The 568,004-nt window shown below is 47.0% G+C and overlaps 10 protein-coding genes across 25 annotated transcripts; 6 read left to right on the forward strand and 4 right to left on the reverse strand.

The window, feature by feature from the left end:
- Nucleotides 1-30,283: 30,283 nt before the first annotated feature.
- Nucleotides 30,284-36,213, reverse strand: LOC129385826 (uncharacterized). Its single transcript, XM_055072980.1, has 2 exons — nt 35,653-36,213; nt 30,284-30,487 (listed from the first exon to the last, which is right to left on the reverse strand). The coding sequence occupies exons 1-2, from the start codon at nt 35,905-35,907 to the stop codon at nt 30,284-30,286; spliced, it is 459 nt and encodes a 152-aa protein (XP_054928955.1). The 5' UTR covers nt 35,908-36,213.
- Nucleotides 36,214-84,814: 48,601 nt separating this feature from the next.
- LOC126534774 (uncharacterized) lies at nt 84,815-88,428 on the forward strand. The gene is made up of 2 exons (XM_050182016.2): nt 84,815-85,232; nt 88,125-88,428. Exons 1-2 carry the CDS (start codon nt 84,886-84,888, stop codon nt 88,426-88,428), a joined length of 651 nt encoding a protein of 216 aa, XP_050037973.2. The 5' UTR covers nt 84,815-84,885.
- An 8,824-nt stretch (nt 88,429-97,252) lies between these two features.
- On the forward strand, nt 97,253-102,062 carry LOC126534130 (ipis-1-like). Its single transcript, XM_050181364.2, has 2 exons — nt 97,253-97,493; nt 101,614-102,062. Exons 1-2 carry the CDS (start codon nt 97,260-97,262, stop codon nt 101,923-101,925), a joined length of 546 nt encoding a protein of 181 aa, XP_050037321.1. The 5' UTR covers nt 97,253-97,259; the 3' UTR covers nt 101,926-102,062.
- Nucleotides 102,063-108,533: 6,471 nt separating this feature from the next.
- Nucleotides 108,534-352,187, reverse strand: LOC126534122 (echinoderm microtubule-associated protein-like 2). Of its 10 annotated transcripts, none has more exons than XM_050181347.2 (25): nt 283,769-284,397; nt 192,506-192,652; nt 188,052-188,161; nt 186,520-186,662; nt 184,236-184,424; nt 179,556-179,624; nt 176,619-176,644; nt 173,553-173,682; nt 172,553-172,702; nt 171,728-171,800; nt 166,317-166,334; nt 162,190-162,291; nt 160,530-160,634; nt 154,753-154,887; nt 153,006-153,056; nt 145,510-145,609; nt 143,908-144,065; nt 141,413-141,538; nt 138,355-138,486; nt 133,442-133,598; nt 132,261-132,358; nt 122,588-122,675; nt 119,623-119,718; nt 118,356-118,486; nt 108,534-115,574 (listed from the first exon to the last, which is right to left on the reverse strand). In XM_050181347.2, exons 1-25 carry the CDS (start codon nt 283,854-283,856, stop codon nt 115,449-115,451), a joined length of 2,748 nt encoding a protein of 915 aa, XP_050037304.1. In that variant the 5' UTR covers nt 283,857-284,397; the 3' UTR covers nt 108,534-115,448. The 10 variants fall into 10 exon arrangements, with proteins under 10 accessions (XP_050037304.1, XP_050037301.1, XP_054928656.1 ...); XM_050181344.2 differs by lacking the exon at nt 166,317-166,334 and adding an exon at nt 168,813-168,854; XM_055072681.2 differs by lacking the exons at nt 166,317-166,334; nt 283,769-284,397 and adding an exon at nt 351,962-352,187 and having other exon boundaries at nt 162,190-162,342.
- LOC126534128 (uncharacterized) lies at nt 323,024-326,192 on the forward strand. Of its 2 annotated transcripts, none has more exons than XM_050181361.3 (5): nt 323,024-323,395; nt 324,573-324,839; nt 324,919-325,133; nt 325,758-325,807; nt 325,926-326,192. In XM_050181361.3, exons 1-4 carry the CDS (start codon nt 323,198-323,200, stop codon nt 325,801-325,803), a joined length of 726 nt encoding a protein of 241 aa, XP_050037318.1. In that variant the 5' UTR covers nt 323,024-323,197; the 3' UTR covers nt 325,804-325,807; nt 325,926-326,192. The 2 variants fall into 2 exon arrangements, 1 of the variants encoding a protein (XP_050037318.1); XR_007600244.2 differs by having other exon boundaries at nt 323,025-323,395; nt 324,919-325,137.
- An 87-nt stretch (nt 352,188-352,274) lies between the features above and the next one.
- LOC126534129 (uncharacterized) lies at nt 352,275-362,792 on the forward strand. Its single transcript, XM_055072684.2, has 6 exons — nt 352,275-352,540; nt 352,751-352,818; nt 353,032-353,113; nt 354,088-354,273; nt 357,317-357,433; nt 360,613-362,792. The coding sequence occupies exons 1-6, from the start codon at nt 352,388-352,390 to the stop codon at nt 360,817-360,819; spliced, it is 813 nt and encodes a 270-aa protein (XP_054928659.2). The 5' UTR covers nt 352,275-352,387; the 3' UTR covers nt 360,820-362,792.
- Nucleotides 362,793-372,434: 9,642 nt separating this feature from the next.
- Nucleotides 372,435-375,302, reverse strand: LOC129385450 (uncharacterized). The gene has a single exon (XM_055072084.2). The coding sequence runs from the start codon at nt 374,914-374,916 to the stop codon at nt 373,246-373,248; it is 1,671 nt and encodes a 556-aa protein (XP_054928059.1). The 5' UTR covers nt 374,917-375,302; the 3' UTR covers nt 372,435-373,245.
- Nucleotides 375,303-406,683: 31,381 nt separating this feature from the next.
- LOC126534124 (kanadaptin) lies at nt 406,684-445,812 on the forward strand. Its single transcript, XM_050181352.3, has 15 exons — nt 406,684-407,816; nt 412,542-412,743; nt 415,560-415,696; nt 416,209-416,374; nt 418,824-418,943; nt 421,388-421,448; nt 423,183-423,325; nt 430,849-431,009; nt 431,416-431,488; nt 435,819-436,008; nt 439,033-439,123; nt 440,216-440,531; nt 443,451-443,524; nt 445,287-445,359; nt 445,640-445,812. Exons 1-15 carry the CDS (start codon nt 407,394-407,396, stop codon nt 445,687-445,689), a joined length of 2,280 nt encoding a protein of 759 aa, XP_050037309.3. The 5' UTR covers nt 406,684-407,393; the 3' UTR covers nt 445,690-445,812.
- A 4,666-nt stretch (nt 445,813-450,478) lies between these two features.
- Nucleotides 450,479-494,684, reverse strand: ifc (delta4-sphingolipid-FADS-like protein ifc). Its single transcript, XM_050181340.3, has 5 exons — nt 494,521-494,684; nt 462,177-462,499; nt 459,738-459,945; nt 457,582-457,793; nt 450,479-453,141 (listed from the first exon to the last, which is right to left on the reverse strand). The coding sequence occupies exons 1-5, from the start codon at nt 494,600-494,602 to the stop codon at nt 452,914-452,916; spliced, it is 1,053 nt and encodes a 350-aa protein (XP_050037297.1). The 5' UTR covers nt 494,603-494,684; the 3' UTR covers nt 450,479-452,913.
- A 268-nt stretch (nt 494,685-494,952) lies between these two features.
- Nucleotides 494,953-543,760, forward strand: LOC126534118 (transcription factor YY2-like). Of its 6 annotated transcripts, none has more exons than XM_050181334.3 (8): nt 494,953-495,451; nt 508,426-508,552; nt 509,738-509,833; nt 514,302-514,359; nt 517,481-517,639; nt 524,741-524,910; nt 525,381-525,461; nt 539,892-543,760. In XM_050181334.3, the coding sequence occupies exons 1-8, from the start codon at nt 494,974-494,976 to the stop codon at nt 539,959-539,961; spliced, it is 1,239 nt and encodes a 412-aa protein (XP_050037291.1). In that variant the 5' UTR covers nt 494,953-494,973; the 3' UTR covers nt 539,962-543,760. The 6 variants fall into 6 exon arrangements, with proteins under 6 accessions (XP_050037291.1, XP_050037292.1, XP_054928653.1 ...); XM_050181335.3 differs by having other exon boundaries at nt 508,432-508,552; XM_055072678.2 differs by lacking the exon at nt 539,892-543,760 and adding an exon at nt 533,545-539,885.
- The last annotated feature ends 24,244 nt before the right edge of the window (nt 543,761-568,004 follow it).

Genomic DNA, 568,004 nt, shown 5'->3' on the forward strand with positions numbered 1-568,004 from the left:
GGGATGAGCCTGGGAGTGGACGGTGTTTCATAGTACACTGTACTAACATGGCTATGCTCAGAACGGAGAGAAATGGAGTCGCGCGATCGTGGCGCCTGCATGACAGAAGGGCAACACGGGTAGATGACGTGCGCCAGTGTGTCCATGGCGAAGGCGTCTGGTTGAAGTATCATGCTGGGCATAGCTTTGGACCTACTCCGCGTTTCTCACTGTAAGCTTTATTGCAACTCTCCTTTGCGTGCGAGATGAACATTAACGCAATCTCGTTAAGGGCCCCGTGTCACAGAAAATGCGGCGTCGACGCCGTTGTATGCGCGAGAAATGTGATCCCGAATCATGTAGGCCCTTCGCCTGGCGCATATGCGTGACTGAAATAATTGAATTTCTCAAAGTAAAACGCGTCAGAGAATTCGTAAAGTACGACTTACACTCAACCTGCAGACATGGTAGCGTTGAATTGTAATTTGAATATACGAGAAAACATATGTTTGTTACACGGAACCTCGAACACAAACCCTTTTTGCAGCTGCCGTTCGACGTCTTATTAGGACGGTCATGGTTTGGGCTTCGTGGTGCATTGCTAAGCGGAAGAGGGGACACAGGAAAAAACGAGGACAAGTGGTCAATGCTAAGTAGGAGCGGCGCGCCCCGCTGGGTCCCCCGCCTCCGCGGCAGTGGCGGCGCCTGCCATGAGGGTGGGATGAAAAAAAAAGAACCAGAAAGTTCGCCTTCGTGCATATCGGTCGCCTCCTTGTAGCGTCTGCAGGTAAACATTATGGTTACATAAGCTGCAGTTGCCGGGAAGCGTGGGAAGCAGTCAGTGATCTTTGAATGTTATCGCGTTCCACTCTTAAAGGTAGAAAATTAAAGGGACTGAGAACCAATTTTCAGGGTATCTATCTTTTAATGCAATGAAAAGCTTACCGGTCAGCGTGTCTAATCAAGAAGTGGTAACGCTGAAAACGCCATGGAAAATTTTTTATAAGAATTTTTTATCTGGAGTGAGGATGTAGTCGTTCACTGAAAGCTTGCTGAAAGCGGTGATCGGGCAGCGCGGTAGCGATTAAACGCCGGCATTAGTGGGAGGCAGACGAAAAGTGCGGCCGTAACTGTGACAAAGTATTTTGTCTAGCAATTCAACGTTCCTGCGATTCATGCTTTCCGACGTGTTAAGTATTTCTGGGGTAATATCTTCGTGTTTTCATTGTTTCCTGTTCAACTGCTTTGGTATTTAGCTCTTTCCCTACCTTGGGGAAAATAGGTATATTTTGTAGGTTACGCCAGGTTTTTTTTCTGAAGGCAATGCTGCATTAAATATTTTACGTAGTGCATAAACAAAGAGCAGAAGGAGTGCACTTTTCACGCATAAAAGTTTTATTAACGAGATGTATGTCATAAAAAAGACATTGCCAGAATCAAGATTGTGGGATAAAATTGAAGGAAGTTTGTAACGACACGCTTGTATCTACTAAGAAAAATATGAAAAGAAATTATGAGATATACATAATGTATTACAGTCTAATGAGCACTATCTCCGAAAAAAAAATTAAAAAACTTCATTGAACAGGTATCCCACTACAAATGTAACAGCAAGCACTACAGCAGGACGTGCCGGCCTGCGGCCGCGCATGTTCCGGGCTAGTTTGCATCGTCGTCGCTATCAGAGTCAAAGTCCGATGAATCGGCAGCATCCTGAGACTCGCTGCTGCTCGATCCATCGAGAAAATCAGCCGCAGACCCCCGGGAATCGCGACATCTGCAATCTTTCGAAGCGCACGCACTGCTTCCTGAGGCGGCCATCGTTGTTTTCTACTTTGACGATCGCGGAACTTCGAAGCGCATTCAAAAATTACCACCTGGCGTCAAAAAATCTAACTGCTCAGAAAACAAAATGTGGGTCTCCTCCTTCACGTCCATAGGCGCAGTGTGTGCGTGAGCGGTGCGTAAGGTCTCTAAAGCGGCGTTTTAAACAATACACAGGAGGCGGCCATTTTTCCTTTCTATATACTTTGACGATAGCGAAACATCAAAGCGCGTTCAAAAATAACCTCCTGGTTGGAAAAAAGCGAACTGCTTACAAAACAACAATATAGGTTGCCTCGTTCGCGTACAATAGCGCAGTGTGTCCGTAAGCGGCGCGGAAGGTCTCGAAAGCGGCATTTCAAACAATCGTTATCGAGATAACCATGTGCAATGGGCGCGGTAGGGAAAGAGTCAAAACAGTAAAAGGGAAACCAATCGGATTGATAACAAAACGACGGTTTTACACGTGACATGCAGTTCAGCGTGTCGCCGTAGCCATGCGTGCGCTTTTGATTTACGAAGCATAGAATAAATCGCAAGTGTATAATACTATGGCAACTGCAATTTTAAGCAATAATTATGTTGTAGTTAATAACAGCCGACTTACAGTAATCTCATGGACTACACCCGAAGTACCAATATTTCATTACCAGGCCTCGCCACTTTCTTTGCCAATTCAAAATTATAATCCCAACTTCAATTGCGAACAGTGTGCCTGGTTCTATCACTATAAATTATGATAATTTCAATTCCATCAACGTCTTCTGGTCAGTTGTCTGGCCAGTTGTCAGTCGCTTTAACCCTTTCGCTGTCGGCCATTTCTGGCCGTGACGCACCCCCAGTGTCGGCTTGGTTTCAGGGAGCGAGCATAACAGGGAATGAACATAGCAATTTATTTTTGATTATGATTGGTATACAAATAACATAGTCAATGCAATATGCACATTTTAATGTTCTGCAGCTGTTATTAGTAAACATCATCATCATCATCAGCCTGACTATAACATCCATTCAACATCCGAATCTGACGATGCGGAACTCATCTCTTCGTCGCGTTAGACGCTGTTCGAGTCCAAATCCGAGCTCGGCTCGTATTCTGAATCGTAAGAGCCACCGCTCCGATGAACAGACGAACGTCTCGAGCTGCTCAGCTATCCGAAAGTAACCGCGCGCAGGGAGGATGCGCTTTCAGTCGCCCGCGCAACGGAGATAAATGGGACGTTGTGTGATCAAGAAGAGGGAGATGGAAAAAAGTTAAAACAAAGTTCGAAGGGCTTTACGTTTACTGCTGCAAGTCGGAAACGAGGGTGCGGCGAGAGAGCGAAACAGCAATCGAGTCACCCTTTTCGGAGAGGCAACGGCGGCGCGTGCGCCTGAACTTGACGCGCCGTAGCAGACACACCAACAGAAGAAAATAAAAACCTTCAAACCGGCGGAGATGGCAGAACAACCCTTGAACCCATAACCACGCGCGCGACGCATGATCCAGCGAACGCGGAGCCACCGCGCCACTCGGCAAAAAGAGAGGGGGGCGTGGCAGTCGCACCGTACTCTTCAATCCGTGTACTAACACAGGCCGGGGCGAAAATACGAACTTGTAGGAAGAGTCAACAGATGGCGTGGCCAAGTCCGGGAGCGCCAGCTTTGCGCTCAGGCGCGAAATTTTGAACGCGCGACAGAGAACGTACCGGTACGTCAGTGACACTGTGCGGGGGAAGCGCGATGACGTACCGGTACGTCAGTGACAGCGAAAGGGTTAAGCGTCCTCCAAGTTTTTTGTTCGTACTTACATTTGATATTCATTTCGGCAGGTTCTCCCTCTGCAGCGATTCGTTCGAACTTGAGTTTCCGGGGCCAACAAAAAAGTGTCTGTGTGTAAGCATGATGTCGATGTGGTGGTTGTCGAGGGTCAACCATCACAGCGTCACGGACTTTTTCTTACGACGGGTTGTGCAAAAAGTGATCAACGCAGTCGAATGTGAAAATGTACGTATATACAAATTAAAATGGCTATATTGGCTACAAATTTGTTTCCCTCTTTCTTGTGCTTGGCTACATTTGGGCTACTGTTTCTCTAGCTTTGGGCTACGCCGCTTTTTCCGACCTGGCAACACTGCCGCCGGGCCGGCGGAGGTCAGACCACCTCGCTTCACACTTGGGGAGCTCCTCTCTCCGGCTGCCGCGCCTTGACAAGCGTGGGCACCAACATGCACACACACACACACACGCACACACGAATACACGTGGCATTGAAACATGCCTGGACGCGCTTGGCGGGGAGGCGTTGCGGCAGCGCTGAACGGGCCAAAATGTCCACCGCTTTAAACGAAGCCCCGGCGTCCGTTGCATCCGCGCCGGCTATATACCGCGCGTCGTAGGCGAAACGTAACAGACCGGCCCGTCGGGGGAAAGAGGTCCCGATGGTCAGGCGACTGCATACGGTGTCCGGAGGGATGTCGCTCGATGATGCTCATAACCGAAGTCGGTGGTCCCTCGGCGTTTCTTGAGCGCAGCGCACAGAGAAGGCTTTGTTCTCACGTTCAGGTTCACCCAGGACACTTCAAAGTGACTTCGGGAGAGTTGCCATTTTTCTCTCGTTCCCAGCAAGCGTTAGAACTACGCCGAAACTCATCCGCTCAGTCAGCAAGCACGACACAACCCTCACTAAGCCATGTCAGGCTCTTTCCCCTTTTATACTACTGCCTAGTTCCTTACAGTAGTCTAGCAGCACCCAGAACACATCCACAAATTGGAAAATTGCACTAGAAAGCACGTCATCACTTTGAAACACTAAACAAAAGCAATATGTTAAAAATCCTGCCTCAGGAAGAAAACCATCAGTAACAAATACCTTTGAGGCTGATTCCTACGTTAGGGGCTTCGACTTAAGCCATCGGCGTTACCGTTACCTTTCTGTAACGCACCTCAAAGGAATATTGCTGCAAAGCGAGGCTCCAGCGCACGAGGAGGCCATTTGTGGAAGAGATGGTCTGCAGCCATTGGAGAGGGCAGTGATCCGTCTCGAAGCATGCGAAGCGGAGACCGCAGCGAGCGACCGCACACCAGCTCAGCTGGTGAAAACCCCGCAGCCGCATGCGGTCCTCAATGCAAACATCACCCCAGGCAGAAACAGCTCCCAGTCAGTTTCCTGTTCAAAAGACAATGCTCTCAACACGCGCTTCATGACGGAGTGGAGCTTCTCAACGGAATTCGACTGTGGGTGGTACACTGAGCTGTGTAACAGCTTTACCCCACACCTTTCGAGAAAAGTTGTCGTCAAAGCGCTAGTAAACACTGTGCCCTGATCTGATTGGATTTCCGCAGGAAAACCAACTCGCGCAAATATCGACAGTAGTGCATTGACTATCTCAACTGAGCTGAGTTCTTTAAGCGGCACTGCTTCAGGGAACTTTGTCGCTGAGCAGATCACAGTCAAAATGTGTCTGTACCCCGTGGTTGTTACCGGCAGAGCTCCCACTGTATCAATAACGAGGCGTCTAAAAGGCTCCGTAATGATAGGTACCAACTACAACGGCGCCCTCGATTTGTCCCCTGGTTTGCCCACCCGCTGACAGGTGTCACATGTCCTCACAAAGTGGTCTGCGTCCCGAAAACACCCTGGCCAATAGTACTCTTGCAAGATACGGTCCTTAGTTTTCTTAACTCCTAGGTGTCCGGACCACGAACCCCCATGCGGCAAGCGCAACAGATCCTGACGGTAGCACTGAGGCACGATCAGCTGATCGAACTCCACTCCCCTGCGGTCTAGATACTTCCGGTACAGGACCCCACCTCTTTCCACAAAGCGAGCATTTTTCTTGGCGATACCTTCCTTGACAATGCAGCGGATGTTTTCTAGGCTGCCATCCTTCTTTTGCTCGGCTATCAAAGCCGACCGGCTGACTTTTAGCAACCTATTAAGTCCGTCTGACGTAGGCGCGATGAGCAAATCTGCAGATAGCTCTTCTAACTTACCCGTGTCGGGCATTTCCTCTCCAGTATCTGGTGCCTTCAACGCTACAGGCTCAATTTTATTCAGTTCGGGCGTGCTCTGAATATCAGCTTGCTGCGCCTCTGACCCTTTCTCATTGTTCGACAGCGTCGGCCCCGCAACTACCGCCTTTGCAGCGAGCTCCCGAACCTTCGATCTGGTTAAGGCCTGAACGCTAGCCTCACCAAACAAAAGCCCCTTTTCGCGCAGGAGGTGATCGGACCTGTTCGAAAATAGGTACGGGTACTGGGGGGGCAGCATAGATGACACTGCGGCCTCCGTCTCAAGCGCTCCGAAAGGTCCTTCAATTAGCACTTTTGCTGCGGGCAGGCGCACGCTATGAGCTTCCACGGCTTGCTTGATCCATGCGCACTCGCCCGTGAACATATCGGGTTCTACGTAAGAGGGGTGAACTACATCCATCGTAGCTGCGGAATCGCGAAGCACTCGGCACTCTTTCCCGTTCACGAGGAGGTCTCGCATGTAAGGCTCGAAAAGCTTCATGTTCTCGTCAGCGCTGCATAATGACAAAAACACGACTTTTGTTTTTATTTCCGGACACTGCGCCGAAAAGTGACCCGGATTCTGGCACGTATAACACACGCGCGCTTGCCTCGTCTCGAACCGCTTTCTGCGTTCGGCTTCGGCTGCCGCCGTCTCCTTAGGTTCGGTCGGACTACTTTCACTCGCATCCACACTACGTGTGTTCCCCTTTGCTCTCATGGGTGTTAACTTCGGCCTCTAAAACTTGGAGCCAAATTCACCCTTTTGACCGTCTAGAGCTTCGCAAGCCCGACGCGTCACAAACTCCTCGGCTAGCTCAGCGGCTCTAGCCACCGTACTAACGTCTGGCCTATCCAAGACCCAGTACCGCACGTTCTCAGGTAACCGACTATAAAACTGTTCCAGCCCGAAACACTGCAGAACTTTCTCGTGGTCACCAAACGCTTTCTCTTCTTTGAGCCACTCCTGCATGTTTGACATTAGCCTGTAGGGAAACTCTGTATATGATTAACTTCTGCCTTTCTCATTTTCCCGAAACTTCCAACGGAACGCCTCCGCTGACAGCCTGTACTTTTTTAGCAGGCTCGATTTCACTTTGTCGAAATCCTCTGCCTCCTCTCTCTTCAAGCGAGCGACTCGCCGGGTAAGCCGCCTCGCCGGGTAACAAAGTGAGCAAGCGCTGTGGCCACGTTTCCCGAGAGAACCCCTGCTTCTCGCACGTTCGCTCAAAGTTAACCAGGAACAAACCAACGTCCTCTCCAAGCTTAAACGGCCGCATCAGGTCAGTCATTTTGAACGATACTCGTTCTCCTGCACCGTGTGCCTGACTTCCATTACGAGCACGTTCCATCTCTATCTCGAGACGCTTAATTTCCAAAGCGTGTTGACGGTCGCGCTCTTCTTTACGTTCGCGCTCATCTTTCTCTTTTTGCTCTTTAAGTTCGCGCTCCTGTTTCTCTTTTTGCTCTTTAAGTTCGCGTTCCTGTCTTTTTGCCGTCTCCCTCTCCTCAATGGTCTCAAGGCATTCCGACAGCTCGTCATCCTCAGCTTCTAACTCAAGAATAGCCCTTAGCAGTTCTGGTTTTCTGAGTTTGTCTGAGACATCGAGACCCAACTCTCTTGCAAGCTCCAGCAATTTCGGTTTGCGCAACGACTTCCAATCCATGGCTACTCTGAATGCTGCTTTCTCTACTGCCTACTATTGTCTTGCCGCAAACTAAACCGGCAGCAACGACAACCACAATTACCAGCTCTGTTTCTGACACTAACAAAAGCCTGGCAAAACTCAGAAAAAGAAAGTCCCGCACTCACCAAACCTCGCAGCCGAGAATTCAGCGCAGTCGTTCCGCTGCAGGCAACCAGTCATCACACAGGGCTCGTTGCACTGCTCCCGGATGGTCGTTGTGCTGCTCAGCATTGTTGGAACCGCACCGCTGGCACGAGTTGTTGTAATCTCAGTGCTGACGTCCGTTGTTGCAAATGGGTCGCAAGCCCCAAGGGTAGCGTTGGCCTGGCGGCCCGGGGCACTGGAAGCATCCGAAGGTCCCGGCAAAGCATGAGTCAACTGGTAACAGAACAACTTGTTTATTCTAACATCGCAAAAGAGCGGCCGGTCAGGTCGACCGAAGTGGAGAGACGGGAGTGCACGTTACTCAACAGAAGAAATCGGAGCCTCTCTCTCGGCGTCCGGGGGCAGCTGCTCTTATACTCTCGGAGTTGAGGGCAAGAAGGAACGTCTCGGGTTGAGACCACGTGACTCTGGGCCCGGACAGGCTGAGAGACATGTTGAGACGAGTGTAGTGACGCATCGCCGAGCCGGCGCCGATCAGACCTCCTCGCTTCACACTTGGGGAGCTCCTCTCCCCGGCTGCTGCGCTTTGACAAGCGTGGCACACACACACACACGCACACACGAAGACACGTGGCACTGAAACACGCCTGGACGCGATTGGTGGGGAGGCGTATCGGCGGCGCTGAACGGGCCAAAATGTCCGCCGCTTTGAACGAAGCCCCGGCGTCCGTTGCATCCGCGCCGGCTATACCGCGCGTCGTAGGCGAAACGTAACAGACCGCCCCGCCGGGGGAAGTAATACCGATGGTCAGGGGACTGCATCCGCTGTCCGGAGGGATGTCGCTTGATGATGCTCATAACCGAAGTCGGTCGTCCTTCGGCGTTTCTTGAGCGCAGCGCACAGAGAAGGCCTCGTTCTCTCGTTCAGGTTCACACAGGACACTGCAAAGCGACTTCGGGAGAGTTGCCATTTTTGTTCTCGTTCCCAGCAAGCGTTAGAAATGCGCCGAAACTCATCCGCTCAGTCAGCAAGCACGACACAACCCTCACTAAGCCATGTCAGGCTCTTTCCCCTTTTATACTACTGCCTAGTTCCTTACAGTAGTCTAGCAGCACCCAGAACACATCCACAAATTGGAAAATTGCACTAGAAAGCACGTCATCACTTTGAAACACTAAACAAAAGCAATATGTTAAAAATCCTGCCTCAGGAAGAAAACCATCAGTAACAAATACCTTTGAGGCTGATTCCTACGTTAGGGGCTTCGACTTAAGCCATCGGCGTTACCGTTACCTTTCTGTAACGCACCTCAAAGGAATATTGCTGCAAAGCGAGGCTCCAGCGCACGAGGAGGCCATTTGTGGAAGAGATGGTCTGCAGCCATTGGAGAGGGCAGTGATCCGTCTCGAAGCATGCGAAGCGGAGACCGCAGCGAGCGACCGCACACCAGCTCAGCTGGTGAAAACCCCGCAGCCGCATGCGGTCCTCAATGCAAACATCACCCCAGGCAGAAACAGCTCCCAGTCAGTTTCCTGTTCAAAAGACAATGCTCTCAACACGCGCTTCATGACGGAGTGGAGCTTCTCAACGGAATTCGACTGGGGGTGGTGCACTGAGCTGTGTAACAGCTTTACCCCGCACCTTTCGAGAAAGGCTGTCGTCAAAGCGCTAGTAAACACTGTGCCCTGATCTGATTGGATTTCCGCAGGAAAACCAATTCGCGCAAATATGGACAGTAGTGCATTGACTATCTCAACTGAGCTGAGTTCTTTAAGCGGCACTGCTTCAGGGAACTTTGTCGCTGGGCAGATCACAGTCAAAATGTGTCTGTACCCCGTGGCTGTTACCGGCAGAGGTCCCACTGTATCAATAACGAGCCGTCTAAAAGGCTCCATAATGATAGGTACCAACTTCAACGGCGCCCTCGATTTGTCCCCTGGTTTGCCCACCCGCTGACAGGTGTCACATGTCTTTACAAAGTGGTCTGCGTCCCGAAAACACCCTGGCCAATAGTACTCTTGCAAGAGACGGTCCTTAGTTTTCTTAACTCCTAGGTGTCCGGACCACGAACCCCCATGCGACAAGCGCAACAGATCCTGACGATAACATTGAGGCACGGTCAGCTGATCGAACTCCACTCCCCTGCGGTCTAGATACTTCCGGTACAGGACCCCACCTCTTTCCACAAAGCGAGCATTTTTCTTGGCGATACCTTCCTTGACAATGCAGCGGATGTTTTCTAGGCTGCCATCCTTCTTTTGCTCGGCTATCAAAGCCGACCGGCTGACTTTTAGCAACCTATTAAGTCCGTCTAACGTAGGCGCCATGAGCAAATCTGCAGATAGCTCTTCTAACTTACCCGTGTCGGGCATTTCCTCTCCAGTATCTGGTGCCTTCAACGCTACAGGCTCAATTTTATTCAGTTCGGGCGTGCTCTGAATATCAGCTTGCTGCGCCTCCGACCCTTTCTCATTGTTCGACAACGTCGGCCCCGCAACTACCGCCTTTGCAGCGAGCTCCCGAACCTTCGATCTGGTTAAGGCCTGAACGCTAGCCTCACCAAACAAAAGCCCCTTCTCGCGCAGGAGGTGATCGGATCTGTTCGAAAATAGGTACGGGTACTGGGGGGGCAGCATAGATGACACTGCGGCCTCCGTCTCAAGTGCTCCGAAAGGTCCTTCAATAAGCACTTTTGCTACGGGCAGACACACGCTATGAGCTTCCACTGCTTGCTTGATCCACGCGCACTCGCCCGTGAACATATCGGGTTCTACGTAAGAGGGGTGAACTACATCCATCGTAGCTGCGGAATCGCGAAGCACTCGGCACTCTTTCCCGTTCACTAGGAGGTCTCGCATGTAAGGCTCGAGAAGCTTCATGTTCTCGTCAGTGCTGCATAATGACAAAAACACGACTTTTGTTTTTGTTTCTGGACACTGCGCCGAAAAGTGACCCGGCTTCTGGCACGTATAACAAACGCGCGCTTGCCTCGTCTCGAACCGTTTTCTGCGTTCGGCTTCGGCTGCCGCCGTCTCCTTACGTTCGGTCGGACACTGCGCCGAAACGTGACCCGGCTTCTGGCACGTATAACACACGCGCGCTTGCCTCGTCTCGAACCGCTTTCTCATGGGCGTGAACTTCGGCCTCTCAAACTTGGAGCCAAATTCACCTTTTTGACCGTCCTTAGCTCCGCGAGCCCGACGCGTCACAAACTCCTCGGCTAGCTCAGCGGCTTTAGCAACCGTACTAACGTCTGGTCTATCCAAGACCCAGTACCGCACGTTCTCAGGTAACCGACTATAAAACTGTTCCAGCCCGAAACACTGCAGAACTTTCTCGTGATCACCCAACGCTTTCTCTTCTTTGAGCCACTCCTGCATGTTTGACATAAGCCTGTAGGCAAACTCTGTATATGACTCACTTTTACCTTTCTCATTTTCCCGAAACTTCCGACGGAACGCCTCCGCTGACAGCCTGTACTTTTTTAGCAGACTCGATTTCACTTTGTCGAAATCCTCTGCCTCCTCTCTCTCCAAGCGAGCGACTACGTCGGCCGCCTCGCCGGGTAACAAAGTGAGAAGCGCTGTGGCCACGTTTCGCGAGAGAACCCCTGCTTCTCGCACGTTCGCTCAAAGTTAACCAGGAACAAACCAATGTCCTCTCCAAGCTTAAACGGCCGCATCAGGTCAGTCATTTTGAACAATACTCGTTCTCCTGCACCGTGTGCCTGACTTCCATTACGAGCGCGTTCCATCTCTATCTCGAGACGCTTCATTTCCAAAGCGTGGTCGCGCTCTTCTTTTTCTTTCTGCTCTTTTCGTTCGCGCTCCTGTTTCTGTTCTTTAAGTTCGCGCTCCTGTCTTTTTGCCGTCTCCCTCTCCTCAATGGTCTCAAGGCATTCCGACAGCTCGTCATCCTCAGCTTCTAACTCAAGAATAGCCCTCAGCAGTTCTGGTTTTCTGAGTTTGTCTGAGACATCCAGACCCAACTCTCTTGCAAGCTCCAGCAATTTCGGTTTGCGCAATGACTTCAAATCCATGGCTGCTCTGAATGCTGCTTTCTCTACTGCCTACTATTGTCTTGCCGCAAACTAAACCGGCAGCAACGACAACCACAATTACCAGCTCTGTTTCTGACACTAACAAAAGCCTGGCAAAACTCAGTAGAAGAAAGTCCCGCACTCACCAAACCTCGCAGCCAAGAATTCAGCGTAGTCGTTCCGCTGCAGGCAACAAGTCATCACACAGGGCTAGTTGCACTGCTCCCGGATGGTCGTTGTGCTGCTCAGCATAGAGTCAACTGCATATCTTCGCTGCTGGCCTCCGTTGTCGCGATCTCACCGGTGGCAACCGGCTCGTTGCACTGCTCCCGGATGGTCGTTGTGCTGCTCAGCATTGTTGGAACCGCACCGCTGGCACGAGTTGTTGTAATCTCAGTGCTGACGCCCGTTGTTGCAAATGGGTCGCAAGCCCCAAGGGTAGCGTTGGCCTGGCGGCCTGGGGCACTGCAAGCATCCGAAGGTCCCGGCTAAGCATGAGTCAACTGGTAACAGAACGACTTGTTTATTCTAACATCGCAAAAGAGCGGCCGGTCAGGTCGACCGAAGTGGAGAGACGGGAGTGCACGTTACTCAACAGAAGAAATCGGAGCCTCTCTCTCGGCGTCCGGGGGCAGCTGCTCTTATACTCTCGGAGTTGAGGGCAAGAAGGAACGTCTCGGGTTGAGACCACGTGACTCTGGGCCCGGACAGGCTGAGAGACATGTTGAGACGAGTGTAGTGACGCATCGCCGAGCCGGCGCCGATCAGACCTCCTCGCTTCACATTTGGGGAGCTCCTCTCCCCGGCTGCTGCGCTTTGACAAGCGTGGCACACACACACACACGCACACACGAAGACACGTGGCACTGAAACACGCCTGGACGCGCTTGGTGGGGAGGCGTATCGGCGGCGCTGAACGGGCCAAAATGTCCGCCGCTTTGAACGAAGCCCCGGCGTCCGTTGCATCCGCGCCGGCTATACCGCGCGTCGTAGGCGAAACGTAACAGCATACAGTCAACCGCATATCTTCGCTGCTGGCCTCCGTTGTCGCGATCTCACCGCTGGCACAAGTTATTGCATATGGGTCGCAAGCCCCAAGGGTAGCGTTGGCCTGGCGGCCTGGGGCACAGCTGGAAGCATCCGAAGGTCCTGGCAAAGCATGAGTCGACTGCTAACAGAACAACTTGGTTATTCTAGCATCGCAAAAGAGCGGGCGGTCAGGTCGACCGAAGTGGACAGACGGGAAAGCACGTTACTCCACAGAAGAAATCGGAGCCTCTCTCTTGGCGTCCGGGGGCAGCTGATTTTATACTCTCGCAGTCGCGGGCAAGAAGGAACGTCTCTGGATGAGGCCACGTGACGGCGGCGCTCGGGCACGTCGAGACTAGAAGGTGACGCATCCGCCGGGCCGGCGCCGGTCAGACCTCCTCGCTTCACACTTGGGGAGCTCCTCTCCCCGGCTGCCGCGCCTTGACAAGCGTGGGCACCAACATGCACACACACACACACACGCACACACGAATACACGTGGCATTGAAACATGCCTGGACGCGCTTGGCGGGGAGGCGTTGCGGCAGCGCTGAACGGGCCAAAATGTCCGCCGCTTTGAACGAAGCCCCGGCGTCCGTTGCATCCGCGCCGGCTATACCGCGCGTCGTAGGTGAAACGTAACACTCTGATGAGACAACGGTTCGACTGATATGAATGACATTTCTTGCATTTGAGAAAGAAAGTTAAATATTAGCAATGGCATGCAGGATGCAGAATCCCAATTTATGATCTACTTTTTACTAAAATTGCCAAAAAATATTGTGAGCTTCGAAAGAATGGAAGCACGAAGCTTACAAATCTATGTCTGTAAATTGCATATACTTGAATATCTAAAGCAGACAGATTTGGTAGAAGAGTCTATGCGGCTTACGTGGCATAGTTACAATGCTTTGGAATGTTTTACAAAAGTTCAGCTAAGAAATTAGTTGTGCATCTGAGCACGACACAATAGATCAATTTCCTCCGAGCTTTACATGTCTCAATGGGCGCCGCTTTTTTTTTTCTTTTCTTTTCTTAGTTACAGAGTTGCAAACTTGTAATTGAGGTTTGTTTTTAATTTTCGGATTTTCAGAATCTAAAAAAAAAACATATACATGACATTAAACGAAAAAAAAATCTTGTAGGCTTTATCGGACACGCAGCCGCTGTGAGGTTCGTGAAACGTCACGTGCGTGCTACTGAGGATGTATGGGTACCAAGGTACAGATATGGATGTGGCCAAAGACACAAGTGAAATTTATTCGTGCATTATAAAGTTTCCATGCTTAAGTCATGATCATAGGCGCCTCTACTAGGGGGAGGGGCCGCAAGCCTCAAAAGGGGCGAGGAGAAAATTAGAGCATTAGCGTCCCCCCCCCCCCCCCTACACACACACAAATATGAAAGCGAGCTCTGTCGGGTCCCCACTGGCAAATTCAGCAAAACAACAGCTGAGCCAAGTTTTCTTCTTTAATTACATATCCCCTGCTTGGACATCTAGGACTGTCTCTCGGGCCTCGTCGCCACGCGCTGTAGCAGGGACGTGCCTTGCGCGCCTGCATTGCAGAGGAAGTTGTCGCCGGGCGGTCCTAAACAAGTTTCAACGTCCGTCACTTGAATGATCTCGGGTTTGTTGGGGTCCTCTAAGCCAAAAATCTTTGAGAACGCACGATCAAGTTTGCTTTTTATGATCTAACGGTCTGTAATCAGTGTTGCCATTTTAGCGAATTTGTCGCTAAATTTAGTGACTCTCTTTGTCTGTTTAGCTTAAAGCTTTCTATTTAGCGACAGGTGACTTCTTTAGCGGCTTCATAGTTAGGAAAGTTGCTTCGAACATGGCCTTCTAGATACACGGTTTGTCATTCAAAAGCTAAATGTAAGGGTGACTGATTGAGCAACTTGGTGAACCATAATCGTGATTCTACAGCGCGGAGCACTAAATACAGTCGATCGTTTGTGGACGTTCGCAAGCGTAGCAGTAAACTAACTAAATAAAGTACTTTATGTTCAGATCTATAACACAGAAGATGAATAAGACAGACCAACTGATCAGGAAGGCGTAGATATCGAAGCAACTGACCTCATTCTCCCCCCTGCTACAATGCCCTCATGGGTGATGCAGGTATGTAATAAATAAATAAATAAATAAATCGGAACTAATGGCTTCTGTTTCTCCCGGCATTCGCATCTATCAGTATATACAAGGAGCTTTAGGTATATCAAGGTAGGAAGCGTAGTGTTGGACCTGTATAAAGATCGAATAATTGTGATCGCCGTGTTAACAACGTGCAGCCAAGGGCGTCCCGCAGATTTTCACTACCCTATTACAAACGTCGAGTACCTGAAAAATTTAGGGACAATGTAGACTAAGTGTCGTTTCCTGCTAGGAAAACTAGATTGTTTGTGTTCTTTTGAATTGTGGTGTATTTGTAACCATACAATTTGAAGGTAAACGCTAAATTTAAGGTTTCATTATTCGTTATGTAACTATATTAGTAAAGTAAGATACCTTTAAAGCCTGCTGGTCAATTCACTGTTTACACGTCACGTGCGTGGACATTAGAAAAACATGAAAGATCTAGCTAACTGATTTATTTCACGTTAGCTTTTATACTATAGTGCTCAAAAGCGCCTACCTTATTTAAGGTCCACTTGAAAGTTTTAGCGAGAATTTTAGCAACTTTAATGCGAAAGCATTATATGCCCCATGAGGCAGAAAATTTAGCGTGATAAAGCGATGGGCCCAAAAATGGCCGACGGCGCAAAGAGTAAAGAACGCCAAAAAACGCTCCGATTGATGTCACATTTCTGAGGGAGGTTACCGTAAACAAAGTAAATCATCATCATCATCATAATCATCATCATATTTTATGTCCACTGCCGGGCGAAGGCCTCTCCCTGCGATCTCCAATTACCCCTGTCCTGTGCCAACCGATTCCAGCTAGCGTCTGCGAATTTCTTACTTTCATCCCCCCACCTAGTCTTCTGCCGCCCTCGACTGCGCTTACCTTCTCTTGACACCCATTCTGTAACCCTAATGGTCCACCGGTTATTAAACCTACGCATTATATGACCAGCCCAGCTCCATTTTTTTCTCCTAATGTCAATTAGAATATCGGTTATTCCTGTTTGCTCTCTGATCCACACCGCTCTTTTCCTGTCTCTTAACGTTATGCCTAACACTCTTCGTTCCATCGATCTTCATGTAGTCCTTAACTTTTTTTTGTTGTCAGTCTGCAAGTTTCTGCCCCATATGTCACCACCGGTAGAATACGTTGATTGTACATCTTTCTTTTTAATGATAATGGTAAGCTTCCAGTCAGGATCTGACAATGTCTGCCGAATGCGCTCCAACCCATTTTTATTCTTTTGTAAGTTTCCTTCTCACGATCAGAGTCCCCTGTGAGTAATTCACCTAGGTAAACATACTCCTTCACAGACTTTATAGAGGCCGACTGGCGATCCTGAACTCCTTGTTCCTTTGCCCAGCTATTTATCATTATCTTTGTCTTCTGCGTATGAATCTTCAACCCCACTCTTACACTCTCTCTGTTAAGGTCCTCGATAATTTGTTGTAACTCGTCTGCATTGTTGCTGAATAGAACAAAGTCATCGGCAAACCGAAGGTTGCTCAGATATTCGCCGTCGATTTTTACTCCTAAGCCTTAGCAGTTTAATAGCTTGAATACTTCTTCCAAGCACGCAGTGAATAGCATTGGAGAGATTGTGTCTCCCTGTCTGACTCCGTTCTTTGTAGGTATCTTCCTGCTTTCTTGTGTAGAATAAAGGTAGCTTTAGAACCTCTGTAGATATTTTCCAAGGTATTTACGTATACGTACTCCTTGATTACGTAATGGCGCTATGACTGTTAGTATCTCTACTGAATCAAACGCCTTTTTCGTAATCTATGAAAGCCATATAGAGAGTCTTATTTTACTCTGCGGATTTATCGATAACCTGATTAATGACATGGATGTGATCCATTGTAGAGTACCCCTTCCTGAAGCCAGCCTGTTCCCTTGGTTGACTAAAGTCCAGTGTTGCCCTTATTCTATTGGAGATAATTTTGGTAAATATTTTATATAATACAATGTCTAAGCTAACGGGCCTATAATTTTTCAATTCTTTAACGTCTCCCTTTTTGTAGATTATTATTTAGTATAATGTTCGCATTCTTCCAGTTTTCTCGGACCCTTGCAGTCGATAGACACTTCGTATAAAGAGCCGCCAGTTTTCCAAGCATTACCTCTCCTTCATCTTTGATTAAATCGACTGTTATTCCATCTTCTCCTGCCGCTCTTCCTCGTTTCATGTCTTGCAAGGGCCTTCTGACCTCATCCCTAGTTATAGGAGGAGTTTATGTATCCTCTTCATTACTGTTTCTAATTAAGGTATCCTGACTCCTCTGGGTACTGTACAGGTCAGTATAGAATTCTTCCGCTGCTTTTACTATATCGTTGACATTGCTAATGATATTACCCTGCTTATCTTTCAGTGCATACTTCTTGGTTTGTCCTATGCCAAGTTTCGTTGTCACTGATTTCAGGCTGCTTCCATTTTTTACGGCTTCTTCCGTCTTTCGCAAGTTATAGTTTGGAATATCACTTATTTTCGCCTTGTTCATCAGTTTTGACAGTTCCACGAATTCTAGCTGATCTCTTCAGTTGGTCACTTTCATTCTTTGTCGTTTCTTTATTAGGTCCTTCGTTACTTGGGAGAGCGTGCCTACTGGTTGCCTTGGTGCCTTGCCTCCCACTTCAATTGCTGCCTCTGAAGCCAACAAGTTGCGGTTTCATTAATTGCCTGTATGCCATCATCGTCATCTCGCTTTTCTAAGGCTGCATATTTGTTTGCATGTGCCAGCCTGAATTGGTCTGCTTTTTACCCTTACTGCGTCTACGTTGGCATGTATCCTCTTGACCAATTTTACTATTTCTCTCTTCAAATTGAGGTGAATCCTAGCCTACAGTAACATATATGATCACTGCACTTTACCCTACTTAACACTTCTACATCCTGCACTATGCTGGGATCGGCAGAAAGTATGAAATAAATTTGATTTCTTGTTTCGCCATTAGGGCTTTTCTAGGTCCACTTTTTCTTCCAATGCTTCCTGAAGAAGGTGTTCATTATTCGAAGCTTATTCCTTTCCGCGAATTCTACTGACATCTCTCCTCGAGTGTTCCTAGAATCGACGCTGTAGTTTCCAATTGCTTGTTCACCAGTGTGCTTTTTCTCCACTGTTGCATTGAAGTCGCCCATGACTACAGTATACTGAGTCTGCACTTTTGTCATCGCTAACTCAACGTCTTCATAAAACTTATCTGCTTCCTCATCGTCGTGACTGGATGTTGGAGCGTAGGCTTGAACTATCTTTAATCTATACGTCTTATTAAGTTTGATTACGACTACTACTACCCTCTCATTAATTCTGTAGAATTCGTCAATGTTGCCCGCTATGTCCTCATGGATTATGAATCCTACTCCGACCTGCTTCTTATCTGGTAGTCCTCTATAGAAAAGGACGTGGCCATTTGTCAGCACTGTATAAGCCTCACCCGTTCTCCTCACTAAGGCCAATGATATCCCAAACAATGCCTGATAGTTCCTCGAAGAGTCATGCTAGGCTAGCTTCGCTCTAGAGGGTTCGGGTGTTAAACGTTGCAAGGGTCAATTTCCATTGGCGGCCTGTCCGGCTCCAGAGATTCTTAGCATCCTCTGCTATGTTACAGGTCTGACCGCCGCCTTGGTCAGGTGCTCCGCAGCTGCTGGGGACTGATGGCCATTGGGTAATTGAATGAGTCATTTGGGGAGGGAGTGACCGAATACAGCACCAGGGAGGCCAGTTTCTGTTCTGAGGAGGGAGTGTCTTGTTGAAGCTTAGTGGGCCTTCCTAATTTGGTTGTACCTGGATTAGTATAGCCCCACTTGTTCTCGGCGTTTTTGCCGATGTCAGGCGCCACTCCAAGCCTGGAGATGTAGTGTACGTACTGGGGGAGCTGAGTTCGAGTTTCCCACCTTCGGGAAGAAAAGAAAAAGCGAGGATTCAAACTTCTGACTGTGGCACCCAAGCATCCAAGCTAGCTCAGTTAGATAACCCTGCGGGCTGTCAGGCCACCTTGTGTCGGAGAATTGCAGCCCATGCAATCCTACGTGCCTGAAAACATGCTTGAATCATCCACGGCGTATGGGTTCTGCTGATCGCGGCAGGTGGCACGACGTGGTATCTCTCAATGGTTCTAACATCGTGCTTTCGGAGTCTCCCGTACGCATGCGGCCATGAACGCGGCTGGATACATGATGTATTTTCAGCGAATTCGAACAGCACTTAAATATAGTGTGAAAAAAAGGGAAGTTAGAATCAATGCCTTTCAAAAGATTATTAGGTAAATTTCGGTCTGGGTGGGAATGGAACACGGGTCTCCGAGCACCCTTTGCCGACGCCACGGCGGCTCCACGGCTACGGTTGCCTAACTAGTACTTGCGCCATTGCACTCTCACGTCGCAGCCGTCTGGCTCAGTAAACGCGAGGCCTAGTGCGTGGGTCGTTGGGCACGTGACGGAGCAGCTAATGGGGACGAGGTGACGTCATCAGCATCTTGTCTGCCTTCAGTATAGTACTGCAGAAGATAGTAAATGGTATAACAACGTTAATTAGTAGTAATCATGATAATTAATGTGAATTAAAGTGAACTAAAGTTGGCACAAATCTCAGTTCGTATACAAAGATATAAATGTAGGTTGCTGTAATTTAATTTTTTTTTATAATCGTTTGTATCAGCTAAAGCCATGACGTCGAGCAGAACTGCAATGGGCCGTGGAAGTCGCCAAATGTTTGAAAAGCGTGACCTGCTTCGTGACCATTCGTGCCCCTGGCAACCCATTTCCGCTGTCAAGTGCACCCTGGACACTGTAAAAGCGATAAGAAGCGAAATTCAGCAGTGCAATAAAGACTAGGAAGCCTTGGCTATAGCCCAGGAAGAAAAACCCAGACGACGTTCCGATAGCAGCCGCACGCCAGAAACCATCCTTCAGTTGCGGGAAGAGGTGAAAGTCCCACAGAAGGCAACTCGGGCTTGCATGAGCAAAACTGGCGTGGCACCATTCACCATGAATCTGGCTGCAAATGAGTACCTCCGGTGTCAGTCCTAGAAGGGCGCAAACGACAACTGCTGACAACGAATACTCCAGGCAACCGCCTGATCAAGGCAAAAACAAAAAATACGAAGCTCCTCAACAAAGTGAAACGTCCAGCTGAGCCAGGGCCAATATGTTCTTTTGTTTGATTACAAAAAACTTTTGTCGGGACCAGGCGCGCAATCCCCAGTAAACTTGATGGTTTGCTTCCAATCCTGATGTTCCGCGTGTCAAGAAGGTCAAATTGCCCCAGAAGATTTACCCAAAGTGCGATGGTCTTTGCATGTGTCTCTACAGTGAAAATGATGTGATGCCTCTGCACTTCTTTCCACAGGCACTCGAGCTCTATTCGAGTGGGTATGCGGAGCTGTTGAACATTGCTGTGAAGCCTTGGATGGAGAGGCTGGCTGCCGGACGAACCTGCGCGTGGCAGCGAGACTCGGCTCCCTGTCGTAAATCCGAGAAATCTCAGAAACGGCTCTCCGCGAGTTATCACAATTTCACCGCTCCCAACATCTGGCCTTATATGCTTATATGCGAGACTGGAACATCCTACGTAGAATTAAAGAAAAAGTATTTTTCTTCAGCATGCACGTTCTAACTGGCCTCCGCACGGAAAAACCCACCACTGCGGCAACTATACTCCAACAGACCTGAAGCCGACAACTTGTTGACAACCGACCTGTTGCCCTGAAGAAAGGAAATGAAGAGCTAAAGAAGGAACTGGCTGATACTAGAGCAGACCTGATCGAGCTCAAAGAGTATAGCACACAGGGCAACACTGAAATTAAAGGGCTATCACGTGATCCCTCAGAACGTCCCGAGACGATTGTACAAGTTCTTGGTGAGAAACTGGAGTCCAAGATGGAAAACTCTGAAACTGATGTCGTACACAGGGGGCCTACAAAGGAACAAGGAAAGATAAATGTTATCGTTGGGTTAGTCAGTCGTTCTTCTCGAAGCAGGGTGCTTCAGGCACCAAAGAAGAGAGGCAAAACTACTACTGATTTTGGCTTCGAGGGCACAAACGCCTTCTACATAAACGAACACCTTTGTCTGGAAAACAAGATACTGCTTGTAATGGCCACTCAATTTCGAAAAAAAAAGAAAAGAACTGCGGAAATTTTGGTTGGCCTCGCAGGGAAAGACTGAAACGCCTTTTGCGATTCATATTTCACGATAAAGCGGTCTAGCGAAAATTGTATGATCTTTAACCCGGAAATGAACCTTCGAATGTTCTCAATACAAGAAATAAATAACTTTCATACACCGACCCATAACTTCAAGCTCTTACATTGTGACATTAGTAGTATTAATAGAAATGTAAATAGTCTGTTTTCGTTATTGACTGAATTAAATTTCAATACGATGTGTAATCGCTTTAACAGAAACGTGGCTAATACCAAATGAACACATTAACGTAACCGGATATAACGTGGTCACGAATTCCCGCCCTGGCAAACACAGAGGAGGGGGTGTGCTGTTATGCATAAAAAAGAACGAATTTAAAATTCTTTCCCCAGGGAGCAATCAGCTACGGCAGGAACAAGACATGATATTTATTGAACTAGCCAATAGAATAAATATAGGAGTAATGTACCTGCCTCCCTGTTCTAACGTAACTACATTTCTTGATTGCTTGGAAACCGTTGTTGAACAGTTATAGCTAAAAAAAAAAAAAGAATTCTATTGCGTGCGGTGACATTAATTTAGATTTGCTTGGAAGCACTAATGATACTTATAATGCATTAGTTGGTTCTTACGGCTTTTACGGCTTTTACGGTGTTGAAGTTTTTGCAGGACACCAAGCTAGACGAGCGGCTCTAGCAAAACAAATGTCTCATGTACATAAGCACTCACCACTTCTCTTATCAACATCATCCATCCCAATACTTTCACTCCCCTTCCCTCTTCCCCAGTGCAGAGTAGCAGACTAGAGCGCACTAGCTCAGGTCGACCTCTCTGTCTTTCCTTTCAATAAATTCTTTTCAATTATTGTAATGTCATTACACACCCTACTCGCGTTACTGACTATTCTGCCACACTAACTGACCATATTTTACGCAATTTTAACTCGGACGATACGATTTACGAAGTAATAGATACCGATATAACCGATCACTTTCCTACTTTTTTTGTTGGCCTCCTTATCTAGAGTACCGAAATCTGTATATCACTCAGTTATCTCTTTGGACAATAACATGCTGCGCGACAACTCCACTGCAGTAGGAGATTTGATTCTATGTGACAGTGACGCAAACTACATGTATGCACGCTTTGAGAATGTTCTCTCTCAATCTGTAATAACCACGTCCTTCCGTAATAAACACTTTCAGCATCCGAGTCAGCTATGGGTAACACGAAACACTTTAGAAGTTTCAAGTAAAAACGATCACTGGTACAAAAAGTATGCAATTTAGTACAAAACAAAGCAAATTTTTTTTATAGAAACCAATACAAGTTTTTCAGAAACAAGCTAGTAGCAGTGTTACGTAGCGGCGAGAAAGCACACTACAATCGACTGATCTTGAATAACCAACAAAACTCGAGAAAGCTATGGCAGACAATTAACTCAGTCATCAAGGGAAGAATGCACCCACCGAAGCTATTCCCTCTATGAAAGTTCAAAACAGAGGCTGGAAAATGATATTAGTGAATATTTTGTTCATATTGGCCGTAATCTTGCCCAGCAAATCTCCCAGGTTAGCCATTTTAGATTACCTCTTGATACTGTGCGTTCATTTGTATTCTTTCATATAACAGCCCACATAATTGGGTCTTTGGTACTCTAATCATAGGTCGACGCACTCACTCATCAGTGCACTCACGCTCACTCATACTCACGCTCACTCACACTCATTTCAAAAGCGTGAGTGCGAGTGTGAGTGAGTGCCAGTGAGTGTGGGCGGAGGTGAGTGCGAGTGAGTGCCAGTGAGAGTGAGTGGAGGTGGATGAGAGCGCGAGTGGGCGCTTGTGAGTGTGAGTGGAGGTGAGCGTGAACGTGAGTGAGTGCGGGGCCTGGAATTATTATGGTGACTGAGTGTGAGTGAGTATTCTCTCACACTGCCGACCTATGGCTCTCTTGTCCACTGGTAAAGCAGTCGGCTGCGACGCTGTTACAGTAAAGCTTCTAAAATCGAGTAAATACACGCTTTGTCCATTTTTAGAGAAGGTATTCAACACTGCTTATCACTTCGGTACGTACTCCGATATTCTTAAAGAGGCAGAGGTGTCTCCCCTGTTTAAAGGGGGAAATTTTGATCTCTTAGAAAATTACAGGCCTATATCGGTTCTATCTTTAACTAACACATTATTTGAGAAACTGATAACAAAACAAATGCTAAGCTTTTTATTAAAATACAGCATCTTAGTACCTAATCAGCATGGATACCGGACGAGCAGATCAACAAATACAGCAGTAACATGTATTGTAAGTACGATATATAATGCTTTGCATAACAAAGAAACAGATATTGGTATATTTTTGGACCTAAAGAAAGCGTTTGATACGGTTGACCAATAACTGTTATTATTGAAAGCCAGCTTGCTATGGATTTCGTGACGAAGCGTTAAGCTTTCTTCGAAGCCATTTCACAGACCGACAGCAGAGAGCGCACATAGAAACAGACACTTCCGATTTCATGCCAATCTCGCACGGAGTACCACAAGGATCGGCATTAGGGCCAATTTTATTTTCCTTGTACATAAATGACTTCCCCAACTGCTTGCATGATAGTGATGCCATTTACATACGCTGATGACACAACTGTATGTACTTATTTCCGGTAAAGATAATGATGAAATAGAATAATCTGCTAATAAAAACTGAATAATTTAGCTAAATTGTTGACTGCAGATAAACTGACATTAAACTGCACCAAAACTAATTACATAATATTTACATGCTCAGGCAACAAAAATAAAGTTTCAACAAAGTTAAGAACCGGTAACAAAGAAATCCTCCAGATGGAAGCATGCCGATACCTTGGCATTACCCTAGATTCATCATTGCATTTTAAGGAACATATGTTGAAGGAACGCATGTTTTGTGCTCAGTCAGGCACGTCAGCACTTTCCTGTAAGTACACTGAGAATGATATACTTCGCCTTTACCTACTCTTCGCATCTCACCACTCATCACTTTTCAAAAACGTGCCCTGCGCATTTTAACTTTTTCAAACTGCAGAGAACACCTGCACCACTATTTCGCGAACTGCAGATTATGCTAGTTATAGTTGCACGTGATTATGAAACGGCACGTGCTATGCATACAATTCTGTCGAATAATAACCTGCTTTCCTCCACCTTCTTTAGCCCCGCCAAAAGGCACACTAGTCAAGAAAACCATAATTTCAACATACCGGTCGTTCAGAACTTACGCAGTAGGCCACTGTTCGCATATACGGGCACCAAATTGTGAAATAGTCTCCCAGTAGAAATAAAAAGAAGCCCCAATTCTTCTCGTTCACTAAGGGACATCGTTGGCAAAACAAAGTATAAATTTCTTGTCGAATTATAGCGCTGTGATAATAGTATTGATACGATCTCGAGCTGTTGAGGTGGGTCTTGACCGCAGGAATCGGGAAACGACGACGAAGCCGGGTATCGTGATGATGAAAAGAGAGTAGACAGTTCACTTCATTGGTGCATGGTTGTGACTCTCATCCGAGTCTCGAGCGGTTCTGATTAACACGGGGGGGGCCAGGACGGCTTTAAATAACCCCTTGTGGTCTTGTGTTCGTCGACGTCTTTTTCGGGAGCCTGTGGAAGTATTTAGTGCTTTCGTCAGGTTCTGCCGTCGACGACCTCCTGCCCTTCGGGTTTTCTTTCCTTCGTCCTTCCCTTTGTGTCAGCTCGAGGAATAAAAATGTGTTATGCTGTGTCGGAGAAGAAGGCTATTATGTCGACATGGGGGCGCCCGCTTAAACGCTTTTCACTCTTGACAGGTCACATCATAACAGTACGTATGCTGTTCTTGAACTACAATGTGCTGACAGTTTTACTACTATGGCACTGTACGTACTTTTCCGAATGTTTAAAGAAAACTGACATCCTTTGATTTTTTATTTGTTACTCAATCATATTATTATGATAATTTCATATGATTGTTAGTTTTATGTTTTTATCTTTTATTAATGTAAGAGTTTTCACATCTTATTCATGTTTGTTACTGGCGCCTGGGTACTTATCGCATGGGTCCGAACTAGCAAATTGCCAAGGGCCCAGATGCTTTCATCACCCATTTTTGTATGCACTAGTCTTAAAGCAACTAAACTGAAAAGTTCAATCGAACCCTTTGCCTACGCGTTGGCGTTCCGCCACCATCGTGAAGACTATAGACGTGCGGCGCAATACATGTGGCACCGTATTATGGCACCGAGTCTCCACGTACGTTTTGCCCTCTCGATACTTGCTTCCACATCCCTTAATTACCTTTTTCCTCGGAGCAGAACGCGCCCAGGGGCGTGTGCCGAAGGTTGCGGTCACGTTCGCCGACAGGTTGAAATGACGACGCCCTTCGTCGGCCTGCCGCTGTCCGTGACCAAATAACGGTGCTCGGTGTCGCGCCACGACTCGGTCGATTGTCTTCACCTCCAAAGTCACTGAAGGAGGCTGGCTGACCGTGCACAGCCACCTCCGTAGCCTACTTTCCGAAAGTTTACATGAAGGAGGCTATGCCATCTCGTATGTCAAGATCGAGGGTACACCTGGAGTCATCACTTAGAAAGCGACCTTCTACCGAGCGCTGCAAGCGAAGCTTAGCCCACAGACTGAAGGCTACAAGAGTCCAATTTACCCCGAACACAGGAAATGAACATCCTATTAGTTTTCTGCACCAAAAAAGCGTTGTCCACATCCATGGTACGCCATGGAGGGGGGGAACCATGACACCATGAATTTGAATTCAAAGAGTCGTTGAGAATGTACTTGATAGAGCAATAAAATATACGCCATGCTTATTTAGCAGTCGATGTGTACGCGTTGCAATTGTGCGTATTGACTCGCTTTATTGGAGTATTTCATTATTTTTTCTTCCACATATCGTATTGTTGAAATTGTATATTGTGGTGTGTCATTCCGTTACCTCGATGTAAGGTATTGCAACAGTTCCAAACGCAGGCCAACAGGAGGCAATTTAAAGCCCAACAACATCTTCCTCTTGGTCCCGATTTTGTAATAAGTAAGGATCGCCACTGAACCTTGCACATATACCCACGACTTGCTTGCGTATACCCACGACTTGCTTGCGTATACCCGTTGCTTGCGTGGCCGGAGAAGCTAGGGTCTGGAAGACATCAGCGAACGTGTTCTGCGATGCTGACCTCTGTCCGGCTTGAAGAACCAAGCCTACACCCACAACTAGCTGGGCAATGCGGGTGGTTGACGGGTGGGAAATGAATCAACACGCTAATCGGAAAGGAGTAAACTGTTGCATACAGATGTGCCTTAAGGGGCACCAAAGATATGAGCTATACTTGTACTATGTACCCGCAATATACACGTAAACAAAGCCACTCTTACCGCTAGAAGTGTCAGGGTAAGCCACAAAAGACGCAAGACGGGTGGCGACGCCATGACGTCACGATTTTGACGACGTCTGCTCGAACCACAGTCATTCTTTTATCGTGAATACGAGCTAAAATGTATTCTAAGAGCGCCAGATACTGAACTTGGCTAGCTTCAAGGACACTTTCTATGGCTTCAACGGTCCAAATTCGAAAGATACCTTGAAATACGTGACGTCACGCTGAAGTATACGGTAGTGAAGCTTGGTCGCGATATGAAAAAAAAAAAAAAAACTAAACTTTCAAAATTAAAATCAATCTCGTACGCGAAATTAATGAAAGGATGCTTCATCAGCTTCCTTTCATTAAAGATACTAAAGAGAAACACTGATTCAGTGTTTCTCTTTAGTATCGCTTTAAATGGTGCCGATAAGAATGCAAATGGCTAAAGCCCCGTTTTCGTACTCCAATGATTGCAATGTAATTACTGCGCAGCAAACATGTAGTTGTGTACAGTGGTGGAAGTACCGCATGCCCGTTGATCGTGTTGAAATTACGGTGCGCGTTGCCACATTGGCATGTTCGGTCGTGGGTGGTAGAGGCACCATAAAAAGTTTACGTATCAACCTTGCTACACCATACAGACACACGCACAGTCACATTAAATTCAGCGCAAGCGCCTTTGCGCTGGAGCACTGCAGTTTGTCAATTCATTGGGCCGCAGGGAAACACCAGTGCAATGTCCAGACAGAGTGGGCAGTGAGAGCATAAAGCGTCCGCAAATAATTCAACTCTCGAAAACTGAGAACAGCAAGCTCGCCACGAGCGCACACAGCTATCAGTCGATCACGTGAAACCTTGATATATCCCCGCCATATATATCTAATGTATGATGTAGCCCCGCCCCGTCAATATGGCGGCGATCGATCTTAAGCGCAGCTCCCTTCGCTGTAAAAAAAAAAAGCGTGGAATCTACCTGTGATTAAGCAAAATTCGCGATAGCATTTGGCTGTTGCCTTCAGCAGACGAGTGTTGGCACTGACCCGACCGCTAGCGTGACTCCGCAAGTACCGTCACAGAACAGCTGTACCGTTTTTTCATAGGCGCCACCATATTGCTACGCAGTGGCGCCATCTATGGGCAGTCGGCATGCTGGCTTGGGCGAGCGCTCCTTTTTGCATTGCAGGTATACGCTCGGCGGTAGTTTCTGACGTTTGTTTCCGCGCTCGTGCGGTCTATTTGGTATGTATGACATGGCGTCTTCTACGTGGATAACAGTTCTCTGAGACGTGCTAAAGTGGTTTAAGTCGGCACGGCCGGACTTTCTGCTGGCGTTGAGGCAGACGGAGCACGCAGCATGATGTGCGCGCGCATGTTTGAGCCTACAATCAGCGTCGAGGAACCCTGAAGGTTCCACTCACTAATGTGACCTTATTGCAGTACGATCCTCCAGTTCTAAGCTGTGGTTTAGGAGCAATGAAACATACGCGACAATCGTGACAGCGTAGGTACCGTTCTGCTACGATAGGAGCTGTGCTGTTTATGCTTCGAAAAGTGTTCAAGCTGTTAACAGCAGATTACATTGCGTGCCTACTTGGTTCTGTGGATCAGGTTTCCACCCATGAATAAAATAGTTTTGGTTCGTAATAACAGTATACCTTACAACGTGAACTACACTTGTCCAGCAAAGCGACTGTTTACGAACTGTGCGAGCATCCTAAGCATTGGTAGGTGCTGGATTACATATATTTGTTCTATATAGCGCATGGTCCAAGCATGCGGCATCAACATTTTTAGATCTATAAACGTTGCGTGACGTGACTATGCGAGGTCGTACTGTGGCGTTAGCCCGTTTCTCTTTCTTTTTCGAGAAAGAGAATGATAACCGATTTTTTTTTCTGCTGTGTTCTTTCTCACTACGACGCACTTACACGTATTACGGAAATTTTGCCCCCAAAATAGCCATCACATTTTTTTTTATGCGATCCAACTCAGATATTACGGCTTTACAGGGCAAAAAGGCAATGTCGAAGCCCATAGCTTATACATGTATCATGCTGGTTCACCAACGTTGAGCCAGCATGATCACAGCGATCACTGCGGTACCGCAGTGATCGCTGTGTTGAGCAGCGCCGTCGGCCTCGCCACGGCAGGCTAGCGCAGACATATAGCGATTTCAAGCCTACTAGCCTTGAAATGCGGCAGAGGGATGCCGGTGTATCACATATATTTGATAGCGCCTGCCGCTTAGATGTTTCGTGGCTGCCTTAGGTTGACCGTGCACGAGCATGCGCTCTTATGTTTTAGTCCCTACGCCAAGCGATCAGATAGTGAGCAGATTTACCATTTCATGCTGGTAATGCAGAGACACCGGTTCTGTTCGTTGAATTAAAACCGATATACGCAAAACAGGTCGCAACACATACACACACCGCGGCTGATAACGCGCGTCACATGTTTGCGCCCCCAAGACATATTTCCGCGCACTGTAGTTACCGATGCACCGAAAGGTTTCCCTGAAGACCTTGTATGAATGGACATTGCGTAAATTTCACAAAGTGCATTCTAAAACATCTCGAACTCGTTCCGCAGTACGCGATAGCAATACTTTCAAGCAGCGCCCCGCCGGATCGCACAAGCCAGAGAGGAGGAAAGGCTCGCCGCGTACCCTTTCCTCCTCGCCCGATGAAAACGTCTATATTGAAGAAACGCCATTGCATGTTGTTAAGGCTGGTTTGTCTAAATATATAATTCGACGTGTCTTCGAGAGTACATACGCAAATATTTTTTCGATACATAATGCGAAAAAGCGAGGGAGAGAGAAAAGTAGAAAAAACGTTCAACAAAAGGCCGAGGATACACAAGTCTATAAAGCGCTAAAATAACGAATGCACGAGTTTCGCGCACCGCGGTGCCCAAAGTATCGTCCTTCGCGCGGAAGGCACGTTCCTGTCCAACGCATATGCAAACACGCCCCGCAGCAGAATGGGTGGCAAACAGAAAAACGGGGCTAAAGAAAAAAAAAATAACGCGGTCGACGCGCCACGCGAGCGTCGTCGAGTGCGGCCTTGCTCCGGGGGCGTTAAGGCTCAACCAGACGTACGCGTTCCAATGCGTCCGCACACGCCGCGCTGACTCGACGTCGCGTGGCGCCCGACGGAGGAAGAGGGCGCGCACCCAAACGATGCACGAGTGGCCGCGCGTAGCCGCGCGTCTCGTCGCGGCGGCGCAGTGCTGCTAGCTTGCCATGTTCAAGGCAGTCTAGCCTTCGCTTAACGGCCACGTTAAGCAATGTGTTACATATTAGACAGCTTTAGTTTAGCGTCAGCAACTATAGCGTACGCTATACGCTATAATATAGCGTACGCTAAGCAGCGCACGTTCTCTACAATTTTAGTTGACCGGCGATATCTTCGAATCTCGGAGGCCATATGCCGTTGTTGCGGCTATTTCGCGCCATTAGTGACAGGTGGCGCTGACATCTCGAATGTTTGTTTCGTTAGGCTTCGACTCGTTCGAAACGAGAAGCGATGTCGAAAACACCACGAGGTTATCCATAATACTCTGTCGTCGAAGCGGCCTGAGACTAAGCGAAAGCCGTTTACACAGTCATTTGCTACGAACGAAGTGCATTTTACAAAAGCAACGCCAAATTCAATTCGAAGCGGGCAGCCGGGACCGCCGCCATGTTTCCCGCAAGCTCCGCAAACCCCGCAACAACGCTAGGGTGACCCGGGCTTGCCTGAACGTCGCGCGAAGAGTCGTTTCGGAAGTGACGTTGGCTTGCCGTGGTCATGTGAGGCGTGTCATGCTACTGACGCGAACGGTAGCTTCCGGCGCGGGCGCAAAAATTCTAGCGGTTGTAGGTCTCCACGCCGCCGCGCGCCGACACGCGAAACAGCCTCCGCGCCTGACGCCGTACGCGCCCAGGCGTGGTGCGGCGCGTGCGGGCGCATTAGAACGCGTACGTCTGGTTGAGCCTTTAGGCCTCGCACTCTCCCTGGACGAAGTCCTGGCGGCCGGTGCAGCCGAACGTGTCGGCGAAGTCGCGCATGTTGTGCAGGGGCACCATGCAGCGCTCGCGCGCCGACAGCGGGCCGCCCGCGCTGTCCGAGCTGCACCACAGCAGGCACGAGCGCGAGAAGAAGGTGCGCCGGGCATTGTGCATGTAGAGCACGGCGTCCACCTGCGCATGCGCGAGGGCGACACCGAAGGGGGCGCTGTCAGCGACGACGTCGCCATTGTGTGTGCCTTCGATAAACAGTGCAGCTGCATCCGTCGACAACAAAAACGGCAGCAGGCATATAGCACAAACAGATCACAGTCGCGCATCGATATGTAACACTTACGTGCGTAACGAATTATCTGATATAACGAAGGACATCAAAAATTCCAATTCCTACAGCGCAAACAACGAAGACGAAGAGAGACACGAAATGACAGGACCATTATGGATCCTTACCAACTAAGTCAATTCACCGTTTTCCTATATCCAAACTGTTTCAACGGTATTAACCGGCAACGAATGTTGTAACAAATATGGCATATATCGTGCATATTTTTGTGGCGGATGCGACTTCGTTATAACGAGTTTCGATTGTGTCACAAACTACGCACACGCGTATCCCTCTCGACGACCGTGGCCACCGTTAGGGCTGCACGCAAGGCGCCGCTCAAGTCTCCGCCCGACCTGCTCGTCACGCGAGTCGCTGGCGTTTAGCGAGGGATAGAGTGGAGAGGTCAGTGCGGGAGTTTGCTTGGAAGCTTGGTGGCATGGACGTGTATCGGGAGACAGCTGAAGCTGTGGTCGGCAGGCTAAGTTCCCCAGGCCGGTGTGCACTCGGCAAGTAGACTGACACGTGGTGCGAGTCCGTTATCGTCTTCAAGAGCGACGAACCAGTAGCACGAAGCTTCTTAGCATCGAAACCTAGACGGGCACTCCACAGTGTTCTAACCTGCTATCAGAACTTTCCGTCGGACTACCTTTTCTTTATCACGTTTAATCTTCCGTATAAGTAATCATCGCGTGTTTTTTTTTTTTTAAATATAATTTCAGCGTAGTGTTTGCCGCTTTTATTGACGAGTACAGTTGTAATTTGTCTCGCCTATTTCTTCTTAGTTCTTATCTATCGTAGATCCCCACGTTCTGGGCTTGCTGCACGCGTCACGGCAGAGTCATATGGTGTTTACCTCTCGCCTTCTGCAAAGCTTTGCATGTTTCTGTGTATTTTGTTTACATTGTTGTTTCGTGTTGTGTCACGTACATTCTTCCAATTAGACTCCTGCGTGTTTTCTTACGACGCCTACAATTTTGTGCCTTTGTTTAGCGGTTGATCGGGCGTGGGCCTTGTCGCCGTTCAGTGGCAGAAGATTTCTTAAACGCACGCGGGTTGGATTTTTTTTTGTGGCACCATTACTTCTCTTCCAGAGAGAGCAAAAACCTAACCCCTATGTTGTTGTTTTTTTAACTGTAATACGAAAAATGTCACTTTGCTTTCACCGATTGTGATAGCAGATTAGTAGACTACTATAGACGTAATGATAGTTGTTTTATCGGCCGCATAAACTTGTAAACATTCGTCAACTAAATAAAAAAAGCATGGTGTCACGCTCGTGCAAGCAAACATGAATATATTTTACTGGATGACCGCGCACACACGCTGTCAGAATGAGCGACAAAACGCGGCAGCAGCAGCGAGCAAATTGACCTTCGTGCTGCCTCTCGCTTCGACGCGAACTAAGCGGCGAGAACAGAGCGCACACGAAGCTATCAGCCCTCCTTGCACCTATACTTGCGGACAACCTTATGTGGCTATGAAGAGAAAGCTACGGGTGCGTGGCTGCGGCACATGTGTCACGGCGCCAAGTAGTCCGGCAGCATTTTACTGTGCTTCTGGTTGCTCGGAGCAGACGCCGAATCGACGCAGCTTCCACGTGCGACAATTTCGCGTTTCCCCAGACGCGGAAGGGAAAAGGCCTCAAAATAAGTAAACCGTTACGCTCAGCGATGTGTTCTGTCTTATTTAGCTGTTGATAATAAGGTGTTTAGGTTTTGTCTTCCCCAACCTGAACTAAATTAAAACGCTGAACTCTTTTCAGAAGCGCTCTCACATGTGCGCGCTTTGCCTCTGTAGTTCATAGCCACAGGAAGTTGTCCGCTAGTATAAACTCTGTTTTCATCTCAGATCGTCAAGTGCTACAAGGTATTGGAATGGGAAAAGGCATCAATACAAAATAGCACCCCAGGGAATGTACGAGCCACTGCGTTGACAGCAGCGGCGTCGTGGAAGGGGTCCTACCGCGAACGCACTAAGGGAATGTGTGAGAGAAAGAAGAGAGTCTGTCTTAGCGTGTCCGATAGGAATGCAATGTGCATGAAAGAGGCCGTTTGGCAGAGGCGGAGGACTTATCGGTCGGGCAAGATAATCACGGTGGCTTGGCCCGGAGAAGTCGGGAGCCCTAAGGCGAGCCAAATTGACCGTTAGTAAAACCGACGGTGCCGCGATAGCGCAACCAGGTATCCATATGATTTAAACATATCCGAGAAGTCTAGTTTAGAGAGAGACCGCTAGAGGGGGTAGGAGCCGACTTCAACAGCACCACTTACGGAAAGTTGGCGTCTGCAATACGGCAGAGAAGAGCCTTTCAAATTTAAATTTCAGTAATTTCTCAGGGGGTGCATTTGAGAAGTGCAGATGAATACAAATTCACAGTTCTTTCTTGACAAACTACGTAAGTAACAACGCCCAGTATTACTTCGAGCGATCCGTGCGATATAATGCGATCCTTCAGCAAAATTTGAGCAAGAACGGAACTGTGGTAAGGGCAAAATTTTGTTTCTCCTCAACACAGAAACTGCTCCAACTAGGGTGTCTGCAGCAGCTGGGAGGAGTTAGCGGAAGCTCACAGAGTCAGCCAAATCGAGCGACGCAAACTAACGGAACCTGGTAGAGGCACCCTGCGCCGACTCGAATGCAAAGAAGGGCTCGAGCAATGCAATGAACACAAACGCATACCTTTCCAACTCGGAGAGTGTATTACAGTTGCTAATATACCTCGCAACATGCACCCGGTGTACTCCAAGGGCAGACGAGAGGCAAGAATCGGAGTACTCAAGAAGGCGTACGTGAAAGATGTCGCAACAAGATACGTCGACGCCGCTCACAGACAGAGCAGGAAAATACCTTAGTGCAGCAACGTTCATTAATCTGAGCGACACCGACTCGGCTGAAGAGGCAGCGATTGTGCTCGCCACAACAACCTGTTAGGGACAAATTACAATTTTTACAGACTCACAAGCAGCATGCAGAAATTTTCAGGAAGGCCGTATCTTCACAGTGTCACTCAATGTATTACTCAAGCCGCACAACCCACGAAACATTCATATCATGTGGACGCCTGTACACGATTCCTTTGCGGGGAACATAGCGGCTGCTGCAGCAGCCCGAAGTCATACCAACCGGGCATCTATCTCCGAGGGGCGATCATACTACGACACCCACCCTAAAAACTATGCGTAGACATTCTAGAACATTACAGATTACACAGAAGGAAATACCCAGAACCTCATCCCATTCTTAGTAGGATGAAACCGGGCACCTACGAAGACTCCAAAAAAATTCCTTCCCACACGCCAGATTATTGCACAAGGTATACATCCCAGACTATACGAATACAACTGTCAGTTCTGCGGAAAATCCAATGCGCTCTGTCGCATGGTTAGGGATTGCAATGACGTCACGGAGGTACCAGCAAACAGCGCCATCTGAAGGACAGTGGGAGGACTTGCTGACCAGCGCTGACCCGGAAGCGCAGAGACGACTGGTGGACCGAGCAAGGAAGACAGCCCAGGGCATATGGCATCGAAGGCCACCCACTTGAGGGCGTTTATTTCATCATCATCTATTATTTTAAGCAAAAAACGCACGTCCCTGTTAGAGACCCTTGTCGATAGTACTCCCAGTAACAGATAACGTAAGAAAGCGCTCACATGCACGGTTTTTCGAGCTTTAAAGCGCGGTGAGCAAATATTTGTACTTATGAGAGAAATTCAGGAAGCTTGCATGTACAGCACTTGCTGGCCTTAAACAGCAAGAAAAACGCTTGACGTTGTTTGCCCCCGTTACAACGTCCATGCAAATACATGACGATAAGAGACAATAGCGGAGGCGGTGCAGCTTTTATCCGGGTTCCTTAGCGGGCTACCGCTAGGGGCGCACGTGACTTTCTGAGAATAAAGCCTGAGAAGGTTCATTTGGCTCCACGCCCAGTCCTTCCTTGTCCAGCCACTATCAGTCACTCCCATATGAGACGTGCGATGGTCAGGGCATAACCAGCGGTTCTAAACAAAGTCTCAGTTTCGCCCGAAAGGCGAAGCATTGATTGCGACAGCAAATTAGTAGATAGGTATACGAAGTAAATACGGTAGTTTTATCGGCCGTATAAACATGCAAACATTCGCTTACTAACTAAATTAACAAGCACGGTGTCACGCGCGCACAGGTAGATATGAACACACCACGGTCTATGAATGCGGAAATTCGCTGTCCAAACGCTGGAATGAGGAATCGCGACATCAACGAGCGATTTGGCCATCTCGCTTCAACGCGAACGAAACGTCGAAAGCACAGCGCATGCGAAGCTACGCCCACTCTACAAACATCGCAGATCGCTTTGAAATGCACGGGCGTGCACCGTAAAAGCAGCAGCCGCCGGAGAAGAACGCCTCCCCCTCTCCCTCGCCTCACTCCCGTGCCTTGCGCGTGACAGAAGAGGGCGCGCTTCCGCTCCGCTTTCCTCACTCGCGCACGCGATATCGAGCCGCGTTCAGTAAAACCCCTTAAACTTCCTAAAGTAGTGCCACGCTTTGAAGAATGCCGCCTCCTCCTCGCGCGCTCTGGCCGAGGCCGACGCCGCATCGCTATTGGCCTAATAGCATCACGTGGGCCCTCGCGCCATGCATCAGCGCCATTTTTGCTCGAGAAACGTCTACGGAGTGGCGAGGAACGCATGTTGGCGCCGTTGCTACGCTCGAGCAGTGTAGGTGGCGCCACGGTCTAGGAGGGAGCGTGAAAGAGAGGAGAAACGAGGAAGAGTGAAGGCGGAGGAAGAGAGTGTCACTACTTTGCGAAGTTTAAGGGGTTTTAGCGTTCAGCGGCTCACCCTCGCACGCTTTCCCTCTCACATACAGCATACGGCGCGCGGCGACGATTTTATCGCCCTTGGACTTTATACGGAACCGCACGGCGACGGCGACTGCAGAAATGCGCCTGGACTGTCCATACAATTGCTGTCGCCATAAAAAAGAAAAAAAAAGAGGGACGCTCGTGACCGAGGGCGCAGTCGACAAACCTCGCGTTCGGCGAGCTCGCTGAACCGCTTCATGACGGCGTGGTAGGCGAGGTGCACGCCCTGCACCCAGACGAACAGCTTGTCCTGCTCGCTGCCGCGCCCCTCGGTGGCCGATTCGAAGCCCATGCGCTGGCGCAGAGACTCCAGGCATTGCACCGACCGGTTGTACCGCTCGCGGGACTCCTCCGTCCACGAGGGCGACGGCTTGGACGGAAGGCCGCCAGACGCGGCGGATGGAGCCAGGCCCCTGTTCATAGCCTGGCAAGCGGGTCAAGCAAAACGAGATGTTGCGCTATAGTGGAGTACTCAAAAGCATTTCTAAGGATTGACCAAGACTGGGTCTATAGGAAAGCTTTGTACGTGTATACGCGGCCGTTCCAAAGAAGAAGCGCGGACATAAGAAAAGCGACGAAGCGGACAAGGGGCGCGCATAATAAACACAACATGGCTGACCTCATTGACTAGCCCTAAACCTTATTGCGCATGGTTCCTTTAAGAACGAAACATATAAATACTCCAAAAATATGTTTATTTTCCGCATAAATATGCAAAATACACGGAGAATAGGTATATTCAAAGAAAACAAAATTATCTTGCGGTAACGTTTTCCAGCAGCAGATCGGTGGTCGACATCAGGCAGAACACTGAAAGTGAGCGTCACCCCAAGCCACCCGGGGCTTCGTTTGGAACTTGCACAGGCAGCTCTCATCAAATAGAAACCATAGGTGTAAATCGCACTTACGTTTAGATCATGTGTGTGTTAACACCTATGCTGCCGTAGACCTTGCACCGATCTGTCTCCTCTGACCGTGCTCTAAAGAGAAAGCGAGTCTAGCGACAAATGTATAAATTCATTTCTTATAAAACTCGGTTGACCCTTTGCGCTACACTTCTCGTACGTTCCTTTTTTTCCTACTAACTTCGCATGTCACCGTGCCTGCCACAGCGCACCAGAACGATGGAGCTGCACCAACCATAGGCCCTATTCAAGCTCCGCTTACCTTCATCACGAGTGGCAAACTCCTTATTCCGCGTACTAGTGTGCCTCGTCTAAACCAACAAATGACTCTCGCTGCCTGTCAACCAGCATTTGCCGAAGGGATTTAGACAAACTGTACTCAATACTGAAACTCAACAACAAAACAAAATTGTTTTCTGGTGCGCTGCCTGTAAACGGAACTCGACCGTAAAGGGTTATTTGTTTTGTTAAGCACCGTACCAAGAGTTCCAGCGCAAAGATAATTATTGCCACCGCTTTCAGCGCTTCACCAACGTCCAGCGAAACTCCAGAGCCCCACCTCCCTCCCTCCCTCTCTCCCCTCTCTCTCTCTCTCTCTCTCTCTCTTTTTTTTTTTTTTCTTACACTTCTGGAATATTACCCTGGGTAAAAGATAGCCCCTCTTATCTCGGGTAACTCACTTTCGTCGTCCGTGGGGACTCTACGGTAGAAATAAACTGCTCTTAGTTTTTTTACGATCGCTGATGGCAAGAATATGTTTAAACCACTTCCGTACTGTTCTATATAGCATGCATCTGAACTATGTCCTGAATGAATGTTTCACGTAATCGCTTCCGAGAATTTTGAAAAGGATTGAAGGGCAATATGAATTTTAAGTTATAACCCACGGGGGTTCCACGAGTGGACTCCGCGGATCTTTTTCCCGAGACCAGCGAAGCGTCGAGCAAGTATATGAGAACTCGAATGTGCAGGTGCTCTCTGCACGAACAACGTAGGCGGTCAACAAGTATACACTCACGTGCGCCATAGCCGTGCCCAGCTGGGTACCCAAGGTGCCGTAGTTGTAGTACATGGGTACCCCGCGCGGGTACAGGTACGGATCCTTCAGGTACAGCGAGGGGACGAGGACGGAGTCGAGGTCGCCTTCGAACGAGACCGGCCCGAAGGGCTCCAGGAGCTGGGACACCGCGTCCCTGTGTGTGGGCGGAGGTTGCTGCAGGTCCTGCTCGATGAGCTTGAGCAGGCCAAACAGGAAGTCCTGCGCAGTTTCCATGGGCGGAACCTCGAACTGGCTCATGTCGACGCTGTACTCGCTGCGTGAGAAAAAAAAATAATGTTGATAATAAAAATGACAACCAAAATGAAGTAGCGGCAACGCGATTCCAGGCTGCGTCACGCCACCGCGCAGAAATAATTAAACCTACGCGGTGGTCGGCTAGAGGCAAAATATGGCCTTTCTGCAGTCCCAGACCTTCGCAGTGAGCTCGTTTAAGCGCGGAGTCATCTGGAACTTCTTTAGAGCGAACAGTTATTTCTTTCAGCCTTTCTCCTGGTTGGTGGTCGGTGATCGCACTACGCAAGAAAAACGTTCGTTCGTTCGCTATCTCTCTCGCTCACTTCCTCGCTCGCTCTCCCTTTCGTTCGCACACTCGTTCGTTTCATGCGTTAGTTCGGGCTATTCGCTTACTCGGTAATCATCGTCAACGATTCCCGCACAATGTTTTTTTATTGCGACAGCCATTATATGAAGACTCGAGGCGCATTTCTGCCGTCGCCGTGATGTTCCGTATAAAGTCCAAGAGCGATAACATCGTCGCCGCGCGCCGTATGCTGTAATGCGAGTGATAGCGTGCGAGGGTGAGCCAACGATGGCGGCTCAATCTCTCGCGCGCAACGGAGGAAAGTGGGGAGGAAGTGGGACGGGAAGAGGGGACATTTTATTCCGGCGGCTGCTGCATATATAGCGGCGCCGCATAAGGGCTCTATCTTGAAAGCCATCTGCGATGGGATCAGTCAAGCGCTGATAGCTTCGTGTGCGCTTTGTTTTCGTTGCTTAGTTCGTGTTGAAGCGTGACGTAGCACGAAGTTCACTTCGCTCGCTGCTGCTGCCGCACTTCTTCCCTCCAGCGTTTTGATAGCGAGTTTCCGCGGTAATCGAGAAAGATGTGTTCATTTTGCGTGTGCGCGCGCGACACCATGCTTGTTAATTTAGTTGGCGAAGGTGTACAGGTTTATACGGCCGATAAAACTATTATCCTTACTATAGCTGTTTGCTAATTTGCTATCGCAATCGATGCTTCACCTTTCGGGCGAAACTGCGACTTGTATCACGGGCTTATTTTACACGCGGCGAAAGATCGTGCCTTGCAAACAGTTGAAATTGATGTTTTCGAAGGATGTTGACGCATCTTCCGCAAATATAGTATAAACTTCGAAACATTCTCATGTTCCTAGATAAATGCTTCAAATTAATACGGATACCGCAAACCCTTGCAATATTGGTGAAGGGGATGTGGAAAACAAAAACGAGCGCACACATAAGCTAGTTATTTAAACACTTGAACTAGTTGATTTGAAAGAAAAGAAAAGCGAAACGCTTCTAGTTGCTGCTAACAACATACCATTCGTTTCGTCCATGTAGAAAGCTTGCCGTGCATCACTCCTACAGGCCACCGCTCTACCAACTCAGCTATCGACGGAAGCATGTAGAAAGCTTTATACACGCACATAAACACACATGTTTATGGGCATTTATAGTACAGGTATTTACAGGCATTTATAGCATGTGGACGCATCTACGACAAACGATTCTTTTATGCCCAAAGTTTCGGCCTTAGTTTGATTTCCTGGCGTTTTTGCACGTGCGTTCACGTGCTAGAAATGCGCATATATATATATACATATATATAAGGGTCTACACTGTGTGTAGACCCTTTTCATGCTTACAGAGTTCCCAGAAGACCTCCGGTTAAGCCCTCCGGAACAACACTAGTTACAATAGCCAATAGATTTATAGGACTCTTCAGCTGGCACCAGTTGTAGTATTTGACAAGTGAATTGTATTGTTAAGTGCAACAAAAAAGTCCATAGATGAGCTCGACGCACGGCGCACGTTCTCTATATCTGACAACGTCGAGAATATGTGCCTACAACGTACTATATGCTACAAAATGCTTTTTTCTTGGCTAACTCGACTGTCGAAAACGGCTGACCGGTAGTTCTGTAGGGGTCATGAACCCCATGGCTGCAACATCGCCGATGCAAAGGGTCTATACTTCACCTTTTCAACTAAGACCCTACGCGAAGGACACATTAATGCAGCCACTCGATCTTCCAACTCCCTTCCTCCCCCTTTTCCCCACCCCCTGCCACCAAAGCCTAAAGTGCATTCCAAGGCAACTTCCATGCCAGCCGATTGTCGCGGTGCCTCCACCGCGCAACCAACTAGCGCAAAGCATCGCGCACGTCACCATGGAGACAAGCACCTGTAGCGCTCGGTGCTGATGACTTCGATGTGCGTGTTGAAGGCGAGCTGGTGCGCTTGCGCTTGCGCCTCCTTGGAGAGCCAGGTGAGCGTGTTCTCATCCTTGACGGTGTGCGTCAGGGTGGCGTACATTTCGGTTACCACTTGGGCGCCGCTCTCCAGGCCCCGGTCCTCTAGCAGTTCGCCCACCAGCGCCTTCCAGGCCACCGAGTGAATGCGCCGGCACTGCTCCAGGCAGAAGTGCGCTCTCTTGGCGTCGCCCGCAGCCCTGCAGCAACGCAAGGCGTCTTGTGCGCGGAGGCGGGAAAGAACTAGGAAGAAGCATCACGCGGCAAAATCAAAGCCAAGAAGAGTCAGCACTAGACGTGATCATGTCGCGCTAAGTTTTTCTTCCACCGCCACGCTCAGCCAGCACCTCAGCCGCACGGCTGGCGAGAGGCGCGGAGTCAGCCGAGCGGAAGCCGTCTGTTGTTGGCGTAGCTGACGTCACGTCACGCGACGCGCCGTCGTGAAATTTGTCTAAAAGGCGCTGGCTCAGCGCACGCTCTTCCGAAATGACAAACCGCGCGGCAGCATTGCGGCTGGTGCATTCGCATGTTGAAACCAGGACGAGAAATGTCTACGTTGCGGCCACTTGTGTTTGCATGCACTTTCATTTCCGTTATCATCCCTTTAAGTCAATTTATAAGTACATGTAATTTCCCATATGCTGTCCTAAGTGTCTTCGTTGGCTCCTTATGATATGACTAATAAATATCGTACCCTCGATTTCTTTTCTTCTCGTTGCAACGAATGGCAAAAAGTGCACAAGCATTCCGAGGAGAAAATGTCCACATGGAGGTTGGTAAAGAAACCAAATGCCCCCGGACTAAGCGCCCATTGATTAAACCTTACCGGGAACTAAGCCACCATACCGGGAAGGAACGAAGACCACTGGGCCCGAGTCCGCTGAGCTAACGCCAGCTAGAATGAGTGGATACGGGTGCAGAGTCACGTGTCAGGCAGTCTTGTTGAGAGAGAAAAGGCGAAGCAGACGGCCTCACGGAGAGTTGGCTTGCGAAGGCTGGCTGCGTCCGACGGAACGCTCCCTCCGTATTTATTTCCTTCTTTTATGGTATTATTACGGGATAGTGCGACGATGAAAGCGATAAATTCGCAGACGAAATTCCTGGCATGTTATAACACCTTGAGATAATGCATCTAGACAGGCTCGCACAGAAATAATGTAGATGTTTTTCCTACGAGGTCTACAGATAGCCTCCACACAGACTTTCGGACTGTGGATCGGATGGCACTTTTACAGTCTAGCTGCCACAATGAGGAGAAAAAACATTGAACCTCCTCGAACAGAAGTTGCTTTCGGTTTTGCCTACTGCACGCTTAATAGTGTGTCCCCAGCTAACGGCTGCTGCTGGTCAAATAATAAAAAGGTTTTAAAAAATAACACGGTGCAAGATGCGATTTACGGTGTTCGGTCGTCAGGTGTCTGACAATCGAACACCGTAGGTCTGAAAAGCGCACGTTGCACCACGTTTTTAACATATTTTAATCCTTTGAGCAGCTTGGCTAGCATTCGCTGGGACACACGGTGTTATCATCATCATCATCATCATATCATCATCATCATCATCATCCTGGTTACGTCCACTGCAAGGCAAAGGCCTCTCCCATACTTTTCCAACTACCCCGGTCATGTACTAATTGTGGCCATGTTGTCCCTGCAAACTTCTTAATCTCATCCGCCCACCTAACTTTCTGCCGCCCCCTGCTACGCTTCCCTTCCCTTGGAATCCAGTCCGTAAGCCTTAATGACCATCGGTTATCTTCCCTCCTCATTACATGTCCTGCCCATGCCCATTTCTTTTTCTTGATTTCAACTAAGATATCATTAACTCGCGTTTGTTCCCTCACCCAATCTGCTCTTTTCTTATCCCTTAACGTTACACCTATCATTCTTCTTTCCATAGCTCGTTGCGTCGTCCTCAATTTAAGTAGAACTCTTTTCGTAAGCCTCCATTTTTCTGCCCCGTACGTGAGTACTGGTAAGACACAGCTGTTATACACTTTTCTCTTGAGGGATAATGGTAGCCTGCTGTTCATGATCTGAGAATGCCCGCCAAACGCACCCCAGCCCATTCTTATGCTTCTGATCATTTCAGTCTCATGATCCGGATCTGCAGTCACCACTTGTCCTAAGTAGATGTATTCCCTTACCACTTCCAGTGCCTCGCTACCTGTTGTGAACTGCTGTTCTCTTCCGAGACTGGTAAACATTACTTTAGTTTTCTGCAGATTAATTTTTATATCCACCCTTCGGCTTTGCTTCTCCAGGTCAGTGAGCATGCATTGCAGTTGGTCCCGTGAGTTAGTAAGCAAGGCAATATCATCAGCGAATCGCAAGTTACTAAGGTATTCTCCATTAACTTTTATCCCCAATTCTTACCAATCCAGGTCTCTGAATACCTCCTGTAAACACGCTGTGAATAGCATTGCAGAGCAGTGCAGCTATACACAAGGTCTATAGCTGCACAATGTAGGGGCTATAGTTGTGTTGGCGCGCAAAACGTTCAAGCTAGCAACGGAAGGTGTGTCCACGACCAGGGCTAGCTGGCTGTCACTGCCAGGATTCTCCAGTCTGCACGTGCAACAAAGCTGGACAACTTCTTTTAGCCCTTCCGTGTCGCGATCTACACCAAGGTGCAGTATAGTTGACTAACGTGGCCACCAATACAGATAGAGGTACTGCGAACGGTTAGGACCTACAGCAGAACTAGTACCACGACAGAAGCAAAACATCCTGTGTGTTTATGAAAATGCAACAGAACACGAAAAGGAATGTGCAAACCCTGTCAAAAGCTGTCGCTGAGCCTCATATTTAAAAAAATAAACGACAAAAAGCGGGACATTTGGTCGTTCCGACTCGGTCACTGTCGGGACATGTCGGGAAACGGGACATCTATAGGCGAGTCGGGACTGACCCGGCCGCTAAATTCGGAACGGTTGGCAACCCTGATGACGGCGCGTCGACGTGGCTTCGCGGTTATGCTACCGACAGCGCAGCAAAACTCGCTCACTTGAGCCTTTCCCTGGACGTCTCGAGGTAGGCGATCTCGGCGTCCAGGCTCGCCCCCAGGTAGAAGGCCGTGCTCGCCACGCCGCCGGACGAGAGCGCCCCGAACGCGGCGCGGAACGAGGCCCACGCCGCGGTCGTCACGTTGGCCGCGACGGGGTCGAGCCGGTACTTCTCGGGCAGCGCGGCGTTCAGGGCGTCCACCCACGCCTTGGCGCCCAAGCCGGGCGCCAGGTTGTCGACGAACGCGGACAACGGGCCGGTCGCGCTGCGATGGCGCGCCGAGATGGGCGCCGCCGCGCCGCTGCTCCTCGGCTCCAGGGCGGCCTCGACGCCGCGGTCACTCGCGATGATCGCGTCCACACTCTCCCTGCAAGAGAGAGATGGTTGAAGGGCGCACAGTTGCAGCTCCGCAGGGGTATACCGACATATTGTCGACTCTCTCTCTCTCTTTCTCTCATTAGATAGATAGATAGATAGATAGATAGATAGATAGATAGATAGATAGATAGATAGATAGATAGATAGATAGATAGATAGATAGATAGATAGATAGATAGATAGATAGATAGATACGTGTGTGTGTGTGTGTGTGTGTGTGTGTGTGTGTGTGTGTGTGTGTGTGTGTGTGTGTGTGTGTGTGTGTGTGTGTGTGTGTGTGTGTGTGTGTGTGTGTGAGAGAGAGAGACATAGGAGTGAAGATCAACGACGAATATCTCAACGACGTTCGCTTTGCAGATTACATTGTCCTGTTCAGCAACACTGGGGACGAATTACAACAGATGATTGAGGATCTCACTGTAGGAAGTGTAACAATGCAGTTAATTGAAGATTAATACGCAGAAGACAAATATAATGCCTAATAGCCTGGGAAGTGTTGTGCAACACAGCGTGCGTGCCCTTCCCCGTTATTCTGAAGTGGTTGCCGTTGTGCTCGCCTTCAAACATCCACTGACAACCTCCAAAGCAGTTCCACGAAACTGCTGACCCCCTTCCCCACTACCTCCGGCGGTACGCTGCACCAAAACGCTTACCGCGACGAAATAGGAATGCGACGCGTGTGACGTCAGCATCCCGCCCGCCTCGTTCCTGCCGACGATGGAGCGCCAAAGGAATTTAACGCAAAAACGGCCCATTGTTGGGGGAGAGAGTCGCCACCAGCCACCCCGTCGGTCTGGTGCGCTCTAAACGCTACATGTATACGCTATCCTCTGCTACATCTTGTATGAAGCTCTTCGTTCTCTCTTCGTCTGCTCCAAGAGTCCGTCTCTCGTCTTCCACTCCGAAGTCGCAACGCAAGGGAGCAAGAATTCCGCATCGTCAGTCAGCTTTTAGAGTCTGTAAAGGAGTACGGTTATCTAGGTCAATTACTCATTGGGGACTTTGACCTTAAGAATGAAATTTGCGAAAGAATAAAAGTGGGTTGCAGTGCATACGGCAGACATTACGAGAGCCTGACTGTGAGCACTTACCACTGTCACTGAAAGGAAAAGTGTACAATCATTGCACTCTACCGGTGCTAACATATGGGACAGAAACTGAGGTTAACAAAGAAGCTCGAGAACGAGTTAAGGACCACAGATAGCCGATGTTCTAGAGAAAAAAAAAGATGGAGCTCATATGCATATCGCCCCACAAAAAAGGCTGGAAGCATAGCCAATACGGAAAAGTGGTGGTAACTAGGTATAGCAAACGCATTGCCTTCAAATAAAGTGTCTACGCACTTGTTGTACACGTTGGGGAGCCACGTGAACGTGGTGTCGAGGACGCGTTGCAGCTCTTCGTAGTCGGCCACGTCGAGTTTGCGCAGGATAGACCTCCCGGGCCCCATGCGCAGCACCGCTTCCTCGCCCTCCTCGCTGCTCTGCAAGCTTAGCCAGAGCACCGTGTGCAGGCCTACGTGAAGCGACGTGCGTGCCATCAGCTGCACCACTTCGTCGAAAGTGCCGGCGCTGCATGCCAGGAGGAGGAGAATTGCAGAGCCTTACACGCTTCAAGGAAACACGCGAAGCGACGTGGACAAATTATGACATAAAACACGACATAAAATAAAGAGTGCCCAAAGAGTAACATACCCCCCCCCCCCTCCACCCGCTCCATAGAATTTGTCATAGTGTTATGAGCACCTATCCTGCGGTCGAAGAACACGTTGTTGCATAGGAGACGAGAAAGAGGTCAAGCTATACCACGGCTCCGTCATCCTTGTTGTTGGTGTGCTGCTCGCTGTTACTGTCTAAATATTGTACATAAACAATTTTTCACATCACCCCGTATCATCTTTGGTGGAAGCATGGGGTATATCCGAAGGACACCACCGAACTTCGCAGCGGATATATTGTGGGCCACACGACCATGTTGACTGTGAGGCCTGCTGGCTCAGCCCCGGCTACCGCAGCATCGGTTGTCCTGGCCGAACTCCGAGGCACAGGTACCTTCTCCTTCACTGACGCCATGGATGTAGAAATCTGGTTAACCGAATACGAGCGAACCAGCAAGGACAACCGGTGGGACCCAACTATCAGGCCGGCTAAGGTTATCTGCTATCTCAAGGGAATGGCCCGCGTTTGGTTCCCAAACACACGAGGAGCAACTGACCAGTTAGGACACTTGCAAGCAAAAAGTACAGGAGTTCTTCGGGAAGCCAGTCGGGCGCCAGTGAGCCGTCAAGAAGAAACTTTCGTGCCGGACCGAAACATCAACTGAGCCATATTCCGTGTACATTCAGGACGCGTTAGCTCTATGTCGGCGGGTTCATAACAAAATGCCTGAGGCTGACAAAGTGAGACACATACCTAAAGGCATCGCCGATGACGCCTCTAATTTGCTGATATATAGGGACTTCTCGGCAGTCGACGACTTTATGAAAGGGTGGCAACGCTTTGAAGAAGCGAAGAGCCGTCGTGTCACGCAACATTTCGCGCAGCTCCCCATAACCCACCATAGTTGTTTCGTGGTTATGCTGTTAGGCTGGTAAGCACGAGGTTGCGGGATCGAATTCCGGCCAAGGCAGCCGCATGTTGATGGGGGTGAAATGCAAAAACACCCGTGACCTTAGCTTTCGGTGCGCGTTAAGAACCCCATGTGGTCTAAATTATTCTGTAGTCCCTCACTATGGCGTGCCTCATAATTAGATCGTGACTTTGGCACGTAAACCCCATAATTTATTCTTTTTAATTAACCCCGCCGTTACCTCAACGTGTGAGGACGTCCAGCCGCATGGTAGCGAAAGCTTGCTGCATCTTGTTCGGCGTGAGATTGAGGCCGCGCTTTAATCTGTTCCTCAGGCTCGTTCTTACGAGTCCCGCCCGACAGTATCGTCAATCCAAGCCCTCAACGCGAAACGTTAGTGAACGCAGGCATTCATACCATCAGTGATGCAAGTCGCCCTGCAGTTAGCAATTTCTTTCGCCCTATCCCGCATACCGCGATCCAAACCAGTGGCTCAAGTGTTGCGACAGGCCAATATGTTTGAATTGCAATTGTACACGCCATATTTCCCGCCATTGTCGCTATCACCGGCCGCGTACACCCGCGTACACTTGCCACCCGGAAGACAGTCGGCACTCTTGGTTTCATGCCCGAAATGACCTGCTGCACCCTGATGTTCCTGCGTCGACTCCATGCTGTCCGGGTTGCGCTGCCCACCCCTAGGAACATGTTCAATCACCAACTCGTCCAGCTTGCCGTGTTAATCCATGCTACGACTTCTCGCCATCCTCGCAGAACCGGCGTTCTCGCTCTCTGCTGCCCCGTCGCTCGCCGTCGGTATGCCCTTGTCGTCCATCTTCGGAAAACTGACCAGGCGATGCTGCATTGGCCAACCGTCTACACCAGTGTCCACATGACGTCATCCTCGGCCTTGACTTCCTCGGCACCCATTCTGCCCTCACTGACTGCTCATGTGGCCTTCTACAGTTGGAACTCCCTTCTGTACCCGACCTCAATATCGAGTCGCCACCGCATTTATGTGTTGTCGAGTTTGTTTGTGTGCAACCAGTTACCGCAACGCATGTTACGTCGACCTCAGAGCCCGCTGTTTGTGATGGTGACTATCTGATGATCTCCCCTTTCCTAGACGCTTTCTTGACGCGATGTGTTGAGCTCCTTCACTCTGTTGTGACTGTTTCGGTGAACCAGGCGTGTATACCTAATCTTAACTTTGGATGCATCCCACAATTTCGTCCCAAAGGCATCACATTGGGCAACATATCGCCTTTCGACGAACGCGACCCTGTGTCCCTGACTATCGGTGCTCCACAGTCGTCACCTGGAAGCTCGGACACAAGTACTACGCTTGACGACTCTCTTGACGGTATGATTGCCCCTGACCTCTCCCCTTCTCCATCCGAAGATCTTCGCCGCTTCTTAGCATCTCAGCGCGATGTCTTTTGATTTTTAATCACCACATCTTGACAAGACATCCCTCACATCTCATCGCATCGATACTGGGGATGCTAGAACCATCCATAGGCATCCATACTAAGTGTTTGCATCCGAACACCGTGTCATTCAAACAGAAGTCGAGAAAATGCTGACTAAGGACATCATTGAACAGACTGGGAGTGATTGGGCGTCCTCTGTGGTGCTTGCCAGGAAGAAAGACAACAGCTGGCAGTTCTGTATGTACGACAGTTCTGTGTGGCGGTAATGTTATGAGCCACCTATGCTGCCGGTGAAGAGGACGTTCTTGCATAGTAGACGAGAAAGAGGAGGAGCTGTGCTACTCGCTGTCACTGTGTAAATATTGTATATAGACCCTTTTTGACATCTCCCCGGAACAATATAAATTCTATGCGGCTACGTTTACACGAGCCCGACGCAGAAGAGTCGAGTCAAATCAGACTGACATGACCACGTTTATATGAACTCCCTCCTGACGAGTCTGGAGAACGATGGCACGCACATCGAGCCTAGACTTCAACGCGTTCAAGCGGAACTTCTGGTTCCAGTCGCCATCTGCAACAGCCCTATTTCATTGTTTTTGTCATTACAATAAGGTTTTGCACTGTATAATGCTTGTTTTTGGATGGCACTACTATACTATTCTCGCTGCCGGCGCATAAAACACTGACGTCTCAGCAGTCCCGCACGCCTCAGTGCTGGCTGGCCCGTCCCGACGGCGTTTACTTGTGCGCCGCAAACGGATCGAGTTGGGTCAACCTACCCCATTAAGTCGGGTTTACCCAGCCCGACCCGACGCTCGTTCAGGACGACCGGTTAGAGTTAACATTAACTCGACAGACTGATTCCAGCTCGGCAAGCCAACTCGACCGGCTTGTGTCGGATTCATGCAAACGCCCTGCATGACTAGATGGAGTCATCGCGTCCCACAATGCACGGCGGCGCGCATGAGTGCTGTTTTGCACTAATTGTAAGCGCGTGAGTTTGCGAATGAGTACCACGAGTTCTGTGGTCTCTGTAAGATACAAAATGCCATCGACCAATTGTGACTGGAGTGGGTGCCAGCACTGCAATATAGAACTAGTGGTCGTTGCTATTCAACGTTTTTAGATATTTTGCTACAACTGGCGCATATTGTACGTACTACTTAGCTTGGCTTGGCTAAAAAAACGCCTGGCGTATGCAGCCAGCAAAGGCATAGCATTCGAGATTAGTTTCTGTCACCTGGAGGGAGCCAGCGCTGAGGCGTTGATTTGGACACCACTTAATATTGTAGAAATAATTTAAAACTTCAGAAAACATGAACGGCACGAACATCGGCTTGATAAGCAAAATAATACTTTCACACAGGTAGGCCCACACTTGTCTGCTTCATCAATGTCGATGTATAATCGCTATCGTGCTAACCTATCACTGTTTCCATGGAAACAGTGATAGGTGAGCACGATAGCGATTGCATGTTGCAACATGTTTGTTGAGCACGACTACAGCTTCAATGCACGCCGGAAAATTCAGATTCCACGGCGTTTTCCGTGTTACCGCTTCAGGATTAGACACTCTGACCGATAAGCTTTCCATAGCATTAAAAGAAGTATGTAGTATATGATAGGTACTGTATGAGTACGCTCAGACCGGTAAGCTTTCCGTTGCCCTAAATAAAACAGCCATCATCACGCATCACGCATAATATGCCCCTTATCCCCTCTGAATGTCAACTTTGTGGCCCATTGAGTTCATTCATGAATTTGGGCAAACTTTCTGCGATGTTCGTAAAGTACGCTTGGGAGGCTTTCGGTACACCTCACCTATAACATGGCCCCCAACAAATGTAGAAGGGCTACCACCTTTTAGTTCTTTAGGGTCAGCGGAAAGCTTAGTGAGAGCTTTAATAACGCCTTTACACAGGCAAAAAAAAAAAAACGAAGGATTAGTAATTGTCATTTAGCCGTTAATTACCCGTTTCGCTTTCTAGAACTTGACTTGGCTCTGCTAACAAAAGAAAACCCTTGACTGGTTGATTACCAAATCAGTTGGACAGGAAGCCACGAAAACATGTAGCTGCAATTGTAGAAATAATTTAACCCTTCGGAAGACATGAATCGCGGGAACATCGCATTGATAAGCAAAACAATACTTTCTTACAGCGCTGCGGCCGCACTTATCGTCTGCCTGCTACCAACGCCGGCGTATAATCGCTATCGATCTCACCTATCACTGTCAATTGCAGCATGCTTCCAGTGAACGACTTCATTTTCACTGCAGATCGAGAAATTATAACAAAAGCATTTTCTACGGCGTTTCCGGCGTTACCGATAAGCTTCACATTGCACTAAAAAGAATGCGTACCACGCAAATTGGTTGTGAGTCCCTTCAAGCTAATGCTTGAAGGCGTTATACCGTTATTACCAGCTATGTTTCCCCCTGTCCTGAGAGAACTCAACGTACCACCAAGGAGTTTATATTTGGGGAAAACAGGGGGCATGTTTAAGTGTAATGCGTGGTGAAACGTTAACATTTTTGGGATCGATATGAGCTTTGGCAATAACTACTGAACACTAGTTTTCTCCATACTTCCACGTGTTATACGAGGTTTGTAGTCGGTTTCCCTGTTGTCTTCGGCGAATTAATCGATCGTATAGCGGGTTTCTAACTTGTGAAACTAAGGAAAACGTTTATGGGTAATATGCAGGCGAAGCACAACGTATGTGGCTTAATTACAGCCTTTTGCAGTAAATTACATATCCAAGTGCTCCGGAGCGTTACGGGTGCGTTTTACGAACGGCGCAGTTTAGCCCACTATACAGAGTGAACAGTAATTGCCACCTAGATCGAATTTGGTGAAATTGGGTTATGGCCAGTGAGATGCGAAGAGAAACGTGTGTTGGTTAATTATATAGGTTGTAAATATTGCTTGTAAATGACATCAAGTTCACATTCAGTGGAAATGGAGAGCGTGATTAGGCGTGATGTGTGAAAATGTTTAACGCTTCCGGTCTAATTACTATCATTGCAAATAATGACCGAATACTCGATCGCTTTTCGCCTACTTTCATGGGTTCCGTGAGGCACGATATGTTTGCCTGATGACCTCGCCAGACAAAATGAGGGACTTGTTTTGCATTTGGAGAGTAAGGGGGGAAACGTTCAGGGAGCGTGGGTGGGCCAAATGTGGGCCACACACACACACACCATATATATATATATATATATATATATATATATATGGTGTGTGTGGAGAGAGGGAGTGAAAAGCTTGTCGGGCCCCAGCGCCTCCCCCCCCCCCCCCCCCCGCCTTCAAGCAGTAAAATTAATGCTACAACGGCGTCCCTCATAACAAGTATATTGCTTTGAAACGATAAACCTCAGAATCTGAAAGAAATATGCCACCGTATTTAATAACGCATCTGAAATTTCACACTTGAGTAAATAATACTATAACTGTATGGGTCATTAAGCTAATCCTTACGTCCACCGCTGATATGGAGCTTCGCCGACAAAAATCATCGTCGCATATCGAATCCGTATTTTCAGTTATGTAAGAGACTAATCAAATAACCTCGCAGTATAGTGCCTCCGTATAGAAACAAAAAGGATATTAACGCATCCACAAATCTACGCTCCGTAAACCTCGCATTAGTTCTTCGCAGACAGTCTGCAAAGGGTAGCCGACACAAAGCATAAGAAGTGCACCGGCATAAAACTCCCTCGAAACCCTCTCCATCCTCGGTCCCGCTTTTCGGCGAGCGGCACGTACCCGCGCATCTGGCCAGACATGACCTTGTCCTCGGTGAAGGACAGCGCGTCGATCTTTTCGCGCGAGGCCAGGTACGTCTGGCAGCCGCGGTACACGCTCGCCGCCACGTGACCGCCCTGAGGGTCGGCCTGCTTGGCGTAGTCGGTGAGCTTCTGGCCGAGGGCGATGAGCAGCGCGTCCTGCTGGTCTCGCGCGAAGCTCGAGCCTTTCTCCTGCCACCGGTTGCACACGTAGCGGTAGAAGTCCTTGCACCGGTCCTGCCGCGAGTCCAGCAGCTGGTCCATGAACTTGCGCGCCGCGCTGCACTCGGGAGTCAAGCAGGCGACCTGCGCGACGACGTCTACGACGTTAACGGCGACGAAGTGCGACGAAATCTTGGACGGCGTAACAAAAAAAAAAGAAAATGTTTAGCCTCGGATAGCGCAGATGTGGAACGCAGCCTCCGTGCAATGTTTCACGTCTGAAATAAAGTCGAATCGGGTTTTAACGAACAGGCTTTATAGCGCGAAATATAGTTCGATATATCGGAAAACTCGGTATACAAGAACCTCGCCTATAACGAACTTTAACGAACCTTTGTTAGTCGTTCATCGTGCAGTCGACTCCCGCCGATTCGACCCTTACGGGACGACAATATTTGGTCGGCTTATCAGAAATGTAGAAAAAACAAACTGCTGCAAAATGAACAAAATCTCATTTTTTCTTGAAGTTTTCTGTAATGTCTTTTTTTTTTCGTGTTTTCGAAGGGCGGCTCAACCAGCATGAGGCAAAGAGTGCCGACATGTCTGAACACTGGCTCAGCGTGACATGACACAAAACAAACGGCAACGGATTGCTTCACGGGCGGAAGCAGCGTCGGCCGTTTTTATATAAAAATAAATTTATATAAAACAGTTTCACGGCTAGGGAAACAGTAGCATCGTTTGCTGAATTTCTTGTGTTTTCAAGCTTATATTAACCGCTGAAGCGCCTGATGGACCGGGTACCAATGCAGGTTGAATTAAACAGGTACCAGAGGAGATCGAATTAAGCGAAGCGACATGCTTTCAAGTTCGAACTAAAGGAGTTTTCCTTCCATATCAGAGCATTATTTGCTCGCCTGAACTTTACAGTGTGTCTGAATGAAGCAGAAGGTCGAATTAACCGAGGTCGAATTAACGGGAGTTGTCTGTATATACAGATTTAATATTTCAAGTGGAGCGAAGAAGAAGAAGAAGAAGGAGGATTAACGGGCAAAGGCAACAGTGAGCGTGGTTGTCGTAGGCCAGGGATGTCATGGGGGAAGGGGGGTCAGGAACAATATGCGTTCGTTTCGCACATGTAGCTCAGGTGCGTGTCAGTTGATGTGATAAGCGCCAGCAGCTCATGGTATAGCCGTTCACAAGACGTATAGGCGAGAAGTAGAAATTGCGCTATAGGACTCACAGAAGAAAGCCCAGAAGGGGGGGAAAATGTGAAAGGATATGGACCACTCAGTCTCGCAACATCGGACAGCTCGGTTGTTTTACGATCCTGAACAGATCAAGGAATTAGGAATGAATCCGCTCGCTAAAATTTTAATTGCCTGCTGTGATATGAAAGCACGACAGATCGCTTGACGAGGCGATTTGCGAAGAATCGGCTGTGCCGGTAGAAAACCGGCCCAGTGGCATCCCTACTCTGAACTGGTTTACTACGACAGCAGCAGCATCATACAGCGGACCACAAAATTTCCCTGCGTAAAGCATTAGAGAAAGTCGCTACTGGAGCCGCAAGCAAGGTGGTTCAGCCAGCAAGAGAATGATGGACAAGACGTGGACTTGGCCAAACTTCGTCCTTCTTGCTTGAAACGGATGTGAATTCCTTTGCTATTTCATCACATTCAAAGAAATATTGCCTTATAGGGAACCCAAGCTCAAGTTTGGGCGCGCGACGACAGCGCGCACTGCTGCTCTAGCGAGCGAGCCGTGCAAAACTGGGGATAGATGGCGCCCGCGCAGCCAGGCGCAACCAGTTTGCAGGCGGCCACTGCACGTGCGCGCCCGCGCTATTCAGTCGAGCCGGGGCATTGGGGCGTCGCGTCGCCAGCTGGGAACGTTGTCAATAGGCTTGTTGCGCGAAGTTGAGTTTCCGCTATGGCAAAAGCGGCCCCGCCGAAGCGAAAAACGCGGTCCGAAGTATTGCGGTGTCGTGGGCTGCTGTGTCGTAACGAGCCCCTAATTCTCGTACCTTCAGTACTGGTGCAGTTACTTCACTGAAGCAGTACATTCTACAACATGAATGTTTTTCTAACTCATTTGGGAAGAGGTCCGAGACATCTTTTCTAAGCGTCTCTTTGGCTTTCCGCTTGGCTTGCCCCATTTCTAGGGCTGGTCGGTGCATGAATTTACTTCTTTATTGTTGACGTAAATGCACACCGCATCTTTGTGCTTGCACTGAGCCGTAATGCCAGCTTTGTAGGTGCATCTGCCTTCTCGAACGCAAGAATTTCGCTTTTCATGGCACGACCACTGCAGCTATGTAAGAAAAAAATAATAAGGGCGAGACAGTGAAGCCATTTGCCACTACTTTTCAAAGGCAGCTGCCTTCCAAACTTGCCTCGGCAAATATTCAGCAACATGGCATGGTGCGCATTTCCAAAGCTAACTCCAAGTTTGCAGCTCTGCCACAATACTCCAGGCTGCCCTATAAAGCGAAAATAAAGGCAACATAATATGCTTACGTTTACTAATATAAACACTATAGCACACTGTTTCGAGTGTACGTTCACTAGCGCGCTAATTACGCGAGCGCATCACGCGCACGATACCATATCACGCATTTAATTCTGCACCACTCACAATGAACCGCCTTCGCGCAGCAGGCTTTATGCGCCTGTAAAGCCGATACTTTCACAAAACTCGAGTGCAGGCATGACGCGACCGCCGAAATCAACGAGGTGATCAGTTCAACCGGCTTCCCAGTGCTTAAATTTCAGCTGCCTCGCCGCCAAGTCAGTGGGTGATGCTCCAACGGGCGAAGCAAAAGTGTATTTTCGCAGGCTTTTCAGTGGGATGCCATGGCCGTAAAATGATTTTTTTTTTCGCACGCCGCAAACGTCCGTCTCCGACAGTAGACGACAACAACTGTAAGGCTGCCCTATCTAAACAACTAAAACATATGCTTCATATTCGATAAGGAAGAACATCGAGAGTACGCGGCTTCATTTCGCAGTGTGTATAGACAATCAGTATTTTTAACATATGACAGAATGACACTCATCTCGAGGTACACGTCGTACACGATGTTGTCGCTCACTTGTGAAATACATTTCGCACTGAGGTGTGCATCGTTGCCGTTGATTGTCTGCTCCACAGAGTATACGTGACTGACGAGCTTTTCTCGTTTTAACAAGTTGGCTTTCCTGAAATAGCTGTCCAGCTTGCCGATCTGTCAGAAGTCGCACTGAATTGTGACGCGCCGCACGTGCAACGCGAGGGGAGGGCCCTGCACGTGCACAAAAAGCGAGCGGCTGCAGCGCGGCGCAGCAGAAATGCGCAGTGGATATTCCCAGTTTCAATTTTTCTGCCACAGATGGCGCTACCTGTCAGGAGCAGTGGCGCCGCTCGCGGTGCTTGGGTAGCCTATAAATGCCACCGTTTGCAATAGATTCCAATGCAATTCCACCATTCGCACCTACCCACATGACCGGCCTTCATTTTCGGCGGGTTAGGTGGACAGCTAGATAGTCAGAAAGAAAACAGGTCCGACCATATGTAAAGAACACTATCCGCAATGACGCCACAAGAAAGTTCGAAGCCACAAACAGGCACGTTCACGCACTATCGATCATTCCAAAGGTATCGGAATGACCGGTGCGCCAGGGTCCCCTCCAGTTCTTAGTACGAAACTATGGCGCGGACGCTGTCATCTGCTCAAGAGGAAGTTTACAATGCGCATGATTTCGTGTTCAACCGCTACAGCGTCGTCTCATGTGGCCTCCGAGATGCATATGCAGACGTCGGCACTCTCGGGAGTTTATTGCCAAGCGCGAAAGTTATTAGTGCGGCCGTCTTCCAATTGCATATCGCCGAGTGACAAGGGTTCTTCCCGCACTGAGGGGCGCAGTTTTGTTCTTCGACATAAATATGGAGATGGTGAAGACAAATGAGGACAAAGAGCTGACAAGGTGACCATGAGTGAGCCTTTGTGTTTGCGTGATTTAATACATACATGGAAGAGTCCTCGGTGCGCAAATGCCTGTAGTGCAGCTCAACTCCCTTCCTGTGCATTGGGGTTGTCGCACAGCAGTCTTTTCGACGGACATAAGTTCACATGATTTGCCTCTAGTCGCGACTGATATGATTCGGCGCGGCCGCCGCTAAGACTGCCCAGAAAGACCTGCTCGACGGCGGCAGGCCACTCCAGCAGAGCTCAGGTCGCAAAGCACTCGCCTGCGAGTTGATGGCCTTCCCTTTGCTGAAGTAGACAGCCATGGTCAGTCCGATGAACAGGAGCACGGTGCACACGAGGGCGCCCGCCAGGGCCAGGCAGTGCTGCTGCTGGCTGTCCAGTTCGCTGTGGCCGCCCTCCTCCTCTTTCCCCTTGTCTGCAACGAGTGTGCGAACAGTTTCGGGCTTGAATGGCTCAAGGGCCAATAATGGACAAAGAGCGCCAGGAAATGGTATGCGGTATTCGATGGGGCGTTCAACGGCAAACGGTATACGTGTAACTTCGCTGTATAGCGGCCTAGGACATTGGCTGTAAAATGCGTAAAAGACAACATACGCGTGTACTAAAACTATGACATCTGAGGTGAGCTATGAACGTAATGCATATGCTGCGAAGTGGTTCTAAGAATAAAATGTAAGAGTATTCGGGTAACACTAATGCCCCAAGCGGGACCTCGTAGGCAAGGGCAGGGAAGCACGGGCTTCAACTACTATAATCACAGCAGCAGCCTCTGATAACAGGCTGTGCTACGGATCACTTCTGTGTATAACATACACTAAAGACACGTCATTTAAAAAGGCTAAAACTGATTTGCTATCAACGAGTGGGTCGCTGCCAAGGAAGATTGCCGGATGAAGTGGAGTTCGCTGATGTTATGGTAAGCCAATGTGCTTTTTTTTTCCTCTGATGTTCCATTTCACGACATTCCAGCGAGACGTACAGGACAGCCAACGTCTCGCCACAGATATCACCGGTCGACAGATATGAGGGTGCGCCATATGTGTGCCCGATTCTCAGTAGACACGTGATGACCTCGGTTCGTCGTGTTTTTCTTATGGCCGGCCAATTCCCTAACTGTGGCTTAATAACAAAACTTATCAGAGATTTGAGTGTCCCATAAGCGTTGCAAACAGTTTCGGAGGTTTTTGCATAAGAAAGGCTTCAATTCAATTGCAGAATCAGAATCAGAATTTATTATTAGAAGTTTGGTCACATTACAAGTATTTAGTATGCAGAAGGATGCCCCATAGTCAAAGACTGTAACAGCTAAAGACAAGAACAGCTATAGAGGAGTTACTGGCTTTTGCTGCTATTGATGGGGCGGTTTCGTCAGCAAGAACATTGCCCTCCATGCCTCTGAGCCCTGGGACCTAGCATATTGTTACATACTGGTTAGGCATGTATGTCGTACATAGGAGTGAGTAAATGTAATTTATTACAGGATTTTTACATTTATAAAATAAACATAGGGATCCATAGCCACTGAAAGAGTCAGTTGATATAGTGGCTTTTTGTATTTTTTGTTTTTCTGATATGTTTACCTGCAGACGGTACTGCTATGCCTCTGCCGTAAAAATGGTCGTTTCAGTCTGCAGGACATCGGATTGAGAGAAAGAGGGTCCGAGTGCTGCATAAAACACGCCAGAATGTGACCTTGACGCGTCAGTGTAATATTCCGGGCAATAGTATTTCACCCGAAGCTCTAGAAAGTGCATCTTAGTAAGTGCCTCTGGAGCGTGCTTAGTGACCTGAATGAACGATGTGTCACACTCAGCCAGCTGCCAGTGGCACGGCGGGAAGCATTTCGCTGGAGGAATTCGACGATATTCCAGAAGAGGCACACCCATTTCTTCATTGAGCTTCCTAACACAAAGTGAGAAGGGCTCTCTCACTGTGGGTCGATTATGAAACAGTGTGGCACATGTTATGTCATTAACAGTCGTGTGGCAAGGATGCTCAGGGTTCGAATGTATTTCGAGAAAGCACGTAAAGCTCACATATGTCCTCTGCACATGTAGGGACCACTCATTAGACTCAAGATAGAGGCTCAGTATTGGGCTTGTTCGGAAGTCACCGATTGTGAGGCATGTACGTAAATGGTTAACAGGGTTCAGCATCTTCAAGGAACACGGCGGGGCACACTGATTCAATATGGTGACATAGTCTAAACATGTTACGTATAAGGCTTTTGTGCGGGTTCACGGGGCACTTTCTTTCACTAGTCCATGGTGTGTGAGCCAAAAAAAAACTTAAGGTTCAACGTTTTTAGGCATTTGCCCTTAAGGTATTTCATGTGGGCAATAAAGGTTAGCTTTGAATCAAGTATAATGCCTAAAAAACGTGTGTTCTTTGTTAACGGGTATCTGTGATCCGTGTAATTCAATAATTGGCTCTCGGACGAGCCTTCTGTTCCCTGAAAAAAAAAGAACACAAGTACTTTTGTTGGGGTTAAGCTTAAAGTCATGTTGTTCTAACAGCCCATTTGGACGCCTTGTTGAGACTGAGCTGCACTTGCCGCTCGCGCACTGTGAGGTTACAGAATATGTAACAAATAATCGTTCACGTACATAGAATAAAAAAAAATTCAGGAGCCAATGATGTGCCTAGTGAGTTCGTGTTAACGATAAAAAAACATGCAGCTGAGCACGCCACCTTGTGGTACTTCAGTTTCTTGTTCAAGTGGATCAGATAGCGCATTGCCTATTTCGACCTGGAAAGTACGATTATGCAAGCAGCTTTCTATAATATTTAGTACATTCTCGCGGATAGCCATTGCTGACAAGTCTCGCAGAATTCCGTGGCATCACGTTGTATCGTACGCCTTTCCCATGTCGAGGAGCACGGATAAGTAAAATTGTTTGGGTACAAAAGAATCACGAATGTTTGCTTCGATCCGCACGAGATGGTCGGTTGTGTAGACCGCCCTTCTCTAAAGCCGCTCTGATATGGATCGAGAATTTTATTTGATTCAAGGAAGTGTAAAAGGCGATGGTTTACCTTCTTTTTTTTTTCGAAGAGTTTGCAAAGACAACTTGTGAGGGCTATTGGGCGGTGACCTGTTACTAATTGGGGGTATTTACCCTGTTTCAAAATCTTAGTGAAAGTGGCTTCTTTCCATACAGATGGGAGGTACCCGGCAGCCCATGTAGCGTTGAAAAGTGCGAGCAGTGTCATTTGAGTGTAACTTTGGAGGTGTTTAATCATGCCGTACATGATTTCTGTAAGGACCCGGTGCAGAGCTCTTGTCAAGGAAGCTCTCAGCTCGGTAATGCTGAAAGGAAGGTTACAAGGTTCTTTGTGTCTGCATTTGCGGTCGATTGCTTTGCGTTCTGCTATTTCTTTGTGTTTTAGGAATGCGTCGGAATAATTATTGGAACCGGATACTCGCTCGAAGTGTCCGCCAAGAGCGTCACCTTGGTCTTCCAAGCTAGCAAATGGTATGTACAGCCTTCGTCGAAAATTTCTAAGCCACTGCGCGAACAAATTTAAGACGGCTAGACAAAACCGGCGGGACCATACTTAACGCCAAGATTAGAAGTGATTACATTTAAAAAGCCCGAAGTACTAAGTAAAGCTTAACAAAACAATGTCGGATGGTTTGGTGCACGGTAGTACTAAATAAATCTTTATTTATTTATTTGCAGAATACTACAGGCCAACCTGTGGCCCAGGCAGGAGTGGATTTGTTTACACAGTATTGACACGAAATACAAACATTCTAAGCAGAACGATAAAGCACGACCGGAAGCAAGTATGAAACAATAACGTAATCGCTTTCGTTTTCTTTTGTCGTCCTTGTTCCCGGATGCGCTACATTTTCTTAAGACGAACTTACCCTAACCTGTTCAGTTTTTCTTTGTTAGGGACTGTGCGGAGCGACAAAATACGGCCACCGGACACTTTAGAGAGAGAGAGAGATGGAGAGAAACGGAGTGGGAAAGTAGAGAACGTCTTGTTAGCGTAGCATACGGATCGTCAATACCGGGACGTTAGGCATGGGCAGAGGTGTCCTAATGCGCGAGAGTTGAATTTTAATATAAGCGAATAATTAATCTGTTTATTTACTTATTTACTTATTTGTTTGTTCGCTCATTTTATTTGTTCGCTCACTTATTTGTATGTTCGCTGTTTGTTCATTTACTAACATGAATTTGATGCCCAAACGCATGCATATGAAAGAAGACGCCGGTGCATGGTTATGGATTAACACAGATCCCCACAGATTCTTAAAGGGATTGACTACTGGCCAGAATATGCTGCGAGATGTTGATAAAAATTAGATGACCACGAGTTTTAGCCATAAAATACAGCTCGCTGTTTGCGATTTAAGTAGGAATTGCCATCTTAAATTGGAAAACAAAGCCTCAAAAACCAGCAAGTGGCGAGGCCTGGCGGTGAAATCATGGTACTTCGGATGTAGTCTGAGATTACTGTACGTAAGTCGGCTTTTATTAAGTATAACATAATCATTGCTTAAAATTATAGTCGCTATATTAGTAGACACGCGCTCTCTTCTATGCGTATTATGAAGCAAAAGAAAGAAAGAAAAAGTCCACGCTAACGAGCGGCGCTCGCGTCCGTCAATGCTAGGCGGTGCACGTGATTGCCTCACGCACGCTCGCGCCATCCTAACCACGCACGCAAGCTAGGATCCTTGGTTCCAGGTCGCTCAAGTCTTCGAGCAACGACATTGCTTGGCAAATCGAAAGCGCACGTGTGGCTCTAGCGACACGCTGAACTATATACGCATCACGTGTTAAAGCGTTTCATTCTAGAGAACTTCGCTTGGCTGAACGAAAGACACCCTTAACTTGTTAATGACCAAAGCTGTTAGACAGGAAACTACGAAAGCACGTAGATAAATTTAGCGCTTCGACAAACGTGAGTCGCAAAAACACCAATCGCCATGATAAAAATAATAATAATTTGTCGCAGCTACCACCGCATTTAATTGTCGCCTGCCTCCCACTAATGCCGGCGTATAATCGCTATCGCGCTCATCTCTCGCTGTTCCCAGGATGCTTCTAGTGAACGACTACATCCTCACTGCAGATCGAAAAAATTCTGATAAAATATGTTCCACGGCGTTTTTCGCGTTGCCGCTGTGCGATTGTCGACACTCTGGCCGGTAAGCTTTCCACTGCACTAAAGGAAAATCCGAGGACACCTAAGCACTTCTTATGAGTTCTGAATGCGAAAGCATTAAAGTACAAACTGAACGCCGGTGAGCGGTCCTTCGAGTTATGAACTCCTCGCGGACAAGCGAGCGCGTTGAGACGCTTCGCGGTGCAGTTGGATCCGTGATGTCACGCTGCCTTGCCTGACAGCCATGTAATCTAATGGGGACGCTCCCGAGTAAGCCGCGGTGATTTTGACGCCACCGCTTTCGTCATGCCGGACTTGGCAATGGAGATTTCGGTCCAAGTAGCATGACGTCATAAAGCAAAGTACACAAATCTGCTGGTTTAGCCTAGTGGGCAAGACACTCAGCCCCTGAGCGTGGGGTCGTAAGCTCGAAACTCACTATAACGTTTCTGAATTTATTCTGTTTCTTTATGCATTAATTTCTTTATCATGGTTGCCGAGGCCTAGTTAGAACACAAGCGAGAGCTTGCTCCGACAAGAAATGCGCGGATAGCACACGCCTACGAGAGCGAGGGTGACGTAGCATCACTGCGATGCCCTCTACCCCGCACGCAACATCTGGTGTGCCATCGCGGCAGCAGGTGTTCAATGTCGGCTGCTCTGTTCCGCCGAGGCGCACATGTGACGTGGCGTCGCAGCCAATGGGCATTTAGGTGCCGTTTCACTGCTACAGACGCCGGCCTTCTCGCTCAATGGGCCATTTAATGCAATCGCATCAAAAAAATACTTCGCATTAATATGGCATGGTGGCAGAAGGGCACAGACGCGGCTCCAAGATGGGCTCCTGCGCACGCGATGAGTGACTTCACCGCATAGCGTTGGAACAAAACGGCGGAAGTATACGCAACTATGCTCCCCATGGCAGCATACAGAGAACTTAGGTTGAAAATCGTGAATAAAACAAGGGCACGAAGAAACAAATACCACAGACAAGCGCTGTTTACCATGATCAGCATGAGCTCCAAATATGAGCCAACTAGTCCTCATGAAGATGTTACCAGCGGGGCACCACGCTATACTGCAAGGACCAAACGGACGCCACGGCTGCCGATGCACTTCACCTAGCTCGGTCTCTACATTATCTTCAGTTTCGTTATTTTTGCAGCCGAAAACAGCACACTGGTAGCTTTTAGCCTTGAGTAACCTGGCATCGCATTAATCACGCACGAAACTTGCTATAATAACAGTAACCCGAAATAGCACCACTACCGCTCCAAGCGGGCCGCTGGAAATCATGACTGTTCGCACATACCACTACGTGAAGGAAAACGATGCGGTGGCAAAATTTCACTGCCTTCGAGGCTACGTTTCACCCTACAGTCACCCCCCCTCCCCCCCCCCCAAAAAAAAAAGAAGAAAGAGGTCTAATCTTGAAACAGCGTAACGCTTCTCACCGGCGTTTTTGAGGACTTCGGCCCTCTTCTCCGCCAGTGACTCGCCCGCGGTATTGATCTTGACGAGGTTCGTCGCAGCCCTCATCATCTTGGCCACAATGAAAGGCTTGGAGGCTGGCTTCTTGCGCTTGGGCTGCCGCTTCACTGAAGGGCCGCCGCCTTTGCCGGCCGTCTCGGCGCTCGCGACCTCGTTGCCGTCAACGTGCTCCTCGTGCGCCTGGACAGAGCCGTCGGCCACGGCAGGTGGCGCTGCCTTCGGCGCCTGTGTCGAGTGAAAATTGGCATAGAGTTTCAGAATGATGCAATCATGCATTCATCGTGGACACCAATGGAGTTGGAATTATCTAGCGATACCAAAGTTACATACGAACTTGAACAGAATATGCTGAAGTGCTGTGGCGCATGCTACAGCCCCGTTTCATAACAGAGTTCGCTCGTAATCTCCGTCATCGAGCCGAGGTCCTAGGCCCTCCAGCGCCGAGGCGATGCTGTGCTACCATATCAGAATTGGGCACGTGAAATATTCCCACACAACAATATAATATCAAGTAGTATTTATTAAAAGGTCATACGTATGAATACGCGCCGCTGGTTTAACAGACATGTGAAGCTTTAACAGGCACGTGAAGGATTAAAGGCACTGAAAACCAATTTTCATGGTACCTATTTCGTTTAATGCAATGGAAAGCCGTGTCTAATCATGAAGCGGTAACACCGAAAACGCCGTAGAACATTTTTTATCATAATTTTTCGATCTGCAGCGAGGATGTAGTCGTTCACGGGAAGCGTGCTGAGAACGGCGACAGGTGAGCGCGATAGCGATTGTACGCCGGCATTAGTGAGAGGCAGACAACAAGCGTAGCACCGTAGCTGTGAGAAAGCATTATTTTGTTTACCAAGTCGATTTTCCTGCGATTCATGTTTTCCAAAGTGTTCAAGTATTTATACGATGATGGTTACGTGTTTTCATTGTTTCCTGCCCAACTGCTTTGGTATTTAACCAGTCAAAACGACACCAATCGGATCGAAACGACGCCTTTACACGGGATACGCAGTTCAGCGTGTTGCCGCAGTCACTCGTACGCTTTTGATTTCCAATGCACAGAATAATGCGCGAGTGTCTAACGTATACCCACTGCAATTTTGAGCAATAATTATGATGTACTTAATAAGAGTAATATCATAGAATACATCCGAAGTACCAAGATTTCACCGCCAGGCCCCCCACTTGCTGGCTTTCGAGACTGTTTGCCAATTTACAATTATAATTCCTACTTAAATCGCGAACAGCGTGCTGGATTCCATCCCTATAAATCATGGTCATTTCATTTCCATCAACGTCTCACAACACATCCTGGCCAGTTGTTAGTCGCTTTAAGAAGCACGGTAAGTGCTGTCCATATTCTGCATATCCAATAATCTCAGATAAAGATATGTAAATCGCATAATTAAAGACCAGTTTGTTCCCATATACGTGTAAAACCCGTATGTTGACACCATGTCCTATACTATATATAAAAAAAAAGACATACAGGCTTTTATATGGGATTCCTATATGTTCAAAATGTACATGCCTCAAGCGATATATGACAACATAGAGGTTCATATGAGATTATTGGTAATAGGGCATCTGGATTTTTTTTCGATAGGAACAGAACGACAGCAGCGTTGATTTATACGCAACCTGCCTATACCTTTCGCTACGGCACAGTGCATGGCGAGAATTGCAGCGAAGACTATATTTTAAACGGTTATTTAATGTTCATAGTTTTTCGACTAAGCATGCACCAGGGAAATCAGAAAGGACCACGTCCACATGTTGTGCGAGAAAAGTGAACTAAACGTGGCAACGCTTCCTATACCTGCCGGTGTGACTCACAGACCGATAGGCCTATACTACTACTGTCCGCCCGAGCCCGAGTCCAAACGCGAACGCAGGCGTTTTTGTTAGATTCACGCTTGAAACTTAGGCAATGGCACTCACTGTGGCTATGTTCTTGCTTTTATAAATAACGTATTTATCGCTGTAAGTGTTATAAATACTGCTGAATGACGGCCATTACATACATTAGAAATGAAACCAACAAATCTTCGTAATATTAAATGTTAACGAGAAGATACGCGTAACGAGATTCGTGCAAGAAAAAACGAGGGCACTTGAAACCATGACAAAGTTTGGACAAATGCATGTGCTGGCAATATAGATTTGGCTACTTCATTGACTTGGCACCTGTACAGATTCGGCGTCATGTACAGACTTGGTTTTATGTACCGATTTGACACTACTTACAATGCTCTTTCTTCGTTCCGGCCGGCTGTCACGTTCCCCAATAGGGGCGTGTTCATCGTGACCCCTGGCGGAGACCGACTTCCTGCCGTGAACTGCAGACTTGTTCAACCTGGAAGCGACCTTCAGATGTTCCTCTGGGCTTGAGGGGGAGCGAGACGTTGATGCCATTGTGACAGGAGATGCGGACTTCCGTTTCCCAGCGACTGCTTGCGCGTGTTCTTCGAGAATCTTGGCGGAGGTAGGCCTCCCGCTAGCTAAAGCCGCACACGCCGACTTGCGTGACATGGCACTGACCGGTTGGTGTTCACCGTGACCCCTGGCGGAGAAAGACTTCCTGTCGTGAACTGCAGACTTGTTCAACCCGGAAGCGACATTCAGATGTTCCTCTGGGCTTGAGGGGGAGAGAGACGTTGATGCCATTGTGACAGCAGACGCGGACTTCCCTTTCCCAGCGACGGCTTGCGCGTGTTCTTCGGGAATCTTGGCGGAGGTAGGCCTCCCGCTAGCTAAAGCCGCAGACGCCGATTTGCGTGATATGGCAGCGACCGGTTGGTGTTCACCGTGACCCCTGGCGGAGAAAGACTTCCTGCCGTGAACTGCAGACTTGTTCAACCCGGAAGCGACGTTCACGTGTTCCTCTGGGCTTGAGGGGGAGAGAGACGTCGATCCCATCGCGGCAGCAGACGTGGACTTCCGTTTCCCAGCGACTGCTTGCGCGTGTTCTTCGGGAATCTTGGCGGAGGTAGGCCTCCTGCCAGCTAAGACACCAGAAACCGTGTTACCAACTTTTTTCGAGCGTGTTGCTAAATTTGCACAAGGAAGTCCCTAAGTCATCACGAAATATCCCTTCAATGCCGCTAAAATAGGTAGCGTCCAGATCGCACCTCCAGTGGCGGCGCTATTACTGTAAGAAAAGCCACTCTCGAAGGCCACGCTTTTGAGCGCTGTCTGTAATCGAAGGAATTGATTACAGGAGTCGGAATGACGTGATAATCACCATGTTTTAGACCTCACCTACTATGTAACTTTCCAGTGAGTCCTAAATAATGTAGACGATTTGGAACACTGTGGGATAACACGGCGTAACGCAGCTATGGCACTTCTTAACAATTTATTTTGTAAGCACAACCTGAAGCGTGTTTCCATCAGCGTAATTGACCACAACGCATGGTCTCCGTGAGAGGAAACCACCGTTGCATCATCATGGTCACAGAGCCCACGCTCCGTACATTCAATCTCGGCAGCGCACTTGTAGCTCTTGAATAATGAAGTGAGCTATAGAAAATCCCTCAAATGTCGCCGATTGTTCTGTGAAATGGCTAAAACAAAGTCCGAGGGTCGCTCATTAGAAAAACTTGCCTCTTAACATGCCAAGAAATCGCTAGCAGCATAATCGCTAGAATGGCAGAATTTACCTGCAGCAACCGACTTGCGTGACATGACAGTCAAGTGCGGGGTTTTTTCTGGACTCTTGGCGGACTCCGACTTCAGAGGACTGAAAGCGGTGTGCTGGTGTTCTTCGAGAGCAGCTGAACCTGGCCCCTTTGTGGTCCTCTTTGGAGCCCTTGGCTGACGGCCGCTTTTTGGCTCGGATGACAGAGGGCTTTCCGGGAACGCCGCTTTCTGGTGGCTGCGGCTTCTCCGAGCTTGCTTCAGGGGAGGTGGAGCCAGATGATGGTTCAATGTATTAGTTCAACGGAGGATAGAGCTGCGAAGCGTTCGCTTAATCTACCGCAGGAACGAATCACGCAGCCTCGAGCGGTGGTCGCGAGTCCGCGAGGAGGTTCTTCTTCTTCTTATCTGGCAAGGCACATACCATCAGCAGGGGTTGTCCAAGAAGAAGACGATAATTCTATGCCGTGCTTTTGATGTGATTGACATTTCATCTTGGCCAATCCCCCATCGTGGGTAGGAGCCACACGCATCACAGGCTACAACAACAACAACAACGACATTTTTCGGGTACTCCACGCACCTTTCAGGGACTGACTGTCTTTCTGCCGTCTTCCCGCAAGCCTGGCTCTCGGCTAGTTAGTATATGGTCGAATGGGCCGTGCATCGGGCTGCAGTACTGAGGGAACAGGGTTGTAAAAGCGCAAAGGGATCAACTTGGATCACTAAGCGTGTGGCATTGTGTGCTTACGTTGCCTCTTCAACGAACCTCTTTGATGCCAACATGAGTCACTGGGTATGTTTCACTGGGTGTGTGGCACTGGCTATGCGGTATTGGGTGTGTGGTACTGGGTATGTGGCACTGGGTATGTGGCACTGGGTGTGTGGCACTGGGTGTGTGGCACTGGGTGTGTGACACTGGATGTGTGGCACTGGGTGTGTGGCACTGGGTGTGCGGCAATGGGTAAAGTGGCACTGGGTATGTGGCACTGGGTATTGTTGGAATCTCAGCGCTGACACCCGTTGTTGCAAATGGGTCGCAAGCCCCAAGGGTAGCGTTGGCCTGGCGGCCTGGGGCACAACTGGAAGCATCCGAAGGTCCCAGCAAAGCATGAGTCGACTGGTAACAGAACAACTTGTTTATTCTAGCATCGCAAAAGAGCGGGCGGTCAGGTCGACCGAAGTGGAGAGACGGGAGAGCACGTAACTCAACGGAAGAAATCGGAGCCTCTCTCTTGGCGTCCGGGGGCAGCTGCTTTTATACTCTCGCAGTCGCGGGCAAGAAGGAACGTCTCTGGATGAGACCACGTGACGGCGGCGCTCGGGCACGTCGAGACTAGAAGGTGACGCATCCGCCGGGCCGGCGCCGGTCAGACCTCCTCGCTTCACACTTGGGGAGCTCCTCTCCCCGGCTGCGGCGCCTTGACAAGCGTGGGCACCAACATGCACACACACACACGCGCGCACACAAAGACACGTGGCATTGAAACATGCCTGGACGCGCTTGGCGGGGAAGCGTATCGGCGGCGCTGAACGGGCCAAAATGTCCGCCGCTTTGAACGAAGCCCCGGCGTCCGTTGCATCCGCGCCGGCTATACCGCGCGTCGTAGGCGAAACGTAACAGTATGCAGCACTGGATATGTGGCACTGGGTATGTCACACTGGATATGTGGTACTGCGTATGTGGCCCTGGGTGTGTGGCACTGGATGTTTGGCACTGGGTATGTCGCACTGGGTGTGTGGCACTGGATATGCGGCACTGCGTATGTGGCCCTGGGTGTGTGGCACTGGGTGTGTGGTACTGATTGTTGTATTCATATAGGAGGTTGTGGCCAAGTAATGTACCAGGGTGGCCAATCCTGCTCTGGTGAGGGAGTGCGTTGCCGGTTCTGGTCACCGGGATCAGGCCGTACTCCAGGCTTGCTTGTGCAATTTTATCAACACGCGGTTTTTTTTAATCCGGTGGAAAATTGCGCGGCACCGGGATTCGTACCACGGTCCTCTTACACGCGAGGCGGATGCTCTAAGAAGTTTGCAGGGGCGACATGGGCACAATTTGTACATTACCGGGGTAATTGGAGAAGTATGGGAGAGGCCTTTGCGCTGCAGTGGGCGCAACCAGGATGATGATGATGATGATGATGATGATGATGTGTGGCACTGGGTATGCGGCACTGGGTATGTGGCACTGGGTACGTGGCAATGGATATGTGGCACTGGATTATGGCACTAGGTGTGTGGCACTGGGTGTGTGGCACCGGATATGCGGCACTGCGTGTGTGCCCTGCATGTGTGGCACAAGGTATGCGGCACTGGATATGTGGTACTCGGTATGTGGCACTGGATGTTCGGCACTGCGTGTTTGGCACCGGGTATGTGGCAATGGGTATGTCGCACTGGGTGTGGGGCACTGTGTTTGTGGCACTGGATATGGGGCACTGTGTGTTTGGCACTGGGTGTGTGGCACCGGGTATGTGGCGGAATGTTTTTATTTAGATGCAACGGGATACCCGCGAGGGGGGTAGGCCAGACTGAGCTATATCATTAACTCCAGCGTGGCCAATCCCCCTCGTGGGTGAGCTATGAGCCAAGGCTACAATGACGAGAAGGATAGGCCACAAATCGAGCGGCAGAAGGCGGCGGAAGAGAAGCAGTTATTCTCAACGGTGACAGCAAAACTGCAAAGTGTAACGCGATAGCATTCAAAGATCCCTGACTGCTTCTCACGCTTCCCGGCAACTGCAGCGCATGTAACCATGATCCTTACTGGGAAACGCTCGCGGCGAACGCTATGCACGAAGACGGGCTTTCTGGTAGGAATGCGGCCTCTTGCACGGGCCGCAATGCGGCGGAAGCGAGTGCCATCTGGAAGTGTTTCAAGGAAGCGGTGTCAGGATTGGGGGCTCAATCCCATCGCTCGTGATCCGTTGTCAAGATTGGAGTCGGGCATGAATTAGAAAGTAGCTAGCCCATGCCGTCGTCCAACTTATCCACGATGAGGACGTTGATGAAGGGAAAAAAATTAAAATTAATTTATGGGGTTTTACGTGCCAAAACCACTTTCTGATTATGAGGCACGCCGTAGTGGGGGACTCCGGGAATTTCGACCACCTGGGGTTCTTTAACGTGCACCTGAATCTAAGCACACGGGTGTTTTCGCATTTCGCCCCCATCGAAAATGCGGCCGCTCTGGCCGGGATTCGATCCCGCGACCTCGTGCTCAGCAGCCTAACACCGTAGCCACTGAGCAACCACGGCGGGTTTGATGAAGGGAAGGACTGCTTCTCATCGAGAACGAGGAATATGGGTTTATTTACAGTATTTATATCAGTCTAACATGACTGTTTGAGAAAGTACATCAGTCTAACATGACTGCTTGAGAGAGAGTGTCCTGAGCAGCCGCACAACAGCGGTTTTTAAACACTCGGTCCTCTCCCGATACAAGGTGATGCGAACGTTCGTTTCGTCATCGCAAACTAGCCGCCTCCCCGCAGGACGGTCTACACACACAAATGCACACACGTGCGAAGGTCCGGAGCCGACGTCAGAGGGGCCCCGTAGAACTCGGGTAGAGCCGGGTAGAGCGTTCCGGGTAGAGCGTTGTCTTGCGTCTTGGTCGGTGCGTGGGAAGCAGCGCAAAACGGCGTTCCCGCGGCAACTCGCGCACCCGTAGGAGATCAGGTCCGTGTTGGGGAGTTTGGGAACAATAGTTGGCCCGCCGAACTCATTCCGTCACAACGGCGATGAGGCTAGAGGTCGGCGGCGGTTTCAGCACAAAGCCTGCTTCATAGAACGCATCCTAGCTGAGGTTGCGGCTAGTGGTTGGCGGCGATGCTCCCGAGATGTTGCTTCCACAGTCGCAACTGGGTGGCAAACTTGCACTGCAGCTGGCCGTTCTTAACAACGGGCCCACCGCTTCGTGGACTCCGAGATATTTACGCGCCGGCGTGCGCAAATGGCGGACGCCGTCTCCGGTCTATGAATTGTAGAAACGCTGGAAAAAGGGTTTATTTGTTTGAGCTTTCGCGTAACAGAATTTTCTCGTATAGTCAAATTACAATCCGAGAGCCATCGTGTCTGTAGGTTGTGTGTGAGTCGTAGCTTACGATTTTTCTACGTATTTTTGTTCGAGAAATCCAATTAGTTCAGTTGATTCTTTGCGTTACGTGGAAGGCCTTGGTTTGAGTTCAAAAATCCTTTTGTCAGAACAACGCCCGACGCCGGCCGCGCGACGCCGACGCCTGATTTTCTGCGATACGGGCTCCTTAACGCTATCGCGTTAATAGCACACCACTGAGCAGCAGCGCTAACTAAATTAAAATAATCAATGTCGGCATAATGAAAGCGCGCATAAAAAATGTAAAATAAATTAATTTTAGTGATATGAACAGTGGACATAAAAGAAGAAAAAGAGATAGGCCAGAAAACAAAAATTGGCACGAAAATTTCTTTGTTTCACCTTCATATATTTTTAACTCATAAGAGTTTAACTGCAGTACAGCACATATATACATAACTTCTAAGCTGCCTAAGCATATTGAGCTTGTTAACTGGTCAGGAAGCAGGTGAACAATCTTTTCGAAAAGATAACTCCACGTACATGCATTTCTTGTCTAAATATACACGACATCGCCGATAAAACTGACTACGCAAAATAACCCATAAAAAACAAGTCAAGCCATACATCATCATCAGCAGCAGCAGCCTGGTTACGCCCACTGCAGGGCAAAGGCCTCTCCCATACTTCTCCAACTACCCTGGTCATGTACTAATTGTGGCCATGTTTGGTGTTAGGCTGCTGAGCACGAGGTCGCGGGGTCGAATCCCGGCCATGGCGGCCGCATTTCGATGGGGGCCAGATGCGAAAACACCCGTGTACTTAGATTTAGGTGCACGTTAAAGAACCCCAGGTGGTCGAAATTTCCGGAGCCCTCCACTACGGCGTGCCTCATAATCAGAAAGTGGTTTTGGCACGTAAAACCCCATAATTTAATTGTGGCCATGTTGTCCCTGCAAACTTCTTAATCTCATCCGCCCACCTAACTTTCCGCCGCCCCCTGCTACGCTTCCCTTCCCTTGGAATCCAGTCCGTAACCCTTAATGACCATCGGTTATCTTCCTTCTTTATTACATGTCCTGCCCATGCCCATTTCTTTTTCTTGATTTCAACTAAGATGTCATTAACTCGCGTTTGTTCCCTCACCCAATCTGCCCTTTTCTTATCCCTTAACGTTACACCCATCATTCTTTCCCTAGCTCGTTGCGTCGTCCTCAATTTAAGCAGAACCCTTTTAGTAACCGTCCAGGTTTCTGCCCCATACGTGAGTACTGGTAAGACGCAGCTGTTATATACTTTTCTCTTGAGGGATAGTGGCTACCTGCTGTTCATGATTTGAGAATGCCTGCCACACGCACCCCAGCCCATTCTTATTCTTCTGATTATTTTAGTCTCATTATCCGGATCCGTGGTCTATTCGGATCCGGATAGTAAGTCTATTCCCTTACCACTTCTAGTGCCTTGTTACCTATCGTAAACTGCTGTTCTCTTCCGAGTCTGTTAAACATCACTTTAGTTTTCTGCAGATTAATTTTTAGACCCACCCTTCTGCTTTTCCTCTCCAGGTCAGTGAGCATGCATTGCAATTGGTCCCCTGAGTTACTAAGCAAGGCAATATCATCAGCGAATCTCAAGTTACTAAGGTATTCTCCATTAATTCTTATCCTCAATTCTTCCCAATCCAGGTCTCTGAATACCTCCTGTAAACACGCTGTGAACAGCAATGGAGAGATCGTATCTCCCTGCCTGACGCCTTTCTTTATTGGGATTTTGGTGCTTTCTTTATAGAGGACTACGGTGGTTGTGGAGCCGCTATAGATATCTTTCAGCATTTTTACATATGGCTCGTCTACACCCTGATTCCGTATTGCCTCCATGACTGCGGAGGTTTCGACCGAATCAAACGCTTTTTCGTAATCAATGAAAGCTGTATATAAGGGTTGGTTATATTCCGCCCATTTGTCTATCACCTGAATGATAGTGTGAATATGGTCTATTGTTGAGTAGCCTTTACGGAATCCTGCCTGGTCCTTTGGTTGACAGAAGCCTAAGGTGTTCCTGATTCTATTTGCGATTACCTTAGTAAATACTTTGTAGGCAATGGACAGTAAGCTGATCGGTCTATAATTTTTCAAGTCTTTGACGTCCCCTTTCTTATGGATTAGTATTACGTTAGCGTTCTTCCAAGATTCCGGTACGCTCGAGGTCATGAGGCATTGTGTATACAGGGTGGCCAGTTTTTCTAGAACAATGTGCCCACCATCCTTCAGCAAATCTGCTGTTACCTGATCCTCCCCAGCTGCCTTCACCCTTTGCATAGCTCCCAAGGCGTTCTTTACTTCTTCCGGCGTTACTTGCGGGATTTCAAATTCCGCTAGACTATTCTCACTCACATTATCGTCGTGGGTGCTACTGGTACTGTATAAATCTCTATAGAACTCCTCAGCCACTTGAACTATCTCATCCATATTAGTAATTATATTGCCGGCTTTCTCTCTTAACGCACACATCTGATTCTTGCTAATTCCTAGTTTCTTCTTCACTGCTTTTAGGCTTCCTCCGTTCCTGAGATCATGTTCAATTCTAGCCATATTATAGTTCCTTATGTCAGCTGTCTTAAGCTTGTTGATTAACTTCGAAAGTTCTGCCAGTTCTATTCTAGCTGTAGGGTTAGATGCTTTCATACATTAGAGTTTCTTGACCAGATCTTTCGTCTCCTGCGATATCTTACTGGTATCCTGTCTAACGGAGTTACCACCGACTTCTATTGCACACTCCTTAATGATGCCCATAAGATTGTCGTTCATTGCTTCAACACTAAGGTCCTCTTCCTGAGTTAATGCCGAATACCTGTTCTGTAGCTTGATCCGCAATTCCTCTAGTTTCCCTCTTACCGCCAACTCATTGATTGGCTTCTTACGTACCAGTTTCTTCCGTTCCCTCTTCAAGTCTAGGCTAATTCGAGTTCTTACCATCCTATGGTCACTGCAGCGCAACTTGCCGAGCACGTCCACATCTTGTATGATGCCAGGGTTAGCGCAGAGTCTGAAGTCTATTTCATTTCTAGCCTCGCCATTCGGGCTACTCCGCGTCCGCTTCCGGCTATCCCGCTTGCGGAAGAAGGTATTCATTATCCGCATATTATTCTGTTCTGCAAAGTCTGCTAGCAACTCTCCCCTGCTATTCCTAGTTCCTAGTGCCTATGCCATATTCCCCCACTGACTTGTCTCCAGCCTGCTTCTTGCCTACCTTGGCATTGAAGTCGCCCATCAGTATTGGCCTCGAGCTCCACCACTGGAAAAGCTGGCGCCACCGTCGGCGTGACGTGCTATTAGGGATCACGTGAACATAGCGGCCGCGTCGGCTGCTTCGGGAGCGCCGAGGCGAGCTGAAAACGAGAGTTTATAAATTCCCTCGTACGCTGCGGTCCTCATTTAGTGGCGTGATTTTCCCGCTTCGAGTGTCTCCTTTACAACGCTTGAAAGCACTAATATAGGTAGTGGCTACCTTTGAAGGCGCGCAACATGGTAGGCTACTGCTCGGTGCCGCAATGCCGGACGTACGCAACGGAGCCCGGTGTCAGCCTTATTCACACGTAGCCGCAGGAAAAGCTGCGTGAAGTTTGGCTCACGAAACATAAAACCGGCAAACAGTCATCGGCTACAAATCGGGTATGCAGCAAGCACAGACGCGAGGAAGATTTCTGCTACGGCGCCGGGTCTGCGATCTTCGGAAAACGCGGACTGAGACGTTCGCCCGAGTCCGCTGCCCGACTAATGTCATGACGGTTTGGTCTATGAACTTGTCGATGCTATAGATACTGGCAAGTTCACTGGAGTGGAAAGGGAGCGCGGTAAGAAGCGCATTATAAAAAAGTATGACATATGGTGTTTGTGTTATGAATTAATGCACTGGATTATAAAAAAGAAGCAGCGGGAAATCGCACGCTGAGAACACCGATAAACATACAGTGTGACGAAACTCGAGAAATAATATTGAAATGTCCAAGAATTTAGAAGAAAAAAAAAAGATTGAATCGTCGCGATGGCACATCACATGTCCCCGTAGGCGTCGAAGTCTCTACAATAAAATTATTTTTGAACAGCTCTGGTAGCGCCCACGCAACAATGGTTGCTTGTATACTGTCAAATGCTCATATTCTGCGGCCTAAAGCTCATGGCAGGGTGCGAAAACGCGCACGCAGCGAAAGCGAAACAGTGCGCGGACAAGCATGCAGGCGCGAAGTCGGCCGCTGCGAATCTGTGCGATCGCTGCATTGAGGCTTCATTCTATTACGCTCCATTTAGTTATACAAACACTATAAGAACATGTTTCACATATTTTGCTCTCAGCGTTCGCCTACCTTTCACGCAAGAAGCCGGTTCGGGAGACTCCATCGCGGCGACCGCGCGCAGTGGCGTTCACTGTGCGTATTCGGTAAAGAGATAGCGTCTGTAAACGATTCTGTGCTTTCAGTTTCCCCAAGATTATTATTTAGACAGTAAAAAACTTCTCTAGTCTCGAAAGTACTTACAGAAATGTCCGGGAGAGCTCGCGCATGGTGTTTTCAGTGAGCGCCGACAGCAAAACATATATGAGGAGCGCGCCGCGTGATCCCTCATACTACGCCAGCGAGGCGCTTCCGATAGATGGCGACTCCGTAACTCCTCGCCGCCAATAGTGTATTTTGTTTTGACTTTACCCATCGCCGATTCCACGTCTTCATAGTAGCTTTCGACTTCCTGGTCATTGACTGGAAGTAGGGGCGTAGACCTGTACGACCTTCAATTTGTATCTCTTATTAAGTTTCACATTTTAGATTTTGCAGAAACCAGTCAACTAGTTTAGCTATATCTGTCTGAAACATTTGGACGCCTTTACAATATTTAGTGGCTTCAAGTGCGAGTGCTGTATCGACAGCGTATTGAAAGATTTTTGACTTCATATTCAATAAACCCAAATCAGACACATAAACCCTGAAAAGCAGTGGACCGAGTATAGTTCCTTGAGGTACACTGGAAGCGATATACTTCAAATCTCCATACGTATTATCAAGCATAACACACTGCAACCTGTTTGTAAAATAATTGACAAAAAAATACTTTTTGAAATGACCGCGGAAACCAAGTGAGCTTAATTTTTCGATTAGTAACGTATGGTCTATCGTGTCAAATGCCTCCGTTAAATCCAGAAATAGTGCTAACACAACATGGTTATTTGCTATTGCATTGTAAACATAATCAGACAAAGTTTCAAGTGCTGTATTTCTGTTCTTTGTAAAGCCAAATTACGCAGCATCGTTCAAAGAGTATTTTCTCAGAACGATTGCATAACGTATGCAACGTGCTTTTCCATGATATGTGCCATCGATGACAGTATTGCATTGGGCCTACAATTTGTTAAGTCACCCTTCTTGCCGTGTTTGTACACAGGCCTGACAACAAATATTTTAAGTTGTTCAGGTATATCACCAGTTTCAAATATACCTTTCACTGTGTTCAGAAGAACATCTTTCAAAAGGCTAAAGTTCCTGTGCAAATCTTTGAGACGGATGCCATCGTATCCTGGTGGTTTGAACTGCTTCATCCTGCAAATAATGCTCAATAGATTACCCGTTGATATGAGAGGCACATAGGCTGTATGCGCACATGCTTGTTTCGGGTGATGTGGTACAGGACAACTGACTGTTATGGCTCGCAACATCTGTGTTGTATTTAAAAACACATCATTAAATTTATCACAAAGCACCTTCACATTTTCCCTTGAAAGATTTTTCTTTACTGTTTCATCAACGGAAGCCTTTTTTTTTTTTTGCCCACCCATTAGATCATTTGCGATCTGCCACCTCTTCTTTCCGTCATATTTGTTCAGTGAAAACTGTCCCATGAAAAAGGGTCTTTTCGCCTGCCGCATTTTCGCCGTTACTCGATTCCGCAATGCGTGATATTTCATCCCTTAGCACTTTATCTTCAGGTAGCAACTTTGCTATCTAATGAGTTATCCGTTTCCTATCGGGGCTTCTTATTTTGATGTTAACAGATCTAGTTCACTATTCATAGACGTTGCGAAAGATTTCAATAGTTTTCTTGCATAAGCTGATATGGTCCAAATGTAAAAGGGAACTCCAGTTAACATTATGAAGTGATTCGTCTACTTTTCTGTTATCTAAAACAGGACCTCGTATAGTGTCATCCATCAGTATTATGACTGCCAGACATAACTGCAACCGTTAAAGTAGTGATCGGCTGGTTTTGCTTCATAACTGCGGAACCGGATTGCTGGTTTTGCAAACAAATTATTATATGGTCAATGCATGACTTTGTTATATTAGCACGTAAGTATTCCTATCTTATACATTCATTAATTGCGCTAACAAGTCCAAATTCCGCCAGCAAATTGAGGTAATCAACGGCGAAATTTTTTGTCCCTTTGATAAAGTCTATATTAAGATAAAAATTAAATACAGCACGACAAACATTTTTGAGCCTAGATCATAGTGTCGAGGCCCCGAATGATCGTAGGATAAGAAATATTTAATACATATACGAGACCTCGTAGGTGTCATATTTTTTCAACTTCCTCTGGATGTAAAATTCTCAAAATTCGCATGTGTCTAGTTATGGCGTTCTTCGTTATCCATAACATGTTTAATTTGAACAATGGTCAGAAGTATTGAAATTGTAAGCTTTATAAGTATCTGTCGCTGAACTTCGGTCAAGGAACATTTATTAAAATAATTCAACTTGAGCGTTGAGTTTTCTGTCAAATACATTTTCATAATGTGGACTTTCGATTTAAAAAAGCGTACTTCACGATTCCATTTTCTTAAAAATTAAACGTTGAACTTTTACATCCCGATTAGACGACAATTTAATAATGAAAACGTCTCATTTTAAGAAATTCGTAAGGTAACCTAATTGTTTTAGTTCAGTAGGCGCAGCAAACATGTTACAAGAATTGAACAAATTATCACAGGAAGAAATTTGTTAGTTGCGAAGTTAATGTTTCTTTTGTGAGCAAAAACAGTGTTGACATGAAATCGCTTTTAAGTGTTCAGTTGTTAACCATCCAGCGTGAAATGCACCAGTGACATAATGTCAAGGATTATTAGCCGGGTCCTCCATTGCGGAACCCTTCCTGGTATTGACTCCTAGCTTTTCTATTTGGTTTGCGTTTCAGTATTACTTAATATGTTCACCAAAATAATTTGCTATAGAATCGGGACATCACTTGAATTCAACCAGCCAAAAGAACAAGCAGGCTTCATGAAGGAATATTCTACAGTTGATCGCATACATGTCATTAATCAGATAATCAAGAAATCTGCCGAGTACAATCAATCTCTTTGTATGGCTTTCATAGATTATGAAAAGGAATTTCATTCATTTGAGATAACAGCAGTCATAGATGCATTGCGTAATCAGGGAGTACAGGAAGTATGCGTCAATATCTTGAGAAATATCTGCAAAGATTCCACAACTACCTTGGTTCTCTGCAAGAACACTAGAAAGTTACCTTTCAAGAATGGGGTCAGGCAAGGAGACACCATCTCTCCAATGCTATTCACTGCATGCTTGGAACAAGTATTCAAGCTATTAAACTGTGAAGGCTTAGCAGTAAGGTTCAATGGCGAATATCTCGGCAACCTTCGGTTTGCAAATGACATTGTCCTGTTGAGCAACACTGGGGAAAAACTGCAGTAAATGATTGAAGATCTTAATAGAGAAAGTGTAAGAGTGGGGTTGAAGATTAATATGCAGAAGTAATGCTCGACAGCCTGGCAAGGGAACAAGAGTTCAGGATCGCCAATCAGGCTTTAGAGTCCGTGAAGGCGTACGTTTACCTAGGTCAATTACTCACACGGAACCCTGATCATGAGAAAGAAATTTACAGGAGAATAAAAATGAATTGGTGTGCATACGGCAGACATCGCCAGATCCTGACTGGAAGCTTGCCACTATCATTGAAAAGAAAAGCGTACAACCAGTCCACTCTACCGTTGCTAACACATGGAGCAGAAACTTGGAGGTTGACAAAGAAGCACGAGAACCAGTTAAGGACCGCGCAAAGAGCGATAAAACAAGGAATGGTAGGCGTAACGTTAACAGGCAAGAAGAAAGCGCTGTGGATCAGAACGCAAACTGGAATAGCCGATATTCTAATTGACATTAGGAGAAAATATGGAGCTGGTAAGGTCGTCTAATGGGTAAGCTAGATAACCAGAGCACCATTAGAGTTGCAGAATTGGTGCCAAGGGAAGGGAAGCGCAGTCGAGGACGGCGGGAATTTAGGTGGGGATGGGATGAAATTAGGAGATTTGCAGGTTGTGGGGATGCGCGACTCTCGCGCGTCCCCTGATGTTTTCCCGCATAGCGCGTCTCCTGTAGTGCGGCTTCGCCGCACACGCGGCGGTCCGAGTGGTACAGGCGCAGTCCGAGAGATGGCGCTAGTGTTGCGCGGCTGCGGGGTTACCCTCGGCGGGAGAGACAAGGCGCGCTCTCTTGGGTTCGAGACAGCAAGCAGCACGGACGTGCCGTGCCGCGCGTGGAGCGACCCTCTTTCCCGGCGGGTCGGGCGCACGGCGTGGACGTCCCACGCGCGCGCGCGCGGCGATCCATGCTTCTGCGAGACCGCCTCGCGTGGCGGCCTTCGAGCGCGCCTCCGTTGGCGTGACCGAACACGCGAACGACCAGGCGTTGGGATCCAGCATGGGGCGAACATATTCGCTCGCTCGCGGTGAGTCGGACTTCTAGATTTGTCACGCGCCCATCGGCATGTTTTGTGGATAGCCACTCGGCTAGCAGGCATGGATCTATGAAAGGTGCAATAAATGCCCTTGTGACTGTTTGCACTACTGTGTTGTCGTTCCTTTGTCCCAAGAGTACGGAAGAGAACCCGTATCTCCCCACAAGGTACAAAGTGGAATCAGCTAGCGCAAGACAGGGGTAATTGAAGATCGCAGGGAGGAGATGCCTTCGTCCTGCAGTGGACATATAAATAAATAAATAAATATATATATATATATATATATATATATATATATATATATATATATATATATATATATATATATATATATATATATACAAACCGGGCCCCTCCGTTCCCTTTCATTTCGTTCTTCATTACATTACGAGAGTCCCCAATCTGGCGACATCCATGCCTTCAAGTAGCATGTGTTGGTTTATTGACCAGTTGCCGTCACCTAAATATATCGTGTACTCATGACGACTGCGGCAGAAAGAACATGCCATATCCGCCGCTAAAGTTTGTGAGTAGTGGCGCTGACTAAGACTCCCACGGTTAGTTCTAGTAGTAAAATATAAATGCCCCAGAAAGTGGATGTTCCAGTTACTTTCTTAACAAAACGTCGTCTTCCGCATTAAAGCACAAAAGTAACTGGAATCCCAATGCATTTCTCCGCAAAGTTCGGGAATTAATATCTCGAAACTGGTGTCATCCTAAGAATTTATTCCAAGTGGATCCGCCTTGCGAACTCCACGGCTAAAATTTGTGAATTGCAGTATGGGCCATAAGATAATTAGTTAAAAAACTGAATGAGTGAATTAGTGAATTTTTGTTAGTCATGCAATTATGCATTTCAATTTTTTGTGCATATAATGTCACCCTCTTCTAGTAGACCAGCTCATGAACTAGAATTGTGCTTTCTGCCACAGGCAACTTTCAAAAAAAAATTTTTTTAAGTGAAATGAACAATGGGAAGCGGGGGTACAGAGTGATCAATCTTTGTTAATCGCTACCATATAAAACCAGCAGGTAATTAAGCGAATCAAATGATCGGGGCAATTAGCGGTTGTTGAAAGCGGAAATGTAGAAACGAACGAAGAAAAGGGGAAATGAAAGTGGATGGAAAAATAACTTGTCGCTGGTGGGGACTGAACGCACAAGCTTCGCATCACGCTTGCGATGCACTACCAATTGTGCTACAGCGACGGCCACCAATCCGTCCATTCACTTGGGTATTTATGTGCAGTAGATCTAGCCCTGGGAGTGTTGGCCGGCGCTACTCGGAGCTATGACAAAGGCCGTGGGTTCGGTCCCTACCGGCGATAACTTTCCGTCGTTTCATTTCCCCTTTTCTTCCACTATTTCGTACATTTTAAATGTCAACAACAGCTAATTGCCCCTAAGCTTTCCTTGGCTTCATTGCATGCTAGCTTTAAATGGTCCGGATTATACATATATATATATATATATATATTATTTATTTATTTATTTGATACTGTCAACCCCGTTCTTGGGGTCATTACAGGGAGGGTGATGTGTCAAGAATACATGATACATATTTTTTTTTCTATGTAACGTACAAATTCACTGGCGGTCTTGGTAGTTAACAACAGCAACAACGAGAAAAAAAGGAGCAAAGAACAGTAGTTATACAAAGAAAAGTCAACAAGAATGCTCGTAGCAAAAATTTAGTATACATCCTCGCAAAAGAAAGTATCTAACGCATTTTCAAATTCGGCAGAGCCCTCGTTGCTCACAACTGCATTAGGCAATTTGTTCCCCCATTTCAATCGTGTCAGGAAAAAAAGAGAAACGAAAAGCATCAGTACCTGTTAAATAAGGTTGAATAGCTCTGCTATTGTTCAGACGATAGCATCTCCTTCCTGGAGGTTGTAGATGTATATCCGAGTTTATTTCTGTTCGCCCACTCATGATTTTAAAAAGAAACTTTAGCCTATGCTTACGTCTGCGTTTCTCCAGAGGGTCTAGTTCACAAGATTTTAACAAGGCTGTAACAGACTCCATGCGTCGCTATTTACCGCATATGAAACGGACTGCCAATCTTTGTATTCTTTCTATTTTTGCTTTCAGGACTCTCTGATGAGGGGACCACACAACACAAGCGTACTCCAAGACTGGTGGTACAAAAGTTTTGTAGGCGCATTCCAATTTTTTCTTTAAAAATTATAGTTTTTGGTTTGCCTTGGAACATATATTATCAATGTGTGAGTGCCATTGCAATGTGTGCATAATACTGAATCCTAAGTATTTGAAAGAAGCTGCATTATTCAGAGGATGGTTTCCGATGTGGTATATGAAGGAAAGTTCGCTCCTACTTGAGCGAATATGCGTAAATGTTGTTTTGCTATAGTTTATTCCCATGTCCCATTTTAAACACCACTCTTCTAATGTCTGTAAACGTCTATTCAGATTAATTTGGTCACCTTCGCGACCTATTGGGGAATAAATCAAACAATCATCGGCAAAAAGATTCATTTTTACAGGCGGTTCAACTAGTGCACCTATATCATTAACAAACAACAAAAACAGTATTGGTCCCAAAACGGAACCTTGGGGAACCCCAGAGTACACACGCAATGGATTTGAAATGCAATCCTCAATCCTTACAGACTGCTGACGCATAGATAAATAAGGCCTCTATCCATTGTATTACTTCTTTACCTATTCCCATTTTATCGAGCTTAAAAAGCAATTTACGGTGAGAAACCTTATCGAAAGCTTTCCTAAAATCAACGCTTATTAAGTCTGTTTGTAGATGTGCATCCATGTTGAAGTAGAAATCATGGAGTGTTTCTGTTAACTGCGTCACCGTAGAAAGACCACTCCTAAATCCATGCCCGATTGTGGAAAGTGACTCGTTAGTGTCAAGAAAACTAATAATATGTTTTGCAATAACGTGTTCTAGGGCCTTGCAGCAAACTGACGTCAAGGATATGGGTCGGTAATTGTTTACTTGCGTACGGTTGCCATCTTTAAAAACAGGGATTACTATTGCATTGTGCCAGTGTTGTGGAAGTGAATGAGTTTCAATTGACTTCGCAAATATTATCTCTAAGTAAAAGGAAACCCATTCGGCATATCGTTTCAAAAATTCAGTTGGTAGACGATCCGGTCCACTTCTCTTCTTCGCGTCTACTTCAAGCAGCAATTGTAAAACACCTCCACGGCTGATAATAACTGGTTCCATTGCGGTCCTCATGTCGCCGTTCATGCATTCGCCTATCTGATCACCTTTTTCTGTTGTATAAACAGACTGAAAGAAGCGATTGAAAGTATCAGCTAAGTCACTCGTGTCAGGACTTTTCCTTCATGTTCGATCTGTTCAATTTTTTCCTTTCTTTCACTGAAGTAATGCCAAATTTTGTGTGGTGAACTTTGAAGAGAGTTGGCAAGCTTGTGATCAAAACTGTTTTTTTTTTCGATTTCACAAGAGCTTCTTTCATCTCAATTTTTATAGCTGCAACTTCCATCGCTCTCACTTTCTGTTTTCGTACTCTTAATGTTTCGTTTCATACGAATAATGCTGCGTGTTATCCAGTGGTTTCGTTTGCGCGTTTTCTTAATACGAGTTGGAACAAAGCGCTTGACGCAAGCTATGATGCTACTTTTAAATATTTGCCACAGTTGCTCCACAGACTCGCACTTCGATGCCTACTCGAAGAAACTAAACTCTAATTCTAAAAAATCGATGATGGCGGTGTCATCTGCATTTTTAAAGTATTTTACTTTTACCGGAAGAAACGGTCTCCCTACACTGCACACACTGGTCTATGTTTAAAGACAACATTTTATGGCCTGATATGCGCTCCAATATATTTGATGCATAATCTATTATTTTGTGCGATAGGAAAACAAGATCCAATAATGACTTTGACTTTTCTGTAACCCTAGTTGGTTCTTGCACAATTTGTTCCAAGCCATGACAAAATTATATTTCCAAGAACTTTTCTGAGCCAATTGTTTCTGTCTCGCCGGGCAATAAATTTTGCCAGTTAATGTGCGGCAAATTAAAGTCTCCAGCCATTATCAGCCTCGTGTTCCTGTTAACATCGTCAACCAAGAATTCGCTTAGCAGATCCAGAAACGCTGGTGAAGACGCAGGTGGTCTGAATACTACGCCAATGAAGTACATTCTGTTTTCGAATGTAAGCTTACACCATACACTTTCGGGAACATTACATTCAATCGTAGAAGCTTGGACGGAATTTTTAACTATGATGGCAGCACCACCACCTCGTGAATCTCTGTCCCACCTAAAGAATTTGTACCCGGAAGGAACAATGCAATCACTGCGTATTCCCTCACGCAGCCATGTTTCTGTAAGTAATATAACATGGGGACTATGCACCAGTAGAATATATTCTAGTTCTGTGACTTTATTGACGATGCTACGGTCATTTTGCCCAAGAATTCGTAGCTTCATATGAGTGGGACGGTTTTCTTGAACTGCTGGCAGAACTATCCGAGTCAAAGGATTCATGCCGGTCATGCGCACTTGCTGTTGGAGTTGTTTCGTCTTCATCGATCTTGTCACTCCGGCTTTTATATACACGCCGTTCATTTGGCTCTTGATCTGAAACAAACATGCATCCATTTATCTTTAGTTTATCATACACCAGTGATACCCGTGCCCGCTTAGCTCGGTCCGGCGCACTACTTTCCCATAATTTCTTTCTCAGATCAACGGTCTCTTTTGAGTAGTCGCCGTTGACACTGGAAGAAGCGCCCTCTAGTTTATTTACAGTTGCGCATCGCTTTCACTTTTTCGCGATAATCTATGAACTTCATAATCACTGGTCTTACTCGGCCTTGTCCTTGTTTACAAATGCGATGAAACAAGCTTCTGAGAATGTTATCTACGACAACTTTCCGCAAATCTGTTTCCGTCTAAGTTCAGACCTCGGGAACACCGAACATCAGTAGGTTATTTCTTCTGCTTCTGTTTTCATAATCCACTAGTCGTTCAGCTTGTCGTTGAGCTATGTTTTCTAGTCCCTCAATTTTCTTTTGCATTTCCTGCCCGGCCATGAAATTCCTGTTCATTCTTTCAGCCTTCATATTAAGTTCGGCGACTTCTTTTATAATCGTGTTCATCTTGTCATCAGATTCTTTCTGATTATTCAAGATTTGTTGTAACAATTCAGCAGTCTTCGGGCCCGGGTTTTCCTCTACATCCCCTGAGGTTAACAATAGCAATAATGTTGACCAACAGTCTACCACAATTCACCAACACATGAGAGGGCACGGCACGACAATCAAGAATCTGTTGTCGCTTTTGCAACAAACTGCATAAGTTTGTACACCAGCCTGCAAAGGTAGGAGCGGTGGTTTAGCCATCCTGCCAGCTTGACAAGTGCCGTGCCCTCTGCTGTGCCCATCGTCGTGTCGGTTCTTTAGTAGGCTTATGGTTGCTGACGTCACCGTCGTCCACCGAAGATCGTCCAATGAGCTGTCAGATGCCTTGTTTCCCAGATGATTCAGCAAGGGTGTAGACTGCTCGTGTACGTTGCTCAAAGAAATCACGGCAATAACCCACGGCCACGCCTGCAAAGGTAGGAGCGGTGGTTTAGCCATCCTACCAGCTTGACAAGTGCCGTGCCCTGTGTGTGTGTGTGTGTGTGTGTGTGTGTGTGTGTGCGTGTGCGTGCGTGCGTGCGTGCGTGTGTGTGTGCGCGTGTGCGCGTGTGTGTGTGTGTGGTATCTTTAGCTGCACCAAATAAAAAAAAATGCCTGTGGCGGATAGCACAATTGTAATCCTTGACATAAATTACGTGATCAGGCGGCCATTACTTCTACGAGAAATCGAAATAAGTAATTCAATAATTAACATAATTATGTTAATTAGCCTTTTCATTATTAACATTACGGCCACTATATCAATCTACGAATTATAGCCGGTGAGTTCGCAAGACGTATTCACTTCGAACGAATGATCAGGACTGCACCACTTTCGATATGTAAATTTTAAAGTGTCCGACGGAAAGCATTGGCGTTCCAGTTACTTTTTAAAGAAAACGCTGTTTTATTCATTGAAGCACAAAAGTAACCGGTTTGTAGATTGAAATTGTGACCATAATGTTAATAAATACGAACGTTAATTAAAATAATTTTGTCAATTGTTTTATTAAGTATTTTGATTTCTCGTTGAAGTAATGGCCTCCTGATCAAGTTATTTAGGTCAAGGATTAGATTTGTGTTATCTGCCATAGGCAATTTTTCAAAATATGGTGAAGCTCAAAAAAAAGAAAGAAAGCAGCACCCTGCATGTACCCCGCCATTTCCCAGGGAAGAGTCCAAGAAAGCTCTTCCTTTCTTGGAAGTGCAAATTCCGCGTTTTATCTCATTCGCCTTCAAGCATTGTTGCGTATGATTTCTTTTTTCTGCATTTTATTTATTCGTTTAACCTCATTTTAATTTAAGTACGCCGCCCGCACTTCTTGGCCAATCCCCCCGTTGTGGGTGCGTGCAACAGCACAGAAATGCTAACCCGCAGCTTCGCTTTAAGGGCGTCCTGAAGAAAGAGGAGGAAGAAGGAGTGCGAGCAACCATGCTCCAGCCGCAGCCACTCGACGTCCCGGAGACGGCGCCCCCGATCGCTGGCCCAGCGTGGACGGAGGCGGACGCCGCGGTCGACGACGTGCGCTCGGCCTCGTCCACCGCTTCCACCTCTCCCCAGGACGAGCAGCCTTGCACGACGCGCGGCTCGCTCACGCACGTCGGGCCGTACCCGCGCTGCCGCCGACGCCGCAGCAAGTCGCCCCGCAAGTCGCCCCGCAAGCCGTCGAGCTCCTTCGCGTCGGCGACCAGCACGGGAGGCGGCTACTCGGGCACCTACGCGGACGACCTGTCGTCCTCGGAGCAGAACAACACCGAGGTGTCCACCGACAGCGAGAGGTACGACGGCATTGTCGACGGGGTTTGAAGGGCCGCTGGCACCGGGAACAGCGCGCAAGTGCGGGGAACGATGCAGCATGTATATGCTTCGCCGTCCGAGCAACGCGGCGGCTGAGCAGAGCAGAGCGCTCGGAGACTCGACGGAGAGGTCGCCTGCGTACGAGAAAGCGTGGTCACGTTTTTTTTTTTTTTTTTTATGCGAAGCATACTAGCCGCACAACCACGCTCTTCCTTGCTGCGCCGCGCGCGGCCGCGTAGCTACCATATGACGTCATAACAGCTGCAAAAGCGGAGGCTCAACTCGTGCGCTCGCTTGCGGCCGCGTAGCTACATAGCCGGGTCTCAGCTCGTGCGCTCGCCTGCATGAGTTGTTTCTTCGTCTAGCCGAACCAAACATAGTCAAGCAACAGCAGTTCACCAGGCTAAACAGTGGTTCAACAACTAAAATAAAGGCTAGTATGCTTCGCATCCTGGGCTTAACCTTAGCTAAGCCACAGGCATTTTTTTTTCTTGCGCGCTCGGTGTAAGCTAAGCCGTGTTTTGCGTAAGTTAGTTCGCGCACACAAAGTGTTAAACGCAGCGATATTATGTGCTCTTGGCTTTTTCTTGACGCGAGGTAGCCTCAAGTCGCAGAGACGTCTTCCACGTGCGTTCCATTACTTGGGCTTGAGGCTCTTCTTCGCAATAAAGGTAGACTGTCTTCAATACTGGCCAGAATTGAAAGAGACCCTGAGAGATGGTATAGCTGATTGAGGGTGTCTTAGATTTCTCGTGCAATATTGCTCAAGGCTGTATGAGACGCTGCATATATACGCGCGTTCTGGATCAAGAATTGCGAGAGGAACATCCGAAAGTGACGTTTGTATCGGGTCTAGAGTTGCATCATTCTTAATTAATACCTTTTTAAAGTAAAGTATATATACAGGTTGGATTTCGTCCCGTCTTGATGGGCTGGTAAGCAAAAACGCAGAAAATCAGTCAGAAAAAACGTTGCAGGGCGCGAGGTTAAGCACAAGAACACATTTATTTCAAGCGTTGTCAATGTGGTGTAGCAGTTGCCCCTGTCGCGTAGGAATACGTATGTCGGGCAGACGGGTCGTTGCTCCCTGTTATAGGTTAAGAGAGCACCAGAGGCAAGCGCAAAGCAAGGATAAGTATTCGCACGTGGCTGTCCACTGTGAAGCGCGTGGATGTATCCCAATGTGCGACAACACTAATGTGCTAGACAAACATAAATACGAAGAGAAAGGAATCGTACTCGAAGCCTCAGCGACCGCGCACGAACCCATGACCAATAGCGCTTCTGCCCTGCTGTCGGAAATGCAACTGGGTATTCACTAACGCTCTGCTACTCCATTCATGCTGCAAGATGTTGAACGGCAAATGGAAGACGTGTCCACGTGTATATAGTGACTGGCATGTTGAGGAATGGAATAAATCTATTTGACCAGGCCCACCGACCACTGGTACATAAGGACTGCCCGTGTGGCCGGCCTCTCGTGATGCACGGCTTATCTCGTGGATGAGAAAAATTCGCTCTTCCGCCAGACCTGTATCACCTATCTCAAAAGAACTTACTTCCACCCCGGAACGAATTCGGCAAGAATGAGTATACCGTTCGTTGCATAGTGACAAAGGGAGTAGCGCAGTTCCCTGGCGTTGTAAGTTTCTCGCACATGTTATCTATGCACGTTCACCACAAATCGCATGCGAACTTACGCTCACTCTATCGCCAACATATCAAGGCTATGTGAATGGGCGCACACTTAAATCAATGCGCCGAAGAGAAAATAAACCATCAGATGGTGAATGCACCGAGAAGCGTTACTGGGTCAGAAACATGGCAAACCACTGCTTGAAAGTGTTTTCCGAATGAAGGATGAAGCGCAGAATAGACGGATCCTGGTTTAATTCATAAGTGGAAATTTTGGACAGCTAGACAAGCATAAGTACAAAGAGAAAAGAATCGTACTTGAAGCCTACCATATTATGAGAGAGGGGGACAGTTGTGCGTCCGTCAACCTTCATTGACCCGACCCTGGATGCGTCACTGTGTGATCGCACATGGCGGCGCCTACTGGATCAAGTAATTCGGTCGTGACGGCTAAAGCAAAAATTATGAAAAAGAAAAGAAGGAGCGAAAACAAAAAAAAACTTAAAGAGGAAGGGGAAAATTACAAGCATAATCGCGCGCAAATTTGGCTTTCGTGTGACGTACTATGTCACAACTCACGATTTCGGTCGCTGTGGATCGACTTCTTCCCTACCACTTTTGTTTTTATTCTGATCTCCATGCGGCCGCATGCGCGTTGTGAGGTTCAGCTCCGTTGTGTGTAGCTGGGCACAGCTGGAAGTTAGAGCCCGGTCTATTCACTTCCTTGGTTTCGTCTTGTTTTGCACTACAGCTACTCGCAATGAAATGGCCTGAAAACGTTCCAAATGGCCATACGTTCCAGCTGCATAAACGACAAACAACCACGTCAGGTGTGCGTGCGTGCGTGCGTGCGTGTGTGCGTGCGTGTGTGTGTGTGTGTGTGCGTGTGTGTGTGTTTGTGTGTGTGTTTGTGTTTGTGTGTGTGTGGGGGGGGGGGGGGGGGGGTTCGGCACGTTAAAGATCCCCTGATGGTGAAAACTAATCCGTAGTCCCCCACTACGGCGTGCCTCATAACCAAATCGTGGTTTCGGCACGTAAAACTCCAGTTTATGTGACCAGTAGTTTATGTGCACAGTTTATGTGACCAAAAAAAAAATAAAACTCCAGTTTATGTGACCAGTAGTTTATGTGCACAGTTTATGTGACCAAAAAAAAATTGGGGTCACTTGTGGTGTTTGTATGGTTGCGTATGACGTGAACGGGCGCACCACCTCGTGTACCGCACACACGACGTGCAGGCTTCAGCGGCTGCTGTTCAGACTTCCTCCGGACCTGAGTGGCTGCCTGCTCCAGTTCTCCATCGACCTCCAGCACAAGCTGCGCGAGACGGGACTCAAGGGCAACGTTCTGCTCTCCCCTTTCTTCGTGGCCAGCTCGCTCATCATGCTGCTGCGGGGAGCCAGCGGGAATACGTACGCTCAGGTGAGTGCCGCAGCTGCCAGTCCGAGTGCGCATCCGGGATTCCTTATTTCTCTTTCTGCCGTTTCGCATGGATCATTAAACGCATCTCGCCTGAGGAATAGGGCAGCGCGTGAGCGCTGAAGGTCGGAAGGGGAGAGAGCGCCCACCGATTGGCCGACGCCTCCGTCACAACTGACGTCACTCCTGTCGGCCGGAGAGGTGGCTGAGGAGCGGGAGTGGCGGAACTGGTAGGGGAGGGAGAAGATAGGGAGAAGAGGTGGACGGCTGGGCGCGTTCGCAGCCGAACGCCAGCGTGCTCCGAGATGCACGTGTTCTCGCGCGAGAGCTTTATGGTTTTGTCGCATCCCGAGGTTTAGGTTTGGTTAATTTAGATGGTTTAGAGGTTGAGGTTTAGATACCTTAGATGGTGAGGTCCGTGATGGCGCTGTGTCGCGTTTCTCCGCGGCTTGGGCTGACAGTTTAGATGCGCGTTCGTCGCCGTGGTCCGTTGCACACCTCTTATCGAGACGCGCAGTATGGCCCAACGCTGCGCTGCACAGAATGCCGAGAAGCAGCCGAGTCTACGGCAAATGAATGTCGGGAACCCCCGTCGACGGCAGGCCTGTCCATTCGCTTAATTAGATAATCATCTTCGATGGTCTTGCATAAATTCATTTTACGGTTCAAGGAGGAGTGACGGGGGCAGAGAAAAACTTTATTGCGTTAGCATTACAAGGGTATCTATCTATCTATCTATCTATCTATCTATCTATCTATCTATCTATCTATCTATCTATCTATCTATCTATCTATCTATCTATCTATCTATTTGTCTGTCTGTCTGCTTCTTTTTGTTTGTTTGTTTGTTTGTTTGTTTGTTTGTTTGTTTGTTTGTTTGTTTGTTTGTTTGTTTGTTTGTTTGTTTGTTTGTTTGTTTGTTTGTTTGTTTGCATCGAACCGTTTTCCAGCCTACCTGGGTCACCGGGTAGTCTGAATCTGAGTGGTATGGTAGCCTGACAAATGGGTAGCGCTTTGGGCTGCTGTGCTGAAGAAAGAGGGTTTGAAGCCGTAGTGGCTGCTAATGAGACTATATGAACAATAAGCCGAGAGAAAGGTTTCGACGTTGTAGGAAGGAACAGGCAAGTGAGAAGGTGTGGTGGTTTCCAACGAGACGGGATCCACTTCAGTCACACGCGTGGACAAAAAGTGGGCTGGCGACTGGCTGGTCGCGCGGTTGCTATTTTGGGCACCCCCCGGGCGCTCAGGGGGCCAGTGTAGGTAGTAATGAAGAGGGTCCCCTAGGGGAACCTCAGAATAGCATCACCGTCAATAAAAAAGGAGGAAAACAAGAAAGACATCTCACCATAAATATAGCTTAGATAAACATACAGGGTGGCAGAAGAAAGAAAAAGTGGGCAGAGATTGAGGAGCAGCTAAACAGAGAACAAATATGTGTGTATGCGGTTACAGAAACGCACCTTAGAGACTCGGAAAAGCCGCCAGTGATTGAGAATTATATTTGGGAAGGGTGCAACAGAACTAAACTGGAAAGAAAGGGAGGGGGAGTCGCAATGCTCATCCATCAGGGAGCCAAATGGAAAAAGAGTAAATTCACAATGTCAACAGCATCTTTGGTTATCACGTACAATGAGTGGAAAGAACACTTGGCTGGGAGTAACGTATTTGTTGACCAGAAATAATTGTATTGAGAGGAATCAAGAGTTGGCGGAATGCCTAAGTGCTGATATTAAGGGTTTCGGGAATGATGCCGAAATTATCCTGTTAAGTGACATGACTTCCCACATACGGGATCTAGATGGCTATACGCACAACGATGGGAAGTCAATGCTAGATATTTCTGAGCAGTATAACCTCGTTATCGGCAATACAGGGCCTAAGTGTGAAGGGAAGATCACGTGGGAAGTGGGAAACCAGCAATCAACCATTGATTGCTGTCTGATAGCAGAAGGAATTCATGATAAGTTGAGAGAAATGGTCATTGACGAGGAAGCGTGTAGCAGCATAGGACGGTCAGCATAAACGCATCATTTTGAAAATGGGATATGTAGTTGGGAAAGAGAGCAAGGAGCGCAAAATGGCCAGTCCAAATGAGAACGTTGAAAAATATAACAAATATAGTCATCAGAGTCGAGGAGGAACTGGTCAAGCAAAGAGTGAGAATATAGTGAGCTTGTAAGTGTAATAACGACAGAAATGCGGAAAGAGAAGCAACACGCTCTTTGGAAAGGAAAAAATGAAATTGAAAAACTGGTGGAACAGGAAGATACGAGAAGCGATCGCGGAACGACAGAAATCATCCCAAGAGCAAATGCGGTGCACACAGTTTGAAGGGACACCACACTTGCAAAAGCAGGGTGTATGCATTGGGTCCTGCATCGCGCCATTTCTTGGTGACTTAGTACTTCCTCATTTCGATCGTCTCATACATGCCTTGCTCACAGACAAGAATGTTCGTAAGGTGTTCCGCCTTGTCGATGATTTTTTGGTTGTTTTAAATTGTGAAGCGCAGGTTATCGAATGTGAAAGCAAAAGGGTGTTGCCTATGTTCAAAGGTGCAAGGAGCCCACTTGAACTAACGCACGAACTCCCAGTCAATGGCTAAATCAGATTTTTAGATATCGGGTTCCGGTTTAAATGTGTTGGTGTCAGCTGAAGCTATGAACCGCGCGCCAACAAACCACTTCTGCCTTTCAAGTTCACCTCCACTAATCTCGTTAAACGAGCTATTATCACGTTGTGCTTAAAAGGAAGCTTTAGCTCGGGCCCAACTCCGACGCGGCCTATTCAGATACATGTAAAACGCAAAAACGTTTTTCTGAGATAACCCCTGGACCGATTTTAATGAAATTTGTTGCATTTGAGAGATAAAGTTAAATTCTAGTAACTGTTGGAAGCGGAATTTTGATTTAGGGCTTGAATTTTGTTAAAAGGATTTTCAAAAATTCAGAAGCTTGAAAAATATAGAAGCACGAAGTTTACAATCTAATAGTTCAGCATCAAGAAGAAATATCACGGTTCTGTAAGCGGCATCCATTAGGTCATTCAAAGCGGACAAATTTCATATGTCATTTTACATCTTACGTGAATTTGTTACGTTGTTTACGAGGGTTCTGCAAAAGTTGTAATTACATATTAATATTTTTTTTTTTAGATTCATGTGTAAGATGTCAAATTTGTCCGCTTTAGATGTGCTATTAGGCACAATTCACAAAATTGCGATATCGTTTTTTTCTTGCTGAGCTACGGAGTTGTAAACTTGATAGTTTACAGCACGTGATAGAATATCAGCATGGCCTCCATACCGCTTGCAGACAAAGAGCTGGTATATTTACGCATGTGCAGATGATAACCCCTGGCTCGGACAGCGCGTATATTTTCGTGAACCACCCACAATCACTTTGGAAGTTCAGCGTTCGTCCTTGTCGTCCTGTCTCCGTCCGTGTCTTCCTTTTTAGCGCTGCTGCCTTTTAGTAATGTAGGTAATTAAAGCTGCAAGCATGGGCAGCGAATAATGGCGTTTTGGGGGTACTTTAGAATGGCTTCAGAATAGGTAGGCGTCTGGATGCTAACTTATTTGTCCTTACTCAGTGTATTGAACTATCCAGAGTAGAAAGGAGGCTGTTATATGTGGCCTTTTTAGACATTACAGGAGCGTAAATATGACAGCGTAGACCACGATATCTTGTGGGATATTTTGAAAGGGGAGGGCTTAGGCGACGATTGTATACAGCTTTTGAGTGAGCTTTACCTATAAAATACCGTTGCGTTGAATGGGAAGGGATGTGGAGCGAGGAGAAAGTTGATATCAACAAGGAACTGAAGCAGGGGTGCCCTTTATCCCCGCTGCTGTTTATTACGTGTATGGTGAGGATGGAGAGGGCGCTAGGAGGAGATAATATTGGGTTTAATCTCTCATACAAACAGGCGGGTAGAGCAGTAGAGCAGGAGCTTCCAGGTTTATTTTATGCGGACGACATTGTGCTGCTAGCTAACAAGCAAAGTGATTTGCAACGTCTGGCTAATATCTGTGGACAGGAAGGCAACAATTTAGTTTTGAAATTTAGTGTTAGAAAAGGAGGTGTTATGGTATTCAATGAAAGCAGTGAACAGACAGTGGCGATACAGGGCCAGAAAATACCTCGGGTGAGAGAATATAAATACCTTGGTACATGGATAAACGAAGGCAATAGATATGTGGAAACACAAGAAAAAACAATAACAGTGAAGGGGAAGAGAAATGCAGCCATAATGAAGCACAGAGCGCTATGGGGATACAATAGGTACGAGGTGCTCCAGGGTATGTGGAAAGGTGTAACAGTTCCAGGACTTACTTTTGGAAATGCGGTTGTTTGCCTTAAATCCGGGGTACAATCAGGACTCGATGGGAGCCAAAGGTCAGTGGGACGCCTCGCATTGGGCGCTCACGGGAAGACTACAAACGAAGCTGTGCAGGGCGATATAGGCTGGAATAGTTTTGAAATGAGTGAAGTTCACAGTCAAATTGATCATGAAGGACGACTGAGGAATATGTAAGAAAGTACACAAAAATATTAATTCACAGTGGAGGAAAAGAATTAGGAAGCTTAGCAGCAAGTATGGGGCATGTATGGTGAGCAAAATGGCAACAAAGAACGTCAAGCGGTAAGTCAGAGAGGCTGAAATCCCATGGGTGGCGGCAATGGAAAATAAACCTGCTATGAGTAACTATTTAGGAGAAAGGAAACGAAATCAGGAAAGAAACAATTTATGATCACTTAAAAGGAAGCTCATTGCTTTTCGAAGCGAGATCAGGATGCCCTAGAACACGCACTTATAAAGCGAGATATAAAAAGGAAGAAGCATGTGGTTGTTGCGGTAAAGCTAGGGAAACGATGGAGCACGTTTTATTAGAATTTAAAGACATCTGCCCAGCGGTCGATTTAGGCACCTCTGGCCTCCTTGAAGGCCTTGGGTTCCGTGAGAGCAGGGGGAAAGTAAACATGTCCGCAATAGAGATTAGTAAGAGGCGATTGGAAGATTGGTGGAAGAAAAATAGAGAAACGACAAACAACGTATAGGCGTACAAAAAGAAAGTTCGTAATAGGGGTTCAGAAAGTTTAGTTATGGAATTCATGCAGGCGGTTTTTTTTCTTTTTTAACATAGGTAAGACATTAGGCAATATAACAAAAGCTTGGTGGCGCAACCCACTATCCCTTTTCACAGGGACACCCATAGCATCCATCCATCCATCCATTGGTTCCGGTTGTCTACTCTGCACGGGGGGAAAGAGAGATATGTATATAGAGAGAAAGAGAGCGGGAAGGGAAAAAGAAATAAGAACTATAGCGCGAAGTAACAGCGTAAACTATAAAGCGGTAACAGGCGGCGCTCTTATCACGAAGGGCCGTAGACCTCAGAAATTTGAGTGGCGCGAATGAAGCTTTCTGCGCGGAGTTCCTGTGAGAGCACTGACCTAGAATGCGTTGTTCCGATCGTGGAAGGCTGTCAGATCTATCCGTCACTGTGCACATCGCTCGCCTCTCGGCAGTATATAGAGAGGAAAAGCGTTGCTGCCATGCCGTCCGGCGGTTCTGGAATCCGTGCGAGTTGTCCTGTCGACAACTGTTCGGTGACATTTTGTGCAATATTTCAAGTCACTGTAGACGCACGTTGGTGTTGCGCACCAACCTCGGGTTTCGAGCAGGTTGCCAGCGCCCTGCACATGGAGTGGGACCCCTCGGGAACGGCGGACCGGTTCGAGCAGATGGCGTCCGACCTGTTCCGAGACTTCGAGCGTGCCAAGATGCGCCACCTGGGACTCAGGCTCACGTGTTTCATGGCGTTGTTCTACGACCAGTCGGTTCCCGTGCTCAAGCAGTACTACAGGTGCGCGGAGACGCTGGTGCGAGCTGCGCACGAGCATCGCTTTGAATGAGGAAGACGAAGACCCTTAAATCACAACACCTTCACAAACATTTTTTTTGGGGGGTACGCGTGACTGCATGCTCTTTAGAAGACATGCTGGAGCTTCGCTTACGGCATGCGCATGGTGTTGTAGTGCAAGTCGTAACGGGACTGCTTCTATACGAATACAAACTGAAATGTTGCCTTGAGCCATAGGATCCCAGAATTTTTCTGCCGCGCAGACGACCACAGCTGGCGACACTGTAGCAACAAAGTGGACTAGGGTTATACCAGGGTCCCTCTACGCTATCCACCTGGTCACGAGACCTTCCCGAAAGTTTCATTATAGGCACAGAAGGTGGCATCAGAGACGCAAGTAGAAATGGTTACGACAGAGGTTACGTTGATGGCCGTTCTTTGACATTCGATATCAAGCATTCCACCATCGCTGTCTTCTTCACTGTTGCAACAGGAAAAAGGTCGTGGCAGCTTCGCTAGAAAAAAAAATTCAAAAGCAAAAGATGTAGCTTGGGAAAGTGTTCTAAAGCTGCCACTGGAATCGTCCCGTTGGGTTCACACAGCATGCATGCAGCCACCTGGAGAGAGAGAGAGAGAGGGGGGACAGAGAGAGAGAAGACATAAGGGAAAGGCAGGGACGTTAATCAGGCTGAGCCTGGTAGGCTAGCCTGCATTGGGGAAGGGGGAAAGGGGACTGAAAGAGGAGAAGGAAGAAAGGAGTCCACAGTGTCCACTGCTACACACACACAAGCGTTCATCGCTGAGTCACTCACGGGCAGTCCCACAGGCCGGTGCATTTCAATAAACGCACCAGCGACTTTGTGGCCCTGCACATAGCAGATGCACGCGGCCACGGGCCTAAAACCTTCTCCTCCGTCAAAGGACGGTGCCCCAAAGCTGTCTGAAGGGCACTCGTCTCGTATGGGGGGGCAGTAACACAAGAGATGTTTGGTCGCTTCTTCGACACCACGTGTGCTACATTTGGGACTGTCCGCCATTCCAATTAGGAATGAATAGGCGTTCGTGAAAGAAACTCCTGCTCGCAGGCTGCAGGACACGCTATGCTACTTCATGGACAGGCGCGACTTCCGCAACGAGAGCCGCCAGTGCCGGCTCACCATGGACGCCCTGGCGAGGGCCAACAGCTCGTTCTCGGTGCCGCGGGAACAGGTGTTTCCGCCCGGTTCCGTGGGACCCGACACGCTCCTGGTGCTGCTGTCGTCGCTGCGTCTGGAAGGACGCTGGAAGAAAAGCTTCGCCGTCTCCAGGGGCATGTTACGCTGGATGCCGGCAGAAGACGAAGACGGTACCAGGTGACGGCGCACTCATCGTGTCCGCATTTACGTCTTTCCGCCCACCGCGTATATCCCAGTGACTATGGCGTTGTAAGGTGCCTCGATTTCCTCCTCGCCCGCCGACAGAGCGGCGGGTAACGAGGACATCGAGGCACTCTATGGCGTTACGCTACTGAGTTCCCAGTCGTCATGGTATCGATCCCGGCCGCGGCGGCCGCACGTCGATGGGGGGTGAAATGCAAGAACGTCACCTAGCCATGCTCGAACTGCTTACCCTATCTTTATTTTATCGTCTAAAGTTGCATGTGCTGTTACAAAATTAAGTTGCATAGCGAGGAGGGGAGAAGGGGGCACACCGGGCTCGTGACCCCCCCTTCCCCCCCCCCCCCCCTAAAAAACATAGTCTGTGTTTGTATGCTGCATGCTCAGCATCCCCCCCCCCTCCACCGCTTCTTTCGAAAAAAGTCTTTTTCGCTGGCTGTTACGGCCACGTTCCCATCTCAATTCCTTGCTTTTTTTCGTCACAATAATGATGAAGATGCATATGTGGCTTAACCCACCGCGCGGTGGCGTAGTGGCTATATGCGTTGCGCTACTAAGCCAGAGGACGCAGTAGCCAATCGCGGCCGCGGTGGCCGCGTTTCGATGGTGGTGAAATGCAAAAAAAAAAAAAAAAAATCGCCTGTGTACCAGGCATTGGGTGCACATTACAGAACCCCGGGTGGTCAGAATTAATACAAAGCCCCTCGCAACAGCGTACCTCAATGATCAGATCGTGGTTGCGGCACGCAGTAACACCCCAGAACTTAAGATTAGTGCTGCTTGGAAACATGAGTGCTCACGGCCGATTTCTAACCATCAGCGAAATTAAGGAAACAATGCCACGGCTGTGCCGATACAAATTACTTCTGAGATGGGCGGCGCAATTGTGGGCAGCGGCACAACATCTCTCGAGATTATACCGATACGTAAACCTGGCGTCATGATGCGTGGAGCATTGCGACCACTGTTCTACGTGGGCACGGCGCATAACTTTGAGTGCAGCTTCATATTAGCGATGTCGGAAGCGAGGGCAAGACCGCGAGGTCGTAGCTACAGCTCGTTTTATATTGATGTTATATGAAGCTATCTTCAAAAGTAATATAACACGAAAGTGAAGACACAACATTCCTAAACGCGGCTGTCTGGGAAACAGATAAGTATGTCTTTAAAGGTGCAGCACAAGTCGCATTGCTGTAACTGCGGTATGTTTTTTTTTAAATATATGTGGTCACAACCGAGACAAAGTTGGCAAAAACCACATATCTCACGCTTATTCTTGGGCCTTTCTTTCCAAAGCCTATGTATCCTACCGTATAAATATATATATTTGAGACCTACAGTCGATAAGCTTTTCAATGGTATATACGACAACCTTATGCGTATGTATTTGCTGGAAAAGTGGCAAGTACGGAGTGTTCGTCGTCTCGCAGCGGGCCTGGCATTTAAAAAAATAAAGATTCGCGAAGAGATGCCCTTTAATAACAAGTACAACAAACCTCCGCTGTAACCAAGTCACCGGGACATAATGTTGATTTCGTCATATGCAGCATTTCGTTAAAAGCGGATAAGATAGTCACAGTAACGGGGGAACCTGAAAGTTTTCGAACAATGCGACATTTCGAATAAAGCGATTCCGGTAAGACGAGCGTTTTTAACCGCGTGCTGTTATTCCACGCCTTTCACTATAAGCGTTCCCACGCAGGGTTCTCACGATGCGTTGCACGGCCCCGTTCCGCACGGCCGACTGCGCCGAGCTGGAGGCGACGCTGGTCGAGGTGCCGTACGAGAACCCGCGCAACAGCATGGTCATCCTGCTGCCCACCGGTCCTGGAGGCCTCGCCGTCCTCGAGGAGAAGCTCAGCGCGACGCTCGTGCTGCGCTGCATCGACCGACTCAGGGACGATGGCGAGGTCGAGCTGTCGCTGCCCAAGTTCCGCATCAGGCACGTGGGTTTGTAATCGAAAGTGGACTTGATCTTAGACGACAAGCGAGAAAAGCTGGAGGACGCTCAAGCTTCGCCTTTAAGAGTGCAACGCGACGGCATTCAAAGACACCTGACGGCTTCTCGCGCATCCCCGGAAACTGCAGCTTACGTAACCGTAATGTTTACCGGGAAACGCCAGCGGCGAACGCTATGCCCGAAGGAGAGTGGGCGAGCTGTCTGGTAGAAACGCGGCCCCTACTACGGGCCGTGGATGCGCGGACGCGAGCGCCATCTGGATGGTGGCGCTGCAAGGAAGCGGGCGTAGCGCGCCGCCCTATGAATGGTAGAAACGCCGCAAAAGGGGTTTATGTTCGAGTTTTCTCGTAATTAACAAAATTATATTTTCTGGCATATTCAAATTACAGTCAAACGTTCTTATGTCTGTAGGTTGTGGTTAGGGCGTACTTTACGGTTTTTCTGACGCATCTTACTTTGAGGAATTCAATTAGTTCAGTAACGCCTCTGCGCCACACGCAGGGCCTGCGTGGTTGTGGTTCGGAACGGCTTTCGCCAAACGACTTCCGACACCGCACGCTGACACCGGATTTTTAGTAACACGGGGCGCTTAACATTGATTAATAAGAGTATAGCTGGTAACATACAGGAATTCTATAGCATTAACGAGAGGGTGGCATGTCTTGTTGTGAAACTTAATAAGAGGTACAAAATGAAGGTTGTACAGGTCTACGCCCCTACATCCAGTCATGATGACCAGGAAGTCGAAAGCTTCTATGAAGACGTGGAATCGGCGATGGGTAGAGTGAAAACAAAATACACTATACTGATGGGCGATTTCAATGCCAAGGTAGGCAAGAAGCATGCTGGAGACAAGGCAGTGGGGGAATATGGCATAGGCACTAGGAATAGCAGGGGAGAGTTATTAGCAGAGTTTGCAGAACAGAATAATATGCGGATAATGAATACCTTCTTCCGCAAGCGGTATAGCCGAAAGTGGACATGGAGGAGCCCGAACGGCGAGACTAGAAATGAAATAGATTTCATACTCTGCGCTAACCCTGGCATCATACAAGATGTGGACGTGCTCGGTAAGGTGCGCTGCAGTGACCACAGGATGGTAAGAACTCGGATTAGCCTAGACCTGAGGAGGGAACGGAAGAAACTGGTACATAAGAAGCCGATCAATGAGTTAGCGCTAAGAGGGAAAATAGAGGAATTCCAGATCAAGCTACAGAACAGGTATTCGGCTTTAAGTCACGAAGAGGACCTTAGTGTTGAAGCAATGAACGACAATCTTGTGGGCATCATTAAGGAGTGTGCAATAGAAGTCGGTGGTAACTCCGTTAGACAGGATACCAGTAAGCTATCGCAGGAGACGAAAGATCTGATCAAGAAACGCCAATGTATGAAAGCCTCTAACCCTACAGCTAGAATAGAACTGGCAGAACTTTCGAAGTTAATCAACAAGCGTAAGACAGCTGACATAAGGAAGCATAACATGGATAGAATTGAACAAGCTCTCAGGAACGGAGGAAGCCTAAAAGCAGTGAAGAAGAAACTAGGAATTGGCAAGAATCAGATGTATGCGTTAAGAGACAAAGCCGGCAATATCATTACTAATATGGATGAGATAGTTCAAGTGGCTGAGGAGTTCTATAGAGATTTATACAGTACGAGTGGCACCCACGATGATAATGGAAGAGAGAATAATCTAGAGGAATTCGATATCCCAGAAGTAACGCCGGAAGAAGTAAAGAAAGCCTTGGGAGCTATGCAAAGGGGGAAGGCAGCTGGGGAGGATCAGGTAACAGCAGATTTGCTGAAGGATGGTGGGCAGATTGTCCTAGAAAAACTGGCCACCCTGTATACACAATGCCTCAAGACCTCGAGCGTACCGGAATCTTGGAAGAACGCTAACATAATCCTAATCCATAAGAAAGGCGACGCCAAAGACTTGAAAAATTATAGACCGATCAGCTTACTGTCTGTTGCCTACAAAGTATTTACTAAGGTAATTGCAAATAGAATGCGGAACACCTTAGACTTCCGTCAACCAAAGGACCAGGCAGGATTCCGTAAAGGCTTCTCAACAATAGATCATATTCACACTATCAATCAGGTGATAGAGAAATGTGCGGAATATAACCAACCATTATATATAGCTTTCATTGATTACGAGAAAGCGTTTGATTCAGTCGAAACCTCAGCAGTCATGGAGGCATTGCGGAATCAGGGTGTAGACGAGCCGTATGTAAAAATACTGAAAAATATCTATAGCGGTTCCACAGCCACTGTACTCCTCCATAAAGAAAGCAACAAAATCCCAATAAAGAAAGGCGTCAGGCAGGGAGATACGATCTCTCCAATGCTATTCACAGCGTGTTTACAGGAGGTATTCAGAGACCTGGATTGGGAAGAATTGGGGATAAGAGTAAATGGAGAATACCTTAGTAACTTGCGCTTCGCTGATGATATTGCTTTGCTTAGTAACTCAGGGGACCAACTGCAATGCATGCTCACTGATCTGGAGAGGCAGAGCAGAAGGGTGGGACTAAAAATGAATCTGCAGAAAACTAAAGTAATGTTTAACAGTCTTGGAAGGGAACAGCAGTTTACGATAGGTAGCGGGGCACTGGAAGTGGTAAGAGAATACATCTACTTAGGACAGTTAGTGACTGCTGATCCAGATCATGAGAGTGAAATAATCAGAAGAATAAGAATGGGCTGGGGTGCGTTTGGCAGGCATTCGCAGATCATGAACAGCAGGTTGCCATTATCCCTCAAGAGAAGAGTGTATAACAGCTGTGTCTTACCAGTACTCACGTACGGGGCAGAAACCTGGAGGCTTACGAAAAGGGTTCTACTTAAATTGAGGACGACGCAACGAGCTATGGAAAGAAGAATGATAGGTGTAACGTTAAGGGATAAGAAAAGAGCAGATTGGGTGAGGGAACAAACGCGCGTTAATGACATCTTAGTTGAAATCAAGAAAAAGAAATGGGCATGGGCAGGACATGTAATGAGGAGGGAAGATAACCGATGGTCATTAAGGGTTACCGACTGGATTCCGAGGGAAGGGAAGCGTAGCAGGGGGCGACAGAAAGTTAGGTGGGCAGATGAGATTAGGAAGTTTGGAGGATCAACATGGCCACAATTAGTAACATTAAAGGTATCAAAAACTTCACAAATGTACAGAACTTGCATCGTGCAAGAACTACGGTAATACTCTGAATTGTAAGCTTTCGGGCCCTCCTCTAGTGGAAACCAACAAACCAGTGGAAAATTAAGGTAGGTTGATTAATTAATTGTTTGACTGATGGCATAAGAGCTATATATATATATATATATATATATATATATATATATATATATATATATATATATATATATATATAACAATGCCAACAATGATTCAGCAAGGTATTAACCTCAAATGATGTGGGTGACAGGGCTCTGGTAATGACACTTTAGGTCTGTATGTGTGTGTGGTGGGGGGGGGGGGGGATCTTCCCCGAGCGCCCCCGTAGTCGGTGCCTATGTGTAAGTGTAGCGCATAAAGATAAATATTGCATGATATTCAAGTTATGACCAGTGCCGCCCGTAAGCGTAAACACTGCGTGCGATTACGCGTGTCATGGGACGAAAGTGAATGAATGAATTCGGCGTTTATTAACCCGACTCTTAGTCGCCTAAGTGAAAAGGGGGTGGATAAAGGAGCTGAGGAGAGAAGAGGGACACCGTGGGAGTCAGCGGCCAACCCCGACAATGTCACCCGGAGCTCCTGAAAAAAAGGAGGCGAATGATGTTCTGTTTTAGCGGGATCCGATCCAGGAAATCGGCCACGAAGGGTGCTTGGAACGATGGACGGTAATAAAGACAATTGTACGCATCCCATTGAGTTTTCATAGCATTTAAGTAGCGGCTTCGCGGAAGCGATTAGCCCAAATAGATTCTGATATTTGCGTTAGATCTCCACTTTTTTTTTTTACTCGACGAGACGGCATCGAGTTCCTGCCACTGCAAGAGCAAGCTAGTTTCAAACAGCAGCTTTAACGTCACAATGAACGTGCGTCTTCTTCGCGACGTTGACGCGCAAGCTATTCACCGCCGCTCTCTGCAGGCAGGTGACCGACCTGACGCAGGTTCTTCCCTTGCTAGGCATCCACGAGGCGTTCACCGGGGAGGCGCGGCTGGACCGGCTGACTCCGGCGACCGGCAAGGGCATTCACGTGTCGTGCGTCCGTCACGTGGCCACCGTTCACGTGAGCCAGGCCGGGGCTCAACCGGCGGATCCGCGAAGCCGCGGCAGCTTGCCCGCGCCGGCGTGCGCCGTCGCCAAGAGGGTGGCCGTGGACCGGCCCTTCATGTTCCTCGTGCTCAACAGGAAACCCGACCTGGTGCTCTTCCTCGGGTCCGTCACCACTGTCGACGTGTGATTCTGGACCCGAGAAACGGAATAGTGCGATATCGACACGACGCATATCGCGTCGCTTTCCGATGCCGCCTTCGCGAACGTTTTCGCTCGTTTTCCTTTTGCGGTACATTCCAATGTCCTATAAGTATTTCACTTGCTCTTCGCATAATAAAACTAGCCAGTTATCGCATTATGCACCTGCCGGATTATTGGCGAACCAATGGGAAGCGGCCTTCGTTGCAACCTTCGTAAGTGGCGCCTTCGTAGAGGACGGTAGTTGTCTGGTGATCCTACAGATTCAGGTTTCTTCATTCGGATCCTTCGAACGACGGTCAGTGTTGCCACGGTACCGTGTTTCAAATGCGCTATACCCGTTGAAGTTCTGGAAGTGGGCTTTTCCACGTCGTTAGGTTGCCGTACACAAGATGGCCGCCATGACAGGCTGGCTAAGAGCGAGGAGGACGTGTGGCAACGATAGCGGCTCCAGCTCGTGCGTTCCTGCTTTATTTCCTCGTCTAGGGTGACGCCGGCCATCTAGCGTGGGTCAAACTAGACGTGTGGGGAAGCGCAGTCACAGAATTTCGCATATCTGCTACGGAGCAAGGGGAAGCTGCCTTCTCCACATGCAAACCCTTGTGGCGGAGAAGCTAGATCTACGTGGGACACTTTGTACACTGTGTGCCCCAGCTAACACTGAGCAAGCTTTAACGCGAAGCACTATTGGGACCGACCTGCGACTTTCTTCGTATGATGGGCTGGTTACCACGGTACAACTGACCTGCGATACTGTAACAAATCACGACATAACACATTTACGTACAAAATATAACGCTGGACTATACCTTCCTCTAAGTAACAAAAGGAATGGAATAGAAGAAAGTGAGGGTCAGTGCGCAGAAACGGAGCTCGGAGCAGCGCGTCTTCATTAGCTGTTTATTCCATAACAAAGACCAAAACATGTGTCACGCGATCTCGCGAGCAGCACTTCGTTTTCCTTTCTGTACACGCGTGTTTTACTGCAGAAGTCTGAATTGGGATATAAAAGTGGTGTTTTAACGGCGCATTAGGGAAGGTGACATCAAAACAGTGACACGTAAGAATGCTTTAATGGCATTTAAGCGAGTTGTGACAGCAAAACATATTGAAGTGCGTAAACAGCGCCGTGCGGATAGGAAACGTTCGCGATGCGGTACTGTCGTACTGTGACAATGCCTCGGATACAAACATGTCGATGGACGTTACCGGTAAATGTAAAGGGACTGACAACTGGCCGCAGTGTGTTGCGATATGTTGACAGAAATGAAATGACTATGAGTTATAGTGATAGAAACCAGCGCGCTATTCGCGATTTAGTCGGGAATTCTAGCTTTAAATTGGCAAAGACAGCCTCAAAAACCAGTAAGTGGCGCAACCTGGCGGCGAAGCCTGGCGGGGCTTCGGATGTAGCATACGAGATTACTGCACGTAAGTCGGCTGCTATTAAGTACCGCATGCTTAAAATTGCAGTTCGAATATTATTAGAAGCTCGCAGCTTTATTCCAAGCGTATTACGAAGTAAAGAAAGTCTACGCTAACGAGCGGAACATGCACACACCACAGTGCATGGCGGCGCACATGCTGTTGTATGTTGTACGCGCGAATTCGCGAGCAAGTACCCAGAGTTTTGCAGTCTCCCTGTGATGTACAAAATGTCATAAACTAGTCGTGCCCTAAATAGATGCCAGCACTGCAGACGCGTGGCTACCGCAGCACGGTGAAGCGAAGCCGTGCAAAAGCGCCGTCTCACTTTCCAGAACTTGGCTGAAAAACACTCTTGTATGGTTAATGACCAAGGCAGTTGAACGAAAACCACGAAAATACGTAGCTATTACTGTAGAAATAAGTTAACACTTCGGAAAACATGAATCGCGGGAACATCGGCTTGATGAGCAAAATAATGCTTTCTCAGAATTACCCGCCGTGGTTGCTCAGTGGCTATGGTGTTGGGCTGCTGAGCACGAATTGTCCGGCAAGATAAAATCCCCAGCGCGCAATGCCCTGAACAGCTTGCGGGAAAGGAGGAGGGAGCGGCTTCAGCAGAGGTTATAGCTTGTGAAGACTAAGCGCGCTCCCTCCAAATCATTTCTCTTTACTCCATGCTATAGTGATTCTAGTTCCCACAACGCTGGCATCAAGGAAGGGTCGTTTTATAACCGCCTTGGCTGAAATCGAGGCATCCAAGGCGTGATGATTAGCGCCGGCAGCGGGGGGCACGCGCGCTTGTCCACATGACCTCCGAGATTGGGCGTCGAGCGTTGTAACAACTAGTCGCCCGATCTCGGGGGTCATGTTAGTCCAAGGCAAACACTCTAAAGTTTACACCCATTGCCTTGTATTTTGTCCCCAAACAAGAATCGTCATCTGTCTTGCCCGCATTTCCTTTCTTTAACGCTGCGAGCCTGGTACTTCCTAGTCCCGAACGGCTTGCGCGCACTTGCCCGTTATCAGCTTTACACGGCATTCTCGACAGGAAAGTAGCTAGCGCCGAGTTTTCAAGAGAGTAAACGTAAGCAAGGCAGATGACCACTATTGATGGGGCAAGTCCCAAAGGGTGTAAACTTTTTTTTATAGCGAGCGTTCATTGTATTTCACTGTGCCACGCCTCCGAAAGGCAGCAGATCACGTGACGTCCACAGCCGCCTTCTCATCTCGCACTCTCAGCAAATCACGTCACCTGCAGCACTCGGTGCACGTGTCACGCATGGGCCGTCGCGCTCTGGACAGCACGACGAATGCGCGTTGGGTGACCGTGTAGCTGCTATCACGATGAAGGTGATCGACATCTTCCCTTCAATATCGCGTGGAAACTTCAGCGCCAGTACTTGTCACGGTGACGTCACGAATTTAAAGGTATTTTGGCCCATTTGCCTAGATTGAATCCCCGATTCAAGTGTGCGATGACTTCCTATTTCACTTAGTAGACATTGTGACGTCATGATGGGCTGCTGTGGAAGCTTTAGTGCAGCGTCGACACCTGTCCGACAACGGAACACGCACCGGCCACTTTGCTATTGCACAAGCGTAATCCACTAAATGCTTTTTAGCATTCTCTGTAATTTTGGGGTAGTCCGCCTCGCGTGCAGTGGCCACCGGGTGGCCTCAAGGCAGAAAGATGTAGGATTGTTCTGCCATAAAGTTCCACAGCAGGAAGGATGGTTGAAGTGTTAATCGATGCCGTGTTAATCGAACCCTGCGAAAGATTCCAATCACTTGAGAAACGTGGCAGCTAACTACCAGACACTTTGTGATCATTTTCTCATGTACACCTTTCTCATGTTAATTTTTTTTCTGCACAATTATCATCATCATCGGCCTGGTTACGCCCACTGCAGGTCAAAGGCCTCTCCCATACTTCTCCAACTATACCCGGTCACCTACTAATTGTGGCCATGTTGTCCCTGCACACTTCTTAATCTCATCCGCCCACCTAACCTTCTGCCGCTCCCTGCTACGCTTCCCTTCCCTTGGAATCCAGTCCGTAACTCTTAATGACCATCCGTTATTTTCCCTCCTCATTACATGTCCTGCCCATGCCCATTTCTTTTTCTTGATTTCAACTAAGATGTCATTAACCCGCGTTTGTTCCCTCACCCAATCTGCTCTTTTCTTATCCCTTAACGTTACACCCATCATTCTTCTTTCCATAGTTCGTTGCGTCGTCCTCAATTTAAGCAGAACTCTTTTCGTCAGCCTCCAGGTTTCTGCCCTATACGCAAGTACTGGTAAGACACAGCTGTTATACACTTTTCTCTTGAGGGATAGTGGCAACCTGCTGTTCACGATTTCAGAATGCCTGCCAAACGCACCCCAGCCCATTCTTATTCTTCTGGTTATATGGGTCTCACGATCCGGATCTGTGGTCACTACCTGTCCGAAGTAGATGTATTCCCTTACCACTTCCAGTGCCTCGCTACCTGTCGTAAACTGCTGTTCTCTTCCGAGACTGTTAAATTTTACTTTAGTTTTCTGCACATTAATTTTTAGACCCACCCGTCTGCTTTGCCTGCCCAGGTCAGTGAGCATGCATTGCAATTGGTCTCCTGAGTTACTAAGCAAGGCAATATCATCAGCGAATCGCAAGTTGCTAAGGTATTCTCCATCAACTTTTATCCCCAATTCTTCCCATTCCAGGTCTCTGAATACCTCCTGTAAACACGCTGTGAATAGCATTGGAGAGATCGTATCTCCCTGCCCGACGCCTTTCTTTATTGGGATTTTGGTGCTTTCTTTATAGAGGACTACGGTGGCTGTGGAGCCGCTATAGATATCTTTCAGTATTTTTACATATGGCTCGTCTACACCCCGATTCCGTATTGCCTCCATGACTGCGGAGGTTTCGACTGAATCAAACGCTTTCTCGTATTCAATGAAAGCTATATATAAAGGTTGGTTATATTCCGCACATTTCTCTATCACCTGATTGATAGTGTGAACATGGTCTATTGTTGAGTAGCCTTTACGGAATCCTGCCTGGTCCTTCGGTTGACAGAAGTCTAAGGTGTTCCTGATTCTATTTGCGATTACCTTAGTAAATACTTTGTAGGCAACGGACAGTGAGCTGATCGGTCTATAATTTTTCAAGTCTTTGACGTCCCCTTTCTTATCGATTAGTATTACGTTAGCGTTCTTCCAAGATTCCGGTACGCTCGAGGTCATGAGGCATTGTGTATACAGGGTGGCCAGTTTTTCTAGAACAATGTGCCCACCATCCTTCAACAAATCTGCTGTTACCTGATCCTCCTCAGCTGCCTTCCCCCTTTGCATAGCTCCCAAGGCGTTCTTTACTTCTTCCGGCGTTACTTGCGGGATTTCGAATTCCTCTAGACTTTTCTCACTCACATTATCGTCGTGGGTGCTACTGGTACTGTATAAATCTCTATAGAACTCCTCAGCCACTTGAACTATCTCATCCATATTAGTAATGATATTGCCGGCTTTGTCTCTTAACGCACACATCTGATTCTTGCCTATTCCTAGTTTCTTCTTCACTGCTTTTAGGCTTCCTCCGTTCCTGAGAGCATGTTCAATTCTATCCATATTATAGTTCCTTATGTCAGCTGTCTTAAGCTTGTTGATTAACTTCGAAAGTTCTGCCAGTTCTATTCTAGCTGTAGGGTTAGAGGCTTTCATACATTGGCGTTTCTTGATCAGATCTTTCGTCTCCTGCGATAGCTTACTGGTATCCTGTCTAACGGAGTTACCACCGACTTCTATTGCACACTCCTTAATGATGCCCATAAGATTGCCGTTCATAGCTTCAACACTAATGTCCTCTTCCTGAGTTGATGCGGAATACCTGTTCTGTAGCTTGATCCGGAATTCCTCTAGTTTCCCTCTTACTGCTAACTCATTGATTGGCTTCTGATGTATCATTTTCTTCCGTTCGCTGCTCAAGTCTAGGCTAATTCGAGTCCTTACCATCCTAAGGTCACTGCAGCGCACCTTGCCGAGCACGTCCACATCTTGTATGATGCCAGGGTTAGCGCAGAGTATGAAGTATATTTCATTTCTAGTCTCGCCATTTGGGCTCCTCCACGTCCACTTTCGGCTAACCCGCTTGCGGAAGAAGGTATTCATTATCCGCATATTATTCTGTTCTGCAAATTCTACTAATAACTCTGCCCTGCTATTCCTAGAGCCTATGCCATATTCCCCCACTGACTTGTCTCCAGCCTGCTTCTTGCCTACCTTGGCATTGAAGTCGCCCATCAGTATAGTGTATTTTGTTTTGAGTTTACCCATCGCCGATTCCACGTCTTCATAAAAGCTTTCGACTTCCTGGTCGTGACTGGATGTAGGGGCGTAGACCTGTACTACCTTCAATTTGTACCTCTTATTAAGTTTCACAACAAGACCTGCCACCCTCTCGTTAATGCTATATAATTCCTGTATGTTACCAGCTATATTCTTATTAATCGGGAATCCGACTCCTAGTTCTTGTCTCTCCGCTAAGCCCTGGTAGCACAGTACGTGTCCGCTTTTTAGCACTGTATATGCTTCTTTTGTCCTCCTAACCTCACTGAGCCCTATTATATGCCATTTACTACCCTCTAATTCCTCCAATAACACTGCTAGACTCGCCTCACTAGATAACGTTCTAACGTTAAACGTTGCCAGGTTCAAATTCCAATGGCGGCCTGTCCAATTATAGTGTGCAAGAACTCTTGTTCCCACAGTAAACTGCAAGAAATCTTGACAGTGTCCGCACAGGCTGACAATCAGAACACTGTTGCAGATTTTGTGTTGTCTTTGCAAACCAAATCTAAGTGAATCTTGGAATCCCTTCAGAGAGAAATATGCAGGAACAGAACAGCCAAACTTTGCTATATGAAGTTCTTTAGATGGATGGTGGGATACTGCACGACTTCACTATGTAATTTAGCTAGAGCAATTACGTGAACGTCTGTAACCAATTTCAGCAGCCCTTATTTTGGGGGATTACCTGTCCCGTCTTTTGAATGGGAGAGAGTGCTATAAACACAAAAAACACACTTGTATATAAACCCTTGCAATGTGCCATATAATTCATTTCTCAGTAAGGGACAACAGTGCCAAAGAAAGATCCCATGAAAAATTGACTTGGCAAAGAAGGCATAGAAGATGTGCATTTTTATTAGTTATTTACAAAGAGAGAAGCAAAATGAGAGTTTTCACTCAAAGCAGATACATAATAAATATTGCCAGTCCATAGCAGTCACATGTCAATATACGAGTGTAGCCCCAAACCCACACGGGGCTTAGAAAATCCTCCATGCTGGCAAAAAAGTAAATGGACAACACGGAACGAATCTGTAGCTGCACACATAAAAGGTTCGTCATATTGCGGCAGCCCATGTATGCAACAATCGCCACTCCGAGCTCAAGGACATTTCAGGGTGCACAAGGGTGCTCCTGCTGTCGTATATATTATTACCGATTATTTGTATGCACTATATATTCAATCTGCAAATAAATGTAAAAAAGTAACAACATGATGGTGATGTGCCTGACACTCTGGCATGTGCGTAGAAAAGGAGAACTGGCTTGTGAACTATGCTAATGTATGACGTGCGAGCTGTGAATGGTGTTTATATATTGCAATGAGTTAACATGTCTCAACAAAACTGGTGCACATGGATTTTCATAATTTCAAAAGTTTTCGGTATTACAGGTATGGAAACAATACCAGTTCTGCTTTTTTTTCATTCCAGATACAGAAGTCATGCAGAATCATGAGAATGCATACAGGTGTGTTCAGTAGGGATGCATTAGCAGATACTTTCAAAGTGTATGCAGATTCGCAATGCTTCAGGAAACAACAAAAAATAAGGCAACCTTGCACAAGATTTTTGTTGACATAATTTGCCCAGCTCTTCCGTAATGGTTCTACAAAAGCCTACTAACTCTGATAATGATTATGTTCATCACTGACTTGCAGTGATGTATTTAACTTGCAATAACATACTGCATGAACCACTCAACACACGACAAAGAACTTGTTCTGAACGATGTCAGAAAGCATTATTTTTACTCCAAGTCATACTATGTCATACTAACCCTGTTATGTACACTTTAAGCAATTTGAAGGACTGCATGGTGAAAAAGCTATACTCATCATAAACATCAGACTTTCCTTCCTTGTTTCCATCTCTCTTGTTCCAAGTTTCTAATCCTCAAGAGAATGGGAAAAAAAAAAACATTCTTGTCTCATTAATGCTTTGTACACAGACTATAACTACAGAAGAAAGAAAAGAAGACACTGCGGTGAAGAAAATGCACTTGGGCCTACACATTTCCAAACCTGACCATACATGACACCCCCAAAAATTTTGGCAAGAAACCAAAATGTACACAGTACACTCCACACCTCTGCTCGTACCCAAGAGGTGTGAAAAAAGACGGGAAGCTACAATGATGCTACGATAGATGAAATGATGAGGCCGCAAGCAGCCATTACATGAACTCACTTTTCTCATGTGCTGTACATAACTTGTGCTGCATGTTACATTATACATGTGAACCACATGATGTGGCATTCATGTGGCAACACCAGCTATGAATATGGCTCACACTCGAGTTACTCGTTACCTTAAAGCCTGCATGTGAAATGCTCCTGTCGACTTGGCCCGATTCATGCATTTGCGCACTCAGGACGTTTCGAGCTTAACGTTGAGCAAGAACTGCTGCAAGACGTAGTGGCAATGGTAATGCTCTCTTTAAACTTTGCAGCTTAAAAAACAAACAGAGTTTCCAGATTCCTGAATGCTACCTCCACTTGAAGTTCACTCTTACTTGTATCAGCTGTGCTGAGGTCAGCCTTGACTGAAGTAGTGATGGCAATTCAGCAATGCTTCTAAACTGCTCCTGCACTAAGCGGTTGCATGTTGATTGCATAATACGCACTTGTGTGCCTCCCTTACGCAATGCCCTCCAGGCTCTTAAGGATTAATAATTTAAATGGAATGCCCCCTTAACTCCAACACCTTTGAGCACATATTGAAAGTGTCCCGATTGCAAAATTTCAGGCATGTCGTAAGGGACAATTACTGAATTGTAGTAGCCATATAAATTGGTGCCGGATGAGAAGGGGGGGGGGGGGGGTCAATGCTTCTTTTCACTCAGCAGATTTGAGCGTGATATTACAGTCGAGCATATTTCTGAATACAGCAGGCAGTGCTCCGCAAACATCCTAAATATACAAAGCGCACGGTATGATCCAAGACATGCTCCACAGTATGTGTTCAAATAATTTCATGCACACACACCGCACACAGAACCATGCAGCTGTCAACTGATCTAGCTGCATCGAAACATCAATAAGGTAACAAAAATCTTTGATTTAAAAGCAGAAAAATGAACAGCTGCTCCAAAAATTTATGAAGACGAAAAGCTTCCTACCAGGCTTTGGCATGAAGGCCAGTATATCAATGTGTATAGCTTAAGTTGCAACTAAAGATACGAAGCAAGCCCTTTTGATTTAACAGCTTCTTTCATATCTGCAGGCAGCTGTAATGTCTCTGAGAGACATCCAAAGTGCTTTATGCACAAGTGCAGAGTGGATGTGTTTTCATTTCACAAATTTGCAGAAACCAACACTTCAAACGCACTTTTACAAACATGCAGTTGCATATGCTTCAATGTGCATTCCAGATGCCATGAAGTAAATGAGTGAAATGTTAAATGCGAAAAAAATAACGCACCATGTTTACATTGAACAATCGCAACCTACCATGCGCCACAAAACGAGCAAGCAGTTGGTAAAACATTGAAACAAATGTAAACAGTGCTAAAATAAAAAAAAAGTCTCACTTTGAACGGTAAGCATGGTAACATAAAACAGCTGCAAAGTTCTCATTCATTGTTGACACGATAAAAATAACAGCAGGCACATGACAAATGTGAACCAATAAGAGCATGTCAGTAACTCCACAAGAGACACTGTCTTGCATTCAACATCTACAACCTCTGACCAGACAAGCAAAACAACCACATCCATTTATGTGATGATGACCTGCTGTTACAAATGCCTATTTCACGGCCTGCTAGCAGACAAGCAATGAACAGACCTACTGCTACAAGCAGTTTCATCATTTACTGCCAGTGAACGGGATAGTCTGCACCGAACTGTTGAAAAGTATGCGCACGTTCGGCAAAAGTTAACAAGCACCGGGATATATAAGCACAACGTGACGTGCACTTTGCGATATAAAAGCTCGCAGAATATTGCTTATTTGGTTTTTCATTCACTTTTACCATGCGCTTTTGATTGAACGTACAAACAGCTGCACCCCCAGAATGCACAATATTAATGCAACAGGCTCGTAACCCTGTTGAACGAATCACAACGAAAGCGTAACAGTGACGTCCCTCATTTCCATGCTGAGGAGGCTAAACTGTTAATGCACAATTGTTCCTCCACTAACTGGCAGTATACATGCTGCCCGACATTTGCCAAGACAAACAGGAACGAACATACCAAAAAAGAAAGTATAAAAAAATATGAAAAAGAACGTCTAGCTCATGCGCTGTCTTTCGAGGAAACTTCGATCTCACCAGATATAGCTGTCAGTTCCCGAATACACAATCTCAGTGCAGTAAAAACAAGAGTCACTCTTCACAAAAAAACACCCACTCCACATGCAGATCATGTCGACATGAAAACCTCTGATGAAATCAATGACTTGCACAGTGCTAAGCACCCAAACAACGCTGGCAAAAAAATTTAGTGCAAAAAAAAAGAAAGCTAAAGACAAGCAATGTAATAATATGGCAAGTTGCCAGCAAGCTTTGTCACTGCAAGTGAACATACCAAGACGAGCGTTCAAAAACGCCACGCATTTAGGGCCTTAACATTGTTATAAAACACCGGAAAGATAGCTACATAGTTTGTTTGCACTCCCGGAAGCAAGCACGCAAGAAAATTCAAGCTCCCACCTCCTCGCAAATGCTATTTTGCAACTGTCTCCTCAAGACACTAGAGCAATGTCAAGTTAACTTCCAGCCAAAAGAGGCAGCTATAGTATAGTGATCCATAACTATCACCATAAGAAGCATTATTGCAATAAAGGATTGCAGTGCGATACATAGCAAGCACACGTACTAGAGCGTAACCACAATTATCGTATCTTGCAGTGAGAGCATCTGCTGCTAAAGACGAAGAGATGTGCGAAGTGAAAACTTTCTCAAATATTTAACTGCTGCGAATGCTTATGCAATGCTTCGTGGCTTTCATGCAACAATTTATTTGTCTACCGCATAAAACTGCCCCTGGAAAACACAGTTCTGGCATTCTCAGCAAACTTTACTCACATCGGGAGTGAATGGGCCTTGTAAATACAGTCTATCCCTCAACTCCATGGCAAACCGTGCGCGAGTCACAAAAATGGCATGCTGGTATGAAAACTGCCGCATGCAAATGTACAACACACAGCTATAGTCAAGTCACCAACATATCAGCATCACGTACAGAGGTGCGTCACAATGACTGCAATAGCGTCACAGTTATGTCACTGATGACTGACCGCACCACAATTGCTCGTGCAACAAACACTTTGAACACTCAATCCCAAAATTTCTAAATGAGGCTAGGAATTAGAAATGTGGAAATTACGGCACAGCAGTTGGAAGTGTAACCTCTGCACACACGTCCGGCGCCACGCATGTACACACAACATAGATGTAGCAGACGCTAAGAGCGTGGTCACAACCTCAACTCTTCATAGACATTTTCACATGCCTCGTGTATTGCTGTTAAGCTTACAATTTTTTTTTTTTTACTTTTATCACACACTGAGCCCTTGCGAACACCCATGCTCAAACCAACAGGCACACTCGGAAGTCAAAATGGACTGCAGTACAAATTGCCGATGTGGAGGGCTTTCACAAAGCACCTATGTTGTTTCGTACGAGCTACTACAATGTGGAACTTCAAAACGCAGAATCACAGTCTTTTCTCTCTTCCATTTAAGTCTACATGCAACGATAACCACAAAAGCCATAGTCAAAGCCAACAAAAGATACCTTTGTAGGCAGTTCCTTTGTTTTTTTTGTTTTTTTCAAGGTCTATTAGGACAGTCTATTGACCTCATGAGCCATGGCATTAAACAAACAATGCAACAAATACTGCAAGAGTATACAAAATTGTCTGCATTAAACCTGGTGCCATTAAGTGCAAAAAAATTTGAACGCGTCGCACAATGGCAACTTGGATGATGCTACAACTAGTACTCGCAACATCTCCGTGCAGAACCATCATAACAGAGCATGACAGGAGAGAAGCTGATTAAACGATAGTTGCACAAAGAAGGCGAGATTCCTGGTAGCAAATGTTCACACAGTGGCGGAGACAATGTAAAACATAGTCGGAACTAACTTAATTGCGATGTTGCCATACTTAAATTCACAGTTGAAAACAGTTGCTGCTTAAAAAAAGAAGAGAAAGGAATAGCGGCTTCAGATGGTGACCAAAGTGAAGAGAGACCTTCAATTGCGCAACACACAGCAGTCATTTGGGACAATCTAAGCTAAACCTGCCACTAAATAACGTGGGCCTAAGCTGACCTGCACAAGGCAAATCGTGCGAGAGCTTTACAGAGTTTGTGGTTGAGGCACGTCAATGATCAATGTCTTCACGCCCAACTTGTTCACTAAGGACACAGAACGGAATAGCACATCTGTCCTACCTGTGAAAAAGCTATGTACCAGCCTTTGTCAAAAGAATCAATGCTGCCAGGGGCGACTGCGTCAGTGAGTACAGTCGCTGGACTGTGTTGCCTGTGTGGAGTACCTCAGAGCTGTGATCATGAGCTGAGTAGTTCCATTATTTCTTGCGAAAGCTGTGTACTAGGCACCTAGAGTCAAATATAAAAAAAAAACAAGGGGGGGGGGGGGACCATATTGAGGACACCATTTATGGGGGATCTTAACAAACAGTGCTAATGAAATAACAGCTCACAGTGTGATAATTATGAGGCAATGATGTCATCCAACCACAGAGCGAAAAGAAAACAAGAATCGCATGCGCATGGGGCGAACGGTGATGCCGAAAATGGACTTTGTCAGATCTCACGAACACAACGTGCAACTAAATTTTGATGAGAAACCAGACAATCCTTTCGATGGTGCAGTGAGCAGTGTACAATTACATCCTGACAGTGATACGCTGACATGTTATTAGACACGTATATGCCTCAACAACCAGTAAAATGATAGCCGCTACCTCTGTTTTCCAATACGGATGACAGTAACAGTCAATGCTTATGTCTGCACAACACGAGTTGGTTCAACGATTATCAAGAAAGAAAAAAAAATAATTGTTGCGATCCTCGAAGTAGCTACAAATTACTTAGCCCGCAATAACCACCAGCATGCTCATGTGATCTTGCTAGATAGAGTTTCACTGATTTTGCAGAGCAAGCTGATTACGGCGTTGAATCGTACATCTACATCCAACAACTGCCGATACAACTGCCTTCACTGGCAGCAAGCGACGCAAATAGCTAATTTGATTAGGACCGACAATCACCGGTTGCAATCAGAATAGAACAGACAGCGAGAGCATTTTTTTTTTTTTTCAGATGCCATTTTCTCAGCATGTTTGCATGAGCCTCACTCAGCAAGCGGATTACAGCATCCTCACACATTTGCCTCCATCGACTGCCCACACAACAACACACTGTGACACGCAATGCAAACGACGGTCATGACTTCACAAACAATAGACAATCACAGGCTGTGAACACAAATGACAACCGAATTGCCTTTCGTAAGTCACCCTCTGCATGTTCGATTCCTTGAGCCACATTCAGGACCGTTTCACCACTGGGAAATTCCAACGCCCTGGCTCCTCGGAGCCAACTGAGACCCTCAACAGTGGAGGAATTTTCCGGTGTGTTGAAACAACCGGGACAGCCTTGTGTCACTCTTGACGTGTTGTCCCGTATCGTCCTGGGGCGCAGAGGTGCAACTCCTTGTCGCGTGACTTCGAAGCGTGCGGCCCAACTGTTCCTCTTGGTGCCCCTTGCAATTTCAGACGACGGCCCACTGAAGCACTGCGCAGTCCCGTCCGCCCAGGGAGATGAGACGGTTGTCGTCGGGCAAGAAGTCCACTGCTGTCACGTGACTGCTGTGACCACCATACATGTGGCTCAGGCACTGCATCAAGGCAGAAACAGGGGAAGCGAGCCCTTAACTTTCTGATGCATGTGATTATTCGAAACTCTCGGATAACAAATCGAATATCATCCCGTTCGATTCGGTCTTGGAATTGAATACCCACTATCCGTAAGTACTCGAATAGTTTTTGAATATTTCAATTCTTCAAATTGTGCGTGATCAAACACGAATGGATGGATGCAGCATTTGTTACAACAAAGCTGGCGGAAAGCAGACTAAACGTAAAATTGGAGCAAAATACGATAAATTCCATCCCTGCAGCCAAAGCAGCCAGACAATACAAGAAGCTACATAGTGGAGCAGGCTAGTTACTCAGGGAGCCAGACCTTACTGGCTAAATAGCAATCCTTTGCACTCTCCGGAGAGTCTTCAGTAAGCAAACAAACTGCTTATTTGTTTCTAATGCTCCATTTGTATTTTTAATAAGCAACGCTTCTCAATGTGCAATGTAATAATGAAGGAAACTTGCTAAGGCTGTGAATGCTAGAATGTGAAAATTGTCTTATATTAATGGCAAAAACAGCAGTTCATTATTTGAAAACTATATCTGAAAGGTATTCAATATTTGATTCAACTCACTACTGGCACTATACGGTTCAGTCTCAAACATTGCTATTCGCATACGCCCCTACATAATTAAGGCTGTGTTCAGGATAGTTGCAACTACATTGACATCAAACTTCAAGTCCGTTTCCTCACTAACTAAACCAGTCATCACAAGTGCTTATTTGTAACATACATGCACACTTTCAAAGACCAATGAAATCTGTGAACCTCATGGCATGGTTCCTTCAGACTATACTGCAGAAGGGAAACAATCATGAAAGAAGAAAAAAATACAGGCGGAAGTTTCACTAGATAATTTTGAAGCCAAATAAAAAAATTATGAAGTAAGGCTCTTGAGAAATTGGCTCGCACCACGTGATAGGAGGGCGTTAATTTTTAGCCAAGCTCTCGCATCGCAGAAAGTAGAGTGGAAAGTGCAACACCAGTCAACTATGACGCAGGTGTCACTGAAAGCTACCATTAACCAAACAGTGCCTTGAATGGTCTGGCAACCACATGCAGCTCACTTCTCAAGAGTCGATTTGCGCCAATGGATCCCCAAGGGAAGAGAGAAAGGGGTAGGGTTGGGGGGAGGGGGGCGGTTGTCAAAGGAGGCTGCCTTGCTGAGGCTAGCTGCCCTGACATCACGCTCCTTCCTAGATTTTTTTTTTCCCCCTTCCTTTATGGCGCCAATGGGGTCTGCAGGCTTCAATGGCCTTTGCTTTCAAATTACATTTGAAAACGCAGGAGTGAGAGGTGCATCATAGTTCGTGTTTAGCCTGCTGGTGGTATCCTGTACAACTGTGCGATGATACTCGACGTTGGTTAAGCTCAAGTCCTACTACACCGTTAACACAATCATAAGCTTACATGAGCTATATACAAGCTACATTCATGTTGTACAAATCTATATAATTAAGTATTAAAGTAAATATACATGGCAGAAAAGCCTTCACAGGGTGGCAGAAGGAACTGCAGAATTCTGAATGGTCAGTAGGTTCTAAAATATGAATTCAGGTACTGATCTGGGCAAGTTGAGCTCAGGTGTCCCCTTTAACAGTGGACCTCACTATACATAGATAACCAAGCTGCTGACGCTCCACATGACGAGCATTTTTAATGCTCGTCATGTGAAGGGCAAACAGTAAGTATAGTAGATTTCTTTTTTCAAGGTTAACTGCTGCCAAGTCCAGGCCTTTGAAGCTGAGAACATTCCATTTGGTGCTCCATAGTTTCAGTGTACTTCTGTTAGGCCAAACCTTTGGTGAGAACGAACTTCGCAAGTCTCCTCTGAAAGCGAGTACCCACACAACAAGTGAGCAATAAAGAACTGCTCAGCTGTTTTCTTGCTGTCCTCAAAGTAAATTTTATGATGTGCCAAAACTTGCAATCAGTTTTGCCCTGAAGCAATGCTGCTATTTTTCTTTAAAGAACATTTTCTTCTCAAATGCTAGGCAAGAACAAATCTATCAATCACAAAAAGAAAGGAAAAAAAGAACCACAATGTGGAGTGGTATTCCGTTTCACAGCACTTCCATTAACACTTGCATAGCCTGTGTTGTTTAGTTACCCAACTGTTTTGGGGGATGCTTTTAAACACAACGTGGTTGAAATGCACCAACAAAGTGAAAGCAGCCTGCAGGTGCGATGACAAGGAACTGACAGTGCTCACGGGAAATATAAAACAGTGCCGTTTTCTTCTAAAGCAGTAAACGAGACAAACCCCAGAGAGCAAGACGCTGCTACCACGAGAAGAACATATCCGTATACATGCCAGTGCTGCAAAGCCACCCATGTCCCCCACTTGCAGGGACCTCATAAGGTGCATGCTACGGTATGAAACCCTCGTTGCCCCAGCGCTTGCCTGTGTGCCTCCATAAGAACAGTGTTTAATACATCTATTTGAAGCATGAAACATTTTGCACAGATTTTTCACTGGCAGCTGCACAAATGTAACGCAGCATGTTTCCATCTTGCGCAAAACTGATCCTAGAGGCAGTAGCAATTTGGCAACATTGAATACACACTGAAAAACAGAAAACTGTGTGAAGAACCCTTGAAAGCTATATTCGCTGTAAGAATTTGCAAGATTGGCTGTTCCAAGCCTTTTCATGACAACAACAGCCAAGAATAGGACAAAATAACGCCACTTAGATGGGGCCCTTCAGGTATTAAATAGATAGATAGATAAATAAATTGGGCAAACACACTAACCTTGGGCTGGGAGGCAGGGTAGGAGAAGACCCTGACTTTGCCAAAGTCATCACCGGTGGCAAGTAGTCGGCCCGAGTGGGAACGGGAGCACGTGTTTATGTCCGTGCCATCGGCATTCTCGGGCCAGATGCCTACAACAGCCATGGAGAGAAACGTGCTGCATGTAAAACACCCTTCATCTCAACTGCACCAAGCAGCTGGGTGTGACGAATCACCACCGGCCCAACGCTTACTATCTGATGTTCACATGGTGAGCAGTCAGATGTCGCCAAGAATTACACAGTCATTCTCACCCTCCAAAAGCAGATGGCAAATTTGCCAAACACATGCTCTGTTTCCGTAGTTCCATGCAGCAGAGTGAATTTTGCTTCGTTCTTTAATAAAATATTTATAGAGGCGTTATGATACTGAAAACAGAGTTCGCCACTTGTGCGAATGAAAACGTGCAAAGAAAAAAGAAATAATGCAAAGCTGCTGTACAGAAATTAATTTGCATTAACAAGTACAAACAATTAATTGATCTGACAGTGGCTAAATTCATATGGGTAGCAGGCACAGCAACAACACTGCGGAGGACTCCCTCCTGGGTAGCGCTTCGTGCTTTGCCAAAATGGAGTCCGCAGACTTGCTTGTGCGGTATCGTTACAAGCTGCTCTTTTACGTGAAAGGAACGAATAAGTTGGCATTGAACATGCTTGGAACAGTGTGGAAGGAGTGCGGTAAACATGCACTAATTATAATAAAGAAAATGGCTGGACTTAATAACAATGTCAGCAAGCACACCGTGTACAAGTGGATGTTACAAGAGGGATCAAACGATGGCCCCTTGTGAACCCCACTTTCACAGTGTTGGCAACCCTTCTCCTCTGTACCTCGAAATATCATGAAGATGCATGCCTTTTTGGCATTGAAGCAAATATGGAACAAATTTTCTACAGCTACTATCACAACAGTTGATCTCGCTGCGCAAGTACAGTCTTAGTAGACGCTGCTGCAGCCGCTAGCAGACAACAGGGCGTGGAAAGGCAGCTTTAAGATGTGTTCGCCCCCCCCCTGCTGGTCAAAGAGCCATGTAGCTTCCACAATACTGCATGGAACTGCTGAAACAAGAGTATAGGAGTGCAAGCAAGCCTTCATAGGTTGACATGTTTCAACAAAAAAGAAACTGAGAAAATGAGGCTTCTGTGTAACTGACTGTGCATACTATGAATGGCATGACTCATGCAGCTAACAATGGTGTCAAGAAAGACAAGCTTGTTGAACTCACCGTACACGCTAAAGCCAATGGTGCATGTCTGCGTGTGCCATTTGAGGTCTCGAGTGATTGACATGTTGGTGACTTGCCGACAGACCAGGGCATTCCCTGTACACAGGAACAGAAGTTGGGATCAGCAACAAGCAAACAGATTAGCATTCCCAGAAGAAGTTGTTTTATTATGCTTACTGCAGCACTAAGGTTTCCAACACAAATTTCCAAATATCACCGCCCTGAGCTGCCTACATGTTCAACTACTCTTTCCCTGTTTTTGTTGTCCCGACGCTGTTTTCATCCAATATAAATAACTTTTCAGGACATTTGGGACCTTTTCTTGCCTTAACCAGCTAATAACAATTGACAATGCTTATGTTTTTGTTTTGTTTTTTAGTGATACTGACGGCCCCTCTGCAGTTTTGTTCTGAAATTCGGCATCCTTTATCACATGCAACTTTGACACTGTTTCCTCCAGTCAAAAGTCTGTTTATAAATGCCTTCAACTGCCCGGTACCAATAGCTGTCCTGTGACCATATGTTAGTATTAATATATTTCTGCACCACGGTACTGCTGACAGCGACTGACAGCAGCAACTTGCTGGTGATTTTCCTATAGCCATAACACAGTTGCATAAAATCTATGCTGGCAACCACGGACAAAGCTTGTTTGTTTCTGTGCACGCTGACAGTCACAGTGTGGAGACCCTTTGTACGCTTTCCCTGAAGCATGGTGTTTCTTACTAAAATTACTAGGGGTAACTCTGGCGCCGTGTCCATCTTTATGCTTATGGGTTTAGGGGTCCCTGTGGCTTTGTTCATTACACTTTATGCGCCTTTACTGGCCTAAATTTCAATGCGTGATTGCAGGACTGCATGGCTGCTGATTGCATGAAAACAATAAGATCATGCCCACATGCACTATCATTGCGTACCAGTGCATTCATGAGGCAATATGTTGTGAAACATGATCAACTTGCAAAGACCCCGAAAACCCAGAAGGATGAAGTTTAGACAAACATATGTACTACGCACCATTCCAACGCTGGCTTTACTATACTTTACTTTACGCTGGCTTGCAGCTCCCACTAGCACCACATTTCGCTCTAGTAACTTTTGTAAGAAACTATGTGCTGAAGCACTCCCCGGGCTTACTGCTGCCAGACTGCAAATAAAGCCACCACTGCCGCATTATGATCAGTAATGCTGATGCGACAATAAACAATAAATTTACTTGACACATTTCATAGTGTGAAGACCCTTTTCTACGTCGAGCCCGGTATTAATTCCCGACGTATTCTCGTATGTTTAGTATACCATATTTACCCCAATCTAATGCGCACCTTTTTTCCAAAGAAATGGGTGGAAAAATCACAACTGGATACGAAACCAGAACCGCATTTACGACATTGGCAACAGCCTACCGTCAGAGCCACCCAACACAGCATCATCGCCATCACAAAATAGTGACAGAGCACGTTTCCGTGAAAAAGTTGCTGTGTTTTGTGCTTGACTACAATCTAGGGCAGTAGTCTCTGCCAATAACTTTTAGAGATACTATCACCTTCGCAAGATTTTGTACGACTCGGCGCTGGATGCATGGGCGTATACGACCGTCAGCACTTCTGCTCAGTAATGCGCAAAGTTGGGTGAGTTGGTGAATAATTCTCATACCGTGTTGCTGAAGCAGCGCATCTGACCAGGACAAGGCGGAGACACACAAGAATACACGACACTCACTGCACTCACAACTACTCGCAAAGTAGTACTGCAAAGTAGCACTCCTACCAGGAGCGCTGTCAGCCACATACTTCCACAAGTCACATGCAGAGCCTTGCAAAAGTGACAGCAGTATCGCTAAAAGTGATTGCTTGAGAATACCGTCCCCGTATGCCGGCACCAATATCTAAGGCCAATGAAGCGATGACGATGTGCTGCTTTCATTATGAAAGCTCATTTTAAGAAATGTCTCTTCTGTGAAGGTAAATTTTGCACATCTTGTTTTTTTTTCTAACTGCGAACAACCTTGTTCATACGTTATGGGAAAAAACTGTGAGAAGAACGTACCAACCAGAAAAATGTACAATCTGAACTAACTTAAATTTAACAGACTCAACTGTTCTTGACATCTACTTAATGAGTGGTGTCACGCAGATCGTTGCGGCACGAGACGACGAGACGACGACGCACGTCGAGCTGGTGGTGCTCCAGCACCCCAAGACACGTTTTGTTGTTTTCCTATTTCGTGGTGTTTTAAGAGGGCGGCGGGAAACCAAAATGAAATCAAGCTGATGGGCGACACTGGATGCCGCCGAAGCGAAACATGCTGTCAACATCGCGCCGCCTGCAGCAGGGAATGGCAGCGCGTTTCAGTTATCACCTATTAAAAGCGTGCGCTACGCTTCCGACAGCACCACATCCTGTAAAACAGATAGGCGAAGATGCTTATCGCAATAGGCTTGGCGGTGATAGCTGTGAATGCAGCTTGCGATGACCCCGGAAAAGATTATGTAGCTGGTACGGAAATGAGAAAGTGAGTGTGCATTGGCATTTTCATGTGAGACGGGCGGGCCAGTATTGCGGTAAAGCTGCCGTGGCGGGCAGCCATATACTGTCTTCGATCGCGTGCGCGTCGCGCATTTTATTACGATCGCAGTTTGACAATGTACTGAACGTTGGTGGCAAAAAATTTTTGTTTCCGGAAACGTGTGAACCGGCAAAATATGAGCGTAACTCTACTGTGTCATTTCTTTTTGTTCTCGATTGCGAACATTGGCGCCGGGAAAACGTACGTAACGAGAATGTATTAACGAGAATCTACTGTATTTTCTTTTATAATTCAGTGGCATGTTACATTCAGGTGCACCTTTAGTTCGTTGCTTTAAACCCGAAAAAATGGGTGCACGTTAGGTTAGAGGCAAGTTAAAATAATGTAAACATGGTACACTGTGCAAGAAGTACTTTTCTCTTGAGACACACTCACAGTAGAGGATCTCATAATCGCCAGAACATGAACGCAGGTACGTGCTGTCAACTGCCCAGTCCAGGTGGATGACAAAGCTCGAGTGGCCCTGTCGTCGGAAAACATCAAAAACACATTAGGGCAAAATCCACAGGATCGATGATCAGCTGGCACACACAGTTGAACAGCTTCGGTAAGTTTGACACGGAAGGTTCAAACTTCACTTTAATTCAACCATGTCAAACTTTAACCCTGCTCAATTTCACCTACGTTTTGATTCAACCATGACCAAAAATCCTTTCAGATGGCCATGCTTCAAAAATAGAATAAGTCCAGCTTATCTTGTCTGTCACGCAGAGGCTGAATTAACAGAAGCAACTATAATACAATATCAGAAAACACACACAAAAAAGTATGATGCTAACTCAGCATTCAGATGAAATAAACCAAAAATATGAAGCTTATGAATATAAATATGAAAAATATGAAGCTTAGGGGCGGTCAGCGGTGGCGTAGAGGTAGAACACCCGCCTCGCGTGCAAGAGGTCCGTGGTTCGAATCCCGGTGCCGCGCAATTTTCCACCGGATTAAAAAAAAAAAAAAAAAAAAAAAAATCCGCGTGTTGATAAAATTGCATAAACAGGCCTGGAATGTGGCCTGGTGCCGGTGACCAGAACCGGTAACACACTCCCTCACCAGAGCAGGATTGGCCACCCTGGTGCAGTACTTGGCCACAACCTCCTATATGAACACAACAATCAAACCCCGGCCCTCAGTCCCCAGCAGCTGCGAAGCAACTGACCACGGCGGCGGTCAGACCTGCGACGCTGCAGAGGGTGCTAAGAATCCCTGGCTCCGGACAGGCCGCCATTGGAATATGAACCTGGCAACGTTTAACGCAAGAACATTATCTAGTGAGGCGAGTCTAGCAGTGCTATTGGAAGAATTAGAGGGCAGTAAATGGGATATAATAGGGCTCAGTGAAGTTAGGAGGCCAAAAGAAGCATATACAGTGTTAAGGAGCGGGCACGTCCTGTGCTACCGGGGCTTAGCGGAGAGACGAGAACTAGGAGTTGGATTCCAGATTAATAAGAATATAGCTGGTAACATACAGGAATTCTATAGCATTAACGAGAGGGTGGCATGTCTTGTTGTGAAACTTAATAAGAGGTACAAAATGAAGGTTGTACAGGTCTACGCCCCTACATCCAGTCATGATGACCAGGAAGTCGAAAGCTTCTACGAAGACGTGGAATCGGCGATGGGTAGAGTGAAAACAAAATACACTATACTGATGGGCGATTTCAATGCCAAGGTAGGCAAGAAGCATGCTGGAGACAAGGCAGTGGGGGAATATGGCATAGGCACTAGGAATAGCAGGGGGGAGGTATTAGTAGAGTTTGCAGAACAGAATAATATGAGGATAATGAATACCTTCTTCCGCAAGCGGAATAACCGAAAGTGGACATGGAGGAGCCCGAACGGCGAGACTAGAAATGAAATAGATTTCATACTCTGCGCTAACCCTGGCATCATACAAGATGTGGACGTGCTCGGTAAGGTGCGCTGCAGTGACCACAGGATGGTAAGAACTCGAATTAGCCTAGACCTGAGGAGGGAACGGAGGAAACTGGTACATAAGAAGCCGATCAATGAGTTAGCGCTAAGAGGGAAAATAGAGGAATTCCAGATCAAGCTACAGAACAGGTATTCGGCTTTAAGCCACGAAGAGGATCTTAGTGTTGAAGCAATGAACGACAATCTTGTGGGCATCATTAAGGAGTGTGCAATAGAAGTCGGTGGTAACTCCGTTAGACAGGATACCAGTAAGCTATCGCAGGAGACGAAAGATCTGATCAAGAAACGCCAATGTATGAAAGCCTCTAACCCTACAGCTAGAATAGAACTGGCAGAACTTTCGAAGTTAATCAACAAGCGTAAGACAGCTGACATAAGGAAGCATAACATGGATAGAATTGAACAAGCTCTCAGGAACGGAGGAAGCCTAAAAGCAGTGAAGAAGAAACTAGGAATTGGCAAGAATCAGATGTATGCGCTAAGAGACAAAGCCGGCAATATCATTACTAATATGGATGAGATAGTTCAAGTGGCTGAGGAGTTCTATAGAGATTTATACAGTACGAGTGGCACCCACGATGATAATGGAAGAGAGAATAATCTAGAGGAATTCGATATCCCAGAAGTAACGCCGGAAGAAGTAAAGAAAGCCTTGGGAGCTATGCAAAGGGGGAAGGCAGCTGGGGAGGATCAGGTAACAGCAGATTTGCTGAAGGATGGTGGGCAGATTGTTCTAGAAAAACTGGCCAGCCTCTATACGCAATGCCTCAAGACCTCGAGCGTACCGGAATCTTGGAAGAACGCTAACATAATCCTAATCCATAAGAAAGGCGACGCCAAAGACTTGAAAAATTATAGACCGATCAGCTTACTGTCCGTTGCCTACAAAGTATTTACTAAGGTAATTGCAAATAGAATCCGGAACACCTTAGACTTCCGTCAACCAAAGGACCAGGCAGGATTCCGTAAAGGCTACTCAACAATAGATCATATTCACACTATCAATCAGGTGATAGAGAAATGTGCGGAATATAACCAACCATTATATATAGCTTTCATTGATTACGAGAAAGCGTTTGATTCAGTCGAAACCTCAGCAGTCATGGAGGCATTGCGGAATCAGGGTGTAGACGAACCGTATGTAAAAATACTGAAAGATATCTATAGCGGCTCCACAGCCACTGTACTCCTCCATAAAGAAAGCAACAAAATCCCAATAAAGAAAGGCGTCAGGCAGGGAGATACGATCTCTCCAATGCTATTCACAGCGTGTTTACAGGAGGTATTCAGAGACCTGGATTGGGAAGAATTGGGGATAAGAGTAAATGGAGAATACCTTAGTAACTTGCGCTTCGCTGATGATATTGCCTTGCTTAGTAACTCAGGGGACCAACTGCAATGCATGCTCACTGATCTGGAGAGGCAGAGCAGAAGGGTGGGACTAAAAATGAATCTGCAGAAAACTAAAGTAATGTTTAACAGTCTCGGAAGGGAACAGCAGTTTACGATAGGTAGCGAGGCACTGGAAGTGGTAAGAGAATACATCTACTTAGGACAGGTAGTGACTGCTGATCCAGATCATGAGAGTGAAATAATCAGAAGAATAAGAATGGGCTGGGGTGCGTTTGGCAGGCATTCGCAGATCATGAACAGCAGGTTGCCATTATCCCTCAAGAGAAAAGTGTATAACAGCTGTGTCTTACCAGTACTCACGTACGGGGCAGAAACCTGGAGGCTTACGAAAAGGGTTCTACTTAAATTGAGGACGACGCAACGAGCTATGGAAAGAAAAATGATAGGTGTAACGTTAAGGGATAAGAAAAGAGCAGATTGGGTGAGGGAACAAACGCGCGTTAATGACATCTTAGTTGAAATCAAGAAAAAGAAATGGGCATGGGCAGGACATGTAATGAGGAGGGAAGATAACCGATGGTCATTAAGAGTTACGGACTGGATTCCGAAGGAAGGGAAGCGTAGCAGGGGGCGACAGAAAGTTAGGTGGGCAGATGAGATTAGGAAGTTTGGAGGGTCAACATGGCCACAATTAGTACATGACCGGGGTAGTTGGAGAAGTATGGGAGAGGCCTTTGCCCTGCAGTGGGCGTAATCAGGCTGATGATGATGATGATGATGATGAATCACAAGCAAATGCTTCTACTGCTACTAATAGTACTGCAGAACCTTGGTATGTCCCCAGTTCAAATCACTTGTACGTTTATACATTTATGGTGCAGAATTTAAAACATAGTCAATTGACGAAATACCGTCATGCGATAAAATAAAAGCTCCTCAAGTCAAATGGTGAGACACAATAATGCTGTTCTACTTATTTGTTCCATGGAGTATGAGCGAGCCTTTCTGAAAATATCATGTGCTTCGGCAGCACATTTTGGGGATACTGTATCAGGAAACAGGCGACAGTGTCGAGGCTTATGTTAAATGGATGTGGCTTCATTAAAAGCAAGCTGCAAATGTAAGTGAGCTCACAAGTGAACAATATGTTAGTTAGTGCAATTTTAACTCAAATTGTTGTTATTGGGTGTGCAAATGGCGCTTGTGTATCCGGGTAACCCCGATTAATGTTGAATTCCAATGGCAGATCCAGATCAAGTTTTTCTGCTCTGTATGGAGCAATCCTATTCCAATGGCAGAATGGGAGCGTGAGCTGTGTGTTCCAATGGCAGATTGGGACCAGCCGCTGATCCCGGATTGCTCCGTGGAGCAAAAATATTTGCTCCGCCGAAATCGGCAGATTTGACCGGAAGTCCTCGTGACGTATTTCCTTCACCCGCCTCTGCTTCCTGTCACGGTCGCCTGTTTCCGGTCGCGGGCAGCTATGGACGACATGGGAAACGTGGACGCCGCTTCGCGCCGTGCGATTTTGTTCGCGCTCCTAGACAGCTCCGACTCAGACAGTACAATTTCCAAGTCGAGTGATGATTCTTCTGACACGGACAGTGAAATGGGGTGGTGGGTTGCGCTTCCAAGCGCTTGTTCCTCTCTCTATTCTAGCGCCCTCTCACTTGGTTTTCCTGTACTAAGTGCCCCCGCGGGAGCGCACGCATTCCCTTCGCAGATATGGTGAGAGCAGATGAGAGTGATCTCAGTCGGAGCGACGCGCTTCGTTCGTGATCCGGCCGAGCGCTCGCGATCTACCATTGGAATTCAACATAAGTAGTGGAACGACATTATCTACCACAAGCTACCATAAAGAAGTCTGTATATACTTTAAAGAAATCTGGGTGACACAGAAAAACAGCTATCACCACTTGAAGAAAACAGTCTTGTGCTTGCGGAACAGGAAGCAGAGGCACAGAGGCACAGTGGCTCACAACATTTTTAAGACATACGCCACAAACAAGATGCACTGCTTTTGAAAAGTGATATGGGTGTTCAAATAATTGAATTTTCTAATCAAATTTAGTAGGATTGCAGTAGAATATATACTTCGGAATATCAAACTGAATATCGAATATTTTCTAAACAAACTGAAATATGAGGTCTTTGTGAAGTAGTCCACCTAGTAAAAAAAAAAGGCTTAGTTGAATTATTCAACATATGGAGGTAATTATGTTCACAATTGGATGTCCAATCATCTGTGGCACTTGTAAAGAAAAAGCGATTAGTGTATTCCCATGCAACATGACAATGACTGTAATGAAACAAGGGAAAATGCACATAGTGCATTGTGTTCATTGAGAGAGGCGCAGTAGTACCACAGTGTTATAGTACGTTTTAAAGGGATGCAGGGATGCAAAACATGGTGAGACTGGCCAAATTATAAATTGTTTTGTTGTCTAAATTGAGACAACATATTTGTATATAGGCTGCCTAAAAGCAGTGCATTCTTACTAAATGACTAGAAATTATTGGGCACAATTAATTTTCTGCCTTGTGTGTTCACTCAGAAACCGGTGCCTCAGTGCAACAACCCTCTCTTCTGCAGCAGAAACCATCGGAACAGCGTTTACCTTCACCATTCCGTCTCCCTCAAAGCTCTAATAAGTGCCGTTACCCCTCAAATACAAGCATAAATGAATGTTTGACCATATCAATTAACAAATTCTCGCATCAAATACAGGTAGAATAGCAACGACTACTCCACTTGTGTTCAATGTTTCACATATTCAGACACCGCTAGACATTAAGCTTTCAGAGACACATCACGGCACACAGCTAACACTGATAAAATCGGCGTCATACAGCACAATGACAAAGCACAAAACAGGCAACATAACTACTCTGCTATGGCACATTTCTAGTACATGCTGCTCCTATTCTTGCTTTTGTAACACCCACTGTGCTTCTTGTTCTTGTGTTCTACCGCACAGCCTTTTAAGCATTCGATGAACTTTACTGCCTTGCCATTTTGCTTCAACAAGCTCGTGTGTGCAGTCATCAGTGAAAGCAATTTACACAGTGTGTACAGTAAAACCTCCTTAAACCGTACCTGCTTAAACAGTAGTTTCGTTTTAAAAGTAGTAAAGTCAAATCCCCGACTCAGCGGCCATTGAACATAATGTGTTTTGTATCTGCATAAACCGTACCAGCTTATTGCATACGTATCGGTTAACACATAGTGTTTCCACTTTTCGTTGTGCAAACACAGCGGTGCGTCGTCTCCATCGGGCGGCCCGGAAGAACAACAAGCCTCAGAGATCTGAACAACGGCCTCCAAGCACCCTGCGCGTTTGCGTGTGAAGCCACATCAACATCAACATCATTTCGGCGCCATGCCAGAGAGCAAGAGAGCATTGTGGTGTCGTGCAAGCGAGGGCTCGCGTCATGCCGAATCTCGGATAAAAAAAAAGATGCAGAGTGCTCAGCATGGAAGAAACATTATACACATCGTTCGTGCTATCGAATGTGACACGAAGAAGTCGGCGCTGGCACGCGACATGGGTTTACTGTTGATTACGGTGTGTGGCATTTGGAATGCGAAGAAGTTGCTCGGCAGCGCTGCTCCGACCGCGAAGAGATATTAGCTACGAGGTTCGACTTTTCAACATCGTTGCCTCTGTTGTTGCCGAACTGTCGACTAGCGACAGTGATAAGGATGGCACGGAAAGTGGCAGCACAGGCAATTCAGGCCCGACAGTGGCAGAAGTTGCGCGTTACGTCAGCCTCATGAATGCAATCGTTGCGAGGAGAACAGCACCCCACAATGAAAAAGTGCCCAGCGACTTCTGCAATGCTAACGCACCTGTGTACGGAGAATATGCAACGCCAACGAGGAATCTGCCATGCGAGTGTTTGCCGAGAAGAGAGGACTGGCTGAAAAGCTGGCTCGCAGCTTCAGTAAGTTTGAGGCCGCTGTCACCGCTACTAGGCCGCCACGGCATTAAACGAAAGTAACACGTTTTGTCGCGCGAAGTAAATAAACACTGCATGTTTTTCACCTCTCATCGCACTCTTTCCGAGTTCCATTTTTGACAGGTAAGTGGGTGAGCTCATGGTAATTCTGTTAAGCTGTACTATTGTTTAGTACATTCTCTTTCCGAGCTCTGGCCAACTACAGTTTAACGAGGTTTCACTGTATCTGAATTGTACACAGGCTGTGTGCCAAGTATGCCAGGAAATTCAGTCTTCTTGCATCTTGTGTGTTCCAGAAACTTCCTTGGGCAGCTGCATTACAACACCGGAATGAAATGTGAGAAAGCAATCTAACAGACCCATTTTCCTTTCAACCTTCACGAGTGTGTAATGGGCAACTAATGCATTTTACCCAAGGCAAGCGGTTTGAGTTCTAGAGGACATTCAGCGCCAGTTAGGCTACAATCGCACATCACTGTTTCAAGTAATTAGGTGTTCTAGTTGCTTCATCCCATCTGTGTTTCATTCTCACATAACTGCACCAACCGTACAGCCTAATCTAAGCCTAGTCAAGCTCGTAACTGTAGCTTTGAACTACCGGTACTAATTCTGGTGCTGTCCCACGCAGCATTCTTCGAGTTGAAACATATTTCCAAGCATAGGAAATCTAGGTGGCTCGTGCTTCCGAATAAATTCCATAGGTCAACGACCTTGTTTCCGCAAGCCAGAACACACACTCCTTTAGAAATGTTACGTGTTCTGCGATACACATCTCTAGCAGATTGATATCCACTATCATTTTTGTGTCGGCTTCATTTTCCTTAGAATCCTTGCACAGCAGTGCTCACATATGCAATATGCAGAATACACAGTAATACACAGACTATGCAGCAAGATACAGAATATGCAGCATTGGTGACAGGCAAGCAAGCTACACTGGTCATTATTGAAAAAAAGAAAAAAATAGCAAAGTAATAGAATGTGCTCTAGTGTAAAAATTATTCTGGGGCAAAGAGTAGGAAATATTTTGAGAGTCTAGATCATGTTTCCCCACAGTGAGCCACATTGCATGAGAAAAAACAACGAAAAAATGTGAGATGAGGTAAAAATGACAAGAAATGCAAAAGAAAGCAGCAAAAGAAGAAAGACAGAAAGAGAATGAAATGGTGCAGTGGCAGTCATTTTTGTTTTAATTTTTGTTGTTACGTGGTGAGTCATACCCATAGAGAGGTAGGGGGTCGTCGTGGTGCCTCCTGGTCCCGTGGAGGAGGAGGCTTCTAGACCCGACCGAGGGGCGTCACATGACACCCGATGGGGGAGAGTTACGCAAAAGATTTTTTTTGCGATTCGGATTGTAGCGGGGGAGAGAGAGAGAGAGAGAAGGCAGGAAGAGAAGAGAAACAGCAGGTGGTGAGCAGAGAGACTTAACCATGCCACCGCAACAACAAACGGGCTCAAACTTACGAGAGTGCAAAACAGGCAGAGGTTACGAGAGAGAGAGAGAGAGAGAGACAAAGAGAATGTACGTATTTGATCAAAGCAGTGCTTGGCAGGCTTAATTATGAGCTTCAAGGAATGGTTGTTTTATAATATAGCCGAAACTGAAGATCTCATTGACTGATGCTTATGACCATACAAGAAGGAAACAAGTTGGCGTGAACATAGGCTCACATTATTGTTCTTTTTTGTTTTTTTTTTTGTCATGATGCAAGCAAAGTATTACAGTGTGCTGCTTAGATGCAACATCAGCTATACTTATTCATTTCCATGTTAAGCTTATGAATTTACTCACTTATTCATTTCTATACCAAAGAGAGAAAATGATTTTACTTTAATGAACTGCTGCTTTGTGGGCAGAGTTAGAAGCTTCAAAAGAAGCTGCTCTTGTAGCAGCAGCGACTTAGCAGCAATGTACAGACTTTGTTGCTGTGTGCTGAAATGAAACAAACCCACAAAAATGTTTGCCCAGGTACTCTTGCTTTTATCTTTATTTTTTCTCTCCCCAACCCCCTAGGCAGGAGAGATTTGGCACTGCACTGTTTGACTGCATCATTTATTCATCTACTCATTCATTTCAATGCTAAACTTCATCTGCACCAGTCACGTTCTGATTTCAAGAAAGCTGGAAACAAAATTAAAACAAATGGCACTTTGTGAATATGGTATTTAAGCTTTGATTAAATATGCATCTTGATAACACAGGTGGCAAAGAAGTAACTTAAAGTACTTCCAAGCAGCAGTGCTGCACTAAGTGCCCATCGTTAGTGACGAATGAATTTTATTTCTGCTCTCTTCAAATGCGCCGTTCACGGCCTGCAGGATGTGGCTCGTAAATTAGACAAATGAAAAAGCTAGCTGTTACGCTCTACAGTATTATTTAGCCAAACTGCAGTAGTGGACGACATAATGCACTTTCATAGCTTCACTCCAGCTATATTTATTGCCCGAGTCAATGCTTACCAAAAGTATTGCAGGCTGAGAGACGTTTGAGGCAATACGTGAGACAGAGAGTAACCGTTCTGCATGCATTATTTTTCCGTCCACTTAAACGCAATGCATTCCTTCCCCTGCTTTGTACAGTGTTCATGAGACGACCCAAGTCATTATAGTCTAGGCTGCACCGTTGAGTCCCAAGAAATTCCCTCAATAAAAAAAAAATCCGAGTAGTCTGCAAAGCAGCGAACGGCAGCCAAAGAGTAAGCAGCAGCACGCAGGCCGAAAGGCACGAGCAGACAGGAAGCCCACCCAGGCAAGGCTTGCGAGCACACAACAGAAATCGAGGCAGTTGAGATCTGGGACTCACCGAACACCGGCTGATGCGATTGTACTTGCGGCCTTCTTCACTGACTTGGTACACGTAGATGAAGCTGTCTCGTGAGCCGAGGGCGAGGAGCTGGCCATCTGCAGCGCGCGTTCAAGCAGCGATCACATCACGCTTCTCGTGTCAACGTCCTTTTCTACACTTCCCGTATCTCTCTGAGAATTTACACAAGCAAAATTAAGTTATTTGTGTGGATCACTGGGTACTAGCATTGGCTAATCCAGTACAGTCAACTCCTGTTAATTTGACTCTTGTGGGACTGTAACATTTCGTTGAATCAACAGGCGGTGACAAAACGAACAAATTCAGATCTTTCTGCTTTAATGTTTTAGGTATTCTAATGTTTTGCTTTTTTTTTTTGCGTTTTGCTCTCGAAGCATTCAACATGCATCCAACACACACTCAACAAGCATCTGGAGATGACCAGCATAGTGGCATGCGGCGCTGTGCAATTGCCACGTGATGCCATGCTGTACGGACAAAGACAGCTGAACTAGGGGGTGTGACACGACAAAATACAAGAGTGAACTTGTGTTGGCTTCATGAAGTGAAAGGAGCGTTGGCCACTAAGAAATAATAGAAAACAGCTTCACACCAGGGAAGCAGTAGCAGCTTGTGCTGGACTCCTTCTGTTTTCACACTATTAATAACCACTACATGCATCAGGGGGTGCTAGTGGGGGGGGTCAGTGGCAGTCGAATTAAGCGAAGTCACATGCTTTCAGATTCAAACTAAACAAGCTTTCTTTTTAGCAATGGATCATTTTTTGCCGGGTATTTCAGGTGCATTTGAATTAACCGAAATGTCTAATTAACCGAAGTCTCATTAACGGGAGCCAACTGTAGTACATTCAGATAGAATGTGTAAGAAAAAAAAGAAAAAGAGAAGACAATGTCAGTGTAAAGCATAAGCCAGAATTTTGCCAGTGAAAACTACATTTGCACAAGAAAAAAAAAAAAAAAGTTACTGCATCTGTGTGACAATGCCCCTTTTCTTTTTTACTTTTTTTTAAACATACGCGAGAGTGTCTTCTAGTGTATTAGAAACCGTGGTCCTAATGCAATGCAATAGTGTTTTCCCTGCAATTTGTCGCTTTTACACAGGGCACGCTCAACTGACAGACAAGCAAGTTCTCCAGAAAAGCCAGCCACTCAAATGCTCACTTGGCGAGAATGCCACGGCGTCGATGGGCTCGGTGCCGTCGCTGTGCATCGAGTAGAGCTGCCGCGTGGACGAGTCTATGACGCTCCACCGACCCGTCCGTGTGGTGAGCACCAGGACGCTGCCATCGGGGGAGAAGCAGGCAGCCTGCGCCTGTTCCTGCGTGTGCAGCAGGGCAGCACAGGTGAGGAACACCAGGAAAGCCAAATGACACAGAGGTCAATTACGCGATAAGCAATGAATATGACGGCAAAGATGCCACATTTCCAGCTGTCGACTGAAACATAACCCGCTTTAATGTGATGTGCGAGAGAAGGCACAAGCCATACACTCGTAGTGCACGAATACAGGACAAAGAGAAGCATACATACACTATAGGGCTCTCAAAAAGTGAACACCTAATTAATACTCAAGCAAACATCAATCAATCAATCATTTAATAAATAAATAAATCTTTATTTTCCTTCTACAGAAAGAAAAGTATCGCACACATAAAAACTGCAACGCCGAGCAGCTCGATGGGACAGCTGGCCCTTGATTTGACAGAAACGGCCAGGAATATACAGATTGATGCACCTACCTTTGGACAAGTATTTCAATAGTGAATAAGCATGGACACAATATGCTTACTGGAAAAAATAAAATAAGGTAAAGAAGACTATTAAATAAAAAGAGAACACATGAAGAGAAGGTAACGTCAATGATCAGCTCTATAGGAAACAAACCACAGGAGAGAAGTGCTTGATGCGAGGCAATAGAACGACCTATAGTAGTAAAAATTTACTGCTGAGGCCTCCATTTTGAGACTAAGATACACAGTAGAACCTCGTTCATACGTTACGGGCAAAAAAAAATACAAGAAATAAATGCACTAACCAGGAACGACCAAATGTTACTAAAGAACAGCTTCTTTGGGTAGCTATTGGCGGGAAATTCTGACATGCCCACTCAGCTAAAATGGCAGCACGAGATGGCCATGCAATGTACCCTATTTTACTATCACATAGCTGTGGAGCTTTAAGACGGCAACGGGAAACCAAAACGAAATCAAGCTGGTGGTGGACGCTGTAATACGATGCTGCAAGAGTGAAACCCGAGAGTGCCCAGCATGCCCTCCTTGTAGCAGAGAAAGGCTTAACGGCGGTGAAGTTGAGTTATCGGCGATTAAAAGCATTCAGCATATGCTTCCAATGGCACTACACCACGCGCGCTGTGAAACAGACAGATGAAGATGTTTATCGCACTTCGGTTGGCGGTGATAGCTGTGAATGCGATGACCCGCTAGGAGATTAGCTGGTACCGGGAGGGGAAAGTGAGTGCGTGTTGGCATTTCCACATGATATGGGCAGCTGAGTACTGCTGAAAAGCTGGCACAGCAGGTGCCTACCGCTCTCGATCACGCGTGCCTCATGCCTTTTCTTGTTCACATGGGATCTAGCAACCAAAAATGTATCATACAATCGCAGTTTGGCAATGTACCGAACGTTGGTGCCGAAAGATTGTGTTTTCCGAGAACGTAGTAATCGGTAAAAAAAGTACCGTAACTGTATTCGGCGAATTTCTGTGTTCGCAATCAAGAACATTGTCACCGGAAAGTCGAACGAAATGCGATCGTATTGACGAGGTTATATTGTATTCAGTCTTAGCCCTCTGGGTTCCAGGCATATTGGGCAATTTCGCTTGCTGCTTGCTGGAGGTCTTTCCAAGATACAACAAATTCAATTTATGTTTAAGTAACACATTAGCCGGCATGCTGTTTATTTGGGATATGTTGCTCAGCATATTACGAAGTTTTTTAATCTGGAAATTCAAACAAATACAGTAGTACCTTGTTGATATGTTCCCGTTACGTACGTTTTCCCAGCGCCAACGTTCACTATCGAGAACACGAAAAATGACTCAATAGAGTAATGCTCATTTTTTACCGGTTCACATGTTCCCAAAAAGCAAGATTTTTCAGATCGTATGATACATTTTACAGCTTCTAGATCTCGTGTAAACAAGAAAATGCACAAGACACGCGCAATCGAGAACAGCATATAGCTGCCCACCGCGGCAGCTTCAGTGCAATTCTCATCTGCCCGTCTCACGTGAAAGCGCCAGCGCGCACTCAATTTCTCATTTCGGTACCAGCAAATCCCCTTTCGTCGGTCTCTCTTCTCCGGGGGTCATCGCTCGTGGCATTAACAGCTATCACCACCCATCCTATTGCAATAAGCGTCTTCACCTATCTGTTTCACAGCGCATGGTGCATAGTGCCATTGGTAGCGTATTTCCCGTTTTTAGTTGGCTACAATCCAAACGCACTGCCGTACCCTGCTGCAGGCGGCGCGATGTGGGCATCAAGTTTCACTTCGGTAGTACCCGGCATTGCCCACCAGCTCAATTTCGTTTTGGTTTCCCATCGCCCTCTTAAAACACCAAGCTATGAGAAAACAAAACGTGTCTCGTGCCACTGGAGCGCCACCAGCTCGACACGCATCGGGCCATCTTGTGCCAAAACGATACGCGCGACACTTCACATCACACAGATGTCAACAATAGTTGAGTCTGTCAAATTCTTAGTTCGGGTTGTATGTTTTCCCGGTTAGATATGTTTTTTCTAGTGTTGTTTTCCAAGACGTATGAACGAGGTTCTATTGTATTACGACTTAAGCAAATTAATTAGGACAACTAGTGTTACACAGGCAACATGGCCTCCTTGTTGCTATCATTGTCACTTGAAGACATCTCATAATCAACATTCATCATCATCAGCCTGGTTATGCCCACTGCAGGGCAAAGGCCTCTCCCATACTTCTCCAACTACCCCGGTCATGTACTAATTGTGGCCATGTTGTCCCTGCAAACTTCTTATTCTCATGCCCACCTAACTTTCTGCCGCCCTCTACTACGCTTTCCTTCCCTTGGAATCCATTCCGTAACTCTTAATGACCATCGGTTATCTTCCCTCCTCATTACGTGTCCTGCCCATGCCCATTTATTTTTCTTGATTTCAACTAAGATATCATTAACTCGCGTTTGTTCCCTCACCCAATCTGCTCTCTTCTTATCCCTTAACGTTACACCTATCATTCTTCTTTCCATAGCTCGTTGCGTCGTCCTCAATTTAAGTAGAACCCTTTTCGCAAGCATCCAGGTTTCTGCCCTGTACGTGGGTACTGGTAAGACACAGCTGTTATAAACTTTTCTCTTGAGGGATAATGGCAACCTGCTGTTCATGATCTGAGAATGCCTGCCAAACGCACCCCAGCCCATTCTTATTCTTCTGATTATTTCAGTCTCATGATCCGGATCCGCAGTCACTACCTGTCCTAAGTAGATGTATTCCCTTACCACTTCCAGTGCCTCACTACCTATTGTAAACTGCTGTTCCCTTCCGAGGCTGTTAAACATTACTTTAGTTTTCTGCAGATTAATTTTTAGACCCACCCTTCGGCTTTGCCTCTCCAGGTCAGTGAGCATGCATTGCAGTTGGTCCCCTGAGTTACTAAGCAAGGCAATATCATCAGCGAATCGCAAGTTACTAAGGTATTCTCCATAAACTCTTATCCCCAATTCTTCCCAATCCAGGTCTCTGAATACCTCCTGTAAACACGCTGTGAATAGCATCGGAGAGATCGCATCTCCCTGCCTGACGCCTTTCTTTATTGGGATTTTGTTGCTTTCTTAATGAAGGACTACGGTGGCTGTGGAGCCGCTATAGATATCTTTCAGTATTTTTACATACGGCTCGTCTACACCCTGATTCCGCAATGCCTCCATGACTGCTGAGGTTTCGACTGAATCAAACGCTTTCTCGTAATCAATGAAAGCTATATATAAAGGTTGGTTGTATTCCGCACATTTTTCTATCACCTGATTGATAGTGTGAATATGGTCTATTGTTGAGTAGCCTTTACGGAATCCTGCCTGGTCCTTTGGTTGACGGAAGTCTAAGGTGTTCCTGATTCTATTTGCAATTACCTTAGTAAATACTTTGTATTTACATTGAATCATTGTAATCATTGTAATCAACACTGAAGTCCTCTAAATCTTATTCATAAGAAATTCTTGAAATTTTGTACCATTAAAAAATGTGAAGGCTTTTCGCACCACTCTGCCATGATCGGGAAACACGAGACGTGAGCAACATCAACAGGCAAGCTTTCTCGAACCATCCACCTTAGAAACAAAACCTGCCATACAATTTTAGTTTATTCAACTTCCACGTGCACTGCAAGTTCGTTAATAAACCAGCTAGCCCGACATTCCACTCTCGAGAAAAGGCACCCGGGCAAAACTTTTGCATTCGTAAGCTTAGCAAGACTGAAACTTGAACAAGTTAGGGATTTCTGCTTCTGAATGGCCAGTGTGCAGACAAAAACACAAGCACGGAACAAACAGGGCAACAAAAACGCCCAACACAACATGAAGTGCCCAAATGTCGCTTGAATCCACGCAGTTGACGACATAGGCAAAACTCATTCGTATTTAGAATTACGATTGAAAAGTAGACTGTGTTACATTGCCATCATTTGGATAAAGAGGCTTTTTTGAGATTTAATGACACAAGTCACATCTTTTGCGACTAAATGGAGAGCTGCAGCATCCATGATAACTTCAAACAAGCAGAATTCTCAAACAGGCTTTTTTTTTTTTCTTGCGAGATATTTTGCTTGGCTCTGAGCTATATTCAAACATGCCCCACAACCTACTTGCGCATGTTTTCAGAGGGTCATCCACTTGTTCACACGGCAACACTGACCCTCAGAGAAGTATAATTTAAAAAATAAATCTACAACTCAAAACGTCATGCAGCCACCTAAATGATGACGATTACGCACACTTTAACTGTGCCACATTTTACAGTCACAATATTCCTTGAGACAAAGTCGTCTGAGGTTTCCAGTGAAGGTGGCAGAGTGACACTCACGCCCAGGTCCCGGCTCCAGACTACCGAGTGCGACAGGGTGTCCCAGAGATGCACCTGGCAGTCGTAGCCACCTGTCACAAACTGGTTCTGCGTTGGGTGGACCGCCAGCGCCCAGATTTCCTCCGTGTGGCCCTGAAAACACCAAAGGCCCATGAGTGAGGGTTAACATCGTCATGCTAGAGTACTGTACAGAGTGCCCTATGTGTGCTCCATGGCCCAGTAGAGTAGAACTCCATTCACATGTTTCGGGGAAAAAAAGGAGACGAAGAACCTACTTACCGAGAAAATTTAGGATGGGAAGTTACTAAAAAAATTTACAAACTCAAATGTAGTTGACATCTACGTTATGCGAAGCGCTGCACGAACCGTTGCAGCACGAGACACCGACACAAGCTGAACTGGTGGGGCTCGAGTGGCCAAGACAAGCGTTGTCATTTTGACAGCTTCGGCAAGCTTACATTTGCATTCATCGAATTCGGACTAGATCAGCAGGTTCTTCAAGTGGGAAATTTTGGCAGGAAGTTCTGACATGCCTAGCTTGGTGCAAATTGTTTTGGTGTGAGACACAGACCCAAACGACCCAAGACGCACATTGTCGTTTTCTAATCACGGAGTATTTTAACCCCTTGAGGCACTATGTACATAATTGTGTAAACAGAAAATAGTGCATCAACAGCAAAAGCACTGAGGAAAATATTTTTTAAATGTGTCACAAAACATTTTTGAACACATAAATTAAAATTAAATTAAATTATGGGGTTTTACATGCCAAAACCACGATCTGGTTAGGAGGCACGCCATAGTGAGGGACTCCGGAAATTGGGCCAGCTGGGCTTCTTAAAGTGCACCTAAATCTAAGTACACAGGTGTTTTCGCATTTCGGCCCCGTCGAAATGCAGCCACCGTGGCTGGGATTTGATCTCGCGACCTCGTGCTTAGCAGCCAAACACCACAGTCACTAAGCAACTGCGTCAGATTTTCAAACACTTTTGACTGGACATGCGCTGCGAAATTTAACAATATGTGCGTAGTGTATTAGTAAAACAATTCGGAAGGTAGAGGGCTGGGCATTTCATGTTCAGTGTCAATCAGTCGTCAAATGCAGGGGGTTCCCTTCTTTTACTGCTTTTCACAATTTCTTACATCCAGCATACATTTCAAGTAGCTGGACAGGTGCTTTCCAAGTATTCTAGACATAACATAGTTAACGTTCTCATATCTTGCATTCCTACATGGAATTCTTACATTGAGAACTGAATGAAAAACTTAGTTATTAATCAGTTGTGCAGATATTCGTCTTTTTCCTACTTCTGAAGATGCAAAAAGGCGTCGCGAAACACAATTTTCACTGGACAGAATTTTTCGGCGCCCAAAAGGGTCAATTCTGCCACAGGCAAAAAATTAACAAAATAGAGCTGGTGGGTAGCATGGGAATATGACACCTACGACGCTGCCAGGGCGATACGCGATGCTCCCTCTGCGCTGTCCGCAGCACGGAGTGGCGGCGCGTTTGGGTTATCACCTATTAAAAGCGTGCAGTGCACCCCAGTCCTCGCTGCGAAACAGGTAAGTAAAGATGCTTATCGCAATAGGGTTGGCGGCGATAGCTGTGAATACAGTGCACAACGACCCGGGAGATTTTCTGGTACCAGAATAAGAAACTTTGCGCACACCGACGTTTTCTCACGAGACGGGTGGTCATGTATTGCGGGGAAGCTGCTGAGGTGAGCGGCTACTGTTCTAGATCGCGCACGCCTTGAGCCTTCCTTTGTTTACACGGCATCTAGCAGCCAGAAAACATATCATACAATCGCAGCTTGCCAATCCACTGAACGTCGGTGCCGAAAAATCCTGTTTTCTGGGAACACATGAACCAGTAAAATGTAAGCGTAACTGTATTAGTAATTTTTTTGTGTTCTTGATACCACACGTTGGTGCTGGGAAATTTTATGTAACAGGATCATATCAACGAAGTTCTGCTGTATACTACACAGTTCATGGCACTGCTCCAGATAAGTAAGAAATTGAAGACTTGTCGTCGTGATGGCAAAAAGATTTGTGAAACACCATCTGGATGAGACACTGATGGAGGACTCTGGTTAAGTTCTACCCTACCACAAGACCCTGCTGCCACGCAACATGGAGACTGAGCACGATATACCATGTTCAATTAGAGCACACAATGATGCTGTCAGTAAATGTAACTAAAGAAGTAAAGACTGGTCTGTATTTTGATCAGCAGCCAGAACAGTTGTGAGACTGAAAAATATGCTAGTGCTCAGAAAATACCCAAGGACAACAAGTAAACAAGACATCGGCCATGCACATGTCCAACAGAGCATCAGTCGTTATTTATACTAGGGCATTACATTGTTTACTAGGACCTTGCTAGCAGTGGACTGCATATTATTGAACACTACACAGTGGACACACACCTCGATGTCTACAACAGCAGCAGCCAACGCCGTTTACCCCAATAAGTGCTCCCCATAAACAAATTATCAAATCGATGAAATGGAATACTTGAACCACTGAAGGCATAGTTGATCAGTAGTGGCCAAAAAAGGAAAGCCTTTGCCCAGAGCCAATGCTTTGATAAGGGAGCTTGTCTTCCCTGACAAATACAAGTACCAATGTCAAAACATTGGCTCTGGGCTGACGCTTTTTTTTTTTGTTCCACCACAACTGATAAATTCAGGTTTCTGTGTCCACTTTGCGCAGAAAGCAAGATTGTCCTTAACCATTTTATTGCTAGACTTGGGAAGAAAGACTTGGATAGGAAGTTTACACACTGATCCTGCCCTGGCTGTATTGTTGTGTTGTGCAGTGCTTGAGACTCACCATATATGTAAATATATGCTATTGTTCATACTATCGTTAAGGTATACAGGGGTATGCCGTAACAATAGTAGGAACAAAAATAATAACAAACAACAGCAATTGCAAGGAAACAACAAAACAGTAACAATACTCGTCCGGTCATTATTGTTTTTATTCCCGTTTAATTTTGCGCTGCAGGCCATGTAGAGGCCCTGTCGTCCCTCCCCTGCCCACCCACCTGCACGACAGTGGAGAAGTTGAGGCTGAATGTTCCCTGCAGGATTGAGTTCCGAGTGGTCCCGATGAGCAGCATGCTGCCTTTGCCCTGGGCAAGGGTTCGAATCCCACCAGCCATGTCCGGAAGCTGCGGGAGAGAGCAAGGCATGATGAAAGGCATAGTGGAAGCTAAGGTACAGCTTGTAGGGTACGACCCACCAGCTGCCAAAGCTGCAAAATTGCGAGGTGAAGCAATCCGGACCAGCAGACACAAGTGTGATCTTCCAGCTCCTTGACACTACAGAAATCTTCCACGCTAACAAGATCTTGTGCAAAGCAACAGTGATACATCTGTAAGCCAGGCTGTCGGCATACGTGACCACATACACAGTATGCAATAAATGTTGGCTGTTAGCAAGTGTTGTGCTAGCTGTTTACCCCACCCAGTCCTGCCTTTTGCACTGATCATCCAATTTCAAGTTCGAGACAGCTCTATCAACACACACACTGAAAGTAATACAGTGATAGCTGGATTTATAGCCTAGTTGGCTAGTTCTTGGTTCACAGAACCCATGTGAAGTCAGCCTTGGTAATACAAAATAGCACTTAAACACAGCAATAATATAGCACACCACTGCAAGCAAAAGGTAGATCACAAGAAATACAGTGAGAACCTAATTGCCCACTACACAATTTCAACACTACAAGTAGTAATATAGTAGTGTGTCGTAATAAAAACAATAACTACAAAAGGAGGTAGGAATGAAGGGCCCCATGGGCATCTTAACTATCTCACTTCTCAGTGAACACCGGTCCTGTCCCGCAGCCGTGAGAAAGGTGCAGGCTACGAGTAAAGATAGGGGAAGGAAAGTTGCAATAAAATATGCATAGAGAAATTAGAAAAAGGAGTGAAAACGGGGACATACCTTTAAACACATGACTATAAATATCTTAAAAAAGACAGAACAAATACATGTGCAAAAGCGATTCACAGCACGGGGCCATGCACTGTGTGTCACTCAGCAACACAATGCTGTTATGCGCCGTGTCAGGAAAAAGTCACAAAACTTTATAGAATATATAACGCAAGAATATAGCCAAAGCAGAGAACTTGTTGAGTTAGGTGACCACACTTTTGGTGACAGGCTAAAATTAAAAGCAAGCTTAAGTGACAAAACCCCTCCATGGTGGGAGTCTGTGCATGCAATCAAGTCCCGCAGTGCAGAATGCGCAGAATTGGGCATTCCTATTGGCTGAATTCAGATTTATATTTGCATTTACTGCCTCATTCTCTCCTTGTTTCTACTGTTACTGCTGCCGGCTTGTTTCAAGCATAGTGCAGTCTGGCATAGGGACAACAGAGAACAATATAGACAATGTTGGGCAGGCAAAAAAGATGCAAAAGATGACTGGGTTCAAGCAGTTATGCCCTGGTGTTATGTGAGGAATTCCAGGAATCTACTAGGAAGTTCACTAGCTGTATCCCAATTCAATGACACGCTGCTAATTGCCATTCATTACTAGCATTTCCATTTATTACTAGCATTTTCTTTATTATTTTAGAATTTATCGGTAATCTAAGTTAGTATCTTCAATGTTACTAAATTAGATCTGCTGACATAGCAAGAGGCACCTAAACACACACACACACACACACACACACACACACACACACACACACACACACACACACACACACACACACACACACACACACACACACACACACACACACACACACACACACACACACACACACACACACACACACACACACACACACACACACACACACACACACACACACACACACACACACACACACACACACACACACACACACACACACACACACACACACACACACACACACACACACACACACACACACACACACACACACACACACACACACACACACACACACACACACACACACACACACACACACACACACACACACACACACACACACACACACACACACACACACACACACACACACACACACACACACACACACACAATCTTCGCCTATTAGTCAGTTTGTTAATCTGTTGCAAAAGGTTACATTGGTGAGCACCCACTAGTAAATGCCAGTGTGGAAAGAGAGATAAGGTGTTTTCACCTAAGAAAAGATAGAAAGATTACATTCCGTTACTTTAACTGGTCCTGACAGAAGAAAAAAAAAAAGTAGTCAGAGATGCTACATGCATAATGCTGTCTTGGAAGCTCTCTTGCATCCTATCATGGCTATCTTCCAATCACCGCCTTCACACCTTTTTAAAGACAGTTGTGTTGTCCTTGTGTTTCCTGTACAGAACAATAAACTGCAGAAGTGCACAGTAACCAAGTGTAGTTTCCAATGTCAAAGTTTTCATGTGAAAGACATTCCCCTCACGTTTCAACCCGTCCTTTCATGTGTTGCACCACATCCTGCTGACGTGACGTTATGCTGCTCCATCACATCGCAAACTTTGCGTACAAGATGCCCACACAGCCAACAAGCCGCCTCACCTTGGCCTCTTGACCCGTCCTCGTGAGGCTGGAGTCCCACTGGACCACCTTGCGATCTTTTGCACCACCCGTGACTATCGTGCCGTCCTTCATGGCGCAAATCGAGAACAGTGGCCCGTCATGGGCACCCACAACCGTCCTGCACACCTTGTTGGAGCCTGCACCAGATCATGTGGATGCTTGCCATGCAACGATCTCTTCCAACATTCACTCACACTGTTATACCCATACTTCCAGTAGCCAGTGTAATAGTTTATTTATTTGTTCATTTGTTCATTTATTTTTGCTTATTTACATTAAGATACTGCCCCCTGTAGGAGGCTTTCACAGCATATGTACATACAAGGGAAATGCAGTTTGGCTACACAGGCAAGAAAAGTTTAATCATAGAAACAGCAGTTTTTTTAAAATAATTTACAACATTTATTATAAATATAATTATAATTAATTTACTTATTAGTAAATGTACAGATAATTACATGTGCATAGTATACATAAAGAGGTCCCATAGTCAAAGACTGTATCGGGACCTCCTGTTAAGGACACTTATGATGTTATACAATGTTTAAAGCAACAGTAGTACAGATGAGAGCTAAGAGTAATATCAAAACATGTTTATAGCATATGAGTAATAAGAACACTTGTTAGCAGCATGACAATATAAAAAAGGCCGATAAAATGATAAAAAATCGACAATTTCAGTAAGTATTTATTATAAATGATTTTAGATTTTAGGAGAATGAAAAGTGAGAAAACCAGCAAAGATTAAAAAAAGAAACAGCAACATATCTGCATTTACACATTTAACAGCACTCACTAAGCCATCCTGGAGTGAATTAAACGAGGAGGAAGACTAGAGAGTATATAATGTGTCCCACTTTCATGTACATGCGCACAAAATTTTAACATTTAGGCACAAAGCTGGAGTATGCTTGCTAGTGTTCACTGCAGAGTGCAGGTTATATGTGAGTGTTATACAAGTATCACATGGTGCATTCTTGATCGTGATCTAGTCCTATCGGGATCAAATTTCTTGATCATGATTGGCTCTGTTGTGCAAGCTGTGGAAGGGAGCCAATCAAGATGGAGAAATTTGATCCTGATTGGGCTGAATCGAAGTCAAAGCAAAAGTGTGCTATGTGACACTGTTATTAGTGTTGTTTTCAGGTGCAGCTACAGGGCAATGCAGTATTCATTGATGTCACCCACAATCTTCACTCCATATTCACCCTCCTTCAATTGGCACTTGAGTTTCATACCTTCTCATACGGTTACTGTTTATGGTGTGTGTCAAGAGCAGCAATACCTTCTGGCTGCATAGGTGCTTTGCGCTTCCAAAACATTTTGCGGAACTTCCACATCATGTAGTCTAACCTGAAACTCTCTTGATGAACTTTCTCTCGTGAAGGAAGTTGAGTACTCTTGTTCTGCGCTGGTATTTTTTCGTTCAATGTCAAGTAAAATGGTATTACTGAGTCATTCTTTGTTCAATGACACCAGCACATAAGTGAAGCATCACGACATCACACCGAACTGTTGCCTAAGTTAACTGGAAAAAGCTTTTGGACACATTCCTACGAGCACACGCAGCTGTGAGCTCACCCCTCTGCCAGACCATGATGTTTCCGTTGGAGTCACCAGTGAGCAGTTCCCCGAGCTCTGTGAAGGTCATGCAGAGCACGTACTTGGGCTTGTTGCTCTTCTGCAAGATGACCACACACGACGGTCACTCAGTGGGCATCGTAGCTCATTCTTTCACAATCGGTGCCAGAGAAGCACTTCAAAGAAAAGTAAGTCGCAAGCTTCCTCACTGTATGAAAACCGACGATCATTTTCGATTGCACACTGTTTACATTTCTTCAAAATTTGTAACCACTGTCACTCAACATTCCGTGAAACCAGTGAGACATAACAGATAAACAAAAGTGGAAACCCATACCGGTTCCTCGAAAGAAAAGCCTCAGAGTTGAAGAAAAATTCGTCCTGGTCCGGGACTCGAACCCGGGACCACCGCCTTTCCGGGGCAGCTGCTCTACCATCTGAGCTAACCAGGTGGCTAGCAGATGGCAGAGCGAAGTCGAATTTGTCGACAACACACGAAGCAAAGGCAAGTGTTTGACGTAGTAGTAATTAATAAAGTCAATTTAAGTCAATAAAGTCAATTTAAGTAATTAACTACGTCAAACACTTGCCTTTGTTTCGTGTGTTGTCGACAAATTCGACTTCGCTCTGCCATCTGCTAGCCACCTGGTTAGCTCAGATGGTAGAGCAGCTGCCCCGGAAAGGCGGTGGTCCCGGGTTCGAGTCCCGGACCAGGACGAATTTTTCTTCAACTCTGAGGCTTTTCTTTCGAGGAACCCGTATGCGTTTCCTTTGTAGCACTTGCTATGAACGGGTGGATGTCTGATTTTCCATTTAATAATTACTTCTCTCCACCTTGCGGGTTTCCGCAGAACTACTAGGTCAAGTAGAATGTAGCATCAGTAGAATGAAGTAGCACTATGTTTAGGACAAGTATCGAGACAGCATCAACTAGGTCAACGATAAAATCTTGTCACTGGTCACAGGCATAACACAATATGACAATTACTGGCATTCAAGGATGCTGAAACATCCCCCTTGTATTGCTTCCCTTTACTCGGACATGATAGTTTACTGCCAGCTTCGTCACCAATAAAGCAACAATTTCCTGCACAATGTAAAATTAAATCAGACTCTGCCTAGGCAAGAAATAATTGCACCCAGCCAGAAAAAGAACACACAAATAAAAGCAGACACACACATGAATGTATACAGAGAACATGTGTCTCAAGACCAGTTAGTGACCAAACTTGCCAAGCAGTAATTTCCTCTTTGTATGCTTGCCGTGAGCTGCTGAACTAAAGGCTGAGTGGCGATGCCCTGACCAGCTGTAATCTCACCAGCATACTGCAATGCTTGTGAAAAAATAGCCAAGGCCGAATTCCTCGAGAGAAGCAAACGAAGAAGCTCTTGCTTCTTCACTGTCCAACTCGATTCAGTGGCCCGGTGACTACGGTGTTCAGGTGCTGAGCCCGAGGTTGTCAGCTCGATTTGCGGCAGTAGCAGCCACATTTTGATGGAGGCAAAAAGCACAGATGCTGATTTACCGAGATTGTGGTGCACGTCAAAGAACCCTGGTTGGTCAAAATTAACCCTTTAGCTACCAAGCTTGTACCAACATCACCAAAGGCGTGCTATGCTCGCCCGGACTATAGCGTCTTCGGTTGCGCTTGCCAGAGACGAGCCACACTCATCAACTCGGCCTTTTTTTTTTCCCAACTTCCTTTTTCGCCAGCCATTCATTTAGCATATTGGGAATGCTAGTCATGAGTGTGTTCTCTGGCCTGGAGGGACAGGACGTTGACGAATGGCTCAAGCTATATCAACATGCCAGCGCTAACAACAGGTGGGACCCAACCATTATGCTCGCCAATGTCATCTTTTATCTTGGCGGCACGCCACGCGTGTGGTACCAGACGCATGACGAAGACATCAGCAGTTGGGACTCTTTCAAAGAACAGCTACGGGAACTGTTCGGCGACCCCATTGGCCGCAAGGTTGCCGCGAGAAAGGCTCTTGCGTCTCGCGTTCAGACATCTACAGAGCCGTACGTTTCCTACATCTTCGACGTCTTGGCTCTATGCCGCAAAGCTGACGATGCTATGTCTGAATCAGATAAAGTGTCACATGTCCTAAAAGGCATCGCCGACGACGCTTTCAATTTGCTTGTTTTCGGCAATGTCTCGACAATCGACGACATCATTAAAGAATGCCGTCGCCTTGAACAAGCCAAGAGCCGTCGTATCACACACCACATCACGCGGCTACCCAACACCGCTGCTACGTCGACATGTGAGGGTCGATCGCGTCAGGCCACCACCTGTGACGACGTCACCCGTATTGTTCGCCGCGAGCTTGAGGCCGCCTGTTCGCCAGCTTTCTCCACGACGCCTCCCGATCCGCCAGCAACCACGATTGCCACGATTCAGGCCGTAGTCCGACAGGAATTTGAGAACATGGGTCTGAACTCCGTGTGTTCAACATCTCAACCCAGCGTTCCCCAGTTCTCCACCGGCCCTCCTCGTCCCCGACAGTCCTTTTCCGCCACATCTCGCCGCAACCCGTCCGATTGGCGTACCCCTGATGACAGACCAATCTGCTTTCACTGCTGTCGCATCGGCCACGTCGCTCGTCACTGCCGCAACCGTTGGCCTCCGCCTCCTCGGACATACGCCGCCACTTACTCCCGCACCTTTGGACCTTCCGTTTCCTATACCACCCGCCATGAATCCACTGCCGCTGATGCTCCTGCTCCGAACCTTCGCTACAGCCGCTCGCCCTCACCTCGACGCCGTCAGTCCCGTTCGCCCCAACCCCGCCGCTTCTCTTCGCCGCCTATCACCTCCCGGGCCCAGCCGGAAAACTAGGCACTGCAGCTTCTGGAGGTGAAGCTGCGTTGTCCACACTGCCCTCAAATCCTCTGCTCACGTTAAACACGAACCAAAACCTTCTTGACGTTGACGTTGATGGCTATCCTGTCACGGCACTCATCGACACAGGGGCACATCTTTCTATTATGAGTGCTGCCTTCCGACGACGACTGAACAAGCTCCTCACTCCAGCGTCGGCACGCGTCGTCCGCGTTGCGGATGGTGGTACTGTGCCTATCATCGGCATGTGTACGGCACGTGTTAGCATCGCCGGCCGCCACACTCCTGTCCTCTTCACCGTGATTGCTCATTGCCCCCACGACCTCATTCTCGGCCTCGATTTTCTCTCCGCGCATTCTGCTCTTATTGACTGCTCTGCCAGTACCCTTCGCCTTGAGTTACCGATTCTCGCAGAACCTTCTGACGCACCCCAGTGCCGCCTACGCCCCACTGGCTTTATTTGCCTGCCGCCAAAATCAATAGCCTATATTGAACTCTTGTCTTCCCCACCAGTCCCTGATGGCGAGTACCTCGTCACTCCTCTGCGCGACATTCCACTACAGTATGACGTTACCGTGCCTCACAGTATACTTACTGTTACTGCGAACCGCACTTTCATGCCTATCTTTAACTTTGGATTGGCGAAGCAAATTCTACCACAAGGTATTTGCCTTGCCAACGTTGATTGTCTCGGCGACCATCACGTGGCAAATTTATCAACCGATCCTTCTTGCGAGCTTAGCAGGCCTCTCGTGCCAGCCTCGGCCGCCGATCCCAAGATAGAGAAAATGGTTGCGACGGACCTGTCTTCTGCGCAGGCTGAAGACCTTTATCGAGTATTATCGGCCTACAGAGATATTTTCGACTTCGACGATCGCCCTTTAGGCCAGACGCTCGCGGTCAAGCATCGGATTCTTACTGGCGATGCTACTCCTATTCACCGACGACCGTACCGAGTTTCTGCGTCGGAACGCCAAGTTATTCAAAGCGAAGTCAACAAAATGCTAGACAAAAACATCATTGAGCCTTCTTCGAGTCCCTGGGCGTCACCTGTAGTGTTGGTTAAGAAGAAGGATGGCACGTGGCGCTTCTGTGTAGACTACCGTCATCTGAACAAAATTACTAAGAAAGACGTCTACCCGCTCCCACGTATAGACGACGCCCTTGACTGCCTCCATGGTTCCAGCTATTTCTCTTCTATTGATCTTCGTTCTGGATACTGGCAGATTGCTGTTGACGATATGGACAGAGAAAAAACCGCGTTCATCACACCTGATGGCCTATACCAATTTAAAGTAATGCCGTTTGGATTATGCAACGCCCCTGCCACCTTTGAGCGTATGATGGACTCCTTGCTCCGAGGTTTCAAATGGTCCACATGTCTCTGCTACCTCGACGACGTCATCGTCTTCTCACCCACGTTCGACACTCACCTTGAGCGTCTCACAGCTATACTTGATGTATTTCGAAAGGCGAAGCTGCAACTTAACTCGTCCAAATGTCGTTTCGGCCGCCGCCAAATTACTGTTCTGGGCCACTTCGTTGACGCTTCCGGAGTACAGCCTGATCCTGACAAAACTCGCGCTGTCCGAAACTATCCGGTTCCGAAGACAGCCGCCGACGTTCGAAGTTTTGTAGGGCTATGCTCGTACTTTCGTCGTTTTATTCAAGATTTTGCGGCAATTGCTAGACCCCTCACTAATCTTTTGAAGAAAGGCGTACAGTTCTCGTGGGGTACTGCAGAAGCCGCCGCCTTCTCTCGTCTCGTTACTCTTCTCTCCTCACCACCCATCCTCGCCCACTTCGACCCTGATGCCCCTACAGAATTGCGTACAGATGCCAGCGGTCATGGCGTAGGTGCCGTCTTAGCCCAGCGTCAGCGTGGCCAGGATCGCGTTATTGCTTATGCGAGCCGCCTCCTCACACCACCGGAGCGCAACTACTCCATTACGGAACGAGAATGCCTTGCTGTAGTCTGGGCGGTAGCGAAGTTCCGTCCTTACCTTTACGGTCGCCCTTTTTCCGTAGTCACTGACCATCATGCTCTCTGCTGGCTCTCATCGCTAAGAGATCCTACAGGCCGGCTTGGTCGATGGGCTTTGAGGCTACAAGAATTTTCATATTCCGTCGTGTACAAGTCTGGCCGCCTGCACCAAGACGCTGACAGCTTGTCGCGTTACCCTGTTGACGACCCTGACTCCTCCAATATTACCAGTGCAGCTTGCATATTCTCTGTGTCGCAGCTGCTTCATTTCGCCGACGAGCAACGTCGTGACGCCTACATCAGAGCACTCATCGACCGTTTTGAACACACTCCGGCCGACGCCACACTACGCCTCTTCGTCCTCCGCGATGGTACTCTGTACCGTCGTAACCTTCATCCGGACGGCTCTGAGTTCCTACTTGTCGTGCCTAAACACCTCCGCTCAACCGTTTTAGAAGAGCTTCACGACGCACCAACGGCAGGACACCTCGGCGTATCTCGAACCTATGACCGTGTACGTCGCCGTTTTTTCTGGCCGGGCCTTGCCCGTTCCGTGCGACGTTACGTCGCCGCCTGTGAACTTTGCCAACGACGCAAGAAGCCTTCCCAGCTCCCCGCTGGTTACCTACAGCCGCTCGACATCCCTGCCGAGCCCTTCCATCGTGTCGGCTTAGACCTTCTCGGCCCATTTCCGGAATCTACATCAGGAAACAAGTGGGTTGCAGTCGCGGCGGACTACGCGACCCGCTATGCCGTAACACGCGCTCTTCCGACCAGTTGCGCAACTGATGTTGCAGACTTCCTCCTGCATGATATCATTTTGATTCATGGTGCTCCGCGTCAATTGCTAACAGACCGTGGCCGTACGTTCTTAGCCAAAGTAATTGACGACATCATGCGTGCCTGCGCAATACAGCATAAGTTTACCACCTCCTACCACCCTCAAACGAACGGCCTCACTGAGCGTTTGAACCGCACCCTTACAGACATGCTATCCAAATACGTTTCAGACGACCACCGTGATTGGGACCAGGCTCTACCTTACATCACCTTTGCGTATAACTCTTCCCGTCTCGACACTGCTGGCTTTTCTCCTTTTTACCTCTTGTATGGCCGTGAACCGACGCTACCGCTGGACACTGTGCTTCCGTCCAACACAGCATCAACTAGCGCTTATGCCCGTGATGCTATCGCCCATGCTGACCATGCTCGCCAACTTGCGCGCGCTCGGCTACAAGTCTCTCAAGACAAACAAAAGCAGCGCTACGACCTCCGTCACCGTGATGTCACTTTTGTCCCCGGCACCCTCGTGTTACTTTGGTCACCATCGCGTAAAGTTGGCCTTTGTGAGAAACTGCTTTCCTGTTATACCGGCCCATATCGCGTGCTTCGCCAAGTGACAGATGTCACCTACGAAATCGTTCTCGCCACGCCCATTACGTCCTCTGCTGTGACTACCAGTGACATTGTCCACGTCGCCCGACTCAAGCCCTACAACTCTCCACGTGCCTTGGATATTTAACTGCACCGTGACGGCGCTTTTGCCGCCGGGGGGTAGTATTACGATATGATCGGTAAATACCCGAGAGACGAGCCGCCATGAGAACGACGACGAAGTGGGTCGGTGCCCTTGGCGCGAGTGAATGTCGGCCTGGCGCTCTGGCTCCATTCTAGTGTAAATAGTCTGTAAATAGCCTCTTTTGTCTGTCTTTCTACACGTAACAATATCACGGTTATACATTCTTCAAAACCTTGTTTGCAACAAAATTCTAAAGATGGTGAGAGGCTATTGACGCAGTCTTTTTTTTAATGACAATTAGTGATCTTGCGTTTAAAACTGATTCCTTTGCCCCTGATAGTTAGTACAGGTGTAATATTCCTGCTGTAAATATAAACGTCTGAGTATATATGCATGACACCACACACACGTGTACGGACGCACACATGCACACACACGGTTCACACAAACGGCCAGACAGAAACACACACACACATATATATATATATATATATGCATACATACAAACTAGGAGCAAGAGCCTAAAATGTGGGGCACATTCTGGGCAACCCTCACGGCCTGAACAGGAATCATGCCAGAGGCCTCGCAGCTGGTTTTAAATTCATTTGTACTAAGTCAAGTAAAGGTGCAGTGTTGACAGAGTAATTCTTATCACACAGAAATGATGCAACTTCTTTAGTAGTGTGCTTTTCTTTAACATAGATTTTACGACGAACACCCTTTGATGCTGCATTGTTTGTTAACCTTGTCCATCTGTAACAGTAAACATTCCTTGCCACCCACCCCCCTCCCCTCTACCCCTCTACCCCACAGCTGCTTTTTGTCTAATGCGTTGCTGCTGAAAATTGTGCAGGGGGGCTGTTCTGCAAGTGTCCACCTAGTGGACATGTCCATTTCATCTGCTGCTGAAGTACTAATTGGCTCGGGGCGCCTATCTCCTTCCGACGCAAACCCCAGCAAATCAGAACTCCAGCAGCAAACAAAATGGACATGTCCACTAGGTGGATGCCTGCTGCCCTCGAGGTTTCCTCATTGTTTTTATTAATACTTTTTTACATGACAGCCACTTTAAGAGCAGCAAGCATAACGAGAGCATCCGGCACGAGTTGACCACAGTGCAAACAATTTCACACACTGAACTCACCACCAGGTATTTGCTTGTGACAGCAGAGTCGCCGCTGCCGGGACTGTCCCTCTGTCGTCATTCGACAGCAGCAAGGGACATAGGAAGGACAGGGGAAGGACACAGCAGGAGAGGAAGGTGTGCAGGGCAGAGGATGTGACGTGACATGCAAGGACAACGCACACAACCACCAGGACATGCAGAAGTGCTCAGGACAACATCAAGGGTACAGACACCAAGTGGCAAAGTGAAGGGGCGTCACTGCACGGGCTTGCACATTAGGGTCAACAACCTGAAAAATTCCTTCATGTTTAGTTCCATCTTGCCTGCCCAGTTTTCTGTCTATTTAAATGGCAGCAAGCATTTGGAACTTATGCTTTCCTCATTTGTTTGGTGGGAATGCCGGTTTCACCGTCATCCGTAAACCTGGCCCTGGAGGACCGAATTGCCATGTGGCATTTTTATGCTACTATGTACAGAGTGGTCCACTCTTGAAGCTAACATTTACCCGAAAACAAAGCCATCATCACTTCAGCACTTCGCCAACAGGAAAAATTGGCTGACAGAATGTATTAGGCTGATATCAATGCTTTGAAATATAGGTCTGCGAGCTTTGGTGTCATCTCAACTGCGTGAAGTAGTGGAACACTGAGTGTCTCCTTCATTTACTGCTTTTGATCTTTTCAGAAAATAGTTTTTCTTGTCCTCCATACCGTTTTTTGTTAATGTCACCATGGCACAAAAACCTGTTTTCAGGAGTGGAGAGCTGAAATAAACGTATGACAGAAAGTTAAATCTCGAAGCACATTCAACTGACCATTTAATCAATTGTTTTTCTTTTTTGCTTTCTCTATAAGATGGTTACATCAATGCATTTTGCTGACTAAACCTGCTCTTCTGAGCATCAGGTTTCTGGACTTGGAGCTGACAAACCAGATCAGTATCTCTGCCAAATGCACGTAATCTCTGCGCAAAGTTGTGGGCACCACTAACTTGGAGCAGTAACCTCCAAAATGGTTTTATAAACTCACTGATTCAAATGGGCTGGTCACTTCACCAAAAATGATGCACTGTAAAAGTGTCATTAAGTTTGGAAGTGCTGGACTGAAAAAGGACAGGTTTTATGGCCATGCTACTGCTGTTGTATGGTAGCTATTCGGTGACCGATAACATTCACGCAAAAGTGATAAACTTCTAATGTTTACTTTGCAGTTGGTGGTTCTGGAGGAGGCAAGCAGCACAAGGACAGGATGAGAAAAACAGATGCATGCATAAGTGCATTTGTATGCTTCCTTTACTTTGTGTAAGTGATAGACAGATTTCACCAGTCAGTCTACCAGTGTACCTACTGAAGTAGTGAGCAACAACTGCACTTAAATAAGGTACAAACAATATACTTCACCAGTATTTATGTCGCACCTCCCTATTATATGTAATAAGGGCCGTGCAGTCTACTTACATGGCCACATTAACATTTTTTTTTCTCTAAGCAGCTTTATTTTAGTCACTGAGGCTCCCTTTTTATAAAGGCGTATACCTCCCAAACCTATTCTGGTCGAGCCCAACACTTTTAGCTGATGAATGCAATAACAAGAACATGTCACATAAATTAGAGGCTTTGTTTGTTCCCAAATTAAAAATAATTCTCAAACAGCATACGATCAAGTGACAGCATGCAAGCACACACACACAAGAGCCTCCAGATCGGTGAAAAGACGCTGCCAGATCGTGGTAGCACCCCTGGAACGGTGATGCCAGTCACAATTACCTCAAAGAGGCCAAGCTTCTTAGCGAGTGTTCCCCCCTCCATGTCCCAGAAGTGGATGTGACCTTTTCCAAGTGTCACCAGGGTGTGCCGGTCCATCGGGTGGAACTCCACGGACAGAACCGTATCCGAAGCACTCTGTCAAGAGGCAAAAATATTTTCAAAGATCACTGCCCACTCCCTACCCTGCCATTCTTGTATTTATGACAAGGTGTTGGGGCAAGTCAAGCTGCGTAATGCTGGATACCTTGATTGTATCCGCATTAACACAGAACGTTTGAGGAACCGAATTTTCATTTGTTTGTTTATTGATCAAAGTTCAACCATCTATCCTGAAAAGTAAGGTGACCGGTAGCAGCCATGACGCTGATTCCTTTTTGTTTGTTAATATGAAAGTACAGAGAGATGGGGAACATTCATTCATTCTCCAAGGCCCACAGCAACCATTACCAAGCAAAATCGTAAATGTGTATAATCACAAGCAGCAAATTAGCAATCGATTACAACATGGAACACGTCAAACCTTCCTTCACAAAAATATAATGAGATAAAAAATGAGACGACAACATTCAGAGCAGGACAACACAGGTCTGAAAAGCATGATTATGTTCAGCCACTAGGGTGAATAGATTTAAACAACTTGCTAACAGGAACGGAAATAGTAACTCAGGAAGAAGAACCCAGTCATTAAACATTTATGGTAAAAACAAATCCCAAATTACGATGCCAATGATAAAATGGCAGATTACATTCTTTCACACTGATGTAAGTACATAGCACATCGGTAATAATTATAATAATATGTCATTTTTATTGGCCCAGGGGCCAGATATGGATAAAGAGTGCCACAACATATGGTGGTGAGCTCTCAATGTATTGTGAATGAAGTGGACAGTGAGTTGAAAATGTTAGATGCAATGTGGCTGTAGAAAGGCCTAAAACAAGTCACTGTCAATTGTGCAATGAGTATTAAAATAATGACAATGACTAATGATGTGAGCTACGAGCATAAAAGTTCCGTTACAAAGCAATGACATTGTAAAATGTATGTAATAGCACTAGTGCCTCAAGAGGTCCTTGAGTTCAAGGGCTGAGAGGCACGTTTTTTAAAAACATTTTGCACTGCAGTTGCAGCCTGCAAGGCAAGGCTGCGCTACAGATAACCTGGCCAAATGATTTATAAGGCATTTACATCTGCTAAAAACTTTAAGACTGCCTTAAAATCAAAAAGTGACTCATGGTTCAGAAAGAATGCTGGGTGAAGAGGGATGTGCTCACGACGTGCGGGATAAAAGTACTTTTTTACGTCGGGCCTCTATTCCAGGTCACTGGACAAGAGCATGGAGGACTGTAAGATCGTCGCCACACCTATCGCATGTCGGAAGATCGCGGCCAGTAAGGCGGTACGAGTGTGTTCCATGGGTATGTCCTATCCTTAGCCTGGTAAAGAAGCACTTCCTCGTGTCTTGTTGTTTTCTCCGATACCCATTTCCCTACTCTTGGTTTGATCATATATAGCTTATTTGACACTTCAGTATCCCACTGTCTTTACCAATATTTCTGCAACTCATAGTGCAAGAAAGGATGTGGGAGGGATAACTATGTGTCCGTACATTCAAGAATTACTCATGTGACATTTTCATCTGTAGCTACATTGCCTTCTAAGCGTCTATACAGATTGCCTTTTAAGCCTCTATCCAGGTAGCCAGCACACTACGATCACTTGCTTGCCCATCTAAGCTGAGCATAACAATTGAATTGAATTGAATTGAATTCAGGGGTTTTACGTGGCAGAACCACGATTTAATTATGAGGCACGCCATAGTGGAAGTCTCGAGATTAATTCTGACCATCAGGGGATCTTTAACATACCCCCAAATGCATGGGACACGGGTGTTTTTGCATTTTGGCCCCATCAAAATGCAGCCGCCGTGGCTGGGATTTGATCCCCGCAACCCCGTGCTTAGCAGCACTACACCAAAGCCGCTAAGCCACCACTGCGGGTGCGGAGCATAACAAGCCATACAGTCAGTTAAAAACTGAATTCTTGTGTTTTCATAGATTCATTAGAGCTCCAACGATGCTCAATGAGTCTGTGAACATGACTGTTTTTGCTAGATTCATTAGCTTTATGTGCTTAACTGCTGAGAGGATTGCGTATGCTTCTGCTGAGAAAATACTTGTATGCAGATTTAGTGCACCGAACACTAAAACAAACGATCCCAAAGCTCTGTAAGCAACACCAGTAAGAGATTTGGAAGCGTCCTTGTAAATTCTGCACATGAGTACTTCGCCTGAAGTTCAACGAAGTGGGAACGTATGTATACGAGTCTCAGGTGGACATTTGGAAATCTCTATAAAAGGGACATCACACTCAACAGTCTGCGACTTCTAAGGTGGTGGAAGCCGACTGGGAGTCATTAGGAGATTCTCTTGAAATAGCATGCATGTTTCTTCAGTCGACGCTTCTAAATGCCGGGACAAAGGAGTCATGACGGACGGTTTCTATAAAGCCTGGCAGGCGATAAGTCGCTTACAGTGGTACGGCATGGGTGTTCTACATCTGCCTTTCCCCTTAGGGAATAGGGAATAGGGCAAAGCTTCTCAGGACCTTGTCATTAAAGTTGTTTGTCTGTCTGTCTGTCTGTCTTAGGGAATAGGATAAAATACGCTCATTGGACTATTCATCCAACTCAACATACAGGCTTTCTACAGGGCTAGTCCTGAAGGAACCTGTAGCGAGTCGGATGCCCAGATGGTGAACGGGGTCCAACATCTTTAAAGCACTAGATGTTGCAGAGTTATAAACTAAGGCTCCATAGTCAAGGCGTGACCGTATAAGGCTTCTGTATAAGCTAAGGAGGCATGTACTGTCGCTTCCCCATGATGTCCATGACAAGAGCTTCAGCAAATTTATAGCCTTCAGGCACTTTATTTTCATATACTTCAGGTGCGGGAGAAAAGTTAACTTGCAGCCTAAATTAACTCCTAAGAATTTATGTTCATGGCTTGCACATAGCCGTTCTCCATTGAGATCTATCACGGGGTCCGGCAGTACACCTCCTGTTCGAGAAGAGGATGCGCATGCCTTTTTGTGGGTTTAGTCTAAATCCATTCCTGTCTGCCCACTTAGAAATCTTCTTGAGGCCAAGCTGCACCTGCCACTCGCAGATAGCAAGATTACAGGATTTTTAACCGATTTGCACATCTTCCACATACACAGAATGAAACATTGTGCATGGTACGCCACTACGGAGAGAGTTCATTTTTACAACAAATGGAGTGCAACTCAGCACACCTCATTGTGGTACACATGTCTCTTGGGTAAATGCACGAGATAAGATGTTACCAACTCGAACACGGAATGTGCAATTTAGGAGATAACTTCGATTCAAGTTGCCTCGGGCACCCATTCCAGCTGGACTACGAAGGATTCCGAAACGCCAACATATGCAGGGCGTCTATCAAGTTGACATTCCCAAATTCCCCGAGTTTTCCAGCTTTTCCCCGAGTGCCTTTGCAATATTTCCCGAGTGACAGTGACACAGAACTTTGTTTTATGTCAACACGGGCTCCCTACATCATGTTGCCCAATGGCGTCACTCTCTAGTAAGCATGTTAGAAAATAAAAAACAACTTAATCCAAGGTTGACAACTGGGCGTGTTGGTATACCGTATTAGAGGCTCGATTGCGCAACATTTGGACGACACACACAGAAGAGAAACACACACGACAGAGCGCTCTGTGGTGTGTGTTTCTCTTCTGTGTGTCTCGTCAAAATGTTGCACAATCAAGCCTCTAAAGCTTAATCTAATTTTAATAGTAAGTGGTAGTGTTTATTTTATCCAAAAAGAAAACAGAAGGGAGGGGCTAGTAAAATGCACAGCAATTAAATATCTCCGAAAGAATTTACTATTTCTTTTGGAGATATTTAATCGCTGTGCATTTTACTAGCCCCTCCCTTCTGTTTTCTTTTTGGATAAAATAAACACTACCGCTCGCAAATTGAGTCGAACATTCTCAAATACGAATAAAAAAGAGATGCATACAGAATATTATCGAATATTAGCTATTTCTATCAACTGATAGCAAGCTAATTGGTATGAGGCCTGAATTTTATCACAAGTGAGATTCTCTCGTAACAGCTGGTAAGTCAACCTCAACTGTCCTGACACACTCTCAGCCCACGCACAATGTCTCAGTGTTGCGTTTCACTGTTTTAAAGAGTTTTTTGCTTGGATGAGGGACACCTGCATCTCGGTGTCAGCCAACATTGCTTTTAGAGTCCAAGCTCCTTCAAAATAGCAGAGGCATGCTTCCTTTCCTGTTCATTTCTCAATGCGTATAGGTCCTTTGTCTTCTTGTTCTCCTTCGGCTACGCGTTTGCCACACGGACTATTTGAAGCATCCTCTTGGACAGTTGTGCAGTTAGTGACCGATTTTTCGGACTCTCTAGGGGCCGCGAAAATGTCAGAAAAAATGAATGCATGTCTTTTACAGCCCTTAAGGGCTCAAATCGCCACAGGCACGCCCGAAAAAGCTCTGAAGGCCTGTCAGTACACTTATTAGGCATATCGGTGCTCGTACTGTGACAGAATATGACGGGTGCACGCGTGTATAATTAAGGAATAGATACCGTATCCCGTGACAGTTAGTTGCCCCTTCCCACACTTGTTATGCTTCACAGCGTAACATTGCTGTAATGAGGTGAAGCTGATGTTCGGGAACCGGCATTATGCAATGCGCCGTGCTTTCCGAACTTCGATGACCACAAAGGCGGTGTCGGTGCCATTGCTGACAGCGGCGAATTCTTTCAATGAAAAACACGGTACAGAATGGCAAGAAGCTTAACACCGAACCTCGAAACAGCTAGGCCTAGCACTGCTGCGGTGGTGGCTACGGCTGCCAGCGGATCTGCGTGCGAGTGTGCCGGTTCGAGGGGGCGAGGTTATCCAACAGGCGGCGGTTGTGGCTTTTATTAATGCCGTTTCGGACCTGCGGCCACGGCAGAAAGTCCGGAAAATCGGACGGCGAAGGGTTCTTCCGTCCGAAATTTCAGAAGTTCTTATACACTGACCCTATGGGGCACGTAGTGGTGCCGCGAAGCCGTCCGAATTAACTGGCGTCTGGAAAGTCGCTCGTTGACTGTACTCTGGCAACTCCTCCAGCCGACTACGCGGCGCCAAAGACAATTCGTTACGATTCCTCTCTGTTACTCGAGACAGCATTACTGTGACTTTGGGTTCCCTTTCAATAAAATTACAGCTAATTTTCCCTGATCGAAGCACAAATCACCTGAATTTTCCCTGAGTTTTTCAAGACTGCTCAAAATCCCAGGGAATTCCCGGTTTTCCCGGTTGGTAGACACCCTGCATATGCTTTCTCCAGGTCTAAGAACGCCGACAAGAAAAACTGTTTAGGCACGAAGGCATAGCATATTGGTAACTATCATACTTTTCCGTAATTCAAAACTTTGCAGAATATGTACTTCAGGGCTTAGTGTGCAAAACGTAACTTGATGCTAAAGCTCTATATACTCAACCGTTAGTGAATCAATACACTCAAAGCTGCAGGTGCACAAGCAAATCAACCGTAGACATAAATTAAGTGTTCACGCTTCAAGCTTATTAAGTGCCAATGTCATCAATTAAATATACATTACAGACCATTCCGGAAAACTATATTGGGGAGAGGGTCTACAATAACTGAGGCCGGCAAAAGTGGCCACAGCGATTACACAGCCAAAGCATGAGGAGTGCAATCAGGAAGCTGCCTGTACCTTTGTCTCCGTAATCTTCACCCCCTTCTCTCCTCGTTGCCAGTCCCAGAGAGAAATGGTGTGTTCGCTCGAGTCGTCTACTGCACACAGGATGGAGCCACCGTCCTGCAGAGAGTAGAGAGCCAACAAAGCCATGCTGCATACCTTAAGTCATCGAGAGATGGTAAGAGACATCCACAGATGCATTGATGAATGGGTAAAAGAATGTGACATCCCAGGGAGCTTTAGCAGGCTCTGAGCTATGGGCCTATTGGTACAACATGGAAATTAGTGCGTAGCACACACACTCCCCTCCCCCCGCCCCCACGGCCCCCCAGAAAAGAACAAGCCGACCTTGAGACGAGGACACAGACTGAAGATGCCTGTATGTTTTTATTCATTTTATATCCTCGTCTCAAGGTTCTTGCGCCAAATAACAGCTTCCCTGAAGAGCTTCCACAGCATAATAAAGCTGATGTGAACGTGAGCGTACCATGTTCTGTAAGAGCGATGGGCCTTAGAAAAAAACAGAAGGATCCCAATGTTAACATCAGAAATTTGATATATACAAACTCTCACTGTAACCGCTTACAAACACAATGCCCACTATTCAGTAGTGTCCTGACCAATCAATAGGCATCGAGAAAACAAAAATTTCTTTCTCAAGAATGATTTCTCCATATTAGTATTCGCCAGAAAAATAATGATGTCAAGCCTACCCAGCTTGAGTGAATGTGAAGTTAACAATATTGTGCAGTTGCACATTCCTTTCCTGAAAGCACTGCATCTACACTGGTTACAGAAGGTGATATATTGCAATATCGATCCACTCAATATCAATAATTACGGCTGCAATAAGCTAAGCCAACATGCAAGAAAAATGCTTACACATGCCTTCTAGACTACACAATACTCATTTCAAGCTGGATTTCAAGTGGCTTTATTTCTCATTTTCAAGCTGGATTTCTTGCCAGCCAGCTTGCCAACACAATGGAACCACAGCAGGTTTTTAAATAAGCTGCAAACAGCATGTTTTAACAGGCAGGAGGTATTGGTGTAGTCTTTGCCAAAAGTTTTGAGGGCACCCAATGAGCAACAAGAACTGTTACTGAGCCTTGTAGCAGGAACTCTGTAGTTCTCTCAACCTTCAGAGCTTTCAAGCACCAGAGGGGTCCTAGCACGTGACAAGACAACAGGTCTGGTTAATCAGCATAGTGGTTTCAGTACTTTTGACAAAAACTGTACCTCTTATGAGAACATCACAAGGGTACTATAGCACAGAAATATTATGCTTACCCTTTGTCCAAACATTGAGTACCGCCACCATTAGTAATACAAATGCAACACAAAGAAGCAAAGGTAACAGGTCCAAATGCAAATCTGGGTCAGCTTGTTAACATTCACAATAGAAAAAGCACTGCAGACAGATGGAGAAGATAAGCGTCCTCACATCGATCGTTTGCAATGCTCCTTTTTATAACACACAAAGCTGATGCTCCTCTTCATTCTTGACATACCTGTCCTGTTTTTCACTTCAAGTACAACAAGTGAAAGAAGGATGGCATGACAATCAAGGCAAAGATGCAGAGAAAATGAAGACACACAAAATGAATGCATGACGCCTGAGCCCAACCACTGGAGAGTTGTTTACAAGACATGGGCTGGGAAACAAAGTGCTCACCATCTTTGAGAACGCAATGCAGCTGACCGCTCGTTCAAAGTCGCCAACTCCGATGACGTGCAACGTGTTGAGGCTGACGGAGTCCCATATCCTGACATGAGGCTGGAACAAGGAGCACGCACAGGGACCGCACGTAGAGTGCGCACCAATGTGCTGTCATTAGAAATGGTATAGCGTGGAATCTCGAAAAGTCATCGCAGAAGCGGAGAAACGCCAACAGCCACGAGAGGATGCTCAAGCCTGGGTTTAAGCACAGCTGCACCAGCCTTTCCCTTTTATCCTTTTTGACAGGGCACTAGCTGAAATGCAAAACTGACTCTCCTTAAAGAGACTGACAACTGGCCAGAATGTGTTGTGAGACGTTGATGGAAATGAAAGGACCATGATTTATAGTAAGAGAACCCAGCATGCTGTTTGCGATTTAAGTATGAAATATAATTTTAAACTGGCAAAGAAAGTCTTAAAAACCAGTAAGTGGCGACACCTGGCAGTGGAATCTTGGTACTTCGGATGTATTCTATGAGATTACTGTACGTAAGTCGACTGTTATTAAGTACATCATAATTATTGCATAAAACTGCAGTTGGTATACTATCAGATACTCGCGCATTATTCTATGCTCCGGAAATCAAAAAGGCATGCATGGCTACGGCAACACGCTAACTCCGTATCAGGTGTAAAGGTGTCATTTTGTTTTTGGTCCGACTGGTCTCGTGTTGACTGGTTAAATACCAAAGCACTTGGACAGGAAATCAGAAAAACATGTGGCTATTATCACAGGAATCATTTCACAATCCGGAAAACATGAATCGCATGAACATCGACTTGATAAACAAAATCATACTTTGTTACAGGCCACACTTGTTGTCTGCCTCCCACTAATGCGGGCATAGAATCGCTATCGCGCTCACCTATTGCCACTTTCAGCATGCTTCCAGTGAACAACTACATCCTTACTGTAGACCGAAAAATTTTGATAGAAAGTGTTCCACGGCATTTTACATGTTAGCACTTCATCATTAGACACTCCGACTGGTAAGCTTTCCATTGCGCTAAAGAAAAATGGCTACCATGAAAATTGGTTGTCAGTCCCTATAAGCGCAACACATGAAAGTGCGAAAAGATAATGCACTTGTCAATGTGACATTTTGTTCAACTTCAGACTAAAAAGTATAAGTTCTGAATGATGAGCTATCTTATTATTGAGTTGAGCACCCAAGAACACAGTGACACCCAATGACACAAAATTTACTTTTTGGAATGGCTCACTTTTTCAGACACACGTGTAAAGTTTATAAAATGACCTTGAAGTGACTTTTAGATGCCAGTTGCGTGTAAAAAAGCTGCTCTCATTCAGATGTCAATGATTACAGCAGAGGAAAGCGTATTCCGTGAGTGAAGTCCTTCATTAACATTAAGAGGATCTGTTAACACCTTTTCACAAATGAAACGGTTTTCCCAGTCACTACTACATACCATGGCATCAAATAAAGCATCTCACATGAGGCCCCACACTCTATAGCAGCAGAATGAACTTTCTTTGAAAAGCTATGTGTCTGATTTCACAAGAAGTCCTCTCTGTGACAAGCAAAATTTTCCTTTTTTTAAATTTTTTTAAAGCCATCATGCGAAAAATTGGTGCAAGGAGATTATGGGGCACAAGTTCTAGAAAAAGAAGTGAGGTTCTCAAAAGTCTGTACCCGCAGCCAGTAATTAGTACAACAGTACAGAAGAATGTTGGTTGCACATACAAGCGCACACTGTAAATCTGTATCCCGGGTGTCATGCCAATACTGCAGAATATTTAGCCTTTTTCACAGGTTCTGTGTCTCTCGTACCCTTTTGACACCAATGGTTACGCAACTGAAATCGCAGTACTTGAGCATCCTCTCCAAGCAAAATGGGAAACATAATTTGCAGTGCAGCAATGGGTGCAAAGCCACTGCAGCAAAAAGCAGCAGGCAGGACACAAATGTGCTCACACACAAGCTGCACTACCCCAGGGCAGCAGTCTCAAACTCATGTCGGGATGCAAGCTACAGGTGAGAAAGACAAAAACCTGCTGAAGCTGCAGCATTGGAGCAGTGGCTGAAAAGAAGGTATCTGAGAAAAAGAGCCCCTCTATCTTACAGTAAGGTAGTTTTACTTCCCCAGATTGCACTATTGCTAGGGCTTACGAGAGCACTCACAAAATGTGAACACGAAGGCGCACAAGCATGTGAAGTTGCTCTAGCCGATTCAAAGCCGACAACCTAACAACGGTGCAGACGACAGCACAACAGCACAAATCAAGGCAGATGACGCAGGCACTTTTCTCATCACCACTCTTCTTAAATTAGGTAAAAGTAACGACAACCGCTTAAGTTCTCTTACTTCACCCTTGTTCCACATACACTTTAATGGTGAACAACGGCTCAAGAATTCTGCAAATGACTCAACAATCCGCATTTTTGCACTCAGCAGAATGTGACTATCTAGGACCCAGCATTATTGAGGCAAAAAAATAACAATTAATAATAAGAAGAAAGAGCTTCTCAACTATGTTAAACTCTTATGGCAGTTCAATGAATCGTAACTGCATATGCAACAAACTGAAAGCTCACAATTGTGAGCAACAAAATTGACTACTATAGAACATTGCAAAGCATGGAGGAAGGTGGAGTGCTCCAGTGTAGTTTGAGATGTTGAGAGACAGTGAAGACGGTAGAAAATACTGCGCAGGTAACATGTTTGAGACTACTGCCCTGGTGGCCAGCCTACAAGCTGCCACATGCTTGGTGACACAGGATGGTTCTACAACTATGCGTCAGGCAGGGAAGCCAGCAATAGAAAAGGACCAACTGTCATCAATGCTGCATATACAGACAACATTGCAAGAACAAGTAAGGCCAGTGAAAAATAAAGCTACCTGTTCTACACATTGAGCAGACTGAACTGAGTTGAACAGCTGGAGCCCACAGAAAGGATAAAGAAGAAAGTCTAGATGACTTATTATCATCCCAATTATAAATAACTTTAATAATAAAAAAAGAAGATACTGATGAGAAAAATTTGTTTTAAAAGTTGGCAGCTGTGAATGACAGACTAGACTGAATATTTCAAAATACAACCTATATTTCATCCCACAAGAGCATAGATCAACTCTAACTGCCACAACTTTACAAATGCAAGACTCTGGCCTAGTATTTAAAAAGAAGTTAATAATTAATTTGCAGAATTAAATTATTCTACCTACACAATTTTTTGAGAAATCATCAGCTACAATGAGTTTACAAATTAAGCTCAGGCAAAGCAGTCCTAGCTCCACTCAATCAGGGTGACAGACCTGGCAAGGCCATCCAAAACTTGCATCCCAGTCACTGCAAGCAGCTCACCTAGCCATTCTCACAGTTACCATCTGGTTACCGACTTAAAACAACTGCACTCCTTTAACCGGCCCAAAGCCCTTTCAGTTTACACTCAAGTGAACTGTACAATAAGCATCACACTATCGTACCCACCTATTGTTCAATGGATAAACAATACGTAGTACGGTCAACACGAGTCGCTATCAACTGTTCCAAAGTCTGATGCTATGCAGCACAATGCAGTCAGCCCTAAAGCAGACAGAAGTCTACTACAGGCAAACAGCACAGCCGCAAAACAGAAAGCACGCCATTACATCACCACACACACACACGCACACGCACACACACCTATGCATGTTCAGGCAAAGACCAGGTATGCACAAGAACAGGTGTGTAGTTGTGGTTCAACTCGATTACTTCATGGCGGCACTACCTCTTCGAATTCGGGGATGCACACCGAGGCGTAGCAATGAACATTGATGGTTTAACAGTTCCATAATGCCCTCCCCCATCTGCATAGCATGTGTGAGTGTAACATTTTTAAGAAACATTAACAACAAAAAAGATAGCCCAAGGAACATAAATTCATAATTCAGACAGCACTATGCAGGCAGGCTGATAAGGTGCCAGATCAGATAGAAGAACTCAACAACCAGACATGCTTCACCTCATGCATTCAACTACGCCTTGCAAGATATAAGTGTGCAGGCTCTGGCAGTAAAGAAAAGGGTGATGCAGGGGACAAAGAAGTGTGCACCAGAGAAAATGTCTTTTAATTACCCGGCTGATGACACGTGGCTATAGAAGGGGGGGTTTTCGAGGCAGAGAAAAAGAGAGAGAGAAAAAAAAAAGACATCTTAGCTGCATTGCACAAAATTCTGTCCGAAGTTTATTTGTAGTTCACATTTGGGGGCTGCACCACAATTTGAACTGGCTTACAGATTTGGCAGCTATGTTCACCAAAATGTGCCCCTGTGTAGCAGCAGTCATCAGTGAATGCACTAGTGTTACTTCACATATGTTTGAAAGTGGCTGCAACCACTTAGCGTGCAACACGCAATCACAGCTGCAATCATCTATCAAAAAAAATATGAAATGCATTCCTTTATTTCCATCTTCACACATGCTTCAGTTTTTAAACTTTAGATCTCATTAGAATATCTGGAGCGCATCAAATAACAATTTGGTGCAGTGTAAATGGAAGCTACGGTAATGTGCCTATGTTTTGTTGAAATCCAAGAACGCTGTTACAGTTGAAAAACAGCTGTTGAAAATTTGTTCAGTTGCTTAGACTAGTTGCTGCGAAGCTCCACGTATTAACACAAAGCTTTTTTCTGTGCAATTGATTGTAACACAGTATGACACAGCGGACTTTTTCCACGTTCAGCACAGTCACTCTGTAGAGACCTGAAAGCGACTGTACTAAGAAGCAAGCACTTGCTTTCCAAACAAGAAGTCAGGCGCTTGCGAGTGCAACCGACATGAGCGAAATAGCAATGCTGTTGGATTTTGTGATGCATGTTGTGTGTGCTCTGGTGTCCATAAGATGCCTACACCCAGTGGTGTGTTCACTGGGGACCTCTCTTACTACACTACGACAATCCGCATCTCCTTCACTAAAAATCTTCTAAGAGCATGTCTGGCATAATCGTATGGCACACTAAAGACAAGTTGGTTCGCATTCAAAACAAACTGAAATGGGAGCAGTACAGATTGATGCTGCACTGTATTTTATCGTTGCAACACTACATCCAGAAGTGCTTGATAAGGAGTCGTCTGCTGGTAACTTTCCTTTTTTTTCTTTTTTCCCCGAGAGGTGAAGTCTCGGTTGCACACTAGCTTTAGGTTGTGCTTGATGAAAGCTGTCGCGCATGTGCTTGCATGGTTGGACGTGAAATTTGAGCATAACAAGTTACTTTAGAAATGCCTCCTGCTCAACACACAGGTATTTAAGCTCCAATGTACAAACCGATTTGTTTACAAGACAAATTCAAAACTGCCACTCAGATAGGCCACCATGAATGATCTGCGCAGCAGCGCACCTGTTCAGTTGCTTGCGTCCCAGTTTTTCAAGCTACAAGTCTGACGAGGCGTTAATCCTTTCTGCTTGCGTTCGATGAAGCTATAAAACAGGCCTAATTCTTTTTCCGGTCCTTTAATGATAAGGAGACAAACGCTACACAAATGTGAAATTTAGGTAAACACTGGTAGCAACTCACCACAGATGTGCAGGAGAACGAACGAAAGGTGATGGCATTAAAAGCTAAAGTGCTGAAGCAGTGCGCATGTTCTGTGCAGTGATGTGCAGGAGGTTTTGCTAATGTTAGTAGTATGGAGACATGAAGTGTGAACAATGTCACTGCAGCACAATATCTGAAGGCTATCCCGATATTGAAGGTATTGCTGCAAGACTGAAGATCAAAACATCGTGCCAGTCAATGTTGAAGAAGAGAAGGTTGAAGACCTTCTGCACCATCTTGGCTATTGTAATGTCTGTGCCCTTTATTTTCCCCTTGTAAGTACAAGCAAGTACACATTATTCTGCAACAGTATCTTTCTTGTTATCTCATGCTTTCACATAAAAAATTATCACTGTGTGCAGAAAATATTCACAAATAAAAAGAACTAACAGTAATTGATCTGAACTTTTAATTAGTAAGTATGTGGTGCTGAATTTCATAAAATTTCAAGAAGCACATCTAGGTGACTATGAAAAAAAAAAGAAAAGAAAAGGAAAAGAAAAAGAGGCAACTTTTATTCTTAAGTCATGGAAAATCAAGTACATCTACAGCTAGTGTCACCAGGCCAAATGTTTAGAAGGTCATCCTGTGAGACTGGCTGAGGAAAAAGAGCGTTTGTTGCTGTTGTGCCCATCACGACATGTGCATGGCTCAATAGGCATGCTGTCAGTAGTTTTGTTGTGGCCTGCAAAAGGCTCTAACGCAGTCGCACAGGAGTGCCACTGCAAACGGTGGCCTCGGCTGCGTGTCGGCGTACGAGAACAAGTCATGCAGCAGCACTCAGACGCCCGGGGTGCAGTTTACGACAGAAGCGTGGTGCGTACAATAAGGTAACGTGAGCGGCTCGCAAGGGGAAAAAAATAAAATCCCGACAAAAATGCACGTGACAGTGGCGACAGCAGCAGTGACGTGACGTGACGTGACAATGACGGTGCACAGAGGCTGCACGCGTGACGAGCCACGAACAAAGGGGGGGGAAAAATGCGTGAAAAGGGAATTGCTTTTTGCAAAAAAGCCAGTGCCCCTGATAACTCACCATAAAACCCTCTTCCTCTGGCCTTATCTCTGTGCGCCGGTTCTGTGCTCGAAATTGGGGACAAGCTTTGTCACTTTGCAGTACGTCATTCTAAAACTATCGGGCAATGTACGAAGTTCATTTGCAGACTCCGTGGACGCTCATGACCACGCGGTCGCAATAAAGTTTTGTCATGTTGCAAGCTAATGACAAAGTGAATGCGAAAAACAAGTAAATAAACCAAAACGGAGAGACTATGGCTGAACCAATGCAAAGTGTCACGACAGTTTAATCGGAGTTCGAACAGCAGCTGCGAAATAAAATGTGCCTAAATAGCTGTAACTACACGTTTCTAAAGCAATTCCATTTCAATTGTAAACAAACTATATAATGACAGTTTGCTGTATTTTCATCGCTTAAGAGCACACCACACCATACTATGTGCTTGGCATTAACAGCAGTGCACAGCATGTGATAGCAATTATATAACGGCAATGTATTACTTACTAAGAAGCATGTCATGGCACTATTTCGACGGTAGCTTAGCACTAAAAGCACTTGAACGAAGAAGGACTGAAATTTCTTTAATTTAGCTTAAGCTGCATACAGTTTTTACATGCAGTCGAATGCCTTTATAATGAAGCAGTACTTGGAGCCTCCAGTATCATTTGTTATACAGGTCACTTCATTGCATGGGTCATGCACCACACACACCTCACGACAGAACCCTCGAACAGTAGAATCTTTATACAGGTAATTTGGTTGTAGAGGCGGTCGAAGTTGTTCTTTCAAAAGTAACATGGATGGGGTACTTTTTTTTTTTACCACATTTAAAGCTTATCTGAAAAACTGTCCAATCTGTTCTAACAGTTGTAAACAGCTCCCATAAGTGTTCAAGGGCAGCAAGGCTGAGAGTCTGCTATCTTAGATAACATTTAAAATTCTCAGAAGCTTAATGTTTTCAATGCCTCAAAACTGGAAGTAGCTCACATAACTGTTCAGTAGCAACAATAATGGAACTCTCCTATCTCGGGCTTAATTCAAAAGCTACAGAAAACATGGGCCGGTATAACGTAAAACTATTCCAATCTGTTTTCATTACAAATTAGTCATTAGCCCTCCGTGATAAGTCATAATGGTTCAGGTCCAGCCCATGGGCAGAGCCCAAGCCATTTTGGCCGATCGTGGAGGGCTAATGGGCGATTTGGAATAAAAACACATTGGAATATTTTTACACTATTGTGGCCCACGTCTCAAAGGTAAGCTTCAAGTGCACATCTCATTCTGTAGTCGAAATATCCTACTTGGCTTTCACTCATCCAAGCCAGCAGGCTTTGATAACTGCACATCTGCAAGCATGAAACTTCCCAAAATTTCCCAAACCATCGACCAAACTGTCAATATAGCCACCACTGAGTTGTAGTGTTTCTTCATCTGGGACGAAGATTACCAAATAAAGAGCTCAAAGTTTCTTGCTTAGTTATAAGTGGCACACGTGAGAAAACATGGGCCCCGAAAAAATGGGGACACACACAGCGCTTTGTTGTGCATCCTGATTTTTCATGTTTCCATATTTATTTATTCTTCAAATGCGTTAGTTATAACTAAGTCATGAATTACGAACTAGCCTATCAGCACCTGAATAAGTAAATTCCTTCCATTCATCATTTCTTGTCCGCCTGCTGGCATCCATCACGACTGCATAACAACGTGTAACTACTGGTAGCTCTACACACGCTTTGTGCCACATTTCCTAGGTGCAAGCAGAAGCCTGGATGATGTGCGAGGGTTAATGTGTGCGCATGACAAGAACTTATTTCGGCGGTCTGCCACTGGAACAATCCATCAGTCCCGACAGTGGGTGCAAGAAGAGTGAATGTGCCATCTGATCACTTACAGTGCAATCCCCTCCACAGTGAAGCAGCCACTTAACGTGGGAGGCAATGACTCCTATAAAACGAAACTATATTCCCGTGTGCTCCATCTAAAATGAGGGAGCATTTGGAACTGCCCTTGATTTCTCTGAGTGTGTTAAACCTGTTCTCCACAAAGCTCCCAACAAGATCACACATTTTATTCTCATTCAATTGTTAAAAGCTATTGTTCTCATCTTGTTGCACCGTGTTTATTGTCGATTTTTTGCTTCTTTTGTGTATCATCACAATGGGGTTGGTGTGCAGTCAGTGTAATAAGCTGAAAGACGATGAGTAAAAAGTCACATGTTCTCTTCTGATCCTTGAACAGCACAATGTCAAAGCCCCTACCTGTCTGACGTGTTGACAGAATGTCATTCTAAAGGACCTTGACATGTAAAGTTTCCTTACACCACTTTTTTAATCCATTAACATGTAATCAGTGTTAATGTGGAATTTCACAATTCAGCTGTTTACCGGGACATGCACCTTGGAGAATAAAAAGAACAAGCCAGCAGCTCCTTGTGTGCATTTGATTAATTTCTGCGATTTTACGTGCCAAAACCACTCAATTTGGTCTGTAGATAGTGTTCGAATACTAGTTGTTGCAATACCACCTTGCCATGATTGATGATTGTTTACTGTGAGTATGTATTCAATCGTTCGGAGATAGCAGCATAATATGATGTACAGTGATTTAGTTGCAAATGCTTTTTTTACGCACTGTTTTGAAGTATTTAAAGTAAATCCTTTGGAACAGTGGATAAAAAAGTATTTTTCTTGCAGACCCGTGTCCGCATTTCTGTCAGGCAGAAAACAACGATCAATTTGATGTGATGCTTCCTTTTAAGTTTGAGTGCACCCCGAATTTGTGGTATTGGTACAGAAAAATTAGACTCTAAATGGAGTGTAAACTTAAGTAATGTGAACGTGCTCAATAAAACAAGCCAGAATGCACTGACGAATGTAGAAAAAAAAATATTTAAACAACTAAGAATCAAAGAAACAAAAAAGAAGACGTACCTTTCTCTCTCGTCTGTCTATACTTGCTACCTGACCTGTTGCGATCAGGAGCTTATTTGGATGGACTGCAAGGCTGGAATATGGAAGAGAAAGAGAAATCTAAGCGCACATGCCACTTGTCAGTTAGTTGCATGCTGAATATGCAGATGGCCTACGTGTACACGACTACAAAGGAACTGAACTAGATGAACAACTGCACACTTAAAAAAAAAAGAAAACAAGCTGCTAGTGGTGAGATTTATACATTTTCTGATCTGCAGATATGTACTTGCCAGATTAGCGTCTTCACTTCAGAAATCATGCTTAACCAACACGCCCAACTATCCATCCTAACGATGTACTTGCCAATTAGTGCACTTTGCACCTCTGCAGAGTGTCGAGTGTTTCCCTGTGTGTTTGCAAGGGCACAACTGTGTGTGTCTTGCCAACTAAAAAAAAAAAAACACCCACTGCAATGTCCCAGTGGCTATGGTGTTCTGTTGCCAAGTGTGAGGTCAGGGGTACAATTCCCGGCCTGTATCGCTGCATTCTGATGCAAGCGCAACACTAAAGTGCTCATAGGCTTAAATTTTGATGCTCGTTGAACAGCCCAACAAGGCAAGAATTACTCCAGAGCCCTCCACTGAGCTATGCTTCATCTTCCCACTAGCAAAGCTAGATTTTGTTGGCTTTCATGCATGGCTTGGCTTGGTTACGCAACTAAATGTCGAGCCCCTCAGTTCCCCCTGATTCTTCTTCTACTTGGCACTAGCAGGAAGCCTTGCGTGCCAAGTAACCAACCAATCAGACCCAGCACCCTGTGTAAGCCTTCCAATATGTGCTCACCACTTGATGTCGTCCGTGTGTCCCAGGTAGTGCCGCTGAATCTGCTCCTCCACATTGTAGAGGACCACCACGGCCGCTATGAAGTAGACCATCTCGCCCGTGGGCAAGAGGAACAGGTTGGCCCGACAGTCGCGGCCCCGGTACCCGTAGCTGGTCTCGAGTCAAGAACACAAGGAGTGCAGGCAATGGCAGAGAAGCCAACATTCGACGGACAGTACCACGCCTAATTCTCAAGCTACCATTCTTCCCCCATTTCCTTCCCTAAACAAATGCTTGTTTTGCAAGACACTGGGTAACACTTACATTGAGATGGACTTCAACTTAAACAAAAAAGAACTGCATCACTATTTTCCGTAATGTAGGTATTGAGGTAAAGCCTAGGGTATTTTTTTTTCGCAGCTAAAGCAAAGCCTTCCTCGTGTAGGACTGTCCCCTATAATAGGATAGCTATGCCATTGCATAGTTAAGTCTATTGTGATTCAATATTCAAGAACACTGAGGATTAAATATGAAACCAGCATCCTGTAGCAATTACATCTTGGTAACATTGGTTGCAAGCCATCGCAGCTGTTGAAACATATTGGTTAATGTAGGTAATGTAGCACAATTATGCTATCCGCAGTTCTGCATCCAATGTGCCCGAGATGCATAAATCGAGCAATTAAGCTTGCTGGCAGCTGCACATTGTGAGACTTGAGTTTGCCAAGCTGTAAATGAATTCGATGGAGAACTCAAACTTGTAGGACAATAAGTGAGAAGCAGAGATTGAATATCTCCTGCTCATTCTTTCAGTGAGCATCTGCGAAAAGAGTTTATGCGGTCTTAATATTACTGCCACTTCTTCACCATGATGGGCCACGATCTTGACATATCCGTGGGTACATCAAGACACAATGCGGAGATGGGACGTGATGTGACGTCGCAAGAGACCATACCAAAACCTACAGTGCTAGCAAACCAACTGGCATGCCTTTCTCACACAAATCACGGTCAAGGATACACCCACTCCAGCTTGAGCCTCTGCGATGGCGCACTGTTGACCTTCATGAGACTGTAGTCATGTAGCTGCTCGCTCGGAATGTGCATCACAATGGGGCGGCCACGCAGGTACATTCGCACAGTGCCATCCTCTGCGTTGACAGATTTCGCACACTCGGTTTCTTACAAGGCTGTAGTCACAAGTGCGCACAATGTCTCGGACGTTTTGTGCAATGGTACCGAAACTGCAAACTTGGTAAATTCACAGTCACACGAAAAGATGTCTTGAACCATCACACATTTCTGCCAAATCAGGTCGGTTCTTCCTAAGCATTCTACCTCATCCTAACCCCAAGAAATGTTCAACAACAAGGTTCCTTAAGCATCACTTGGGCATGGCAGCACAGGCACGGTAGCTTGCTAAAGTAAAAGTCTTGTGGTTAAAGGCTGTCCTAGGAACACACACGTTCCAGAATGATCAGCTTCTTTAGAGCTGCATGAAATCTTTGACACATGGCATACAGGCACATGAACTTTGTTCACAAGCTGTCAGAGTAAATGCTATAATTTCATAAGCGGCTAAACATCATCGTGGGCTGAATTAAGTTCGTATAAAGATAAAGATATCACCCACAGCTCTTTATATCTTTCTCTATCGTGGGTTGAATGGCAGCTTTTTGTAGGTTGCACTACGTTTTATGTCATAAAGAAACTCGCCATCACAGCTCTGCGAAAGTTGATGTCCAGCAAAGCTGTTGAAAACCACCACTACAACTGATGAGAGGGGTATGCTTTATGGCTTTAGAGCAATGGTAGCAGTTTGATGTTAGAGTAATGGTAAGAATGGGAGTAATGGTAAATGTAACAGCATGCTGCCACCTATATCGGTGCTGTAACAACACTGAAATCAGTTGCTAGGCTGGTAATTTTGTATACGAAAGGCTAGAGACGTTGAACTTCATGTCGCAAGCTGGCATCGCCGCGGCAGCTTGAGCAACAGCAATGTTCACCGGAAAAAGTATGCGAGGAGTGCTAAGTGCTTCGCATTGCTATCACGAGTGCCTTATCATCAATTATGTGGTTCAGATACTTGTTTTGAGCTTGTTCTTTATTGAAACGTATGCTGTTCTGTATGTTGTATGAGTGATTCCAAAGAATGCAAACACTGTTGGCTTCACTATGCTGAGCGCTTGTAGCCTTTGCCTTATGAGGCTATGAGCCATTGCATTTTTTTCTTGGTTACAGGGGTATGAGTGCTTAGTGCTTATGGGGGTATAAGCCATTGATGATGATAGTTTTCTTGCGATGGATGTGAAAGAATTCCGGAATTCCACAAAAATTTTAATTATGGGGTTTTACATGATAAAGCCACCCAGGATCCTAGCCATATACAGCTTTGCTGTAAAAGATAAATTGCCAAACACAAGATCGTGGATTAAAATTTAATAAAAATTGTAAAGATGTGCTTGAATCTAAAAAAATGCTAAAACTTTTTTTGAAATATACAAAAATGTTTTGCTATCTAATAGCCATATCTGCAAACATATTAAAATTTTTCCTTGAAAACTACTTGCGCCACAAAGATTTACCTAGAAGCCCTTGGGCTTGCCATGCAGCAAAGCAGTTTCCCAATGTGAAACATAAGGGAACATTGCGAGTCTTGCAGTAAACGCTTCTTTTCTGCCAAATTTTGCTGTTGTAACATTTCCTGCAGTTTCACTATGTCTCCCTGTTAGCGGGCTAGTGCTGAATTGCTTCAGTTGGTGGAGGAGCACAAACTAACGGCGTGCCCCCAAGTTGCGGGCTGACTTGCATCCTCGTCGCTCTCAAAATCAGTCAGACGAAAAGGCAGCACCATCTGACTTGCTGTTGCTTGAGCCTTCATTAAAGGTAGCCACCGACGCAGCGAGATGGCGAGATCTGCCATGTTTCAGAGCGCGCATGCCCCTTCCGGAGCCGGCCAATTTTGCTTTCAACTCGGATCAGCGCACATTCATCACTGGAGCCCGTTAAAAATTTACCACCAAGCAGGAAATAAACGAACTGCGTAATAAATTGAAGTTTAATTCTGCTGCTGTACATAAGATGGTCCGTGAGCAGTGCAAAAGGTATCAAAAATGGCGTTTGAAATCATCATTAGCAAGCTAACCATGCCCGATGGGCACGGTAGGGAAAAGAGTTAACCCTGTCCTGTGTCTCTCACATTCAGCTGATGCATGTGAATTCTCATTCTTTCTCATTAGCTTTCTCATTACCTCCAATTCGCCACTGCCCCTCGAATGCATTTTCCTACCCTCGTTATTTATGCTCTTATTCCAAAAGGACGACCTGTACAGTGCGATATCACAAAGACGTGGCAGCACTGCGATCGGGTTCAGTGCAAGCAATGCACGCGGTCATCCTCAGCGAGCAACTTATCTTAGGAACACAAGCCCACATGCAGAATTAGGGCAATCGCAGAACTATAACAGCTTATGTTAAATTAAAAAGCTTTTCCGCCAAAGATTACCGTTCGAGTCAGTGTACGGCAAAGTACAGCAATATCCCACATTGCAGGGCTCTCTTCGTCCACGCATTAACAGCTTATCTATTGAACCGAGACTGCATCACTTCCAGATGCATCGCATATTGTAACGAATCAATCGTTCTTCTTCAGCAGGGGCAATTGTGAAGACAAGTCTGTTCCCCTTCTACCGCTTAACGTTATCCTCATTGTTACACATACGCTCTTTACTGGCACTTGATCTCCATGTTTATTAAGCAGGCACAATGCAATGAGTATAGTACTACATACTTTTCTCTCCCGGGATGTCAGCAAGTCGCTGTCCATCACTTGGGGAGATTTGCCGCATGTGCTAAAATCCATTTTTACTTTTTATTTCATATCTCTCTCGCAATGCCAAAGTTTTCAGTGGCCTTCCTCACTATGAGGTTGAGAAAATGGCAGGGAGAATGCGTTGCACGCTCTTATTCTGATAACAGCACAGAACATGAGAGCCCCCGCAAAACAACAAGGTTTGCAAAGTATGTTGCAAACCATCCATAGAAATAAAGCTTAAGAACGTAAATCCAGTAAACCATGAATTACCTGTATTGAGCTGGGCCTCTCTCGTGCTGAAAAACAAAGTTGCAAAGAAGAAAAAAAGAAAGAGAATGTTCATTACAAACACTCGGCAAAATCAAGGAATAAGATATGCATGTAAACTTCAATAAATTATGCACGAATGTAATCATTAACCATTATGTGCTAAGGACAGTAACACACGCTCAACTGAGAGTTTGAGGTGTATCTTTAAACATTGCATAAACGATTACACAGATGAGCTCCGTTCGCTAGAAATTTCTTGCTTACCACTGCCGTACTGGCAGACACGAGGTCAGAAAAAAAAATGGTTAAGAGAACAAAATTAGCTTGCAAAAGAAACTGTCCCAAGAAAACAGATGAAACAACCAGTGTTAGACTGAAAAGGCCCAATAACCGTAAAGGTAGGCCTGTGTTAACCCACAACACAAAAACAACAAAACTCTCAACACCAAACCAAACCTTAGCCCCAACATGTTGCAACTGAAGCACGTTTAAATTTACCAATGTGAAGTTGTGTTGTATGTTTTGCCTAATATATGTGTGCAGAGAGCTCGCAGGAGAGTTGGATCATCTCACATGTGCACTGTGTTGTAAACTCGCAAGCATTACCTGAAAAATCGAGCAATTTTTTGCTCGATTGCTAAAAGAGCAGTGTGTTCCACGTAAACCACAACATCACAGACAGCTAATACTCCGAACTAGGGGAGTAAACATAAGAAGAACATCATAAACAATTAGATGTTTGAGAAAATAAGAAGAGTTGAGAGGGAGAAAACTACAAAATAAAGGTTTCGTTAGTAAGGGAAGTGTACCTTAGTGAAATGGACCGTTGGACGAGTTGGTTCTTGTTCATGGCTAAGAAATTAAGCATGACATTAAAATGAGGATAAGAGAGAATACCGGATGAGTGCTCTCCTGGAGCACTTTTAAGGGCCCCCTCAGGCATTGCAAATAGACGAGCACGGCGCACAGACTCCACGCTGATGATTGTGTCAGCAAAGTATCAAACTGTTGCACAGCGCGAGAACAGCTGAAATTTCAAAGGGACCTTTCCTCTTGAGGGAGTTGCGCTTCCAGCGAGAGGGTTGTGGTCACACGCACAAATTCCTGCAACATCAGCAATCGTTTCACACGAGCTCGGTAAACCAACTAATGCAGGATGCACAATATTGCAATTATAAGTATGCCACATAGCAGAAAGAAGAAGAAAAAAACAAAAAACACATGTGGGGCTCACGATGTAAACGTGCCACGGACCATTGGTTCTAGAATGGCAGGAGGCTGAGAAGGAATGCCATTAGCAGGTGCTGGTCAAGGAAAAGGGGGACAGTATTCATATTGACAGTGAAGTTCACCTCGGCAGCATTGCAATGTGGCATTTCAATTTCTCCTATCTGCAGTATTAACGAACCAATTTGAAGAACTGTTGCAGTGAAATCCTTATCGGATAGCACTTCACAACTTCTAGTGCAAAACAAAACATTTCCCAATGGGGCCTGGTGAGGGGCTTAAGCATGGAAGCATTTGTCCAGCCTTCTCTCTTGCCCTCGTTTTCTTTTCATGCTTGATTCCCGAGCTATGAATGATGTGTAACGTGCTCCTTTACAATTACATGTAGCAACTTACACTTCTGTTGTTCCCAAGAAAGTAAAGATATTTAGGACATGGCCACGGAAACAGGTCCAAAATGGTTCAGAAATCGCAGAGATGAATGTTGCTTCCTCCAAGCTCTCCTGGAGAGTCTGCTTTCCTTCAGAGCCTCACAGTAACAAGAGCACACAGCTACGTTCGTGTATTCGCACAACTACATCAGCTGCAAACCAGTTGGGGCCAAAGTAAACTGGTATAGTACAAGTCTACATACTACCACCCTTACAACCACCACCAACTACTGCCACCACCATGCGGGACGGTCTTCTCATGCAAGACTCCTCGACAAAAGCCAACGACGTCAAGGCCAGTGCGAGTGTTTCGTCAAATTAAAGAGTGGGCAGCTATCAAAACACAGTTGACCTTGTCCCTAAAACAGCCGTAAAAGATACCTCTCGCTTCCCAGGAATGTGCACACGACTCGCAAGAAAAAAAGGAGGAGGAGATGCCTGTGCAGTTCACTTTCCTGCCATGCATGGCACATGTCTTGAGAGCCTCCAAGTGCAGATGCGTTCATGCAAATGCACATTCCTGACAGCAATCAGTTCACAAAATGTGCAGCTCGTTGTTAGCCTCCGCTGAATGCTCACAAAATAAAAGTTGCCTGAAACATACCACTACCGTGCTAGACAACTGTAAGCTCACTGATTACTTGTCAGTACCAGTACAATGACAGAACAATGCATTCAGAAGCTTGTACTAAATGAACTGCAAGCATTTTACAGTGCCATCCTCTAAATAAATGGAAGGGAGCAATGAGAGGTGTGTTTACATAACTTAGCTCATCCTCTTCATCAAGCTATCTCATTATGGTAACTTAATATGTATGAATGGACTAACCAGGATTGGCTCACGACATAGCCTGTCCTTTCTCGTCGTCTTCTTTTTTTTAACTGTGGCAGCAGTTAAAAGCTCCAAACTGGGTTCATTATGTTCAACCGTCTATCCATCCATCAAATTCCATTATGGCGATTATTGCCAAGTCTGCAGATATATATATATATATATATTCTTTTTCAGGGTCTAGCATTCTTGTTTAAATTAATGCCACAGTAAATTTGTTACTCAAATGCCCAGCTACATCCATCCTACACCATGCCCTATAATCCTAAACACTGACTGACATGGTATAATGCTGGGCTACCCACAGTTAACTCGTCCACATCGAAAATGCAAGAACACTCGGCTACCAGCACTCGCACCCCCCTCTCCGTGAGCCCTTCGGGGAGCCTTCAGACCAGTCCCACAGTCACCCCACTGGATGCAGTCATGCAGTTTGGCAGTCTTTACCCATGTCTATAGAGAGTCCCCGAGGAAGACCGCATGGGCAGATTGTACATGGAACCACTTACAATGCGTCTACAGGGGAGCAGGAGGAAAAGGTGGGGGAGAAAAAGAAGGTCAGCAGCAAGGGAAATAAACACACACACACGTAAACGCGCATACAAATGCATACAAAAGAGAAAAAACATGTGTGTGCACAAGTGGCGCTCGTGCCAGGAGAAGCCAGAACTACCGTAAGCCATGCAGATGATGTTAAGCGAGAGAAAAATGCAAAGTACCAAGGAATGACAGCTGATTTTGCTTGTGCACTAGGACCTGAGCCAGCATGTTTCACAGATGCCCGACAAACGTCGAAGCAGGCTCGGGATGTCCGTAATTGAGATAAAATGTCCCACAGAGAAAGCATACGAGATGTATCCATCTAAACCGATTTTCTGCATTGGGTGCCCCTCGCACAGTGTTGGACAAGCACTGTACACCTTAATTTATTCAGCTTAATGCAGCACCAGAGTTGTTAACTGTTAGCACATACAGCTCATTCTATCAACAGCGTTCTCCAGGCACACAAAAAAAAGAACCTTAGGATTGCTGTACGTGCAGCTATCATAAATGTGGTCATTAATTTGATGAACAGTTTCAGCATGCTTCTTATGGTAGTACCGATGAAACTAGCAAAACTATTATATAGTTGAACCTCACTAACACCTCAAGAACAAACATGTTTTTCCAACTACTTAACGTTCCTGAAGCTCAGTACTTGTGTAATGCTAACAAGCTCAGCATAAAATTTCTGCCAAGCTACTCTGTGCCATTTCTGCAGTTGCACCAAAAACATCTTAGTAAGGGGTCTAGAATATGTAAATTTAGCCAAAGGGCAACTGCATATACATCCAGAAGTGGGAAGTGGATGACATTTACAAGGCAAATTAAAGGATTAATAAGAAGGAAGATACCACTGGCAGAAAATATGTGCCAGCTTTAATAAAAGATACAAGATGCATAATTTGGCACGAATCAGACAACCACCCTGGCACAATTCAACAATATAAAACCAAAGTTCATGGTACAAAGAGCCTAGCAGTGTGAATGCTTGCAGGTGGTCCTAGTGCACAAATATGTAAATGAAACTAGCAAAGTAAGAAACATGCCACCCTCTTCCTTGCACCGTATTAAATGCCATTAATAAAACAAACAAGTTATGCAGAAGAAAGTGCACAGGCAATGACTAAACGCTTTCTTAAGCCATGTTGAACATTGGCAGAACCAACTGGTAACTGAACCAATTTTGAAACAATGCGTATCAGCTCCTGAACAAAATTTGTCCAAGTCAACTCGATGTTACAAGAGTAGTTTCTCCAATGCTGTTCCAAAAGGAAATAAGAAATGGTGCAAGAAAGGGGATGACATCTGTAGGCAAAAAAATGTTCATCTCGGCACTCCCCAGACATCATGATGTCTTAAAGCTAAGTATAAATTTATTTAGTACTACAAGCAACGTTTTCACAAAGATATTGTGTAAAAAGACAACACATTTTGCTAAGCAGGCATTTCTGCAAAATGTGATTTAAAGCAAAGTGAAATCCACATTAGTCAGTCGGTTTACTATGCAATCTTGTGCATGCCACAAAAGTGTTCGCCCTCCACTTTGTTTATTTTTTTCCTGCCCTTTTTCTTTCTTCCAGAGCAACCAATGAAGCGTTTTGTGATACATGCGTGTTTCACCACATTTTTTCTGGCATTAAGTAAAGAAAAGCTCTTTTTTAAACCTTGCCGATTAGCTAAGCCAAATTTTGGCTGCACTGACTTATTTTAAGCAGCAAGGTTACAATCATCAAAGGCGTCATGGTTCTGTGCCCAATGTAAATGCTATGGAAGCTTCAGTGCAAGGATGAACCCATGCTATGCCTCGGCACACACACACACACACACATCCCCTTGTACAAGAAATGAAGTACTGCACAGCTATGATCAACATAGATAATTAATGAGCAACACTATAGCAGAGGGCTCCGGATGAACTCTGATGATCTAAGGCTCCTCAACTTGTGCCCAAATCCAAGTACGTGCCTGTTTCGTACTCCACATTCAACAGAATGCATCTGCAATGGCTCAGGATTGAATTAGCAAGCCTGTTGGTCGAAAGCAGCATTCAGTGGTCACTGAGGCACCATTGAGACACACATTTAACACTGAGATGCGGTACAGCTGTTTATTCAGAAAGATGACTAGGATTAGCACACTATTCGAATCTAGGGATAAAATTTTCAGCAACAGTTAGAAACAAGGGTCAGAACAGTTGAGGCCCCACCCAAAAAGGAAAGTGCTATCTGATGCTGAAAAATAAATAAAAATAAAAGTCTTACAGCTACCAGATTACCAATATATAGCATAAGGACTTTAAGTGTGTCAGCAATTATAAGCTGCTAGAATTGTCCTGTGGATGCCTTGCATTACACTATGGTACAAGATGATATCCATGAGAGAGTCGATGTGTGTGCGTGCAGGCATGGCATGTACGTACTATCATCACATTAAGGTTTGCGAACCAGTGTAGCTCTAGGAAAAAGTTTCCTTGGATTTCCTGGCAAGTCACGAGTACTGTAATTTAATGGCCACTGTATACTTTTCAACAGATGGTGTTCAAACTGCGCTCCATAAGCTGTAGCTCCTTCAACATAACGTAAGTTAATGGCATGTAGCATTGAAACAAGGGGACAAAAGCGTAGGTACAACTCCTACTTGCAATGTGGCTCGCTCATGGTAGTAAAACAGGCAAGAAAGTGATGTGCGAACAGCGTTTTGATTACAGACTTCAAAACTTCAGTACGCCACAGTAAACCTGTTCACAAGCAGCAGTTTTGTTTGGTCCTCCCAGATAGTGGTGTTCTACTGTTACTACAGCACTGGGTGCCACAGTGTCAAAAGTCATGATTCTAGTGTACTGCAGTTGTCCCTGCTTGTCTCACGAAAGCTGGATTACTAAAGCTGCATTACTAAAAGTGCTTACCAGTTGAAATGCACTGCAACCGGCGATTTTTTTCGTGCAGCATTAAATTTATGAAGTTAGAGGCGCACCTCTTCTGGAGCGAATTCCGACACGCCCACTCTGTGGTGCCAGCCCAGAAGGGCAATGATAGAGCGGGTGCCGAAAACAAGCAGTGGAAAAAAAATGCCTAATATATTTTGGACGCCACCATTTTTCGCTGTGCACCCAAAACATAGGTGTATGCATTTTCCTCACAGCTACCACAGTCCATAAACTCTTAGTGATGATGGTACATTGGCGCAAAATGCAGTGAAAGAAACGCCAGAAGTTCTGCAAAAAACATGCAGTGTTACGGCCAACATCTGAGCAAGTGCCGCGTGAAAAGCAAAAAGCCATTTTTTTTTCTTTCTCGTTTTCAAGCTTTCTAAGCCAAGCGCAGCAGCATATGTGAAAGCCAGTCATTGTGGAGAACCTTGCAAAAAAATGTGCACAATCAAAAAAGATTTTTGAAGAAGCATAACCATGCTTATCTAATGCCACTAAGCAATAGCTGCATTCAACACAGTCTTTAGAAATGCTCAGTATGACAGAATTTTCACAAGCTGCTCATACCTATAAAACTGTTTTACTTTGGTCGTTTGCAATGCCTATGGCGTCATATTTTTCAGTCTCAACACAGCTGTCATCTCAAGTAATCCATAAACAATTATTGCAATTGGCAAACTGGCAGGATTAATGACAGCCTGTAGTGGTCTATACGTGCATGAAGTTATGCTGTGATAAGACACTAATCTGTACACTAACCAGCTGCTAATTGACAGAACATTTTGTAGCGGTATCAGATAGATTACCATAACGCAATGTGACCAGAGTGTAAAAGCACTTTAGAAATAGGTGCACTACAATAAATGCAGCGGTTCTCCAATCAATTCAGACTGTGCAAATATAAGTGCACTGTGAGAGAATCTACATCACACAACATGTATGCTACATAATATAACATACTACACCCCACAAAGAACATGCACGATGAAACATATGCAAGGACAACAGGCACGACATTGAACTACTGTGAAGGCTGTTCAAATACTACTCCAACAGCCAAAAAAGGTGTCCTTGAGTAACATGCTGTCAAAGTGAACATTATTTGGAAGATAAAAAGACTTTCTCATCCATTAACCAGAATTAAACATTTCAACCAAGTGAAACACAAACTGTACAACTCAAATGAAAGCTAAAAAGATTGTATATTTCAGCTTGAAGAGGTTTAATAATGACATTGTTGGTTTTTGCTAATAACAAGCAAGTTCAGATCCACCTCACTACTGTTCAACCTACATCAGGCCCCGTTTTTTAAGTGTGTTCACTATTTGAATTGTGCAATTGCTTATCATTTGTTCAAACAGATTTGACAGTAGTTTAGTTGAAAATAAAATGACAATGCTCAAGCAGGCAATTAACTAGCCTGGATGTTCGTATATTTCTGTTGCCACATCTTGCGATTTGCGGGTTTCGGAAGGCAATGGGTTACGCACACTAGAGAAAAAAAAGACCATAAAGTTCAGCTAAGCAAAGGTAAAAAAAAAAAATTTCAGACTATGGGAAACGGAAAAATGACCACGGGCCAACAGACGTGCTTCTGCACGGCTCGCAAAATGCACAGTTGGAGTGGCCAGGTTGCCATAGGCCGCCGCTTGTACCTGTTGCCAGTGGCAAAGTCCTGGCTGCTGCAACTACTGCTCCACCGCCTCATGGCAGACAGGTTGGACGTAGAGGCCGAGATGTGGCGGTTTGGAGAGGGCGTCTGCCGGGGCGAGGGAGAGCTGCGGTAGGACGAGGGCGCCGGAGACGGGACGGGCGACGCTGACGTCGAGCTCTGGCCACCCTCACTAGAGGGGCAGGGAGGGAGCAAGCGGGAAAAGCAAGGCATAATGATAATACGCAAGATGCAGAAGTTGTGTCAGTCAGACAGAAAAGGACGGAAGCAAGAAAACATCACAAGCACTCGCACGAACTAAACCTAGCTTTGCTTGGACGGTAGCAGATGAGTTAAGATGGATGGTTAAGGTTCTGGTTTAAAACTTTACATGGAACCTGGTTTTAATTAAGCACTTAGAAGGGCAGGTGATAAAGAATGAAATGTACTGCATTTAAAAACCAGTTTCTTCTGGGTTTCTCCACATGGCTGGAAAAGTCCAACTATGACAGGAAAGTCTCCTGCTAGAAGGCTCTTTATAGCATCTGAGAACAACTTGGTTATGAGAGACGTAACGCACCCATAACATTCCATGTTTGTCAATGCCTGTCTGGGTCAGGCCAATCCTGTTTTAGCACTTCACCTCTAAATCATGCTACAAGTTAGCATGCAGCAATATAGGTTCTGTGATGATGTAAAGGAAAAGAGGGCATGGGCTTTTTATGGATGTCCGCATCTTAAGAAACAATTTCAAAGATATTGAAGAAACTGTTGCAAGATGAATAGTTCGATTATGGTAACGCTACAGTCGTTATCACAGTAACTACAGGAAATAAACCGGGTGGCCCTAGTATTTTGAATGCATTATAATGTAGGGGTCACATTATCTTGACACGATACTTGAAACATTATTGCAGGATGCCTACAAAGATCATCGTACAAACCACGTGTGGCTGAACGCACATCTCCCTGCTTACCGCATTTTCATTCCCCTGCATACCAGTGCAAAGAAACAGACAACACCTTGGCTTCAGCAACAGAGATTATATACACGTAGTATTGTAGCACATCAAGGTTGAATTGCAAAATGGAGGATACGGTGAACATGTGTCAAATACGGAGAACACTTGACAAGCATTCATTGAAACTAACAAAGTTATGACTTTTGACTAGGATTCAGTGTCCTTAGCATAAACCGGAAAAAAAGAAAGACGAAAAAAAGAACAATAAAAATGTACTATATATTTTTAAAGGTGTTGAGATTTTTTTTAAACATATTTCTCTCCCCTTCCCCCCCCAAACATTTCAAAACATATACAACATTTCAAGCTTAGACAAAATGGACTTATCCCACCGCTTCTGCCATTGTTCAAAACTGTTCAGCAACTCTAGCAAACTGAGACCCTCAGTGCTACTGTAATTATGTTGTATGAATGTTCTCCAGAAAAACCACTTCAGGCTGCACTTCCTTTGATCAGGGAGGCCAAAAACTGTAATTTAATCAAGCACCTTGCTTGAAATTAACTGTCTACAATATGCATTCAAATATCGGACCATCTAATATTTTTAGCTTTGTTCACACTAATTGAAATACTTCAACTACTGGAGTTTAAATTCAAGTAAACTGCAATCAGCAGCACAGCTGTATATTAGTGTTCTGCAGCAGAGAGAACTTATTAAAGAAACAAGTACAGGGTCCTGAATATTTCGCTGCGCACGTTCGGAAAAAGATTTCCCGCTCCCCGCTGCACTGTTCTTGCTCAAATTTTTCAGAACGATCGCATTTTGGCGTCGACTTCGTTTAGTATGACACTTGGCACAGTTGAGCGCCTGGTTTTTAATAAAAAAATGCAAATTTCCCTGCGCTTGTGGGAATGCAAGCCGCTGCCGCGACAACGCAAGCATAAACTTGTGTCGCTGCCTGCCATCAGCTGCAGAAAGCAGCGCTTCAGGGAGGACTGCTGCGTGTTGCCTGCTCCTGGAACAGGCGACTGCCAGTTGGTCACCTTTGTTGTATTACTGCCTCGGGAAATAGAAAAATTCTCTCAACAACTTCCGGTCCGGTTGCTCTTAAATTAGTTGCCGCTGCACAAAGTTTTTTCTATTTTGTATAAACTATGCCCACTTTCCCAACACTGCCACTCCATGCGATTCCCTAATGAACCCAACTGCTTTTTGCTTTGCCTCAATATCAAAACTGTTTCTCTGCAAGAGCACGTACAAGAAATGTGCTGCGTACAACAGGCATCTGGCACAAACTGGCGATGCTGATTCATGCACCCACACACCTGTGCAGTGAGCTGGTGGACGCAGTAGGAAAGTAACTGAGTCGGCGCTGGGGCGCCACACCTGGCGAAGTGTGCGTCGGGTGGTGGTTGCCATTGTGCGGCGTCACCCCGTCTGTGTAGGACGATGTGGAACTGTTGCTGGCCTGCAGCGAGAGGATGGCAGCTGTTCAGTGCATCAGAAACCACTCAGTCTTGTAGAGCTGGCACTATGGCTAGATGCACGGTACAGGAACATGAGGTGTACAGGAGAAGACAGATGTAGCAGAGTTGCAAGAAAATACAATGGGGAAGGCGCATAGCATATATACACTCGTAATCGCCAGCAACACCATGGACCGCTACACCACGCAAAGTTGTTGACAACAGAGCAGGTGCCAAAGGCATGCATGCTGAAGAACATCACAGTACAGCAATACATTCTTAACTTGGCATGCGACTCTGAGGAAACATATATAAGAAAGCTTTGCTCTCTTGCTGTACGTGCAAGTGAATCGTCACACCCATCTTTTTCCACTATCTTGCTACTAGAGGGCAGTTTTGCAGTGAAACTGCCTGATCACCTTTAAGAATAAGTACAGTACACTCCCTTTATGATGAATTTTGTTAAGATGAACTCCGTCATAACCACAAGAGTTCAGGGGTTACTGTTTAGTTTTCTGTACATTCAGAGCACTTCTGTACAGCTAAGCTTCGTTTGGTAAGACAAGAAGATTTAATTTTCAAACTAGTCTTAGGTTTCTCAACCACTATTGAACACTACTTAAATGACTTAACTTAAGAGTGTACTTATGGCTTTTTATATCACTACTACATTTGATTCTGCTACTTCCTTACAAAAGGAAGTTTCTTTACTACAGCAATACTTAACAGCAAGACCTAATGCAATCAGCAGGCAAAGTATTATGTTCATTCAGTAAATGACAGATTGTGAGCCATACACATGGAGAAAAGTAAAAATGTGCGCTTAGCAGTTTGGCTAGTTAAGCAGCTCAGCAGGATGTTTTTCATCGAATTCCTCTTCGATAGAGCTTAGTGAATTGATAAAAATTTTTTTTAATGTGTAGTAGATTCCAGCTGGATATTCGGTACTGTTTTAGTGAAATCATTGCAAGAAAAGTGGCAACAATGGACCTAGCATATTCTTAGCATATAAAAAAATGTGGCCTTTCTCGTTCAAGAAAGCCAAGCCTGTCTCATCTTCTTCAGTGGCACCTATGAAAACCAGCAATGCAAATAAACTGAGATTATGTATGGTAGGTAATGGGCTAGCCATCAACAACATGCATGAGTGAATTCACAGTTGATTCATTATTTTCACCCCTCACACTCTCATTTGCTAACTGTTGTGGAAACTGCGGCCGAGAGAGAAAGGTACGAGGGTTAACTACATGACAGTTTGCAGTTTTCTACCCTGCACAGGGGGAAGGAAAAAGGGGTTGAAAAGGTGAGAGAAAAAGACATGATATAATGACATTCATTGAAAGACACATAGAAGCAGGCACGTTAATTTTGAATGACTGTGGACACCCTACCTGTCTATGATATGTATGTCGGTTCTGGACGGCAGCCGGATGTTGAGGCAAGGACGGCGACACCTTGGTTGGCGTTGTGGCATGGCTGTTGGAATTTGTGATCACCGGAGCTGCAGGGGGGTGAGGAAACAAATGCAACCGTGCCCCACCAATGCTGGCAAACCCTGGCTGACATTCGACCCAATCTATTGCAGCACCAGACCTATGCACTCCCACCCGGCTCCAACAGTTTGTATGAAATATCTTATAATGTTTGTGCGCTTTTTACACTAACCTCTGTGACAGAAAGAAGTTCAGCCAACAATAGCACTTGTTACATAAGAGCCACACATTTCCCACACAGGCAGCAATATAGTATACAGCCATTTTATAAGTCAAACAAATGCGCATGGCAACAATAGGTTGAGGGGGAAAAAGGCATGCCATGATGGTTTTGGTGCTGCTTTTAATTCAACCCCCATAAGAGAGTATTTAGGCATATGGTGCAATGTGCCACCTACTACCACGATGTAGTTATTCCAGGTTGCATGCATATTCACTGGCACTGTAACAGGCGAGCACCACAGCCTAAATGGCTTGTACCAAGCACACTAAATCACCAAATGGTGCAATGCACTATGATGGGATTCTCTGTCATTCAACAGGTTCAAACAGAGGTACTACCTGTAGCAAAAGTTCAAAGGCTAAAGTGCTAGCTACCAGACTGAATGTAAAGCTACATGGTGGTGCTATATGTTCTCCCTGACCCCTATGTAAACTGAATCCCTATAGAAGACTGGAATCCCGTACCATATCTTCAGAATGCTGGTGCCATCTATGACCGTTACTGCAAAATGCAGTGCGCACCAAGTTTGATTGGAACAGTGGGCACCACTGTTCCTTTCATTGAGAGAAATTACCTTTATTGCGATAGCAATTAAATGGACACTTTAAGCGCATTTCGAACTCGGTGTCGCCGTGAGGTTTTGTATAAAGTCCAAGGGCGATAAAATCGTCACCGCGCGCGCTGTATCCTGCATATGCGAGTGAAAGCGTGCCAAGGTGAGCCGACCAACGCAACTCAACATCGCGCAAGGAAAGCGAAGAAGTGCACCCTCTTCTGTCACATGCAAGGCTCCGGGGGAAGGGTAGGGAAGGGCATGCATTCTACTCCACCCGGTCAGGGCGGCTGCGCGTGCCCACCTGGGCCGCTGTATATTGAAAGCCATCAGCGACGGGGACAGAGTCCGTCCGTAGCCTATGGTCCGCCACGCACTGCAGCGCAGTGTTTTCGCAGCTTAGTTCGCGTTGGTGCGAGACGCAGCACCAAGGTCAATTCGCTCACTGCTGCTGCCAGACTTCCTCACTCCAGCGTTTTGACAGCGAGTTTCCGCAGTTATCGAGTGAGATGTGTTCATGAATTTGCTTGTGCACGCGTGACGCCATGCTTGTTAATTTAGTTAGTATGCCTATGTGTTTACAAGTTTATACGGCTGATAAAGCTACTGCCCTTACTTCGTACAGCTGTCCACTAAATTGTTATCACAATCGATGCTGCGCCTTTCGGGCTAAATGCCAACTTTTTTCAATCCCACATTGCCACAGATGGCACATCATTCGTACTTAAGATACAGAAGGCTAGCACTGTGAACACATCAGAAAATGAAATGCACTGTAAAATGGCAACTCCATGTTAATTTTTCTAGCACAATTAAATGAATCAAGGTTTCACATAATGAGTGATGTATATATATACATGGCTCCCTTACTTAAGCAACATTCCGTACACTGTTGGAGCAAACCATGGTTAACCACTACAAATAACCTTAAGAGTTCTATGTCTAGCCTGGTTGCGACTACTTCAACCTGGAAACTTTTACAGCAGAAAGTATGCTTGCAACTGTTTGTGGCTAAAACCATAGCATGATCACAAGCAATAAAAAAAAAAAAAGTGTCGCACAGAAAGAGATGGACGTTTTCTAAGCATGCCACACAGAAATCTAGATTATGAAAGCTACTCGTCCTTGAAACATCCAATATGCAATCCAGTAAGCAAGTGAAGAAATTTAATTCTCCATTGTTTTTAACTGCAAAAAGTCAAATTTCCTCACACAGGTAAAACACAAAGCAAAATACAAGCAGTGAGAAAATGCTTACAATATGCAGAACACAATGGAGGTCATGGCACACCAAAAAACGAAATGCATCAGTGGATGACAAAAGCAACTGACAACACATGTGACCAAAGCATGTCATTGACCACTCTGATCAGCATGCGATGGCATGCAAGCAACTGCCAAGCTGGCTGCAAGTTTACTTACCCTCTTTAAATTCCAGGATGGGATTCCAATTGCAAGAACAGACAAAATTAGAATTTTCATTTTCATCAACAGTTGTGAATGGTGAAGAAAACTTACAAAGCTCCACAAAATATGACACCTGACTTGCAGATGCCTGTTCTACATAAAACATTTTTCTTTAATGTCGCTAGGGCTAAGCATCAACTGAAGGTCTTTAAACTTGTTATTCAGCAGCCTTAAATCAACCAACTGGTCAATGCAATTTGTCAGGTAAACCAAATTACCTACATGCACAACATCCAAAAGCATTACAAATAACATATTTTGCATTAGGCAACCATGGAGAAGGTGCTTTTCATAGAACAGCCACATTTCCGTTTGTAAACATACACTGGACTTACAAAATTTATTGTCACCTTTTTCTGACAGTCCTCCTAATGTAAGAACACACCAACTGAACTAAACAATATAATGCTTTTATAGAAGGCAGGTAAGTTGAATATGGCAACCCCTCAGAGACAGATGCAAGTTTTGATAGAGGATACTAGCTTCATGTGTGCAGCATTAAATGAGTACTACTGCCTCATCAAAGTCCAGTGACTTCAAATAACAACCAGCCAGCTGACGAGAGCTGGGAGCAGTCATTGCACAAGGTTTAAAACTTGGCTTGCAAGATGAAATGGCCGGGACTACATGAAGGACACGAAGAAAAGGACGATGACAGAAGCAAATGCAAATACTTAGCTTCATAGTCTGGCTCGTTATAGTACTAGTCTGTGCTGTGGTTCTTTTCAGTATGTCATCCATGTAGCCCATGCCATTGTAGAGCAACAAGCTGCATGCCAACAACCGGCCTAAAGAACAACTAGGGAAAAACTGGAGTAATTTTTGGAGTGGAACTAGTCCATGCAAGTAAATTGCCAACCTTAGAAAAAATTGTTGCCTGCTGTGACTGTTTTAAACACAGTGAAATGTAAAGCTTAATTTCATCTTCAGTGCACCATGTCAATTGTGTGACAGACTACAAACCACTTCATGGTTACTTAAGTAGCAATAAAAGTAAAAAGCAAAGAGCAAGCTTAAAATACGCGAATGTTTTTTGCTCACTTTACCCGAGGTTGCAGTGCACACATCCTATAACATCGACATTTACATTTTCACTATAATTCCTGGTCTGTGAACCTGCTTCTTACTACAGCACGGTCCCCTGTGGCTCAGACCTGGCTTTGGCAATATGATGTCAGCGAGCACAAGTACACATTTGATCACCTGCTCACCCTCAAAATTTGATCCTGTTCTCATAAAATGCTCAGAATGCAAGGATCAAGTTCTTAACTTGAAACTATCGAGTGAGCTCACAACTCCCCAGTCTGCACCCTTACATTAACAATGAACCAATTTACCACAGTTCAGAGACAGTTTGAAAAATCGAAATAGCACAAGTGTGCAGAGCTTGGCTGGCAACCCTCCTTTTGAGCTGGCTGAACATTTGCTAACCAGCCTCTTTTACAGTTCTGCAAAGTCCACTTCTTTTTTTATTAATAATATTGCCTGCTTCACTATTTGCTACAGCCATAGGAGCAAGAAATATGCGAGAGCAGATACCTCCTTTTTTGCTACAAATGCAAATCAGAAATCAAGTAACTTTACATAAAGAACAATACTCTGGAAAAAAAAAAGTTGAAAGAGTTCTGTTTCCCTGGAATTCAAACTTGTAGCAATGTGCTTTAATGGCAAATGGCTACATTGACACGAGTCCTTTTAACGCACTGAATGACGCAAACATGAGACTGTCTTATATACAAGGAACCTCAGTGACATGTGTACTCGCCAGAAAATGAAGTCCCTTCTTAACATTTCTGACAGCATAACCACAGCTTAGGGGTGGCTTGAAAGATTGTGACAACAAGCACATGTCTCTGCTGAACCGAATGTATTTATCTTGCAAAACGCACAAAGGAAGATAAGGACAAAAAGACAGAAGTGACAAGAGCAGTGCTGAACATGCAAGTCAGGAAGCTTGGAGGAACTAATAACGTTCTCAAGCCACGCGTTCAGCATAGTCACTTTTTTTTTCTTTCTTCAGCCTAGTCCCCCTCAGCACCATTTCACAAGGTGAATACAATATGCCAACATGACCAATTTTCAGTTATGTTGAACAAAACACATGCTCACCCCTCCCCTCGAGCTGGTTGATGCGCCTGAGCAGGTCGGCAATGGTGCTCCGCAGGCAGGTGATCTCGTCTGCCTGCTCGAGGCTTTTCTTCTCGAGGTCACTGACCCGCTCCTGGAGGGACAGCTCGTCATGGTTCAGCATGTCCTCTGCACAGGAAGAACAAGTGGGAGGACTTTAGCAAGGCACCTTTGCTCATGCTCGTAAATTAAATAACTACATGTTTAAGATACTCACTGCAGCTAGCAAAGGAGTAGAAATGTAGTGGTTTTGGAACAAACACCATAAATTATGTGTTGTCAGCTTCCCTTTATTGGCGAGTGCGAATGCACACACAAAAGTGACAAGACAAAAAATGATAGTGTAGCCTGGAACATACTATAGCTCCAAACGACTGTACCAGGCTTAGGGACCAATGCATCCAGCTCTCACCATTGCAACACAAGTTCAGATTCCCATTTACAACGCACTGACTTTTATACAGCAGTTGTTCCTCTTGATATGGCAAAGACTGCACATCCGCAGTTATACACCATGCAGCAATGGTAAAGGCTTCGACAGAAGTACTGCCAGACCTGAACATAACATTCAATGCAGCGTACGTATCTACTGCAAGCTGCTGTGGTCAGAAGTTCAGGACATATGCTCCGAGAAATATATAGATTTTTTCCAGATCAAAAGCACACTGACTGTTTGATAAGTATTTGAAGGCCTCTTTCTCTAAATGAGAAGACAAACAAAAGAGTAAGAAGCTACTATAAATTCTAGAGTCACTGCCCCTTCACACATGCGATACAGAGATTCTGATTTTTTTAAAAATATCACCTGGAGAAACGATGGCTGCTGGATCTGCACTCATAAGCTTATGTTAGTGACTGTGCAAGCATCTGTGGAAGTGAACGACCAGGCGAGAATGCTTGCCGACACTTTGCTCTTTGTACACATGTGTGGAAACCAGCTGCTACAGCGTCCAACTTTCAAACCAACCTGACAACAAACACAGCGTTCGTGTGAATCAATACCGGGAATCCCTCTACACATCACCCACATTTTAGCATGGTGCCTCACTGCATCCAAAGTTCAGCAAGCAGGCAGACCACAAGGTATGCCACATACTGACTTCAACAGTCAAAGCTACATAAGCCGGATATTCAGGGGCAATGCCCATAGCTTGATTATTTTCGTTGGTATCAATGCATTACGTGTAGTATAATACATACATTCATCATCAATACTTAAACTGAACATGCCTTAGGCTCTTTCTTGCTTCCTCTGTAGGGGGTCCGAAAGATTTCTGGTCAGGGTGCCTTGAATGCACTTGCTCAATGCGTCTTCCTTCTATAGCACTCGATGCTTGCTCGTTACAGCCCTGGGTTGCTAAACTTCAACCCCTACAGATCTGTTCTCACTTCGTATGCACTGCATGTGTTAAGTTTGACAACAGCTGTGCATGTTATCCATGTGTTACTATGGGGAGAATGCAAATAAAGCAAAAAACAATGAATAGGCTTGCTTCGTCAAGTCAAGCTGTTACTTTCATTACCAGTCTGCACAAATCGGTGAACGTTTAATGATATCTGGAGAGGTTAGCCTTGTGGCAGGGTACTCCAGGTGAAACAGTGAAGGACAAAAGGGAGCGAGACAAAAACACAAAGCACAAAGACACACTACATACGCACAAAATACACTATCACCAAAGTTATTTACACAGCCTCATTGAGGCCAGTATTAAGTAGGAATGCTATAAGCACTTTAGCAAGGCAGAGTTCAGATAACCGGTCCCTGCCACCAGTATGGACGATCGGGGCACCTAACAAACTGAACTCACATGAAACCAACAATAAACTAATTATCTCGGCCAAGCTAGCAACGGCTAATCCCGTCTCGGCTACATCACCGCATCCTTTTGAGGCTCACCTTCGCCGACTACAACACTATGGGGCACGTTGTCACGAAAACGGGCACATCAACAACGGCACTCGAAGTGACATGGCCGCAACGGTTAGCGCCTCCGCTCCTCCGTCCTGCTCGCCCGCATGTCTCGTTCGAACGCGCGTTCGCGCCGACGCCAGAACCTCGGCGAGTTCCGAACGCCTGCCGCCGCGGCCACAACTGGAGGGGGGTGGGGGAGGGGTGACCTCTCCGACCGCTTCGCCGTACAACGCGCGGCAAAAAATATGTAAACAAAAAAGCGCGTTGCCATCGTTGACATCGCGATGCAGAAGCGACCCGCTTCGGACGAAATTGAAAACTTGACGGATGGCCAAAATAATGCGAACGAAAAAAAAATAATAAAGCGTGCACAGCTGGCGTTAGCGCTCGCTTTCCCGTACACCGCACGGACGTTGACGACGAAGTTTTTTAAACACTGAGCTCGAAGGACGAGACAAGAGATAAGAAGTGGAACATGTTGCCTTGCAACGGGGGAGGAAGAAAGGAAGAAAGTAGGAAATAAGAGAGAGGGAGCGAAACACTTCACGTGCAGACGATCCACTTATACCAGAATAACAAGCAGTTATCAAAAACATTTTTTTTAATTTTGTTTGCATCGTCACCGGCTTCAGAGTAGCCCATGGCGAACAAATTAAACGGCCCACGTTCAATACTACGACGTAGAGGTCAGTCCCAATTGTGACGCGACCAATCGACCACGTGCTCCAGGACGGGAAGGCCACGTGCGGCATGGAATCTACGTTCCATATGTCAAGTCTAACTAAACACGGTTACAGCTAGTAGACCCCGCAGAAACGTGAACAGAGGTTCCCGTATTCGCGGGCGAACGGACGAACCACCAAGAGGCGTCCTATGAGACACGCGTTCAATGCATGCGTAGTCGCGGAGTATAACGACAACTTTCGCCCTATTGGTACGGCTTAGTCCCGCGTGACACCCATTTTAAAGCGAAAGCTTTACTGGCCGCGAACTTGCGATTTCGCCGTGGCCGTGCTCCGAGGAGGCACATGACGTCACACCGCGTTCTTCGTCACATGCACCGCGTTCCTCGTCGTTGCGCTCGCCTCCGCTCGCTTCGCCAGCTGCGTCGCATGCCTGATAACATGTCGGAGGATTGAAAAGGAGAGCTCGCGTGCGCCGCAGCAACCACAGTTGAGGCGGCAGTATGGACGGAGACAATTCTGATAAGCAGGAGGAGGCCTGGAATCAGAACACGATGAAGAGGAAACGAATCGCCCAGGAAACAGACGAACAGCGCGCCGAATGACTGGCTAAACGCCGCAACATAGCTAGACAACCAGACTAACCTGGACTTGCAATCAAGATTAACCAAGGCTAATGCCTTAGCTTTCGCTACGTGTATCCTGACACAGCCGAGCTAAGCCACTGCCAATTTTTTACGTCCCCGTGGCACCGCTAAAAGCGTTTAAGAATTCCACACCTTTCGGGGCGTACTTTTGGCGCCGTCACAACCATCCCGCGTTCCGAGGCCGCCGTTGGCGCCTCGCTTCCTCCCTTAATTCTCCACATTTTCCCCGCTGCTTTAATTATTACGGAGTTAGAAATAATTTCCAGCGTCGCCCACAGAAGGTGCAGTGACGTGAATACACCCAAACAGTTCGTCCAGTGCAATGAAAACGGGGCAGCTACAGTGCTGTTACGTATAAGACCGAACAAGCTGCGAACGAACTAATTTCGAGCGAAAGGTGCCTACACGGACGACCGATCTCCACTAGAGCGAGTCAGTGACACGTCGATGCTGTCCCTTCAGGCGGCTCAATTTGTTAGAGGAATCCATACAACCGAATAAGTGTGTGTGTGCGTGTGCGTGTGCGTGTGCGTGTGCGTGTGCGTGTGCGTGCGCGTGTGCGCGTGCGTGCGCGTGCGTGCGCGTGCGTGCGCGTGCGTGCGCGTGCGTGCGCGTGCGTGCGCGTGCGTGCGCGTGCGTGCGCGTGCGTGCGTGCGTGCGTGTGTGCGTGCGTGCGTGCGTGCGTGCGTGCGTGTGCGTGTGCGTGTGTGTGTGTGTGTGTGTGTGTGTGTGTGTGTGTGTGTGTGTGTGTGTGTGTGTGTGTGTGTGTGTGTGTGTGTTTTTTAATCCTTTCTGTATATGCTTGCGCGCTAGCGCGGACCGGGATTGGGTGAGGACCGCGTGACCAGCTGCTATCCTACACTCCTGCGAGCGAGCGAGACAGGTCGCATGCAAACGAGGGCAACCGACCACACCACACCGTACACGCATGGCTCCTAGCAGTGCACGTCGACGACAAAAGACCAGGAGGAGATAATTAATAAGATAACCGCGGAGGCGCGCCTCCAAGACGCCCCGCAGGTAAGTGACAGAAAAAGCTAGAGAGCGAGAGAGAGAGGCGTCCAGGAACCGATTCATTAAGGATCCAGTTGCGTCCTGCAGCGCGGGAGCCGTGGGCTGCCGCCTTCGCAGTGTCGGTGCGGGTACGTAGGTAGGAAGAGAGACGTGCCAGAGGAGGGGGGGGGGGGGGGGCGGTGAGCAGACGCAAGCGCCTTGCTAATAATGCACCGCGTTCGGCGCCGCTTTGGGCCCATAGACGAGGGAAGGGAGAGTCTTCGGCGAGAGCGCGGCATGCAAATCGCATGCAAATGAGCGCCCCTAATAGCGCGAGCGAGCGCTGTCAGCCGCGACGCGACTGCAAGGTCGGCGAGGTGGAGAGCGCACCACTCTCGCTGTTATAGAAGAAAGTGGCGGCGACGGACAGGGAAGTAGGAGACAATTTGCTACTGCCTGGCGGGAAAAAGAATTATAATAATGTGTTCGCCTTTTTCTTCTTCTTCCCACCACGTACCGAGCACTGCGGTCTGCCTGTAGCTGCTGCCCGACCTGTTGTAACGACGCGTCGTTTCCCGTTTGTCTTATACGGCCGAATGTTTTTGTTTTTGTTTTTCACGTTTGCGTATAGATGTGAACATTTGATTGAGTGACTGATAAGCCGACGGACAGTGCTAAAATAAGGAACGTCGTTGCTGCCGCGGCCCTGACGAAGACCAGTTCCCACGTCGAAACACTGGCTCCAGCGAGATTCCTCGTTCGACTGTAACGATCATTTCCAGCCTCCATCTTCCCGTGATCTTCTTGCTTGGATGTTTATTGACAAACTGAATGACTGATCGACCAACCGACCCATTCAATCAGTGTTAGGTAGACTGACTGACTCATAAATTGACTGATTCCAGCGCTTTAATGAGGAAAGATTCGAAGTAAGTTTGCAACTCGGGAAGGGGGAGTGTGGGGGTGAGGGGTGGGCGTCTTTAGACCTACATGTAAATCGATGTACGTGAAAGGTTTTTTGCGTTGCGCCTCCGCCGCAACGCGGTAGGCAGTCGAGCCCGAAACCTTCGGCTTTTTATTTATTTATTTATTTATTTATTTATTTATTTATTTATTATGACATACAGCAAGCCGTGAGGCCTAAGCAGGAGTGGAATACAAAAATATAATAATGTTAAATTTCAACATCCAAATTCAAGCAAGACGAGCAGTAGGAAATAACTCGTAACAATACTAATATGATCTAAACAACATGGTCACTTATAAGGTCAACAGAATCCAGAGTTCTAATTAGTGGTTGTCTGAGGAAAGAAAGAATGCTGAAATAAATTACTCAGCAAAGTACGGGGCAAGACAAAGGTGGCGGGAATGTCGGGTTTGTCTAGTCGATAATGCTACGTACGGTGAGGAATTTAATACAAGTTTCTAGTTAATTAACAAGTATAAAAATTTCAAACGAAAAACTCTGCGACGGGACCGAAGGGTTAGGATTAAATTCGGTTGCATTAGTGCCGAGACGGAAACGGTTCGACTGTACCGCGAAACCGCAAAACGCCGTAGCGGACGGATATTACAGAAACAATTTACTATATACAGCTGCCCAAGCAAACAGTGCACGCCGTTTACTGCCAACCTTACTGTGAAATGCGTAACAGCTGCACGTGTACGTGTTTGGCGTTGCGCAATGCTTGAACTGTAACCTGGCGAGATCAACAACGAAATAGAAGTTTCTGCGTCGTTCGTGGCTTCTCACCGTAAGAGCGACTCCTTTTTTTTTCTCTCTCTTTGGCGTCGCATAATCGTAATACAACCAATACAATGCTCCCATTAGTTTAAGCATAGCGAGAAATTGAGCTAGTTGGTGTTCGTTATTATAGTTATATAGGCAATAACGTACTAAGTGGGCCTAGTTCGTTCGGTTTTTTTTTTTTTTTTTTTTTTTTTTTTTTTTAAGAACGCGCTGACATCAAAGCACTACGCGAAGAAACAAGAGTTTGTCCCGTCAACTCGTGCTACCGTCTCATTTTTCCTCGTGCAGTATACTTTTAGATAAGAGCGTTCTTAAAACAAATTGTATACTCAGCTGTACTCGGCACATTACCAGACGTGTCTTTAAGTACGTGGCAGGATCCCCACACATATACCACCCATCTCCGAGACGTCCGTACGGTGGTCACATATATAGGGTGCGTGTTCCACGCAACGCGCGGTGTGACCGTTATTGACAACGTATACCACCGTCGACGGGACCACCGCGAGATTTTTTCCCACAGCAGCAGCTGCCGCCGCTAACGACACACTCCCGTCACGTGATCGTCGTCACGCATGCACGGTTGCGCTCGACGCGCAAACGCGCGCTTAACAAGAACGCCGTGGCGCGACCGTTACATAAGCGCGCGGACAGGCGCGGCTTCCCGAGGTGCGGCACAGTGAAAGCGATGAGCGCGCCATTAATTATTAATGCCGCACAAGTGAGACGCCCGCGGGTGATCGCGTCAGGCGCGACCGCGGCGCCGCCAGAGCGCGCTACCGGCGGACGCGCTCGTTGCGACGCAAATATGACGCAATCGTCGTCCGTCGCGCGGCGGCTCGGACCACATAGCGCGCCCCGTTCGCCGCGGCGGCGCAGCGAGGCGTATTGCGAGGGAGATGAGCGGCCCCCGAAGCAAACCGGGTCGTCGCGTTCTTTCGCAGTAATGTGCGGGCACACGCCGTCGTAAACATAAGGCGGAAGGTATAGCCTATACAGGTGGATATTGAAGTATACCCGATTGCGAGACGAAGAGAAAGAGCAGGCGACAAGAGCTCAGCAGCAGGAAATGTGAAGTAGTTTGACTTTTTCTTTTTTTTTCGGACGTCTACATCTCTTGTGTCATCAGCAGCAGCCTATTTTATGTTCACTGCAGGACGAAGGCCTATTCACGCCCACTTAGAACCGTTTTGCGCCAGCCGACTCCGCGCACAACGTGGCCGCGATTTTCCCGATCTCAACATCACCCCGTTAAATCTTTTGCCGCCCCAGACTGCCTTGTCTCGTCCATGTAGTACGCTTGTTCCGGTGCTCCTGGACAACATAGGGCTTATAGGTTCTGCGCTTCTGCGTCTCATAATCTCAATTTTACCCGCGCTTATCAGCTGCGGCCACGTTCACTGTGCAATCCACAAAGTCGCCTTCCTGCCTCTTAAAGAATGTCCGGCAATTAGATTGTTGCGCGCTTTCAATCAATTCAATCGGACACGTTCTAGAGCACACCTTACGTCCGCTACTGGGGCGAGCGTCGCCAACGTCCCTCGTAACAACACAGCGAAGGATGAAAGCGAACGCGGAGCGCAACGCGAGGTGAAAGGCGGCGGTAGCGAACAGAACGCGAGGAGGAAACCGGAGGAGGGTGGTACGTCGTAAGCGTGAGAAAAAAAAAAAACGTAGTGCCGCGCTTTGCGGCGACGATGCTAAGCGAGATGACTACAGCAATGGCCACACGCTACGAGTTGGCGCCAGAGTAGCGGGCCTCGTCCGTTCGAAAACAAAGCGCTGCATGAGCGGAGGCCTGTCTGCGGCGGCTGCTGCGAATCGCGCCCACGCGTCAGCCACGCGCCGCCTCTCGCGATCTCCCGATTAGCGAGGCAGTCGCGCCGTACATCGCTCCGTTTACAACGCACGTGCCGCACGAGACAGATTGTCCGCGCCGGCCAATATGTCGGGGAATGAAAACACGGTAACAGCTGCGCAACTGCCAACAATTGCAAAGTGCCAACAACGACGGGCGGTGCGACAAGAAATATGCAGTATACCGTACGCACGCTTAATTCCGATGAGGTGTACACAAAGATGACAGGCCACCAAACATGGGTGCCGCAAAGTTCCAATTAATGCCCATCGCTGCTGCTTTTGGCTTGCAATGGTCTACAAACAGCGGTGGTTCGACCACAATTTAAGTTGCCGGCTGATATGGCCCGCTATATCAGCGCTGTGTGTAGATGCTTCTGTGGTAGCTGACCCCACCACGCTGCATGAATTAAGGCTCACTAAATGAAAGGAAAGAAAAAATAACTGTCACCCATCCGAGAGTATAGCAAGGAGTTACGGAAAACCCATGCGAGTTTCTCAGAAAAGAAAGCGCCGCAGTTGCAGAAAAAAAAAATGCGTCGTCGTCCAGGGATTAAAACCGGAGCCGCCTGTCACATTCAGTGTGCCTGTGCTTCGAGTTGTCGACCAACTTGACATCGCCCCGCTAGGCTCCGTGGCTAGCCCAGACGGCACAGTCATCGCCCCGGAAAGGCATTGGTGTCGGGTTCGTTCCCCGAACCAAGATGAACGTTTCAACTGCGTATAGCTTTCTCTCTGATAAATCCGTATGAATATATCGTATGGGTTTCCTTTGTAGCACCGCGTTATATACAGTCGGGTGGACGACAATACTTTTTTTTTTTTCATTTCACGAAAATTTCACATTGCGGTGTTGCACGGAACTAAGCTGCCAGGCTGCCGCAACTAGCGCGTGTGTTATGTGTTCCTCTTCTACGCCCAGTGTCTTATTGCATCCCAACGACAAATCTCTCCCGATGACACAGGAGGGCGAACAAACGGACACAAACCCTCGTTTCGCCATGACGTCGCTCGGAACGGGGACACCCCCACCCCTGTACCACAAGAAGCGGCGGGGCGTTACGCCGAAACGATGTCAGTCGGCACCGAAATTAGGTCCGACAGATATATATCCGACCGCCGGCGAATTCGAACGTCGCACCATCACCTCCCCCGCTCTACATACAGGGACGCCTCATCGCGACGGGACCGCCTGCGATAAGGCCAGCCAGTGAACCGCGAAAAGGTCGCCGTGATGTCATCAACGCCGCAAGGCGTGCGCACCACGCTTATCTAAGCGCGCGCGCTGTGTAGTGTACGTACTCGCCACACGCGTGTGTATACCACACCCGCCGTATGCGACGTTCCTATCTTTTTTCTTTTTTTTCTACTGGCCGCGGCACGTATCGATCGACCACTTTCCGGTCGCCGAGAGGCAGGCACGCACGTACAATAAACACGCGCCGTGGCTGAAAGACCCGTATGGTATTAAGAGCGAGCCTCGGCTCGCCTCCCCATCTGCTTATTTTCACGCCTACACTGCCTACACTACATACAGGCCGAACCCGCGGGGCGCCGAGTAGACTGGGGCCACAGGCGTCGGCGAGGGTGCCGCTTCCGCAAGGTCTCCCATACGTTGACAGCACGGTGCGCGTGAACGCGAACTCGCTCAGTTCGGCGCAGCGCCGACCGAGATATAGACATTGGAGAAGGCGCGTCAACGAGCCGTGGCTGATCAAACACCGGGTCAGAATAAACGCATTGATTGATTGATTGATTGATTGATTGATTGATTGATTGATTGATTGATTGATTGATTGATTGATTGACTTTAACCCTATCAGTAACACATGATGGGCTACAGGAAAGACGCCGCGAAGTGAAACGCTACGCGTGCTAAGTTTGGCCGGCGCGCATTCTTTTATGGCAACCCCCGCATCAAAATGCGGACGCCGCGATAGCAAGTCGAACTCGTAAACTATAGCGCTCAGCGGTAGAACGCAACACCGGCTGGCGCTATGACGCAGACTCCTTAAATGAATGAATGAATGAATGAATGAATGAATGAATGAATGAATGAATGAATGAATGAATGAAAATACGTCGCTATACCGATGGCCTGCTCGTTGGCATATAGGTCTCTCGTACAACGTGGCTTTCTCCACAACATCGTAAAAGTTGCTGCATGACATATCACTCCTTTGTAAGTTTCCTCGTCTATGATATATAAGTAAGGCTTCAAATATGCTTATGATGAGTGCACAACGAGCTGTTGGCCGCTAAATCGTTTCGAACCTGTCAAGCGGTCGGTATACAGATAGCTTCCCTTCTTTTTTTTTTTTCGCTATATATCTGCATTGTGTATATACAGTTAGAAAATACCATAAGACTGACTCATCCGACCGACGCAGGCACTAGCTGTCACGTATCCTTTACCTTATTGTATTACACAAAGTATAGACTAAATATAGAATGCACATGCGCCGATAGGTCGGCGCAAAATGTGGCCATACGTCGTGCGTGCATTTCCCGCATATATGTTAATCTGGACAGAATCACGCGGAGAACGCTTGGGCAGCAATAACAGAAGGCTGTGCAAGAGGGCTTGCAGGTAGCCACCGAGAGCGTTTACAAATGGCATTTCGCTCGCATTATCCACGGAGTATACGCGTCGGTCTTGACGTCACTGCCGCGCTATCGCTGGCATCCTGTGGCTTCGTCCGCGGAAGGCGTCTTATGCTAAGCACTCGGCTAGAAATGTAGCAACAGTGCATACGTTTTTTTTTTCTTTTTTTTTTTTTGTAAACAATAGATACGCAGATCGGAACTCGGTCTTTGGCTATCCATGCACGGAGGTATGTGCTCTGCGGAGCAGCCGTCGTGATGAAAGCGACGGAGCGGCGAAAAGGGAGCAGGAGAGTGGTGTCACGTAGAGAGTCGCATGACACGAAGTGGAGGTGGCGGTTCTTGGAGCGGGCAGATTGCAATGCGCAATGCTCTCCGCCACGCCGCGCTGAACCCCACTGCGCCCAAACAAGTAAGCGTTGCGAGTCGAGTGCCGTCGCTGCGCTGTTGTTTCGATTGATCATATCGGTGACCATGTAGACAAGATTTGCAACAGCGGACCCAAGACAAGAGTATACGCTTACACTGCACATGCACTGACTCTAGTATAGACAGCAGTAGTAGATCATAAGGTCATAACTCACACGTGAGCATGGGGTAGAAGTTCCGTGGGCGTCGATAGATAAGCGCCCGATGATGGCATCCGATAATGATATCGCGTTACAGTTGCTCGAGTGGAGCACGAAAACGTGTACACTGCTTTCGTTCTTCCTTTCGTTCCTTCCTTTTTTTATGATTATTATTATTCTCCAAGCTTTCACCCGCGAAGCATTTGCTGGGCTGGAGAACCGAACGACGACGGCAGAGGTTGTAATTTGCAACGTGCACCCGTAAGCGTCCGCATCACTGTGTACGGCACCGCCGAGCCCAAGCGCGCTTCACCGAGCGTCGGCGCCTCTCGAGACCGAATTCCCGCCTTCGCCGCGTGGGTGCACAGACGGGGCGTGATCGCCGGCTGTATAAGGATATATAGACGGAGCAAACGTACGCCGATACCATCGCAATGGCGTTTTGCGGCCGATACCGATCGACGGCTATCCGACTGATCGCCGGGATGGCCGGTACAGCCGATCGTTGGGCGTCTGATTAACGGGCAACGTCAACACCACGAGGTAAAAAGTTGTTGGGAGCGCCCCTAGATCGACCATTAACAACGGCCGACACGGGTCCCCCGACCAATTGAGTCATCAACCGAGTCCGGTGGATACAGCCTGGTTAATTACCTGCTGCTCCAATGATTTTTACTCAAATCGGACCGACCCGAATGTGCACTCGGGCAGTCATCGTGAGAAGAAAAAATATTCGGGGGTTGCAGAGCGGCACCATTAAATCCTCCGAACCCTTACCCCACTAACGAGCTTTGGGAGAGAGCCTTGGCCAGCTCCGACCTCGAGGATCAGCAACGGCTGATTGCGAGGGCCCAGGACGCGGCCCGAGCTCAAGGCATTGTGGAATGAGGACGCCTCTCCGAAGCTTCATTCACCGAATAAAAATTTTTATTCTCTCTCTCTCTCTCTCTCGGGCAGAGTTGCGATGCCAAATATTCGAGAGTACTCGGGGATTTTAACAATGCTTATGCGCTGACATTCACCTCTCAGAAAAATTAACGATCCGTACAGAGGAAAATTCTCCTCAGAAGTGGCGCTCCGTATTGGCCATCGCTGCAGCGACTATCGTCTCGTTATCAGACACGTGATTACCGTAATTAGAAGACGCCCGAACGCTGGCCAATAGCGAGACGCTCTTACCTAAAATGTTTGCGAATACAGGCTCAGAGTCTTGCGGCAAAGCTGGAAACGTGCCCAGAGATGAAATTTACGGTTCATAAGGTATATAATAACGTACCGAAACAACAGAGAACTCCGAAGTACCTTTAGTCTCCTGGAGTTCTTTCTAACGTGCGCCCAAAGCTCGATCGTTTTCGCGTTCCGCCCCGAAAATAAAGGAAAGCTGTGGAAACCGATGACGTCACGAGGACCTGGTGCGAAACTGCGAAGGTGGGGTCGCCACCGGTCTCCTTCTCGAGCCCTTCCCGGCTTAACAGGGCTCACGGTAACACTGACTGATTCGATATTCTGGCAGCGAACTATACCGAGCCTTTAGTCAACCCGTCTTGCCCCTCGGCGGGGAGAGCGTTTAAGCTCTGCACTGGTGAAAACGCGCGCCATCAGCTCTCGGCGCGGCGCGTCCGATGAACCGGAGAGAACGCCGCGGACGCCTTCTTGTCGGCGGCGAGCCGGAGGATATGCTACGCCTGTGCGAGTACAGAATGGCTGGGCTAGGAACGAACGATGAAGCGGAGAGTGGCTAGCGTACCGGAACGCATCGTCGGCACGCGTGTACGTACAAGCGCACAAGCCTTATAAAAGGCAGCACGGACGCGAGTATTGCGTGCAAGGACGAAAATGGGCCGTTGCCACCGCGATCGTCGTTCTTGGGGAGCGAGCCAGCCAGGCGGGTCGACGGCAGACGCGTTTCTTTTTCTGCATTCAGCAAAACTCTCAATTTCATCGCGCATACCTTTCCTTCTTTTCTTTTTTTGTTTTCCTTGTTCATAGCTTCTGCGCAGCTATAGCGTTGCAGGGAAGCAGCGCTGTGCGGCCAGCTTCTAGTATGTACCGTGAGATCGTGCATGTAATGTGACGGTTCTCTTTCTATCCCCTCCCAGATTTTTTGTATTTGTTACTATTTCTTTTTCACGTCAAATTTACGCCATAGCTATCCCTCTTTCGTTACTGCGCCTATATAGATCGGTCAATGTGATCGAAAGTTTTTTATTGCGGTGTTAAACGTTTCCGTTGGAGTTCTTCTACTAGCAACGTCGTACGCCGTCTGAAATGACGGCTGAACTTTAACTATTTGTCAGATTTGACCATATTTGGCAGACTGGGGAGTCTGGAAAAATAACACTTCGACTGCATGCTATCATCGCGAAGCTACAGCCTCCAGTATTCCTAGCACTTCCTCAACAAAACGACGCCAAATTTGCGCTTTGGTCGACTTGGCAACGTAATATTTAAATGACAACAGCAGTCAAGAAACAGAAGCTTCGGTCGGGTTGTCTGACTTGGCGATCCGAAATCTGGTATGTTTTAACCGTGACTCAAACAACGGTAGATGCTGGCGAGTGTCGGTTATTTTGATAATCGTGTTAGCCTAATATCAAGTGTAACTTTATTCTTGCTACCGCTATTTGCTTTTAACCATCAGCGTTTCGACGGCGTATGTACAGCTTACGAGTATTACAAGCAATCATTCTAGTCGTGAGGTGTTTTCACTCACGCAAGAGCACGCAGTCGACTTCAGATCGACCTTCATACGAAGCTTGACTACAAATGTAATCTCCCACAATTTGAACCCCACCTGTGCGAGTGCCCTTATTCGTTACTGTGCACTGTTCTACAACATTCCACATTACCGTACAGCACTGTACAGAAACTCAACAAAGCACGTGGAGGATCCATGCATCGGCAGTTGAACCCATGCTTGTTGGCACAGAAAAGCTGACCGAATGTAAGAATCAAGTATGCTGAGGCTCCTGCATACTCCCTGACCTGACGACCATTGCATCGCGAGCCTAAATAATGTCGTAAAAGACAAACCAGGTGTCTGCTGCAATGAGTAAAACCAAATGATCTCTGTACAATAGGTACTTAGAGTTATATATATTGCGGGACTACACTAACAAAAGTTGGGAGCTAGGGGTGATAGTCAATAATTGGTATAATTTAGATTTCTTTTCGCTGTCAGTACTTATATTAGCGAATTATTACTTTCATTCGTGTTCCTTGAGGTGCTCCTTTGAAGTTCCACATAAGCCTTGACAAAAATTGTGAGCGATTAATACTGCTTTCCACCCATTAAAAGCTCCAATGAATTAGGGTGTAATTTCATGTATCGCCGTGTACGTTCTGACGGCAATATACGTCATGAAAGAAAACGTTAAAACATACAAGCACCGAAGATGAGCACGTTTTAGAGGTATCGCGAAAGAGTTAGGTGCTCTAACATATCAACCACGTTTAGCTGTTTATTACGATAACTTGCTGCATTTACTTCTTTTCCATTTCGTGGCTTCGAAATCCCATCTCGTTTAACTTCGCGTTCGTATATTACATTGGTAATTTTACAGCAATTTTTTTCCGCCCTTCCATATTTTCCTCTCTTTTCTCCTCCGCCATTATACTCGCTTTTTATTCGTTATTTGCTTTATTTTCTTTGCAGAGGTAAACAAGATATAACAACAGAACTGAGGCCGTCGAAGAGACTGTTCGTTGCGGAGGGTCCCTCTGGCGAGGGAGAAGACAAACAACGTCGCTTCCGCAGCGCGTCGCGCAACGTTGCATCACGTGACCAGCAGACGAATCCGGTTACTTGCGTGCAGACGAGATACTTCTGCGGCTCGGCGTGTCTCGATTTCGCCGTCCATTTGGCGCCGCCTTCTGCAAGCTACACCGCCGTCCATATACATACGCACATCTCGGCGCGGTTCAATGCCACTCTCTGCTCCACGGTCCAGGGACGGACTGGTTAGATTTTATTTGTTAGAAATAAACGCGCAAGTCGACTGCTGCGAGCACTGCCGCAGGCGCCGTGCTGACAACGCTACCTCTTTCCGAGATATCGGTCGGTTCGGCGTTCCGGTTATGCATGCACTATGCGCGAGACTCGGGCAATCTCGAAAACGAATCTCGAAAACAGCGAGAGAAAAAGAAAATGAGACGAGCAGAAGATGCAAGCGCCAATCGTCGTTGCCTGTCTCTTCTCTAATCTACTTCTTCCGTCTGCTTCGAAGACGCGTTTTTCGCCCCAATTGGTCGTGCCTGTAAACTATTTTCAGGTACACACAAGCGCTCGTGACGTAAGTAGTCCTCCTTATACGAGCTCTGATTACGAGCTATGCGGTTAGTAGATGGACATGTCTGATCTTACTGCTGGTGGCTTCACACGAGCTTGTAAATTATGTTACGCTTTATCATTCTTAATTTTCAAGCTCTCATAGTTTTCTAAACAGAGCGGGGCAATTATTGTATATACGGACGTACGTAATCATTTTCGAATTGTCGCATTTATAAAGCAATATCTCGTTAAAGAAGAAAACGACGAATTTTCAAAGTAACGAAGCCGTTTGAAGTCGGAAGGTGGAAGTTTAGGCAAATCCACGGACTGCCCGCCATCATTCGCAATCTGGCTGAACCGCCATGCTCGAAGCTTCCGTATACATATACATACTATAGATAGCGGCAGAAGTATATACCTCTTGCCGAAAGTTCTATTCCTTTAAAAACACACGCTGGACGGCCGCACAAGATGGCGGCGGGCGTGACGCAAGACGCGCGTGTGTATATATATATATATATATATATATATATATATATATATATATATATATATATATATATATATATACGATATCCATGAAGGGGCCGGGAGAATAAAGCGCCTGGCAGGCGCGCTGTTGACGGCTTCCTGGGGCGCTATAACGAAAAACTATTCCAAACTTTTCTATTCCAATTCTGCAATCAGCCCACCGCGATTGGTCAACAACTTTTTTTGGGCCACCGCCACTCGCCTGTCTGTCACGCGACGTCACGAAAACCGCGATAGCTCCTCATCTGATATTACGTGTATAGACTGATTATGCATAATTTGACCGAACAAAACAAAAAGTTATTTCTGATTCGACGCCTTTTTGTCATTAGCCCTCGGCTATTGGTCAAAAGTTTTCGGGCTACGCCCACTTCACCTGCCTCTTGCGCGACGTCACAAAACCTCAAAAACTTACCGCGTCAATGTAATGAGTACGCGATAAAGGTGCATTAATATGCCGAACAAAACTGAATTTTCTTCTGAATAGCCGCAGGCTGCCCCGTTCCGAAAGGAATAAAAGATGGCTGCCACCGATAGCTCAGGCACTGGCTACTCGCCCCTGCCGTAGAGCATTGGTTTATTTGCGTGTAATATAACGTTTTGCGTGGCCGTGTAACGTTTTCGAGAACTTTCGGCACGTTTACGACCCCGTTCTGCCAACTCTTCTTTGCTGAGGATCCGTTTTAACGTCATTCTTAAGCTTCCGTCGCATGCCGCCGCGACTGTCGACGAGCCACCGCAAGCTTAGTAAGAGAAAGCGGACCAATCGCAGACGCCGGCACCACCCTCTTCATCCGGTTATCGATATTCAGTGCAGTGGCTCGGCCCCATTGAATCCCTCTCCACTTGAGCATGCCCCTCACCTCTTGTGAGCCAATAAGCTAAGACAAGCCGCTCCACAATGTTATTCGTTTTTCAAGCAAACAAAAGTGACCTCCTATGAACGAGGAGAGCATTTGATTGGTTTGCTCAGACAACCATGCGGGTGATTGCGTCGGCGGCTACGCAAAATTGACATCAGGAGACTGGAATAAAAACATATTGGAATAGTTTTACGTTATACGGCCCCTGCGTGCGTCTCTTCCGCGCGGCCTATACTGTTGCTCCATATAAGCACACTCTGCCGAATTATGCCCAGACGAATACTTATCGGGGAAATGCAAATCCCGAAGTACACATATACGCCGACAGAGCGTTCTCTCATCGGCGTACACGCGCATTCCATTTAGTCTATGCTTTCGCTAATACAAGGCTGTCAAGAATACGAGTTGCATAAAAAGAAAACGAGTAACAGCGCAAGACACGGGACACACGAGAGAGACGGACGAAGCGCTGCCTCTCCTTTTCCTATCACGTGTCTTGCGTCGTTACTCGTCTCTTCTATGCAACACGTATACACCCAACCGGCCGAAATCAGCACTTTATTGGCGGATGCGTGACAGCGCCGCGCCGGCTGCGCGGCTCCAATATCCGCTATATATCGTGCGCAGTGCAGCAGTTTTTGCCGCCGTGTAAGCGCGATTGCCTTGGGAGCACAATCGGGACGCCCGCGCGTGCTGCATGCGCTATAATTGTGGCCGCGGCGGCGGCGGCGGCAACACGGAGAATGCCGAACAGGCGAATTCTCCGAGACCGAAGCAGATTCTACCGGCAGTGCAACATCGCCCTATATGGCCATTCCGACACACTCGGCCACCGTTTGTGAAAAGGATCTATAAACGGTGCACTCAGCTGTCTCTTCTGCGGCACCTGTAGGCTTAAAAGGACTTAAGAAAGTATACGTTCTTCCGTCCTCCCAGTTTGCGTACATTATAATCGCGCGCCAAGACAGACAGCTACCGTCGGTCGCTCTCCCTCTCTCAAAGCTCCTTCGCAGAACAACCGAACGACAAGAGAGAGCTCTTTCTTTGCACTTTAAACGGGTGTGCTGAAACGCAATCTTAGCACGAGTTATACCTCCTGCACCTCTAGTTATAAGTTTTCCATCTTTCACTTCTATCCTGGAGGCCACGTGCCAATTAAAGATGAAATTGTTCGCTTATATCGAGCCATACACTATGCAACCTTCTTCTTCACAGAAGAAAAAAGTTCTAGGACACTGGTCCAGTGGGTTTCGGCACTCAAGGCCTTAAGGGCTTTGCTCAAGTTCTTAAGGACGTGTGAATTGGGCGACCGCCTTTGCCTATTGTTGCGCTTAACATCGCGTTACTGTGTGCATTTTTCTAGTTTTCTTTTTCTCTCTTCCTTCTCCTTTTATTCCCTTTACTCCTTTCCCAAGCACAGGGTTGCCAGCCGGTATTTACACTGGCTAACCTCCCTGTCTTTCCTTCCCTTTTGTCTTTCTCTCTCTCTCGTTCTCCACATATATATATGTGTTCAGTACAACTAGCTTGCAATGGCTAGAATTTCCCGCCACTGCCTTCCACGGCGCAGTTTAGCGAAATGATATATACCAGTCGCATCCACCCATCTCATAAATTTTACAGCGTGGAATGTGTTCCAACATAAACAGCAACATTGATATAATAATAATAATAATAATAATAATAATAATAATAATAATAATAATAATAATAATAATAATAATTTGATCATGAAGTGCCGCAAAATTTAGGTAATTTTCTAGGTGCCCCGATGCTGAGTTATCCCCTTCAGGATTATCCACGGCTGCCTAGCTCTCAGCTATAGACAGTTATAGTCGCTTAGTTTTTATGTGCTGTCCGCTAGCAAATCACCCCCGCGAAAATTCGCAAGGTGGGGCAAGCTTCACGAAAGTAAAATCTCATTCTACGTCCATCCGCCCAAGAGTATACGTAACACTACGCGAACCTCCAGATCGTGTCTCTTTCGCTGCGACCGATCTCGGGAAATGTACAAGTAGCAACGATCACGCACAAAAGCAACTCGCGTTCCAAAACAAATGCTGCAGCGCAATCGAACGAGAAACGGCACCAGTTAGCCCGTATATATATATATATATATATATATATATATATATATATATATATATATATATATATATATATATATATATATTGACACGTGTACTTATCTTTATCGGGCGACCACGTTTCGCCGCTTAACAACTGTAATCGCACAGCGACGGACGCGCCTGCATGTATCCGACGTTTCTGGGAAGTTATCGATGCTTCTACCCGGCTGTCTGTTGTCGCCGAACCTTGTGTTATCCAATTTCATCGCGTAACGCGAATGGTGTAGAACTTTGTGGAAGGCACGCGGGTCCAAACTATTAGTCTGGAACATTCGACGACTGCTCTATAAAAGCCGACGCGCTTGACCCGCTGATCAGATTTCCGACGATCGCCGACTGTGTTCGCTGCTTTCGCTGTGCTATAAGTGTAGCCTGTTTTGTGGGCACAGGTTCGCCCAATAAAATCTAGTTTTGCCTTTCACAGTATTGCTACTGTGTTCTTAACGTCACCACCACGTGACAATATATATATATATATATATATATATATATAAACACACAGCCGGCCGGCATCTGCCTATCCTCATACTCAAAGCACGGGCGCGACGCGTCGGCGCCGCAGTTTATATAGCGTGCAGTCTGCAGGGCCAAAGTCCTGCCCGTGATGCACATTCCCACGCGTTCGGTGCGAAAGGTAATACGCATGCACAGAGGCAGAAATCTCTCACGCTTACACAGGGAGCTATTACACGTTCACTGAAGCATGCAGCCACGCCGTATATATGGCTCATCCTTCCCTTCGAACTTTTTTTTTTTTTTTTGCGACGCTACTATACGCTCCATATGGCGGCGGGAATGCGAAAACGCTCGTATAATGATGTACGTTATAGATCTCTAGCTGGTCGAAAGAATCCGGAGCCTTCCGCTATATGGGGTCGCAGCTCACAGCAATGGATCGATCGATCGATCAATTAATAAAGTGGAAATCAGACATCCACCCGTTCGTAGCAATTGCTACAAAGGAAATCAATACGGGTTTCTTCCAGTCGAATTTGTCAACAGCTGGAAGCAAAGGCAAGAGTTTGCCGTAATCATCATCATCATCATCATCATCATCATCATCATCATCATCAGCCTAGTTACGCCCACTGCAGGGCAAAGGCCTCTCCCATACTTCTCCAACTACCCCGGTCATGTACTAATTGTGGCCATGTTGTCCCTGCAAACGTCTTAATGTCATCCGCCCACCTAACTTTCTGCCGCCCCCTACTACGCTTCCCTTCCCTTGGAATCCAGTCCGTAACCCTTAATGACCATCGGTTATCTTCCCTCCTCATTACATGTCCGGCCCATTTCTTTTTTTTTATTTCAACTAAGATGTCATTTACCCGCGTTTGTTCCCTCACCCAATCTGCTCTTTTCTTATCCCTTAACGTTACACCTATCATTCTTCTTTCCATAGCTCGTTGCGTCGTCCTCAATTTCAGCAGAACCCTTTTCGTAAGCCTCCAGGTTTCTGCCCCGTAGGTGAGTACTGGTAAGACACAGCTGTTATACACTTTCCTCTTGAGGGATAGTGGCAACCTGCTGTTCATGATTTGAGAATGCCTGCCAAACGCACCCCAGCCCATTCTTATTCTTCTGATTATTTCAGTCTCATGATCCGGATCCGTGGTCACTACCTGCCCTAAGTAGATGTATTCCCTTACCACTTCCAGTGCCTCGCTACCTATCGTAAACTGCTGTTCTCTTCCGAGACTGTTAAACATTACTTTAGTTTTCTGCAGATTAATTTTCAGACCCACCCTTCTGCTTTGCCTCTCCAGGTCAGTGAGCATGCATTGCAATTGGTATCCTGAGTTACTAAGCAAGGCAATATCATCAGCGAATCGCAAGTTGCTAAGGTATTCTCCATCAACTTTTATCCCCAATTCTTCCCACTCCAGGTCTCTGAATACCTCCAGTTCTGCGGAAACCCGCAAGGTGGGGAGAAGTAATTAATAAATGGAAAATCAGACATCCACCCGTTCGTAGCAATTGCTACAAAGGAAACCCATACGTGTTCCTCGAAAGGAAAGCCTCGCAGTTGAAGAAAAATTCATTCTGGTCCGGGACTCGAACTTGGGACCACCGCCTTTCCGGGGCAGACGCTCTACCATCTGAGCTAACCAGGCGGCTAGCAGATGGCAGGGCGAAGTCGAATTTGTCAACAGCAATTTGTAGTAATTGCTACGAACGGGTGGATGTCTGATTTCCACTTCATTAATTACTTCTCTCCCACATTGCGGGTTTCCGCTGAACTATTACGTCAATCAATCAATCTACAATGCTAACTAAAAACAAGAAGAAGGAGCTGCGTCACGCACAAAAGCCTATCAGCAGCGTTCTTGCACGGCGACGGAAGCTCGGCCTTCACCTCTTTCATGCAAGCCAACGCGATTAACGTTAGCAGAGAGCGAAACCTGGAGGCCAGAGTCCGAGGATTGTGCACGTTCACGAGTGACCGAACGCCATAACAACAACAACAATAAAAAAAAACGCACGAAGGACGCAGAGGACGTAGCACTGCGTTACGTACGCAAAGTAGCGCTCGAACATCTTCACTTCACTCGTCGAGACCGCCACGGAGGACTGACTGCATACTGAGATATATCACACAGCTACGTTGCCTACTGCTCGCTTCTCGTGCAGAATCCCACTTTAGCGTCAAGTACACTGCCCCGGAACTGTGTCGAGCACGCATTCGAGAGACAGAGCTTATGTACAGCATCTCCGATGAATGCCGCTCAACGCTACAAGTAAGACGCATATACGGGTGTCTCGGTAAAGAATTCGCATAGCTGGGAAAAAATAATCTCTCCTGGTCAAGGTGATATTTACCAAGGATGACCCCGCGACCGAGGCCTTCGCTCTAACAATCGAGATTATGACCATTAGAGCCGAGGCTACGAAGGACGGTAACGCGTGGGCATATTTAATCGCCAGTACGAAACTAGCCGGCAGGTCTTTCCACTGTGAAGTCAACCTCCGCTTTACGAATTTCCGCACAGCCCATTTGCGCTACGAAGAGGTGTAGCAAGAAGAGGCATATGCACTATCTGGAAGAAACAAACGTCCTCGCGAGCCCGCTCGAGCAAACGGGTCGGTCTCACCGACTCCGAAAACAACTTGCACATACGGGGCGCGTCGGCCAACCAGGAACGACAGCGAGAAGGGCCCTTCAGTATACACATGCTGTCCGCCGATAATACCCACGTGCGCCGCGCCGGCAGATGGGAGGATAAGCCTAGGGATTAGCGAAAGGGGATTGGGCGAAAGCCCATCTTCCGTCTCCCTAGAAAGCCCCACCGTCGGTTCTCGTTCGAGGCTGGCTTCAACGCACAACTTGCGCTGCACTACATGGAGTTGGTGGGACAGTGCGGCCTACACCAGGAGGCGTTGCGGAAGGGCGGCGTCGCTATCCGGGAACGTTGTGAAACCGGAGTTTCCCGCCCCGATAGCGAGGCATCGGGGCGAACGCACTTGTAAATCACCTCCATACATTCATCGTATTCAGGAAAACCTCGAATTAGATGCGGACTTTACGGTGGCGGAGGTGGAGTTTGCAATGGGGCAGCTTCGTACTACGTCGGCAGCGGGTCCGGACGGGGTCACAAATAAAATGCTGAGGAACCTGGATTTCAAGTCAGTGGGGGCGCTCACGGACTTGATGAACAAATATTGGGCGGCCGGGGAGATCCCCGCAGAGTGGAAGCATGCTAGGATTACATTTATTCCTAAACCAGGGAAGAAGATCTGTATTGAGAATCTTCGACCCATCTCCCTGACGTCCTGCTTGGCCAAATTGATGGAGCATGTGGTCCTCAACAGGCTTCAGGGTTATGTGGAGGACAAGGAGTTGATACCTAAAACGATGATTGGCTTTAGGGCTAATTTATCAACGCAGGACGTCATGATACAGCTCAAAAAGGACGTGGTTGATCCTGGGTACGGCACGGGCACCAAGGCTATCTTGGGGCTCGACCTTACAAAGGCCTTTGACAATGTCACCCATGAGGCAATATTAAGGAACCTATCGGACATAGGACCGGGGGGTAGAACCTTCCGATACATCCGATCATTTCTGGAGGATAGGACTGCGGAGATTGCAGTCGGAGAATTTAAATCGGATCCTTTCCCGTTGGGGGGCAGGGGGACACCACAAGGGTCGGTTTTATCGCCGTTCTTGTTTAATCTCGCCTTGATCAAGATACCGCCAAGGCTGGCAATGATATCGGGACTTAAACATACATTTTATGCGGATGACATTACTCTATGGGTAACAAGGGGAAGCGACGCACAATTGGAGGAAACTTTACAACAGGCAGTGGATATTGTGGAGGAGCTAGCGGGGGAGGCAGGACTCTCGTGCTCTCAGCCCAAGTCCGAGCTTTTTGTGCTTAGGCATAAACCAAGAGGGATACATGCGAGGCACTATGTGCCGCCACCACCGCTGAAGGTGAAAGTGGGGGGTGCTCCGGTCGCTGAGGTCCAAACGATCAGGATCCTGGGGCTGTATCTACAGACAAACAGGAAGAATAGGGAGGCCTTGGAAAGGCTCAAAAATACTGTCAATGCTACCGTGAGACTTATCAGGAGAATCGCCAATCGTAAACAAGGCGTCAAGGAAAAGGACTTGTGTAAGCTGGTACAGGCGTTTGTGCTCAGTAGAATAGTGTATGCGACGCCTTATATGAAGATGGACGCGACGGAGAAAGGCAAGGTGGAGGCTATGATTAGACAGGCGTATAAGGCGGCTCTTGGGTTGCCTAACAATACTTCTACCGAAAGGCTGCTGGGATTAGGGGTGCACAACACCTTGGAAGAACTGCGGGAGGCACACTTGGCGATGCAACTCAGTAGACTTTCCAAAACGAAAGTAGGGAGGGATATATTGGAAGGGATCGGCATTGGAGTTGATCCTCCAGCTGGGGACATGAAAATTCAGGTGAAGCGAGAAATGCACAAGGGCATGTACATAAAACCTTTACCTAAAAATATGCATCCGATACATCACGAGAACCGTAGAAAGGCAAGAGCCAGAGCTTTACATGCTAAGTACGGGAAGTACAACGGGGCAGTCTACGTAGATGTCGCCGAGTATAAGAACAAGGACGCATTTGCAGTTGCGGTGGTGGACGGGCGAGGACGCTTAGTCACCTCTGGATCAGTCAAAACCCGCTCCTCAGAAACTGCAGAGGAGGCGGCGATAGCGCTAGCTATAGGTAATACTGAAGCTGACCTGATTTTCAGCGACTCTAAAACAGCCATCCGAAATTTGGCGAGGGGCAGAATCTCTGCCACAGCGGCAGGATTACTAAATCGGGCCACGGGGCGAGGGACTACGGAGGTGGAAATTGTCTGGGTACCGGCCCACTCTGGGAACCCTGGGAACGAGGCGGCTCACATGAATGCTCGAGGTTTCGTCAGCCGAGCAGGTGAGCCGGACGTTCCAGGGAGGTCCACGAGAGATGGGCTGGTGTCCTTTCACGACATTACTAACCATTATAAACTTGAGCGGAGAATTTACCCTCCACCGGACAAGCTATTGGTGAAGGCGCAGGAAAGCGTCTGGCGAAGATTGCAGACGAGATCTTTCTATAGCCCATACGTGTTAAACAAAATCTACCCGGACGTTCAGCCGGAATGCAAATGGTGCCAGGAACTGGCCACCTATGACCACATATTATGGAGCTGTAGCATAGCGCCGCCACCGGCGGATATTATGCGTGATCCTTCTCTCGAGCAGTGGGAGGCCGTGTTGGCCAGCTCAGACCCGGTCGTCCAGACCAGGGCCGTGGAGTGGGCCACCCAGGTCGCCGTCAGCCATGAGCTGATGGCCATCTAGCACGGAATCGTCCGCACATGCCTTCTGACGAAAATAAAGTTTTTCCATCCATCCACAACATCCACCTCCATACGTGCACACTACGAGGGCCACCGAAACGCGGCGTATACCGGTCAGCGGCGTGCCCGGTCCCCGATAAGACCGCGCGAGCGAACGCCCCGCGACCCTGAAAAAAAAAGAAAAAAAAAAAACCACAAGAGCACGGCTTGCGGAATAGCCGCCAAACTTCGGAGCTCGCTTCCCTGCTGATCACCATTTATCCGGATTTTTTTTCCAGGATAGTTTCGTCCAGATCTCCGAGAAGACAGGTCCTGGAAGAACACGCGTCTCCACAGTCCATATATACTGCGAGCATCGAAAAATATTTTTTGCTTGTTTTTTGGCGCGATTGTTGTCTCCGGTTTGCCGAGCTCTGGCGTTTTTGCGAGTGCTTCGGGGCCAAGCGCGCGTTGCCAGACCCAAGTCCCCGTTTCGTTGGACGGGAGCAGCGAACGGCCTTGTCAAGTTTTGTGACGCGACCTTCTTCTCCCTCCTCTCCTCCGCCGTGCTCGAGTTTTTCTGACGGCCAAAAATGAGGAGCCGTGCCTGCCTGCCCGCTTCTGTCAGGGTCCTCCACCTTCTGGGACACGCAGCCCGCGCGTCTCGGGAGGGAGGCGAATAAACCAGCGCCCGTGGCCCCTTTTCTGTCTCGTTGCAGCCGGCCATACACTGCCGCGTACTTCTTTTCTGCAACACATCGCACGCGTGCTGTGAAACCCGTGTTGAGTACGAATTGAAGCAGTGTTTCGTGGTATCTGTTCCGAACGCCGCGCTTGTAGGTGGCCCTGGTACGTACGTTCAGTGCATTCTGTGTGCGTTGCGACAGCATGACTATGCTTTAGTCGCGCAGCAAACCCCGACAAGAACGGACAAAGGACAAGCAATCCTGCTCATGCCAGGGTGACTGCTCTCAATTCGCAGGGTTTCTTTTTTTCCTCAGTATTTCAAGTTTCACATGTTTAATTGAAACTTTAGGCCCCCTGAAGTTTTCTTTCCTCGGGCACCGCCCAGTCATTGGCGGTATCCCTACAGTGCGTACGTGCCACTGTTCCTGACGTCGTCATTCATCAAGATATTCTTCTGCGCTACCCGTTGTTTTTGACGTAACGCTATCTAATGAACCTGAAGGAGGCGATGCGAAATAAGGAAGGCGCGATACAAACAGAAATATATATATATATATATATATATATATATATATATATATATATATATATATATATATATATTGATAGCGCTAGCGCACCCCGAATACGGACGCTTTTCGTTTTTTCTACCAACTGTGAGGAGCATTATGTAAAATCAACTTCCTGTAGACAAGGACGTTCGTCTTCTGCAGTGTCCGGACGGCGCACTCGACAGACGACCACTTCAACGCGTTCACTTGTATAAGTCGAGACCGAACGAGCTCGGAGGGGGGGGGGGGGGGGGGGGGTATTCTGTAAGAGTCCACCTAGCGGGCTGTCCGTTGCGGCCGTTGCTGATTGGCTGGGGCTGCTCGCATCCTCTTCGCTCGTATACAGTTGCATCCAATCAGCAGCGGCCGAAATGGTCAGTCCACTAGGTGGACTCTTACAGAATTCCCCCCTCCCACAGGACAGAAGGCCACCGATCATAGTATTCGGTATTCACCGCGCGTGTAGTGTCTGTGTTGGCGCAGACATTCCCTAGTGCCGCGTATGCACAGTATAAGAAACCCGTTCTCATCCCGTACGTGAGCCGAGGCACACTTTCCTGCATCGTAAGAAGGGAATTCATGGCAAGGAGACGACGATCCAGAGCTAAAATTGGAACGCAAGAGATTAGCAAAAGAATGTAATGAAAGATAAGAGGACCACATCGCTGCACGTTGTCGAGCTTGCACGTGTAGCGCGTGCATTTTTGTGCGCGTACCATGGCGTCGCCTTCTGCTCCACTTCTCGGCAAACGAACGAACCGCACGAGTCCAGATGCCAGAAACACCGCGAAACGTCTCCTCCGCCCGCCCATATCTGGTGACCCTTAGACTGCCCTCGAGGAAGGTTATTGCGCAGATTGCCAGATGCGCGCGTACAAGTGCCAGAAGCCTGCACAGTGCGCATCGCGAGCTTTCTACGGAGACTTTCTTTTTCTTTTTTTCTTTCTCGTGACGGCATGCAGTTCGTGGACGGTACACGACGCGAGAAAGTTAACTTCTCTACCTCCTCCCTTCTTCATCCGCCCCTCTTTATTTTCCTTCTCGCCGTCAACGTCCTCGTCACCGTGATGCCAATGCACGCAAGACCCTCTTAATGCTGCACCCAAGCGACGAGCGAGTGAAACGGCGCCTCCTGGAACAGTTGCTGCGCGGAGGCGGCAAGGCTGCGCTGGCCAGCGGGAAAGCTGCCATGCAAAATGGCTCGGACGACGCAAATGTGAACACTCGAGAAAAAAAATTAGCGACGACGCGGCGCCCCTGGAGGACCCTGGAAGAGCAAGACTAAGCCGGGTTCAGCCTGGCATTCTTTCAAAACCCCACTTTTTATTCGTCCAGGGGAGAAAACGTTGATCACTGGTCGAGAGAATTGCGAAGCCCAACCATTTACCCATGGAGCACAGAAAACAGCTACCGGTGTATACGTCAGTTATAGACGTCGCCAATTTCGAAGTATTTTTCTCGTGTTCGGCTCGTTCCGACGCAGAAAAATTCAACGAAATTTGTCAGGGCCTTCAGAACGCCCTGCTTTCTTTACCACTAAGTGGAACTACAGACCCAAGTTGACGCTGCCGACATCCATGGCGAGAGCTGGTGCCGCGGAATTTCAGTGTCGTCGACACCCGCATTTAGTTTAGTTTCGACATCTCTTCCGAGCTACCGACCTTGCTATACGGGGTGTTTCAGCGAACACTTCCTAAAATTTTTCTGAACTTAACTGTGGCAGATAGCACAATTTTAGTCCATGAGCTGGTCCACTCGAAGAGGCGGACATTGCTCGCACCAATAATTGAAATGCCCAATCGGGCAATTAACAAAATAACTAATTAACTTCTAAACTAATTAACTTATGGCACATATTGCGACGTAACAAAATTTTAGCCGGTGAGGCCGGAAGGCATATCGACTTGAAACGAATTGTGTCGATGACACCATCTATACGAGATATGCGCCGTCAAACTTGCGGTAAAAATGCACTGTCGTTTCACTAACTTTCTTAGCAAAACGTCGTTTTATGCATTGAAGCACAAGAGTAACTGGGACGCATTTGTCCGCAAAGTTCGGGAATTAAAATCTCGAAACTGGTGTCATCCTGATAGTTCGTTTCAAGTGGACGCGCCATGCGAGCTCCCCGCGGCTAGAACTTGTAAATTGCAGTATGTGTCGTAACGTAATTAGTTAAACACTTAAAAAGTGAATTTTTATTAATTGCTCAAGTACATGCATTTCAACCTTTTTGGGCAAGTAATACCCGCCTGTTCGAGTAGACCAGCTCATGGACTGGAATTAATTGCGCTATGTGCCACGGGCAATTCTTAAAAGCTTTTGAACGTGTTCGCTGAGTGAGTGAAAACATTACTAAGCTCTAGTAATTGTTTTTCTGCGGCTGGGGCGGATTCTTCGGGGTAGTCTTCCTCCTTGTGTCTTCCCCGGAGGTCTTCATCCGCTGCTTCCTCGTTGTCGTTCGCTGAAACACCCGGTATGCACCCGGTATACGACGAGTGAAGAGCGGCCATCCAGCTATCGCAGAAGCATAATTTTACAGACGCGAAATACTAATTTACTAATATTCCTCTTCATTTTACCTTAAAGTTCGCACCGTGTGTCGTTCAAGCCCACGCAGTGCCAGCTAGCCGCTCGGCAACGTTCAGCAAACTGGCGCAACGTTAACGTGGACAACACTGGATAATGCGGATAATACGTACGTCTGCCACTATAGGTCTGCCCAGGTTTGTGACAGCCCCACTCGTATAGGGTATACATGTGACCCAGTGAGCGGCACGACATCGACATGTCTGCGTTGCCGTCTTTTCATTTCAGTGTCTCGCAACATTTCAAGTTGTGAGACACTGCTTGCCCAGTCTTTTCTTTTCTGTCCGGCCTCGTTCTAATGGTCGCACCGTATCCTATAGCAATGACTTGGCCGCACCACTGTGTACTATTAGTGTCGCTTATGCACTGCCGCGCTTGGCGTATACGCTTCAGACCACCATCCGTAGAAGCGTGCTTCGTGCCTTGCCGTTAAAGATGGCAACCGCCTCCGCACTGCCCCATTAGCGATACGCGCGTATAACATCCGGGACAACTTGTACGGCGGCTACGCGGCGTTACCGCTTCCGCCCGTATACGATAAGGTGCACGGGTGTGGAGCGATGGCTATCGGGGCACCCACATCACGTGGTGCCCGCGGCTGCGCAACTGAAACACCCGAGATTGTGCGTGCAGGGCAGGATCCACACGCTCACGACTAACGAGCTTGCATTCGGTAACTACGAATAAAATTATTATTATTATTATTATTATTATTATTATTATTATTATTATTATTATTATTATTATTATTATTATTATTATTATTGCGTTGCAGTTTATGAGACAAATTACAAGCATGTATGCGCGGGGCCGGAAAGAGATCGACGCTGTCCGTGGCCCCACGTGGAGTAACCAATTCATAAATTTGAATGAGGTGCCGGCAGTTTTATCCCTTGGGCGTCGTCTTGACACGTGCACCTGACCTCGCTAAATAAAGATCCGTTTGTTGTTTCCAACGTCACAAATACAAGTGTGCCTTCATCATTTCCCTTTACAGATTGCGCAAGACACTCGGTAAGCATGCCAAGAGGCTGTATAGCTGCAGCACATAATTTACCCTGCCTTCCACCAAAACATGCACATTCGTCTGGCGTTTCGAAAATTCCGGGTCAAATTGAGCAACAAACCCAAGGCGATTTCTTTTTTTCAGCGAAGGCGTTTATGGCTAGCGTTCCGAGCAATTTGCATGTGTGCCAGAAAAAGCGATCGTCATCAGCAATGACTCATATATACTACCATAAGCAAGCAAAAAGTGCAACGGTTCATCTCTCTCAAAATGCAGAGGGTCACCTCTTTGTTGCGTGCTAAACAGCTTCGCTGGTCATCACAGAGTGGAATGGCTCGTGATTTTATCTATTTCGCTTAATTCAAGAAGAGATGGCTCACAGAAAAATAAAAAAAAGAAACAACGTTCTTTATGAGTGGGGGCCGCATTCAGTGAGAAGAGGCCTACGGTGCCTCGCCGTCTCCACGATGGCGGCCGCCAACGGACCGACCCACTTCTCACAACAGCGGCAATAGCAGAGATTGCATGTGTACCGTAGACCTTGTCGGGACATCGAGGCAGATAGAGCAGCGACAGCGGACTGCCACGTCGCGTGCACGCACTAACGTGAGAGACGGACCGACGGACACGCCGCAGGAAACACTCGCCGCCGCCGGTGGTGGTGGTGGTGGTGGGCCAGACCACCCGCGTCGCCACGTGACACGGCCGCGTCCTTGTCCTTCGACGAGGATTCTCGCCGCCTCGAGCATCTCTCGCCTCTCTTTCGCCCTCTTCCCTACTCCACGCATTTCTCGACATCTGTTGAGGTTGTTACTGGCACGACCACCTCCGCTTCCACACGACCTCCCCTTTCCCCATTATTTTTAAGCCGCGAGAGGGGCTGGCCCCGACTGTGTTCCATTCTCCACCGCCGTAAAAGTGTTGCGTTTCTCGTAAATATACAGAGATCGAGAAATCCTGCACCAATACTTTCCGACATACCTGAGACGACTGCAAAACAACCTGAGAAAACCTTGCACTACCCAACTCCTATAAAAGCGAACCACGCCGCTTCGCGTTTAATCCGTGTACAAATAGTCACTCGTTAGACGGCCTTAATGGTCTAGGAACTAAGAAAACGTCTCGTTTCTCACTTAAAAAGAAAAGGGGGGGGGAAGGCGAAATTACAAACAACAGCTGCCGCGACGCGTGGCTTTTTATAGGGCTCATTTCCGCGTACTAGTGGATGCCGAAGCACGAGGCATACGCTATAGTAACAAATGGCACTCGCTTTTCAAGGGCGGCGCGAAACACCTGTGCGACACGGTGCAGCCGAACTGTCGTAGACAGGCAATTAACCCGGCCTGTCTCCGAGACGTACGGCCGGATCGCTTGGCGCACGACCCCCGCATAACAGGGCGCGCTGTTCCCAACGACGCAAAAGTTCCCGCACCGAGCCCCGGACGTATTTCGACGAACGCCTTGAAAGCGTGGAGCTGGGCTTCCGTTCGCTTTAAGGAAAACAGCGTAAAAAGAAACCACCAGGACTCGAAGTCGGGGCACAAGCAAAACAGCACACAGTGCTCTGCAGGATAATAGAGCGCTAATTTGGGACGCTCGGTGCATCCTTGAGCAGTAAAAGGAACGTTTCTTTAGAGTGGGACGTAAAAGCAGACGACACACGCCGCGCTCTTAAGTATCGTCTGCTTTATGGCCTTCTTTATAGCGCTATTTCCACGATTACCCGACTGCAGGCGGTTGCAAATGCGTGCGTGACAGCCTGCTATAAGTCTTATGCTATTCTCGCGCCTTATTTTGCGATGAACCATGTCGTGGCAACGGCAAGGCTACCGACTCATTCAACTTGTTGCACAGAACCCGCTCGTCCTCAAACCACGGCAAGCATACCACGTCCGGTACGCGGACGCCGGTGATACGATGATAGCGGTAAGAAAAATCGCACAGCTTGACACGTTTCCACCGAATTGCAAAGAAACGCGCAGTTTAGTCACGGTTGTAGTTAAAGCCCCTCCATACACGTTTCGCCGACCACGGCGGTGGCCCGTGGATGGAAAGGCTCTAGTTAAGAGTACAGCCAGCTTCTATGGGCGACAGTTGGAGCCCAACCAAGAGAGGAACGACTGGGTAGAGGAACTACCACTGAGTCTACACGCTATCCAAATGGTCCGTATACAGACAGTGCGAGCAATCTTTGTCGAAGAGAGAGAGAGAGATGGGGGCAGCTCTTGGAGGCTCTCTCTACTGGCTACAAGCTGCTGAACGTATACAAGTACCAAAAACTGCTGATGCGGCATCCACCCCGTCGCTAAAGTCTGCGCACGTTGACGAATATCCCCACAAATGCGCCAGTACTGCCATTATTACGCGCTTGTCTTCTACGCTAAGTTCTTTAGCCATCCACATATATCGCCGTTATTTTGCCTTCATCGGGCTTTCGACGCGCTATGTATTCAGCATGCTGCCTCGTCGGCACAGGCAGCCCACGACTACTCGAATGTCCCCGGGACTATACAGCCCACAAGGATATCCCCCGCCGCGGTGGCTTATAATGGCTACGGCGTTGCGCTGCCGAGGACGCGTGGTCGCGGGTTCGACTCCCGGCCGGCTTCTGGTGGTGCGGAATGCGAGAACGCTCGTGTCTGCAAGTGCACCTTAAAGAACTCCACGGATGTTGTCAAAGTTAACCCGTAGCCATTCGGCATACAACGCGTGTCCCCACAACGTACCAGCTGTGCCAGTTTTCGGGACGCTAAACCTTATATACTTTAAGCTCGCAGGGATCCCCATGGCTTCCATCTTTGGACGTGCGTTCACCCAAATCACACACACCTGTTGTTACGCGTAGGGAGATCGCCCTCGATTCCCTTTGTCCCGGCGGCCTACACCGGCCGGTGGTCTCACCGCGGGGCACCGATCAATTAACGTGCCCGTGTGCGTGTATGTGTATGCAACGAGGAAAAAAAATGCACGGCGACTGCGCGACTGCCGCCGAAGGGGGGCTCCCACGCACCGGGGCCTTGTAGGGGAACTGCTTCTGCGTGTAACGCACAAAGGAGGTGGCGTCACGAGCTATAAATGGACGAGTCTCGAACGTGCAGCACACGACACGCCCGCTTCGCGCGAAGCGGTCGACATCGGGAAGTGCGAGCCGTCTTGTATAACACCGCTGTAACGGCCTAGCTCCTTGACTGACTGATCGAACGAACGCCCATCATAGCTGTGGTCTCAAAGCGCGAGAGGCGGCCCGTGTACAAGCCAGAACTTGGGCGATTATCCGGTGTTTGATTGATATCGACTATATAATCGATCGACTGCGTCTGTTAATTGCGATGGAGACTTTCGTTAAGGCACATACTGTTTGGTACGCGTCATACATGTGCCGTAATTAAGGCCCGCTCAGCGCATGCATTCAAGCAGCGCTGTATATATATATATATAGTATCCACTGTCACGTACCCGGCGACCGATTGCTTTAACTGCAACACGCGAAATACGGCATAGACGCCGAAGTGGAGCGCTCCGCATTAATTTTGACCGCTCTTAATTGTTTCTTGACGTGCACAAAAAAAGCGCAGTACCGGAGCGCTTTTGCATTCCGCACCCATGCACCGGAATGCGGTCACAACCAGGCCAGTCGGGAATACAAAACCCGCGGTCTCGAACCAGCACCGCAATATCGTAGCTACGCTCCGAGGTCACCGTGGCAGTTGTGATTTCAGGTTGGAACTTGCCGATACAGGACACACAGGCACGGTGCGTGCACGTGCAGCAATCCGTCCCAATTCTACAGAAATCTTCCGCAGCCCCGCGGAACTCGCAACACTTAAGTGTCATTACCGTACGCTATCGCTTTGTGCCGATGACTACAGCTATACGCCGCAAAGGTCGCCAATTTTCGACAAGAGGACGCGTGAGCCTCTCCCTTACACTCGAGCCTTGCGTAGCTGCCAGGAGGACGAAGTCAAGGAGCCGACCGAGAGAGACCTTCGACGCACCACAGCCCGACACCCGAGTGCACGTCGTCAGAGGCGAGTAGAGGGAGATTATGGCACACGAATAACAAACACTATACCGACGCGTCGCGAAGGCGCCAATGCGACCTCGCGCACGCCAGTCACGAAACAAAGACCGCCCCCTATAGCTGGGTGTGCTTTCCCTGTCCGGAAAGACCTCCTGCAGAGTGACGGCCGGCCTGCATATTCCGCGGTCTCCTCGCATGCCGATACAATTAAAACAAACTGAGCGATAACAGAGGACGAAGAGGGAGGAACGGAACAGACCGCTCCGTTTCCAAAGGCAGCGTGCGATATATTTACTAATGTTGATAAAGACTAAATACAAAGACCATCGCAGCGCATGCATCCTTCCGAGAACTGAAGTGAGATAAGGGACATAAAGGCTCTTCAAGTCGGCTGTTATTGCTGACTGGCACGTCACGAACGTGAAAAAAAAAATTTTTTTTTTCCTTTTGTTTAACTGCCACCGTTAGATGCATTAAGCAGCACCTCGGCGTACATGGACGCAGTAGCCACCTCTTCGTCGATACGGTATAAACGGCTTTTCATTGTATAAACACAGAGGCGAAGACGGAACATCGCATGTTCGGTTGCCATATTCGAAACGCATTTCATGGTTGCCTTTCGTTGTATGTGACGACACAACCCCCTGTACACGTCAAATTAACGTCGATTTTCCCAAGAGGTGGCATAAAGGACTCTGCTATACCGTTCCGTATGCATCTGACATCATAACCAGGGTGAATATGTTACGTAATCGCTTCCTGGTTAACTTCGAGAAGGCAAATCACAATTACAATCTAATACAATATACGATACATTACGTAACGTTGTACAGATATAATGTACATTATAGATACAATATATATATAACGTGCAAGGAGTGACGGGAAAATATCGATGACAAGACAAATTGCTTAAGGAATAAACTACAAGACAATCTAAACAGTCCCGAGCGTTCATTTGACAACACTGCTCCAGAAAGCGCTCGTTTTACACGCTGCTTTTCTCCATTTTAGGGACAGGCACATATTTCGATCGCCGTGGTAGACTCGCGCTTGCGCGCACTCTCAATGGGCGTGGCTGCGTGCGCTCCCAACTTGTGGCCAGCGTCGACTGCCTCGTTATATGACTCACCGAAAACGATCGAGAGTCCAGAGTCACTGGATTTCACAGCCTTGCGATACATAGCTGGACGAATGTTGCTACCTACTGGTGCAGCTAAACAGTCCAGCGTTTGGAGACATCGTGTAGTGAAAGACAATCACTAAAGGCAAAGGTAACAAGTGGTTTCATCGGTCACCTATATCATCATCATCATCATCATCATCATCATCATCGAGCAGTGGACGCATCACATTGCGGACGACGGCGATCGACAGTGACACACTTGGCGCTAAACTCGCAACAGCATATAAATTCCCACTAGCTTATAAACTGTTGCGAGTTAGCACCAAGTGTGCCATGTTACTTTCTTTCGCACTAGTCAACGATGCGCTACGAGTAGTGCTCGTGACAGATCACCAACAAGCACAAACTGCCCCGTACATTTTCCATTACACATCATCATCAACCGAATTGATGCCGACTGCAGGACCAAGGCCCTTTTTCAGCAATCTCCAACTACCCTATAGTCTGGCGTCAGCCGGCCCACGTGCCCTGTCGGCGGTCAACTACATGCATCGGGGCAAATCACGCGACGAAGTGCGACTTACTTCCGGCAGCATCACGCAGAGCGTCTTTCCGAAACCAGACGCGCAGCTTCTTGGACGGACGCATCGGGGTCAGGTATGCGTGTATGGCACGTATAATACACGAAGCTTCCGCGCACTACCCTGAACCCAGACACGACTGGCTTCGAGGGAAGACAGGTTCGCCTTCTAAAATCAGGTCCCTCTCATCCTCCTTTCCTCGCGTGGACGCAAGAAAGCCCGCACCCTATTAGACATCTGAGATGACGAGACCACGACGGCGTCCACGCATAATCGCACATACCGCACACCACCTGCCGTTTTCCTTTATTCTCTTTTTTGCTCTCGAGACCGCAGCTGGACCCCCTTTGATCAGAAGCAGTGACGGACAGACGAGCATCACGACAGGGCCGAGCGGAGCTAACCAGGCGTGGCGGCAACGATCATGGCTCACCGCCACATGAGCTGCCCATCAAACGCACGCACGCGAGTACGCCTGGAGCCGGATTCGAGGGGGGCACAAAAATGGCCGCCGACGACGCGGCCGCCGTGCCTCGTGGACACTCGATGCCGACGCTCGGCGCGCCCACGCATTGGCGGCTTTGACGAGGAAAGCAGATGCGCTGCTGGTATCGGGTGTGCCTCTCGCCGACGAGCAGCAGACGCGAGGGATGCGATGGAACAGACGTATTGTCGCAGACTCGAAGGTGATCAGGCTTAGCTAGTCTACATTAAAGTGGCGTAGCACGTATTCTTGCAATGAGTGTGTAAAATGTGCGTTGATTTAGTTCCCCCTTTACTTCTTCCATCCCACAGTGAAGTTTTCTTTAGAAAATTAAGTAAACGTCACGACAGATCAGACCTATATTTCTCCATGTTTGGCCAACGCAACCGAATGCGATCATCAGAACACCCCCGTGTAATCTACAGTTCGGGCGCGAAGTTTGGAAGAACGTCGCATTCTCGTGGCAAACAGTTCCGCCCTGTTCGGTACTGGAGTTTAACGCCCTGAAACGGCAGGGTTGTTATGAGGGACGCCGTAGAGCAGGACTCCGGATTAGTGTTGACCACCTGGGGTTCCTTAACGTGCAAGCAAAGCACGGTGTGGCTCTGACATGCTCGGCGTTGTTGCAGCAGACAAGCGTAGATAACCTTGAAATGGTACTATAGCTGCGCAGTCTTGATGCAAGGAGTGGTGGGTGCGGGAGCACCACTTATGCAAATGTTGCACAGATGGTTTTAATTATACACCGCGCTGATGTAAAAAGCCTTCATTGGCGCAATCAATGCTGGTCACCACACACGACCAACGCGAAAAGAGCAAACCACACGTTCAGACGTCCACGTATAACCGTCTACAGCGCCTCAAATGCGGCACGCGATAACCGCTGTTTTCACGACATGTTGTTCTGGTGTCGAGAGCGTCTTCATTTACTAGGATGACCTCGTGTCTTTTTGTTTTGTTTGTTTGTATTCGATTGCTTGCATCCTGAATTGAGAAACTCCAGAGGCTGCCGTAAGACTCGGAGGAGCTGGTACGCAAGCATCTCAGAACGGTCGCTCTGACGGGATCTGAACGCGCTAAAGGAAGTGATCTATACTTGCATAACTAACTGGAAGCATCAACAACAACGACTAAGCAATGCAGAAGGTGTGCGTCACTCCGGCGGCAAGAAGGGTTAAGAGATAGACGGTTCCAAGGATATCTTAGGTGCCTTGCGTGTGGCCAGCTGCATTTTCGCACAATTATCTTTCTCTCAAACACACAGGAGAGGACGTCTGCGCAGATACGTTCAACGTTCCACTTTTCAGCGACAATACTAGCTTACCTCCAGTGGTTTTAAATACTAGCAAGTTTTGTATCAGCAGCCACTCGTTTTCTAGGTGACAGCACATGGTAACTAATATGATTCTACATCCGTTTTGTGCCTACACTTAAGAACGGGTGACGTTTTTCGCAGGCAGCACGAGTGATTTCGCGGTGTCGATCAGTTTTACATGCGCCGCGACGGCTTCACATATTCATTGTTGCACATTCCCAACGCGGCACTACATTTATGTCGCACATGACACCTCACGCCCAGCCGGCATCACTGAACCTTTATGACATGCATATAGGGACTCACCGGAATTTTTCAACCCCAGACCGTAATACGCCAGCGCTTTTGCAAGACTTTTCTTATGCAATGATAGGAGCCGAAAGAAATTCTGACCGCGGAAAAAGAAAAAGAAAGGAAAAGAGACAAACCCAATCGATGTCACTATAATATATTTAAACAGACAGGCCTGTTCTGTACAACTAAACCTATTTTCACAAAATTGCAATGCGCACAGCGCACTGAGACGGTGTAAGGGCGAATGCGTGCATGCATCGCTTTCAAAACTGCTTTCTGTCGTCACAACGTGATCGAAGTCAATCAAATGACCGCCGCATGCCGCAGTCTTATTTCCTTCAGACCCACCCACGTGATCGCATACGCATCGTCTCTTCGAAGCCTCATCAAGCGTTAGTGCAAGGCTGCAGAGTTGCACAACCTACGTGTACAAGCGCACCGAGGCCTCGTTATAATACAGAAACGCGGCAGACGATTACACCAACTCAGTGACGTCACCGCTCGGCATCGACCTATACAGACGAGCGAGGTGGCGCAAGCTGCTTGCTATACCGGGAGGACGGTCGTTAAAGCAGCTCGGACAGGTTCGCATGTGTACGGTTCGCGCACAGGGCAGGCAGACGACGTAGAAGGCAGTCACGCAGATAGTTTTCTACAACATTTACCAGAGTGAACTCTGATCGTTGAGCTACAAAGGGAATTATGGGCATAGAACACGCATTTGTCCATGTTCGTGCTTGTGGCTTCGGACGTGCTTGCGGCATCTTTTACCGCGATTTATCTTTCTAAATTTCCGAGAAGTTACATTTCTCTGGACGCGTGTATACAGTACAAGTTTCTGCACACATTCAAAGTCAGTGCGAATCGTTGCACTTATAAAGCAATATATTTTGTCGTAAATTATCAATTCGGAAATAATCTCGTCACAAAGCCGTTTGAAGCCAGATGGGCGATGTTTACAGGCAAATCCGCGTCCTATACACATCATTACAATGGTGTCTTTTACCGCGATGTCTGTTTGCAGATCCCATAGACACTAGCGGCATACTTTCCTCTAGTACTGCCGTAGGAAAATCTATGTGGCGCATTAACTTGCCTGCGCTGCCGTAATGACGATCGTTCGAAACGCTCAAACAGGTTCGGATATAATATATATATATATACGGCGTGCACGAAGCAGACGATGTGGAAGGCACCCACGCAGACGACATAGAGCGGAATGGTGCAGACGATAATGCATCCGGGCACGCATACGTTGCGCCAAGGATATATAAAAGCCAAGGCATACATACGTACGCGCACGTCGTGAACCGTTCTTCTGCAAACAAGGCCCGAGGAAAGCCAGCTGCTGCGCGCGTGAGTGCGCCATTGAAGCGGGCACGTGGTGGCGACAGTCGCGTCTCCATGCAGCGGCTCCGGTCCGCCGATGAGTTATTTGGCTTCTTTTTCCGCCTAACTACAATAGTTTTTTTTTTCGTATATGTTTGTTGATCCCTTTCTCGCCTCCCTTACCCCGCTCCGTTCCCAAGCCAGGCAGCTTTAGCACAGCAGAAGTTACGGCCGGATTGCGTCACCCCTTGTACAAACAGTCTGCCCTGATGGTTCACAGCGGGAAGCAATTGAAAAGGCCGGGCTGTCACAAGGTGTTCTGATCGCAGCCGCATATACGTGGGTGTCGCTGGGAGGGGGGTGCTGTGCTTCCGCTTTAGCGATGTATAAAAATCCGTCACTTAACGCGATCGCTGAGGCAGGAGATCTCGAATAAAGCTCTCGCGCCGAATAAATTCCTATAGTAAGTTTAGATATCAATTTTTTAAATATATATGTAAATCGGATCGGCGTGACCAGCAGTATGGTCAACTCATTAGAGGATGCCCAGCCAGCGCTCCAGCGTCCCCTACAGACGAGGTAGGACGTTAACATCTGCAGACTTTTCTTCGTGCGTAGACGCCACGCATCGTTCGTCATATGAATATATGTTTATGTTAACTCAATAAAACTTCAATTCCTTTTATGTAGCAGTTCATCGTTCCGCCACTGTCAGAGTCTTCGTGGAGCACAAAATGCCGCACATTAGCGAAGCTCCAAAGCCGCTTGCCCCCAGGGGGGCGCCAGTTCGACCCCCAGTGTCGCTGGGAGGGCAAAGTTTTGTTTTCATTCGCCAGATGGCGAATAAAACGGCTTCGAGGAAAGCACACGTACTCGTGGAACCAAGTTTCCAGCTTTTAGCACGCCATCGCAGTAAACGGCTATAAGAAAGCCTTGGAAGCAAAGTTATTAGGGGGGGGGGAGGGGGGGAGGAAAATATCCACCTGGTGCTATATACGGCAGCGTGGTAAAGAGACGACGAAGCAAAGACACGGGACAGGACATACAAAAGGCATATGTCGCGGAGATAATTAAAACGCCGGGAGAAACGAAAAAAAAAAGAAGGAAGTGTTCGACGAAGGGCACATTTGAGCGACAGCTGGTAAAACGATTGCGTGAGGGGCGCGCCACGCCCGCCCCTAACAACATCGCACACGCACGCGAGCGCCGCACGAATTATTAAAAGCCCCGCTCCGAGGAAGCGCGGCGGAGACCCGAAAAGAGCGCGTTCTCCGCGGGTTTGTTTGGGAGACGAGAGAGAAAGTCTCGAAAGGCGAGGCGTTCCAAACAGAAGGGTTCCGTCCGAGAAGACGCATCCTCCCCATCGGAGGTCGCGGAGGGGTTCAAGGTTGCACCACCACCAACCACGGCTGCCGCGGGGACATGCAGCGAAGAGGAAAGAAAGGCCGAGTGCTTTCCGCGGGCCGAGGCTTCGCGGTTCGTTTAGCACCGCATATAAAGGCGGATGTACCGCGTCGACGCGGGTATAGCTTACACCTCCGTCCCTTGAGAAGCATGTAACGTCCGCTCACCCTACCCGTCAGGCGTTTCGGCGCCTAACTAGAACGCACGCCGGAGTTAACCTGTGTTTCTCGAGCAACTTCTAGGTAAAGGAAACGTTGACAATCACTTAAGTATCCTTACGTGATTCGAATGCGAAAGCACTACGGCTTCTCTAAGTGATAACCTTAAATTAAAAAAAAACAGCTACCTTAATTCACCTTGCTCTAATTTTTTACCAACCTTAATCCACCACAACCGCCGTGATTGCTCAGTGGCTATGGTTTTGGGCTGCTGAGCACGAGGTCGCGGCATCGAATCCCGGCCACGGCGGCCGCATTTCGATGGAGGCGAAATGCGGAAACACCCGTGGTACTTAGATTTAGGTGCACGTTAAAGAACCCCAGGTGGTCGAAATTTCCGGAGTCCTCCACTACGGCGTGCCTCATAATCAGAAAGTGGTTTTGGCACGTAGAACCCCATAATTTAGTTTTTAATCCACCTTAATTCAGTTTAATCTACCGTAATTCAATTTAATCCAGCTTGCTCGAATTTGTACCAAACTTAATTCACCTTGATCCAACTTGCTCTAATTTGTACCGAGCTTAATCCACCTTAAAACAACTTAATACAATTTAATCCACCTTCGTGCAAATTAATTGAGCTTCACTCACTTCACCGTGGAGTTTCAAAGTGCGAGCCGCAGTAGGTCCAGTATAAATAAATAAATAAATAAATAAATAAATAAATAAATATAATGTGCGAGAACAGGACGGCACTCACACGCACGTAAACAGACGGGAAAACGCTCTGACGGCAACGGACGCTAAAGTGTCACACGAGCCTGTCCACAAGTATGAAGATCACAACTACCAATCCTGTGCTGGGTCTTAGATTTAAAAAAAAAAAATCTACTACAGCTTGCACGACAGCCTATACAAGAAACATGGTCCCTTGCCATACCTAACAATATATATATATATATATATATATATATATATATATATATATATATATATATATATACACAAAGAAAGAAAGCTCGCAAAGAGCCTTCCCGTTTCCCGAAGTCCACAGGTAGCCGAGGCGTGAGTTGCGACGACGCATCAAGACGACGACTCGATCAAGCGGGGCAGACATACACGGGTCCACAGCGCCGACGCTGTATAGCCACGCAGTGTCACGCACCGCAGGCAATGTCCGCCCTGCACATTGCACGCAGACGAGGTGCGCCCGAATTTCCCATCGCAACGCCGTCGCGACGCGGCCCTTTCCAAGAATGATCGTCACCGCAGCAACGTCACTGCAGGATGCCGAAAGCATTTATACGTACATACATGTCCCGGCACGAATTGCTTTATCGACCGCCAGACACAGCCGGGGGGGGGGGGGGGGGGGGAGGGGGGGTGACTCGAGGCAGATAGATGCGAGCATTGCCTATTCCTCTCTCTCTCTCTCTCTCTAAGCGCGCTGCCACTAAATTCACGAACGATTCGTTTTGTTTGCTTCTCCGTCTTCCGCATCATCGATGTCAAAATTAGTTTGAACTCTGTATTTCTTAGAAGCTAAAGCTGCGCTCGGCTTATGAGGCACGACGCAGTGGAGGGCTCCGGAGTCGACTGCATTGCTTTCTAACAGACATGGCTATAGAAACAGTGCAGACTTTACATGAAGAGAAAAAAAGAAAAGTTTATTCGCCGGTTTATCGTTGTAGTATTCCAACGGACTATTTGTAGAAACTCTGTACAGTTATAAACGTACATTTACCGAAGCCGATGGGAGCCGAGAATGGTTTGGTTAAGTCGAGAACTTCATTAAATAAAGAAGAAATCGCGAAATGAGGTTTCGTTAAACCGAGGTCTCGCATACGTAACAGTCGACAACAAGTACGAGGGCACAAGTCCAGACGACGTGAAAAGTTAATCCGCAGACGTCGCAAAAAAAAAAAAATAATAATAATAATAAATAAATACACGCAGCCTTTCTATATATAGAGTGCATTACAATATCTCAAGAATGAAACAAAAGCAGATTTGTGCAAACAGGACTCAAGGAATAGGGAACAGAAAAAAACACAACCTTCATTTCAAAATTTCGGAAGCGGCGTGACACGCTTAAAACGCTGACACAAGGAGCGCGCCCTCGCAAACGAATCCACGCGACTCGAGAATAATTTTTTTTAAAGATAAATAAAAAAGTAAAGCATTTCATTTTCGCGAATAGCGCCTCAGGCGGTCACGCATGTTCAAACGCTGTCGCAAGCCAGACGCACAGACCTACGCAATCCCTCCGTTCGCTCGAATATGAGTGCGGCCATCGAGCTGATTTCCTCGTTTTGCGCCGTCTGTGTCGGGGCTAACGAACTTCGCCATTTTCTTCTCTTTTTTTTTTCAGTAAAAAAGTAAGTAAAGTAAAGTAAGTAAGTAAGTAAGTAAAAAAGAAAGAAGAAAAAAAGAAAAAATTCAATCAGTCGACTGCACCAGAAACCGGGCAGCGCAAATTTTCCGCGCACGCTCGACGGGAACCTTAATTCGGCGCGCGACGTAATTTACGACCACTTATTTATTACACTTCATCAATCTCCCTCGCGGTTTACTTCTTTCGATTTTCGCCGCGTGGACGAAGACGGGCGACGTCTCGTAACGACCCGTGCAGTCTCTCGAGAATACGTCCGTCGCAGAGTGGCGCCCAGCGCCGACGACGAATGAGAGGACGAGGACGAAGTATAAGAACAAACGGAGCGGCAAATGCGCGTAACGAGACGATCGAATCCGGCCTCGCGGCCCCCGTCACAAGAGTGCCGACGTAAGCACGCATATGTGCACTGTACACTTTAGGAAGCAGCAGCGTAAACCGTCCGCGTACTGTCTCTTTCTGCATCTGTATCGATATAGAATATCTGTATTTTCTATGTCTGCCGTGTCCTCGTTCCGCATTACGCGTATATGCGCGCAACGGATAGGAACCGGTAGCTGTAGTTTAAGACGCACGCCCGACCGAACGTAATACGTATGCGTGTTCGTACGGACTTACGTACAATCAAAAGTAGGTGGACGAGATGCTCTGGAAAAAAACGAGCTACTCTCTCTCTCTCTCTTTCGGATAGACCTGAAACGGTCGAATGCAGGGCAATCTTTGCAATATACGAAAACTCTGAACTACAGTCTTCAGTTTCATTTTACATTGCCGAGGCATCGGAGGAACCTTTGTTTTCGCGAACCCCGATAACGATAACGCGAGTATATGTACCTAGCATGTGTACGCGCTTGTGCGTGCGTGTTAGCGCACTGAAGCAAGAAATAAGAACGCAGTGTGGAAGAGGTGGCGGTCGAAACACACGCGCGCGCTGGCCCCGTCATTTTTTCGCGAGGAACCCGCGACGACCGGACGCTAAAGGGAGCAGAAAGAAAGCGGCGTGTCGAAAAGGGTCTGGCGCCCGAAAATCCGGCTCGCTCGCTCGCAAGCGCTCCGGGCCGAGACAACACAACGTGGCCGCAGGAGAAGCACGCTCGGACGTGACTTATCCCTTGCCATCGCTGTGGCCCAGCGGCGACCGCAAAAGGAAGGAGAGAGAGGGAGAGATCCGTGGCCGCAGCATACGTGGCGAGCAAGAAGAAAAGAAGCGCCCGTAACGGGCAGCCTTCGGCGAGAAAACTAAAAAGAAGGGGGTTTTCAAAGGGACGCCGCCGACACAGCCGTCTCGGATTTCTTGCCCGCTCTGGGTTGGGAACATAGTATAAGAATACTAAAAAGAAGGGAGGAATCTCAGTAACCGACCCTTGTGCACGCTCCATAAGATGTGGCCGACATCGTTATGCCCGCTCCAGCAACGGTGTGCGACTGAAAAAAAGAAAAATCCAGTGTAAGGCACAGCGGAAGTCCCGAGACGCGCAACCCGAAACAGCGAAATTCCCGGAGCTGCCGAATATTTCTCGTTTCCCGGCCGAACGTTCCCAGAGCAGCGCGTTTCAGCGCTCGTAGCAGGTAAGCGTGCGTGCGCGACTATGTGAAATACGGCGTTAAAAACTGAGGTAGCAGTGGAGGTCTTGTTCACGCATGCATAAGCCTACCTAACCGAAAAAAGAAGAATAGGTTCATCTTGCACTTTGTGAACTTGTCCACGCCAGTGATCGCGTCAAACGAGCCCGGTACCTCGTGCGCAAATGCCTGCGTCACTTTTTCCCAGAAAAGCGGGGAACGCTGCGAGCTCGTCCTGCGCGAAAACTGCACGTGCGCGAAAGGTATGGCACGTTACGCACGTATACGTATGACACAAACGCCGCCGTCTGTGCTGTCCTGTTAGGTATACACTTCCGTCGGCGTTAGCACGCCCGCCTTTCGGTAACTTGAATCCCCCTGCCAACTTGCTCAAGCCCTCAGTCGTTCAAAACGCGTATACGGCGACGCGGAAATACCGCCACGTGGTGAAGCGACAGCAAGCTGCAGAACCTACTAAACTTATATAAGTTGGTGACTGGAAGACGCGGGATTGGCACCATGATCTGTCCGACTGGCACAACACTGTCTGCCACGGGTCCTGCGACCGCGACCACCTCGCCTCTTCCCTATTTCTTATTTCCCCCTTATGTTCACCTCCCTTCCCCGTGCAAGGTGCCCAGCCGCGCATGCGTGCTGTGAAAGAATACTCGCGCCGATCAGCTGACTCTCACTGCTGTCGCACTTGGACGACTACGCTAAGTTTTTGCTGCGCGTTAACTAAGCTGGACGGCGTTGGCCGCGTGCGCAGCAGCCTCGAAGGAAAGAACTTCACTCGTTGGGATCCGTTTCGAGACTGGTTGGTTTTACGAAAAACAGATCGAAGGGAAGAGAGAAAGGAAAGAGAAGAAACACAACGTCCACGTTCTTTGTTGGCCGCACCGACGCGTTCGTCCTTGTCGGGGGCGTCGGCGATTCGCACTCAGCAGGCGGTCCGCCGAAAACCCGGTGGCAAGGATCAGGTTGCAGGACGAGGCGCCGGCCGGGACGCCAGCACAGCGGGACGGCCCTCGTCCGTTCGCCGGCTCCCTCTCTCGCTTGCGTCGTCGGGCCCCCAACCACGGGCGCAACAAACGTGTGACGGTCGTTTGCGACTTTCGACACATGCTCGCTATAACAAGCAGCAAAAAAATAGCGCTTCTTCCGCTCCACGCTCTCTGGCTCCCTCTCAACCTCATACACACCAGGACGATCGAGCGTACCGAATACATAGCTGGCAGTGGTATAGTGCAACCCCATCACGGGGCATAGAGCACAATTCACAGTTTAGGTAACTGTTTTCTATAACCCCACACAAATAAATGTCCATGCGTACACTGCATATATGAGAACGCGTAGACATATATACTATATGCGCAGATGTGTAATTATACATGCGTGTGCATGTATATAGTGGCCCAGCGGCCACAGCTTTCTGGTCCCGTGCTCGCTAAGACGGGTTCGATTCTCCGCCGCCGCGACTATGTGTCGGTGGGAACAGAACGCTGCAGAGCAGCTTCTTTGCAACTGTCACAGCTAGCAGTTGTCACAGCAACTGTCACGGCAGTCTCGGTGGGCGGCCAAAGTCAATCTTGAGCCTTTCACTGCGCAGGCTCTCACAAATGACGTCAAAATCAACCAATCAAAGGCGTGTACGGACAACGACACATATGTGCGATGCATGTGCGCGCCCTCCGGAAGGACATTGGACAAGGACACACAGGAGGTGCATACGCAGTAAAGTCGGCGTCGGCTTGCCACCGATGTGCTCGCTCTCCGGAGGAGTACATTGCAAATGTGCAACGAGCGAGCAGCAAAGAGCGGATGCGTAGGAGCGCGGAAATGGTGCCGAAGTCGGTCACCAGATTGTCTCGAGACACAGTGCGAAGGAAGAACCGCCACTTATCGCGTGGCATGGACCGGACGCGACAAGCTTTCCGTCGGGCGCGCTCTCCTAGCTCCGCGTAAATGAGGAACTTGATCCGCTTCGGTAGTGATGCGGTGATGCGTGGGGTGGATGGCAGAAGTCACGTGTTCTATAGTAGACGGCACCAGGGCACAATGCCTTATATAGAAAGCTCTCCTCCGTCGACGCTGACATTGGTTCGTTTTGAGCGGCGACACGCAGTACCTCGATGCTGCTTTTCCAAGCAGTCGCCAATACTTGCGTTTTTTCTCACCAACCTCAACTTCTCTTTAAAGCAACTGAAATAAAGTTTTGATTAATTGACTGATTGATTGGTTGACCTATTGATCGATATAACCAGCACCAGCAAGTCTAACCGATTGTCCTGAGCTGCAAAAAAAAAAAATCTGCGTAAGCCACGGAAGTGTCCCGTACGGTAGACGATCGCCTGCGAACACTGTCACGGTTCTCGTTCGTGCTCTTCCGTGCACCGCGCGCTGCCTCTTGGCGCAACGCTAAGGAGGCCAGGCGCGTTCGCGAACGCGCGGCAAAAAAGCAGCTCTATCACCAGCACGCCAGATCCGTTATTACGTACGCACGCCGCCGGTGGCACTTATCTCGGCAATGGCACTCGTCCGCACACATGCTACGCGCAGCCGTGCGTATATATACCCGGCTCACCACGGGTTCCTGCCGACTATAGGCGGCCACGCTGATTACAGACCCCGCGCGATGTTCCGCCCCTGTGCCTGACATGTATATTATACGCAGACGACTCGCGCGGCGTACAAAATGTGTGCAAGCACCGCGGAGAGCCGGCGAGATCCTTGACACCGTCCACGCAGACGCACGCGGTTTGGTGCGAAACGCCAGGCGCCCCCTGTCGCCGACCGCCCCACCGTTTTGTGCGCGCGGCCACGCAAGGCAGGCGGAGGTGGCTGCTTGTACATACGTACTCGCGCGAAACGCGTGCAAGACTCCGTACACAACGCGTCTCGCACCAAGTCCGTGCAGTGCGGCGGAGAGCTGTGGCTCGCGTCGCGCATCCAACCAAACAAAAACGAGAAGCAGGTCCTTTGGGGCCGTATTACCGTAACCATTATTTTCATTCTCCGTTCAATCCGCGCTTCGTTACTAGCTGACATGACGTCGGGTCTTCGCCATCGCCGGTACGAGCCACTTGCTGCGCCGTGTGGTAAGAAGCGAACAAAACGGAAGGAGAATAATCCTCACGCAATCCGGCCCCGGGCGACGGGCCCCTATAGCTTCCACTGCCCGCCACTAATCCCGTCTCTGTGCGACGCCCGATGAAAATGAAAGAAGGATTACGGAAGGAATAGGGCGGCGAGCGTCCATCTCCCTTCTCCTAAACATATACAGCCACGGCTCCCGTTCTCGATCGGCCGGCACTGAGCCGTAGCTTCGGATGTACTGCACCGAATTGGCGAGACACGGCTACACCGGCTGCTCCGGCTTCTGCTGCCCACTGTGCTGCTGCTTCCGTGCAGTTGCACGCGCAGCCCGTTAGCGCCCTTCGGTGAGCAGAGGACCTCGGGACGGGGGCACCGCGTGAAGGCGGCGTCCTATGCAGACACAAGACAGATCCCGCACCTGAGGGGGCGGGTCGGCCCTCCGACGTTCCGAGCTACAGATGCGGGGGAAAAGAAAGAATACCACCGCATTGTATACTATAGTCGCAGCATTGTTGCTGATTTTTTTCTTTCTTCCTAGTTTGTCTCGCTCCTGGTGCCGTAGCCGGTCGTGTATAGCCTATATATCGGTATAACAATGCAAGCGTTAGTAAGGCACCATACAATTGTGGCCTCGAATGCCTCGGTCACGGGAAAGGTATACTTCTATCATTGTTAGGGCAGTGCGCTACTACATGCGCACTCTAAAGGACTTCTTCGTAAGAACCACACAGGGAAAAACCAGATGACACTGCACGCGGTCCGAAGTGTCCCGTGCCGTACCAGAGTAGCGCGGCGCTGGATAGTGGGACTGTGTTTGCTGCAAGGCGGGGTACTGACAAAATGGTTGCTGGCCCACAGCAACGGGCTCCCGGAAAACTCTTGGAGCTTTGATTATGCACAAATGATATTGAACCATAAAGACAAGAAAACACAGCAAAAGACTAGCGAGACAGGCTGAAAATCGCCTTCGGTATAGGCTTATCAGTCGGGTCCCATTGTGACGAGATGCGCACGATAATAGCACAACACAAAGAACGAATTTAGATAGAGAGAGAGAGAGACATATGTCAACTGACTATATCATATAGTGAGTATAAACAGTTTACTATGCTCTCTATCATACTACATCCTAGTCCCTGTGCCCGTACGCGTTTCTGATTAACATCCAGCCTTCGCCATTCCCTTTCTCTTCTCTCCTTTAGTACTATCCAAGTCAACCGACTGACATTGTAAAACCCACCATATAACATTCTATAAACCTACGCATGTCCCATCAGCGCCGGCTACAATGATAATAGCCGAGCGTTTCTTTCTTTTACCATTTTCTTCCTTTTCGACCAAGGCGTCCTGAACAACACCCATGTGTCACGACTGGTACTCGTGGCACATTAGGCCTGTCACGAATCCCCGTACCCATCAGTTGTGCATTGCGACAGCAATTATACGGACACTCCAGGCGCATTTCTGCCGTCGCCGTAATGTTCCGTATAAAGTCCAAGGGCGATAACACCGTCGCTGCGCGTCGTACGTTGTATGCGCGAGTGAAAGCACGCGAGGGAAGTCGACAATCGCTGCTCAACATGCTGTGCGCGAATGAGGAAAGCGAAGAGCAAACGCGCCGTCTTCCCTCGCGCGAAACGCCGTGGGGGGATGGGAGGGAGGGAGGCATCGTGCTCCGGCAGCAACTACTTATTTCGCGACCGGGAGCAAGGGGAACTGACGATCGCGGCTCAACGTCGCGCGCGAAGAGGAGGGAAGCGGAAGGGCAGCGCGGGAGAGAGCGGGGGCCGGGGGGGGGGGGGGGGAGGCTTCGACTCCGCCTACAAGTGCGTACTTTGCACGGCCGCACGAGATAGCGCGCGCCGTATCTTGAAAGGGATCTGCCGACGGCTCATATCTTTGCGTGCGCTGTCTTCTCTTGCTGAAGCGATACACAGCATAAAGGTCGCTTCGCTCGCTGCTGCTGCCGCGCTTGCTCACACCAGCGTTTTGACAGCGAGTGTCCGCACTCGTCTAGTGTGATGTATTCATGTTTGCTTGTACACACTGGCACCATGCTGGTTAATTCAGTTAGTAAGCGAGTGTTTCCACGTTTAAACGGCCGATAAAACTACTATCTTACTTCGTATAGCTGTATACTAATTTGTCATCGCAAGCGCTGCTTCGCCTTTCGGGCGAAACCGCGAGCTTTTTTACACTAGGTTACGTAAAATGTCTAAAGATTCCCACGTTAACCACTGCTCATAATTTCAATACGTATACTGACGCACCAAAGGAATACGTTTCATATGGAGACAAAGTAGTCCGTAAGACATCCGTGCATACAGACAGCATGTATACAGTATGTATCTATATACCCGTATTTATGAGGCCACAGACCTTCTCGTGCCTTTCGACCTTGGGCCGAGCAGCCATGTATGCAAAAGCGAGCGCGTGACAAACAAAAACATTGACCGAGACTTTCACTCACTCAAGCGCGCGCCGACGCCGCCCATTAGCCGCAACCAATTAGGCATTCTCGACCGCGCGCACACAGGTGCGCGCGACCTCGGTCGCGGTTGAAAGGTGCCGCCTTGTTTGCATACAGACGCACGCGCAGCGCGGCTCGAACAAGGCGATCGCGGATGAGGTTGCGCGTCCTTCGGCGCTCATTTGAATCCCACTTTCCCGTGCCGCGGTTTGTAGCGCGCGTTCGATCCTTCGGCTGTCATTGTTTCCTGCCTCTCGCATACTCGGCGTGTTTCGTACGGGCGCAGCAGCGACCTCAATTACCGGGCAATCCGGTCACGAAGGTATGCGTCGTCAATGGGGAATTGTTCGATGCGTGTATGCAGAGTACAAAGCGGCTATAAGGCCTTCGACAAACAATAACCGTCGGAAATATTCACCGAGCGTGTTCGAATCGTGACTATGTACCGAGCTCTTAGGAGTACATTGGGATTATGAGAACTGAAATTCGTAGGTTTCCTGCGCATATGGGAAAAGTGGACGAGACTCGGATAAACCTCAACGAGGTTGCTCATGACTTGGCACGAGGACTTGCTAACCGTGACAGTCACAACCGAGCCGTTCACCATCAAGCCAGGGAATCTAGAGATCATTTAATAACATACAACGACATTACCAAACACTACTATTTAGGACGCAGGCAATTCCCATTGCCACATTCAAAACTGAACAGGGCTCGGGCAGTCTCACTGCGCTTATTGCAAACAAGTACATATCCCACACCGTACACCATTAATAAAATATATCCAGAGAGGGAAATTAAGATGGACTGCAACGATTGTAATGGCATCATTGGAATCAGACATATGCTGGCGGGGTGCCCCGCGATTCTCCCCAACCTCGTTGAAGAATGGACACAGTGGGAGAAAAGGATTCAAAGCCCATTGTTTCAGGACCAACTAAGGGCCGTCCAGAGGGCCCATGATGTCGCTGAAAGGCTTGGCCTGACAGTGACAACGTGGGAGCGGCCCGTCTTGACTTCAGAAGTCGAGCCTCCGGACCTCATTCCAATAAATGTTTTCACACACACACACCGAGCTCTTTGCAAGCAGGGTCAGTTCAAAGTCAGTCAGAACTTTTCTGCTACGTCTGATCAAAGCTATTGAGAATTTGCCATGTTTTCTGGTAACCTAGTACAGGAGGGAGTGAATTGAGACTCGTACGAAACTGAACTTATGTGACAATACGCCGAGTTCTTGAAGAATGAAATAGCACTCGCCAATTATTTACATGGCAGCACACGCACAAGCTTTTCACAGTTTAGGAGGCTTAGTACACGTTAGACATAGACATTGTAGTAATAATAGTAGTTAGTAACATATGGGCTATATGGAGCCACGCCACAATTGAGGCGCGATGAAAGGCGATTCTGGATTGACCTCGACTGGACCACATGTGCTTCGTTGCGGCTATGCGTAACGAGTAGAAGAGCGTTTCAGTTGTCTACCACAATCGAAACCCACGGCCATAGCATTACGGAATCGTGCCTGTATGACCTCGTGTTTAGTAGCACAACGCCCCGCAGCCCCAGGGACGGGTGAATTATGACAGTGAAAGATCGCCTGCACGTTACGGTACTACACGTGGTAAAATACGAATGCAACGTTCAGATACCAAAACAAGCTTTAAAAAGCATAAAAAACGACAAATATTAGCAAAACAAGGCCAGCCCAGAGATATATGGAACTGGGTGTGTTTGGTTGAAGCTCACATTAGGTTCTGGGTTCGGCTACTAGAGTTGTGGCTTGGGCTAGTTGGTTCACGGTGCGAAAGTAGGGGGGGGGGGGGGGAGGACAGCGCAAAATTGGCAGAACACAAGACGAAGAAAGGACGATCGCGGCACTGACTTTTATATGGTACCGCAAATTTAACCCGCGTTTATAATCATTATAAACAATCGAGCACGCCAGTTCCCTTTATTCCCTCCTTCCCGTCCCCCAGAGTAGGGTAGCCAACCAGACGCATTTCTGGTTAACATTTCTGCCTTCTCTATTTATCTCCTCCTCCTCTTCCTCCTCCTCTTCCTCCTCCTCCTCCTCCTTGAGGAATTTTCATCGTAACTTGCAAAATAGTTCTCCTGAAACAATGAGTTTCCGATCAGGAGAAAATGGATACCGCCCGCAATAAGCGGTCATATTACAATACGAACGTAAGCCAGGCTACAAATTAAAAAATAAGTAAGCACAAGCCATTAAAAGTCGTACTCCTGCCGCCTTCTTTTTCAAACTCCACGCGGCCAAGGTAGCAGATGCGCCGACACACACAGCGTGTCGGGGACGCAGGTATACGTTCGTATACCCGAGTGCCGCAGCGCGTGGTGACCCCCAACCTACGCGCATCCCCATTTTGAGTAGCGCGAAGTGCGTGGCCCCTGGCCGTCCGCTAACGGAGTGCGTGGAACGCATAGTGCTCCGCCGGACGACCAAAAACACACACCCCCTACCCGTCCGACCTTGGCACCAAAGCAAAAACCGAAACCGCGTGCGCGGAGAACAGACGGTCGGCCCCGCTTTCATGGCAGACGACGGCGAACCGCTCTGCAGAAGAGACAACAAAGCGACGCCGCTGCTTCCGAGCTGTGTACCTGCACGCGGTGGCGCATGCGCGCTGGCCACGCACACACGAAGTCGGTCCCGCAGACACCACTTTAGCTTTTTTTTTTCTTTTTTGAAAGCCTTCAGTGCCACACTCTTTTGTCTAAAGCAGTGCGCAGGGCAGGCGCGCGCACTCATGCGAGTAGCAGACGACGCCGCTTCACGCACCTGCCACGCGAGCTTGAAGGACAGGAAACGGAAGTCCGTTGTCGGCACCAGACGACGCGCGGTCTCTCCTGCGCATGCACCCACGTCAGCATTGTGCAGACAGACGACAGACCCTGAGCCCGCGCGCACGCAATAGAGTCTGTAGGCACAGCAGGCGCGTCTACAGCCCCCGTAGTCTTCCACAATGTGGACCACACGCAGACGCTTGTTCACGCGTTCACATTTTCGCTTCGTGCGCTTTATCCGCTTGAACCGAGCCCTCGAAAGGCAATGCACGAACTCGCGAGGCAGTATAAGTATCTAAATGTATTTTTTTTTTTGTTCTAGGTCCTAGTCCACCAAATGCACAAGCATACTACGCATCGGGATGGCCGTCACCGCAGCCCGTGACTACTACGGTGCCTAGGAGACAATATGCCACATTCTGCACCAGTGCCCGCAGCACCGACAATCTCTCTCCGTCGAGCTCAACCAGTTCGACGACCTTCAGTATAAATGATTTTAGAGCACCGAAGGGACTCACCAACACGTCAGGAGGGTGTGCAAGCAATCCACTTCCCTGTGTAGACGCCTATAATGAGGTCATGTATGTATGTATGTATGTATGTATGTATGTATGTATGTATGTATGTATGTATGTATGTATGTATGTATGTATGTATGTATGTATGTATGTATGTATGTATGTATAGTTAGATACGGGACCTTTTCCTGAGCCTCCTTCGAGTTCACCAGACCACATCGAATCGCGCCACAGCTAAGGAGCGCAGAAGCACATCTACCCTGTTCCCGAGGCGCGGCACGTGCAAACGAGTTGGCGTCCCCCACCTCGTGCGCCGCAGGTGGAGCTATTCACTGCTAGACTCTTCCCGAAAGTGTAGCGGGAGCCTGGCACGGTTCCAGGTAACGCAGGTCCCGAGCAAAGCTGCTTTGCAGCACTGAAACGTCGCCCCCTTCCGCCTATTGTGACGGCGCTTGCAAGCCAACAAGGCAATACCGCAGAGGGAAGTAAGCCCTCGGACATTTGGAGCCCAAGGAGCGACCCTCTGCGCCGGGTGTGACACAATCGCACGGGCGCCTACCATTGGCCGAAAATGACGAAACCTCAGCGGGCTCGCCGATTGGCCGAAAATGGCGTCACCTGAGCGGGCTCGCCGATTGGCCGAACGTGACGTGCCTTCGAGACACCGAAGGGCTTAAAAGCCAGAGACCGGGAGCAGCAAGAGAGCATTCCTTCATTCATCTCTTTCGAGCTTCTTGCCACGGGCCGCAGCGTCCGAGTTGCTGCCGGCCTGTAATGACTTTATGACTTAATTTCTTTGTACTCTCACTGTAAATAATGTAAATAAACCTCCAGTTTTCATCTCAACGTCCTCCTCAACCTCGGCCAACTCCCGCACCCAACGGCAAGGTTCCAATATCTGGGGGACAGCAATTGGGATTGTCCTCCAGATCCAACAGTATGTATGTATGTATGTATGTATGTATGTATGTATGTATGTATGTATGTATGTATGTATGTATGTATGTATGTATGTATGTGTGTGTGTGTGTATGTATGTATGTATGTATGTATGTATGTATGTATGTATGTATGTATGTATGTATGTAAGCATGCATGCATGACTGAATGAATGTTGCGTGCGTACGCATGCACGTCTCTCGCTGTCTTCTTTCTTGTCCCATCTCCCCCACCGCAACGCAGGACAGAAGACCGGAAATTGTATGGTTACATCCCTTCCCTTTCTTCTCTATCATTATATACACATATAAAACGTACACGGAGTGACTCAACAATTCTATCCGTGCGGACTCTCCGAGATAGCACAAGGCCCGGTATGATATACCATCTGGACCCGGAGATGATGAGCGCCTGCAGAGAGCTAGTGCCGCTTCGAGCTCCTCCATTGTAAAAGGAAGGTCCATGCGGCAATCACGGGAATGGGGGACGTCAGCTCGGGCTGGAGGATCTGGACGAGTCGCTTGGTCTGCGATCCGCGCACAAAAGTCTTCTGCGACATCGATGTCTTGCCGCCCTTGGAAAAGCGCTAGCGCCTTGAATGGAAAACGCCGTTCCGGAAGGCAACGCAGACCTTGCACCGTTTTCCAAATGTGAGACAGTGGCTTGCGAGGGTCGAGTGTCTGGCAAAACGTTGCCCACCGTTCCGACGCTAATCTATCCATACGACGCTGGCAGGAGGGAAATGTTCCTGACGAATGGAAAGTAAGCCGCCTGGTGCCACTCTTAAAGCAGGGCAAATCCCCATTAGAACTCACCTCTTACCGCCCAATAGCACTGGCCAGCTGTGTAGGAAAGATAATGGAACGGATGATTCTTGGCCGCCTGGAATGGTACCTTGAATTTTACAAGATTTATCCGCTTTCCATGGCTGGTTTCCGACGTGACCGCTCTTCCATCGACAGTGTAGTTGATCTCGTTTCATATGTCCAGCACGAAAGGTCCCGTAAGCGTTTATCTGCAGCTTTATTCTTAGATGTGAAAGGGGCATATGATAACGTATTACATGAGGCCATTCTCGACGCTCTTGCGACGGTTGGCCTAGGTGGTCGAGTTTTCTTGTGGATTGCAAGTTACCTGTCTGCAAGATCATTCTATGTGTTAACTGACGATGGCCCAACTACGCGACGTTATACCAGCAGGGGCGTTCCTCAAGGCGGTGCTCTCAGCCCGACGCTATTCAACCTCGCTCTTGTTGGACTTGCTGAATGCTTGCCAACTACCATCAAGATTTCAACATACGCTGACGACATCTGTGTCTGGACTTCGGCAGTCACACGTCCTCAGATACGTGCGCGACTTCAAAGAGCGGCCACTTTGACAGCGAACTACTTGTGTAAACAGGGTCTCAGCATTTCACCTGAAAAATGCGCACTAGTCGCATTTACTCGGAAACCGATGACGCCTTATGTCATCTCAATCAATGGGCGGACCATTTCCTATGTCCGAAACCACAGATTCCTTGGCGTCATTATTGACCGAGACCTCTGTTGGAGCCCACACGTGGCCTACATGAAACGGCGCCTGACAGCTACTTCCCAGTTGTTCAAATACTTGACAGGGAAGACGTGGGGGATGTCAGTAGACGCAATGCTTAAACTCTACAGAGCTCTCTTTCTCGGTTTTTTAAGATACAGTCTACCTGTACTGAACAACACCTGCAAGACAAATATTCGTGTTCTGCAGGCAGTACAAGCTCAAGCACTCAGAGTCTGCCTTGGTTTGCCCAGATGTACGTCAACAGAGGCGACTCTTGCGATTGCTCGGGACCATCCAATGCGAACTCACATTACGGTGGAAGCCCTGAGAACGCACATCAGACATTTTGCACGTGCCCCCTATCACCACCTTGCAGCACTACCTTCAGACAGGCACCAATCATCATTCTCTAAAACTATCAACAAGTACAACGACAAACTTCCCTCGGGCTTCACCGCTGCATCTAAACCATCGATACCCCCTTGGTGTCTTATCAGCCCCACAGTACATCTCAGTGTACCAGGAATCGGAAAAAAGTCTGAACTGTCGTCGCCTGTCCTCAAACAACTGTCTCTGCTTCTTCTGCACGAGAGGTACGCGGACAGTGAACACATTTATACTGATGGTTCCACAAACACCCAGTGTTCGTCCGGTGCTGTGGTTGTCCCAGCAAAAGCTATTACCATCAGCTTCAGGACTGACCACCCGACAACGTCGACATCTGCTGAACTAGCTGCTCTTCGCGCTGCACTCCGTTTCGTCAGTCGGGAGCCACCTCGACAATGGTCCATCTTCAGCGACTCAAAGGCAGCCCTACAATCTGTACTATCAGCTCTGCGTCGCGGGCCATTCGAACAGCTCGTATTCGATATTAGATGCCTACTCCATACATCACAGGAGAAAGGACACCACGTGACGTTTCAGTGGCTGCCAAGTCACTGCGGCGTCACTGGAAACGAAGACGCCGATAATGCCGCTCGGGCAGCTCTTGAAGACGCACAAGAAGAGGCCATACCGCTTTCACGATCCGACGCAGCTAGCAGACTTCGAGTGCTTGCACAGGAGATGACGCTCTCTTCATGGTGCACACCAAACAGCCCGACCAACCAGAGCAACCGGCAATACCACCTGCCCTCTTTGATGCATCTCTATATGCCAACTGGACTCCGCCGAAGCGAGGCGACTCTGCTTTATCGCTTATGGTTAGGGGTGGCTTTCACGAAATCTTACTCATTCCGCATTGGAATGGCCGACAACGCTCTCTGCAATGCCTGTCTTTGCGAGGAGACGCTGCAACACATTCTGTGCGACTGTCCTGAATATAATGTTCAGCGACAGTCCCTGGCATCCGTTCTCGCGCACCTTGACACTAGACCATTGTCCCTCGACACGATTTTCACATGCCGCCGACAGAAGACATCGCAGGTGAAGGCGACGAAGGGACTACTTCAGTTTTTGAAAGAGACGGGATTGGACAAGCGGCTCTGACAGTGTTATCACGTACAATGCCAGATTGATGGACTCTACCGGATGATGTTTGTGTGCTGTGCTGTGCTCTCTCTCTCTCTTCCCCTTCCCCATCTTTCATCGCCCCCATCCCTCTCCCATGTGTAGGGTAGCAAGCCGGTTACGCTAAACTGGTTAACCTCCCTACCTTTCCTTCTCTACTTTTTCCTTCCTTCCTTCCTTTTTACACGGAGTGACCATTTTTTAAGTTTTAAAAATCTCCTGTAGCAGATAGCATAATTATTGTTCTTGAGCTGCATTATTCGAAGAGGCGCTCACTACTAGCACGAGGAATGGAATGGCATAGTCATCAAATTAACGAGAATTTCCTAATTAACTTCTTCACTGGTTTAAGGCCCATATTGCAATCTTAAAAGATGTAGCCGTAGAGCTTGCAGGAGGACGCATCCACCTGAAAGGAATTTCCAGCATGACACCAGTCTCGAGATATTACATCCCAAAGTGTGGGACGAAAGGCGTGGGCGTTCCAGTTACTTGTATGCTTCAATGCATAAAAGAGTGGGTTACTAAAAAAGTAAGTGGAACGACCGTCCATTGTTACGGCGACTTTGATGGCGCGTATCCCGAAACTGGCGTCATTGTAGAAATTCATACCAAGTGGATACGCCTTGAAAACTCACCCGCTAGAATTCGTAAATTGCGATATGTGCCGTAAGTTAATTCGGAAGATAATTAGTGTATTTCTGTTGATTGCTTGAATAGGTGTTTCGAGTTCTCGTGCAAATAATGTCCGCCTCTCCAAATAATCCAGCTCAATATCTACAATTGTGTTATCTACAATAAGCCATTTTTAAAAATTCCGTAAAACTTAAATATTATCCCCCTGTACATATGCACATACACATTTTACGACGTACTTAGGTCGGTCTACTAGAATTAACCCTAGGAGTGCTAGCCAGTACCACCACTCACTGCCATGGCAGTGGATGTAGAACACCCTGTCTACAGCAGGAGTCACGTAGTACGTGAAGTTATGGCTGGATTATTATTATTATTATTATTATTATTTGTTTTGAATATATATATATGCACCTGACAGGAAAGAGAAAACGAGGAGCAGACTGGCAATTGCCACCGGGAGGGGCACAACGCCTGCCTACTATTCATAAAGGAGGTGAGAGAAACAAAGAAACGGAAGGTAGAAAGGAGGGGAGGAAAGGCAACTAGTCAACGAACCCGCACATGCTACCTGAAGGCATCAAAGCTGCCGTATTCGAGACCCTCGCTATGTCAATGAACGTATCTTTTTTCTGTCTGCTCCGTCCATATATATATACACTATTCTAGCTCTCCCATCCCCCCTCTACCTGTACCAAGTGACCGGCTTTCCACACTTCACACAATTTTTTTTCCCTGACGCTCATAATGCCAATGTATCAATAAATCTCTGTCTGACAACAGTGATTGGCCGTTTTGTTTAGCTTTCTATCTCTAAGATATAGTAGGGTGGTTCAGCAAGCCGCTACGGGAGATCGAGGAGCGGCCCCGACGTCCACGAAGATCCCTGTACGTACCAGCTTCCTATTGCAGAGCCGTCAGCCGCCAGTAAAGTGGTGTGGCCACGATCGAAACAACGACGGCCGCGAAATGGCGGCAGCGGTAATAGGAACCAAATGTAATTCAGGCTGGCTTTGCAACTCTTCTACCAGGTGTATTTTTAAGTAATCTGATAAGGCTATATCCGCCTGCAGCGAACATCCTCCTCGTCTTCCTCCTCGATAATCTGGTGTATGCGTTCAGGGCCCTCGATCGACCCAGTAAAACAGTGCATGGGAAAGCAGTAAGAAAAAAGAAAATGTCCCCAAACCGCGGAAACCTCGATCAATTAAGGAAGGTATATACGAAGGCCTGTAGCTGCTGCAAAGAGACGCCCAGAGCCGTTCTGAAATAGGGCGCCCAACTTAACTCTCGACGACTTGGCAAATTCGGCCTCTTTTTCGACGATCTTCCGGTGGCGAAGAAAAAAAAAGAAAAAGAAAAAAAGGGAAGCAAATAAATTGTGTAAGTCCCGTAAGCCGCTCGCGCAGACTCCTTGCGAGGCGATGACTGCTCTCGCAAACGCGACGATTTCGAACGCACGACAAAAACAACAACAACAACAACAACAACAACAACAAAAAAAAACACGACAGTGCGACGCCAACCACTTTCGCCTGTCGTCTGCCCGGTCTAGCTGCCCGCTCGTGCGAAGCAAAGACAGCATTCGCGGATGAACGCGCAGACCGGAACAGGAAGTCGATTGTTAACGCACAACGGCACATGGATGGTGCTCCGCCTTCGTTACAGCGCTGCGCGTTCCCAAATTCACTTGCTCGTTCGTGCATTCACGCGAGCGGACGATAAGGAAGCCCCCCGCGGTAACGAACGGTTTCTCATTAGTGTCGAGCCGCGAACAAAAGGACCCCCCTTACACTGTGACGCTTCTCGGTCAAAGCTCTATAGGTGGTTGTTCACGTACAGAAAGTAACCGGAGAGTACATAACCTCCTCCCGGCTCGAATGTTCATTTCGAAAACAACGTCCGAATGGAGCAGGGAGAAGCTTTTAGCCTTATTCAGAAAGCGTAATGGCAATGGCGGAATTCGCATAGACGGTTTCGAATCCTGGGACTGCAAAGCTATCAGATAAAAGAGCCCTCTAGAGATCATTATTACGATGCTCCTTCTTACTTCTTATCATGCTTACGTTGATTCAATATATAGTGCGGCTTCTTTGTGAGGGCAATCTTCGAATAGCTTCGCAAATGGGATGCCAACAGCGCTGTCCAGTTAGTTGCAGAACTCTAGTTATTCGTATGCGGAAGTAGGACATATTACGTTTATAACTGAGTGCCAGTTGCGCCTGCAGGTATAGTTTTGAGGGCAGAAACGTGCTTTTGTTACAAATCAGGGTTCGTATTCAAAAGAGAGGTTAGACCTGTTCGTAAGAGCGTACGCATAATTACTAAACGTAATGACGGACACGCCATTAGTGAACGCGGCCGCACCGGCCAATGGCAAATCGCACTTACACAAACGGAAAGATTTGCGAATGCGTCGTACAATGTGCATGACTAGCCCAACCTTCGTAATGTATATAGCGGCATTTCAAAAAGGCGCATCAGTCCCAATAATCAAGAGGGACGACCTGAAGACATTCGATGTGCCCTTGACGCATGACCCATTTCCCAGCGCGGAGGAACAGGATCGGCGACACAGCAGTTATAACTGAAAGCAGTGTACTGACTATTAGGAGAGTTAAGTTACCTTGCCCGGCAACAAGAATTCCTTTCTTCTGCTACGACTCTGTCCCAAGGGTAAAAACACAAATTGAAATAAACTGCTGGTTGTCAAAAAGAAACAAAAAAAAGAAAGAAAATTTCTGGGGTTTCACACGCTGCAGAACCACGATCTGATGAGGCACGCCGTTTCGTGATGGTTGCGGATTAATTTCGACCACCCGGGGTTGTTTAACGTGCACCCAATGCACAGTATACGTATACATGAGCGTTTTTTCGCATTCCACGCCTATCAGATCGAATGCGACCGCATTCGAACACGTGACCTCGTTCTCGGCAGCGCAACGTCGAACCGCACTGCATGAACTACCGCGGCGGTTAAATTAATCACTGGTCGTGACATTCCTTTAAAAGCCAAGAAGTTCATTGTCCCGAGCGAATATGCCGCGTGTCGGCAAGGCGACGACGCTTCGACCAGACATATCCCATGGGCACGGAGCGAGAACTTTTCTTGCGCGAAAAGCGTTCAATCGCTGAATCTAAGCGATCGTGCTGCCACCGTCTGACTATAGTATACTATGACTACTACACCGCCTAACCAGCCTTCCGAAATCAATTATAGAAACGCACTTCCGCGCGGGTGGTTTGTCTGTATGTATACGGCTCGCGTGAACTTCGTCACGCTCCAGCGAAGCGGTTGTAATCACCGTTCTGTCGAAGCCGTTTCATAAACGGTTACAGGTTAGTATGCAGATCCACTCACACGAAGCCACCACGTGATTGCCGTAGGCTATATAGACTTTCTTCTTTGTTTTGTCTCCTATTTCTGTCTTTCTGGTTTTTTTTTTCTTTTTTGAAAATTCGACAGCCCGCTTATATATCTGAACGCGTTAGAGCGTCACGCGGCATACACCGTTATCTGGATCGCACCGACCCGATAAAACTGCCGTTACTAAAGCGCGCGTCAGCAGCGGAAAACAAGGGGGACCACGTAATCACCCGGGCGGAAAGAACTGCACGACCACCGGCTAACTGTGTACAAACCCGTCCTATCACGACGACCCATCGCGGCATCCGTCATTTCGCCAAATTTCGTGAGCTCGCGTCGTGATCGCGTCATTATATACACGTATATGTATACTATACATTAGTCCGTTGAAGGCGAAATATCGCGATAACCACAGCCCCTCTGCGCGAACCGTTTCACGCCTACGTTCATTCTGCAAGCTTGGTCAGAAAACTTCGTTAGGGACGAGACGTGAGGGAAGGGGGGGGGGGGGGGGCGATCGAAAGCAGCATAAAAAGAAGGAGACTGAACAACGAGCCCCAGAAACTTCCCGATCGCGAGTACATATGCGCGCAATTACGGAAAGGAGACGAGAAGCAAGAAAGCTCGCGTTCGCGGCCCCTGAGTGGCGATTCGTGGCCAGAAAGCGGCAGGCGGAGCGGCCGCAATTACGCGCGCCACACGGAACAGCGTATATTACGCCAATTACGCGGCGCCCGTCACCGCAGCTCATTTGCAGCGCACGAGCCGCCTCGCACACCTGCGTAAGTAAGTAAATAAATAAACAGAAGAATAAATAAAGTGAGGGGGACCCAGCGAAATGCCCATATATAGCGCTCACAGGGCTACATCGCTGGTTGGAGAAAAGGCGAAAGAAAAAAAATGATAAAGAAGCTCTGTGCAGGGCCATTTTGGCCTTTCCCGACGCAGATGACCCTGCGTGGCGGAAAGACACAACGTGACGGATAATTAATGCTGTAGGGGAGGGGGGGGGGGGGAACAGAAAAAAGAAAGGTCGTAGCTGTCGCCGCCATTTTTTATCTTCTGTACGCAAAGCAACAGACGACCTGGAAGTTGCACTGGCCAGGCGCGTCACATAGCACGCAGACAATAAGCAGAAGGCGACAAAGGCTGTGTAGCGGACAGAGAGAGAGAGAGAGAGATTGTAAATATAACGAAAACTATGATTTCAGGAAGGTCGTGTGGGCGCCCACGGCCGCAGACATATATATGAAAGGCGCCCCGCGACCGCGCTATGCGCAAACACCGTAAAACCTCCAGGGGGGGGGGGGGGGAGAAAAAAGAAAAGCAGTGCAGAGGGAAGAAGAAGAGCCGTCGCTCCAGGAAGACGCTCGGAGGGACACATTCGTGGCGGTGCGCCATTTCCGCCCCGCGCCAGCAGAGCACATAAAAAAGCCGCCGGCGGTGCGTCCACGCATCGGCCACAAAAGGCGCCGCCAACCCCCCCGGGAGCGCGTCGCGTTATGCCACAGCCGCTGCCCCCCAGCACCCCCCCCCCCCCCCCCGCCACTCCATTTCCCCGTGCCTTCCGCAGAGCCCGTCGCATTAGCGCCATAAGGGATGCACAGTATCGCGCAGAGCATTATTCGTGACCTTCTCGAGGGCGGACCGGACGAACGAGTGCTATACTGAGTATGGCATAGTTATATATGCCTCGGCGGCAATACATGTATCCTCTTTTTCTTTTTTTTTTCTTTTTGCCGGACGCGCCCGAAATTCCGCATGCATACATGAAGCCGCGCTTCTTTACTATTCAACGTAAACGTTGCCGTTACACGGTTACGTACCTCAAGCTTCGGTCAAAGGTGAATGCCCTGCGTTGAAAGTGCTCGGATGTCGATGCGAAACAATTACTTTCAAACACCTCACATTTGTTCCAACATGTGCGTGCATGCGTGTGTGTGTGTGTGTGAGCGCGTCTCTGTGCGCGTGCTACCTACACCAAGGTAAAAAAAACATCACATCCTCGATGACTGAAAGGATAATTAGATGCAACACGTCACGCGGCGGTGGCTGTCAATCCCTGCGCCTTCCTGGTCGTTTATACGTTCCTCATCGTACGCTCCCAACGTTATAGCGCAATTTACTGTTCGACATTGGTTACTTCGCCTTTTGCCCTTAGTTCGAACAGACTGGAAAGTCCCGGCCACAAGCCACATTGCCATGGAACGAAAACTCGCTTAGTTCGAACGTGAAATCCTGCCGGTTCGCTTAATTCGAACGGCACCGGCGCTCCCCAACGCGCGCAGTGGTTACTAAAAGCCCGGAAAAAAAAATTGAGCACACGCCGCTGCTGCTTTACTATAGGCTCGAAGCTGTTCAATTTTTTTTTTTTAATCTTTTAATCACCGACGCTCCTTCCAACCAAGACGCCATCCGCGTTCCCGCTAGTTTCCTGTAGCGCCACGCCCCCACTGAATATATAGGCTGTTTCGTCCGTTCGGCATGGCGTCGCGGGGCAATTACACAGCGGCATCCATCGAGATAGGGTCGCGATTCGAGAACAAGAAGACATTACGGACTGCTTCAAGAAAGAAAAAAACGAATTCGTTAGTCTTGCCTGCGTTTGGTAATTCGGCTATTCGGATAATTCAACCCAACCTTGCGATTGCGAAACGGTCGAAATGAGGGGGAATAGACTGGAGTTGCTTAGGTCAATGTCTACAAAGTAACGTCCACCCAAACCCTTCTTTCTTTTTTTTGTAGCCTTACATTTTTACATTAAAAATCCCACAGAACCTACTCGCACGATCAACAAGCTCGGGAAGGGCCGTGGTAATTACAGACCCAGCTAAAGAGGTAAGCTGCTTCGACGACTGGACCAAGCAACACGCAGGAGCTGGGTTACAGATCTCGGGGGAAAAAAAACTGGGCTCCAATTCACGCTGTGAAGGCGGTCGGCCAGCCAAGCTGTGGTGTCATCTGATCCCATAGAACAATGTGTTCCAAGTTTGTTATCGTTGTATATTTGCGTCTTTTGGCTGCGTTTACCGCTTCACAAAGTTCCGCACCGTCTTACCACGTTTTGCGCTTGCGCTCAGCTTTTTGGGCAGGGACCACTCGGTCCTGCCGAGTCTGAGCCGTTGCGCATATTGACGTTGCCGTCCCCGTCGCCGCTCATTGTGTCCAGGCTTCTTTTCAGGAGTCCTAGCTATGCGTGACCTTGCCATAGCGCTGCCACAACGCTAATCAGTAGCTATATAGGCGGGTTCTCCATTTACATACGAAAGTGTAGTGACGTCACCACCTGCTTCGCATGCTGCAGTTACCGCTTCCCCGCAACTGCAGCTTAAGCAACCGTAATTTTAGCCGGGAAACGCATGGGGCGAACGCACCTTTATCTATCATGTGGATTTGACATGTCTTGCAGACGTAATTCCAATGGAGATAGGCACTTTTCGCTTATTTCGCGGAAGGGTTTTCTGTCGACTGTTGTGTCGACGGTGACGAAGAAATCCCGGCACCAAGTGATACACAGCCAAGCTGTAAAAGTTCGCAGGTGGGAACACGTGTGTATTATTCTTTTGTGGTGCTTTTGAATCGACGACGCCAGTACCTCGCCGCGCAAGCACCGCCCGGAACAGCAGGAGCGCAGACCGGAAGCAGCTGCTGACCGTCAAGAGCAGACGGCGACTCCGGGGGCGTCTGCTCCGTGCAAGCAAGCGCGCACAACAGACGCGGTGGACTCGTAAGGAGCGGAGAGCTGAACCTTCCAGCTGCCACCACAAATTTCGAAGAAAGGCGTAGAAACCACGAAAGAGTAAAAGAATACGAGGAGGAAATGTGCGTCGCCCTGAAAAGCAGACAGACAAACAAGCAACAACAACAACAGATGTGGGGGGAAGCAAGAAACTGCGATCGCGCGTTCAAGCAGAAGGAGCCCAACGGCACCGCTTGTGGGAAAGGGGCCCATTCAGTTCTTCGCTCGTGACCGACCGCTCTCGGAAACTAGATGACCACCGCTCTTCCCCCCCCCCCCCCCTTCACTCGCTCGCCTCTCACCCACACACTCACGCATCCGCGTGCAAGGGCTGACGTCATGCCTCGGCTCGGCGATCACGACGCGGACGGCTGGATGCATCTGCAGTGCTCACAAGCCGGAAGAGAAGATGAAATCGGAAGAACGGGGCGTGGACGTGGTCGAGTGCCACCGCCAAGAAAGAAAAAAAAAATGGAAAAAAGAAAAACAGCGGACAACGAAAAATACGAGACTACCGGCATGCAGGGTCGCGCACACGATATTCATCGCGTATTTCACTAAATCAGTGTTCGGGTTCATCCGCTGCAGTCCGTAAAACGCACTGTCCGGAAATGTGATGATGAAGAAGGCGGAAAGGAAGAGAGGGGAAGAAGGCGGGACGTGCAGGACTGCTTACGGCCACAAGGTCGCGAGGCGGCTCTCAAGCGAAAAGGCAGCAGCAGCGACAACATCCCATGACCTCAAGGGAGTTTTCCTTTATTCTTCTTTTGCCGTCGCGTCTCTTCGTCGCATTTCTTCCTCGAGGTCACGACCACCACAATCCTCGAGCTGCGATGGCGGCAGCAGCGGTCCACACGAGAATGCAGACGAGCGTGTTGTAACGCAAAAAAAAGTACACAAAGAAAGAAAAGGTAACAACAGGCAAAGTCAGGAAAGTGAGAACGGAAGGGGTAATGAACCGGAGAAGTATGCGGGGCCAGTTCTTACATGGCCAAGTGACAACGCACATGCGCCAGGCGGTCGCGCTTTTTTTAACCCTCAGACGTACGCGTTGACAGACGTAGAACTAAGAATTAACACGTAGCCCAAGGTCAAAGTGTGCACACATCCTGAATGGGGTCGCAACACAATGATAATTTTACGAAACAAGGGAAGCATAGAAACGGGGTATATATATCAAGCAAAACCACCATATTGTAAAATTTTGAGTGTTTGCCCTAAAGGTTTTTGCCACGAATTTCAGCACAAATGCCTCGATGTTTCTCAGGTAGGCAGAACGCCGATGCTGTACACTCCTTGCAATATTCAATCCCAGGCGACTCGCAAGCTGTACTAAAGGGGACTTCCGAAACAAATAGGTCTAGTCTTAAACAACTCGGCCACGGCGGGTAACCGGATCGAGTCACCGACTCCCTTTGCTGGCCGGCAATTTTTCTTGTCTCTTCCAGAGATTTCAAACTTGCGACAGCTCCTCTTACAGTTCCGGGTTTCCCAGGTATTCGCTGATGACCCTGGCCACCCGTAAGAGACAATCTCCTTGCAACCAACGCACAAACACCGGAACCAGAAGTTGCAGCCCCGTGCTTTCAAGAAGTACCGTCACGCTATACATTACTCCATTTCGTTTTTCTTTTATCTCCCTCTCTTTCTCTGTGCATTTTTTCTTGTCATTCACCTTTCTGTCTCCCGCTTTCTCTATGCAGGGCAGCAAACCGGATGTATATTTTCCAGTTAACCTCCTCGTCTTTCGCATCTCATTTCTCTCTCTCTCTCTCTCTACAACATTACACTATCCGTAGAAAAGTGCTAATGGGAGGGGGGATAGTTGTCAGGGATTCCAAAATGGCGTGAAACTTCTGCAGCATCGCGTGCGAATGCTCTTTTCTAGCAAATATGGAAGTTCCACAGGCCAAGACTAGAGGCCACATTAAAGAAATAACGGAGGGGGGGGGGGGGGGGCTAGGAGTGCGTTTGGTATCAACATTTATGTTCTGTTTTTGTGGGATGCTCTATTTGTATTTCAAGACTATACTTTGTTGTTATCTGGACTTGCAAAACCTGACGAAGTGCCCCTGTCGAAGCATTGGCTCCAACCTGAGGCGTCCCATGTTCGACCAGTGTTGGCCAGTGTTACGACCGCCATCTTGCTATGATCGTCTGTCTTGCTCGGCGAAGCTGTACGCCGTCATACGCAACTAACAAGATACGCTACATGGCTGAGTTACGGATTTGTCAAATCAGATCACACTCTCTTTCGCTTCTTACAGAGTTCGATTACGTATCATACAACGGCTGGTTACATTGAATTTCCGTGCGGCGCGCCATTCCCGTGACGTCACTTTCCCCGTTGCCCCCTGTAGACTGACGGTCACACTGGGAACCCCTGCTCATAGCAGAAGACTCCCCTACTCGTGTACTTTCTTCGAGAGGTACGCGGCGTTTCCAAAAGGGACACAAGCACTTCTGCGAGCTCGCGGCAGCAGCGCGACAATCGTGCCTGCGACCGCGAGGACCGCGGTGCTGGCGACGTCGTGCAGAAGACGAGAAGGGAATGGGGGTGTGCTTCTTAATAAGGAAGAAAAGAAAAGGGGGCGAGGGGTAACGGAAGGGCTGCGAAAGACGCATTTGTCGCCCGTCAGCGAAAGACGGAGTGGCCTATACGAACCGACGGTGCCAAACACAAACGCACATGAACAAGCGCACGCATAAACACACCGGCAGACGACACCGGGAACTGCGGGGAGTGAAACATGGCGGGCAATGCTAAATAAGAGCACTGCACGACGACGACGGCTCGAGGAGGGGGTAACGCACGCGCGAAGCCTACCCGTGCATCGGAGAGAGGGCGGAGAGAAAGGAGTAGAACGAGGGAAGGAGAGAGAAGCCAGAGGCATTCTTCGTATAACCCTCCTCTGTACCCTTCTGCTCTCATCTCTCGAGGCACCGCGTCGTCGTCAACTTGACAGGCATCCCGAAACGGAAACCGCTTAAAGGCTGAACCCCAGAGCGCTAGGAGTGGAGCTCACAGAGGAGCGGCCACATCACAGAGGAGAACCGCGCGAAAGGATATATAGATGATGAAGAAGAGGAAGGGAGAGGATGCCGCTGCGCCGAGAATGGAGTGGCCAGAGCGCGCGCGCGCGACAAAGGGGGACTAACGTATACGACACGAGAGAGTGTCGATTAGGGAGAGACCGCGTGACAAACGACGACCGCGCGGTCGTATATATAACAGAGAGAGAGAGAGAGGGGGGGGGGTTGCGCGGGTCGTCCCACGCCGAAAGACAATGAATGCCACTGAGGAAAGAAGAGACGACGCCGCCAATGACATCGAGGCGCACACCGTCTCTGTAAAATGGTTTTGAAAGAATAAGAACAGAGAGAGAGAGAGAGAGAGATAAGGTGGGGAGACAGAGAGGGCTCAATCGCATGTGCAGTTCCTAGTGTATAGGAGTGCCTTCGCTACTCGCGAGGTTTGTTTCGCACAATCGGAAAAGCGTGAAAACGCGGCTGACTTTGTCATTCACCGCAGGTCCTTATAATATGCGCTAGCGTCATCGATTGTTACGCGAGCCACCCGTAGGCTTTGTAGCTACGGTCAGGGTACTCGGTCGAGCCGGTGGTAAATTTCAAACGCATGCGCATTGACGAAACGTAAGGAGAACAGAATACACGTCCGGGAAACAAATGTAGAGGAGGACTGCAACTAAACAATAAGCGAGCAAGACACGTCGAAGGAGCTAACGCAAAAGTACGAAGCAACCAGGGAGGTTGGCGCGTTTGAATGGCAGACGGAATAGCACAACAGAAGTGGAAAAAGACGCGACGCAACCCACGCACAGTCGGAAGATATATATAGGTGCCTGCGTTCTTTTTTTTTTTTTTTTCGAGCAACGTTAGAGAGAGGAACTTACACTTAACCGCTGCTCTGTTTTCACTCAGATTCCGCGTCGCTCAACGCAATAGAGATGGAATCCTCGCTCGGATCGTAGGGAAGAAAAAAGAAAGGCAAAACGACGCGCACCTGTACTGGCCCCGCTGCTTGTCGAAAGCGATTGACTGATTCACGAGGTTCAACGTTCCAAAGTAAATCTGGAGCTATATTTTATAGACGGCGCAGCGGGGTGCCCCGGACTAATCTTCACCAAGCTGGTGTTTCCCTAACGTGCATTTCCCCTCCCCATGAAATGCGACCAGGTAATCGAACCCGGGACCTATAGTGCCCAGCACCACAACGCCATAGCCACTGAGCTACCACGACGAGAACTGTCACAGAGCGATGACGCCGAACGAGCTAGGCAGACAGTGACGCCAAGAGCTTCATACCGACGACGCGGAGCAATAAAACACAATCACTGATGGTGCGAAATCTGAGCGGTGACGAAGCGTGGGCTAAGCGGAAAATTCTATTAATTCATCCTAATGAAACGCGCGCTCAATGCATTGCAGCATGGGCTCGTAATTCAATGAACAAGGTGCATAACAAGCAAATCAACTTCTGTCTCTCTCTCTCGTTAATTAGCGGGAACAGAAGGCCTCGCGAACGACGCCCCGTGCATGGAGAGGCCGACGACCGCTCCCGGAGTCGTGCCGCCGACCTACCCGCCCGCCACGGGAGACGGTCGCGCGAAGCGCACGGCGTTTCGTTTTGCAGTACTTCTTTTTTCTTTAATTTCTACAGCCCTCTTTTTTTTTTTTTTCCGGCTACACGCACGCGACATCCTTTCTTGAGTGACGTTCTCCAAACGAGAAATGCGCCCGTCAACTCTCCCCGGTGAGCATTACACAACAAAACAGCGCGCGCGTCCACAACACGGCAGCTGGAGGATCCGCCGCTGCCCCAGCCGCAATTTCGGCGACGCGCTTCAGTGAGCACGACCGCCAACCGTTCGCCGCGTGAAGCATCCAGCGAAAAAATTTACGAGGCCACCGCGACTGCGGACGAAGCCGTTGCAGACCAACGAGTGCCCGGCCTCTGCTGCGGTATACTGGCGGCGATGCAAACGAGAGCCACAAGGGTCGTGTTGGAATCGCACCGCTGGCCCGAGTTGTTGGGGTCTCGGTGCTGACGCCCGTTATTGCCAATGGGTCGCAAGCCCCAAGGGTAGCGTTGGCCTGGCGGCCTGGGGCACTGGAAGCATCCGAAGGTCCCGGCAAAGCATGAGAAGACTGGTAACAGAACAACTGGTTTATTCTAACATAGCAAAAGAGCGGCCGGTCAGGTCGACCGGAGTGGAGAGACGGGAGAGCACGTAACTCAACAGTACAAATCGGAGCCTCTCCCCTGGCGTCCGGGGGCAGCTGCTCTTATACTCTCGGCGTCGCGGTCCAAAAGGGAAGGAGGGAAGGTCACCGGATGAAGGTCACGGGACGGCGCAGCAGGGGCCCACGACGGCGCGAGCGGTTGAGCCGAGAGACCTCCAGGCCCCTCATTCGGGGAACTCCGCTCCCCGGCTGCCGCGCTTTGACAAGCGAGGGCACACACACACACACGCACACACGAAGACACGTGGCACTGAAACACGCCTGGACACGCTTGGCGGGTAGGCGTCGCGGCGGCGTCGGACGGGCCAAAATGTCCGCCGCTTTGAACAAAGCCCCGGCGTCCGTTGCATCCGCGCCGGCATTACCGCGCGTTGTAGGCGAAACGTAACAGACCGCCCCGCCGGGGGAAGGAGATCCCGATGGTCAGGGGACTGCATCCGCTGTCCGGAGGGATGTCGCTCGATGATGCCCATAACCGAAGTCGGGCGTCCTTTGGCGTTTCTTGAGCGCAGTGCACAGAGAAGGCCTCGTTCTCACGTTCAGGTGCACACAGGACACTGCAAAGTGACTTCGGGAGAGTTGACATTTTGTTCTCGTTTCCGGCAAGCGTTAGAACTACGCCGAAAGTCAACCGCTCAGTCAGCAAGCACGGCACAACCCTCACTAAGCCCTGCCAGGCTCTTTCCCCTTTTATACTGCTGCCTAGTTCCTTACAGTAGTTTAGCAGCACTCAGAACGCGTCCACAAATCGGAAAATTGCACTAGAAAGCACATCATCACTTTGAAACACTATACAAAAGCAATAAGTTAAAAATCCTGCCTCAGGAAGAAAAACATCAGTAACAAGCAATTTTGAGGCTGATTCTCACGTTAGGGGCTTCGACTTAAGCCATCGGCGTTACCGTTGAGACTCCCCTTTTTGTAACGCACCTCAAAGGAATATTGTTGCAAAGCGAGGCTCCAGCGCAGGAGGCGGCCATTTTTGGGAGAGATGGTCTGCAGCCATTGGAGAGGGCAGTGATCCGTTTCAATGATAAACCTCGAGCCAGCTAGGTAACATGACAATTTCTGAACGGCCCACACGATACACGCACACTCTTTCTCGGTGGCGCTATACGCCTGCTCACGACTGGTCAGCTTACGACTAGCATACAGGACGGGGTGTTCTACTTCTCCATTTTCCCGTTGGCACAGTACAACGCCCATGCCTCGCTCACTAGCATCACACTGAACAACGAACCCTTTTGTGTAGTCGGGCGATCGTAGCACAGGCTGGCTTGTTAGGGCGCTCTTTAGGGCGCTAAAAGCTCTTTCCTTCGTCTCATCCCAGACGACTGTTTGCGGCTCTGTCTTTCTTAGAGCATCCGTCAAGGGAGCCGCGATATCAGAGTACCTGGGGATGTACCTCTGATAGTAGCCGGCGACACCTAAGAACGACCGAATATCGGTCTTCGTACGCGGTTGCGGGAAGTCTCGCACAGCGGCCACCTTTATTTCAGAGGGGCGGCGTCGACCCCGACCAATCACGTGTCCGAGGTAGACAACCTCGGCCTGTGCTAACTGGCACTTGGGAGCCTTGACTGTCAAGCCCGCATCGCGCAGGCGGGTTAGCACTGCCCGCAAGTGCGCCATATGCTCCGGCCAGGATGCGGAGAATATCGCTACGTCGTCTAGATACGGTAAAGCGAATTCTTGCTGTCCCCGCAACACTTTATCCATGAGGCTTGAAAAGCAGTATGGCGCGTTCTTCAAACCAAAACTCAAAACTTTAGGACGGAATGTCCCCATTGGTGAAATGAACGCCGCATACCTACTAGCCTCTTCTGTAAGTGGAACCTGCCAATAACCCCTGACAAGATCTAGGGTGGAAATAAACTGAGCGCTACTCACTCTCTCAAGGCGCTCCTCGATGTTAGGGATCGGATAAATTTGATCCTTAGTGATGGAATTAAGCCTGCGGTAGTCGACGCAAGGACGAGGTTCCTTGCCCGGTACCTCAACTAAAATCAAAGGGGAGGTATAATCACTCTCACCCGCTTCAATAACACCGAGCTGTAGCATTTTCTTTACCTCAGCCTCCATAATATCGCTCTGGCGGGGTGACACCCGGTACGCCTTGGATCGTACTGGCTCTGGGGAGGTAAGTTCTATGTCATGAGTAAGGACAGAAGTCCTACCAGGCCTCTCAGAGAACAGACCTTGAAACTCTTGTAAGAGCTGGTGTAGTTCGGTTTTCTGCTCAGGCGACAGCGATGCTTTACTTATTAAGTCACTAATGACTTGATCGGTGTCTTTCCTGTTCGTCACTGAGCCTAGTCCCGGAAGCTCGACCGGAAGCTCTTCTAACTTTCCCGCATCGGGAATTTCCTCTCCAGTATCTGGTGCCTTTAACGCTACAGGCTCAATTTTATCCCGTTCGGGCGTGCTCTGAATACCAGCTTGCTGCGCCTCTGACCCTTTCTCATCGTTCAACAACGTCGGCCCCGCAACTACCGCCTTTGCAGCGAGCTCCCGAACCTTCGATCTGGTTAAGGCCTGAACGCTAGCCTCACCAAACAAAAGCCCCTTCTCGCGCAGGAGGTGATCGGACCTGTTCGAAAATAGGTACGGGTACTGGGGGGGCAGCATAGATGACACTGCGGCCTCCGTCTCAAGTGCTCCGAAAGGTCCTTCAATAAGCACTTTTGCTACCGGCAGACACACGCTATGAGCTTCCACTGCTTGCTTGATCCATGCGCACTCGCCCGTGAACATATCGGGTTCTACGTAAGAGGGGTGAACGACATCCATCGTAGCTGCGGTATCGCGAAGCACTCGGCACTCTTTCCCGTTCACGAGGAGGTCTCGCATGTAAGGCTCGAGAAGCTTCATGTTCTCGTCAGTGCTGCATATAGACAAAAACACGACTTGTGTTTTTGTTTCTGGACACTGCGCCGAAAAGTGACCCGGCTTCTGGCACGTATAACAAACGCGCGCTTGCCTCATCTCGAACCGCTTTCTGCGTTCGGCTTCGGTTGCCGCCGTCTCCTTACGTTCGGTCGGACTGCTTTCACTTGCATCCGAACTACGTGTGTCCCCCTTTGCTCTCATGGGTGTGAACTTCGGCCTCTCAAACTTGGAGCCAAATTCACCCTTTTGACCGTCCTTAGCTCCGCGAGCCCGACGCGTCACAAACTCCTCGGCTAAATCAGCGGCTCTAGCCACCGTACTAACGTCTGGCCTATCCAAGACCCAGTACCGCACGTTCTCAGGTAACCGACTATAAAACTGTTCTAGCCCGAAACACTGCAGAACTTTCTCGTGGTCACCAAACGCTTTCTCTTCTTTGAGCCACTCCTGCATGTTTGACATTAGCCTGTAGGCAAACTCTGTATACGACTCACTTCTGCCTTTCTCATTTTCCCGAAACTTCCGACGGAACGCCTCCGCTGACAGCCGGTACTTTTTTAGCAGACTCGATTTCACTTTGTCGAAATCCTCTGCCTCCTCTCTCTCCAAGCGAGCGACTACGTCGGCCGCCTCGCCGGGTAGCAAAGTGAGCAAGCGCTGTGGCCACGTTTCCCGAGAGAACCCCTGCTTCTCGCACGTTCGCTCAAAGTTAACCAGGAACAAACCAATGTCCTCTCCAAGCTTAAACGGCCGCATCAGGTCAGTCATTTTGAACAATACTCGTTCTCCTGCACCGTGTGCCTGACTTCCATTACGAGCGCGTTCCATCTCTATCTCGAGACGCTTCATTTCCAAAGCGTGTTGACGGTCGCGCTCTCTTTCTTTCTCTTGTTGCTCTTTACGTTCGCGCTCATCTTTCTCTTTCTGTTCTTTAAGTTCGCGCTCCTGTTTCTCTTTTTGTTCTTTAAGTTCGCGCTCCTGTTTCTCTTTTTGCTCCTCCCTCTCCTCAATGGTCTCAAGGCATTCCGACAGCTCGTCATCCTCAGCTTCTAACTCAAGAATAGCCCTTAGCAGTTCTGGTTTTCTGAGTTTGTCTGAGACATCCAGACCCAACTCTCTCGCAAGCTCCAGCAATTTCGGTTTGCGCAACGACTTCAAATCCATGGCTGCTCTGAATGCTGCTTTCTCTACTGCCTACTATTGTCTTGCCGCAAACTAACCCGGTAGCAACGACAACCACAATTACCAGCTCTGTTTCTAACACTAACAAAAGCCTGGCAAAACTCAGAAGAAGAAAGTCCCGCACTCACCAAACCTCGCAGCCAAGACTTCAGCGCAGTCGTTCCGCTGCAGGCAACCAGTCATCACACAGGGCTCGTTGCACTGCTCCCGGATGGTCGTTGAGCTGCTCAGCATACAGTCAACCGCATCTCTTCGCTGCTGGCCTCCGTTGTCGCGATCTCACCGCTGGCAATCAGATGTTGTAATCGCACCGCTGGCCCGAGTTGTTGGGGTCTCGGTGCTGACGCCCGTTATTGCCAATGGGTCGCAAGCCCCAAGGGTAGCGTTGGCCTGGCGGCCTGGGGCACTGGAAGCATCCGAAGGTCCCGGCAAAGCATGAGAAGACTGGTAACAGAACAACTGGTTTATTCTAACATAGCAAAAGAGCGGCCGGTCAGGTCGACCGGAGTGGAGAGACGGGAGAGCACGTAACTCAACAGTACAAATCGGAGCCTCTCCCCTGGCGTCCGGGGGCAGCTGCTCTTATACTCTCGGCGTCGCGGTCCAAAAGGGAAGGAGGGAAGGTCACCGGATGAAGGTCACGGGACGGCGCAGCAGGGGCCCACGACGGCGCGAGCGGTTGAGCCGAGAGACCTCCAGGCCCCTCATTCGGGGAACTCCGCTCCCCGGCTGCCGCGCTTTGACAAGCGAGGGCACACACACACACACGCACACACGAAGACACGTGGCACTGAAACACGCCTGGACACGCTTGGCGGGTAGGCGTCGCGGCGGCGTCGGACGGGCCAAAATGTCCGCCGCTTTGAACAAAGCCCCGGCGTCCGTTGCATCCGCGCCGGCATTACCGCGCGTTGTAGGCGAAACGTAACAGTCGGAACTGTTCACGCGTTCCACGTATTCGACACAGTGCGTCGTTAAGCGATTTGCCATACAGTGCTAAGGCTTCGGCTAGTTAGTAGCTGTCTACAATGTATGCGATGGCGAGAAATCGTTTCCTGCACCGATGCGCGTGTATTAAAATGAAGCGTTTCGACGCGTCTAGGTAACACCCGAATATATTCTATATAGTCGGTGACAACGTAAGCGTGCAGTGACAAAGGCATCGCTGTCCTACCCGTAGGGAACTATAGTACAGATGTCCCAGCTCACTTCGATGACGTCACGGCCGAGGCCAACCTCTTTCAATACGGGCGTGTTCGTCGAGAGGCTATGATTCCTGGCGCGGATTCATAGATGTCACGTGTCGTGCAGTGAATTAACTAATTAATTAATTAATTCCGGGGTTCTTACGTGCCAAAACCACGATTTGATTATGAGGTACGCCGTAGTGGGGGGGACTCAAGATTAATTTTGACCACCTGAGGTTCTTTAACGTGCACCCCTATACAAGTACACACGAGGGTTTTTGCAGTTCGGCCCCATCGAGATGCGGCCGCCGCGGCCCCTATCGATCCCCTGGAACTTCGAGGTCGACAGCGCAACAGCACATACAGTACATACGAGCCTTCATAACAAAGTGCTCGGGGCCTAACAAATTATTCGTTGTACAGGTCACTTCGCTGTAAATGTCGCGCACCTCATAGCTCACAATAGAACCGGAACTGCCTTATTTCTCCGTTATACAGCTCATTTCGTTGTAGAGAGGTCGTGTAGGTTGTAGAGGCGCTCCACTGAATAGCCACTCAGATATATACACCACCGCTCTTGCAGTGAATTTTATTACGTTGTCGCCGAGTACAAAGAGCAAGAAGAACTGCGTAAAAGTGCAAGCCTTCGTCAATCAGACAGCGTCATCACTAGGCCAGCTATATGCGGCAGACCAACGACCGCCTTTAATTCTCTGCCCGGTTTCGCGTCCTCGCCCTCTGCAGGGGAGGGCCACATCGAAAACTGTAGCAAACGAACGCATTTCATTGGCACAGTGCAAGAACGAATGAAGAGCGGTTAATTTTGTTCGCAGGAACAACTGCTCGACTTTATTGTTCACGATTCGTGAATGGTGTAAATGCCGTGCTCTGTTCAGGGCACAATCGGAGTAAACTTATTGTTCCATTGTGCAGTAACACAATGTGCAAACCAAATGACATAATCTCTTTCTTTTTCTCGCACGCACGTGCGTACATGCGTGCGCTTTTTGATAATATGGCTACATATTCTGAAGTATACTAGTGTGCATTGTGCCGATCCGGTGTTTTCTTTCTTGGTTTCCTCTCGCGATTTTTCTTTTTCCCTTAGCCTTTATTGCTTTAAACCTATCTGGAGTCGTAACCGTATAGCGCCCAATCGCACGGCGGCAGTTGTGCCAAGTTGCCGCAGCCCCCATCTTCATTTCTGTCTATTCCTTCCTCATAAAAGAAAAACACGGCTCCCGCCTAAGCCGTCGATCCAGTCGAGCGGCGGACGAGGAAGGTCAAGGGCGATAAAGTAGCGGACGGGCAAGAACGAAGAGAGAAGCGGGCAAGAAACAGAAAGCCGCGCCGTCCCCGCGTCGACAAACATGCGCGTGGCCGCGTATCAACAACATCCCCAGAAACGGGGCCACGCTTCCTCGTTATCCCTAGCGGCGGCGAGGCCCAGAGGTTCAATGGGCGCGACAACGGGCTCTCACAACGCGGGGAACGAGACGGCAGCAGCAGCAGCTAGCTGCTGCTGGCAAAACGACAACGGCTGCAGTGGCATTCAGGGAAAGGCGAGTGTGTGCGTGCGTACGCACGAATTGGCAGTAACGAGATCGAAGAACGGGGAAGGGACGCGCGTACATAGCGCGTACTACGCATACACACACATACGCGAACACTTACGAGACAAGCGACGCCTTTATGGCCAGCAGGGCCGTCGCTTATTTGCCCAGGCTCCACGCTTGCGCGCGTAGAGCGGTAAACGCGTACACTACACCGACGACGCGGGACGCTTCGCCGAGAAAGCCGAGACTCCGACGGGCCACAATTGGCGGTGACGGGCCCGGCTATAGGGCCAGAGTGTGTTCTCGCCAGTGCCACGACGGGATGGAACATCTTGCTATTTCTTTCTTTCTTTTTATTTCCTTTTGTCTTTTTATTTCTTTCTTTGCAATGACTCTTCTCGTCTAGACAAAAAAATGCTGCCACGTTTTCTGCCTCGTCTACTGCTGCCTATTCGTCTTTCATGTCGACCCACTTTCTTGCGTACTCTGTTTTGACGGGAGCTGTGCAGAGACTCAGCTCGCAACAGACTACTTCGTTGGCCCTTCTTACGATATGCCGGGGCTCGCCAGCGAAGAAAGAGTGTCGCAAGCTGCGTTCTCCGGTCAAAACAAGGATGAGCCATAAAAAGGCACCAGTACAATAAAAAATGTTTGATAAACACATACACGTGTAGCTCTAGCACATATAAACATGGACACCCCAGAAAGTGGTTGCGAAAACGGCGCCGCGGCAGCTCAATTGGTAAGAGCATCGCACGCGTTATGCGAAGACGTGGGTTCGCATCCTACCAGCGGCCAGCTGTCTTTTTTTTTTTCACCCACTTTCATTTCCATTAATTTATCATTTTTTTAACTCAATTAGTAAGTACCAATAATTTCCCCTACGCTGTCCTTGGTGGGTCAAATCGGGCCACCAAGGACAGTCAAATACAAATCGGGCCCCTCGGTTTTCTTTCTGCGCGTTCACTATATATATATATATATACATATATATATATATATATATATATATATATATATATATATATATATATACATATATATACATATATATATATATATATATATATATATATATATATACATATATATATATATATATATATATATATATATATATATATATATATATATATATATATATATATATAATATGTGTGTGTGTGTGTGTGTGTGCGTGTGCGTGTGCGTGTGCGTGTGCGTGTGCGTGTGCGTGTGTGTGTGTGTGTGCGTGTGTGTGCGTGTGTGTGTGTGTGTGTGTGTGTGTGTGTGTGTGTGTGTGTGTGTGTGTGTGTGTGTGTGTGTGTGTGTGTGTGTGTGTGTGTGTGTGTGAAAATGCATTGGCGTTCCAGTTAATTCTTTTGAGAAAACGCTGTTTTATGCACTGAAGCACAAAAGTGACGGGAACACCAATGCATTTCGCCGGACACATGAAAAATTAATATTACGAAACTGGTGCAGTCCAGAGAATTCGTTGGATACGTCTTGCGAACTCACCGGCTCTAATTCGCAGATATAAATATGCGCCGTAAAATAACTGAATAAGAAGTTAGTAGAGGTAATTATGCTAATTATTTTATTAAGCATTTTGATCAAGCATTAGAACTGTGCTATCTGCCACAGGCAATCTTTAAATATTTTGGACCCAAAGAAAGAAAAAAGAAAGCACACCTGGTATACTGCATTGCCTCCGCGTCCGATGCGTATCGCATACGCAAGAGAGAGAGAGAGAGAGAGAAAACAGGGATAGGAAAGGCAGGGAGGTCAACCAGAACAGCATCCGGTTTGCTACCCTACACTGGGGGTGGCGGAAAGGGGAAGAGAATAGAAGGCAAACTGCTAAGTATCACAAGGGACGCGGCTCGTAAGCTCAGTGTCCTCTGCCAAAGTGAGACTTCGGAGGTCAACACGCATGCGCAGAACAGGTTTCCGGAAAGCTTAACCCTCCCTTCGCAAGCGAATACGGGCGCGTCGCGTCTCGCACACCACGGCGAAGCTAATGCGGTCATTCAAGCATTTCGCAGCCGAGTTCGCGATACTCCCACACTCTTGCGAACGCAAGGTCGATTGTTTGACCGGACACCCAACTATGAGAAGGCGTGAAAGGGCCGGCGGCGAGAATGCTTAAACGAAAAAAAAGCAGAACCGCCACTTCACCGACTCCACGCAGACGCGGCGTCGGCACGCAAGGGCGCACCACGGAATGCGCAGGACAGATAGCCAACCATGTATACGTACCACCGGTTTTGTTTCAAAATAAAGGGTGCGACATAAGAAATAAACCGTGTCGAAGGCGACAGAAAGTTACTTGAAGTGATCAGATCGACAGACAGCCGCACCTGCGCTAAAGCAGGAAGGAGACAGATTAAACGCACCAGCTCAGACAGAGGCCATCGTCCTACAACTGTCTTAAGATAGACTGATGATGATGGTACCAGCGCCCATGTGCCCTACATTGAGACCGTCGCAACACAATGGGAGTCAATTGAATCGGAGGGGGGGGGGGGGGTGCCCCCCGTAGACCCCTGCGCATAACGCGGCATGCAGGAGTGGGAGCAAGCCCCTATAGGGCGCCATTATTCGCGCACACCCGAAGAACTCGCGTCGGTCCCTTCGCTCCCCGTGCGCGGCTCTCTCTCGCGCGGGGTCAAACGAGTGCGCGCGCGGTGGCATCGAAAATCACATCCTGCTTCATTTCACCCCTTCTTGCAGGCGCGCCGCCATTGTATGCACGCGCGAGGATGCCGGCGGCGAAACGGGAACGACCGCCGGTACTTTCGCTCTTCTTCCTGCTATGGCCGAAGCAGCGGCGAAAGTTCGGACACGGCCGCGGGTTACAGGCCGCGGACCGGCCAGTCTATAGAGGGCGTTTGAAGGTTTAGGAAGCGATGGCGTACAGAGGGCTGGGAAAGCTTTCCTGAATGACTCTCTCTATAGGGGCTGCGCGGACGCAGAACGTTGTCGAGAGCACGCATTCAGCGACGAGTCAGGAAGGGTTGTGCCGTTAAATTCTTGCATCCACTAAGAGTGGGTCGTAGGCAAGGGACAACGCCGCGAGGCTCGCACGTGGAGCTGCGGAAACCGAAACTATACGTCGGCGCCAAATTACAGCTGCCTCGTAAACACGAAACGTTGCAGCGTCGAACGGCTCTCGGCCAGCTAGCCTACATCGTCGACCGCGCGTTCGTCGTCGCGCGATTACGTCGTGCGAGGAAGCGAGACGACGCAATTTCCGCAGGCAGTCGAACGGGTCGGACCCGCGACTTCGCGATCGGAGCTCGCCTAGAGATCGGCCACTTCGAGAGCCCGTTAGACTTTGCCGAGACAGGCGAGGCATATGCCAGAGTTACTGCACATGCGGGATGCAATCGTCAGCCAAGTATTAGGGTACGCGTAAATATAGCGACAGCCCCACCGGCCACTTCATCACGCGCCGACGCAGGGTGGTCACACGCCCGGCCGGTCACTCCATGGGAGCGCACTTCTGGCGCGAGCCACCGCGGCCTACTTCACGGCTCGTGGCGACGCCTGCGAGATCTCGGCGCGAGTTTCACTGAACGTGGCAACCACGTGAAACGCATTGATGCCTTTATGACAACTACGGTGCGTGTACATGCAGCGGCGGGAAGTATGCGTACATACGCGGCGGATAACGCAACGTACGCCACAGGTGTGTTTGAAGCTTTTGCATCTACATTTCGCGGCGACGTCATTTGGCTACCCATATGGGCATCAGTAGTGGGAGATGGGAAGTGAAGCAGGTATACGCAGATGATGCAAGGAGTGTTTCGCGTTTACATGTACTTTGAACAAATGTCATTTTCTCTTTTTCCCCTTTCCACACAAACGCATTTTTGTATGGGAGGCGTTGGCTTAATGTTAACCGTTATTCAATGGAACGTCGGATCCGCGATTATAACGTTGACTAACGCGCTGCGACCATATTAATGCAGTCTACAAAACAAGCACGCTTGCCCACAAATATTTTTTCGAAATGTGGACGGTGGAAAATTGTTTTTTGTTAGTTCATCATCTGAGCCTGCAGAATGCACTTTACAAGAGTGCATTCAGTGCACACAAGTATGGCGAGCCCACGGAATGCACCCACCTTACCGCGCTGCACATGTATATCTTACCGCACTAGCTGTATACTTTTGTGGGCGCTTCCACCATCTCTCCTTTTTACAAAATTTCGTCAGCAAGGGTTGTGGCAAATAGGGCAGCCTAAAAAAAAAAAAAAAAAAAGACACCCCAGGAATTCGCGTCGCACCGAAGAGCGCCTTTCTCTTCCCACTGGTTCGAGAAAGTCTTATCAGTGGCACATCGGCGGAACGCCGCCGACGCTCGGCGCGCCAGCGCCGAGAACGGAACAAACAAACGGGTCAAATCGCACTCTCTCTACATACTATACACGCGTGTGCGCGGGAAACGAGAATTCCACAGCGTTCCCGTTCCCTATAAAGCGAGGGGCCGTCTACACACGTGGTCGCGCGCTACGTGGGACACACACACACACACCCCCTCGCGCACTGCCGTATCTACGCGCACACCTAGATCTATAAACGGCCCGAGGCACGCGGCACGCGTGGGAACGAGAGAGAAACAAACAGGAAAACAAAACGTCGGTGCATCACACGAGTACTTCCTTCCTCCCTTCTAGTGCATGCCGCAGTGAGTAAGCCGAGGCACCGCCCTCGCCTTTTCTTTTTTTTTTCCGTTACTTTTTCTCTCCGACTTTCTCGCCAAAGAGCGCCGCCCCGACCGCGATATTATACGGATACCTGCACGCTGTACGCGGACGGACGCCTTCCGGCGCGCGCGCGAAAGGCAGCATCGCAATATGCGCAACACGCGCAAACATAACAAGCCTACAGACGAACGTTCCCGGTAAGTCACTGGCGTTCACACACGTACTGTACGCACGGAGGCATACTACAGATGCACGGGACTCATTCCCGTATGCAGCGCGCCTCGTGCGAAAAGCAGAGTCTATACATCCCCACAGAAGCGCGCCGCGTGCGCGTGTGTGTGCTAGTTGCGTGCAGCACTGTCGCAACCTGCAGCCTGCCCCCCCGCACAGTTTCCTACAAGGACGCACTATAGAGGAAACTCCGGCGCTGAGATCGCTCAGCTACCGTGGAAATAACGGTTAGTACATGGTTTTTTTCTATATATTCAAGCGTTCGGATAACGTATATTAATCATGCGCTTCGTCGTTATAAATTTCAAAACGAGTGTCATAGTTTTCGAAGCACAAGCAATCATACTCTGTGCAGATCCGTAATCAATGGGAGCCGTTCCGTTCATGACGCGATACTTTACTGAAGGACGATCAATTTGCATAACCATAATGTTGTGTGAAGCCATAGGACGAAGTTCTGGGGCCGCGGGATGGAATCCCGGCCACGGCGGCCGCATTTCGACGGGGGCGAAATGCGAAAACACCCGTGTGCTTAGACTTAGGTGCGCGCTAAAGAACCGCAGGCGGTCGAAATTTTCGGAGTCCTCCACTATACGGCGTGCCTCATAATCAGAAAGTGGTTTTGGCACGTAAAACCCCACAATTTAGGACGAAGTTCTGGAAAATACGCGTGCAGTGTCTATATAATATTATATACACACAATTGCAGCTTCCATAGACGATAGCACCAGACTCCCGTCCAGCAATTCCTTTCAGAAACCTAACGCTGCGAGATATATAGAGCGCAGAGACGTTGCGTGCCCACAGCAGCACCGCGCATGCACACGGCAGAGGAAACGGTTTTCAGTGGGAGACGATGCGATTTCGCGTCGGAAAATCCATCGCTCATCTTGAAGAACGCATGCCCACGCAGCCTGTACAGTGTATTAGTATATTATAGTTGAGCTTACCGACCTGATCGACTATAGAACTGGCGCGCTAAAACTTACACGAGGATCGAGCCCGCGCGCGCTCCTCGGAACACCCATGCCCGTGGATGGAAAACGCGTGCTTGGCTCGAACGCGTCGATCGGGCGTCAGCAATCGTATACGTTTTCGAGCCTTCTCTATAGTGCAAGGCGTTGGCATATACTGATGGCATATAATATATAGAACGGACGTTCTTTCATATAGCGCGTCTGGCGATATACGGTAAAAGGCTGGCAGAACGCACGGCGGATAAGCACGCACATCGCAGAGATGTCGCGCGGATGTCGGTGTATACGTTACGTGCAACAACGACACTGCAGAAGACGAGGGCAACGTGCGCGACGACTGAAAACGGGCGCAGCTGGCGGTAGCGCACGACATCCTCTCAGCTGATGCAGCATGGCACGCAGTTGTGTGCTTCAACTTGCAAGTATACGCGCGCAGTGCATGGTGTGTGTGTGTGTGTGTGTGTGTGTGTGTGTGCGTGCGTGCGTGTGCGTGTGTGTGTGTGTGTGTGTGGCGGGGGGGGGGGTGGGGGCTCCGAGAGATAACGGGCGAAGGGCAAAGCAGAGCAATGAGCTCTGTACGAGTGCGTCGCAATTTCCTTCCTGTGGTACATACAGCGCACGGACTTACGTGAGCGCTATCACCACACTGCATGCCGCAACAATCTGCCACGTGAAGGCGGCCTAACGAGTGCTCGGGATAGCTCGCCTATAACCGTGAATAGAGCAAGAGACGTGCTGTTCAACTCATAAAAGCGTGCGCAGCTAATACAAATCATTGCCTTAGGACTCCCAGTACAGTGGTGGCCACGTGGCCGCCTAGATTCGCCGACTCTTGAAGCTGCGTTTCCGAAGCGTCTATAACGGCTGTGGTTGCGCAGTGTCAACAAGAAATTTCAGGCACTGTCCTAGAGCGCGCGGTTGTCGTGGTTCCGTTCACGAACTACCTACGAATAGGCGCTCGCGCAAAAGCGTCGCTCGTATTTACCGCATGATAAATGGCCGAGCAACGATACGAACGGACGAGAAACGACAGGTCACCTGTGATGGAGAACGCGGGGCCGACAGTTCAAAAAGTCTCGGCTCCATAAAACTGCCGAGGACAGAGAACAATTCGCAACATAAAAAAGGTGGTAAGCATGCGTGCAGCATGTGTGTACGGGCGAGGGAAAGGCCCATTACACGCGGTCCCCGCCCGCAGAATCCGCAGTGCACCACGTGAAAGGTTCAAACAGGTTTCACGGACGGGCCCACCTTCACGCGCAATGACCTCTCTAAACAATGTAAAAACATATTTTGAGAGAGAGAGAGAGAGAGAGAAAACGACGCCTTCTTATTACTCAAGGGGTCTTCCGCTTTGAACGCAGCGATGCGAAACGAAAAAATAAAAAATAAAGAAATCTATAAATGATGGAGGGTGTACGGTAAGGGGGATGGACGAGATGGTGCACGGTGCGCAAGCGTCAGCATGCATCGTTTTCTTCAACCTTGTAGCAAGAGGGTCGCACAGGAGCGTGTGCGTGTCTATCACAGCCCAGTTTCCTTCCATAGCGTCGCTGGTTTGCTGTCGCACGATGACAGATGTGTCCGCGCAAGAACGAAACACGCCCTTCGCTTCTCGCATACTGCACGCAAGTGCGCGGAGGAATAATGGAACCCGTGCTCTCCCTCTTTGCCCACACCCACAAGAAAAACGGGGCCAGGCCCCGTGCAGTGGACGTCGCGCATACGCGCAACAAAAGCAGCCATACAGCGGGAGATACATAGCGGCGCCGCCGGCACAATGGGAAAGCGCCCCTTGGGTGGCTGCCATGGGTATAGTGTGTCACAGGGATGCATAACGCGCCTATTGTGTACAGCCCTCTCGGGCCGCAGTGAGCGCCTCGGTTCCTCGTTTTGTTTCTCGTCTATACAGGGTGTCCCACATAACTCGAGCCAAGAATTTAAAGATCAAAGGCGCGACGGAAGAGAATTGAAGCGAACGCATACTATTCGCTATAGCCTATAGTAACTCAGACAATCTTTTTTTGTTTTCCCCATAACTCTCTAATTAGTTAAGTTTAATTACCCAACTTTCTAATTACTGGCTGAGGACCCCAAGTATGATACCGAGATTTGTAGAGCACCTTCAGAAACCACCGATCGAGGTGTTTCCTTTACGATAGGTCTCACGAGGTCCTTTCTTCCGGGTTGCAAAGAAAGCCCGCGAAATATGAAAAAATCCGAGTGACGGAGCGTTTGCGCAGTGGGATCGCGCTGCACTCAAGCGTGTGTCCGGTGAACAAGGTCGGCTAGATCGTGACCGGCGACGTGCAAGCGGCAGGGCGTTCTTTATCTCACCGGCAGCGCTCGGCCTTCTAGAAGCATGCAGTATACCTCTCCCAGTACATGCAACCATGCATGTACTGTAGATTAAAAAAAAAATTAGCGGTGTCCTCCGAGTCGAAGTATAAATTAAACATAATGGCGAAATTTCGCTGATGCGAACGAAGTTGTGCAAGTGTATCTTTTCGAAAACACTGCCTACTCAAGGACGCGCTGTAGTCGACAAGTTGTGCCTCTGACCGGTACCACGCAGCCTGCGGTGTATACATATACAGTTCACCAGCGCACTATCGGGATAAATTGATCGCGAACGAGGAATGACTGAGCTGTAGCGCGTAATTGCACGGAAATGCGACGGACAGTCGTCACCCTGTGTTCGGTTTCTATACGCATGCAGTGGGTCAAAATGTACGTTTGGGAGGCTGACGCAAGTCACCGTTGTAAATGCAGGTAAAGTTATACATGGAAACGCAGCGAGGCAATCCAGTTATTGCCGACTTGTTGGCATTTGAACTAATGTACGTTTAAGAGGCTGACGCAAGTCACCGTTGTAAATGCAGGTAAAGTTATACATGGAAACGCAGCGAGGCAATCCAGTTATTGCCGACTTGTTGTAATTTGAACTAATGCTTTTAGTTCATGCACCGACGCAGCGGACAGCACAATGAATGAATGAATGAATGAATTCTGGGGTTAATTACATGAGAAAACCACGATTTGATTATGAGGCAAGCTATAGTGGGGACTCCGGATTAATTTTGACTACCAGGGGGATATCCTGAACGTGACCCCAATTCACGGTACACAGGCGTTTTCGCAAGCGCACAGCAGCTATACAGAACTAATCTCCAAGGGAGTGTCACAGGCATCAGACCCTCCCTCCACCCCACCCCCCTTCTTCATAGCCTGCACGAATTCATTCCACAGTTCTTTAAAGGTTAAAAAAATAATGAATCCACGCTTCGATGTCCCAATTCCGATGATGCGGCTTCGAGGACCAAGCTTTAGTGGCATACTGATTTACCGCCTTCAATCACTATGCGTTCGTTCTTCGAAACGCGGAAAAAAGAGACATGCTTCGTGTGTTTCTTTTTTCAATTTATGTTTGCAGCTTTACTCCGAAGCAAATAAAGAAGGGACACGAAAAAGTGGAACGTTATACCACGAAGGATCAAACAGCTGCGACCGCCTGACCTGTAAGCCGCTAAATCGAACAGCTTGCTTTTGACCCAGGCTAAAGTGAACTCCTGGGGAATTTCCGAACGGATGACAAGGGCGAAAATATACGAAAGAAATAAAGGACAAAATAATGAAAGAAGAAAGATTGCTCTGCATACGTAAAAAGCGAACCGACCCTTCTTCTTTGCCGTCATTTCTGCTGCAAGTAAGCCCTGTGCGTGCGTGCGCAAGCTCTCCGCGGCTTTCCTCCACTCTCTCTCATCTTTATATTCGCTCTTTCCCGTCTCCCAGAGTTGGGTAGCCAACCAGACGCAGCTGTGCTTTCTCTCTTTACTTCCTCTTGCTCGCGCTGCAAATAGCTCCAAAAAATTTCGGCACAACACCCTCCAACGTCCGTTGCGACATTGAAAGTCGAGAAATAAGGACCGCCAAGTGACAGCCGGTGCGTATGGTTCACGTGGGATTGCGTAACCGTGGCCGGGGGGAGGAGGGGGGGGAGTCTACAGGGACTTATCGCTGCGACGCATCGGCGATGGGAACGAGAGAGAGAGAGAGACAGAGAAAAGGCGCTGCTCAACACACCGGAAGCATTACGCCTTCCCCAGCGCTCGATCACCGACTTGATCCCGCCCAAAAGTGAAGGAAGCGAAAGAAAGAAAGGAAGAAAGAAAGAGGGACTTTGAGGGGTGGGGCAAGATGTGCGCTTCTCGAGCATTGTGCGGCAGCCCCGGCTGGCGAACGCAAACACTGCGAAAGAATCGCGATCGCTCGATCGCACGGCGCTGCCGGAATTTTTCTTCGGAGAGAGTGCGCGCCGCGGGGCCGAGCTTATTCTACCCGAGCTCGAATCTCGCACGTTCGACCGGACGTTCTATAGAGCGCTCAGGCATGCGCCCGCAAAGGCGCCGCGGAACACAACGACGAAGGTTCGTTGGGAGCATATAATACGCGTGCCCTCCAATAAGAATCGGAGATATGAGGAGACGAAGGTGGAATTTGGCAGTGTCCGCGACAGCACCGCCGGTAATTCTGGCAAGAGAGCGCAGAAGCCGTTTTTTAACGAATTTCGTAGCACAGCCAGAGCGCTATAAAAGAACCTTTCGAATGATGTGCCGTTATAGATTACGGGAGCGAAAAGTGGCGCTGAAAGTGTGCAGCTATATATGTATACGGGCCCTGGGAATCGTGTGGGTAGAGCGTGCATCTTTTCTACGATTTGGACACAAAGGTATTGTTAAGGAAGCACACTACGCATTCTTTGGTTGTCCTTTGAAGTTCACTCGTGTGGCGCGCTATTGTCTCGCAACGTTTATTTGACGCAGTTGAGTGTTTTTGTATTCGCACTTTAATTCTGTTGTACACTTTCTATCGTGTAAATAAACTGCGACGCCTTTCTTGCACGCGTGTCCGCTAAATATCTATGACGCTTTTAAGTATGTACTCGCCATGCGTAGTATTAATGTTCGAAGGCACGTTTATTGTTATTTTTTTTTTATAATGTTCTTACATAGAGCCCCTAACATGGTATACATATGATGGCCTGTAAATACGTTAATTGCTTTCATATATAAAAAAAGGGGGGGGGGGGGGGGGGGGGCTTCAGAAATGTCAATATAGGAATCCGCAAGGTCGAGTGAAGCCAGAGGGCCCAAGTTTAGGCAAGCCCACGTATACATTGCTCCTCCCACGTACCCACGCTGGATGAACGTCCACATACCCGGCTGCACACGTTTTCTTCCAGTGCTCGCAGTACGAAGCTCAATGGCCGGATCACCTTCTGTACTTTCTTCGTGCGTTATAAGTACGAAGACGGGGACGACCGCACGGTGCGCAAACTTACAACTGGTTTATTAGTGTCAGATCACGTACAAGCACGAAGTATGTCACCGCATCTCTATGCTGTATCACCACAAGAAGGCGCCTTCTGTGAAGTAAGGCTCTACGCCGACTTCCCATCCGCCAGACGAGACGTGTGCACATTTGCCAAGGAAGCAGGGCTATACCAGAGTCCTTCCATGGAAGGAGCGTGGCTATGAGAAGGGCGCCGGTTAATGCTGTCTCGTCAAGAATGGCAATCTGCGTTGCGTTTCTTTTTCTTCTTTTTTTTTCTATCGGATTTGCTGGACAGAGGTCGAGAATGGGACGACGAGGGTGCGACCAGCTGCGCACTTGCGCGTGCGCGCAGTTCTCATATAGGGGGTGACAGGTTAAGCGGAAAGACCCGCGGCTTCGGATAGCTGCCAAATGCGTGTAGGCGCAACTGGCTCGGCACTTATTACCAATCTCGTAACGCACACAACGGACACGGGGAGAAAGATTCCGAGACAAGTTGACGCACAGGTGCTTCGAAAAGTGACCCCACAGGAAAAAAAAAATTGCTTACTAGTCTATAAACAGTGCATAGATTTGCGAGCTCACCTCGAAGACTTGCGTTCTCTCTCAAGCTTGTCCTCTCTTTTTTTTTTAGTATCGACTTACGTTCCCGGACTTTCTGCAACTAACGCCAACGCTAAGTTAATACCGATCACAAAACGAATTCACTTGCCAAGGACTTTTTGTCTACAAGCAAAGCATGGCCTCCGAGATATACCCCCGCGCGCGCCGCGGTGGATCTCGGAGGCCATGTGCATAGGATTGAGACGACGATCCAAGGCACGAGATGCCGCGACGATCGCCCCGCCCCGCCCACCAGAGCGACATTACGCGAGGCGCGCATTTTCTTCCCCCTCCTGCTCCGGGGCTCGCAGTGCGCGTCGTCGCCTCGTTCGCCTGCCTCGCGCTTCGAAATGACGACGGCGTACTGAACGGTGCACTGACAAAATTTTTCACACTCCTCAAACTTTGCCGCCGGAAAGTGGCGCACGGGCGGAGCCATTTAGGTGGAAAGTCTCGCAAGGCTCGATTGACTGTCCTTCGACTGCATGCGGGATCCGCCGGCAATCAACGACACTCTCGTCCATCGATAGCGAGCACAGCAAAATCAGTCTACGGGAAGTCAATGTGTGCCGACTAAATTCCGTCCTACAGGCTACAAGTGGTGTAACTGCAGTCTTCACCACGTACAAGCTGGGAAATAGAAATAAGAACGGTGGAAGAGAGGATAGAAATAAGGAGGTGTACGCGGCAGTAACCGAAATGGGTTCAAAAATTAATAATAACAGTGAGTTAGTTATACGATCGAAACGGAGGTGGCACACGACGCTCGAAACTCCATCAGCGCCTTGCTTTATTCCTGCCAAGAACTCGAAGTCGTTCCCCACAACACAAGCATATATATTCGGTCCAGTTAAGAGGCAGCGTTTCCCAAAAAAAACAGGTGCTCGTACGCCACTTAACTCCCACCTATATCGCCGAACCCTTTGGGTAACGAGCGGTGTGCAGCCGCGCGGACACACGGGCTATTCGGCGCCCGTCATCGTCGACGACGCCGGCGGCGGCACTATTACGGCGTGGACGCTTGCTCGAGGACTGTCGTAAAACGCGGTCCCCTCGTGCAACTCGCCCGTGATTGGCTATAGTTTTGCCGGAGCATGTTGGTCCTGGCGCGGCAAGTGCGGCGTACAATTACACGAGTCCAGCGCTAGTAGTACCTACCCGAGAAGTACATGCATAGTTTAAGCAGATTGCACGGGGACCGCCTTCTACGCATAACGTAACACGCCAAAATGCGCCGCAACGATCGCCGCGGTGGACGACAAAATTACGTCGCCAGCGTCAGACGTTGCCCATCAACTTGGAGAAGAGAGCAGGCGCTCATTTGCTACTCATGCATGATCAAGAACCAGCTCGGACATTTTCGCGAACGCATGATTTTCTGTGCACTCAATCCGGTCAGCGCGGGAACCTCTGGAAAAATGCTTTCCAAGCCAGGGTAAATACGGACGGCCACCAACTTATCGATAAGAATTACCGAGTGGCAGCCTGGTGGGACACGTGGAATCAAAGAGCGATTGTACACAAGTCATGCGGTGGCGCCCCGAAAGGGATCGGCCCGACTGATTGATTATTGATTGATAGGATGCTCCAGAGCAACGCCGGGATTGCGAGAGGCGTCATGACCGATGGCAACGCATTAATTCCGACCACGCGGGGTTATTTTAAATTGCGCAATATCTAGTACAGGAGCGTTTTGCAATCGGAATGCGGACCGAAATCTCCCGACAAGGTACCCTCCTTGCAACATTTTTGGAATAATATTGATAGCGTGCGAGCGTCGACCGCGCGGCATGTCAGCGGCCCTTTAGGCAATGTTATTGGCACTCCTGAAGCGAAAAGCGCAGCAGATGGCATTCGAACTGGAAATCGCCCAGCGTGCCCGCGCATACTGACGCCGATCCTAGCGCATTTGGCCGCTGCAAGGCCGCTGACACGCCGTGCGGTCGACGCTCGCTCGAGCGAGCGTCGACCGCATCGCCATAAATAAATAAAAAAAAAAAGATGCAAGGGTATACACGTGCAAAGAAACAGAACGCCCCAATCGCTAAACTGCCAATGCGGGTCAGAAGGATAGTCCAATGCCAAACTCTTGCCAGATGACGAGCTCAGAAGCGAAATAAGGAAAAGAGCGGTAAGAGCTCCGCCAAGTGACCAATTTTGTTCTTCGTAACTATACCCCTGATGTATGCCAGCAGGCGCAGAACACCACAGCTATCACTGCAGCTCCAAACGAAATCCAAACACGACAGCGGTTCACAAGAAGGTGGCGACTTTCAACAGTGGTCAGGCAAGGCATGTGCTGGAGCCAATGTTTCGACAAGACGTGTCTTGGCCGGGCCTTGACGAAAACAAGCCCGCTTCGTTCGCTATAGCGTATGAGGCATCGCTTGTTCAAATTTCACGGCTTCTTACTAGTACGACAGCAGCCGGTATAAAAGGGCTTTGCAACAAACGTCGTGCCTTACGAAGGTGCTATTGGGGCGGCGCCTATTACCGCTTTCTGTTCCTTCTCGGTTACCACGAGAATATATTTGCCCGATATCAAACCGCCCAACACAGATAATAATATAAATATAGATATAAACCAAAGTATAAAGGCTCACCTTCCTCATGGGTCGTCTGCTCTTGGCTGCCACCACCTTCGTCGCAGGTGTCTTGGAAGCGAACTTCCTTGTGACCGTTAATCCTCATGGCTGAACCGCGAAACCAAGCTGCCCGGGTGACGTACGACCGAACAGACGACAATGCAGACGAAATAACCGCTTCTTCTCGGCACAAAGCGACGCTCGAAATGCCACGGAGACAGAATAACAAAGCCTCGCAACACCGCAGATGTTGAGCCTTGCAGAAACGCTCGACGATTACGCACACCGCGAGAAGACGGGGCAGGCTACAACTTCCGAACACGCAGGTGAGTTCCAAGTCACAACCACTAATAAGACTGGTTCGTTACACAGCACCACTGGCGCCCTTCAAGACGTCAAGCAAGCAGCTGACGATCAGGTGCACGAAGATCTTGTCTCGCGGCAACCAGAGAGACGACGACCGTGCGCTACGACGCGACATTCGCGTCTAGACGCCAGGAAAACAGGGCCGCACGCCCCCTTCGTACTACTACGCGTTTCTCGCTCTGCACACACACTCACACATACACAACGAGAAGGCGAGAGATGCCCGACCCGAACACAACAACCAACGCTCCTCCGCACCACCGGTCGCCAAAGGCAGACTGCTCGCCGGCCCGCTTTTCTAGAATGAGCCGGCTTTGGGCCGGCGCTCTCTCGGTCGTAGCAGACGACGCCGCGGTAGCAGACGAACCGGAAGAGAGGCAGGAGCGCTGCGCCAGTTGAGAGCGCGAGAGCGGAGAATGCCGACTGGTGGCGCCACATCGCGAGGGCAGATCGAAGCTCTTCTTACGCGGATGCTGTCAAATTTCACAGCCACGCGCTGATCCTCGCATGAAGACTTCTGCACAGAGCCGAGCTTCCGCGTTAAAGGACGAAAGTGCACCGTAACCTTAAAAGAAATATGCTGGTTAAAGAAGCAAAGAAAAAAAAATGCGCAGTGTTGACTACGTATCCTGCTAGGACTCTTTCAGGAACTAGCAGGCATTGTTTGGGATATCATTGGCTTTAGTGAGGTTGAAGAACTGGTGAGGCTTATACAGTGCTGACAAATGGCCACGTCCTCTGCTATAGAGGACTGCCAGATAAGAAGCAGTTCGGAGCAGGGTTCCTAATCCATAAGGACATAGCGGGCAACATTGACGAATTCCACAGCATTAATGAAAAGGTAGCAGTAGTCGTAATAAAATTGAATAGATGTATAATAAAGGTAGTACAAGCCTACGCTCCAACCTCCAGTCACGATGATGAAGAAATAGAACGGTTTTATGAAGATGTTGAATTAGCGATGCGAAAAGAGCAAACTCAGTATACTGCAGTCATGGGCGACTTCAATGCAAAAGTGGGGGGAAAGCAGGCTGGTGAACAAGCAATGGGCAACTACGGCGTCGATTCTAGGAACATTCAAGGAGAGATGTCAGTAAAATTCGCGGAAAGGAATAGGGGGGGGGGGGGGGGGGGAAGCAGGCTGGTGAACAAGCAATGGGCAACTACGGCGTCGATTCTAGGAACATTCAAGGAGAGATGTCAGAAAATTCGCGGAAAGGAATACGCTGCGAATAATGAACACCTTATTCAGGAAGCATTGGAACAAAGAGTGGTCCTGGAAAAGCGCTAATGGTGAAACAAGAAATGAAATCGATTTCATATTTTCTGCCGATCCCAGCATAGTGCAGGATGTAGAAGTGATAGGTAGGGTAAAGTGCAGTGATCATAGGTTAGTGAGGGCTAGGATTCACCTCAATTTGAAGAGAAAAAGAGTAAGATTGTTCAAGAAGAAACAGGCCAACCTGGGCGCAGTAAAGGTAAAAGCAGACCAATTCAGGTTGGCACTTGCAAACAAATATGCAGCCTTGCAAACATATATGCAAAAAACATGCAAACTAAATGACACGCGCGCTCAAAAAGAATGAAAGAAATAAAGGAAGAAGAAAGAAAATAATGCGAACTAACGATGCCCGAGTCTTGAAAAAGAAACGCACACCTATGCAAAGGAACTGGCAAGCACAATGCCGATGGGTAACTATTTTTTCGAAGGCGTCACGTTCGAGCACCTTGGCTATCACGGCGCCAGATGCAGACGTCACGAAACGAGCACCCCCAGACTTATTCTGCTAAAAAAACAAAAAAGAAAGAAAGCCAGAAAGAGGCGCCCACAGCGCTTTATAACTATCCAAACAGAATTAAACGAACTCCACAGCAGTTCAAACAAGAAACTCGTGGCCTCATTGTCAGCGGCGCTTGCGGGAGCCGATCAATACGCACTCTTTCATTACACGATACATGGGCGATAAGACTTTTTTGGCACGCCGAAGGCGCTTCCTTCCAAACATTGGCAAAGGCGGGCGAGCTCGTCGCGAAGCGGCATTTTAAATAGACCCATTGTTGCGCTCTCTATAGGTCCTAAAGAGCTACGTATTCTGCGTCGAAGCAGCCATCTCGGGCCTTCATCGTGCTATAGATATTGGTTGTTTGCTGAGCCGACCCATTTGTTAAATCCCTCCACAACGCCGCCTATCGCATATTCTTTTCGACTGGCAGTCGCTGCTCCCGTTTCTTCGCCGCATTTATACTTGAATCTTCGGCGTTGTTTTATCCTGCACCTCCCAGCATGCCCTTGTTCTGTCAGCAGCTGGATTCCATCATGATTGGAGTCACGTATTCAATCGATACGGTCCAGCGATTCCTGCCTCCTATCCCCCTCTCGAAATCGATCCTAGCAGAGGAACGCGCGCGAAGACGGCCAAAATCTTGATAACGGAACCCGTTTTCTATATGCCGCTCTCTCTAATTCTCGGGAAGCCCATCCTTTGCTATCTGTATAGACAAACGCGACCTCGAAAAACTCTTCAGCGTGGTAGGAGGCGCATGCGTTCTGTTGTTAACAGACGTGCGTACAAGTAGTAGCAGACTTCTGACTAAGATGGAAGCAGACGACCGCTTAGCAGCAGACGACCACGCTATACCTTGGCAGACGAGGAAAGCGCTGGGTGTGTAACCCACGACAGCTAGCAGACGAAGCAAAACGTCGGTTTAACTACCACAAAAAGAAAGCGGATACAACGTCGCGACCACCAGACGTAAACACAGCGCTGCACCAGACGAGAAAAAAAGAAGAAAAGTTAGCCATAGAAACAAGAAAATGAAGAGGGCACGAATTCCTGAGAAAACAGCTGTGTAAGCTGCAGACGAGAGTGCAAAGGCGCTAGCAGAAGTCGCGCCACTAAGCGGATGAAAATATATCCTTGCGTGGGAGGGAAAATAAAACGCAAGATGGCGCGCAATACTTAATAACTACGCGTTGGCAGGAAACAAATAGGTCTTGGCAAAACCGTCTCCCGAGGTACTCCTTTTTCTCTCCTCGCGCATCGCGTTCAAGACAAGCTGGCACATTGCCAAGTGAAAGTAAAGAAGCCTAAAAAAGGAACGCAGTGCCATTTTGTCAACGCCTCGTTCACTCACTTTAGGCGCTAAATAAGACAGGGACGCATGCTGTGCTGCGGTTAGAAGCGGAACAGTGCTCAATCTGCGGCTTTCAACATACCGCCTGTGCGTACTCCACGCACATGAGCGTATACGGACAACCTCAGAGAGAGAGAGAGAGAGAGAAACGCTGAATATTTACGGAACCGGGGCACGATGTCCGGTATTCGTATTTTCATACTGCACTATGCGAGCAACATAGCGTATAAGGTTTTACTGGCTATACGGTCACGAAATGCCTGGAAATTCAACGTTTTCTCATTGTCCCGTGGCCCGTATGCGCTTTCGACACCAACTTCAACAGGACACAGAGCTAGACAATAATGAGCTGCCATGGGCACCACATAGAACATGAGCATGATAAACGGCACAGGGTGGTAACTGTATTAGTAAAATCTTGATGAGGGCTAGTTGGTTCATACTTAGAACTGAAGTGAAAGAGCGCGAAAAAGACGAGGACACAAGGTATTTGTTTCCTTGTGTCCTCGTCTTTTTCGCGCTGTTTCACCTCAGTTCTTGGTAACTGTATATTTCCGAGGCAGAACGAAAAACCATTAATTGGCACTCAGCGTTAAGTGACCCATGGTATTTCTTTCAAGTCTATACCGCAACAAGACTCATGCTGCTTAGAATGATCTGACAACTGGCATTCATTCAGCATAACATGACCGACAGCCGAACCAGAGTGCCATAATGATACAATAGAAGACGGGGTTAGAACGCACATTGTTTTTCTTTCTTTCTTTCTTTTTTCGGGCGCTGAGCGTCTTAATTTTATTCACGTTATTCGCATGGCCTGAAAGCATAACAAGTTACAACACAGCCTGACGGAGGCACCAGCAAGCAAGACTCGTTGGAAAACCTCGCCATACTACTAACTCAAACAAAGCAGGACTACCTGGAAGCAAACAGAATAAATCAATCAACTGCGGCTACAAGTGTTATTACAAAACCATTCTCGGCGCGAAGCAATGCGAGTAACCTTTTTGAGAAATGCAGAAACAAGAAAAAAAAAGAAACGAAGGCTGCATGCACTTGAGTAATAACCTATAGCAGTTGCACGAACAATGAAGTCATTCTTTTCTCAACTATGAATACGAGCACCAATTTTCAGCTATACCGCGGCGCCATGAATACGAGCCCTCCCTGTGTTCCATCGCAAAACGAACAAAATCATTCCTCCTCCAGCGGGAAGCAATCGCTCCTACCCATCCTTAATCACGTACACTCGTGCGCCGCTCGAGGTTCTCCACATACTACGCTTTACGTTACAACTGAAATCTATAGTCAGGTAAGAAGTTCTCCAGTCGGCTATAATAGTCGCCCGCGAGGCACTCCCAGGAGTGCACTTTAGCGGACAGCCCAACCAATCTTTCCGTCCTCACGAGGGATCAGTTTCTTGCAATGCTAGATTCAGTATACCGCGCTATCCCAAACCTCATATCCACTCATCGAGACCCATTACTGCACCACAAAGTGCCTCATTATCCTCCGACCATATAGCAGGCGAAATCTATATAGAAGCAGACGACATCGCTATATACAAAGCGCAGCGTTGCTCCCATAATCGCACTGGCTTCACCGCGGTTTCGTATTAACTAACTAGACCGAGCCATATCGTCTCTTTGAGCAAACGGGCTCTAGCGGTATCGGAAAAAGCACAATAAAGCTAACGTAACCAAGAAAATAACGTTACTTTTTGATGGCGCAAAGTCAGCGCTCTTCCATCTTTCTGCGAAGTGCCCAAAGCTATACAGAGCTGACTGCTTCCTAGACGAACAATTCAAAAAGCCCAACCACATACTCGCCGGACAGGAAATGATCGCAACGTCGCTCCCAATGCCAAATGGTTCGAACCAGAGTTGCTATTCTTATCTATACGCGCGCCTAAGTTTAACCGGAGTGGTTTTACGTAAACGAAGCCCGTGTGGTCGTGTGAATGCTGTCAGGAGCACGCGTAACAGCAGCAATGACGATATGATTTACTATAGACGCAGAACGTATTGTTTCGGGCGCCGATTTCGAGCGCGCTGAGCGCTAGAAATTAGAGCGAGCGAGTCACTATAGCCGCCTCGGATGAAAAGATACAAAAACGAAAGCGCGCTACAGCCAGCGCAGCTGCGCTTCAAAGGCGCGAAAATTGAGAGAAAGAAGTCACGAAAAGAAAGAAGAAAGACCAAGTCTACACAGCGTAGCAGAAGAAAGCGAGCCCGACAAAAAACCAGGTCAAGCATCGCGAGAAACGGCGAGGAAACGCTCCTTTAAACAGACCACGCACCAGAGAAAACAAATCAAAATATCTGAAGGAGAAAACGATCCTCCCAAACTGCCCCTCGTAGTTACGAAGAAAGGAGGAAAACGAAGCCGAAAACAACGCTGAATTAGAACGAAGACGGGCCAGTTGTGCTCGCTTCGGCTGAGCAACGTTCCCGTAAGACCTCGCGTTTCCTTACGAAGCCGCATTCTGTGCGTGCTAAAAGAAGAAAACACACACAAGAAAAGGCCGCATATAAAAGATCGTCAAGATCGTCTGCTTCGCCAGGTTTCGTCTGCACAGCGCGCGCGTTCATCGTGTGCTTAATGCCGCAGTCACGGCAGCCGACAGTACTAATCGTCTGCAAAGGCAGTTACGTGAGGACGTGATATATTCATTCCCGCGATTTGGCCTATGGGCTACTTGCAGCTTGCTCACTTACGTCTCGAAAGTAGGTAAAAAGGAAAAGAAGAAAAAAAATATCCATAAGGTTCTTGCGAAAGATCACTCGGCGAGCCTTTAGTGAGCACGCGTATGTACGTGACTACGCTGCGCGCGCTGTATACGATGCCCAAGTTCCGCGAAGGGGGATAAAAGGATAAGAAAGAAAGAAATGTCATTCATCTACGCAGGGTGTATAGTGTGCTCGTGCTGTTTCCTAGCCCACATGCAACCAGGGCTGCGGCGTGTCGATCGTCTGCTGCATATACATAAATCAGCACGGCCCACAGTGTCGGCGACTCGGCGCTCCTATATATCGTCTGCTCAAACCAGCGCGAACAGTCACGCGACCTGGTCTCGAGAGCGACACCCCCCCCATCGCGACAGCACCTTTAAAGATGTCTTCCAATACAATTCGCCATAGCTTACGTTATTCAGTTATGGGTGGCGTACTTATACGCAGTGGTTAATATAGCTAACCAGGCATCATAATCACGGTGTGGGACCGGGCTATATAGTTGGTAATCCATGAGCTGCACAGTGCGACAGCAGACAAAGGACGGAAAGGCACGACGGAGACAAGCGGTCCCATAAGCACGCATTGGGCATGCGCTGCAGACTAATGAGCAAGAATAGACTTACAGAAAGTCGCAATGGCAACCATGCATTTGGGTGGCCGAGCAGCCATGAGGTTTCTGCTGTTTGCGCACGAAGTAGCGGCTTATACAATCCGGCCGTGGCGGCCGCATTGCGATAGAGGCTGAATGCCAAATGCAAGGAGAATTCGGTGCACGTCTCCAGGTGGTAAAAATCAACCCAGAGTTACGGCGATCTACGCGGTCTCCACCACATAGCCAGCTTTGTGTGATGTAATAGAATCATTCGAACAACCAATCGTAGCCATGATCTTGAGCTGTTCATATGGAAACAGCGTGATTTCAAAACGCTTAAAAGTGAACGACAGCGAAAAAGAAAACAAACAGGAAACGCAGACGGCGTTGAAGTTTCACAACTGCGTTAACTTATAGTTCCACCCCACGGGGGCAATGTGACGAAATGCTGCTATTAATAACCTACATAGTTCTTAAACGGCACCGCCTCCTGTTTTCTGAAAATAACCGCGTCTACAGAGGAAATGGAAAGAAAGAAAGAAAGAAAGAAAGAAAGAAAGAAAGAAAGAAAGCCTAGCATTTAAGTAAAAAGAAAAGAAACAGACGACCCTTCCAAACGTGCTCGATCTGCTTCGCGTTGTTAGCATTCGTAGAAAGGACTTCAAGCTTCTGGTGGCTGTATGGAGTGCCGTACCGAGGCTGCATAGTTATACGGAGAATGTCAATACTGACCGCATTCACATATATAAGAGAATGCGTCAATATGGCACGCAAACACATTTTTACGCGCAACAAATCCTGAAAGTTGGCAACACCTAGAAATTCTAGGAACTCCTGTGAACGCAACACACAGCGAACACTCCCACCTTCGTACATCCTGCTATGTTTCCGCCAGCGAGATACGTTGTCCAGGGCCCGTATTCACTAAGCCGTCTTACACTATACAATTGTTCATAAAGGAGAAAACTTTCATCCAGTCCTGATGCCGGACATATCATTAGCGAAGTCCGATGGTCAATGGTGACGAGCACTTAACAAACGTAAGCTTTGTGAACTCGGCCCCCGTTTCATGCATACACACGTATATACGGGCGCGCATGTGCGATGTTTAGAATAGACAACGCGTACGGGAATTACCCAAGATTGCCAATTAAAGTGGAAAGCATCACGACGATTGTTTCTCGCCTATACTTGATACCATAGAGTTTCTCACTACATTACCTAGAGGGAAATCAGGCTCTGCTGCGCTGTAGTATGCATGGGAACGCCGATATATTGTGACTTCGGATTGGCATCGTTCTCGGAGAGACAGGACACTTTGAAGACGTGCTTGGCAAGCACCATTCCGTCTGTCACAATGAGTCATTTTCTACTAAAACAGCACGTGAAAAGCTGTATTAGCTTTATTATTACGCAAAAACATGTTTTGTTTAACTATGAGAACTTGTTATTGCGTGTACGACTATATGTTACGTAAAAAGTATCAGCGGGCCGCTAAAGTTGGAGAACAGACGACAAGGTTCGCGCTCATTTTGAAACAGTTTGTCGTCTGTTCTTGCTTTTCTTCTCTTGGGCATGCATTGTAGGTGAGTAAAGACGTAATATGCATGAATGGAAACATTTTATGAAGATTTTAATTTGAGAACGCGTTATTTGTGTAGCCATATCCACGTTTCAGACGAAGCCTCTTACAACACCAGCCAACACGAGCCTCGCAGACACTTCCCATGACGGCACGGTGCCCCCTTAAGAAACTCTCATAGACGGTGGCGCCAGATGTCCCTCTAGATGTCATAGTGAGAAACTCTATGCTTGATACTTGGTGCGACACGCAACTGCCGCTAAAAGGTCGAACACGAGAACACAAACACGAAAGAAGGCATTTCGTGTGCGTCCTTTTAGCGGCGCAATTATATGTCTCCCACATCAGGGCGACTTCTCGCAAAGTATATCACGAAGGAGGCGAAGGAGGCGACTTTTGCACCCGACAACACCTTATCACTGTGTCCTCTTATAAAGATGATCGTGCTGAGAGTTGATTGGTATACCACTGGACCGAAACGCACACAAAGCGACGAAGTGTCGTCAAGTCGACGCAGCGAGTCGACGCAGCCAGCCAACCGGAGCGCCCGAACAGTTCAACGTACTTGAACTGGCGCCACATAGACGCCTGCACACTTCCGACATGTAAGCCATAGCAATAGAAAAAACAAAAGCAATTACACAAAACAGAACTGCCAGGACGCAAGACAACTGGCCATGCAGAGGCTATAGCGGTACAGCCGCGCTCAAGCTGAGCGAAGACAAACCCCACGTGGCGCGTTCTTATTCGCCCCCAGCGCGTCTCCCTTGAGAATTCCATCACGGGATGCAGCTGCACGAGCTATATGCACAACACTCGATCATCATTCCAAAACGATAGCGCGCGGCAATCAGAGAACTGCGTACACAACCTCCCCAAGGGCGGCAGCCCCGTCAAATCGCCGAGACATCTCGTGTATACAGCGACAGTTAGCGCCGGCCTGCAAACTCTCAGCCAGTGACCGAATTCGCCGTGTTTACACATTATAGAAGTCGCAGCAGAGTGGCCGCTGTACAGAGCAAGAGAAGAAACACGGCCATCCAAACGCACGCACACAAGGCAAGGCTCTTGACACATAAAGCCGGGTGGCACCAGTGTGTATACCAACCACTCCCTAGGAGAAAAAGGGGGAGGGGGCGAGGTAATTTATAAACCGGCGCACGGCGATCGGGCGAAAGGGTTAACGAACGGGCTCTTCCGTTTCGGGAGACTCGCCGAGCGAACGCCACCCACAGTGACAGACACCCTCACCCCCATCGTCGACCCATACAAGAAATAAAAGAATTAAAACACGCACGCAAAGGAAAAAAGAACGATAACACCAGACAAAAACCGAAGGAAACACACCGGAATACACAAGCGCCACGAAGGAAGCCAGTCGACTCCGCGACATTGACGGACGACACACGCATACGTTTCATAACGAGGCCAGCGCATGCGCCCCGGCTGCGAGCACGTCAAGAGACAACGGATTCATTATACCTCGCCCATATTTTCGCTCTCTTGTTCCTGTTTTACTCGAGGCAAAATGGGCGCGCGCGGCAACAAGCTTCGGCTCAGTACCGCGGCTGTCACGATCTGTGGTTGGTCATGCAGCCCGCGCGAGAGCCGTAGCAGACGAAACGCAAGACGAGCGCGCGTCGTCTGCGAAAACGTCGTCTGTGTTGTGTCTGTGTCGTCTGCAAGCAAAGCGCGTCGCAGACGTCGTTCTCAATACACCGGGTGTACATACGAGCATTGCAGGACGTAGCGCACGTTCCCGGCGGCACAATGCTCCCCACGAAAACTGGCTGCACGAAGTCCATTGTTTCCAGTGTCAATGGCTCTGGAACATTTATGTGGATCACTTAGGAAAGTGATCGCATTCACCGAATCGAAGGCCAGCAAAACGGTCGATCGGATATTACACGCGGTAATAATGATACATCACCGTCTTTGTCTGAGGAAATACATTATTACCCGCGTCGTATATATGGTGTATGTATAATGGTATATATGATATACATATATATGTATATATATGGTGGTATATATGATACCTGTGGCAGAACGATGTACGACAGGAAATGAAACGGTGGATGCAGAAGTAAAATCCAGCTCACGAAAACGCGAGGTGGCGTGGAAACTCCCGAGTCCCTGTCTTACTTATGTGTCGTACATCGTACAACAAAAGCTGCACTTGAATGGACTGTAAAGAACAGCAAATCAGTTTAGGCCGGCGAAACTTCTCTGAAACTTCTTGTTTATGAAGGCCAGATATCATTTTCTGACATTTCGCGCTTTGGCCTCAGCGTAATATGTCGGTGTGACATCACGCATTACAATGCATTCTCTTCTATTTGGGTCGCTTCGGAGCAGGAACAGTTGTCGAAAGTTGCTAATGTGAATCTTAGGTTTCTTTAGAATACAATGTAGACCTCCTTCATGGGTAAGCAGTAAGCAAATAGACATGGGCCTCAGTAGGCGCTGCCAAAATCTTTGACGTTACGACGGGGAATTTCAAGGCGGTGTCGCCACCGATGTTTCCTTCTAATGTCTTTTCTGGTATGTTAAGCCTTCTCTCACTACAAGAGTGCACTCAACATGTTTGAAGGAGCGGTAGCATGACAGCGTCGTGTGTTTTCTTTTTCTTTTTTTTTCGTAAGGATCGAGGAAGTTAATTAGCTCGGTGGCTCCTAAGTATATGGGATCTTTTTTCTCTCAACCACTGCAACGAATTTAATGAAGTTTGTTGAATTTAAAAGAAGCTAAAATCTATTGACTGTATACTTTGTTATGGCCGTCATTTTTTTAAACAATAATTGTTATAAATTGAAAGAAAGAAAGGCTTGTGTATCAAGTTTACAACTCTGTAGCTCAGCAATAAAACTTGATATCACAATTCGGTAGTCTACTTTTAATAAAGCATCTAAAACGGACGAACTTGATATCATACATCGCTCGATTTATTATACATCACTCTGAAATTTACCACTAATTCGTTAGTGAGACTTTTGTAAAACTTCCGTAAACATTGTAACAGTTTACCAGAAACTCGGAATTTATATACCAAAATTTTCCGCTTGAGATGCTCAACATAATGCAACTTAAAGAACTGCCGTGTCTGTCTTTTCGGTGTAGCGTTACGGATTTGTAACCTAGCCTGCTACAAATTTTTTAAAGCTTACCTCTTTCTGAGAATTCTTGCAAAAATTACCGCCTCTAGCTAAATCAAAATTTTGCTCCCCAGAGTAACTAGAATTTACCTTTCTCTCTCAACTACAACAAATTTCGTTGAAATCGGTCCACCGGTTGTCTCGTAAAAGCATTTCGACATTTCACAGTATTCGAATATGGAAATCGTAATGGGCCGCGAACTGCTCCCTGCTCTCTAAATAATTTATTACTCTCGCTCTTCGTAAATAATTTGCTGTATAGCTGTTGTATCGTTCCTATACGAACCAATTTCGGCTTCAGTACTCAGGAGTTCGACGCGTCATGACGTCACGCGACATCTTGCTCCCGTCCTGCAAACACTACGGCTGCAGTAATCATCATCATCATCATCATCATCATCATCATCAACAACAACAACAACAACAACAACATTATTATTATTATTATTATTATTATTATTATTATTATTATTATTATTATTATTATTATTATTCTATACAACGTCGCCATAGCTAGGCTTAGTGCTACACGTCAGCAAATTTTACTCTTTGCCATGACTTCACGGCAACGTCGACGACCTCAGGTCCGGCGTTTCGAGAGATAATTAATTAGTATTAAATTAATATATCTCTATACAATACCCAGACCTTAATCCCGTGACCCTCTCGTCGAGATGGCACGCCGCCCCGCACAGCTCCCATCTCGACGACCAACTCTGGGCGACCCAGCAGGCCTACGAAGCGGCGAAGAGGGAAGACCTCGACGTCCCATCGTGGGAAGCCTAGGCCCAGCAGACTAAACTGCTGGTTAAAGTTCACTTTCTCTCTCTCTCTCTTAACCATTTCACAACCTTCATATTCGATGGTACGACATTTTACGCGATAGAAGTGTACGATGTGTCAAGCAATATCAGGGGGAAAGAAAGTTATCCACGGGTACTTGAGTCATCGATAAGTACGCCATTGTTTAGAGATACAAAGATAGAGCTTATCACGCTGTGACAGCTCAAGTGCACCGAGTCGCGGTCTGCCGGCGGGTCCATACCTCAGTCAGCGGCAGATTACGGAACGAGGTAACGAGGCACGTATCACCCCCACCTCTCGCTGAACTCGACGTCGCATGACGCCGACTTACACGGACCAATACGCCGACTTGCGCCTGCGCGATGATGCGGCCCGCGTCTACTGCGCGTCAAGACTATACAGGCCAGCATGCACGTGTATAAGAACGTGGCGTTCAACGTCCCGCAGCCAAACATCGGGCTATGACAGACACCACGTAACGGAGCTCTCCGGGTTCGTTTCGACCGGCTGGGGTTCCTTACATAACGTGCACTTAGAGCTCGTTACGCGAGCGTTCTTGCATTTCGCACCCGTCGGGACGCGGCCGTCGTGGCCGGGATCGAGCACGTGACCTCGCGATGGTCAGCAGCAGAACGTCACAGCCCCGGAGGCACCACAGGGGGTCTTACCGTGCGGGAGGGGGGCGGGGAGGGAGAAAAAAACGGATGCGTGTTTCGTGGAACAGACACACGTCGTTAGCAGCTAATCATTTCGCTATATCTTGCATTCAACCATCGTCGAGATCTGGACGAATACAGTCGTGAACAACGGGAGGGAGTCAAGCCGCCTGTTCACGCTGTTAAATGCCTGACGCGATCCGCAGCATCGCAACGGATCTGGCGCGAGGGGAGTTGCAAGGCACACGCTCGCGTTGTTGAGTTTCATTCGTCGACATTACGCACAGAAAAAAAAAAGAAGCTTTTTCCTAAGTCATAGTAAAATACAAGTGAAACTGCAATATACAGTGTCTAGAAAAAAAAAGAAGGAAAACAAGGCAACCGGTGGCTGGCATTCTCGCCGACGGCAAGCGCTATACACAGTATATAAGCGCTCTCTCGAACAGCAGTACTACATATGTGTGGCCGACGTGTTCACGCTGTATGTAGTTCGCTCGAAACGTACTGCCGTCAAATACGATTTCGTTCGGCAATTTCAGCCGCAGCTGCGAGGCAGCGTCGCTCGACTCTTGATAAGACGCAAGAAATGGTTCCGCTGTAGACGCAGCTTGCATTCAGCGTGCGCGTATTTTGCAAAACAGGTTCGCACTGTGAGAATTCGCGCTACCGCGAAGCGACACAATAGACGAAACTCGGATAAAGCTTTAAAAAAAAAAGAACTCTGGGGCTAATTACGTGCTAAAACCACTGTCTGATTATATGACTTCCGCCGTAGCCGGGGGGACTCCCCATTAAGTCTGCCCACCTATGTTCCTGAACGTGCACCTAAATCTATATACACGGGTTTTTTTTTTTTTTCTTTTTTGCATTTCGCTCCCAGGCCGGGATCTGATCCCGCGACGTCGTGCTTAGCAGCGGATGACACTGCTGCCGCGATTGTACTTTGTAGGTAAGCACGGACGTTTCCGGAAGAAACCAAAAATAAAACGGTGGGATTAATCCTTCTGTTATGAGGACGCCGATAATGACGAAATACTGCACTTGGATGACTATACTATACTATATATATATATATATATATATATATATATATATATATATATATATATATATATATATATATATATATATATATATGTATATATATACTCTCGTTCTTTGGTTTTATTTACGATAAGCGTTGTCGTCGTGAGCGTCCTGTGACGTTTATGCATTCCGGTGGAGGTAGCACAATGCTCATCATGTGAAACTACGGCGAATCATTGGCGTATATACGAAAGTCGTTCATGTCAGGAATGTGCTCTTGTATAGCGTAAGCATTCAGTAAAATAGGACCGCACTAATACCCGTATCGGAAATAGTTGATCACGTTGAGCGGTAGAGCCACTTCGAAATGCTTATTCACTCGCCAGTCACACAAGGTATGTGATCGCCCGACGACGTCCGCACAACAACTTGACGCAACCGCCCTCTGCTCGTCATAAACGGACCGAGAGGGCCAAGATCACCCACTTTTGCCGCCTTTTCCAAAGGGGGGCTCAGTAGAACAACGGGGCGTGCCTCATGCCTGCCTTGCGCGGGACAATGACCGACAGAAACTACTAACCCAAGATACGCACGGGCGCGCGCAGGGTAGGCCAGGTTATACAGTGTTTTACAATGTGTATACCGCGAAGCTGCTCTACGCGCAAAGGCCACATAACAGCTGTGAGCGCATCATCGCGTGCCGGCGCCCATAAACGGTGCCGTAATGAGCCCCGCGCTGCAGTCTCGACCCACTTGGGGGAAAGGCGTGAAGCTCTGCCCTCGCCCTCTCCTTCGTCGTTTGCCGCTTTCGCTCGCTTTTCACTCCACGTCGCCGTGGCCCATTGTAAGCCCAAGCAGGACGCGCGCGGTGAGCGCAACAGAGTCAGCCACCGTTGTCCGCATGACTGAATCCGCTGTTGTACACCGTTCCCACACTGTTACGTTTCGCCTTCAACGCGCGGTAATGCCGGCGCGGATGCAACGGACGCCGGGGCTTTGTTCAAAACGGCGGACATTTTGGCCTGTTCGACGCCGCCGCAACGCCTACCCGCCAAGCGTGTCCAGGCGTGTTTCAGTGCCACGTGTCTTCGTGTGTGCGTGTGTGTGTGTGTGCCCTCGCTTGTCAAAGCGCGGCAGCCGGGGAGCGGAGTTCCCCGAATGAGGAGCCTGGACGTCTCTCGGCTCAACTGTTCGCGCCGTCGTGTGGGTGAGGGTTGGCGATGCGTCACTACACTCGGTTCAGCAGGTCTCTCGGCCCGACAGTTCGCGCCGTCGTGGGCTCATGCTCCGCCGTCCCGTGACCTTCATCCCGTGACCTTCCCTCCTTCCCTTTTGGACCGCGACGCCGGGAGTATAAGAGCAGCTGCCCCCGGACGCCAGGAGAGAGGCTCTGATTTGTACTGTTGAGTTACGTGCTCTCCCGTCTCTCCACTTCGGTCGAACTGACCGGCCGCTCTTTTGCTATGTTAGAATAAACAAGTTGTTCTGTTACCAGTCTTCCCATGCTTTGCCGGGACCTTCGGATGCTTCCAGTGCCCCAGGCCGCCAGGCCAACGCTACCCTTGGGGCTTGCGACCCATTGGCAATAACGGGCGTCAGCACCGAGACCCCAACAACTCGGGCCAGCGGTGCGATTCCAACATCTGGTTGCCAGCGGTGAGATCGCGACAACGGAGGCCAGCAGCGAAGAGATGCGGTTGACTGTATGCTGAGCAGCACAACGACCATCCGGGAGCAGCGCAACGAGCCCTGTGTGATGACTGGTTGCCTGCAGCGGAACGACTGCGCTGAAGTCTTGGCTGCGAGGTTAGGTGAGTGCGGGACTTTCTTCTTCTGAGTTTTGCCAGGCTTTTGTTAGTGTTAGAAACAGAGCTGGTAATTGTGGTTGTCGTTGCTACCGGGTTAGTTGCGGCAAGACAATAGTAGACAGTAGAGAAAGCAGCATTCAGAGCAGCCATGGATTTGAAGTCGTTGCGCAAACCGAAATTGCTGGAGCTTGCGAGAGAGTTGGGTCTGGATGTCTCAGACAAACTCAGAAAACCAGAACTGCTAAGGGCTATTCTTGAGTTAGAAGCTGAGGATGACGAGCTGTCGGAATGCCTTGAGACCATTGAGGAGAGGGAGACGGCAAAAAGACAGGAGCGTGAACTTAAAGAACAGAAAGAGAAAGATGAGCGTGAACGAAAAGAACAGAAAGAGAAAGATGAGCGCGAACTTAAAGAACAAAAAGAGAAAGAAAAAGAAGAGCGCGACCGTCAACACGCTTTGGAAATGAAGCGTCTCGAGTTAGAGATAGAACGCGCTCGTAATGGAAGTCAGGCACACGGTGCAGGAGAACGAGTATTGTTCAAAATGACTGACCTGATGCGGCCGTTTAAGCTTGGAGAGGACATTGGTTTGTTCCTGGTTAACTTTGAGCGAACGTGCGAGAAGCAGGGGTTCTCTCGGGAAACGTGGCCACAGCGCTTGCTCACTTTGCTACCCGGCGAGGCGGCCGACGTAGTCGCTCGCTTAGAGAGAGAGGAGGCAGAGGATTTCGACAAAGTGAAATCGAGTCTGCTAAAAAAGTACCGGCTGTCAGCGGAGGCGTTCCGTCGGAAGTTTCGGGAAAATGAGAAAGGCAGAAGTGAGTCATATACAGAGTTTGCGTACAGGCTTATGTCAAACATGCAGGAGTGGCTCAAAGAAGAGAAAGCGTTTGGTGACCACGAGAAAGTTCTGCAGTGTTTCGGGCTAGAACAGTTTTATAGTCGGTTACCTGAGAACGTGCGGTACTGGGTCTTGGATAGGCCAGACGTTAGTACGGTGGCTAGAGCCGCTGAGTTAGCCGAGGAGTTTGTGACGCGTCGGGCTCGTGGAGCTAAGGACGGTCAAAAGGGTGAATTTGGCTCCAAGTTTGAGAGGCCAAAGTTCACGCCCATGAGAGCAAAGGGGGACACACGTAGTTCGGATGCGAGTGAAAGCAGTCCGACCGAACGTAAGGAGACGGCGGCAACCGAAGCCGAACGCAGAAAGCGGTTCGAGACGAGGCAAGCGCGCGTTTGTTATACGTGCCAGAAGCCGGGTCACTTTTCGGCGCAGTGCCCAGAAACAAAACCAAAAGTCGTGTTTTTTTCATTAGGCAGCACTGACGAGAACATCAAGCTTCTCGAGCCTTACATGCGAGACCTCCTCGTGAACGGGAAAGAGTGCCGAGTGCTTCGCGATACCGCAGCCACGATGGATGTAGTTCATCCCTCTTACGTAGAACCCGATATGTTCACGGGCGAGTGCGCATGGATCAAGCAAGCAGTGGAAGCTCATAGCGTGTGTCTGCCGGTAGCAAAAGTGCTTATTGAAGGACCTTTCGGAGCACTTGAGACGGAGGCCGCAGTGTCATCTATGCTGCCCGCCCAGTACCCGTACCTATTTTCGAACAGGTCCGATCACCTCCTGCACGAGAAGGGGCTTTTGTTTGGTGAGGCTAGCGTTCAGGCCTTAACCAGATCGAAGGTTCGGGAGCTCGCTGCAAAGGCGGTGGTTGTGGGGTCGACGTTGTTAAACGATGAAAAAGGGTCAGAGGCGCAGCAAGCTAGTATTCAGAGCACGCCCGAACGGGATAAAATTGAGCCTGTAGCGTTAAAGGCACCAGATACTGGAGAGGAAAATCCCAATGCGGGAAAGTTAGAAGAGCTTCCGGTCGAGCTTCCGGGACTAGGCTCAGTGACGAACAGGAAAGACACCGATCAAGTCATTAGTGACTTAATAAGTAAAGCATCGCTGTCGCCTGAGCAGAAAACAGAACTACACCAGCTCTTACAAGAGTTTCAAGGTCTGTTCTCTGAGAGGCCTGGTAGGACTTCTGTCCTTACTCATGACATAGAACTTACCTCCCCAGAGCCAGTACGATCCAAGGCGTACCGGGTGTCACCCCGCCAGAGCGATATTATGGAGGCTGAGGTAAAGAAAATGCTACAGCTCGGTGTTATTGAAGCGGGTGAGAGTGATTATACCTCCCCTTTGATTTTAGTTGAGGTACCGGGCAAGGAACCTCGTCCTTGCGTCGACTACCGCAGGCTTAATTCCATCACTAAGGATCAAATTTATCCGATCCCTAACATCGAGGAGCGCCTTGAGAGAGTGAGTAGCGCTCAGTTTATTTCCACCCTAGATCTTGTCAGGGGTTATTGGCAGGTTCCACTTACAGAAGAGGCTAGTAGGTATGCGGCGTTCATTTCACCCATGGGGACATTCCGTCCTAAAGTTTTGAGTTTTGGTTTGAAGAACGCGCCATACTGCTTTTCAAGCCTCATGGATAAAGTGTTGCGGGGACAGCAAGAATTCGCTTTACCGTATCTCGACGACGTAGCGATATTCTCCGCATCCTGGCCGGAACATATGGCGCACTTGCGGGCAGTGCTAACCCGCCTGCGCGATGCGGGCTTGACAGTCAAGGCTCCCAAGTGCCAGTTAGCACAGGCAGAGGTTGTCTACCTCGGACACGTGATTGGTCGGGGTCGACGCCGCCCCTCTGAAATAAAGGTGGCCGCTGTGCGAGACTTCCCGCAACCGCGCACGAAGACCGATATTCGGTCGTTCTTAGGTGTCGCCGGCTACTATCAGAGGTACATCCCCAGGTACTCTGATATCGCGGCTCCCCTGACGGATGCTCTAAGAAAGACAGAGCCGCAAACAGTCGTCTGGGACGAGACAAAGGAAAGAGCTTTTAGCGCCCTAAAGAGCGCCCTAACAAGCCAGCCTGTGCTACGATCGCCCGACTACACAAAAGGGTTCGTTGTTCAGTGTGATGCTAGTGAGCGAGGCATGGGCGTTGTACTGTGCCAACGGGAAAATGGAGAAGTAGAACACCCCGTCCTGTATGCTAGTCGTAAGCTGACGAGTCGTGAGCAGGCGTATAGCGCCACCGAGAAAGAGTGTGCGTGTATCGTGTGGGCCGTTCAGAAATTGTCATGTTACCTAGCTGGCTCGAGGTTTATCATTGAAACGGATCACTGCCCTCTCCAATGGCTGCAGACTATCTCTCCCAAAAATGGCCGCCTCCTGCGCTGGAGCCTCGCTTTGCAACAATATTCCTTTGAGGTGCGTTACAAAAAGGGGAGTCTCAACGGTAACGCCGATGGCTTAAGTCGAAGCCCCTAACGTGGGAATCAGCCTCAAAATTGCTTGTTACTGATGTTTTTCTTCCTGAGGCAGGATTTTTTTTAACTTATTGCTTTTGTGTAGTGTTTCAAAGTGATGATGTGCTTTTTAGTGCAATTTTTCCGATTTGTGGACGCGTTCTGAGTGCTGCTAAACTACTGTAAGGAACTAGGCAGCAGTATAAAAAGGGAAAGAGCCTGGCAGGGCTTAGTGAGGGTTGTGCCGTGCTTGCTGACTGAGCGGTTGACTTTCAGGCGTGGTTCTAACGCTTGCCGGAAACGAGAACAAAAATGTCAACTCTCCCGAAGTCACTTTGCAGTGTCCTGTGTGCACCTGAACGTGAGAACGAGGGCTTCTCTGTGCGCTGCGCTCAAGAAACGCCAAAGGACGCCCGACTTCGGTTATGAGCATCATCGAGCGACATCCCTCCGGACAGCGGATGCAGTCCCCTGACCATCGGGATCTCCTTCCCCCGGCGGGGCGGTCTGTTACGTTTCGCCTTCAACGCGCGGTAATGCCGGCGCGGATGCAACGGACGCCGGGGCTTTGTTCAAAACGGCGGACATTTTGGCCTGTTCGACGCCGCCGCAACGCCTACCCGCCAAGCGTGTCCAGGCGTGTTTCAGTGCCACGTGTCTTCGTGTGTGCGTGTGTGTGTGTGTGCCCTCGCTTGTCAAAGCGCGGCAGCCGGGGAGCGGAGTTCCCCGAATGAGGAGCCTGGACGTCTCTCGGCTCAACTGTTCGCGCCGTCGTGTGGGTGAGGGTTGGCGATGCGTCACTACACTCGGTTCAGCAGGTCTCTCGGCCCGACAGTTCGCGCCGTCGTGGGCTCATGCTCCGCCGTGCCGTGACCTTCATCCCGTGACCTTCCCTCCTTCCCTTTTGGACCGCGACGCCGGGAGTATAAGAGCAGCTGCCCCCGGACGCCAGGAGAGAGGCTCTGATTTGTACTGTTGAGTTACGTGCTCTCCCGTCTCTCCACTTCGGTCGAACTGACCGGCCGCTCTTTTGCTATGTTAGAATAAACAAGTTGTTCTGTTACCAGTCTTCCCATGCTTTGCCGGGACCTTCGGATGCTTCCAGTGCCCCAGGCCGCCAGGCCAACGCTACCCTTGGGGCTTGCGACCCATTGGCAATAACGGGCGTCAGCACCGAGACCCCAACAACTCGGGCCAGCGGTGCGATTCCAACAACACCGAAGGTCGTTGGCAACGACAAAAGCCGAGTGTACGTGGTACAGGTGCCGAGTATACCGGGACCTGTCTCATGCATGCTCGACGAGAAAACTAAGGCCTCGACCTTTCAGAAGACTACACCCACTGGGTGACGGACAACAAATGCGCTAACTCATTGCTGCGGTATCTGCATCACGCAGGGCTGCCATTCGTTTATCTGAAGTCCCCTTTGTTCATTTTTACTACATATGCCTTCCGAACCCACGATGATAATGGAAGAGAGAATAGTCTAGAGGAATTCGAAATCCCACAAGTAACGCCGGAAGAAGTAAGGAAAGCCTTGGGAGCTATGCAAAGGGGGAAGGCAGCTGGGGAGGATCAGGTAACAGCAGATTTGTTGAAGGATGGTGGAGACCAATTGCAATGCATGCTCACTGACCTGGAGAGGCAAAGCAGAAGGGTGGGTCTGAAAATTAATCTGCAGAAAACTAAAGTACTGTTTAACAGTCTCGGAAGAGAACAGCAGTTTACGATAGGTAGCGAAACACTGGAAGTGGTAAGAGAATACATCTACTTAGGGCAGGTAGTGACCACGGATCCGGATCATGAGACTGAAATAACCAGAAGAATAAGAATGGGTTGGGGTGCGTTTGGCAGGCATTCTCAAATCATGAACAGTAGGTTGCCACTATCCCTCAAAAGGAAAGTGTACAACAGCTGTGTGTTACCAGTACTCACATATGGGGCAGAAACCTGGAGGCTTACGAAAAGGGTTCTGCTGAAATTGAGAACGACGCAACGAGCTATGGAAAGAAGAATGATGGGTGTAACGTTAAGGGATAAGAAAAGAGCAGATTGGGTGAGGCAACAAACGCGGGTAAACGACATCTTAGTTGAAATCAAGAAAAAGAAATGGGCATGGGCCGGACATGTAATGAGGAGGGAAGATAACCGATGGTCACTAAGAGCTACGGACTGGATTCCAAGAGAAGGGAAGCGTAGCAGGGGGCGGCAGAAAGTTAGGTGGGCAGATGACATTAAGACGTTTGCAGGGACAACATGGCCACAATTAGTACATGACCGGGGTAGTTGGAGAAGTATGGGAGAGGCCTTTGCCCTGCAGTGGGCGTAACTAGGCTGATGATGATGATGATGATGATGGTGGGCAGATTGTTCTAGAAAAACTGGCCACCCTGTATACACAATGCCTCATGACCTCGAGCGTACCAGAATCTTGGAAGAACGGTAACATAATCCTAATCCATAAGAAAGGGGACGCCAAAGACTTGAAAAATTATAGACCGATCAGCTTACTGTCCGTTGCCTACAAAGTATTTACTAAGGCAATTGCAAATAGAATCAGGAACACCTTAGACTTCCGTCAACCAAAGGACCAGGCAGGATTCCGTAAAGGCTACTCAACAATAGATCATATTCACACTATCAATCAGGTGATAGAGAAATGTGCGGAATATAACCAACCATTATATATAGCTTTCATTGATTATGAGAAAGCGTTTGATTCAGTCGAAACCTCAGCAGTCATGGAGGCATTGCGGAATCAGGGTGTAGACGAGCCGTACGTAAAAATACTGAAAGATATCTATAGCGGCTCCACAGCCACCGTAGTCCTCCATAAAGAAAGCAACAAAATCCCAATAAAGAAAGGCGTCAGGCAGGGAGATACGATCTCTCCAATGCTGTTCACAGCATGTTTACAGGAGGTATTCAGAGACCTGGATTGGGCAGAATTGGGGATAAGAGTAAATGGAGAATACCTTAGTAACTTGCGCTTCGCTGATGATATTGCCTTGCTTAGTAACTCAGGGGACCAACTGCAATGCATGCTCACTGACCTGGAGAGGCAGAGCAGAAGGGTGGTACTAAAAATTAATCAGCAGAAAACTAATGTTTAACAGTCTCGGAAGGGAACAGCAGTTTACGATAGGTAGCGAGGCACTGGAAGTGGTAAGGGAATACATCTACTTAGGACAGGTAGTGACTGCTGATCCGGATCATGAGAGTGAAATAATCAGAAGAATAAGAATGGGCTGGGGTGCGTTTGGCAGGCATTCTGAGATGATGAACAGCAGGCTGCCATTATCTCTCAAGAGAAAAGTTTATAACAGCTGTGTCTTTAACAGTACTCACGTACGGGGCAGAAACCTGGAGGCTTACGAAAAGGGTTCTACTTAAATTGAGGACGACGCAACGAGCTATGGAAAGAAGAATGATAGGTGTAACATTAAGGGATAAGAAAAGAGCAGATTGGGTGAGGGAACAAACGCGCGTTAATGACATCTTAGTTGAAATCAAGAAAAAGAAATGGGCATGGGCAGGACATGTAATGAGGAGGGAAGATAACCGATGGTCATTAAGGGTTACGGACTGGATTCCGAGGGAAGGGAAGCGTAGCAGGGGGCGACAGAAAGTTAGGTGGGCAGATAAGATTAGGAAGTTTGGAGGGTCAACATGGCCACAATTAGTACATGACCGGGGCAGTTGGAGAAGTATGGGAGAGGCCTTTGCCCTGTAGTGGGCGTAACCAGGCTGATGATGATGATGATGATGATGATGATGCCTTCCGAAAATCCCCAAAAATGAAAAAAAAAAGGGAAAGGTCAAGAATTGTGCGATAGGAGTAGTCCTTGCAAACACCATGGACTATATTCTCTAACGTCTATTGAAGCCAACAAAAAGACTGCAATTCGCTATAACAGTTGTTGTAAGGGAGGGAAATAATAAGTTCAAGACATACAATTAAATACTAGCGGAGAAATAAGAACGTGCAGTTCGCCTGTCAGACCAGCAAAATATTTTAAAAGATGACCTGCATGCGCCATGTCCTTTACTCTTCGTGTGTCATCTGTGGCGCTGTTTATCACAACGTATACGAAATGCGGCTCCCCCAACCAATAGCTCCCAGGTCTAGTTGAACGAATGGCCTGAAACAAACTGACACATTGAACAAGTTAAGAGGGCTATAAACTAGCCCCACGATGCCAACCCGCCGCAGTGGCTTAGCGCCTATATGGTGTTGCGCTGATATATATAAGCAACGAGGTCGCGGGATCAAATCCCACGGCGGCCGCATTTCGACGGGGAGCGAAACGCAAAAACGTCCGGATTCCGTGCACCGAGGGGGACACGTTAAAGATCCCCCGGTGGTCAAAATTAATCCGGAGTGCCCCCACTACGGCGCGGCTCATAACCATATCGTGGTTTTGGCACGTAAAACCCCAGAATTCCGTCCCGCGATGCCACCTTTCTTTCTTTCGCGTTTCGCGCCTATCTGCCCGACACATACGCTGCCGCACAAAGCAATCACGGGGCAAGCCAAGGAGAACGGCAGTGAACCGAGAGTGGACGTGGTGTCGTGCGCACTACACCCGCCACTGCACGCCCGAGTGGTCACGTGGTGCAGCGATCGCGCACGCCGCCCACGTAACGGCGAGCTGTTGTGCGCGTCGGAAGGCGGCCGATCGACAAAAGCCGTTATTGCGCCTGTCTACACGTATACACGGGGAACGGCGATTTCGCGGCTCTCGTGCGACAAGAGCCGCGCGAGCAGAGAGATAGCGGGGCTTTACGTCCGAAAGTAACGACACGGACCACGAAGTAAGTCGTATTACACGGAGGGCGCGGCTCCGTAGTTCCACGGTTCTCGACGACAACTGCTCCGAAATCGCGCACTTTTCGTATATACTTATAATCGCTGATTGTTGCCTTCTTGTTCTCCTGGCCCTATATTCCGCGATCCCGGCCTGACAACGTCAAGCCCTCGATTTCCTGTTCGTTCATACTGGACATAATGGCTGCCTGTCAAAACTGCAGCTGCCATTCGGACTGTATAACGTGGAAAGAACGAAGCGCGAATAAGAAATTACATTGTAGAATTTGATAGCGGGCGATCTCGCACCGCCATTTATACCCTGACGCCGAAAATAGCGTACGGCACAGAACACGCGCAAAAGCCGAAATGGTGCCGACGTTACGCTGACTGACGAAGGAGGAAACGAAAAGTGTTTTCTGTATGCTTCGGGCCAAATTGCTCGCGTCTCAATTGTCCACGATAGTAGACCGTTTATGATGACAGCAAAGCGATCCCAGGACGATAAGTCGGATCCAAATAAGTCAATTGTCACGTTGCTGTTGTTGCTTTGTTTTTAACTTTCTTCTTCCTTCCTACTTTTATGACCCCTCTCTCCCCCTTCGTTTCAGAGTACCAAACAGGCGAATACTTTTACGATGGCAAAGGTCTCTGCTTTTCAATGAAGGGTTTATCTATCTATCTATCTATCTATCTATCTATCTATCTATCTATCTATCTATCTATCTATCTATCTATCTATCTATCTATCTATCTATCTATCTATCTATCTATCTATCTATCTATCTATCTATCTATCTATCTATCTATCTATCTATCTATCTATCTATCTATCTATCTATCTATCTATCTATCTATCTATCTATCTATCTATCTATCTATCTATCTATCTATCTATCTATCTATCTATCTATCTATCTATCTATCTATCTATCTATCTATCTTAAATGCCTACCATCCAAGACGAGGCCTCACTAGCTGGCAGTCGTCGTAGAGGATTGTGCAACGTCGCGGCAGAACGACGCTAAACCGCTGTGGTCCGCCATATCGTAACTACGTGGTTTTAAGCTGAACTGCGATCCGGCAGCCCGCGTCAATAATGCACCGGCGATTGAGCCACCAAGTAAGGATTAATCATTCATTCAAAAGAATACAGACTTAGCAGATACTTTGCATGAGCTCTCTTAAGAAGCCCCCTAAACTACCCTTGATGACACGGGGGAAAAAAAAAGCACGCGCATGATCCTTTGCAGGCTTTTTCTGTTCCTTCTTCACACGTCGAGTCGCCAACAGGGTCACGCACGTGACGTAACGAGAGTAAAATCTGTAGAATCATCTACACAAGCCATACCGAAAAAGATACACATAAGTTCTCCAATAATCCGATATCACCATAAGGGGGTCTGATATAAAAACCCGTAAGCTCCCATATATCATGCGGGAGCATGCACCCCATACAATAATTTTATTTTAACGTTTAGCTGTTAGGCGGCCGTTCCTGCGGCGAGCGTCGGCGTAACCGGACGAGCGAGCCCAGCGGAGGATGGAAGAGCGAACGCGAAGCGCAGCGGCGTGTGAAAGACAGCGACAGCGAATAGAGCGCGAGGAGGAAGGCGGAGGAGAAGGGTGCAGTGGAAATATATGAGGCGGAAGGCGGAGGAGGAGGGTACGGCGAAAGCGTGAGAAGGAAAACGTAGTGCTGCGCAAGACACAAGGCTCTGCGTCGACGATGGCTACGAGATGGCGCCAGAGCAGCGCGCGTCGTCTGGGAGGGATTGTTTGCGGCGGCTGCTGTGAATCGCAGCCACGCGCTGCCTCTCGCGATCTCTCGATTACCGTTTGCAACGGGCCGCACGAGACAGATTGTCCGCGCCAGCCAATATACAGCGAAATGAAAACACGTATAGAGTTCGCTCAAATTTCGCATTAGGGAGTATTGTAATCGTCGGGGAATCTTTTTTCTTTAGAGAATGCAGATATTTTATTTAAAAAGCTATGACCGCCCGACACCTGTCGTTTCGCATACGAGCTCTCAGCTGGCGAGGCGGAAATACTTTGCGACTGCTTAAGTTACTCTGAAAAGACAAACTAACAATTTATTAATTAACTTTTTTATTAAGGCGTTGCCGCCTGACGCGCAGCAGTACGCGCTCAGTCTGGATATTGCCCGGATTTGGCCTTCAATTTCGATTATGAATACCTCAAATTACGTGCGATTTCAAATGGGTATTTCTACGCCTATCCAACGAGGAAACCTGTCTCTCACGTAAGACGAATAGCTAAAAATATAGGTATGCCACAAATAGTGACGCCCTACGAGCTTTCCATATAACACAACTGCCCTCAAGTTAATAATAAAGAGTTAATTACAAAATATTTGTTAATTAGCATTGTCACAGTAACGTAAGCAGCGGTAAAGTATTTCCGCCTCGCCGTAAACCTCGTACGCGAGGATTTCAGGTGTCCCGCGGTAATCGCTTTCCTGTAAATAAATCGGTATTGTAAAATAAAGCACCGCTTATGATATTTGGGAACGCACGAGTTTTTTTTTATATGGGATCCCCTCCCCATACGACCATATAGTCCATATGGGAGACGCCCCATAGTATGTATGCAAACATGCGGTTTTTTTTTTTTATGGGTCACATATATGGGATTGTCGAATGTGGGGAAACGGGTTTTCCCGATAGGGGACAGTTGAATTTTTCTAGTATCATTAAAAAAAAAATATGTTACTGCTTTTGGACGCGACAGCGCAGGCTGCGTCAAGAACCCCGGCTGCAAGCGCGCTTGACTGCTGCCGCCAGCAGCGAAGTGCGCAGAGAAGGAAATACGAGACGGCACCCCGCGAGCCCACCACGGGAGCCCGCTCAACGTCGTAATTCATCGCGCACACCTGAGTCACGTGTTGCGAGTCAGCGTATCTATACACTCATAGGAGCGGGAAGAAAATGCCCAGCTCAGGTCCGGGGTGTTCAGTCATGATCATTATATATTCTTCCTTTCACAGTGCCTTCGAACCGCGGTAGAGTTTGGAGCAAATGGCGACTGATCATAGTGGAGAAGGGTACTGCTCTGAATTGTGGAACTACCTACGAATAGACAGAGAGAAAGAGAGAAATAAAAAAGAGAAGGCAAGTAATTTTACGATAAACTTACACAAGTATTTATGCTGAATGAACCAATAATTTCTCGAAGTTGTCAGCCCACTTGCCGTGTGTCTTCAATTTTATCTACGATAAGTGTTGACGCATTCTTTTAGTTGACCTATTGTTCAGAATTTGGCGAAATGTTTGCATGTAAGTGAAAACGCATTTTTCACTGATAAAATCTGAAATGTTCAAATTCAAATCAATATTATTGAGTGCTTTTTATGACTATAGTCTGAACTAAGCAATATCATTTTCTTTCATTTTTTTTTTACCAGACCGTCCACTAGCCTGTTGATTTCTCCATTGTAAACAATTATGTTGCGTGAACAAAGCTCCTTGCGATTCTGATCCTCTCTCTGGAAAAAGACAATGTACGGACATTTGAATGAATGAACTCTGTGGGTTTCACGTGCCAAAACCACGATTTGATTACGAGGCGCACCGTAGTCGGAATCTCCGGATTCATTTTTACCACCACGGGGGCTCTTCAACGTGCCCCCAATGCAAGGGACATGGGCGCTTGTGCATTTCGTCCCTCCATCGAAACGCGGCAGCCGCGGCCGGGATTCGATCCCGCAACCTCGTGCTTATAGCAGTGCAACACCATATAGCCGCTGAGCCACCGCGGCGGGTATGCGGATATTAGAGAGCTTAAGTTTAGGGGACGCAAGCGGCTTGCGTACACAAGAACTAGGGACGACGGTACTGCGCATGCGCAGACGCTGACGTAAGGGTCTGCGCATGCGCAGTACCGTGGCCCTCACTTCTTGCGTACGCAAGCCGCTTGCATCCCCTAAACTAAAGCTCTCTATTTGCGCGAACCTACAAAGTAGGACGGCGGTGCCACATGTGCAGGTAAACTGTCAGCTGCGCACCGTGTCGGTAACGATTGAGCTGCACTTCGTGGGCGCCCCCCCCTCACCTCCCCTCTAGGGGGCGACGATCAATAAGTCTTCGAAGCGCATCGACAAACGGCGATTTTCTCAGTCATTCTGGGCCCGCGTCACCCTAACGTTGTGCTTGTCGGTCGATAGAGAGAGAGCGTTCGCAAAAAAAAAATACGTTTCTTTGTTCTTCCTTAAGTGAAAGAGCGAAACGCCACGCGCGACTCTAGGAAATTGCTTCCGTTATTCAAGCTCAAACTCCTCCATCACAAATGTCACGATCGCCACCATTATCTCAACTTTCCTGGGTTTCTTATCGGCTTATTTCAAAGCGCATCTTCTCACAATGCGCCGATCAGACAGCTCTCTCGACTTCTCCATCGGCTCGACCGTTCGTTACGTCCATCTATCAATATTACATATATATATATATATATATATATATATATATATATATATATATGCTGAATAAAGACTGAGACTGGTGCTCCAAGGTCTTTATCTGACAATCCTTATTTGGCACTTTTATATCCATTTATTTTTGCTCTCCAGTAAGTGATGCACGCGTCCCACCTTTTCTACCACGCTTATAGATCACACGAGTCAAGCAATTTTTTGGCGCCTACTTCAATATCGCCTCAAATGTCTTAACCGCACTTTGTTCCATGTCAAAGCAATGTACTTTTTTTTCACGATTGCCCAGAGCATCGCGGCAATGCCCTTACTCATCACAAAGTCCAGATACGGCACCCTCCGACTTCTTTATGTACCTCGCGGTAAAAAGGGACATTGCCTTGACATGGAACAAGGTGTAGTCAAGACATTGGAGACGATTTTGAATTTGGGCCGATAACGTGGCTCCACTCATGTCATTCATAAGCTAGGTAGAAAGGGTTGGACGCGCGCATTTCACTTACTGGGGAGCATATAGAAAGGCATAAAAGTGCCCACGAATAATTTTCAGAAATCAAGATTTCAGAGCACCAGTCTCAGTATTTATTGAACAACCTTCGTATCAACGCCATGTGCATTGCTATATTTGTGGAGCCCATTTGTGCTTGTGTTATCGGCAACAGTCCTCCAGGGCCGGTGAGCTCGCGTCTCCTCCTTTATAGCCCGGCCGGGGCTGCGCGTGAGCTGTCCGCATGGCTGTGATCACACACGGCCCACGTGCCGTATCTTGCAAGTAACCTGCGGCAAGCGCAAACGCTAAGGGCGAGCCGAGATGGCTGGTGGCTTCGTGCGCGCCGTGTGCTCGCGCACCCTATAGTGTTGGAGGCGACGTAATCTCGTTTCCGAGAGGCGCGGTGAAGCAAGAGGGAACACGAGGCGTTTGCTCGCCGCTTCCGACGTTCTTCACCACGCCAGCGTCGTTACGGCGAGTGTTCGTGGTCACCGAGTGAGATATGTTCATCTCTGCCAGTGCGGGCGCGTGACATCATGTGTGTTAATTACCAATGGAATGTTTACTACGATTTACACGGCCGGTAAAACTGCGATCCTCCCTTCGTGTAGTTGCTGAATACTTGCACACTCGAACGCTTGCGGGCGAAACTGAGAGTTTTTGTTTCCACCAATAGTCTAAACGTATTGCTTATCTCGACTGCTGACCAGTTAACACTTCCATCCTGTTTGAACTCCAGCGCTTCATCTGGAAGGTGGTCGTTCCCTATGGTTCTTGATGGTGTTTCTATTACGATCAGTAGCCTCCAGATGCTTGCTGCAGCAAGCACATATACCTCATCCTGCATCGAATATTTGCGCCAGTAAAGCGACGCCTGAAGGTAGAAACTATTTATGTTTTCGCTGGCCTATATGGCTTAAGGTATGTTTTTACTATTCGCACACATACGACACTGCACCAGGCACAATTCGCGCGATATAACAATAACTTCAGTGAGCGCGAATGCTATACAAAATTCGAACAGGTCTAACGGCCACCGGTCGCTTGTACCATTACATAACACGCAGCCATGCAGTCTACATCACCGGTAATGCCAACGGAACCACAGCTCCGGATCTTTGTAGTACGACGAAAACGGAGAAGCAAGTCGCGTGTTGCTCACACCACACTGTCACTTATCTTCGAGCTTTTAAAGCAAAGCTTTCTTTATTTTTCGGCGTCTACCCCGCTAGGTTCGGCATTCGTCAACCTCTCCTCGCCGGATATATTTGCGGATATATATAGACAACTTGCTGGCTCCTGCCCGGGCCTACTGTAGACAACTTGGGTCACTGTGTATATTTGCCGCTGGGTACATGCCGGAACAGAGTATATAATTGTGCACTGAGTGGGTGCCCGCTCTCGCTGATGATGATGTGTGGTGTTGTATGGCGCAAGGGCCGGGTGCGGCCAAAGAGCGCCATGACAAGTGGTAATGTTGACGATGTGCTATGGATGGGGTGCACAATGAATTCCTCACGGAAGAAGTCACATGGCTGTAAAAGGGCCTAAAACTTGTAGCTGTAAGTGGCGTAGAATATATAGTTGCTAAAATAATGACGGTGACTAGGCAGTGATGAGGGCTATGGCAATGGGCTTTCGTTAAAACATTATGCAATAAAACAACACTGACTCTCGCTCAGCCTATCACCCAGAAAGGACGTGCCACTGTAACACAAGGGGTATGAATCCTCAAATGTATTAAGACCTGTGTCGCCACTCTTCTGTGATGTACACACCTCTCCTCAACATCGTACCGTCGACACGCCACATACATCAAATTCCACCTCGTGAGTCAGACAGCTAACAGCCGCAGGCGGCGAGGCTGTGCTTCCCGTCATTCCCAACGCTGCAGCCATAACACACCACCTCAAACAAGCTTCGCGACACCTAGACATTACGTTGAACCTGCGCGTTTATTTTTTCGCTTTGTCTTCTCAGACCCTTTTTCACCTGTCCATCGAAGCTTGCACAAGGAGTAACGCAGCAGCCCGTTCCTATGCTGTAACAACCGATGTGGACGCAGCAGCAGCTTTTGCAAGATTCCTTTATTGCACGAAAAAACAAGGGTTTATGTAGGCACGGTGCATCGCTTATCGGCACACGTGCGATGGGTTTAAACACGGAAGACGTGTGCACAAGATAGCCAACTCGGTCACGTCGCTCTGTTATCACATGTGCATAGGACAAAAACCTCTCTATCGTCGTTAAACTTCCTCTCTGTCAGCGAGCTACCCTTCTGGCCGCCGGATTTGTCCGGCCGGCACCTTTCTTCCTTCGCATACGCACTGCAGCAACCACACGGCGTGTGTTCAAATACGCGACCATCAAACGCGACGCCTCGCAGGTTTCCAGCACAACAAATACGCGTTGTCATTTTTGCCTTCGCACCTATAAACAGCGCGTGTGCCCGCCCATCACCGCTCAATGCAGGAGAAGATAAATAAAACACCCCGGAATCCAGATATTTCGATACACACCTGACACCACTTCCCCTATTCCGAGATCTGAAAAAAAAAAAAAGAAACACATTTGGCCTCTCAGTTTCGACGCATTTTATGTTATGTTCCCAACAAAGAGTCGACGCACTATATATATACAGATATCGGCCCGCACCCATAGAGACGGATCTGGAGAAAGCTACGAACTTCCTTCGACGTCATCCTTCAGCCCGGGATGATAACGACAAGCTCACGCGCCGCGCGGAGCCTCGCGTCTGCGGAACGGGAAAACCTCTCAGATTTGTTCCGGAACCTTTTGTGCCAGCAAACCGTATTTGGAAACACGAAGAAAGGAAAACCAGACCACAGGCTGCAAAGGCAAGGTTTTGCACGCTTCGTCCAACAGAGGCACACGTTTCTTCTGCTTCCTTTCTTTTTAATATTCTCAGTCTATTAAGTCACGAATTATGATCGAGTGTTCTCGATACGTATGCATGTACAAATTTATGTAACTGTCTGCAGACACGGTGAAAACATCGCACGCAAAAAAAAAAAATATTTCCCCGTATAGCACGAATATTAGGCCAGTCGTCATAATTAAACAAAAATTATCACGCATACTGACCTCTTCAGCAAAATTAGAAGAGGGCGAAAAATGTAAGGGACAAGACCGAATACCACAACGATCTCTTAAGCTATTTTAACTTCACTTGATACAATGAACCAACAATACCAATGCAACAAGCCACGTTGACCTCTTATAAGTGATGCGTTTTATCACGAAACGAATTGAAATAACTCTCACAAGTAGACGCGCTGGTTAACTTATTTCAGGGCCTTCTGATCCACGAAAAAGATCACTAATTAGCAGCTGTGATACAGAGCAGCACGTCAAAGGTATTCTAAAACCAGACTGCGAGCCTCTTAAAATGCTAGTGCCTTGCATGATTACGTGTACTAGGGTGACATGTGCCGTTATTTTTGGTTAGTGAAGGGTTACGTTTACACGCAGCATTATATTCAGTATCGTTATCTTGTCTCCAGTTCCCGGAACATTCAAAAGCAAGTTGCGTCTCCACGTGGATACAGCGTGTCTTAAGCGCAGGACTGTCCTCAGAATTGGCCGCGCAGCAGCGTGCGTGCGATCTGTGCGTTGGCCAATCAGCGAATTGAACGAACAAACATTCGCGCAGCATTCTCTCTCCCAGTACTAACGTTAAAAAATGCAATCAAGGCGCCTAATGCCGCCATAGAGAGAGAGAGAGAGAGATAGAGAGATAGATAGATAGATAGATAGATAGATAGATAGATAGATAGATAGATAGATAGATAGATATAGATTAGATAGATAGATAGATAGATAGATAGATAGATAGATAGATAGATAGATAGATAGATAGATAGATAGATAGATAGATAGATAGATAGATAGATAGATAGATAGATAGATAGATAGAAAAGACGAAGCTATCAATTTGTCCCATGCAGAACTTTAGAAATGAAAGAGCTTGTCCTTCTCTATTTGAAGCTATGTGTGTGATTCGTGCTGAAAGATGGTAATAGTAGCAAAATCAGCGAGAACCATGCAAATGTAAACACAGCACACAACGTATAACAGCACACAACGTATAAGAGACACACACACACACACACACACACACACACACACACACACACACACACACACACACACACACACACGCACGCACACACACACACACACGCACAGGTCCAATAAGGAACACTGGCCGTGACCCACAGAGTGAGCATACACTGCAAAGACGACGAGGCATTCTGTGCTTTACATATGCGCGCACACTCTTAGGCTATACCAGTAAAGGGGAACGAGAACGTTCCTGCCCCATCTGCCGCGGAAGGCTCCGCCAGGTCCCATACAGGGGGTGGGGGGTCGGCTACTATACGTATGTTCAGCGGGTGCACGCGGAGCTTTGACCGAGCTGTCCTTCGATGCTCCCGTTTGCGCGGCATCCAAATTAATCGACGCAGTCTCGAAAATGGCGCGCTGCGCTTGCGTTCGGTTCAATAGTTGGCCTTATCGTCGATTAAGACGTGTAACCCGATTAAACCGCCGACCCAGAATCGATTAGTCGGCTGCTTTCATTAACGCGCGCGTAACACGAACAAAGACAAAAGGCAGCACGCGCATTTTCCATTAGCCATACTTAGCTTGTTTCTTTGATTTTCTTTTTAAGGCAATGGGCGATTTTTCATGCATTCTTTTCACTAGTATGCATTCACCAGATTCTGGCCAGTATAAGTCCCCCATGGTGCGTACGGGCCACAAGTTAAGTGGCTTCGTACAGCGACCGCTGCAGGGTGGGCGACACTGTGGAACTGGGACTGAAGCTGCAGAGAGACAACGCTCGCATTCTCTCTCTCTCTCTCTCTCTCTCTTTTTTTTTTTGCCCTTGGCGAGGCACCAGCAAGTGCGCCATTCCTTAACGAGAAAAGCAAGTAGTAAAAACGGTACGAGAAAGCACGAAAACAAACGCAGTGCCGTCTTGCTTCATGGTCTTGTCCCAATTATAATCTGGACCCAACTATAACTCGAGCAAGTTAACACGTTAATCATCTCGTTTGACGGATAAAGCCGCAAGCGACGAAGCAGAGGCCCCAAAGAAAAGAATAACTGGATAATTTAACGTTAAATTAAATCGTGAGGTTTAATTATTAACGTCACGAAACTACGCAATGCCCACTCGGGAAAATTAGACCCTCGAGGGTGGATTGGATTTCTAAACTTATTTCATTTTTTTTTTTTTTTGCAACCTCGTAAATTTCTCCGGGTTTCGAAAATAGGCGCATTTCCTAGCCGAACACCCTTAGTGCACGCCCCTTTCATTATTTTCGGAGTGCTGAATGGGTGCTTTGTGCGACACACATACACCTTGTAGAATTTAAGGGTGCTCGGGCACTTAAACGTTTCAAAGCAAGTAAATAAGACAGAATTAAGTGTCTATTTCCCAGCGGTTTACGCCAAGTCATTGTTCGAGCACGTCATATGGTCACAGTAGGCCATGAGTGTCAATCTGCTGCTTCACGTACTACATGGCGTCCCCGGTGGGGAAGAGGGAAAGGCTTGGTATATTTTTTTCATTTATTTGCTATATACCCCGCCTATCGCTTTTTACCACAGCCTTCGTTTAAATTGTTTCAGCTCGCTGTCGTTTTAGAAATGAGCTGTCAGTCGTAAGCGAATCATACGTAGCACGTCAGCCAATCACAGTTCTTCATGAGCACATGTTCTTTTTGGTGTAGCATCAGGGCCGGTACAATATAATGCGGCAGCTAAGACTGGGGCTGTTTCATGCAGTATCGGATGGAATAAACAATCGCATACATGGACCGAGAAATTTACTACCGATAAGGACAGAAGCATTTATTGTGCGATTGGCGCGGCCCGGACGTAAAGTGGAAAGACACAACTACTTTGCCCTTTTTCCTCCTTCCTGTCTTTACTTTCTTACCGCTTGATTCGCTTAAATTATGTCACCTTGGTTGCTGATTTATACACAATCCGAAGCACTCAAGAGCGTGGCGTCAGCCTATCAGAGCAGCTAGAGTCGCCACTGCACTCTTTAAGATTCTGTATTGTTCCTCTGACGAGAGAATTGTTCGAGAAACAAGCTGAACCAGCCGACTTCGTGGAGTTGCTGGATGACTTGGTAAACTTGGACCAAGCTTGATGTAAACACCGCCTTTTGCATGTAGGTATAGTGCAAGCGCTTGCATCGTAAAATACTGTTGTGCCCTTATAGGCAATTAAAAAAAAAAAGAGCTGAGTGGCCCAGAAGTAACACTTGCGGCTGGCCATCTTTAGGTCCGCAGTTCAAATCTTCGTGCCGAGCAGAGCCAACGCGGAGGCTCGAGAATACAAAGGAATAACTTGTTGGCCCGACTGAAGAGCCTTTTTTTCGCCCTGTGTGTGTGGTGAACGGACGTTTGCCTGTTCGCTGCGTGCTCTCGTCGTGTCTCTAGCGGTTACATCAATTACAGTTACACCGACCGGTAGCTGCAGGCCGCGCGTCGATCTTCCCGTCACGTACGTAACGCCGCACACCGCCTTCCAGCCGAACGTTCGCTGCGAAGTGTATATATACGCATACGCGAAGTAAATACTCGCCAAACGACCACGTGAGCGCACGTATTAACGACGTGATTTGAACGGATTGGGTTCCTTTTTGTTTTTTCACGCTCCGTATTGCGTTACATATACGCGCTGTATACACGCAAGTGCCGCGAACGTCACGACGCCGAGCCCAGTAATGCGGGCGCTTCTCGCCATCGATGCACGGTGTGCGGATCCGCAGTCGTGCCCGAGAGGTGGAAACAACAGGCCCGTGTATACGTGCGTGCCCGTCTCGTCGATCACCATTATTACCATCACGATCACATCGTGATTGAGTAGGTGCAGTATAGTCTGTATATAGCGCCGATACCGGGGGGCGGACGGTAGGAATTAGCGGAAAAGTGCGGGTGCCGCGCGCGCGCGCCTGTGTGTGTTTGCATTGTGTGCGTGTTACGTGTATACTGTGTCATTGTTGTGCGTAAGGGAGGAATGGGGTAGGAGGAGGGGGGCAAGGCAAATACGGGGAGGCGCGGGTGGGATTGCAAGTTCCCTCACGGATAGATGCAGATGTGGAGCCCGAGGAAGGAATTCACATATATTTGCGCTCGAAAATGCGCGCGTTCGCAAATATCTGGTGGCATCAGTTTGCTTCGCAGCACCTGCTGCGGCTGCTGGTCGGTGTATCGTCCTCCCCTTCTTGTTTTTGTCTTGCCACTCCTGCCTATTGCTTAACGCACATTTTGTACAGTGAATGCGAAATAATTTAACAGCGCAACGCTACTATTTTGCCGGTAATATGGCGTTTATTTCTGAGAAGAAGAAAAGAAAAAGAAAAGACAATATGGCGGCAGTCTGACCGTCACATTTTGTGAGCGTTATAGAAATTGTGCCTCTAGACACTGCCAATTGCGGGTCCGCAGTTCGCAGCTAAAATCTGGTACATTAATATGACATAGACAATGCCTTGCACGATACAAACAATGCCTATAGCAAGATATAGTTACCATTCCTTACATCCAGAAACAGCTACTTTTCATGAATGACGAAGCTTCAGCCCGTTCATCAGCCCGATGAACTCAGCCCGGCCATTCTCTCCATCGGCCCATTCAGCCGCCTCAGGAGCAGCCGTTTACCGCATTCGGCCACCAGCCGCGGTGCAAGCAAAGGCTCGAGTTGCGATCACAGCACACTGCAGCCGCCACTCGGCGGGCTCCACCCACGGCGAGCTTTATCCCTCCCCCCCTCCCCCCGTCCCCAGTGACGCCAATCCTTTTGCTTTGCAAAGGAAATAAAGCACGGCAAGGCAAAACACCCCTGTGGCTGAAGCTGCAGAGCCGGGATTCCGAGAGAAACGTTAACTGGCGAAGTGAGCCAAAGTCCAAGCGGTGTCGCCACGAAACTTCACTTCGGATGGTGATTCAGCTTGGTTAAACTATTTCACGACTGCTGCGCATATTTTGCTTCTTGTGTACGGGAGTCGAAAAATTTTCAAGACTGAAAGGCAGGCATCGAAACACCGTGAGAACGTCGGATGATGAAAGGGTATACGAGCAAAGATCGCGATGACGCAGAAAACATCGGCCACGCGAAGACGACAACAATAGAAAACGATGTGTGTTAGAGAAGAACTTGTCCACACATTCATTTTCTAAAATTTATTCTCTTATTGTAATGCCGGTCGGTTCCTGGCTCGGAGCTTCTGCAACACCACCGACTAAGCGGAAGAAAGCACCTTTCACCACACAAGAACGTGAACAAGGAGGAAAAAGCGGTCACACTCCGCCGCCTACACACTAACACCTGTGTACGCGGAGTAACCACGCACAGAGTCTGTACCACGCACTACTCGTGTACACATAGGCACCCACTGCGACGTCCCAGACGCCCTGCAACGCACGGTCCAGGATTGCCCACTGCGTGACACATGCACAGGCCCGCGGCCTCGCAAGCTCCGCAAGATTACTCCATATAAGGACGCCCCATAGAAGTACAGGAAGAGCACGCCAACTCAACGCACATCTTTACCACCACGGAAACCTGGGAGGCCAAGCTTTCCTCTGGCGACCTGGACGACGAACGCAGTCTCGTCGGCCGGGCCAAGGAGGCGCAGCCGAAGCGAGATGGCTCCTATCAGGAATCCTCCCACACAGAGTGAACCGGGTCCTGACTCGGATCACCGTTTCAGAAAATAAAAGTTTATTTCTCTCTCTAGCTTACAATACCGGTCGGTTCGTGGCCTATCCTCCACAGTAGGTATGTTCCATACTTGATAGTATCATCATCACCGCCATAATCTTGTTGTTGGCTTACTTGGCCAGCTAAAATCTCGGTAACAGTACCATACTCGCGGACAACTTTCTGTTGCTATGAAGGGAATGCTACGGGCGCGTGGCTGCTGCACACATGCTACCGCGCCAAGTATATATCCGGCAGCGTTTGACCGTGCTTTTGGATGCTCGAAGAAGACGCCGAATCGACGCAGCTTCCACGTGCGACGGTTTCGCGTTTCCCCAGAGGCGGACAGGAAACGCCGCAAAAATAAGTACACCTTCGCGCTCAGTGGTGTGTACTGTCTTACTGAACTGTTGCTAATAAGGCGTCTACGTTCTGTCTTCCCCGGCCTAAACTAACGTGGATGAAAACGCGGGACTCGTTCCAGAAGCGCTTTCGATCACTCGTGCGCGCTTAGTCTCCGTGTCTTTCCCTTCGTAGCCGCAGAAAGTTGTCCGCGAGTATAGTCGGCCTATATAGCACAACACACCCTAAAGACAGATCCTTTTCAGGAGAGCAACTCGCACTATCTAGCCATGGCCTCCGAGAATTACCCCCGCGCGCGTGTGGATCTCGGAGGCCATGATTAGCGGACTACATTCGAGGGACAACCAGCAGGTGCCGCCAGTGTTGTGGTGATTGCTTATACTTTCGCGTCTGCGGCGTGTGTGCGTCCATCTAGCGGCAATTTATGTCTCACAGCAACGCGCGTTTAATATGTGGTATATGTGGCTCTGGCGTTAACCACTCGCCGACGCACCCTGTGTAGACGCGTGTTTTCTCTGTCGTCATCGCAGCGTGCCTGGGTTGAGAGAGCGGTCGCACGGGTTGATTATTGATCAATTTTATGGGAACGTTCGTTGATGTGCTCGCCTGCATGCGTAACGACTGTTCAGCCTCTGCGTCTCGCCGATGTAACTTTTTACGGTATTAAATCTTCAGCACCTTCGTACAATAGCTTCATAAGATTCACCACGGAATCAATGACACCGATCGACTGGCGGCACTCAGGGCCCGGAGGAAACTGAGAACGAAGAAGTATGGGCCACCGGGTCCGTGGTACAAGTTGTAGCCATAAGTTTTGAGGCAACAACAACAACAACAACAACAAGCGGCAATAAGTGAAGGAGACTGTATAACAGAGGCGGCCGAGTGTGGAGAAAAGAAAAAAAGTGAAACTGTACAGAATGCGACCACAGCGTGCACTGATCGAGAAGCGTCGAGCCAGACAGTATATAGAAGTGACGACATTTCACCAAGCGTCAAAGAAAGCCTCGCTTACAATAGATTTTTTTCCCATATGCGCGGGATCCGCCATTCCTTCCCCTAAGGATCTGAGCGTTTGCACCTTAATTCCTTCGACGCAACGAAACGACAAGTGGCAAAATGTCATTCCAGCCCACACTCGCTGCAGAAAGAGACCGAACAGGGTTCGGCGCGCGCCGGAAGGACACAGACGAAGACGACGGCGGAGCCGAACGCCGCTCGCGGCGCTCGCGCCACGCGCCCGAGCCAACGCGTGCCGTGGAACGGCCGGTGGCACAGAAGACCAGGGACCAGCGACCCAGCCGGACGTGTCCCCCTGCAGCTGTCGCCGAGCAGGTCCGTGGAACGCCGCCGCCGGTCGCGGACTGCCCCCCCCCCCCCCCCCCCCCTCCACCTTTGAGGCCCCGCCGAGAGCCACCGCAACCATGAGTGCCTCGACGACCGAGGTGAACGTGACCACCACGACCATCACGCGGGCCACGTCCAAGGCCGAGCTGGTGGACGAGAACCCGGACCTGGCCGCGGAATGCGTGCAGCACATCTGCGCCGACGGCAGCAAGCCCGTCGATCCGCAGCCGCTGCCGCAGCCGCTGCTCTCAAATTACGAGCCCATGCTCAACAAGGTGAGCGGACGCGGTTTTCTATTCTTTTTTTTTTGCTTTTCTGCTCGCGAAGCGGGAGGCCCAGGTATAGACTTCGGCTAGGCCTACAGTAGGCCTAGTAGGCCTAGCTACCCGAACTCGAACCTCGGTGGTTGCACGGTTTCTCAACGGTTTTGGCATTGTAGCAGCATCGACCTCGAGGAAGACGAGGAGAAAGGCGGCTGACTAGGCCTAGGAAGCGAAGCGGGCGCGTGGCTCGGATCACGCGCGGCCGGCGCGAGGGCCGGGAGATTTATCCGCCGAGGAATGACCGTCAGCTATATAGGCCCTTCTGCTCAGTAAAAATATATGCTCCCGTTTATTGTGGCTCGTCGTCATCACTGATTTTGCACGTCACCGTATAGTTCGAAACATGGCTATTCCCTATCCGATACCGATACCCCCATTTTCTGCGCGACAGCTGTTTTTTTTTTTTTGGCCTTCATTGTTATTATTAGCCGTGCTTAGAAAATTCAAAGGCGTCCTAAACCCAGAAAATGCAAGTGGCTGCCCGTTTCGGCTCTGCCTGTCGTGCGCTGGTCCAATCTCCATGACGCAATAGGTGCATAACCTAAGCAGTCGCACGCACATTGGAGGGAGGATTGGCGTGATAATTATTGAATTGGGAGCTTAATATGCGCGCGCCCCTCAACGATCCTTCGATTACCTTTCTTCCCGAGCTGTTGCAGTAGACGTAGAAGTGGAATTCTGCAACACCATCATTCGAAGTGCTGGAACGCCTCTTCGCGTCCGGATAGTAAACTCGCAGTCGCAACCACTGCCGCCCCTCGCGAATCTATAGGGGCGAGTTGTCACTCGGGCCTTCCGCATTTCATATGAATCCAATGGCGTTTTTCTTTTTTTCTTCGAGTTATACTTATACAGTACTTTAACGCCGAACCCCCATGCAGTGCGTTGACCTATCGCCTCCATTAGGGTCCGGTTCACACTTTCTTGATTCTGAATGCCTGGATCGACCCCAATTCACGATTAGTCAGACGCATGACTCATTGTGGACCACGCCCCACAATGGAGCACGGTCACGCAGGCTCGTCACTACATGGACCACGCTCTACACATGCCCCTCTTTCATATCCTTCGCCCTTTACGGTGCCTGGTGGCGCCTTGTTCACGCCAACTTGCCCCCTTCCCCGCGCAGTTGACGCCGGAGACGTGCCGCAACCAGCAGCTGCTTCCGGGCCCGCCGACCGAGCGCGTGTTCGACCGCGACGAGTCCGGCTCGGTGTCGGTCGACGTGCGCAAGACGCTGGACGAAGAGAACGTCGACAACGACAAGCTCTACCAGCACAAGCTCGAGGGCAGCGAGGTGCGCAAGCTGCAGGAGAACCAGGCGCTCAAGGAGGCCTTCCAGGAGGCCAACACCTTCGACAACCTGCTCATGCAGAAGACCCTGGCCAAGGGACAGGTCAGGAGCGGCGGCGCCTCCTCCTCCTCCTCCTCGGCGGCGGGGGGCGCTCGCGTGATGACGGCGCGCCTCTTCGCAGGTCACCAAGAAGCGCACGCTGGTCGAGACCGCGTCCGCCAAGCGCGTCACCACGCGGCGCGAGAACGAGGCTGCCAAGCTGGACAACGTCGGCTGCACGCTCAAGCGCAACATCGAGGAAGTGGGCAACGCCGAGGAGAACGTCGAGAAGTCCGAGAAGCAGCAGGAGAACATCGAGAAGGTCACCTGCACCACCCAAAAGGCGGCCTCTGGCCCGTGAGTACGTGGCTCCCACTACTACTATGCGCCTTACGTGCATGCACGCTATGCCGGAATGAAATGAGAAGGCAAACTATAGGAAACGAATTGCCCTTTTCCACATTTCGCCGCTGTGTATTGAGAAAGCAGCGATTCATTGCGAAGCTCAAGTTTTATTGTTTTAGGATCCAGAGAGCACTTGGCGGCTGGCTCTACGCCCTGACGACGCATCTCACTTTGCAAGTGATCGGGCGTAAAAAAATGTGTCCTTTCGGCTCCTCTACGTGGGCGTGGCCAGCGGCTAATGGCCTCCCGTTAGGGGATCTTTACAGTAGCTCCTCAGGATCAAATAAAAGTTCGTTCCAAGAAAAACATCACTGGTTGTAGAACAATTGTTACTCTCCCCGACCCCCCAACGCTCAGCCCGTCAAGTTACAGATTGCAAACAAAAGGCTGCCATGTAGACTTCTGTTTCGGCTCTTTCCAGTTCGCATTTCATTCTGGCATCTTCAGGCTGCATATACTAGTATAGGCGAATATCTTTTTTTCTCACATTCCGCTGTGCACGTAAACCTTCGACGCAAACGGTGGTTCTGTGACGACGTGTTACCAACGGTCGGTGTCGCATCTACGCACTTGCAGGGCGGTGAACAGGAGAACACCTACGGCGTCTCCACCGGCCCAGTAAAGCAGTACGTATGCACACGGCGGCCGCGTCGGCTGCGAACGCAGTCTCGCGACGTGTACATTTTTTGCCAGCCTTACATGTACGGGTCACGGCACTGAGTCCTCGCAACTTCTCTTGCCCAGGCTGATTCGCCTTCACCACTGGACCTAAATCGGCACGAGGCCTCCGTAAACTGTTCGGCAAAGACAACCCCCCGAGAGAGATCCATCGTCGAGCTGTGGCGTCGCCCACCATCGTGGGGCAGGGCAGCCCGCATCGTGGTGCGAGAGACGTGATTTGGGACCGCCTTGCCAGCCGGTGGTGTCGACGTCCGTCCCAAATTGGTCGCTGCAGGGGGCTAGTGGTCAGCGTCGGAATCTGAATAAAAGGCGTCCCTGGTCTCGAAAAAACTGGATTCCGTTCGTTTCCGAGCAATAGCTCGACATCCGGCTGCATGGCTAGGAGTACACTCCTTGAGCAGATAAAGCAATATTTGTCCCGCACGAACACTCGCAAGCTCATTAATTTTGGCAGCAATTCTAGGAGTCCTTGAAGGTAGTCAAGAATTTTATTACAACAGTGTTTGGTTTTCCTCCACCGCCGAATTAAAAAATCAAGGACGTCGGCGCATAGTAAACGGAAGATCTGGACAAGCGCTTGTACCATCTCTGTTAAACAGGCGTAGCTATTCGTGGATAACTATACTGCCAACTCGCCCGGTTTGCCACTTGTGCGGTACACTCCGCAAGGTAACTCCAGGGTGCCTCTTGGCACGTGACCACTGCAGGGTCCCAACCCATGGAAAAAAAAAATTCAAATCGAGCAGTACCGTGCGTACAACGGCGGCGCGACCACGACGAACCTGCAGCCGTGGAGCAAACTCGTGTGACATGCATACGCTTCTCTCGGAAGAGGCTGCAAGGCATGCATGCGGGCACAGTTCCACAGCCGCGAACAAAACAGGAGCGTGAGCTTGCGCGCTTTACGCGTGCTTCGAGATAATTCGTCAATTTATCCCACGTCACCGCGGTTGTTTGAACGGACAACTTTCGCGCGCGGCAAGAAAGGTACATAACCGCCGTCGTGGGCACGACGCAATGCCGACGACTGCTCCAATTAACGCGCACGTCGACAGCGGATGCGCATTCCCGCCATCGACGACGACGCTGCCCTACCCGCGGGGTTCCGGAGCACGCGGTCGCACACCCCACTAATAAGAGAGCGCGGTCGCGGCTCGCAGGAAAACTTGTCCAAGCCCTGCAGAGCGCACACGTATACCGCGACTTCCCGCTTCGCCGGGATTGTCACAGGCGAACGCGAGGCGCGATGACCGAACACGGGCACACGCGAAGTTCGTTCGCGTGCAGGGAGTTTCTTCGTGTACTGGCTGGTAATCCATAACAATTCTCATATAGTGCAAAATAAGACGGATGACAAAGCGCAGAACGACAGGCACTAGGGCTTTTATTATTTATTCTATTATCATTAGGTTAGAACTTACCAGGGACGTCGTAGGGGACGGGGGGTTTCTTTAAAAATACGCACAATGGACGGTAGAGGAGCGTGGTTTCTTTTTCTTTTTTTTTTTCAGTTTGTCCCAGCGCAATGCGACCGCAGCGGTGGGGATCGAGCCTGCGACCTCGTACTCAGCAGCGCAACTGAACTACCGCGACAGGTACATCGATGCTATTATGGTGCTAACATTTAACTGGTCATGCTTAATGATTCGTGCACACAGGAACAAAGAAAACACAGGGGGAAAATACATAGACGAACCAAACTAATCGCGTGAATGAAAATGTACGCAAATGGTGAAAAGCAGAGGTGGGAAAAAAATTTTTTTTTTTTTCGAATACGAGTGCAATACAGAGTGGTCGAACGCGGACGTGTATATTTATAGCCAGAGCATTTGATTCGATATAACTGAGTACCATGCTTGTACAGACTATAGCGAAAGAGGGAGCCAACTATCACGAACAGTTATAGGATCAGTTTCAACAAAAGTTCACAAATCGCGTCTGTACGAGAGGGCTCTACGAATATCCTCGCAAGATCTTTACTGCTCGGCTTCAAACGAGGTTAATTGAATGGCTGCTGACTCGCTTTCCAGGAACGTTAAACAAATGGTTAGTGGAAAAAAATGCAGAAGTTGTGGAAAAAAAAGAAAAGAAGAAGTTGCCGAAGGAATTCTGTACGTACACGCAAGTAAAATGACCCGTTCCAAGGAAAACGTCACTGGTTGTAGAAAGATAAAACTGGCACTCTCCCCACCCTCCCACCCTCGCCACCGAAAGAAATACTAAATTACACATTGCAAACAAAAGGCTGCCATGTAGACTTCCGCAGCGAAACTGAAAACAAAGCTTACAATCACCCACTTTGTTTCTGCACTGCTTCGAAAACTTTTGTCGCCTCAATTTTGGTAATTTGCGATTACACTGCTTAGCGGACGGAGCACAGCAACCCGACTTCAGCGGTCGGTTATGGCGGAATATTTGGTTAGTTTCGATATTAGAATATAGTTCACTTTCGAATGCGACTACGAATAGTTGGTGTCTAATACATTCGATTGGTATTCGAATATTCCCATACCCCAAGTGAAAATCGTTCAGCTATCAGCAGCTACCATGTGGAAAATCGAATTCTTTTCTGGATAAAGAACAAAAACAAAAAAACTAATGGTTAGCTCAGCACCCATCCCAAACGGATGACACGGAGCAGCCGTCACAGTGTGGCTGCACTGAAGAGGAGGAAGACGACGTGTTCCCGATTGATACAGGGTAGCCATCTTGGCTACCGTTGGCCTATACGTGTGAATATATTTGTAAAGGGCCTTGCGCGTCAGCTACACGTAACAATGTACCTGTTCCACGTGCTTCTCCGCATCACTGCGTTGGCTGCAACGTCTGCCCGAGTGCCATCAGTACGCCTCGCAGCTTCCACTCCAAGAGTAGGATTGTTGTGACTCCGGAGTGTGACGTTATTGAACCGGAAGAGATAAAAGGAAAAAAAAAAGCAAAGAAAAAAAAAACACGTTTTAAACGACCGTTGTCTGCAGACAGTTTATAATATAGAATATAAACTATAATGAAAAGTGGCTAACAGGATGTTAACGGAATAAATAGCCCGCCTAATTTCATAGTTACAGGGGTTAATTACTTCAAACGAGAACGGAAGAAAATCGTATACTTATATTTTGGTGTGCGTTAAGGAACTGCAGGTGGTCGAAATTAATCCAGAGTCTCCCACTACGGTGGCCCCCATAACCTGCTGCGTAGGTTAGGAATGTTAATTAATCTCCGCAATTAAAGGAAGAAAAACAACATTTATTTCCGGACATACTTATATGTATGTCATCTTCGCCCTGAGAGGCAGACGCGTAGACAGATGTCTGGAAGAGTCAGTGCTGAGACCCAACCCTCAGAGTCTTCCATGCAGCGTATGCGCGCGCGCGCACGCGCGCACGCACACACGCACGCACGCACGCACGCACGCACGCACACACACACGCACGCGCGCGCGCGCACGCGCGCACACACACACACACACACACACACACACACACACACACACACACACACACACACACACACACACACACACACACGTATATATATACACTCAGCAGTGTTGAGCTCAGCGCCACACAACAGACGAATATAGGCGGCACGGTGGGTCTAATTAAGGCCACCCGATATCAATCGACGGGCTTTACGCGCGCCAGGTGCAGGGGATGAACGACTTCTCGTACTTGGCAAGCGGTTAAAAAAATGACAAAGAAAACTGACAAAAGAAAGCGACAAAAGAAAGATGAGAAAAAAGTAAAGCCTCTGGTGCAAGCGGCTTTCCACGCCTCTACAGGCGACGGCGCCCCGGGAGAGGCGCACGTGTATGGCACGTCCCAGGTTAGATCACGGAACCGCAAGCGGGGCATCATTAAGCGGGCGCCGACGCGCCCATGCGAGCACGCGAGAGGCCACCTCGAAGCCGCCATCGCGCAAGCTCAAGCTTTGATACAGACGTTTCCAACTGCCCGAGGTGGAACTGCAAAGTGCGGCTTCGCCTATTCACCCGCGAAGGATTCCGCCCGCACGTAGCTGCGGTGGGACTCTATATAAGCTCAATTAGAGAAGGAAGTTGGGCTAGCGAGGCGCGTGTTCCAAAAATTGAGACACATTTAATTAACGAGCGCTAAAAAGACTATGCACATGGACGAGAAAGAGACGCGCATGGGAGTGCGCATGCTTCCCGTTCTCGTCACTATAATGGCTCGTTATTAGCGCTAGTTAAATACACCTCGATTCGCCCGCAAGCACACTCAGCCTGCCACAGTCGTCCGCAGCTTTGCAAAGCGAACCCGCCGCGGTGATTCGGTGGTCACGTGGCGCGTATCTGGCGCCCAACACGAGTTCGGAAAGTTCCCGAGTCCCGATCGCGGCGCAACCGCGTTCCTGCGAGGGCGACGTGCCAAAATGCTCGTGCAATAATAGTTCCGTGCGCGTTAAGGAACCGCGCCACAATTAATTCGCAACGACCTCTCCCCTCCCTCACCCCAGCTGCGGTGTATTTAACGTACGCGTCGCTTTGGAACGCCATACCCCTCGAGTCTTGCAACGCGACGTCCGAAGGATACCATGGGATGGACCTGCACAGAATATCAAGGCGGGCTACTCGACCACAGTTCGACCCCAAAGGATACCAGGGGAGACAAAAAAAAACTAAAACGAAAAGGCTTGACGAGCTCTGTGCTCCCGGTGCATGATTTTACGTGGATCGATAAAAGGAAACCTAAAACGCACCGCGATTACCAATCGAAATACAGCGCGCGCGCATGCGCACATAAGGGTACCGGATACTCGACTGCAAACCGCTATTCTTTCCCGAATGCTTTCGCGCAGTTCGAGGCGTCTGGCCTAGCGTGAACACCTTTCGCTGGACGCTGAGCGTCGCAGAGCACAGCCACGTGACCTGTCTATCATCATCATCATCAGCCTGGCTACGCCCACTGCAGGGCAAAGGCCTCTCCCACACTCCTCCCACTACCCCGGTCATGTGCTAATTGTGGCCATGTTGTCCCTGCAAACTTCTTAAAGGGACCCTGAAACGATTTTGGCGATTTTCTACAAACGTACTGAGTCGTTAGAGTAGGTCCTTCTGATCATTAATTGATGCATCTAAGTGCTCTGCGTAAAGCGTGTAATTTATTATAAGGTTTTAAAAATACACATCGCTGCCGATCGTAGCACACTGCTCGGCGGAATTTTAAGCCGCCCCTACCCATATGATGCAAATAACCCATATGACGTCACGTGGGCGAGCTATCTGATTGGCTGACCAGGGCGCGTGGTCGATAATTTTTCCAACTGTATGGTAAACAAATAATCTTCGTAATAGTTGGAATGTTAGTTCATTTGTTTTTATAAAAGGAAAGTAACATAAAGAGAATGCACAAGAACAATTTTTCAGTACACTTCAACACTTCCGGCACACAGCAAGTGTCGTCTGCTTGTGTTACAACGTACTCCATTTTGACGAGAGCTCCGCGGTCAGAGTCGGTCTCAGTCTTTTCGCGAGCACTATGATTCGACTTTGTTGCCTTGTGGACTGCAAACCTAGCGACTGGCAATATGTCAAGCTGCGACATCGTGTCCCTCTGCAAGGCAGTATACAAGCGAACTGGCTGCTGCGCAGGGGACTGCCGGTATCCGATCGGCGCCAGGATTTGCGCGTTTGTGGCCGTCACTTTACACCGGAAGCTTACTAACGCAATACCGCTTCGCGAGTCCAGTATTAGGGCAAACGCAAGCGCAAGGGGACAGGATCTGGCCGCTTGACTGTGCCGGGATGAGCCACGAGATGAGCAGAAGGGCAAATGTGAATGGTCTGCACGGTGCAGCCACCTGGTGGCACAGAGCTCAACCATACACAGTAGTAGCAACGAAGTGTATTCTTCTTTGCTGCTGGTGTCTATTTTTCGCAGGAGTGTAATCATCAACACGTTGATTTATATATGTTTAAAATGCTTTACACTTGGTTAGAGCAATATTAGCGCTTTGTTTGACTGGTTAAGCGCTGCGCCAGCAAGTGTCTGGACCGTGCAGACCGATCAGGCTGCTCACGTACGTCTAGGTTAAAGTTCCTTCATCAGCTTGAGTTTATGCCTCCAGTCATTTGCCGAAATGACCAGCTTGCCTGTTTTTAGCGGAGTACCGGACACGTTCGGCGCTACGACAGAATGCTCGCAACGCACGCTGCTTCGATAGCTCTCGGCCGACGGCCAAGCGGCTAGCGGAGAGGTCTCGCGCGGGAGGGGGCGTGCTCCTAAACAACCGGAAGTGAACGATGTGACGTCGCATCGTGACGCTGAACCAGTGAAGGCGGAGCTTAGCGCCGCTCGCTCGGCGAGCGAGTTGAGGAGGAAAAGCATAGCTAGGGAGGAGGGTAACTTCTAATCGCTTGCAGCTCCATTAATACGTAACGCTTCACTTAAATTGTGGTGCGAATGTTCTACTTAAGCTGTACCCTACGCGCCTACAAAATTTGTCCGAACCGTTTCAGGGGCCCTTTAATCTCATCCACCCACGTAACTTTCTGCCGCCCCCTGCTATGCTTGCATTATCTTGAAATCCAGTTCATAACCCTTAATGACCATCGGTTATCTTTCCTCCTCATTACATGCCCTACCCATGCCGGTTTCTTTTTCTTGATTTCAACTAAGATGTCATTAACTCGCGTTTGTTCCCTCACCCAATCTGCTCTTTTCTTATCCCTTAACGTTACACCCATCATTCTTCTTTCCATAGCTCGTTGCGTCGCCCTCAATTTAAGCAGAACCCTTTTCGTAAGCCTCCTGGTTTCTGCCCCGTACGTGAGTACTGGTAAGACACACCTGTTATACACTTTTCTCTTGAGGGATAATGGCAACCTGCTGTTCATGATCTGAGAATGCTTGCCAAACGCACCCCAGCCCATTCTTATTCTTCTGATTATTTCAGTCTCATGATCCGGATCCGCGGTCACTACCTGCCCTAAGTAAATGTATTCCCTTACCACTTCCAGTGCCTCGCTACCTATCGTAAACTGCTGTTCTGACTGTTAAACATTACTTTAGTTTATCTGCAGATTAATTTTTAGACCCACCCTTCTGCTTTGCCTCTCCAGGTCAGTGAGCATGCATTGCAATTGGTCCCCTGAGTTACTAAGCAAGGCAACATCATCAGCGAATCACAACTTACTAAGGTATTCTCCATTAATTCTTATCCCCAATTCTTACTAATTCAGGTCTCTGAATACCTCTTGTAAACACGCTGTGAATAACCTTGGAGAGATCGCATCTCCCTGCCTGACGCCCTTCTTTATTGGGATTTTGTTGCTTTCTTTATGGAGGACTACGTTGGCTGTGGAGCCGCTACAGATATCATTCAGTATTTTTTTTACATACGGCTCGTCTACACCCTGATTCCGTAATGCCTCCACGACTGCAGAGGTTTCGACTGAATCAAAGGCTTTCTCGTAATCAATGAAAGCTATATATATAAGGGTTGGTTATATTCCGCACATTTCTCTATCACCTGTCGATGTAACGCAAGAAATCGTCGCTCACGTGATATCACGCCGAGAGCCTGCAGTTTACCACCCTTCAACGTGAAAAATGCCTCGCGAACTTCGCTGTCTTCAGCAACTACGCGCACGTGTGCGCAGAGAGCCAACAGTCAACCACCACCGCACGACGACTTGCAGGGAGGCTCGCAAGGAGCCCGAGCACATGCAGCCGCAGCTTATTTTTATTTTTTTCGTGTTCCGGGTTAAGCGAGTCTAGCCGAGCGGCTGACGGCATTTAACACCTGTTTTGACCGAGCAAGCGTCTCACGCGCAATTTGCGATGACGACCACGACAACGTTGACGGGACGCGCGCGAACTTGCTCGTGCACGCATGCGAAGGAAAAACAGCTGCGTTGAAAGCGCGGACGGGAAAAAAAGAAAAGAAAGAATGACGACTATACAGCCCGGCACGTCGTAAAATGAGCGCTATACACAGGGAACTGGCGAGTTCTATAGGGAGAGACTCCCAAACTATATCGATAAAAATAGATAAGAAGAAAAAGTAAACTGTGGCGACGTCGTTAGAGCGATCGAGAAATGGCGTCGCGAAACGAGAGGATCGAGATGGACGACGTTACATGCGAGCGAGGCGCCGTCCCGACAGCTGTAGTAGACTTCGAAGCTTTAACACTTTTTCGCCCACACTAGAGATAACACGCCACCAACCGAAAGAAGTCGCCCGACCAAACTTTTGCAGAACAAACAAACGAGTTGCATTGAGAGGTGTTGGGTGACCTACATCGTGTTCTCGCTACACGATTTCTTTTTTTTTTCAGTTCCACTTGGCCGACGCATCTTCTTATGATGCGACAAGGAGGACTCACTCCAAGCAAGGCATATGGGTTGCGGTTGTGAGTGCGGCATGTCGTTTGCACTTCTTCGTCCCGTTCATTTTCTCTACAACAGTTAAAACCAAGAGCGCAGAAGCAACGCAAGACACAGGGACAGTCAAGAACACCACGCCGTGATGTTCGTGTCTTCGTAGTTTTCGCCTTCTCGGTTTTAACGATGCAATACCGACAAGCGTGAGCCATATACTCGTATTCTCGCGTTTCTACAACAAGCTATGCATACATACGGCGCCCCTAATGGAACAGTCTCTACTCCGTTGTAAAGAAGCTCCGCTAGAAAACGAGCCCGAAATTTAAACGAATCGGCACCGACCGGTCGAAAGCAGAGCGAAGTCGGCGCCCGTTTGGGCGTCTCGTCCCGCATCGAGAACAACCGCGTCGACCGCACCTATCGCCACCATCTTCCGCCCCCATTTACAACCACCATACCCGCACCCAGTAAATAGCACCGAACAGAAGTCAATGAGTGTCTTTTTCTTAAAGCAATTTTCGTCGCCTACCCAGACTCCGAGTTTACTGGGACACAAGTCGTCTGTTTCCAGATGGGCTGTGGGAGCGGCATCGAAGGTATAGGGTATGGCGTGCGCGACTTGCGGCACAAGAACGATCGCGCGTACCGAGTTTTCGGCGCACTTTAAGGGACGTCGCGCGGTTCAAAGCAAATCCGGAGCCCTCCGCCCTAACTGCGCAGCCCAGCCGTTGCTCTGGGACGTTGAACACCGTCGACCAGACGATCAATCTCGCCTCACCTCGATAAAAAAATGAACAAAACAGTGGGGAGGACTACTGAACGACTAAAAAAACAAAAGAAGCAAGGGTCTGGTCGCCGCGCGCTAACGCAATCTCACTATACCACGAAGCAAACGTAGTTAATCTCTTGCGCCGCTCCGAAATTTTCCGTGACAGAGTGCCAGCGGTTATAGCTATACACGCTGACGGAGACGGATCACGTACGAACCAGCCTGTATAGAGATATCGTCGCTACCATTTTGTTCTCTCTTTCTCTCTCTCTCTCTCTCTCATCTTCTCCGCCATTTCGTGCGTTACAGTGGCCCCGCACGTATGAGTGAGACAGATATAGTCCTCCTCCGACAGCTCCTGAACAGGAGAAGAAGACGCTATAGTTCAGAAAGGAAACGAAGAACACTATACTTCATACCTGTATTTCAGGTAACCGTTGTGTGTTCTTTTTCTGGATCGTAGTTTTTCCATCCCATGCATGAAACACGTACTGATTGCTGCACAAGTCAGTGTTCACGTATGGTATCCTGATGTGTGCGTGCGTGTGTTTCTTTAAATACGCGTGCTTGATAGAACGTATGTTCTGCGATTACCATAATTCACATTCTGCTACGCATACTAACTTTGCCACATATTTACATATACATAACATGTTTTTTTCTTCATCTTTGTTTATTTTTCTTTATTTTGTACGAATGTCAGACCAAACTGTCATGCATTGACGCCGTTCTTAACGCCTTCCCCGAGGCCTGCGAAGTACCACGAGTATAATATATATATATAAATTTATTAATTGATAATACCTTCAGAATGAAACGCCATCTAATGCACACACATAATGAAAAACACCGCCGTGAACCATGGAACAACAAACATTTAATACGCACTGGAAACCCCCATAGCTTCGGTCAGCAAAGAAGGCAATTAAGCAACCGCGCGTCAAAAAGCACAGACGCAAAACCAAGCAGCGCTTTCTAAAACATGAAAACCGCCAAGGGTAGCACCGCAGCAGCTTCTGGGAACCGGTATACTGCGGACAAGCAGATAAACAAAATGGAATATGGTTTCAGAACCCATATATTAAATCTTCTCGCCGAGCTAGTTAATGTAACACGCACGACTAAAGAAAAGAGATTATATCGCGGTACAGAGCGGTAAAAAGCGCTCAAAACCAGCGAAGTTCGCCCAGCGCCCATATATGGCTTTTAGGTCGGCCGCATTATAGATTATCTTTACGGTTGGTGGTTTAGCAAGACTGCTTCGCTGCTCTCGCAAAGAAAAAAGAAATCAACTGGACAATACAAAGCTAGGCCGCGCACTACGAAACGATCATAGGCCAATGGGGCACCGACACGAAAAAGACTGTCGCTTGCTCGTGAGCAACACGAACAGCTCTCGCGCGAGTCACTTAGCTTAAACGTATAATGCGCACAGACGCGGTTCCACACTGAGGAAAAATTAGAACAACTTACTATTCACTTAAATTCATTTCTGGTCGCCGAGAGCAGATTCGTACAAAAAAAAAATCGACAATGAAATGTTATTTGAATTATAACTTAATTAGTACAGAATTTAACTAGTAATTGGTTATAATTCCAATAATTATATCTTGAATATATATATATATGTATATAATATTCAAGATATATATAAGTACATGTAATACATTGCATATGACATATAAATACAGAAGGAGGTCTCAAAGTCGCAAAAGTGAGAGTGAGACCTCCTATAAAACCGTCCATCAGATAAAATTTCGGTAAACAGTGAAAACACAGAAAATGTTAACTGTACAAATGTCCGGTTAAGCAAATAAACATATATACATAAATATAAGAGCACTTATTATGAACTTTAAGAAGCGTTTATGAGTTAAACAAGTATGAGAGCAAACCCTTTTGAAACATTTCAAAGGATTTCTTCTTTGTACCTATACAGGCAAGAAATTCCAAAATGATACTGATGAGAAGTTAGCTGCAGATCTGCCATAGTTAGTCCTGGGTTTGGGTAAGAGAAGGTTGTTTAATTTTGCAAAACAATTTGACGACACACGAGGAAACTGTTACATGCGCAGTAAAGGAATTGGAAGCTAGCTGTCCATTCACATATTTATATATAAGAATGCCGAGAAAGTATCTGTTTAGTTTTTGAACCGATCCAATACCATGTGAGTAGAGTAAGAAGGACGCACTGGACATGAAGCTGCCGAAGGTTATTATTCTTATTGCTTGATTCTGGAGATTCTGAATGGCTGATAAATGAGTCACGTACGTGTTTCCCCACGATGAGATGCAACAGACAACGTTGCTGCGAAAGAAAGCGTAATAAAGCGACAACAATATTTCAAAAGGAAAGAAGGGACGAACTTTTAGTAAAATTCGAATCGCATATGCTGCTTTTCGCGTGAGCAGTGAGATATGCAAGTTAAACTTTAAATGTTCATCTAGTTCGATGCCAAGAAACATTGCCCTAGAGGTAGCATGAATTCGAGTATCACCCACATAGACAAATGAATTATTAGGAATAATTCGGTTAGTTGACTAAAATATCACGAAGTTAGATATTTTGACATTTATGTTGAATTTATTCTTTTTGAACCATTCAACAACATTTATCAAACCTGTATTTAGTTTAAACAACATCGAGTCGACATCTTTATCGGCGGTTATTACAGTGGTATCATCCGCTAAAGTATACAGGAAGAATGTACAAAACTTATCGGAAGATCATTGATGTAAATCAGAAATAAAAGCGCATCCAGAATTGACCCCTGCATACGCCTGTGTTGATGGTTCGAGGATTAGAATAAGTACCAGACACATGTACTGTTTGTTCAGATCAAGAAAATAACTACGAATTAGTTCTAATGGGGGCCCAGATACACCGATTGACTCCAGTTTCTGCAATTAAATGTCGTGCATAATCGAATCAAATGCTTTTGAAAGGTCAATAAATACACCCCCCAACGGCATTACCGGTGTCAATGGCAGATTTTATTTTATCAGTTAGCCATATTAGACCCTATTCAGTTGAGCATTTTGGTCTGAAACCTTACTGGTTATTGGAAAGAATACCAAACTAGTCCAAGTTCTTAAACGTCCTGCAAAAAGTTTTTCTACGAATTTACTGAAAAATGAAAGAATTACTATGGGGCGGTAATTAGAGATTAATCGCTTGTCCCCTTCCTTAAAGACGGGAATAATTTTTGCTTTTTTCAGCGCTGTTGGGGAGAACCCAGTTAGAAATACAAGATTGACGATATGACAGAAAGCATCACAGATTAAATGCGCCATCATTTTTATGTTGGCAGCAGAAAAATTATCAAGACCAGCACCTGTATTCTTAATACTAATGATAACGGTGTAGACTTCAAGTGAAGCCGGATAAAAAAAAAAAAAAAAAACACGATAATCGCGAGCATGTGTAGCTGAGGGGTGCTGTCGACTGGCGTGGATCAATGCCGAATAAGTCATAGAAAGCATTAGCAATATCAGATGGGTTTTCAATCACATGGTTTCCCAAGTGAATATACGTTACCTCTGAATGCACATATATAAAATATTACTATACAGGCTATGCGTGAAGTTCTCCGCGCTTGACTCAGAATTTTGAAGTATCGAGAGCTCAGCGTAGCATATTTAATACGTGGGGTATTGCGGGGTTCACGAATCCCGAATCAGAAGCCGGTTCGGTTTTGGAACGTCGGGTATTTTTAAAAAAATTACGATATCATGCGGTTGGTGCCAAACTCAGCCCTGCATCATTCAACGCTCGGCGTGCATCTGACGTTGCGCTGTTCCTTCATTTCCATTACTGTCGTTGTCACGGCGCACCAGATGCGATCCCCTTTCAGTTATTTATCACTTACCAGCTCCTATAAAGACTGCGTGTCCAATTGTGAACAGCCTTTGCACGTATAAGATATTCCAGATAGGCGCGTTAATTTTCCTCATCAAACGGCCGTAATCTTTGTATTTTACTTGGTTTAGAAATAACATTCCATATTCGAAGGGCCTTTTTTTCCCGAACATTCGCCATTCGACTCGATTCATCAATTTCAATTTTATAACGCCCCAGTTTAAAAGCTGCATAAGGATATATTTAGTGGGTTAGTTGGTTGGCCATTGTTTTTTGAAGCAGCAGCGCACTTCTGTAGGCACACAGACGAGCATTCGCGTTTGTTTCGGTGTTTGTCCGCATATAGAAGTGTACCGCTTCTACAAGAACAAGGACTTAAAAGATATATAGTCGCATATAAAAAAAATAAAATAAACGTGCGGCCGAATCGTGCGCCGCGTAACCGAGAAGCCAGAAGGCGTGATCGACACGGCCTCCACTGCACACAATTAGGTCACCGTGTGCACCAGCTATAACAGTGTATACATGCACACATAGCTCGAAACACAGGCGTGCTCATTACGAAAACTTGGTCGAGCAGAACCAGGCGAGTTCGGTTTCGTATAACTTCCGCGTCGTTGGCGCGTACGCCCTGAAACATCGGGGAATCGACAATTGACCGCGCATTAATAACACATTTTTTTTTTCTTCTTCCGTACACTCGATCATACAGCTCAACGCACAATTATCTTCGAGTGTATAACATACCGGCTGTCCCTGCGCGACAAACGGGGATGATTAAATTGGCGCAGCCATAGTGGCCACCGCCATCGTTACACGGGAGAGATTAGCCGCCATTACGCGGCTTCGAACAAATATCAGCGGGTGCAATTAGCGACAGCCAATTTCGCGGTAAAGCGGTAAGCATTCGTTTTGTGCTGCGTGCACGCATGTAGTCTCCCGTTTCCTCCAAGCAACGTCCTTCGTCGTTGTCACTTTCTTTTTTTTTTTTCCGATATCGGTTTCGTGCATTAGCAGGCATTACATTTTCCCTGGACCATATATGTCCCCGGGTCACTGATACCACGATGCAGACAAGCATATACAAGCATAACCGCGACGCTTATGAGTGTGCGGTCCTTTTTCTGCATCGAGACAAGATCAGACGAGAGCAAATTCGAAGGCATACAGAGTAACGGTCTCTACGGTAGCGGCGTGGCTTCTGTCATTTATCGTATAGAACCGCCGTCGCGGACATTTCTCATTTTCCTTCTTGTGTGTACCCGGACGCAACGCCGTTACCGCGAGCAAATTCGCGTTCCCCGGTTTACCATGGAGCTGCCGTGAGCTTCCAGAGAGACAGCGGCGCACTACGGTACAGTTTTTACCCAAGTAACCACCATTCCAGAACTCTTTTTCTCCCTCGCTCCTTCCTTCGTTATCGCTATGTCATCCTTCGTTGGAGCCAATCCACACCGTACCTTTTTTCCAACACTGATACTCTCTCAGTACGCCACAGTGTTCTATATAGCTCTGGACTGAAGAGCAGCTGTGGAATGGACGGGCGCTCTTTTCTTCGAGCACCCCAACGTCAACGTTGGTGTGGATAGGGTGCTCATAAACATGATCGTCAATGGCGATGCAGTACGGTAGCTGGCTGGGCGAGCAGGTACATCTGCATTGTTACTTCCAGCGCACGCTTTAAACACTTTTTGTTTCGCTTTTGGTTGAGCGAATGTATAGAGCGCAGGTGTGAGTTTTTCGACTTATATGACTGTTTGTAAACAATAGACTTTTAGCCGTGAGTCAGCGCTTGTGTATCGTCTCTCTTTTTTGCCCGTGTTTGAAGTGCGCGCTTCAAGTAATAACAGCAATTGATGTAAGCTTACAAAAGTTATAATATAGAACTCTCGCTCAGGAAACACGCGCGGAAAGAAAGTTTTACACAACTACATGCGGAGAGTTTCCCAGAATATTTTCCCGAAAAGTAACTACACAGCTTTTCACTGGCTCAAATCTTAGTTCCTACATACATACATAATAAAAACATTTGCGTGAGCACTACGGGTGTTACTCTCTCTGTCTTTGCTCTCACTTTGTGCACTATCTACAGGGAATAATGCATGTCAGCCTTATTCTTTTCACTCAACAACTATAGGGGTAACTTAGCTCCACCCCCCCTCAACCTCCTTTTCTTTTCTTATCTTGTCATAATATTCCCTTTCTCCACGCAAACTAACGTCCGTGCGTGTGAGTTAAATGCACTGAATGAAACTGATCTCCAAAGCAACGTAATGCCAAGTTCTGCAAACAAAAGAACAGAGAGAGAGAGAGAGCGTAGATTTTCGGCCCCACAGACAACCAACCGGCTGCGTTGCAAAGAGGTCTCATGTCGTGAATGCATACATTTACAACAGTCGTAAATACAGAGACGGCGCGGTTGCAATTATAGGCACATAATATACACACACGCGCGGCCGTGTATATACGATCGCACAAGTATAGAAAGAAAACCAGACCGGCCAGCTCTCAAGAGTTTGGTTAGGTTGAAGCTCATTGCGCCGATCCTTCTCTCGCACCCCATCCCTTTTTTGTCTCTCAGCTGGCGTGCGTCGCCTCAAGGATGTCAGTTTGCGCTGAAGCACTCGCTCGCACCCATTCCACAACCGCGAACGTGTGCGAGTGTTTCTGTGGACGAGAGTCCGAGAGAGCACGGGTTCTCGCATAGAATATGGGTGAATCTATATACAGATTGAAGAATCGTTTTTTACAAAGAAATCGGGTGAACTGTGTCTCGCTCAACCATCCGACGCATTTCGTGCCAGGAAGCCGCGCTTCCGTTATCGCCGAGATAGGCGGTCGGGATGATAAGAGACGAAAAAGAATCGCAGGAAAGCAATCCTCGCAGAATGCGGCCTCAGATAGCCACATACGAGGCCCCTGGCGTGACGAGACCGTCATTAACAGAGGTCGTACGCGAGAGCGCATTCTGGAATTGTCGCGATGAGCGCCACTTGATATACGGTGCCTGTATATATGACGCCCCCAGAAAGGGGCCGACTGGCAGCAGCGCGATTCAATCTGAAGACCGCTAACTCAGCTACGCTTGCCATGTCGCTGCCGCCGAGCTCTAACTTCCCATTGATTGATTGATTGATTGATTGATTGATTTTCGAAGCCCCAACGTAGCGAAAGGGCTGTGCACATAGTGGACATGCAGCTCGTTCTCAGGAGTTGCGCGTACTTTCGGACGCTCGACCACCCAAATATACACCTTATTAAGTTCACCGTCACCAGCCTACAACTGCGCTCGTCATTGTCACGTGATAGTATCCGCTATACGAATCGGTACAGGAGAGAGGGGAGAAAATAGCAAGAAACTGCCCTAAACAGCTCCTCCCATAGTCAGTATACGGGGAAAGAGAAAAGAAACCAAAACACATTACACCAGTATACCATGCAGAGGAAAAGCAGCGGAAGAGCGCCGCTGCAGGATAGGCAGAATCTGCAGTGACTCGCCGCGGCATGCAGCTCTGTGGCTGGGGCGTTCTGCTGACGATCACGCGGTGGCGGGTTCGACTTCCTCGGCCACATATACCAACCGAAGCGAAGCGCAAAAGTACCCGTGTACTCATAGCTTTACGCATGCGCTTCCGCTACGAAGAACCGCACTGCCGGTCAAAAAATATACTCCCGAGCTACCACTAGCACTAGACGGCGCACATCTCCTAACCGAGATGCTGCTTCGGCACGTTTACGTATCTGAACAAATCAATAAGTCGGTATAGCAGAGCAATGCGCCTCTCCTGCGTAATTTTTCTTGTCTTGTCGTAAAGCTTGCGCAATTCTACGTGTCCTGTCGTGGTGAATCGACTATAGGCCGCGGCAACACGAACAAGGGCTTCGTTCTGCTTCTGTTTCCGCTCCTTTAACTACGCTCGCGCGCACCCCGCGGCCACATCCCGACATACGCGCGATGCAAAGTTGTTTCGTCTCTCTGGCTCACTTTTTTTGCGGCGCCATTGGCTATAAGCGTGGCATGGCCGGCCGCTGGTGTCGAAGAATGCCAGTCGCCGCCCAGTCGGTGGTTTCGAATGGATACTTGTCACAGAGACGTCACAGCCGAGGCTGCTTCTACGGTTCCGCCATTAGGACGAAGTCTCGCGCCACGCGGAGACAGCGCTGCCTTTGTGTGTCTGCTTCTTTCTACGTCCTCGTTCAGTCGCGCTTACACATTCTATCATGGTTTCAGACCAACCAGCACACCAACGTCTTTTAACTGAATTAATCAGCACGGTGTCACGCACGCACAGGTAAGCATGAACACATCTCGCTCAATGACAGCGGAAACTGTCTGTGAAAACGTTGCAGTTAGGAATCGCGGCAGCAGCCGCGAGCCAATTGACCTCCGTGCATCTGTCGCTTCAACGCGAACGAAACGCCAGAGGCACAGCGCATACGAAGCTACCGGCACTACGCGCACTTTGCAAACATCGCGGGCGCGCACTTTGGCCACGTCACAGACCGCTTTCAAGACACACGAGCGCCGGCCACGCGTCCCTACGGCGTCCGGCCAAGGCGTCTACTATGAACGTTGTCTACTACGGCGTCCGCGATTCGCGTGGCCAACCCCGTAGTAGACGCCGCGGTTGACTTCACTCTGTACGGAGCGGCGAGCGAGGAGGTCATCGAGGCACCGTAGCAGCCGCCGGAGAAGAACGCCCCTCCTCCTTCGCCTCACTCCCCTACCTCGCGCGCCACAGGAGAGGGCACTCATCTTGGCCAGGTTCCTCACTCGAGCGAGGAACGCGGCTCAACCTCGCACGCTTTCACTTATACGGAGCCTCACGGCGACGCCGACGGCATAAATGTAGCTGGAGTGTCCATATAATTGCTATCGCAATAAAACAGCGCTAAAAACTTACACCGGACACGTTCTGTTGTCCGGTGTACCGTTTTAAGCGCTGTTTTTAAAGGGCCCCTGAAACGGTTCGGACAAATTTTGTAGGCGCGTAGGGTACAGCTTAAGTAGAACATTCGCACCACAATTTAAGTGAAGCGTTACGTATTAATGGAGCTGCAAGCGATTAGAAGTTACCCTCCTCCCTAGCTATGCTTTTCCTCCTCAACTCGCTCGCCGAGCGAGCGGCGCTAAGCTCCGCCTTCACTGGTTCAGCGTCACGATGCGACGTCACATCGTTCACTTCCGGTTGTTTAGGAGCACGCCCCCTCCCGCGCGAGACCTCTCCGCTAGCCGCTTGGCCGTCGGCCGAGAGCTATCGAAGCAGCGTGCGTTGCGAGCATTCTGTCGTAGCGCCGAACGTGTCCGGTACTCCGCTAAAAACAGGCAAGCTGCTCATTTCGGCAAATGACTGGAGGCATAAACTCAAGCTGATGAAGGAACTTTAACCTAGACGTACGTGAGCAGCCTGATCGGTCTGCACGGTCCAGACACTTGCTGGCGCAGCGCTTAACCAGTCAAACAAAGCGCTAATATTGCTCTAACCAAGTGTAAAGCATTTTAAACATATATAAATCAACGTGTTGATAATTACACTCCTGCGAAAAATAGACACCAGCAGCAAAGAAGAATACACTTCGTTGCTGCTACTGTGTATGGTTGAGCTCTGTGCCACCAGGTGGCTGCACCGTGCAGACCATTCACATTTGCCCTTCTGCTCATCTCGTGGCTCATCCCGGCACAGTCAAGCGGCCAGATCCTGTCCCCTTGCGCTTGCGTTTGCCCTAATACTGGACTCGCGAAGCGGTATTGCGTTAGTAATCTTCCGGTGTAAAGTGACGGCCACAAACGCGCAAATCCTGGCGCCGATCGGATACCGGCAGTCCCCTGCGCAGCAGCCAGTTCGCTTGTATACTGCCTTGCAGAGGGACACGATGTCGCAGCTTGACATATTGCCAGTCGCTAGGTTTGCAGTCCACAAGGCAACAAAGTCGAATCATAGTGCTCGCGAAAAGACTGAGACCGACTCTGACCGCGGAGCTCTCGTCAAAATGGAGTACGTTGTAACACAAGCAGACGACACTTGCTGTGTGCCGGAAGTGTTGAAGTGTACTGAAAAATTGTTCTTGTGCATTCTCTTTATGTTACTTTCCTTTTATAAAAACAAATGAACTAACATTCCAACTATTACGAAGATTATTTGTTTACCATACAGTTGGAAAAATTATCGACCACGCGCCCTGGTCAGCCAATCAGATAGCTCGCCCACGTGACGTCATATGGGTTATTTGCATCATATGGGTAGGGGCGGCTTAAAATTCCGCCGAGCAGTGTGCTACGATCGGCAGCGATGTGTATTTTTAAAACCTTATAATAAATTACACGCTTTACGCAGAGCACTTAGATGCATCAATTAATGATCAGAAGGACCTACTCTAACGACTCAGTACGTTTGTAGAAAATCGCCAAAATCGTTTCAGGGTCCCTTTAAGCATTATGGAAAACCACCAACTCGCCCAATCTGCCGTTCTTCTAAGTAACACGTCACCTCAAAACAGTTTGTTAACAAAAGAAAAAAAGAATAAGGTCGTGCGGAACAAAATTATCGCTTTAGCCCGACTGAAGTTTTCAACAAGGAAAAAAATTTAGGCACACGCGTAACACTTAGCACCTCTGCAAGCTATTTCGCTTTTTTTTTTGTTTTTACGAAGTCTTTCATTTCTTAGCAAACCGATTCGACCCTCCCGCGTTGGGCGGTAGTACAGTTAGAGGTCTTTCGTGCCACATACCGCGACGCCCACCGCCATTGCCACCGTTCCTGCAGTGCTACAGAAAATATCGGTGCCTTCAGTGAGCAAAGCACTGCATCGCCCACTGTGGGCCGTGAAACGCCACCTCCATGCACCAAATGCAAACGAGCGCGAGTACGTCCTCGTTCTCGCCCGGAAGAGAGAGAAAGAAAGAAAACTGAATTCTCGAACAGATTCCACAGAGAAGCAAAACGAGAGTCAATGATATCCGCTGCCGACGTTTCAGAGTGGGCGGCGTTCAATGTCTTTCCTACCTGCGTATAGTTTCTTTTTCTTTTTTCGTCAAACGCGCGCCAAACAAGCGTCTAAACATAACTGCGTGGCTTTCTTATGCGAGACGGGCTTAGGCGCGCCTGCGTTTGGAACCTGCGAGGGGTGAATGCTACTATTAGGCGCGAGAACGTCCTGTGCGGACACATATGAGGGACGCGTAGCCTGCGTACAGTGCACATACCGCCTACTGACGGACTATGCGTGTAAGGGTTCACTGTACCGTCCCTCATCGTCTCCGATTTTCCCTTACGCCTTCGAGGAGTAGCAGGCTCGAGACACGCCCTATAGGCAGACCTCTCTTCGCTTCCCTTCGTTAAAAAAACCCCATCCTCCTCCCGATCGAGTGTCCCGTTAAAACGACCATGCCTGCGTCAGCGACGAACAGCGCGGTCCCGCGCAGGCGGAGAATGTCCACTGCCTGGCAGAGGGACTGGACACGCCGCAGGAGTAACGGTCTCGAAAGTGGAACGAAAGAAAACTGCGCGACACAGGAGCCTACAGCCCGAAAGATCGAACAAAGCAAAAGAAGGAAGCAACAACAACAACAACAACGTCCTGAAGTTCCGTGCCGGCTCGCAAAGAGAGATGCGGCGAATCGCGAGATGAGTTCACACGAACCGCCCCAATGCGCCAGCGTGACCTTAAATAAGACAGACAGACAGACAGAAAGACAGAGAGAGAGAGAGAGAGAGAGAGAGAGAGAGAGAGAGAGAGAGAGAGACCGATTTCTCCACATCGGGTGACGCCGTACAGCAAATCAGAGACACAAAGAACTCTCGCGTCAAAGCGGGAATAACAAGACGTCATTACGATAAATGAGAGGGAAAAAGAAAGAACAGTTGAAGAAGGAGGGTGGGGGGGGAATAGAACGAAAAGCTAAACACAGCTGCCCGTTGCACAGTGCTGCAGCTTTCGCCGGTCGACAGCCTTTCTGGCGCTCCTAGCTGTGTCATGCCCTGAAAAGTACGCACCCAACCCTAAACCTTCTTTCTGTCTCTCTCTCTCTCTCTCTCTCTCAAGAAGCGCAGAACGCAGAAGATATATCCGCCAAAGAGGAACCGTCACGCTCCAAACAACGCTTTCGTCCGGGCACGCGAAACGAGGCACGAAAGCTACAACAACAGAAAGGAACGCTTCTGACGAAGGCGCCGAACGACGGGGAAATCGACTCGCCCGTCGTGAAATCGTTCTTGCAAAAAACAAAGGACTTGCAAATTCCTCGGTATGGGGCTCTTGCATTGCCCAGGGGGCGCTGCGAAAAAGGTGCTAAAAAGCGCCCTCTGTCCTAAAATGGGTCGTACCAAGCTCGGTCGTCTGCTTCGGAAAGCACTTTCGGTTGTGTTGTATCTCGGCCTACAGCGAATATCGGGCGCCGAAGATTTTTTCAGGAGTGGCACGCTGCGTAAAAGCAAGAAATTATGCAGTGCCGAATACGTGTATGCCGTTCAAGAATTAAGCGGCGAAGCTTTAGCGCGGTGTCAATCGCGCGTGAAGCGAGTCGCGTACGAAGTGGAACTTCAGGTAAGGTTTGCACGCTGCTAGATTCAGGCGCACAAACGCGAGGAAATGCTTGCTATAAATGAATCCACAGCAGCGATAAGCAGACATCATGTGTACGGAACTGCTCGAGCACACGACGGTACGCGCCGCGACGGCAGCGGTCTTTCGGCATGCCGCGATGTATGAACTGCTCGGGCGCACGATCGTACGCGCCGCGACGGCAGCGGTCTTTCGACATGCCGCGAAACAGCCGGTCTCCTGCAATCTTTGATGACTGCATGCCCAGTGGCGTAGCTAGGTCGTCTGGCACCCGGGGCCCATAGGTATTCTGTCACCCCCCCCCCCCCGGTTGTAGCCGGCGGAAAGGGTGTCTTCAGACGTATATGACACCCCCCCCCCCCCCCGACACTGGCCCCTTGCACCCGGGGCCCACGGCCCCCGGCCCCCCCTGTTGCTACGCCACTGTGCATGCCGCTAAACAAGTAGTTATGCCTGCGTTGTAGTAGCGGCCATCTGTCCCTTTTAGTAACTGGTAATAACTGATGCAATGCATATGAGCTCGCACGTACGTGCGAATCGCGCTGCAGCGCGAGCTCGTGAGCTGCTCGCTTGATGTAGCTTTTAATGACAACACTCGAAAATCGATTTGCTGTAATCAATACTATCTTGCTGCGCTGCCTCAACATGCTGGCTTGAGGACAAATATGAGCACATTTATCTCTCTAACCTGTGCTGCTGGTAGTGGGGTAGTTAATTGTTACCGAATCAGCCCAGCCATTTGTGGTCATTTGCACACACCTGGGCACTTCACCACTTCGCACCGGTCGAATTGTTAATTGTCGCTTTGGCCGGGTTTCGAATCGTGAATCACCAGCGATGTCTGCTGCTATGTCGGTCTGCCGTCGGGACTGTAGGTGCAAAAGATCGAATTTTAGAACGCAGATCTATAATCAAGCAAGCTTCAAGACAGGTGAAGCAGTGCAGCATGGCGCGAAGTTTCGCTTACCCAGCGCGACGAACTGCAGTTATACAGCGCGCCCGACGCTCCGCTTCGTGAGGCCTTGAAGGGAAACGATAAAATCGGATGTTGGGATTCAGGCCTTCTTGTTCATGGCAGCCCACGACGCAGCAGTATCGACGGTGACGCTTTTTCGATGCTGAGCTAGGTCCCTCCGGATCGGCGTTTCCTTCTGCTTCCAGCATTACGTCGCACGGCACACGCAGAGTCCGTTTTCGTTAAACTATAGGCTGCGACCAGCTCGCAGCGTGGTCGACGTGGTCTGTGAGAAGTGACGAGCCTTTTCGCACTCGTAACAGGGCAGAAGGAAGTGCGAATCAACGCAAAACTCGGCCTAGAAACGTGCTTCGCCACAGCCAGGGCTCAATACGACCCAAGCTGGTACGACCCAGATGTCGTTTCCCGCGCCGCCACCAGGCGCCGCTACTATACCTCAAACTCCAGCGCAAGACGCCCATACAGTGCGTCGTCGATGACGTAACGCGACTTCCGCTACTTCGACACGAACGCCAGCGCTCGGCGTCATGACGGTAATCCGCTCGGCCCAAGGTCGCCAGCTCGTGTCAGACGTCGACGGTGAGAACGGACGCTCGCACGACGGTGCATCAGCTAGGTCACCGGAACTCGTTAGTTCTCTTAAATGACAGCCGCTCGAGAAAAAAAAAAAAAAAAAAAACAACCGCGCGTCGCCCCCTGACAGTCCTGCCAGCCAAAGTATAAAATCTAGGGGCGAAGCGAATGTTGGAAAAATCGGAGCAACGAATCCAATAAAGCCCCATTCGATCTCCGAGTCGAACATTCAGTATTCGCAAGTACGAACGTACTTAGAATAGTTCCACCGAATCGTCTAGCGTACGCGATTAAACATAACATCGGAGCAATAGTGGAGAAAATTTAATTCCGGCGGCCATATAGTAGAGATAAAACGCGATAAGGTACGTAGTAGAACACGATATGCACCGCCATGGCAGTCAGATAACACTTTCCAAGCACCGGTCGTTAGCACTTTCCGAAGGATCCTGTGTGCGCGAACTAAATATGGTTTTGTTCCGAATGCTCCATTTAGAATGTCTATTTAGACAGAAACGTTCTAACATTCTGAATAGTACTCGGATAAGAATATTGTTTTATATTCATGCTCAACACGATAATCTTTTTTTTTATTCGAAGACTGTTCGATTCGATTTATTTCTGGCGTGATTCTATTTGTATTCGATGTGCTGTCAAAAATTACTATTCCCACAGCCATACAAGAAGATGCGGCCAGAAAAAAAAAAAAAATTCCAAGGCTGAAGTCAATACTACACGTGCACCTGTTTGAGCAAATGCAATACACAGCGAAAATTCCACGATGCAAGGAAATCCTAGAAAATTTTATTTATTTATTTATTTATTTATTTATTTATTTATTTATTTATTTATTTATTTATTTATTGCCGATGTCGTGGTCTTTAAACTTTTGCCCCCGACTGATCGTTGCCGCGATACATTTACCTCAGGCCGACTTCTTTGCGTTTCTTGAAATAACTTCAATGCCTTTATCATTACAAATAATAATAATAATAATAATAATAATAATAATAATAATCAGGAAACTGCTCTCCGTGCGAAAGAAATAACCGACGACGTGCACATACAGTCACCAGAGGAGTCCAATGTCATCGGACTTCCGCAGATGACCCGACACGATGCAATTTAGTGATCGCGAATAATTAAGAACATTTAGCCCCCATTGACGTATCTACGAGTGACATTATTCTATCACACTGACACAGTTAACAACTATCGCGTGACATTTACGATCGTGTCCGATACTCCAAAGGCAAGACGCCTATATGTATACGGCGGGGAGGCGACAAAACGAGTCAAAAAGAAATTAAAATGCTGTTTTTCTTAGTTCCTGAAACGTTGAATATGTTCTGACGAGAGTTTCGCAAAGTAAAAAAGAAAGGACAAAAAGAAAATGCATCTTGGCGCGACCGCAAAGCTGTCACAATGGAAACGTCAGTGTATATGACACGTTTCTGAGTTCGGAGGCGAAGCGTCTTGGAAAAATACACGTAAACACCAAATGCAGCATACAGCACCGGTGTGAGTTTGAGGGACGGCGTAATACCCCTGTCACACGAGCACTTTCGAACTCAATACAGCCCGAACGCTTCTAGGACGTCATCTTCAAGCACGCCAGACTTCGGTATCGATCGCACCCGAAATAGCGCGACGCAGTAAGAAACCGAAAGTACAGGTGTGACAAAGTGAGCTGTCAACAGCCTTCGCACCGACCGCGACAAACACACACACACACACACACACAAAAAAAAAATAATGAAAACACTACTTCGTGCCGTGTGTTTGGACGAAGTAAGGCGTCTGTTCCTGTAGAAAGAGTGAACGTAAGAGTGGAGGAAAGAAAAAAAACCGTAAAAATGACACTTCTGTAAATTTATGGCGCAAATCAAAACAACAAAGTCGTACAGGAAGGACACAACGCAGGCGTTAAGCAAGTCAGCAACACCATTCACTTCCAAAGCGCAAGACATGCGCTTTGCCCTGAACGAAATTTAAAGCGGCCGAAAGCGAAACCAACGTAACCCGCACTTCGATTTCGGAACAAACGGAGAAGTTAAATAGCAATTGAGAACCACGTTCTAACTTTAGCGCTACTCGCAACACATGGGCAAACGCGGCCTTTGCCGAGGCCATTATCACTTCACCGAATGACATTTTAGCATGTTCGGTAACGTAGTGGAAAGGCAGGGGGGCGTGAAAGTTGGCGTTATGCCCAAGGCTGATCAGTGGTCACATATGTTCGACACCGGGTATCCCTCGGCCGGAATCGATGCTTTAGAACCGCCGGACACGCGACTCCGTGCCGATCTCACGTCTTTTTCTTTTCTCGACTTCTCTGTGGCCACTGGATGACTTACGCTCGAAAGAATGCACCACGGAAAAACCACTCTTGCAACACAGCCGCAACAGAGCGGCTGCGATCACCTTCCACGCTTTCGTTCACAACTCGATCGCCCCGACTTTCTAGAGCTCGCTCCGCAACGGTGATTTCGGTCGGCAAAACATAACAAAAAGGTGATGCGGAAACCCGGATCGACGCAGAAGGTATCAGCCGCGTGACCATCGAAACCCTCGATCGTGAGGTCTTCGCCTACTGACGCGGAAAGGCTACCCGCGTTCGCTAAAAGGGAAAAAAAAAAATTATAATCAATAAACACAGGCAGTCCGGCGGCGTCGGTGGCAGTTACGAGCACCGTTATCTCGCCACCGCCGCGATAACAACGGTAGAAGCGACCGGCACGTAGTCGCGAGCGTGGAAATAAAATAAACGGAACAACCAGCGTAAACGCGATCGGCGCTCTTCAAGCAAAGCCAGGCGGCAGCAGCTTTCGGCTTTCTTTTTCGCACGTCCGTGCGTGGTCGTCGCACGCTTCGGGGTCTCTGCGGGTCGATGTCACGAGCAACGCCCGTACCCGCACCGAGACTTGCCAGAGAACAAACGATGCGACAATTCCGTTCACTACGATCTGTAAAATAGAAGGTGAAACACACCGTCGTCTTCGACGATCGACTCACCGAGAGGATCCATGTTTTCCATGACCTCGCCGCCGATGCGGCTTTCCGGACCGTAGCGAGCGTCGAGTCTCCGCACTCCGCGTCTGTTCCCGTGGTTTGCTTGCGTTCAACTTGCGTGCTACTTGCGCCGCCGCTAACACCGAAGTAGACCGAGATCACTGCTTCGTGAGCGGAGCAGGGCTCGTAATCCGGTTGATTAGCATGACGCGCTCTCAGAAATATTTTTCACACATCACGAGTGGCCACGGGTAGCTGCTGCCCTTTCAGCTTTCGGTTCGCTGGCGTTGCGGTAGTTGCAGGCAGGCCGAAGTTGGTTGTTACACGTAACATTGTCAGAGCCGTAATACCGCTTTGAAAAAAAAGTGTGGAATGTTTTTCGACAGCTCAGACGTCAATTCGTCGCTGGTCCAACGCGAAAGATACTGAATGAGATTATGCTGTAAATATTTTGTGCCAGTAAATTCAATGTCAACCGATGGCGGTGCTTCGATCGCCATTGCGCGGGAAAGAAGCGGGAACCTCTGCAAAGCAGACGACAGCAGCGCGACAAGGCCAGCCATGATGAGTACTCGGCGCAAGGTAATCGTTATAATCGCTCAGAGAGTTCATATAAAACTCATAATGTGCTCAAGTCACCGCGTAACAGGTGTAAAGTGGTCTATATTGAGCAGTCTAGCCGAAACCTTGCAGAACTGGAATTCACTTCAGGCGCGCTTTATCGCGGGCCAGCTGTCTGCTTTACTTTTGCGATTGTCTAATTGTTCCGTTGCGATATTCATCTACTTACAGCAGAAGAACGGTGTAAGTGCTTCCATGACCGCAGAAGACACCCGAAAAACCAGGAACACGCGAGAAAGGTGAAAGAAAAAAAATCACTAATTATTCTAAATTTGCTGCAAGACGCAGTGCGTGCACTCTGATGTGCACCGTTACTAATCGCTTGACGCTCTTAAGCTTCTGGCTGTGTGTGAGCATATAAGCATATCACGATCGAATTCTCGACAACTCGCTCAATCACTGCTTCTTAGTTGCGCAAATACATTTATTTATGCACATCGTTATCCTTCCAGATTACGTCACAGAACTGTGATGCGGCGCCTTGATGAGCTTGTCTCCCGTGTTCCACTTGACACAGAGATCTTCAAAACCAGGGTAACATGTACTTTCATATCTGACATGTCATCATAAGTAAACTCGCCTTTCTTTCTTTCTTTCTTTCTTTCTTTCTTTCTTTCTTTCTTTCTTTCTTTCTTTCTTTCTTTCTTTCTTTCTTTCTTTCTTTCTTTGACTTCTGTAGTCTCTTCATCATTTGCACCGGCGCCTACATAGATAAAAGTGGTTAAGCTTTGGTACTTTCACGGTGTGTTGTTGTGCAAAGTCGAAAGTACGCAACTATACGAGCTTTCAAAGCACGTCCCGCCACCTTTCGGGGATTTAGCGCACTTAATGCAGAAATGTTGATTTTGACTTTGTCTATCTTTGCCAGGTGGCGCCACTTTTAAGTAGGCTAGCAGTAGCTTGTGGTATTCCTGAAGGGCTACATGAAATAGCACCTTTTAATCTTTACAATCACTCTCTCGCATAAAGTGCTACAGTTATGAACCTCCGCAATTAAGCTAGCGCAGCAAAGTTTTCATTGGCCACTTAGTCTTGTTGAAATCAGGCTAAAGTAATGTGCTACTTATATTGCTAACTAATTAGAGCCATTAAAAATTTGAAAATAAAAGCACCTGAATTGCACAATAATTGGTTTCACTTAGTTATGTGTGGCCTGGGGTGCCACATCAGTATCTCATTCAGGGATATAGTCTATAAGCTTTCGTGCAAAAAGAAAGGTGCAAAACAAAAAGCTATCTGATAAGCTTTTCATGTTTTACCTTATTAGTTTTCTGTAATGAAAGAAACTAAAAAGCACCACTAAAGGACCCTAAGAGTCACTTAGTTCATTTGTTCACATATAAATGGCATGTATATTGGAGACAATGCATACAATGTTAGTATCTGGCCTTTTAAATTCATGATCGCATGTCTCGAAAATGTCACACTGCTCCCCAATAAACATTGGGCTGTACATGTTTCTTCTGCTGTATAAATTCAAGCCATAAATCTGATGGAACTCCCTGCAGGCATCCCAACTCAAGAGGACGATCGAGTACTTCCACTACCTGGAAGACACTATCCAAGCCATCTGCAAAGAGCGAGACATACCTTTGCCACGAGACTACCAGATGTTCTTGGCAAATCGAAGTTGCCTGTCGGGAGAAGGCAGCGAGCATCCCACAACCCGTGCACAAAAGGCGTTTGCTTCTAAAGTAATAGAATTATTTCTCTGCTCTTCGATTTCTTTTTCAAATTTGCTTGTATTTAGGATTCTATATTTCTTTTTACATGAAGAAAGAATGAAGCTACATTTGTGCACCATCATCTTGGCTAAAGCGAAAGCAGCACTGAGTCATGTTATTCATTCATCCATTCATTCATTCATATTCATTCATTCGTTTAGGGCACAGGTGTATGCATTATGCACGCATTATATACTGATAATGAGCCCGCATCGGTGGCCTAGTGGCCATGTAATCCTGTTGATCAGCACGAGGTCGTGGGCTTGATTTTTGACCACGGCATCCACTTTCTCATTGGGTCAGAATGCAATAATGCTCATGTATGTGGATTTGTGTGCACACTAAAGAACCCCAGGAGGTCAAGATTAATCCGGACCCTTTCACTATTAACAATGGCTTTGTAACTGACATGCTCCAAAATCTTATGGCAAGTGCTTGTGAGCGGCACTGGCCTGTAATTGTTCGGGTCTGACTTGGAACTGGATTTATGGATTGGCACCACATTTGATTGCACAGCGCCAATCGTCAGGGGGTAGACATGCAGTATCTGTAAAGACACAATGAAAATTTTTGCAAGCATTTTGATACCTAACACGCATATCTGTGCAAAAAAAAGTATTTGTAATAGTGGTCAGGACCAGTGCAATTTTTAAAATTTAGTTTGCACAGTGGGCGTAAACTGCCATCTTCGCTTACAGTTATTTTCCACATTCGGTATTTGAAATCACGTGCTGGAAAGGAATAAAAAATGCTATTGTTACCATAGAAATACCACCTAAAGGAAACAACCTTGCATTCTTTTGCAATTGATGTAAGCTCGCTGATTGTTCTATTTGATACTTTAATCTGTGATACTGTTGGGTATAGGGTTGTTCCCTAGATAGATAGCACTAGAATTTATGTTGATTGATATTCATGAAAGATGGCAGTCTTAGGAAGAAGAAATGTGTTCTTGCTTCCGTAAGTTTTTCTTGCATGGCGTTTGTCAAACTGGAAAAATCATTTTTATTGCGAGCTTTCATTGCAGTTTGGTTTTCGTTTCAAAATAATGATGTCACAGGTCTGGCCTATTTTGCGTTTCTTCTTTTTTTTCAGAGGGACAAAATTTGTTTTTATCGAAACTTATTATGTCTCCTTAAATTTTGCCCAATGGTTCTCCACATTATATTTGTCAAGCTAAGAACAGCAAGATCTGAATTATTTGCGTGTGCATAGTCTTTTACCAAAATTTGAGCTGGTTTCACATCTTTTGTACATACTTGAAACTGGGCATATTATGGCTATTAAAGTTTGTGATAAGAAATTCCATTGTCAATGCTCAGTGTGCAGTTGTCAAGTTGAGTACTAACTAATGTAAGGTCAAAGAATGACAATGACGAACTGCTAAATTGTGTATCACTAGTGACTAGCTGGTTTAATGAAAAGCTGAAAGCAGCGGACCACAAGGATTCAGCACTTGTGAATTCCCTAGCTGCTATCGTGAGACATCTCAGTCCAGTTTATACCTGGTAAAATAAAATTGCCAGTTAAAGTTATAGCAGATCAGAAATGAGTATGTTTAGCAAGGTAGTCATTAATCATCTTGAGATATTCTGGTGGAGTGTTTGAAGGCCAATAAATTGCACCTAGTGTAATGCGTTTACCATGAAATGTTAGTTTGTGAAATGTACTTTCATGATCAGAAATATTGTTGAGGTATTCGCAAAGTATATTGCATTTTATGGCTATAGCTACTCCACTGCCACTAGATCCCCATATTTGTGTATTAGTTTATGTGCTGGGGGAATTATTTCAGAAACCTGAACGCCCTCATGTAGCCAGGTTTCTGTTATAACTAGGACGTGTGGGTGATAGGACAAAAATATTGCTTCAAGAAGCTGAAGTTTATTCAGGATGCTTTGAGCATACAGGAATATGACTCTCGGTGATTTAAAATTCTTTCGTCCATCTTGGTTATGGGTGCCACTCATACTGTGCAGGTTTGTTGCAGACCGATATAATTTTACTCTACAATCCTCTACTGGGTCTCAAACAAAAGTTTCGCCATCGATTTTTTGCCTTAGAGTACACAGGCTAATTTACTGCAGAGTGCCATAGTTTAGACTGCAGGTCTCTGATTCTCTGCAAGAAATTTTCCTATATAGAATAGCGTGTTTCTTTCAGTTTGTAGCACCAAGACAACTTTTTTATTTTTCAGTGAATTCGAATAGTCCGAGCATCACCGGGCGAGCGCTGCAGCCATGTTTAACACCAATTCTGTGAATCCTTTCCATTGTATCCACAATCGAACTGTTCTTTAAATATAAATTTCTTGACTTTGCTTTCTAGAGACTGGCTGTCTTCATTAGGGTCTTCACTTACACCGTATATTACGAGGTTGTTTCGTCAGCTCCAATATACTAAATAATCAATTTTTGCTTCTAGACTCTGAAGAAGGTTATGTCCTTACAGGCTTGGTTGCATTCTGCTAGCTTTATTGCACACGCCCCAATTCATTTTCTATTGCCACGATTCGTTGCTAGAGAGCATCAGCAGTTAATTCAACAAAAACGAAAAGGTTAAGCATTCGTCCGCAATCGATGTCCACTGCACACCCTGCTCTGCAAAGCACTGGGCCACTCTAAGCAGACGGTTCTCTTGTAGTCTCCTTGCTAAATGTTTTGGTTGTTGAGAAATTTTTCGTAGCAGCCAAAACTTTATTCTAGGTGAGGTCATTATGTATGTGGGCTTAATTGTATAATGAAGCTACATTTATGTTGGATGCGACTTGGCTATAACCAGATTTGAATTTACTGCTATGGCTGACAAAGCATTTACTGTTAAGAATAGAAAAGTGCAAGAAACAGGACATGAAGAGCAGTGTTGTGTCTGTATCTCTCTTTTGTCTCGTTTCTCGCACTGTTTTCATTATTAACACCATGTACCAACTAGCCCAACGGCAAAGTCTCCTGAAATGTTTGCATTCTGAGAGCCACAGGTTCAGGGTGTGAAGCCTTTCTTGCGCTTCACCCAGGAACTGCCCCGCACCCAAATGAAGCCCAGTCATGGCGAAGCGCTTGTCCCGGACCTGGAGTTCCCGCCAGACATTGACGTCAACTTCGAGCAAGAGACAGACAAGTGGGAACATTACGTGAGTTTGTCGTGCTCCCCGTCTCTCATGCTCCCCTTCGGCATTGTGCTCTGCGCATGAGCTCTCACACAAAAATTTCTGTTTATTCTCTTTTTAACCACGATATAACAAGCACGGATAAAACAAATCATTAAATGTGATGAAGTAAATATAACATCTGTATCGCCACGAATGAGCATGTAATGAAGATAGTGACGCGCATAAATTGTTTATCTTTTTTCCATGACCGTCTTTCATTGGCTAGCAGTTGTTACAAAGTTATCACTTGGCATAAGACACACCTTCATGTATCGCAACTTTCCAAAACGTTGTAGTTGATCCCATTGCCAAGGGATCTTGTCTAATCAGTTTGCATGTGCGATGCGAATAGTGGTGTACATCCTGCAACATACGGAAACACCAGCGATTTCGCAGCATCGTACAATGCGTCATGTATAAATAGCCGACACACTTGACCCATAGATCAGATTTTCGGCGACTGACGCCTGTTCTTGCCGCTTTCGTGCTTCGAGTGTCACTTCTTTTCCTAGGCCAAAGTTTGCCCAGTAAAGAGTTATATTCGTGACTCACAGCTTTCGTACTCTCTGGTTCGTCCCCGTCACCAAAACGTGGCATTAGTTTTATCAAAAATGTTGCATAGACGAAGGCATTTTCATCTCATATGCAACTTTCTTACAACGAGGTTTTACTGTGAACTTGGATTATTGCATGAGAAAGTAACCAACCACCTGAAATCAGTTGTAGGCTGTTCCCAAATGATGGTGCAATATCAAGGCACAAGTGTGATGGAAATGAACCACAATCATTTTAAGAGGACAAAAGGTTACATTATGACATCATGCATGGCAACGTGACACTGTGGTGAATTGAGTACAGGAGGCTCGCGCTAGTGATACTTTGTAGCAGTTGTAGCGAAGTCCAATGAGCGCTGACAAAAAATCATCACCAGTGCCAGGCATGAGGTTGATGCTCACTCTCAGTGTAGTGTTCCTGACCGCCACGTTAACCATTGCGATTGCTCAGTAAATGAACCGTTTAAGAACGTTGAGAAAGCAATGGCGCAAAATAGGGGGAGACACAAAAAGACAATGGAGATTCATGAACATGTCATTGCACTCTGATGGCCACAGAGAGAGGGCTCCGTTGCTGTCAAGCAACTTCGTAAAGGGCAATTTGATGGCAGTGAAATTCCGAATGTAGTGTCTATAATAAAGAGTCTGGACCAAGGCCAAGAAAATTCATAGTTCTTTGATGGGCTTTAGCTTACGGGATTCAGCGACGGCCTGAAGTTTGGCTAGACATTCAGTGGCGTTGTCTATTCACACTATGAGATAAACATCCTTACGAGGGATCCCTGTTAAGGCGACAATTGTTCACATGAAAGTGAACAGAGCCATCCTTCTTCGTAACAAGGACAACAGGAGATGGCCATGGACTGTAGGAAGGTCAAATTACTTTGCAGCAAAGCATATCTTCTCACTGATAACACGACACTCTGTTGGAGCTACGTGATATGGGAATTGTCACAATGGCGGGTGAGAGCCAGTGTGGATGTGATGCCTAACAGCTGACATGCAGCCACGAGAAGGTTGCGTGACATCAAAACAAGACAGTGAATCCTTTAGCTTGGCGACCATTGCAGCTACTGTTGCCGCTAATGTACTCCAACTGATGAGCCTTCTTAATCTGGGTCAAGACCTCTTTTCTGTGTGAACCTATCTCTGAATACACCTTGCCATTTTAAAAGTGGACTGGTGAACATGCCTTTCATTGATGACATGTTTCTTCAGGCTAGTTACTGCGACATTGCAAGTATGTACAGTGTGAGCGAATGCGGAGACAGAGCAGTGAACAAGCTCTCCATTCCGTCTTGTTCCTTGCTTTGCCTTCATCTGCTCAGCATACTTGGAAGGCCTTTTATTGATGAGTTTGCAGGAACTTTGCTATGTTTATGACATGTCATGTGGTCGTGACAATGAAGAACCGGAAACATTGCCAGAAGTGTGGGTAAAGAATTGAACTCTCTATGGGATGAACCTGTGGCCAGAAAGGCAAGGAGCATGCACTCGAAATGACAGCGGCAAGCACGGTCGTGGAATCTCACCTCACAAAAGTCCATCTGGTACTTATACATTTCTCGTCATACATTCCAGAGTAATCGCTGATACTTGCAGACATTTGAGAATTTACAATGCAATGTATTCAACTTGTGCACACAATTTGACACCTGTCGAGAGTGTTCAAGAGTTCATAGGCACGTCTTGCACTGAGCTACATCGTGATACATAGCAGTGACACTTCGGTGAGATTGGTCACTGGCTAAATGTAAAACAATGTATGATGCATCACAGTGCCCCCTTTTAAGAAGCGTTGTCCTGGTGCTGAAAACAGAACAAGAAAGGGAGAAGTGTAAACACAAATATAAAATAATCAAGCAAGTCAGAAATAAGAAAACAAGTTCCACAGTTCGTTAATGTGTGTAGAAAGACTTGAGGTGCTCGGTGTGGATTACTTAAGGTCCTGTGTGACACCACAATGACTACATGACACCATTCGGCATTACTTCATATCCCAGTGCATAAAGACGTCGAAGCATCCTGTATGGCTCGAAATAATGTCACAATAGCTTTTTAATCGATTGAAATTTAACAGTGCACAAGTGGAAATAGAGACACATATTGAGCAGAGTTTTGTCTTGACTGTTCGCATGAAGGTGTACATGAATTGCAGTACTTGAAAGTGGTAAAATTCTTTTCAGTCATGTGCAGTTCGCACTGTGCAAGAATGGAGAATGTGGAGATGGTGCACAGTTTGCCTCACCCACCTTGCCTTCGGTCACCTCCTTTGCCCCCTGGCCTCAGTTTGTGACAGATAGCGAGAAACTCGCCTGTGCAATACTATGTTTACATGACATAAATAATGTTATCTTAGCCAGCATCTGAAATCCTGCCTAGTTTCTTGTCCTTCTGTTCTGCTGCATTTGTGTTGTGTGTGTGCGACTAAATGTAACACGTGGACAGAAAGACAGACAGGAAGCTTGTTGAGACAACTTGTGGTGTGTGCAGTATATAAAGTGAAAATGGCTTCAATCCTGTCGTATTCTGCACAGCGTGCAGACGTAGCTTTGGTATATTACCTATGCAGATAAACCAGCCTATAATATGCTGACCTTTCTTCAGGGCATTTCAAAGGAGGACTGGATGGCTGCGGGATCGTCACAGCAGAGCACTCCAGTGTCACTTGACCAAGCAGTTCCGGCAGTGCCAAATAAGACCTTCGTGGACATCATTTACAACAGTGCAACTTCAACGCCCCTGAAGGAAGCGCCTGAATATTTTGTCATCTCTGCCACTGGCGACGTGACGTCTGTAGGAAAATTGCCGTGACAGCCTAAACGTCAATGCATTTGACCAAACGCCCAGTGAAGCTTGGCTGCCTGCTCCTTAGGAGGCATCCTGATTTCACTTCTGTTGTTTGATTGCCTTAGTAACTAATGGACATTTTGATTGTTTTGAATATTTCCTTCGTGGTCTTTGTGATGATTTTTGCATATCGGTCTTTCTGTTCATGCTATGTTTACAAGTGAGCTGTGTTTCTCTTCTAGCAGTTTTAAAATAAGATCTAGAGCACACCGCTGCTTCATTCTTAATCAGATTTTGTAAGGAGACATTGCATTTATTTCTTGGTCTGCATCTTTCATTAGCACACTTGGCCCCATTTATTGCCTGAATTGTCTCAGCTTTTAATTTCCAACAGGCAAGGACTTTGATCTACATTTATGCAGCAGCTCCGCTTATGTGATGCCAATGTGCAGATAGGTTGGTTGTTTCGCATTTTTAAAGGAAAGCCAATCAACAATACCAAGTGCTTTACTGAGTGATGCGGACCAACAAACGCAATTGTGTCACAAAATCTGAGTGAAAACAAAGCATACACAACTGTAAAATTGGCTTTTAAGGACTTTAGAATAAAAAAAACAAAGCAGGTCAGTGTAAAGTATAGCTGTAGCTCATTGCTTAATGCAGCTTGTGTTTGTATCTTTACATTATTGTACAGATTATGGTACTTTCCTTATCTTTTAATGTTTGGATGCAGAGCTTCTATGAAGAATATTTTATTTTTAAATTGTTATAGCACTTGTTATATTTTAACTTTTCTTATCTTTAGATTTTGTAGACATAAATGTTTCATGCAGCATAGCTGGTTGCGTACTACACAAATATGCAATGTCCACTGATTCGCACATGATTCAGCGTGTTTATTGAGTTATATGTATTATTTATTCTATACTGACGTGCTTTCACGTATTGTACAGATGCATTGTGGGTTTGCTGTACTCTTATATACCAGCATCCTTGTTAGAGGATCACAGTCTTTTTTCTACTTTCTTTATGCCTCTAACACACTCGACTGCAAGATGCAAACCTGCGATGTGGTGACTTGTAAAGGGTTTGATGGCATGTGTGTGTTTCCTTGTGGCAAGTTTCTTGTCGTTATCCCAATGGGACAACTTATTTTTTATTGAAGCACTTGTTGGAATACATGTTGTATAAGCAGGTAAGTGAAAGGTTGCAACTAATATAGCCAGGTATAGCATATCATTACGTGATTTAGTGTTGAATATGTATTTATGGTTCCTTTGACGAATGTTCATACATGCAGCTTGTTGAGTGCGCACTTCTGAAGCTGTCCTTCTTTAGTTCTTCATTGCACATTCATTTCTAGCAATATTTTACAGTCTTACGAGTATGTAACTTATTTAAGTGATGAAACTTTATGTAGTACATGATATCTCCAACAGAAGCTCCTTTGTAGCTTTTAGAGTGCACACATTTTTTTAAGCTGTCCTCCTTTAATTATTTATTGCACATTTATTTCTAGCAATATTTTGCTATGTTATATATATGTAAAGTGTATTTAAGCGTTGAAACTGTATGTAGTACATGATATCTCTGACGAAAGTTCCTTTGTAGCTTGTTGAGTGTACACCTTTGTTAAGTTGCCCTTTCCTAGTCATTGCACATTATTTCTAGAGCCTTTAAAAGCATCTCTTTGGTTGCAAGCCAGTAGAAGCCTTTTGTCCATTCTTTGCAAGCTAAAAGAAAGTCCGGCATAAAATGCAGTTTGAAGTGATGGATGACAGAGTTTTATTGCCTTGAAAAATGTGCCTGTGATTCGAGAGGTGTTTGACACAATTACATGAAATGTGAAGCAGTTCTCTTCCTGGCAACCAGGCAACTGTTGTACAAGTTATGTTTCCTCAGTTCCTTGTTGAAAATAAATTATGAAATGCGCATTACTATTTATAGGCTACTGTATAATTTATTTGTTACGAATAAATTCATGCCTACCTCAAGAAGCTCCTTTATTTTCATTTCTCTCTGTTTTTCTAAATATACAACCAAGAATATTGAATTTGAATCACGAAAAGAAAGACAGATATGCTGTACAATGGTAATATTAATTCTGTGTTCATAACAAGGCAGCCACACAAAATTTGTGTTTGTTTTTCTGTGTTCTAGCACGTGAGAATGAGTGAAGATTTACATTTCAAAGTTGTGGAGGAGCAACGAGCCGTCGAATGGGACAGCTTCAGAAAAAATATTATGCTTTCAGTGTTCTTGCATTCTTTTTCTCCTTTTTCTGTCCTCTCAACAACGAAAAATATCAGGAACGTCAAAAAATAGGCATAAATACTTGCAGTTCTTTTTTAATAGGAAAAGCAGGTTCTTCTTGCACTTCATGTATTGAAAGCTAAAGACTTTCTTGTATTTGAAAGTTCTATCATAATGTTATTTACCTTTTATTTGGTTATTTATGCAATGAAAATACTGCAACTTAATGTCACTAGGATTACCATTATTTCTTTTCTGAACTAAAGTGAACCTGCAGTTGTGTTGAGAACCTGTGCAACCTTTGGACTTGAACTGAGCTTTTTTGTAAGTTGAACGAGCTTATTTCTTTCTCTCCCTCCCTCTGCATATCAAGCACTTTCTCTCAGCAGATGATGGTTACAAGTATCAAGGCTTTCACAGTAAAAATTATTAGATTCGAAACACTAATTTCTTTATAACTTTCATTTAACAAACCTTGGTCAAATAAAATGTTCATTTTATTGGAAGGTTTTTTTAGAGGTGTGTAAATTTCGAACGTGAGTTTTTTATTCAAGTTGTATTTGGCTTGTGAAATTGCTGTATGTGTTTCAATATACAAAGTGACAATATCTTTGAGAGCCTATAGGAAGAAAGACCAATCCATGTGGAGACTGTCAAATTACTTTGCTGCAAGAGAACAGCATTTGCAATGTGGAGGCACCAGTTTCTGAGCAAGAGCATGAAAGAGCTAGCATCTGCAGAATGGTTTCCAGTCATTTACTAAGATGGCACCTCTTCTTTCAGCAGCCTACGAGTTTGTTACCTAGATTTAGGCAAAACGATATTATTTGGCATATCTCAACATCCTTTTAAATTGATGTATGGGGCCACAGTATTGCACTTAGCCAAAGTAGTTATCTCCTCAATTTTTTTTCTTTCTTTCTTTTTTTGTTTTCTTTTGTTCAATCAGGGTTGAAATAAATACGTTTTATATCATGTGCACTCAGTCCCTTTAACTATCACAGCACTCTACCTGCATCTGGTCACCTGCTGTCCTTTTGTTTCGTTACATGTTGATGACGTGGTACACCAGATACAACCTCTCAGTTTCTCGTTGACAAGCTGGTTTGCCTGATCAGAAATACATCTGTGACCAGCATTATATTTACAAAACATAATGTAAATAAGATTTTTTTAAAGAAATAGAGTCCATGCAACCTATTTTACTTTGTTTAGAAGTAAGTAGGGGTATGTAAATATTCGGAACTTTCTAATAACAAATTGAATACTCCCCTATTCGATTCGGTCTTCGAATCAAATAGTCGCTATTCAAAAACCCAAACATTTTTCTAATATTTCTTTAATGTTTCATGCAGTCGACTGTGCATGATTAAACAAGAAATTTAAGCGAAATTCAATAACTTTTATCTCCCGCAGAGCGGAGATACAGTCAAATCTCGATTTAATTAAATTTGCGATGTAACGAACTATTTTCATTTCCCAATCTTAGTTGCATTGAAAATCGTGTATTTATTTTTTGCGATTTAATGAAGCAACTTTGTGACACAGTTTTGATTCAACCAAGTTTTTGCCCATTTCAGTCATGTACTTGGAGCGTGCATGGCTAGTAAATCTAGCAAAAACCTGTTGGCCGAGGCAAAAGTTAATTCAAGCTGTCAAAGCACACGTGCTGAGACGCAGTAGACAGGAAACACCGCTGTGTCATTTGTTACGTTGCTAAGCAACTCAATTTTGTCTGTGCAAGAGGGATGGGGTGGGAGTAAATGCGCGTTAACGCGATCAAGCATACGCTGGGGGAGAGGGAGGGCCGGAAACGTACTAAAGCCCCTTAAACTTCGTAACACCATGCTTTGAAGAATGCTGCCTCCTCCTCGCGCACTCTGGCCGAGGCCGACGCCGCGTTGCTATTGGCCTAATAGCATCATGTGGGCCCTCGCGCCGTGCTTCAGCGCCATTTTCGCTCGAGTCTACGGAGTGGCGAGGAGCGTATGTTGGCGCCGTTGCTACGCTCGAGCGCTGTAGGCGGCGCCACGGTCGAAGAGGGAGTGTGAAAGAGAGGAGAAACGACAAGGAGTGAAGGCGGGGGAGGAGAGTGTCCCTACGTCACGAAGTTTAAGGGGTTTTAGAACGCGCGCCTATCTGCCTTCTCATCCGCGCGCGCGTGCGTGCGCGGGCCATGCGTCGAATCAAAATCTGTCTGCGGCAAGCCGAAATGGATGGTGCCTTCACGTGCATTTTGCTGTTCCCGCGCGTCGAGTGTTGGCGGTCGCGTATTCTCAAGTTTCCGAGACATAGCCACTAAGCATACGATGGCGGGTTACCGATAAAACTACGAACCTTAGTGCGTACGTGTAATCTATTTGCTATCGCTATAGTGCTCCACCTCCTGCCGAAACTTTTTTTGGGGGGAGAGGGGGTTCAGGACGAATATCCGTATCTTTTTACGTTTTTTTTTTTAATATATGTGGCGCCAGCTGCGGCCGCTAAGCGCGGCGGTCACCTATGGCGTCCGAAATTAATTTACGGCACCGCACAATGCAAAACACGCAAATCTCGGACGCCGTGAGCCACTTACATGCATTGCTCTCGGTGCGATCTGCACTGCCCGCGCTGGGGCTCATAACCGCGCTATTATGGCCTGACGTTCCTGCGATTTGTTTAAAAATGCTTTATGTGAAGATACTATATATCCACCGAAATGCTCCGGGAATTTGGGAAGTTGTTTCTAACGCTGAAACAATAAAAAAACCTAGAATTAACGAAATTCGCGATTTAACGGAGTTTCTCGCTGCAAGTACAATTTCGTTATATCGAGGTTCGACTGTATACTGTACCAGAGCATGCTGCCGCTCAGGAAAGTGGACATTACCGGTAAAACCACGATGAATCAACCACAAAATATTGTTTTTTAGACGTGCCCATGGGCAGCGGGTATTATTTGGATGCTATATATAGATGCAGTACATGTGTCCTCCTGTCGTATTAAATATGAAGACATTTCATTGCAACCTATTTCATACACAAGTGGCACCATCTGTCGCGACATAGAGAAAAAGCACCTTTTTTTTCGCTCGCTCTGCCATCAGCACAGATGACCGACATTTCCGATTTGGGCGCGAAGGCATACACAAATGCTATTTGGGTCGCAAGGCTGCGTTTCTCAATTTAATGCGATAATGCATGACCAAGTATGCTCAGAAGAGCGCCGAGTTTGCAAACAAGCTTTTTAGTTATCCTTACAGGGGCACGACAGCAAATTTTTGATCATGATCTGTATTATGTGAGGTGTGCGTTCAAGAACGTTGGCGAAATTTTAGTGCATTTGAGTCAGCATGTATATTGCAATTAATTTTTTTTATATATATTACAATTGAACGGCATAACAGTCGAGCAACACTGGCACGCTCGCGAGCTTTGACGTCACAAGCTGCATCCTTGCCGAGACGAGATGTTCATTTGAGGGATCGCCAGCTGCTTGCGCGCAGGCGCGAGTAAGAGCGGACGCGAGATCTGGCAGCTTTTGCTCCTTGAATGTATGACTCTGCCTAGGCACTACGGAGGAGGTTTTTATGCAGGCGTTTGTCCCTAGGCGTGCCGGCGTTATCTGATATATATTCTTACCTAACCCATAGAACTCTTTACCAGATCGGTAGGCAGCAGATAGATCTCACTGTGCTGCCTAGAAGACCAAATAGGATGATGTATCAGTCTTTTAAACCCAGATAGAGATCATCATACAACATACAGAAATCTAATTGAGGCACTGATAAAGCATGTTAGAAATAGCACACACACCGGTGTCCACACGCCTGAAGAGATGCTTTTAATATTAACTGAATATACAACCCCAAACACATTGCCTGCCACATGAACAGATTAACAAACACAGTTGGGATATTAGATTATAAAATGAACTGTGTAAACGGTGTAATTCTCAAAACTTTTTACAGCTTGTATGCAGATATATTATCCTAAACACATTTCAACATAAATTAAAGCACATGTTTTCAAAGCACAGCAGTGTTACTTAGTCTGTAAAACTACATTGGGGAAGTTTCATGAGATAAGTATCAGTCCATTTTTGTAGCAGCTCTGCTCCAGTTCTCTTAATACAAAATTGCATTTACAAATTTTGTGAGATGGATGTGCAACATTTAATGCATATCCAAAACAGGATTACTGTTGCAATAAAGTTTACTTACAAAGGAAAAACAAAACACTTTCAAGACTGTGGATACTACTCACTGCAGCTCTAACATGTCAGGCTAAGTTTGTGAATGCCATAAATTAGACACTACCAACGTGATTTCATTAAAACTTCTTTCTGGGCTAGTTGGTGCATACTTGATTTGAAAATTATAACAGCGCTAACAGATGCATCCATAAAGGAACAAGGACGAGACACAAGCGACATGACTACAAACCTTACTAGGGTTTATTTTACACTCCATTATCTAAACAATAAGCAAGCAACTTTAGCCACATTTAAACAAACACATAAGAGGAAAAACACAGACTGAAGTACTAACATCACCATGCCCCTTTGTGCTCACAGATGCTGCATAGAATGCCATGTCTAATTGGCACATGTTTTTATCGTATTCCAACTTCATATGAAGTTATTTTCTCCAGACAATGCACTTTTGCATTCGTCCCAAAAGTGTTGTGGTATGTGACAAAACACAAGTGAGCTTGTGCAAAAAGAACAAACCCACATGGCACACTGACAGGAAGCAAGGAAACAGGACAAGCATCGCTATTGGTACAAGATCTACAGCAACACGTCAGAACATGACAATACAGCAACATTACTTAAGCAAAAATGAGCACAAATATGAGAACTTATTGAATAAGAACATGGATTTACCATGTTTAAAACCACATATTCATGAACAAAAACAGCCAAACATCAAGTGCACATATTGCAAAATCAGAAGACACAATTCTTCACTGGGTGCTAGTTCAACCACCACACGTCAAAATGTGTAAGAGCAGTTTAACCTGTGCAGCCTTCAGCATGCGACAGCAAAGAAGATTATCAGCAACAGGCTTTATATACAGTGTTTGGAGTCTTTGATTCAAACCGTAATACACTTTGAAAATAAAGTTTTAGAGTTTGCTTGTTACGTTCAGAAAAAATACAGTGTCTTGGTCATGCTGCCGCAGTTAACGGATAACCAGTAACCAGCTACTTCAGTCAAAGGAGAAAATAACAAAGTGAGAAAGACAGATGCATGGTGTGAAAGTGATGCTGTTGTATCAAGTAGCACAGCTGCTTACTTAAGGCATCATTCAGCTGCTTTACGTGCCTCTGCATACAGAGTGAGAAGCTTTACCTCTTCACCATCTGCTAGTGAAGCACTGTTTGTTCACTGTGATCACCCACTCAAGGCAGTCACTTGGTTAAGTAGGGTCCTTCGCTACATGTAAGGACACCGACTCGAAACCATGCATAAGTCTTGTAAAATATTGTCACGTTTTGGCTACCGCGACTGTTCATCAGCAGCTGCATCACTACTGCCAACATGCAGACCATGCAATTCCCCAAGCACTTGCTCAACAAGAGTACAATAATGAAGAGTGGCTAATCGGGCTAGCTGGTTCATTAGGAAAACAAGAAGCTATCACAAGAAAAAAATAAAAGCTCTAGAAGTTTGATGACTCTGGCTTGTTTAATATATTCAGAAATAAAAAAGCTGATTCTTACAGAATGCCGTTAAGCGCGTTGCACTGTTACCAACTTCTGTTTTTTAAAGCTATAACCTGTTATTACCAGAAATTCATGTACCATGGCTGAAGACATACTGTTCATCGTTACCATGCCTTGAGCACGGGAATTAGTCTCTTTCATAAAGATTTGGTATTGTCCATACAAAAACATCGTGGTCTATTTCCATAAACACACAAAGACACATAACTTCGCTGGGTGTTACATAAACAAGTGGCTCCTCTCTTCTGACGCCGACTGAAAGGTGCTTTGCATGGAGAATTTCAACAGGAAATAGTTTCTGGCATTGCAGAATTATACAAGAATTCGCTCCAGTAAGAATTCTACAAATGAGAAAAAACGCACCTGGGAAGCTGACAAATGCACTGTTATGTCAGTCTTTGTAGTCCGAGCGTACTGGTGAGAGTGGAATGTTCGTTGGTTGATGACCATTCGGTAATATTCAGTGACACTTGTTGAGTCACAGCCACGGTTGTGAACTACAGCCTGTTTTTCACTTTCATCCAAGTTCAGGCACAGCTTTCCAGTGCCTAACAAAACTGTCTGTTGACCAGCTCTCCTCTCCTGTACACCAAGAAAACTTATTGCTTCCGGTGGAAGATTTAAACTAGCTTGAGCTGCCTGTAACTTTCGAGCAAGTACATAACGTTCCAATATTTTTAAAGGAACACCATTAGCTCCGCTGACCAGTTTTACAAGAAGTCCATTTCCGCCTTCATATAGAAATGAAGAATGCGACCAAAGAGGTCCTAGTTTAGCCACACTTTTAGGAAGATGCAGAATTTGGTGTACATTGTATGTCATTGCACCCAATCCGTACAATGACTGTGTTCTTACAACAAACTCTGAGAGAAGATTGGATGATCTCATTATATATCATCTGAAGTGACGGTGTCCAGTAGTATACGAATACCCTCCACAAGCAAACTGAAATGTCTGACATACTTATCCGGCAAACAGCCATGAAGGCATGGTAATGAATAATGAACTCACCACTTCCATTCACTAGCTTTCCAGATTGTGAAGTCTGATAAGCTTCGTGGAGTACGTGTCAACCAATTTGGTAGCTTGATTGCCAATAACCTCCTGCTTAAAGAGGTTAAACTTTGTCGTGAACCAGTGTAAACATCTTTTCTTTTTTAAATGTGAACACGTTTTTATTCTCTATAAGCTGTTGTGTGGTGTATATTTGTTGTTTTGGTTTGTTCCAATAATCTTTCCTTTGTCAATCCTGGGCTTCATATTTGATTTATATGTATTGTCTTTTGTAATAATATAATTATTTCTGACTCATATTTTGGGCAATCGAGGTAGCTTGCTTCTCCTTGAAGCACATTACACCTATACAACACACGTAGATACTGATAGACTATAGATCTGGCAAACTAATACGAGTACACTACTACACTAATAATAAGAATACACTAGTAGACTTGTACAAGCAGAATAGCAGAGATACGTCCAGAATAGAATTAAAAGGAATTTTATGAGTGTATCAGTTGTATCGTTTCATAATTCAATAGGAAAAAACTGATAGAATTTTTATCAGTTTATCCTATCAGGTTTCTTGCTAGGGCTGCGCCACCTGCTTTATTATAACCACGAGTGCTCTCCCGAGGCACCCGTTTGCCGATTACATGTGCCATCCTGGAGCGCAGTGCTTGTAAAAAATCCAATCTATTGTCGCGACGAAAAAGCGACCCGCGACTTATACAACACCAGTCAGAACCTTGCCCCTTCAGACACAGCGATCACCAAATGGGGCGTCCGTGCCCACTGCCTCACCGCGCGGGCAGCCAGCGGCGGAGCGCAAACAAACTCGACCGCACTCCGCAATGCCAGCATATCTGGACATTCATATATTCATGCAGCAAAAGCACCCAGATTTTCTCTTTCGCACCCGCTCTTATTAGCGCCTGCGCACAAACGACTGGCAATCCCTCAAATGAACGTCTTGTCAAGAACAAACGAACAATACATAAAATGGCGGCGCTCGGGTAACGGTGAAGAAATGGCGTTTGCGCCAAGTAGGGGTATTTTGAGCACTCGCTCGCCGGTTGCCGCGGGTCGTAATAAACTTTATTGAAATAGTTTCGTGATATTTCCAGAAATGGTAGTTCATAAGACATACTGCCCAAATATGTGGTTTACCAAAAATAACTTTTTCGCTATTTTTCGGTTTTCAAAGGGCGTGTCCCCCTTAAGTCTGGGTGGTACTCAAAGTAAGCTGCAGGATTGTGTGGGGCGGTTACACACGGACCTACTTTTTTGGCATGCTCAGCAGCATGCTGCGTTCTCGGCACTAAGGCTGATAGGCTAGCCGCTACTTCCATAAGGCCAAGCAGAACTGGAGAGCTGGCAGATTGGTTCAGAAGAGGATTCCATCAAGACAATTTTCAACTTATGCTAGCTGATCCTGACCTCACTGGTCAGAAAAGCCTTGAGATTCAGCTGGCACTGCTCTCCAGTGTCAAGAAAGTCTACCTCCATGGGCTCAGGTGGAGCACTGGAAGAGTCAGGAGCCGGAGGAGAAGGTGGCTGTCTTTCTAGCACAGTTTTTGTGAAATATTCCTTGTACCAAGCCATACATTTGCAGCAGGGCTCTAGGAGGTGGAGGACAGGGTCGGGTCAGCAAGGCCATACTAACATCTCCCATCAACCAGAGATAGTGCATACCAGCACCAGTTAATTGCATCGCCCTAGTTTACACCGGAAAACTATGCACGTCCTCTATGCACTGCGAGACATTTTTTTAGGTTCTACCTAGATTACCTTGTCCCTTTTTTTAATATTCCACATGATCCAGAGTAGGCTGCATGCGGACTGCTGCAGTCATGGCACTTCGTGAACGCGTTCGCACAGTTGCGCAATTTATATTTATGTTATCAGCACTTTGCACATTGAGTTTCCCATGACGGGAATGTGAGCTGTGCCCATATCGCTGGCTTTTGAAACATTTACTTGAATTCAGAATTATTAGCCTGACTGGACGGCTGAGGAAAGCTAAGCTGACTCTCTCATGCAAACACATTCGGTTAAGATGAGGACTAGATCGTTGTGTTTATCATTGCTTGCCTTTTTGATTGTTATGCACCCAACCGCAGCGACCACTTGGTCAAGCAGTGCATCTAGAATGACTGTTTTTCTCATTTGACAAATCTCTTTTAAGTATGTTAAAGAAAACGACAAGAGTGTGAGGACCATACTAAGAGTGCATGTGCCATTATCCATGTCATTTCTTCACTTCCAAATAATCGAAAATAAGTCATCATTTCTTCTATATTATCTGAGCGGAAGAAATGACACTGACAGGGTTAAGGATGCATAAAAATTAGAGGGCCTTCAATGCATGAGAACAATGTTTTATTATGAAGCAATTTTCAAGGTTCTCAAAGGTCTGCACGGACCTTTACGAACAAAAAATTTCATACCAGTGCATTTAGTATCACTGAAACCAGTTGAATCATAGTAGGAATCAGAAAAAAGCACATAATAAGTGCACAATTTCAATTCCTGAGAAGAGGTTGTTTTAACTGCTTACATAGAAATAGTAAATAGCCACTCAAATTCTCTTTAAGTGTTCAGCACAATAAATGCGAATAAATTGAAACATTACATGCTATTAGTGCAAGTATTGAAATATCAATAATTAACAAAATTCAATCCCAAATTTTATTAGTGCGCTGAAACAAACTCACACAACCGATTTAGTAAAGAGCAGTTAAACGTTTCAATGCAGAAAGAAGTGCTTGCCTGCAACAAAGAGCTTAAATATCATAATGAAAAGTGAAGACTTACAATGTTTCACCCTAGTATAGAACTACAGGCGAACACATATGCTGAGCTTCCATGAAAAAAACTAAGGAAAACATGAAAAACAAGAAGGAATAATGAGGAGTGCACACAACTCAGCACTGCTGCACTGCACGTGTCAGGTGCACTTGTGGTGGCGAGGTGCCTATTGAGGTAGCTTTTATGTCCGAAGGTTTGACAGTAGAAGTTGCACTGAAATGGCCTCTCGCTTATGTGGGTTGTGCATGTGTCAGTTTAGTGCAAACTTCTCCAAGTAACTCTGAGAACATGAAGAGCCCTGACATGGCGTCCCCCTGAGTTGACACACAGGTGATCCTTCACTACGCACTTTGTGTGGACGAGCGGGTGTCGGTTCAGTGCAGACTTCCACGACAAGTTCTCAGGACATAAAGGACCCTGAAACAGTCTCTCACACTAGGGGAAGTGAAGTTCAGTGCGAACTTCCATGTGTACACCCGAGTACATGAAGAGCACTGACATGGCCTCTCGCTGAGTGGATGCACATGTGGTCCTTCAGTAAGGACTGTTGAGGATTGCTGAGGGCATGCAGGGCACTGAAATGGCCACCCGCCTGTGTGGATGCGTGGCTGTTGGTTTAATGCAGACTCCCACAGGAAGTTCTCAGGACATGAACGGCTCTGAAACAGCCTCTCACATTAGTGGAAGTGCAGGTGAAGCTTCCATGTCGACTTTTGTGAGAAGCTTTGAGGGCATAAAGGGCATTGAAATGGCTCCTTGCCTGTGTGGGTGCGCAGGTGTTGGTTCAGATTACTCTTTTGGGAAAATCTCTGAGGGCACGAAGGGCACTGAAATGGCTTCTCTCCTGTGTGGGTTCGCAGGTGTTGGTTCAGAGTATTTTTCTGTGAGTTCTGATGGCACGATGGGCATTGAAATGGCTTCTCACCTGTGTGGGCACGCAGGTGTTGGTTCAGATTACTCTTTCGTGAAAATCTCTGAGGGCACAAAGGGCACTGAAATGGCTTCTCTCCTGTGTGGGTGTGCAGGTGTTGGTTCAGAGTACTCCTTCGTGAGAAGCTCTGAGGGCATGAAGGGCATTGAAATGGCTTCTCTCCTGTGTGGGTGTGCAGGTGTTGGTTCAGATTACTCTTTCGTGAGAAGCTCTGAGAGCACGAAGGGCAATGGAATGGCTTCTCGCCTGTATGGGTGTGCAGGTGTCGGCTCAGAGTACTCCTTCGTGAGAAGCTCTGAGGGCATGAAGGGCACTGACATGGCCTCTCGCCTGTGTGGGTGTGCAGGTGTTGGTTCAGCATATTTTTCTGTGAGAACCTCTGAGGGCATGATGGGCATTGAAATGGCTTTTCACCTGTGTGTGTGCACAGGTGCTGGTTCAGACGACTCTTTAGTGAGAAGCTTTGAGGGCACAAAGGGCAATGGAATGGCTTCTCGCCCGTATGGGTGTGCAGGTGTCGGTTCAGAATACACTGATGTGAGAAGCTCTGAGGGCATGAAGGGCATTGAAATGGCTTCTCGCCTGTGTGGGTGCGCAGGTGCTGGTTCAGAGTACTGTCTTGTGAGAAGCTTTGAGGGCACAAAGGGCACTGACATGGCCTCTCGCCTGTGTGTGTACGCAGGTGAATGATCAGAGTACTCTTTCGAGAGAATCTCTGAGGGCACGAAGGGCACTGAAATGGCTTCTCTCCTGTGTGGGTTCGCAGGTGTTGGTTCAGAGTATTTTTCTGTGAGAAGTTCTGATGGCACGATGGGCATTGAAATGGCTTCTCACCTGTGTGGGTGCGCAGGTGTTGGTTCAAAGTACTCTTTCGTGAAAATCTCTGAGGGCACGAAGGGCACTGAAATGGCTTCTCTCCTGTGTGGGTGTGCAGGTGTTGGTTCAGAGTATTTTTCTGTGAGAACCTCTGAGCGCACGATGGGCATTCAAATGGCTTCTCACCTGTGTGTGTGCACAGGTGCTGGTTCAGACGACTCTTTAGTGAGAAGCTTTGAGGGCACAAAGGGCAATGGAATGGCTCCTTGCCTGTGTGGGTGCGCAGGTGTTGGTTCAGATTACTCTTTTGGGAAAATCTCTGAGGGCATGAAGGGCACTGAAATGGCTTCTCTCCTGTGTGGGTGCGCAGGTGCTGGTTCAGAGTACTCTTTTGTGAGAAGCTTTGAGGGCACAAAGGGCACTGACATGGCCTCTCGCCTGTGTGTGTACGCAGGTGAATGATCAGAGTACTCTTTCGAGAGAATCTCTGAGGGCACGAAGGGCACTGAAATGGCTTTTCTCCTGTGTGAATGCGCAGGTGTTCCTTCAATGTAGACTTCGCCGTGAAGCTCCTAGCGCATAAATGGCAATGAAATGGCATCTCATCTCTGTGGATGCACAGGTGTTGCTTTAGAATAACTTTTTGTGAGAAGCTCTATGAGCGTAAAGGGCACTGAAATGGCCTTTTTGCTGTATGACTGCGCAGGTGTTGCCTTAGCTTGAACGTTCGCGAGAAGCTCCGAAGGCACAAATGGAATTCAAATGCACGCTGGCCTGCATGGATGGATCCTGGTGAGCACTTCAGATCACAGTTTATCCATCTCATAGACACAGGAGTTACAGTGGTGGCGGTATCTTTCATCTAACTGCACCATCTGGATTTGCTGGACAGCTGGAATGCTTCAATGCTGCACCAAGAAGAAAACAAGACAGGTTACCCGAGTAATGCTTTTCACATAAAAATAGAAATGTAATTATGAAATGCCGAAGAAATGAAATTAATTGATAGTAGTGGTAAAGATCAGCCTTTTCTTCATTCAATGTCTTGGTAGTGATTTCAGATCAAATCAGAGCACAGCTGGCCAACCATTTTGATTTAGAAAACTAAAATATATTTTTATGATTGCTCAATGGCCAAGTCTATGAAATTTGCACAAATTTTTGCTTAAAACATTTTTAACTAAGATATAGTGAGAAGACTAGGAGATGGTGTTAGTGCAAGCTGCCATTGCAGTCAAGTGCGACAGCCCAAACATTCAGTAATACCATCATGGGCCTGATAACTAAATTAAGAACAGCAGCACTTCATCTCGAACTAGGTTTCACGGTATTGTCTGTTGTGGTAGATAGTTACATTTCTGAAATTTATCTATAAATGCTGCCGACTCACTTGAGTCCAAGGAGGAATGAATATACAGAAAATGTAATCAAGGGACAAAAAACACAAACATTGGAAAACAACATTATAGCCAAACAATACAAATCACAATTATGACAACATATCTACTTTCAACAATGCTCTTAGGCTATTCATTCCATTTTTTGTCTTTAAAAAAATTACTACCTATAAGCATTATTCACAGCACAAAGGTCTTGTATCATTCTACTGTGGTACTGACGAATGCTGGCACACGAAGCAGGACACAGGTAAAATTATTTCATAATGCTGGACTCTGTTGTACACTAAACGCAAGAGTTGTAGCCTGTCTAACGCGTCTTCCCTGTAGCTATTCAAGATGGAGAGTACTCAGCATCTGCAACACACTATCAGTTTTTCTGCGGAAATCGCAGATGAACCTAACTTCTCTTTGCCGTAATAATTCTAATTTAACAATATTTTATTGGCATATGGATCCCGCAAAGCTTATGCATATTCATAGCTAGGTCTGACAGCATAGCGAACGGCCTTATACATTTACCTCTATAGGGGCTCCTTTGAAATTGCGACAAAGGTCCATAAACTTCTGAGAGCGCTCATGTAAATGTTTTCAATATGCTCGTCCGCCCTCATGTGTTCTGTTAGAATTACCTCGAGGTACTAATAAGCAGAAACATTGTTAGGTGTTGTTGCCAACAAAATAGGTGCAAAGGTGTCTCCTTGCTGCTTATCTTCATAAAACAGCACTAATTTAGCACTAAACAGCACTAAAACAGCTCATTTCCTACCCTTCACACCAGTGGCAAATCTTATCAAGGTTATTGCTGAGCTTAGTTTTATCAGCTTGTGATTTAACTACTGTGTACAATACATCCAACCATATTTGCTGTCATTGACTATTAGGAACAGAAAAGGTCCTAAGAATGACCCCTATCCTATGCTACACCTGACGTGAAAGGAAATGCCTCAAATCCGATTGCCGACTTTGACGTACTGAACACGGTTTTCAATATAGGCTCCGATAAAATGCACAGATTTCATGTCTATTTGACTGCGTAAAGCTTACATGGAGCTTTATGTTCAGGCACTTAATTAAAGGCGTTGGCAAAATCTAAAAAATACTGCCTCTATTTGTTCCCTGTTATTAACTGCTAAGTCGTTATATGATGCAATGTGCTGAGAGATAGTAAAAGCCTTCCATAAAGCCACGCTGGACTCCAAACAGCATGTTGTCTCCATGTAGGTATTGATTAGGGTGCCAACAGATCACATGCTCTAACCTATTGCTGCAAATTTGGGTCAGTGAGACAGGACGATGATTTTGCATGTTTAGGGGATTCACCCGCAGTGTTGGAAGCAGGTGTACTTGGTAATGAATGGGTGGACAAACAATATGCTGTATGGCAAACAATAGTGTATACTTTGAGAATACTCAACCGGTAGTTTTGCGGAGGATATGTTCTTGTTCAGGACCAAGAGCCAAGCCAATAAATGTTCCACAGTGGCCTGCAGCAGCATTTATTCGCTGATATGGCACACATCTCTCCTAATGGCACTGACTGTCCTTACAATGAGTCACTTATTGCTTGCAAAACCCATCCGTTCACTACAACTTTGAATTGAAACCATGAATCAGTCCTTTAGGGCTCCAGTTGGAGTGCTAGAGTGTAGTCGAGGCAGCGGAGCACAGTTTATGCTGCGTTGACGAGAAAACATAAAGTACCTTGTACAGTGATGGAACAGCCAATTGACCTTCTGGCGCAGATCTTAGCACCAGCAAGAAGCTGATTTTGCACAGCAACTAGCACTTCTGGCACAGTGTCGAACCTATGTCAATCTTTTTTTCATTTAGATTATTCAAGGCAAATTGACACGAAACCATATAGTGTAATTTTAACTGAAATAGGCAACTGATATCGCTGACACCTGTTCATGTGCATAAATAAGGCATTCTGGATAAAAAGAACCCAACCTTTAAAATAATGGTCAACCCTTTGCATACATCACGGTATAAGGCTGTTTATTGATGGTATTGCTCAGCACTTATTAATAATTGGAAAGTTTCGTCATCAGCACGTACTGACAATACTAACTATAAATTACTACATAATACTGTCTCTGAGCAGGCTTTGTTCCATATTTTTCATCAATCTTTAATGACTGGTCAGATTCCACAAGAGTGGAAACCGCCAGTCATACCAATCTTCAAAGACGTCAACAAAAACATGGCTGAAAACTACCAACTGATATTGTTGACGTGTATATGCGGTAAAATGATAGAACATTATGTCAGGTGCCACTGGAGGGACAAAGACGACGATCACCAACAAGACGTAAGAGACGACGTAGAGGGGCTAACATAACGTTCAGCCATACTGGTTTTACTGGCCATATCTTCTGCACAGTAATCACGGTCCCATTTAACCTTATATCTCTGCCCGTTTCATTTTTGGTGGAGGTGCTGGGTATTGCAAAAGACGGAACTCCGCAGTGGGCTTGTCCTAGGCTGTCCTACCATGCTGACAGACGACCAGGCCTTGCAAGCATCACTGTGGGGTGCCATTGGTTGTGTGCAGCGACGCGTTCGTATATGCCAAGCCATTCTTCGATGTTGACTGTCGGTGCCGTTACTAGAGAAGGTGCTGGCGTCGTGCAGATGGGTCAATACGACTGACGGTTGCGGTGTCGCGGATGCTGACGGCCCGTGTGCTGACGCCAAGCATGGCAAAAGTTCTGGGAATTTGAGAGCATGGGAATTTTGACAGAAGAGGACAGTTTAGAAAAACTCAATGCTTTTATCAGTCCTTGAACTGTTTCAAAGCAAAGTTGGATTTGACGGTGGTCGCTATGAGGTAGCCTTCTCATGGAAAGAAGATTGTGAGTAGCTAGAGAGCAATCAAAGAGAAGCTTTAAAGTGAGTTTAATAGGGATTTCGCTGCAGAATATGGCTCAACCATTAAAATTTATACGAGGACATGCCTTGCTGAATGTAGACCGGAAAGAAGTGGTGCGCCATGTCTTGTATTCATTACATTCCAAATCACGCTGTCGTACGCAGTGAGTCAACAACTACAAGAGTATGGGTGACCTTCGAAGTCAGCATATAGACCTCACTTGTGTCACCAAACAAATGCTTAGAAAAAGAACCTAATCTCCCAACTGACTTTGTTGCTCCTCTCATACATTTTTGGATTAATCAAACTGCTTTGACTGCCAATATTTAAAAAGATTTTGGCAGATCGAACCGTAGCTTGATAACTTTGAAAGTGATAGCTTGTGCATTACAAGAGACGACTGCAAATTTCAGTGACGAAAGTACTCCTCAACCACCATAATAGACCTTACACAGAAAGCGGTACACTTATACAGCATAAAGACTTCCTCAATCATAAGCCACAAAGTGCTTAGCCTTGATTTTGCAGAAACATGCCAAAGCATAACAGTATAATGAGAGACGTGCAGCTTTACAAGTGTTAGTACCAGGACTGTTTAAAAAAACTTACCACATTAGAGCATTATTTCAGGCACGACTGCATCCCGTAAGTTCTACCTTCATCGCCATCAGGAAGATATGTGCACTGATGTTTTATAAAGTGTTGCTATGTGACACGCAAATGCTGACTTGCATGAGTTTATTTCCCCCTTTTCAAGCATGCGCCCATGGTTTAATGGGTAGAGCATCGAGCTTCTGTTGCTGGGGGCACAGTTTTAATCTAACCAATGAACGTTTTTGTTTATCTTATTTCTAGTGACGAGACATCCAGTGAGCCAAGCTGACCATAAATGGCCATAAACTGACAAACTGTAAAGTGGGGGAAGAGGCAAAGAAAGCTATCACTTTAGAAGCCTTGCTATAGATGAATATCAAGAAAGAAGAAAGAGATACTGTGCAGTGAGTTGAGAATAATCAGACAGCTCTTTGGGACCGCAAAAAGCCTGTTCATGCTAAATGTAATTCTGCGGCAACACATGATATCTGTGTAAGGCCTACTATAAGTGATAGCCAGGCTATTAGCTCAATCTTTCCATGTAATTGGCCTCCGCATTAGAGCTGCTACAAAGGAAAAAGCACAACAACTCTACAGAGAATTTAACGCTCCGATTGAGTCGATGGGTATGCGGCTGAGGAAATTGCTATCGCAGTCTCACCATGCGCTAATTGCTGCAGCCAATAAAAGTGCCATTCCTGCTCAAAATAATACGGGACCCTGTGACACAAATTTTGACAATTGCCTCAAGATCTGCGCTTAGGTTTCTCCAGACAGAATGCAAACCAGGCAAGAGTTCTGTTCTGTAGACGGTATCAAGAATATTTGACCCCCTTGGAATGACTGCACATTTCAAGAGCTGTGACAATGAAAGGTTGGCTGAGACAACGAGCCTAGAGAACTGTAGGAAGTCGGGAAACTTCCTCAGAGCTGCATCGTATTCATGCCCATGCTGTCCCTTGTTAGGTGAATGCTGAGCCAGGAAATCAAACTGTTCAAGTGCACATGTTTTGTCATACTAACTAGAAAGCTTGGGGGCCTGCACATTTTTTCAGGTATTTTGAACATGAGCGCATGTCCGCGGCTTGTGTAATGGCCAAATCAAGAGTACCAAATATAAAGAAGATCCTGACCCCGAGACTGTAACTTTCTTGGTACATTGCTAGGAGACAGGTTGGTGAAGTTCATGATTAGCTCCCTCATAGCACAAAATAGGTCAAACCTTTTTGAACCAATTCCACAGTCACGCTGCATTGCATCAGAGGATAACCATTCCAATGGCAGCATTTCGTTGGCCAGCAGAGTGTCAGAAATTCAATGCAACTCTCACAGAACAAGTGCATTGTTCAAAAGTACTGCTCTCAAAGGAGGTTTGAGTGGAAGCTTATTGCAGAAATGGCAGCATGGTAGGGAGGCTTTTGGGAGAGGATGTTAAGAACTACAGTTCCAGCCTCCAGAAGGTTCTCAGCAATGTGAAGCTGATTCCTCAAGAATTTGGGATAGTGTTGTATAAGGTAAAGACAGTAATGAAACGCAGGCCCCTCACTTAAATGTCCTAATCACCAGATAAAATGGAAGTAGTTACACCAGCCCATTTCTCTAATGGTAAGCGACTCAAAAGGCTTTCTCTATCACAAAGAAGAGACAGAAATTTCAGTTCCAAACCACAGTGACAAGATGCTGTCATGGCACAGTTCGTTGAGCAATATTGGAAAACATGGCAGAGAGAGCACCCACTGAGCCACCATTCTGCACACCAAGCAAGTGTTCAAGCTCAAGCTTCGAACAATCTAAATGAAGGAGCTTGTGCTTGTTTATTAAGATTAAGCATCATGACTGCTATAGAAGGCTGGGCAGATCGCAGAGGTACATTGAGGACATGATCAGAACATAAAAATCTGTTGAATTAAGCTTTCAAATAACTCAGTAACACACAGACCTGTCCAGCACTTTCTTTAATTGAGCTTTTATCGACTCAGCAGACTCAAACTACACGCCTTTCAGGGGCAGAAGATAGTGAAGAGTTTTGCTGCTTGCACAAGCATAACCATCAGCTCTAAGAAAACTAAGAACAGGGACAGCATCCACCATGAACTCCCTCACAGTACTATGGTTGATTTACTTCAAAATTTGTTCTCGCAACGGCCGTGATCATATTTTGTACCCTCTCCCCTTCAAGAATGACAGAATATATGATTGCATTAAAGCATTACCATACTTAAGAACAGCAAGTCTGCAGAACTAATTGCACAAAAGGTGTCATGGATGCTGCTCAAGCTACAAAAATCCTGCCTAAAAGTGTACCTGAAATCAGTGTAGAGAACATGCAGATGAAATGAACTACTGCTTTTTACTAAAACAAGACTTTAGCTTCTTCATCCAGCTTTTCTAAAACTTATATTTTGGCTGCCCCATTATAGGCCTTAAGCTAACCTTGAATCAAAAGGATATCAGTAGTCAAAAGGAGGACAAGCAGAGCTCTTGGACAGTCATAGTTGGACAGTCATGGCAGCTGCTGGCACCATCCTGCTCTCCAAGATAAAGAGAATTGGGCAAAGAAGAACACGACAAGCGATAGGCTCGCTTCCGAACGCCCGCCTGTAATTTAAGTCTTTTTAACAAGTGCAGAATTAATTAAGTTTTTTGTGCATCTCTCTCACCGAACGCCACTCTGGGGGTCACCGTCCTGCGAGAGAAGCACAGCAAGTGGCTCCCGAAGCGCACCGGACCGAAGCAGCGTGGCGAGCCTCCGCCGTCGCCCACCCTTCATGATGCTCTGATGGCATCCATTGCAAGCTTTCAGCAATCAGGTCAGCATCTTCCTTCTGTATGCCACAGAGAAGATGAGCAAGCAAGGAAAAGGCTATGTGAATATGAGATCGAGACAAGGGAACCTACAGGAGACCACGAAGAGATGGACCAGACAGCCTTCACTGTTGTCTCTTATAAAAACAAAATAGCCACAGGTGTTCCTGTTATATTAAAAGCAACTCAGCCTGACAGCAGCTTATGGAAAGTAAACCTAAATCTGCTGGCTTCTGCGGTCATGACAACAGCCCAAGAAAAGATGCTCGGCCATCGTCTCAACAAGGATGGCAGCCTCATGGTGACAGTGTCTTCACCTCCTGCAGCTAATCGCCTCCTCACAGTGACAGATCTATCGGGTATTCCTGTAGAAGCTCGAGTTCCATACTCCTACTCTGCCACGTACAAGACGATACAGTACATTCCTGTTGAGTACTCGGATGACGACCTCAAGGAATATTTGAGCGAACAAGGAGTCATATCTGCTAAAAGGCAAGTTTTGTACGTCCCTAACGAAGATGTAACATAAACCCAAAGACACTCGGTCATCCTTGAATTCTCTAAGGACACCCCTTTACCAAACCGAGTGTCGCTTGGATTCTGTAGTTATCCCGTGCTGGAATACATGAGGTTCACTACTCAATATTTCAGATGTAAAAGACATGGAAATATAGCGAAATACTGTAAACGCCCCATCCGCTGCAAGATATGCACAGGTGCACATACGCATAAGGAGTGTACGTCACGTTCCGAGCCTCGATGTGCAAACTGTGGAGCTGAGCATGCTGCATCATACGGAGGGTGTTCCAAAAAGAAATCAGCCACTTTGCACGGACAGTGGAGCAAATCCAGGGAAAAGTGCGGAAACGACGAGAACCACCACTGAATCCGGATGTGATATATACATCTACAAACCGAAAGCAACACGACACGGTGCAGCGTAGCGACACAGCTTCGAAAAAGTCCTTCGCCTCAGTCGTGAGAGAAAACCAGCAAAGTCCTTCATCTGCAAAGAGTCAATCAAAGCCCTCAAGTAATATAGCCACAAGCCCACAACAACAAGTATCCCCAAGGTCGCAGCAGAAGAACATGAAGAACCGAGAAAAGCTGTGAGATGGTAGCGCTGTAAATGAGATATCAAGTATGCTGATTCTCACGATGTTCGCAGCAATCAAGGCCATCTCCGTGCCAGTCCATCATTTAAAAGCATCTCTGAGGTAGAGGCCATCCTGGCTTTGGAACCGCTGGTGTCGTCTTCTTTCGCAGCGCAACGCCATGATTCCTCGCGGTAACAACGATGGCTTCGCCAACAAGCGCCTCACAAGTGGTGTCCACGAACAAACACTTCCGCACATGTACTATATTCCAGTGGAACGCTCGCGGCTTGCGCTCGAAGTTAGCAGACTTCAAGTATCTTGCGCGAGTGTACCGATTCCCTTTTATGGTCATTTCCGAGTTTCGTGTCGACGAGCAGTTTAGGATAAAGGGTTATTATTTTCATCACTCAAGGCAACAAAATGGAATTAGCCGACTGCTCGTTGGACTTCGCAACATGCCTGCCTCTGTGATTGACGTAGCACCACATGACAAGAATGAATATATTTGCGCAACCGCAGTGATTGCATCTAAAGTGTTTACCCTGATTGGCGCCTGCTTGGAACCAGGGTCACCTTTCGACGTGTCAAGATTGGAAAACTTGTTGACAAGCTCTCAATCTCCACATATTATTTGTGGTGATTTTAACGCACATAATGAGATCTGGGGCAGATCACATACATGTGTTCGGGGTGCTAAGCTGGCGAAGCTCCTTGCAAGATACAATATAGAGCCCTTGAACGATGGCAGCATAACATACTTGAAAAATCCGAAGATGTTAGCTGCATTGACGTCACATTCGCATCAAGTCAAGTTGCCCCTATGTTCGGATGGTGTACAGATTTCGAGACTCGAGGTAGTGATCACTACCCGATCCTAATTTCTGTCCTTCATTTTTGGACGTCGCCCAGAAAAGTGAAACTGAAGTCTGTAGACTGGGAAGCTTACACAGCAGCCGTAGACAAAGAGATCACAGCCTCGACTACGAATGCAGAATTAATACCGACGATAGCTCATTGCCTCAAACAAAGTACCCGCTCTGCCACTAAGCATTGTAATGTGCCTACTAACAACGAGGAATTCGAAAGGCTATGTGCCATTCGAAGGCGTGCCGAAAGAAAGGCCCTACGTACTAAAAATATTGAAGACCTCAGAGCTTGTCAACGTGCACAAAGACATATACGGCGTTACTTCACCTGAACTGAAAAAGGTGGAGGAACTTTTGTGGGACACTGGACATATGACAACCGCTGAGCAAAATCTGGCGAGTCATCAGAGGCATTCAAAGAGCCGCAACAGCTTTATCCTTTTATCGCCCTCTTGTTACATGAGCGCGCATCCCTGAAAGAGGCGGCAGAGCAGTACTGTAGGCTCCTTTCCAGCGGGGCACAACCTTCTCAGCAAATTGCAAGTCACCAGCCTAGTCCACCTCGATTGTCCCTTTCTGACTTAGAATGATAATTTCCAATTGAAGAACTCACAGTAGCAATCGGCGACGCAAACAAGCGATCGTCACCTGGCCATGACGGTGTGAGTCATGAAGCGCTCGCAAATCTATGCCACTCATCTCGCCTACGCCTTCTGGAGTGCTACAACACCTCATGGATAACTGGGGAGGTTCCCACGGAATGGAAGCTTGCCAAAGTTATTCCTATACTGAAGCCAGGGAAGCAGCCGACAAATTACGCCTCCTTCAGACCCATATCTCTGCTTAGCTGCTTAGGGAATCTATTCGAAAAAAGGATTCACAAACGACTAAATTAGTTCCTAGGAACTACAAAAGTTTACCCGGAAGAAATGAATGGCTTCCGGCCAAATAGGTCTGCAATTGCTAATGTCATTGCCTTGGTCTCATCAATTGAAGAGGAATTGGTCTGTGGAAACACACCCACTGCATTATTTTTGGACATTAAGGCAGCATATGATTCAGTCTATCATAAAGCAATACTTGACGCTTTGAAAACCCTTGGTCTTGGAGGGCGGCTTTATGCATGGATTGAAGACCATCTTCAAGGACGCCAACTTTTCATGTGTACCCCGGATGGCCCCACGACGCTTTATGCCGTCGAGAAGAGAGTGCCACAAGGAGCTGTGTTAAGCCCGGTATTATATAACTAAGTCCTCATTCATCTGAGAAGAAACCTGCCCCGTGGCGTCAAAATCACACTGTATGCGGACAACATCTGCATTTGGAGCGCGGCACGTCCCCGCAGTACCACCCAACAACGTCTCCAGAGAGTGCTGGCAAATATATCGGCCTACCTAAATCCAAGGGGACTGAAATTGTCCCCCAACAAAAGCGTTGATATGGCTTTCACGCGGAGGTGTATGGAAAAATACCGACTAGTGTTGGGAGGTCGTACCCTTCCATACGTCAAGATGCAAAGGTTTCTTGGAGTGACGATCGATAGGAACCTCACATGGTCGCCTCAAGTGAAAAAACTGAGTGAGAAGATTTCCTCAGCATTGCACGTATTCCGATTTTTAGCCAGATCACCTCTCAATCCTGCACAAAATGTCTCCCACAAGCAAGAGAAAACTTGAGGCAGCAAGGAACAACTGCCTTTGCGTATGTCTAGCCCTTCCGAAGGGGTCGTCCCGCTCAGGAACTGTAGCAGAAGCTCGGTGCCTGCCTCTAGAAGTGCTATCTTCACAGGAGACACTCCGAATTCACCTCCGACACGTCATTCATACAAAGACCCACTTTTTAAAGGATATTTCTAGAACCCGTGCTACATTTAGCTTTGGACAGGTCGTCGGAAGCATGTCTATTTCAATTCCTGCTCAGGCATCGCAAATTATGCCACGAAACATTTCACCATGGACACTGTCCCCACTGGAAATCGTGCCATATATCCCTGGAATCAGTGTGAAAAAGAAAATGCCTCATGCACCGACTTATCAGATAGCTTTGGAATATATGCACAAAGAATACGCAGCTGCAACGCACATTTTCACAGATGGCTCTACAACTCCACATCGCTCACTGTGCGGACTTTTTGTTCCCTCTACAGGGCAACGATTCTCGTTTCGTCTTGAGCGAGCGACATCATCTACTTCAGCAGAGCCATATTGCATTAAGGAGGCCCTTGTGTATGTACTTCGACAGCAGCTGCCAAAAACATGGGTGATTTGCACGGATTCAAAAGCTGCCCTACAAAGTATGTGGAACAGGCACAAGCGTTGTAATAATCAACCTGCAGCATTTGACATTGCTTATCTTCACCACAAGGCTAAGATTGCTGGGCATTGCATCAAGTTTCAGTGGATACCTGGTCATGCCGATATTTCAGGAAATGAAGAAGCGGATGAAGCTGCCCGAAATGGACTCCAATACCGCAATTTCAAAAGAACATTGTTTACAAAAGCCGACGCTTCAAACATGGCGAAAAAATATGCCTGTCAAGAAAAAGACCGCATCTGGAATCTGTCGCTTCACCATGATAGCTTCCTGCGGTACACTGACCCAGAAATGAGACCGAAAATTCCATGACCGCTTCCTCAACACTTGGAGACATTGTACCATCGTCTTCAACTGAACATGGCATACACAAACAATTATCTGTACCGCATAGGGCTTACCGTTAATTCCTACTGTGATAACTGCGGCAACTTAGCGACAATGGAGTGCATATTACTAGAATGCCCTGCGTACCGGGACAAGAGACAATTTTTTGACCAACAAATGGACATGATTTGCCACGATCCTTTAACATTACCCAGCTTCCTAGGTCCAAAGCCCGGCCCTTCAAAACAGCGGTGGGTTTTGGATTTATTGTTCAAATACCTGTCAGAAATCGGTCTAATAGGAAAGCTTTAAAGATTCTACATACTTGCACATTTCATATTTATTTTTATTCGTTTTTCTTCCACTCTCTTCTGAAATCTTTTAATCCCATTTCCCATCCCTATACAAAGTAGCATGCCAGCGGTTGTATATGCGCCGGCAAAATTATCTGTTTTTCTAATAAAGAGTCTCTCTCTCTCTCCAAGATAAGTATTCTCCACTGCTGTATGAGCAGAGTGGCTGAGAGTCACAATCCTGGAACGCCAATCTGTTGACTGCGAGTTAATGTCCTTCTTGCAGAATGAGAACATTTCGTTCTTTGTAGTTTCCTTGCAAAGGATTTTGGGATAATAGTGATGGGCAGGCGGAGGCACCACTAAAGATCAAAACAAGCAGGGGAGTTCTATATCTCCTTGCATGTTAACATATTGTAGAGGGCAGCCTGCTTAAGCTGAATTTTCACACATGTCACTAGAGAAATAAACTCCACTGCAAGCTGCAGAACTGCTGGCACCGTAGTTGCAGCAATGAAGGCACGAAATCAGAAAATAATTTTTAGGCTTTCCTTCAAAACTTAAACAGCTGATGAATAAGTGTCGCAACAGGTACCATTGGATGACAATACAGCTCATCATCATCATCAGCAGCAGCAGCCTAATTATGTCCACTGCAGGACGAAGGCCTCTCCCTGCGATCTCCAATTATCCCTGTCCTGTGCCAACCGATTCCAATTAGCACCCGCAAATTTCTTAATTTCGTTGCACCATCTAGTCTTCTGCCGTCCTCTACAGCGCTTCCCTTCTCTTCGTACCCATTCTGTAACCCTAATGGTCCAACGGTTATCTAATCTGCGCATTACATGTCTTGCCCAGTGCCATTTTTTTCTCTTAATGTCTATTAGAATATCGTCTATACCCGTTTGCTCTCTGATCCAAACCGCTCTCTTTCTGTCTGTGAAAGTTATGCCTAGCATTCTTCGTTCCATCTCTCTTTGCGCAGTCCTTAACTTGTTCTCAAGCTTCTTTATCAGTCTCCAAGTCTCTGCGCCGTATGTCAGCACCGGTAAAATGCTCTGATTGTATACTTTCTTTTTCAATGATAGCAGTAAGCTCCCAGTCAGGATCTCACAATGTGTGCCGTATGCGATCCAACCCATTTTTATTCTTCTGTGAATTTCCTTCTCATGGTCAGGGTTCCGTGATTAGTTGACCTAGGTAAACGTACTTCTCTACAGACTCTAGAGGCTGACTTGCGATCTTGAACTCTTGTTCCCTTGCCAGATTATTTATCATTACCTTTGTCTTCTGCATATTAATCATCAGCCCCACTCTTACACTCTCCCTGTTAAGGTCCTCAATCATTTGTTGTAACTCGTCTGCCTTGTTGCTGAATAGAACAATGTCATCGGCAAACCGAAGGTTGCTGAGATATTCGTCGTCGATCCTTACCCGCAAACCTTCCCAGTTTAATAGCTTGAATACTTCTTCCAAACACGCAGTGAATAGCATTGGAGAGATTGTGTCTTCTTGTCTGACCCCTTCCTTTATAGGTATCTTCCTACTTTTCTTGTGTGGAATTAAGGCTGCTGTGGAATCTCTGTAGATATTTTCTATGGTATTCATGTAAGCGGTCTACACTCTTTGGTTATGCAATGCCTCTATGACTGCTGGTATCTCTACTGAATCAAATGCTTTTTCGTAATCTATGAAAGCCATATAGAGAGGCTTATTGTACTCTGTAGATATCTCGATAACCTGATTAATGACATGGATGTGATCCATTGTAGAGTAACCTTTCCTGAAGCCAGCCTGCTCCCTTGGTTGACTAAAGTCCAATGTTGCCCTTATTCTATTGGAGATTATTTCGGTAAATATTTTATATATTACTGGGAGTAAGCTAATGGGCCTATAATTTTTCAGTTCTTTAACGTCACCCTTTTTGTGGATTAGTATAATGTTTGCATTCTTTCAGTTTTCTGGGACCCTTGCAGTCGATTTACACTTTGTATAGAGAGCTGCCAGTTTTCCTAGCATTATGTCTCCTCCATCTTTGATTAAATCAACTGTTATTCCATACTCTCCTGCCACTTCTCCCCATTTCATGCCTTGCAAGGCCCTTATTACCTCATCGCTAGTTATAGGAGGAGTTTCTGTATACTGTTCATTATTGTTTCGAATAAAGTGCTCCTGAATCTTCTGGGTACTGTAAAGGTTAGTATAGAATTCTTCCACTGCTTTTATTACACCTTCGAGATTGTTGATGATATTACCCTGCTTATCTTTCAGTGCATACATCTTGGTTTGTCCTATGCTAAGTTTCCTTCTCACTGATTTCAGGCTGCGTCCATTTTTAACGGCTTCTTCAGTCTGTCTCGCGTTATAATTTCTAATATCACTTATTTTCGCTTTGTTGATCAGTTTTGACAGTTCCGCAAATTCTATCTTATCTCTTGAGTTGGACCCTTTCATTATTTGTCGTTTCTTTATTAGGTCCTTTGTTATATGGGAAAGCTTGCCTGCTGGTTGCCTTGGTGCCTTGCCTCCCACTTCAATTACTGCTTCAATTGCTGCCTCTGAAGCCATCCTAGTTACGGTTTCATTCATTACCCTCTATATCATTTTCATCTCTCTGTTCTAAGGCTACGTGTTTGCTTGCAATACCAGCCTCAATTTGTCGGCTTTTACCCATACTGCCTCTAGGTTGACCTGTTTCCTCTTGACCAAGTTTACTCTTTCTCTCTTCAAATTGCGGTGAATCCTAGCCCTCACTAACCTATGATCACTGCACTTTACCCTACCTATCACTACTTCTACATCCTGCACTATGCTGGGATGGGCAGAAAGTATGAAATCAATTTCATTTGTTGTTTCACCATTAGGGCTTTTCCAGATCCACTTTCTGTTGCTACGTTTCTCGGAAAAGGTGTTCATTATTCGAAGCTTTCGAACTTATTCCTTTCTGCAAATTCTACCAGCACCTCTCCTCTAGCGATTCTAGAATCGACATCGTAGTTGCCAATTGCCTGTTCACCCGCCTGCTTTTTCCCCACTTTTGCATTGAAGTCCCCCATTACTACTGTATACCGCGTTTGCACTTTTCTGATCGCTAATTCAACATCTTCATTAAACTGATCTACTTCCTCATCGTCGTGACTGGGCGTTGGAGCGTAGGTTTGTACTACCGTTAATCTACACCTCTTATTGAGTTTGATTACGACTACTGCTACCCTCTCGTTGATGCTGTAGAATTCGTCAATGTTGCCCACTATGTCCTTAGGCATTAGGAATCCTACCCCGTATTGCTTCTTCTCCGGGAGACCTCTATAGCAGAGGACATGGCCGTTATTCAGCAATACAGTTAAACCACTATAAAGAGAGGTCAGTGAGATCGGCACTTCGTTAGATCAGAATTTAGCTAAATTGAAATTCAACCATTTCACTAAGCACTGTCGCCAACCGGTTATTTTTTACTCGGAAGGGGCGTAACGATTCGACTTGACTCCATTTCCCCATTCCCCCTTTTCCATAACATACACCAGCGTGCCATCAACTTGCCTAAGATACTTTTTCCCCGTTACATTATAATTGCAGTAAAATCGTCTGATAGGTCTCACATTATTTCTCTGGGAATTTGTCGTTTTCTTCAGCGTGTTGAGGACAACTTCTCTGAACTTCAATCATGGAGAGCGACCTCTGTGTGGTATCCCGAAAAGAGCGGCTAAGTCCTTTATGGGCGTCTTGCGCTGGAGCTTGAGGTATAGTAGAGGCGCCTGGTGGCGGCGCGGGAAACGACATCTGGGTCGTACCAGCTTGGGTCGTATTGAGCCCTGGCTGTGGCGAAGCACGTTTCTAGGCCGAGTTTTGCGTCGATTCGCACTTTTTTCTGCCCTGTTGCGAGTGCGACAAGGCTCGTCACTTCTCACAGACCACGTCGACCACGCTGCGAGCTGGTCGCAGCCTATAGTTTAACGAAAACGGACTCTCCGTGTGCCGTGGGACGTAATGCTGGAAGCAGAAGGAATCGGCGACGCCGATCCGGAGGGACCTAGCTCAGCATCGAAAAGGCGTCACCGTCGATACTGCTGCGTCGTGGGCCCTCATGAATAAGAAGGCCTAAATCCCAACATCCGATTCTATCGTTTCCCTTCAAGGCCTCACGAAGCGGAGCGTCGGGCGCGCTGTATAACTGCAGTTCGTCGCGCTGGGTAAGCGAAACTTCGCGCCATGCTGACTGCTTCACCTGTCTTGAAGCTTGCTTAATTATACATCTGCGTTCTAAAATTTGGTCTTTTGCACCTACAGTCCCGACGGCAGACCGACGTAGCAGCAGGCATGGCTGGTGATTCACGATTCGAAACCCGGCCACAGCGACAATTAACAGTTCGACCGGTGCGAAGTGGTGAAGTGCCCAGGTGTGTGCAAATGACCTCAAATGGCCGGGTTGATTCGGTGATAATTCACTACCCCACTACGAGCAGCACAGGTTAGAGAGTTAAATGTGCTCATACTTGCAACCTCAAGCCAGCATGTTGAGGCAGCGCAGCAAGATAGTATTGATTACAGCAGATCGATTTTCGAGCGTTGTCATTAAAAGCTACATCAAGCGATCAGCGCACGAGCTCGCGCTGCGCGATTCGCACATACGTGCGAGCTCATACGCATTGCATCAGTTATTACCAGTTACTAAAAGGAACAGATGGCCGCTACTACAAAGCAGGCCTAACTACTTGTTTAGCGGCATGCAGTCAACAAAGATTGCAGGAGACCCGCCGTTTCGCGCCATGTCGAAAGACCGCTGCCGTCGCGGCGCGTACCGTCGTGCGCTCAAGCAGTTCCGTACACATGATGTCTGCTTATCGCTGCTGTGGATTCATTTATAGCAAGCATTTCCTCGCGTTTGTGCGCCTGAATCTAGCAGCGTGCAAACCTTACCTGAAGTTCCACTTCGTACGCGACTCGCTTCACTTGCGATTGACACCGCGCTAAAACTTCGCCGCTTAATTCTTGAACGGCATACACGTATTCGGCACTGCATAATTTCTTGCCTTTACGCAGCGTGCCACTCCTGAAAAAATCTTCGGCGCCCGATATTCGCTGCAGGCCGTGATACAACACAACCGAAAGTGGCGGGTCCATATTGTAAACGTGCTTTCCGAAGCAGACGACCGAGCTTGGTACGACCTATTTTAGGACAGAGGGCGCTTTTTAGCACCTTTTTCGCAGCTCCCCCTGGGCAATGCAAGAGCCCCATTCGCGCCGATCGAGATCGCTTGCACGATGCTAACTGGCCTTGCTCACAGGCGAGAGGGTGTTGCATTTAGTCAAGGCGTTAAGTACTACCGCCTCTACCGGTACTCACGCTTGTCATTTTGCACACGAGGTAGGGAGCGTTGGTCTTCGAAACAGCAGAAACGACCAGCAGCACACACTACATCCAGTGCCGAAACACGCGCGGATTTGGCGCAATTGGTGCTGATGTTGATGGACTATTCCATTTGGGAGGAAGGCCCCATTTTCTTACTCCAGACAATTCTCAGCCCAAACGTATAGAGAGGTGCAGAATAATAGGTAGCGTTGAAAACACGCGGCGTCTAAATCACTACAATGGTGGCACTACAATCGTACAACGGTGGCACAAGAATCCCTCACGTGACCTGATCCTAGATGCACATACGAGACGGGCATTTTGAGAAATCGCCAGCACTTTGTGCGCAGGTGGCGTAGGCGCGAGTAAGAGCGGGCGCGAGAGAGAAAATTGAATATATGACTCGACCTAGGTACGGAGGTTTCTGAGCGCGTTTTGTAACATTTTTCCCCTAGATATGCTGGCATTGCGGAGTGCGGTCGAGTTTGTGTTGAGGCAATGGGCCCGGACGGACGCCCCACTTGGTGATCACTGTGTGTGAAGGGGCAAGGTTCTGACTGGTGTTGTATCTTTTTTCGTCGCGATGATTGCATTCTTTACAAACACTGCTCCAGGAGGGCACATGTAAGTGGCAAACGGAGGTCTCAGGAGAGCAACTGAGGTTAAATAAAGCAGGGCGGCGCAGGATCTCCAGGGCACCCAAGGGGTAGCGGGGTGATCAAAGCTGCAAGCAGGGCGGCCCGGGTTGGGGCCGCGGAGGCCGAAACGTGCCAAAGTGTGTCTGCATAAAAAATTGGCTGTCCGCTGTCGCGGACAGCCGATCTTATACACCCCTGGCATGCGCAGGCCTCGGCGAGCCAACACCCACAGAATAGTCCGCGGGTTCTAGCTTTGGTGTCCCCGTTGCCGCTTTGGTGTCCTGGAGGCGCCGGCAATAATTCGAAATAATGACACGTTGTTACAATTAGGAAAAAAAAAAACACCATTGAATAAATATAATTACGTCCAGCTGCCAACTTGTGACTAAGCGGACCGTGTTCCTCGCTCCGCTATCCCGCTTACGGCTAAGCGGACGGCGCATGCGCATTCGCGCTTCCGCTCCGCTTACCTGCTTAGCGGAGCGTAAACACGCTCAACTAAAACACTATATTATTCAAGGAGCAAAAGCCCCCAGAGTTTCTCTCTCGCGCCCGCTCTTGCTCGCGCCTGCGCACAAACTGCTGGCGATCCCTCAAATGAACGTCTCGTCTTACCGGTGGCGCGTGGATGGAGGGACTTTACCACGATGGAAGAAAGGACTTTACCGAGCAAGCATGTATTGGGGGCGAGCTTCACCACTGGAAACGCTGGCGCTGGGGTCGGCATGGGCACAGCGGCCGCGTCGGGAGCTGTTTCGGAAGCGCCTAAGCAAGGTGAAAGCTAAAATATCAAGTCAAGCTAAATTGAGAGATTAGTGTTCGAGAACCTTTAAGTCGTCAATATTATCGTGAAGAGAGCCTTAATACTCGAGGAATTGAGGTAAATACAGGACATGATTAGAGACTCCCCAGGGACTTTCAAGCACTCGCCCGATGACGAAAGCACTCCTGCAGTTAAATTTGTCACTATAGTACTCAACCACTCGTTGCAAAAAGCATCCTTGTATTGTATTATAATATAGCGTAGAATTTTGTCCGCTACTTGTTCCGCGCCTGGGTGATGAGGCGAGCACACTGGAGATCCGTAGATATTTCCTGATTTATTTTAACTTTAGTTAATCGAATTAAACGTTTAGGCACTTGCACAATTCATAACTGCGACATCTCAGCAGCACTCGCTGCGACCTCGTCCCTTGGTGTCTCCGGCGCGAACTCTCCTGGGACCCTCTGGAAACGTCACAACATCCCGACAGAGAGCAAACAGAACATCAACTCCTCGTTGACCACAGCCAATCAGGCCGCACAGGTTCAAATCCTCACAGCCAATCGTGGGCGGACTTCGCCGAGTTTGAACTTGATGACAGCCGCCTGCCTGAGGAATTATTACCCAAAGAAAAGTAAAGATGCATAGAAAACTACAGAGACATCCTATGGGCTTTAGACGAGCTAGAAGGAAGAACTATCGGCGTCTACAAAGAGAGAGCGAACAAGAGTCGAGAAGCATCCCCGAACAGTTTGGGAAATTAGGAGATGCCGCTTCTGTCGCCAGTACAAAGGCGGGCGACAACGCGGTCGGCCGACCGGACCCTCAGGCGGAGCTGGTGGTGGCGCGCGTGAGATTCCCCCAACCGGCCTCCCCACGCGTGGGCGAAAAGAAATTTTTAGAGAAAAGCGACAAGAAAGGAAAGAACATCGCCACACAGCACAGGCAACGAAAAAAACGTGAAGAGAGACAGCTACGCGACAATAAGATGAAATAAAATGCTACTTGTCCAATTCTATTACACTTTTATAAGAAAGAACTCGTTCAAGTTACCCTTGACAACGACGCGAGCGGTCGAAAGGTTTCGTTTTCGCTCGACTCCGCACCGCCCACGCTTTCGCGTTTCAGTAGTTTCGTTGTCGCGTAGTGCTGCGCTGGTTTTGCTGGCTCGCGAAACTCGCACAAACTGCAAGTAGCAGAGAATTCAACTTCCATGTGAAGCCGCGGGATGCCCGAACGGTCTACGCCGCTTGGCCAAAAAGCAGCTGGAGCTGCGAATCCGCGGCTCTGACTTCATCTGTCTTGGCTCGGCACCGCCGTCTGTCGGCGCCGTTTTACTCACCGACGGCAGCAAAGGGCGGTGAAGGCTAAAGTCCCTCAATAATTGAGGGACCTTAGTGATGGCGTGTGCAACGTCATCACTCCCCCGTTTGGGTGGCGGGAGATTTGAAATTCCAAAAGGTATTCGGACCCTTCACATATAATTTTCTCGTAAACTAAGTCTTTTCTTGGCACGAAACAAGTGTTGCGAGGTTTCTGGAATGGTATTTAAACCGTCCACGTCGACTTAGTATTGGCCTTTAGTGTCCCTTCAAAGTCCCACCTGCGCTGCGGTTCTCATCAAGTGGGGAAGTTTTCCCGCGTCAGGTGTCTACGTGACAACACTTGAAAGCACTCTAATAGGTAATAGCTGCCTTTGAAGGCGTCCAACATGGTAGGCTACTGCTCGGTGCCGCAGTGCTAGACGTATGCAACAGAGCCCGGTGTCAGGCTTCACACGTACCTGCGCCACAAGAATTAAGCTGCGTGAAGCTTGGATCGTGAAACTTCGAACCGGCAAGCAGCCATTGGCTACAACTCGGGTGTGCAGCAAGCACTTCCCCGCGGAAGATTTCTGCTACGGCCTCGGAGCTGCGATTTTCAATGAGTATAGCAGAAAATGTGCACTGAGGCGCTCTCCCGCCAGCCCGCGCCCGTTGCCCGGCTAATGTTATGAAGCTTTAATCTATGAACTTGTTGATGCTCGACACTGGCAATTTCAGTGAAATGGAAAAGAAAAGGTAACAAGCACTTTAAAAAAAAGGCATGACATATGTTCATTTTTGCGTTATATGTCACCAAATAACGAATGCATACTGTATTAAGAAAAAGAATCAGCAGGAAATTGCTCGCTGAGAAGACCGATAAACATACAGTACGATGCAACTTGAGAAATAAAATTGAAACGTCCAAGAATTTAGAAGAAATAAAAAAATCGTCGCGACGGCACATTTAGTCGCCGTAGGCTTCGAAGTCCCTAGTTATAACAAAATTATTTTTGAACAGCCCTGATAATGTCCACGTAACAATGTTTGCTGGTGTACTGTAAGGTGCTCATATGCTGCGGCCTAAAGCTAACGGCACAGTGCGAAAACGTGCTTGCAGCGAAAGCGAAACATTGCGCGGCCATGCATGCAGACGCGCAGTCGGTCCCCGCGAACCCGTGCGATCGCTTCATTCCGTTATGCTCCATTTGGTTACACAGACAGCTCACAATAACAACATACTTCGCTCTCAGTGAATGCCGACCTTTCACGCCAGAAGGCCGTTCGGGGGACTTCATCGCGGCGACCGCGCAAAGTGGGCGTCCGCTGTACGTATTCGTAAAGATATAGTCTGTAAACCATTATGTGCTTTCGGTGTGCGCAAGATTACCATTTTGTCAGCAAAAAACTTCCTTCGTTTCGAGAGGACTTACAGAAATGTCCATGAGGGCTCCCGCATGGTGTTTTTGTTGAGCGCCGACCGATACTGTACCTCATGCAGAGAAGGTTGCCATCGCTTTGGACGCCTCCCACCCCACCACTCGCACTATCTTGACAGATTCGCGCTCATCCTGTTCTCGATACATCCAGGGTTCCATCGCCTACGCCGCCTTCAGATCAATGCTTTCCTTAGACCGGCGCGGTCGCCCGGCACTTCATGCCGGAAATCTCAGGCACGTGCCCGACTTGTCAGGTCCTTGCCGATACCTTTCGCGTTGTCCATGGCTTCCTGCTCCGCCACTCCACTCTCCTTCTCATCCCATTACCCCGTCCCTGCCAGAGAGGCTTGGGAGGAGTACCTGCTCGGCTGCTCTACCTTGGAAGCTCAACGTACTTTGGTGGCGCGCGCCCGGGCAGCGGCCATCTCCAATGGCGTCCCGGACTAGGGCAACACCACCTAGCTAATCTAGGTGTTGTTGACTAGGGGCTGCCACTCGGGCGCACCGCCAGCAACTCCCTTATTAACTTCTTGAATAAAATGTTTCTACCACCATCCTCACCACAGCCAAACCCATGAGGAGTGCGCCCCGTAATCCCTCATACTACGCAAGCGAGGCGCTTCCGACAGACGGCAGCGACGCCGTAAGTCCTCGCCGCCAATATTCCGGCGATGAGTCGGTGTTTCAGCTGTGCGCGCATGCGGGAAACCTCTGCTTTGTTTGCCATTGGAATTTTTTCAACTTGCAGCGGCTGAAACAACGCTATAGTGCGGCGCCTATATGTATGCCGCTGCGGGGTGCCAGAGCGAACGGAGCTGCAGGAGTGCTCCGTATATGCCGTGCTTCAGGTTCTCCAAGCATCCCGTCAAGTACAAGGCACCGGAGATGAGTGTGGGCTGGAAGGACTGGCCCTCACCTGACGCTATTGTTTTGTTCTCGGGACACTTCACGCCAGACAGCTAAAGCGACGATTTGAGCCTGCTCGCCGACATTGGGATACTCGTGAAAAAGCTGGGGCTGCGGCCAGGAGCGATGCCGACCGCGTTCGCCCACCGACCCATCAGGCAGGCAGTGCCCCCATAGAATGAAGCCCCGGCCAAACGTTAGACTAGCTATTTCTTTAACCGATGTCGGGTAAATCCTTGCGCCGCGGTCACATGTGCGCGGCCATTTGTTTTACATATGCCGTACGCAACCACACAGGGGAACAAAAATATCGTAGTTTTGTTCAATACGGATCCTATACGCATGCATGGAATGCATGCCAGCAAAGAATCTACGCGCGTAACAATGTGCATTGTGCGAAGTAGCACCAGACTTCGTCTTCCGTGAACGGCTGGTTAAGCAGTAGTGCACGCATGAAATAACAGCGCGGAGGGGCATCATTTCGCGCACCACCAATATCGCCATCTTATGTTGACCACTGCCTTCGTTCATGACCTCCACATAGAGAAAGACATTCAACTATGGCCATAAATAGTATCACGGAGGAAGGTAACTCAGGAGAGGCCCTGACGTCACTCTTTGTGAAGCTAAAGTGAAGCCGGAAGTTGGCGTTGCTCATGGCGTTGCTCCGCCTATCGGGCCAGCTCTCCTCTCTTGTTTACATTTCTCGCGAAACCACGCCGCGCTGCGCGCAACCGTGCTGCTCGGATCCACGCGCCCCGCAGCAAGACTAAACAATCGTTAGCACGTCAGCATGATTCCGCCAAAGAGGGCGAAATTTCCCGCGGATATTCCTTCGTCCGTTGCCATTGCTGTAGCGCGGTACATTGCGTACAGCGTTGCATGCGCGTTCATTTTACGAACTTTAGTTCCTCATGTCCCACCTGGCCACAGCAACATCCGGTAGAGCACGGTCCAGATAACGCAGCGCAACAAAACACGGAGACCAACGCAAACCTGCCCGCACGGCGCCTTTGCCACGGTACGAAACCTACGGAGCAACACGTGTGAGCGCACAGAACAATAACAAAGCCGCCATTCTGGCCCGAAAGGCGTGGCCACTATAGCAAAGAAATTTAAAAAATGCGAAAAAAAAAGGAGAACCTACTACGTCATTTCCTCCACACTTTTCTCCTAGCGCGCGGAAGGGGTAGGGCCTCTCCTCAGTTTCCTTCCTCCATGTATAGAATAAAGAGCCAGTGTGCGCGCTCCGGCTTTGTCCGTGGCTGGCGCGCGCATATCTTCGATGCCATGTTTCGTCGCTAAATGAGGAAGGAACAGCGCCAACTAAGACGATCACGAGAGGGAGAACGACACAGGACATCTTAGTTGGCGCTGTTCCTTCCTAATTCAAGTATGTACCATCTAGCCCAAATGAATGTTGTTCGTCACTAAGCTGGTGGCGATGTGATCGTAGTCAAAATGCGTAGCACCATCGCTGCTTCTGCTGCTTGAAGATTCCTCGCTTGCTTTATCACGCGAAGTTGGCGCTGTAGAAGATATCACGCCCGATATCTGGAGCAAATACGCCAAAAAACGGCAGCTATGATCCGACCTCACGTGGTGCGGTGGCTGATTTTGTAGCAGACGATCGGTTGCGCATGCAGCGCGTGACGTCACACATGGCTTGGCTTAGAGCCGGCGAGTTTTATAGCTCATATCTTGGACAGGAATGCGCTTTTACCGCCCAGTTTTTACACGTGTACATCCATAATAGGACATCTACTACAATTTCTCGCTGAAAACCGCCAAATGTTGAGTGGCCTTGTGATGCCCCCTTTAAGACTGCCCTTTGTGGTCAAAATAGAGCATGCTTTTTAAAAAACGTGCAGTGTACTGACAGAAACTTTCTAGTGTCGTCAAAACGACGTGAAAATTGTTCCATATTGCTGCTGAGAAGGCTGTATATCATTCGCAGACTATTCAATATGCGATTCGATTCAATTCGCTTCTGGCACGTGCTAATCGATTCGTGTTCGATTTGGTCTGAAAACTATTATTGGCACACCCCTAGAAATAATACGCGGTACTCAACTCAGTATTACATTCGATATTCGAAGGTTGTTTCTCTCAAATATTCCTATTTGTTCAGTAAATTTTGCTATTTGAACAATTATAGTTTGTTCCAATGCTGCTAAATTTCATTGAACCTTTGCACATAGTACAGAGCATTATGTTTGTTCATTCAGCACAGTAATCTTGCACCACAATTTCAATTCAATAGAGTTATTGCGTGTATCACATAGGTAGCTTATAGGCAGCCTGGTGAGCCAAATGTATTACTGAAATTTACTGTCATGGCACCCTATCCGTACTATATGCGATGAGGCTATTCCATTTCTGCTTATGGGGAAGTCAGAAACACGCACAAAGCGGGAATTCATACACGAAGTCACAAAGGGATGGGAAGACTGGCGAGTTCGAGTGGAATAATTCATAACTGGTATAATTTAGTAACGTGACAACGCGAAGACAAAGAAGAATGAACGACAAGAAGTCAGTAGAAATAGGAAGAACACCAAGGGCTCCTGTCCTGCCTGCCTGTCTTCCTGCTCGCTCGCTGCGGCTTCTGTCACTTGGCCAGGTTTTGGGTGATATTAGGCTTTACTAATCCTATTTATTGAGCTCTCACTGATTCTAACGCCACCTTCATCCTAGGCTGATGTCCATAAACTCCCCAGGCAGGGGTTTTTCCCCATGGGCGGCCTCTATTCCAACGGATGAATTACCTCTAGATTTGTTCATCCGCAGTGGTGTGAGCAACATCCCGGTGGCTCTGGTTCCTTCAAATGGAGGCTTTATACGTCTGACCAACCCCCATGCGATCCAGAAATCTCTGCAAGCTGCTACCTCTTCATACCAGACCATCACGGAAGTGAGGCAGTTCGGCCGCGGAGGTATCGTGTGTCGATCGCCAGACCAGTCCTGTGTCGCGGATTTGCTAAAGTGCTCATCATTCGCGTCATTACCGGTGAGTGCCTTCATCCCTGCTCACCTCGCCTGCACTAAGGGAATAGTCAGAGGTGTCGATGCTGATCTTTCTCCCGCTGAAACACTTGAGAGATTGTCTGGGACTGGAGTAATCGCTGTTTACCGATGCAATCGAGTTGTAGACAATAAGCGGGTCCCAACAGAATCAGTGATAGCAACTTTTGCTGGAACTTCCTGCCCGTCAGAGCTAAAGGTGTGGCCCCTTGTGTTCAGAGTTGAACCCCTGGCGTCACGTCCGATTCAATGCCGCAATTGCTGGAGATACGGCCATAGTATGGCAGGGTGTAAATCAAGACAGCGTTGTTGCGCATGTGGGGGAGAACACGCTCAAAATGATTGTAATGCCCAAGAAGAGCGATGCTGTCTCTGTGATGGAAATCATCCAGCCAATTATTTAAACTGTTCTGTTAGGGCTCAAGAATTACAGGTGATTGAAATAATTGATCGTCGACGCTGCTCTAGGATGGAGGCCGTAAACATTGTGAAAGAAAGGGCATCTGGCTATGCGGGGACAATAGGTAGACAAAATCTTACCACGGACCGATCACTTACTGCAACTATAGAGGCCGCTGTGGAAAAGGCAGTTGCTAAAGCTATGGAAAGGTTGGCAATGAGCCTTGGTGAATGTATCTCACAAGCCGTTTCTAGCCATTTATCTCATTTGATGCAAACTACCTGCCCAGCTCCTGTACCAACGCAAACAGTTGATCCTGAGCACCAAACTAACCATGAAAGATCAGACGCCAGTCCTTGCAATAATGATATTGGACTTTCACCTCCCTCTTCCGCGGGCCCTACAACTTGTCATCTGATTAATACAGATTTGGAGATGACAGAGTTAGAACAAAATGCTCGAGCATATAAAAGAACCATGTCTTCTATTAGTGAAGACTCCTCCCCCGGTCCTCACTCAAAAGCTAAGAAAAGTCAGTCCAGTGTTGTGCTAAAGGATAACATTCTACAGAAGGCCGTTTCGACTGCGGCACTTTCCAAAACATAGGATCACTAAAAGTGCTTCAGTGGAACTGCCGCTCTTTATATTCGGCATCAGTAGATTTAACTTGTTTAACTTCTCAATTTAATCCTGATTTAATTATGTTACAAGAAACGTGGCTAAATCCTGAGAAATCTTTTCAACTGAAATTCTACAGGTCATTCCGATTAGACCGTCCTACAAGAGGTGGCGGATTACTTACACTTATCTCATCTAAATTTTGCCATAAGGCTAAAATTTCATTTCAAGTTTGTACTCCAGAGTGTGAAATCCTAGCGATAGAACTGGTTCTCCCGGGATGTTGTCCTTTTACCGTAGTTAATGCATATTTTCCATCTGGCGTACAGGACACTAGCACACTGGATAGTGTTATTAACTCTTGTGGACGTGAGATTCTAATCTCAGGTGATTTCAATTCTCACCATATCTCATGGGGTTTAAGAACAGATTTGTGCGGCACCCGATTGTGGAACTGGTCGTTGGACAATCGACTCACGTGTGCAAACTCCGGATCTATTACGTTTGTTAGAGGCCGATCTTACTCTTCACTAGATCTTACATTCTCTGGCCCGAGTCTCTCCGTAACTTCTTGGTCGACTATTGATTGTTCGACAAGCAGTGATCACCTTCCAATAGTATTTGACGTTGCACGTCCGCTAACATTTATAAGTGAGCAGGTTCGAACTTTCATAAATTACAACATTTTTAAAAAATGCTTACGAAATGTTCTTTCATCTCTGTCTGATGCACCTACAGAACAAAAAACCACGATTATCTGTTCCGCTTTGGAAAGTTCTCAAAAGAAGGCTCAATTTGAGATTACATTGAATAAAAGAAATTCTTACAGTCCTTGGTGGAATGAAGAATGCACTCGAGACTACAGAAAGAGAAAAGCTGCTTGGAAAAAATTATTGCCTAACCAGAGTCCCCAAAATTGGAGTGACTATAAATTTTTTCGGGCTGTCTTTAAGCATACAGTTTCTAAAGCCAAAGATGAATTCGACTGTAAGCATTTTGATTTCTTGTCTAACAATAAAAATAAGCGTGCATTGTTCCGTTTTCTCCGCGGTAGAAAAGTTCTTCCGCGTCAAATTAATATCGACTCTATAATCTTAAGTAGCGATGAAATGAAACAATCACTAGAAGAAATCGCGAAGGGATTAGAAATTAGATTTTCTTCTGTCTTGCCAGGTTGTTCTCGCTTAGGAAGGGCATCAGATGATTTTACAGAAATCTCCATGTTAGAATTGGCTGAGATCGTGGAGCGACTTCCAGATTCAGCTCCCGGTGTGGATGGGGTAACATCTACTATGATCAGAATTTTATTTAAGGAAGCTCCTGATGACCTTTTAGCTATTGTAAATTACTCAATTCGCTTCTCATGGATTCCGTCTGCGTGGAAAATTGCTAAAATCATCCCTATTCTTAAAAATCATGGGGAAGGATATACAATAGATAACATTAGGCCAATTGCACTAACCTCAAATTTGGTTAAATTAATTGAAAGAATTCTATATGCCCGCATGATTAAATTTATACAGAACAAGGACTTGCTTAGCCCCTGCCAAATTGGATTCCGACCATCATGTTCAATTTGGCATGCTCACGTGGATCTAGAAAGCAGAATAAAATTAGCACGGCGACAGAGGCAAATAGGTGCTCTTGTGACATTAGACATTTCCAAAGCCTACGACAGTGTAGAACACTTAATTTTATTAGATATATTGCGAAATCTAGAGATTCCAAATTACTTTTCAAACTGGATTGGTGAATTTTTAAATGGAAGAACATTTTACTGCAGTCTGAGAGGCGTTTCCTCGAGTATATATAATCAATCGCGAGGTGTTCCACAAGGAGCTGTCACTTCCCCGTTACTATTTAATATTCTGATGTGTTCCATTCCTCTACATCAAGAAGTACACACATACGTTTACGCGGATGACATTGCTTTCTTTGCATCAGACAGTGATATTCACTCTCTATATTATCGACTACAAAACTACCTCAACGCCATAGAAACCTGGTTAAACAAAATTCGCCTTTCACTTAACGTTAGAAAATGCTCGATATTGGTTTTCCCTCTTAACAATCCCGTTAATATATCGATATCCTATCGCCTCGAGACTATACCTCAAGTGGAGTCGGTGAAATACTTAGGTGTAGTATATGACGGTTCCCTCAGCTGGCTCGGCCATATTGACCATATAGTTAAAAAAGGAGTGCGAGCAGTTGGTATGCTACGTAAGCTGTGCAATAGTCGGTCCGGAATGCGGAGAGATCCACTTTTAATAATATACAAAATGTATGTACGGCCCATTTTAGAATTTGGATGTGTTTTATTTTCTGGTGCTCCAGCTTATAAATTACGTCCCCTTGTTCTACTTGAGCGGGAAGCCCTACGACTGTGTTGCGGGTTACCGAAATATGTTGCCAATAACATATTACACCAAGAAGTCAGGTTGCCCTCAATATTGTGTAGATTTCGGTTACTGACGGTGCAAACAGTATTAAAATTGTATGAATCCCCTATTACAAGATTGAAATGCATATTCATATCCCAGCCTGCACTTTTCTTCGGAGTACATTGGCATCGTTTTCATACACCACAGGTGGTCTTCGCACAAACATTGATAAATCCCTTAAATGTACGTCTCTGGGAGGTACCGCCTATTTGTGATGTGCGAGAGAACCTACAGATTATATATGATGACATCTACCCAAATAATGCAAAACATCTCCCTTATAATATATTAAACGGCTTATTACAGGACCATTTATTGAGTTTATCTATAAGTACGGTCATTGCGACAGACGCCTCACAGTGTGAAGAAAAATCTGGAATTGGCATTTTCTCTCCTGCTCTAGACTGGTCATTTGCAATCAGGATTCCGGACTTCTATTCCGTATTTTTGGCTGAATTTCTAGCTGTAGTTCTAGCCTTACGCAAACTAAATTTTTCAACATCGGCGGTAGTAATTATAACAGATTCTTTATCCTTATGTTCCTCGCTCACAGCAAATGGTGTCACTAACCTTTTACGTACATTTCATTTTCTAGTGCCTGCCCACATAAATTTAATTAGATTGGTTTGGGTGCCTGGACATAAAGGATTAGTCATGAACGAAATGGCTGACAGTCTCGCGAGAGAGGCCCTCAGTGGCCCTGTATTACCATTACTTCCTACAATAGCTTACCTGACGACTACAAGATTCAGGAGATACACAATTACTCAAGACTTTTTGAACCCAGCTGTAGCTAATTTTTCAGAATATCGACACCTTCTATTCCCTTGGCCCAAAAATTCCTTTCACACCAGAAAAACTGAAGTCATCTTTACCCGATTACGTTGTCGAATACCAAAATTAAACTTCTATCGTCACAGGGCTGGTCTGGTGCCCTCCCCTCTGTGCCCAGTCTGTGGAGAAGATGAAACAATAGATCATTTTTTCATATTCTGCCGCCGTTTCACTTCTTTAAGAAAAAATCTAGAATCAAGATTTACACAGCTTGGTTTGAGCTTTTCAATTATAAATATCCTTTCCCTAGGAGCCTCCTCTCTTGGAAAGTGCCACAGGGATATTTGCTCAACCGTGGAGGATTTTATAAGTTCTACAAAGAGATTGTCTGGAATTCTTAAACATTTTATTTTTGTTCATTTTCTCCAGTTAGCTTTACCAATTTCAGTCTTTTAATAAAGATAGCCTAATTTCACCCAAATCTTGGCCAATCCCCCACAGTGGGTGTGCGCCATCGCATAAGGAGTACCATACCATACCATACCAAGAGTGGCACACATAAGGCTTTCTGAGCAGGCAAGACCGCCAGGTTGAGTGATATTCCTGAGACCATCCGCAGTAAATATGTAAAGAGGACCACAAAGTCTCATAAAAAGGGAAACATTAAACAAAGTATGCTTCTGCAACAAAAAACGACCACTATATGGCTCTTATAGTGAGGGGATGGCATATGGTAAACCAGAAAAGCCACAATATTTAAAAACAGGTTGTGACCCCATCTTAAATTTCATGCACCGGCTCTGAATGATGTCATGGATTTTGACAATTAATGCCAATTTGTGCCTTCGTAATTGTTTATTGAATGCAACTAGTTTTGAGAACATTTCCTGCGCGTAAGTGTCTCATATACGACGAGAACATTTTGAAACTTATGACGTCGCACTGGCCTAGCGGTGTGCAAGGTTTCGACGCTAAATTCAATATAGGGGTAGTATGGCATTGCTTCTCAGTACTGGTAATCAATTAACATAGCACTTTCCCCTAGGTTAATGAAAATATAGACCTTTGAACTAATACTTTACCGGACCTAAAGGTTATGTATTGGTCTCCAGTGGCACCATATATAGGAAACAGAACACAGCACCCATTTTTGACCTAATAGTTCTGCGGAAACACGCTGGGTGGAGAGAAGTAATTAATAAAGAGAAAATCACACATCCACCCGTTCGTAGCAATTGCTACAAAGGAAATCCACACGGGTTCCTCGTAAGAAAAGCCTCGTAGTTGACGAAACGTTCGTCCTGGCCCGGGACTCGAATCCGGGACCACCGCCTTTCCGGGGCAGCCGCTCTACAATCTGAGCTAACCAGGCGGCTAGCAGATGGTAGGGCGAAGTCGAATTTGTCAACAACTCGAAGCAAAGGCAAGAGTTTGACGTAATAGTTCTGCGGAAACCCGCAAGGTGGAGAGAAGTAATTAATAAAGGGGAAATCAGACATCCACCCGTTCGTAGCAATTGCTACAAAGGAAACCCATACGGGTTTCAGCACATTGTACTTCGGCAGCAATGCGCGGTGGCGAGGGCTTTATCTTGAAAGCGATCTGCTCGTAGCTTTGAGTTCTCGCGGCTCAGTTTGCGTTGAAGCGATAGACGGCACGAAGCTCACTTCGCTCGCTGCTGCTGCCGCGCGCGCTTCCTAGCGCCAGCGTTTTGACAGCAAGTGCTCATGTTTGCCTGTGTGCGCTGACACCCTGCATGCTTGTTAATTCAGTTAGTAAGCGAGCGTTTGCAAGTTAATAAACGATCGACACATCTACTATCCTTACTTTGTATGGCTGTTTACTAATTTGCTATCGAAATGGATGCTTCGATCGCCTTTAGGGTGAAACTGCGTATTTCTTAAAATTAATAACTTACTTAATCAATTAGTTAAATAGCACACTCGCTGTTGCATGCGGTCATACTCCATAGCGGTTGCGTTAAAGTATATATTGAACAGCCGCGCAATAGAGCGCAGAGGCGCCTTGCATGTGGGCCTGCGTTAATAACGCTGATCTATCAAGCATGAACTTCAATCGTATAATTTCGGCACACCTTTTATTAAATTTCATTTCAGCGCCGGCCACGCTTACCACGGGCTTCGTGCTTATATTTTGCGTATTGGAGGGGTGGTTTGCCGTTGCACGTTTACCACTTCCAATTCCCCATATGCATATGTTAACGGGAGACGCAAAAGTTTTTTTTTTTTCGCTACGGAATCGTACGATATGAAGGCACAAATTGTATTTGCAGTCTATTTCGTTATACCATGGCACATGTATCGAGGATTTGTGAAATCTCTAAGCAGTGGATCAATCGCACATGATACTTCAAGTTGCTGTCGAACACCAACTGTTAACTCAAAATAAAAAATAAAAATATATTAGTATTTGGCAAGATAATCAGAACCAAAACCGAAATCAGGCACGACGCTAATATCAGACACGCTCTTCTGCTCGCTTTTATAACCTTAAATGTCAAAAATTAATTGTGAATAACCGCATAACTTACAGGGTAAGTCATACAGCGTTATTCAGAACTGAAAAGTATTCTCTGTGTTAATGCGTAACACGTCGGTGAATCTGTCGGCGAAAAAATGCCCGCCTCGGGCAACCTCCGCACTAAAAAGATGGCCGCTTCTAGTGACGAAATTTGCACGATCTTGCTAGTACACTCCAATCTTGCGTTGCTCACTCGAAGTGGAGTTGTGCGTCCAGTGCAGCATCTAAAGCCGTTCGTTTCGCGATGAAAGTGTGAGCCTCGAGTTATTCACCTGCAGGCCACTGACGCCAAAGTGCGCGATCTTTCGCAATGGACTCCGAAGTGTCAACAACAACCGCAACCCAGCCACCACCACAGGTTGAAGAAGACGCGACGACGGCCGCAGACAGCAGTGCGCCTGCACAGAGCGACAATGGAGCCGTCAGTTCGTCATCCGCGAGTGACAGCAACCCGGAGCCGATGCAAACCGACGGCGAATGCGAGGAGGGCGCGGATGCTTCCGAGGTGTCGTCGTCCAAAACGGAGGCTCCCTGCCGCCCGTCGTTCAAAATGCCGCTGATCGGCCCCAGGCCGGGGAAGCAGAAGGTGCTGAAGACGGGCATCACACCTCTACCGCAGTGCATCGAACTGCCAGCCGCCTCCTCTTCGTCGGCTGGAAGTGGGGAGCCCCAAGCAAGCGCCGAGTCCACGACACCTGGTCCAAAACCGACGCCTACCGACGTGCCGTACGAGGTGCGCTTGTTGGTTTACGCTTCCCTCCTAGTTCTTGCTCTCTTTCACTCTCTCTCTCTCTCGTTTGGTTGGTCAAAGAACGGCGATCCAGAGTACACGAAAAGATAACAAACACAACGCTGAGCGATTTTTCAATGTTCACGCTTTTATCAATGTTGGATGCTTCCTTGACAAGCTTAAATAAAGTCAAGGCAATTCAGGTAGCCAAAGCGTGTATGTAGAATGTGGCCCACTGTTAAAGTAAATAAGTCGCAGTTCCGCCCGAAAGGCGACGCAACGATTGCGATAGCAAATTAGTAGGCAACTATACGAATTAAGGATAGTAGTTTTATCGGCCGTGTAAACTTAGAAACATTCGCTTACTTGAACAAGCACGGTGCTAGCGCGCACAAGCAAACGTGAACGCATCACAGTCGATGAGCGCGGACACTCGCTGTCAAAACGCTGGTGTGAGCAAGTGCAGCAGCAGCAGCGCACGATGTGACATTCGTGCGGTCTATTGCTTCATCTCAAGAGCGGCAAGAACACAGCGCGCACAGAGGTATGCAGATTCTTCATACCTTTGTGCAGGATCTGCATACGTTTGTGTATGCAGCCGTCTGCAGATCCCTTTCAAGATACGGCGCGCGCGGCCGTGCAAAGTAGGCACTTGCTGGCGGTCTCGAAGCCGTCCCCTATCCCTCCCGCGCTGCCTATCCTCCTTCCTCCATATGTGTCTCGAAATGTCTCGAAAAATCCGCCCGGTCTCGAAATGCGCAGTTGCTACCGTACCGCAACGCCGCCCCCGTCGCTGCCTCCCATTACCCCGACGCCTTTTGAGCGACGGAAGACGGCGCGTGTGCTCTCCGCCTGCCTTCTTCGCGCGCGCGAGCGAGATTGTGCCGCTATCGTCGGCTTCCCTCGCGTGCATTCACTCGCACAGACGCGCGGTGACGGTGTTAACACCCTGGGCCTTTATACGGAACATCACGGCGACGCGGACGGTGACGGAAAAAATGCAGCGGCAGTGTCCGTATACTTGCTGTTGCAATAAAGCTTTGATGTGTGCCTCTCACTTTGCTGGCATTCTGGCTGCAAATGCCGGTTAAAGCTATGCCAATGTACTGAATAGGGATGTAGAAAAGTGCCTAGTAATATTCTGCAAATCTGGGTGTGGTTATACTTGCCAGAGGGAAAAGAATTTCTTAACTGTGAGCCACAGAGCACATGCTTCCTGCAAGTGCATTGCGGCATACATACCTTTTGCAGAAGTGCGCATTAAGGTGCACACAAAACAAGCAGTATTAATCGGTGCAGCCAAGGGTTTGAAGAAAAAATCATCTGCCAAGAGAAGGTCATAGTGAAAAAAGCGTACACTCACCAAATAAAATAGAAGAAATTCTGACATTTCGGTGCCCGCACTGGTGCCTTGATTACATAGATGGTACGGGCGCCGAAATGTCAATATATATTTTATATGATTTGGCAAGTGTACGCTTCTTTCAACTATTAATCGTTGCAGCAACTTGGGGATAATTAGTTCAGCTGCAGTAAACATTGTGCCATCATTGGGAGACTTGATGCAATGCACTTTGTATGGAGTGCACCTTCAAGCATGCGAATAGAAAAGAGAGAGAATAGAAATAGAATAGAAAAGAGAGAGAAAGAGCTGTACATCACATTTTCTTGCTGTCAGTCAGGTGGAGGGGGCATGACTGAATTCGGGATATAGACACAATTTGCATAACTCCTGCAGCCAATGAACACCGTTTCGGAAGGCATTGGTTCATAGCTGGTGACATTTTGCTCACATCATTTTGCATGTGCATTGTACTTGGCGTGCCCTATCATTAGATAAGAAAGAATGTAACAGACGTGAACTAAGAACTGGAAGCAGATGACAGAAACACAGAGCTTGCATCGATAAAGTGTGTTATTTTTGGAGTGGCAAATATGAATATGATTGCAACAAGGAATACAGAGCAGCAGAAAACAAACCAGGTATGCAGTCAGCAAGAGCGACACAAAAAGGTCATATCAGCTGCTGAACCAGAATCGAAACACAAACAGCCACAGAGATAAGTTGTGAGTGACACAGTTTTCACCCTCAACAGAGATCTTGCTCCTCGTTTGTTGCGTTATTTTGTCTAGTCGTTGATAGACACCAACTTGCGCACCTTTCAGCCCTAACACAAGCTATTCTCTGTGAGTGTTCAGGTAATCTGTGCTTGTTTTTATCCATCGCAAAATTCACTCAACTTGGCTCTTTGTGTATCAGACACCCAGCTTTCTTAGTTTATGTTGGTTGCCACATCATGCCACAAATGCCACATCAATTTTTATATATGCAATAAAATTTAGCTTTGAAGGGACTACTAGAGATACGAAAATGAGGTGAGCTATTTGACGTAGCCCAAATGGCCAAACTGGAGAAGGTGGCTCCCCAAGCATGTCTGTCCCACTTACTGTACTGCAGCACCAAAGAGGGACCGAGCTAATGTAATGATTGTATTCCAGTTCTTCTCCTATTTGTGCTTCATCAGTGGTCCAAGAAGCCCTTACCATGATCAGCTGGTAGGGGGCAGTGAATGATGAGAAAGTAATAAAATAAATTCTGATGTTATACCAGCCAAAATCTTTTGTTAATAGGTGAAAGTGTATCAATGAGGTAAAGCTATGTTTGTGATTCAAGAGGAAACAAAGAAAAAAAAAATAGAGAGAAAGAAGAACAGTAAATAACGGTTAAATTTTTTATTTATACAAATACCTACAGTGCCCAAAGTGGGAATCGTTGCAGAAGGGAAACAATATAAATAAAGTACGTAACTAAGCACCGTCAAAAAAGGCAAAAAGGTAAAATGAATGTTTGAAGACATTAATATGGCAGTTAAACTAGCATTCCTTCAGGACATAAGCTACTTGTCTTGACACATAAGTGGGAACTATTAGGTATTCTAGTTCTCTTATTAAAATTATTGGAAAACACTGAGAGCCGCAGATATTTTCTTCTTTGTGAGAGCAAACCTCATCCTAGTTCTTTCAAATGATCAATATTTACATGATCAATTCCTAAGAAGCGTGCATTGTTGGGAAGGTAATGTGATTTAATCCTCGTATTGAATTGAATTGCAGATATTAAAGCACTAAATATTTATCAAAGTGCACTATTAAACAAAGTTTGAAACGCCAAATTTTTCAGCATGCTACATGCATAGGGTATGCTTAAATACTGAATCGTAACATTTGTGTATACAGGGTATCACTTCTATTGTATATACAATTCATTGCCGATTAAGTCATTCCTTCGTAGGAAAAAAGAAGCTAAATTTGAATGCATTTATTAATTGGTCAAGCACGGTTCAGTTTTTGTTCAGTTTTAGTTCAGTTCTGGTAATGACTGCGAGTTTGTATCACCCCCTTGTTTAAGTGAACTTGATAAATGTATGTAATTTTTCTTGTGGGAAAAGGGGGAAGTTCTATCATTTGTAAGTTATAGTAAGTGGTCCCAGTTACATTAAAAGTGACATAGCGTCATCTGTAAGCCAATGACATAGGCAAGAACAGTAGTAGGGGTTTTGAATAATTATTACTTACTGGCAGCACCTGGTCCGGTTTGAAATTCTCAGCACCAAGTGTATTTTAGGGAGCTTCTCAGTTAAGCTAGCTGCTTTGTAACTTGGAACACAGCATCTGTGGGAACAAGATTAACTGTAAAGACACAGCAAATGCTTATTCTGCATTTCTTGTATGCCTGTACAGGGGTCTGCATCTTTATTTATCTACATTAAATGTAAGTTTTGTGCTTGTTGCTGCTTCAATGTTGCGGAAGTCTGGCTGTAAGATTGCACTTTTTCAAAACTTCTCGTGCAATGAAACTTCTAAAGCAGTTTCACTTACACATACTCACTGTCTTTACTTCACAAGACGTTTCAGGGTTAGTACATAGAACAAGCTTTTGACAAGCGTATATATAATAGTTAGGGTTCAGCATTCTTGGTTTTTATTTTCCTCAAACATGTTACACTTTTTTTCCTTTTTTTCTGCCCAATAATAATATATTTCTTATGACTATTTTTCCATGTGAACTTAACCAGTGCCTCCGGTTAATAATTTTTCACAGTGAAATTACCAGCTTTCCTTGTCAGTGAATATGTTCACTAACTTTATTGATGTTGAAATGTGCTGTATGGCTGTAGATCCTGCACTTTTCTCACTGTAGTTGCATATAACTAACGCTGCATAAATTAAATATAACCCAAGAAAAATAACGCTAAAATCGATAGTGCACTGCTTGGCACCTTCTTGCTTGCCCGGTTTTACTGAAGTTTTGATTGATGATAGGTCACATCACATTCCTGCTAGTGAGGTGTACATGAGATGACAGTTTTTTTCATTTTAGCTGGACAAACTGAATAAGCGGAGGTGCTATGTATTTTATTGTATGATGTGGACCAAAGTAAAAAGCCTTTCTGGGAAATGTGAGTGAAAACAATTGCAGTGGTGTGTGCAAAATCGGCATTTAAATTTGCTGGCATAAAAACAAACGTCACCATGCTATTTCCTGCGATGCTTTCTTTCATTCTGGTGGGCGCCATGTTAGAGGCTTCTGGCCTGAACAATTTCTCCGTTTCTTGGGTTGAATTGTTTCCTGACTGAAGTGGACTTTCATTTTTATAACGTCTGCTCTCATGGTTACACTGTTTTTGCTTGCCGAAGCCATTTCTACAATCTTTGTTCTGTTGCCAGGAACCACCTTGGAGTGGTGTACCAAACCGAGAGTACAATTTCCAAGTGCTCAAGGGAGGCGTCATTGTGTCAAACTTTCCACTGGACAAGCCTTACCTTGTCATCGGTCGAAAGGACGACTGCGACATCGTTCTGGAGCACCCATCCATATCACGCTACCACGCTGTGGTGCAGTTCAGGGCTGGGGAATCAGGCACATCAGGTTTGTAGTGGATCCATCTCTGTGTTAATGCCGCCACATTTCCTTTTTTTTTTGCACTTATGTTATTTTTGCAGTGCTGTCAGTGTTGTCATGTTTCTGTCCTTTTGCAAAACATGCTTGAAAACATTTGTGGAAAGGCAGGTCTGCCTAATCAAACTAAAAGAAACACATGTTGTAAGTTTCCAAAATATATTGCAGTCACCACCCGTTCGTCTAGAATGATCTTCGCTGCGCGTAAATAGGGGCCAGTTGTGAGCTGCGTTTAGGTAAAAACGACCACCAGCTGTCCTTAACTATTACTGCTGCCATGTTGCACTTCTATTGCTTGTGCAGGTTCACCCAGTAAACAGTGTAAGTTTCTTCGGTTGATTGTCGCCTGCCTGCCTGCTTGCACTCATCACTTGTATGCAACAACATCTCCGTGTCAGGATGCTGTCTAAAATATAGAATATATGTCTGCAGCCCTGTTCCTCAGATCTGCTGCCGAGTAACAGGCAGTCTTCGTAAACTTGAAAGAAATATAATTTTTGCTATGTTTTAGCGTTTAATTGGGTAAATATTTGATATCTTGTATATCAATAGACTATTTCATGTCAGACTGACGTACCTGTGTTTGTATGAATACCTATACGTCGAGGCTTTTTTTTATAAAATTCTTGACCTCTAAACCCGCCTTATGTGTAAGGTTGATAGGTTCAGTTAATGTTTCAATGTGGTGCCAGCAGCCCCCAATTTACAGTGATGCACTTTTTAAATTACAGTGCATATTGTAGCGTCTAATAAACTTTGCCAGGTGGGATGACCTTGAAATTGCACCTTTGATCATCATTGTCATCAATGAGCCATCAAGAAAACAAAGCGCCACCTCGACATCTGGTGGAGGAACATGCCAGCAAGAAATGTTTATCACAGTTTAACACTGTATTATACATTTTTTGTAGGTTTGATTAGAAATTAACTTTCTGAGTTGTTCGCAGTCATCAACCAATTTTTTTGCATGATGAAAATTGAGATGTGCTCAATTATTTGGACATAATGGTGCTGCTGTAACTAGCTCCCGTATAGTATGTAATGGATAATGACAATCGAAATTTCGATCATCCTACGGTACACTGTTCAACCTTTTCGACTGTGCTTGCATGATAACTCAGGTGCCACTGCAATCAGAAAATGTAAAGTTTTTGTTTTGCTACATTGGCAGTGGCCCCATTGAAATTGAAAGTAGTCACCAGCCATGCCAATGGGACAAGCCAAGCTGACAATCTGGGGCTGTTGAGCCTGCACAATTGCAAAAGCATGCTGTTTGCGTCTTAAGCATGCAAAGCTTTTTGCTTGACATGATAAAATAGCGACAAGGTCTAAGGCAACTTTTTTGCATTCTGTTAACAAATTTTTGTTGCTCAGAATCATCAGCTAGCTCCTACCTTGCTGTGGGCTCACACGGACTACGCTGAAGTGAGAAAAGTGCTGCACAATGAGAGCTGTGAATCTGCAGCCGCTTTTCAAGTGCAAAGTTGGCAACCTCTGCTCATGTTGCCGGGACATGCAGATTTAGTGCTAGCTCTGATCATACGTTTCCCTCTCTATAACAACGGCATTGCACGGACCCAAATACAGACTGACGTGGTCGCATGCAGGCATGTTCTTACTCCACTGCATTCACTTGCCTTCCTTTCTGCTCGCAGAACAAAACTATTTTTACATTTTAGGGTGAAGCCGTTAGTGTGCAAGTGCTCAAAAACATTTTTTTTTAGAATTTTTCCAGTGCCCAGAAAGGGCTATTCACTGAGATTATATTTGGAGGGATGGGAACGGAATATATGCTTATGGAGACGTGCAGGAATATCTTAAAAGTGTGTTGATTAATTAGGGGCTAAATGAAAATTGCTGAATTTTCTTCCTGTTCAGAAGTTTTGTATGAAATACTGACAAAGTTTGCCCATTCTGCTGGGAGAAGCAAAGGTGGCAGGGGTTTTGTTATAGTATTTGGAGATAATGGCAGCCGTATTGTGAGGAATGTGCATGAAAAGTTTGAAGGGTGCAGGTTATTTAGTAGCTTTGTAAATAATATTAACGCAATCCTCCGGCTCCAGTATGGGAGAAAGCAGGGAAGGAATGTTGCTTACAGAGGCTAGACAGGAGCAAGTGGAGAGAGCGCTCATGTTGGCGATGATGTTTGCCTCCTGAAATCATGGCTGCGCGGCACTTCGAATATTTCTATCGCTGCTGTTAATGAACCAGTTTGAAAACTTCTTGCGACAGCGCACTCCTTAGAGGGAACTTAAGAACTTCCAGTGCATAACTAAAATTTGCTATGTGGCTGTGTGAGGGACCCTTTAAAGAACCCTACTTAGTCAAGAATTAACTCAGTGTCCCCCATTACGGGCTTCTGTCATAGCTCCGGTGTAGTTTTGGGATGTTGCACCATATAAATCACATGATGAACAAGTGACACTTTTGGGTTAAATGAAGGTATATTACTGTAAGCATAAATTCAAACGCGAATGATTCCGAAACTATGTCAATGCGTAGTTCCATTCCCGCTTTCACCTGCGTTTCTAACAGTGGCCTAATTCTCACTAGAAAATGAACACATGGGACTACTTCATGCCTAAAAAATGGATATACAGAGTGATTACATGTTGCACTTGCATGTAATTGCAAGTAACAGGTGCTCTGCTAACTTATATTCTCTTCACATTGAACGCAAATGGTACCTGTGTTCACAGATGTTTGACTTTGAAAGCCCTTATTCTGTGTTGACAGTCTTGAGTCACTTTGAGGGCACTCACAGTTTCATTTTGCTTACTTTTCAGGTTTCTACCTGTATGACCTTGACAGCACGCACGGCACATCTGTGAACAAGGTTCAAGTGCGAGCACGTTCCTACAAGCGGCTCAGAGTTGGGTACCTGGTCAAGTTTGGTGGCAGCTCACGAAACTTCATACTCGAGGTGCGAGAATAGTTATCTCGTAATGTAGGAGTGACACAGTGGATTTTCTAGTGCTGTGTTAGCGCTTTTCAGTGATGCTGCTCAATGAATTGCAGAAAGCTTTTGAAAACTAGTTTGGCTCCTGTGATGAGCGTAATAGTCAGGTGACAATTCTCCCTTCTGCAAAGGGAGAATTGTCACCTATACAGCTGCCTCAACTTCCCGTAGCTTCGTTGTGCAATAATTTTCCCTTTCATTTTGTCAACTGCGGTTGTATTCTAGGGCAATCACTTTTAGAGACACCATCACTTTTGCAAGATTTTGTATGACTTGGCGTAGACATGTCAGAGTACTATATGGCCAGAAACCTTTCTGATGCTCTTCCAAGCTAGTTATCTTTGCACAGTGCCTGGAATGCTGGCTGGGGTATACTTCCTGTCCTTGAGTGCTGAGTCACACGAAATCTCTTGAAAGAGATATCTTCGAAAGTGAATAGTATTGCTTTTCTTGAATGATGTATCTTGTCTGTCCAGGGACCAGACGACGACCAGGAAGATGAATCTGACCTCACGGTGTCAGAAATAAAGCAACTGCGCAAGAAGCAAGAAGAGGAAGCTCGACAGAAGGAAGCTGAAGCCAAGGCTAAAGCTGAAGCTGACAAGACCAAGGAAGAGGAAGGTGGCGTTGACTGGGGCTTGGGTATGTAGCACCATTGCACATCTGAAGTTGAGTGAAAAATTGTGCAAGAGGACCACATTTTGGGGGCTTCTTGCCATCAGGGACAAATGCTTGTAAGCCACAGTAGTACAGAAAAACAACAAGAAGAAAACGACACCTAGATGTCCTATGTCCTGGATGTTATTGAAACCTAGCTGCACAATTGGCGTCTTGACGACCTCCGCTCATCATGAGCGATCACCACCTTTTGGCTGGTGACGAGACCACTTCGTCATGGGTATTTTGCCACTATAATGACACCGTGATATAACAAAAACATTAAAACACGCAATTTGCTTCATTTTATGAAAACCTTATTATATTGAAATTCAACCTTTTATGCAAATAAATGCAGTCCCAGATGTATATTTCTTATACGTAAGGGGCAACAAAATTTTCCAAATCATTGGGCAATCGGAAGAAGCAAATTTGAATGAGAAAAGAAATCATTTTGTTGAATTTGAGAGTTAGTGATAAAGAATATGGTTTCAAGCTGTGTTGACGATGTCTTCAGATATCTTCACCAGCATTAAATGCGCGGGAAGGTGGCACACGAAGCCACACCATTTCAGCTTGCCCAGCCTTGCACGTGCGGCAGATTACCTCTGCAACAGGGTGCGCAGGCTGTGCATGTGCTCAGCCCCGCTGTCAGCCATGTGCAGCCATGGCAGCGCCAGAAAAGGAAACGCACGCCAAGCGGCCCCCCACTGTCTCCTCCAGCTTCCCTACCTGCCCTCGCATGCTCTTGACTGAACCACCGCGAGCTCAATCCCCCCTCCTCTTCCCTGGTCCCCTTGCGGGAAGAAGGCGCTCATCAAGCCACCACGCTTTTTGGCTCACCCTTGTATGCTTTCACTCGCGCCTAAAGCATACAGCACATAGGGCGTGATAGGATCTTGTCGCGCTTGCAGTTTTTACGGAACATGGCGTTGCTTCGCTTCGGCGGTCACTGGGCGTGCGATGTGAGAGTTGCATGCGCAAGCAGCCCCATGTAATTCAGTCATGTAACTATCTACATCCGCCAAAGTTTCCATTTATTGTCTTGGTATTCTTTCGTGATGGTAGTTAAATTTTCGTTATATATAGAAGTTGTGTGTAAACCCACTTCGTTACATTAAGGTTAAAAATATGTCATGCTGTATGGACAAGAAGTCATAAAAAGTTAAATGCTTCATTATATCAAGAATTCCCTTGTATTGAAGTTCAATATATCGAGGTTTAACTATCTTAATGGCTTCTCGCGTGCAGAGAAAACAATATTTTTTTCTTTCACAACATATATAGTGGTAGACAACCTATTATCATTGCTTTTATTTAAGTTTATTTTCTACACCATTTGGAGTCATAGTTCTGTGTCCTAATCATGTTACACATTTAGACACTTGAGCACTTGCTGTTAGAATGTCCAACTTTAAACAGTTGTCGCTGTGTGCTGCTTAGCAATTTCCAACTGCTCAATCTTGCTCTAACAGCACTTGATGATTTCTTGTTTTCAAAAAGTTGTGCTTCAGTTCAGTATGAGGCTCACAAAGATGTGCTAGAATTCTTGTCAACCACGGAAATAGGCTCTCGTCTATATTGCTCGCACTCTGCGTGCGACTGTGTGACATGTTTGTGGTATGCCCCCTTCATCTCTCTTTTTCCTTCCTTTATCTCTCTGACCTTCTCTTTTCCTTTTTTTTTCTCCTCTTCCAGCAGGTGGGTGGGCATGGTGTCCCTTTTTAGGAGATGATTGCTAGCCCCTTCCTCTGTGGTGTTCATATATGTTTACATGATTTATAGTAATAATAGGCATGTTAAATTGTAAAATTTAGCCATTCTAGTTATTTTGAAAGGGAGGCCTTAAGGAGCTAATGGGAAGTTTAAGCTCTTGCCCTCTGTGATATACATGCGAAATGTAAAAATGCTCTCCTTAGGCTATGACAGAGCCACTTTGAATGGAATTTGGTGGGCTTAAAATTGAGTGCTAATTACGGGCTTCCAGTTGACATTCAGAGGAAGAAATGGAATTGAGCAGGCCATGTAATGCATAGGACAGATAACCGGTGGTCCATTGAAGTCAGTGTGGATGTCAAGGGAAGGGAAGCACAGTCGAGGACAGCACAAGATTAGGTGGTGTGATGAAACAAGGAAATTTGCAAGCACCACATGGGATCAGCTGGTGCAAGATTGCTGGAGGGGCCTTAGTCCTACAGATGGGCATAAAATGAACTGATGGTGATGAATGGAAGATACTAAATATCGTTTTTCACTCTTTACTGTGACGAGTTGTCAGTAATGCATTATTTAGTTAGGTGAAACAGTTGAATTGCATGTTCTGTAAATTCCTCGATATTTGCATCACCAAGCGATCAGCTGTCAAACTAAAATATGCTTTGCATATATCTCCGATTATGAAAATCTCAAGTGCTGTTCTGTTGTGGTCTTACAGGAGATGATGCGGAAGATGAAGATCCCTCGTCTGAGAACCCATTTGCAGTGGCAGGCAACAACGAAGACCTGTACATAGATGACCCCAAGAAGACTCTTCGAGGCTGGTTTGAACGCGAAGGTAAGATTGCTGAGATTGCTGTTGACGACATCCGTGATATGCTTTGAGTGCATTTTGGCTTCATAATCTAGACGGTGTCTGAGAAGCAGAGGTGTGTGAATATTTGAAACTTTTAATGGTCGATTCGAAATACACGTTTACTATACAAAAATATTCGAACTCCCTAGAATTTCTGTTGTTGGTTCTTCAAGTCAGCTTCATCGCTGTACAACTGTGTTATGTGGCGAAGCATACAATATTACAGTGAAGCATATCAAAAGTAAAATGAGGCGTTGTACTAGAGAATGGGGGTGTGCGAACAGCGATCTTTGAGACCGAACCGAATATGAATAGAATAGTGCCAGAGGCCAATTGAATTGAAGCGAATAGTTTTCAAATAGTATTCGAATAATGAACAGCCGTAGCCACAATTAATATAAAATGATGTTGGCATCCTAGTATTCTTAAAGTTGGCAAATTTCTGTCATTACATAGTACATTATGAAGCGTTGTTTATTGAAAGCACGAAGGGAGCATTAGGAGCAAACAAGTAGTTTCTTCGCATTCACAGGACTCTTTAGAGAGTGCGAATGACTGCTGTAAATGTAGCCTGTAAAGTATAGCTACCTATAAAATGACATATCCGGGGGGGGGGGGGGGGGGTTATTTTGTAAGTCTCCACCTGTTGGACATGTCCATTTCATTTGCTGCTGAAGCTCTAATTGGCTGGGCTGGGTTACGTGTCAGGAGGATACAGGCAACCCTAGCTAATTATTAATTAGCACTTCAGCAGCAGACAAAATGGACATGTCCACTAGGTGGAGACTTACAAAATACTCCTCCCCCCCCCCACACACACACATCCTGCTCCACTATGCAAGTCCTCATTTTATGTCTATACTATGCCCGCAGGGGGTCAAAACTTACCGTTTTGCTCCTCTTTCATGTTTAATTGGGTGCAGTTGACATTTTGAAATATTCAGAAAGTATTCGAAAAATATTTGCATTTGTGAATAGTGACTATTCGGTTCGAAGACTGAATCAAATAGGACACTAGTCAATTCGTTATTCAAAAGTTTTGAATATTTGCACACCCCTACTAGAGAATCTTGTTCATCACAAAGGCTAATTTTTCTGTACATTATTTTCTGTTATAAACTTTTTTTTTCATACCTCTGTTTGTTGAAACAAATTGCTTTTGTTGCAAAACCAAAAAACATTTTATCTGCACTTAGTTATTATTGCCCAAATTTGCTTAGAAATTGAAAATGTGATATTCTGGCACCCCTACTGAGAAGCCAGAGTTTGTATTGTAATCAGTATGTAAACATTAAAAAAAATACGAGAGAAAAAGACGTCTGTACATATGCAGCAGAACTGCTTTAGAACATATTTCACATAATCGCAAGAAAGTGAAAGTAGTAGCCATAAAATTTTTTATGTCAGCCTGTTGAATAATACTTCAAGTGTCAGGACAGCAGGCTTCAATGATGTTATAGCCAGGAAAACACAACAGCAAGACACATACTGGTGACATTCTACTCCAGAGTTTAGTTTTGTGCAGAGCTGGTACAATTTGTGGTGACGCTGAATCTGATCATTACGATTGTTACAACATTGCATGGGGCTGTGATAAGCAGACCACTGCATTGTTCTACAGTCGCATCTTGGTAATTCAGTCTCGAAGGGGCCCAAAAATTTGTCAGAATTAAACACAAATGAAAGGAAGCTCATTCAATGGAGGAGTTACGTGCAGCGTTGCATTTGGCGGGACATGTGCACTGAGCTAACACATGAATCACGAGTTCTGGAAGTTCCAGAATTGTGGGAGCCACACTTTAGGCCGAATTTTCACTGCTGTGAAGCTGCTCCGTAGGGAAAAATTTGCATAAAGCTACTGTTAAAGTGTTTGAATCTTTGGTGTAGGTTATACGTGGCAAAATATGGGATATGGGAGCAGCAGTCGGTGCGTGACTGCGCTGCCGGGTTGGAGGTGTTGCTTCATAAGTTGGTGCGCTGCTGAGAGCATGGTCGGTGGCCTGGCATGCTCAAATTAACTGTCACAAACGTTTATGTGTTCGAATTGCTGACTGTGTTTGCACATTGAAATACACATAATTTTGACAGGAACGCAGCCTCGGGAGAAAAAACGGAAGTTTGAATTAAGCGGATTCGAATTAATGAGATTCCACTGTACTTAAATGCCTGGCAAGTTGCTTCAACAAAATTTGTTACAAAAAGCAGTTCATTCACATCATCAATGAAGATGCTAAGTGCTGGTAGTTTTTCACGAAACGTACATATTTTTTTACTGCTTGCAGCAGGAATGTAAGCATTCTGTAAAAGACAGTATTGCCAAAGGCAAGGAGAGTGTCAGGGGTGTCAGTGGTTCCACGTTTAATTCTCTTCACTTGGTCATCCTGAAGACTTGCACCTTTGCAATTCTATTTTTGTATTTCTTTCAGGCTATGAACTACAGTACAATGTGGAAGAGAAAGGCTACAGCCACTTTGTCTGCACTGTTGAGTAAGTGTGCATCAATGCTGCCTTTGATGTGCCTGAGACAAAATGTAAATTCAAAGCAAAAGTGTTCATTGATTTGAGTAACATGTGCAAAAAGTTGGGAATTCTAGCCAGATGCCTCATTATCGAACAATGCGTTTGACCTTTTGTTTATTTCACCCTGTTTATTTCACTTGGATAGCGGTGAGCAAAAGTTTGAAGACAAATGGTGGCACTAAATTAGTTTTTTTCTTAGTGGCCTGGGGGTGCCAGCTGAAATCAGGTGGTATGGCTTATGTGCGGGTGCTCCATAAATGCAGTGCGTCGAGGCAATTCCACATTGTGAAGTTGTGCTAGAAGAAATTTTAATTTTGCGTTGGTGCTGTGGTCTGAACTGTTGCATGCTGCTACTGTACATGGCTCGTACTCTGTTACACTGCCGTTTTTGCTGGAATTGGCTCCTTGGCAGCACGCACGATAAGAAAAGAATGATGGAAAACTAAATAGAATTTTAGAAAATGTGGGCCCAGAGCACAAGAGTGGAGAGGGACTTCTCCGACCACTTGTGCATATTTTTTCAGCGAAGACGAAACTTCATAGGAATAGAGCATGTTTTGGAAAGAAATTGCTGGGTAAGTTACTGAGTTGTGGGTTCATCGGGGCCCCATAGAAAGCTTCCAAAATGCTGTCAGAGCCTTTTAAATGGTCCTTCAAGCAATGGAATAAGTTTCAATATTTTCCCTGTTTTCACTTAATACTTTTGCTTGAAACTTTGCACATATACTATTACATACACTGGAGACCTGCCTTTAATGTTCAAAAATGTCAGTTCAGAGCCAAGACAGCGCAAAAGAATGGGGCAAGCAATGAGACATATGAGAATACGCTGAGCTGCAACTAACATTCATTGCATGCTGCACACACAATATAAGTGCACTGGAAAGAGAAAAACTCAAGAGGAAGGGAATATGGTCATGGTGATCACACATGATTTCATACAAAGTGCCACTTCAATTGGTATACTATATTATATATACTACTGCGTCAATTAAACAAAAAGGATAATTGAAGGCATGTTTATACGCGATGTTTCTTTTTCTATATTGTATGCTTTGTAGATTTTCTGTGTCTTCTGATTTGCATACTTTCTCAGAATGGTATTCATTTGCGTTCTTACTTGTCCCATTCTTTTGTGCTGTTCCGACTTGGATATATATCAGCCAGCCTGTGTCAACACTATCGTTCAGTGTTATGTCTGAGCATTTATTATTAGTGACAGCGTGCTCAAGGCTGCCAGCACCGTCACAACAGTTCTGGCTTGGTGTGGCAAGTGTAGGCAGTGGGGTGGGTGCAGGAGTGCCGTGAAAATGTTCCACAGGAAGCAGAAACACGGCCTTAGTGAGAACATGCTACATGGTTTTAGCAAGGAATGTGTCAGGTGCTGCGGCCTCTGCCTTGTAGAGTTCTTTTTCACCTGAATTTGGGTTGTGATTTCACAGTGTTGCACCAACCTGCAAGGAGCATTTATATTTATTTTTTAAACCAGCTTAATGTGTCTTTTCTGTCTACCTTGCCCAGTCGCGCTGTTAGATCTGCTTTAGGGAGTTGAGGGTTCCTGAAGCTGCCTTCTGTAATGCTTTTGTTTCGCAACTATGCAACTTTTTTTTTGCAGCTTCTGCAGCATTTTCGGTATGGAAAACAGTGAAAGTAAACCAATTAATTACGTGCCAGTAGATTGACTCAATGTCTTCTCCACAGGCTGCCCATTGATGCAGCAAACGGAGCCCCTGTCATTGCCGAAGCATCAGTGAAAGGCAAGAAGAAGGAGGCAGTCATTGCATGCGCACTCGAGGCATGTCGCATTCTGGACCAGCATGGAGAGCTCCGGAAAGCCTGCCACGGTTAGTGTTCTGGCATGCAGTGCTTTGTTTGTACCGTAGTGTTCTTGCTGCAAAACTTGCGGCTGGGAAATCCGTTTCTAGTGTCTACAGGAACAGCAAGTGCGGCACTTCAGTCAGCATGGGAATGATGGGTAGGGTACCGTATTTACACGATTGTAAGTCGATTCTAATGTAAGTTGACCCCCCCATATCGCGTGACAGCAAAAAAAGAAAAAAAGGAGAGCATACCCGAGGGCGCATTCGATAACGAAAATTTATTAGTAGCTGACATGGTCAATGGACTACTCGTCTTCACTAGTGCTGCCATCGTCATCGTTGCTACGGTCCCACAGCGCGTCGTCGTCCCACGAAATTTCACATTTGGCAAACGACCGCACCACGACATCTTGTGGAACAGCAGCCCATGCCGAATGCACCCAACCACACGCAGCCGTCAGGAAGGCTCTTTTGACAGGCCCGATTGGCGTAATTTTGCAGTCTTCTGCCGCCAGCCACTCGTACTCACGGTGGAGCAGTTCCTTAAAAGGCAAAGATCTGGGCTTGTTTCATGACCATGTCGCACTTCACTGGCAGGGACTAAAGGCCCTTGATAATTTGGAAGTAGCGACACTCTCCTCCTCACGGCGCTTTCCTCCTCAATTCTCCTCGCCCGCCTGCTGCGCATGGCACGCTTTTTCTCCTGGCCGCAGCATTCTATGAAGGCGTGTAATTTTGGGCCAGTTGCGTGCCCCAGTGGTGTTGAAAATTTTGAGAAATGCTGATAGCAGCATCGATAATCCTGAAGGCAACGTTTATGAGGAGGAAGGTATTTTCTTAAAGCCGTTAGAATGGGGTATACTGATGTAAAAGGAGGTAAGGGGAGTTCTATACTCCAGACAATTTTTCTGCCACATGATGAGATGCTTTATTTAGCGCATCTGATCTAGTATTGCTTGTGGCACATCCCTTTGTGTGTGCTTTATTAAGCGAATGCCTTAGATCTCTGTTTCATGGTCGCGTTCTGAGCTACAGAATATATCACGAGACCGAAGGAAGGCTGGAAGCGAACCAAAGCATGTGCAGCCGTGTAAAGAGATGATTACTGACTAGCAAAGCGAAATAATGATTGATTAGTGATTGGATTAAGATGAATTCAGGTGTATTAAGGGGGATTAAGGTGGAATAAAGTTGATGAAGGTAGATTAGTGAATGAAGGTGGATTAAGGTGCATTATGGAGGTTATGGTGGATAAGGGAGGATGAAAGTGAATGAAGGATTCCAGTGGATTAAGGATGATTAATGTCATTAAGGAAATTAGGGTGGATTAATCTTCCTTGCTTGTTCATTATATAAATAAAAACCCATCCCTTATGCAATGCCCCCCCCCCCAAGAAGGGGCCTTTAAGGTAATAAAACTGAACTGAATTAAAGTGAATGAAGGAGGATTAGGGTGGATTAAGGAGGGTTAAGGTGCATTAAGGAAGATTAGGGTGGGTTAAAGTCGATGAAGGTGGATTATGGTGCATTAAGAAGGATTACCGTGGATCAGGGTGCATTATTGTGAATGAAAGAGGATTAAGGTGGATCAAGGTCGATGAAGGTGGATTATGGTGAATTAGGATGGATTAAGGTACGTTAAGAAGGGTTAAGGTCGATTAAGGTGGATTGAGGATTAGCATGGATTAAGGTTTATTACAGCAGGATTTACAACCTTTATCCTCTTCCATCCACCTTAATCCACCCTAATTCTCCTTAATCCCTGTGCATGCACCCTAATGCTCCTTAATGCACCCTACTCGGTCTTAATTCTCATTCATCAAGCCTAATTCACCCTAATGCTCTTTCATCCACCTTAATCCTTATTCAGGCACCTTAATACACCGTATTCCACTTTAATGCACCCTAATACACCTCCATCAACCCTAATCTACCCTAATCCATTATAATCGGTCTTAATCCTCCTCCAGCAACCATAGTTTACCTTAATCTACCCTAATCGACTTTAATCCTCCTGCACCCACCTTAATCCTCCCTAATTCTTGTTCATGTACCCTGATTACTCTAATCAGTCTTAATACTCCACCAACCCTAATTCACCTTAATCCACCCTAATATGCCTTAATCCTCCTTCATCCACCTTAATTCTCTTTCATACACCTTAATACTTATTCATGCACCTTAATACTCCTTAATACTCTAATCCACCTTAATTCAATCACTAATGAATCATTAGTTAACATGGCTAATCATTCCCTTATACAGGAGTGGACATGCTTTGGGTCGCCTCTGGCCTTCCCTAGGTCATGTGATATTTTCTATTCACAACGCCATCTTGAAGCATAGGGATATAAAGGCTTTCGCCTTAAAACTAAAGAAAAGGAATGTGGACTAGCTAAAGCTCAGCACCTGCAATACCACGGGTATACTTGACACTTAATTTTTTCAGGGCTTGCATTCATAATTGTATCTGACTGACGCACAGATCGACGTAAGCTAGAAATAATAGCCCCTCTACAAGCCGCTATTTAAATTTTCAATAAAACAGGCAGCGGATCTTAACAATCGCGAAAAGTGCGATCGAGAAGAGGCTGTATCTACGCACATAATTGTTCACAGTGGAAAGCAGAATCCATAGTTCTGCGTTTCCGACTGAATAACAACAGTTCGCGACGTGCGAGATGATGGAGCCGCCGAAGAATATTAACCATACTGAAGACAACCGCATTTTTATGAAACGTACAAACTGCTGCAACAAAAACGCTGGTGAGCAGGCCGGAAGAATAAAAAGAAAATTCAGCATTACGGTATGCTTTGCTACGAGCAATAAGAAAGTTGTTGGAACAAAGTTCTTTCGGCCAGTGTTATGCAGCCAGTGCTTCCTGTGCAAGCTGTCACGCTTTCCCTGTGGTATCATAAAAACGGCATAACCATCTTCAGGCTTCTTGCTGCAGTTGTATGCGCAACAGCACGGCATAGTGCTAACACATATAGCTGGAAACACATTGTCCAACTTTCGCTACGCTGACCTAAAGCGCGGAGCCAGCCAAGCCGAGGAGAAAAATAGCGAGAGCGAAAAAGAAAAACACAAGCAAAACGCAAGATCGGCGCGTTTCCAAGGGCAACAGCAGGGAGACCAGTCGTCGTGCAGAAAAACGGGGGCAAGACTGGTTGCCGCGGGGGGACGCGCATGTGGCGAGAAGGAGGCGAGGAGGTCGCGCGGCGGCGGCAGAGTTCGAAGAGTGGTGCTACTTTCAAATTATCAAGGGACTTTAGCAGGGACTGATCGCGCATTTCAGCGACGTACGCCGCAAGCTTAGCCTACAGCTCCGGAAAGCGTCCAGACTTCGGCACGTGGGAAATTTCTCACTTGCCGTCACAGGTGAAAATTTCGCTTCGCTGCAGTCGCCACTCTCGCACCAACGAGGTGCGAGAGTGGCGTTCAGGAACATCGAACTTGCGGCCCGCTGCGCAGTGATTTGTTTCTTTGGCGTAAAGGATGGCAGCCCTCTTGAACGCTGCTGTGAACGACTGCCGAATGATTAGTGGGTCTGGAGCACTCATGACGACTGAGGAAGCATAGAAGTAGCACGTAGCCGGCAGTCAAGTGGAATGCGTCAAACCAATGCCTTTCATCAAACTATAGAGAAAGCTAAGCGCAACAGGCAATGAGAAATCTACGAGTGGTGTCTGCTCTTCCATGAACTACCGATACTCCCTGCAAGCGCCGCCGTTCTCAAGGTGCCGCCGCGAATGGAACAGCGGCACTTCCATCAACTATCGACACCCCCTCATTAGTGTTGTGTACACTGTAAAACTCTCAAAAATGTTGAAAAACCCTTACGAAAAGCGAACAAACTCGTGGGATAGCAAAGAGCTACAGGTATGGCCATAGAGCAAACATAAAATTGTAACTACGTTGTAGCTCCCGTTGGTCTCGCTTTTTTGGCAGTGCCATGTTTTGGTTCCGATTGTAAGTCAACCCCCCCACATATGATTTTCAAATATTAAAAAAGGGGTCGACTTACAATCGTGTAAATATGGTACGTGTATTTGCCTGAGCTTCGTCCTTCTGGCTTTGAACGACATTGTAACATGCAGATTGATAATTCTCAGCAAAATATATTGCAACGTAAATGCAACAATGCCCAATGATTATGTATGTGCGCATCTCCTTGTGTTTTGAAAAGATAGGATATGCTTGGAAATTTAGAAGGATGTAGTGTAATAAAGGGACAGCAATGTCTGAAGCAACATGCAGGAGGATTAGACAAGTCCATGCACTACTGATCATTCTATGGTGGCTGAGTGATTGCAGTGCCATATTCGCTCTTGTTAGCTTTAGCCATTTTGTGGCTTGCACAAATCCAACTCAACTTTGGAAGTTATGTCAGTACAGCAAGTTTTGTCACTCCGCTGTATGACCTGGGAGGGGGTTGTCTTTTCACTGTAAGATGACAATTTGTCTTGCATGCCTCAGTGATTTCTGTAATAGCTGCACCTCAAAGTAGAGTGACACATGTTATTTTTTTTCAGAAAGCTGTCGTTATGCCTTATGGGACAAATCTGTATGGATCACCGATCTTGATGCACATTCTCGGGATAAATATCTTGAAAGTGGTGGTAGCCTGAGCAGTTCTGCTAAGTAGATATGGCCCTAAGCATTGACTGGCTTCAATTTTTCAGTGCCAAGGTGTCCCCTAAAGCTACCTATTATATAAAGTTTGTTAGTGAATTTAGTTAATTGAAGATTCAATCAGTGATTGTTGCACAGTTTCTGGTGCTCACTGGCATAAATATTGGTTGTGTTGCAAAAAAAAAACCTGGTTTTCACTGCACTGTTACAGAGTTACAGTGAAACATCCACTACTAGCATCAAGTCATTAGCCAAGCATACACTTTATGATTTAATCACCTACAACACGAATTGAAAGTCTGTCTGCATGTATCACTTTGTGTGTATGTGTTATGTGTGTTTTGTTCTTTGGACCTGTGCGCTTATCATAAATGTGCAAACAAGCATTCAAAAAGTGGCACTTTTGCCTCCTTACAGGGTATGAAGTGATATGGCAGTTTTAATTTACTTTGGGCTTATTTTGCACTCTAGAAGCTGCACCTTTGTGGCTGCCTTTGCTCTTGAGTGGGTAAGTTACGTTGTTAAACAGAATGTTTCCACGCTAAAACAAGTGCTGCACAAGGTCAAAGTGCACTGGTGCAGGTGCTTTATTTATTGGTGCATACAGGGTGTCCTATTCACAGCTTTGTGCAGTGGATTGCACAGCACTCACATTATCCATAGATCCTTATGATATAGTACTCCAATTCCAAAGGCAATGCGTGAGAATTTATATTAGTCCTTCAAATAAGACTATTAATGGATCATGAAACGATTTTGACGATTTTGTAAAAATGTACCGAGTCTTTAGGGTAGGTCCTTCTGATAATTAAGTGACACATTTAAGGGATCCGTGTAAAGTTTGCAATTCATTGCTAGGTTTTAAATGTGTGCATTGCTACCAATCACACTGGCACCACTTCCCTGAGTTTTCAGCTGCACTGCTACAATCTATGTAGTTGGCACACGTGATGTCAGTTGGGCAAGCTGATTGGCTACCCAGGTTGCATCATCGATAATTTTCCCAACTTTATGGGGAACAAATGTTGTTTGTAATGTTGGCTGATTTGTTTTATAGAATAAAGTAACAGAAAGGGATTACACAGTGACTATTCATCACTACGCTCAAGCACTTTCGACACACAGCAAGCATTGTCTGCATGTGTTACATTGTGTTCCATGTTGAGGTTCCTTTCACGAGGACCATGAATCGCCCTTCTTGTGATGTGGACTGCAAATGTAGTGATTGGTGACATGTCAAGCTGCGACATGTCCAGCTGCGACAGGTAACAGGCGAGCGGAGTGACTTAAGCGCATCTAGCTGTCTGTATCTGATCGGCGGCAGGATCTACACATTTGTGGCTGTCACTTCACGCCGGAGGATTACTACCGCAGTAAAGAGTTTTATTGTGTCCAGTATTCTGGTAAACGCAGGTGGACTGGGCATTTTGCCAGATGGACGGTTGCACAAATGGGAACGGCCTGCACGGTGCAGCCACCTGGTGTCAGAGAGCTCAGTGAGACAAACACAGAGCTAGTATAGCAGTAACCAAGGGTATTTTATTTTTCTGCTAGTGTAAATTTTCATCATCAGCGTAACTGTGAATGCATCTTTTCAAATGTTTAAAATGTTTTACACTTGGTTATGGCAACATTAACTCCGTGTTTGGCTGATTAAACTCTTTGCCACCAAGTGGCTGCACCGTGCAGGCTGCTCATGTTTGTCCTGTTCATCGTAGTGGTAGTAGAATGGAGGCGCTTTAGTTTATGCCTCCGCCAAAACGCCCAGCTCGCTTGCGTTTAATGGACTACCGGACACGTTCAGTGCTGTGGCAGAACGTTTGCAATGCACGCTGCTTAGATAGCTGTCACTAGGGATTGATGGCCAGGCAGCTAGCAGAGAGGTTGTTGAGGTTTTGTGTGCTGGCTCCAAGGCAAACGGAAGTAGACAGCATGACATCACATCATGATGCAGAGCCAGTGAAGGCGGAGCTTAGGCCTGTTTATTTGGCGAACGAGTTGAGGAGAGAAAGCATGGCTAGGGAGGAGGGTAACTCGTAATCGTTCATAGCTCTCTTAACATGAGACGCTTCACTTAAATTGTGCTGTTAATGTTTTACTGTAGCTGTACCATAAGCGTCTACAAAATTTGTCTAAACCGTTTCGGGGATCCTTGAATTTCTTTAACACACAATTGAGCTACCCTGATGATAGCAAGGAGCACAATAGAGATGTGTAATGAATTACATACAATGCATGCATTTCTCCTTCTATCATCTGACGGTGTCTGCATGTGGCAACTGCTGATATGAATGGTTTCTGATCACGTGGTATTCACAGCCTAAAGTAAGGTAAGAAAAATATAAAGGAGTGAATCAGTGAAAAAAGATTGGGCAGAAAGCATCAGGGAATGATTATTTCAGTAAAGCGATACCTTTGTGTTATAAACTTGCAGAGATGTCCAGTTGTGTATCACGTGATCTTGTGTGCGATGACAAGATGATGGCAATGGCATAACGATGATGGAATGATGACGATAGAGATGATGACAGCTTGACAATGAACTGGTAAATCATTCTAGAAATCACTTGGTCTGGATTCATCTGGCAGTCAGTCATTATTTCAGACAAGACAGTCTCAATGACAAGACATTCATCAATGTTGCAAAGTTCCAGGTGAACTGCCTATTTCTCCAGCCCATTTTCACCGGAAAACAATGTGAAACAGGCCCTTCCAAGTTGGGGAAGTAGGCAAAGAAAGTGATTGTTTTAATAAAATTTACTTAATATAGAGGATGGCATGATGGCGGACATAGTAGATGGACTGACTGTGTGACAAATAGATGACTATTTGTGTTTTGATTGATTGATTCTGACCAGTGTTTTCTTTCATTCACTTGTTTTTGCTTGCACATTCCTTCCATTTGTTGCAGAGGCCCGTAAGCGGAAAGAGAAAAACTGGGAAGAGAATGACTTTTACGACAGTGATGAGGACACCTTCCTGGATCGGACGGGCACCATTGAGAAGAAGCGCGAGATGCGGAAGAAGATGGCGCGCAAGGAGGCTACAGAGGTCGACACATACGACACCCTGGTGAGATAAGTTTCACATGAGGTGTACCATCTGGTTTGTGGTGACAGTGTTTCGGGAAACAGGTGTGTTTTTATTTTCACTTATCAGGATTGGCAAGACACATTGGGTGGAGACATAGAGCAGAGAACTGAGCAGTTACATGTTGCCACACACAATAGCTTCACTTTTTTGTCAATGATTGCTTTGGCAGAATTGCCATTATCATGTCATCATGCTCATACAAGAAACAGTTGCTTGTCTCATGAGCAGAACCCTATCTACAAGGCCGGAATTTTTGTGTGTATACATTGGGCTTTCCAAACTCCACATTCTATCTTCTCTCTCCCAAGATGCACAACTCCCTCTCTTGGTGTGCGAGCTTCGGCCTGTCATGATTTGCTGAGCACTCGTTCACATCTGCTTGCAGGTGGAGAAACTGCGGATCATTGAGGAGCAAATTGGACAAGTCCAGGCCAAGCTGGAGGAGAGCAAGAGGGCATGTGAGTAGCACTTTGCTAGACAGCTGGCAAGTGCGTTTTCAGTCCTGCTTGGTTATTAAGGCATGTACAACACAGGAACAGTGTTTAATGGCGACTGAAATGTGGTGCATGCTGTGTCACAAATGTAGGAGCCATGAACAAAGTTTTAAAACAAGCATGTTATTGTTCCTATCATCACTTCTGTTGGTGAGGCAGTTCTTGGTTTTCCAAGTGCCTTTTGGCTGCTAAAGGGGTTTTCATCAACTCAGTTTTGAACGATAAGTTTCTGTTGTTGAATCATCTACCTACCATCCTGAGCAGCAAAGCTCTCCATGTAATATTGTGCAGTTAAACCTGTGCAAGCTAGTGAGAAGTGCGTGGCGAGAGGCTTGTGGCGATCTCAAGTCAGTGTTTCTTCTAGATTTCTCAAGCTGAGAGGCTGCTGCAGCAACCTTCTCGCATTTTCCAAAAGGTCCCTTTTGGGGCCACCACAGCGATGCCTCGGTGGAGCTCGCATGTCGCTTGCCGCCCGTGACCCTTCTGTGCGGTCGTTATAGCAGTGCCATTCTTAAACCCCAACAACCGTGGCCTGATACACGCGATCGGAGTGCGCAGGAAGCAGAGTTAAACAGTTAAACGAGTGAACACGATGAGCAGCCGGATGGAGGAAGGTACTGCGGAGGGGTACTGGAATCTCGGCCATTATAGTTTTCTCACAATAGCTCTTCCACCTCCCTATTTTGATTTTTTTCGTGTAACCAATTTTAGCAAATATCACTTATAACAATGTAATTTTTGTGGCACTTGAGTATTGCTATAAGTGGCTTCAACTGTATAGCTGATGTTGCTTTAAGTATATACAGTTGAACCCAGCAGTGACGACATTGGTGGGGCTAGCCAAAAAATTCGCATTCCCGGTAATTTCATTGTTGTGAAATGAGACATCATAAACAAGGAATGCACTGAAAAACAATTGTTCATTGTCGAAATTCAGTTGACTTACTTTGGCAAGTCTTGCTTGAGGGATTGCTGACATCATAAAGTGTGCCCTATGCGTTGGTCACCGATAGTGGCACTGGCACGCAGCGGTATTATCGGTAACTTTTGGGGATATTATTCGGCACTGGACACATCGGCGTCATTGAGCAACAGCGTTCCTGCAGTGCTAAGCATGCCGTCTTGTTGCCAGGAACGCTGTTGCCCGTCTGAGTGCAAGTCGTCCGTAGACGCCCTTGTGTCCAGTGCCGAGACATGAAATCTCGTGAAAGTGGTCGTATCACCAACAGGCGCCTGTACCATCGAGGGACGCCTGTACCAAGAATACAGGCATCTTCCGGCCAATCCCCAGATCCTCATGTGATGCCTGCTGCATGGTACCAAAGCGTACTTGATTCAGGGAACACATTTTTTCTTTTTTTTTTTTATTGGATGATAACTTTCGGTAATACAATATGGTCTTGATTCTGAATTGTGGCCAGTGGCATGGCAGCCCACGCAGTTGCCACCATCTCATGCGCCATAAAAGAAATCCACGTTGGTGGAATGTGGAAGTCATTTACGCTGCACGTTGTTTTCACTGCACACCTTTCCACATAGTTATCATCATCATCAACCTATTTATGTCCACTGCAGGACAAAAGCCTCTCCCTGCGATCTCCAATTACCCCTTTGTCAACCGATTCCAACTTGTGCCTGCAAAGTTTCTAATTTCATCACCCAACCTAGTCTTCTGCCGTCCTCGACTGCGCTTCCCTTCTCTTGGCACCCATTCTGTAACTCTAATGGTCCACCGGTTATCTGTCCTACGCATTACATGGCCTGCCCAGCTCCATTTTTTCAATTTTAATGTCAATTGGAATATCAGCTATCCCAGCTTTCTCTCTAATGCACACTGCTCTCTTCCTGTCTCTTAATCTTACCCTTAACATTTTTCGTTCTATCGCTATTTGCACAGTCCTTAACTTGTTCTTTCGAGAGCTTCTTTGTCAACCTCCCAAGTTTCTGTCCCATATGTTAGCACCAGTGGGGTGCAGTGATTGTACATCTTTCTTTGCAATGATAGTGATAAGCTCTCAGTCAGGGGACGCTAATCATGAGCCGCAGAGTGTGTACGCACTATGCATGGTACACAAATCGTCATCAGTACAAGGTGATGGCAGTGCAGCTGTGCCATTCGAAATGGACAAATGGCAAACAGGCTGGTGGTCACGACATGTTTCTGGCGCCAGCGATCGCTTCTGGTGCTTTGCAGATTTTATGACGGCTCTGCAAGCATGTTGTGGTGGTATTTTACACAATTTAAGTTGCAGAAAAGGCGTTTGAGCACTTTTTGGGCTTTTTTAGCCTTACATGGATAGATAATATGGAGACTAATGTTCCGCTAAATTTTGTTAATGTGGGATTGTAGTTTAGTGGTTGAGATACAAAATGCATCAACTTCTATGGGCGTTCATCATGAATATGAAATTATTTTTTGCGGTGAGAATTTTGATGTCTCAGGCTTTCATTATCATGGGGTTCAACTGTATGTTTATGATGTGATGATATTGGAAAAAAACATTTTAGATTTACTTCATTATGTGTAATAGTTCACTGTATATCTACGTTTGTTATACCAATTGAGGTTTACTGTATATTGTAATGCTGACCTGTGACTACACAGGTACTGCCTGTGTTAGCCAAATGAAGTAGTCCTGAGTCCCATAAGACAGTGAATAGTGCAACAGTTAGAAACGTTTACGTCTGCCGTGTGTAACCAAAGCCCTGCCAACTGAGCTTTTCCTCCCCCTCTTGTCACTGTCTGCACTGTGAACGCTCCCAGGGTGTCTATCTCTGACGAGCCCACCTGGGCAGTTCTGTGCACTGCGTGCTCCTCCCCCATTATGTTTGGGAGAGGAGCACTTGAGTGTCGGAGCGAAAGCAGTGTTCTGTGGAGAGCGGTGGCAATTATCCTGCTCTCTCGAGTCTGCAAAGTGCCCTTGAGCAGACACTGCCGAGGACGAGTCCTTGATGCACCATGTATATCTGGTTGAGCATGGCCTATTCATGGCCATTGTCGGCCCGAATCTCTTATTTAATCCTTACATGCTCTAGACTGGCCTGGTCTAGTTATCGGTACGCGATATATAAGAACATCACTTATACATTGTTACCAGAGTGCAGTGGAAAATTGACGGGTAGCTTGGTGGCGCAGCACCTGTGGCATTATGCTGCCAAGCAGGTTGAATTCCTTGCTGCAGTTACACTAAAGCTTGGATAGAACATAATAATGGCATTTAACCCTTTCAGATGCTGTCAACGCAATTGTGTACAGCAAATAGTGCATCAACAGCAAGAACACTGATGGAAGTAATGATATTTAAAATATGTTTCACACATCTTGAAACACTTATTATTGGAACTGTGCTGCAATTTTGAATAATGTGCAGACTGTTTTAGCAAAATGAGTGGGATGGTAGACGGTTGGGTATTCTTTCTCGGTGTCAGTATGTTGTATGTGGCGGGTTAACTTCTTTCATTGTTTTTCACAATGTCATGCACCAGGCATAATTTTCAAGTGGCTGGATAAGTGCTTTTCTAGCTTTTAAAAACACGAAATAGTTTATGTTCTCATATTTGATGTTCCTGTAGTGAGTTTTCGCATGGAGTCCACATTCTGTAAACTTGACAAAACTCAATAATTGAAAATTCTTAATCTTTTCTGCAGCTGTACACTTTCTATGATTCTGAAGATGCAAGAATTGTGGTGAAAGCAAGTTTTTCAATCAACGGGATAAAATGGCGTCTGAGAGGGTTAACCAAATTTTTAGTGCAAGCTAAAGTAACCTGGGTAGTAAAAATGAATCCAAAGGACTCTTCTGTGCCACCACACGTTGTTCAGGTGTAGCTATGATACGTAAAATGTCATCAGCTCATAAGGCGCAGCCACAGCTTGTTGTAAGCCCCAAATTTAACGCTTCAGCCAGGGTTTTATGCCAGTGCCATAGGCACTAGCGAATGTGGAAATACACATGTGCATTCTAGTTGTAGTCAGGAGGTCGACGAAAGTTCGTCTGGTCAGGTAACATGATGATGAAGAAATTGCGGTCACTGACCAAGTCAAGGTGAAAATAACACACAGACGTTTTGGGACCCATACAGGTTCCTTGATCACACTAAAGGCGGGCAAGAGCCGCAAGTCGCTTTTATGCCAAAATGTGACGTAGAGAACGGGTGTAGTTGGCAGGCAGATTTCCATCAGTCCTGTTGTTCTAGTTGTGTCAACTGAATACTGGTTCAGTTTATCATAAGTTTAGTAAAGGATAAGAAACATTGCCTGATAAACCTGATCGTCCTTGTGATGGGTGTGCAGCCGAGCGAGCTGAGAGTGAAGCAGACGACTCACTGGAGGCATTCATGAGTGCACTCAAGTCTCGCTCGCTGGAGGACAAGACACAAAGGTCGAGGTGGCGACAGGAATTGGCTGGACTGCTGCAGGAGCGGCTCAGGCTCACACGTCTTGCCAACATTGCGAAGCCCGCCCACTTGCCACCACTTACTGGGTGAGTCGACCAGGGGCGACAAAAAGAAAATATAATTACGTGCACTGAGACAACACACATTGGTTGAAGTACCAGATGTGTGCGTTGCTGCCCATGTTACTTTTGTAAGGCTACTTTATTGCTTGTTTTGTGATTAAGGAATCGTCTTGCGAAGTTGCGCAGTGGGACACAAGCTACCACCAGGAAAACCTTGTTGAGATGAGCGACCCTCTATACTACAGGTTACACACAAAAATTCTTTGCTTGCCATGTAGACCATCCCGTGACTTTTTAATTGTATTGGCTTACAAATCATATTGGTTATGCGGGTTGCGTTTCATGCTACTTTCAGCAGAGCATAAGTAGAAAACTTTCATCGACTTTATGAAAATGTATGCTTTACACTAAGGGTGCTCTTTTGAATAGCACTTGCAACTTCTGGTAATGTTACATCAGAGTAATGGCTGTTAAAGGTACAGACGGGAACAAGAGTCTAAAGACCGTGGCATCAAAAAAAAAAAAAAGAAAGAAAGAAAGAAAGAATGTAAATTTCTTTTAGCACAGCCATGTAACGTCACCATCTTCATCTTCAGCCTATTTTTATGTCCACTGCAGGACAAAGGCGATCTCCACTAACCCCCGTCTTTTGCTGGCGGATTACAAGTTATTCCTGCAGATTTTCTAATTTCATCCCTCCACCTAATTCTCTGCTGTCCTCGACTGCACTTCCTCTCTCTGGGCGCCCATTCTGTAACTCGAATGGTCCACCGGTTATCTATCTTATGCATTGCATGGCCTGCCCAGCTCCACATTTTTCTCTTGATGTCAGCTAGAATATCGCCTATTTCCGTTTACTCTTTGATCCACACCATTCTCTTCCTGTCCTTTACTGTTATGCCTAACATTTCTCTTTTCATTGCTTGTTGAGGAGTCCTTACCTTGTTCTCGAGCTGTTTTGATAGCCCTCAAGTTTCTGCCCTATATGTTAATGTTAGTATGGGTAAAACGTAGTCATTTTATACACCTTTCTTTTTAAAGATAGCGGTAAGCTGTTGGTCAAGATTTGGTAATGCCTGCCATATGTGCCGTGCAGTATGGAATCGTCTTAATGTGTGACATCATTCAAACAGGCGCACATTGGCTCTAACCCTTGTTTTCAGCCTTTATGCCTTTGTGCGAAGAAAACAGATTTTTTTTTTTGAGGCATCTCTGGTTCCTGGACTTGCTCTTGACTGTACATATTCTTATATATCTATACTGGCTATTCCTTCCATCGGCTTTTGACTCTAAGAAAGTGGTGCCCTCTATGTAACTTAGCGATATTTTCCCGGATGTTGGCCATGCTTGGTGTGGATTCATTAGAGTGACAGAAGGTTCGTACACCTCCCTGAAATCCCTTAAATTTCGAAAAAAGAGATACAAGGGCCCTTAAAACTCCTTGAAAGTACATGTGCTCCTTGGATTCCATTTAAAAACGGGGGTTGGGGCAACTTTTGGACACTCAAAGTAACAAACTCCGCACAGGCTCTATGTCGTGGACACTGTCTATCGGAAAATGATCATATATATATTTCCCTTTCAGAGTGTCGCTAAACAATTTGCAGTGTGACATGTGCACTGCCATCAACGACAGGCTTGTTTAAATCACTGTTGCCATTGTGGAGCTAGACAAACCCAGACCAAGTGTCCAAGCCGTGCCACCATTTTGTTGTTTTGCTAATTGTTTCACATCGCAGCCATCATGGTGTCACCTAAGATTCCTAGGCTCTAAAAATGCCTGGTGGAAAGTAAGTTTCCGTCATTTCGCTTTGACATGCTGAGTATCTTTGGCTGCAGTCAGACACTACTACCCATCATGCCAGATGGTGACTGACATCATTACAGTGGGAAAGTTCACTTAGAAAAGTGGCCTGAAGAATTTGAAGCATGTGGGCAACTCGGCAGCTGCTTAGCTGAAAAAAAATTGCAGTGAAGAAAAACGAGATGTTACTATTTTTTGGCGTATGTGTACGAATAAGCTTTGTTTCCCTCTCCTTGAAATTTGGCCTTCGGCATCCTTGAAATCGTTGAATTGCCCTTGAATTTTGAGTCAAATGTTGTGCATGAACCCTGTTGACAACCACCTTCAATGAGCATACGCCTATGTTGTTCATAAAGTTGCGTGCAGAAGCGAGTGGTGGCGGCAGTGAATGGCAAAAGTAGTCTAAATTTTAAAAACACAGGGTAAAATGTCCGGGAACATGGTACCAATGTTGTGGCTTTCATGCATTGACTTTCATCTATATTGAATCAACTGGACCGACATTGTGAATGCGCAGGACATGAGGGCTCTTGACTAATGCATCCCCCATGCCGCCTTTTTTTTTAAAGCAAAGCTTTCTTTTTGTGAACCCTTCCAGACTTTGCTGACCGTGCTGCTGCTGTCTTGCCAAATAGCTCAACACAGAACAGCAGACGTACAATGATTCAGCATGTACAGATAGCCATTTGTACTACCACTACAAATGTGCTTGTCACTGGCTCTGTTCTGTAATGAATTATGCAACAAACCAACAAATGCTGCCTGGATATATCCTCACTACAGCAAACACGCGCCCTCAAGTGCATCATTGCTTTATTAAAAATTAAAGTGGTTTCTTTGGCTCCTTCTCCAGTTTTAAAGCGAACACATTTTTGGGGGCTCTTTCACCTGTTCTGGTGGTTGAACTTTCTCCACTGAGTGCACATGCTCTCGCACATTTGAGTTGCGAAGCGAGTTCATCATCGAATGCCAACTGGCCCTTTTAAGACGCACATGCTGTTATGCGAGAGCTTTCGGTCGCCTGAAGGTTTAGTTGCTGTGGTCAGTGGCGGCGTTGTGTCACAATTTTTTTCGCTGTCCGGGGCTGGTGGTTGCAGGGTGCATTCGTCGCTGAAGTCTCTTGCATGCCTCTCTCTGTGCCATTTCCTCTTGCTGTCTCACTGCAGCTTTGCTTAGACTGACTCTCACTGTGATTTCTTTTTTTCTTGGCTGGAAGCTCACCTTTATCTTGCACTTGCTTGCAGTGCTTTGCTAAATCCACAAGCTAAAGGCGAGGCACAAGGATCGAAGAAGGTCCTCCCAATGACGGGATCCCTGAAGAACAGGAAGAAACTGGTGAGAAAGATTGCACACTTTGGGAGGTGGAAGGGAAGCAAACGATTGGATCTTACACGTGGTTTTATACGTGGAATCGTTACCAAAAGGTTTGACTCTATTAAGATACGACAGTGCAGGTTATTGTGCAACAAAAGAGATACTTTACAAATTCCTTGACGCGTAACTATCAGTGGCACCACTGTCGCCCATGCAAAGTCATTTGGAAAGGAGGTTGCAGCGATTGACCATCGTTGGTTGACTTGGCTGAAGAGGGGGTGTATAAAATGATACAGCTGCCACTAGCATTGTTCTCTCGACCAGAGTCCTGGAATAACCGTAGTTATCCTGTATTGTCTGGTTTCCATGTTTGCTTCGAAAATTTCAAGTATCAAATTCAGATATTGAGTACAGATTAAATAGCTAGGACAATCCAATTTGTATTCAAAGTTTCAAGAACTGTTCATGCAACCCATACTGTTACCACACAGTTTAAAACTATTCCTTCTCTCAAAGCCACATATCAACGTCATTGCCAACTATGGTGGTCTCATCGACAGTTTCCCTACACACAATGTCATGGTGGAGTTTGAATCGGCATAGTCTGCCATTTACAGGGGAGAGCTATGGAAAGTCCTGACGTGTGAAGTCCTTTTTCCACAGAAAGCATCAGCAGTTGACTCAAGAGGACACGTAACCTAGCATCAATGAACCAAGTGCCTGTGCAACATTGGCATGCATTGCTTTAGGCAGCAGTTTTCTTTATTTGTAGTCAAATGAGCAGTTTTGTGGATATATAGAATTGTTCAGTTGCAAAAAAAGTGACAAATCTTTCCTTTTAAAGTGTTATAGATGTATTCTGAGGTAGTGATCTTCCGTTAACAACTCCAAAACATTTATCTCGAAGGTTAAGGTGAGTCCGGACAGTCTCATTGGCTGCATGCAAATTATGACAGCTGTGCTATTTCTGTCTGCACCGACTGAGAATCTGCTTATATGTACTATATTACAAGATTGTTATTAGTAGGCTGCACTTTGTTAGATCTTTGTATTGCACTAACCTATGACATTGTCGGGTGCGTTGATCAATTTGCCAAGGGAATCACATTTCAGGTCATGCCAGAGCCCGAGAGAAGGGTGGTCGCATGCTCGTCTAGTCAAGATGGAGAGGAAGAAGACGAAGAGGAGGACGACAATGAACAAGGAGGAGAAAACGGGGCCGAAGCTGCCAGCAAAGCCAGTGATGGTGCCAAGTCGGAGGATGGAACCAGCCGCAACACGGACACAGTCATGGACGAAACACCAGACAGCGGAACACCCTCAAGTCAAACGACAGAAGAGCAAGGAAAGACGGATGGAGCAAAATACGAAGACAAGTCCACATCTCAAGCCAAGACTGAGGAGGCAGAGAAGAAGCCAGTCATCATTGGTAAGCATAATTTTGATCTCATTGTGTGCAGCGGTGATGGTGTATTATTTCTAATGGTGTATAAATAACGTCGTGGGACCTGCTACAGTGCAGTGGAACTAGGTGCAGTCGAACCTCAATATAATGGACATGCATATTAAGTAAATATGAAATGTTTCGCTGATATCAGCCTGTAACGAATATGTGCTTAGAATGAATATTGGATATAGTAACGAAGGTATTTTTATGTTGCATGTGAGTTCATTTAATAATGTTCGATTGTGACTACAACATCTGTTAACATTGCCTTCTGAAACTGTTAAGCCTAATGTAGTCAGTAGCGGTGCTGCAGCCTAGAGTGGATGCAGAAGTGCTAACTTTGTTAGTCTTTCACTGCTGCATGTACATTGCGACAAATCCACCTCGGAAAAATTTAGAAAAAAATCTGCAAAGCTTGTCGGTTATATTTTTTCATCACATTTGTGTGGTGTAGTGTCCCAATATGAATTAAAAAAAAGTCTTTATAGTTTTCTTCTTATATTTACCCAGAACGTTAAAAAAAAAAATTTGTCTGGAAGTGGGTGCAGATGTGTTTCCAGGTGTGTGATGACAGGAATATAAATCACAAAATAATGCGTTTGGGCACCTAAACTTACCTGAAAGCACTAAAATGAGTTTACTACAAGTGTGGGTCATTTATGCCAAGCAAAGTGGAATATATATATATATATATATATATATATATATATATATATATATATATATATATATATTATGGCCTGAATGAGTAGGATTTATCCTGGCGATATCATTGGTACAGACAGACAGGATGTGGGAGCGAAAGTTTGTATCAACTGCAAAGGGACATGGGGTTCCTCGAAAAGAAAGAAACACCATTGAAAATTTGTTCCGAGGCAGCATTCTGCAGTAGGGTAGTTGGTTATATGTTTTGAGGTAGGAACAGCGCTAAGGACAAGGACAAAGTGAAGACATATATATTAAAAAGCGATTCATTGCTTTGCTATATACCTTTTAACTATCATTATTATATTATAAATTTCTTAGTCCCTGTAAGGTCACCCATGAGCATGTAGGTGCCACTTCCATTAAGGTTATCATCATGATTCATTGCTTCACACGAAGCCACACATCCACTGTAGCTGGGATCACCCACTCAGTGGAACACACAATAAATAAATAAAATTAGAGGAACAGTTATCTTACATAATTTGGCCCCTGGTTGAAGGCTTGAATAGGGCACCAATACCTGTTAAGGGCAGTTGCTCTACCATTAACAGGGAGCTTTCATTTACACACCTAGAGTTTTAGGGTGGTGTCTGCCTTTGAAAGGGTACACGCCACCACATGCTATTTGTTAGGCAAAGCTTTCTGCCAAACATAGCGATTTTGGAAACTCGAAATGGTGGTTCATGGCCAAGATATACGACGATACCCATGATCATTAGCCCTGTGTAAGTAATCACATAAGCTCTGCACCTAGCCGCCGAAAGATATAGCATGCGCAAGCTGTCTACAGTGGTGGAACAGCTGCGCCAATTGCGCCAAGATTGGTGCCCTTGTTCCAAAATGCCACATTACGGAAAATTGTGCCGAGCCTGCACCAAAGAAGCACAAGAGCTGCTTTGCTAGTGAAACTGAAACCAGAATCTAGTGCACACGATCGTCACCATTATTAGCGTCATGGAGGTGAACCGAGTGGCCGTAGCCACTGTAGGCACCATACAGCTACAGATATACATAGGCGATTCCATCGGTCCTCCATTTGCCGTTTTTGCTGTTTTGTTGCATTTATCTCTGGCAGAGGTTCAGTGTCTTGTCACTGTGTGGTTTTGTCTGTGCCATTTGTGGCGCAATTCTGTATTCCTCATATTGCTATGGTGCAGAGCTCACTCAAGAAAGTTGTCGGATCGAAAACAAGCTTCGGACAACTTTCGGTTGCACATTGTTTGGCATAGTTGTTGACAGTGCCCCTTTAAACATACCTTGTAATATGTGTACTTAACTTCTAAAAAAAAACAAAGAGTTTGGCAACCGCTGACTAATAATTTGCTGTCGGTGGGAACCTTCCTTGCAAACCTGCTTGATCGGAAAATCACATCCTGTGGTTGTAATCTAAACAGCTTTCACACGACCCAACAATCAGTTATGAATTTTGTAAGGCAGAAGTAAAGAAACCTGTGGATATCTTCAAAAAAGAATTCAGTTGTACACATCCTATAGGGCATGATCTTCCTTACATGTCCTTGATCAATTTTTTTTTTCTTTTGCTCGTTTGCAGCTCAAACACCTGGTGGAAGTCGAAATGGTAGAAGTGGCTTTATGCTGTGATGTATGCACAGGGAAAAGCCTTCTGTTAAAAATTAATAAGGCTAGCCTGGCAATTTTTATCCCAAAATGCCAAATTGATACGCACAAGGCTGACTTTGTATCTGAGTACTATTTCAGTTAATATCGAGACCATATAGCGTATAGATATATGCTCGACCCTGCGTAAAAAGTGCTCATCGCTGCGACGAAAGGTCAAATGACTGTTCCACCACTGTGCATAGTTAAACAGACTAATAGGGCATTCTTTATTACCAAACAAAAACGGGGCTTAATGCACTTCATGTTCTTGATGAGAGATGATGCTACCAAGTGTGTGCAAACATGCTGCAGAACTTGTTTTCCATACTTCATGCGACATACAAATTTAAAGAAATGAATGTAACGTGTTCCAATAAAATAAAAAGGCAACATATATATTGACAGCACATGCAGGTTCCTTGTGCGAATTGCAATGCTATAATGAAAGAAATTTAATTATTAGCGTACCATTATCGGCACGTCATCTACTGTATTGGAAATCAAAATGGCAGTCTGCCAAATTTTTCAAAAGCATTGTGGGCTTAAGTGGCATGACAGAAAATTGCTTTCTAGGTCCAGAGAGGCCTCCCATGGTGCTGGAGTTTGTCAAAAAGGCACCCAAGATCATTCGGACAACCGAGAAGAAGGCAAGTTTGTTGCTCAATTTTCCAGCTGTGCAATGTCTTCGTTTCAGCCGTGCTTTTCTCCAAAAATCATGAGCCATTCCACTCTGTGAAGGTGGTTGACCAGCAAAGCTGTTTAGCACACAACACAGCGGTGGCACATAATTTTAAACAAAAGCACGAACTCATTTATTGTCTTAATGGGTGGTCATTATTTTACTTGAAACTGCAATCACATTGTTTGATAACGTCAAATCGATGCACGTACGCCGCTGGGCGGTCGGTTGGGCTGGATCGGTGTGGCATCGCAAGGGATATGTCTGCAACACGGAACGCGTAAACCACTGCCTTCTCAGTACCGACACATCCACATTGAAATCACTGACGACAACAGGGGTAGTGTCATTGGAGCTAATTCACGCAAAGTGTGTAACCATGAACCTTATGGGACTATGAGTCATTGATGGTGACAGTTTTCTACATGCCGTTCTGCGTGTTGTATGTGTGATTAGAAAGAATTTAAGCACTGTTCGCTTCACTTTGCTGAGTGCTCGTAGCCTCTGCCTTACGGGGGATATGAGCCATTGATGATGATAGCTTTATGTTCACGGAGGACAAAAATGCACGGAACCCTAGCCATATACAGCTTCGCTGTAAAAATTACTAGAGGAAAGTCTCCTACAAGTGTGTTGGTTCAGCCTGAATGGCAATGATGGGTAGTACATGGATTTGCCGAAGATTTGTCCTTGTGGCTTCAAATAGTATTGCGAATTTGAAAATTAATTTTCGTAGGAAACTCCGTGGTTTTGAAACTCCTTGTTGTTGAAATCGACAACCCTTTTGTTGTTGGTACTTGTGGCGATGCTTAGTAAAAGGTAAAAGCAAATTGCTGGATCAATGTAGGCTGTTTGATCACTCTGCTAGGAGCCGTGCAGCACGTTTTTTTATGCCAGGAGATGAGCTGCCCGTAAGCACTCGTTTACACTGCTTCATCTTCACGTATCGTCTCGCTCGTGGTGGAAACACGAATCAGTGCTTCACTTTTATGCAGCCAGGAACCATGCCACGCTATGACTATTGTTACGGGGACATTATATTCATGAGCACAGACTGGCAAGATGGCACAGCCCTGCAGCCAATGTCGAAGTCGGCACGAGTACAGTGCCAGCCAAAACCATTGTCATCTTTGTCAGTGTGCAAAGCATCCGTCACAATGTGTTCAGTTCTCAAACAGTATTGGTTGAAGTGCCAGTGGCTCTCTTCTGTTGTAGTATAACCAAACTGTTTGCCTTTAGCAAGACAGTTAAAAGTGTCCTTTGTTGGCAGTAGCAGTACACACTACCATGCCTTATTACCGTGATCTTTCTGCCAGCGCATTGTATTAGCTGCAGCCAGAGCTTACCAATTACACCAGTTGCAACGCTCCCCACAGACCCGTCACTTCAGCACCCAGACACACTTGGAGAAAAGCATAGTGTTTTTATTTGTGGCACCTATGTACGAAAAAACTGTCAAGCTCCACTTCTCCATCACTGCTACAAGAAAAAAAAAGTTTAAACATTTTCAAGCAAAGTATTTTTAAGTCGGGATTTGCCATTTTTTTAGCATGTTTACCGGACAATGGGTGACATCTAAACAAAACTTCATTTTTCCGCTCAATTAAGCCTCACATATTGACTCGAAAAGCATGCCCGGAGTTTTGGAACTGGTGAGATTGAAGAACTCTGGTGACAGCATTGTTGAATCACTGTTGTGTGGTGAACAGAGTGGCTTGCTGTCCTTGCAGAACAAAGAGAGCCAGAAGAAGAAACACCCATTTGAGAGTTCAGATGACTACGTTGGATGGCTTCCTCCAGAAGGTGAGCTTGCTTGCACTGCTCGTCTTGGTTTCAAGAATTTGAGAACTGTCATGGTAGCCTCAGAGACAACGTGACAGACAAAAGCGACGCTTCATATAGTAGACTCACTCTTTGCCTTGTGGCAAGGGTGATGCCGAGGAGGTGGCCTGATGATGAGATCACTTTTTTTTTACCACTGTTCCGTCTTTTCAGTTGCTTTACCCACTTACAGTTTGGCAAGGTTAAACTTCATATATATTATTTTTAACGTTTAATTCATCACGCAATTCTCCTCGTGCAGGCCAGTCTGGGGATGGCAAGACACACCTCAACGCCAAGTATGGGTACTAAGCCAGCGCCAGGTTGGAGAGGCATGGTGGCTACATCGTCGTGCATGCACGTTCATTTCACATCACCTTTCGCGAAGATGCCTGTGTAAATAGCAGTCGAAAAGAATAAAGACACTCTTGTTGATTGAAGGTTTCTTATTTTCCTAAACATCCCACAGAAGCAGTGGGCACAGGGTGTAATTGCATCGTTAATCTTGGCTGTACAGTGTTATTTACATGGGTAGGACAGACAACAGAACATAACTACAAGGAGAACTGCTCTTGTCAATCACAGCAGCCAGTATTTGCAGCACATCTGAGAATAACAATCTAGAAGCAAGAAGTGAATCGCCAGGCGATAGTTCGTACGACAGGTCTCGACTGTCGAAGTTATGCTGCCTGGGTAGCATGCATAAGAACATCAACATGCAAGCTGTGGTCTGAGTACATTGTGTTTATAAGTCGGTGTTCCTGAGAATGTTACCCAAGTTGTGTACAACTCATACAATCAAGACTCTAACTGGTAGGCTACACTGAATGAAGGCCAGGGGATGATTGTGTGCTTTGGTGTCTGTATTAACATGCTGCAAGTTTTGCTCACAAACACATAGTTCTTCACAAGACTTTGTAGCCAAATGGGGGTCACATCTGTACAGAGAGTCTCCATAAACAAATAATCCATTCACTTAATACTTCATCTGAACCAGAATATTGTAGCAATTCCATTTGATTCCTTTTCACCAGTGTCACTGGTTCGATCAATGGCCAACCAAACACGGTCATCACAGCTGGGCAGTTAGGAGTGGCCAACAGGAATGGAAGTTCAGTGAAAGGAATAGTTGCAATGCGCTGAACCTGTGGGTCTGCATTTTCAATCACATGTGGCAGCATTCTCTAAACCAATAGAAGCAGATGCAAGAAAAGCAACTTGACACCCAGCAACCTGTACCTAGTAACTGCACTGATAAGACAGGAAAGCAGTAACACTGCAACATCCAGGCATGTTTTTTGCTACATTCAGACAGTGCACTAAATCCCATATGAACATATAGCCAAAAGTGATGATTGATCAAGAATGCAGCCCCCAGCTTGGGAGTGTAAAGCTTGACGAGTGGGAATTGAAAATGCTGTGAACATGCTCTGCACAGGTTAAACGAATGGCAACATGCAGATATGCCACATTGCACTGAGTAAAATGAGTGGAAACAGGTAGGTAATGCCATATTGAATCTGTGAAACAAACAGTGAGGAACAATACCCCGAAAACGAGGTCGGAAAATGAAAGGAAAATCGAGTGGGCCTTAAAGCTGTGCAATGGTTACAAGTATTTGAGAAGCTGAACATGCTAGAGCTACATGGCATCTGTCCAGCTACAAACGCAGTAATGTATTCCATAGAAAAGATTTCAAAAAGCCGGACCCAGCTCCAAGACTCGAATGAATGATTGCCTTCTGCTTACTGAATTAACCAGTCTAGTCACTTACATGTTGCACATGGCAAATCATCACCACTTTTCCTTTAGGTGCCACCAAACAGCTTTAACAAACGCTAAACCACATGCCGACAAGAGACATGATGGCAAGTTGATGCCCAAAAAGCAACATATATATACGCTATGCACTTAAGACATCAAGCAAAATGAAGGCTGACCGCAAGTACTTGCGCAAGTTATCTGGTAAAAGGAAGTCTTGCATAAAACGCAAGAAGCAAGATAAATTCAAGCACAAGTGAGTGGCCGCTTTTAATATACAAGAAAATATCATTAAGAAATGGCACCAAAAGGCATGCGAGAAACCTTCATGCACTGCAAGGTTTAGGGCGGTGAAAATTTTATGCAGGATGCTGTTCGGCATCACAATTATCATTGGCCTATGTCCACTGCAGGACAATGGCTTTCCCAGCCCTGTTATCCTTTGTCCTCATTACACCTGCAGGCATTGGCTGGCAGGACATGCTGTATTTCCATGCTGGCATTGAGGTTTCACCAGTTATGCTTGTTGTTTCGCTCAGACGCAAGCAACGCCAGCCGACGCTGGTATAAATGTGTGAAGGCCTTCTGCATCTTGACACTGAAGTGAGGCATGCTCTTTGTCTTTGGTCATTGGCTTGCATTACACACCAGTACACGCTTTGCCTTCAGTGCCGCCGGATGTGTGTGCCCACTACTCCGATGGAGCGTTTGTAATTTCTCAAACCTTGCCACCTGGCTGCCCCATACGTGAAAGCTCGCACGCAATGTCTTCGCTTAGCCAGTGCATTTCCTCAATCACATCGGCACCCATGCCACTCAATCCAAGTGCCCCTATGCTCCTAGAGAGTTTCCGCCGTTCCACCGCTGTTAGGTTTGGTGCCCGACACCACGTGTTGACAGGAATTTCAACCGACCATCCCACCGCTGCCACCAGTTTGTTGCGTACTCCAGGAAATCGTCTCGCCCCTGCTTGGTCGCCATGGTCTACCGGATGCCTGCAGCCTGCCGACAACGCCACGCTACCCAATAAGTAACGTCGGTCGAGCTTCAGTAGGCAGGCGCCGCTACTACTCGGCAGCAGTACGATACGCTACCCTGGAGTACGCAACACCGCTCGGTATAGCCCTCGCCAAGGAATTGCTCGATATCCTCATAATGCAGAATACAGGCTATGTCCCTTCGAGTGCTACCGCGTTACATGTAACCAACCACATGTTCGCCGGGTCACACAGAAAGATTACTTCTTGATACCAGAGCGAGAGGAATACAGCAATAAGGATCAAGAGGAGGATGGAAAAACACTGGCACCGTGAAGTGTTTTAACAGCACCTACCCTGATTGGCGGCTACCCTGATTGGAGTTGAGCTGGCTTTTGCTGTCCAATGCTTTGCATATTAGTTAGAGACTGCTATCAATGATAGAGAGAGCCCAAGAAAAATGTAGAAACGCCACAATCTTCTGATTTAGTGAAGTGATTCAAATCCTTAAATGAGCAGCCACTAAAGCATACCTGCAGCATTGCCCGACACCGCAGTAATAAACAGTGCCAAGAGCAAGTGCAGAGGTATCGTATGATGGCTTGAAAGACAATATGAAAGCAATGCAGCCAGATACCGTATCCCTTAATGTTTAACCTGCACTCCCAATTATAACACCCCAAAAAGAAGAAAAGAAATGTGCCAAAGTGCACAGAAATATTTGCATATAACAATGCTCAGATTTTTTTTGAAAAACAGTCACCATTCACGGATGCATGACTCGTTCATGCCATATCCTTGGCCAGCGGCTCTGTTCCCCACCTCTTCGGCAACATCGATAATTTGTGCACCTCTCTTTAAATCGCTTCACATATTGCCATTAAACAGTGTGCACATGTACAAGGTCACATAAGTCATTGATCAAGCGTTAGCCAAGAATGAAGAAGCATTCCCATTAAGCATACTTACATTACCTACACAGAATATGAGAGCCTACACTAATAATCACTTTAACCTGTGTGCTTGTAAAAATGATTATGAAAAGAGATTACTGGAATTTAATGAGGCCCTAATTTGCAATTATATTCCAAATAATATTAAAGCTGATCACTTTTTACCAGCAATAAAACAGTCTTTATTGAATTGCGTGAATGGCTATTGTGAGTTACGAGCTGCTTCTGTATTTCTTTTTTTGCTATATTCATAAAATTTCTGTGCACCGTATGTTATCTTGCTGAAAATGAAAAATGAGTTATTTGTTACATGGAGCCGCCACTAGCCGCGATGGTTAAGGGTCCAACAATGTTTTGTGTACATGGAGTAAACCGTTTGGTTGAAATAAAGAAATGAATGAACCTTCAGATTCTACTGCATGGTAAAGGACTGCCGTCAAGCGCAGCCGATTGTGACGAGAGTTCTGGTTTGGCGGCAGCGCTGCACGCGCTCTTTGCTAACTACTAACATAGCTAAACAACAAAATGGCGACCTAGAAAGAAGGGAACAGGCAACCAAAACAGAGGACAGGCGAGGTTTGAAAAGCGGTGGTCGAGGTAGGGTGGGGCTTTTTCGGAGATAACGAAACTTTGGATGGCGGTGAACTCCGCCTCGAGATGTGGCCTAATGGCAGTGCAGCACGCACTGCTGCGAAGCCACACCTAAAGGCATAATTCATATACAAGTCTCACCAGCCCTTACTGCTACATTTAAAAATGTTTGGTGCGGGTTACCCGTGCAAATGCACGGTAGTATGAAAATAACTAATTTCTCTCCAGCCACCAGACGACACCTGAGGTCACGTCTCAGTTGCACGCTCCTGGGTATACTTTCACACAGTGGAGCACTGCTCTGCAACGCAAGAACTGGACGTGAAGAATGGGATGGAGGATAGACGAGAAGTGAACACGCTCGTTAACCTACCCGTATTGTGTGTCCTAAGTCCCATTCTTCTATGTCCAGATCTCATTGTCTCACTCTGTCCGTTTCTTAGTGTGGCTGCAAATGACAAAAAAAATCGAGCCCCTTGGATTCCCTTAATCTCGCATAATGCACAGCAAGGGCCTCGTGCACGGCAGCTCTGACGCCACAAGGCGGCATATGAGGATTTATTGGCCACTTCCGTACCTTCACTTTTACGTCAGACTGCATCCAATGCGACACCTCGTAGAAGAGGTGGGCAATCATATTAGCTGATCAGATTCGCTGATCAACGTGCGCTGAAAGCAATACCTCCACAACTAGTCAAGCCAGAGTACGGTTGCTCCATGCTGCAACCTTTGAGTCACTTGGAGTGTGTTACATTAGCATTCAGCAGTTGACAATGTTGTGCCAAGCAAAATAACTCCTCCATCAAACAGAGCCAAGGCAACAGGATTGAAAAGTCTCTTAATAAGTATCTGCCGCATCGCAGAAAGGAAAAGTCGTCTACAAGCGGCGTTCATAACAAATGGAGAAAAAGGAACAGTGGACGAAAGGAGGAGTCCGACAACACAAGCACTGTTGTTTGGCCAGACGTCTTATTGCACTGCACGACAAACAAGTAAAATGTATGTGTGGCATGATTTGCTCATGCTTCTTGCATATCTTGCAAGCGCCACGTACCTCTCGTCAGTGTAATAAAACCCTTAGTTGCGAGTATGGCGCTCGTGTTTTCCTTTTGTCTACTGTTCCTTTTCGCAGTGCTTGTATCCTACAATGTTAAAACTTCCAACTCGCCCAGTTCACTGTACAGTCCACAAGCGCACCAAAAATGGTGCTATAAGTTAGATCAAGCACTGTGCTTTAAATGCTGGCAGACTATGAACACAGGCTCTCTTCCCTAGCATGACCACATTGGTTTCACACAAACACACATAAAAGCATTAACAACAGAAGCTAATTTTGACTGTAGCACCGCACTAGAAAAAGAAAGTTTTAATAAAAAAATAGGGAAGCCTTTGTGACTTGAAGGACACCACAGATGCTTCAAACTTCCAGGATTGCCCGCAAAGAACTGCATTGAGACGGATCTTATTCCGACTAACTACTGCCAAGCTGAAAAATGGAACCAGGGTAAATAAAACACCCCAAATTTTTAGAAAGCTTGCTGCTTCTCCACTTTAACATGCGAAGAAATTGCACTGTACAATGAGCTTTAGCAGACTTCCTGCTCGGCTATTCAGGTGCACCCTTACATGTTGAGCAGTTGCATGCTTATGCCTATTTTCGGCAATTTCTTCAGCTGTCTCGACATCCCTCAGAGGCATGCCAACTACGCTTTTAGTGTCAAGAGAGTTTCGCGCAGCCTCTGTTCTTACTGGTGGCGGCCAAAACAGACGCGGCTGTTTTGAACTGTGTCCCTGCATCTGGGTCTGATCATCGCAGTAAATGCCATTTTTTGAAAAGTGAGACAACGTAAGAGTTTTTGACAAAGCAACAGCCAACAGCATAGCAAGTTTACACCAACTTAAACAATTAGTTGCTTTCGAGCATTGTTGACCTGAAGGGCAGCGGCATTGGTTATATGGCAAGATTTTGTGGGTCTACCAGTGAAACTGCTTCACCCTTGTCTTTTGTTTTCTTTCGTTCTATGTTATGCTTTCATCATTGGCTGCCTGTTGCAGCACTTTCAGACATAAATGTAGAAACTCTCTGTAAACATTTGATGCTGTAAGAAATCCTTTGACGGCCTGAAATAGCATGACACAAAGCTATGACATGTACTAAAACACAGGAAAATACAATGGACTAATCTATGGTCAAGGTGCCAAAGGACAATGACAGACTTCCGGCACAGTGAGTCATAATTACCAGTTATGCCACCTTTTAGTTCTACGACAGTTGACTGGCCACCCTGCCATGGAACGCCAAAGCCCGCCCCCTTTTTATAAAAACTTTACACAAAGCTCAATGTGAGCACATCACCAGGACATTCTTCTCACCTTTTCAACAACAACAAAAAAAAAAAAAAATGAAAACACTGCTGTGCAATCCACATATTACACCACCTTTGAAAGACATGTACATCCCACACAATTGCTGCTTCACAAACCACAGTCCCAATCTCTTGCACTTTGATCCACACTGTTTCCACACTGCCACACTGTCTATCCTTTGTCATTCATGAAGGCTTGTCTTTACACGATGGTTCAAAGCGCTCGTTCCTCACACTTCGGCTGTTGCAGACGTAGCACAGTCACGCACAGTCCCTCTGCCACCACAAGTCGCCAGCTGTGAAGCTTTGCAGCAATGCCCGTCGCAGGAAGGCTTCGTGGCAGCATCTAATAATGCCCTCTAACGATGCACTTGGTCACACAAGCTAGTTGACTTTGTTGAAGGCATCGCTGCTCCCGCAAACTTTCATCTCTTCCACAACAGCCTCTTGCAACAGCACTACCTGACTCGGTCACTACACGCCTTTCACTTCAAGCCTTCCACACTGCAAAACCACACCACACAATTCAACACACGCAACCCTTTCCCATGAGCTTGCCAAACCAGGGCAGTCCCCCGCAGACATGTGCTTTCCGCCCAATATTATAACCCATCAACCTCAAGCCTTCTCCAACAATACAGCACACTGATGTTTACTGATACTCTTGCACCTCACGTGTGTCGCAGGATCCAGCATCTTTTGCCCAGCAAAAAGCCTTACCTTCTCCTCCCCTTTCCAGCACTACTTCTCAGTTCATCCCCTTTTCATCATGTGCGTCACAAGCATTAAACCTACACTCTCCCAACCCCTGTGTACAAATGCCTCTCCGTCCCACCCTTCCCTTCCCATCTACCCCCCCCCTTTCCTTTACCCCCCTTTCTGATGACCTCACTCTCCCTTTTTGACTCCGTTGGAGCCATTCATGTCGGCGAACGTGACATCGGAGATAGGCTTGATCACGTCCCCGGACCCGTCAAGCACGGGCATGGCTGCCCCCTTTCGCTTGATGCGGGCATACGGCCCAATGTCAGGATCCATGATGAAGTCGTAGAGGACCTTGACCCACGAGTTGTGCTGGGGCAGGTCATCGTAGAACTCCCCAGCAATCTTCTTGACCTGGAACAGATGGTCACCTGAGCAACGTGCTGAGAAAACTTTGTTGCCGAGCGGCCTCGCATGTCAGCAACTACCTGCTTTTTGATCTTCTGAAACAGCAGTATGCATGTGTGATGAGTGCAGTGTTGCTGGCAAGAATGCCTGGATGACACAGATTTAACAAAGATGTATGCATGAAAATATTGAACTTGTTCTACGAGTCAAATCTAAGCTGAAACAAGCGATAAAAATGTGCTAATGCTGTCCTATACTGAACAGTGCACAAGCAGCGCAGAATGATCTTAAAGGAATCGATGACAAACAAGTGATAATTACAGCAGAGTACTGAATGATCAGCTGCATTACTGCCTACACCACTTCCTGCAGAGTGAGGATGTTATGGTACAGTCCCTCAATCACGCATACCTCAGCACGATGGTCTCACTGGTTGCATGATCTCGCTGCATGATCTCACTGGTTACCCATTTAAGGTTGCTCACCCACGGGCCTACACCGCTACTTTTCCTGCATCATTTTTTATTTTCTTCTTTTTTGTGAACTGCAACAGACTAAAATGGCTTTTCTCACCAAGTGATTGCAATCGCATCTTCATTTTGAATTTCTGGAAGTAGCCATGGATATATGTATTTGAACTGTCTTTTCTCGCAACCCACCCATCCTGCAATACCCCTAAATGCAGTCATTAAGGCATTGAAGTCATGTAATGAACCCAGTTTAACAGATGCAAAAGCAGTAAATTGTGGCCTTTATCAAACAGCTGCTACCGTACAATTACTGTCATAGTAAAATACAACTGTGACAAAATCTCACTATAGAGAAGATGTACTTATTGAATTGGACACATTAAAAGGCAATGTGATCAACTACTTGTTTGCTCTCGAGGAACTGAGGTTTTATACAATAAATTTATAGAACTGAGATTTTACGCCAGAGCCAAGCGCTACCTAAATGAGCAAAATGAGAGAAAGCACAAGATAAAGCGTTTATGTTTTAGTAGCACTCCTTAGCAGGAACACATCATTGAGAGACATGGACTTCACCCGATACAAGAACCAATTCAGGCAGAAGAGACTACACTTAGGCCAATATCTGTGTCAGCACTCCACTGATAGCTTTGATTGAGACAGAGTTTGTGTTTTCTCGAGCATGGGCTCAGACCTTTTACTGTCTGTTTGAACTGCTCAATACTACAGTGCAGCTGCTTTTGTATATTTAACATGCTTTTTACAAATGCGATTTTTACTGCAGAGGCGGTTTTCTCGAGGTCTCTGGTAGATTCATTTCACACAGGGCAGCACATGTATAGAGAGTTGGCTTTACATACTGACTCTGCAAATATTTCAGTTGCCGGATTTGTTTGTCTATGAAATTATGCAATGAAAACAAATGCTGCCTAAATAGCTTCACTGTAACAGATATATGCCTCCAAGTGCGTCATTCCTTTAATAAACTGAGTTCATTGCTTTGGTTCTTTCTGCCGGTTTAAAGCAAACGGCTTTCTTTCATTCCTTCATTCATTTTTGTATTCGAATGGCCGAATTTGTTGCCGAATGCTAACTACAGTAGAATCTAGATGATATGAATCTCTCGAGACGGAGCAAAATATATCACACAAAAACGTAATAAAATTGGGAAGTTGCTGACTCGGTCAAAATTATTGATTAAATTTTTTTCAGCAATCCTATGACCTTTCTTTAGTTCATGGCGAAATATTATGAAGAAATATGCAGCAGAATGAAACTTGCATTTCTTTAGTCTGTTGTCCTTGAAATAGGGAAGAAAATCGCGTTTTGGGATGTGCTATCGCACCACTGTAAGATGCAGCTTTCTGCTGGTAAGTACTGCCATCTTGGTATCACCATAAACACGAGATCGGAGCTTCAGATAGCCACAGTGCCATATTTCTCAATGTAGAAATGAAATTTAAAACAAAAAAAGTGTTAGGGATAGAAGGGAAAACTAGTGTCACAATTTGTTACTGTAGTCACATGCCATACAGGGAGCACTCCTATTGGCTGTCGCAGATTTGAATATCTGGCACACTTCATTTGAGAGCAGTGAGCTGCGCACTTCACATGTTCCAAGGCTGACATTTCAAGTTCTGCCTCGTTATCTCCTGAGCTTTTTTTTCGTTGCTGCATACTAGTTGAAATGGGCATGGGCAGGACATGTAATGAGGAGGGAAGATAACCGATGGTCATTAAGGGTTACGGACTGGACCCCAAGGGAAGGGAAGCGTAGCAGGGGGCGGCAGAAAGTTAGGTGGGCAGATGAGATTAAGAAGTTTGCAGGGACGGCATGGCCACAATTAGTACATGACCGGGGTTGTTGGAGAAGTATGGGAGAGGCCTTTGCCCTGCAGTGGGCGTAACCAGGCTGATGATGATGATGCTAGTTGCTGCCTGATGGTGATAAGCAGATGACTTGCACAAGACGCGGAAATCTGTTTTCTCGGTTTTCTCGGCAGCGGTGAACGAAGCTAATTCATAATGTGCATTGTGAAAATTAAGGCATGAAACTTTACGAACTGTCATTGGGCACCAAAGATGACGAAATATGTGGAATCCAGAGACAAGGCTACCTACTTAAGTGAATGCCACCGGTCTTGCTGACATGGGAGGACTAGGTCAAGTAAGATTGCTCGCTTCTGATAAAGTTGCATGGCATCTGAAAACGCCCTACATACTGCATGATATTGCTTAAGAAAGCACGGAAATGTAAATAAAGCTTAAAGAAACCAAGGGAAGCATCAGAAAAAGAATTTTAAAGAAAAGGAGAAAGAAAGAAGCAGCTGCAATAGACGCATTGGCACGGCCGACCTGCCAACAGCCTGGCGCTACCACCGTGCCGTGCGGGAGCCTCCTCAGATTATGAAGTGGCTGGGTTGTTTGTATCACTCTCTGTGACCCGAAAAGTGGTCAGCGACATCTGAACTTTGGAATGTTGTAAGTTAACGGACTTGGCCTGCAACTTTCCAAAAATTTCTATAACCCTGAAATTTTTATAAGGTGTGACCGCATCCCCGAGATTCTACTGTAGCTCCGAGACGCAAGGAAGGTTTAGATGCTGCGGTTGGTGGTGGCACTGTGTCATGTTTCTTCGCCGTAAAATATCTGATTGCCTGCAAAATGTACTGTGCTTTTATGGGAAATACCATTTAACGCATCATCATCATCATCATCAGCCTGGTTACGCCCACTGCTGGGCAAAGGCCTCTCCCATACTTTTCCAACTACCCCAGTCATGTACTAATTGTGGCCATGTTGTCCCTGCAAACTTCTTAATCTCATCCGCCCACCTAACTTTCTGCCGTCCCCTGCTAAGCTTCCCTTTCCTTCCCTTCCCTTCCCGCATACACGTGCACAACTGTTTGTGACTACTGTCACTGTTTCTATGGCACCCAGTGGCCACAGCTTCTGCAGTAACTAGTGTTAAGAACGGCCAACTGCAGTGCAAGTTTGCCAGCCATTTAAGCCAGCGGTGGCAACCTCATCTTGGAACGCCGCCGCCAACCTCTAGCCACGGCGTGACTAAGTCGACTTTGTGTCGGGAATAATGCGCGCATCCTCCACTCTCCGTCGCTTCAGCTAGGATGCGTTTGACGAAGCAGGCTTTGTGCTGAAACCGCCACCATTATGTTCTAGCCTCGTCGCCGTTGTGACTGAAAGAGTTTGACGAAGCAGGCCTTGTGCGCAACACGACAACGTGGACCTGATTTGCTACGGATGGGGGAGTTGCCGCGGGAAAGCCGACGAAGGCTCCTTCCCACGCGCCGACCAAGACGCAAGACAATGTGCTACCCGGCTCCAAGTTCTACGAAATTCGTGTGGTGTCGGTTTCGGACCGTGAACATGTGTGTGTGTGCGTGTGTATGAGCCCTCATCCTCCTCCAAGTCGAGAGCCCGCCTCCTCCAAAAGGGCAGGTCATCTACAATGACGTCGAACTATGACGTCGAGCGGAGTGCATATAAGCAGCGATTGTTGGCTGCTAGTGTGTGTGCTCGTTGTTGTGCTCGAAATGTACTCGTGAGCTGTGTGCTCGCAAGCTGTTTGCTGTATGCTCGTGTTGCGGGCACCATTTGGGAGTCACGCTAGACTGTCTATGTATCTCATGTTCAACTGTAAATAACACGTAAATAAATCCTGCTCTCCTAAGTCCCGACGAAGAGTCAAGCTCCTTCCTACAGCTACGACTGCCAAATCTTACATCTGAATGGCAGTGGTGAGATCGGCCTACAGCTCGTAGATCGTCCGACAACTCAAACAAATGGTGGCAGCGGCGAGATCGTCCGACGAATCTACACTAGTTCGTTAAAAAGTCAAATAGCCATAAATTTTGTTGCAACTCAGTGCCATGTGTCATTAATCTTGCGTCTTTGTGTCACATTCCCACACTGCACACACAAACAAAATCCCGCTGCCCCGACCTCGAGCACTCACCAGGGGCAGTTTGGAGCCTGGCACGGCAGGGAAGTCGTGGTGCTCCATGTGGTAGCCCACATTAAAGGTGAGCCAGTTGAGACAGCCATAATAGGAGTAAGTCTCAAAGCCCTTCTTGAACATGTAGTGCTCGGAGACAAAATGGCCAGCCACGGGGTGTAGGCCCATGGCCAGAAGGGACCCGCCAACCATGTAGAACAGCACTTTGCCTCCTGCGCATTCGAGACGGCAGAGAACTGGATTCACCTCAATCATTCGTACTTTAAGCCTAACAGTGGAAGAAACACAGAGAAATAATTTCAACTAGCCTAAGCTTGCATCTTGGTCAACTGTGAGAGACACTGTAGTATTGGAATCAGGATTAAATGTATTTTGGAGTGCACAAGTCGCATTTTACTCCCAAAAGTTTTGCCACTGCATCTTATACAACAGTGCAGCTTACATATGCATACAACCATGCAAGCAGGCGCAACCAATATGTGCGTTTCTTTTTGTTTTTCTTTAGTACAAGAAACCGAGCATGGCAGCTTTCTGAAAGAAAACAAATATTGTATTAACAGTGGAGCGACTATTGGTACCGATGTTAGCTCCTAGGGCTTTGCCATGTAAGCAGTGTGGTGGCAGCAGTAGAGTAGCGGCAGTGAAGGTCGTCAGCCTGACCTCTGTGATATGAGCGCTCCCTTGATTGGAGGTCACGCTGTAGTTTGCTGTTATAGTTCAGTTTTTCCTAAAGAAAGGTTAAACCCGTCGAACTGGCACAATAAATAACTAAAGGGTACCACAATTTTTTACTGTTATGTTGTGGTGCCCAAGATATACTGCCGATATACCGCCGCCGCCGCCGCCGCCGCCGCCGCCATCGCCATCGCCATCGCCATTGCCACCGCCACCGCCACCGCCACCGCCACCACCACCACCATCCTCATCAGTTGCCTTCTTGAGAAGTCACAGCGCCTCCAGCTTCTGGTTGTGATTCCGCTCCTCGTATGCATGCGTTCAGGCTGGTTCAGGCATTCTGTGATCATATGCGTGCTTGTCTCGAGCTTGTGCTGCAGAGGCAATGCCAGCGACGTGCCTACAATGCTGTGTAAAGGTTGTTGAGAGGCCGAAGGCGGTTACCCAGCGATGCCTCTGGCTGAAGTCGCTGAAGTTTTTGACAGTGTGTCGGAGGACAAGGTTTTTGATGGCTTCTAGTGCAATATTGATTCACTGTGTCTGATACGAGTCTTCGTTGAAGATTCTTTTTCTCCTAGAATTTGCAGCTCATAATAATTCTTTAAGGGTAATTAAGCGTTCTGAAAAGGGCAAGTTCGGCAATTCGTGATGAATGTACATGCGTGCATCATTTCATTATGCCAATTGAGTTAAAACAGGTGCGTCTTACAGGCCGGTGCCACTTACATAAAATTTGTTTCTTCTTCGAAACATGCGAAGTGAGGGTGCGCCTAATACGAAGGTACAATTATGTGAAAAATAAAGCACTTTTGCCCACCAGGACGATTGCCCTAACTGAAGCACATGGCCGCTTTATTTTTCAACCTACCCCCATCAGGATGAGACTGCCATGGGTGGGAATCAAACCCTCAACCTCGTGGTTCAGCAGTCAAGGGTCACAGGCACCGAGACACTGCAGGGGCTATAAGTGACGACCAGTATCAGTTATTCTACTTGCTATGAGGACGTCTAGGCTCACTTCTTGCCAAGCTGTTGTGAAATTCTTCAGTTGTTTGACATGGTCTCTTTTGGTTTACTGGAGAGTGGACTTGTTTCTTATGAAACAATTAACAATTTGAGCCACAAACTTTCTGCAATTTCTGTCGCCATTATGCAACGCTTCTATGGAGTGGGTGGCGGTGCTACAGGTAGATCCAAATACTAAATGAGTTGTTAAAAAGAAAGAGAGAGAATCAGCAAAATTGGTCAGCAACTAGTTCTACTACTTCTGTTTCGAAGTCAGTTTTGCTATAAACAGCAAAGTGGTAAAAAATGTACAATTGTTGGCGTAACTGTGACAATTGTACACTACACTAGCACCAAAACTTGGGAATTTATGATGAAATCATGAAACTCGGAAGTTTTGCTCTTTACATGTTTGAACTCTGCACTTTTAAGGTATGCGTGATGCGACATGCTCTGATAAAGACTTTTGCACTCACCGCAGTAATGGTAGACAAGCCAGTCAAAGGAGAGTTGGATGACAGTGTTGAGCACCTCGAGCCCGGTGACGGGCTTGGGAAAGACAAACACGGGCCTCAGTGCATAGAAAAGCGGCTGCAGGATCACCCAGAGCAGTTTCGTGCCGGTGTGGCAGAACAGCTTTGCCTCCAGCTCAGTGGGGAGGTCTGCGTCGATAGTATCTATGCCCTGCACATCGAAACAAAGAAAGGCGAAGTGCATGAGTGAGCTGAAAAGGAACGCAAAAAATGGTCGACTGGATAACAGATACATGCAGCCATAAATTATGCCTTTTCTCTACCTCCCCCTTTCTGCAACGTCAGTGCTCGGGGAGAAGAGGTGCAACTCCAAGGAAGCAGACTGTCAATCAAACATATGCACATTATACAATAAACATGGAGAAGCCTTGCAACACTGAAAGTGTCAAGCATGGTCGAGGCTTGTCGAATCAAATTCTATGACCTACAAGCCAGTCTCAATGCACAGCGGATTTCATACAGCCCGAGTAATCCCGTAATAGGGTTAGGGCATAGCTATAGCATAGCAATGCTAGGAACTTCCCCTCCACCTCCCCCCTTTTTTACAGTTGTCTCTCTTTTCATACTTCCCTTGCTTTTTGCAGTGCTGTGAATCCCTTGCTTGTCCTGTCCATTGTGTTCATGTGTGTGTTGCTTCGAGGAAAGAAATCTGATGTAGATATTTTGATTGAGTGCCCACACTCATGTGCAGATGCCATATCCCTGTACACTTTCTTTTCGTGCATATATACCATTTTTTTTTTCATGGGCGCTGCCATATTGCATATGCGGTGGCACCACCTATGGGCAGCCGGCATCCTGGCGCTCCAAGCTAGCATGCCAAGTGCTTTGTGTTGCATGCGAAGTATATGCTCGGCAGCATTTTCTGGTGGTTGTTTTTGTGCTTGGCGGTCTATTTAATATGACTTGGCGTCTTCTACGTGAGAAACGGTTCTGCAAGACGTACTGAAGCGATTTAAGTCAGCAGGGCCGGGGTTTCTGCGGCATTGAGGCAGATGGTGCACCCAGTGCAATGTGTGTGCATGTGTTGGAGCCTACAATCAGCCTCGGAGATCAGATTTGTATTCCTGAAAATTCATTTCATTAATGTAACCTTACTGCAGCATTCTCACTGTAGTTTTAAGCTGTGGTTTAGCAGCAACGAGTAGTTCCAAAACATATGATGAACCCAACAGCCTGAGTACCATTCTGCTACTAAATAAGTAGTGCCGTTTACTTTGACAGGCGTTCAAACGGCTATCTGTAAATACACAGCACGACTACCTTGTTTGTCGGATGAGGTTTCCGCCCACGAATAAAATAGTTTTGGTTAGTAATTAGTAAGTACAAGGTGAATTACACTTGGCAAATGGTCGAGTGACCACCTGTGAACTGCATGAGCATCTGAAGCAGTGGTAGATGCTGTGTTACAGATCTGTTTGTTTTATATAGCACATGGCCTAAACATGCGGCATGATCATGTGAGGCCTTATTGCGGCATTAATCAATGTTTTATTGTTCTTATTTCTATTTTCCCGGAAGAGGAGGATAAAACTGACTTTTGTTTTTAATTTTTCAGTCTTGTTCATCGTGTCTGCTACGGAAACTGTACGGAAATGGTGTCCTAAATCGGATTCTTTTTATGCGATCCTCCTTTGGAAATACTTCCTTACAGGGCAAAATAACGATGCCCAAGCACAAAGCTTGTGTGTATCATGCTGGTTTAACGACCGCAGTGATCGCTTTGTTGAGCTAACGTAGACACAGTATAGTGATTTGAAGTCTACTAGACTTTCAATGCGTAAAAATGATGCCGGTGATGGACGGAAATGTTTTACGACAAGTGGTGCTTAGATGTTTCGGTGTTGAAATGGGTTGGACGTATACAAGTACTGTTATATTTTAGTTCCCACAACAATAGTGAGATGATTTTACAATTCATGCTGGCAATTCACAGACGTCGGTTCTCTTTGTCGAGTGAAAACTGATACAGCCAAAACAGTTCACTGTGCATACACCCACTGCGACTGATGATGCACGTTGCATGTTTGCACAGCCAAGAGAAATTTTTGCATACTGTAGCTACAGCTGTGGTTGTTATCGATGACCTTGTATGATTTGAAATCATGTCTATTTCACAGGGAATGAGCTAAAACATCTCCAAATTGTTCCGCAGCATGGGAAGCGAACACTTTCAAGCAGCACCGCTCCGGTTTGCACAAGCCAGAGAGAAGAAAAGGCTTGCTGCACACCCTTTCCTCCTTACCCAATAAAAAGATCTATATGGCAAGTGAGGACGCGAGAACTGTTCTGTAAGTCTTGAAAGATAGCTGGGCCCTACTGCTGAGGACAAAAGAGAGAGACAGAGTAAAAAAAATAAAAGCTTGCGAGGCACTGCCTCACCTGGTACCGGTGGTGCTCCAAATGGTATTTCCGAAAAGATATCGACGCTGGTACCCCAACAGGCAGGTTGGTGAACATGCCAAATAGCCGGTTGGGCAGCGACCGGCCCTGCCCAAACGCCTGGTTGTGCGCAATCTCGTGAATGCCCAGCATGAGCGCATGGTTGATCACACCGCCAAAGCAGTAGGCCAGCACAATGATCGTCAGCCACGATGCATCACGCAGTAGCCAAAACATGATCAGCTGGATGGTCACCATGCCCACAATCTGCCACTTGAACCATGGGTCTGTCACCATCAGCTCCTTGATCTGGGGGTACTTTTCTGTAATGGTGGCAAAAAGAGGGATGGGCATTAATCAGTTGTTGCCGAGTCAAGGCACCTTGTCTACGAGTATCGTATAGGGGGTCTTCTTTTTTACTACACAGATCTTTCTTTATTTTTAATAAAACGGCTATGAGCGTAGAGAACTTGGCATTTTTGCAGGAGTTTCTGGCAAGGTGGACACTCTCTGCCTCTAATAGAGTGACCATCAAGATACTAATAAAAATTCGTTAATCATCTTTTTGGTTACAGCCTTGCAGGCAGTTGTTTATTGGCTTATTTCGGGGCAGTTACATTTTAGTGCACCACATTTTTTTTTTAATAATGAAAATCGCACCTAATTCGAGATAGTCGACTTCCATTAATTTGACCCTGACGGGACCGATGAAAGCGGCCGAATTATACGGTGGGTCGAATTAAACAAGATGCACAAAAGAACGTCAAACCGGATCGCTCATTCATTTCACAGTATTTCCCCAATTCTAGCACAACCCCGGATAAAACGCGCGTCCACTTTGTCCAAAGTAGAAAACTAAAGTAGAAATGACATTAAGGCTTCTAAAACAAGTAGACATTTTAACGGGCAACCCAGTTTTCAGCAAAAAAAAGAAGATAAAAAGACATGGTGGCCGGGTTTCTAAAGTCAGCTTCACCGCAATACAGCCATGTTATGGAGCAAGGCATACGAACGCCATGAACGCGGTTTTGGTTTCGTATCTGATTACACCACGCACGCCTCTTCTGGGGTCTAATATATCTCTCCTGGGAAATCAGGAAAAAAAAAAACACGTGTTAGAATTAGGCAAATACCGAAATGATACATTATGAACTACCGTTATGGCTAGAAAATCTTCCAAGGGTAGGCCGAAAATAGGCGTTTTCGACGGGGGGGTGACGTATGCACGTCATTCATTGTCCCCTTAACTCCGTCAAGACATGCTGCAACTAAAGAGGTCGCTACTAGAGTCACCATAGGGTTCAGGCACGTGCATGCTTACTGGTCAAATTCGAATTATCCGGCGAAGGCCAACTTTAGGATCGAAATAACGAAAGTTTGGACCCACAGTAATATATGAGCGCCGGTCTGGACATTCGTTCGGGATCGAATTAACCGAAGCATCGAATTAAGCAGATTCGACTTAACGGGACTCTACTGTAGTCATCATCGAATATCAGAGAGCTTTAGAATAGGGGCCCCAATATTTTGGGGCCCCAAAGAGCTTTGCGGATGTTAGCGTTGGGGCACGCAGGAGTGAAGAGTTTTAGCATAGAATAAAGAAGTTTTATAATAGGGATTTGCGTTTGCAGATAGCGTCTTGCGCTGACAGCGCCACTACGGCGTCTAAGAAAAACGATTAAAAATAATTAAATAAAATATACCATCTTATGATATGAATAGTAATTTTGACTTGCGTGTATTCGCGTTTAATTACAATTTAGAGGTTATTCTTCAAGCAGCAAACAATTAGTTGTGCTTAGTTTGGAGCAACAAAACCAACTTTACGTGCCTTCACCAGCCAAGCTTAGCCGTGTTAGGCCTACGAGCCATAAAATCCACACTCGAATTCGGAATCAGCGGCATCTAATGAATCAATCTTCACAACAGACGCTAGTTGAGAGAAAGCGATAACTGCAGTCACTTCTCCTAGCTTGCGAACTTCACGCATTACCGCGAATCGAACCCAGTTTGGAGCTAGGTTAGAGCCGTCGCTTCGATGGGTGCCGCCATGTTTGTTGACGCAAAGCTTTTGGGAACGCTATTTGAGCTCCCGCTAAATCGGCGAAATAGCGTTCCCAACGCAAAACCCAAACGCAGTTTGCGTCTCGCGCATGCGCAGTGGCTTCGACGCTATTTCTTTGGGGCCCCAAAACGTTTGGGGCCCCTATTCTAAAACTCTCTATTAACGCTCAATCCAGCGGATAAGGAAACCGAGCGTGGCCCGCTGATACATCAGAAGGCAACGTATCATGACGAAGTGTGCGACGAATTTTGAATGATGGCATCTCACGGCAAATGGTGAAGCGGCAGTCACGGCACATGCTTGCCAGGCAAAACGTGCAGCTGCCGCGACTGGCCGCGACGTTCAGTGTCAAACTTCGTGGCTTGCCACGGCGATTTCCAGGTAACATGATAGACTTTCTGTGCGCTCCCGGCGCACTCTGTTTTGATTTTAAAAATTCGATTATGAATATCTCAAATGATGCGCGATTTTCCAATTTCTTGTTTTTTTTTTTAAATATCAGTGCATTAATATGTGCCTGCCTCCAGATTGGCTACATAAACAACTGTCCCCAATGTTCTAATCAAGGAGTTGACGAAGTTTTGTTAATTAGTCGTCTGATACGTTATGATGGGCAAAGTATGTCCGCCTCGCCTAGAAACGCTTCTGCAAGAACTCTACGTTGGCTTACAGCCGTTTTATAAAAAAAATCTATAGTCTACAAAAAGGAAAAAAAAAAACGAACAGCCATCCTGCATGCCGTCACGTGAAAGGCACGCCCACACCACAGAAAATTATTTCTCGACAATGTATAATAACAGGCACCTGAAAGCAGATCTGAAGCTACTCGGCTGCCGTACTAGTTATTTGAAGCAGAATGCCGGGCCATGTTTGCATGTATGCAACGTCATCACGAACAAGGCGCGGAATCTGACGTTTTCTGACTTTTCACTAACACAACTTCATGCCGCACAGATGGCCCGGAAACAGATGGAAACGAAATGAGCAAGTATGCACTAGCGAATTGCTCGCTTTAAGTTTCTTAATTCTATTCCGTTTAAGTCGGGCTTCCCACAATTGAAAACGTACTGCACCACACCACAACTAAAGGGTGTGGGAAAGCCCGCTCTACAGAGGTCATGGGCGGGCTTGAAGAAGACTCATCTCGCAAACTGCACGGTGCTACACTCTGGCTTCTTAGTAAATGGACTCCTGAATAAATGAACTTGCCGTAATTACTTACCCGCTTAAATCCCGAAAATACAATGTGCCTTAAAATTAACTTATCCAAATGCCCACCCCGCCAAGTGATAGAGACGCAAAGCAGGGTTCGCACAGGTCTCAAAGACAAAAAATTCGAGAGTATTCAAAGACTTTCAAGGCCCCCAGTGAAAGCATTTTTTCGAGTTCCTAACGAGGCGCGAAGAAAGCAGCGTAAACACGGGGTGACACGCAAATTCGACGAGTAAAAGCGTAAATATGACACAGCGTAAACACGGGACAGGAAGGAGGACTCAGCGCCGATGTCCCTCGTCCACTGCTCCGCGCAAGCAACGCGCATCCATTCGCGCCCCGGCTTCAAATGCTCATACAATATTTTCTAAAACTAGAAGTTTGCCGGGTCCACGATGATCCGCTATAGAAAGCGGGTCATATAATCAATCTCTTCGACGGCATTACTCACGAAATTCAAGGGTTTTCAAGGGAAAATACACAAAAATCAATTCCAGGACTTTCGAGAGCCTTGAAAATGCACTCTTTCTTTTTCGATTTCAGGGGCTTAGGGTTTCAAGGACCTGTGCACACCCTGCAAAGGCGCAACTAGCATTTCTGCCAAGGCGATTTTATATATATATATATATAGAGAGAGAGAGAGAGAGAGAGATGCCGACTGGTATACGACAGTTTACTGGAAACACCATCCGCCTCTAAAGCCCGTTTCAGATCCCGTAATTCCGTTCAATAGCGTCATAGAGCTATTTCCCAGCACCATGAAGATGCAGCTGTGGAGCGTCTCCTTGCACCAGGCGGTTCTCCCTGCTTGAAAAAAAAAACGGTCCTCGTCAAGCGCGGGGACGTCGCAAGCGTGAAGCGGAAGCGACGCAATGCGTGTCATCGTTCGCTGTACCGGGGGCGCGGCAACTGGCGTTACTCAACATCCTGTAGATAAGCGCACATGCCCTCCTCTCCCATGCACTTTTTGCGTACGGACAATAGTTGGAAATATCCACGTTCCGCACACGTTCACTCGACTGCACACAATTACACCCCTCGTCGCGCGGTAGCGCACTATAGAGTGTGGCAACCTGTGCGTGATAAGAAGCTAGAAAGAGTGCAACCCCCGCGATAATAGCTTTTTTTATTTTATTTGCCGTCGTTATCGGCGTCAAAAGTTCGCAGGGTATGATTAAAGCTTCTGGGGCTTCTGAGGTTTTACGTGCCAAAACCATGACTTGATTATGAGGCAAGCAGTAGTGAGGTTAACTCTGGATTAATTTTGGCCACCTGGTTTTTTTTTTAACGTACATCCAATGCGCGGTATAGGGGCGCTTATTGCATTCCCCCCCCCCCCCCCCCCCCTCCCATCGAGATGCGGTTGCAGCGGCCGGGATTTGACCACACGACTCCGGGCTATTTAATAGCAGCGCAACGCGAAAACCACTACGCCACCACGGCGGGTCGCGGACGATGATGGCTCTCGAAAAAAAAAAAAAAAAGGAAGAAATGAAATTTTCGGGCATTGTGTCGCACCCTGTCAGCGGGCTAACCGGTGGCCTCTTAAAGCACGGGGTGCAACTTCGAATCCCAGGCTGTGCGTGTACAGGATTCCCTGCAATTAAAAGCTTCCGCAGGTCGCGCACGCTATTGACGCCCGTAGTGCGTGCATGGCGGGATGCACGTATGCCCTCGACATTGAATGAGATTTCAGCACCGACAGAGTCAATACACACCGTTATCAACTCAGCACTACGGTGTCTCTCTTATCACTTGCAAGGGAACAAGCAATTCACGCAAGCTTTACTGCAAGACGAAAGAAGCCTATCGTGTGCACAAGGATATTTGAAGAGTCATTGAAGGGGCGCTGACAATATTACCGAGTCTTCTTTTTCTGCTTTAATTGGAGGTCCTCGACCTCTAAACCCCAGAAAAAGTACTGGCAGGCCCAACAGCACCGTGAATAACTTATTATAATGGCTTTGTTACGGCCACTTTCGGTTTCGTTTGCACGATTATACTGCGTTAATTGTGACGTCACGACACAATGTGTGGTCAACGACACAATGTGTGGTCACGTGGGAGCAGGACATTGGCGACGTTGTGACAGTCGCTCCGGCTCGCTCGGTCGCCTCGTATGTTGCTAGTCATTGTGAGAACCGATGTAGCAGTATACGAGGCGACCGAGCGAGCCGGAGCGACTGTCACAACGTCGCCAATGTCCTGCTCCCACGTGACCACACATTGTGTCGTGACGTCACAATTAACGCAGTATAATCGTGCACACGAAACCGAAAGTGGCCGTAACAAAGCCATTATAATAAGTTATTCACGGTGCTGTTGGGCCTGCCAGTATATCTGGGGTTCAGAGGACGAGTACCCATATTTAATGCTACCAATAAATAAACAAGAATAGTCGAAAATATCATGTCAGCACCTCTTCAAAGAGAAATACTGAGCATTGGACTATTAAAGTATTACGACAAAGTGTTTTGGTTAATTTCGCGTTCTGGTGTGGAAACATGAATGGGGGGGAATGGGGGGGGGCAGTGTCGCAAGCCGTCTTTCGGCTTGTCAAAACTCCTTTCAAGGTAGCTCTATTTGGGTGTTCTATGGAAGGGTAACTTACGAATATAGGTCAAATTATTTTATCTGTTTAGGCTCCCTCTGAACGGCAGGAGGTTTGGATCTTCGACTTGGAGGAAATTTTCGACTAGACTAGTGGTTTCGAAGACATCGCAAAACCTCGCGCCCACCACCTACGGGCAGAACAAGCGTACAAGTGAGGGGAGCGGGAAACAGTGCGTAACACGACGCTCCTTGCCGACATTTTCCCAAAATTATTATTTGCACGAGCGGTAAGACGAATTGGGCCCTTAGTCGGGTGTATGTATACGCGGGTAACCGCAACCAAGTTGTTGCAAAAAAAAAAAGAAAAAAAAAGAGCTCATCACTCTTGCAACGTGAGTGGCTTTTAAACTGAGCCATAATGGATTACGACACAACTTCATGCACATTATGCATAACTGCGTATGAGATGAAGCGCGCGACGACAGCCCAGAGCTGTGTAGTCAAATCTGGTGTACGCAGCATGAAAAGTCACAGAGCCAGTTACGTGAAAGCGAGCTCCTTGCATTCCAGCGACAGCTTTTCCTTTTCTGCGAGGGCTGAGTCATAGACTCCGTGGCGTTTAACGTTTCAAAGGAACTTTACGAGGGACTCCGCAGTGAAGAAGGCTCCCGACCAATTTTGACCACCAGCAGGGTTCTTTAGCATGTACCTAAACCTAAGCGCCAAGCGTTCCTTGCATTTCGACCCCGATCGAAAAGCGCGACCGGAAAGCGAACCCTGGACCTCGCGCTCAGCGGCAGTACACAATACCCGGTGAGCTACCGCGGCGCCTAGAGCTGTCACATCGGTGTTAGACGTGATAGCGACGCAAAAAATAAAACGCAAATAAAAATAAAGTCATGGCAGTACTCATCTTTACGACTATGCATGTATATCATTTTTTTTTTCTTTTTAAGATTATGCATCGACCCCTGTCTCCCCTTGCTCGGTAGAAATTCTCAAGTACCAGTTTAGTTTTATCGGAGCCCTCGATAACACTTGTGTGTTGAAATTGCGGCTCTACGGTGTTCTCGGTGCATCGCGATAACGATTCATTAGCCGGAAGGACAACCGACCCGACAACGCAGAGAATGCTATTCGCATACGTAGATAGTCATATCGTGGATGGGTTCTGCCCGATTTTTTTAAAGGACTGCATGCCTTCGGGATCGGCCTACGTTCTTTGGTCAGATAGCCAGAAATTCTTAAGCCAGATAGCCAGAAAACTGGTCCGACAATGCCAAAAATGGTATTCGCAATAATACTGAAGCAAAAAAAAAAGGACACTTAAGTCCCAAACAGACCCGACGCCCAAAACAACAGTGCCGTCAGATTACCGCGACGAGCAAAGCGCCAAGAGCAGCGACGCGAATCGAGCAATCCGATGCAATGGGCCGTACACGGCCAAACACCGCCTCCACAGATTATATACACAGGTGCTGCTACGACGCCAGGGACACTCGGGAGCCATACAGCAAGCAGTGAAGCGAATAGGAGCAAGCGAAGCTGCTGGAACTAATTCGGGAAAAATAAAGAGTGAAACACAGGCTTGCTGCGAAACAGCTGGGAAGGCGCAGACGCCGCGCTTCTTCAAGCAGGCACAGAGAGCACGGGACGTATTTTCTAACGATCCGCTTCACCGTCCATTCTTCTCGCACTTTTGGATCGGACGCGGTTCAACCACGTCTCGAGATCGGGCGGCACACCGCACCATGCCCGATCTCGGTAGCCGCGTTCGAATGCCGTCATCGGCCGCTGGGAGCGCGAGGTCCGAGAAGCGCCGGAGCGAAATGAACGGATCACAGCATGAATCGGTAGAGAAAAACGGTCCACCGGCGGCCACGTACGCAAGCACACTATTGCAAATGTGTGTTCGTGGGTGTTACCGCAGCACTTAGTTTAATAATAGTAAATTCTGCAGTTTTACTTGCCTAAATCACGATATGCTTATGACGCAAGACGTAGTGGGGGGCTCCGGCAAAATTTTGACCGCCTGGGGTTCTACAGCGTGCACCCATGCACGGACGGGCGTTTATGCATTACCCATTTACGCGTGCGATGCTCTCACAAACTGAGCTACCGCAGCGCCCGCCGCTTTCCAATCCATTTTCTGAGGTATTTATGTCTGTCTGCTATAGAACTAACCCTTTGGAGTGTTAGCCAGCGACACCGCTCACGGCCATGGCAGTGGATGTACACTCTTAAGCAAAATTACACCCATTTGCAACACAACGACAATCGTCGTCTGTCTTGTCCGAATTTCCTTTAACGCGGCGAGCCCGGTACTTTCCAGTAACAAACGACATTCGCGTTATCAGCATGACGTAGCATTCCCGACAGGAAAGTATAGCGGGCGCGGCGTTTCAAGAAACGAAACGCAAGCAAGGCAGATTATTAATTATTTTTGTGTGGCAGATACACACCCCAAAGGGTGTACCTTTGTCTGAGAGTGTAGGCGTCACGCAGCACGTAAACTTTTTGTGTAAAGGCAACTGGTCAACGAACCCACGCATCCTATACATGAAGGCATCAAAGCTGCCGTATTCGAGACCCTCGCTACGTAATGAACAAGAAAGGAAACCGAGTGACCCGATGTTTATTTGATCACAAGAAGCCAACAAATAACGACTCGAAGGACATCATATATATATATATATATATATATATATATATATATATATATCCACAATGAGTCAGACGCACGAGTCACGCAGGAACAATGACGCAAGTGCCCAGTGCAGACATCACGCGCATCGCAACGGGAGACGCATCCGAAGGCGATGCCTGCGAAGGATGCATACGAGTCGCGAACGAAAGCTAGATCTCGAAGGTGATGCGCGCAGCAGCAGACGCCGTCTGCACGAAGTGCGCGCCAAACAATGCCCGAGCGCAAGCGAGACGCGAACGTCGTTACACACGCACAAGGCGTGCACAGCTGGCATCGAGGGGGAGACAATGACGAAGGCGCGTTCACAGTCGATCGCTCTTCGGAGTTGACCACATTTAGAGCGGGCCGGAGCAATCACGTTAGACGCATTTACAGCGGACGTCAATAGTGTGCGGGGCGCAAGTGGCGCGCCGGCATGGAGCTTCAAAACTATAATGCTGCCGCCGTAGCTCCCAATTCCACGCTAATATACACGCCTAGTATTTGCGGAAATGCAGCCTTTTTGAAGATACGCACCCCGATAAACTTTCTACGCTGATATATATGTAGTACCATCATTATACAATGTAGTGATACACGAACCAACAAGGAACTAACGAGAACACCCGTTAGATAAGCAAGGTACTATAGAAGGTGTACTTTTCTTTTAAAGACTATAATGAATTTTCAGATATCGCCTGCGCGGCAGGTGGCATAATTGTAGTCCTTGAGCTGGATTACTGCAAGCGGCGTACATTACTTGCGCGGGAAATCGACTAATTAAGAGGAGCACGAATTATGTTTTAAGCTAATTACTTTACATATTGTAATTTACTAATTGTAGCCGCTTATCTTGCGAGGCGTATCCACTTGGAACGAATTCTGAGGACGGCACGGGCTTTCGAGATGTGCGCCATCGAACTTGCGGTAAAAAAATGCACCGTTGTTTCGCTTACATTTTTTTTAAAAACAAATCGCCGTTTGATGCATCGAATCACAAAAGTAACTGGAACGCCAATGTACTTCGTCGCACACTTGGGGAACGAAAGTCTCAAAACTATAGTGTCACCCTGAAAAATCGTTTCAGGTGCCTCGCGAGCTCACGGGCCACAATTCGTAAATTGCAATGCGCGCTGTAAGTTAATTAAAATTAATTACTGAACATGTGTTAATTAGTCGACTGCGCATTTCGATTTAGCCTGCAAGTTACGTCCGCCTCTTTAAATAATCCAGCTCAAGGAGTAAAATTATGCTACCTGCCACAGGCGCTGTTTGAAAATTTTGTACAATCTAAAATGCCCGGTATAGACCCAAATCTGCGTTTTCGAACCTAAATTAGGCCGCCGTTATGCATACGCATCAAGTCAACCGTATATTTCGGTACGCCCACATCGCGCAATAATCGCGTTGTTCTTCGTGGCCCGGTTGCGCATCATTGCATATTATGCACGATCAGGGTGACTAGTTTCGCTCAATATATATATATATATATATATATATATATATATAGACGGATTCCTACGCGTTTGCGTTTGTTTTCTCCGACTCCGTTTCTTGTTTATTTGTACTGTTAACTGCTTTGCTTTTTTACATGGTTTGACACTATTTGTACCGTGTGCTTCTGTGACAACCCCGCAGAAGGGCTAGTATAGGCAACAAATAAGTTCAGGCTCGTCAACCTTGCAACATGGTTTGTTGAATTCTCCGATCATTGGCGATTTTCCCTCTCTTCGTTCTTTCCTTCTTCTTACTTTACTAGGTATTCGGGGAGGAGTGAGGGAGTGCGTGTTTTTTCGTCGCGCGCTCTTTGTTAATAAACATGATTATTCCACACTTATCTAACGAGCCTTTTCGCTTGCCGGATGTGAGCCAACAACTCGAAGCGCTGTGGGCAACGCTTACGTCACGAAAGGCCCTCGCCTTGCAGACCTCCTCACGCTATACGCCCTCCTCCTCCGAGACCGCTTCGTTGACCTTCAATGGAAAGAGAAAAATCCTCGAGGCCTTCTCGTCGCCCTCCTTGTTCCCGCTGAGCTGGAAGGAGGCAGCACCGCCTCTGCGTTGCCCACAGTTCTGTGCAGAGGACGTGCGCTTCTTTCTTCTATTCAGTGGTCAGTGACTAAGACAGCGCGCCGCACAGAGCTAGCAGCAGTTAATATACCACAACCTTTATTGTTTGTTTTCTTTTACTTCTGCCACTAAGCATTATAATCGTGTCAAGTTGCGCGGGCGGGTAGAGAAATTGCACGTTGACTAGTAAACAGTGACAGAAAATACACACACACACTAAGTCGGAACAATAACGACTGAGATGCCATAACTAACATGGTTTGTAAACGCATAGAGGAACGACCTATGCGACAACTACATCGGCAAGGATGCACGGGATATTGAACGAGGGCGGAACGAAAGAAACAATGCAAACGTAAGAGACGGCCACCACGGGGCAGAGTTGATGTGCAAAAAAAGATGATGCGTGCGCGCTAAGTCTATTGGCGCAACTTCCGCCCTCCAGCGATCCTCTAGTCGGCACGTCGACTATGTTCAGTCCTTGAATCACGACCGGAATAATTGGGTCTAATAAAGTGTCCAAAATGTGTCGCATAAGATTTCAGTGAAAACAGCATGCACTTTATATGTTGACAGAATCGAACGGGATGCTAGTGCAGCTCTTAAAAAGAAATTCAACTTCAAACCCGCGCAGAGAGTATACACCCAACATTTTAGAGTTGGGAATGCGTCTCGAAAAAGAAAGAAAAAAAAAAAAAAAACGCCCCCATTCCACCCGGAGAAAGTGGATGTGTAGAGCGAAGCTGCTGCGGACGTTAGACGACGTTGCACAAACACCACCGTCATGAGCGACGTGCGCCACGCACGCAGGCACGTGACCGGAAGTGCAGCATGCATCCTCATCGTTCCATAGGCCGTCCGCCATGCGCAAGTGCCTGAACTAAATTAACGTTTAATAGTAAGTTTGCGTCAGAAAATGCGCAAAGTACGACTTGCAACACGAGCTGCAGACATGATAACTTTGGATTGTCATTCGCACATACCAGAAAACGTAAATTTGTTAGGCGAAAATTGAAAGACAAAAGCCATGTTCCAGCTGCCGTCCGAGGTCTGTCGAGTGGCCGCGACCGCTAGGTGGCTGTACCGTTAGCACAGCGTTAAAGGGACACTAAAGCGAAACAATAAATCAGTTTAGACTAATGCAGCATTGTTTGAGAACCCTGCAGGCAGTCATTTCAAAAAGATAGTTTGATTATTAGATGAGAAAATGAAGTTCCAAGTATCAGTATTTGAATATCGCGCCGAAACCCCAGCGCCGGTACGTCAGCGTGACGTCAGGGATTCCAAAGTATGTTTTCGCATTTGGGCCGCGTTGGCCGAATAAAGGTTCCCGAAACTTGCCATGTTTAATATTTGGTTCCTTTAGAACACAATGTAGTCAATCTGTACCGCTATATATAATTAGTAGGCCCTAGAAGATGCCATCAAAATCCAAGACGTCATAGCCCCAGGTGTGGGAACTTAAGTAGGCGTCGCCACCCGTATTTCGTTTTTGCGCTTTTTCTGGCTTACCAAACGTCTTATCGTTGTAAGAGTGGTGTTTTCGGTGTTGTAGAACAGTAATTTGCTGACGCAGAAGAAATCATTTTTCCCTTTAGTGTCCCTTTAAATTCTCATTCTTGTAGGCCCTCCGCCTAGCGCGAGTGCGTTGTTGAAATAATCGAATTTCCCAAAGTAGAATGCGTCAGAACATTCGTATAGTACGACTTACGCACCACCTGCAGCCATGACAGGATCGGATTGTAATTCGAATATACGAGAAAACATAATTCTGTTACGCGGAAACTCAAACACAAACCCCTTTTCCCGCTGCCGTTCTTCCTTTTTTTTTTGGAGGGCGGGGGGGGGGGGGGGGTGAGCACGCCACGAAAAATCCCGACCAACCAGAGGCTAGCAGCTCCACTGTATAAACGCGGCGATCCACGCGCCGCAGAAAAAAAAAAAAAAGAACGCGAGTGAATCGGCAGACGAGACGGAAGCCAAGCGACCCTTTAATTTAAAAAAAAAATTTTCTCGCAGACACGACAGGGGAGTAACTAACAAAACTCGACCGCGGAGCTTAGGTGCAGGTGCGCGCCCTGCGCAGCTGTTTACTGACGCGATCAATTAATCGCAGCAATAACAAAAGAACAAAAAGCAAGATTCGCATAAGCAGCGCGCCTTTCAATTGCCGGGGCCATTTTACCGAGCGCGCTACCCGTTCCCCCCCCGGCACATGTATTGTTTCACTGATCGATTGTCACGAGGCAGCGTCCTTCCAACTGTCACCACGCGATGACGGATCAGCCCTGAATCCGAACACACGCGAGGCCTATAGCTATTCCAGGACAGTTAATTTTTATTTCTCTTTAAAGCTATAGCACCAACATAGGTATAGACAATCGCCCGAACGTGCCGCTTCCATGCAGCATTTCTCTTTTTGCTCGCGGAATTCAGTAACGAATTTACGCGGCGGAAGCAGCTGTCACTGAGCCACCCAGAGGTTACTCATTGTCGGCCGGAAAAGAGAAAGAGAAACAATGGCTAACACGTGCCTCTCTGCCACAGTGTACCATAGAATACTTATGCTATACGCAAGAACGCAAAGGAAACAGATACATTACGTCACACTTCGACACAAGAAAGACGGACGCTCTTAAATGGACAAACGGGAAATAATTTGAAGCCGACACGTGACCACGCTCGGCGTACGCTACCCAATGTGCTTGGTTCGGGGTAGGTTTTAATCGACGCGCACTTGTTCGTTCGGGCGCCTTGCCAAGCGCGCTGGGGAGGTTTCTCTCCCGGTATGTTTGCTCAGCGTCGGTCGTTTACGGTGCAGCTGCAACGTATATATTTATAGTGTTCGTTGTTTCAACGTGCTAGAGCGGCAGCTGCGCATTGCTGCTGCACGCGCTGTCTTTTCGGAAGAGCGTGCGCTGGGCGCGGTTAAGCGCGCGGCCGGTAGAACACACAAAAACCAAACTATCGCGACATGATCATGCGTTGGGCCAACTTTTCCTGGCTTCGATCGCGTCGCGGAATGCTCCCTTTTCTTTCCTGCTTTATTATTATTATTATTATTATTATTTTGCTTTTTCCCTGCCGCTATACTTCTGTTCGACAACTCGCAGCGACGTATGCTGTCCCGCGCTTCCAGGAACCAAACAGAGGGAGCGGGGAAATGGGGGAGAGGGGGAATAGCCAAACAAAAACATCAAAAAGGGAAGAAGATCCGTTAAAAGTGCGCACAGAATACTTTCCATTCCTAAGAAACGTACACTCTCTGGGAGCCTCCTCCATTGGAAATTGCATGCTGTGCTCGGCCGCTGAAAAATTTCGATTCAAGCCAATGTCCCAGCGAAATTCGTAGGACATGTTTCTACGCAGGACTAAACACCTTAATTCCGCCCGATACTCCCACAGGCGGGTATGCGCCATGTCCAGAGGGAAAGCAAACCATACATGTCAGTGCACTATCAAAAGCTGAAAAGAAGACGCCCTGACTGACGTATAATTTGTTTGGTTCTTTTTTTTTTTTTGATATCCTCGTTGGCAACCGCTCGTGCTCAAATCAGTTGTTAATCCCAGCAAAATCATTCTAAAGCCACGCGCTTCTCGACCAATCCTTCGCAGCGGATAAGTGCCACAGTTTCGGAATTCAGGAACAAAGGCTGGCTCGCAGGAGCGTGTGTTCAGTGGAACAACGCTGGAAGTGGAGCTCGGGTGTCACTGCGGGCGACCTACTAACATCCATGCCCGAAGTCGTGGACAGCGCTCGGTTAGGCAAGCTGGCGCCTCGTGCAACCGCGTCCAAGGTCGACAAGGAGTGGCACACGGGCCACGTCAGCGGAAGGCGCCGACGACCGTTGTCAAGGGCGCGAGTGTACAGTTAGGCCCAGTGGGTCCCGTCGGGAGAAAGCGAAGCATTTCGATTTGACGTGCGCACGTTAGCGATTTTCCTTCCGTATCCACAAAGCGCGCCTATAGACTGTGGCGTCAAAGGCGGCGCTATGGGATGTTTCCGCTCGGGGACGGGGGGGAGCACTGCACAATATTTCGTTTACAGTTGCTGGAAGGGGGGGGGGGGGGGAAGCGGTACGGTATGTATAGGATATAATTGTATTTTTCGTGCTCAAAGGCCAACTGCGCAGGACGAGTGGAGTGTTCCTGTGGTCTGTAAGCATGGTTGTAGCTGTAAACGGAATATAAGCTCCGTTCGTAAATACGTGTTTTGGTCGAATGTGTTATCAAAATGAAAGTGAACAATCAATGCGTTCTGTCGGCACATACATAGGGGGAAGAAACTTGGAGGTTAACAAACAAACTTCAAAAGAACAACTGCGCAACGAGCGATGAAAAAAAAAAAGAGAAAGAATGTTAGCCGTAGTGTTGTGTTATTGTTCTTCCCGGATTTGTTACTTGTTCTGGTAAGTCGGTTCCTCGTACCCCCCCCCCCCCCCCACTTTTTTTTTTCTTTGTAACCCAGCTTACTCAATGCCGCACCTAGGGGCTTGCTAGCATCTAAATAAATCAGTATAAGACAGGCAGACAGCGGTGTGGAATTAAACAGAAAGCGAGGATAGCCGGTATTCTAAGAACAAATGGAGCTGGGAACACCATACGTAATGCGTCGGGCAGATAACCACGGGACTACTACAGTTACAGAATGTGTGCCAAGAAAAGGGAATATTCAGTCGAGGAGGGCGGAGAACTATATAGGTGGTCTGATTAAATTGGAAAATTCACCGGCACAACTTGGAATAAGCTAGCGCAAGGAAGGGGTAATTGGAGGTCGCTGTCCACTGCCTTCGTTCTGCAGTGGACATAAAAAGGCTGGTGATGACCTTTTCACAATAAAAGGGACCGCCAGCACGCCGTGTTTATCTGATTCTCTAACGAATAACCATGTTTATCTGATTCTCTAACGAATAACCATTAATGGCTGAATTGCAGACAGTAATGAGATCTGAGAATTCTAATGACATAAGGAGTATTTACAAGTCGTCCCTTTCAGCTACATCGAGGTTTTCCCGCGTTACGGTGCACGCACCGTCAGTGCCGGTTCGATGCTCGCGGCTTCGAGGCGAGGAGCATGCCGGCGTCAAATAAGAACACCCGCGATCGGGGTATGGAACCGAAACTGAAGCGAAAGGCAGAAGAAAAAAAAAAATCCGTTAATTTTGCTCGAACCGAAACTCAACCGGTACATTACGATTTTTTTTTTTTAATTTTCACTCCGGAACGAAACCGAAAGAAAGACAACGATATTAGGTTCAGGTAGGCCACGTTTTCCGGAGCTTTTGGTCCACGCAATGTCTGCACTTGAAGCTCGACGATGATAGCTCACTTGTAAATACATACCGTCTTCCCGTGATTTTAAACGTAGCAGCACCGTTACTACGGTTTTCGGCCTGTTACGCCAGGGGGCACATTAGGTGTGTTAACGCGACAATATTTGCATCGCATCTGGCCCGCGGGGCGCCAGAATGATGCCTGCAAAGTACCTGAAAAAGGGAAGCACATATATTTACGAGCGGGTGCTGATAAGTTCATGGCTTTGACCAGAAAGAAGCAAACGGGAGTTATGAAAAAAGAAAAGATATGTTCAATGTATTCCCCCCTGAGAAAGATGCACATGATAACGCGCAGTAGCATCTTTTCTAGATCATCCAAATAAAAGTAATTTTGTGTGGCCTGAAACCAGCTCTCGAGCATATGTTGGGCGATAGAAATGTCCTGAAAACGATGCCCCTTTAGGGTGTTTCTTGAAAATAAGAACATATAACAGCCCGATCGACATGGCCAGTTAAAGCGAGCAGAGGGCATTGTGCACCGATAGAAAACCAATGGTGTCCAATTTGGAAGCCAAAATGTTGGATGTGTGCACATGTGCATTGTCGTGGAAGAAAAATGGACCGCTTTGGTCAACTTTTTACGGCGTTTCATCGTAACTGCCTCCTTCAGCTGATGCAGCAGGTTAGCATAATACTGTCCGCTAATAGAGGATCTCGAAGTTATGTATTCGATGAAGAAATTATGCCGTATTTATACACAAAAAAGAAAGAAAAACACGGACGGCTTTACCTTTTTTGACAAATTTCTGGGTGCAGAACTTTTTAAGTAGCGGGAAACCCCTGTCCCTTGGTTTCGGGATCATAGGCATGGAGCCAGGTTTCATCATCGGTCACTGAGCCCGGCAAAAAGTCCTGTGCATGTTCAAAATAGGCCAAAATGGCTTTGGACGCTTCGTCTCGTTGTTTCTTCACATCAATGAAGGGAAAATCCGACATCCTCCCGTTCGTAGCAATTGCTCTGATCATTGTTCAAACATTTGGCCCCCACTACGCTGAAAGCTTGCGCATGTCCAGGATATAGTGGTGATAAGTAAACCAACACTTTTCAGCGAAATTTAAAGTACCTGGGCTATCTTTCTTTTGTCGATAATTGCCGGGACTCGATTATCAGCTCATGCAACAGCATCGCAGGTTACCGGGTCAGCTGACGTTGGGGGGGTGTCCGTTGCGAGGCTCATCTTCAACGATGAAAAGCCCAGCCTTGAAACCAGATTTTCAGGTTCTGACAGTGCTGTAGGAAGGACACTTCTCTCTCGGCGTTTGTGAACTCTCGGGGGCAATGTTCTTTTGCTGATTTTCCGTGGAGAAATTTTAAAAAAATCCACGACAGTCCGTAACTCCAACGACGCGAAACTTGCTTGCGCCTCTGCAATCACAGCTTCTCACTGAGAGAAACAGTAGTAAGAATCACAAACTTCTGATATTTGCAGAGTTATATACTAGAATATTACGCTGTCATGTGGACCCTTTTACTATTTCATGTGGAAAGGGGGCAAAGTCAGCAACCTATCAACACATCCTCGTATTGCTTGTCCGCAGTATGACAGAACGGCAGGGATTGATCTCTTCGTTAGCGCCAATTGACAACAGGCTTTCCTGCTCGCGCTCTCTACGCTATAGCGCCGTGTTTCATCGCCCGCTGCGCTCCGCGTTCGCTCTTTCATCTTTCCCTGTGCTCGTCCGCTCGGTCACGCCGACGATGAAACGCACGAACGGGCCGAGCTGCGCTCTCTCTCTCTCTCTCTCTATATATATATATATATATATATATATATATGCTCCGAGGGAGGTTTGCAACTATGCTAACAAATGTGAAGAAGGTTAAAACAGCAAGGTAAAGCAAATTGTCGGGAAAAATGTAACAGCAAATAAATAAAATGAAGTGGGCCTACACGTGTCAAGGATAACACAATGAGAAAAGCCCAGTGCTAGTTTTTATATATATTACACAATGTAAATAAACTACATAAGGGTTCGCAGCCTATGAAGGCCGAAAGACGTAAATATACATTCCAGTGCACCCTCTATAGGCTGAGGAGGACGACAGCACCGGAGAAGTCATCCTCATCAGCAGCCTATTCTTAAGTCCACTGCTGGACGAAGCCTCGCACAGCGATCTCCAATCACCGCCATCCTGCGCTAGCCGATTCCAAATTATGCCAGCAAATTTCCTATACTTTCACCGCACCACCTAGTTCTCTGTCGTTATCGACAGCGCTTCGCTTCCCTTGGCGGGCTCATTTGGTAACTCTAATGGCCCGTCGGTTATCTACTGTACGCGTTAAATGGCCTGTCCAGCTCTGTTATGTCGTCTAGAATATCGGCTGTCCCCATTTTCCCTCTAATCTACACTGCTCGCTGCCTTCGTGTCTCTCAACGGAAAAGTCGTGGGCGATATTTTCCGTACGTACTGATCTCCACATTTGCTGAAGTTGCCACGTTGTCCATATATGGCGATCTCACACTGCACAGGTAATCCTAGTGCCAAAACAAATTTCTCGGCCGTAAATGACCTCACACTGATCTCAACGCACAATTTCGCTAAGTAACTTGACAACGGAGCAGTGAAGGAATATCACTGGATCATCGAAGCAGCGAGCCAAAGGAAATACCGTTACATTTATGCTGCTAGCGCCACCGCTCGCGCTGCACCAGCCAGCAGCATCGAGGGAAGGGCAAGAGGAATTTCCGGCACAAAAGAAGGCACGAAGGGAGCAGGCGGGAAACACTTGCAAAGCAGCGTCCCCCGTCAGGGCGCGTCAGTAATGGACGCTACCTAAGTGACACCGCGTGATTTTACGGAAATTGAGGGCTTCCTTAACAAGGAGGGGAGCAGTTCAGAATTGGGAGTTTGTGGAATGTGTACTTTCCCTCAAGCGTAGATGTTGATCGAGTCACTACTTCTGGAATGCAAAGTCGCTCTTTCCCACTGTGATACTGATTCCGGGAACGCTTTGGCCAACAGCACCGTAACATATTTTTTCTTCGTCTATTTTTTTTTTTCTGCAGCTACTCACGTTCGCATTCGCCGAGCCCGCCACACACGCCCGGACGACGCAGTGGAAAGTGCGCGAGCGACAGACAAGGATAGACCGTTACCAAACAGTCGAGGCAGGAGGCGCCGTAGGACAGGGAACAGGACCACACGGGGAGCTTCCATTCCGCGGCATTCGCTTTGTAAACAGGCAACTCGCCGTAACAGTAAAACGCGGGCAAGTTCGCTAGTGGCCGACGAGTCCCGAGGAACTCAAAAAAAACGAAAGAAAAAGCGCCCCCCCCCCCCCCCCCCCCCCGCACCCCGGAAGGTCGCAGACGAGCTCGCCCTTGCTCCCCAGCGAGCCAACGACAGACAGCGGCACCGAGCGGCGTCGACACGCGAGTTTCATTCCTCTATCCTGGGACGGCAAACGACGACGTTCACCACCGCGCGACACAATGCGTCGACGTGGGGCACAGGATGCGATTAGCGAACGCCCACAAATGCGTCCGTGGCAGTCTGCGGAGCGCCAACGAGCTCTCTGCGACTCTGAGAGCCGAGAAGGCGAAGCGCAGAGGAGCTCGCCCATCTTATAGTTCGACACAAATCACGCGGAGCCAACAGCCAACGAGGCTAAGGAAGTCGCACATGGGAAGATTACGCGTGGTCTTAATTGAAACGTAGAAATGATAGGGCAAAACAGGTAATGAAAGTTCCTCGATTGATTGACGTCGTACAATTTAATGTTATGTACAAGCAACCGTTGTTCGAAAGTATAAACAAAGCAACTTACTACTGCGTAATTACAGTTATTAAACAAATAATTAAGCGCTGTTTAAATGATTTTTTTCTGAGGCCTGTTTGTCACTGGCATGTAAGTTTCACTTTTCTTTCTCTGTGAAACGTCTCTTAAAAGACAGCAATATGACCTTAATCTCTAAAGAATTCGGCAACGGGCTTAGCTTTAACTCGTACCGACGCCCTGCAACTAATAATGAACGCAACTGGCGGATAGAGGCGATCGCGTAGGCTGGACCGCGCACGTTACACGTGAGCTTGTCGAGAAAAAAAAAATTAATATTGGAAACGGATCGAACGAGGGAGAAATATTGCACCAAAGGAAAGTTGTTCCTCTCCTTTCTATTTTGTAAACAAATAAATAAACGCACAAACAAGCGCCACATTAGCTGTCACTGATGTCTTCCTCCGCTGGCATTTGCACATGAGGGAGAAGCGAGATATTGAATGAATTCAATGAGTAAATGTTTACAGTGGCCAGTGGCCTATCGGAAAACAAAGAAAAAAGTGCGCACACAAGGACGAAGCTATACTAGTTGGTTAAAAATAATAAAAGAAGAATAAATAAAGGAAACTAAACCCGACCCGCGAAGACGCAAACACCGAGACGCGCACTCACGCGGTAACGAGACTCCCGGCACACAATCTCGAATCGGTGCCGCTCATTATCTCGCGCTTGCAATCGCAAGCGAGGGCTTCGCTTCGCCCCGACGCCTCGACCCTCGAGTTCCACTCCAGGGGCAGCCACCGCGACGCCTATCACTAGGCGGGACACAGAACGGGTGAAACGCACGCTGCGCACACGCACACACACACACGCACACACACACACACGCACACACGCACACACACACACACACGCACTCGTCCACAAAGTGTCACGACGGAACATGGTTATACAACGGCGCGTGTTGAGGATTTTTCGGGACTTTCAGTAGTGGAATGAGACATGATGACCTGCTCTCGTGCTGGTCGTGGCAAGTGCCCCGTGGCAATGTTTTTAATGTTTCTGCGCAGCAACTGCTGCTCGTGTAATTTTTCCGCAGTAAAGCCGAGTTCAAGTTCGGCGGCTGTACTCTGTGCATTCTTTCCTGTGTCCTGTACTCAAAACGCGCCGTAATAACCGTGTTCCATCAATCCAGCAACCGACCAGCCCATCTGAGTCTCTTAATCGCTATGCTGACAAAGTGGTAGTGCTAATTGGTTGCTTATTGTAAAATAAATTGAAAATAAATATGCGAGTTCAACTGCTGGAAACTGTGCGAAGCGATCAACTTTCGTGAAGAGGCTACTTAATGGTATTTTCAAAACATTCGATGTATTACCTGTCCAATAAACAGCATTACCAAGTTAATGCTGTTTGCGGTCGTTGCCGCGCGACTGGCCGCTCGAGGGACTTTGCGGGTATTTATTGAGCAACACAAAGCTGCATTGGGAGTTTTTCATGTTGCTCTACGATTTTCTCATTGACACTTTTCATGTAACTACATTATTTGAAAAGTTGATTAATTAATTAAGAATAATTACGTAATGAGTTGGAACGCAAAAAAAAAATAATATGAGTATCTCCCAGCTACGGCAAACAGCATTACCTTGGTTCTGTCCAGCTACGTGACGTTCGCATAATTATGAAGTTTGGCTCAACTTACGTGGGACACCCTATACATAGCGTATATATTAGCCCAGCAAGCCCAGCAAGTCGGCACCCCTGGAAGTGACCATATAAGGGTAACATTTCATCAATTTCGAATGGTAAAGCGTTATTTCAGAATTGTGTTTTCATTCTTTTTGTGGGAAACAGTTTGCCTACTTAAACCTTCCCAACTTTCGCGCAAATATTCGAATGCCGCTACGTCGGTGTGACGTCAGGGATCTCAAAGTATACGATCGTATCAGGGTAGTTTTGGCGCAGTAAAAGTTCTAGAAAACTTTTTTTTTTAATCAGCAGCGTTCGGCTCATGTACACTGCAACGCAGATTTTCCCGACCGACGAACAATTATACTGGGCCTCTTCGATGATCAGTTCCTGACAGAACTGCTTAGGACTGCTGGGCCACGTTCGATTTTTCTCGGACCAGTCCGAGTGCTGCCAGAATTGCATTACCTTTTTCGCGGACCGGAAGTCGCGAACTCTCAGCGCTGTCAGCAGATTTTTGATCGGACCAGCGCAAGCAGCTAGCAGACGGCAGCTGTCTGAAAAAATGCGCGCGGCGTTTGCCGCCATGTTGTGAAAGATGCCGTGAGCTTCTGCGTACAGGTGTCGCGTCAGTTACACATCGGTGCTTTGTGTGCCATCATGCGAGCTTTTCATGAGCCGTGAGAATGCTGCAGCTTTAGTATTCGCGTTTCTTGAGGAGAAAAGCCCAGCGATCAGGCGCGTAAAGCTTGCTTTACTCGATACGTTTCGCTAAACCTGTCATGCTCATTGCTATATCTGAAGCAAACGGGTGGATTTCGCTTTTCAGGTGAGTGAAGCTGGTGCGCGAGGAAGCATGGCCCATCGGATGCGGCTATTTCACGCTGGTAGCTGGGTGGATACACAAATGGGAGCTTCGCCGATTTTCCCTTCTGCTGCCAAGTTCGAGCATTTGCGCTTTGACGTGCAGGATTAGTAGAGGGCGCGCACGCGCTCTGTGCTACAGATACACGTCGGGCGTTTCGAAGACGGTCTCACGATCTTTGAGGATATCGGCGGGCGCTTTCTGCGTGAACAGCGACACGACAAGATCGCGATTTTGCTTACGTTCATGTGGGAATTCCGCTTAAGTTTTGCAGGCAACGAGATGGCTTAATTACAGCGGTCAAGTGGCACGAAGAGCGCGAGGGCGACGTAAACTGCGCCTTGCGAGCGCGTCCTACGCGCTCAGGCTGCGATTCCACTATGCCGGCGCAATGGTTGCGTCAATGACGTGGCGTCCGACGCTGCGCCATCTCGGAGGCCACAATAATAATGAATACGCTGAGTAGTGGTGCTATCTACGAGTAGCTACGAGCAGACGACGGCAGCCCGGAGAACGACTTCCGGTCACGGTGCTTTCTAGTGAAACATCGGAACAGACCCCGACACTTGCCCCCGACGGCTGGATCACGCGACTGCGACGTGCCCTTCTGTCAGAACTAGTCAGACCAGAAGCTGCAAACGCTTTGCGGGCGACAGTGCAGGACTGAATAAGCGAAAAAAGCCCACTGGAATAAAGGCTGTCGAAATCTGTGACGTCACGGCATACGGAAACATCGGTTTTGTTTTCGCGCCTACCCCGGCCTCATACCAAGCCTTTTCTCAGAGGCTTGGTATAATAATAGCCTATTTGCTATTGCAAATGCGTCGTTTACTAATGCACACTTTATATTTTCGTTGAAATATGATATTTAGGAGATTTTGGCGATTCCTAATCGCGCCGGCTACCAATTTTCACAAAGGATTACATGCGACAGGAATGGAAAAAAAAAAAGTACATGAAAACACACTTGACCTACCGCGGTTGGCTTTGGCATTGCGCTGCTAAGCCCGAGGTCGCGTTATCGAATACCGGCCGCGGCGGTTGCATTTCGATGAAGGCGAAATGCAACAACACCCGTGGGTCATGTTATGGGTAGCCATCACACTATGGGGGGCACGTTGTAAAGGGACACTAAAAGTAAATACTAAGTCGACGCGTACTGTTTCAATACCATTCCAGAAACCTCGAGGCACTTGTTTTGTCCAAGACTTAGTTTCCAAGAAAATTGCATCTGAAGGGTCCGAACACCTTGAACGTAATTCAAATCTCCTGCCACTCAACCAGGGAGTGGTGACGTTGCATACGCCATCACCGCTTTTTGCTGCCGGTGAGTAAAACAGCGCCCGACGGAGGACGGGAAGATTTTTTTTGTTGTTGCTGCATAATACGCAAGCGCGCGGCCTTGGAGGAATCGAGCCAAGACAAGAGCGGTGGATTCGCCGCTGCAGCTGCTTTTGGTTAAGTGGCACGGACCGTTCTGTCATCCCGCGACATCGCACGGACGTGGAATCCTCTGCTACTTGCAGTTTGTGCGAGTTTCGCGAGCCAGGAAAACCAATCGCAGCACTACGCAGAGCCGAGCGAAAACGAAACCTTTCGACCGCCCGCATCGTTGTCAAGGACAGCGAGTTCCGCATTTTTTTTTTTTTTGTAAATGAAATAGATCTGGACACGTAGCATTTTTTTCGCTTTATAATGCAATAGAAATATGTTTTTTATAACGAGTGGTTGGTTACTAGCGGTAGAATTTAAATGAGGAGTGCCTCCGTCATCGGGCCAGTACCCGAATGTCCCGGGGGAGTCTCTAATCGCGTTCTGCATTGATCTAAATTTCTCGATTACTAAGGCTCTGTTCGCAATAATATTGACACTTTAGAGATTCTCGAGCACTAATCTATCACTTTAGCTTGACTTAATATTTGCCTTTAGTGACCCTTTAAAGAACGCCAAGTGGTGAAAGTTAATTGGGAGTCCCACACAACGACGTGCTTCATAATCAGATCCTGGTTTTGGAACGTAAAACTCCAGAATTGAATTCTTTTGTAAACGACAACCGAAACTTGTCACAAATATTCTAACGACAGTTTACGAAAGTATTAATCTTTAATGCTGCTTTCACTATGCAAGAAATCAAGCCTATATCCGAAAAGCTTGCGTAAGTACGCTTCCTCGTTGGACAGCAGCGTTCGGCCAATCGTGCACGGCCAGGCTCACAGTTCCTCGTAAACAAACACAAACGCGGACTCCAACCGCCAGACCCACTGAATGCACTTGAATGCAATCTCTATATCACTGACCCCGTAACTTACGTTGACAAACATACACGTAGTAAAACGTTTCCTCGTTGTTTGATCTTTTTTTTTTGTTCTCGCGCGTGTCCTCTCATTATCGTCGCATCAACCGATAGTAAACGAGATAGGCGCGACGCGTTACCGGCACGTGCCCTCCCCTTTCACAGTTGTTACTATTTAGAGCTGCTGCCGGATAACAATAGTTCAGCGGCAATCCGCAAGGTGTGCGTAGGAAGGTTCGTGAAAGGGAAGGATTCGTCATCCACCCTACAGTATACCCATGGATCCTCGCGGTCAGCTCAGTTGGTAGAGCGAGCACTCCGCAGAGGCGTTGGTATAGCGGATTCGGGCAGCCGAAACAGGCCGGATATTTCCTTTCCGACTCGTACGGCGCATTCTTTTGCGGCTCCGCGTGGCATACAGTCGGATAAACGACACCACAGGCTGTATAGCCGAAGACGAGGCTCATTGCCAAAGCACCCCATGCTGATCATAACTCACAGATGCTTAACTATACAACTTCATTTTGTTTTTTCCAGTGTGCGTCTCGGGGGGACGTGCGAAACGAAAGCCAAAAAAGGACGACGCGGGAACAGCGGCTATCCGTTTCTCGCGCAGCGACCTCGAAGCGGCCGGCTGTCGAACCTGCGACCTCGCCACCGACGTAATAACGGCCTGGCGACCACGCCATCGTCGCGGAAAGGATGCGCACGCCGACCGCGCTTAGGTCAAGGGCTCTGCGTTACGGCCCCGCTCAATGCGGCTGCCCGACGCCGGCAAAAAGAAGAAAACAAAAAAATTAAGGCAATCCGCCGCTCGGCGACACTGAATTGACTCCTTCCGGCTTAGACGCCGCAACCGAGAGGAGCAGCAGCAGCAGCAGCACGTTCTTTCGTTTAATTTAGAAGCGAGCCAGACGTATAATTTGGACCGACCGTGAAAGCGATTTCTTACTCTCCCCGAAAGAAAGTGGCGCGTTTTATTACGCCACCGTCGCCGTAGAAGGCGCTCCCCTCTCGAGGACCTGTCGACCCTTGGCACCGTGCGAGCTGATGCACGCACTGTCCCGAGAAAAACAAACGGCGGATAACCGCCGCCAAGAGCGTACAGCCGGTTCACCGTGTGGATATCGCTCCACGAGCTAGGTGTGCCGAACCACAGGTCCGCAAGAAACCTCGGTGAAACTTGGAGGAAAATAATCGACGCGGTATGCATTATGGGTGCCCTCAACACACACACACACACACAACCACACACACACACACAAAAAAAAGAAAGGTGTACGACCTTACTTTAGCCAGGGTGAAAAAAATATGCGAACGCCACGTAGCTGAACAGAACCAAGGTATGTTTGGTTGTAGATATATACTCAGATTACTTTTTGCATTCCGTTTAGTTACATAATTAGCCTTAATAAATTAATCGTCTTCTCAAATACTATAATTAGATGAAGATTGTCAATGAGAAAATTGTAGAGCAACGCGAAAAACGCGGACCGTGCCTTGAAAGACGATCTGCGATGCCGATAGAGTGCCGACTATAGGTTCGCGCGCTGTGTTCTCGCCGCTTACTTATGTATTTTAAAAGCGGTCGTCTTACGGACATTTTCGTAGTTGGGTAAGCATAGAAATGCTTACGCATTAACAAAACATTAAAAAAAATACTTTGAAATCCATGGCGTCAAATCCACGTGCGACGCGCTGCGGTTTTTCCGGAAAATTCAAGAAAGTAAGAATTTGTCTAATTTTCATCGCAAATAGTAAGCCGATTACCTCGAAAGAAGAGTTTAAAACTTAAATCTTTAGAATTACTCAGCGTTTTTCTTGCACTCTGCAAACTGTCATAACGTCGACGTTATGCGGAAAGACGTTCAAGCACCCGTCGCTCCCCTCTATGCTGACGTCACGGCTAAACGAACGGGCCGGGAAACCGGTCACTGTCTCTGAAACAAAAAAAGCGAAAGAATGCTGCTGCCCGGTCATAAACACGCGACACGTCGTGTATTAGCCAATCACTTACCCCCGTATTCAGAAATGCCTCTCAACTCGAAGCCCGCGCTTGACTTAAGTGACGCCTATCGCGAAAGCACCAATGGGAAGGCAATGAGCGTCTTGGGCACGTACGCACCCAGGAGTCGCATATATCAAGACAAGCATGGGCAAAGTGCATTTCTGAATACGAGGGGTTGGCCTCAGACGGCTTTGTGCAAGGATAACGGCATCACGCATATAGGCGCGGGAACGTGCACGGGCGACGTCTATCGTGAAGGACAACAGCACGAATACTGCCAAACGTGAAAAACGGGGGGGGGGGGGGGGGTCAGAGAGTCAACTTCTGGAGTGGAAGCGACGTTCCGGAGGTTCAGCCGGAGACGCCATTTTATTGCCGGCATTACAACGCCGGGTCCGATCGAACGGATGCCTTCACTACACTGAATGAAAAATTATGCGATCCTTGCTTAGCAAGCATGCGTCTACGTCACAGGTTTGTCCTCTCCACTTGAACGCTGAAACAAATTTAGGCGTCGTCCACGTGTCCGCCAAAAGCAGTGGTATTCCTGCCAAAGGCTAGTTTTGTAAATTTTAAACATTCAACTTTTCTTTTTCTTTTTTTTTTTACGCGAGGAGTTGCCGCAATGCGTATAGGGGATAAAAGAAAACTGCATTGAACTAGGCACGTTAATCGGGCTCACAGTGTCTCGAGCCACCCTAATCGAGTTGCGTTTGTTTTCGCATTAGCAAAGAGGCGTCCCCTTCCTTCGTGGGCGGAAGTGGAGACCGACATTCCGGTTACCTTCACGGCATTCCTCACCGTTAAAAGTCAATACGTAGAACGGAAAGCTCATCGCTCGACAGAGGATCCACGTGTCCATCGAGGTGTACACACACACACGCACGCGCGCGCGCGCGCACACACACACACACACCTGCACCGGCTTTGTATAGCGAAGCAGCGTACACTGTTATACTTCGATAACCGTTTCGTTTGAGTGCTTTGCGGACCTTATCGAACACTTACTTCAACCGGCGTAACAATGAAGACTCGCAGGTGAATGAATGGTTCAAACGCGTCAGGCTAACGAAACAGAGACAACTGTCCCTTTGTGCAAGCATCTGAACGTGCTGCAGTGTACAACCGTTGCTGTGATGTCTTTTATTTTTCTCCCGCACTCATAATAACAAACCATGTAAAGGGCTAATGCATCGCCGGGCTTTCTTTCTTTTATTATTCCACGCGTCGCCAGGATATAGGTCAACATTCGTCGCGAAATGACAGTCCCGAAACGGAGACACTATACAGAACAGTCGCGCGAGCGAACATCGTGTCATTTGCGTGCCCTTCGTACCGCTCATTACGCTGTCTTCATTCACGCCACCACACCCCCGCTGCGCGACGCCTATTAATGAAATGTCGCTCGCGCATGTCAGAGAAGCGGAAACAAAAGGTAGATTCACGCCCCCCCCCCTCCCCCCCCTCCCCCCCCCCCCCCCCCCCCCCCCCCAACGAGAAACGCAACAGTCGCGACGACGAACAGGGTCACAGAAGACCGACGCGCACTGCGAGAAAAATAATGCAGGGGCGCTCGGCGTTAGTTAGCCACGCCGCTCAATGTTACCTATACATTCCTGGCCGCGAAACCTCCAGAAGAATCGCTATGTCGCTCGGAGGGTGAAATTCGGAACTCGCAGGCAGTCCCCAAACGAGCGAAGTACGTATAGGGTGTTAAAAAGTGATATTTTTAAATTGAGTCGTACACATATGTTTGGAAAAAGAAAAACACCCCAAACAACAAAACAATTTAGGCTTCCAATACCGGATGGTGGTGGTGGTGATGAGGCGCCTTCGAAATATCTAGCTCGTATCAACTATATGGGATGGGCCATGAATCGAGTGGTTGTGTACAAAGAGCTAATGAATTAAGAAAAAAAATAACTTAAGAGATTAAAAACTGTATCGGGTACCAGTCGTAGTCTTTATCGTATCACCTATGATTACTGACTTGGCTGTTGCCTAAGACTTTGCATTCAGTTGCACTCTGCACCTTTTTCGTTTATTTTTTTGACATCTCAAAACCAGAGGAACGACGACAAAAACGTCAACATGAAAATGTGCGGCATGGCTACACAATACGGCCACATTTTCACCGACAACTGCGGTCTTGCTGTAACTATACAGGTAGAAAAGACGCGGACGCATAACCGTGGCAAATGCACTTATTTCTCACTGTAAAACACAGGAACGATAAATCGTTAATTCGACACACGCGGAATGGCGGGCGTCGAGAGCACTGGAAGATCTTACAAATCTCTTTTTAATACAAGCGAGCACGTCGAAAGTAATTCGAAATGTGGTCGAACGGAGCGATGTTGTATAAGTGCTGGGCCAAGAACAGCCGCTATAGCAACTTGTTGACGCACTTAACATCGAAGTTCCAGAGCCTCACAAGCAAGCTATGGCTTTTCAGGTTTACACAAACGCTTTTATTTCTCACCTCAGTGTACAGTATGTAAGCAGTTTCCTTCCACCTACTGTATCCCCTCTCTCCCTGTAACTGTACCTCTCCCCAAGACCCACTGCCGACCGACGTTCGTGTCACGGCAGCTGTAGCTCGACAGCTGCAGCGCAGTGAGCAGCGATTTCATTTTTTTTTAGCGTAAAAAATAAACAACCGATAGTAGCGCTACGGCCTCGTCATACTAGAGCAATCGGCTGCGCGGCGCGAAGCAGCTGCCCGATGAACAAGGTAGTTCGCACAGAGAGCCATTTGAATTCCATAAAGCTGACACACTTAAATACCTCTTTGCACTACAAGCTGTCAGAGAACGCCTACCACCGTCGATGTCGGCTGACAATGTCCTGGATGATACGAAGTCTCTTTTTTCATGCGCAAACTCCTCACGTGCCGTTGAGCTCGTTTTTTTAGATGACACCGGTTGCAGGTTGAGCGCTGATTGATGATCGCCACCGCTTGTTGAAAGTGTGCGTTACGGGAGTGTTATATGCATCGTGGCATGCCTCGTGAGTTGGTGTCACTTGATGAAAAAAAAAAAAAAAAGAAACCGTACTATATCCCGTTACCAAAAGCTGTGTGAGGTTACATATATGTACATGTAAAACGTAAAAACGCTTTTCTGAGATAACCCCTTGACCGATTTTATTGAAACTTGTTGCATTTGAGAAAGTTCGATTCTAGTGACTGTTGCAAGCGAATTTTGATTTCGGGCCTGAATTTTGTTTTAAAAAATTTCAAGAATTCTACAGTTCGAAAAAAGTAGAAGCGCGAAGTTTACAAATTAATAGCTCTCCGTCAAGAACAGATATCGCGGCTCTGTAAGCGGCATCCATTAGATCATTCAAGGCGGACACATTCGACATGTCAATTCATGTATTACGTGAATTTGTTACGTTGTGTACAAGTGTTCTGCAAAAGCTGCATTTACACATTACTAAATTCTTTGAGATTCATGTGTAACATATAAATTTTATCCGCTTTAGATGTACTATCAGATGCAATTCACAGAATTGCTGTATCATTTTTATTGCCGAGTTACGGAGTTCTAAACTTGATAGTTTCGTTTTCTGAAAATTTGCGATGTTTGCCACTTTTTACTAAAAAATTGACGACGTAAATAAAAAAAATTCGAAACCAATAGTCGCTAGATTTTAAGTCTTTGATTTAAATGCAACAAACCTCGTCAAGTTTGCTGCGGTGTTTGCCGAGAAAAACGAATTGTCCTTTTGCATCTGTTTAGATAGGAGCACCCGCGATTAAGCTAAGCCGGAGAATCCATACACGTTACCAGCGGATTAAGTCTAACAAACGCACTACGTAAGCAGCAAACATCGAAGGCGCTACAAGGAAGACGCATTAATTAAGCTAGCAGTTTCAAGGCGCACACCAACCAGAAATGTGCAGCACCATCAGCAGAAGCAACAAAGAGGCGTGTAAGATGTGTTTAGGCTAAGTATGACCGACGCTCTGCACCAATCAGAAAAGGAACACCGTGTTCAAACAGCGATTTCTCTAAACGTGTGTCAGAACCTCACTCACTGCTGTTCGATGTTACAGTTCCCGTGATGAAGAATTCCCCGAATGGAACTTCACCCCCCCTCCTCCTATTGCAGAGCGGAAAGAAGGAAAATTACCAGCTTCGAGTGCAAACCCCATAACGGTGCATCGGTCGGCGCTTTTAGACCTTGGAACCTGCGCTTCTACGATGTAGAACATCGAGGGCGCTCTATGAACTGCAAATCACATATTTAGAATAAAACAAAAGGGGCAACAGGAACATTTTCCGTCCGTTACACAGGAAAGTTCGTGTCAAATTCAATCTTCCAATGGCAACTTACCGCACGAAACATGTGTAGTACCTGGCGTTATTAAGTATCAGCCAGCGAAGCACTGACCTGAACACGTCGCGTGGAAGTTAAAATAAAGATGACACGTTATTACGTAACGCTAAACGAAGTTCATCAGCTAAAGACATGATGCCACTGACAACTGCCGTGGGAAATGCCAACTCACAGCTGCTCTTTAGAACGTTATCACGGAAGCATGGGCCATTATTCACTGGCGATGAACGTAATACCGATTACAGAAGGCGCGCCACGCAATAGCAGGCAAATTCTGATTAGACTGTGAATTCTGCAGTCAAGAGCAACACCACCGTCCTCATTTTCTATTTCTCCCTGGGCACGAGCTGCAACATAAGTACGGGCACGACCGCGCTAAAACGCGGCTCGTGGTTCGATGACAGCACGCCGCTGGTACAATAATCGAATTCCACACGACAACGACGCTTAAACTCGGTTGACAAGTTCAGGCCAGAGTTTTGCGACACATGATGCGGCCTACAGCATCGCTCATATTTTCCCTAACTTCAAGACAAGATCGCGGTGAAAAGGCTATGCACGTGATTCAGACGCGCAAATGCATAAAAAACCAAGCGCCCGCAATATAATCGCGTACTGGAATTCACCATTTCAAAGTATACATACATATGAAATAATGGGCGGCAACGGAGTTACGGGATAAAACAAACGGCACACGGCCCGTCAAGGTCAACGCAAGCGGGCTGTCCTACTTTTAAAGACATATGCAGACGTCTGTACGACGCCTGAACATCCGGCACCCGCAGAGACTTCCAAATCCAGGGCATTTAAAAGGATATACCGGCGAGAGCCAGGGGGAACACAATTTAAACGACGGACGCAGAGGTCTCGAGAACGCGGAATTTAGTCACGTCGGCCAGCCCCACCGACGATCAATTCACCCTTCAGCCGGCATAATCTCCATCTCGAAAAGCAGCAGAGGTGGCCGTGACGGGATGCGATATTCACATGCGATCTCGAAAACGTCGGGCTGGGCTCAAAGAAAGGAAGGCTTGTGCGGCCGCAAGACAGACCATCGATATTCTAGAAAGATTTATATATAAAGCAAGTCCGCCACTGCAGCCACTCTTCGAGATGCCGTTCAGCGAAACCCACGGAAGGCAGGAATGGGGTGACTCAAAAGAACAGCCTCGTCGGCTAGAAGCCAGTAAATAAACAAACTTCAAAAGCCGACGTCGTCTATACCACAGCCGCCCGCACCAGCAGTCGGCCAGTGGATCCGCGCTTACAGCAGCGACAAAACAGAATGACCCCAATATCGAGGCGTAGGAGGGTGTAGAAGTCGCACAGAATTTAGCGGATCAGGTGACCCGAGCTTGGCTGCTTATAAAAGACCCGATCGGCGACGAGCCGGCCCACGCCCGGCCATTCAACCGATCGCCGCCGGGGTATCCCGGCAGACTACCGGTGCCAAAAGAAAGAAAAATAAATAAAACAAGCAGCAAATGACTCGGGCACTTACTGAGAATCACCTTCCGACGCGTGGCATGCGGCTCGTCGCTGTAAACCCATTCGAAGTCGGTCCGCGAGACGTGAGCACCCATCGCGAAAAGTCACGGCTCCAGCTCGCACAGCCCGACTATGGCACTCTCCGCAGCCGGCAAACGCTGCAAATGAGTGGTACACGCGAGCGTCCGCGAGGGAGCGCGTTCGCTCTTGCCGCAGGTCGTCGTCTACGTTATAATTTGCGTCGTGTATCCATTGCATATCACTGGCTTAAGTTTACACTAGGAATAACGAAATTTTTCGAAAGATGCAACTATTATTAAGCAAACTTTGATACTTCGAACAGGTAATAAACCGATGACAAACGCACAAAAAGCATAAAATCTCAACGCACTTCGCTTGGTTGTCAAAAATCGATGACGTCACCAGAACAAGCGGCGTCACGTGCTTTCTTCCTCCATCTTTGCAGATGGGCAAGATGGCGTCCTCGGATGTGGTAACCGAGGTTGAGATTCAGCCCGAGATCCAGGAGGTGGAAATCGAGGCTATACCCGTGGAAATGCCCGTCGAGACAGTCGTGACGACCGTCGAAGCGGTCGAAGGTCAGCCTATGATCGCGTTGCAGCCGCTGCCAGAGCCAGGGAGGGAAGAGATCATCCTACAAACCCAGGAGGAGATCGTCGGCAGCATAGACGCCGATCACGAAGCGCTCACAGGATACGACAACATCCCGGTGCCGACCCCCGAAGTGCTCATCGAGACGAGCCCCAGCACGTCGGGTAAACGCGGCAGGAAAGGCAAGCGTGGTGGCAAAGGACGCAGCTTCGGCGGCGAACTGACGTTTGAGACGGACCGTAGTACGCGCAAGTGGGAACAGAAACAGGTGCAGATCAAGACGCTCGAAGGAGAGTTCTCCGTCACCATGTGGGCTTCGGGCACGGAGGACGGTAGGTGCACGCCTCATGCACTGTCTTTCTCGCCTCTTTTCGTCCTGCGCGCCGTAAACATTCGCGTATCGCCGCAAATGCTGCCGTGAGCCGATCGCGCAGAACGCCGAGTACGCTCGGAAAAAACGCCTGTCGCTCCTCGACTGGGCCGGCCGACGACGGATTTTGTCGTTACGCGGCCTTGAGTGATCCGTGCTGTGTCCGGTGGATCGTGTGGCTCGAGTTCTGACGCTTCGGCGGCTGTGTTTTGAATGAAAAACCGGCCATGAAGCCTCCATGGGCGCCGCCATGTTCTCAGAAGCAACAATATGGCGTCTTTTCGAGTATGGCGGAGGTCGGCCATCTTTGGATGGCACGGAGCTCTCGACTGCCGTGCTTTTTCGGCCGAAATGCTCGATTTTTAGGCCGCGGACGTTCGTTTCGCGACTCGAGCTCGACGACGCTAACGGTCCGCCGACCCGATGCACCAAAGTTGACCGTACGCGTTCGCGGTGCGAGTCGTGCAGGCATTTTTTGTCGTTCAAGGTCGCGAGGGAGCTCCCGTAGAAACAAGCTAGCTCGGTGTCGCGCGGCGCAGCGCTGGCCGTCTGCGTGCGATCGCCCGCCGTCGATAAAAATAAAAAAAGCGGAGCCGCGGTGGCGGTGTTTGCCTCGTGGCGATCTCGACGCCTGTTTGTCTTGCGATTTGCGCGTCTACATATCCGCCGCGGAGCTAAGCAGTCTAACGGAATAAAGCAGCAGTCCGTTCGACGAGAGTGCAGTCATGAAACAAACACCTACAAAAGAACGCGGTGCGCGCGTTTCGGGCGCAGAAGGCGCAAACCTTTTAGCAGGCTGACCCTACTACGAAAGATTGCTCTGTCGTATTGAAAGGCCCTGGTCGTACTTTATCTGTGAAATCGCTTCACTAAAACACCGTAGAAAGAAGAGAAATGGCTCGCGATTGTATGTTTGTGGGTACGGCGGTTTCAGCGGTCTGAGCGGCTTCCGTAGGCGTTCGTTCTACGTGAAGTGGTTGAGCTATGTGCGGCTTTTTCTTTGGCCGCGCTTTCTGGAACATGCTTGCTTGCGTTCGGAACTTCCGTGCGCGTTCGCTGGCGAAGATTTTTTTTTGGCGCTCGTCGCCGGAGTATTGGCCAAGCCCGAGCGGATTAGCGCGGCGGCGCTCCTTATGAAAATAGCGTGTATACTGCGTGAAGCTAGCGTCATCAGTGAGCGGTATGTAATTTTTGGAAAAAAACGTCGCGGTTGCGAGCGCGTCTTCTCTGGTGCGACCTGCCAGTTGTGCGTGGAAAAACGTGTGTCGTCAGTTGAGCTTCGCGACGTGTTGCACTCGGGTCAACTTTTGGTTTTGGTCACGTGTGTGTTTATTAGTGGGAACTAGGGAAAACTAGTTAATTTGGCCCAGCACCTTCGCAGTGGGAATTGGTTTTCAATGCTGCTCCACTTTTGATTTCCGGGGTGTGCCTGCTTACCTATCGAAAGCAAAAAAAAAAAAAAACTATGAAAGCGGCTGAAGTGATGCAGTACGAGTTTCCTTCCAGCTTGGCGTGCTGTGGCAAGAATGGATTCGTTTTTGATGCATTTCGGAATGTCTTCATTTTTTTCCCCCCATAAATGCCTGAACATGGTGAGCCAGTGACGTGACTTTCATCAGCATTCATTTCTTAGGAAACACTGCAAATATAATGAATACAGCACAAGCTACTTCGCCAATGGCCATATTCCTAGTGTTCTTTTATTCTTAGTGCCATTTTAACTTGTGTGAAATAGTTCTCAATGGCATAATGCAGTGTAGCAGCCAGCTGTCAGTAAATTCACTGGAAAGCTCATGACATGCTTTTAACTAAGTTTAATGCGCAAAGGAATGGTGGGCCACTCTCCAGTACAATCAATGCCACGCATAACGTTAAAAGGAAGTTGAAAGTATGAGTTGTTTTCATGCGAGATGACCTTGTGCAGCATATGTGGCCATGTTGCAAGCCAAACCATTCCTGCAGAAATCTGATACGTTGAGGAAATTTCACGTGAGGCAAAGAGCATGTTGGTCACATATTGCAATGCCACCACTCTGCTAATTATAGCTTTTAGTGATCCTGGCTTAAGAGCTGATAAAGATGATAAGCATGAGAGGAAGAGGACGAGGGAGATTTGTAAGGCCTAATGGTCGCCTATTTCTAGCGCTAAAGTCTTAAAGGCTTGCACCATTTGCTGGAACTTCGTGCACATATATATTAAAGCTGTTAAAGGACAAGGCATTGTGATATTGCAAGAAGTGCATACAAAAAAGAGATTGCGAAAGTACCGGTGCCGACCTGTCGCGGCAGTGCAAGACTCCATATACTAGAGGAATACTCATTTTGAGCAAGCGAAATCAGCAATGGCAAAGTCACTGGAAAAGTCACTTTGATTCAAAAACACTGTTCTTCAGTCTCTGCTTTTCAAGTTTGTTGCTGCTTTGCTTGTTGCGTACCCAGAGGTGAATAATCGTAAATAAAGTGCGCATTTCCCATAAAAGGCGTGTTCTCTTGGCAAACTTTTAATAAAGATTGAGTGCTGCGAATGTGGCAGATAATCAGGAAAGTGTTGTGTGAGCCTTGGGAAAACATTGTTGAAGACTTTTCCTCTCCTGTGTGTTGCAGAGGGCAAGCTAGTGGAACAGTTTTTCTGTTAGCCACTCCCAAAACTCCAGGTGGGCTCGCAGGGGGGAAAGCATTATAAATGGATACTTGCAGCAAATAGTGTAACAGCTTATTGTCTGTGCACCTTTTGCCTCTTTCGTGATTAGCATCGGTTGTACAGGTTCTGATTGCTCCTGTCAGTGTGTCCTCTGGCATTGGTTTTAAGGTGTCCAAATAGCAAAATTTTCCAGTTGAATATGAGTATTCAAGAAAAACAGCCTCCAAATATTGAATCCATTGCATAATATTTTCTGGTTTCTAAACAAATTGAAATATTAAGTTTATGCAGTGTTCATATTGCAAAAAATGAGAGGGTGTAAGGCCCGCTCGATATACATAATTTCACACATATATGTAATGTGGTTCGCAGGACAATTGAATCACAGGACAACTGTAGACACTTGAAAATGATAAACAAGCGCTTTCAGTTGACCCGGGCAGTTGGTGCATTCACCACATTAGCTCGGGAGTGGAAGTAATGGAACAAAGGAACAGCATGCCACCAGAGGCACATGCAGTGTTGTGTTCAAAAAGTAGGTAAATTTAATGCTTCAGTACTGCATATATACTTTAAGATTGATCCAAGTGTAGTGAGACTGGCCAAATAATAATTGAAGACAAGAGATTTGTATATAGGCTCCCTAAAAGCAAGCCATTCTATTACGCCATATATGCCTAAACTGTGAGAAGTTGAAAGTTAAAATATATTTCTCTAAAATGCCTTTCAGAGGCTTTGGTATATGGTATCAGGCTTTGGTATATGGTATCAGCAGTTTATTGATATAAAATTGTTTTATAACTGCTGGTTTTGAGCTGCCCTACATATAGGACACTAGGCAAATGCACTCCTTAAAGGTGCGTTAGTATTTAAAATGTTTATGACGAACTCTCTCGCATTTCTCACAATGCATGGTAGTTTTCTCATGGCAGTAGGAACACAGTTTGTTTGTCCCGTAGAATCACAATGTGATGGAATCGGCCTAATAAATTGTGGGTTTTCAAAAAAATGCTGTCGCCCCTTTGCAAGCAAGGACGTCTGGAATAAGCCTTTCTAGCATGTGGCTGCTAGATGACCGTGAAATGTGAGCAGGTCAGCTTTATCACTTCCTACACTGTAGTGCTCAAACGTATTCGGGACATGCACATCAAGAAGGTATGTAAGTAGCGAAGAACACTGTTTCTTACCCATACAGAAGTGTAGTATATTGCACTGGTTAGAGTGAAGTCTCTCCAGTGTTAGCATTATGTCTGGTGATTATAAGAGGCTTTGACTCCTGGCTGTGACATTTTAATTGCTTTTCATCTTGTATCTTTTTACTTGTTTCATGGGTTCCACACCGTGAGTGTTAGATGCAACGGCAGCAGTACTGTAGTGTTTGCCATGATGGACGATTACCTCAAAATGGCAATGAACTCTATAATCGAAGGCTGGCAGCCATGTTAGTATGTTAGTATCCTTTTGATAACAAGTCTGGCACATCCATAACTATAGGCTCACGAAACCGCACCCAATCAGCCTAGCGTTTTACACATAGGACTCTGCTTTGTCAAATATCATTAGTGATGAAGTTTTAAAAAGTCACAGTTTTGCCTGAAAGGTGAAGCATTGATTTCGATTTATGGATGATCACCCCAAAATGACAATCAGCTCTATGATCGAAAGCTGGCAGCCATAATTTGAAACTTATTTCAACAATGTTTCACTATCACTGGATTAGTCAAGGAAAGGCATACTGAAAAGAGAGCACCTGAAAGCTCTTCATCATCTTTCATGTATCGTGTAAGCATATATTATTTTGCTGTGCGTAGTAGTTTGTGTTATGCACAAGAAAGGTGACCACTAAACTACTGCTAAAAGTTTTTCAAATGTATCTGTTCAAGTTAGGGTTGCTTCTTCATGAAGTGGCATGCCACAGGACTACGCACTAGGAAAACATGTTCAATTGACGGTTATGCTCACTATCTGCAAATTCTTTTGCTACTGGATTTGCTACTGGCTTAGTAATAACCTTGTCATAATCACCACATTGCAAAGCCTTGTCTATTGCTGCTGCCACAAAAGGGCTGTCCATCAAAGTGTTGGTGTCTATGGCGTACTCATATCTCTGCTTTCAACTCAGTAATGGCAGCAGCCCAATTTTTACACCGAATAATGCAGACTGCTGAGAGCACTTCATCACAACTGCCAGTTGGGTTCAAAATTCAGCCTTTGTGGAGATTTGTTTACGAAAGCTTGAATGCAAGATCTCTCTCCTCCCAAGAAAAAGGACCAAAACAAATTATATGGCAGACACGAATTCAACATTATGTTAGTATCTTCTTGATAGCATGTCCGGCACATCCATTACTATAGGCTCTCGAAACCGCACCCATTCTACCTAGCGTTCTACATATAGGACGCTGTGTCAAATATCATTAGTGTCGAAGTGTTAATAAGTCAGTTTGCCTGAAAGGTGAAGCCTTGATTGCGATAGCAAATTAGTAGACAGCTATACAAAGTGAGAATAGGAGCATTATCGGCTGTATAAGCTTGTAAAAATTCGCTTACTAACTAAATTAATGAGCATGGCGTCATGCGCACACAGGCAAACATGAACACATCTCGCTCGATGACCTTGAAAATGTGCCAGCAGCAGCAAGTGAATTGACCTTTGTGCTGCCTCTCACTTCAGCGTAAACTAAGCGGTGAAAATACGGTGTGCACGAAGCTATCGGCACTTGGCACAGTCTGATTGAGCTGCCATCATCGGCTCACCCTTGCACGCTTTCACTCGCACATACAGCATATGGTGCGTGGCGACAATGTTATCGCCCTTGGACTTTATACGGAACATGACGGCTACAGCAGAAATGTGCCTGGAGTGTCCATATAATTGCTATTCCAATAATACAGAGCATATATAATCCGGTTTTATGTGCAATTTGTTTCTTGTGAACAGGTAATCACGATCTTGGCCACAATGGATTATATTTAGGTCTATTTTGGTAACTTTTCCTGCCTCCAAATCGCACCCTTCTCGATGTCTGCCAATCCACAACGATGCGGCTGTTGTTATACAGAAACGGCTAAATACACACTCACCGAATTTTGCACAGAAAAGAATTATGACCTTATGAATAATTGTGGAGGCAAGGTGGCATTCCAAGCCAATGGAAATCAACCCAAGTCATTTTTATACAGAAGCCCGGAAAGAAACAACAACTGATGAACTTAGGCCCAAAACATACGCATACATCAAGGACTTCTTGATGGATCGTATGACAAAGATTCCAATTAAAAGAACCAAATTGGAGGTGCTCAAACTAGGTAATAGGGTTACCCCACGGGGTTCAATCCTATCTCTCTTTCTATTCAACCTGGCAATGATCATCCTTCCTGCGAGACTCTAAAAGATAGAAGGACTTGGACACAGCCTATACGCGGACGACGTCACCCTCTGGGTGGCGGCTGGAAGCGATCGGCATGCGGAACAGATCCTCCAAACAGCAGTAAACACGGTCGAAGACTACATTAGAAACAAGGGACTGAGATGTTCCTCGCAAAAATCAGAACTTCTGCTCTATAGACCCATATGTAAGGGGCCGAAAATGCATTAAGGAGAGGCCAGGCATTGTATTCACAGTAGAAGGCACCAGCATGCCAATAGTGGAGAACCTGATAATACTGGGACTCTGCATATCTGAAAACGGCCATAACGGAGAAATCATTAGACTACTGCAGAATAGTGTTCAACAAACAATCAGACTAATAAAGCAGATAAACAGCAACTATGGCATTAAAGAGCACAATCTCATCCGATTAATAGAAACATTTATAATCAGTCGTACTGTATATGTGGTCCCTTACCTCAAGCTCTACGCTGTGGAGAAAACCAAGATAGAATGCATTATTAGAAGGTTGCATAAGCAAGCCTTGGGACTTCTGGCAAATATGTCAAATGAGAAGTTCCTGGAGCTCAGCGTGCACAGCACACTAGACAAACTTATCGAGGCCCAGAGAGTGGCGCAGTATGAAAGACTCGCACAATTTGAAGGAGAGACACATCTTAGACGACACTGGAATAACCTACGAAGCACAGCATGAACTGCGGAGAGACATCCTAAGGAAAATAAGGGAACATCTCTCAATACCCTCAATCCCCAGAAACACGCACACGGAGTTTCACCAAGATAGAAGAATTGCAAGAGTGAGAGCTCTCCACAAAAGATTTCGTAGTGCCAGGGACATGGTCTGCATGGATGCGGCAGACTACGCAAATAGACAGAGTGTGTCAATAGTTGCTACGAGTCTAGAGGGTGACTGCAGAGTTAGTGGCACGGTAAAAACAGGAAAGGCGGAGGTGTCGGTAGAGTCTGCCTTATCACTAGCAATAGCCTCCACGGAGGCTAACATCGTAGTCAGCGACTCCAAGACAGCCATCAAGAACTATTCCAAAGGAACAATCTCGCTGGAAGCAATGAGAATTTCAATCAACTTTCGTGAAGATCGAGACGTTCATATTATATGGGCACCGGCACATTCGCCCCTTCCCAGGAATGAAATAGTGCACAACCTGGCTCGAGAACTGACGGGCCGAGCAGGTGACGGGCCGAGCAGGTGACGGGCCGAGCAGGTGACGGGCCGAGCAGGTGACGGGCCGAGCAGGTGACATGCAAATACTGGGAACGGAGAGAGACCAAATGACCAGGTTTAACGAAATCACCAAACGCTATAAATTCCCTGGCACACTCCTCGCTAAGTAGATGGCAAGTGACGGCATGGTGCCTCTTACAAACAGGTACGTATCCGAACCCGGTGGCAGACCACCACTAGTACCCGGACCTTTACACAGATATATGTAGATTCTGTCAAGAAAGGGCGGACCTACAACATATGGTTTGGGCTTGTCCTCGAACACCCACACAGAATAAAATACACACAAGACCAGAGAGCAGTGGGAGACTGCATTGCTCAGCTGTGCACCGGAAGACCAACTTGAGGCAATCAAGCACGTCGAATATGCCGCCAGTCCCCAAGGGCTCGAGGCCGTCATCTAGGTAGAGAGGCCTAGGTCTCAAACGTGCTCTACTAAAATAAAGTTTATTCCTCCCCGTCATGAAAACAGGCTAGGACGCTCTTGTTTTTTCTATGACAAAATCTGTGGAGTCGCTGTGAATGAAACTAGTGTATTACATTAGGCATTTACGAGTGAAATGACTTACTGAGCTTAACTTATCTGCCCCGTGCATTCTCTTGGGAATTGGGGCCTCTGTGCTGTGACTGCAACTTTCCTGCATCACTTGAAACGGTCCTCATTTTCACCATGCTTTCAGTCTTGATACTCCAATATGGGTTATGCCTTATGTTAGAAATAAATCTATATTCAAGAATTTTTAACTCTCTGAGTGCGAATCGAATAGCAGGGCACCCCTAGTTATAATCTATCACTATGAATGGCTTTTATGATGGCTAATCCTTGAAGTTAGTTCAAACTTCTTGGAAGAGCATGTGGGGCTTAGAAATGTTACAACCTGATATTTCTGGTTGAAGAAGAAGCATCTGCATATTTGACAGGCTAGCACCTTGTGTTCATAATTGGTCTGTTTGAATACTTGGAATAATTGTCAGTCTTCCGTGTCTACCTGTACTGTTGGCTTTTAGCATACTCTGTTGATGTTGTCATATTTAAAATTGAACAATGATTGTAGTGAAAGATGAGTGGCATCCAAAATTCATTGTTTAGTGCGAAGAATCGATAATCACAATGGTGAGTGTTTTCCACAGCAGTGCTCAAACAGGTATGGAATTCCTTGTCTTTATATTTAATACTAAGTCTTCCGTTTTCTGTGTTGGCATATAAATGCCAGCTTTATGACTACATCTGCAATATTTGGTGTGTTAAGTAAGGATAAGGAATTGAATTGGGCTAGCCGGCTACATTCCGTTCTGTTAAGAGTTGAAAGACATAGGTGAGTTAAAAGACAGCATGGGGGGTGGGGGGGCATTCATAGTATACGTTACTATACAAGTTTTGTCCTCTCTTATGTTGAATTCCAATGGCGGAGTCAGAGCAAGTTTTTCTGCTCGTTTCGGAGCAAGTTTGTTGCAATGACAGAGTGAGGGCGAGAGTAAGGTGTTCCAATGAGAGAGTTGGAGTGGATTCAGAGCGGGAGTCACTCCGTGGAGCAGAAAAAGATGCACCGCCAAAATCGGCGGAGTGGACCGGAACTCTGCGTGACGTATTTCCTTTACCACGTTTGTCTGCTGGGAGGTGCCACCGCTCGCGAGGAAGCAAAAGCTGCTGCACGCTTGGCGAGATATCCATTCCGCACTTTAAAAAAAAAAAAACAGGTGAACGGCGCGGAAGAGACAAGTGACTGGTGCGGCGGTGCTGGTATAGTGAACTAGAAGGCTAGAACACCATAGTGCTGGTAGCAAACAGCAGAAGGAAATGACAACACACAAGGCATCCTGGGTAACTCTGCGATAGAATTTCTGCTTCTGCCTTGCTCTGGCGGCGCAGGTTGTGTTCCACTCGCGGATTTGGAGGCGTTGCTCTACGACAGAGTCGAGTGCTCGCTCGCGGAGTCCGTCGGCCACTCCGACTCCGCCATTGGAATTCAACATTAGTTACTACAAGGTCTACTTGCTGTGTTTTCATGCATTACATTTACTAGCATATTTACTCAAAAAATAGGTCGGACATGGTTATAGATCGGCCCCTGTATATTGAAGTTGCCAAGAAATAAAGCGTAATTCAAATATAGGTTGACCCATGCCTTAGAAAAATGAGCTTTAAACAGGACACACCTTTATTTACCGCAAGCTAGGCTACTAAATTCGCTAGTTAGTGCCATGAGCTGCACCCTGGTCGGAACTGCCAGAGCAGTCGTCCTCATCTGATGCTCCGCAAACCTCCTCGGCACGTCAGTCTTCCTCATTGCCGTTAAGTGCGTCGGATATGCAGCATTTCTTATAGCAAGTCTGGATAATCACACGATTGGTCTTATGGGGGGGGGGTGCAATGGAGGAGCTTTGATAGCGAGGTACTTTTGCTAGCTTTGTTCACGAATAAGGTCGAGGAGGAGGACAAAAAGGAAGGAAAGGTAGGGGGTTGAGGTTCTTTGATCAGGTATGTAGGTCGATAGCCTATCTTGAGGAACATTACCCGGGAAAAAAAAAGGTTGGCGTAGATTCGAATAACTATGGCATTATCTTTTCTGTTGATTTCTTTATTTTATTGCTGCATGCAGATGCTGTTGTTCATCATATATATAAGACGTCCCACTACGGTACTTTAACCTTGTACTATGCCTCACTTTCATTCCACAAGAATGGCCTTTGTATTACTGTGGTGTGAAGATACAGCCAAGAGGTGAAACAGTGATGTTGACATGGTATATAGTTGCGGCAAGCCATGGTGTGTTTAAAACTTTAAAGGCTTTTATTTGTTGAAATGCTTTCGAAGGCTCCTGGGCATTACTGAATAGTGTTAGTGTATGTGCACAAACTGATGTCTGAAATGTGTGGGGTCTTAGGGTCTCACAGGAGTACCGACCACCGCGGGTTCGAGCTTAGCGAGCCACAGGGCCGCGTCAGCCGTCAGCCTCTAGCACCGTTGCGCGCGAGCTCAGGCCACGAGGGGCTACCGAGCGACGCACGCAAGAACACAGTATTGCCCTAAATTGACGGAAACAGTTTATTGTCTCCAACGGCACCCAACACTGCACAAACGCCCAGTCCCGGGACGGCGGGGAACCAAAGGGGTCCCGCACCAAGGGCGAAAAATACAGTTAGGGGCGCCTGTAGCACGTCGCTGCGAGAGCACAGGCTCAAGCTGGGACGCGCTGCTAGGAAAAGTCCCGGCGGCTATGCTACTCGCTCTCGCGATAACCGATGGGCCAACTCGCGAGAGCTCGGGCAATCTCCTTCGGCTTGGGCCTCCGATGAGTGCGGCTCGGCGTGGTACGACCTCGCGCGAGCACTAGGCACCCGTTCTTCGGCTTAGCGTCGGGATAGGAACAACACCAGGTACGCGCTCCCCGCACGGGCAAAGGCACCGTGCGTGAGCTCAGTCCTAGTCACAAAGGTGTCGGCGGACGAGAGGAAGCATGTACGTACCGGGCGCAGTCCCAAGGAGCAAGAAGAGTCGCTACCGTCACGGCAGTAGCCACCAGGGGCCGCTCCGTGACGTCACTAGCTCCGCCCTCACCGCGAACCAGCGCAAGTGGAGCGCCACCGCCAAAACTGGTTCGGAGCAAGGACGACGTGGCAAAAAGGATTGCAGACATGGGTGAAATGCGCCCGCGCAATGGCGCGTCGAATTCCCCAAATCCCCACAAATGAAATGCGGGTCATTGCTATTGGTGCCACCCAGGCTGAGAACCGATGAGTTGACAGGGAATGTGGAGAGTAAGCATAAAATTCTTGATATTTCCATTCATACTAGAGCTGCTTCAAAAATTTCTCTGGTAGTGCTTGAAAAGAAAATTAGATTCTGGGGTCTTATTTGCTAAAATTGAAAGTACACTCCTCGCAAGATGTTGTACTCATTTCAGCACGTTGCTCAGTTTCCCGGAAAGTTGTTGCTGGTCTCTTATTTTGCCCTGTTCGCTTCCCTTCCCTGTCGAATCTCGATCAATTATTCTCTCAGGTTTTGACGAGCAATAATTCCACGTACTCGCCCGATCATAATGTTGACATGGCTGAATGCAGCTAAGTTGCTACCGAAATGCCAAGAAAATGGCAGAGCCGTGCAAAACATTCACCGATGTTGTTGCCTCTGCTAATGTTTAAATTGATGGCTGCAAGATTCAAATGCGCAGAGCACCTTATTAACAGCAAAGCCTTTAATAGGAGCTTTGCAGCCATTTTCATGCTGTTAAGGCCGGCGTGCAGTGCATGGTGTCTCATCATCATCATCATCATAAGCCTGTTTTATATCCACTGCAGGGCGAGGGCCTCTCCCTGCGATCTCCAATTACTCCTGTCCTGCGCTAACCGATTCCAACTAGCACCTGCGAATTTCCCAATTTAATCGCACCACCTAATCTTCTGCCTTCCTCTACTGTGCTTCCCTTCTCTTGGTACCCATTCTGTAGCCCTAATGGTCCAATGGTTACCAAACCTGCGCATTCCATGACATGCCCAGAGCCAGTTGTTTCTCTTAGTGTTAATTAGAATATTGGCTATACCCGTTTGTTCTCTGATCCATACCGCTCTCTTTCTGTCTCTCAAAATTATGCCTAGCATTCTTCGTTCCATCCCTCTTTGTGTGGTCTTTAACTTGTTCTCAAGTTTCTTTGTCAATCTTGAAGTCTCTGCCCCATAAGTCAGCACCGGTAAAATGCTCTGATTGTATACTTTCTTTTTCAATGATAGCAGTAAGCTCCCAGTCAGGATCTCACAATATGTGCCGTATGCGATCCAACCCATTTTTATTCTTCTGTGAATTTCCTTCTCATGGTCAGGGTTCCGTGATTAGTTGACCTAGGTAAACGTACTCCTTCTCAGACTCAAGAGGCTGACTGGTGATCCTCAACTCTTGTTCCTTTGCCCGGTTATTTATTGTTGTCTTTGTCTTCTGCATATTAATCTTCAACCCCGCTCTTACACTCTCTCTGTGAAGGTACTCCATCATCAGGTCAAAAAACAACATGTTAGCTGACACTGAGAAGCAGGTGTCCCTCCATCCCAACCATAATAAACTGTTTAGAACAGCGAAAGGCAACACTGAGACGTTGTGCGCGGGCTGAGAGTATGTAAGGACAGTTGAGGTTGACTTTCCAGCTGCTGAGAGAGAATCTCACTTGTAACAAAGCTTGGGCCTCATACCAATGAGCTTGCGATCAGTTGATAGAAATAGCTCATATTCGAAAATATTTGCTTCCATATGCATCACTTTTTATTCATGTTTGAAAATTTTCTACTCGATTTGCAACAGTATTGCACTCAAATTTTGCATTAGGGAGTATCATAATCGATGAATATATATTTTTTTTTTGCTTTTGAAATGGCTGCAATTATCCATGGTTATAAAATAGAAGTTACCTTGGTTGTACCTTACTCAAACAGACAGCTTCATCATGTTTTTTTTTTTTTCAGCCAGTAAGCCTTGTTTCTCATGTCGCATTTTACCGGCCCCACATTGGAGGTCAGCTAGGAGTTTGTAAAGCTGCAGTGGATGCCATGGTGCTGCAATGCAGCTTGTATTGGAGCCCCCATTAGCGTACATCTGCGAAATCAGTTTTTCTTTGTCTTTATTCTTTGTGCTTAGAGCAAGCGTATGTATTTGAGTGGACTTTTTGGGTCAGCTGCAGAGGAGTCGACACCCGAGCCGGACCCCGATTACACGGAGTACATGACGGGAAAGAAGATTCCACCAGGTGGCATCCCCGGTGTGGACCTCAGTGACCCCAAGCAGCTGGCAGAGTTTGCAAAGTGAGTGCGTGGCCTTCTATCTCTCGAAGTGTTCCAGCTGCCCAGTGTTCTTTTCCAATGGAGCACTTTACAGTGGCCAAATTCTCTTCTAACAGAAGGCCCAGGTCCACACAATTAACTCCCTCCTTTTGTCTGATGCTACAAGAATCTTTGCAAAAGAGCAGCAGAGATTTCGCTTTTCCAAACATTACTGAAAGCAATGTTTCATGCAACTGGTGTAAAACATAGCAACCCTATGCTGTGCTTGTTTCCTAAATTAATTTTCTGCATATCAGTCACAAGCCATTACAGATGTCATTGCTGCTTGCTGTTGTGAGGCAGAGGCAAAGGTGCAGCAATATGGTTTCGCAGAGTTGGGTAAAATTGCTGAAAGCTTTCAAAAGGTCTGACATAGTGTTGTGTCCTGTCACCGCAACAACTGGAGCTGTATTTCCGAGCAAGGAAGGTGCACCAACATAGCCTGTGGATTGTGAGCTATTTACGGAAAGCGTCAACATCGTCTGATTATATCATATAATCTGACTCTTGCTTCATACTGGTAAGGTACTTGATCACACATGCCAAGGGTTCTGAAAGATGTTATCTGTGGAATTCATGTACAGCCTGAATCCGTGTACATACGTGCAGAGCATATTTGCTTTGTATCATGGGCAGCAAAAGCAAATGGAATGTGCTTCCTATGTAAACTGCATTGCCACGCTATTTAGTGTAATTCAAGTGATGTATTCATGTATATCAGCATAGTGATACCTTTACGATCCATTTGCACACTGCATGTCCCAACTTCCACAAACCCAAGGACACATAAACCCCGATGGCTGCATTTTATTTGTGCACATAATACTTTGGGCACCCGTGCTTCATATTAATCTGAAATGGCAAGTGGCTGTGCTGCTTCCTGCACTCACTAGGCTGCATGCCGTTGCATTGCAATTTGAAACGAAAAGTTGCACCACTAGTTACTGCAATAGCATAGGTGTTGGTGCTGTGACATCACTAGTTGCCAATGGAAAGCCATGTTTCTATGTTTAGTAGCTCCCTGACTTGCACTGGTTGTCATTGAGATTTGTGTACGTTTGAGAAAGCAAGAGTTGTGCCGCGTGTCGTATTCCTTCCTCTAACCTCTGCCCCGCTCTGCCCCTCTTGCTTCTCTTGCTGTGCCCGTGGTGGGGGCCGCGCCTGCAGTTCGACACCAGACAATGGCATGAAGCAGTGGTGGGAGCAAGTGCAGTGCACCAGTGTCTACTCCCCCGACAAAAACAAGGGTGGCGCCGGCCAGAGGTCAGTGGCGTCCTCTCTCTTCTTCCCTCCCTCGTCGCCCCCATTCCCACTGACCCACTCTACCACCCGCTCTATCTGACCCTGCAGGGTGTATTTGGCCTGGTGAACCTGTGAAGTTACATTTTTTGGCTGTAGTCATCTGCAGCACTGTACTTGCGACAACAGGAGGGGGGGGCATTGTGCTTTGCCTTGTATCATACACGGGGAAAGCTGAGGCCTTCTGCTGAGTGTTAAGATGGCAGATTTGGGATGGGGGTACCATTAAGCTCTGTAGCTGGAGCATGGTCATATGTTGTCAGTTAGGTTAGGACGATTGCTATTTTTCTTTCAGAGAAAAGTAAAGACTTAACTTGAACACAGATTGTGGGCAATCACACCTAGCTGTGGTTCCTGTTAGTCGCAAGAGAGATTTAAGCATTGGGATTTGCTCTCCCCGAAGCCATATTCAGTTGAATAATTTTCTTTTTCTGGTAGCCATATTGCTGGGCACAGGTTCACCTTGGCAAAGGCATCACTGCCCACAAAAACGCCCTCCTCTGATGCTCAGGCTGCAGCCTCTGGGGGTTTTCTAGGTGCCTGCCTTATAAGCAGCAAGGCTTTTAACAAAAAAAAAAAAAAGAGATGTTGCGAGATGTATACCCGATTGCAAAGTTCACAGTTATGCCACAGGCTATTTATTGAGGAGCATTATTTCATGGTAAGGTCCAGGTATCTCAAGTGATGCGGAAATTGATTATGTGCAACACATATCTTTGTCGGTCATTACTGGTACAAAAGTCTTGTTGCCCGAACCCTCCATGATCTTGGCCTTGTTGATGCCTTGAAGCCTCGGGACCATTGCACATGTTAAGAGATGCGGCACAGTGCTTGGTATCTGGCTTTTCACCGTGTTCTGCGCATTTCTTGCCTGTGCAGCAGTAGCAACAGGCAGTTCTTAAAGGGGGGTTACTCATGGGGCTAAGCTTTATGAGAGTCATCATTGCTAATACAATGTGGATTGGCATAATACCAGCAGGGTGTGTGAGCACATGCTCACGTATGTCTGTTGTGGAGTACCTTTGTCTCACAATAGTTATGGCATACTCAAATGGTTGTTCTAGAGCACCATGCCTGTTAAAGGTACCCAAGGCATTGGACACAGGAGGAGGAGGAAAAATCGACGGAAAAACAGGGAAGTTAGCCAGTTCTCAGACTGGTTGGCCACCCTGCAGCTACACAGAGCCACTGCAGGACCAATGTGCATCTGGCATAGTCATGGCCAGGTGCACATCGGGCCAATGTGGCCAACATTGGTCTTGCTTTTTGTGCTGCTAGGGGTAGCGTAATGCAGAAGCAAGTTTGAATGGTAATAATGAGGCCAAGTCAATGCTATCTGCACTGCTTATTGTTGTAATGGAGGTTTAAAACTGATGTGCGTGACATTAGTAGCATTACAGATTGTTCGTAAACGGCTAGTAGAATCTGCCATTAGTTGTCATCTATCTCTCTGCACTTTCATACTTTAGCATTATGTGACCAGTGATTTCTAGCCAACAGTGCTTTCACATTCATGTGATTACAAAAAGAAGTCGGGGAATTTCAGTGGTTTCTTGCCTCCCAGTGCATAGCCAGTAGGATAAATTCTGAAGTAGGAGTCCACCCGCCGCGGTGGCTTAGCGGCTATGGTGTTTGCGCTGCTGAGCATGAGGTCACGGGATCAAATCCCAGCCATGGCGGCCACATTTCGACGGGGCGAAATGCAAATACCCCCGTGTCTTGTGCACTGGGGGCACGCTAAAAAACCTCCTGATGGTCAAAATTAATCCGAAGTCCCCGCTATGGTGTGCCCCAATCAAATCTTAGTTTTGGCACATAAAACCACCAGAAGTCAAGATAGCAGATGCCCGAAGTTAGTGGACAGCATTGGCCCTGCATAAGGCTTGGGCTCTGTGCATATGTGCAGCAATGCCATGCTGTGTCTTGACAATGTTGGTGTCCCTTTTGTGTGCAGTTTGTTTATAAATCTCTTATACAGTACTGGGCAAGCTCACTAAGCTCAGGCCTCATGATGTTGACCTTACTCTCACTATATGAGAATGAGATTGGTTACTGCTAAACATTCTGTATGTGAAGTCAACAATTTTGAGCTCATGTGTTTGATTGAAGTTACTTGGTCGTTGAGATGGACTTCTCTGCAAGCTAGACTTCTCTGTGGCTGCTTGGGCACTTATCTGCTGCTTGTACATGAATGAGTCAGAGCACTTATTTGACGTCACATGTACACAATGCACATGATGCAATGTGAGGGACGCAGTCAGCAGTATTTAGTAGACTTTATTTTAATGTAAACAATTGCACCTTTAGAAATATGTCTACATTTAATATTCCGACGCATTTAATAGCCCGACGTATTTGATAAGCTGAGTTTGATACGTCAAAATGCTGATACAGAACCCATGGTAGCATTTCCTGCACGCAAGACTAATTTTCATTTATGGGTAGCTTGTAAACCAATTACAAAAATAATTACACTAGGGATGACTTTCTCACTCAGATAACTTTCTTTCTGCAAATTTCCATTATGTGGCCAAAAATAAAGTTGATCAAGCTGTTCTAATTTTACTTAATGCGGAATGGCTTGAAGCTTGCTGCAGTTAAGAAAAGTTTATGTAGATGCCTTGTCATAGCATGTTCCACAGCTGAAACTTCCTGTGAAACGAACTTCTCCATCCATTTAATTTTTAGCATTACAGTTTTGAGTCTCCTGTATCAGAGGCAACAGAAAATGTTTGCGTAAACATGGTTTGCGTGCATAGGAAACACAAATAGGTGTAATTTACATTTAATACCCACCTTGAACTCGAGAAATGAAGTTGAGCTTGTGGACCTATCTGTTGTTAGAGTTGTTAAATCTGCTTGGATATTGAAATGATGTTGAGTCTTGTAAGGTTGCTTGCCCACTTTTGCTCTTACATGATTAATGCTTGTTAATTATGCCATCCTTAAGTCACATAGTTATCATTCAGACTTGCCATCCAGTCTTTGCAAATGTACATTATATTTATATGGCATCACATTCTTCCTAATTCAGGGGCATTTGGCCACACCTTGGTAACTTCAGTCTTAAAAATGTGTAGATATGCGACACTCTAGGCATTACAGAAATAAAAGAAGGAAGTACACCACGAAAAGCTGGGCACTTAATTATTATGACAGTGTGCAGTACGCCCTGCTAGAGCTTTTGGGAGGGTCAGGTGCTAACGGGACCTGGCATTGTATCTGTGATGTGACATTTTAAAGTATACAGGGTGTTCTTCTTTTCTTTTTTTCACCATACCGAATTTTTAAATATCTCCCATGGCAGAAAGCGTAATTGTAATTCTTGATCTGAATTACCCGAAGTGGCAGACATTACTCGCATGAGAAATCAAAATGCATAATTGACTAATTAACTCAATTAAATAACTTAATTATGGCATGCATCGCAATTTACAAGTTTTATCTGGTGAGTTTGCAAAGGCGTATTCACTTGGAACGACCTGCAAAGATCGCACGGGCTCTGAGATATTACTGCGAAAGTTCGGCAAAGGTGCAAAGATTGTTCCACCTGGTTTTTTTTAACAAACCACCGTTTTATGCATTGAGGAGTAAGAGTAACTGGAATGCCCATGTATTTCGTCGCACACTTTGGGAATGAATGCTTTGAAACTGTCTGAAAGTTCAAGTGGACACTCCTTGCGTGGCTACAATAAGTTTGTACTGCGTGCTGTAAAGCAATTAATTAAGTAGTTAATTAGTTACGTATTGTTAATTTGTCAATTATTCATTTTGATTTCACGTGCGAGTAATGTCCATCTCTTCAGTTAATCCAGCTCAGTGACTAAAATTATGCTGTCTGCCGCAGGCAATTTCTAAATATTCTGTATGATCTAAAAAGACAGCTAATATTATCACTATCTATTTCTTTTTGCACTGTTAACTTGCACGTAAGTGTCGCAAAGCTAATAAAGTGTTTTTGCCATCCGTTAAATCGTGGCTTCTTGCTTTTGGGTTTCTTGGGCTTCTTCTGGAGGGCTATAATTCTATGGCTTTAACTGAATGCATTGCACTTTCAGAAGGCAAGTGAGATTGTGACAACTATTTGACCACTACTAGATTCAGTTCATGTAGTGCCAGTTGTCATTCTAGTGGCTGCCATATATATATATATATATATATATATATATATATATATATATATATATATATATATATATATATATATATATATACATAGCAGCTCTGTGTCATATCTAAGGCAAGGTAGTGCTAATTTAAGTAGTTGCATTGTAGTCAACAAACCTTCCTCATTTTTCAGGTATTTTGATTGCTCATAGTGGTCCACATAATCAGCATTCACGGCAGACGCAGTGGTTTCTGAGCTTTAGTTATAGTGTTATGGTGCATGACTAACATTGCTTGCACATGTCTACTTTCCCAACTGGAACAGGATGAAGCCAAGGAAACAAAGTGATGACGTAGCAAGGACGATAGCATGTCCACACAAAGTGAGTATATCGCTGTAGTGCAATCTCTGCCAGAAGCTTTCTGCAATGAATTACTTAGCAGCATGTAGTGATGTTGGACGGTGATTCCACTTTGAATTGAGACTTGAAGCAAAGTGTCATCATAGGGGACTTCCAACAACTTCGTGAAGGGGCTCAAATGCATCTACAGTCGCCGACAGATTTTTCAGGCGCCGAAAATTCTCACTTGATGGGTATACCTGACTTCATGAATGCATCGTCAGGGTTCCCATAGAGCTCATGCATTTTCGCAACTGATTTTTAGGATGAATTTAGGCGCCAAAGTTTGATTTTCTGGATTAAATCGCTCATTCGGAGTGCGGTGTAAGAATATTGTAAGAGGTGTGTGATCGGCAGCGCCTCGCCGTGCTGAGAGCGTGTCAACAAGTTGCGTGTGTTTCGGCCATCCTCCGAAGGGCGGCGCTATATGTTAGGGGCCTCTAGCTTGTTCTAAAGGGGGAAGCCGCATCGACATTACATCAACGTTCGCATTCGTTGCGTGCAGTTGTGAGTACCGTATTTACTCACATAATGATCGCACCTTTTTGTCAGGAGAATTGACGCAAAATCAGGGGTGCGATCATTACGTGGGTTAAATTTCCTGCGAGAAGAAAAAAAAAAATTTTTCCATCCCGCGTTTGCTGCGGGACACCAAAACAAAAATGGCGGCCGGCGGAGCAAGCCGAACGCGCCGAACGCTATTTTTTCTTCTTCTCGTAGTACATTACGTGCATTGAAACAGTTTCTTCCGTATCAGTAATGAATAATAGCGGCAAGTTTGTGGCAATAACGTAGCCATGTCCACTTTGAAAGGACAGAAACAGATGGGTGCGCTTAGCTGCCAGTGACATAGAAACACATGGCTGGCATGCTGCAGAAACTGCGGCATCAGTCTTCACTACTGTCCTAATACGGCACGTTTCCGCTAAGGGTGGGTGAATATCTTAGCTGTGTTAGAAGCGTCGGCGTATGAATAGAGTACACTTTTAACGTATCAGTGTAAACGTGGCTACTATCGTTGCCACTCAAATTTGTTGCATGCCCACGAGTGCAGATGAGAAGAATCGAAAGGCGCCTCTTTTGTTGTTGACCACAACCATTATAAAGCCTACACATAATAAAGGCAAGTTTGGCTGCAGCTTTATTTTAGTCATGGAAGTGCGGGAAGTGATGAAAGTAATGAAATGAGGCATCTGCTTAAGAATGTTTGGTGCGTGCAGACCGCTTGGTTTGTCTTGAAGAGTCGTTCGCGTAGCATTCGACTGATGGTAAGCGCGATCAATATTAGCTAGACTTGGCACACGACATATCGCTGCAGCAAGTTCGGGGTGCGATCATTGCACGGGAAATAAAAAAATCGAATTTTGACGACAAAATTGAGGGGTGCCATCATTATGCAAGGGCGATCATTATGCGATTAAATACGGTACTTCTGTGCATTGTGTTGGTATACGTGTGTTGCTTTTGCGTGGGTTCTTGCGGTATTGTTTTGTCAACCTGTTCACCCACTTCTATGACAGCCTAAACAAGCGTGAACGAGACCAAACCAACCAAACCAAACAAGTGCGAGCGAGAGCTCACACGAGCAGACGATAGTACGAAACGAGCGATCGGGCGTGTCTGCATAACACCAGTTTGCCGCGTGCACTTCAATGAAGGGGCCGCTCTCATTGGACTCCTCTGTTTGGGGCTCGTGTCTCATTCGCCGATGGTCCCAACACGAGTGCGCCATCTTTGTGCGCCACACTATTTAAAAGCGCACGCACAGCTGGTATGCTGGGATGGGCGCTGTTTGCACACCTCCCATAATATTCTTACACCGTGGTTCCGAGCCATGCTACCCGATATTGAGGGCTGTCATGTTGGATTTTCTGCTTGCTTGGCTTCCTAGTCGCCTGCTCTATAGCCTGCAAGATTGGGAGGTGCTCTATTTCAATAGAGCGTGCGCAACATTCTCCAGTCTCAGAGGCCTGACTAAACGCTCTAAGGGATGGCGCTTATTCTTGTTTATTTCTTTCTTCGGTCATCACTGTCGTCATAATCACTCAATGCGCGATCCATATTTATTAATTTAGTTATTCTCAAAGTTTTTGTTGCTATTTGCACGTGATGTGTCCACAGAGCAGGTGTGTCTCTGAGACGACATCGCATCTTTGTGTGCGTTTTTGCGGCTTCGCATTTGTGATTGGCACCACCTCGTGTGCCTTCGTGAGAGCCAAGTGGTGCGAACAAACGTGGCGTGCTTCTTTGAGCTCCATGGCGATCTCCGGCAACGGAGATTGCAGATGGCCAACGCGGTGACACTCTTATCAAACTGTATACGGGGACAATGTCACTCTTGCGCAAATCCAAGCAAATCTGGTCGCGTCCAAGTGTAATATGAGGCCGGGCATTATTAGTGATTTTTAAAGCCACTTTAAGCCTAATAAATTAAAGTTTTTTGGCTGAACTAGCTTTTTGTACTGTTTGATCTTTCAGGCTATTTTTCGGTCCGCATAAGATCCATAAAATCGGTCGGCGACTGTATTATTGAGGGGCATTACTTCAGGAACACTTTAAGAGAAAATATTTTTTAAATGTGTCTTATATGAATGGGCTAAATGGCAATTAAATGATGCCCCTGCCATGTATTTGTGGCCTTCTACTTTCCATTGTTCATACTGTGCTCCAAGATGTGGGGTTACGCTAACATGGAGTGATGATTGAGTTGCTAAACTCACCTTAGCATACTGAAATACCAGCATGGCCTTTGAGATCGGTCAGTTTCAACAGCCAACTTCTGAGGCCATAGTATCAGTGCGCCTGCCAACAGAGCGCACCTTGTCTACTGTGACGGAGTTCGATATATCCATTTTACGTTCGGCCCCGTGCAAAATACACAATTAAAAATGCATGCGATTTTCCTGGCGATATAGAAAGTGTTCAATATACACAATAATTTGATATATCCGTGTTCGATATATCAAGGTTTGACTTCCGATGACGAGTACAGCTCGGGATCGGGGTTTAAAGGGATAAGAAAGGGTGTTTTGGGGCCCACCTGTGAAAATGCAATGCTATTCTTCCCCCCCCCCCCCTCCCCCCGTGTGTGTCACAATTGCAGGGCTGCACCAAGATGTTCCGTGACAACTCTGCCATGCGAAAGCACCTGCACACGCACGGCCCCCGGGTGCACGTGTGTGCAGAATGCGGCAAGGCCTTTGTCGAAAGCTCCAAGCTCAAGCGGCACCAACTGGTCCACACGGGCGAGAAGCCCTTTCAGGTGCGTGTTGGAGGACTCGTTTCCAACCAAGGAGTTCGAAAATTATTAGTAGCTAAATTAGCTAAATGGTCTGTTGAACCATACCAGATTGACTGAACATAAATCGACATGTTGGGAAAAGTATGAAGGAGGATCCACAGGGTGTGTTAGTATGTAATGCATACCTGCCAGCTTTCCTGAATTTTCCTAAAGTTTACACATTCGGGCTCTTTGTACAATTTTACATATATTTCGTCAAAATTGAGGAAAATAAGTTCTGTTTGTACAAGGGTTTACTTGCCACTCTCTGCCCTTACCCTTAGAAATCTTCTGATTGTGAAGGGACATGACAAGGGAGAGGAAGCTGCTTTGGAGCAAGATTATTCAGACGAGTTTCTGAAGCAGGTGAAAGCAACAATGAAGTCACTATAACCTAAAAGCAGTGTGTTGCTTGCCAGCTTGCGCTGTTTCAAATTTACTGCTGCTTGTGTGCTATGTGTAAAGGTAAATCATCGTTAATACAGCAAATCTTTTCTGATTTCTCGGGACCGAAAAGAATGTCCAAATTAATGAAAGGATGAATTATCGACGGTATCAAGAAAACAATAAGCAAATGCTTACTACGTCAACACGCTTTAGTTTAGCGGATGAATCGACAAATCCTGTTTCTATTTTGCACAAGAGCAGTACTGAAGTAGCATTTCATGTCATCTCGTGAGTGATTAATTCACACAGTAGCGAAGGCCTCACAACTTCCTTCACAGCATTGCTGCAACGTGCGTCTTCCTCTCTCACGCACTTTTTCACACTTGCGGACGCATCCCAATTATTTTTTTTGCCAATGAGCCAGCCGCCAACAGATATCCATCCATCACAATATAGCCGGCGCTCTTCATCCTTGACAGCTTCCGCTGGGTTTGTGACATTGCCTGCGCAGCTGTGCAGTATCACAAGGGAGAGGAAATCTAGCATGGTTTAACAAAAATTAGCTCTTTAAAGATTATGAGCAAAACGAGAACAAGGTGAAAGCAGGAGCCAACGTTTCGACAAGTGGGCTTGTCTTCTTCAAGGTGCCTTGAAGAAGACAAGTCCACTTCGGCTTGAAGAAGACAAGCCCACTTGTCGAAAAGTTGGCTCCTGCTTTCACCTCTTGTTTTGCTCATCGTCTTGAATTTCCATCTCCTGCCTTCCCCGTGTTTTCCCTCTTTAACCCTTTGAAGGTTTTTGCCGTACATGTACGGCAGCGGTTTTCTGTCCGGCAAGGTCTTTGCTGTACGGGTACGGTTGCGACCCTCCATTTGAAATTTCGCGCCATAATGACGATGAGCGCTCATCGGGAGGTGCTGCCACCTCTTAGCACTTACAAGATGCGTTTGAAATTGGTGCTACCTTCTTGGGGAGATAAACAGAGCTGATTGCTAGCTTCAGCACGTCGCTCAGACTGCGGCAACGCCCCTTTGGCGGTTTCGGTTTCGCCGCGTGATCGCAACGGAGGCGCGCAAAACGTCATTTTTTTCTTTGTCGGCACTCTGTTGCAGGGCGGTGGAAGTTGATTTCTATCTTGATTGGCGCTGCTCTTAGCTTGCTTATAGCGCCGTTCGCGAGGTATTCCCGCTCTCAGTGGCAACGCGCTTTCGCGGTTTCGGTTCCGCCGCGTGATCGCAACGGAGGTGCGCGAAACGTTGTTTTTCTCTTTGTCGGCACGCTCTCGCAGGAGCGGCGGAAGTTGATTTCTATCTTGATTGGCACTTCTCTTAGCTTGGTTATCACCACTTGCTTATCAGCGCCGTTCGCGAGGTATTCTCGCTCTCCGTGGCAACGCGCTTACGCGAGAGGGTGCCCCAGACCTCTGCCCAAGGCAGCCGCACGCAGAGATGGCATGTGTGCGCCAACACAACTCCTCGCTTCAAGAGAACAGACACGCATTTTAGGTGTGCAGACTGCGATAAGGCGCTGTGCGTAGACCTGTGTTACAAGGAGTACCTCGCTCGGAAATACTATTGGACATTTTGCAGTTCTGAGTGATGCCGACACCAAAATACTGTTCCTAATTATTTTTGACTATTTATTCCCGACTTAATACATTTTGGACATTCAAGATCCGCAAAAAAGTAATTTGACCACCTGGAAAAGTTTTTTTCAAAATAATTCGACCCTCAAAGGGTTAAAGGTTAGTGTCATGATACAGTCAACATCCGAATTTTCGGACTCCCTAGGGGCTGCGAAAATATCCGAAAATCCGAAATAATGAATGCATAACTTTTATTGCCCCCAAGGGCTCAAATCGCCACAGGCACATCCGGAATAGCTCTAAAGTTCTGCCAGCACACTTATTAAGCGTATCTGTGCTTGTTCTGTGATAGGAAATGGCAGGTGCGCACATTTATAATAAAGGATACATACCGTGTCCTGTGGTAATTGTCGTTTTTCTGTTTTGGTATGCTTCATCGCAACATAGTCAAGCCCGCTTATAACGAACCTGAGCGTCACACAGCAGCTGTTTGTTATATCCCAAAGTTTGTAGTAAGTTGACCACAGCTTAAAAAAAGGTGGCTAGTCAGAATACAAAATTTATTTCTTTGCAAAGAAGTCCGTGGTGCTCGTCTGTTTCTGCAGCGCAGATCCAATGAGGGTGGTCCCCAGTTCTTTTAAAGCAGAAGCGTGCTCTTCGCCAAGGCCCTTGGCATAGACAAGTTCCTGAGGCCCTCTATATAGCTCATTGTTACAGATGCGCTTATGGGTGCTGGCTCCGAAGTTTCGTCTTCCGATTCCTCCGTGGTGCTCTCCGCCTGCACTTCGCAACTGATACCCTCGTCCGAACACATGGTTCCACAATATCAGCGTCTTCATCAGCAAAAATAAAGTAGTCTCAACCAGTGTCGTGGGCCGCCTTGTCGAAGTCGACGACGCGCTGCCACGAATCGCTGCCAGACTGATCATCTTCGGAAGCATCAAGCCTGGCATCAGGCACTGGCTGTCACCTCCGCCTGGGCCTCCTTCATGATCTGAACGTTTGAATACCGTGAAACTCGAAGCGGCAAGTTGGTGACCGGCCAGTCAACAGTGATAAGCAAGCGCTCCACAATGCGGCGCCTATACGAAGCCTTATATGTGCTTATTTTGCCTTAATAAAGCAGCTGCACTTTTGGCTGCACAGCAGGGAAAACGGAGTAACTGCCGTCAGAGAAGTTTGCACGTGGTGCGCTGAACAGTTGTCGAGCACGAGCAGCACGTGCCTGCCTTGCCTCTGCATGACGCAGTCAAACTTGCCCAGCCACTCTGTGAATAAATCGTGCATCATCCACACCTTAGTATTGTGCGTGTAGAGCACAGGTACACAGCTCTGAATATAGGGCACGTGACGGTTGCTGCCATCTATGTTAGCGCACAGAAGTACTGTAACGCACACTTTATTGTGCTTGCTGCCAGCGCATGAGTCGCCTTTCGTGGCATGCGTCTTGTCGGGCACAACCTGATAAAATAATGCAGTTTCGTTTGTGTTATACACGCCCTGCTACGCGTAGCTTGCAATAATGGCTCGGTTTCTTACAAGCCCAGTGGCAACGTCTTGGTCGCTTACCAAAGCCGCCTCACCGACATTCGGTTTAAAAACGATCCCATGCTGCACTTTAATCGGTGTAGCTAGCCATTGCCCGGGAAAATCTAACAGGAATGCAAAGTTTTTGGCTTTGCCCAGCATCATTGGTCCACTTTTCGGAATGTTGTGAACTCGTGACGGACCATTTGAGCAGCGCGTCCTCTACATCCGCATAGGTGGCCTTCCGCATGTGCTTTCTGTTTGTCGAGTTGGCGACAAAGCTGGCAATCTTTTCCTTGTTCTTTAGAATCGTCGAGACGGTTGATTTTGACATGCACTTCTTCACCAACTTGTAGTTTTTAGCACCTTGTGACAGTTCCATCAAAATTGCTTGCTTCGTTGCCATGTCCAGTGCTTTTCGTTTTGTGACCGCTGCAAGAACAGCATTCCCATCGGCCGTCCTGAATACAACTCGGGCCCGACTAGAAAAAGCGTGGAAGCAAGGAAGCATAGACTAGTGTGGAGAGGCCTGCTTTGTGGTAATGGCCAGAAAACGAAACTTTTGAACTTTAACCGGCGCCATAGCGCGCCTGCCAAGGCAGCGAGGGAGTTGCAAGAAAGAGCAAAGAGAGGGGAGCAGAGTTGCGAGGACAGCTGGGAGGGCGGCCTTGGAAGCCACATGCCGACACTTGTGGGCAGTGCATGACGGCAGGAAGAGGGTAGCGGGGTACGAAACAGATAGTTTGCCTTCAGGGAGGCTTGGGAAAACAGACCGTGTGTTCAAAGGGGTCAGAGGTTGTCGTTATTTCACATTGTGGCACCAGGTTTACGCTGTCCATTCGCTGTAACCGATCGGCAGGGCTCAAAGACGTTCGTTATATGTGCGGTTTTATGCCCTTTAAATAATGTATATTTTGACGGTCGCACGGGTCTCATTCGTTTTAGCGAAAGTTCGTGTATGTGAGCTCGACTGTAATTCGTGTATGCTTCACCGCATAACAGCTGTTTTGAGGTGAAGCTGACTTTCGAAAACTGGCATTATGCAACACATTGTGCTTTTCGAGCCTTGAAGCCATGGGCGAGGATTACAAAGGCGGATTCGGCACCATTGCTAGCAGCGGCAGATTGTTTCAATGAAAAAAAAAAAACGGCCCCAAAAAGCAAGAAGCTTCATAGGGAACCTCGAAGTAGCAAGACCTAGTGTTGCCGAGGTGGTGGCTACGGCTGCTAGCGGATCTGCATTCGAGAGTGAATAGAGTGCGAGGAGGAAAGCAGAGAAGGAGGGTGTAGTGGAACCATAAGATGGAAAGCGGATGAGGAGGGTATAGTGAAAGCGTGAGAAGGAAAGAGTAGTGCTGCACAAGACTTGTTCTGCGGCTATGATCGCTATGAGATTGCACGAGAGTAGTGCTTGCTGTCTGTTTATAGGTGACACCCACGATAAAGCACGCATCGAGCACGTCAACCGATGCCGTATATGGATACAAAGGACTGCATGAGTGAAGGTCTGTCTGCGTGAATCACGCCCACATGTCGCCCACATGCTGCCTCTCTCAATCTCCCAATTAGCCAGGCAGTCGCACCACACTTCACTCCATTTGCAATGCACGCACCGCACGAGACAGATCGTCCGTGCCAGCCAATATATTGCGATATGAAAATACGTATAGAGCTGCATCCAAATTTTGCATTAGGGAGTATTGTAATCTTCAGTGAATTTTTATGTTCCCGTTTTATACATTGCCATTCTGTAATGCTCCCACATCTTGTGTGCCGTTTAAATGCGGCAGTCACGTAAATTTAGTGGTGCAGATGCAAATTTAGAAGAATGAAATGCAGGAACTATGCAGTCTTCAATTTTAGTACGCTTGTTATGGCGAGGTTGTAGGTACACTCAATTGAGCCTCAACATCTCGGACAGCATGAGGATTGCAAAATAGTTTAATATAGCGAGAATTCTACTGAAATGACTTAAAAGATGCATAAAAGGCCTGTGCAAGTTAAATGATTAAATTGCGCACGGCACAGGGAATACTCAGTTGAATTGTCAAACAAACAATTTATTGTTTTTGTTTAAAGAACTGCAGCTGCATAGCTTGCTTTCTATTGGTGGCGGCATGCGTAAGTGCTGCCTCCTCTACTTAATCCAAACAGTCCGCGAGTGCCTGACCAGTGCCTTCTATAGCACTGCAGTAGCGCGGCATACAAAGGCAGCCACAGCCTAGCTCGAAGCAGGACGACGTTAGCGATCGTGGTATCGTGTTAAGCATCCTCTTCATTACGACATTCGCCAGTAAACTCTGCAGCAATCTCCCCGTCTGTCGGCTCTTCCATGGTTCCAGTTGTTGTCGCGACTGACAAAGTTGTCATTACGCATGCTGTTTTTGTGGTAAGCAGAAAGCGTCGGCAATGATTGACTTCTTTGCTCCATTCTCGACGCCCCGGATAATCTCCAGTTTCGTGGCAAATGTCAGTGATGTGCTCCTCTTCACGTTTGCAGTCATCGCAACACTGCACGCAGCACAGATCACGCCGATCACACCACGATAACTACGACTAGCCTGCCTAGTAGCAGCGCCGAGCAGGAGTGTGCATCAAATGCGCGGTGCTATCAGACGAGCCAAGCTTCCTCCTGTGTGCGCTGCTACGCTCAAATGGTGCTTCCAGCACTATCGATGCGAGTGTGTAGCCTAATGTGTAGCTGTCGAAAATGCGTACCGTGTCACCACCGTCTTCAGGTGTGTTGTTGGAAAGTCCACTGCCTGTCGCAAGATGTTGGCTGGTCAGCGGAGTTCTATGTACCCATTTTACATCTGACCCCATTTCACATAAAAGGTTAAAGGTAATTGTGATTTTTGGGGGGATATGGGAACAGTTTGGTATCAGCAATAATTAGATATATCCGTGTTCGATATATCGAGGGTCGACTAGAGTCAGCTCTGCCTCAATACAGCTGTGTTATGAGGTGAAGCTTAAGAATAGTAGAAAAGGGCCACTGTCCCAGAACATAGTATGTGTTCCTTAATTATACACACACACAGAGCTGTTTCAGAGCTGTTTCTGACGTTGCTGTGGCGATTTGGGGCTTTCTTAACTGTTCTGTTTTTCTGGCTGTTACATGTTTTTTTTCCCCCTCGGTTGTTTGAAAACACATCAGTGGGGTTCTACTCTATTAACTAGTGCAGGCTAAAAATAAAATACCATGCTGCGGAAATACTCTGCTTTTTCTCAGATCCCACCGTCTTTAAACTTTTGACTTCGACTGCACAATGTTTGTTTTTTAGCATTTCATTAATACCAAGCAGGTACTTATGCATGCCTTAAAAGTAAACTACAAGAGGAACACAAGAGAAATTGGAGGACATGCTTCTCGTTTTGCAGAGAGCTGTTCATCATCATCATCATTTATTGGTCCTTAAAGACCCCTGGAAGGGGCATTACATAAGGGTCCCTGACAGGTCCCTGAGCTGCATCTGTGAATGAAAATTTCACCGTGGGTTGGGGCAGACATTCTAGTTCCTCGACCCTTTCTGTGGGGAATGATGTTGTAAGTTTTGGCCACTGTCTCCCCTCTTGCCCTGCAGTGCACGTTTGAAGGGTGTGGCAAGCGGTTCTCCTTGGACTTTAACCTGCGGACACACGTGCGCATCCACACGGGCGACCGGCCATACGTCTGCCCCTTCGACGGCTGCAACAAAAAGTTTGCCCAGTCCACCAACCTCAAGTCACACATCCTCACCCATGCCAAAGCCAAGTGAGTCTGCTGGCAAAACATGTGCTGCCCTCCTTTCCTCTTACCCACGGCGGCCTTCCCTGTCCAGCCCGCATCAAAATGCTTCTTGCTGGTACAAAATGTGAGGCAAAACGGAGTCTGATAACATTCACGAGCGCTGACTTGTGGCTGAACTGTGTTTATAATGCATATTGCATCAGAGCTCCTGGGCTCGTAACAGTTTTTTCCTAGAAGCTAGGCTTCTAGGAGTTCAGGGATCACGAGAGTTTCTTACAATATCGCCTAGAGGGAAATGTGGCATCACCATCTGTGTGGATTTCTTAAACCAGTGAAATGGCGGGATATGGAAGGTTTAGCTTATCATAAATGTGGCTTGAACTGAGACACGGTCACAGCTGTGGAAATGAGTTTTTTTTTGTAATGAAACCTCCGTGAAAAATCTTGGTTCCTCTGTAATGTTTATTTCGTTAATGTTTACTTGCATATGCTAGTACAACAAGCAAGCGAAGAAAATGGAAACCTACAATTGAAACTGATGCACAGTTGAGCACTGACCTCGTCTTTCCTGAGATGTAAGTGACCCGCCATTACTGTTCACATTTGATTAACTGCATCCCAGCGTGAGTGCCATTGTTTTAATGTCTTTTTTACGTAATACCACATTTTAGCATGACGTTACCAACTTGCCGTTAACTGATAATGACTGCCACAGCTCTGCATGCGTGGACATTACCTGGCTCTGGTCAGTTTAGTGGGATGGCTCCCCCGGTTACCGTGATTGTGTAAAACGTGGCAGTGCGTAGACTGCCTTTTTGATCCTGATTGTCCCGTGTTACTTGCTCCTCGTCGTGAAAGCAATAAGGAAATGCTAAAACCAGTCATCGCTTACTTTCACCTCATGCCAAGGAGAAATTATAAGCAATGCTTTATTGTCATTAATTTCTGTTGTTTGCTTTTATGCTGCAGAGATATGGCACTGAGACAGGAAGGTGTGTCAGTTTCAATCGTACAGATGGTGCCATAGCATTTAGCGTTGATCAGCTGTGTGATGCTGGGTCAGCGTATGCTGATGCAGCATCTAGACGCATGGCAAAATGGACACACTTTCTTACATCGGTGCTGTCTCTATGGGCCTACCAGCATCATAACAAACATTTGAGATAATAACCACAAAAGATTGCTTATCATTTCTCCCTAGCGTGAGGTGAAACTAGTTGGTGACTGATTTTACCGTTCATTTCTTGCTTTCATGACGGGGAGCAAGTAACAGGGGCAAGTTAGGATCGAAACAGGCGGCTGTACATTGCCATATTGTTGTTTGTTTAATCGTGGTAAACGGCGGAAGGCCATCCCAATAAACGTAATGGAGCGCAGTAAATTCCATGCACGTGCAGTTGTGGCAGCCAGTATTGGTAACGGTAGGATGATACCCCTATGCTAAAACTCCCTAATAACACAGAGACAACTGTATTGTATAAGTTCGGTTAGCACAGACTCAATCATGTTAAATCAAGCGCCGTTCACCAGGTGCACCCTAAGGTGTCCTGGCTTTCCCAAGAAACATGTCACTCCGCAGCCCCCCCACTTGTCCCTCTAAGTGACTGTAAGAAACTCCAGGGCAGCAATGGTGCTGCTAGAATTTTTAGGTTCGATGCTCGACTTAAATGGAGCACCTGGCATTTGTACATTCAGGAATGGGCTTGAAAGGCGACACATGTTTTCCTGTCCTGTGCTTCAAAATTAGTGTAGCTTAGCTGACTGTCTTGCATGTTGCTTGACTCTGGCCTTGTTTCACATTTAAGCATGAGCTCATGATTGACCCTGATAGCCTCAGTTGCATTTCAGCAAAACACTGCACTTTGTGGCTGCCATATTATTGAGTGACCGCTTGGAGTCTGCGCTCTGATGTAGCGGGATTAAAGTACTAAAGGGAACCCAAGGGGCTCCATTTTGAGTCGGGTTATAACCGTGCGAAGAAAATGAGACTGTGAAGCCACAGAAAGCATAGAGAATTTCGTCATCATCATCATCATCAGCCTATTTTATGTCGACTGCAGGATGAAGGCCTCTCCCTGTGATCTCCAATTACCCCTGTCCTGCGCCAACTGATTCCAACTAGTGCCCGCGAATTTCCTAATTTGATCGCCCCACCTAGCCTTCTGCCGTCCTCGACTGCACTTCCCTTCTATTGGTATTCATTCTGTAACCCTAATGGTCCAACGGTTTCTAATCTGCGCATTGCATGACCTGCCCAGCTCCATTATTTTCTCTTAATGTCAATTAGAATATTGGCTATGCCCGTTTCCTCTCTGATAATCCAAACCACTGTCTTTCTGTCTCTTAACGTTATGCCCAGCATTCTTCGTTTCGTCTGTCTTTGTGTAGTCTTCAACTTGTTCTCACGCTTCTTTGTCAGTCTCGAAGTCTCTGCCCCATATGTCAGAACCGGTAAAATGCACTGATTGTACACCTTCCTTTTCAATGATAATGGTAAGCTTCTGGTCAGGAGCTGACAACGTCTGCCGTATGGCATCCAACCCATTTTTATTCTTCTATGAATTTCCTTCTCATGATCAGGGTTACCTGTGATTAATTGACCTAGGCAAATATACCGTATTTACCCGCGTATAACCCGCCCCTGCGTATAACCCGCACCCCTAACTTTGAACTCGGCGGAAAAAAAAAAAAAAAAACTCACGTATAACCCGCACGTTTACCTGAAAAAAAAAAATGAGCGCTAGAAAGATGCAACTCACACTCAGTGATCATTTCGTTTTCAGAACATTTATTCAAACGACCGCCACCACGTCACTGGTTATCCGATTCTTAATCGTCGCCGCTCTCACTACTGCCATCCGAGGCTTCATCGCCACTCTCAAAGACGTAGTCGTCCTCGGAACCATCCAAACTATTACTGATCGCACATTTTTTAAAGCTTTTCCGCACCAAATCGGCCGGTATCGCTTTCCACGCATCCACGATCCACTGGCACAGCAATGGAATATCAGGCCTTCGCACGCGTCCCGTCGGTGTGAGGGCGTAAATGCCGTCGGCCATCCACTGGGCATACAGCCGCTTCACGTGTGCCTTGAACGGCTTGTTCAGGCACACGTCGAGTGGCTGTAGCATGGACGTCATGCCGCCAGGTATTATGACGAGGTCGGTGCTGGTCTCGGCAAGGCGAGCCTTCACCGCATCAGTGCAGTGGCCTCTGAAGGAATCTAGTACGAGCATCGACCGGCGTGCCAGCAAGGCACCTGGTCTTCGCTCCCAGATTACTCGAAGCCAGTCACCGACTAGGCCACTGTTCATCCACGAATTTTCTTCCGCACGCACAACGATTCCTGGGGGCAGTGGAATGCTAGGTAGCGTCTTGCGTTTGAAAATGACATACGGGCGCAGTTTCGTGCCGTCAGCCAAAGCGCATAGCATGACTGTGCAGCGCAGCTTGGCATTTCCGCCGGTCAGCACGCTGACTGATTTGGAGCCCTTTTTTTCCATGGTCGTGTCCATCGGCATCTCAAAGTACACAGGTGTTTGATCAGCATTTCCCACCTGAGACAGCAAATAGCTGTGCTCCTTCCGAAGTGCGATCACATATCGTTGAAAGTTCAACAACTTTTCCTCGTAGGCTTCAGGAAGCCGCTGGCACATGGTTGTTCGCCGCCGCATAGAAAATCCATGTCTTCGCATGAAGCGCTGAAGCCATCCACGGCTTGCACGAAACTCACGTGGAATGTTCAATTCCCGGGCCAACTTCAGGGCTTCCATTTGCGCCATCTCAGTCGAAACAGCGTGGCCACGACTTCTCTGCTCCTCAATGAACTTCGCAAGCTGCGTCTCGAGGTGGGGGTACGCGCCAGTCTTCGGACCCCGAAACGCTCGCCTGTCCCGGTTCGTTGCTTCGAGACTCTCTTTTTTCTTCCTCCAGTCGCGAATGCACGACTCGTCGACGTCATGCTGTCATGCAGCAGCTCTGTTGCCGATTTCTTCGGCAGCGGCTATAATCTTTAGCTTCTCTTTCGCTGTGAAACACTGCCGTCGAGTCGCACTCATGATGCCAAAACAAAGCAGGCAAACAGTGCAAACTGGGGTAAGTACACTAAACAGCGCCTAACGCGAGGCTCAACAATGCTGGCCTTTCGTTGGCCCTTCATCGGCTTGACAAGCGTCGATGACGATGGGGATGGCGGACTACACGGGGAGGCCGCCGCACATTGCGGTGAAGCCGACCCCCCCCCCCCCCTCCCAAGGAAAAAATTCGCAGATAACCCGCACCCCCACTTTTTAAACGCGTTTTTTCACATTTTGGTGCGGGTTATACGCGAATAAATACGGTACTCGTTCACATACTCAGGAGGCTGACTGGTGATCCTGAACTCTTGTTCACTTACCCGACTATTCATGATTATCTTTGTTTTCTGCATATTAATCTTCAACCCCACTCTCACACTCTCTCTGTTAAAGTCCTCAATCATTTGTTGCAACTCATCTCCAATGTTGCTCAACAGAACAATGTCATCTGCAAACAGAAGGTTGCTGAAATATTCGCCTTCGATCCTTAGTCCTAAGCCTTCCCAGTTTAATATCTTGAATACTATTTCCAAGCATGCAGTGAATGACATTGGAGAGATTGTGTGTCCTTGTTTGACCCCTTTCTTTATAGGTATCTTCCTACTTTTCTTGTGTAGAAATAAGGTAGCTGTGGAATCTTCGTAGATATTTTCCAAGATATTTACGTAAGCAGTCTGTATGCCTCGATTACCTAATGCCTCTATGACTGCTGGTATCTCTACTGAATCAAGTGCCTTTTTGTAATCTATGAAAGCCATATAGGGAGGCTGATTGTACTCTGCAGATTTCACGATTACCTGATTAATGACATGGATGGGATCCATTGTAGTGTATCCATTCCTGAAGCCAGCCTGTTCCCTTGATTGGCTAAAGTATAGTGTTGCCCTTATTCTATTGCAAATTACCTTCATGAATATTTTATATAATACTGGGAATAAGCTAATGGGGGCCTATAATTTTTCAATTCTTTAACGTCTCCCTTTTTGTGGATTAATATAATATTCACATTCTTCCAGTTTTCTGGGACCCTTGCAGTCGATAGACACTTCGTATAGAGAGCTGCCAGTTTTCCAAGCATTATTTCTCGTCTATCATTGATTAAATGGACTGCTATTCCATCTTCTCCTGCAGCTCTTCCCAGTTTTATGTCTTGCAAGTCCCTTCTGACCTCATCTTTAGTTTAGAAGGAGTTTCTGTATCCTGTTCATTACTGCTTTGAATAAAGGTATCCCGACTTCTCTGGGTACTGTACAGGTCAGCATAGAATTCTTCTGCTGCTGATACTATACCTTCAAGATTGCTGATGATATTACCCTGCTTATCTTTCAGTGCATACATTTTGGTTTGTCCTACGCCAAGTTTCCTTCTCACTGATTTCAGGCTGTGTCCATCTTTTACGGCTTCTTCAGTCTTTCTCACATTATAATTTCGAATATCCCTTATTTTCACCTTATTGATCAGTTTTGACAGTTCCGCGAATTATATCTGATCTCTTGAGTTGGACATTTTCATTCTTTGTTGTTTTCTTATTAGGTCCTTTGTTACTTGGAAGAGCTTGCGTTTTGGTTGCCTTGGTGCCTTGCCTCCCACTTCAGTTGCTGCCTCTAAAGCCAGCCTAGTTATGATTTCATTCATTACCTCTATGTCATCTTCATCTCTGTTCTAAGGCTGCATATTTGTTTGCAACTATCAGCCTGAATTTGTCTGCTTTTACCCTTACTGCCTCTAGGTTGACCTGTTTCTTCTCGACCAATTTTTTACTCTACCTCTCTTCAAATTGGGGTGAATCCTAGCCCTCACTAACCTATGATCACTGCACTTTACCCTACCTATCACTTCTACATCCTGCACTATGCTGGGATCGGCAGAAAGTATGGAATCAATTTCATTTCTTGTTTCACCATTAGGGCTTTTCCAGGTCCAATTTCTGTTGCTATGCTTCCTGAAAAAGGTGTTCATTATTTGCAGCTTATTCGTTTCTGCAAATTCTACCAGCATCTCTCCTCTAGCATTCCTAGAATCGATGCTGTAATTTCCAATTGCTTGTTCACCAGCCTGCCTTTTCCACCACTTTTGCATTGAAGTCGCCCATTACTACAGTATACTGAGTTTGCACTTTTCTCATCGCTAATTCAATATCTTCATAAAACTGATCTACTTCATCATCAGTGTGACTGGATGTTGGAGCGTAGGCTTGTACTACCTTTAACCTATACCTCTTATTAAGTTTGATTACAACTACTGCTACCCTCTTACTAATACTGTAGAATTCGTCAATGTTGACCGCTATGTCTTAATGGATTAGGAATCCTACCCCATATTGCTTCGTATCTGGGAGACCTCCGTAGCAGAGGACATGGCTATTAGTCAGCACTGTATTAGCCTCACCAGTTCTAATCTCACTAAGGCCAATGACATGCCAAACAATGTCTGATAGTTCCTTAAAGAGTCCTGCTAAGCTAGCCTCACTCGACAGAGTTCCAGTGTTAAAGGTTGCCAGGGTCAGTTTCCATCGGCGGCTTGTCTGGGTCCAGAGATTCTCACCACCGTCTGCTGCATTACAGGTCTGACCGCCGCATTGGTCAGGTGCTCCGCAGCTGCTGGGGACTGTGGGCCATGGGTTAATTGTAGGAATCATGAGGGAGGTAGTCGCCAAATATTGCACCAGGGAGGCCAGTTCCTGTTCTAGTGAAGTGTCTTTGTTGAAGATTAGTGGGCCTTCCTAATTTGGTTGTACCTCGATTAGTATAAGCATGCTTAATTTTAATGTAAAAGTAGTAAGCTATACGAAAAGTGGACGAAAGGACAACTTGCTGCTGGGGGAAGCCGAACCCACATCTTCCGTATTACAATGTACGACGCTTGACTGATTACGCTACTGTGGTGGCCATCCTCTCATCCACTGTTATTTGCGTATGTGTCAAGATTAGTCGTGTAAGTCCTAATCAGTGCCGCTCACAGCTAAGGTTGCAGGTGTGGAACATCCTTTAGCTCCTGGTGTCATATACAGATGAAACTTGATTTAATGAAATGGTGGCCATGCTTGAAATATTTTGTTAAATCGTAAGTTCGTAAAATCGAGAAAGCAATTTTTCAGTCCTTCGAAACCTGTGCACCGACACGCAAAAGCTACCGCGACATCGTATTTGCCGCTAATCCAGCCATCTGTTGCATAAATCCTGAAATAACGACGGTACCCACCACCACCCCTACCGAGGCGGTGTTTAGTCTGCAGTTCCATGCAGGGGTGCAGCGTGTAGCCTCGTAAAAATAATGCTAGGGCTGCGACTAGGGCGCCTAGGTGTTTTAACGCCTTAACTTTAGAGCGTACACTTGAAGAAAAACCCGTCTGTGACAAAATTAGGAAGAAATTGTCGCTTTTTTTACTAGTTTATTTCAGGAAGAACTTCCTTAAATCGAGTTCGGCTAAATTATTTACGCTAATTCGGGTTGATCACAACATTGAACCCTATGGGTACTTGCCGGGGAATGGAAATTTGTTCGTTAGGTTGGGAACTTCTTAAAATCTGGTTTCGTTAGATAGAGTTATAACTGTAGTACCTGAACTTGGGAGCAGGCAACTGGCCTGCCTGCTGGCGTCATCGTCTGTTTTCTTCGCAGAGTGGTGACAAGACATTATGCAAAGATAAGCTTGTTAGCAGAAAGTGCGAGCTACTGATGCCAAATTGCATAAAAGTTTTTCTTTTCATATAGAGGTTTATATAAAAAGGTTTTTACATGTAAATTGTGGTTTCGTTATAACGAGGTTAGACTGTTTAGGTAATAACCCTATGTCAGTTCTTTGGGAGCCTTGCATTTTACTGCCACTGCCGCACACATGATTGAGCGGCTTATTTTGGTCTGCCAAATGGGGCTAATTGCACTATTTCGGCCTTAGAAAATGGGCACTTGCTTGAAGATTTACTGGTTTGCAAAAGGTGTATGAGGGCATGAGTGGCATGCATTGGCGCCATCATTCTAGAATGGAATGCAAGTGGGATGAAACGGGGTAAAACCTCTTGCAATTTCTTACTCGTAACTGTAATGGGTGACAGTGATTTAAGCAGTCACTAAATGTGCTCTAAATGTGCTCTAGCAGCAAAACTAAACATTTCTGAGAAGAATCACACCACTGTCACACACCCTGGCAAATGTAGAAAGGGAAAGTTTGTCTTCTCACATTACACATTTCACTCTAGCATGATAGTGCATGCAAGGCTTTCTTTGTCTTGTCCTCACTGTTGGGACATCTTTTCCTAAATGCTTGCCACTGGTGTTCACAGCAAGCGGACATTGTTACCATGGTGTTACCTATGCACCCTGACGAGAGGGGTTTGTTTGCTGCACTGAAAGGGCGCATTGCAAAAGAAATTGTATGGCAGGCTCGCAAAGGCACAGTCACTCCTGCCCCAAAGTGTGAGGTGAAGCCCAGTCAGTTCCCAATGTCCCTGTTTCCCGAGTCTTGACATGCATGGGGGATATGCGCAGACTTGCTGCTGGCAGATGGCTGGGCTGACTCTCTTTCTCTCTCCTCTCCCTCTCTCCTGCTGTCTCTCCTCCTCTTTCTTTCCTGGCTGGTAGCGGATCCCAGGGAGCGTCAGACTATTAGTGATGATGGTGATGCCCCCGCCAGCCTTCTCTTCGCCTCTGATAGCCACTGTTCACTCTCCCATTTTCCTCGTCCCCTCCATTTCTTGCATTTCTCACGACCTGCTTCTTCAACCACAGTGCACAGGAATGGAGCAAGCTGCGGGCTCAGAGATAAGAGTGGGCGAGATCAGTGTTATGGCATATTGGGCTGGGCCCTACCGTGCGCTGACTCGCTGTGCGACGATGTGGAGACCATTCTAGATTAGAGTTGGAGAAACTGTGCCCTAGCGAAATGTACTGCCGCTTACCAGAGCAATCGGAAATTGTAAGCGGAAACAAACAGGTTGGCACTTACGTTTTTAACAAACATGGCAGACCAAAGGCGTGCACCTGCCGCTGCAGATAGCTGCTGATGCTGCATCAACAACAGAAGTTGCATCAGTCGCGTGAATAGAACTCTGCGAAATCTTGGTCGTGTTCTCGGGTCAAATGTGAGGGCGCCTCCGAATGCTCTGGCAGAACCAGGCAGATTTGTTCAAAGAGCTTGATTTTGACCACTGGAGTGTGAACTGCGCTGCCAGAGTGCTTTAAAGCACTTGAAAGTGACCAGCCAATGTGCCATTAGTTGGCTACTGCTCTTGCTGTATACCATCATAAATTTGAATGAACACCTGGAACCTGGTGGAACAGTGTCAGGTTGCCTTGAGCTTGCATGCATAGTTTCTCTCGGGGCCTAGAGTGGCAGCTGGCCTCCCCATGCCACCGTCGAGCTCACAGGCACGCTCGGGCAAAGCTGGATTGATAATCTGCAGTCCTGGAACGCCAGAAAGGGGCAACTCCTACGATGAGTGCAAGGTAGGCAAGCCAGAAAAGTTGCACACGTGGCAACAGAAAATGGCGCAGCCTTTAAGTTCTCTCATGGATAGTACCGTGCTATGGCATGGGATTTCGCAGCCCCTGTTTGAGACTGGTTAACCGTTCATTGGCAAAGACTGATCATGTTCTTTGGGGGCATGGTGTTACGGTACTCGTACTGAAGCCAGCCTGTACACAAAGAATGTCAGTTTGCTTGAAGGCCTTTGACTGGCACCACTTTTGAGAAATGCGTACTGCATATGTGCAAAAAAGTGCACTGCTTCTTTTGTTGAATAATTTTTGTGGATTGCACAAAAACAATATCCATGGCGCACTTCATCAGGCATAAATGTCTGGCATGTTTTGGTGCCCCGTCAAAGAGTGCATTCCTGTGCCCTGTGGCCCTTTTCCTGTGTGTATTTCTCAGAACACCTGTGGTTCACTCAGTTTCGCCTTGAGTGAGAAAACACTCTGCCCGCATTAGTTTGCATCCATCGAGTTTTCCGCTGGCACTGCATGGGAGGAAATTTGTTTACAGGCATTGAAAGGAGGGAGTAATTTGCACCCGCGTTGGGGCAAATTTGACCATTTCAACTCTAAAATTACACTATGCATTGACAATCGTACCATTGCAATGGCCCGAGGAAGGGGCCAGAAACCTTATTTGCCTTTATATGTGTCACCTCTCTCCATCCTCTTTGCACATTAGCTTCTGTGTTTCGCATGAAGTGAAAACTATAATTTGACGTAGTAGTTCTGCGGAATCCCGCAAGGTGGAGAGAAGTAATTAATAAAGGGAAAATCAGACATCCACCCGTTCGTAGCAATTGCTGCAAAGAAAACCCATACGGGTTCCTCGAAAGAAAGGGCTCAGAGTTGAAGAAAAATTCGTCCTGGTCCGGGACTCAAACCCGGGACCACCACCTTTCCGGGGCAGCCGCTCTACCATCTGAGCTAACCAGGCGGCTAGCAAATGGCAGGGGAAGTCGAATTTGTCGACAACACGCGAAGCAAAGGCAAGTGTTTGACGTAGTAGTTCTGCGGAAATCCGCAAGGTGGAGAGAAGTAATTAATAAATTAGAAAGCTATAATAAATACCATGCCCAGCAGCGATGGACAGCTCGTAACACTGAGAGTGAGGAAAGATTTGTTCAGCTCATCGGTTAGTTCTGCTGGCTCCGCCTTTCAGGAACTGGCAACAGGCCTTTTGTTCTTTTGAAAGCTCTTGGAAACTCGATGGTTGCTGCAAACTGATTTCTGCAATGAGCTCACGAGCTTGTGTACCCTGCTGTTTCGTTGTGCAAGCGCAGGTTGCAAGTGACGCTTCCATAAATGACGCAGTGTGTGTGTGTGGATTTTGTTATTGGCGCATGCTCAAAGCTTTGGTACTTAAAGTGCCAGGTACGGATGCAGTGCGCCGTCATAAAGCCATAAATTGGAACCTGTTTTAGGCTGACTGAAAGCAACTGTGCAAGAAAGTTTGCTTTGTATGTCCTTGTTTTTTTTTTGTGTGTGTGTGGCTATTATAATAGGTCGATGGCAAGCCAGTTAGCTACCACTATTCTGACTACAGTCGACGACCGATAATTCGGACTCCACGGGGAACGTAAATAAGTCCGAACTATCGTATGTCCGAAAAAAACGAATGTATCCAAAAAAGATCACTTTATTTACGTTTTAGGGCCCCTGTGTAAGGAACAAGTGGTCACTGCATTGCTGCATGCACACCACTTAGGTGCAACAAAGTCTGCCTCTATTTCTGCCAGTTTTGAGTTTTGCTGTAAGCCGATGCAAGGACTGCAAAAGCTTGAGCCAGATCTGCACGTGCAAGGTTCTGAGGCACATGGCACATTATTATCCAAGTCGGAGTCGCTGTTTGACGGTGGGAGAACTTTCTCAATTGTTTCGTCATCGTTCAATTCGGCACACGATAAAGCCGCGCTGTCGACATCTGCAAAGTCTTCAGATCTAACGGCGGCAGGAATCTGCACACCGCAGCCTAGCAGGTCATCAGTGTTGTCCACATTTGAGCTCATTGTGGTAGGCAGCAGTTCAACCTCTTCCGTTGCGGAGTCAGGCTGTGAGGGTACCGTTAGTGCACTTCACATGGCCTATGTTTAACTTCACGAGAGAGACTTGTTGGAGCCAGCAGAGCACTATCTGGAACGCAAACTAAACAAACAAGCACAGCATGGCAGAACGCTACTCCCAAGGCTAACTAGCGCCTCTTCTGACTCAACAAACTGAATGGCGATAATGGGCCATTCATGGGGGTGCCAGAAAAGGATGTGATGATCGAAATATTGAAGCAATCTCGCAGTTCAGGCAAAGCCTCCAAGATCGGCATTTGCACTTAAATCTCAGAGGCTTAGAGCGGTGACCAAAATAAGGCCTCAGAGATTACCGTCTAGCGTGTAATCTCTGAGGCCATACTTGATGTCTTGTCTAGGTTGCCAGAGGAAATAACGGTGGCAGAGTTGGCGTATGCTGCAGCCACGGACGGAGTCCGAATAATAGAATGTAGAGCTGACGGCTGTCCAAAATATCGGTCGTCTTTACTCATTAAGTCTCTGGGGTCATTGGCGGTGCCGCAATGCTGTCCGAATTAACGTGCATGTCCGGATTATCGGTGTCCGATTTATTGGTCGGCGACTAGTATGGTCAGGCCTGCTCGTAGTGATCCAGAGTTATAGTGCAGCGCCTGTTGGGTTCTTCTCGAAAGTTCTTTATGAGTGCAATGCAGAGAACAAGCCAATGACACCAGTTTATTCACATTTGGTAAAGTAGACTTAAATGACAGTGGCTTCAGGTTTATTAACTGCAAATACATTCTCCTTACTGCGAGCGCCTTTTAGTTTAAGGGATGTTTAATGTCATTATTTCACGGGAGGCCTTATCCGCATTAAACTTAACGAGAGTTATTCTCAATCATGGTGAGCACCAAATGCAGTCCATCCAGGCAAGTTACGTGGGCATTCCTGTTCATGGCTCACGGTGGTGATGAATAGGGCCTGCCGCTAGTTTCCCCTTCAATTACAATACAGTGCAAAAGTATTACACCCGTGTCTTAATTTAGAGCTAATTCTTTACATGAGAGTATGGCATGAACAGTGAGAAGGCAGCATGGCGCATAGGCACGGTGTGCCTCATAACTTGTCAGATTTTTTTTTGCCGTATTTCCTATCGAAATGGCTGGCATCTCCAAGTAAAATGCTGAAGCTGGTGCAGCATTCTCTAATCAGTGAATATACGTTATGTGGTATCATGAACCTAATTCAACTGGTGTAGACAGCTATCAGTAGTGCTTGCTGATTCGTGAAGCTTGAGCCACGCTTGTTTCTTTTCTACAGTCCTTCGCCGGTGAGAAGATTGTCGTTTGAGCTTCGCCGCCATCTTGCCATAGCAGCATGCATTCTGAGCATTAGAGCGTAGAGCTGTTAGATTATGTTTCGAGATGCATATGGTGGTCTCTGTAGTTGCATCAAGTCGTTTCGCACCCTTTTGGGATGCAAAAGGTTGGTTACTCTAAACTGAGGTTGCCAAGCTCGGTTTGCTGTCAAATGCAGTTAGTGGCCTAACAGCCTGTTGTGTAACTGTGCTAACTGCATTTAACACAAATTGCGATTAAAGCCACCCATCTAAAAAAGGTCTAAGGGGCTCACAGTCTCTTCTGCAGTATTAGACTACTGTGCCCCTTGTACTCCTGGCCAGTGGATTTTGAAGCCAGTATCTACTGCCTGGAATCACATGTGCAGGCCAGAGGCACCTGCTTGACCATACTCGACGAGTGTAGTTTGGTGTATGCCTTTGATGTGTTGGCTTGCACTTTACTAGCATATTCTTTGACAGGTGTTTGTCTTTTTCTGCGTTAAACTGCTTGTGTTAAATGGGGCATCTGTGAGCAGGCTTGACCACATTCGCTCTATATTTAAGCATGGAGTGAATGCTTAGTCCTCAGTGGTAGCTTCGCTGCCTGTCTACAAAATGTCATGTGACTCGTTTTTTACCAAGTGTGTGTGTGTGCTGAGTTGCTGAGCATGCTTGCGCAATCGTACATGGAAAGTAGGTCTTGTTATTTGTCCCTGTTTTATGTAGCAGAACGTCAAGATTCATCCAACTATGGAACTGCGCGAGTCAGTAGGCACTTGTGTGTTCAGGTGTAGTAGTATGTAGCGGGTGCTACTCAGCTAGAGGGCTTGGTGTACAGGCAACACACTTTCACTGGTGCCAGGTGCTATGCTTAAAGTAAAGGTTCCTGGTGTTCTTTTCTGACCTAGATGTTATCAGCGGCCATGGAGTGTTCATTTCCCGATTTGTCATGGATATGGGATACACAGTTGTGGAAAATGTTGGCAGAAAAATTAACATTTTTGTTGGGAGTAGCTGTCCCTGTGCTCACTTTGCCTAGCACTGTTCACTTATCACAATGAAGTCCTATCATTTTTGTGATAAGCACAAGTTGTATGTATTGTAAAAGCAGTCTTAACCAGCCAGATGCTTGTAATAAACATCGTCTCAATTACTTCCCAGCTGGTAGAGCTGAAGTAGAATGTGCCAGAAATTTTCCCATCATAGAACAACATTCACACTGTCTTTGCTGTGGACAAGTCGAACAAGAATCCATAAGTATAAATCAAAGCTGCCCTTACGAGCCATTACTTGATGGTGCAACTTTCAATCCTGTGTATCTGGCCAGCAAAGATGGTGTGGGCCCCATAGTAAGCCATGCTGGCGTTGCATGAAATGGCAACATCAGAAATGAAAGAATGTGTTCTAGTTTCTAGTTAACCCTGACTCTTTTGTACTTCAGTTTTGTTGAGGGGGGGGGGGGGGGCAGGCATACTGTACTGCCAAGAAAATTGAGAACATAATTGGCTTTCGTTGGATTGGTTGTTCGCTAGCATCGGCAGTGTGATATCTCTCATTTTAGCAAGAGCATTGCACTATGCATTGTAATTTGTTTGAGTGAGTAGCAGTGGGCTTCGGGTTTCAGCCACTCTGAAGGGATTTTTGTTTCTGGTGACACCTGGCTTTGATTCTTTGCCTGACTGAAATTTCTTTGAACGATTCATGAAACCAAGTGCCCTGCTTTATGAAGCTTTGTTTTTGTTTCCTCCCCCCCCTCCCCACATTTATTTACTGTGGGAGCAGTTGCCTTTGATTGAAACTGGGACATACATTAGTGTAGTTCGTCTGTGTTTGGCGTGGTGCCGAGAACTCACCAGCCAAGTGTTCATTCTGGCCATATTGAGCCAGACAAGGTGGCTTGAACGTATGCCGCCTTGTGGGTGCTTTCATTCGCATCAAAGGCAACTGTACGCTGCATGTGTATCACAAGATTTGTGTGGAACCAACTGAACCAACAAATGTTTTGTTCTTTCCTTCTTTTTCTGTTCACCTTCTTTGTCCCTCCTTCTTTTTCTCCTCCCTCCCATTAACTTCTTTTTCTTCCTTTCTTTCTATTCCCTCTTTTTATTTTGCAGAAACGGCACAGGACAGAGGCTGTCGGATGTTGAGTCGCAGAAGGTCACGTTCACCTTTGACCAGGATTAAAAAAAAAAAAAAAAACACATGTACACAGACAAGAGAAACAGGAACTTCATGTTCTTTTTTTTCTTTCATTTTGTTTTTAAGAGGAAGGTGGGCAGCAAAGCAGCACAGAGCCACAGCCGCTGGCCACTGCTAATGTAGTCACAGCTGTTCGAAGTTAGAACACCAACCCTGGTGCCAGTGCGTAACTTCCGCTTTCCCCGACTGTTGGCGAGTCAGACGTTACATGTTGTCTTGTTTGGTTTTTGAAGTCAGTTCTTTTCGTTAATTTGTGTATGGAATTCCCTTTTGCCTGCTTCAGAAGTGTGTGAGCGTGAATCGCCTGATGAGTGGCTTTGACGTGTTTTTCATGGTTCCGCTGTTGGACTTCCGCTGTTGTTTCACCTTGTTTTTGCCGTTCCTCATTACTTTGTTTGTACTGCTTTACTCTGAACAGCAGCATCTAGACGAACATTGTTATTATTATTATTATTCACAAAATACACCAAGATTAGCTTGTGGAGGGGGGGTGCACTTGAGATTCCAGCGAGCTGTAGCAGGCATTAAAGGCAAGACCGAAAATGTAGACTTTTTTTTTTTACATGTCCGCCCAGTGTTGCATCTTTTCAGTCGTTGTGTAGCCTGCTGAGTTGTCTCTTCTAGAGGCGTCACACTCTTGCGCATGCAGTTGAGCCCACTTACAACAGTAACAAAATTTGTAAATCATAAACCTCGTCAACTTTGAATGGCGATGAAACCTCGAGCCTGTGCGAAATAAAAAGGGCAACGCATGTGCATGATGATGTGACTTTTTCGGTATGTCACGTAGCATAGGACAAGGCTAAGTGGTAAAAACCAGCATAGTAGCAGCATGAAATTGTTGTGAGATCTTCTTTCGTTTCTCTTCCTATGTGCTTCCTTGCTCTGAATGCCATGAAGTGGCTCGTGGGTCATGCAATCAATGAAACACGCTAGCGTCGACACGTGAAGAAAATGGTCCGTATTGTAAGCATTGAAGACTCACAGTGTGCTGCCTCGTAAAAATGAGCTTGAAACACAATGTTGCTTAGCTTCGCTTTTGAGTCTTTTGCATCTGTAAGCTTAACTGGCATTCTTGCATCACTGCCAAACTGACGTCAGTGGCATGCATTTTATTGCTGCTGCCTACTCGAGCTGCTGTGGTCAAAATTCTCCTTGAGAGTTGGTTACTCGGTCCCATGCGCCTTACAAAACGTCTGATGGGCTCGTGTTTTTTTTTTTAAAGACTGTAACAGGCATTTGCCGATTGTGTCGAAGCTATCTGTAGGGCATAGGTGCATGGTGTCCAAGCAGCTACCGCAGTTACAGTAAGCAGGTGTCTTGTGCAGTTCGAATAAGATATACAATAGGATTGATGGGGTGCCTGGATTTTTGTTCGCTACTCATTTTTTTCATTCAATTAGGTTTAGGGCCACTCCTCTGTTTTCACCAATCCTTTTTCGTGTGCACATTGGAACATGGTTAAGAACAGTGTAAACTATTATCAAGAAAAAGGAGGGAAGAAAGTTTAAATTCTAAAGTTTGGTTGTGTCTGTGTTTATGGAAATAGACATGGAGTGTATCTGTATCAAAACATATTTACTTCAAGAAATTTGAGCTGCGACAAAAGTGAGAAGAAAAAGAATGCAAAGTAGTCATGTGCACAACTTATGCTGTCAGGTCATAGCACAGCATTCTAGTTAGCAAAATATGCAAAAAGGTTTCTAACAAAATTTTTTCAAGGTTGGCAGGCAAGTTACATCTCAGAGATGTTGCTTTGGAATTTGTTATGTCTACTTTGCTACAGCACTTTATATAGAATTGTGGTCTTCTGCGAAGACTTTGCTGCTTGCCTTTCTCACCTGTCGACATGCGCCCGTTAGGTGCACTTTTTTTTTCTATGTGAATATAGAAAGTGTGCTGCTTCTTGGTGTATGTGGGCACACAGCAGACTTTTGGTCATATTTAGCACATCTCACTGTACATAGTTCCCATGATCCTTGACACCAGTAGGTTGCAGCTTCCCTGCCTGCTTTGCCATTTGCTTGCCGTTTAATGTAGGGGACGGCAACATTTTCTTCACTAGGCATGGGGTAGTTGTTTACAAACTGATTCTCAGTTTTTTTTTTATTATAGTCAATTACCTAGCCCCCCCTTCACCCCACCCCCCTTTTTTTAAAATCACAACACCATGCACCTTATTCACCATTGTCAGTGACACTTGTGGCGACTTTCAGAGGGTCGCACGAGCTGTGGTCATGCCGAGAAGGCTGCAACATTCAAGTGTACGGTACAGTCAACATTTGTCGCATCTAGGTTTAGTGAGCCAGCGTGTGATTGCCTAGAAAGCTTTGTGAGTGAAGGGCGCATGTTGCATTGTCTAAGGTGGCTCTCCACGTGTGGTTGGCGAGTCAGGTTTGCTCGTCGCCAGCACGTCGACTTTTGTAGCAGAGAATGAAATATTTTCAGATGGCTTCGTCCGCAGGAGAAGTGTGTACAGACTCGTGATACAAATTCCTGAATGGGCATTGATGATGTCTATACCTTGTGTAACACAGTGTCACCAGTTTTTACTGAATATGTGTTCCTGTACTCTTCTGTTATTCTTTTTCTTCATGAGACCGCTTACATGCTTTGTGGGATCTAGTATTTGATTATTATAGAAGAACCTTTGACGGTTTGTGTTTCATAGCTGAGACCTCAACACTGGGATTTCTGTATAAAACCAGCTAAAAGATGAGTCACTGTGTGCGGCTGTATTGTGTGAATTGTGGGCCCCCCACTGGACAAATTAACATTTGCCCATAGAGTCCAGCTGAAGGTTGCCTGCTTGAATGGTGCACTGTTTTGACGACATTGTGGCACGCTGCGGCTCCCATTAATGATGCAGCTTGCCGATCGTTTGCATGACCAATGTTGACAGCAAATGAAAGCATCACACTGTGATTGGAGCTGTACGCCTAGTACCGAATCCAGCATGCATTGTTTCTCTTGTGTGTTTGGCGAGAAACGGCAACCTTTGGTTCGTACTTGCGTCATCTTGTACGCTGAAGACCTAAGGTCGAATGTTTAGTGGATATAATTGTTCTGAGACAACTCGCTGATGGCCAGTGGTAGACTCTACTGGTGGGGAATTGTCCCGTACAATAATTGGACTTGCCCTCTAGAAGAAACGCAGCTGGCAGACTCAAGCAACATCAGGCACGTTTTGCAAACACAGCCAGAACGATAACATTGAAAATGTGTGCTCGCACTGTTTGAGAGCCACACAGTGGTTTTCCTTCAGCATTTGGACCTCACCATAATTCTACGTATGCTGTTTCCGGTGCACATATTTGTGTGTTAAGGCAAGAAAAATGGGGGCCGCTTCACAGCTGCTGTCATGTAAATATAACACTGTGTGCAGTGCTGGGTCTCTCTCTCCCTCCTCCCCTCCCCTCTTATTATTTTTTGCTGGTGGGTTTGTGTTCCAGTAATGATGTATTGGTGAATTCAGATGCGACAGTCCTTGTATTGAGCTTGACGGGGAAACAAATGTATTATTGGATATATGTACATAGTATGCGCGTGTAGTCATAGAAACTTTCATCAAACACTTTTTGTTTTCCTTAAGTTTTCTTGTCTGTTTGTACTGACTGCACGCTGCTTGTTAGCAGGGTGCTTTGATGCTGTGCTATCCTTGTTCCGCGCGTTCAAAGCGTTTTGGTTTGGTGTGTGTGAGGAGACACGTTTGTCTGTTTGCTGTACAGATTGCTTTGTGCAACAGTGAGTATGGAGAATAATAAAAAAGGACTTTCTATTGTGATTGCTTGCTCTTGTGGTCTGTTGGTTCTCATTGAAGCTTGTGCTCAGTATTGGTGCTGCACGCCGCGGCAGTAGGAAAAGGAACACCTAACTCTTTCCTTACTGCCAGAAGTGGGCTAATTGCAGTCCTGTAATGTTTGAACATTTTATTTTTGACGTGTATTGGTTCCAACACACACACACCATGTAGTCTAATCCTTGCTGAGCGCTTGATAATCCTGATGTAAAATTTCAAAAAGCAAGGAAAGAAGCACAAATGAAAATTTTGGATCCTCAGTAAATGTTCTTAGAGGAAAGAAAATCTTTAATATACAAAACACCTGCCATGCTCCTGGTTGTAACTTTGCAAGCCAGATCAGGCAAACAAATATTGTAAGGGAGCATTTGGTTTCTCAGTTTTTCAGCATTATTTAGGTTCTCGAAGCACTGACTGTCATGTTGGGAAAATCCATAAGCCCCCTCATACTCGATTAGCTTCTCGCTATAAGAAAAGCTGGCTGTTGTGCACCTTGAACTGATGCTGGACCCTGCTCGTCCATTGTGCAGTACTTGTTTTTTGTTGTAAAGTGACTTACGGTGTTGCACAGTATTGTACAATGACAAATAAGGGCATTTGTACAGGTGGTGTTCAAAAAGGAAGAGATCAGATAGCTAGCCAAGCTTTTGCAGAAGGTCGGTCCAAGATAGACTGCGCGCTTTTATGTGAACGAGAACTCGCTACCGAAAGGATTTTCCATACGTCACACATGCTGTCGAAACGCTAGTAGAAAGCAACCCATTGCAGGAAACAATATAGTTGCATTTGATATTCAAAGGCAATTCAGAACAACGCGCTTTCCTAAGCATGTGCTGATGTTTTAATTAAAGGCCAATTGAAATGAAATTTCATTAAAGCTAAATTAACTATAAATGCCTATCGTATACTTTCAAAGTAATCTTGGCAAAGCCGCAGCGCTGGTAATGACCTAATTTTGTTATTAGCAGACGGCGCTTGCACCTGGCGGCAAAGCGTTAGCGATGCGAATATGGCGAGTGTTGAAGAACCGTACGTAACTGTTTATCTCTCAGATGGGCCACGTTGCGCCTAGGCAGCCAGGCGCATTGCTCGCTCATCATTTGCGAGTTGACGGGCCTCTCTCTGCATGCGTTCTCCCTGTTGCGCTCGTTATTTAAGCTGCTGCAAGAATGCCGATCAATGAGTTAGCGGTAAGAGGGAAAATAGAGGAATTCCAGATCAAGCTACAGAACAGGTATTCGGCTTTAACTCAGGAAGAGGACCTTAGTGTTGAAGCAATGAACGACAATCTTGTGGGCATCATTAAGGAGTGTGCAATAGAAGTCGGCGGTAACTCTGTTAGACAGGATACCAGTAAGCTGTCGCAGGAGACGAAAGATCTGATCAAGAAACGCCAATGTATGAAAGCCTCTAACCCTACAGCCAGAATAGAACTGGCAGAACTTTCGAAGTTAATCAACAAGCGTAAGACAGCTGACATAAGGAAGTATAATATGGATAGAATTGAACAAGCTCTCAGGAACGGAGGAAGCCTAAAAGCAGAGAAGAAGAAACTAGGAATTGGCAAGAATCAGATGTATGCGTTAAGAGACAAAGCCGGCAATATCATTACTAATATGGATGAGATAGTTCAGGTGGCTGAGGAGTTCTATAGAGATTTATACAGTACGAGTGGAACCCACGATGATAATGGAAGAGAGAATAGTCTAGAGGAATTCGAAATCCCACAAGTAACGCCGGAAGAAGTAAGGAAAGCCTTGGGAGCTATGCAAAGGGGGAAGGCAGCTGGGGAGGATCAGGTAACAGCAGACTTGTTGAAGGACGGTGGGCAGATTGTTCTAGAAAAACTGGCCACCCTGTATACACAATGCCTCATGACCTCGAGCGTGCCGGAATCTTGGAAGAACGCTAACATAATCCTAATCCATAAGAAAGGGGACGCCAAAGACTTGAAAAATTATAGACCGATCAGCTTACTGTCCGTTGCCTACAAAGTATTTACTAAGGTAATTGCAAATAGAATCAGGGACACTTTAGACATTCGTCAACCAAAGGACCAGGCAGGATTCCGTAAAGGCTACTCAACAATAGATCATATTCACACTATCAATCAGGTGATAGAGAAATGTGCGGAATATAACCAACCATTATATGTAGCTTTCATTGATTATGAGAAAGCATTTGATTCAGTCGAAACCTCAGCAGTCATGGAGGCATTGCGGAATCAGGGTGTAGACGAGCCGTATGTAAAAATACTGAAAGATATCTATAGCGGCTCCACAGCCACTGTAGTCCTCCATAAAGAAAGCAACAAAATCCCTATAAAGAAAGGCGTTAGGCAGGGAGATACGATCTCTCCAATGCTATTCACAGCATGTTTACAGGAGGTATTCAGAGACCTGGATTGGGAAGAATTGGGGATAAGAGTAAATGGAGAATACCTTAGTAACTTGCGCTTCGCTGATGATATTGCCTTGCTTAGTAACTCAGGGGACCAACTGCAATGCATGCTCACTGACCTGGAGAGGCAGAGCAGAAGGGTGGGACTAAAAATTAATCTGCAGAAAACTAAAGTAATGTTTAACAGTCTCGGAAGGGAACAGCAGTTTACGATAGGTAGCGAGGCACTGGAAGTGGTAAGGGAATACATCTATTTAGGACAGGTAGTGACAGCTGATCCGGATCATGAGAGTGAAATAGTCAGAAGAATAAGAATGGGCTGGGGTGCGTTTGGCAGGCATTCTGAGATCATGAACAGCAGATTGCCATTATCCCTCAAGAGAAAAGTTTATAACAGCTGTGTCTTACCAGTACTCACGTACGGGGCAGAAACCTGGAGGCTTACGCAAAGGGTTCTACTTAAATTGAGGACGACGCAACGGGCTATGGAAAGAAGAATGATAGGTGTAACATTAAGGGATAAGAAAAGAGCAGATTGGGTGAGGGAACAAACGCGCGTTAATGACATCTTAGTTGAAATCAAGAAAAAGAAATGGGCATGGGCAGGACATGTAATGAGGAGGGAAGATAACCGATGGTCATTAAGGGTTACGGACTGGATTCCGAGGGAAGGGAAGCGTAGCAGTGGGCGACAGAAAGTTAGGTGGGCAGATGAGATTAGAAAGTTTGGAGGGTCAACATGGCCACAATTAGCACATGACCGGGGCAGTTGGAGAAGTATGGGAGAGGCCTTTGCCCTGCAGTGGGCGTAACCAGGCTGATGATGATGATGATGATGATGATGATGATGAAGAATGCCGATGCGTTGCGTGGTCGTCTGGTGCTCGAATGCGTACCCGGAACACGAGCAGTGGCTATGTGGTAGACAACGCCGAGCAGAGGAAGGCCCCGGACACGTCTTTCCCGTCCCAGCTTTCCGAGCGCAAGCGTGCACCGCGGCGCGGCTGGCAAGCGCGACGCGCACAAAGCATGTAAACTACAGTTGACGAAGCTGCGCAAGCTACATTTCAACAGCGGTCTCTTAGCTATCGAGATCTGCTTGGCAAACGCTTACACGGGGTTACTATAAATTCTATATGCCGCGGCGGCGCACATAAACCAAAGTTAACGTTTGAAGGTACGTTGTATTCAAGGGTGGGATTGCCGAGCGATCGTTTCCGGTAGTGCATCATCTTCAAGACTTTCCTGCGTCTCAATATCGGACGGGTCGAAGCAGACGAACGAAGTCCTTTCTAACGCAGCGCCAGAAACGAGAAGGTAATGCTGCATTTGCCACGAAGTGGAACGCGACGCGGCGACCACGGTGTAGATTCGGCGGGAAGCCATGCAGGAATGCAATACCGCCGGAGCGAAATGGGCGAAGCTCTATCACCGCCGCAGGCCGGCCTGTCTGGCCCTGGGTATACGCACACCTAGGACAAGGGAGGCTATACATACTAAGCCTCCTTGCTTACTTAGCACCACGGTGTGCGTGCTTAGCACCGAGCTACTCTTAGTCCAGCCGTGCCAAGTCTCAGCTGCTTATGGCGGTAGTTGTCTGATCGGTCGGATCGGTCGACGAGTTCGGCGATTCGAGCGTGCCAGGCAGCTGCCGGTGAAGTCGGATACGTTATGCCGGAGACAGTGGGATTGCTAAAATTTTACCCCGCGCATTAAAGCAGCAGCGCGGCGATCAGTTGCCGCAGCGCTAGCGGACAAGTGCGCGGCGAGCGAGCGCTTTGTTTGTTGAAGGCGCAAACACTACACGCTCGCTTCAGCGAAGCCGAACACCAGCATATGCTGCTGGTCAGCCAAGCTAGCGCGCGATGCACCCGGTTACCCGGTTCCGGGTGCATAGTCGTACGAGAGGACATGTTCTATTCCCGCACCAGCAGTGGCGTAGCCAGAAATTTCGTTCGGGGGGGGGGGCTCATATTAAGCTCGGCCTCCTCCTAAGAGGAAACATTAGGTCGGATGCTCCTATCTGAATACATGTAGAAAGAGAATTCGTTTTTCTCGGCAACCACTGCGCCAAATTTGATCAGGTTTGTAGCATTTAAAAGAAAAACTCATATTCTAGTGACTGCTTGTTTTAAATTATCGATTTGGGTCGTCGATATTTTATTAAAAAGTGGCAAAAATCGAAAATTTTCAGAAAATGACACAATGAAGGTTACAACTCTGGCAATCAGCAATGAAAATTGATATCACAATTCTGTGAATTGCACATTATAGTACATCTACAGCGGACAAATTTGATATGTTACACATGAGCCTCAAAAAATGAAGTATTATGGAAATACGGCTGTTTTGTACATAAAATAACCAATTCACGTAAGATACAAAAGGACATATCGAATTTGTCCACTTTGAATGGTGTAATGGATGTCGTTTACAGAACCGCGATCTCTGTTCTTGATGCAGAGCTATTAGTTTGTGAACTTCTTCCTTATATTTTTTTTTTAAGTTTCGAATTTTTCTAAATATTTTAAACAAAGTTCCGACCCTAAATCGAAATTCCGCTTCCAACAGACACTAGAATTTAACTTACTCCCTCAAATGCAACAAATTTCATTAAGAGCGATTCAGGAGTTATCTCAGAAAAGCGTTTCTGCGTTTTACTTGTATCTGAATAGGCCGCGTCGGAGTGGGGCCAAGCTAAAGCTTCCTCTTAAACAATTTGCCTAGGGATCAAATACATGAATAATAACTGCATTGCCATTGCAAAAGATGCTGCAAACGAAATCTTGAACGCTACGCACTGTCAATACAAGTAAAATATGTATTTTTTCATAAAATATTATACTCGTATGTGCCAAAAGGTGTGCCCAACATGACTGATGTCAATGCTTCCATGTTTTTGTCTATTTAATAAGTGAATAAAATATCACACGAGCTTCAGAACTACATCAGTTAGATACCAACAAAGCAGTGCATGCCGCTGATATGAAAAATGTAAAGACCATAAAATGAACAAGTTGAGCACAAATATGTTAATGAAACTTTGTCATTCAAGATCCTTGTTTACATTCTTGTACATATGCAACGGCCAGTGAAAAATCTCAATGACGCTGTCATTTGTTCCACTGTATTAAGCAGGAGCAGCTGTCACCGGTCTTGTATCGTGAGTAATTGCACCGAAAGTATAGTCGCAGCAGAGAGCACGTATAAAAAGCACGAGTTCTGCAGAATATACGAGGGCGAGTCAAATGAAAGTGAGGCAATGCGAATATATGACAAACGGGGTACTTTATTTAAAAGTAGCCTCCATGAGCATTTAGACATTTTTTCCCATTGACTCATAAAGCTCCTTCGGTTGCTGCTTCAAAACGTCTGCAACTGACTTTCACGTCATCGTCCGAGACGAATCTGGTTCCCTTGCGCTGTTTCTCCGGTTGCCCCAAAATGTGGAAGTCGCAAGGCGACATATCTGAGCTCTATGGCGCATATTGCAGCGTTTCCCATTTGAACTTCGCCAGTTTTGTACTAACCACATCAGCGACGTTGGGACGGGCATTGTCGTGGAACAAGATGACCCCATTCGTAAATTTTTCACGTAGTTTGTTCTTGATTGAGACACGCAGCCGATCCGGCGTTTCACAATATGGGAAAGAATTGATAGTCTTTCAAGATTTAGCAAGTTCTATCAGCAATGGCCCCTGACGATCGAAAAATAAAAGTGAACAACACCTTTCCGGCGGAAATGATAGCATTTGCTTTCTTGGGGGGTGGTGAATTCGAATGTTTCCATTGTAAGATTTGCGGTCGTGTTTCAGGCTCGTAGTAGTGGCACCATGGTTCGTCCCCGATCACAATTTGCAGACAAGAAATCGTCACCCTTATTGTGATACCGGATCAGATGAGTAAAGGCAGTACCGAACTTATCCGTATTCTGGCGGTGGTTCAAAATCTTGGGCATCCATTGGGCACACAAGAGCCGATAACCGAGATGTTCATGAATGATGGCGTGAACGGTGACGGTGAACAAAACCGTGACTGACGTTCACACGCTCTGCCAGTTCATCGATGTTTATCCTCCGTTCTTGTGTCATCAGTTCATCAACTACTGCAATTTCGTTAGGGGTGATTGCACGATGGCTTTGGCCCGGTCTGGGATCGTCTTTGCAACTTTCACGTCCTTCTTTGAACCGTTTGTTCAAACGCTTCACAGTAGCCAATGAAATGCAATGTTCAATGTACACGGCAGCCATACGGTGACTAATTTCTTTTTGGGAAACCCCCCACCTTCAGCTGACAAAAACCTCACGGCACCACGCTGCTCAACTTCTGGAGCGTCCATTACGTCACGCAACCATGTTCAACCCAGTGTACGAGCGCATTAAAGAACATTTATCCTCATACCTGCGAGCCACTTTTGTAAATGAGAGTTGCCTGCGTGCTACGCGCAGGCCTTGCAGATAATGAACAGAACCATAACTGCGCGGGGTGGGTAGGCTCACTGTCATTTGACTCGCCCTCGTACATTACAAATGCGAAGATACAATGGAATATACAAATGCGAAGATACAGCTTGATAAATGGCAAAAAATTGCCACTGGAGACAAAGTTCACTGCACGTATACACAAAACCTCGCAACAAGATATCCAAACATACGTATAAGTCTCCTATAAATCTACGTATCTAAGAAAAAGTCGTGGCATATAATGGGTCAAACAAGGCAAATAAACCATGTTGGGCAATCACAGGTTCACAGAATCCTAGATCCCGCCCCAATACCATCCACTCCCCCCGGTGCATTGCGCGCGACGGAAGGCGGCGCGCTTGCTCCCCGCTTTTCTCCTTTGCGCACAAAAGACTAAGCCACCATCGTTGACTCACCCATTCCCCCCCCACACCCCCCCCCACGCTTTCACTCGCACATACAGCATGCGGCGCGCGGTGACGATGTTATCGCCCTTGGACTTTATGCGGAACATGAGGGCGACGGCGACGGCAGGAATGCGCCTAGAGTCTCCATATAATTGCTATCGCAATAATATAGTAAGTGTGTCCGGCAGCTGAAGCGTCCCATGGCCTATTACTTTCCGCAAAAGATGTAACAAAATAGAACTTACACCATGCGACAATTCGCTGCGCCGCAGCGTTTCCTTTTTTTTTTTTCATTCTTGGGGCGGGGGAACCATAATGAAAAAAGAAAACGCAAAGTATGTTGGTCACAATCGAATGCCTACATTGGGCAACTAATGTGGCTATTAAAGGAATATCGAAGAAAACACGAGACGCTTGGTCCACCAAGAACAATGCGCATACTGCTCGGTATCCTACACCGGCGAGACAAGACTTTCTGGAGAGGTTGTGCTCAAGCGAACGCGGTGCAATCCGTCGAGTCCCCGCAGTGATGGCGGCGAGCGACCATTGTTTATTTTTCTCGACTGCTAGCTAGAAAACGTCCAAAACTCTGCCAGGCAAAAATGCACTCGGCCAGAGAACGCGCACCGAAGTGCGCCGCGCGGTGGTCGGGGCAACACTGAAAAAACGCATGCGCTCTGGCTGGCTCTGGCAGCCCCCGGGTAGGTGAGCGAGAACAAAAAAAATTGAAGAGGCTCAATGTGCCCTCCCGATCAAAAGTCGAAGTATAATAAATAAATTAGAACATAGTTACCTTGGCTGGCTTTAGTGTCTTCACTGGAGGCTTTGGCACAGGTGAAAAAAAATGTTGATATTTTTTTATGTGACATGACGGCATGAATAAACCACCACAACGCTTCGTCCCATCGGGCCTCACTGTGGGCTTTGACAACCTGTCTGATAGTGTGTTGTAGCTTGTCTCATTGTATGGCCCGTTGTACGACTTCGGAAAAGTTAATGCACCTTTGGCATCAAATACTTATGGGAACATTAAACTTACAAAGTTCCGCAATTGAAAATCTAAAGCACACGTTTGGAAATGTCAATGCACCTTTGGCATCAAAAGTTTATGAGAACTTTATACCCATAATGTTTCGGAATTGACATCCACGCGCTTCGTAGATTCCATGATAGAGTGTAGATTCCGCGGCCTCCGCGAGAGGCCACGGCGAGCCCCTTTGTCATCAAAACGCCACTGAAACTTTGTGCTCGGATGGGGCTGCTTGCGTTATGTGACTCCCGGTGCATGGACGTTGCCGCGAAATCCAACCCGAGTTCGCAATCTTCGCGGTGAAATGGCTTTTCGAGCGTGAAAAAGACATTCTAGATCAAATCCAGAATGATTTCCTGCGCCTGGGGTTGCTTTGGTCGGCGGTGCATGGACAGCACGAAAAAATTTCGGGGGGGGGGGCTGAAGCCCCATAAGCCCCCCCCCCCCCTGGCTACGCCCCTGCGCACCAGCCACACAAGACTGTAGAGCGTCCAGTTTTTTGCCTGGATCGCGTCAGCGTTAAGCCGGGCTATGCCGCACCTTTAGCTTGGCCACCCCAGTGCGCTCTTCAAGCGGAAGCGGAACGCATCGAGGCCCTGCTTTTGAACGCAGACAACCAGATAGAGAAAACTGGCTGGACTCGAACGCGTCGCATTCGTATCTGTTGACGGGGGGGGGGGGGGGGCACGTGCCCCCCGCTCTCAGAACTGAGGGGAGCAATGTATGTCATTTGCACCCCGCCCTTCCCCTAGTTTTGAAAGCCGGGAATACGGCGCCTGGAGTCCCGACTAACATCACTCGATTCTACAGAGCCACTTGAAGCCCTTATAATGGCGTCTGGCCTCTCCGCCAGCTGCACGCGGAGCCTCGGGCTCATCGGTTCTTCAGCGCACTGTTATGTTTCGCCTACAACGCGCGGTATAGCCGGCGCGGATGCAACGGACGCCGGGGCTTCGTTCAAAGCGGCGGACATTTTGGCCCGTTCAGCGCCGCCGATACGCCTCCCCGCCAAGCGCGTCCAGGCATGTTTCGATGCCACGTGTCTTCAAGTGTGCGTGTGTGTGTGTGTGCATAGTGGTGCCCACGCTTGTCAAAGCGCGCCAGCCGGGGAGAGGAACTCCCCAAGTGTGAAGCGAGGAGGTCTGTCCGGCGCCAGCCCGGCGGATGCGTCACTCCACTCGTCTCAACGTGTCTCTCAGCCTGTCCGTGCCCCGCCGTCACGTGTCCTCGACACGAGGCCTTCCTCTTGCCCTCAACTCCGAGAGTATAAGAGCAGCTGCCCCCGGACGCCAAGAGAGAGGCTCCGGTTTCTTCTGTAGAGTAACGTGCTCTCCCGTCTCTCCACTTCGGTCGACCTGACCGCCCGCTCTTTTGCGATGCTAGAATAAACAAGTTGTTCTGTTACCAGTCGACTCATGCTTTGCCGGGACCTTCGGATGCTTCCAGTTGTGCCCCAGGCCGCCAGGCCAACGCTACCCTTGGGGCTTGCGACCCATTTGCAACAACTCGTGCTAGCGGTGCGATTTCAATAACGGGAGTCAGCGCCGAGATTACAACAACTGGTGGCAGCGGTGGGATCGCGACAACGGAGGCCAGCAGCGAAGATATGCGGTTGACTGTATGCTGAACAGCACAACGACCATCCGGGAGCAGTGCAACGAGCCCTGTGTGATGACTGGTTGCCTGCAGCGGAACGACTGCGCTGAATTCTTGACTGCGCGGTTTGGTGAGTGCGGGACTTTCTTCTTCTGAGTTTTGCCAGGCTTTTGTTAGTGTCAGAAACAGAGCTGGTAATTGTGGTTGTCGTTGCTGCCGGGTTAGTTTGCGGCAAGACAATAGTAGGCAGTAGAGAAAGCAGCATTCAGAGCAGCCATGGATTTGAAGTTGTTGCGCAAACCGAAATTGCTGGAGCTTGCAAGAGGGTTGGGTCTGGATGTCTCAGACAAACTCAGAAAACCAGAACTGCTAAGGGCTATTCTTGAGTTAGAAGCTGAGGATGACGAGCTGTCGGAATGCCTTGAGACCATTGAGGAGAGGAAGACGCAAAAAGAGCTAAAGAGCGAACTTTGAGCGAACGTGCGAGAGGCAGGGGTTCTCTCGGGAAACGTGGCCACAGCGCTTGCTCACTTTGTTACCCGGCGAGGCGGCCGACGTAGTAGCTCGCTTGAATAGAGAGGAGGCAGAGGATTTCGACAAAGTGAAATCGAGTCTGCTAAAAAAGTACGGGCTGTCAGCGGAGGCGTTCCGTCGGAAGTTTCGGGAAAATGAGAAAGGCAGAAGTGAGTCATATACAGAGTTTGCCTACAGGCTTATGTCAAACATGCAGGAGTGGCTCAAAGAAGAGAAAGCGTTTGGTGACCACGAGAAAGTTCTGCAGTGTTTCGGGCTAGAACAGTTTTATAGTCGGTTACCTGAGAACGTGCGGTACTGGGTCTTGGATAGGCCAGACGTTAGTACGGTGGCTAGAGCCGCTGAGCTAGCCGAGGAGTTTGTGACGCGTCGGGCTCGCGGAGCTAAGGACGGTCAAAAGGGTGAATTTGGCTCCAAGTTTGAGAGGCCGAAGTTCACACCCATGAGAGCAAGGGGGAACACACGTAGTGCGGATGCGAGTGAAAGCAGTCCGACCGAACCTAAGGAGACGGCGGCAGCCGAAGCCGAACGCAGAAAGCGGTTCGAGACGAGGCAAGCGCGCGTTTGTTATACGTGCCAGAAGCCGGGTCACTTTTCGGCGCAGTGTCCGGAAACAAAAACAAAAGTCGTGTTTTTGTCATTATGCAGCACTGACGAGAACATGAAGCTTCTCGAGCCTTACATGCGAGACCTCCTCGTGAACGGGAAAGAGTGCCGAGTGCTTCGCGATTCCGCAGCTACGATGGATGTAGTTCACCCCTCTTACGTAGAACCCGATATGTTCACCGGCGAGTGCGCATGGATCAAGCAAGCCGTGGAAGCTCATAGCGTGTGTCTGCCCGTAGCAAAAGTACTTATTGAAGGACCTTTCGGAGCGCTTGAGACGGAGGCCGCAGTGTCATCTATGCTGCCCCCCCAGTACCCGTACCTATTTTCGAACAGGTCCGATCACCTCCTGCGCGAGAAAGGGCTTTTGTTTGGTGAGGCTAGCGTTCAGGCCTTTACCAGATCAAAGGTTCGGGAGCTCGCTGCAAAGGCGGTAGTTGCGGGGCCGACGTTGTTGAACAATGAGAAAGGATCAGAGGCGCAGCAAGCTGATATTCAGAGCACGTCCGAAGTGAATAAAATTGAGCCTGTAGCGTTGAAGGCACCAGATACTGGAGAGGAAATGCCCGACACGGGAAAGTTAGAAGAGCTATCTGCAGATTTGCTCATCGCGCCTACGTCAGACGGACTTAACAGGTTGCTAAAAGTCAGCCGGGCGGCTTTGATAGCCGAGCAAAAGAAGGATGGCAGCCTAGAAAACATACGCTGCATTGTCAAGTAAGGTATCGCCAAGAAAAATGCTCGCTTTGTGGAAAGAGGTGGGGTCCTGTACCGGAAGTATCTAGACCGCAGGGGAGTGGAGTTCGATCAGCTGATCGTGCCTCAGTGCTACCGTCAGGATCTGTTGCGCTTGTCGCATGGGGGTTCGTGGTCCGGACACCTAGGAGTTAAGAAAACTAAGGACCATCTCTTGCACGAGTACTATTGGCCAGGGTGTTTTCGGGACGCAGACCACTTTGTGAGGACATGTGACACCTGTCAGCGGGTGGGCAAACCAGGGGACAAATCGAGGGCGCCGTTGAAGTTGGTACCTATCATTACGGAGCCTTTTAGACGGCTCGTTATTGATACAGTGGGACCTCTGCCGGTAACAGCCACGGGGTACAGACACATTTTGACTGTGATCTGCCCAGCGACAAAGTTCCCTGAAGCAGTGCCGCTTAAAGAACTCAGCTCAGTTGAGATAGTCAATGCACTACTGTCGATATTTGCGCGAGTTGGTTTTCCTGCGGAAATCCAATCAGATCAGGGCACAGTGTTTACTAGCGCTTTGACGACAGCCTTTCTCGAAAGGTGCGGGGTAAAGCTGTTACACAGCTCAGTGTACCACCCACAGTCGAATTCCGTTGAGAAGCTCCACTCCGTCATGAAGCGCGTGTTGAGAGCATTGTGTTTTGAACAACAAACTGACTGGGAGCTGTGTCTGCCTGGGGTGATGTTTGCATTAAGGACCGCGCCGCATGCGGCTACGGGGTTTTCGCCAGCTGAGCTGGTGTACGGTCGCTCGCTGCGGTCTCCACTCGCATGCTTCGAGAATCGTGGGAAGGCAGGGGCGACGACCCAGTCGTGGTGGAGTACGTGCTTAGGCTCCTCGAACGCTTAAGAAGGGCATAGGAGTTGTCAGGTGAAGCAATGGCAAAGGCCCAGCAGAGGGCCAAGGTTTATTATGATCGGACAGCCAGGGCCCGTCGTTTTGAGGTGGGCGATGAGGTCATGATATTGCGCACGTCGCTAAAGAACAAACTCGACGTGCAGTGGGAGGGCCCAGCACGGACTGTTCAAAAACTGTCGGACGTTAACTACGTGGTGAGTCTGCCAGGAAAGCGGAAAGCACAGCAAGTTTACCACTGTAATCTGCTCAAACACTATAAACAACGGGAAGCAGTGGTGTGCATGATGGTAAACGTTCCCGAAGAGCTTCCGGTCGAGCTTCCGGGACTAGGCTCAGTGACGAACAGGAAAGACACCGATCAAGTCATTAGTGACTTAATCAGTAAAGCATCGCTGTCGCCTGAGCAGAAAACCGAACTACACCAGCTCTTACAAGAGTTTCAAGGTCTGTTCTCTGAGAGGCCTGGTAGGACTTCTGTCCTTACTCATGACATAGAACTTACCTCCCCAGAGCCAGTACGATCCAAGGCGTACCGGGTGTCACCCCGCCAGAGCGATATTATGGAGGCTGAGGTAAAGAAAATGCTACAGCTCGGTGTTATTGAAGCGGGTGAGAGTGATTATACCTCCCCTTTGATTTTAGTTGAGGTACCGGGCAAGGAACCTCAAATTTATCCGATCCCTAACATCGAGGAGCGCCTTGAGAGAGTGAGTAGCGCTCAGTTTATTTCCACCCTAGATCTTGTCAGGGGTTATTGGCAGGTTCCACTTACAGAAGAGGCTAGTAGGTATGCGGCGTTCATTTCACCAATGGGGACATTCCGTCCTAAGGTTTTGAGTTTTGGTTTGAAGAACGCGCCATACTGCTTTTCAAGCCTCATGAATAAAGTGTTGCGGGGACAGCAAGAAGTCGCTTTACCGTATCTAGACGACGTAGCGATATTCTCCGCATCCTGGCCTGAGCATATGGCCCACTTGCGGGCAGTGCTAACCCGCCTGCGCGATGCGGGCTTGACAGTCAAGGCTCCCAAGTGCCAGTTAGCACAGGCCGAGGTTGTCTACCTCGGTCACGTGATTGGACGGGGTCGTCGCCGCCCCTCTGAAATAAAGGTGGCCGCTGTGCGAGACTTCCCGCAACCGCGCACGAAGACCGATATTCGGTCGTTCTTAGGTGTCGCCGGCTACTATCAGAAGTACATCCCCAGGTACTCTGATATCGCGGCTCCCCTGACGGATGCTCTAAGAAAAACAGAGCCCCAAACAGTCGTCTGGGACGAGACAAAGGAAAGAGCTTTTAGCGCCCTAAAGAGCGCCCTAACAAGCCAGCCTGTGCTACGATCGCCAGACTACACAAAAGGGTTCGTTGTTCAGTGCGATGCTAGTGAGCGAGGCATGGGCGTTGTACTGTGCCAACGGGAAAATGTAGAAGTGGAACACCCCGTCCTGTATGCTAGTCGTAAGCTGACCAGTCGTGAGCAGGCGTACAGCGCCACCGAGAAAGAGTGTGCGTGTCTCGTGTGGGCCGTTCAGAAATTGTCATGTTACCTAGCCGGCTCAAGGTTTATCATTGAGACGGATCACTGCCCTCTCCAATGGCTGCAGACCATCTCTCCCAAAAATGGCCGCCTCCTGCGCTGGAGCCTCGCTTTGCAACAATATTCCTTTGAGGTGCGTTACAAAAAGGGGAGTCTCAACGGTAACGCCGATGGCTTAAGTCGAAGCCCCTAACGTAAGAATCAGCCTCAAAGTTATTTGTTACTGATGTTTTTCTTCCTGAGGCAGGATTTTTAACATATTGCTTTTGTGTAGTGTTTCAAAGTGATGACGTGCTTTCTAGTGCAATTTTCCAATTTGTGGACGCGTTCTGAGTGCTGCTAGACTACTGTAAGGAACTAGGCAGTAGTATAAAAGGGAAAAGAGCCTGGCATGGCTTAGTGAGGGTTGTTTCGTGCTTGCTGACTGAGCGGTTGAGTTTCGGCGTAGTTCTAACGCTTGCCGGGAACAAGAACAAAACTGTCAACTCTCCCGAAGTCACTTTGCAGTGTCCTGTGTGAACCTGAACGAGAGAACGAGGCCTTCTCTGTGCGCTGCGCTGAAGAAACGCCGAAGGACGCCCGACTTCGGTTATGAGCATCATCGAGCGACATCCCTCCGGACAGCGGATGCAGTCCCCTGACCATCGGTATTACTTCCCCCGGCGGGGCGGTCTGTTACGTTTCGCCTACAACGCGCGGTATAGCCGGCGCGGATGCAACGGACGCCGGGGCTTCGTTCAAAGCGGCGGAGATTTTGGCCCGTTCAGCGCCGCCGATACGCCTCCCCGCCAAGCGCGTCCAGGCATGTTTCGATGCCACGTGTCTTCAAGTGTGCGTGTGTGTGTATGTGCATAGTGGTGCCCACGCTTGTCAAAGCGCGCCAGCCGGGGAGAGGAACTCCCCAAGTGTGAAGCGAGGAGGTCTGTCCGGCGCCAGCCCGGCGGATGCGTCACTCCACTCGTCTCAACGTGTCTCTCAGCCTGTCCGTGCCCCGCCGTCACGTGGCCTCGACACGAGGCCTTCCTCTTGCCCTCAACTCCGAGAGTATAAGAGCAGCTGCCCCCGGACGCCAAGAGAGAGGCTCCGATTTCTTCTGTAGAGTAACGTGCTCTCCCGTCTCTCCACTTCGGTCGACCTGACCGCCCGCTCTTTTGCGATGCTAGAATAAACAAGTTGTTCTGTTACCAGTCGACTCATGCTTTGCCGGGACCTTCGGATGCTTCCAGTTGTGCCCCAGGCCGCCAGGCCAACGCTACCCTTGGGGCTTGCGACCCATTTGCAACAACTCGTGCTAGCGGTGCGATTGCAATAACGGGAGTCAGCGCCGAGATTACAACAGCACTCATCACCGGTATGTATATTGCGCCAAGTAATAAAGAAAATGTGCAAAAACAGGGTCACACACAGAATTTATGTAGGCACTGATTCGGGCTGCTTGGTCTGTCATACTGGGAACCTCAGTAGTGCATTTGAGATCCGCAGTACTTTCAACACTGCTTTCATTTATTTGGCCGTGAAAGGTTTGCTTCGCGGTGAAACTAGAGGCACGTTCACTTCTCGCTGCCAGCTCTCTTCATCACGCCAGCGTTGTGGCAGCGAGTGTTCGTGGTCATGGAGTGAGATGCGTTTATATTTGCCTGTGCGTGCGTGATACCACGCTTCTCATAGACGTATCTACCTGTGCGTGTGGTGGGGAGGGGGGGGAAGCATGCCACCCCTCCTAAACACACGCACTTGTGAAAGCGGGCACTGCCGGCTGCACACTGATAAATCCAACAAAACAACAGCTGGTGCTAAGTTTTCTCTCAGAATTGCGCCCACATAAGTACGATTTCTTTATTACGTGGCCCCTGATTGGGCAGCTGGCATCGTCTTTCGGGCGTGCGTCGTGACCACGTGGTCGTGATGCACGGCCGGCCGCGCTAAACAGTCAAGGGTTGCGAGACGCCTGCGCGACGCGCCTTGCAAGTTTGCACTCCTGAGAAAGCTGTCGCTGGGCGGTCCAAAACAAGTTTAATCTACCGTCCCTGGCGCCATCCTATGCTTGTTGGGGCCGTCTAATCTGACCATCTTTGAAAACACAAAATCAGACTTGTTTCTTGTAATTTACGCGTATTTAATAACTGTTGCCATTTTACCGATCTTTTCGCTAGATTGAGTGAATTTTCTTGTCTACTGAAAGGTTTTCTAGTTAGGAAGCAGTTACTTTATTATGTGACTTGAATGAACAATTAGCGATAACTTAAAGTTATAAGTTAGAAAGGTTGCCTGAAAAATGGCCTTCCAGAACGGAGTTTAATATCCACAAGGTTTGTAAGCTCTCTGTACGATGCATGGGCTCCGTGACCATGATAGACTCCGTGACCAATGTGAATGGTTGCCTTCACATTGCTATTCTGCTTCATGGCACCGTGGTCACCATAGCCTTCACATTGTGCTCACAAAATTGAAGTTTCTTTGTTATTTGCAAAATATACTGAATGCGTTTATACGATGCGGGATAAGCGGTGTCCCTAAATCCATTCGAATAGTAGATGTGCGCAAGCGTGTAAGAGAGCTAATTTACCAAACCAAATGGAATAAATTTTGTCTTCATATTTAGAACACAGCCGGTGAATATTATTTACAGTAAGTGCCACCTGGGCTCACTCCGAGTATGCTCGCCTAGTCATGAACATAAACTTCTGTATAACCTCCAATGAATATTGTACAATAAACCAACGTGTCATTAACACATAAAATAAAAGAACGTGTTTGTTTATTGGTCTGCGGCCGCTAAAGGCAGCATGTACCTAACCCTTCATGCGACCCACGCTGCGTACCGGCGCGCTTCGCTCACCTCGGCAGGTGCCCTCCGTGTCAGGCTTTGTGGTAAAGCATACGACAAACGAACATGTGCTGCACAAGTCAAAGGGGCTAATTAAATGCAGGCTTACAGTAGTGGAGCTTCCGTAGTTGGCGGGGTGTCATAGCCGATAGTGTAGCGCCGGCAGAGTGATCACAGGCGGCACGTACTGCAAAAATCACTTTCCACTCCACAAACTCTCTCTCTATATGTATCTCTCTCTGTATATATCCGATGGATGTTTCTCTGGATGATTCAGTTGGTTTAAAAGCGCACAGAGGGACCGAACGAATATGCGAAACGTTTATTTTCTCCCGCCGTTTCGGCCGGGGTCCGGCTTTCGTCAGTGAAATCTCTCTCTCTCTCTCTCTCTCTCTCTCTCTCTCTATATATATATATATATATATATATATATATATATATATATATATATATATATATATCTCTCTCTCTATATATATATATATATATATATATATATATATATATATATATATATATATATATATATATAGAGAGAGAGAGAGAGAGAGAGAGAGAGAGAGAGAGAGAGATTTCACTGACGGAAGCCGGACCCCGGCCGAAACGGCGGGATATATATATATATAAAGAGAGAGGAGAGATAGCTTGCCCTCCCCTCCCCCCCACTCGAAATATATTTGGCACGCCACTGTTCGCATTAAAAGAACATCGCGGGCGCGCAACGGCGTAGTCACAGCGCACGAAGCATCTAACAAAGCATACTAACTCTGTGGCTAGCAGACATGCGGGACCTGGTCGATGATACAACGGAACGGAATACAAGTATGGTGTTGTACAAGTACAAGTATGGTGAATACAAGCAAGGAAAGCAGACAGCGCGGGCGCTGGTTCTCCACATTCTTCACTGTACGTCACTTCCGCCGGGCGATAATGGCGGCGTTTCTTTTCAGTTTCGGTATGAAAAAACATTGTTTTTTGCGAGCTCTTTGTGACACATTGACCTGTATTTCAAGCGTAAGGTTTTGCACAGAGAGAAAGCGAGAGAGAAAGACAGGGAGGTTAACCATAGATTATCTCCGGTTCGCTACGCTGTACCGGGGGAGGGGCAAGAGAGAAAAACAATAATAAAAAAAACCACACGCACACACACACACACACACACGATACAGAACTGTTTCTGTGGGCATTGTCACGTAGTCTGCGAAGGCGTTCCTAGTGTTACGCAGTGGTGTCAACATTCAATACTACGCCACACAGTGTACAGTCAGAATTTGTCACAAAGTCCCGTGTTTTTTAAGTAACGCAGCAGCGCCTTCATAGCGGATCGCGCTGATGTACGCGTAGGCCAGTTTCCAAGGATGTTGTTTTCAGTTATTGGGCGCTTGTTCAGTTGGTCTAGGCTGGCTGAGAGGGCTGCTCTATGCGGGTTGAAACAAGGGCACACACAAAGAAGGCGCGCGATTGTTTCGTTGCACCCGCAGATGTCACAAAGTGGGCTGTTGGGCATTCCGATAAGAAAGGAGTATGCATCTGAAAATGCCACTCCAAGCCATAGACGCACTAGAAGGATGCAGTTACGTCGTGGAAGGTCGGGCGGAATATGAAGCTGTAAATTAGGGTACAGGGTATGAAGGCGTGCACTTGTGAATTCGGTTGAATTCCATTGAGCTAATGTTAGGTCAGGCACAAGGGCGGAAAGTTTTTTCGCTGCGTCGGCTCTCGAAAGAGGAATGGCAACGCAGTTGACGCCGTCATGGGCAGATCGGGCAGCTGGGTCCGCTCGATCATTGCCATGTATGCCACAATGAGTAGGCCACCACTGATATATTATATCGTGTCCTTCGTCAACTATGTGATGGTGGACTTCTCTGATCTCTGCGACGCGCTGCTCATGTGATCCATGGCGCAGTGCTGAGAGTACACTCTGTAGGGCTTCCTTGGAATCACAGAAGATTGACCATGCATGGGGTGGTTCCTCCTGAATGAAATGAAGGGCCGCACGCAGGGCTACCAGTTCAACAGCTGCTTTTGATGATACATGTGACGTGTTTAGCTGTATTTTGACGGATCTTGCTGGTATCACCAGAGCGGCAGCTGAACTTTTGTAGGTGTGACTGAGCCATCAATGGAAACATGTACGCGGCCACTGTGCACTGTTACGATCGGCCTGCAGGGGTACTGACTTGCGAACCTTTCCCAGCCCGCTGCAGCTGTTTCGATCGACCTGCGGGGGTAGCTTCCTTCGAGCCTTTCTCATCCCGCTGCGACGAGTCGCTTTGTCAAACCAACAATGCGCCTCCTCGGACAGCCCAGCGGTGCCAACAAGCCAGCCACGTTCGGCGGCCCGAGTATTTTTAGTTGATTCGCTGTCGCCTTCACGGTCTACTTGGAGCAAGATAACTCCTGGAAAAGGGTGCTTTGCGGCGCTTTGTCATGGGCCCCAGAAATCGCCACAGTCGATTGACAGACGCAGCGGCTAACTGCAGAGCCAGCTCTGGAATCAAGAGAGGCCAGCTTGGGTCAAGCGTATCGAGTTATACGAGGACCCTCTCCATTCGGTGTGTGGTCTGGGAATCCGAAGTGTAGATGTGAGTGTGTGAACCCTCCCCCTCAAAGGCGGGTCGACTACACCTCCAACGACTGTTAACGGTTAGATTGGATGATGGTAGGATGACAGTTTTCACTCACCTAGGGATCTAGGGAGGACAGATGGTTTTTAAGCAGCAGTTTTCGGCTGCTCGGTGTGCTCTGTGCTTGGGGCTTCGTGCTTCGTGCTTCATTTTCAGTCATGCTAGACTGATGAAATCTTACGTTCTCCACCCTTCCTGTAGATATCGTAAATAAATCCCGTACTCCTAGAATAGCAGCTTGGGCTTGTTGGTTTTCCATCCTGCTAGTAACAGCGCAAAACCACAAGCGCAGCGCAGCGCTTGTGGTGTCTTCTTGCCTCGTCCCTTGTCTACATTTTGCGCTGTTACTAGCCGTACTCCTAGTTCTCGATGAGTGCAAGTTCCTCCCTACAACTATGTCCCAAGCGTGGGTGAGTTGGACGACGGCATGGGCCAGCTACCACATATTTCTTGCCCGACAACAAATCCTACAACCGGTTACCAGTGGTGGGATTGTCCTCCAACTCTTACAGCGCCTCCTGTAAAAGTCCTAATGTGGCCTGCTTCAGGGCAAACGACGGCATGTTAGCTTTCTTCGTGATTCCTGGGATGGCAAGGCGCATTTCAGGTTTGTGCAGGTACCATAAAGGTGAGGATGGCCTTGCTCTCAGGCATGTAGTTCTATGGCAACGAGGTATGATTGCCAACAATTATACGACTCAAAGTTGTGTGCGGCCTTTCTGCAAGTAAAGCAGCAAGATCGTGAGACACACACCACACACACACACACATGCACAGAGGCTACTGCATGTGTAAATTATCTGAAACTGGGCTTATTACGCGGTCGAAAATTTCGTTGCGGTTGCCTTTAAGGCACTTTGAAAGCAGCGTAAATGTCCGAACGAAAAATTGGACAACTAGAGAGAGGTTGCCAGGTTTCACAGCTGCTGTCATTTAAAAGTTATGTACCCGAGTGGACCAAAGCGCAAATTGTGCATTGCTTGATTGCGAAGTGCTAGGAGTGTTGGAGCCTAGTTTCAACAATACCTCTTGCCGAAGGTTGATTTTATTGCGAGAGCAAATATATGGACACTCCTGGCGCATTTCTGCCGTCGACGTGATGTTCCATATAAAGGCCAAGGGCGATAACGTCGTCGCCGCGCGCCCTATGTTTTGTGTGCTAGTGAAAGCCTGCGAGGGTGAGATGGCGGCTCAATCTCGCGCGTAGGAGAGGAAAGCGGGGAGGAAGCGCGCCGTCTTCCGTCGCGTGCAAGGCACCGGGGGAGGGGAGGAAGGGGGGCGTTCTACTCCGACGGCCCCTGCATATGGCGCGGCCGCGCAGGTGCTTCTTGCAAGCTATCGGCGATCGGGACAGAGCGCAGTTGCCGAGTGCTGATAGCTTCGTGTACACTGTGTTTTCGCTGCTTAGTTCGCGTTGAAGCGAAAGGAAACACGAATATCAATTCGCTCGCTGCTGTTGCCGCGCTTCCTAACTCTAGCGTTTCGACAACGAGTTTCCGAGGTCATGAGGGAGATGTGTTCATGTTTCCTTGTGCTCGCGTGACACCATGCTTGTTAACTTAGTTAGTACGCGAATGTCTACAAGATTATACGGACGATAAAAGTACTATGCTTACTTCGTATAGCTGTATACTAATTTGCTATCGCAATCAATGCTTCGCCTTTTGGGCGAAACTGCGAATTTTATCAGGACTCCCCGATCTGCCGAAAATTGCCATATCTGACCAAAAGTTAAAGTTAATGCGGTGTGTGGTCTTGCTTGTGAAAGCGTTCCAATGGCAACGTTTTACAGCGTGCTGAAACGCTGTCGATCAAACTGAACAATAGTTTTGGGCCCAATAAGAAAATAGTTAATCTCAGTTCAAACAGCTATTCTTGCAAGTGTGTAAGTTACGTAGAATCTCACTTCAAGGGACGCCAGAGGTTAATATTAAGTCAACGTGGACTGTTGAAATACCATCCCAGAAACCTCGAAACGCTTGTTTCATGCGAAGAAGAGACTTATTTTGAGAGGAAATGCGTTCTGAAGCGTCCGCGTACCTTTAGCGCCGTTCAAATCGCCCGCCCTCCGATCGAGGAGTGGTGACGTCATGGTCTCATAGTGACATTGCGCCGTCGGTGAGTAAAACGGCGCCCGCAAACGGTGCTACGGCTTTTCTGCGCAAAACGCAAACGCGCGGCCAGAAACAGCCAAGACAGAGCCGACAGCAGAGCGAAAGCGGAACTATGGTGGCTAGCGGAAGGGAAAGCGCGCGACGATAAGCTGGTTCTTCATTTTATGACGCCAATTTTGACGCTCGTTGCAATTGACGACCCTGGCAACGGCACATTGGTTCGCAATGCTGGGCTCGATTTCAGCGATTTAAGCACTGATGAACGTGACCTGCTGCTGAAGGCTTGAACTGCCGGCGTCGTTGCGTACTACTACGCCGGCAACTGTATGTCATGGCTGTACATATTCGCACATTTGTAGCTTTTCATTCGTGAAAACCAAATTTCGCACTCACAGCCCCGTCTTCGACCTGTAGTTGTTCTTGCGCTTCGGAGAATGCAGGCAAGACCGACGGAACAGCGCTACGGGAAAGCATTGCTTTGAAAGGCACTCCACACGACTTCAGTAAGTCGGCGTTGAACTCGTAATCCTCTGGACGAAAGTGCAGCGAGCACACTATGCGATTTTTCGGCTCTTTGCCGACGCGCTGTGGCAGAGGTACGGCCCTAAACCACTTCGAACGGAGAGGTTCACTCGTTGGCACACAGTGATAAGTAACGTTGGATTCGCCGCTGCAACTGCCCTTGGCCAAGTTCCGCGGACCGTTCGCGCATCACACGACATCACATGGACGTGGCATTCTCGCTGCTTGTTCCAAATGCAAGTCTCGCAAACCAGCAGAACTAGCCCAGCACCACGCGATAACGAAACAACTGAAACTCCAAAGCGCGCGAGGCGCATAGTCGAGCGCGCAGAGTCGAGCGAAAACGAAACCTTTCGACCACTCATACTACTCGAGGGTAACGTCAAAATGTTATTTTTTCTTAGAATCGAATAGAAGTAGACAAGTAGCATTTTCTTCCGGCTTATAATCTAATGAAATGATCTTTTTAATACGAGTAGTTGAGTACTAGCGACATAAATTATGATGAGGAATCCCTTCGTCATCAGGCTAGTACCGGAATGTCGCTGGGGGGTCTCAAATCGTGTCATGCATTTAGCTCAATTTCTCGGTTACTAAAGCTCTGTTCGCGATTATATTGATGCCTTAGACGCTCTAGAGCATTGCTTTATCACTTTAACTTGACTTCATAGTAACCTTTAGTGTCCCTGTCAATCTGCTGTGTAGTTCTCGTGTTGAAGAATTATGTTAACAAGCTTCTATTTCAGTACAGGAACGAGGGTATAATTACTTGCTTTATATGCATATCTGGTGCTGAATTTCGTATTTTAACGCACCGTCTCCATTTCATGATTTGACGTCATCTTTTATGGTCGGGTAGTAGATTTATGTGAGAAGGAAAAGAAAGCACACTGACGAAAAAGGTGTTGTTAATAAAGTAGTACACGTTTCGGCTTTTGTGCGGAAGCCTTGTTCACATCTTTACGCGACGCATTTGACCAGCGTTTAATACTCCAAGTTTTAGAACAAAGATAATGCTAGCATGTCGCCCGGTTAACAATAATTAACTGTAGCAATTGCAAGACTGATGGTACAATCGAAGTCGAACTTTTAACAGTAAGCAGCCCTACCAGCGTAGGTCCAATAAAAAGTCCAATAAAATGGTCATCCCTCCCATTTTTCAGAAAAGCACAAGACTACTCAGGGAGCTAGATTACTCGAAAAGGCGGACATTATTACAGCTTAAATCAAAATGCATAATTATCTAACAAAATTTCACTACTCAACTTTTTAACTAATTATTTTGCCTCACGTATTGCAAAGTACTAAATAAAGCCTACGATAATCCGCAAGACACGTTCACTTCGAACAAATTTTCAATCTAACACCAGGTTTGAGATAAGCACATTTGTCCTGGAAATGTAATTGTTTTTCTGAAATTTTTTTTTCTCAGTATAGTTGGTACTATTAGATCCATGGCTCCAGTCACAACAATGTCGAAGTTTCGTGCATACTACTGACCCCAGAATACCTTTAATACGTGTACTTTAACGGTAACAGGATTAACACCCCTGGCACGTAGCACAATTCTACTTCTTCAGTTACGTTACTCCCAGAAGTAGTCATTCTTGCACGATAATTCATAATGAATATTTGATGATAGCGATGTTTCTCTAATTAAGGTTTAGTGAAATTACTTAATGACAAGCATTTTAATCTATAAATCGTAGTCGATGGCTTCGACATTGATATCCAATTGGAACGAATCGTGAACATGACACCAGTTTTGAGATACGCATTCCCAAAGTTTCCGACTAAATACATTGTTGTTATAATCAATCTTGAGCTTCAATGCACAAAAGCTTTAAAAAATCGCTTTGTTAAAAAGTAAGTGGAACTGCATCGCGTTTTTACTGCGAGTTGGACAGCTCTTATCTTAACACTAGTGTTAGTGTGAAAATTAGTTCTGAGTGAA

The sequence above is a fragment of the Dermacentor andersoni genome, chromosome 7 (genome assembly GCF_023375885.2).
Source record: "Dermacentor andersoni chromosome 7, qqDerAnde1_hic_scaffold, whole genome shotgun sequence".
Lineage (NCBI taxonomy): Eukaryota > Metazoa > Arthropoda > Arachnida > Ixodida > Ixodidae > Dermacentor > Dermacentor andersoni.

What these genes read in the sequence shown, in the direction of transcription:
- LOC129385826 (XM_055072980.1), bottom strand. Translation starts at nt 35,907, where the DNA reads ATGAACAGGGGCCTGGCTCCATCCGCCGCGTCTGGCGGCCTTCCGTCC. An exon ending in GCGAGCTCGCCGAACGCGAG is followed by an intron (nt 30,488 to 35,652) that starts GTTTGTCGACTG and finishes GCGCATGCGCAG; the next exon opens with GTGGACGCCGTGCTCTACAT.
- LOC126534774 (XM_050182016.2), top strand. Translation starts at nt 84,886, where the DNA reads ATGCTCCAGCCGCAGCCACTCGACGTCCCGGAGACGGCGCCCCCGATC. An exon ending in GTGTCCACCGACAGCGAGAG is followed by an intron (nt 85,233 to 88,124) that starts GTACGACGGCAT and finishes CACGACGTGCAG; the next exon opens with GCTTCAGCGGCTGCTGTTCA.
- LOC126534130 (XM_050181364.2), top strand. Translation starts at nt 97,260, where the DNA reads ATGCGTTGCACGGCCCCGTTCCGCACGGCCGACTGCGCCGAGCTGGAG. An exon ending in CCAAGTTCCGCATCAGGCAC is followed by an intron (nt 97,494 to 101,613) that starts GTGGGTTTGTAA and finishes CTCTGCAGGCAG; the next exon opens with GTGACCGACCTGACGCAGGT.
- LOC126534122 (XM_050181342.2), bottom strand. Translation starts at nt 283,856, where the DNA reads ATGAGGATTAACGGTCACAAGGAAGTTCGCTTCCAAGACACCTGCGAC. An exon ending in GCATTGCGTTCTCAAAGATG is followed by an intron (nt 160,635 to 162,189) that starts GTGAGCACTTTG and finishes TACTCTCTGCAG; the next exon opens with GACGGTGGCTCCATCCTGTG. An exon ending in CATTGGCTTTAGCGTGTACG is followed by an intron (nt 118,487 to 119,622) that starts GTGAGTTCAACA and finishes TGGCTGTTGTAG; the next exon opens with GCATCTGGCCCGAGAATGCC.
- LOC126534128 (XM_050181361.3), top strand. Translation starts at nt 323,198, where the DNA reads ATGAGTGCCTCGACGACCGAGGTGAACGTGACCACCACGACCATCACG. An exon ending in AGACCCTGGCCAAGGGACAG is followed by an intron (nt 324,840 to 324,918) that starts GTCAGGAGCGGC and finishes GCCTCTTCGCAG; the next exon opens with GTCACCAAGAAGCGCACGCT. An exon ending in CAAAAGGCGGCCTCTGGCCC is followed by an intron (nt 325,134 to 325,757) that starts GTGAGTACGTGG and finishes ACGCACTTGCAG; the next exon opens with GGCGGTGAACAGGAGAACAC.
- LOC126534129 (XM_055072684.2), top strand. Translation starts at nt 352,388, where the DNA reads ATGAGATTATGCTGTAAATATTTTGTGCCAGTAAATTCAATGTCAACC. An exon ending in ACCAGGAACACGCGAGAAAG is followed by an intron (nt 352,819 to 353,031) that starts GTGAAAGAAAAA and finishes TTATCCTTCCAG; the next exon opens with ATTACGTCACAGAACTGTGA. An exon ending in CAGACAAGTGGGAACATTAC is followed by an intron (nt 357,434 to 360,612) that starts GTGAGTTTGTCG and finishes ACCTTTCTTCAG; the next exon opens with GGCATTTCAAAGGAGGACTG.
- LOC129385450 (XM_055072084.2), bottom strand. Translation starts at nt 374,916, where the DNA reads ATGCCATTTCATTGCCATTTATGCGCTAGGAGCTTCACGGCGAAGTCT.
- LOC126534124 (XM_050181352.3), top strand. Translation starts at nt 407,394, where the DNA reads ATGGACTCCGAAGTGTCAACAACAACCGCAACCCAGCCACCACCACAG. An exon ending in CACGAAACTTCATACTCGAG is followed by an intron (nt 415,697 to 416,208) that starts GTGCGAGAATAG and finishes TTGTCTGTCCAG; the next exon opens with GGACCAGACGACGACCAGGA. An exon ending in GCTCCGGAAAGCCTGCCACG is followed by an intron (nt 423,326 to 430,848) that starts GTTAGTGTTCTG and finishes CATTTGTTGCAG; the next exon opens with AGGCCCGTAAGCGGAAAGAG.
- ifc (XM_050181340.3), bottom strand. Translation starts at nt 494,602, where the DNA reads ATGGGTGCTCACGTCTCGCGGACCGACTTCGAATGGGTTTACAGCGAC. An exon ending in GCGTCGGAAGGTGATTCTCA is followed by an intron (nt 462,500 to 494,520) that starts GTAAGTGCCCGA and finishes CCACCATTACAG; the next exon opens with AAAAGTACCCCCAGATCAAG. An exon ending in CAGGCTCCAAACTGCCCCTG is followed by an intron (nt 453,142 to 457,581) that starts GTGAGTGCTCGA and finishes CATCTGTTCCAG; the next exon opens with GTCAAGAAGATTGCTGGGGA.
- LOC126534118 (XM_050181334.3), top strand. Translation starts at nt 494,974, where the DNA reads ATGGGCAAGATGGCGTCCTCGGATGTGGTAACCGAGGTTGAGATTCAG. An exon ending in AAGGGTGGCGCCGGCCAGAG is followed by an intron (nt 509,834 to 514,301) that starts GTCAGTGGCGTC and finishes CAACTGGAACAG; the next exon opens with GATGAAGCCAAGGAAACAAA. An exon ending in CGATAGCATGTCCACACAAA is followed by an intron (nt 514,360 to 517,480) that starts GTGAGTATATCG and finishes TCACAATTGCAG; the next exon opens with GGCTGCACCAAGATGTTCCG.